General features: G+C 57.3%; 30 protein-coding genes and 2 long non-coding RNA genes across 90 annotated transcripts; 20 read left to right on the top strand and 12 right to left on the bottom strand.

The window, feature by feature from the left end:
• The first annotated feature begins 20,869 nt into the window (after positions 1-20,869).
• Positions 20,870-22,990, top strand: LOC134525040 (uncharacterized). The gene is made up of 4 exons (XR_010073670.1): positions 20,870-21,085; positions 21,428-21,581; positions 21,950-22,103; positions 22,837-22,990. It is a non-coding gene; the product is annotated as an uncharacterized LOC134525040 (long non-coding RNA).
• A 47,436-nt stretch (positions 22,991-70,426) lies between these two features.
• Positions 70,427-76,306, bottom strand: REXO2 (RNA exonuclease 2). Its single transcript, XM_063355281.1, has 7 exons — positions 76,144-76,306; positions 75,969-76,052; positions 75,563-75,640; positions 73,435-73,546; positions 72,610-72,718; positions 72,204-72,257; positions 70,427-70,849 (listed from the first exon to the last, which is right to left on the bottom strand). Exons 1-7 carry the CDS (start codon positions 76,273-76,275, stop codon positions 70,720-70,722), a joined length of 699 nt encoding a protein of 232 aa, XP_063211351.1. The 5' UTR covers positions 76,276-76,306; the 3' UTR covers positions 70,427-70,719.
• Positions 76,307-76,883: 577 nt separating this feature from the next.
• On the bottom strand, positions 76,884-79,534 carry RBM7 (RNA binding motif protein 7). Its single transcript, XM_063355280.1, has 5 exons — positions 79,377-79,534; positions 79,039-79,201; positions 78,356-78,458; positions 77,832-77,925; positions 76,884-77,383 (listed from the first exon to the last, which is right to left on the bottom strand). The coding sequence occupies exons 1-5, from the start codon at positions 79,470-79,472 to the stop codon at positions 76,979-76,981; spliced, it is 861 nt and encodes a 286-aa protein (XP_063211350.1). The 5' UTR covers positions 79,473-79,534; the 3' UTR covers positions 76,884-76,978.
• Positions 79,535-83,352: 3,818 nt separating this feature from the next.
• NNMT (nicotinamide N-methyltransferase) lies at positions 83,353-85,048 on the bottom strand. The gene is made up of 3 exons (XM_063355447.1): positions 84,694-85,048; positions 84,008-84,215; positions 83,353-83,904 (listed from the first exon to the last, which is right to left on the bottom strand). The coding sequence occupies exons 1-3, from the start codon at positions 84,851-84,853 to the stop codon at positions 83,469-83,471; spliced, it is 804 nt and encodes a 267-aa protein (XP_063211517.1). The 5' UTR covers positions 84,854-85,048; the 3' UTR covers positions 83,353-83,468.
• Positions 85,049-104,688: 19,640 nt separating this feature from the next.
• Positions 104,689-165,942, top strand: ZBTB16 (zinc finger and BTB domain containing 16). Of its 2 annotated transcripts, none has more exons than XM_063355561.1 (7): positions 104,689-104,839; positions 105,247-106,584; positions 134,462-134,559; positions 143,143-143,229; positions 160,423-160,593; positions 162,777-162,944; positions 163,377-165,942. In XM_063355561.1, the coding sequence occupies exons 2-7, from the start codon at positions 105,317-105,319 to the stop codon at positions 163,604-163,606; spliced, it is 2,022 nt and encodes a 673-aa protein (XP_063211631.1). In that variant the 5' UTR covers positions 104,689-104,839; positions 105,247-105,316; the 3' UTR covers positions 163,607-165,942. The 2 variants fall into 2 exon arrangements, with proteins under 2 accessions (XP_063211631.1, XP_063211632.1); XM_063355562.1 differs by having other exon boundaries at positions 104,722-104,839; positions 105,243-106,584.
• A 2,693-nt stretch (positions 165,943-168,635) lies between these two features.
• HTR3A (5-hydroxytryptamine receptor 3A) lies at positions 168,636-174,398 on the bottom strand. The gene is made up of 9 exons (XM_063355567.1): positions 174,178-174,398; positions 172,120-172,283; positions 171,918-171,962; positions 171,481-171,590; positions 170,765-170,934; positions 170,413-170,573; positions 169,955-170,165; positions 169,562-169,792; positions 168,636-169,389 (listed from the first exon to the last, which is right to left on the bottom strand). Exons 1-9 carry the CDS (start codon positions 174,242-174,244, stop codon positions 169,091-169,093), a joined length of 1,458 nt encoding a protein of 485 aa, XP_063211637.1. The 5' UTR covers positions 174,245-174,398; the 3' UTR covers positions 168,636-169,090.
• LOC134525089 (uncharacterized) lies at positions 170,683-180,455 on the top strand. The gene is made up of 5 exons (XR_010073690.1): positions 170,683-170,787; positions 172,534-172,650; positions 173,919-174,056; positions 175,116-178,612; positions 178,726-180,455. It is a non-coding gene; the product is annotated as an uncharacterized LOC134525089 (long non-coding RNA).
• A 704-nt stretch (positions 180,456-181,159) lies between these two features.
• USP28 (ubiquitin specific peptidase 28) lies at positions 181,160-208,317 on the top strand. Of its 10 annotated transcripts, XM_063355551.1 has the most exons (27): positions 182,911-182,974; positions 183,130-185,693; positions 185,781-185,858; positions 187,196-187,328; positions 188,549-188,660; positions 189,294-189,456; positions 190,261-190,347; positions 191,163-191,300; positions 191,737-191,810; positions 192,336-192,412; positions 192,783-192,931; positions 195,052-195,179; positions 195,348-195,443; positions 196,147-196,326; positions 197,015-197,217; positions 197,462-197,532; positions 197,843-198,071; positions 199,640-199,843; positions 200,382-200,521; positions 200,707-200,892; positions 201,739-201,834; positions 202,940-203,118; positions 203,213-203,291; positions 203,470-203,549; positions 204,617-204,740; positions 205,529-205,727; positions 207,202-208,316. In XM_063355551.1, the coding sequence occupies exons 3-27, from the start codon at positions 185,790-185,792 to the stop codon at positions 207,375-207,377; spliced, it is 3,372 nt and encodes a 1,123-aa protein (XP_063211621.1). In that variant the 5' UTR covers positions 182,911-182,974; positions 183,130-185,693; positions 185,781-185,789; the 3' UTR covers positions 207,378-208,316. The 10 variants fall into 10 exon arrangements, with proteins under 10 accessions (XP_063211619.1, XP_063211623.1, XP_063211626.1 ...); XM_063355549.1 differs by lacking the exons at positions 182,911-182,974; positions 183,130-185,693 and adding an exon at positions 181,160-181,223; XM_063355550.1 differs by having other exon boundaries at positions 182,520-185,693.
• Positions 208,318-210,382: 2,065 nt separating this feature from the next.
• Positions 210,383-215,632, top strand: LOC134525085 (G protein-activated inward rectifier potassium channel 3-like). Of its 4 annotated transcripts, none has more exons than XM_063355565.1 (5): positions 210,383-210,787; positions 212,749-213,007; positions 213,603-213,803; positions 213,901-215,017; positions 215,177-215,632. In XM_063355565.1, exons 3-5 carry the CDS (start codon positions 213,645-213,647, stop codon positions 215,464-215,466), a joined length of 1,566 nt encoding a protein of 521 aa, XP_063211635.1. In that variant the 5' UTR covers positions 210,383-210,787; positions 212,749-213,007; positions 213,603-213,644; the 3' UTR covers positions 215,467-215,632. The 4 variants fall into 4 exon arrangements, with proteins under 4 accessions (XP_063211635.1, XP_063211634.1, XP_063211636.1 ...); XM_063355564.1 differs by lacking the exon at positions 210,383-210,787 and adding an exon at positions 210,884-211,009; XM_063355566.1 differs by lacking the exon at positions 210,383-210,787 and adding an exon at positions 213,189-213,355 and having other exon boundaries at positions 212,892-213,007.
• CLDN25 (claudin 25) lies at positions 210,998-212,887 on the bottom strand. Its single transcript, XM_063355568.1, has one exon. The coding sequence runs from the start codon at positions 211,664-211,666 to the stop codon at positions 210,998-211,000; it is 669 nt and encodes a 222-aa protein (XP_063211638.1). The 5' UTR covers positions 211,667-212,887.
• Positions 215,633-218,349: 2,717 nt separating the features above from the next.
• On the top strand, positions 218,350-230,050 carry UBE4A (ubiquitination factor E4A). Of its 2 annotated transcripts, none has more exons than XM_063355259.1 (19): positions 218,350-218,565; positions 218,652-218,828; positions 219,519-219,631; positions 220,263-220,388; positions 220,518-220,677; positions 220,847-221,049; positions 221,268-221,459; positions 222,315-222,648; positions 222,906-223,032; positions 224,086-224,393; positions 224,904-225,036; positions 226,038-226,225; positions 226,637-226,737; positions 226,864-226,977; positions 227,792-227,966; positions 228,080-228,260; positions 228,679-228,826; positions 229,088-229,245; positions 229,387-230,050. In XM_063355259.1, the coding sequence occupies exons 1-19, from the start codon at positions 218,445-218,447 to the stop codon at positions 229,523-229,525; spliced, it is 3,198 nt and encodes a 1,065-aa protein (XP_063211329.1). In that variant the 5' UTR covers positions 218,350-218,444; the 3' UTR covers positions 229,526-230,050. The 2 variants fall into 2 exon arrangements, with proteins under 2 accessions (XP_063211329.1, XP_063211328.1); XM_063355258.1 differs by having other exon boundaries at positions 220,236-220,388.
• Positions 230,051-230,165: 115 nt separating this feature from the next.
• Positions 230,166-230,884, top strand: ATP5MG (ATP synthase membrane subunit g). The gene is made up of 3 exons (XM_063355260.1): positions 230,166-230,322; positions 230,479-230,639; positions 230,722-230,884. The coding sequence occupies exons 1-3, from the start codon at positions 230,268-230,270 to the stop codon at positions 230,818-230,820; spliced, it is 315 nt and encodes a 104-aa protein (XP_063211330.1). The 5' UTR covers positions 230,166-230,267; the 3' UTR covers positions 230,821-230,884.
• A 2,696-nt stretch (positions 230,885-233,580) lies between these two features.
• On the top strand, positions 233,581-280,156 carry KMT2A (lysine methyltransferase 2A). 3 transcript variants are annotated; one of them, XM_063355228.1, is made up of 36 exons: positions 233,581-233,940; positions 244,052-244,121; positions 245,195-247,863; positions 249,158-249,335; positions 249,733-249,967; positions 250,504-250,568; positions 251,100-251,471; positions 251,874-251,947; positions 252,569-252,697; positions 253,551-253,664; positions 254,833-254,979; positions 255,205-255,297; positions 256,100-256,220; positions 256,999-257,112; positions 257,442-257,626; positions 258,173-258,346; positions 259,118-259,228; positions 259,474-259,547; positions 260,049-260,242; positions 260,626-260,732; positions 260,869-261,006; positions 262,202-262,360; positions 262,643-262,760; positions 262,842-262,920; positions 263,177-263,337; positions 265,642-265,827; positions 266,453-270,764; positions 272,019-272,099; positions 272,628-272,692; positions 273,087-273,257; positions 273,847-273,921; positions 274,216-274,390; positions 274,786-274,893; positions 275,322-275,405; positions 275,798-275,927; positions 276,325-280,156. In XM_063355228.1, the coding sequence occupies exons 1-36, from the start codon at positions 233,596-233,598 to the stop codon at positions 276,598-276,600; spliced, it is 11,889 nt and encodes a 3,962-aa protein (XP_063211298.1). In that variant the 5' UTR covers positions 233,581-233,595; the 3' UTR covers positions 276,601-280,156. The 3 variants fall into 3 exon arrangements, with proteins under 3 accessions (XP_063211298.1, XP_063211297.1, XP_063211296.1); XM_063355227.1 differs by having other exon boundaries at positions 255,202-255,297; positions 260,052-260,242; XM_063355226.1 differs by having other exon boundaries at positions 255,202-255,297.
• A 250-nt stretch (positions 280,157-280,406) lies between these two features.
• On the top strand, positions 280,407-281,455 carry TTC36 (tetratricopeptide repeat domain 36). Its single transcript, XM_063355229.1, has 3 exons — positions 280,407-280,652; positions 280,733-280,921; positions 281,001-281,455. The coding sequence occupies exons 1-3, from the start codon at positions 280,538-280,540 to the stop codon at positions 281,267-281,269; spliced, it is 573 nt and encodes a 190-aa protein (XP_063211299.1). The 5' UTR covers positions 280,407-280,537; the 3' UTR covers positions 281,270-281,455.
• A 42-nt stretch (positions 281,456-281,497) lies between these two features.
• Positions 281,498-284,181, top strand: TMEM25 (transmembrane protein 25). Of its 14 annotated transcripts, none has more exons than XM_063355224.1 (6): positions 281,498-281,791; positions 282,049-282,790; positions 282,865-283,149; positions 283,251-283,358; positions 283,466-283,562; positions 283,830-284,181. In XM_063355224.1, exons 2-5 carry the CDS (start codon positions 282,631-282,633, stop codon positions 283,537-283,539), a joined length of 627 nt encoding a protein of 208 aa, XP_063211294.1. In that variant the 5' UTR covers positions 281,498-281,791; positions 282,049-282,630; the 3' UTR covers positions 283,540-283,562; positions 283,830-284,181. The 14 variants fall into 14 exon arrangements, 13 of the variants coding, with proteins under 13 accessions (XP_063211294.1, XP_063211295.1, XP_063211293.1 ...); XM_063355225.1 differs by having other exon boundaries at positions 283,827-284,181; XR_010073629.1 differs by having other exon boundaries at positions 283,251-283,562; positions 283,827-284,181.
• Positions 284,182-284,337: 156 nt separating this feature from the next.
• On the bottom strand, positions 284,338-289,870 carry IFT46 (intraflagellar transport 46). The gene is made up of 11 exons (XM_063355210.1): positions 289,769-289,870; positions 289,491-289,700; positions 289,274-289,413; positions 287,272-287,346; positions 287,067-287,160; positions 286,548-286,676; positions 285,994-286,115; positions 285,506-285,572; positions 285,171-285,231; positions 284,855-284,940; positions 284,338-284,523 (listed from the first exon to the last, which is right to left on the bottom strand). The coding sequence occupies exons 1-11, from the start codon at positions 289,820-289,822 to the stop codon at positions 284,428-284,430; spliced, it is 1,134 nt and encodes a 377-aa protein (XP_063211280.1). The 5' UTR covers positions 289,823-289,870; the 3' UTR covers positions 284,338-284,427.
• Positions 289,871-289,952: 82 nt separating this feature from the next.
• Positions 289,953-299,070, top strand: ARCN1 (archain 1). Its single transcript, XM_063355209.1, has 10 exons — positions 289,953-290,075; positions 291,574-291,837; positions 292,387-292,566; positions 292,804-293,009; positions 293,570-293,731; positions 294,438-294,603; positions 295,919-296,066; positions 296,412-296,520; positions 296,683-296,887; positions 297,476-299,070. The coding sequence occupies exons 1-10, from the start codon at positions 290,073-290,075 to the stop codon at positions 297,563-297,565; spliced, it is 1,533 nt and encodes a 510-aa protein (XP_063211279.1). The 5' UTR covers positions 289,953-290,072; the 3' UTR covers positions 297,566-299,070.
• A 204-nt stretch (positions 299,071-299,274) lies between these two features.
• PHLDB1 (pleckstrin homology like domain family B member 1) lies at positions 299,275-319,941 on the top strand. 16 transcript variants are annotated; one of them, XM_063355355.1, is made up of 26 exons: positions 299,275-299,339; positions 303,733-303,837; positions 304,214-304,337; positions 304,410-304,580; positions 306,322-306,447; positions 307,766-308,868; positions 309,585-309,827; positions 309,905-310,042; positions 310,159-310,296; positions 312,264-312,392; positions 313,531-313,686; positions 313,790-313,900; positions 314,043-314,132; positions 314,766-314,888; positions 315,650-315,787; positions 316,287-316,442; positions 316,812-316,979; positions 317,258-317,374; positions 317,487-317,580; positions 317,764-317,808; positions 318,204-318,495; positions 318,606-318,696; positions 318,801-318,947; positions 319,075-319,294; positions 319,385-319,470; positions 319,665-319,941. In XM_063355355.1, the coding sequence occupies exons 2-26, from the start codon at positions 303,778-303,780 to the stop codon at positions 319,803-319,805; spliced, it is 4,407 nt and encodes a 1,468-aa protein (XP_063211425.1). In that variant the 5' UTR covers positions 299,275-299,339; positions 303,733-303,777; the 3' UTR covers positions 319,806-319,941. The 16 variants fall into 16 exon arrangements, with proteins under 16 accessions (XP_063211425.1, XP_063211424.1, XP_063211422.1 ...); XM_063355354.1 differs by having other exon boundaries at positions 299,287-299,339; positions 303,736-303,837; XM_063355352.1 differs by lacking the exon at positions 299,275-299,339 and adding an exon at positions 302,468-302,524 and having other exon boundaries at positions 303,736-303,837.
• A 542-nt stretch (positions 319,942-320,483) lies between these two features.
• Positions 320,484-335,653, top strand: HYOU1 (hypoxia up-regulated 1). 2 transcript variants are annotated; one of them, XM_063355018.1, is made up of 24 exons: positions 320,484-320,631; positions 320,730-320,823; positions 322,461-322,539; positions 322,827-322,981; positions 323,074-323,150; positions 324,076-324,257; positions 324,857-324,972; positions 325,740-325,923; positions 326,345-326,479; positions 327,323-327,405; positions 327,504-327,636; positions 327,968-328,155; positions 328,422-328,560; positions 328,650-328,710; positions 329,468-329,550; positions 330,161-330,343; positions 330,507-330,706; positions 330,876-330,963; positions 331,557-331,679; positions 332,027-332,160; positions 332,664-332,748; positions 333,218-333,470; positions 334,327-334,410; positions 335,246-335,653. In XM_063355018.1, the coding sequence occupies exons 1-24, from the start codon at positions 320,568-320,570 to the stop codon at positions 335,395-335,397; spliced, it is 3,075 nt and encodes a 1,024-aa protein (XP_063211088.1). In that variant the 5' UTR covers positions 320,484-320,567; the 3' UTR covers positions 335,398-335,653. The 2 variants fall into 2 exon arrangements, with proteins under 2 accessions (XP_063211088.1, XP_063211086.1); XM_063355016.1 differs by having other exon boundaries at positions 334,893-335,653.
• A 137-nt stretch (positions 335,654-335,790) lies between these two features.
• SLC37A4 (solute carrier family 37 member 4) lies at positions 335,791-344,173 on the top strand. Of its 2 annotated transcripts, XM_063355019.1 has the most exons (9): positions 335,791-336,103; positions 336,215-336,447; positions 337,777-338,020; positions 339,303-339,461; positions 339,829-339,914; positions 340,813-340,926; positions 341,202-341,267; positions 342,285-342,423; positions 342,707-344,173. In XM_063355019.1, exons 1-9 carry the CDS (start codon positions 335,956-335,958, stop codon positions 342,871-342,873), a joined length of 1,356 nt encoding a protein of 451 aa, XP_063211089.1. In that variant the 5' UTR covers positions 335,791-335,955; the 3' UTR covers positions 342,874-344,173. The 2 variants fall into 2 exon arrangements, with proteins under 2 accessions (XP_063211089.1, XP_063211090.1); XM_063355020.1 differs by lacking the exon at positions 341,202-341,267.
• Positions 344,174-344,292: 119 nt separating this feature from the next.
• TRAPPC4 (trafficking protein particle complex subunit 4) lies at positions 344,293-346,169 on the bottom strand. Of its 2 annotated transcripts, none has more exons than XM_063355025.1 (5): positions 345,869-346,169; positions 345,595-345,769; positions 345,411-345,514; positions 345,201-345,327; positions 344,293-344,786 (listed from the first exon to the last, which is right to left on the bottom strand). In XM_063355025.1, exons 1-5 carry the CDS (start codon positions 346,167-346,169, stop codon positions 344,708-344,710), a joined length of 786 nt encoding a protein of 261 aa, XP_063211095.1. In that variant the 3' UTR covers positions 344,293-344,707. The 2 variants fall into 2 exon arrangements, with proteins under 2 accessions (XP_063211095.1, XP_063211097.1); XM_063355027.1 differs by having other exon boundaries at positions 345,604-345,769.
• Positions 346,065-348,050, top strand: RPS25 (ribosomal protein S25). The gene is made up of 5 exons (XM_063355028.1): positions 346,065-346,198; positions 346,333-346,428; positions 346,884-347,067; positions 347,463-347,561; positions 347,965-348,050. Exons 1-4 carry the CDS (start codon positions 346,196-346,198, stop codon positions 347,555-347,557), a joined length of 378 nt encoding a protein of 125 aa, XP_063211098.1. The 5' UTR covers positions 346,065-346,195; the 3' UTR covers positions 347,558-347,561; positions 347,965-348,050.
• A 121-nt stretch (positions 348,051-348,171) lies between these two features.
• CENATAC (centrosomal AT-AC splicing factor) lies at positions 348,172-352,077 on the bottom strand. Of its 2 annotated transcripts, none has more exons than XM_063355022.1 (9): positions 351,647-352,077; positions 351,372-351,537; positions 351,232-351,294; positions 351,073-351,137; positions 350,596-350,698; positions 350,236-350,266; positions 349,749-349,835; positions 349,509-349,641; positions 348,172-349,048 (listed from the first exon to the last, which is right to left on the bottom strand). In XM_063355022.1, exons 1-9 carry the CDS (start codon positions 351,943-351,945, stop codon positions 349,003-349,005), a joined length of 993 nt encoding a protein of 330 aa, XP_063211092.1. In that variant the 5' UTR covers positions 351,946-352,077; the 3' UTR covers positions 348,172-349,002. The 2 variants fall into 2 exon arrangements, with proteins under 2 accessions (XP_063211092.1, XP_063211091.1); XM_063355021.1 differs by lacking the exon at positions 351,073-351,137 and adding an exon at positions 350,898-351,043.
• Positions 352,078-352,254: 177 nt separating this feature from the next.
• FOXR1 (forkhead box R1) lies at positions 352,255-357,809 on the bottom strand. 2 transcript variants are annotated; one of them, XM_063355024.1, is made up of 5 exons: positions 356,663-357,809; positions 355,608-355,816; positions 355,047-355,315; positions 354,464-354,696; positions 352,255-354,108 (listed from the first exon to the last, which is right to left on the bottom strand). In XM_063355024.1, exons 1-5 carry the CDS (start codon positions 356,781-356,783, stop codon positions 354,080-354,082), a joined length of 861 nt encoding a protein of 286 aa, XP_063211094.1. In that variant the 5' UTR covers positions 356,784-357,809; the 3' UTR covers positions 352,255-354,079. The 2 variants fall into 2 exon arrangements, with proteins under 2 accessions (XP_063211094.1, XP_063211093.1); XM_063355023.1 differs by having other exon boundaries at positions 352,317-354,696.
• A 317-nt stretch (positions 357,810-358,126) lies between these two features.
• On the top strand, positions 358,127-426,537 carry BCL9L (BCL9 like). Of its 3 annotated transcripts, none has more exons than XM_063355015.1 (8): positions 358,127-360,699; positions 413,193-413,556; positions 414,824-414,946; positions 416,279-416,489; positions 417,005-417,089; positions 417,493-419,884; positions 420,430-420,594; positions 421,862-426,537. In XM_063355015.1, the coding sequence occupies exons 2-8, from the start codon at positions 413,256-413,258 to the stop codon at positions 423,019-423,021; spliced, it is 4,437 nt and encodes a 1,478-aa protein (XP_063211085.1). In that variant the 5' UTR covers positions 358,127-360,699; positions 413,193-413,255; the 3' UTR covers positions 423,022-426,537. The 3 variants fall into 3 exon arrangements, with proteins under 3 accessions (XP_063211085.1, XP_063211083.1, XP_063211084.1); XM_063355013.1 differs by having other exon boundaries at positions 358,135-360,699; positions 420,334-420,594; XM_063355014.1 differs by lacking the exon at positions 358,127-360,699 and adding an exon at positions 378,147-378,242 and having other exon boundaries at positions 420,334-420,594.
• Positions 426,538-428,923: 2,386 nt separating this feature from the next.
• On the bottom strand, positions 428,924-437,193 carry CXCR5 (C-X-C motif chemokine receptor 5). Its single transcript, XM_063355320.1, has 2 exons — positions 437,126-437,193; positions 428,924-431,624 (listed from the first exon to the last, which is right to left on the bottom strand). Exons 1-2 carry the CDS (start codon positions 437,162-437,164, stop codon positions 430,548-430,550), a joined length of 1,116 nt encoding a protein of 371 aa, XP_063211390.1. The 5' UTR covers positions 437,165-437,193; the 3' UTR covers positions 428,924-430,547.
• A 4,114-nt stretch (positions 437,194-441,307) lies between these two features.
• DDX6 (DEAD-box helicase 6) lies at positions 441,308-459,545 on the top strand. Its single transcript, XM_063355159.1, has 14 exons — positions 441,308-441,430; positions 443,482-443,945; positions 445,449-445,512; positions 445,977-446,081; positions 447,343-447,472; positions 447,953-448,099; positions 448,326-448,424; positions 449,167-449,285; positions 449,761-449,889; positions 450,231-450,347; positions 451,883-451,946; positions 452,872-452,973; positions 453,708-453,887; positions 455,235-459,545. The coding sequence occupies exons 2-13, from the start codon at positions 443,746-443,748 to the stop codon at positions 453,881-453,883; spliced, it is 1,452 nt and encodes a 483-aa protein (XP_063211229.1). The 5' UTR covers positions 441,308-441,430; positions 443,482-443,745; the 3' UTR covers positions 453,884-453,887; positions 455,235-459,545.
• Positions 459,546-461,333: 1,788 nt separating this feature from the next.
• VPS11 (VPS11 core subunit of CORVET and HOPS complexes) lies at positions 461,334-470,470 on the top strand. Its single transcript, XM_063355110.1, has 16 exons — positions 461,334-461,534; positions 461,633-461,777; positions 461,953-462,088; positions 463,147-463,310; positions 463,412-463,659; positions 464,077-464,278; positions 464,535-464,686; positions 465,682-465,868; positions 466,264-466,407; positions 466,897-467,085; positions 467,398-467,559; positions 468,030-468,169; positions 468,453-468,655; positions 469,178-469,349; positions 469,462-469,684; positions 470,291-470,470. Exons 1-16 carry the CDS (start codon positions 461,377-461,379, stop codon positions 470,453-470,455), a joined length of 2,790 nt encoding a protein of 929 aa, XP_063211180.1. The 5' UTR covers positions 461,334-461,376; the 3' UTR covers positions 470,456-470,470.
• A 178-nt stretch (positions 470,471-470,648) lies between these two features.
• On the top strand, positions 470,649-480,341 carry HMBS (hydroxymethylbilane synthase). Of its 3 annotated transcripts, none has more exons than XM_063355118.1 (13): positions 470,649-470,807; positions 472,250-472,322; positions 473,004-473,053; positions 473,150-473,205; positions 473,765-473,842; positions 474,149-474,226; positions 475,462-475,537; positions 476,256-476,369; positions 476,882-476,920; positions 477,974-478,093; positions 478,338-478,391; positions 478,968-479,054; positions 479,270-480,341. In XM_063355118.1, the coding sequence occupies exons 1-13, from the start codon at positions 470,649-470,651 to the stop codon at positions 479,441-479,443; spliced, it is 1,158 nt and encodes a 385-aa protein (XP_063211188.1). In that variant the 3' UTR covers positions 479,444-480,341. The 3 variants fall into 3 exon arrangements, with proteins under 3 accessions (XP_063211188.1, XP_063211190.1, XP_063211189.1); XM_063355120.1 differs by lacking the exon at positions 470,649-470,807 and adding an exon at positions 470,897-471,392; XM_063355119.1 differs by lacking the exon at positions 470,649-470,807 and adding an exon at positions 471,250-471,811.
• Positions 480,342-480,463: 122 nt separating this feature from the next.
• Positions 480,464-482,990, bottom strand: LOC134524871 (histone H2A). The gene has a single exon (XM_063355121.1). The coding sequence runs from the start codon at positions 480,990-480,992 to the stop codon at positions 480,561-480,563; it is 432 nt and encodes a 143-aa protein (XP_063211191.1). The 5' UTR covers positions 480,993-482,990; the 3' UTR covers positions 480,464-480,560.
• A 761-nt stretch (positions 482,991-483,751) lies between these two features.
• On the bottom strand, positions 483,752-487,745 carry DPAGT1 (dolichyl-phosphate N-acetylglucosaminephosphotransferase 1). Its single transcript, XM_063355117.1, has 9 exons — positions 487,451-487,745; positions 487,246-487,366; positions 486,954-487,167; positions 486,656-486,802; positions 486,435-486,519; positions 485,793-485,981; positions 485,061-485,148; positions 484,549-484,704; positions 483,752-483,890 (listed from the first exon to the last, which is right to left on the bottom strand). Exons 1-9 carry the CDS (start codon positions 487,603-487,605, stop codon positions 483,825-483,827), a joined length of 1,221 nt encoding a protein of 406 aa, XP_063211187.1. The 5' UTR covers positions 487,606-487,745; the 3' UTR covers positions 483,752-483,824.
• A 24-nt stretch (positions 487,746-487,769) lies between these two features.
• C2CD2L (C2CD2 like) lies at positions 487,770-509,383 on the top strand. Of its 6 annotated transcripts, none has more exons than XM_063355112.1 (15): positions 487,770-487,843; positions 488,449-488,582; positions 494,306-494,401; positions 494,882-495,001; positions 496,879-496,989; positions 497,863-497,976; positions 498,599-498,716; positions 498,882-499,005; positions 499,557-499,621; positions 500,193-500,320; positions 500,617-500,788; positions 501,561-501,662; positions 502,249-502,382; positions 502,901-503,183; positions 504,476-509,383. In XM_063355112.1, the coding sequence occupies exons 3-15, from the start codon at positions 494,399-494,401 to the stop codon at positions 504,694-504,696; spliced, it is 1,695 nt and encodes a 564-aa protein (XP_063211182.1). In that variant the 5' UTR covers positions 487,770-487,843; positions 488,449-488,582; positions 494,306-494,398; the 3' UTR covers positions 504,697-509,383. The 6 variants fall into 6 exon arrangements, with proteins under 6 accessions (XP_063211182.1, XP_063211184.1, XP_063211183.1 ...); XM_063355116.1 differs by lacking the exons at positions 487,770-487,843; positions 488,449-488,582 and adding an exon at positions 488,691-488,996 and having other exon boundaries at positions 504,476-504,685; positions 508,965-509,383; XM_063355114.1 differs by lacking the exons at positions 487,770-487,843; positions 488,449-488,582 and adding an exon at positions 488,281-488,386.
• Positions 509,384-537,235: the final 27,852 nt, after the last annotated feature.

Here is a 537,235-nt window from a genome sequence, read left to right as displayed (position 1 = left end):
TTGCTTTATTACCCTGTCATGTTTTGGTGAAAGGTGGGAATGCGGATCTCGGCGGTCGCCCCTCGGAGTGACAGGATGCTAATGAATTGAGAAATGGCTGCGGACGCTGCTGCCCGCGTCACATCTTCATTAGCATCCTTCTCCCGGAGGCCGCTGTGATTAACGTTGTCGCCACAAACAGGAAACGAATGAATAATAATTGCCCGTCCATCGGAAAGTCTTGCCGGGTCCTCTACAGCGACTGCGCCTTTTGCTCAGCAGCGGAGCAGGGACCCCGTGGAGAACTTCCAGCCGCAGGTTAGATCCTTCCAGGTTGCCTTTATTAGTGTTTATTAACCAGCTGTTGGCTCTCTGTCTACGGCTGGAGCGTCCGTTTTGGCTTGCGTTAGAGCCAGGGGGAGCTAATGGCTGCTGCGCTGGAAAAGACTCAGGACCTTGGAGCTCCTTCGTCCTCCCAGTGAGTGGTCCCCTAAATCATCTGCACCACCCCAGGTGTCTGCTTGGGCTGAGCTCCCCTAAATCCACCCGGCTGGGCTATAGCAAGGTTCTCCCAAAGGCGTAGATCTGTTAGAGACTCTCTCGTATTTACAGAGGGGGGAAATGCCCTGACACTGGGAACGTGGAACGGACAGGATTTACTGAAGCTCTACAGCCTCCCTCCAAACTGCTGTTTCAGCCTGTGTCCATCAAAAAAGCATCTCCGGTGCCTCATCGGGCTGTAACCTCCTGGAGCCAGGAGCTCCCGGTCGGTCGCACTCGGATGTCCATGTCTCCGATGCTGCTGTCTGAACTTGCCTAAAGTCAGGAAAGAGAGAGGGATGCTTTTGGGATGCGCATCCTCTTGTTTCAATGCCGGCATCCGAAATATGGGCGGGGTGTTTCTCCGGTGGCTGAGGAGCAGCTCAGAGCGCCGGCTGGGCGTGGATATTCAGGGTGCCGGTGGAGATAAGCCCTCCGAGAGAAGGCGGCTCCAGTGCCGTTCTCCGACAGCCTCGGCATCCCGCCGCCGGCTCCTCACGAGACTCCTGCTGTCACGGGGAGCTTTTCACGAGGCGGCTGAGTCAAAAGCTCCCACTTGTTCCGCAGGTGCCGCGCCGTACGTGTGGCGAGCCGTTCGAGAGGCGAGGGGAACGGAGTCGTTTGTAATGTGCCAGCACCTGCTTCTTTGAAGCGCACTGAGTGGGGAAAAATCCCCTTGTGCGAAGGAGGCTGAAGTTGCAGAAAACCGAGAAACTCGCAGAGGTCAAAAGAATAAATTACTATAATTTTTAGGCTTTTGTGGGTTGTTTATCTCTCCTGTTTTCAAGTCAATCTAATCAAATGCGGATTTGCCACAATCACAGCTCGTGCTAACCTTCACCTGGAGGGTATTAATATGCATGACGCTTGTTAAGTGTTTGTTTAATTTTTATTTATGGAAACTAGAATCTGTGAAGTGTAGCTGAGCTGGATGCAGGATCACGTGCGGAAGACGTGCTGGAACAGGGAGCCAAAGCAGCTCGTGGATTGCTGCGGGGGTCCTGCCCCATCCCGGGGGGCGCTGGGTCTCGGCACCCCTCGGTCCAGAGCACGGCGATAGCCCACGGGATGCGGGTCGTGCCCCGGTGTAGGCAAGCCTGGAAAAAACCTTAATCTGACAGCCCTGTGCAGAGAAAGAGACCTTAAATGGGGATAACCTGTTTGGGTGGCCTTAGTGGCATCCAGAATGAGCTTGGAGCCTCCCTGCTCCGTGCACCCGTGTCACCAGGACTGGACACCACCTGTCCACACGCTTAAAAGAAAAAAAAAAAAAAAAAAGAGTTAAAAAAGCAATTAGGAACCTGATGGCCCTCGTCGTGGAGGCGCAGATGAACGAAGCGGCTTGCTCCAAGCCATCTGGGGTGTTAAACCAGCCCCAATTCCCTGCGTCAGCATCATCCTTCGCCCCAGCCCCCGCGGGAGCCGGGTTTCGCTGTGCCGTGCAGAGCTGCGGAGTCGGCCGGCAGAGCCGGGCAGCTCGGGGCCGGGGCTGCTGCCAAGGGCTGGCTCCCGGCGGCGCATCCGCGGTTTGCCTCCATATGGCTCCCGGCACCGCGCGGGCTCGGTGGGACCCGGGCGCTTCCTCGGGGGGAAGCTGCTGCTTGTGTGAACCGCAGCCGAGTTGGAGGGGGAAAAAGGAACAAAAGGTTTGTTCTTGGCTGGCTGCTGTTCGCTACGGCGTCCCTGGGGAACAGCATCGTGTGGGGAGGATGGTGCTGCGTGCTGGCACGGGAGCAGCTTCCCTTCCCGTCGGCTGTGGGGGCAGATCCCCCAGCGAGCCAGGGCTTCAGGAGCTTTGTCTGGGGCCCGTGAGGCTCCGCTGTTTGATTTCCCAAAACCACACCAAAACCAGCAGCCTAAGGGCCAGATCCTTCCTATGCTGGAGGTGCAGCATCCCTTTCCCCCGTCTTTCTCCCAGCGAGGATGGGAGCCTAAGCCCTGAGGGTGTTTTTGTGAGTAAATATTTGGGGGGGATAATGGTATAACTATCCTCATTTTTAGGTAGGACACTGAAGCGTCAAGACAGGGAAAAATCACGGTCCCTTTCAGAGCCTGGCTGTTGCAGGCGTGGAAGCCCCCGGACCCGCAGCAGGTCCGGGTTCAGACGCTGGGATTTTGTTTAGCTGAGAGCTCACCTCTTGGGTTTGGACCGACCGCGCTGGGAGGCTCGGGGATGGATGAGTGGTTGCTCTCTGCATCTGTTTTGCCTCCAAAACAAGCAGAAGGCGGAGGAAGCTGGAATGCCCTCCTTTGCGGCCGGAGCCAAAGGAAATATTTTCCTAAATGCACGCAAAGGAAAGCGGTGGGGGTTCCCCCGGCTCCTCCTGGGGGCAGGGTGAGTCCCAGGGCTGGAGGCCGCAGCGGGGGGAGGAGCGGGACCACCAGACAAACGCTGACAAAACATCCCCGCCGTCGGGAGCGGAGTTTGCACTGCTCTCTCGGCGGGTGAAGAGCTGGCAAGGGGAGCGGGCTGTTAAACAGAAATGCTTGACCCCCCAGCCCTGGATTAGGGGCTAATGATCTGAACCCTGTGTGCCGTTCTCCTAAGGTACCGAGGATGTGCTCGCAGCTCACTTGAACGGCAGTAACACCGTGCTCCTGGGAGAGGGAGAGAGGAGCTTCTGTGATGGGGGATTTTCCTGCAAATGGCTCGGATTTTTAGAACTGGCATTTGGGAAAAGGGAGGTAAAGGACAGTGTTTATTTTCAGCATCTATTCTTACCAAAGCTGCTCCCAGGTCCTCAGGCTGGAGGATAAGTTTCTCCGAAGCCTGATTCCTCAGAGACCTCCCGTGCCGGGATGCCGCGAGCATCACATCTGTGCTGGTGGCACCGCGGCCCCCGTGGCCATGTCTCGGGAAGGGTCTGTTGAGATAACGCGGGTCTGATGAGTTGCCAAGAGGCCGCCGCTGTGTTTGCAGGTTCCCCAGCGGCTGCGGTGCTCGGGGCGGCAGGAAGGGGACGTGCAACGCTGGCTGTCACTTTCCTCTGACAGCAAGTGCCTCGGGCGGTGCGGGACAGGGAGGACGCTCGGTGGTGGCCGGGAGGAGGGATGCTGGCACTCAGCCGCCTCTTTGCAGCAGGATGGGGCGCAGCACGCCCCCTCCGATGACCACCAAACCCCAGGGATGCCTAGCCCCCCGTGGTGCCCCCCGAGGAGCTATCTCATGCAGCCTGAGCACAAAGGTGGCTGGCTGAGCACGGCAGGGGCCAAGGGGACAGAGAGAGGCTCCTCGGATGCCTGATTCCAGGGACGCGGAGGACGTTTCTGACGGCAGTTTAGCCGTGGTGTTGCTGGTCCTGTTCCCCGGAGCAGCGTTCGTGGGGTTCCGGGCGCTTAGAGCCCATCTGGGGGGATGCTGGAAGGTGTTTGAATACTCAATAAGCTGAAAGGAGTGTAAATAAGGCCAGGCTCATCCCTCGAGCTGAAAAACATGCAAGAAATCAGGTTATTGAAAATGATCCACTCTGTTCCACCTATTAGTGGTTCTTTTACGGATGAAAGGTTCCGCTGCCCCGTTATTTAAATCAAAGAGACATCTTCCTGCAGCCTGCCCCAATGCGCGCGTCGCAACCGGCTCTTGGCGTGTGAAGGGATTAATCTAAACTGTAACGGGCTCCCTCTCCTCCTTACCTTTGCAGCGGGTCTATAAATAATAACTTATCACTGACCTCTAATCTGTGGGCTTCACTGAAAGCTACGGAATTGAATGTTTTTCCGGCAACCCGGGTGCGTTTCAGCAGTCGATCCTAATCTTGGGATTGATTATAGAGTCAATATTTGCCCGGGTTTTATTTTGATCTCTCTGGAGCAGCCCGTGGGTGGTGGCAGGGGCTGGCGCATCCCGCTTTCGCCCGGATCCGGCCCCTCGGTCCTCGCACAATAGCAGCTGATGGAAACGCTGCTGATAGCAGCCAGCTCCCGAAACAAACCCACCGAGCTGTCTCCTGGAAACCCTTAACGCATTCATAATACGAGTATTTATGTATCCGGATTAAAAAAGAAAGAAAGAAAAAAAAGCCTTAACCTTGGGGAGGGGGGAGCTCAGGGAAGGGAGAAAGGTTGCAGTGATTAAAGAAAGCTCGGTTCATTTGAGCAATATTAAATACGACGGGCATAATGACGACTGTGAGATCTGATAGAATAGAGAGAAGGCTGAAAATAAAGGGCTTGTATTTTTCCCTGATGTAACATAATGGTCACATTTTTCTTTCACAATGGTTTTTCTGAGATAAAGAACAAATTATACTGATTTGATTGCTACTTAGAAATACTTAAAATTGAAAAAGACAGCAGGTGGGCATGGTTAGGAAGGATGGTTATTTTAGCATAACAGATGCATGCATAAAGCATTGCGGAGCCAATTTTTTAATCGTGAGACCCAAAAAAAAAATAAAGTAATTCCTTCGTAGTCTTTCTGGGCGAGCTGGGGAGGCGAGGAGGAGCACGGGGGGAAGGAGGAGGATGGCTTCGCTGCCAGCGGGGCGGCTGCCGGTGCTCGCCGGGGGACGGCATCCCACATTGTCCCTGGGATCGGCCCTTGCGCAGACCGAGGGGTGTCACGGTGGGACATAAATGCCTGTGGGGACTCAGCGTTAGGGACCTTTCACAGCCGGGATGTTGGCGCGCCAAGGGGACGGCTTTGCAGGGAGGTGAGGTACCACCGCCTGGGAGAGCTCGAAGGGGACGTGGCACAGCCCGGGGTGCCAGGCAGGGGGGGACACAGGCGCCTCAGCGGCAGCCCTGGCTGGATATTCTCTTGCCTAGAAGTACATGGTAATTTTTAATTATTCCCACAATTAAAAATAACTTGTTTACTCAGATTTACGCAGCGCTAATAAATAGGCCTTGGAAATTACTTAGCAAACCTTAGTTACTTAATAAAAACACCATATACAAAGCAAGTGCATTGCTGGGAAAATCAATTAATTCACATTTAATTACTGGAAATTACTGTCAGTGACTGGCCATCGCTCCGATTTGCTCGCAGAATGGACAGGCTTGTTTACAACTCAGACAAATCATTTCAGGGAGGGCTGAGGGCCGGCGAGGCTGGCGGCAGGGCTCCGCAGAGGTGTCGCCGTGGGGACGCAGGTGTCGGGATGGCTCCCGTCCCAAGGAAAACCGGTGGCTGCTGGCCCTCGGGAGCAGGCTCGGGGTGGGAGACCGGGGCAGGACAGACCTCTCGGAGGCTGGAAGCAGCGTCTGGGCGCTCCCAGCGCCCGCCAAAGCAAGGCGGGGGAGTTGCTGCTCCCGAACGATGGGAGGGCAAAGTGAGCGGAGCCGAGAAACAGCGGCCACGGCCGCAGCCAAAGCTGTGAGCAGCCGGTTGCGAATAATGAGAGACAGCTGAGTTTTTCCTTCCCCCGGGGGGGTTGCTTACAATCCAGACAGCACCAGGCAGGGGAAGAGCTGCCAAGCAGCCGGGCGCGGGCTGGGCGCAGCGCTGGGACCCTTGCTTAGGCTGCAGAAGCGTTTGGGGGATTTGCATGAATAATCTGGATGCAGGGGGAAGCTGGCGCGGCCTCGCCAGCGTTAGTTACCGCAGCGCTAGGAGGAGCCGCGTGGAGCTTGCGCTCGAGGCAGAGATGCCCGAGCACCTCCCAGCGCCGCAATGAAGGAGCCGTGCTCCCGGCCAGCCTCCTGGACCGGGTCCACCGTCCCCCCGCGCCCCGGCCGGGTGGCAGCGATGCCGTGGCACTCGGGGACGGTGGCCGCCGGGGCGGGTGGGACCGTGTCAGGCTCGCGTTGATCCGATTTATTTTTAGGACTCTCTAACTAAATCGGCATTTGCTGCGCTGACGTTTCTTTCAGTCTGTCAGAACAAATGCTCCGTTTCTTTATGTTTCTTATTTTAAGATCAAAAAAGGATTCGGAGCTGGATGTCCATTTTCAGCAGTTTCCAAACAAAACTCCCATCGCTCATTTTGAAAGTCTCGTGAACGGTGCGAGACAAAAAGCTAAGATAGAAGCAGAATGCTTAATTCCAAAATTTTGTTTCTATAAAACCTCAAGAAAGTTTCATTTAGCGATAAAGTATGCTTTATGCTTCTTTTCTAATGGTATTTTAAAAACATCTCAGATTCTCCTGGGATAGTAAATCAGACTCTTATCTCCTCGTTGTAATGAACCCCTTGCCCAAGCCTGCCTTCCATAACCGTTATTGCGAAGGAAAGACATAAACCTGCCTTGCCTTAGAGGAGAGACTTCGCAGGCCCAGCGCTGAGCCCCGCGGCGGCGTGTGTTCGGCACAGCCGGGATTTCGGCACGGGCGGCTGCTGCTGGGGCACAGCCCGTGGGACGGGACGCATCCCCCCGGCCGGGACGCCCCACCGCCAGCACCGCGGGGGCACAGTTCTCTTGGGGAGGTTTCCATAAAAACAACACCGGAGAGTGAATATCTTGCGTTACACTCTTCCACAGATTATATATGATTTTCCGTATAACTTTAAGGCGGAGGGGACTATTTGATTACCTAGCCTGGTCCCCCCATTAAATATTAAACGCGCGGTTCAACCAGACATGCGTGCTTGGAGCTTCCATCCGGCTAGGGACGGCGTTTGATAAACGCAGAGTTTTGTTTTAAAAGAACAAACCTTACACCCTGGAATTCCTGAGCTGCTGCTGCCAGGCTAATGAGCTGACAAGCCCTGCTAATTGTTTTTGCCGAGCGCAGGGAGGCCGAGGCGTTGCTGTGCGAGGCGCTGGGTGCTGGCCGGGGAGGGCACCGGAGCAGGGGACAAGCTGGGAAAAGCGGGGCTCTGGCCAGCCGGAGCAGCCGGCAGCATCCAGGCGGGAGGATGGGGAGAGGGGACCCCATCCCCATGGATCGCGGAGGAGGGCGGGCAGAGAGCCCAGGGGCTCAGCTCCGGCCGGGGCAACAAACTCCCCCGGCACGAGCAGAAGCAGCCAGGTTTCGCAGGCCTCTCTCTCTTCCTCCCTTTTCTCTTTTCCTTTTTCTTTTCCTAATCCTGCCTGTCCTGTTGCATCCGCTGAGGCCTCCTATGAAAGTATGGATTTGTCTGGCTTTTGTGGTTAATCCCGAATCTGTCAAGCCGTGTTAAATTTGATGGCGCCTGAAAGGTCTAGTGTTAAGCAAATAGGCGGTGACCAGAGCCTTTGATGGTGATCAGACGGGAGCCTAATCCTCAGGTAACGGCTCTTCCCGCAAGGCAGGAATGCCGCGGGGTGCGCGGGAGGAGGAGAGCTGGGAGCCATGCGATGCCGCTCGCCTCCATCCCGGCACCTCGCACGCCTTCCCGGGGAGGGATGTCTCGCAGCCAGCGCCGGTCACAAACGCTTTGCAAAGAGATGCTTAAAGCAACCGAAATCCGTCGGGGGCGAGGTGCTGCCCACCAGCCACGCACCCGGCAGCAAAAAGGCGTTAAAGGTTGCCCGGTGCCTCCCGCAGCCAGCCCCCTGCCTTGGCATCCCCAGCCTTCCCTGGGAACAGCTTCCCGCTGTCGCCACGGGGGAATTCGGGTACTCTTTTTGGGTCTCCTTTGGTTTTGTGGGGGGTTCTTTCTTTGGAATCCCCTCTTTCCCCTTTTTGCAGGATGCTGCGAACGAACGGCGGGCAGGTTACCGCCGGCTTAACGAGGTGCCTGAGTTTTTATTAGCTGCTGAGCTTCACCGTCTGGGTTCAAATAGCCTCGAGTAGCCAGAGAGGGAGCGGAGGCCTCGGCGTTGCTGTGGGCCAGCCTGGCTTTTGGCGGGAGGCGGCGGGCTGAGGCTGGCAGCAGCCTGGTACTCCTGCTCCGCGTCCTTCTTGTCGTCCCTGAGATTTACATCCGCCCCCGTTTCTTTGCTGGGAGCAGGTTCGTAAAGGGGTGTGTGCCGCGGCGCTTCTTTCCCTTGAGGTTCGGGCCATGGCCAAAGGGGAGCTCCGTTGTTCCAGCAGCTTCTTTCTCCCCTTCCGAAAGGGGAAAAGAAAATAATGAAACCCAGCAGAACATGATAGTGCCTGAGACAACTCTGCAGCGAGTGAAAACACCTGCCAGGGCAGCTCCTGCGCGGTGAGGGACAGAGGAGCAACCGGCAGATCATACCGGCGCGCTCTGAACGCCCAGCTCCACCGGGTTTATCATCCCCAGCGAGACGGGGGGGGCCCTGCCTGCGACAAGTGACCCCAGCAGTGGCTCCGCGTCCCGGGCGCAAGGAAGGCATCGGGACACGGGCAGGCGAGGCTCCGTTCTCATAGAAGCGATCCTTAATCCTTCTTTTGACTCTCCTTCCTTCCAGCTGTAGCCCGGAGGGCTGGGACGGTACTTTTAATTTAGTGAATATTACCGGTCAGGTAATTGAAATTCAATGTTAAATATTAAAGCCAAAAGCAATGAGCCTTGAAGGAAATTGCAGTGCTCACCTAAGCTCCTACCTTGTTCCTGCCACCTGAGCAAGGACTCCCTCGCCCCAGGAAAAGTCCACCCGCGGCTTGCTCTCCACTTCTGCTGTGCCAGGGCTCATGGACGCTGCTTGGGGTTGTTTTGTTTTGATTTGGTTTTTTTTAAATAATCTCTTTTTGCCCTTTTTCATGACGAAACTCACGCCTGGAAGTTTGTGCAGCGCGGGTACGGACAGGTGATGCTGGCGTCTGTCGGGGGATACGGCGACTGGTGGCAAAAGCAGGGAGGGGGCTGGGGGGCGCTGGGGCCTCGTCCTCCTCCCGGCCGCTGAGAGCGTTCGCAAATGGGAGCAGAAATGAAGATGTATCTTTCGCCAGCTGCAGATAAACCAGGCTTTTTTTGTAAATTAAAGTAATTCATTGCGCATCTCCAGACAAATATGTGCTTGTGCATTGTTATTAATACAGTCTCTGTTTTTAATTTGCCTTTTTTTTTTTTTTTTTCCCTGCAGCTAATTACCTGTCAGATAAAGAGTTATCTACTATTTCATGTGCATTGAATAGCTGTTTAGGTAGCAAGCGAAGGGGAGGGGAGACGGAGGCTGTTTTCAGACTGGTCTGGACGGAGTCGGGCACAGGGGTGAGGCGGGCAGGGAAGGGGAGAAGTTCCAGTTGAAGGCTGGAACTGGGACGCCTCGGGTGGCCCCACGCACGCACGCACCAGTATCTCAGCACAGCCCGTCATGGCCCTGAAGCCGCCCGCCATGGAGATGCTGTCGGTGCTCGGCGACACGGGCTGATCGCATCCGCGGCCCCCGTTTCCGTAGCGGCGGCTACAAGAAGCCCAACGGCCCCGATGATGGCAGCGTGCTTTGTGTGCTTGACAAGGAACGGTATTATCTTTAATGGCAGGGGATGTATCTCCCTGGCCATTGGTAATTCCTTGATTCAGGATAAAATCATTGATCTCCCAGATGTTTTAATGTAGGGAGCGTTGCAGGGAGAAGGGGAGGACCGCGGGACGGCAGATGCAGCAGAAGCGCGTCCGGGATCACCGGACCTATCTCTCGGGCGCATCTTTGTGATGGATGAGACTCGTATAGCACCCGCCTTTAATGCTCTCGCGGCCCCTCGTGTGGATAAAACCCTGCGGACGGAGCGGGCAGAGCTAATTTTAATGCTTTGTAAGCACCTCGGCAGGGTCTTGCCTAAACAGCAGGGAACGCAAACGGAGCTGGGAGCCGGCATCTCCGAAAAGCCGGGTTTGGGTGGGGGACTAGCCGTGGAGAGGGTGGGAAGAGGTGCCCTGCGCCCCCCTGGGGCTTGCCAAGGCCATGGAGGAGGGCTGGGTTTGGGTCGCTGAGCCACTGCCTGGCTGGAGAACCACCGGCCGCTCGTTGCCGACGTCTTCATAAGGGCGATACTATTTTTAATGAGTTTTCTGGTTTCTTGCAGTAAACCTGCTTGCTCAGCTGCGCCTTGGCGAGGATCCGAAAGCGGCCTTTGTGTTTGTTTTCTCTGTCGTATTTGGGTGCACGCGGGGCTGATAAGTGAATGAATAGCTGTTGCGAGATATAAGTGGGTGCGCGTTAGATGATTATAAGCACATTAGCGGAATGAATTATGTATACGGTTATAAGAAATTATCGATCTGTTGGGTTCTAATCATGCAATTACTCACCAAATGATCTATTTCTCACGCGTTAACCCTTTGCAACCTGCTACAAAGGGGATCTCACGTGGGAATCGTGACAAGTGGCAGTAAAAGGTTTTTATGGGCGTCGTGCTCGCTCTTTGGGTCTCGCGATAACCGTGGTGGGAACCTGCAAATCCCGTGGGCGCACGCATGCCAGCAGGTGGATAATTAGCGCCTATGAGGTAACAAATCCTCCTGACGCGTGAAATCGCCGGACCCGAACGCCGGCTGGCCCCGGCCAATGCACCGTGCCGTGCCGAGCTCGCTCGGAGCGTGCTGATGGAAACGGCTCCAGAGCCAGCCTCTGGGGACCCCGCCAGCTTTGTGTTGCTTTCAGCAGAATAATGCCATTCCTCATATTTTATTAACCATAATAACCACCAGTCTCCAGCCGTTAATATATCCCCATCCAGGTTTTTTTTTCCCCCCTGACTTTCCAATTATCGTACAGCGCTGACCGAGAACGCGTTTTAGCACGGTTTGGAGGCCGCCGGGCAGGGAATGGCGGGGAGGGGGTGCTCCCTGCACCGCGCTGCCCGCAGAGGGCTCCCAGCCCCGGCGCAGCCCTCGCACCCACCTCGGGTCACGCTAAAAGCTAGGGGAACTGCCGGGGAGATTTACTCCCCATAAAAAATGTGTGACTGTTATGCCGAGTTGTTGCGTTTTTCTGTCTTTTGCTTTAATGGGTGATAAAACTGATTGACTCGCCGGCTGTAGACGACTCCACAGAATATTAGTTGGGGTGGGATTGATTTTTTTATTCCCCCCCGCCCCCCGCTTTTTTTTTTTATGCAGCAGGTACCTGACAAGTTGAAGTTAGGAACTTTGAGTTAAATTATGAACCTTTTAGTTTTGCATTACGAGGAGTATCTGAAACCTGATTTGCTACATCAAACCACATTAGTTGTGTTATGTTATTTTCTAAAAACACATTTCGGAGAAATAACTCCAATCTGTGGTGCATTTTATAGAGCAAAATAATTGAATGGCGGCTGTTTGTAATTTTAGCAATCTCTTAACCTTAATCATATTTAATGGCTTTTCTCTTCAGGCTAACAGGAGGGAAAAAAAACATATTTCAGCTTCCATTATATAGCAGCACTACAGTAATGCACTCCCGGCTCTGGCAGGCACTGTAAATTCCTGCTTTCTGAATTGTTGGTTCAGGACAATCATTCAGCAGGGAATTACTTTCTCATCTACGAAATAAATGAGATGTTAAACTAGTTTTCTGCTTCCTGCGGTAGGAACGTGGCGGCGTGCGGACCCGCGGAAGGCGAAAGCAAGCCCCCGGCCCCCGGCCTGTCAATAGGGAGCGTGGAAAGGCACCCGGGACGCAGGATCAATGATGGATCCGGGCAACAGAAATAAATCAGGTGAGATCCAAGCAGGCAGAGAGAGAGACGCTCTCGCAGTCGCGGTGTCGGTGGGAGGGGATGCTGCCTGGCTCCCGGGCGACGCTTCCCTTCCACGCGGGGGTGGCAGTTTCGGACTGCCGAGAGGAAGGTTTCCGAGGTCGGGGCTATCGTCCCCCGGAGCCCCCGGGCTCTGCCCAGCAGCTTTGCCTAAGGGACATCAAAGTCGTGACCGAGGGAGCTGCTCTTTGCTGCTGGGCTCAGAAACCCACGTGTCTTCAACAGGCTTTTGAAAACTTCCTCTCCTCTCCCGGCTTTTTGGGGCGGTATCTGTTGGAGCAACCAAGGGTTTCATTTTGGGGTTGTTTGTATGTTTTTCACACGGCTGGCTGAGTCAGAAACACTTCCGTGGTGTTACTAATTAAAATTTCAATTGCCTTGGTAATTGAAATATGTTTCGTGGCTGAGCGTGTGGAACTTCTCAGTAGCACGGGACTGTTGCCCGGTTGCCCGCAGACGGTTGCGCTGCAAAATACCGCAAGGAGCAGACGGCGCACGTGTGAGGGGTGAAGTTCCCAGGGTCTCTGAACCGGCTCCCGTTCGCACGGTGACCCACGGAAATGGCCGTGGCGTTATCTATAGATGCACTCAACTCCGATTCGCTTAGGTCGTGCGTGTGTCCGGACTGTGGGGATCCCGTTAAAGCGGGAGTGAGGGAACGGGACTATTCGGAGCGCGAACCAGCCAAAGTCCCGTTTCTCCTTTGGCCGCCGTTGCCTGGACAGACGCCTGGTAAAATCTCTGGCTGCGTGAGGATGGAAAAGGAATTAACTTAATAGCTGGTATGTGTGGGCCAGATCCCCCCGCCCTCTGCTCGCACCATCGATCGCTCTTGTTCTGCGGGCGGTTCTGCTGAGAATTACGGTGCCGCCAGGAGGAATAAACAACCATTCTATCTCGGCACGAGTAAGGCGGTTAATTTTTCCCCGTCGGAGCTCTGTTCCTCCGGAACTCTCTCCCATTGTACTCATGAAAAATACGTTAGTGTAATTACGGATACCGGGCCAGGCAGCAAAGGCAAGGCACGATGGTGATTAACTCGGTGCGTGTGGGAGAGGTCACCTTCCCTCACCCTGGCACTGAAGAAAAACCCGCTTTTTTTCCTCTCCCGCCCACCCCCCAGGACACGCTGGAACTACAGGAGTGACAGGGCAATATCCATGACAATGTGCGGAGTTTTGTAGGAGACGGCAAACCTGCAAAGACGTAAAGAAATTCCCCTGAATTTCTGGCTTCTCTCAGTTGGAATATTAATGCCGTTTTAACAGAGTCCTTTATATTCTGTTTCTCCAGATGGATTATTTTTTTTAAAGGACGGCATTAAAAAGGAAGGCTCCCCCCGGGTTCTGGCTCCCATCGGAGCACGCTGCTATGGAGGCCTTTGGTATATCGTACGCAGAAATGGCTCCTGACATCAGTCCCCACCGCGGAGAAGGGGAGGCGCAGATCGGGCAGGAGCCGGTGCCCCGTTAGGCCCTGACAGGCCCCTGGGGACCGCGGCTGGGGCCGGGAGGAGCAGCAGTGCGGGAGGGATGGAGGTCGCCCCAGCCAGATGTGCGTCGGGGTGTTCTGCGCCCCGAAGCCTCAGTGCCCCGAGCACGGGAGGTTCAGCCTTAAACACACCCGAGCGACTTAGGTAAGGGCTAGTGAGAACTGGGCGGGGGGGAAACACCCCAGCCTTCAAATTTTGTTTTCCTCCAAAGGGGCTGAAATTTTGGAAGCTGGCTTCCGTCTGTGGAAATCTCCTCCTTTGAAGGGAACTCTCCCTTGCAAAGGCAAAATCCTTTTGCGGTGCACTGCATGCTGTGAATCGAGTCCTGGTTTGTTAGAGGGGGGTGCAGGGAGACAGACGTGCACTGCAAAATGACTTTTTTTTAATTTTTTTTTTTTTTTCCCCTTCTTGTGCAGCACAGGGTAGAAGGGAGCCTGAGCTGGGCCCAGCTGCCGGGGGCAAGTCAAGTGTGATGGTCCCCGGCAAAGGAACCTGCACCCCTTCGCGCTCGGCAGCATCTGAGGCTTTGCTGGAGGGAAACGATAATTGCCTTTTTATTCATTTCAATAGCATTATGAAACATTAAAATCGGGTTTGGTTGGTCACATGGGAGTGTCATCCATCAGTAACTCTGTGCGCGAGAGCGCGCCGCGGAGTTTCTCCCACTGCAGGCAGAAGGCATTATTAAAGCAACTAATCATTAAAAAAAATAGTTCAAAGAACCTAGTTGTCTGGTGAGCCTAATGGCTTTATTTTCCCATTTTCCAGCATAATGAGAGCAGTCTGGGCTGCTTGAATCTGCCTCTCCGAGAGCCTAATTGTTTTTAAATGTCTTTGCTAACCACTTCACATAGAGCCCATAAATCTGGGTTCGGGTAACCGAGAGCCAGGCTTCTGAGCTCTCTTTTAGGATGATACAGTTGTGCGTTAATTAAAAACACGCTTAGGAAGATGTAATCCTTCAGTCTTTAAACGCGCGGCCGTTGGCTGTGCCGGAGCGGGGGCCGGGTGCTGGGTTTCTGTCGGCGGATGGTCCCCGCAGCAGCGACCGCCTGCGGGGGCTCGGCACGGCAAACGCTCCCGAACACCAAGACGTTGCGTTCCTGGCCCTGACGTGTCTGCCCTTCCTTTGGAGAAGCCTTGGGAGATTCGGTGCTCGCGGCTTGTTTTCCCCCCCGAGTCGTTCCCTCACGGTTATGATGACAGAGAAGATGGTTTTATTTCACGGCGCCCGACGGCTCGACCACAAGGCTCCTCCGGCTCCTCGCTGTTCCCAGAAAGGCTCTTTCCTAGAAGGTAAGTTCTTCCAAGGTAAACGACGCAGAAAACCTGAAGAGGGGAGATGAAGGGTAGATATATTCAGAACAGTGGAACGACACAAAGTGAAACAACAGAGGTAAATGGCGAGGGGGAGGTTCAGCCCGTCGCCTGATCATCTCTGGAAAACGCCAAAGCGTTTCTGTATGCTCCACCACCGAGGACTTGGTCCACATCAATTTCAAGTGATTTAAATACTTGCAGTCTCTAATGAGAGCTGGCTGGAAAACAAGGATGCTTTTCATGAAAATGTCAGCGTTTCTATAGAAAATCAGGAGTATTTTGATGTGGAAGCACTGCTGTGGTTCTTCCTGGGAGCTGTTGAGCCCTCAGTCCTTATGCTGCGCTTCTCTGGACCAGGAGTGCCGTGGCGGAGCATCATGGCATTTGCAAAGCTGAGGTGCCTCAGCTGCATCCCCTGCGGTGCCTCAGCCCATTCCCCGGGGGTCAGTACAAAATGCCTTCTCCGGCTTTAATTTCCTTTCCCTCCGGCCGTCCCCGCAGTGTCACTCCAAGCGTTGCCGGCTCTTCCTCGCGGCCTCTGTGTCCAGGCGAACACTGTCATCGCGTGCCCATCACCTTGCCGGGTAGGTAGGTGCGCTCCTCCTCCCCGCCGGCAACCTCTTCTTGGTCCTCGCTGTGCCGTGCAAGGCTCCTTCCCAACACCGACATCCCCACCTTTTTGGTGCTGCCGCCTCTGGACACGGGCACGTTCTGTCTGTCCCGGTCCCTCAGCCCGGGCGATGGGCACGGCTGCCAGGCTGGCCGTGCCGACAGCAGCACCGTCCCCAGGGCAGCCTGGGACCGCGGGGACAGCAGGACAGGCAGAGCCAGGAGCTGAGAGGCTCTCTGAGGGACAAGGTGTAATTACCCCCGCTGGCTACAAGAAGGGGGGGTATTAGGGAAGGTTTTGGGCTGCTTTGGTGAGTAGAAACGGTACTGCCATAAAAGAGAGCAACCAATTGTTGGGACCGTTCCCGGAACACTCTGCGTCCCTCTCAAAACCACAGCTACATCCCTTAATTAAATGTAGCCTGCGCTTTCCCCCGCTAAATGAAATGATGTCTCAAATGTGCTGTGACCTTGACCCTTGGGCTGCGTTTCACCTCCAGCAGCACGGAAACATCACATTTCTTTCGATCTGCGTACCGGGCCTTCTCCTTCTCGGAAGGCGAAATATTAACTGTGTCTGCTTTGACGCAATTTGGATTCAATTGGCCCTCTACCTGAACTGCGAGAGGAAGCTAATGCGAAGGGATACGAGTCAGGCACGACTTCCAAACAGTTTTCTTTTGAGCAGCCCATTACACATTAACCTGCAAGATGGTGTGTTTTAAGAGAGCCTTGTTCGTCACCTCTGAAAAGTCAAATTAGCATAATTTCTGGAAAAGAACAATGGGGATAAAAGTGTTAGTCATTGTTGATTGAACAGGTAAGTTTCAGTGGCGTGATCTGCTGAATATTCATACTGTATTGTTTTTGACATTTAAGAACTCAATTATCAGTTGACTAATCAGTCTTTTACAGTACGTTATTTTTGTGATGGAAAATGAAGCACTGGTAAGCCTCAAGGGGAATACTGTTCAGATAGATTTTTTTTTTTTTTGTTTTTTTCTTTAAGGCAGGGTTTTTCTTTATTAAATGGATTAATTTAGCGCTTCTACTAGCAAGTGACTAAGAGCCCTCCAGCAGGCTGGGTAGCTTTTATCCAGGCTTTCCAGCACAGCTTGATGGAGCTGGGCAGCACCCTCCCAGTTGAAGCCCCGGGTAGGACTGGTGGGCAGATGCTCATGGGTGTCCGGAGATGCTCAGAGGGAAGGGGCCCGGCCCCACCGTCCTCTCGGGAGCTTCCCAGCCCTTCTCCTGGCTGCAGCACCCAGCGCGATGGGACTCCTGCGTGCTCTGCAGCCCCTCGGTGGTGCCGCAGGGCTCAGTCACAGCAAGGATGAGAAAGACTGGGGACGTGGTGGCTAATGAGCTTCCCGCAGCGTTCTGCTCGGGGAGGCATCCCAGGGCTCAGACGGGAGGGGTCGCTTGCTTTTCCTCGGCAGGGACAGCATCGCGTCGTCTTACAGCACGTGTCGCCCCGTGTCCGTGCTTCGCTTTGCTCGGCTTTGGAGGAGTCGACACGCCGCAGTCCGTGTTCCTCTGGGAGAGGCGACGAGGAGGGAGGCAGAGGAGAGGAAGGCAGGGCTCTGCGGTAGTTTGGAGCTCCAAAAAAGCGTCCAAAAGGTTGGGAACCTCACTTAGTAATGACTGTTTCCCAACACATTGCAAAGCAAGAAAGGGATGGGAGCTGCCTAAGTATTACTAAGGACCCACAAACCTTGTCCTTTTTCTCTTCTTTCTCTCTTTTTGGAATATATTTTGGAAATCTAGTAATAATCTTTGTGTAATTTACCTCTTCCATTGAACAGCTCAGGGACCAGCTTTCCACTTGACAGATTATTTTGACATATTTACTCATAGCTATGTCTGTCTCGGCAGCATCCATATAAAAACCTCAAACTTTAAATTAACGTGTAGGGGCTGAGATTTTTGCCTGCAGTTGAGCAGTCTCTTCAACACACCCTCCTCTCTCTGGCTTTTAGTTATATGTTGCTCTAAAACTGTAACAACGACAAAGCAGCGAGTGGCTTGGGGTTTTTTGTTGTTTTGGTTTTTTTTTTTAGAGCTGAAATGGAGGCATCTTTACAGAGCGTTTGTTGTCAGGGAGCGAGTCCTGGCCTGGTGAGGGCAGTGGGGTTTGGTCATCCCAAAGGACCGTTGTGACGATGCAGGTTCCGCCGCGCCGGCTTCGGGATGCACAGGGAGGGGGTGGGCGGACTCGGACGATTCCCCACAGGTTTATTTTAATCTATGAAAGAAAGCAAGCACATTATTTCACCTTCTTGGAATGTGACAGTTATTAATAACCCCATTAAGAGCAATACCGTTCAGCTCTATTCAAGCAGGCGATGCCCGAGTGATTGCCGCGGAGCGGGGAGGCTCCCCCGACTTACAAAGTTAACAAGATGTTGTGTTGCTAAACATTGGTTTTCTCTTTCCGTTTTTGTAACGAGCTCTGCTAGGGGTGTCGCGGGTCAGATCAATAAGAACGCAGGCCTCCTCCATCACCCCCGAGGAGAGGGGAAGAGGACAGCAGCTAAAGGATTTCTCTCCGTTCTTTAAAATAAGCTCTTTCTTTATGCTCTTATTTATTGTGCTGGTTTGTAAGTATTCTGTTGTGGGTTTTTTTGGGTTGTTTTAACCCTCCGACAAGCACCCTGGCTGGTGGAGAGGCTGGATGGGAGGGCGCTGAGGTCGCCGCTGCCACCAGCTTGGCTTCGGTGGGGGGCTCTGGGCACTGCGGCGGTCGCCTGCGCTTTGCCGGCTCGTGACGGCGCTTACGGCCGTGCTTTCGTAGGGTTGCCGAGGGCTTGCAGGCATGTCGTGATGTGTTGTTATCCCGGGGGGTTTGCTCGTGGGGTTGGACGCAGGGTTATCGTTACTGTTGGCCAACTCTGCAGGACGCAGCGGCGTCTTACGAGCGTGCTTGGCGGGCCTGGGCGTTCGTTGCTTTGCTTCTCTTCTTTCTCTTTCTTTTTTTTTAAAGAGCATTGTGTCTTGAGGTTTTTTGTTTGGGAGGAGAATACCGAGAACTGTAATTCTTTTTAAAGCCAGTATTATATCTACATCCACGTATATGTGCAACCGCTCCTTTATCTCGTATGAGAATAATGATGTCTAGTTTTACAGAACTTGAATAATTCATCAGCATAAACACGTTGTGCCCGGCATACCGCGTCCCTCTCTGTCAAACGGAAAGAAACCCAGAAAAATGGTAACGAATAATGAGATTTCTGGGGTCGCTGGACAATTTTGGAAGCTGTTTCCAAAGGCTCCAGGCTGCGGAGGGGCTGGGGCTGCCAGCGGCGGCTGCGGGGGCAGGACCAGCCCCTCCGTCGCCTGCCGTGGGGTGAGCTGCCCGTGCTGGGCCCGTTGCTTTTCTATCATTAGTGAATTAGACCCCCGCTGCCCGTAGAGGACGGACGACCAGCAGACGGGTGCCCCGGCCGGTCGCGCCCCGCACTGTACTGCGGGATTGGCGTTTGATTTCTCCGCTCTCGGGCGGCTTTTCAAGAACTGCTTGTTGTTTCCCTTGGAATAAGCGATGCCTTGCTTAGGCCCAGCTACCTCTTCTCTTTCCTGAGAAGAAAATCGGCACCTTTTCCCCCGCAAATACATTTATTGTGCGGTAAGGAATCAAAACACCATTTAATCCCGAAGATTAAAACCTCGTGTTGTCGGGGGATTCTTGCGTGGAGCACTTATTTTCTCTGCGCTTGTTTTCTTTTTCTTTTCTGATGCATACAGCTGTCTGTTTTTCCTGTCAGCAGCCAGAGCCCTTCATACTGATCCCAGGGCTATTACTCCGTCACGTCGCCACTCTGCAGAAAGAAGGTATTAAGCAAAATAGCATTCTCAGAAGCAGGAATTGCTATTGTTAGCAAAACAATACCTGCGAAATAATTTCCTCCTGACCGAAGCCTCGTTTCTCCCAGCAGGCGGACGGCGGGATGGGTTATTAACGGGTGGTCGTGCTCGTTGGTGCTTCTGGCCCCAAAGTGGCGCCTCGTCTCGGGGCTGATGGGGAAGGCGAGGGAGCTCCGTCCTGGGTCGCTCTTGTAGATCAGCAAGACGCCCTGACGTGGGACCTTTTTTCCCCACTATTGGCACTTTAGAAGCAACTCTGCTTGAAACAAGTCACAAAGTACCAGTTTGCATCCACGGGCGACCCTAAATGTTCCGGTGTATTGAAATTACGCAAGAAAAAAGGCAAGACGGTTGGTAGTATGGGAGGAAAATCTGTGGGTTTGCTGGGGATTATGTTTCTGACTGGGAAAGAGGAGGATGCCGTGCCTTGCAGTAAATAAGCCCAGGTTCCTGGGGTGGCAGAGCGCCAGGCCTGGAGATTCACTCCTCGTTTTGGTTTTTTTTTTTTTTCAACAGCAACAATTAGCTTCTTGAGCTAATGAGAGGTTTCATAAGCAACCATGAATAATAGTGCTTAGGGACTCTTGGCAAAAAAATGGTGTTTTGAATCGCGCAGCCACCGCGTTGTTACAACCAAAGCGGAGACTCCTTGCGCGGCGGTTTTCCCGCCTGACGGGTGTCCGCGGCGGTGGGGTGTCGGGCAGGGAGATGGAGCAGCGGCTGTCCGTCAGGTTTGTGTACCACGGTTTGGTTACCGGCATCTCCAAGGAGTCCCCGGAGGCAGCAACGATCGGGTTCTGCAGAGGCAGGCGGAGCTATCGGAATACGATGGCCGCATCAGGAGACGCGGAGAGACCCTTCGACTCCATCGATGGGAAAGGGGGGGGGATATCAATTCTACCTCTTTGAATTAATGAACTACAGCCTGAAACTTGCAGCCTGGTTAAAAACATTATGAATTTCGCCAGCTTGGCACTCCGAGAGGATTTGTTACCCACCGCGCGCTCTCAGCAGCCTGCCGGCCTTGCTGCAGCCCTCTTCTTCCCAGCCGCCCGTGGGCATCGATGGGAGCAGCCCGTCCTCCCCTCGGCCGGGTCTCTGCTGCAGCACGAAGGGAGAGGCTCAGGGAAGTCCCTGGAGCTTCACCGAGAGGTTTAAGCCCAGGAAGGCGTCTTCCTCTGAAAGCACACCTCGCCCCCACGTCCTGGAGCCCCTCAGGCGACCCCAGCACGGCGCAGTCTGCCATGGTGCCGCCAACCCGTCCCTGCGCCGCAACCAGCTCCTAAACACCCAGCTACACCTTAAAATCATTGGTTCGCCGTTTGCCGCGGGTCGTTGAGCCGCGTGACGCCCTGGCAGGCTCGGATTCAAGCCAGGCTTGCTGCTGGCCTTGAAAGGCAGCAAGCGGAGAGCGGTTCCTCGCGTGAGGGGCTGCGCGGGGGGACGGCCGCGGGGCCCAGCCCCTCGCCGAAGCGTGAGGCGTCGCCAGCCGCAACGTGGCCTTCACTCGGCGGCGTCTCCCCCAGTGCGAGGCAGCGGCAGCACTCTGGTTTTAATTGTATTCATAGAGCCGCTGTTACTCCATCTGGCTCACGCGGGACGAATACTAATGGCCCTCTGGATTGTTTTAAGTGCAGATCTGAACCAGATACTTGCTTTCATTTTGTCAGGAGCTGTCGCTCCGCACAGAGATTTGTGGAGTTTTCCTTCTAATGGATCCCACTCGGCTCCGGCGCCCAGCCCTGGGGGAGTGCGCGTGCGTTGGGGGAGAGCAAACCTGCCGATGCCAGGGAAAGGGAGACGGGGAAAACCTCCTGCCCAGACCGGTAATTATTAACTCTGAGGTGTAATGAGGTGGGAAGGAAGGCTCCTGGGGGAGGGGGCTGCGGTGCTTCGGTGGGATGAGGGCACCCTGCCCGCACCGCAGGCTCGTTGCTGTGCTCCAGCCCCGTGCAGTGATGCCACGGCTCCTCCTCTGCTCCCACCCGACCCGCATCCATGGCACGTGGTCCCCTGCATGACAGGGGCCTCCTCTGGGGCTACAGGGCTCGGGGGGACCTTTGGCCAGCGGCTCGTGGTACTCCTGTGACGCTGGTAGTCATTAGCAGCGATAAAGCGCTTTTCGTGTAGGCTTCCCTCTTACTCTCCTGTCTCTGTTTCCTGGGCAGGTTGATCTGTGCCCCCCCATCGCTCAGGTCGCCCAGCTGAGGATGCGCCAGGGAACATCTTGACCTCCCTGGCCGGTCCCTCCTGGGGCACAGCGGCTCCCCTGCGCCAGAGGATGCCCCTGGCTCTGCTCCGAGGCTTCGCACCGCAGCCGAGGTGGGAATTATTCCGTTAGCAAAGAGGATTAGTGTTTCATAACAAAAGGTAATTTATTCAATTGTATGCAAAAAAGGTAGCGGTTACAACACATACAAAGCTCGCTTTAGTTTTGGCTATTGTATTATAAGTTTAAATCCTGTGAAAACCCAGCTGTGCACCTTTGGGGAGAACTTGACCAGTCCCAGCCTGAATTGGATTGCCTTAATTAAACGCACTTGGCTTGGTCAGAAGAGGAACGTGGCAGGCTTTCGGCCGCCTCCGCAGCAGCCGGCGAAGTGCCGGTCTGCCCCGATCACCCTGATCTCCTTCCCCGCACCTAGAGGAGACCCTCGAGGCGAGCCACGGGGATCTTCTTCTCTTGGCAGCCCCGTTGACCAACAACTGGTGTGCACATCCCGGCACCCGACTCGATCCGCTCCAGCATCCATATGGATGCAAGGCTTGATCCCAAGGAGGAACCAGGACCCACAGGACGTCTGAGTCCAGACCTGTCTGCTGTAACCGCCATAGACTCAAGAAGTAAGTATGGGCAAGTTTAGGAATGTGTAGGAAAAGCTGAGGTTGTCTCGTGGACGAAATTACGGGGGAAAAGCAGACAGACCTTTGGGTGCCCAAGATCACCTTGTGCTTAAAAGCTTGCCCCTACTCCAACCACATCCACGGTCCTGGTGAGCAGTGTTACCACTCCTCGTGGCTCGCTGCCGTAGCTAACGTTGCTGTGCCGTTCGAAATAAACTTTTTCTCCACCCTGGCCTTATTGAGGTTATCGGATGCTATGAGATCAAGACAGGCCAGTCACTGTCAGCGTAACCCTCTCTCCTGGTGGTAGTATGGGAAGAAATACAGAGGCAACTTGATTTTCCGGACCTCACTAACTCATGAGTTGATTTTTGGAGAATCCTTCTGTTCTTTGATGTGGAACCAGCCACTCTTAGCCTGAAGATATAAAAAGGCAGTAGGAAGTGAGCTGGCCTGTCTCTTCTGAGTCTCTCTGCATCACAAAAAAGCGGGGGGTGGGGGGGGAAGGTTGTGGGATTTTTTTTCCCAATTGTCGTGTGTGCGAGCCAGTGCTCGAGTTCAGTGGCTCCTCGTGCACGAAGGTTTCTGTGGGTGCGGTACATCAAGAAGGATCCCTCGTTTTGGCATATCTGCCTGTTCCTTGTGCTGTCACCTCTCTGCTGCGTTGGCTTACAGTTTGCCTTTAGTAAGCAATAATAGTAATCATAGCAATCGAGAATGTCCTTGCCTACAGGACTCCTTCCTTCTCGCTGCTTTGCTGTGGCTCTGAAATTGCCTCCTGTTGCCTGTGCCGATCTCTCCAACACATCCCAGTCCAAGGTCAGCTGCACCGCTGGCTGCTTTATGGCCCTTAAACACTCCTCAGCTGGGTCTCGCGTCCGTAGCCGTCACCTTCTTAGGACAGACGTCCATCCTCCTTCTGTGCCCGGGATGGCTACGGCTTTGGATGTTCACCACCAGCTCTTCCTGCGGTTCGTTTTAGCTCAGTGCCTATAGCCCGTGTCTAACAGAAAGTGACGGTGGCTCGGAAGAAACATGTTTGACTGTGGTGTTTTGTTTTTTTTTTAATCTAGACCAAAATGGACGCAGAGAAAACCTGTCCTCTGTCCCTGCGCGGGGGCTCTGCAGGTCTGAATTCCTGCTGCAGGCTTTTCCACGTTGCGCTGACGGCATCACGTGCCTCTTCAGCATCTCGGGAGGTATTTATAGCATTTCAAGATCTTTTGTGTGGCCTGAACTCTTGAAATAAGCAAGCCGGTAAGTGCTTTTACCTTCTGAGGGAGACTGCAAAAGCCTCAGTATCTGCATTGATCCAGCCCTGGGGATTTGCATTAATTACTCCCTCCTCCGGTGACTTTCAGCTCCCGGTTCAATTGCTGGTGAAGATACCTGCAGCACACACAGTCTTGACATCGTGACGCCCGGCAGCGCCGTGCGCCCGTATCGTCGGTCCCCACGTGCAGATGGAAGGGCATCTGCCGCGGGAAAGGTTTGGAGCCCGGAGGGATAATGCTGCATCCAAGATGCTGGTGCTGAAGATGAACACGGCTGGGGCCAGCCTTACTCCACGGAGGTCGGGATGTTCCCCGGTGGAGAGGGACTTGGCCGCTGGTTCATCTCCAAGGCAGGTGGCACTAGCCAAACGTGGTGGCTTGTGAGCGGGCACAGCGGAGGACGGGTCGCTGGGTGCGTACCGGCCGCCTCCGGTGCTGTCCCAAGCCAGCTGCCTCTGTGTAATCCCAGAGCACCTCCTAATCTCTCCTCCGCGTTCTCTCTGCTGCTCTAGAGCAGCTCTCGGGGCCACCCTGTGCTGCACGGGCGTTATTCCGCAGGCGAAACTCAGCCCGCGAGGAAAGGAGCCGTTAGGGGTTTGCAAAAGCGCTCGGAACCAGACGGCAACTCCTCCAGAGCTGCCGTGACACCCGCGCTGGACGGTGAGCACAGAGCAGGGCGATAATCTAAACTAGAGCGAGAGACACGAGATATTACTCCTGCCAGAAAATAAGGTTTAAAAAAAATAAATCATTGCATCATATTGCTCGCTGCTGTTTTTGCCAAAGTCAAAAATAGAGGTGAAAGGAATTTTATTTTTTTTCCCCCTGTTCTGGTTTCACAGAAAAAATGTCTTCCCTTGGGCTAAAGACCCATCTGGCAAAGTTGCGTTTACAGGGAATTGCTCAGAAAGGATTTATGAGTGAAAGTGCCCTTGCTCAAGGAACGAGAGGGCTCCTTCCTTGCTGTCTCCCAGCCTGCGGCTCCCGGGGGAGCCCTGCTCCTGCCACCTCGCAAGCTCGGCCTTGTGCTGAAGGCCGCGCCACGGAAAAGCCATTAAAAATCCATATGAAAACGTAGGCTGGCATTAACCACGTTGCAAACCGAATCTTCGTTTTTTTGCAGAACCAGTCAAGAAACAAGACCAACATCGTGTGACCGGTCAGCGCAGTTAAACAGAGCGTCTGGGGCTAACGATGGCTCGGAAAGGGTCTGCAGAGCCGGCAGCGATGGCAAGGGGATAATTGCTGCAGGAAGCTGCGCTCTGCAGTTCTGAGCTGGAAACGATCGCTTTATTCGAGAACTTTTACCCTGGCCTGCAGACCGCAAACAAAAAAGCAAAACCTTGGGAAGCTCAGAATATTTGTGCACAGTTCTCTGATTTATTTATTTGTTTGTTTGTTTGTTATTTATTATGGGCTCTTTGGTCAGCTGCCTGATGTCCCTCTCTCCTCTTGTCCACTTGCAGAGCTTTCCTGGCCTCCCTCCTCTTCCATCTGGTGGCCGTGGGGCGGAGGCGTGATGGCTCCTCGGCTGGGCTCGCTGGTGGCCAGGCGTGCGACAGCAGCCGGCGGTGCTGCGTTCCATCCCCGCTCGCGTCAGGACCAGCCCGGCTGTGGGTCCCAGGCGGTGGCATGGCCGGGGATGCTGCTGGTCCAGGTGAGCTCGGAGGGGCTGCTCCAGCTCGCTGTCGGGGGGCTTTGTGCACAGGCCGCGTCCCTCAACCTGGTTGCGCCGGTCGTCCTGCTGTCCTGCCGCCAGCCCTCGCCTCCCTCCCTTTCTCCACCCTTGCGAACGGGGGCACCGGCTGCACTTCCAGCTGCCATCCGCTTCCAGCAGCCCATCCGTGCCGAGCCGGCTCTGCCGCACTGGCATCAGGATGCTGATGCCACCGCCCTCCCTGCTTTTATCACTGCTTTGCCGGCCGGGGCATCAAAGGGAATAGCAGAGAAATCGTGGCTGGAGACAATTAAGGGCAGCGTGCCTCTGGGATTTGTACCAGAGCCAGGACTGGGCCGTGCAGCCATTAATGGGCTAGAGAAGCAATAAGCTGTGAAGGAACACAATTTGCCGATGATACAGGGCTGTTTGGAATAGGCGAGTTTAAAGAAGGTGGAGAAATTTTAAGGACATCTACCGAAGCCTGGTGAGCGAGCACCTGGCGTGGAGATGACGTCCAGGTCGCCCAAACCGATGCGCAGGGATTGCAATTACCCGAGCTATTCGCGCGCATTCCTGTGCTCTGGCTTAACCCTATGGCCTCGGGCAGCACATATACATTTATGTCAGAGAAAACACCCGCGCCTCTCATCTGAAAAGCCGAGAGAGATAGCACTCTCTCAAGCCATGGCAGGGGGAAAAAACAACCCTGGCAATATGATGTTTTAATGCAGTGGCTTCTTCCCACCCAGAAACGCGTGTTGAGCTCTGACTGGGAGAAAGATGCAGGAGAAATGAAAAAAATGATAGTAATACTTTCCTGAATAAAATATAATTGCTCTGTGAGATTCCCTGCAACAAGTTATTACCGATTTCAAAGTACTTGGCAGAATTCATAGAAAAGCAGATGAGAAGATACCTCCTTGGCCTCACGGTTCAGTCTGCTGTGCTCGCCAGCGCCTTCGGCATAAAGGCTCTTCTGGGGTTTTTGCCTCCCGGTGCTGAGAGTCGCTGCTTCAGATGAATTGCATAAAGAATGCGAACCTTTGTTCGTCAGGCTAAAATGCTAACCTTGTGCTTACAGGGCTCCTGGTCCTAGGAATGCCCGTTTTGAGCTGCCACGTCTCAATTCTGCTGTAGTGAAACGGGAAGAGAAAGCTGGAGAGGAGACTGGCAAACCGGAGACCCGCAACAGGTAACAGTCTGTCTGCCCGCCTTGAGCTCCGCTTCCCTTGACGCTCCCAACCGGTGGCATTGGCCTTCCCGCCCCCCAGCCGCCGTGCCCCCAATTAAACCTCGCCAGCACCCTGTCTGCCGCGGGGATGAGCTACCAGCTGGCGAGACTCGCGGCACTGCTGCTCCCCCCAGTAACTACTAATTCCAGAGCAACATTCAGCATCGCAATTTATTCCAGTTGTAAAACACAGGGAAGGTAAATCACAGAGAGCACAATAATTTCTTTCCTTTCTTACAAATCAAGCCACACCTAACAACTTGTCCTCTGCCTTCCCAGACGGACTGGTTCATCGGGGGGCGGGCGGGAAGGGGAAGGGGTGAGCTTTGGTGCCTGCACACGCAGGGACGCGGTGGCAGCTAAAGGCAGGGCGAGACGCGTGGGGACTCGCTGAATTTCTAGCGAGCTTCCCCAGGCCGTTGGCCGCTCTGCTCCGGCTCCCGGCACAAACCCTGCGATGCGCTCTTTCCCTGCCTTGCAGCAGTCGCGTTTTGCAGTCCCTGCTCCCCTCGTACCCCGGGCTGCAGAGGGGGACCCGGAGCCGCGGGGAAGTTGGGTGCCTGGCTCTGGGGACAGACCGGGAGCAGAGCCCCGCGCGTGGCAGTCCTGCAGCTGAGCACGGCGCAGACACCGCTCCAAGCACAGAGCTGGGGCTGAGAGCGTGTGCATTGAAATTGCAGCTCCGAAACGATTCCCTTTCTGGTGCGGGCAAGTCTCCCTGCCCCTCTCCCTGTCTGTGCTGCCGAGATAATTGTTGGGACGTAGCTCATGGGACAGGACAGGATTAGTACGTTGTAAAGCACTCTCTGCTGGATTAGCTTTCCTTCCCCTCCAACTGGTGGCCGCGCTTGCCTGGCCTTCCGCAGAGGCGCTCCCGCCACCAGGGTGGCTTGGGAAGCCATACCCTCACTGCTGGCACGGTGCCGGCGGCTGCTCGCAGCCACCCGGGAGCCTGCATCTCTGCTGCTGGTATTCGCGTCTTCTCCCTCGGCTCACGCCCCTCTCTTTGATGGGATAAGAAGTCTTGCCGTTAGTCAGAGCCCTTTCCTGTGCCTCTCTGTGCTGCTTACGGCCGTTTAAAAAACATAGAATGCAAGTTGCTCTTTTCAAGTTTCCAGCTGATCTCTCGGAAAAGCTACTTGAATTCCCAAGATTGTGGTGGGATTCGGCAGTGAAAGTATCTGCATATCTTATTAAATGAGTGTGGATTTACTACAGAAACGATCTTAAGTGGGATTTTCCGTAGTCTGAGTCAGGAAGCAACTGGGAAAGCCATGGCGTGTACGTCCCTCATTCCTCAGCACAGCCCGGCGTGCGGTGGCCGAGGTCCAGCCCCTCTCCAAGGCAGTGTCAGGGCCAGGAAAACCCACTCGCTTTGTAGACGCAATGCCTGGTCATCGCCTCCTGGTTGGAAGCGTCCCTCGGCGGTCACAGCATCCTGCCGGGACCCGGTCCTGCGCCCAGTGCGGTGGGAAGAAGGCTGGGAAGGTCCGGCCGGCTCCTCCGGTGCCCGGGGGCTCAGCCCTGATCAAACCCGTGGGCTGCGGCCGGTAACAAACGGTAATTCTCCAAGCCCGGCACTGGTCTATTTTTTCCGCTTAACAACTGAACTGATTAGAGTGAAACTTTGACTTGATTAGCGATTATTGTCTCGGCATGGCGGTTGCTTGCAGCCCTTTCATTTTCTTGGTTTGTTTTTAAAAAAACATTGGCAGGCATTTCATCCCCTGATTTAATGCTTGGGCTCTCCACTCCATATTCATCTCTCTCAACCTTTCTTTCCCCTCCTCATGCTTAGAAGAATCAACTTATTGTTTTATTTTTGTTTACGTGTACAAAGCGGGGAGTTGTGGGGCGGCCGTTCCCCTCGGTTCCTGTCGCTGGAGGGAAAGCGGGTGGGCTCTGTCACGCCGGGGACGGGGACAAAGCTGCAGCAAGCCCTAATTACAAAATAACATGCAAGAGCAGCTCCATATGTCTTTCTCCTCGGTTCCAGCTCAGTGAAGGCCTTTACTCCTCGAGCTCTGAGGCTTATTCAGCGTTATTTCTGTTAATTATTGGCATTAGAGCCATTTCTGGAAATCCTGGATGAGCTCAGAGCTATTACTATTTTGCGATTTATTGCCTTCTTTCCTCCCCCCAGGGCTCCAGCCCAGGTCAGCTCTCCTGGCCGGTGCTCCGTAGGCAGAACGCGGGAGGTAGCTGCGACCCGCAGTGTCCCAGGCTGGGACGAGGCAGGAGCCGGCCCCAAGGGCGGGAACGAGCGGCCAGGTAAGGGCTGACCAAAATGCTAAACGCCACACCGCTGCGCAGGTCGGATGCGACGATGGTCATTGCAGCTGCCCGTCGCATCGGCGTGGGTGGACAGACATGCCGGGACAGGGGCCAGGACTTCACCAGCCCCCCAGAACCCCCTTTCCCAGGGAGCAGGGGTCTGCTGGACGCCCGCCCTGCGGCTGTCGCTGCTGCTCCTCTCCCTCTGCGGAATGAGCCCTGGCTCCCCGGCGGTGCCGGCTCTGGCACTAAATCACCTCCCACCTTGCAAGCACCGGGCGAAATATTTATAGCAGGGACCGGCTGGATCCCGGCTCCTGTTGGGAATGCAGCTCACGTGCCGCATATTTCAATAACAATGACTTATTAAATAATAACTGACATTTACCTAGCTGCTTCTCGTCCTCAGAGCCCCCAAGACTTGGCAAACTTTAATTAATAGTTGTTTTAATAGTTAAATAACCTTTACAACTGCATTTCATTTATTCCGGGCCCATCAGAAATAAAGTCATAATGATCTGAGTCAAGCGATAAAACACAACATCTGGTTTAATGTTTGCGGGTTATTTAACGAACTGAGGAACCTGGCAGAAGAACGGTATGTTTATTTCTTTTTCTTCTTGTAAGAACGTACGTTCCAGAGAGGAATACTGCTTGGGTGCTTGTGTCTTGCGTCCTACTTTTGGCTCGGTGGTTTCCAGCCGCGGGTCCGGCCTCGGGGACCCCGTGTGCTCATCCTGCGAGGGTTTTGGGTGCTGGGAGGCGCGTGTCCATGGCGTGTCCATGGGCACCGCGGTGGAAGCGCCATTGATTTATCTCTGGGTGCCTCTTTGCCATCTGTTTTTGTATTGCCCTGGGCACGAGACGAGCGGTTCCCGTACAGCGCACGCTTCACCGGCTGCGGCGTCCCTGCGTCTGCGGGATTTATGGCGAGGCCGAGAGTTGCCTTAGCGCATCCTTCATGTGGGTGGGGTCCGGGGCAAGCGGTGCCACCTCCAGATGTTTCTGCCCCTTTGGGAAGTGGCCGGCCACCGCTTGCACCCGCTGGAGCCCGAGACGGGGCTCCCCCATTCCCTCTGGCTCGGAGCAAGCCCCGTCCCTGGGTTCCCAGGTTGCTTCAGCCCGATCTCCCGACTCCGGATCCCCCGTCTCCCTCAGCAGCCTGTTCGGCAGCCTGGCTAATGGCTAATGTTGCTTAACGCGGCTCCTGCTCTGTGCTTCCCAGAGCACCGTCTGCACAACGACATGAGCTTCCTCGGGCACATTTTGGGTACTCGTGCTCCCCCCGCAACGCTACCTATTAATTGTGTGGAGAAAGTATTCCAGAACTTTACTTCTGCCCTTGAGCTGTATTCGTGTTTATTTCCATAACTCTTTGATACAATATTTGTCTTTGCCTGAGCTAGTTTGCCAAAAGGAAAGGGAGAAGGAGAAGCATACGAGGGATTTGGATTGCCTCACATCTGCCTTTCTTTAAGCAGCCCATATGGGAAAACATATTCTTCTGCACAGAATTTGTTAAAGGTTTTGTAAGACGCATTGCATACACATTTAACTCAGAACCTAGCAATATTTATATTTAAAATGGGTCCAAACAGATCCATTTGGAGAGCGTTTGGAAGACGTAGGGTGGCAGCGCACATTGCGAACGTAATAGTCTCATTAGCTAGCTCAGCTTGCGGGATCTGCTCGCGCCGGAGGTTTGATGGGAGGGGAGGATGCCATCCAGCCGGGTAAGGATAAAAATCATAACGTGTGCGATGTTACGAGCATATTTCATCCATGAAGCTCAGAAAAGGCGACGTTATCCGCGGTCCCCTCTAAGACAGAGTAGCTGCGTCAGTGGGAATCGACATCAGCGGATGCTTTATCTGTTTCCTTTGTGTTGGTGTAAATCAGGACAGGCAGCATGCAAACCCCTCGTTCCTGTCGGAGCGCGGTTACCAACACGGATAGTCCCAGCCACGTCCTTGCAATAGCTCAGGGAAGCCATGAGCGATGGGCTGGCCTGAACCCATCGACCCCGCGGGGTGGGAGGGGGAGCCGGCACTGCGTCTGCCTTGCCCAAAAGGGCCAGCGCGAGCCCAGAGCGGCTCCTCAGGAGCTGGCACGGATGTGCAGCCGGTGGCAAGGGGAGCGAGGGGTATGGGCATCTCGCCGCTCGGACGCAGGGAGAGCGGAGTCCTGCGCGTCTGTGCCGTGATTTCAGCGCGGCTGTTGCGCCGGTTCACTTTCTTGTACGGGACTGCGGCTGAAAGCCACGTTCTTCTCTCCCCCACCACCCGTGCGTCCGCCACCTCCGCAGCCCCAGCACCTGAGCAAGGCTGGATGGACGCTGCTCCTGCGGGTGGCAGGTAAAAGCAGAGGCTGACGAGCGCTAATCACATCCCGTTAGCCCGTTTCAGACTTCGCTGGGTTTTGTTTGGTCTGGTTTATCTGAATCTTTATTAGATAAGCTTGAATTGGCAACGGGGCCTATGATGCAAGACCCTCCGTGCTCTCCCTCGGAAAAGGCAGGCGGGCAGCTCCCCAGCCCCGCAGCCATCCTTCGGAGTGCGCACAGCCCTGCCTGCCTGCCGGCAGATAATTTTATTTAATCTTGGCAATCTCCTGCTATATACTTAAGTAAACAAAGATCAAGCTACTCGCAACCTTAATTAGGCTACACATAAATAATAGCTTACTGGATGAGCCAGGAGTATACATGGGAGAGTAACAATAGCAACAAAACATCCCCCTCTCCGTGTTTTCCTTGCAGCGTCACCCCGCAGACCGGCCCCTTCCCGCCCCGCACCTCTCCTTCCCTCGCTTGCACGGCGGGCGCAGGGGGTGACGTGAGCCTTGCGGAGCCGCGGGAGGGTGGGTTCCACGGAGACGGGGTGGTGGCCGGTGCCCACAGCCCTGCCGGCAGGAGATGCTCAGTGAAAGCACCGCGCTGTTCCCTCGGGATCTGCCCTGTGTCCTGCTCTGTCGGACTCGATGATCTCAGAGGTCTTTTCCAACCTAAGTGATTCTACGACCTGAAGTTCAGCCACGGCGATGCCTACGGCGAGTGTCGCGTAAGGCGGGGTGCTTTGCTGCTACCCCCCAAGGAGAGCCTTTGGGTCTCGTGCGAAGATGGTGTTTGCTTCCACCAGCCCCCGCGGGGCCCTGTTGTGCAGCGTCCTGGGCAGCCCGGCAGCTCTCGGGCAGACGCCATTTCTGCTGAGGGTCTCGGTTTGCCGAGGCAGCCGTGACTGGGAGATGTCGGCTCCTTTGGGCAGCGCCTTGGCCATGGGGGAGGACGACGGACGGGAGCGCAGGCTCCCCGCGGCACCGCCAGCGGGCAGAATTGATCGTGTCCCCCGGAGCGTTACTCACCGGCACCTTCTGCCGCGAAATGATGGAGCGCTTCAGCCCCGTCAAAAATAACTCCTTGGCTGCAGTAGTTCATCCTGGATCAGCAGTCCGTGTGGTCTCTATCTATCAACGCGTGTCCTATCCTAATGATGTGATAGCTGTGAAAAGTTGAGCTATTTACGCAAGGTCACTTTATTAGTAGGGAAATCGCTCTTATGATAAATGAGCGCTGTGCAGCCTGTCATGGGCGCGCTCCCGTCCCGCTCAGCCCCGCTGCCACTCAGCTCTGCAGCCTGAGCAAAAAAATATGCCTTCGCTCAGAAAACGCGGCAGAAAAATAGCCTGTTTCTCTGCTTCCCCTTTGCCTTGGCACAGCACGGGATGGATGGATGGAAGGAGGGAGGGAGGGAGGGAGGGAGGGGAACATCCCAGCTCTTTACCGCGCAGAGGTGACTGCCGCTCTGCGCGGCCTCTCTTCCCACTTGCGGTGACGTATGGTAACTGGGATACGTTACCAAAAGGCATAAAACATTACAAGAAGGTACTTTTTCAGCCAATGTGCTGACACAGCACCGTCTTTGTTCCGTAACCGGGAGTGATGTATGAATTATCTCAACCTAAAGCCTAAAATATACATTATAGGCCGTATCTTTCTATGTTTTATTTGGGCTGTAAAGCGATACCTTATTTCCCCCTCCTGGGCATCCTTTAATGAACCTAGATTTGAAAGTGAAATATTTATTATATTTTGGGAGCTTAACCGTGGAAGGAGAGGAGGAGGGATATGCAAATTTGCAAGAAAGCAGTAAAAAAAAATATCTCCTCTCTATTAAGAGAAAATGTGCAAGCGCGCATCTGTCGAGGCACCGAATGGCTGCCCCTAGAAGGCGTTTGAAGGGGACGTGGGTGTCTCCCTGGGAATGCGCCCCCTACTCCCTCCTCTCGTGCCCCGTTGGTAGGCGAGCCCCGGCCCAGGGTGACGTTTGGTGCGAGATGCAAAACCCCCCCAAAAGGGCCAGGCTTCCCCCAAGCCGGGGAGGCAGGAGCCGGCGGAGCTGCTGCCCCACACGCGTCCCACGGCCGCTCCAGCAGGGGGAAGCGGCATCTCCCCCAGCTTCACCGCATCCCGTGGCACCGCAGAGGAAGGCTGCGGGGCTGGGAGCTGGAGATGTGGCTCGCTGGGCTCGGGCTTCAGCCTGGGCAGCGCGCTGCTTTGGAAAAAGGCAGAAGAAAATGTTTTCCCTGCAAGCAAACCCATGATTTGTAAACAAATAGATAAACCTGGGTTTATCCGCGTTGTGGAACGTTATCAGAAGTTGTCAGCAGGCCCCCCCCAACCCAACTCTGAGTTTCCAAACCACAGTGGGGAAAAAGCTCTGCAGCTGCACTTGTATCAGGATGAGCCCCGGCTTCATTAGAATGAATGCCATTTGTTTAAAAATAGAAATATTCTGCCATCTTCCAGCAGCAAAGATGAAGCAAGCTATTACAGGATTATGATTCTGTGACTTCAGACCTATTGTAGTCTTAATATTTCACGGTGCATTGACAGAGAGTACATAATATGCTGAACAGCACTGTTGGCTTCAGCTGTTGCAAACAGTATGGTGCAGAAATAATTGAACTAAAAAGAAATTACAGCCATTCGCGGAGGTGGCAACTCTGCTTTGTAGATGTGAGGTGGCAGGCACTGACTCAAACGTGCACTTGAGAAAAAAAATAACCCACCCTCACTGTTTTTGCTGCTGGAAGGGTTTTTGGGAGAGCCTGCTTTTGCGGGCGCAGTCGTCTGGGGCAGGGGCAGGCGGGAGCGGGCTCTGCGCCGCTGATGTCCGTGGAGGGGGACCCGGTTTGTCGCCATTGCAAAAGGCAGCGCGGCTGGAAAACGAGGCCTCCTCTATCCGGGGAGTTGCGCTGGGTTCAGGCGAGCTGGCGTGAATCCCTGTTTGTGCTTTTAAGCCTCGGATGCATCGCGCAGTTGCCGCAGCTTAACAAGCGGCTGTTTGTCGGCGGTGCTGTAAGTAACAGTGGGCGTGCTCGTAACCCAGCGTGGGGACGGCACACAACGCAGTGGGTTACGCCTTTCATCTGTTCCTGTTTCAGGTCTTTTAGCTTAAACTAGTCTCTAATCTTTAAGCAACACCTAAACGGGGCTAGTTGCCAGCAAAATAGCTGTCTGTGCAGAGTCTTCTTGCATCTTCCCCGCGCGGTACGTCAAGCCGGGCCGGGTGAGCGTCTGCAGGCCATTCCTCGGCTGTCGCTCCCCGTTGGGAACTCCGTCCTGCCTGGCCGCTGGGAGACACCGCTGCGGGCAGGGGAGACACTGCGGCGAGGAGGGACCCCTCCGCCACCCCCAGGACGACAGAAGGGGGTAACGATAATCACAACTCACCAGGCACGTCTACAAAGTCCTGTGGCGCGAGGGAATAGAAATGTGGGTCTCACTGCTGCTAATGATGGGGCTTGGCATTCCTATCGCTTCCGCCCTTCTCCCTGCGCAAGCGAACGTGGTCCTCCATCTATCTGCGCAAACCACCTTGGGATGTAAACCTCAACTGCGGCGTCTGCCGGTATTCCCAACGTATCCGCCCCTTTCCTCACCCCTGGCCCTGCTCCGTCAGCGCCTCTGCTGCTTCACCTCTGCGATAGCTTTGCCCGCCGTCGCGTCCTTCGTCCCACGGTACGGCTCGTGGTGCCCTGGCGCCATCCCTCCTGCCCCCGGCATCCCCGGCTGTGTCCGTCGCCCGGAGCCCGCGCGTTGGGTCGGATGGAGCGCGGCTCCGCGCCCGTCCGCCGCCCGCTGCGGTCCTCTCTTTCTTTGATTGTCTGACGTTAAGCCAAAAATAAGAGAGGAAGGAGAAGTGTTGCAGCAGGATTGAAACGTTTCAGCACTGCGGGGTTGCGGCATGGCAATATTTCATTCCGAAATAGATTTTTCACTTGAAATTTGTTAAATGGTGGATGTCAGCCGGGAAACCGAATGTTTTGGTCACTGGCAGGCGCCTGTTGGAAGGGGAATTTTTTTCACAGCGAATTTGGAAGCATCTGATTTCCAGCTCGGAACGAAGGGGCATTTCGGCATGGGGGCGTTGCTCCTGACGCCTGTACACGCTAACGCTGTCTGTGCCGAAGGCAGGAGGCCTTTCTACCCCTCAGGCCTCGGGGGACGTGACATCACGCTGAATTTCTCTGGTCCCTAAACACCCTAACGAGGTGCCTGTCGTTGGTAAGGAAAGGCTAAGGCTAGTTAAGATAAATCAGTCTTTGCTGGATGAGGTGTTACTAATGTGTGTATATATGCACACGTAAGTAAAACCAGATAAATAACATATATGTAATATAGGTACTAATGTATATATAAAACGTTTTCCCTGTGAACTGAGCTCATTTGGTAAAGAAGGGGGCTACCCGCAGCCCAGATTTGAAGGGAGCAGTCTATGATCCAGAAAGAATGAGGTCTCCAGAGCTTCCCGCATGTCCCAGGGATGGATGGAATGCTGACACCAGTGGAGCAAGCCCCCAGCCCTTCCTCCCGGCCAGTGCCGCTCCGGCATGGCACGTCGTGGGCATCTGTGCTGTGGGAGCAGCTGAGGGTCCCGCTCCAAGGGCACGACCCCAGAGCATCCCGTGCCAGCACCAGCGATGAGCACCGCTCCGCGCTCCTTTGCTTATCCGAAGCAGAATCTGAACGGAAGCGTTTGTAAGTGTTTGCATTTAGATCAAATGAAAATTTTCTGGTTTTCTGAAAAATTTTCAGCTGGCTCTGAGCGTTTGCCTCCCCCCCCCCGCTGGAGTGGCGCAATTTCACAGCGAATCCGTCCCTGCGGCAGTCGCTTGGCACCGTCCCCGCTCCGGCTCCTGGCAGCCCGTGTCGTCCCTCCCTCCGCCTCCGCAAACGCCCCGCGTGAGACTGGTCCTCGGCGCCGAGCCCATTTCTTCCCATTTGGGGAGGGTCTCTTCCAGCAGAAGGTGAAACAATGGGAAACAAAACTTCTCACAACAAACCTTCTCACAACACTCTTTTGAGAAACAAATGCCCCGAAAGCGGGCACATTGCTCACAGGATCTGCCCGTAAAAGGTCCCGCAGGTGAGAAGGTGCCGGACCCGAAGGCGGCTGCGTGGGATGCAGTTCCCGGGCTCCAGCGGCAACTGATGGTGGAAGTCAAGGTGCCCGCGTCTCGCTCAGCCAGAGGACTTTCCCGGGCACTTTGCAATCTTAATAGATCTGCCGCGCGGCAATCTCGCAGTGATATTTTGCAATTAAAAATCGAAAATAAAATGCAGCTCCTGTAGAAAGCCGATGAAGCTATTACTGAAATGCAGCCACCTGTGGCAGGAAACACATTGGCTCCTTAATCTGTGTCCAAAACCTCCGCGTGGCAATTTTGAAGAAGCGGCAAAGAATTGGGTGTTCTCTTTGTGCAGATGACAAAACAAATCCGGAGGCTGGGGAGGTAATTCAACCGACTGGAATAGTACCACGTATTAGTTTTTTCTAAAAAACCACAGGATAGTGGGATCATCTGCTGTCGAGGGGACCCTGGCTTTCTATTTCTCACTTCTGCGGTGTGCGTTCCACCCCTTTTAATAGCTGGAGCATCGCTTCAGTACCGGCAGAGGAGCAGCGAGGGTTCCTAATGGTTACCTGAGGATGCTTCTCGCACGGCGTGACGTGGCCGGGTGCCCCAGTGCTGTCTGGCAGTGGAAAAGGCTCTCCGGCACCCGGGCGAGAGGGGGTGTCCCTCCCTCCCTCCGCCAGCCGCAGGAACACCGCTCCCAGAAAATGAGCCATGGCGAACAGAGAAGCTCGGCTCCCTGGCTCTGCCACTGGACGTGATCGGGGCTCTTGGGAGACGGGGAAATTGAAGGCGATGCTTTTCTTCTTTCTTTGCTGGGCACCGACGGAGGGAAAGCGCGCAAGGTCTGCAGGTGATGGAAGACTCCAGATCTTCTCATGGTCAATCACAGTCCTTAACCTTTCTCTTCTCTGCTGCGAGCGCCCTTGGGACTGTTTGCATTTTGATTTCAAGGCTTCCTCTCTGAATGCAAACAGGCAAAGGGGGAGATCGTTGTGCAGACGCGTACCTCCTCCTGAATTCCCCTCTCTCCTGCCATCACGCAGGCAGGTCAGCCAACGGTACCATCCCGGGGCCTGGTGCTGTGGAGGGGTTTGCTGTAAAAACCTCCCCGCTCCACTGCAGCAATAAGTGAGTTTGTGCCGCTTTACCCCAGATTGGGTTAAAATAAACACAAGGGTTTGGTTACCTATATGCAGTCTTCTAGATGCCTGGGCGTTGGTTTGGCGTTTTTCCCCTATGGAATCCATACTGACCTCCAGAGGGATAAACCGCCAGCAGCATCAGAGCTGGCTGGGAGGCAGCTGGGACGTGCAGCCCTCCGTGGCCCCGCTCTGCTGCTGGACCCACCGGTGCCATCGCAAACGTTGCAGGGCGTGATTAACGCTAACGAGGCAGAGGGAGCGTGCTGGGGTCCTGCCCCGGACCCGCGGCCCAAGGAGGTCACCCCGCTCTCTTTTCCCCCTTCTGCTCCGATGGTGCTCGCGGCGCCGTATTTATCTCAATGTCATTTTCCTCGAGATGTGAGCTGGAACAAATCCGGAGCAGCTGCTCCATCTCTAAGTGTCCTTTAGGGATCCCTTCAGCAGACACTTTGCAGGATATAATGATGACATTCTAACGAGCGCTAATGCGCATGTTGTCATCTCTCTGTATTTACACTTCCCACAGGAGGCATCGTTCGGAGAAGGAAAAGTGAGAGACGGAAACTTTTGTGCAGAAACTTCGTCGGCTGGGCCGGGCTCGGCCGGGGAATCCACCTAGTTAAGGAAAGGCGCCAGGCAGGGCCGTCCCCAGGCTGCGAGGGCAGCGGCTGGCAGCGCACGGAGAGCCGGCCGGGAGCGGACGGCCCGCCGAGCGAAGTCCCCGCAGCCAGACTACAGCAGGCTGTAAGGAAAAGGGGGGGACAGAGGATTATGTTGGTGTGTGGAGTGAAAGCAGAGCCCGCGTCGCTCCACGTCTCACAGGCTTCAGTCTAACGGTTTAACTGCAAACTCTGGGCATTATGGATTCCGGCACATGCTTGTCTTCTCTCCGCTGCACCCCCAAAGATGAGGCATGGAACATCTTCGCGGCCTCTGTGGCGGACGTTCATTAGCCACATCATTAACCTAACCCTATAACGGCCTCAACGAGCAACGCTTTCCCGTGTCTTTCACCGGAAAGAGGATCCTCGAATCACAGACACGATCCAGTCCTCTTGTCCAGGGACAAACAACTGCAGTGAGGTCTTTCCCCAGCAGGAACGTTATATGCATGCATAGGGCTGCCTGTGTCTAGATATAAATAAATAAAAGGGAACCTTCCAAACAAAATAAGCGAAACGAAGCTATGTATGTATGCTCAGTATTTCATAATATAAGCAGTTGAAACGGATAAGGTCGCCGCTTTGTCCTCTGCTTACTGATTTTATCAGGGGGAAGATTGTATCAAATAAATAATATATCAAAAGATTTCTCTCTCCATCCCTCCGCGCGCACGCACGCTCCGCCGTCCCTGCTCCATTACCCAAATCAGGAGTGAGGATCCAGCCGCTATGATAAGTAGTAATAAATGGCTCTGCTTGTCGGGGGAAATTTTGCTGGCAAATTTCCGAACCAGATTAAAAAGCAAATTAGATTTCTTCTGGAGAGTTATTTTCAAGGGTTTTGTCTGCTGATGTTCCCGTGCAAGATTGCAGCTTTGCCAACGGGGGGAGAGAACAAAAGGGGAGGATAAAGAATGCGGGTTGCAATTATCCGACTGAACGAGGTTCTCCGGTGGAAGGCACCTAATCAGGAAAGTCTCAAATTTGCTTAAAAGACAAGGTGTGATACAAAATTTATTTATAATCTGCCTCACCTGCTCCGATAGAACTGTTTCTAAAGGCAGGCAATTGCAGGAGACAAGCTGTAAAATGGAACAAATGGAATCAAACGGGGTATTAATAACAGCAGAATGAAATAGTAACAAAAGTGGGTCTTTGAGCAGAGCCCAACTTCTGTTGGATGGGGAACGCAGGTGGAGCGGGGGGAGACAGAGGAGCGGGACGAGGGGCCGGGGATGTGGCCGGGGCGTTAATCCCTGAGCATCGTGAGGAGGGCGGCAGGGCCCCGGGTACCCGCAGGTGAGTAACGAGGGGCAGCTAACGAGGTGAGTGATGATGTGGCCTTACTGGGGGCAGGTGAAGTTATTTATGGGCTGGCGGTGGGGAGTGACCTGTCTCCCCGTAGCTGGCTGTGACATGGTGCTCTCTCTGGGACCCTGGGTGAGTCTCTGGCTCTTTATTTCTCCGTTTATGCAGCAGAGATGTTATTTTCTTGGTTATTTGATGCGCGCTTCCAGTGCGTGTGTGCACAGGCCCTAGCACTGTCTGGTGTTGACCTTGCTTAGAAGCTCACGGCGTGACTGGAGTAGAAATAAGGTACTGAAGGCGCTGGGCGTAGGGCTGAGGTGGGTTTTGCCCGCGTCCAGGAGCTTTTGCTCCAGCTAGCTGTGAGGCGAGTCTTGCGGCTTTGTGAAAGTTGGTGGTGCGGGTGTTAGTCCATTTTTCTGCCTCTCTGCGCCCGTTGAAGGTGAGGTGACTGCTGAGAAACACACCGCGGCTGAAGCCGGGAACGTGGATTTACCCCCAAACGCTTATAAAGCCACTTGTCCTCTGTAGTCTGGCTCCTCATTGCACTTAGTTGTTCAAGGAAGCCGATCTGCTGGGTTTGGTGTAGTACATTGTGGTTTGGCCCAGCGGCTGGTTAGCAGTGCTTATAAATGCTGTCCGCAGGCGTTTGTTTGGAGACGTGTGTTTTGGTGTCCTGAAACTTTTTTTGCACACAAACAACCCTTCTGTGTTTGAGGAAGGTCCTGGGGAACACGCTCGCTGCTCGCTCCTGCAACCTGTGCTCCTAAATGGCTCGGGTGCATGGAAACCTGCAATAAATAAAGCCAGCAATCCCCCTCCTCGCCCTCCTCCTCCTCGCACCGTGCGGCTCTGGACACTGTGTGTGTGCGGTGGCCGTTCCCGACGCCCCTCGCGATGCACGGGGCGAAGCGGGTTGTGGTGGGTGTCGTGCAGCGTGATCTCAGCACGCCGGGGGGTCTCTAGTTCCCCTAAAGACTGACTTTCTGGTGCTCCGCTTTGCGATCTTACCATGCGAATGACCAAACTGTGTAAAGTTCATGAAAGATCTTTAAACGAAGGGGCACCGCAGGCAGCACCTGGCAAGTGTGGGTGGACGGGGCAGCGCTGGGGTGTGCGTGGGATCCCTCGGTGGCAATGTGGGGTGTGCGTGGCGTCCCCGGGCAGTGATGTGGGGTGTGCAGGGGTCTCTGCACGTACCGGGGATGCTGCACCGTTGCCGGCATCCGCTGCCATGCCGGCTGCCCTTACCCCGGCTCCTGCCGGCGGTACTGCCCTTCGTTTTGTATGTATTTGGGTAGCTGAGCTTTCAGGCGCCGAGCAGCTGCCCGCCTGACACGAGTGACGCGCTCGGCCCGTGTGGGCTGACTCCTGTAATTGGGGTCAATCACAGAAAAAACCCTGTCACAGCAGAAAGCGCTTCTCGGCTGGCGGGGCTGCCACAGACGGCGGCACTCCGGGGCCAGGGAAAGAGCCGCGCTGCCCTCCCTGCCCTCTCCCTGCCTCTCCTCGCCTTTCTCTGCACGTAGCTCCTCTTTGCTCCCCCTTTCCCCTGCAAAGGGGGGAAATGCTTGCCTGGTTGCCGGATCTCCTTCCCTTCTGGCTGGGCTCCTGGAGCCGTCCCCGGGGCCCTCGCTGCCTCCTCGCCGTGAGAGGAGCCATAACCACGTCTCTGGTTGCCGTTGCCCAGTCGTGCAGCCAGGCAGCAGCCGTGCTCCCTGCCTGCACCCAGGGAGTCCCTGGGCTCCCGCTGTGGGGGCAGAGGCTGTCCTTGCTCCCTGCATCCCGAGCATCCCTGAAGGGTCTTTTGGGTCTTTCAGCAGAACCCCCTCCTGCATCTGCCATGGCTTGGTGGAGAGGCCCGGGGGCTGTGTGGAGGGGGAAATTGGTTCTTATTGCAAAAAGATACACAAAAAAGCAGCTGATAGGTGTGTTTCGGCACACGGAGCCCTCGTCGGTGCCCAGCGCGTAGTGCCTGCTGCTGAGGCAGTGTGGCTAGTGGAGACGGGCTGTCCCCCTCGCCTTCCCCCCATCCTTCTGCCGCCGTGGCGCGGTGGGACCCGCACCCACGCACCTTCCAAGCAGTGAGGAAAAGGGGGCAGTGACCTGCCCAATGCACCAGCAGCCTCCTCGCCCCGGGCCCTCACCCTGGTGGCGCCGCGGCTGCCGGCCAGGCGGGAGCCCAGCAGCGGCCTGGAAGCCAGAGCACCCCCGGCTCTGCCGTCCCTCCTCCTGTGCCGCCTCCTGTCCCGTCTGTCGGGGCTGAGCAGAGCTTGGGGGCTCACCAGCCGCAGGAAGAGCTTGGGGGAGAGGCTCAGTTTTCTGTTGGCAGTGCTGCTGAAATAAATAAATAAACACATAGATCATTCCTGCTCCTCTTTGCTAACCCTGCCAGTCAGTGACAAAGGAGCAAGGGACCTTTCATGGAGATAAATACAGTGCAAGGGGGTAATTAAAGTGACTGATTGCCCCGTGGCAGGAGCTTTCCAAGGCTCCGCTTCCCGCGGCGTCCTTGTGTTCGAGCAGGGAGGGGAGCGAGAGGTGCCGGCGTGTTTCAGAGTAGCACGAGTCGGGGACGGCCAGCCCCGAGGGGACCTCGCCTCTGCGGTAACCTCCCATCAGAGGCGCTCAGAAGGCCCAGGAGGTCTGCGAGCAGCCGTCTAAACCCACAAATAACAACAGTCTCATTCCCCTGCCACGTTGCATCAGCAAGATCTTTCCCATCTCCTTTCTCCTCTGTCACAAAAGCGGTGTGAGGGAAAGGTTCACAGCTCCAAGTCGGCTTGCAGGTTTTTGCCCTGAGCTGTTTTCGTGCTCCCCAAAAGGCGGGAGTCGGGAGCCGTCACGGCCGTCGCAGGGCTGACAAACCTGGTCAGGAGGCGAGAGATGAAATAGCACAATTCCGGTTTTCGAGCAGAGAGGGTTTTGCAGATCCGCAAGGAGAAAAAACGACCCTGGTAAAGGCAGGAGGAGCAGGACGGCCGTTCAGGGGTGGCAGCACGTGCGGAGTGGGTCCGGGGCGAACCCAGCTGCCGCGGCTGCCAACAGCAGCTTCTCTGCGGGAAGGAGGGACCCTGGTCGTTGCCACCACGTCCCTGTGTGTTCCCCAACGCTTCCCGCTGCGTTGTGCTGTTCCTTTGTCTCTGCGCAGCCTCAGCGTGGACCTTCCATTGCTTATCGTAAGAGAACGTGTGTCTCGCCTTGTTTACAAACGATAAATGGTTTCTACGCCGCGTGTTAATCATTACCCTGCACCTTTAATCTAAAGCGTTATCCAAAGCTGCAACTGGGGGCTCGTTTAGATTTCTTGTTTGTAGCAATAATACCCTTTTAATATGCTAAATGAGAAAGCAAACGATCCTTCCTTACGCTTATGAGTTTTTAAAAACACCTCTTCTTTGGCGGCTGAAGGTCACTCTTTTGGCAGGTTACCGCTGAACTCGGGCCCCGCTGGCTGGCTGGGGTCAGCGCTGCTGCTGGCACCGCATATTAAACTCGCTGGCTGGCGGCGGGGACGGGAGAGCTCGGACCAGCGCGGGGATCCGCTCCCTGGGTGCCGTACGCGGGGTCCCTCTGGCTGCTCCCCAAGTCCCCAGGCGTCCCCAAGCCCCATCCAGATCCCGGGCTTCGATAAGGCTTTTGCTGTTGCTCGGCAGCAGACACGTCTCTTCTGATGCTATCGCGCATCCCTCTCTCTTTTCTTTTTTTGCTCTTCCTAGGAGCTTGTGTCCCGGTGATCTATGAGTTGTTTGGAGAAGCAGCAAACACTACTTATGCATTATATACATGTCTTGTCTCTTCCACTTGATAATGCCATTCTTTAATATGCTCAGCAGTAGCTTTTTGGCTGGCTCTTCCCCCCCGCTCCCCTAAAGCCTGCCTGGCACGCACCGAGGCCTTTTTATTCTTCAAATAATTTAGGGGATTTTATATCTAACTTTGTTTTCCGAGATCTTTGTGCACAGAGAAAAAAAAAAACTAAACAAATCTGCCTCGGTAGCCTGGAGCGTTCCTGTCCCTTTCCTTGCAAAGACGTAGTGGTTCTGAGGTTTGCTGGGAGATGAAAGAAGGTGACGAGAGATCAGCGCGTCTGAAAGGCAAGGCTGGGCTACGGGAGGCGATGCCGATGCCTCCGCCCAGGTGTGTGGGCAGCGTAGCTGCCTGTCCAGGGCTGCCTGCAGCGGGACCAGTGGCTGAGCATCTTCACTTGCCATCCTGCGTGCTCGTGTCCCAGCGTGGGTCACCGGGACGCGGATAGAGGGGGAACTGCCTTTCCTCTGCGCTTGGTGAGGAGGCTGCCCGTCATACGGGCTCTGTGTGTGTGTGTGCGCATATGGGTAGAGACGCTCCATCACGGACAGTCACCGGCACCCCACAGGGAGAAGGGGGAGCACCGCAGCCTCTGGTTTCCCATCGGGATGCCGAGAAGCAGCAGGATTGCTAAACGCCCAGGGATGACACGGGCTCTCTCGGAGATGGAGAGTCATTTAAAGAAAGGGAAAAAAAAAAAAAAAGGCTTTCTGAGTCCTCTCTTTCCAGCTGAGAGGAGAGGATCTGGCATCGCTAGTCTGATTCATGAAAATCACTCTGACCTCTCACGTTAATAGTCTGAGCTCTCCGAAGCCACGGGAATCGCGGCCTCATCCCTGAACTCAGTTATTTTACCTGTTCTCTCTCCAGATGCACTAAATAAAGCACTGGATGTACTGTGCTCAAGGCTCTCTGCCTTAGCTCGGCACACGGTGACAGCGTGTTCTTTTTGATTCCCGTGCAGAACTTTCTCCTGCCTCTTGCTTTCTGTTTGCTCGCCTCCTGCGCTTGGCGGAGAGGGGTGCGTCTGTGTGTTCCCGCATCGGTTCGGCTCGGTGAATGTCACGCGGGCTCTGCGGGACACGGGATCCAGGCTGGGCCGGCCGCCCCACCGCCAGGATTCCCCACTGCCGGCTCTGGCCCCGGCGCTGAGCCTGCAGAATAAATCCTGCCTCCCTCCCCACGCACCCTCCTCCTCTCGGCCCGATGATGAGCGGGAGAGGAGAGGAGTACATGATGGATAAGCTTTAAAAAGGAGTCCAGGGTCACAGCTTTGTCTATAAAAAGTAAATAATGTGGAGAGCAGAGACCCATCTCCCGGCTGGCACCCGCGGTGAGCGGGGGACGTGCTCTGCCTTGTGATGGAGATCTCCCTCGGGGCCCTGCACCCGCCGGGAAATCACAGACCCGCGGGGCGAGTGTCTCCAGTGCGCAGCCCGGGGCGGGGAGACAGCGTCGATGCGGGAACCGCTAACAGGGAACAACTTTGAGGCCGTAAAGATGTTCGCCGCTGGCGCAGCATTTCCTCCTTTTACGTTTCCAGTCGGCAAACAGCTCTCTGATGTCTTATTCCAAAGGGTTCCATATGGAAAACTTCCCCAACTCCGAGCAAACGCTGCTGTATACATAAATCATGGGGGGAAGCGCTGAAAGGTTGGGTGAAGAGAGGCTGAAGCGGGTACGCCCCGCGCTGGTGGGGCGCCGCCAGGCTGATGTGGCACAGCTGGCAGCGGCAGGGGAGGAATCGTCATTTCTTTGGTCGCTGGGTGCGATACCGGGCGTGCTGGGACGGCATGCCACCCTCCCGGCAGCCCCCGAGCTCCGCGGCATCCCGAGCGCCTGAGTCAGCAGCCGCAGCGTACAACTTGACCTTGCGGGGAAAGAGATGTCAAACAAATCTCTGTGCTCGTCACAGATGGTTTGACACACACACGTGCGCGCAGTTCCCCGCAAATCAATCTCTGGCGTTGGCCTGGCCGCTTGATCCCTTTCTGGGGAGGAAGGCGAGGCTGACGGTGCTACATCCACCTCCCTCCTCCTCCTCCCTGTCCTCAGAGTCCTGAGCTATAATGGGGTTACGGAGAAGCTTCACTGAGCAGCACCCCCGGCATGATGAGCCGGTCATACGAGCTCGGGCAATAATATTTAGCGCCGTAATTATGCCTTGAAATGTCCTTGGAGAGCCTGCAGGGGCTATAAGAAAAGGAGGAGAGCGGAGAAATCGGCTCCTTGCCGGGATAAGGCCTTGCATCCCCCAAAACGGCTTTGGAGGCGTGGGAGGGGGGACAGGGAAGCGAGGAAATCCCAGCGCATTAGAGTTTCCCTGCGTGTCCCCCGCCGCGGGCGGGCGCAGAGGGACTCGCTGGGGTCAGCGCGTTTAACCGTTCCTCCGTGTTCGGTGTCTCATTCGACAAACTCCATGGCAACGCGCCAGCCGCTCCGCTCACCTGACCTCCCCCCGGCGCCCCCGTTCACGTCTCTCCCACCAAGTTGCTCTAACCTGGCTCCAAAGCGCCGTGGAAGCACTCGGACTCCAAATGACGCGGCCGGGGGCGGAGGGGACCCGCCGGTGGCGGGGGGTATCTGGGGAGGAAAGCCGATTTCGGATGGCCTGTGTGTGCCTTTAAATCTCCGCGTTGTGCCGTAAATACACGTTGCCGTAGCCCTGTGCAGCGGAAATGTGGCAAAACGGAGCGCTCCGTGGGTTCAAGTGCTTTTCTTGAGCTGAACTTGGCCCTTCCCGTCCCAGCTCAGCCCAGAGCGTTCGCTGGGCGGCGGCGTTAAGTGCTGGGAAATGGGTTTGTAATGGGGAGTGATGAGCTGCTTTGACACCAGGCGGTCCCGCCAGCTTCAGCTGCAATATTCCCTTTATTGGGACGCGTCCAGGCTATTTTCGGCAAACGATGAAATTAGAACAGTGTCAAACAGACAAGGATAAAAGGGTTTTTTTTTCTCTTGGGAATAGAAGGAGGTTAATTAAAAAGAAACGGAAAGAAAGTCTTTGTCCATTCCTGGACTGATTCAAGCCTGGGAGTCTGCAGCTTTGCCTTTTGGGAGAGTTTATTCCGACAGCGAGGTGCCGGTCGGCAGCGACGCCTCCCAAGTGCCCCAGACACTCCTCCGCTCGTTTTCTGTGCGAGGCCCCCAGTGAAAACGCATCCAGATTATTTTTCCCACCATCATCCGAGCTGGGGAGCCGGGGCTGGCGGGCGAGGGAAGGGGACACGGCCCCGGCAGCATCCCTGTGCCGAGGGCCCTTCCCTAAGCCTTCGGCCTCGCACGTGGTTTGGCAGCATCGGCTGCCTCCTTCCTCTGCTGTTTGGGCCGGGGAGGGGTCATAAGAATTTTTTTTTTAATTTTTTTTTTTTTTTTTTTTTGGTGCAAAGACATAATTATACTTCCTTGATTAATCTTCAGGCTGAGTCGAGCGCTTGCCATAAATCTTTGAAACAAACATGTTTGTTTATATTTTAATTATCTTTCTCCTCTCCTTTCCTAAAGTTCAGGTTGATTTGAGCGTCTCCTACATATTTATCACCATCGCGGTTCCCTCCTCGCCTGTGCCGGGCGTCCCGGGGGCGAGCGCGCGGCGTGTCCCTGCGAGGGGGCGGCTGCACCATCGCTCCCCGGTGCCAAACCGCGTTTTTAGACTCCAAACCGATTCCTCTCTGCGAGCGCCCGGCCCCAGCCTGCCCGCAGCCCTGCAGCAGGAGGCCGTTCCGTGCGGAAAACCCGTCTCCAAGGGAGCGGGATGCGACGTTTCGGAGCACCCGCTCTCCCTGGGTATCCGCTCCGGCCGTCCTCTCGTTTCCAGCGAGCCGCCGTAATTTGTAAACATTAATAACCATGATTACTATTAAAAAGGAAAGAAAGCAAGTAGCCCTGTAACTAATTGCCTGAAGTGTTTTCAATGAGCCGCAGTTCAACTCCTTTATAAAATCTCCCGCTGCGCAGACCAGATTGTCGTTATGATGGGATCTTTCCTTAGACCTATTAATTTTGCCCGGAATAGCAGGCGAACAGATGCGGGGAGAAGGCTACTCTGATTAACGTAATTCCCTTCAAAGGCCGCTGCCTCCCTGAAGGCCGGCGCCGGCTCCTCCGTCCTCTCCCAGAGCTCATCGCGGCCGGGGAGCGCGGGCGCCATCACTGCCCTCGGCAGATGTCTCTTCTCGGAGACGAGGCCCCTCCGGGGTCCCAAATCTTACCCAAAACCCCCATGGGAATTAGCCCCAGCGCCACGTCCCCCTTTCTCTGCGGCCGGGCGGCAGCTGGGGCCAAGCAGCGACGTCCATTTTGCGGCCAGGGAGGCTAAATTTGAAAAAATTCCCTAAAGTTGTAATTTGTTCCCCATTGTTTTCAATTGTTTTTATTCTCCTTGTGGTTCCCCCGCAGCGCGCTCTCCCTCTTCTTCTTCCCCGGGGGAAGGCGCGTCCCTCGCCCCGGTGCCAGCACCGGAGGGACGAGGCTTTTCCTCTCCCGGGCAGCCAAAACGCCATTACGCGATGAAATACATTTCCAGCCCCGCGCAAGTGCCCACGTGCCGTTTAGATGAAGCTTTTTAACTGAACGTTGCGGTGGCATTTCACATGGGGGAAATTGCTCCAGTATTTACTGCTATTAAATTAATTTCTCAGTAGAGGATTTTAGACTCTTGTAATTCATGAGGATATTTTAGGTCCTGTTTACTGTCTGGTGCTTAAAAAAATTGTCTCAAGCATTTGTTTGCCGAATATAACGCTGTTATTACATTAGCTTTCTCTCGCAGGAGAGACAGGGGTTCATTAATGTTGATGTGGAGCTTATTGTATCGCCGAGCTCTCCGAGCAGCGGGTAATTTTTCATAACGCATGTGTGGCAATATCCCGGCACAAAAGGATGAGTGGAAAATGGTTGTAGCCTGGCACCCGTGCGCACCCTGAAAGACTGCGGCTCTGCGGAGCACTGAGGGGCGATGCTTTAAGCGCTCTGCCGTCGGTATATCCATATATCCGTATATCCCCGTATTGCGCCCCAGCTGCAAGGGGGCTCATCCCATCCCTCTGAGCAGAAACGCCTTCACAGCTGGGGAGAGGACTCCAAAAGATGGAGCTCGAATGGAGAAATATCTCTCTTTCTCAAAGAACAGGTAGCAAAACGCTGGAAGAGACAGCCTGAGGCGGGACGGGGAAAAAAATAAAAGGAAAGGAGTGCTTCATCTGAAATGTTATGAGTATCTTTTAGTTACTAATGCCTTCCCCTCCAAATGGCTGCGTTTCTGCAGCGGAAATTGGCAGCAATCAGGCTCACAAGTGTTGGGAAGAGATTTACTTGGGCAGATGAAAGAAAACCATTTTCTTCTAAATGCTGGTGCCCAGAGCAAGATAATCTGCCTTTCTCTGAGCAGGCACAGGGCCGGGGCTGTGCGCGCAGCTCCTTTGCTCAGAAAATACAGCTGCCTGGGTGGGGGAGCCGCCGCCGTCCCGCGCTCGGGGCCGAGGGAGGTGTTGTTTTCATCTGCCGATAATGAAAAGCTCCGATCCGCTCCCTTCATCCGGGCGGGCGTTCAGCGCCCGGGTTTGATCAACTGATGCTATTTAGGTACTTCTTCCCTTCGGTTTTGAAGTAGAAATGTGGGGGGGGGGGGGCGGGGAGGGGAGCACCGAAAGCCTGTGAAGATCCAACCAACCGGACCGCTCAAAGCCAAAAAAAATAATTATTATCCCCCCGAGAAAAGAGCTTTTCTCCCAGCCCCATCAAAGCTGCGCCGCATCCTTCAGATGAAAGCCCTGCTTTTTACTTCCCCTCCTTTTAACACCTCGTTTGTTTGTAAGCTCCGTTGGTCCTAAATGAACAAACGGTTTGTCTGCTGCACCCAAAATAACTAACTGGCCGGCCAACGAGCAGCCGGGCGGGCGTCGCGACGGGGCTCCTCTGTGTCCCCCTGTCTCCGGCTGCTGCTCTCGAGCAGGGGCTTGTCACGTCTTTCAAGGCAGTTCAGCCATCACAGGTGGCAAAAGTTCAGTGTATTCCAATTTTTAAAACAGAACTAATAAAACAAATGGTAGCAAGCAGCAGATGTCGCAAAATGTAATTACCAGCCGATCAGTTTCTGGCCGGTTTGGGGTTTTTTTCCCCCTCTCGCACACGTGAAATAGCAGCCTGGCGATGCTCAGGGTCTGGAGAAAGGGGCTGTGGGCAGAGGGGCACAACGCAGGCGCTGGGGGGGCCAGTCCTGGGGACACCGGGGGTCTCCGAGCAGAGGGAGCCCATCGGGGGTGACGCCGGGGCTGCCCCTCGCCTGCGCCCTGTATAAACAGCCCTGGCCAGTGCTCGCCCCGGCTTGGCTGGGAATGCTGGAGGCACCTGGAAAATGAGGCCGGGAAGCTTCATCCTCCCCCAAATCGATGCTTCCCTTCAGTCTCTCCCGCCGCCCTGAAGCGGGCTGTGTGACGGGGCGGAGGCGAGCCGAGCCTGCGGAGGGGCTCGGCACACGGCTGCCTGTTTGCCGTGAGGCTGGGCGGCGCGGTACGGGATTGCTGCTTCTTAAACGCAGGTACGCTCGGTGCTAACACTCGCCAGAGGCTCGCGGCTCCTCAAAACCCTCCGTTTCTGCCTTTCGACTCTTGTATTGGAACTGCGTTTAGAAGCACTGGAGGGAGCGGGACGAAATGCCGCGTCGGGGAAGTTGGGATGCGGGGACCGATTCGTCACGTTTGTGGGTCAGGGTATCGCGACGCACAGTCGCTGGTTTTATTTCCACTGCTTTGGCACTCCAGGCAAACGCTGGGGTTTATCTTGCGTCAGGAAGAGAGCAGGAGGCTTTCGAGTAGCGTTTCGATTCAGATTTTAAACTGGAGAGATGCAAGTTAGATCAGAGCGGAGCCTGATCTTGGGAACTCCCCCCCAGGTCCCTGTTTGATATTGGGAAATGTCGCGGTTTGTACGTCTGCGTCGTCGATGCCGCTCGGGAGCGATTGCATCGGTGTGAGCGTGACCCGGGGAGATGTGAAGGGAAAGCGCTCGTTCTCCAGAGCCCTCCCCCACCCCGCCAAGGGAGCCTGGGCGAGGGGGAGGGATGGCCCCAGAATAGAAACTGGGCCGTGAAATTCATCGTTCGGGGCTGGAACTAAATCGCTTTATATATAAACTTTTTGGGGCGAGCTCTCATCTGGTGATAATATATCTGTAGTCTCTATTTTTTTAACTTTCACGCTTTGGGGGGAAACGTGCCTTCTCGCGTGTGTACGGTACCTTGCTGGAGGGGCCGTTTAGTACCCAGGGCCTCCCGGCACCATGAAAATACCAAGGATAACGAATAGCGAACATCCAGAGCTCCATCTGATGCCTTTCCAACCCGCCCGCGCCTGTAAACACAGCAGCTGTACAGAAAGGTTTTCCCCCAGCAGAACTCATCACGCGTGCAGGGCTCGCAAGATCCACACCTGGAGGCAGAAGTTGCTTTTTTTTTTTTCTTTTGGAGTTTCTCTGTTACAGCTCGCTTGTCGCGTATCGGTGCGCTCGCTCCCGGCATCACCTGGGATGTGTGTAAATGCCCAGGGGCCGGTATGTACACACAGGAGCGTGCACGGAGTTACCCAAACATCGCCCGGCCTCCTGAGAAGTCGTCTGCAGCTCGGTCTCGCGTTTCCGCTTGGAGCGAAAGCTCTCACCGTGCCTTATTGAAGGAACAAAAGTTGCTTATGTCTGCTCTTTGCTTAGAGGGAATAACGATTTTTAAAAAGCAGCCAGACAAGAAGCTGCAGGGGCCTGGTAGCTAATTAGTCTTACAGTGGCAAACGATGACCGCCCGTCAGTGAAACGGGATCGCCCGCAAATAACCCATTCGGGCGGGCGGCAGGCTCTGCAGCGCCCAGCTTTGGCCTGGGGAGCAAGGGCTCTCCCCTCCCGCGGCGAGCCGGGGCGTTTGCAGCGGGGTTATTGCTATGGCAGCCCCTCTGCTCACGGATCTCCCCCGGCACACGGGGACCCCAGCCCCATCGAGCGGGACCAGCCCCAGCCCGGACCCCCCAGCCCTCTCCCGCCGGGCTCGTGGGGCGTCCCTGGGAGAAGGGCAGCGGGAAACTGCCGTCACAGGTCTGTCCCCCGAGGGGCTGCGGCCGCCTCAGCTGGGACTCTGCTCTGCAGACGACGCACCCCGGGGGAGACGATGAGCGTGCAGCGCTCCGCTCGGGTAGGAATTAATCTGTGTGGCAGCGCTTATCTCGGGGGGATGATCTGGAAGTGGCGTTTAACAGGGAGCGCCGCGCTCTGGGGATGGTTCTCCCGGGACAGTACAAATGTGCTGCGCGGGGCTTGTCTGGCTTGGAGGGGATCGGGTTACCCGGAGGGTGACGCAGATGGGCCGTATTCTGCTTAGCGAGGCTTTCTCTGTACAGGACGGCCACTCTTTGGGGGGATGCTATAAAGCATCCCCTTGGGCCGGTGCCGCATAAACCGTGCGTGTTTGGGGACCCGGGGTCTGTGTTTGCCGCCAGCATCTGCCCGTTCCCTCCCAGCCCAAGGAGGGCCCGAACTCGGATTGATGGGGCCAGGTCACAGCACTGGGGGCTCTAATCTGAGCCCCGAACGAACATCCCATGGGCACGACCGTGGCGCTGGGGGTGTCGCTCGCAGGTAAGGGATGGACCCATGGAAGCCGCCTCCCTGACGCTCAGCACCGGGCTGATGCTGCAGCCCTGCGAGGTTTGCTCTCCCCCATGGCGTCCCTCCTCTGTGAGGAGCATAGCAACGGCCCCCAGCTGCGGAGGAGCGAGGATCAAAGGGCTCCTCCGCCATCTCGGCTCCCCCAGTGACTGCCGGGCGATGGAGGCGGAGCAGGGAGAGGCTGGGCTCCTGTTTTCAGCCGTGACACCGATGTGTCGGGTCATCCTCGTTCGCCTTTTGGAGGCGAGATCCACTCCGCAGAAATAACACTAGAGCTAATTGCAGGTTTCACCCTGCGGTTTTGTTAGCAACAAAAGCATCTTCTTCCTGCAAACCAGAGCGGGAGTCTTCCTAACACCCCTCCTAGAGACCACAAGGAACCGGTGAAAAGTCATCTCTATTCCTGTAAAACAGGAGGTACGACATCAGTTACCGTCCCAGGAATACTGGGGAGAAACCCAGTTTGCTGTGTGGTGTCAGCGCAGCCTTCTCGCGGCATGGAGGAGGTGTTGGGGACGCCGGGTGAGAGCCGGCCGGCTGGGTCGCTTCCCCGCGGCGGCCTCACCCCCCAGTCTGAATCCCGTCCCTCCCTGGGGAATAACGGCTCATTTGTCATCCTGCCACCATTCCCTTTGGCCAGCGCGGTCCTTGCACAGGGGCTTCCTTACTGTCTTTCGGCGTTCAGAAGGTAACCGTGAAGCCCAGTTCTTTTCAGCTGTAAGTGTCCTGAACGTAAGGGACCCAAGATGCTCCGGCTTGAAGCCTCTCCTAAGGACTCCTCAAGGCTGGACCCGTTTGACCTCAGGGACACGCAGACGTCTCCACCTTTTCTGTCTCTCTTCTTACCATCTCTGCAGAAATACACCGTCAGGTTCATTTCTGGAGCAGGAAAAATGAGGAGTGTCGCAAAAATCGATGTTTAGTAGAGGTCAGAAGTGACCGGAGGGTTGAGGAGGAGGAGGATGCTCCCAGTTTCCAAAAGGTTATTTTAGCCCCCAAAAAATGCTCTTGCAAAATCCACCTGATCCTCGTGACACTCGTGGCGTTTCGGAACTTAATTGTGGGAGCACGTGAACCTCCATAATGAAAATGATGCCGGTCGTGACAATCAATTCCCGTTTTCCGTGCTGTGATGCCACAGCCTGAGGGCTTGGTGCCATCCCCGCTGCCCCAGGGGGATGATCCGGTGGGGCTGCGTGTGCTCCGTGCCGCGGGTGTCTTGGGGAGAGCCGGCAGGAGGAGGAACGACCTGGGCTCGGAGGGATCCCTCTTCCCTCAGCACGCCCGGAAGGATCGCTCCCTTCGGCATCAGGGTAGCAGAAAGTAAATGGCGGGCGCTCGCCAGGAGCCAGCCCGTGGCGTTTATTTCTGCTCCAGAGGAAGGTGGAGCCGCTCGCAGGCCCTCGACAGATGAGCGTGTTCTCAGTCCCCTCCTCCAAGTGGGAGCGAGAGCGGGACTCTGCCGAGCGACGACTCCCCTGCTCGCTGGAAAGTCTCTTTTTCAGCCTTTTAAAAAAAAAAAAGAAAAAAAAAAAAAGGCAATGGAAATAAATTCTCCTCCCGTAGTGCTGGGAACAGGTTGGAAAACAAGGATGATGGGAGCGTGTTGCCAGGTTGGAAAGCCCTTGGAGTTTTGAAGGGGGAGACTCGCTGCCAACAGGCTCGGCTCGGTGACAGCTGCCCCCTCCACGGTCAGGGTCAGGCGGGGGGCGGCAGGGCCGGGCGCAGGACCTCTCCCAGAGCCCTCCAACGAGCAGGAGAGGTTTCCCGAAGCCACCCTCTGCAAAGCCAGTCCTTTCAGTTATTTACTGGAAGCAGCTAGAAGTCTCAATAACTGGAGAAACTAGTTTGAGCGCCTTTTGTTAGTGCTTTCATGGGGATTGATGGGGGAGGCCGGAGAAGTGCGTCCCTGGGCGGTGAATAAAGCCTTGTTCGGGCTTGGCGCGACCGAGGCGCCGGCTCAGCCACTGTTACAGACTAATAATGGTCTCATTTGAATTTTATCTGCACGATATAAATTTAATAGTTTCACTGGAATGTGCTATTCACGTTGTCATAACATAGGGATGTTTGGGAAGGCTTCAGAGGTGGTTTAATTAGCAAAGTTAGTTGGGAGGGCATTTTGCATTATCTTCCTCCTTTTCTTTCTACTAACGCCCTGTAATTTATGTCAGCCGAGAAGCACGTACGCGTTGCCGCGCTCAATACACAGAGGGTTCAGAGCCAGCGGTGAGCTTAGCTTCGAAGGGGGCGGGGAAGGGAGGTCGCTGGCGGGCAGTTTATTACCTGTCGTTTTCTGCGCCGCCCTGCAAAAACAAATAAGCGAGCGGGAGTGGATCCATCCTCCGCAGCGCCGGCAGCCCAGGGATGCCGGCAGCGTGCGGATCGCCCCGTCCCGCGGTGCTGGGCTGGGTGTCGCCCCCGGGGATGTTCGAGGGGGCTCGCCGTGCCGAGCGATGCCGGATTTCCGAGGGAAGGTCTGGAGCGCTTGCCCGGCGGCGGCAGCGCCGTTCAGGGCTGTGTTTGTGTCCTCTGCGCAGCAAAAAGCGCTCGTGCGTTCGCATGGGAGTCGCGCGGCAGCTCTGCTTTCCCTCTGTCTTTCTGTCGCGCGTCCTAGGAACTCAATCCGCCGCCGCCTGTCTGGCTGAAAGCCCGGGGGAGCCGATGGGAAGATTTCCACAGACTTCAATCTGGCTTGGATCAGATCCAGGGCCGGGAGCGGGATGAAGACATCTGCTGGCTCCCCGGCTGGCCTGGGTGACGGCCATCACCAGTGGCACTCCCGGCCTGGCCCCTCGCCGCCTCTCCTGCTCGGAGCCACCCTGCGAGCGCCGCGTCCCTCCTAGGCAGCTAAAAGCCATGCAGCGGCCATGCCACAGACAGCCCCCACCTCTGCCTCGCTGGGGACGGACCTTCCTTGGGGCGGGGGTTGTCCGTATTTAAGTATTTCCAACAAAGCAGCCTGCTCCCCGCATAAATAGTAACCAGGGATGAAGTATTTCTGCTGCAGGGCCGGGCCAGCCAAATATTCGGATGAACTTCCCCACTCCTTTTCTTTCTTTCCCTACGTCTGCGAGTGAGAAACAGAACCGATTACAGTCCTATCAAAGTAGTCCTGCGGCTCAGGCTTCAAGCGGTCAGTTACGAGCAGCAGCAGAACGCTGGAACCGGCCCTCGGCTCCTGGGCCGTCCTGTCCTGTCCCGTCCCGCTGCGGGAAGCGGGCTGCCAGGACTCTGGCGGAGGACGAAGCTGGGAAACGGGGAGAGACGCGGGTAGGGAGGAGCAAGAAAGGCAGGGGAGGGGAGCCCGAGGTGGGCTGGTGGGCCAGTTTGAGTGAACGCGGGCTAGTGAAATTGGGCCCTGAACTCGTGCCAGATGCAGTGGGTTCCAGCGGATCCCTTCGGGGAATGACATTCCTGGGTTGAAAGAGGAGAGAATATTCCCACCAAACTCCCCAGGACTTCTCCCCCCGCAGCTCTGCTTCGGTGCCCGTCGCTCCCTGCGGGAGCCGGGTCAGGCGAAAGGCTCCATCGGAGCCGCTCCTCCAGCGCGCGCCCAGGCGCGTTCCCTACCCGCCCCTGATTGAAAAGTCTTTCGGAAGAACACAAAGCTGGAATCTCTGGTTTTTCAGTGCAATCTTGCTCCTGTTAGTAAAAGCGGAATTAGGAAAGGTTATATTCTTAAGGCAAATGGTTCCGAATCTTGCATTAACGAGAGTGAGTCACGTTTGGCGGAGGATGTACTCCGAGGAGCCCCAGCTGCCAGTCCCACCTGAAGCACGTCACACGCGGCGAACGCGCGACGGCGGCCCTGTGCCACTGCCACCCCTTCGCTGCGGGAAACGGCCGCCCTTGCAGCCTCGATCCCTGGCCAAAAAAAAATTAAATAAATAAAATATCCGGGTTCTGAAGGGCATATCTTAAAGATTGCAGAGAGACATTTCGTTATGTAGAAATAAAATATGAATTTTAATGCGCGGCATTAACATGAGCTCTTTTAGGAATAACTACAGGACTTCGTGATGAACGTATTAGAGCGCTGCTTCAGCACAGGTGCCTGCCAGTCTTCATAAATCAGCTCCAACAAGTTAATTCTTCATAAAGGAGGATGAATTTGAATCTCGGGGATGGATGACTGGGTACATCAAAAAAGAAGCGGCATAACTTAGAGCGCTCGGGTCCTGGCAGGTGGGAAGAGTTGGGCAGCCTTGGACAACGCAGAGGCGAATCGGAGTTTTAGGGGACATTCTTAAACCGCGCCAAAAAGCAGCTGATCGCAAGGGCAGCTCATGCCTGTCCCTTATACCGCGATAGTTTCCAGCGGTGCTCGGCGTCCCGTGAGGACGGCCAGCCCCGCAGGAGGCGGTGTGTTGCTTGTTGTCCCAGGGCTGGCATTGGTCTGGAGACGGGCCTGGGGCGATGCCGCTTTGCGTGCGCTCCTTTGCTAATTTTCCTCGCGGCGTGGGGATGCTCCTGGCGTGAAGCCGGTTTAAAAGGCAGCTGATATGTTTCCTCTTGACTAGAGCTCGCCGCCGAGCCAGGCTGCTTTTTATTTGTTGTTGATTTTATTGATGTTATTGACTTTTTCATGGGGCACTTTGGGGATGTTTGCATGATAGCACGTGCAGGCGCTACAAATTGCTCGATGTTACACAGTGTTTAACTCGCGCTCCGCATCGGCGAGAGAGACACGTTTTTATTAAGAATCTCTTGTAGACATTGCTTCTGTTTTTATCATAAAATATATAACGCAGTCATCACCACTGCCGTCCCACTGTGGCTACCGGCTAAGGCAAAATAATGATGTGTCACAGAAGCGCTTCCAAGACAGTAACGGAGGTATACAGCACACGGATTCATTGCGAAGAGCCTCCTGTGCTGTATAACGGTGTCCCAACGGTTGGGGAACGTATCGGAGAGTGGAGCATGAGGCAACCGAGGCGCCAAAGTGGGGCTGCTGTTGCCTGGCTCTTCCCAAGGCGAATTTCTGCAAGTGATGTAATGGCGCAACGGTAACTGCGAGGGGTGGAGAAGGTCAGGTTTTGGAGCTCCACACAGACCGGCAATCCAGGGATCGCGGTCCGTGCAGCCGCGGCGAGGCAGCCTGCGCATCCGCCGATGCCGGCCCAGCCGCTCCGGAGCGCTGCCACCTGGCCACCAGGAAGATGGTGGGGCCGGAGGAGGCTTCCCTTGGAGGAGAAAGGGAACGAGGTGCAGGTCACGCCGGTTGCAGCCCCTCCGTGCTGGCCCTGCCCTCCGCAGCTCTGCCGTTCCCTTCTCCCGCACAGCTGGGAGCGCAGCGATAAGTGTTTTGACCAGGGGCTTTGTGGCTCGAGCTCTGGAAATGTGATGTTAACACAGGGACGCGCGCAAACACCGTTAATATTTCAATACGTGGGTGAGGACGGGGAGAACAAGCTTTCTGCCCCCCCGCCCCGTAAATAAAACAGGATCGCTTGTTTTCTATTCCACGACTCACCGCCTGCCTGAGACAGTAATATTTTAAAGTTGATGGGATCTTAAAATTGTAAGAGGTCCCCGGTGGCCCGACTTTAGCTGGCATTATCAGCTCAGCCATTGTCTTACGAAGCAATCTCCTCTTGAACCATCCTGTGCTCCCTCATCCCTTAAAGACGCGCCGCCCGGAAAGGGCTCGGTTCTCTCCGGTAAGACTGAGCGGTGATGGTGAGGAATGAAGATGAATATCGTTGTGCTGTGACCTTGGCAGCAGCCAGCCTTGTCCTTGGGGCTCGGAGCACCTCCGAAGGTTTCTGTTTGCTTTGCTTTATTCACCAGGGACGGGTTGACAGTGCCATCCTTCAGGCTGAAAAATGCTTCAAAGAGCTGGAGGAGTGTGAGGGAGCGGGCGAAGCCCCGGAGCGTGTGTGGGGCGGGCTGGATGGTGCCGCGGAGGGGCGACCACCCTTCCAGCAGGCTTTACACCTCTTGGGGCGCTGTGTGTGCCGCTGCTCTGGCCGTCCGGTGGGTTGAAACCTAGTGATGGTCTCGGGAGGGCGAAGGAGAGGGTCCCGGGGCCGGGAGCTGCCACGGTGCTTCGCCAAGACAGACATTTCCAGGCAGAGCCACGGCCTCGGGAGAAAGGTCTTGGCGCGTCCCCCCTGCGATTGAGCGGGGTTTGCACGGTGGAATTGCAAGGGCAGTTTCAGAAAGCGGGGGGTAAACAGCTCTGGAAAAGTCCGGACTCACCGGAGTCTCCGTGTTGCGGAAGGACTGGGAAAAGGGACGAAGGGCGAGGAGGGCTGCGGGGTTTGGCGCCGGGAGCGCGTTCCTCCTCCGCGGCTCCCTGGCGGAGGGGGGCCGCTGGCAGCAGACGCCTCTTCAGCGCCACAGGGAAAGGCAAAATTCTACCTGCCGTTTAGAAATGGAAGTCGGACAAATTCAGGCAAGAAATATGGGACAAATTCTTAGCGGCACGGTCATAAAACATGAGGACGGTTTACCCAGGGATGGCAGCACGGCTTCGCGAAGTCTTTAAATCAACACCAGATTTCCACGAGATCTCCGGGCGGAGAGCATGCCAGCGAATTGTCTGAAGGCTGGCTTCCTTTTTGCTATGTTAACTCTGCTCTTAATTAGTTGTTTGGTTTTTTTTTAAATACTAAAAATCCTACCGGTTGATTGGCCTTTGCAGTGAATTTTCCCTTTGGTTTTCATCTGAGCCCCGTGAAACCAGGATCGTGTGGCTGCAGCCTTTATCACAGGCTTAAGTAATTCTTCCAAAATACTCCCTTGCAAAAAACGAGACCGATACTTATGTGTCTGTGGTATCTAGGAGACTGGCAGAAATTGTGCTCTGCGTGATTATCCAAAGCAGTTGTCATGTTATTCTCATCGCTAATGGTATATAATTATGTATTAAGGCTCTCTCCAGGTAGAGCATCTCGGGGCAATTAGAGCACCCAGCAGAGGACACGATGAGGACCCCAGGCCAAGTGACTCTGTCCCTCCGGAAAGGGAAATAATTGTCCCAAAACATATCGTCTGCATTTTTGCTGCCTGAAATTACAGCGGATCCATTAGGGAGAGCTGACTTTCTAGAAAGATCTCATCCGAGATGATCTGAAAGCTCTTCCGCTGGCTCCGGCTCTGCCATTGCCACGGCGAGGCGGGTGGAAGAGCCTGTGCAGACGCGGAGAGTTTCGCCTGCGTTTGCATCCCTGTGCTGGGAACCCCAGGCGGGGTCCGACCCCCCGCCGTGCCAACGGGTAACGGAGCCATGCACTGCGCTGGGGGAGGTCGGGGCGGCCGGGCAGGGCAGCATCCTTCCCCTGCCGAGGCCCAGGCGCGCCTCGGGCAGGTCTGGGAGGAATACATTTCCCCTCATCTTTTCTACCAATAACCTTTTATTCTGAAGGGGGGGACTTGATTAAGCCCTAGTTTATGTGCTGGTGTTACTGATGGTTCAAAACTTACGCGGACCTCTTAAAGCTGCCTGTGATATGGGACCGGGTGGGCTCTCGCGGGCGCGGGGTGCAGAGAGGGTTATACGTGAAGCGCATTTCTCGGGGGGCACGGCTGCGGGGCTGTAGGTTTGGCTTCTCGCAGGTTCCTTCAAATTCCCGTGGGAGGCTGCGGGTGCCCCGCCGGGAAGGGCGGAGGTCTCGTCTCAGTGGGAGCGTGCAGGTGGCTTTGGTGGCGGGGAGGGAGGTGCGGAGCGGTGCTGGGGTTCCCAGCCGGTACTGGGCAGTTCGGATGCGGTGCACTGTGCAGCACGAGGGGAGAGAGCAAACCCAGCGAGCAAGGCCAAACCTTCCCCGTGTCGGCTTCGAGGAGAGCTGCAGCTCTGCAAATAGAAGGAATGCGCTTTTATGGGGAAAACCTGCGGTCCCCGTGTTCCCAGGCCAGTTTCCCGCAGGGAGAGCGGGAAGGAGAAGAGGCAGCAGGTGCCAGTTCAGTGCCAGAATGGAGGATAGAGCTGAGAAGTCAGCGGAGGTATATTTATTTTAAAAAGCCTGGGAGATAAACGACCAGGTTCTGGGATGAACGGTCCCTCAAACAAATCGCACAAGCGTGGCCGTGTCTCTCGCCGAGCCTTCCCCAGCCTCCAGCGCCCGGGCGGCCCATCCCCTGCAGAGGCTCATGGACCCAAAATGTCCCCCAGAACTGCCCTGCTGCCTTGGGTCCGGGCCCAGGGAGGGGGAAAGGCAGGAGCGACCACGCCAAGCATCTGAGGCCCGTCACGCGGGGATGGGAGAGGTGGGACGCTTGCCTTCCCCGACATGTGCCGCGCGTCCCGGGCTCGTGGAGACACCTCCACAGCACCGGGACGCAGCCAGGGCTTCTCCCTCCTCCCCTCTGCAAGCGAGGAACAAAGCAATCTTCGTGCCTGCAGGAGATGCTCCTTTTCGGAACAAGGGGATTACACCTGGAAAGATAATATGTACCTTTAGTACTCTCTCTGACCGCAGGAGCCGTGCCTTCTGAAAATAACCGCCCCAGGGAAACCTGTGGCTCCGAGCAGCGTTTCTGTCCTGGTTTCATCGCCATGCTCCCTAAAAAGAGCTGCTTTCCTTCCCTCCGCCTCGCTCGCCGCTCTGCGGCTCCCTGTGCTCGGGAGACACCACAAGTCCAATGGCAGCAACAGCAGCGCTGCCGTCGGGGCGGCCGCAGCTCGGAGAAGGGGTTCGGGGACGTTTTGGGGTTGCGTTCGCAAGCAGCGCTTCGGGCAGCGGGACTCGTGCGGGGCGACGCGGGGGCGTTTGCGGCTGCGCCTTGCGGGTAAAATCCTACAGCTCCCTGGTAAAAAGGCAGCTCCTGTCCCAGAGGGGAGGAGAGAAAACAGAAGGACACAACAGGTTGGAGAACTCGGGGGACGAGAGCGGGTACGAAGCGGGGAGCCAGCAGCAGGCGAGGCAGGGCAGCCTTCGCCGCTCTTCTCCAGCCCGCGGGCGCTGCTCAGGGCCGGCTGCGGGGGCCAAAACCGACGTTTCCCCTCCAAAACCGGGGCCTGGCCCCCGCCCCGCCAGGCAGGTGTCTGGGAGAGCCCGTCTCCAGGGAGAGCTCGTGCAGCCGCAGCGGGGGGCACGGCGGGACCCAGAGCCCAGGGGGGGTTGTGTGCAAGGAGCACTCAGCCCCTGGTATCCGACGGCGCACGCAGCACACACCTACCCCTGCGCCTCGGAGAGCGCTTAATTGGGCCCACAGCAATCACAGCCGATTGTTTCCCCAACAAACAATGTCAGCGTGAAGACGCGCCGCCAGCCCTCCCCGAAGGGAGCTCCTGTCCGGCTGGCGCGGCGCGGAGCCCACCGGCAATCAAAGCCTTCATCGTTTTATTCTCCCCCCCGCACCCGAGTGGCGAGGAGCTGGCAGCCGTCTCCCTCCCGTCCTGGCGCCGGCAGCCTCGGCGTGTGACAGCATCGGGAACCAAAAGCGGTTTTCTCCCTCCCTGTCAGATGGAGTTTCATTCCGAGGGAAGGGAAGAATGTGAACAGGCACCGCGGAGCGCTGGCTGGCCGTTAAAAAATTTCTCTGACCCAAGCGAGGTTGGCTTCAACGGGGCTTATGAAGAGGCTCCGCTTTAATTATGGGGAGGAACGGGCCACAGAACCTAATTGATGTACGCACACAAATACAGAGAGGGATAGAGATATATATAGACACACGCGGGGCGCGAGAGCCCTGCGGAGGAACAGGCAGCGTCTGGTGATGCCGCGGCCCAGGCAGTTCACAGACGAGACTTCTGCACTGGAGTCACGTTGCCGCCGAAGGGAAACACAAGGCGGTTTTATTTTTAACTTGGCTATCCAGAGGGAAAGAGGAAGGAACATCTTGTGGTGGCAGAAGTAGACGAGGACCCTGGAGATCTCTGCTCCGTTCTTGGCTCGGCTACAAACTCCCCATGTGACCTTAAGCAGGTCACTTCATCTCTCTGCGCTTCATTTCCCTTCTGCAAAGTTTGGAGAGCGCGATCCTCCCTCCGGCCTCGTCTGCCTGGGTCGGGAGCACACATTTATGTTATTTTGTTCCGGTGCGGTGCACGGCGTTGGCAGAGTGCGGGAGAAGAGCGGGGCCAGGGGAAGCGGAGGTTTGCGGGGCGGCTTCGCGGGTCGCTCCTCCCCGCAGGCTGCGCGCGCTTATTTCAGGGTGCACAGAGGAAATATTTTCTCTTCAGCTCAGTGAAACATCACACGGGACTGAAGCAGGTGCAGAATGACTGTACTGCTCGCAGCCCCATTCGCGCTGACGGTCCCGTTTGGTGTTCCCTCCCCTTTATCCATGGGTTGCTCTGCAAACCTTGGCTTTAGAGGAAAAGAGGGAGCCTCGGCCGCGGCGAACGTGCCCGCGGGCGTGTGGCAGTGCCCGAAGTGTGCGGGGGGGCTTTACCCCGTGCTGAGCTGCGGCAGCCCCAGGGAGGGAGCGCAGCCCTGCTGGGGGACACCGGGGGGACGCCCCCGGGCAGCTTGGGGGCGGCCGGGATTCGTGTCCCCAGCCCGGGCGCTGCTCTCGGGTCTTTGGGGAGAACATCTGCGGCTGGTGAACTTCTTCCCCTGCTGACACGTTTGATGGAGGAGGAGGATGGAGGCGGTGGGGGGGGGTGTTGTTTGTTTTTCCGGCGGTATGGCTTTATCAACCGGCTTGCGTGATAGAAGGCAAGGCGAACGCCACGAAAGGAGCAGAACCGCTTTCACCGTGCCCTTTGGAGCGCGAGTCGGGGTCGGGGGCCGCCGCTGAGCAGCAGTGTTCGGTGTCGCGCTGTCGGGGGACGACGCAGAGAGGGGAAAAGGGGGGGATCCGGGGCTGGGGCCGGGTCCTGCCGCCACTCTCCGCCGGTCTCGGAGCTCCACCACCGGCGGGGCGCCCGCAACTGCAGCGGGGTGCGGGGGTCCCCGCTCCGCTCCGCGCCCCCGCTGCCTTCGTGCCCTTCCCCGCGCTGAATTGCTTTCCCCGCGGCGGGTGAGCACCGTCACCCGGTGCGGTCCTCCCGAGCACCCTTGTCCCCAGGGACACCCCCGCACCGCCAGAGCGGGGCCTGGGGAGTCAGCCCCGGCCTGGGGGTCCCCCCCAGACCGCCGGGAAAGGGGGGGTTCCGCCGTGCATGGCACAAATAATTTCACGCGAATTATTTGTTAGCTCTCAGGGTAGCCTTCCCTTGGCGCAGGGCGCTGCAGGCGTAATTGGGGGTGGCTTTGCTCGCCGGCTCAGTGTTTTCTTACTCAAAATACTGTCCCTGTGGGGCTCCGGCACTTGACTGGCAGTCGGTGCCCCACACGCAGCACCGAGCCCGCCGCTCCCGGCTCCCGCGGCACAAGGGATGAAACGCTGCCGCAGCACCCGGCAATTTACAGCCGGTTGGTTCTCATCCATCACCCGGGCGGTGGCCGGGAGACGCAGCTCGGCCCACCGTAAGCGATGGGTCTCTTACGCCCAGGGAGCCTCCATCCCCGTCGCTCTGGAAGCTCTTCCTCACCACGACCCGTCTTTTGCCCTTTTTTCCTCTGCCCACGCTATTCAGGTTTCTCGTCCCCCGCAAGGACAGCCGCCGGGATGGCTGGGGTGGCCCGTCCTCGCCAGGGCCCGGGCGGCTGAAGCCGCACGCAAGTTTCTGACAAGTTGTGTTTTATCGCGTACACACGGGATAATTTTGCACGTCCTTGTTTTGTCATTTAGAGCACTTAAAGTGTCACGGAGATTTCACTACCCTAAAAGCTTATCTGTCAGCATCCCTGAGTTATTCCAGTAAAAGGGTATCATCAACAGCAGCAGGAGGAAAAAAAAAGTTGGGGGGAAAAAAAAAAAGTAGAAGTCTGAAGGTTTTCTATTTCAGGCTGTCTGCAGCCGACCTTGAGCCCGTACAGCTGCGCGCTGTCGTGTCCCACGGCCGGTGGCAGCGTTGCCCGCCGCATCCCTGCCGTCTCCCGGCAGCCGTCCCGCTCTGCCTGGATGGACGCGGGGGCTGGCTCCGGGCTTTGCCGGTCTGTTCCGCCACTTCTTTGCCTGACTGTCGTGGTTTTGGCCGGATCGGGCAATCAGAACGACAGATGGCCCCCCCGCCTCAGAGAGGAGAGGAAGAGATAAGGAGATTTACGAGTTTAGAAAAAGAACTAAACTACTTTAATGAAAATAATAAATAAGAAAATAGGAAATAATAATAGAATAATAAACTTAAAGGAAAAAAAAAGTATACAATATATACAAAACCGTATCCAGCTCCCAGGATGACGGTCGCGTCACCAGCAGACACAGGGAAAGGCCCAGCCTGGAGTCAGCGACGGACAGGAGCTGAATTCCGGAACTAGAGTCAGGAGTGCTCGGATCAAGGGCGAGGGATCAAAGGCAGACGGACAGACAGGGTCCTCCTCAGACGTCGACCCTTGAAGAAAAAGCGAGCCAGAGCCCCCTTTGCCCCTTTGATCCCTCGGCTTTTACACTGAGCGTGGTGCAGATGGGCTGGAATACCCTGTCGGTCAGTTTGGGGTCCCCTGTCCCCTCGGCTCCTCCCCGCAGGCGGGACCCCTCTGCGCTTCTCCGCTTCCCACCCTCCAACGGGGCAAGCGGCGCAGTTAGCCGACCTTGGTTGTCACAGCAGCAAGTCTAAGCGAGAGCCTCTGCGCGCACCGTTCCGTGGTACAATCAGGTCTTATCACTCTGAGAGCAACCGGTGTCTGAACAACACGCTGTTCGTCTCAGGCTTTAGTCAGTTCGAAGAGGCCCAGCTAAAAAGTCAAATTTCAAATCAGAAAATGGGTTCTGTTTTACCTCGGAGCGGGACACCTGACGAAGGGCGGTCTCGTGCCCGTGCCGCGGGCTGCCCGTGCGCAGCCGCTCGCTCGGAGAGTTGCGGTGGAGCCGGCGGCTGCGTTGAGAAGCCGAGGGGAAGGGGCACAGTGATTTCTCTGGGAAAAGTGGGAATTCGAGCGGGCTGCCCTGAGGCCAAGTGAAGATGAGAAATTCAAAGGTCCAGTACTCTCTTTTTTTTTTTTTTTTTTTTTTTTTTTCTTTGGTGTAGCAAGAGCTGATATTTTTCCTGGTTTCCATGGTTTGCACCCAACAGTACAGCGTGGAAGGATGGATAGAGCGAGAGGTGCAGGGAAGGGCAGAGGAGAGATGGGGGGGGATGGATGGATGGATGGATGGATAACCAGTTGCTCTCTCTGCCGTTGCGGGAAGCTCGGCCGCCTCGTGCCTGGGAAGGAGCTTCCACGCGGAAGAGCCTCCAGCCTGACGGTGCTGGGAGCTGCAGGGGCTCTTGTTCTGCAACCCAGAAAACACACTTGCCTTCTGCAGTAGAGGCCGGAGCGAGCAGGTAGCTGTCGTTATACGGCTTTCTGGCCAAGGAGGTGGATTTACATACGCACTAAATGGCTTTCACCCGGCTACGGGACCGCCCTGCCCGTATTTCATTTACTTTGGAAACCCAGTGGCAGACTGGATCATAAAAAAAATGTTGTATAAACGTGCATAAAATATTTGTTCCAAGCGCAGAGGCAAAGAAAGGAGTTGATGAGACGGATTGGGAGCCCAGGGGCGCGTCGAGCGAGGGGGATGGGGGGGAAATGACACAAGCGCTATTTGCGACTTGTAGTCAAAATGAAAACGTTTGCTCCTCCCGTCCCATGAGGGCTCCCGCGGTTCCCCCTCGGTCCGAGGGCTTTGCCCACCCGCTGGGTATCGATCCGTGCCCTTCCCGCTGCTGCAGGAGCTTCGGGAGGCAGCGCGAGGCTCTTCTCCCGGCGCGGGCTTTGCGGCAGGAGCGGGGACGGTTGGCAGCAGCCCCTGGGCAGGGGGACGGCGTGGCGTCCCCTCCCCGTGGGGCGCATCCGTGGCCCGGGATGCGCCAGAGGGGCTTTTCCCTCCGTGGCTTTGCTGATCTGGAAACGGAAAGAGCCGGAGAGTAAGCAGGAGGCAGGGAAAGGCCGTGGCTGGCTGTCGGCCGGGGCTCCCCGCTGCGCCCGCGCCGCTGCCCCGCGGAGAAAGGCGCGGAGGAAAACGCTCCGTGCCGTCGTCCGGCGATGCCCGGGGTGGCTGCGGGCGGGAGGGCGAGGGTGCTGGGTGGGGAGAGGGCGGAGAGCCGGGGGCAGGTTGCGCAGTGGGGTGGCTGCAGCTCCAAGCTGTGCCAAAAACCTGCTGCAGGAGCTGGCGCCAGCCGGCAACCGCTCCGGTGGGGCGGGGAGGGGTGTTTTTGCCAGATATAAATAATTAGAGCTTGACAGAGTTGGGGGGGGGGTGAATGTTGACTTAGCGCTGGAAAAGGGAAGCACAAAATATTTCCAAACGAAGCGGGTTATTTGTCGGTAAAACCTCCTCCGCCGGGGCGGGCGCTCAGCTCGAGGGGCTGCTGGCGCCTTGTCCTTCATGGGAGGGTCCCGGGGGGTCTCTCCGCCTGGTCTGGGGGCATCGGGGCTGTTTCCCCCGTTCGCGCTGCGGGATGACGCTCCCGCTGCAGCTTTTGGCGCTGCCGAGGGTGGGTGCTCCCGGCCGGAGCAATTGCACGTTCGGGGCCAGAACGGCTTCAGAACCTGGGCGGAATAAGTGATGCGGTTTTTTAACTTGCCTCAGAATTGTATCAGTAATCCGTGGTTACATTATTAACGCGGTATTAAAAGGACTCGAGGCCTCTCAGCAAATTCCTATTTCAAATAAATAATTACTGGAGCCGAGATAATTTATTAAATTAAATTGAAAAACCCAGGCACACTCTGTATTTGCCTTCGAGTAATTTTTTTTATTTTTTTTTTTTTTAAACTACCACGTCCCAAAATACCCTCTTATTCACACGGCCAGGCCCAGGGGCTGGAATGCCGATGGGGCAGTGGACGCCCTCGGCAGGACCCAGCGCCCGCAGCCTGGTACCACCCTGGGCAGGAGAACGGCAGAGCCAGCGCGGGTTCTCCTCCCAACTCGTCTCGCACCCTCGCGTACGCGGCGATAATTGGACGCTAACGTCGGTGCCGGGCTGGGGACGCGATGCAGGACGTCACGGGGAGCTCCGCGCTGGCAGAGGCATTCCCAGGGCAGCGTCTGCGCGGTGCGCACCCGTCTCCTTCATTGGCCATTGCCCAGCGAGGCCATTCCAGTCACTCTGTAACTTTTCATAAAAGCGCTTTGATTCAAATAAATAATGAGGCTGCCAGCGCAAAAATGTTATTTTACCATTCAAAACCTCCGCGACTGTAAGTGACGGAGCTTTCAGGGTGTCGCGCCCAGCAGTGGGGACCCGTGTACGTCCCCGTGGAGAAGGGGACGGTGCGGTGCTGCGGGAGGGTCTGCATCCTTCCCCCCCCGGCAGCAGCGCCAAAGGGGCGCCTCCTTTGGGGGTTTTATCTGCGCTTTGCCAAGACGCGTGACGAATTTGTACTAAATCAGAACCTCAAAAGATGCCAGCGCGTAAAAACAGGAAAGCTATTGCATAATACAGGAAAATCGGATAGAAATCCTTCGTGCGGCACGCTTGCTTCAGAAGCAAGAATAAACAATATTTAAAAATGTATAAACACAGATGGCATATTTTCCTTTAAAAAATGTTTCGAGAAAAATAAAAGCCACTTAAAAAGGAATAAAATATGAAAAGGAGGAGAAGTAGGTCGGAAAGAAGAAGTCAAAGGAAGGGGGGAGAACTAACAAAAGTGAAATCAAAGACAAAGCCGGTTCTGCCGGCGCGTGGCCGTGGCGTGGGTCCGGGCAGCTGTGGGCGTCTGCCGGGCGATGGTGAGCCCACGTCCTCGGTCTAATCCGGCTCCATCCCAGGGAGCCGGCAGCGCCGTGGTGATGTGCCTTGGGCGGGCTGGCTATGGGGCTGGCTATGGGGCCGGCTATGCCCAGCAGCCCCAGGCAGCGTTTCGGGGCCAGGAGGGTTTCTGAGTTGAGTAAAGAAGTTGGTGGAGGAAAAAGCTGGGAAAAGAAAACTCCGGCAAATCGTCAAATGTCTGACGTTGGAGAATTGGGACGCGTCGCTGTTTGGTCCCCAGCTGTTGGCTCTACACCGAGGCTTTTCCCGTCGACGCTCTATTCGGCACGTGTTTTCCCCTCTGGCCAGCCCTGGCCTTCCCGGGGCAGGCGGGAGAAGGGGCGCCGGGCAGGATGCTCCCGCTGCCCCCGCGGTTCCGGGCACGGGGGCTGCCCCAGCAGCGCCAGTCTGGGGGGGCTGGGGCTGGAGGAGCCCCTCCGGCGGCTCGGGAGGGCGGCTGGGAGCAGGTCCATGCCTCGGCCCCGACGGAGAGAGCCTGGCCTGGGAGACCTGCAGAGGAGCAGGGGCCACGTTATCAATAAGGAGTCCGGAATTGGCACCGGTGGGGAATCCGCGGACTGTTTCACTACCACACGGAGAGCGTCTCGGTGGCAATCTGACAGCGTTGCCACGTGCGTGGTAGATAAGATATCGGTGTCCTTACAAGTAGGTCTGCAGCGGATGAAAGGGCGTTTTTATATCCAGACGGCTCAAGACAGGATCTTGTAAAAGGCCAATCCGTAAAACGCATGCGGCTCCCAGGGTGCGAGCAGAACAGCAAGAGGTTTTCATTCTGCGCGGGAAGGTAACTGCGACGGTCTCTCCCGGCGCGCTGTTTGGGCAGCAGCGTGTGGGCGCGGGCTGGCGCGTGACGGGGCAGCAGGGACACACCGCTCCCCTCTGAGAAACCCCCCCGGAGCAGCGTGGGGCTGCGTGCCGCGCTCACCCCACGCCGTCAGCTAAAGCTGACGCTGCGCACGAGGCCCGGGATCTTTTTTTCTGCCTGGAGCCACGAGCTGACTGCGGGATGTAGAGGACTCGCCTGCTCGTCGCTGATGATTCCTCAAGTAGAGCGTAGCCGGCAGCTGTGGCGGCGTCAGAGGCTGCGCTCGTGTCGGTAACAGCAGTAAGAGCCTGTTTGTGTCCCACCGGGGACGGGTCCTGTCCTGCACGGCACCTCCGGAGCCCCTCGCCAGGTGCGTAGTAACAGGTGAAAGACTCCCCGAAGGTGAATCCTTGCTGTCTGCACGCCCCCGAAGCCGGGGGGCGAGCTGTCTCCTGCATCGCCGACTCTGGCCGTTTCTGATGAGTTAATGTAGAACGGGTGACTTCTTTTCTAATGTGGCCAAGTGAAGACGCTGCGAGACGCGTTTATTTGGAAAGCAAATTGGTTCTGCGGGTGCGCTCGCGCTGCCCAGGGCCGGGAGCGGCGCTGCTCCTCCCCGTCAATCCCAGCGTCAACCCACGGCCACGGGCTCCAGCCTGAAACACCCAACGCGCAAAAAGGTTCAATGAGCAGGAAAATACTCCCATTAAATCGACGTGACTCCTCAGGCCCTTCAAGGAAAGCTCGTACAGCCTTTCGACAGCTTTTAGCCTATTAATTCGCGCTGCCGGGGGAGCAAGGGAAATATCAGACACCACGAATGGAACTGAAAAGGGGGAAAATTTTGGTATAGGGGGGTTTGCCCAATGTCCTTCGCCAATGAAGAATAAAAAAGCACGTCCAGCCACATCTCCGCCTTCCCTCTAACTGAGCTCGCAGAGATGCTGCCGGCGCTTTTGGCGAAGCCGGAGGAAAACCCCTGCCGAAAGGCCGCAGCCACTCTGCCTCGCAGGGATTTCCGCAGCCAACACCCAGCGCCTTCCCCCGGAGCGGGCGCCGCCGGGACCCGGCTCCTCAGGAGCTGTGCGGGTGCCCCGGTCCCTGCCCTCGTGTTCCTGGCTGGGCTCTGCAGGCAGCTGCTGCCTTTATGCCACCGAAGCAAACGCCTGTGTCCCTCCGGAGCTGACGCTGGCGGGGGATGGCTCCAGCCACCGCTGCGGGTCTGGGCCAGCACTTCAGACCCTTCCCCACGGCTGTTTTCATTAGCAAAGAGCTTAATGTCCGCAAGGCTCTGCAGTACCTTCTCCTTCCAGGCTGCTCTGCTGGAGTAATTACGCGTGCGGCAAACGCCGGGGCCGCGCAGACACAGAACGGTTCAATTACTGGCGTGGCTTTGCCCAAAAATCAATAACAAGTTTCATTTTTTCAGTCTTACCGCTTGTGCTGCTCGGTTCTGGGGATCGCTGCTGTCCCTGCTATCCGTGGGCTCACCGGCTCGTGACCTGCGTGCGGCTGTTGACGTCCTTTAGCTGGTTGCGTGATTCGCGTGCGGCTGTTAGCTAGCCGGACTTCTGTCCCGGCCTCCGCTGCTGAGCTGGACGTTTAAGGACGCTTGCGTTGTGACTCTGGTGTTACGCAAAGCGCTGCTGAACGCCGAGAGCCGCGTGCTGAGAAAAGCCCAGGCCCCTCTCCCGACATACTTTCCTTTCAAACTTTGCTCTTCCCGGCCCGCACGTCTGAGCAGCAGCAACGCGTTCTGCGTAAGCCGGACCCGCCGGGCGGCTCAGGGCCGAGAAGCAGCTTTGCGCGTCGCCTGTTCTCACGAGCGTGTTGTGGAAAGGGGAAGAGCTACGGGCGCTCTCACAGGGATTATTAGCTGCCGTTATCGATCCCTTCCGTGCTGTCACGAAGGACCCGCGGCACTCTGGGGTTTGTGCACGTTGGGGTGCCCTCCGCCCGCCCACAAGCCAGGCGGCTCGGGCCATTCCCTCACGCGCGGATGCTGCGCGACGGCGTGACGCGGGAAACCGGTGCTGACCCCCCGGGCCTGCAGACACCTGCGTGACGACGCGGGAAACCGGTGCTGACCCCCCGGGCCTGCAGACACCTGCGTGACGGGAACGACGTCAGCTGGAGAGAGATCGGAGACGGCCGTGCCTCGTCCCCAGCGCTCGGGAGGCCGCGCTTACTGAGTGCACCTGACTCCAGCCTGCTTCCCATCGCAGGCGTCGCATGGAAGGCCTTGTTAAATGCCCCCCAGCGCCCCAAGCCACTGCTACCCAACGAGAGTCGTTTCCCAGAGCGTTTCCTTTCGCAACGCTACGAGAGGCTGGTTCCCCCAGCAGCTTATGGCGAGCAGAAAAGAAAGGCTGCACGAAAACAGAACTTCCAACAGAACTGTTTTTATTGTGTAGTGAAAGGCTGCATCTAAAACCAGATGAAGAGGAGTATCAAACAGCGTGTTTTACCTAGGACATACACAGACGCTGCTGAGGCTCGAGCGTGTCGAGGCCTTGCTCGCACAGAAAAGAAGCAGTAACTGAGGCTTCCGTCTGCGTTTTAACTGCCGTTAAGAAAGAAGGTAACTGAAGGGTGCAGCTTCTCGGGAGACTGGCAAACAGAAAAGAACCAGGAGACGCATCTAGTACGTGCCACAGGCTGGCGCGGCACGATGAGAAATCAGCTGGCAGTTTTATCGCTTTCTCCGTTCTCTATTAGTTTCCTTTTCTTTTCATCCGTTTTCCTCTTGAAGATGCTATCTCTGTAGAACTGAAGTTCTTTGATGCTTTCCCTGATGTCATCGAGCGCCCTGAAAGAGAATTAAGGAGGGTTTCAGAACGCCTGCGCGCACCTTCGGCTACATCTGGGTTCTACCGCTTCCGAGCAATTCCAGGCTGTAAGAAATCAAACTCTGCCGCGCACGGATCGCACATCTGGCAGGAAGGAGAACCACCCTCGCTACTCTCGGCCGCGTGGAAAGCAGTAACAGTCCACCAGCGCTGACATGCCAGGGAGTAACGCACAGCTTATTAGTTTATGTCACCGTGGGACAGGGAAGCTCCTGAAAGCCAACAGGTTCCACGGCTTCGACGATTAAAAGCAACTCAATCTGAGACAAGAGCGCGCGGGGCTCCGGAGACGTGCTGCCAGCTCCTGCTTTGGCCACTTCGGCCTGCTCAGACGGCGAGGCCGCAGAGCAGTAATCGTGCCGCGCAGCACACCGACCCGCGCTCTCCATCCTGACCCCTGCGGCGCTCGTCCCTTCTCCTCGTGTCCCGGAGCCGCCTCTCCTGCCCAGCGCGGGCAGGGCAGGGCAGGACAGAGGCTTCGGGGACTCCTCTGGCCGGGGTGGGGACAGCCCTAGCTCCAAGCGCGCAGCAGCACCTACGGGGAGCCCAGCACACAAGGCGTCCTGCGCTTCTTTCTATGTTTCGTCTGCGCAGGTGAAGGAGTAAATGGATGCACACGCTGCGCATACAGTAAATACGGACCTAGCAAAGCCCACGGACCCCACAGGACCCACCATCTCCTCCTTTGGGAAGGACTAGAAAACGCAGCTTTCGAGAAGTAAGTTTCAATATTGCGCAGAGTCTTTTCTTCCAAAACCTCAAGGCAACTGCAACTTTTAGGGATGCCTCAGATGCTGGCAGGAGCGTAACTCACAATTAATCCCTTCCAGAGGAAGGAGAACAAACTCTGACACGTTGGGAACTCGGGAAATAGCCAGGAACAGAACCCTCATCTCCCCAGACATGGAAAAGTCTTCCAATTTCAGTGGCTCCGCGAACAACTCTGCCCAAAACAAGGACAGAAAAAGCCCACTGTGGAGCTACTGTTTTCACGTGATTTCTCACTCCGACGTCTAAGAAGTGACAGATGTATCGACGCTGCCAAACCAGCATCCGGGCTTGAACAGTAAACAGCGCGAATCGGGACAGATAAGCAAACTTCTGAGGCTCGGCAGTTTAACGGTCCCTTTCCCGACACTAACCAGGCTTCAGACGGGGAACACAAGCGTACGACAGGCAGTGGAAGCACGCCGCCGCCGCCCGCCGCAGAAGCAGCACACCAGGAACTGAAAGGAAGCTCCGTATTCTGCTCGTGAGGAGCGTGGCTCCGGCGTGACAACCGTGCTCTCTTACAGACAAAAGCAGAAGTCTCACCTGTGAGAAGCCGCCTTCTTTGGTGCAAACTCGTATTCCTCTGGATACCAGCGCCTGTAGGTGGAAAAAAGCACTACTTAAAAAAGGAAAGTGGGATACCAAAACTCATCCAGGGGCTGCTGCAGGTTTGTCACAACTGGCGAAAGAATTTCGGTTTCACTGGCAGCCAGAGAAGCCACAACCCTGCGAGTCCCCGTGCTGCAGCCTCCAGAGCAGCCGCTCGGGGAGCACGTCACGGCTGCTCCTGCGCGTCCCGAACAGAGCAGAGCAAAGCAGGAGGTGCTGCAGGCAGCCCTCTCCCAGCAGCCCTTCACCTCGCCTTGGAAGAGCTCGCGTCAGCGCCACTGAACAGCCTTCCCTCGGTTATCTGTCTTTCATACGACTGCTTAATTTGGGGAACGTTTACCTGCAAAGTTCTTTGACAGTGCTCACATCAATGATCCTGTAATGAAGATGCCTCATGAACTGAGGCATGTATTTGTCAAGGAATTTCTTATCTGCGTGAACAGAGTTACCTACAAAGACACAAAACGAGACGTTTCTTCAAAGACATTACAAAGCCACCACGAACGACATCTAGACGAGAAGCAGGCTAAGCGAGCCGGGGAAAGATCATAGGGTATGAAAAGCTATTCGCAAGCAGCTCGTTTATCCCCTTTTCTAGGAAATATGATTGTAAAGGTTTGTCAGATTTCCGTTGCGGGATCACACACGGTTTACATCCATAATCCCGCTATTACTTCTTCAGTTACAACTCCTGCAGTTTCCGTCACACAGATAAATATCAAAGTATTACGCAAGAATCGGGTTTTCCGCCACGTGAAGACGGGCATCGGTATTAACTTCTCCTCGCACCAGTCCCAAGACGGCCTGTGAAGGTCCTCACACAGCGAGGAAAAGACGCCGTGGGGTTTGCTGCTGCTCTTACGGTCGCAGGGTGCTGTCAGCAGTTAGGTCGCCCGCCCCAATTACAACCGTACAGGGAAGCAGTAATGCAAAAAAGAACTGCAGTTTCCTGCAGAAATGACGAGCAGTATTTGCCCTAGGGAAGCTGCAGAATGCACGACGCCGTTACTGAGCCTCTCCTTACTCAACAGGTTTGATTTGCGTGCCAGAGCTCAGCAGAGCACGCTACAGCATCCCCGCCACGTGCAGCAGCGGGCCTTTCGGCATCCAGCTGGGAGCTGCGGGAGGCATGACATCGTTGTTATTAAGAAAGAACGTACTTTACCTGCGAGAGGACAGAGACCCGGTGGTGTCTGTTGTCGTACAAAGGACAGAAACTCATACTCTGCTTGCTGCAACGAAATTTTACTCTCCTTCACAGCCTTAGTAAGGCCAGACTGCAAAAAAGAGCCATCCGTCATAAATCAGAAATACACTGCCAAAGACGACGCTTCCAGCAATGCTCCAGAGCGGAAGGACCACCCTCTGAGTACTGTCTGCTCCCCGGCGCGCCCAGAAGTGCCGACCGAGCTCTGTGGTTCGGTATTCTGGGACGTCCCCTTGCCTTTATTCCCCGCGGCTGCCTCCCCGAGCAGGCCTGACCGACGTGCAGGGCGCCGCTCGGGAAGTACAAATCCACCCAAGTGAAGGCGACCGAAGCGTACCCCTAACAGCACCGATGTTCCTCGGATTTGGTTTTTTGGGTTGTTTTTTTTTTTTCTTTCCCGGTTGCTGTGCTTTCCAGGGGTTCTTCTCAATTACCGAGGCATTGCGCAAGCCTCGTTCGTACACCTGTACCTACGTGATCCAGGAGAGCGTGACATGTCTCTCTGTTGAAGGAGCGGCACTCGCCTCTCCAGCACAGAGCAGGAGGTATAAATAAACAGAAATAATCAGGATCCCGGCTTAAGTGTTTATCAAGATTCCTATAAATCAGAAAAGTTCCTTCCTTCTTTTTTTTCAACAGTTAAATGTCAAATCTGCTCCGAGTGTTCTCAGTGATGTATTTCCATCTGGCTACGCTATATATTTCCACGACTGTGCTGCAAAAAACCTACTTGACAGATCCAAGTGGTGGTTAAAAAATTCATTATGTGGCTGCATTTTCATCTGTATTCTAATTGCTTCTCTTTTCTTAGTCAATTAAAAATAAGTAGCTCCTCAGGAGCAGCGATAACGAATGCTACCATCTTCAATTCACTCGTGAGCCGAAGCCGAGTTTGAGTCCTCAACTGGAGAAGGGGAAAAGCACCCATCACAGTAAATTAATATTCATTTTCCAAACTCTCGCTAATCCTTCCCGGGGAGCGTGAGATGCCGAAGCGGGGAGGAGGGGAGGGGTTATGGGTGTCTTAAAACTTCACCCTTAACTGAAAACTAACTTGAATTTCAATTCGTAATCGGGGATTGGAAAATCCATTCGCTTTCACGCTACTGGCAAGGAGGAAGCTTTCTTTGGTGGCTGAAAGAACTGAAAATAATCTCTTGCTGCAAAAGTTAAGCCTTCAGCAAAAAGAAATACACTAGGCTTACAGTGCTGAGGGGACAGGCAAAAATGACAATGCAACATTTACGGTAAATCGGTCTGTTTAGTTCTCCAAATACCTGAATTTGCAGTGATTAATTTGCATTTCGTCGGCTCTGGATTACTCTACACTGATCTCGCTCCTACTCCTAGCTGGGACTTCAAGCCACAACTCCCCCTTCTCCATCAGAACTATTCTTTGAATTATTTTATGCAAGGCAGAACAGGCTTCACCGGGAGGAGCTGCCAGAGGAGTCCCTCCAACCCGGCTGTAGAGGCAGGCCACGGCCGACAGCTCCGCGAGCAGACCGGGGGAGCCGGACCCGACTTCCTAACCTCAGACCCGACTTCCCAACCTCACTCCTTTCGGAGATGGGGACCAGCGGCACGTATCGGAGCGGCGGATGCCGTTCCCAGGCCCAGCGCCGCTGTCTCACCCTGCCTGCAGCTCTCCTGGGGGCTGCTGCTCCAGCCATCTCAGAGCACCGCTCACCAGCTGTCGGCCTGCACTGATGCTTCTGCCTCTCGAGGTAGAAAGCAGTTTCCAGCACTATTCAAAGTTACGAAAAGCCAGGCTACAAAGTGCAGGCCCCTTCGGGGCCATCCTGCCGCTGGGATACGGGGTGGAGACTACAGATACACGAGTGCAATCCGCAGCTGTGCCACGGATGACCTGCGAGACCCTGGGCAAAACGTTACGCATCAGCTCCTCCGTACAAAATAGGGATGATACTTACTTCTTTATCTCCTCTGCTTGCCTGCAAACTGCTCAGCGTGGGAGTTGTCCCTTTTTAGGTGACTGTACTGCAACTAATAATTCTGACTTACGCGTCACTCTCATCATTGCAAAGAGAGAGAAAGCGCAGCATGACTGCTCTAGAAGGGTTACCTTCCCGTGATGCTCCTTGCACCACTCGGACATGCTCTCCAGCAGCTCGTCGGGCTGGTTAATAATCAGGTTCGGGCCCTGCCGGGAAAAGACAAACACGAAGGCAATCAGAAAAAGTTCCGTGCGGTTGCTCCCACGGGCCTGGCCTTGAGACGCAGCGCGGCCGTGGCAGCGACCCAGCGCAGAGGCGGCTGTTCGCAGGGCGCGAAGCGGACAATCCGCCGGGCAAGGTAAGGTGCGCGTCCGCAGGGGGCCGGGGCCGGCGCAGCAGGAGCCAACGTGGCCAGAGCAGCGGCCGCCGGCGCAGGCAGGCCGGGGCCCCGGCAGGCATCGCCCCTGGGCGCAGAACCCCCCCGCCGGAGGGGCCGGGGGAGCCCGGGGACGGGGCCCGGCGGGGGCTCCTCACCTCGGCCAGGACGTTGAGGTCGGAGTCGGTGATGAGGCAGGCCATCTCCAGGATCTGGTCCTTCTCCACGTCCAGGCCCGTCATCTGCCACACAGGGAGCGGCGCCGTCAGCGCGGCCCCGGGCCGCCCCCCGCTCCCTCCCCTCCCCCCCCGGCCCCCGGCCCGCGCCCCGCACCTCCAGGTCCACCCAGACCATCCGCTGGCCCATGCCGCCGCCGGCCATGCCCGCCGCCCGCCGCCGGCCCCGCCACAGCCGCCCGCCGCAGCTCCGCAGGCGACCCAGGCCAGCGCGGCTGCCGCCCAGCATCGCCGCCAGGCCGCAAAGCGCGGCCGCCGCACTACAACTCCCGGCAGCCCCCGCGGCGCCGGCCCCAGGGCGGGCGCGGGCGGCGGGCGCAGGGGCTGATGGGAGTTGTAGTCCCGAGGGGATGCGTGGAAGGATGGGAGGGCCTCGGGAAGCGGCTCCGCGGCCCCTCCCCGCCCCCGGCGACACCGGGGAGACCCGGGGGTGCCCCGGCCCCGTTACGCGGAGCCGGTGGGTGGAATGAGAACGGTTCACCCGCGGGTTTTTTTTTCCAGGGAGACGTTTAATGCTCTTCCCGAGAGAAGGAACGTTCCAACGTCCTGTATCAAAAACGCCGTGCAAGACGTTTCGGGTGCCACAAAGCACCGTCCCGCCCGGGCGCCGCTTCGGGGGGACACGGAGACGGCCCCGGCACCCGCTACAAAAATACAAACGCGCGCTGCTCTACAATACAAACGGCAGCCGCCTCTCCGCAACTGCGACACGTTTTCTTTTCCCCCCGCGCAAAGCCCTAAAGTGCAGAGTCAACACGTCTAAAATGAAGACACTAGTTTTGGAGGATTACGCTAGTTTTACAAACAAACATTAAAAGGTAACCGCGAGGGGTTGAGGGTTTGGGGGGTTTTTTTTATACGTAGACTCCGTGAGAAACAGATCGAACTCTCTTTGCCATCAAGTTCTTTCAAGCCCAGTGCAGGGGGGTTAATTAATGCCGCGACGGGTGCCACTTGGCCTCTCTGTAGCCCTCCCTCCGGTAGTCGTAGTCATGGCTCCAACCGTCCCGGTGCCTGTCTACGTAGGCGGGTTCCTCTCTGCCCGCCCGGTAGTGGTGCTCGCCATCGTGGCCCCGCTCCTCGTAGCCGTATTCCTCCCTCTTGCCACGGCCGTAGTCGGGTCCCCGCTCCCCGAAGCGCTGCTCGCGGCCGAAGTGCCTGCCCTCGGGGTGGTAGGGGTGGGTGCTCAGCCGGCCCTTGCGCGGCGGCTCCGGTCGCCGCGGCATTTGTGGGGCCGGGTGGAAGGCGTGAGGAGCTGGTGGGTAGCCGGGCAGGGGGAAGGCGGGCTGCTCATACTTCCCCCCGAACGGGGGCGGCTGCCACGCGGCGCTTTTCATCTGCAAAGAGAAGAGGAAAAGGGTCGGGGGGTTCAGTGCAATCCCTTCCCGGCAAGGTGCTGGATCCCATCTGGGGCACAGAGAAATGCTAACTCCCGTGCTGGCCCCAAATCGCACGCTAATCACTCTAATCCTAATACACAGGAAAATGAAAGTTTTTGGTTTGGAAATGAGACTAAACACGAACTCACAGAATAGCTGTTACCCCTTGCTTCGTCTAGAGCTGAACTCTTAAAGCTCAGGGCCCTCCCTGACTGACCACCCGAGTACCAACAGCCGTAAATCTTCTGGAACTGGCATTTCAGCACTCCAGAAGTACATTTCCACAGCTTCTCACGATTGTTACAGGACACGGGGACTCAAAATTAGAGACAACTCTGTCGCGCGTTGTCTGTCAGCCCCGGGCGAGCACAGGGTCAGGCGCTCCCCCCAGAAGCGAGAAGCGTACCACCGCTTGTCTCTGAAGGTTATCAGCAGAGGGCAGAGACCGCTGTGCCGACGAGAATCCCGCTGCTCCCATACCATCAGGACTCCTGTCGTATCTGTAGAAAAAAAAACATTAGGAATTTTAGCCTTAAAAACAAGACCCTTGCAGTCCAAGGGGCACTGGAATCCTAATTGCGTTACGCCCATTAGAAACAAAATAAGCGTCCAAGCGTCAGGCTGAGCTCACCACTGTGGTCAGAAACTGCTGCGGAGGTGCCTGTGCAGTGCGTGTGGCAGCGCTCTCCCACCACCTTACCCCACCGGACCTTCTCCGTGCTCGTATGAAAACACAACGCCGTTCTTTCTGCACTAGAACGTCAGGCACCGAGCACGCAGGGCGCCAGGAATGCAAGTACTTACTCCATGGGGGAGAAAGCGCAAACTGCGCTTGGGAAGAGAGCCAGGGAAGCGGCGACCCCTGGGAGCGCCGTTTTCTGCTTTGCCCTGCGCGTGGGTACCCACAGCACGTGCTGACGGGACTCGTACCTGCTGCAGTTGGATGCGGGGTGCGGCGCGCCGGAGGGGCTAGTGCTGGCGGCTCCGTGCGGGGAACAGGACGGGTTGCCATCCTGAGAGGCATGACTGCTCCCTGAGGAGAAACAAACGTTTCACGAGACAGACACACGGGAGTTAGAGGAACGTGGGTATGGAGCGAACTTGCCAGGTGCTGGCAGTTGCCAGACGCTCAGTTAGCTCCCGAGTTCTGTCAGTGACCTGCCAAAGCACGCGATCCAGTCTCCAAAACAAGACTCTGCAACTGTATTAATACACGCAGGGACAGATGCAATCAGGGAGCGATATTCTGGCCAACGCGCCTTGTTTAACTGACACCAGGTGCAACTTCCACTGCTTGCGTGATAATTTACATCAGCTTTCAAGGGTATAGAACGAATAATAAATAAAAAACAAAACGGCAGAAGGCTCAGCTCCGTGATTACACTTGGCAATGACTGCCGGGAAGGTCCCCTGCCGAACCAGAGGGACGAAAGCAGAGGCCTGCTTGGCCCCACCGTTCCACGGGCTCATCGGCCGTCAGGCGAGTGACAGCGTGGTGAGAAGGATGTGCAATTTACCCCACTAAATATAAATCTGCCAGACTCGGGGGGGGGGGGGAACTGACGGCAGTTTTGCGTTCTCTCTGGTGGTTCAGTGTTTGTTTTTGCGGGCACCTGATCGGAACTGGATCTTGATGGGCCGCCCGTAGAGCTTGATCCCGTTCAGCAGGCTCAGCCCGTAGGGCACGGACTCCTCGTGCTTGAAGTTCACGAACGCGAACTGCTTGGGCCGCCCGTCTCTGTCCTTCGGGATTTTAACCTTAATCACCGGGCCTGCCTGCCGAGACGGAAACAAAACCCCTTAAACGCCAGCGGGGCGACGGCGGCGCGGCCCCTCGGAAGTTTGTCCGACGGCGGCCGCCGTACCCCGGCCCGGGCCCGCCCCGCCATGGCGGCCGCGGCCTGCCCCGGGATAAAGGGCGGGCGGGCAGGGGGCGGCTGCCGGGCGGTACCTGGTGGAACAGCTCGAAGATGAGCTCCTCGGTGACCTTGGGGTCCAGGTTCCCCACGAACAGGGTCCGGTCCGCCTCGGCCGCCGCCGCCCCCATGGCCGCCGCCGGGCAGCCCGCGCGCCCCGTTGCGCAGGCGCCGCCGGCGTGACGTCGCTGCGTCGGCGTGCGCGCCCCGCCCCTTCCGGTGGGCGGGACAGGGGAGGAGGCTGCGGCCGCGGCCATGGCGGCGGCGGGGGAGCTGCGGCCTCAGGGCCCGGGGCGGCGGGGCCAAGCGAGGAGGCGGGCAGCGGCGGGCTCGGAGGGACCGGGGCCTGCGAGGGGACGGGGGCCGGCCTCCCGCCACCCCGCGCCTTCCCGGGCCTCCCTATCGCCGGTGGGTTCAGGCCAGTGTCGCCGACAGGCTGCGTCCAGGTCGCGACACAGCCGGGTGCGTGAGGGGTTTTCTCAGTTCCCCTGTTATTTCCACGCTATTGCGAGCGTCCCTCAAATAAAGCGAGTGGCTCTGATCAAACGCTGCCCGGTAAAAGTGTCCTCCTGATTAAAAAAAACCCTGATTTAATTGTTTACTGGTAGGAAAGCCCGGAAAGAATCCTGGGGGGGTGTGGTGGGAAGCTGCGTCCGGGCTCTCTGCCGGCTCCTAACCCTTTTCCTCTCTTGGAGCTGCTGCCGGAGGAGCCCGGGGGCTGGAGCCCAGCCCGGTGGGAGTGCGGCCCCCAGCACACAGCGTAAAAGTGGGGTTTTGTCATAAAATAACGGAGGGGGAAGGAGCGGAGGTGAAGGCGGTGGCTGGTGCGTTTCCTGCCATTGTTTGGTTTTATTGCTCCGGGAGGGCTGCTGGGTGCTCCCCGTCACGCTCTAATGCAAAGGGGACCCTTTGGGGTTCTTTTTTGTGCCGAGCACTGGGCAGTGGTCCCCCAGTTATTTGCTTTTCCAACTATTTTGCAAAATCGCTCCCCTGCCCCTGTCCTCGGCGGGGGACGGTTCCTCCCGGCAACTGTAATCCCCTGGATATTTCAAAAGGCGCCGGATGTAAAACAAGGATATTTTCCATCTGGAAAACTTTTGAAAGGGGAAGTTGAGCCTTCATTTTTCATTAGATTCCAACGCGTTATGGCAGATCCTGTTTTCTTGTTAATTAGGCGCTGTTCATTTTCTTAACTTCATTACTTACTACCGCACCTAGAATTTATATTCATTTGGCTTAATCGTGTTCGCCTGGTTACATTCTAAACAGTTACTCACTCAGAAAGGAAATTATTACCTCGCTCTGCCAGGACTTCCACTTTGCCTTAATTTCCCTGGAGCCTCATTTACTTTCCTCTGCTTTTTTTCCTTTCTGGGTCCCCGTGGGCTCGGCTGGGAGCGTCTGCGGCGTTTGTACCATCCACCGCCGGCTCGCTCCCCGTGTGCCACACATGCTGAGCCGGGCACGGCCGCGTTCGGAGACCCGCAGAAGGCGCTGACGGGCTCCGGCGTTGCCTGTCGCAGCGTCGCACAGCCCCACCTGGAAAAAAGGTGCAACGAGAGGAGGGGGAACTATTTCGTGTTCCTCATAGGTATGCTCTGGCAGTTCTGTTGTGGGTTTTTCCCTTTTTCCGTTGCTTTGCCCTTTTTGCTCTTCAAAGAAGCAAACTGGAAAACTGAAAAGTTTTTTGCTATGGGGGGCAAAACGCATTCTTTACCTGCCTATTTCCACTCTTAATATGCAGGCACTCTGAAATACTGAAGAAACTTCAACCAATTCTGCTCCAGAGGCAAAACGAGCAACTCACTCTCCTCGGGTCGTTGCTTGTGCTCGTGCCTCACGCCTTTTCCTTGGCCCTGGGTTACTCTCTCGCCTTCTGGGCTACTCCCCTGCAGCCGTGGGTCCCCACGTCCCCCAGCTGGAGGCTGTGGCTCAGCTCCCCGTGCGGCACAGGCGCCTGGCGGCGCTCGGCCCTCTCACCCAGCGCATCCCTGTCCCCAGCGCCGGTCGCAGGTGTTAGCCGTGCTCTCCCTCTGGCCTGACCGCGCTCCCGCTCCTCCAGCTCCTCAGCTGCCTCCGTCGGCAGCGGGCACCGGCACCATGGTGATGTGGCTGATCCATTGAAAGCGGGTGCTTGAATATTCCCGGCAGCCAGAAAGCCGGTGCGCGTGATGACACCCGGTGATGGAGAGAGCAGTCCGACAGCGCCGTGGGAAATGACAGTCTTTTCTCTCCGTCCCATCGGCTGCGTCCTGCCGTTCCCACAGCCCGCACAGGCGAGGGGAGCGCCGAGTCTGTCTCCTCCCGGCACGAGTCCGACCTGCGCCCACCTTGCTGCCTTGGGTGCCGCCGCGATTCCTGTCGGCGAGCGGCAGGTGGAATGCCACCAGCCTCCGTGCTGGGAAAGGCTGTCAGTGACTCCTGGCAGGTTGCAACAGAAGGGTAATTGTAGCTACAAACTTCTCCGTGAAGGGAATCATTGTGCTTTTTAAACAGACCATAAAAATCCCCAGCGATGCCGATGTTCGAACAGTTAAACAGCGATTAAAGACGCCGGCGCTACAAGACCTGGGCATGTTATTTCGGGAGAACATGTCAGCAGCTGCTGAATCCCTGCCGTTACTGCGCCGCGCTGGCAGGCTGCGGGTTGTTACGGCAGCGGCGGTGGCATTATATTCAGTATTAACTAGCGAGCGGCGCGGGTCCTGCGCTGCCGCCGAGCGTCCGCTGGTTTTCAGCTCCGTTTCTTGGAGCGGGGCAACAAGGCTGTTCCCGGCGGTGCCGAAAACCGGTGCCGTTTACACAGGGTGTCCCAGGGGCTCCGGGGACAGTCGTGCCCAGCAGAGCTGGAGCTGGCGGTGTCACCGTCTTGCTGAGGTGGCAGCTCCAGCGTACACCTCTGGGGTCACGTACAATTGCATCTAGTAACCCAGCGAGCCTGCGCTGGTGCCAAGGTTACCCCACAGCCCTAAGGACTTCACTGGGGGGAGTTTAATCAGATTTTTGCCAAGAGACTAAAAGGGGACGGGACGGGGAGGAGGCCGAGCCCCTCTGGTCCCTGCCTGGGCTTGCTGCCTGCTGCGAAGCGTGTCCGGTACTCGGGGACCAAGATTCATTTCAGTTTTTTGAGTCCTTTTCTGGGCTGTGTTGCTGCCTTACTGTGTGGCAGAAGGAATAAGGCTCGTGACGGGACTCTATCTGTGTGTACCTGGTGAGAAAATTTCCCATTTCCCTTTTTCTTTTCGCTCTTGAACCAAAACTACCCCAAAAGAAAATCTGCGCGAGCGAGGGCAGGAGGAGCGCCAGCAACAAACCCCACACACTCACTGTAAAAAATTGCCGAGAACTGATGCGTGTTGGGTGGGTGAGTATTAATTATCAGTAAAAATGCCTAGGCTGGATGATCTCTGGAATGAGTCCCTGCTATGTCGCAGGTCCGGCTGCCTGTAATCGAGGGAGAACAACGGAGGACGGGCAGCATGCTGCGAGCCGGAGGCGGTTGCTCTGGGGAGAGCATCCTTTCCACCTGCCCACCCTTTTCCCCGGTGCCGCGGCGGTGCCGGCACCTGGCAGGTACAAAGTGCTGGGGCTGCAGCATTTTGTCAGACAATTTTTCCAGGGTTAGTGAAAAGGCCAGCAGGCGCTCCCGGTTCTGTGTCCGGGTGCAAGGCGTACTGCTCCCCCGACAGCATCCTTTCGTTCCCCCGACTTTTCGGACAGAGCACGCGGGATTTGACCAGGAACTAGAAACAGGTCTGGGTTTGGGCAGTCTCGCTGCCTTTGCAGCCAAAGGTTTTTCCCGTAGGAATGGGTTTTGGTCTCAAGGAAGGGCATCGTGGCTGAAAGAGGGCAGCTTCTCAGAAGCTCTGCTCTGACTTGGGAGGATGGCGGGGAAGGGACTTGGGTGCAATTCCTGTTTCGGGGCCGGGGCGAGCTCGGGGTCAGCTGGGCTGCTGGGGTTTGGAGTGCTGGTGCTGCCTGTGCCACACAAATCCCAGCCCGCAGACACTGTTAGAGCACACACGGGTTTATTTGCTTCCAGACAAAGGGGTAAGGGGCTGTGGGTTACACCGGCAGAGCTTTTTGCAGCCAGACACGCTGCTGTTTTCCTCCCCGATGTCCACGTGCTACCCGCTGATGGAGGCACGCTTGCGGGCCACCAGGCTCAACACGGCTTCGCAGTCGGCGCCAGCATTGCCGGGAGGGCACGGCTGGACGTCGCTGAACCTCACGTCAAAGCCGGCGCCCTCCACGGCTTCCTCCACCATGTTCTTGTCCAGGCGGAGGCACGAGAAGACCTGATTGTTGAAGGCGTAGTAGGTTTCCTGCAGGACGGTGACCATCACCAGGTGTCCCCCCGGCTTCACGAGGGCACCGACGTTTCTCAGGGCGCTGCGGAAGGTGGCCAGGTCCTTGCAGGCGGCCTCCAAGCAGAGGGTGGAGACGATGCAGTCGGCGAGGGGCAGGGACACGGGCTCCGTGGGGTTGGCTTTGGTCACGTCGCACTTCAGAACCTGCTTCACCTTCTTTCGCAGTTTCTCCTCTTTCTCAGCCCACTTCTCCCTAGCAAGTAAATAAACACATAGCAGAAGGGTTGTTACATGGTTATTCAGCACCTGCGCCTGCGACTTTGTGGATGCCGTGGGCGGTAGGAAGCCAGCCTCACCTGTCCCCTTCCAGCTCGCAAACGTATTCCACCACCGGCCTCCAGTCGAAGGCTCCCGCTTCCTTCTTCAGCCACTTCTCCAGTTCCCGGCGGTTCTGGTCCGTGTAGTCCAAGGCGATGATCTCCTGGAAGTGCTCGCAAGCGGACAGAAGCTGGTAGATGGTGGGGCCGCAGCCGACGTCTATCAGGGTATCGCCTCTCAGCCCATCTGGTGCGGGGTTGCGGGGGGAGACCATCCCGGCGAGGATGGAGATGGAGGGGACGGACGGATGGAGACAGATGGAGACAGAAAGGTCCCAGATCCCCACTGGGCTGTGATTCCCATGCCCCAGAAATGCCACCCCGAGTGCCACAGTCCCGCGGTGCAGCCCCGTCCCCCCGCTGCCCGGGGCTCTCGGGCAGCAGCCCAGCCCAGGGGCAGCTCCGGCAGCGGGAGCGGAGCCCCCAGCCCCCTGCTGACCCCCACCCCGCTCCCCAGCCCGGGTTGCGCAGTGTTTACAGGAACCGTGGAACGACTCCGGCTGGCAGCGCCCTGTATGCACAGGTATACGCGCATGCGGAGAGAGATACACCCGTGGAAGTGTCCGCGTGCCTGTGTAGGTCGCTGCGCGCTGGGGCACAGGCCGAGCAGCCCCAGGACAGCCCTGCAAAATGGCGCCGCCGGACGCCCCTGGGAGGGGACTCACCCAGGGAAAACATCTTCTGCAGGACCCTCAGGTTTTGCGTCAGGAAGGTGTTCGGCTGCCCCTGGCTGTCGGTCAACCTGTAAAATTCCCTCAAGTACTCCTGAGGGTTGAAACTCCGCTGGTAGACGTCTGTGCCCGTGAAGACGGCCGGAGCCTCCATGCTGCCGAGCGCGATCCCTGTTGCTCGCTCCTCCTGCCCTGCTCTGCTTTCGCTTTTACCTCCCTCTGCGTCCTCCCTCTGGCTGCCGGCCCAACACGCTCCGCTCCTCAGCAGGGCCGTCCCTTCCTCCCCGCTTTCGCACCCGGCTTTACTTTTTCCACAGTAACTCGGGACTGAAATCCCCCCAGCAGCCCCCGAGCCGTACGATCCCCCGCGCCAACGGCCGCAATTAATGGCAATCCCTGGGATTACGTTACACGTCCCCGGCTTTACAGTAATTGACGGCAATAAACCAGCCCAGCGCGAGCCGGTGTCGCCGGCAGTCGCAGCCCGACAGCTCTGTAAACAGAATTAGTGTGTCGACACCTTGGCTTCTTAATAGCAGGAGACTGAAGTCAGCGCGTTGGGTAATGTAACGTTGCAAGGAAGTTTTAAGGCCATTAGCTGCCCTGGCAGAGGACTGTCAAAGTCTCCCCCCCAGGAAGGAGGAATCGCTTCCCGTCCATGGAAAGCGCCTGCCGAAATTCCCGTTCTCTTCCATGGATTTTGTTGCTTTTATTTTTTTTCTGGTCTCCTTTGGAAAAGCTGCATTTTCGCACTGAAAAGCAGAAAATTCCCAGCCTCGGCGCCTGGGTTTTGGCTCCAGAGCCGGCTCCGGACCCCGCGCCCTGCCCGCCGGGGGTCCCTGCCTGCCCCGCGGCCCCCGGCAGCCCCTCGCCCACCATCCCGGCTGGCGCGGAGGGGACGCCATGGTGGCAGCCTCCTTCGCCGTCCCCGCCACGAAGAGGCAGCAGAGCCCTGTGCTTCTCGCGGCGACGGGTCCCCGCAGCATCTCGTCCTCTTCCCGCTCGCCCAGCGGGAGCCGGAATGATCAAACGGTTCCAGGCTCATTACTGACTCCGAATCTATATAATTGGCCTTTGCTTTTTTTAAAGATCTGTCATGAGGAGTGACGGGCGGACGAGCCGCCATATCATCCTCAAACTAATAAGCGCTATTTCAGGTCCCGAGGTGACTTTCTTAACAAACCCTGCTCGCCGTCCCGCACGCACGGCCGGACCTGCTGGTGCGAAACCAGCTGCCGGAGATCGGAAGCCAAAAAAGGGACGTCAGCTTGAAAGATGAACGCACTAAAGAGGTTTTCTGCTGAGAGCAAAGCCGACAACAAGCGCTCCCTGCGACTCCAGTGCTGACACCCCGGGCTGAAGCGGTTTCTAAAGGCACCGGCCCAACAAGAGCCCCCCCAGCCATGGCAAGCGGAGCCGGGGGCGGATTTGCCAGGGGCCGTCAGTCCCCGAGGCAGAGCACGGGCGCTCCCAGCCTTGCAGCTGGAAGCCCTGAGACAGATCCTCGTGATGCCCAGGGTTTTGTCCCTGCACTGCAGCAGGAACGGGAGGCGGGGGAGAGGGAATTTGCCCCCTGTGTGAAACTCCTGGAGCTCACAGAACCATTGGAGGTGCTGCAGGCTGTACCTGGATGCGGCCATCCAGTCTCACCTCGCTGCCCGGGCACGCCGGCGGGGGGGGCATGCTGTCACCAAAGGGGACGCGCCAGCAGCTGACGCCAAAGATGACCCTTCAGTGATGCTGCGGTCTGTGCCCCGAGGAGGGTGCTGGGGGTGGGGGTGGGCAGCGGTGCTGAGCATCGCCAAGGGGGCGGCGGGGCTCAGGGAGCCCAAACACACGTGTCCGGGCCCGGGTCTGCGTGTGGTGGTTTTTAAGGCAGCAGGTTGAGGTATGGAAGCAGCGTCACCCTGAGCCGGCTGCAGCTCGGGGGCTTCGGCTCGTTTCGGGTGCCGTTTGCCAGCGCAGCGCTTGCGTTTCCGTCCGTAGAGCCCATTTTTGCTCATCAAATGGCAGGATTTGGGGATAAAAGTGTGCACGGGCGGCACCCAGAGGGCCTGGGGGTATTTCTGAGTGGGAGCGGTGGAGCGTCTCGGGGAGAGCGAGTCCCCGCGCATCGCACCTCGTCACCCCCCTGCTGCTGGAGAGGGGACGCAGAGCCTGCGGCGGCGGCTCCCCGGGCCGGCAGCAGCCCCCAAACGGCTCTGCTGCTCCAGCTTTCCCTCCCTATTGAAATCTCGGCTCTAGACGGCTGATTTCCATTTTCCCCCGTACTTTTAGTTCAATCAAAGTGTGTGATTAGGGCTCTGCGGGCTCCATTGTCATCTCTACCTAAGTGCTTCTCTGATTGATATAAACAGCATTTCGATATTTACGCTGCGGAACGCATTGCTCCGCTTATTTGCCTGGATAATGCACAAAATCTGCCATTACAGGGAGGAAAAATAACCAAAAAAAAAAAAAAATTTTTTTTGAAAAAAATAAAAAAGCGGTCCCTGCGGGCAGGTGCCGGGAGGGGAGGGTCCCTCCCTGACGGGGTGATGGGACAGGGCTGTGCCCCCTCACCGAAGGAGGGACACCTGGGCCCGTGCCCTCAGCTGGGCGAGCCGCAGCTGGGGAGGTGATAAAAGGCAGGGGGCTGGGGGGGCTCAGCCCCTGCCGCTCTCCTGCTTTGGGCCCTGCCTGCTGCCGGCTGCGCGTGCCGGCTCCTGAGAGCCCGTTTGCCAGCAGCCGGCTGGTGCCACGGGTGCGGGGTCAGCCCCGGGACTGATGGGGGACCTGGGTGTGAGCCCCAGCAGCCCCCGCTCTGGTCCCGGGCTCTGGGTCCCCCGACCGGCCCTGGAACCCTCCCGCCGCCTCCTCGCCCGCCGCAGAGAGGTAAGCGCGGCAGCGGGCACCGCGGTGCCGGGGGGGGCGACGCGCTGCGGGGCTGGGGCCAAAAGCAGCCTTTTCTCTATTTGACGTGCTTTTTACCGGACTGAGCGGTAGATGCTCCCCTGCCTCCTGTGTGCCGGAGCACGCGTAAGGAAGGCACCCGAGAAGGAAACGCTTCTCGTCTCGGCTACTTTTGGGAGAAGGGGGGGACTGTTCTTTTGCGGATAACGCTGGGTATTTGAAATAAGCGAAGGCAATTGTGCTTTTGAAGGATAAAATGCACTTCTTTTCTGAAATGCAACAGCTCTTCGGGGGCTTTTTGCAAACTCGCTGGGTTTCTCTCGCCGGCCTCGTTAGGGCTCCCGGGGTGGGTCCGTGCTGAGGGACGGCTGGGACGGGAGGCAGGAGCACAGCCATTCCTGGGGGCGTCCGGCAGGTACCGGTGCTTTGCCGGGAGCTGGCTGGAAGCGCGGTGGCCGGTCGTTTCGGTTGTTGCGGAAAACATTTCATGTTTATTTCCTGGGTGTTACTTGGTCAAAAGTATTCCGCTTCGAGTTTGCTGTCGGACTGGGAGGAATACCCGCTGCTGCCTTTCCCTCTGCCCCCTCCTCCCGGCGGCAGGAGCGCCCGCAGGTGCTCGGCTGATTTTCTGGTGCATGGATGTTGATGTGATGGTGCTTAAATTATCTACGACTAATAACCGGGGGCGCTGCTGGGGTCCTGCCCCGGTCCCCCCCGGGGCTGGGCTCTCCCTGGCCATGGGGCGCGGGAGCAGCCGGGAACAAAAGGCGCCTCTTCCTCCGCGTGGTGCAGAGCATCCGAACAAAAGCTTCGCGTTCCCCCGCGCTCCTCTCTTTCTCTTTCCTCTCCCTCTCCTTTCTTTTCCCCTGTTCTCCGGTGAAGATTTGAACGGTTCTTTTCCTGGTTTCAATTTCTCTGTGCTGCAACAAGAAAGTAGCAATTAACTGCTATAAGGCTGTTTTACAGTCCTGTGGAAACCCTTTCCATCCACTTTGTTTTAAATGGGTGTATCTTTTATTCCTAGTTTTCGGCAGCGTAAAACTTTACAGCGTTTGCTGCAAACCTTCATACTTTGCTCCGCGGTTTATTGCTCCCTCTGCAGATATATCTTACTCATAAATAAGGCTTCCATCTCCCCGGCACTTGACTAGGAGCCGCAATGCCTCTGAGCGGTTTCATTAACGGGACTTTGCCTAGAAATCGTGGCGTGATTCACCTCCACCCTCAGTCTCTCCCTCACCCGACAGCACGGAGCTCGGCTTGGGGGTTATCCGTGCCCCGGCCAGCAAATCCCCGTGGCTCCGGGAGACGCAGGAGACGGCTCCGGGTACGGGTTTGGGTTTGGTGGCTGAGCCTCGGAGCAGAGACACGAACCCACGGGTCCCCGCGATGCCCCAGGATGGGTTGTCCGGCCGCCCATCCCGGTGCCGTGGGGCATGACGCCCTGCTGGGCAGAGCCTGGGAGAACCACCACCCCCTGCGTCCCTTCTGCCAGCCCAGAAGGGCGCGTTGCCAGCATCGGCGTCGGCCTCGGAGTGCGGAGCTGGGATGCGCCGTGATAAAAAGTCCCTTGTGGGGGTGGACACCTGCGGAGGGAGAAGCGCCTGCCCAAATGCGTGCCCTTGGGCCGCGTCCCTCGGGGGTGCGCATCAAGCCCGCAGTCGTGGAGCAGAGCTGCGTTGGACTGCGCGTGCTTGGCCGGCTGCTTTAGCTGGAGCAGTCTCTCTCTTTTCTAGGGATTGTTTACCCATTACTTTTAAAAAACCTCTGTGTTTTCCCTCTCTTAGCAATGAATCTGGCTGTTCTCAGCCCCGTGGTATGAGGGCCAGGGAAAGGTGGATTTGTTTCGTGTGGCTAGGGCTACCAAGCTGCTGAGGCGATGGAACAGCTCTCTGATGAAGAAAGGCTGAGGGATTTGGGTCTCTTCAGTTTGGAAAAAAGACGGCTGAGGGGGGACCTTATCAACACTTATAAACACTTAAAGGGGGGGTGTCAGGAGGATGGGGCCAGGCTCTGCTCAGTGGTGCCCGGGGACAGGTCAAGGGGTAACGGGCACAGACTTGACCATGGGAAGCTCCACCTAAACACGAGGAGGAACTTCTTTGAGGGTGGCAGAGCCCTGGCACAGGCTGCCCAGAGAGGTGGGGGAGTCTCCGTCTCTGGAGACATCCCCAACCCGCCTGGAGGCGTCCCTGTGCCACCCGCTCTGGGTGACACTGCTCTGGCCGGGGTTGGAGGAGGTGGTCTCCAGAGGGCCCTGCCAACCCCGGCCACTCTGGGATTCTGTGATAATGGTGTCCGATGGCCACCCTGGACTTGTATTGCCACGGGAGCAGCAAGGGGGCCTCTCCCTTGCCCCACCACCCATTCTGCGGAGCCCCATAGCAATGCGCTGGGCTCGGCATCCCTGCGTGCGGCTGACACTGGCCCCGGTGGCCAAAGCCCCAGCTGGCTGCTGAGCGGGCGGCACGCCAGCCAGGGCCACCGTTCCGCCGCAGAGAAGCCCAAAGCTGTGGGTGGAAGTGGGGGCGCGCAGGGTTTTTATCGCCTGCGTCTCCGGGAAGGGGAGGAGGTGCTGGGCGCCCGCCGTGGGCCCAAGGGGGGAAGCGGGGGAGCGGCCCCTGCTGCAGCCCCAGAGCAGCCGCTGTTTTTCCAGGACTGTCATGGCACAAAGGATTCGGAAAGGTGTGGGATATTAATTGCGGCTTTCAGACCCCTGCCTGCTACATGGTAATTTCATCGCATTACGGTGATAGCGGTTTTAAAAATCGCCCTCCTCCCGTCCCCTTTTAACAAAATACGTCTTGTTTCGCAAAAACGCATTTAGGGCCAATTTGTTTGGAGTCCAGAATGGCAGCAATTAAAGTGGCGCTGTGCATTTGGAATAAATGGAGGAACACTCGCATAAGCGTGACCGCCGCCGAGGGGATGGAGCGGGTGGGGAGACGTGTGCGGATCGGCGGCGTACGGCACCGCGCGTCACCCAAACCGGGGAGCCTCGCACCGCGCCTTCCAGCATCCCCGCTATTGCAGCGCCAAACGCCCCTTTTCCAGGGAAAAATAAGGCCGATGTAAAAGTGCCCTGGCTGCGCGTGTCCGTCCCTGCCAGCCGGGCACGATGCTCCTCTCGGCACCCCGGGTTCCCCGGCTGCGGGGGGGCCCGGGGCGGCCGCGCTGGCAGGCGCCGCGTTAACGCATGGTTTATGGGACCATTTGCCGGCGCCGGTACCTGCCGCCGAGGCTGCAAATGTCAGCGCCGGGCGCTGGAACAGGTGGGCTGTGTGGGTCTCCGGGGCCCCACTAATTCACGGGGAATAAATTAATGACGGGAACGGGGACAAAGTCCTATTCTGGGTGCAGGTGAGTGAGCAATTCCCTTCTGGCAGGCGGAGGGAGGCAGGAGGCCCGTCATCATGGGGCTGCCTTTGATTTTATTGTCTGAGCCAGCCTTAAAGGTATCCTGCATTCGGCGCTGACTTTGCTCTTGCTCGGGGTCTGGGAAGCGGTGGTGAGTCGCGCTTAAAATAACGAGCGCCTCTGCTAATTACACGAGGCTGCCTCTTTGCAACACGGGCGTCTCTCACGTCTTCCCCGTAAAGGAACCGAAGGTTTCCTTGGCTCCCAGAGAGACGGGAGATGCTCGGAGCTAACAGCATCGGCCCCCTCAGGAAATGGTGTAAAGCCATTTGCCCCCACACAGACCTGGTCCCCGGCCTTTGTCCCAGGCGTGGGGCCGGGGCTGACTCTGGTCTTCCTCATCCCCCTCCCATGGCCCGCATGTGCCCCATCTGCCCCTGGGAATGGGACCCAGTGCCGTGCGGGAGCTACGTTGGGTGAAAGAGGTGTTCTGGTAAGGGACGGGGCCACAAACCCTGGGAAAAGGGGAAAATGCAGGAGTGGCACTTAATTAAACAAGCCGTACAACAAACTGTTGCTCCCACAGACTCTGTGTCGTCGTGGTTTGGATTTTGTCCGTGCTGTCTGTATGGGGTTGCTGAGATAGCCTCTGGAAAAGCGATAGAGCATTTTTGACGCGTGGCGAGGATTTTCCCGTAGCAGCCCATGCCCCAGGGCTTGTATTTTCAACCTGTGCCTCGCCTGGGAGGGGGAAGGTTAATGAAGAGCTGCTGCCTTCCTCTTCCCTTCAGCAAACTTGCTCGGGAACTTGGCGGGGGGGTTCACTCCAGGCTGTGTCGGGTCTCCCCGGCTCCACAATCGCCCTCTTCTCTCCGGGGGAAGCGATGCCGGTCGATAAGCAGAGGTTGGGGTCCCCGTGCCGCAGCGAGGGCGCGATTCAGAGCGGGAAAAGGAGAGCGGCTGTTGCACTAATTGCGTGCCTGCCGATGATGATCGCCAGCATTGACATTGGCGCTCCAGCCAGCGACGTGCCGGGTCCCTGGCGCGGCTCCGGCGCCCATCCAGAGCGATGGCTCAATAACTGAGACATTAGCGTGCAATAAGCATTGCAACTGCTCCGATTTTTGCATTGCGCACATGAGGTTTTGTGGGTTATTTACAGCCGCAGCTGGCTCTTCGGAATAGTGGTGAGTGAAGTCGCTTGGATTAATACGTAATTATTAACTGGGAGATGTGAAGCTGTAACTGGCCTGGAGGGACCCGGGGCCGGTCGGATCTGTGCGGGGGGAGGCTGGGACCGCCGCGTCCTCTCCAGCTCTGCCTCGAGGAAGCACCCTGACCTCAGGGAAGTCGCTGCCAAAAATGGGGACAATCCCTCCGAGTGGTGCTGCCGAGAGGCGCAACCCCCTTAGCGTTTGCAAAGCGCTTTCTTGAAGACCCTTGGCCTAGGAGTGGGCGAGAAGCGTGGTCGAGGGATGCACCCGGCGCAGAAGAGCTTGGCACTTGGCGGGCAACTTTTGGCTCGAGGGGGAAAGATGCTGGGAAATGCACCGCAGGGGATGGACCGGCCGGGTCCCCGTGTGGGGGTTCCCCTCCGAAACAGGGGCGAAAGCCGGTCTGGGAGCTGCGGTTGGAGACAGGAGCGCAGTGCCCGGAGCGACGGGGGTAGGATGGTTACCGAGGCACATCGGGCTCCGCTGAGGAACCTTCTCACCCTGCAAAGGCGCAGGAGAGATGAGGCTTCCCGGCAGCAGGCTGCTGCTCCCCGGCCCGAGGAGCCCGCGCAGATGGCGGGGAGATAAATGCCGCCATCTCCGTACTGTAGTGGCTCGGCCGTAATTTCTGAAAGACATTTATTAGAGGCAGCCTTCCCTTTTTGAGGGACCGTGACTCCTCGGGCAGGAGGAATTGCGGCGGGGAAGGGGGAAAGCGCAGCCCGGCGTTACTGATGAGAGCGGTGCCCAAACCCCCATCCATTCCTCTCCTCCAATTTTCTCCTCTGACAATTTATAGGTTAGTTTGATGCTTGAATAGCTGTGTCTCTCTAGTAATATGTATTCTCCGTAAGTATTCCCCGCTGTGGCATATCCTAAGAGAACTCCATCAAATAATTATCTTCCCTTTTATTTATTCACAGTCTTTTCACTCGATCTGCATCACGATAAAATATTCCAATGGTTTCCTCTTAGCACCAAGCCCTTCCCCGGATTGTAAAGTGTATTTATGTACAGTATTAAATCCGCCCCGCGCAGCTCTTTATCTCGGCGCTTTCCCCATTCGATGCTGCCGTCAGGCGCTGGCCCCGGCCACCTCCTGCCTCGGCGCCCTGTGGCAGCGGGGCACGCAGCACGGCCGTGCCGCTGGCCCGCAGCCTGGGCCGGGAGAGGGCTGCAGGTGGCCGAGGACGAGGCAGGGGGACGGAGAAGGGCAGCCCCACTGGGGAACCTTCCTGTCTCCCTCCCTCCTGCTCCCAGCCGGGATGTCGCTGCCTGATGGAGCCCGGTCGCCCGCTGCCAGCAGAAGGACGTGACTGCAGGACGGCCGAGAGCAATCAGAGCCGGGAAGAAACCAATAACCTCGCTTTTCCTCCCTCCGGAGGGACTGCAAGAGCCGCGCTGCTCTTCTCCGAGGAGCTGCGGGGCCTCCCCGTGCGGCCGGGGCGGCGGGTGGCCTCTGGGGACAGCTGCGTCCCAACGGGGGCTTGCCACCCAGCGGGCAGCTTTTGATAAGTAAGGACAAGTGATTTAAGGGGGGCGATGTGCAGAGTCTGAGTGACGGTCTGCAGTGCTGCTGAGCGTCTCGGAGCCGTCCTTGGAGGAGGTGCAGGCAGTGTCACCCGTGGCGGGGGACATCCCTTCTGCCCAGGACAGTGGGTCCGTGTGTGCAGCTGGGAGAGCTGCGGGTCTTCCGCAATAGCGTTTCCAAAACAGGTGTATCCTCATCTTCCTGCGGACTGTGGTGTGCGGCACATCAGCCGAATGTTCGGTGTCCCGAGCCTCCGCTGGCCGCTTTAACAAGCCCCGTGTGTGACTGGGACCGGTGGCCATCCCTACCCGAGCTGTGTGGGCAGCGTCCTGGTGACTGCCGGTGCCCCTCTGCAGGCAGGACTTTGAGGGCTTTCCGGGCTGAAAGGGCTCACACTTTAACATTTAAAATCCGTAGTGACGCCGGGGGTTCCGTCAGGCCAGAAGAGCTGCTCCGCTCTCCAGATCAAAGCCAGTTGAACTTGGTTTCGAAGTTTGCTCCGGCCGCCGCCTCCGCGCTGGGAGCGCTTCCCGGAGCCCCTGCGCTGCGAGGCAGAGCTGCGTCCGCGCTTCCTGCCACGTCCGGCTGCCGCCGCGCCAGGACAGCGGCTAATAAGTTAGTCACGGAGGGGAAGTAGCGGTGACCGTTCATAATCGTGGCTTTTATTCCCCGCTTTGCCCGCAGTCGGCTCGGCTGGTCGGCGGAGAGGCTGGGAGAAGGGGTTGCTGCCGGAGGAGGGGGATGCCGGGGGGGCGCCGGCCGTGCTGAGGACGATGCCCGCGATGCTCCCGCTCGCTTGGCTCCGGCGCCTCTTCCACGTGGCGTCCCCGCCAATGGTGGGGAGGCGAGTTCCCCAGCAAGGGTTAACTGAGTGTATAAAATTGATTGCGATTTTAGTAATTCAGTATAATCACAGTCTACCAGCAGGTTGCTTTTCCAGCAGGAGGGTTTGGAATTATTTTCTGGAGTTTGCAATATAGAACTTAAATTAAGCCTCAGAAGTCAGAGGAGCTCTGCTGCATCTCTAATGTGGTGCTAAATTCTCAGCAGCACATTCTCTGTATTAAAGCCTTTGCTGGCAATTAGGTTCATTAACTATCACAATACCTTATTTATTACTCGGCATGCCATATGGTTTCCCAGCTAAAGAATGGCACCCGTTCTAGCACAGACCATTTGGCATCATAAAAATGTTAACAAATAATGTTATGGCTCTCAAGGGCAAAAGGGCTCGCTGGGTTGCAGGTCTGAACGGCAGGAGAGAATATGAAAACATTTTTCTTCTATGGCAAAATAAAGAATTCCTCGAGACAGAAGTATTCAAAGAATATCACGCTCGCATCACGCAAATGGGAGTTTTATACATGCCCATAATGGTTATGTCAATATTTGCAGCAGGCAGCGCTCTCACTCATCCCCTCGCCTTCCCCCCGCTCCTCCCTCTGCGCACGGACCTGCTCGGGAGCGCCCGCGGAGGGGGACCCACCTCGCGTGAGCGCGCCTCCTCCCCTGCCGCCTCGTCTTTACTCTGTGCGAGGGCAGCTCGGGGGGCGGGCGCCGTTACCGCGCGCCGCCCTTCACCGCTGGCCCAGCTGCCCCCCGCAGAGCCAGTGTGGGGCAGCGCGCGGCGGTGCTCTGCGTGCCCGTGGCGCTACGGAGGGACCTAGAAGGGGTGAAGTTGCGCCAGTGGAAAGATATTCCTGGTCGTGGAACGCCAAGTTAGGTGCTCCGACCCCGAAAAGAGAAAAATGGGAGCTGTGCGCTGGTTCGGTGGTCTCTGGGTGAGATGAGGACCTGCGCGCAGCCCTGGCTGCGAGCCTTGTGCTGAGCCCGCTTGCTCTTCGTTCCTATTTTCAGCGGGATTAGGATTAGGAGGGACAGGGACAGCGTTTCAGGTCACGGAGACTCGAATTGTCTCCTCTCGGGCACTGTGTGGCCAACACTGAAGGGAAACGTACTTTTCCATTGCTGCTCTGTGACCGGATCCCTCTGGAATAAACCCGTCCAAGAGGTGGTTCTGGCAAAGTGCCGTTTAAATCGGGGTGGAAAGGAAAGCACAGATGAGACCAGACTTTCTGGTTTAAACCTTCTCCAAATCTGCAGAAACTGGTCAAAAAGCCTGGGCGTGAGGCACAAGTAACGCTGCCGGGTTTCCTGGCCGCTGCTCGCTCTGTGCCCGAGCGAGGGGCCCTCCCTGCCGTCAGCTCTCCGATTTCCAGGATTCGCTGGTTTTGCCTCAAACCGGGACACAGACGCCCGGTGCCGAGAGCGCAGCAGGTGCGGGGGGAGGCAGAGCATCCCGCATCCCGGTCTCCCCGCGGCTCCAGCATCCCGGCCTGGCCCCGGATTGCCGAGAGGGACGGGATGCCCCAAGCCGCCGGTGCTGCAGGCGCAGGAAGCCCGACAGGCTGGAGACACGCGCCACGTCCCTTGCAACGCGGCCCTGCTCAGAAGGAGATGAAAACCAGGAAGAAAACACCACTCGGTGCCTGCGGGAGCTGAGGTACAGTGGCTGGAGCCCCCAGGTGTAGGGCAGGATGCTCCCAGGGAATTACCATGGCACCGGCCGCCCCAAAACCGCCTTGGATGTAGGGAACAACGGCTCTTCCCACGGGCGGCGGCAGAAAGGAGAGCACTCAGCCGGCGCTGGGGCTGTGCGATGTGCCGCTGCAGGCTCCGGGGCCGCCCGCGTCCTGCTGGGAACGGTCTCGCCGGGCGGGGATGCCGTGGGGAGCGGCATTACTGCAAAACTCACAGGCTTTAAAGCTGGCGAGGATTATTTCTCATCACCTCGGCTGAACTCTTGAGCAGCGCCGGTGGAGTATTTCACCTGCCGGTTGATGCAGCACCTCTTCGTGTCTGAAATAAAGCCGTTTGTGTCGGGAGCCCGGGAGCTTTGTGTTTTACCGCAGCTGACGGCACGCGGTACTGGAGGGGAAGCCGGGTCCTGGGGCTGGCAGTGCTCGACTGGAGGATGAGCGTGGCCAAAGATGGGGCCCCGGAGCTGGGCACGGTCAGCACCGAGATCCGCAGTGCTTCCACCTTGAGGAAAACGAACCAGGTGTTTCTCAGCTGAAAAACTGCTTCAGTAACTCCCTTTTCTCAGCGCTGTCGTTCGGCACCCACCGAGGAGCGGGCTGGGCATTCAACCTCCTTTTCCGTATCCCGTTTCCCAACCTGAACCCTTCCCGTGCCCATGCCATCTGATCTGCCCCGGGGCTAAGCTCTCTCCCCCCAGCTGGTGGCCGTAACCCCCCCCTTTCTGCCGGCCTCGCTGCCCCTTTTGGAGGCTGCAGGTTCCGCTGCCCCCCAGCCCCCGTGGTGCGGGTGCTGCGTGACGGGCACTGCCCATCACCTGCGTGTCCCTGGGCAGCGTTTCCTATGAGCGCGGTGCCCGCGGGGGAAAACGGCGCTGGGCTGGTTGGTTATAGGGGTGCGGGTCCCGCAGGGAAAGCGTTGCATCCCCACGGCAGGGAAAGGGGGAGAAAATGAGCTGCTGCTGCTCAGAAACCCCTCCCGGGCCCTGAACTCCTCTCTGCTTTCAGGCTTTTCCACCTTATTTTTCCGTATTCCGATTCGCACTCCTTCCAGATAATCACTCTTTTCATGAGTTGAGTTGAGGCGGGTTGGGTTTTTTTGTTGGTTTTTTTTTTTTCCTCTTCAGATACCTTGAAGGGATGTTTCCAAACTGTGCCCCTTAGAGCCTCCGGGGCCGGATTCCCCCCAAAACCGTTTCCCTTTGTGGCTGGGGGGGCCGGCTCCCTGCCCGTCCCGTCGGTCCCTCTGCACCGCTCCAAGGACCCGCGGCAACCTGCTGACGCCGTGGCTGCTTCCGTGGTGAGACGGCCGTACAAACGCTCCGACAACTTTTTTTGATTGGAGAACTTTTTTTTTTTTTTTTAATTGAATGAGAGAAATGAAATTCTGGTCTGTTTGGGGTGGAACTGGCGTTTCCCAGCCTGAGGACGGAGCGGTGGAGGGGAGTCACGCCAGCGAGGAACCACGGGCCGGGTTTCAAAAGGGACTTTGTACCTCGAGAGGGGCCGGGGGGGTTTGGGAAGTGGCTGCCCGCGCTGCGCTGCTGCCTGTCCCCCCGTTTGCATCCCCGGCCGCCCGCAGCACCACGTGTGAAGCCCCGGCCCTGGGCTGATCGCTCTTACCCCGGGACGGCTTTGCAGGAGTGTTTACTTTCATTCTTGGGAGGCCGATCGAGCCGTTCCCGCAGGGAATGTGGTGTGGCCGCAGGGGGACCGTGCCAAGCTCCCTCCGGCCGCGGCCAAGGGCACCGCAGCTCCCTCAAAGCCACCTTCCTCCCCGTCCCAGCGCCGCGGGAGTCGCGGTGACGGACACGCACGTCGTGGCTGCGCTGGAACGCGCCGATATTCCTCCCGACCTTCGCCAGGGATTCATAAATATCTCCCTGAAAAGGGCGGTTTGCAAGCGGGCTCGATGCACGAATGTTATCTGAGGTTTCAGTCACTTAGGAATCTGTGACCAGATAAGATACCGGGGGTTTATTGTATCTTCTGGCAATTATTAAGAAAATAAAATCAGTTAATACCTAACCTTGAACCTAGCCTGTCGTGTTTGGCCTCAGTCTTCATTCTCCCCCGTTCATTCTGGAGTCGTACAGTTTAGAGGGGCGTTAGGGATGATGGAAGACACGAAGAGGAATTTAATCTGACTAAAATACCTTCGTTATGCAGCTAGATCAGCTGAGAAGCACGTTAGGAACAAGATCTGTGTGATGTGTGATTCAGCCACTAGATTTATTTTCTCTTCCCGGTGCAAGAAAGGGAAGGAGGAGGAGCCCCTGTTGGCAGAAGCTTCCCCAGGTGTGGAGGTGTTTTGTGGGAATATTTAGGGCACGGATACGTGAAGAGGGGGGAAAGGTTTCCAGGAGTGGGGGCTTTTGTTTGCCCTGGCAAAATGGTAACGCCTTTTCTGTGCACGCACACACGTGCCCATCTACATCTCCAAAGGGATATACATCCCTCCCTTGGGAAAGGGGAAGAGACGCCTCACGCAAGTGGAAGCGGGACGTGGAGCTTTGCCCTCGCTGGAGAGGAAAGACGAAATTCGGGGTGAAGGTGTTTGCTCGGTGATTGGGATTCAGGGTCTGGCTGGTGCCAAATGGACGGCGGAGGGAGGCGAGCAGCGCCAGGGCACGACAGCTCCCTGCTTTCAAGGGGCCACGGGTCCCACTTGTGGCCCTGAGGGATTTTGGGGTTTTCGGCTCCAAAGTCATTCGGTGGCTCTTGAAAACGGTCCCGTTTTAAAGGCAGGGAGAGAGGTTTAAGCAGTATGTTAATGAGATGTTAATCTGGCGCTCAGAAAAGCATGCGACGGGTATTTAACTTGCCCGGATCCTTGGTAGTGTCTACGCTCGGGCACGATCCCTCCGGAGAAGGAGCGTCCCCGAAGAGGGGGCTCCGGGTGGAGGCACAGGGAAGCCGTCGCCTTCCCCGGCCGTAACGGATCCTGGGGAGAACCACGACCCGCCGGGGGCCGGGGAGACGGAGGGAAAGCAGGCCGAACCTCGGAGACAAACCTCGTCAGAGCGACCCCCCAGCAGCGCTTCGCTGCGGCCCCACCGTAGATTCTGCTCCATTTAAAAGTGTTTAAAAAAGCGGTGGGGTGGGTTTTTTTCCTGGATGAACTTTACCGAGCAGGCGCGCAGCCTCCTCGGCACCCTACAGTTGGGGCTGACATTTGCAGCCTCGGCACATCTCTCTTCTTGCCCCATGCAGGATGGCAAATATTTTAGGTTAAGAGAAGGGGGAAAGAGGAAAAATAATTACACAGTAAATTAAACAAAGGCAACCCCCCTCCCGCTTATTAGGACTTCAAAAGTCGCTGCCTCTGGCTCGAGCTCTCTCGAATACGTACAAAGGGTAACGCTAAAAATAGGTACTGTACAAATGATTAGGTCATAGCCTGCTAGAGGGAGACATTTTTATTTAATTACTAACCCGGCAGCGCGTTGCTGGGGGGGAATACATAAACACGGCGGTTCAAAGCCCGGCTGTAAAGTTTGTGCTCCTTCGCTGAGTCACTGTGGCTAAATTCCCTTTTGTGAGGGGGATTTAGGGGAGGAATGCGGGAAGGCTGGCCGGGGCTGCCACCCTCCTGAGTCACAGCTCCGCTGGCCTCGCCGGGGCGCGGGGCCCTAAGCTGCTAATTAGCCTCATTGTCTTAGGGGCTGTGCCGCGGCCATAAGGCGGGCGAAGGGGGAGGAACGGAGGGATGCACTCCTGGAAGCGCAGGAACAGCGTGTACCTCCTCGCAGGGGTGTTCGGTGCGTCGCAGCCCGTCCTGCGGTTGAGGGATGCTCAGCGTAAGGCCATCGCTCCCACCGTCCCCGGCTGAGCAAAGCTGTGACTCGGAGCGGGGCTTGGAGCAGAAATGCCCGCTTTAGTGTCCCCCGTTTGTTGCTCGGGTGCGGTATCCCTTAAAGGAGCCTAGCTTTAACAAAAAAGAACCACGCGGAGGAGAGGGAGGATTTTTCAGGCCGGGACACAGGCGTGCGGATGTGCAGGGTCTGCTCGGGTCACGAGGTGGGTGACGCAGCTCTGCTCGCAGCCGCTGCCCTGCCCTTCTCGCACGCCGGAGCGCCGGCCGCGCCGTGTCCCTCGTGGCGGGAGGGCAGCGGCGGGCGCGCGGGGCAGGGTGGACCAGCAGCGTGCCCGCCCCGTGATGCTCCACGCGCACCAAGTCAGCTCCGTCCGAATTATCGGAGTTTACGCCTCCACCTTCCCCATGGCAGCGGGAGAGCTGCGGTGCGGCTCCGCTGGCGTTGGGTACGGCCGCGGCCCTGCAGCGACGCGCCGCGGCATCGCTCGCCCAGCCGCGCTGCCTGCGTCCCACCGCCCCGGCCCCGCACCAGCTGCAGCCGCGCTCAGGTTCCCTTTGTGCGGCCGGCGGGGCACAATAAAGGGCCTGTTGTGGCTCCCCCGTGCCGCCACAATGCGCCCGGGTCCGGTATCTGCAGGGCTCGGATGGATCCCGGTGATAACCAATGGCTTTCACAGGGAGCTTAACGCGCCGTGGCTGCACGCTGAGCAGCCTCCCGGGGGCCCGCCGCCGCTCCCCGGCCTCCCCCGGCAAACAGCTTTGTGCATTTAGGGGGGTTTTATGGTTGGTTTGGTGGTTTGTTTTTTTTAAATAAAGTCTAACACATTTAATCATCTTTTCATAAGCTGTCAGCTTGCCGCACGCGAAAGCGGAGCACGGCGCTCTGCCCCGTCTGCGAGCAAAGCTTCCGCGCCCGACACCATCCCGGTCGTCTGCGCGGGCGTGCGAGAGCGTGGATGTGTCAAAGTCTGGAGGGGGATCAAAAACCAGGTTTGAAAAGTCATGGCTTTCTGGCTTACGTTAAAACAGAGCTTATTTTACGCAAAATCCTCGTTCTGCTGTTTCGTAACCCACCTCTACACCAGCGCGACTGGGAAACCCTCCCAATACACCAAAAGCGAAACCAAAGTATTCCTAGGAAAAGGCAGGAGCCACAGCGTGGGAAGGTTCCCGTCCCTCACCCTGTGTGTCGCTCGCCGCTGCAGCGGCCAGCTGGCCAAAGCTGGGGGCAGAGCTGGGCTGGGGGCAACCAAATCCACGTCCCCGCCAGCCGGAGAAGCGGGGGCCGTGCGGTCGCACCCCTCCCTGGGGCGGAAAGTGGGGGGCGCTGGGTCTGTCAACGCCGCCGGAGGAGCGCGGGCGATGGGAAAGGGCGTTCAGCCGGGGGAGAGGGAGCAGAGCAGCTGCCCCGTGCATGTTTCGGGGGCGACGGAGAGGAGCCAGCCGGGGGGGAGTCCTCCTCCCCTCTGCTTTCCGCAGGACGGATGACGCTGGGGGACCTCCTGGCTGAAGCTGCGCCTCATGATGGTGGTTTTTTGGGCTGAGCATCGCGAACAAGGACTTTCCTTTCTTACTGTAATTTTGGAGACTTCTCTGTTTTCTTCTCCCCATCCTCTCCCTGCGCCCAGCAGGGTCCCAGCCTGAAGCTGCCGTCGTCCCTTGGCCTTACAGGCCCTTAACTTGCCTTGTCCGCGCTTTGTGGACCAATTCTTTCCGTGGGCCTGCTGATGCTCACCGGGCTATTTGTGTTGGGAAAGCGAAAGTTCACGTCTCCCCATCCAAAATAAACAAAGGTCTGGGGGCTAGAAGCTGGATCGGAAGGGATCCCGAGGGTTCCCGGGAAGGATGCCCGTGCTCCGCCTGGTCCTCTCACCTTCCCGAGGAACCACGGACGTCTCACGAGTTTAACGCTGGAGGTTCATAATAATCGCACCAGGCAGCACATCATTGCCCCCGATTCTGGTTGAGAGATTTACAACTGAAACTCGTGGCGGAGGAAGAAATTGCCTCAATCACTTGGAGTAATGGCACATGGAGAGGCACTTGGGCGTGACTGCTATTTAACACGAGAGCCCAGCTTGGCTTCATTTAACGTGCCGGTTCCTTTCTAATAAACACGTTACACTACAAGGTGGGGATTAAGATCAGAAAAGTAAATAAATTGGAAACCGATGGGGAGAGATGGGAGGGAAATGGAAGGTGCTGGGGGGAGCGACGGGTGATTAACTCCTGTGCCGGGCCGTGGGGAAACGACCCCGAAGGCCACGGCGGTGGCTTCCCGAGCTCTGTTTCGGCATCTCCACGGGCCCCACGCGGGGGGCTGCTGGGACTGGGCAGCCCTGAACTGCCCCCACCCCACAGGGCTGCCCCTGCTCCGCCAGGGACCTCCCACCCGGAGCCACCAGGCTCTGATGGCTGAACCCGGGAGATGGTTTTTCTTCCCTCCTCCGGGGCACTACGGCAAGTGGCCAGTTTCGCTTCTCCTCTTTGGCTTGCGGATGGGTCCGGATGGGTCCTTTCTGCTCCGGACCAAGGCACCTGATGCGAGGTCACGGGCGCCTTGGCGGAGGCTCTGCAGGGAGGAGACGGTGTTTCTTTAGTATTTCCCCTGTGCGGTGCCGGGGGCGTTGCTGGGGGAAGGGAAGTGATGCTCGTGGTTTTTGGCTTTTTCCTGGGTTACGCGTGTTACGATCGCTCTGCCTCCTTGCCAGCAAGGGATCTCCCAGGTGTGGGGGGGCTGTAAGGGCCTGGGTAGAAACAGGGCTCAGGTCCCAGCAGAAAGACCCCCGTGGTGCCCTGGGGCGCTCTGGGGTTTCCGGAGCTTGCTTTGGTGACACCTGCTCGGTGTCAGGGGCGGGCGAGGGGAGAACCCCCAAGCGAAGGGGAATCCCTTCAGTTGTGGCTGCCAAAACATGGCTCGCGGGAAGATGCCCTGGCCAGAGTCGTCTAACCAGCCCTTCTGTCTCACGTCGCCTCGAAAAGCAGAACCACCTTCACGCCCAGACCCTCCGCTGCCCAGGGCAGGCTGCAGGGCCACCAGCAGCTCTGCCCGTAATCCCCCCTCGGCAGCGGCACGCTGCGAACCCAGGGGGGATTCGGGCAGCCGGGTCTCCCCGCTCGGGCTGGACAGGCCAAGCGGTGCCTTTCGGGAAAAGCGGCGGCGGGAAGTCGGGCTCTTAAACAACCGGGTGGCTTTTACTATATGTATTAGAGGAGCAACAAAAAGTGCAACGCACCAGTTGACGGGAAGGACTGGGGGGTTAATTTTCAGGATGCTGCCTGGGAATTTAGCCGTGGGATTTCCATTATTGCTAATGGGACTCACGCAGCTTAATTTCATGCGAGCTACACTAAAAACATACCCCTAACCGTCTGCAAAATTTCAGTCCTGAAATCAAGCCTTTTAAAAGTTAGGGGAGGGTAAACAAACACCTGAAACCACACTGTCTCGCTATTTCCCCCCCTTTCAGTCGTTCGGATTTAAAAGTCGGGGAGGGGGAGGAACTCGAGCAGTTTTAGGCAATTAAAAAAAACCATACTGCAGGCACGCTGGCTGCCCGCGCGCCGCCTCTTCACTCTCTGCCAATTACAATGGCAGAGTTATAACCCCCGAAAAAATAGGGGTAGCTGATGCCTTACCCTTAAGTATACTACCGCGAGCGCTGCGTTATCACACGCGTCTAATAACCCGAGCAGCGCCGCCTTTCATTGTGAGGCCTCTGTTATTAGGCTGTTCTCGTTAAATGACTGCTATCATCTGGTCCCAAAGTACATTAAATCCCATTATAATTATAAACACACTTCCCCATAACGTTCTCCTTAGATTACATTTGCGCTGCTTTACCCCAAGGGTATCTTTGTACTAATACCGTCCGTATTTGTTGTTTTAGCTGACGAGGCCGGGCCCCGCGCTGCTGCGGTGTGCCGCGGGTAGTGCCGGGGAGGGAGAGGGTTGTGGTGCCGCTACCGTGCCGTCCCCTGAAGACGACACGGGTCTTTACACGCGCCGAGCGCCAGCACTGCACGCGGTGAAAGATGCTCTGCCCGGGGAGCAGTGCCCTCGGCGAGGGGCGTCTCGCGGCCCACGCTCTACCCCTGCCTTTTTCTGTTGTTGTCGGCACCGCAGCGCTGCCGGCGTTTCTGTTTCGCTCCCTCTCCGTGGCTGCCGTCACCGGTCTTTGCCGGCAGACCTCCATCGCCCATCCTCGGGGACCCGCGGCAAGGGTCCGACGAGCGCGCGTGAGCAGCGCCCGTGTGGTGCAGGCGCTTGGCCAGGGCGAAACGAGCTTCATGGGGGTGTCGCGCGGCGCCCGGCCCAAACCCGAACCCGAAACTTGGGCTTTCCGGCCGGTTTCCACCTTCTCCCCCTCTTCCATCGGGGCGCCCTCGGCGGGGGCGGGGGGGGGCTGTCACCCGGGGGCGGACGCGTGTCCCTCGGGGCGGGCGGCCCCCGCGCCGCCGCCGGTCCCCGCGCCCCCGGCTCGCCGGCTCCTCCATGTTTGTTGTCGGCAGCGCTGTCCAGCCGCCGCCCCGCTCCGCTCGCCCCGCAAGGTGCCGCGGCGGGGCCGGGGGGGGCCGGGGGAGGGCGCCCGCACTCAAGATGGAGCGGGCGGCGGCGGCGGGGGGGCGCGGGGGGCGGGCGGGCGGGTGGGTGGGTGGGTGTGGGCGGCCTGACGTGGGCGCGGGGCGGCCCGTGGGCCGGCGCCGCCGTGATTTGCTGCGCGGCGCGGCGAGCGGCGGCGGCGGCGATGAGAGCGGGCAGTGCGAACTGCCGGAGCAGCCGCCGGCCGCCGTGAGTGCGGGCAGGGGGCGGGCGAAGGGCTGCGCCGGGCCCCCCCCCACCCCACCCCACCGCGATCCCCCCCCCCCCCCGCTCCGCGCCGCCCGCCGCTCGCCGTGCACCTGATGGGGTCGCGGCGGGCGGCGGAGCCCCGCGGGCGGGACGGGGCGCGCCGGAGCCGGAGGCGGGCGGGCGGCGGCGGCCGGGGATGCGCCCCTTTCCCGGGCTCCTCCGCCGAGCCCCGCGCAGAAAGTTTTCGGCGAGTCGCCGGCGGGCTGCGGGCTAACCTCCCTCTCTCCTCTCTCCTCCCCCGGCCCTCCTCTTTTCTTTTCTCCCCCCCCCCTTCTCTCTCTTCCCCCCCCTTCCCTCCCCTCCCGCTCCGCTCCTCTCCCCCCTCCGCCTTTTGTTTTCGCAGATAGTCGGCACACAAAGCTAGTCCCAGATTTGAGCGACGGCGAGGCACCCTGATGAGTGAGCCTCGGGAGCGCCATGGATTTGACTAAGATGGGCATGATCCAGCTGCAGAACCCCTGCCACCCCACCGGGCTGCTGCACAAGGCCAACCAGATGCGCCTGGCGGGGACGCTGTGCGACGTGGTCATCATGGTGGACAGCCAGGAGTTCCACGCGCACCGGACGGTGCTGGCTTGCACCAGCAAGATGTTCGAGATCCTCTTCCACCGCAACAGCCAGCATTACACCCTGGACTTCCTCTCGCCAAAGACCTTCCAGCAGATCCTGGAGTACGCCTACACCGCCACCCTGCAGGCCAAGGTCGAAGACTTGGACGACCTGCTCTACGCTGCCGAGATCCTGGAAATCGAGTACCTGGAGGAGCAGTGCCTGAAGATCCTGGAGACCATCCAGGCCTCCGAAGACAACGACGCCGAGGTCACCATGGCTGACGGAGGTGCCGCCACCGCCACCGAGGAAGAGGAGGAGAGGAAGTCAAGGTACATCAAGGGCCTCTTCATCTCCAAGCCCGCTGGCGAGGAGAGCGGGTATGCCAGCGTGGCCGGCCAGAGCTTGCCAGCAGCCACAGCAGAGCAGAGCCCCTCCGCCTCCTCTTCCTTCGGCCCCCTCTCCGCCATGAGCCCCACCAAGGCGGCGGTGGACAGCCTGATGACCATCGGGCAGTCGCTGCTGCAGGGCGCCCTGCCGCCCGCCGCCCCTGAGGACTCGCGCCCCGCCACCCGCCGCCCCCCCGGCCTCGCCGAGGTGAAAACCGAAGCGATGCAGGTGGACGACGCCTCCAGCCGTGACAGCCCGCGGGCGGCCGAGCCCGGCGCCTCCAGTGGGGAGAAACCCGAGGAGAAGGGCAAGGAAGGGCCCGGCACCCCGACCCGCGGCAGCGTCATCACCAGCGCCCGTGAACTGCACTACGGCCGCGAGGAGGGCGCCGAGCCCCTGCCCGAGCCCGGCCAGGGGCTGCCGCTGGGGCCGGAGCCGTCCGTCGCCGCCGGCCAGGATGGGAAACCCCTGGGCATCTACTCCCTGCTGCCGAACCACAAGACTGAGCCGGTGCTCGGCGTGCCGCCCGCTGTGGCGTCCGCCCTGCACGTGCAGCCGGCCCTGGCCGTCTCCATGGACTTCAGCGCCTACGGGGGGCTGCTGCCCCAGGGCTTCATCCAGCGGGAGCTGTTCAGCAAGCTGGGGGAGCTGGCGGCCGGCATGAAGACGGAGAGCAGAGCCCTGGGCGAGCAGTGCAGCGTGTGCGGGGCAGAGCTGCCGGACAATGAGACCCTCGAGCAGCACCGGTGAGTGCCGACGCCGCGTTCTGCGCCGGGCGGGGGGGATCTCGCTGGAGGATTTCGGTTTCGGGTCGGGTGTTGTGTGTGCCGGTGCAGAGTTCCCACCGCGGACCCCAAAACCGGGGTGCGGAGCGGTGTGCGCGGGGAGGGGACAGCTGTCGCAACTTTTCCAGGTCTGGCAGCCATGCCAGAAGGTTCCTTGCAGCGAGTGCCGGCTGGGGAGGGCAGCCCGGAGGGGGCTCGGGCCGTGCGTGTCTCCTGCTAGCACAAACCCTGCCGGCTTCCCTGGCTGGCATCCGCCAAACCACTCACGGTTGCTATGCCTGGAGTTTAGGGATCTGCGTGTAGAGGGATGCTGGGGGGTCGGGCAGCCCTCGCCCACCCTCTGCCGAGAGCCCGTCCCTCCTGCCCAGCACCCCCGCGGGGCGAGGAGGGGAGAGACGCGTGGGACCCCCGCGCCTGGTCGCCGTGATGGCATTTGGGGTCGCGGCAGGCAGCGCCTGGCCAGCCCGCTGGTTGTGTGCCGCTCCGCTCCCCCGTTTATGAAATATTTGTACTTTGCACAAAGTGACACGTAGGTCAGGCTGGGTGACGCCACGGTGAGCACGGAGCCGGGGGTCCGTCCCTGGGGGCATCATGGGTTCGGGTTCCAGTAGCTGCCGATGCAATTTCAGGGGTCCCTGGCTCAGGGTGGGGGGGATCTGTGTGCTCACACCGAGCCCCACGCCGCGGGGAGCTGCTGCGGGGTGGGAGGGTGGTGGTGGTGGTGGTTATCGGCACGGGAGTTCGGTTCTCCCCCGTTTACCATCTCCCAATACTGGAAGCGGGGACTTGGAGCTCATTCCCTGATTTGGCTGGGGAACGGGGCTGCGTTAATTGCCGTGCTGAAATCAGCATCGCCGGTCAAACCCCTCGGTGCTGGGCGTGCTTTGGTGAGCGCGGCACTGGCCCCCGGCGCGGGCGGCAGCGTCCTGCCTGGGGGAAGGCAGCACCGGCGCGGTGCCGGAGCTGCTCGCAGCCTCCCCGGGCTGCGCACCCTGTCAGATTTTTTTTATTGAATCAACAGGTTAATTAGTCCCGATGCACGTAACGCGCTCCGGGGACGGTGGCCGTGCGGGCGCACGCCTCTGGCGGGGGAGCCGGTGCTGCCGGCACGCCAGCAGTGCGGGATGCGGTGCTGGAGCAGCAGCTCCCGCACGTTCATCCCAGGAGCGCTTCCCGTGCCGGGTGGCAGCCGCCGCGACGGGCTTCTCATCCCCGCGCGGGTCTGTGCGCCAACAGCGTCGCCCCTGGGTCTGGCCGGCGAGGGCAGCCCTCGCCCCGCGCGGGGACCCCGGCTCTTTGTGGGCGCGCGGCCGCTCGCTGCTTTGTTCCCCCCGGCCGGCGGCAGCGCGGGGGTTGCGCGGGCTGGCGTGCCCAGAGCTGCCTCGGTGCGGCTCTTCCCCGGCCGCGCGGTGATGCAGACCCAACGTCACCGGGGGAGAGCTGCAGTGGAGGCTCAGAGAGAATTTTAACGTGCCGTTCTGCCACGGCCGTAGTCGTCTCCCTTTCCCCCTCCGAGCCCGCGAGCAGCGGCTGATGGGGCCGCTCCCGCCGGGGATCAGCCCCGTCAGGGCTGGCTGGAAGGTCGGATCCTTCCCTGCGCGATCAGGAGGCGGGGGAGCGTGGCCCAGCGCAGCAGCCCGTATTTCACATTGCCTTCCTGGGCTTGCCTTGTTTTGACAGCCGCGGCTGCAGGGTCGTAGCTTATTTCTTAATTATTCATGATGCTTATCAGAGGCTGGGTGCGCGCCGTGCCCCGGCGGGCGCTGGGCTCTGGCCGAGGCGCGGGGCTGAGCGCCGTCCCCTGCCAGCCCAGCCCCGGGGGCGATCGCTGAAGGCAGCGCCGAGCTCCCTTTGCCCCTTCCTGCTGCCGGGCAGGTGACGCGGCGCTGGCAAACTTTGCCAAATCCTGCGAGCCGTTTCTGAAGCGATCTGTAAGGCCGTCCATGTTGAAAGGCGTTGGGCAACAGTCGCATCCACTCGCCTCCCCCCCTCGCCCCGAAGTCTAAATCTAAGGCGGTTTGTGTGTAGACAAGGACTCATGTGGCTTTTTTATGGTGTTTGCTTTCTAATACGTGGTGAAAATTACCATTTGGGGAGGATTTGTGGGATCCTATTGTATTTATGGAGCTGTTAAACAGCATCTACGCTAGGCTGGGATCTGTAACTCCCTGCTGGAGCAGTTCTGGTGGTGGTGGCAGCTGCGACGTGCCGGCTGCGGGCTCCGGTGCCCGATGGAGAGGGGGTTTAAGGGGGACCCGTGCCCCACGCTGGGGTCCCGGCACCCCCTCCCCGCGTGGCTGGCGGCGGGGGCAGGATGCGCCGGGGGCACCGCCGTGCTGCTCGTCGGCCGGCGGCTTTCGCTGACCTCTTTCTGCCGCACGTTCGCTGCTGTGGTTTTGCTTTCCCACCCCGAAGCGAGCGCGGCGGTGCCCGGAGCGCAGCCCTTCCCCACTGCGGTGAGCGGGGGCCGGGGAGGGGCACCTCCGGCACGGGCGGCACCGCGGGATGCGCAGCTGCCCGGCACCACGGCTTCCGCGTGCCGAATCCCGGCGGGTGAGAGAGTGAGCCCGAGCCCGTCCCGAGCCGACGCCGCTCGCTCTGCGGGGAGCTGGGTGAGCCGAGGAGCACCGTGCCTGTTTACATGGCGCCAGCAGCGGGTGCATATGGCGGGGCTGTTTGTTTACACACACACATGCCTATAGAAGTATAAATATATGTGTTTGTAGTCTCGGAGCCTCCGGAGTGTTGTTCCTGCCTTCATTACTGTGGGAAACGTACGCAGGAAAAGGGGGAGCGGAGGGCCGGGCTGGCTTTTCACTGGGCTTCGGCTAGCGTGTCGGGGGGGCTGTTGGCCCAGGTGATGGAGGGTGCCCGAGGGAGGGTTGGCTGCCGCGGCCGCCCTCGTGGCAGCACCCTCTGTGCCCCGTTGCGAGGTGGGCAACTCCAGAGCGCTGAGCCTGTGACCGTTTGGTGGCCAAGCGGCTTCCGGCCTCGGCACCGACTCTGGTCAGGGTTTTTGGGTCCGTGAACCTGCCGGCTGCTGCGCAATCCGGGGTTTTTTTTTCTTCTTTACCGAGCTTATGATTTTGACTAATTGAGTGTATATTGAGTCGGCAGCTCTTTAATTTTTTTTTTATAAAAGATTTCCTTCTGGGTTCAGCAAAGTTCAAACTTAATCTAATGTTAGTATCGATCGTCGCTTCTAATTGCAGACAAAAAAGCCATAGTTCAGCGGCCCTTTTTGGGTTTGTTTGTACGGAGAAAAACCTCCCGAGCTGCGACGCGCCGAGCCCAGAGTAATTTTTCATCAGGAAGTTAAATACCGTAAAACTTTATAAAAGGCGTGGTTTCATTTTTTAAATGTTGATAGCAAGACTGGGAGGGGGTGCAATTTGATAAAGTTCATTAGCGGTGCAGCTGAGCGTCCAAAGCCCGGTGCTACCCGGGAATTCACCCACCGTCACGGTGCCGCTGCTGCCGGCGTTGGCCCCGTGCGGCTGTGCGAGGTGGGGAGGCTGGGCTGGAAAACGAACGTTTTGGCTCAGAACCCGAACGGGAGCGGTTTTGGCTGGAAGGTGCCTGTTCCCGCCGCCCTACGGGGGATGCACCTCGGGAAAAGCCTCCCATCGGTTTTCACTGCTGAGTTTTGCGCTTTGAGGTTTCACGGCTGAGCTGTCGCCTAAAGGAGGTGTGCTCCGGTGGAATAAGAAGGTGTGCCCTTCCGCCCTGGCCGCGGTGCCCCAGACCGCAGAGTTTTGCCCTCTTTTCCCCTTCCTGCAGCGCAGAGGAGCGGCAGATCTACCTGTCCGCATCCAGCGGCGCTGCAGCAGCGCAGGACCCGGCACCGCTGCTCTCACCGGCGCGGTGCGCAGGACCAGGCGTGGATGCTCCCGCCGGTCCCGGATGCTCCTGCTCAGGGAAACCGCGGCTTCCCATCGGCGTGCGGGTCCCGGCTACAGCCTCCGGCAAATCCCGGTGACCCGTTGGCCTGCCCGGAGCTGTAGCGTTGGCGGCGTAGCGAAGTCGAAGCAGCGGCGTAGGGAAGTCTTCCAGCTCTTGGCTCCTTCCTTGCCAGGCTCACCTCCATCCGTCTCCGCCTGGATCACCCGAGCGTTGTACGACTAATGCCATTAGGCACGTTGGCACTGCTCGTCACGTCACAGTGAGAAACAGATGCAGTACACCATTAAAGCAATAAACGTGATAAATCGGATCCCAAGTGCTTTGTGAGATGTTATTAGCGTTCATTTTGGTAGCCCGGTACAGTAGTTGTTTTTTATTTTATTTTATTTTAAGCGTTCGGCAATTTGTGTTCCGCTGCAGCCGAAACTTTGGAAAAAAGGAGGAAAAATAGAAAACGAGGCGGGGGGGAAGGGGACAAATAAAGAAGGCAGCAGCCCCCCAAACTCTGCCCGTGATTACTTCCAGAGTCCGAAGAGGACTTGGCAGCTCTTGTTTCTTGCTGATGGGGCTTATTAGCGGCACCTGGCATCATAAGGGGCTAATGGAAAGCAGGGGTCCGGGCCGGCCGCTGCCGCGCGGCGCGGGGCGAGGAAGCCCTTATTAGCTTTATGGGCAGGGGGACGTGCCCCGCGCAGGAAATGAATGTTGCCGCTGAGGTCCGCGGCGCTGACCCCGAGCGTGTAACCTGTGAGCGCCGGCCGAGACCCCGCGCAGGATGCTTGGGATTTCGGGGCTCTCTGGTTCTTGTCACGGGCAGAGGGGGAATACGGCCTGGTATGCTGCAGCCTTGAACTTTTGATTTATTCAGTGGGGGACTTAACCGTTTCCATACTCGGCTCCCAGCGCGGAGGGGGGAAAGCCCCCTCGCCTTCCCTGCTATTCCGTCAATTATTCTGCATCGTTTTAGTTGCGCGGGTGACGCGCTTTAAAGCTAAAACTGTGAGATTCCCATCAGAAAACGCCGATTTTTAATTTTATTTTTTTTTTTTAATTTTATTTCTTTTTCCCCTTGCCCAGTAATACCTTTTGTGTCTTCCCTACGGACGGCGAGGCTGGCGGCCGGGGGTGTTCCCCGGGGGCGAGGGGGATGCTGCGAGCGCCCTGCCCAGGGTGCCCCCGCTTTCCCCGGGACTGGGGCCGGTGGATCTGTGCCAGCCGATCCCCGTTGGCTGCAGGATGGGGACCCTGGTGTTTAAAAGCTGCCTGCTTGAGGACGCCTGGGGTGGCTTTTCCCCAAGCGGGCTCGCTCCAGGCTCGCTCGCAGCACTTGGCTAAGCTTCGCGGGGCCTTTTCAGCTCTGGTTATGGCTCGTGCAGTGGTGCCGGTTAAAAAGGTATTTATTGGCTGCGCAGAGGGACCCTTGGAGAGCCCGTGCTGTTTCAGGGGGACGCTCTCGGCTCTTTTTTTTCCCTTTTCCACGTGGAAATGGTGTAGAGCAGCCCAGCAAGCTCATGACGGAGCATCCCTGCCGCCTTCCCCGCTTCTGCGCGATGTTGGCTCTTTAGTTACACCGGTGCGTAAATCTGTTTTCCTTGGATAGAGTAAAACGATCTGCATTTTCCTTTTTGCTCGCAATTAGCAAGATTTTTCTTTTTCTCCCCCCCCCCCACCTTCCTTGACAGCTTCAAGAGAGGCTTTAAATGAGTAATTACTAAATATTTCCCGGCAGCCAAACACGGGGCCATGGCATCTCCTGTTGCAAAAGTGAAAAATATTTCTGTTTGCAGTTAATTTTAGTGGCAGGCAGATCATGTTAACTGGGTGTAATTGCTTCCAGATATGGCAGAGGGTTTTGTGTGTTGGGATGAAGGGTCTGGTAAGTGCTCACTTCCTGTGTAAATTAGCCTATTCCATTCATTCCCCCCCGCCCGGCAGTCCTGGCTTGTGTCACTCTGCCTGAGAGGGGTTCCCCCCCCGCCCCCGACCCGGTGTTAGGCACCCGGTGCTTTACGGGGGTGTTTGGTCCTTCGCCGGGCACCGCCGCCTGCCCTGCCGTGGCGGGACGCGCAGTGCCTGCATCCCGCTCTGCCGCCGGAGAGCGATGGGAGCCGCGGCCGCGAGGCGGGTAAATCCAGATAACGTGCCAACATTCACGTAACGCCTTTTGATGTACGGGCTTACCTGCCGGGGGTGTTCGGGAACGCTGTGTGCGTGTTCCTTCTGCATAATCCCTGTCTAAGCCGCCGCGTGCCCGAAATGCTTGGTATCGGTTTGGAAGGCCGGTTGGCACCCGTGGTGTTGGGGATCGCTTCTGCAGCTGCCGCGGGGAGCCGCGGGTGCCCCTGCGAGAGCAGCGCGTGCTGCTGGCGCACGTGCTGTCACAGGTACAGGTGGACTCCTCTTCCCAACGAGAGCGTCCGCCAGCTCCGGCGTTTTGTGGCTAAAGACGGGAGCATCGCCCTAAAATTTGGATTGTGGGAAGGGAGCCTTTGCGCCCCAGGCTCTTGCTCTGGCCAGGGGCCAGGGCCGCCGGTATCATTTTCGCTGTAGTGTTCTTAACTGATTTTAAGTAGATTATGGTTGGATACGTGCCCCGCTGCGCTGGTTCAGTGTTCCCTCGGCCTTGGTCGCCGCCTTGCCGTTGTATTGGCGCGCCGTGTCGCGAGCCGGTTGGCGGTGCGCGGTGGAGGAGATGCTCCTCCACGTCGGCACGGGCGCTGTCAGGCGCATCGAGCCTCGCTAGAGCCGCCCGCCATAAATCGGCGTTAAACAGCCTGCTTTGTTAGCGGTGTCAGCGCGGGAGATGGGCTCTTTATCTGCCGGTATCAGCCGGGCTGATAACCCCCTGCTCCGCTCGGCGCGGCTGCCTCGCTGCCTGCGGGGGATGCCGCTCGGGGGATGCCGCGGGGCTCGTCCTGCACCTTGCGGAGGGGGCCCCCGCACCCCCCTCTCAAAACAAAATACACCCCCATCTGTCACCCCGTGGCGGAGGGGGGATGCCTCTTTTCACCTTGGTGACCTAAAAAGAAGGCAGACACCGACCGAGCGGAAAAACAAAGAGAAACTAAAGAAAACCAACCCCACAACCCCGAACAGCAGACCGTTTCCATCGCCGGCGGGCTGGCGAGGTCGGAAAAAAGAGCACAAATACCCCCCGCGGGAGGGGGTTCCCCGGGGGAGCGCCGGGCTCTGGCTTCCCTGGGGCATCCCTGCGCGGCACCGGGAGGCGCGGGTCTGTTCTCCGGCAGAGGGGCGGCAGAAAGCCGCCTGCTCGCCCAAACGCCCGCCCGGCTCCCGGTGTGGCATATATATGTGTGTGTATGTATAGATATAAAACTCCCCGGCTGTTGCCTGTCCTTTAGCGTCGTCTGAGACTGGCGCTGGCGTGCCGCGCGTTACGCCCCTCGCCGCCCGTGCGCTGTTGGCGGCTCCGGCGCAGCTCTGCAAAGGGCTTTTCTGCTCCTGCCACCGAGTTTGGGGATGGTGCCGGGATCCCTGCGCCCTGCCCTTTGTCACCTTCCCTCCTTCTTTTCTCTGTGCATTATTTATAGTAAATCATATTAGAAAGGAGCGCTAAGGAGGAAGTGTGATTCATCCTCCTTGAAACCGGCGCTGACATAAATAAAGGCAAAGCGCTTACTATGTGTTTTTTATTACGGTGTTTAGGGACAGGTTGTACTAATTTTGGCGTGCACAGACTAAACCCGTGAAGGCTACGACTCTAAGAAATTCGATTTAACCACAGCACAGACTGCACGTTAAAAAATTCCAACCAAACCCCAGCCGGTCTTCTTGGAAGCGCGCAGGCAGGGCGACACGAGGCTTTCGGGACGGCTCATCGCTTTCCAGATTTTACTGCGTGCCTTCGGCTGCTCCGTGTTGGCCTCTCGGGGGTTTGCTGGGGGGCAGCTGCGAGCTCGGGCTTCCTCGGTGCTCGAGTGCCCGGAAGGAGATGCTCCAGTCGGTCTGGGGGAAGCAGCGAGGGGATGCTCGGTGCAGAGGGACCCGGCAAACGGCTCTGGCCGGGGGGTTTCGTGCTGGCGGTGGGAGCTGGCTGCCGGCAGCGCAGCGCAGAGTGCCGGTGACAGATCTCTTATCTGCGGCTGGGCACGGGCTGCGGTCACAGCCTGCTGCGCAACACGCACCAACTGCCTTGGCGTGGGAGAGATAAGGCGCGGGGCGTTGTGCAACGCCGGCACCCGCTCGCTGTCCCGCTCCCGCCATGCCGCGCGCAGCCGGGGGGCGCGGGGCACGGCACCACGTGCATCGCCGGCACCGCGGCAGCGCCCCTCCACGAGCCCGGTGCGCGGCAGCGGCGGCCTGGGGTGGTCGGAGCGCGGCAGGGCCCCTTTCTGCGAATCGGCGCAGTGTTCGGAACCGAAACCCTCCGTACCTCCCCGCTGGGCCCTCTGCTTTTTTTTTACCCGTAACGCGGTGATTTCCTCCCCTCTTTCTTCCTTCCCCCTCTTCGTAGAAAATATCCCGAGTGCCCGGAGCGGGCGGAAGGGCGCTTCTGCGAACGAGAGCGGTGGCCGGAGGCGTTTGTAGCGTGCAAAGCCCCTTTGGGCTGCGCTGCCCGCACCTTTTGGGGGGCACAGGGGGGTCCCGCAGCTGCCCTGTCTCCCTGGGGCGCTCAGAGCCCGGCTCCCGCTTGCCTCGGACGAGCGCCAGCGCTGAGCGATGAAATGGGCAGAAACCTCACTGCCCTCCAGCAGGAACGTGTTTGGGGGAAAAATTGAACTTGGATGAAAACCTTTCCCGTGGCAAAGCGGGAAGGAGTTGTTGTTTTTGCTTCCCGGGTCCTTGTCTCCTCTTGCTCTCGGGGGAAGAGATGGGGGAAACGCCGCTCTGGCTTTGCCGCGCCTTTTGGTTTGTTGTCACCCGGGCTGAAGGGCAGCCTTTGGTTCGGGGGGGTTTTTGGGGGGGTTTGAGCGTGGTTTCTGGGGCTGCAGGGAGGGTGGTGTGTAGGGCGGGGGCTGTGGGAAATGGGTGCCGCAGTGGGAATGGGACCCCCAGCATCTCCCGGCCGCAGGGTGCTGAGTCTGCCGGGGAGCTGGGGGGCTGCGGGGGTCTCGGGATGCAGAGGCCATCGCGTCTATTGATTTCTGGCTTATCTGGCCCTTGCGCTGGAGGCGGCTCTTCCCTCAGCGTCGAACCAAATGTGACGTAAAGCAGCCCACAAATGTATATCGTCCTTCTCTCGCGTTAATCAGGGCTGGCCGATGCATTATTTAGCGGGGTGGGAGCTGCCGCCGGCTGCCCCGGAGCGGGTGCTGAGACCAGTCAGCGGGTGGGTGGGGGGATCGGGGGACTCCGGCGGGTCATGGGCCACCATCGCTCTGCACGGGCCCGGGATGGCGGCCGGCGGTGCCGCTCCAGGCCGGGAGGAGAGCTCCCGTCGGACCTCGCCACTGGGAGAGGGACGCATCCGGCTGCGCCCTCCAGAAGGAGATGGCAAAAGAGGGGACCCTGGTGATGGGGGGCTGAGCCCCCCCAGCGGAGCAGAGCCGTGCGTCTCCCGAGGACGGCACTCCGGGATGCTTCCCTTCTCCTTGTTGCGGAGCGGAGCCGTGCGCGGTGTGTCGGCTCTGCGGGGCAAGCGCTGAGGGCTCGGCCACTGCCGGCGCAGGCAGCTGCGCCGCGGCCTCCTCCAGCTGGGCTGGAGCTGGAGAGCTGCTCCCTAATTAGCACCTTTGTTGCTAAGTGAAGGAAGCGGCCGTGCGCGGCCAGCTTCCCGCTAGCGCTACGTGTGTCGGGGAGGGGGCCACCAAACGCCGCCGCACACGCTGTGCCGGAGCCGGTTATCCCGGGGCGAGGCCGGCGAACGCCGTTGCTTTCCTCCCCGCCCCGCTTCGTTTGTTGGGTGTGTGGTGCTACCCACAAATACAGTTGGTGGGGGCTGATAAGGATCGCTGACCTAGAGCGAGCGATGGGGACTTGCTTCCTGCTGAAAGTAAGAGAAACCCACATCGCGTTGTGTTTGTACGGCCAGGTCGGACGTTTCTGGCTGCTGGTTGCCTGCATGGATGTGCCACGAGCGGGGCTTGCGTCCTCGGCACACTCGTGGGTGAGCGTTTTCGGTCCCCGGTGTCAAATGCACTCTGCGGGACCGAGTCTCTTCGGGCTTTGGCGCGGGGTGACGATTTTCCACCCGACCAAAAAGATGGCACATGTGCACGGAAGTGGGATTTCTGGAACAAAGTCGTGCCGTGCCAGGGTTTGCTTCGCCCTGAGCCGCCGTCGGGAGGGATGCTCCTCGTGGTGCCCCTCCTGTGCTCCCGCCTGCGCTGTGCCTCGTCTCCTTTTGCTGCCGGCGGTGTTTTGGGGCATTCCGCTTCTTCCTGGTTGGGTGTAACACGTGCAAATGCGTCTTTGTACGGGCTCTTTTGTGCTGCGACGGCTCATGCGGAAACCACGTTTTCCGCGTAAGTAAGCGGAGGGCGAGAGAAGAGACAGCGGCGACAACGCGAGAGCCTGAGCAGTGGCGAGCAGACAAAGAGCGGCCGGACACGGCGAGGTGTCCCCTAGCCTAGGCGGGTCCCAGGTCAGCTCCAGCGCCGAGCCTGGCCCTGGTCCCTTCTGTGATGCTCCTGGTCCCCACAGTGCCCTGCATCCCCCCCTGGTCCCCACGATGCCCTGCATCCCCCCATGATGTGCCTGGTCCCTGTGATGCCCCTCATCACCCCGTGATGTCCCTGGTCCCCGTGATGCCCCGCATCCCCCCGTGATGTCCCTGGTCCCCACGATGCCCTGCATTCCCCCGTGATGTCCCTGGTCCCCACGATGCCCTGCATCCCCCCGTGATGTCCCCCCCGCAATGCCCTGCATCCCCCCTGATGTCCCTGGTCCCCACGATGCCCTGCATCCCCCTGTGATGTGCCTGGTCCCCACAATGCCCTGCATCCCCCCTGATGTCCCTGGTCCCCACGATGCCCTGCATCCCCCTGTGATGTGCCTGGTCCCCACGATGCCCTGCATCCCCCCGTGATGTGCCTGGTCCCCACGATGCCCTGCATCCCCCCGTGATGTCCCCCCCGCAATGCCCCGCATCCCCCTGTGATGTGCCTGGTCCCCACGATGCCCTGCATCCCCCCGTGATGTCCCTGGTCCCCATGATGCCCCACATCCCCCGTGATGCCCCAGCCCTTGTGATGCCCCCCATCCCCCCTGTGATGCCTGGGTCCCCCCATGACGCTGTGGCCCCCCCGTCCCATGGTCCCTGTGTGTCCCACGGGGGGACTGCTCTGCGGGCCGGCGGGCGCTGGCTGGGGCCGGGGGACCGTGGCCGGGCTGGAAGGCCGCTGGGGTTGCTGCCTCGGGGCATTGCGCTGGGCTGCAGCAGCGATGGTGGGGGCCGCCGCGGGGTCTCGCGCGTGTTTCGTTGCCGTCCCTCCTCTCTGCCGGCTAACGCAGGGTACAGGGCTGGGTGTGTGTCGGGCATGGGGATCTTTCCTTCGTTACATACGTCGGCTTAATCCTTCCTTGGGTCTGCAGCCGCTCCGATTTTCCCCTGGTGGGGTTTGTGTCACTGTTATTAACTAATGAGCTGATTCTTTTGCCGTTTTTAAATGACTGTATTTTTCCTTCAATGTGAGAAAGGGAAAATGTCTTTTCCTAATAAACGTTATTGAAGGCATGAATTTGCCATTCTTTTGCACAAATGTGCGGATTACCACACTTTTTATTACCAGGACTTGAATTGCTGAATCATGGAAGCGGGGTAATAGGGAATGTTTGCATACACGATGCTGGGAGAAAAGGGCTATTTTGAAAGCTGCCGTAGCGGGCCGGGTTTTTCCCCGACTCAGGACGACGTTGCGCAGAGTGCGGGATGCGTCTTGGCTCAGCAAAGGGCTGATGGACCGTGTCCCCGGGTGGGTGCCGGCCGCCCCCCAAGCGCCATCGCTCTCGCCTGTCGCTGCTGAGGCAGCTCTTCTGCTCCGGTCCGCGGCGCTTGTATTTCCAATTACCTTTGGTCACCCCTCGTACGGCGTCTGCCCCGCGCCGCCAGGGTCAGGCACGACTTAGCTGCGAGTGTCGCCGCGTTAGAAGAAATAATCGTGCCGTCGTCGGAGGGACGGTGAGGATGGATGTTAGTGCCAGCGTCCCACCGGTTTGGAAACAGCATCTCTCCGCCCTCCCCCGGAGTGAACAAACACATCGCGGGCTGCGCCCATCCTGGTCGCGCAGCCCAGCCCGGGGCTCGGCTCCTGCCCGGGAGATGCCGCAGCCGCCGGTGCTGTGGGTCCCAGCCCCTCTCCGGGTCCGGGGGCTTTTCCCCCGGGGCCCTGCGGAGCCACAGCCCGCTCGGCACTCATTAAACACAGCCAGATCCCTTTGATTCCTCCTGCGGCATCTTCTGCCACATCCTGGCTCCGCAGCCCGGGGTCGGGGGTTTATTATTTTATAGGGGCCATAACGCTTGGAGCGTGTTGTGTGGCAGTGGCCGGCGCGGTCTCCCCACCATCCTCCTCCTCCTCCTCCTCGGGATGCTCTTCGGCACTGACTCAGCATTGCCAACGTTTCGGCACGCCTTTTGGAAAAGGCGCAATATTTGGGCTAAGGAGCGGTGGTTTTCGCACTGGGTGTATGTTGCTAAGCACGTTCCCCTGCGCGTATAAACTTGCGCCTTTCCGTTAGTAAATAACGTCAGGGAAGTGGGGGGGAAGAGCGGCGTGCCTGTCTGTGTAAGGGCTCGCCTCCGCCGTCACCGCCTCCGCCTGCTCCTGTCGACCGGCAGCCTCGGAAAGATCCGCAGGGAACCAAAGCCCCGGCAAATGCCGGGATTCCCGGCCCGGCTCCGAGCCCGTCGCCAAAAGCAGGGAGCGGGAATGGTGCAGAGAATCATTTTCACCCGACAAATTATTGTTCTTGCGAGAGCAGATTTGAAATCTATTTAACTTTTCAGTGTCCCGTACCCCTTTAAACGTTTCAAGTGTATTCTCGCTGATGGGTTACCTTTTCTTTCCCCGCGGGCTATAATTAGTGTCCTTTACACAGAATTGCCTTAGAATTGGATTTGAAGAAGATAAGAATCAAATTACCAGTATTTATCTTGTAAATTCCAAAAGATCTACGGAGAGGCAGCGCATAAAGAGGATTTTTAGAATTTTGTACCCTGAGAACGCAAACCTGCCGTAGGTGCCAGGGTTCCCTCGAGCACCGCGTCTGCCGATGCCCCGGCGCGCGGGAGGCGGCTGGAGGTGCCGGGAGGGGGAGGACGGCGAATTCCCCCGCCGAGGCTCAGCTGGTGACACGCGTGCAGAAGTCGGTGCGTTTCCAGCCCCTGATGGATGGAGAGTTGTGTTTTGGTGGAGACGCGGGGCAGGTGGTGGAGGTTGGGATGCTGCGGTGCCTCCGGGAGGGCAATCGCCTCCTGCTTTAGCTCTCGGGCGGTGGGGGCCGAGCATCCCCTCTGCCCGGGGGGGTTTGTGACGCGGTGGCAGCGTTATCCCAGCCTGGGCGTCTAAAAGAGGCTGATTTGGGTCTTCAGGGCTGGTCCCAGGTGGGCTGGAGGAGAAAAGTCTTCCCAATGCAGCTTTCCCAGGCTCCCTCCCGGCTCTGCCGGGCACGCTCGTGGGTGACAAGGCAAGTCGAGCACCAGAAATGGATGGAGGTAATTTCGGTGGGCTCTGTTTTGACAGAAATTAAGCATCTGAATTTAAATGAAGGAGATGGAGAGCCCGGGCAGCTGAGACTATATTTTCATAGCGTAAACAGTTGCAGAAGAAGATTAATAGCATCTGTGTAAACACTCGGTCGCGGCGGCGAGGGGTGGATTTTTTTTCTAATAGTTGGAAAATCCTAAGGCCGGCTGGAGGCGAGAGCCGCCGTGCCGCCCCTCCTGCTCGCCCGCAGCACGGCGCGTCCGAGCCCCCGCGCGCCTCCCGCCTCCCCGTCCACCCCCCGGTAAATATTTCAGCCGCCCTCAGCCCCGCTCTCCCTCCTCGCAGTAAATTACATATTAAAGTAGCCTGGTAACTGAGCACCGGTTGCCGCGCGATAAGCTCCGGGAAATCGATATGTTTGCCATGTGCCTGCTTGTTTATGACACCTGCCTGCAGAGCAGCTGAGCGATGCCCAGCGTCCCGGGCTGCGCTCCGAGCCCACCGCCGCACCCCCCCGGGCTGCGCTCCGAGCCCACCGCCGCTGCGCTCCGAGCCCGCTGCGGCACCCCCCATGCTGCGCCCCCCAACCGCGGCGCCGCACGCCGGACCCACCCGGCAGCATCCCCTCGCCGGGGGTACGATTTAATGCCAGCGATGATATTTGGTGACGCAGAGCGAGGGGAGGCTGGCAGGGTGAGGGGTGGGGTGGCGTCTCCATCCATCCCCGGGGCTCTCCCCAGCCCCCGCCGCGGGTTTCTGCTCCGCTCCCGTTTGTCACCTGCCCGGAGCAGGGACGGGAGCCGGGTGCGGGGCTTTAAATGCTCATTTTGTGCACTCGGGAAGGGAGGTGGCTGCATAAACAGGTGATGCTTTGCGGGATGAGGTCGGTGCCTTCAGAGCGCGGTGCCGAGGACCCGCCGGCTGCATCCCGGTGCGCAGGGGATGCCCCGAGCCCTCGGCAGCGGAGGCTCCCACCCTACGAGCCCGGTTCAGTTTCGGGACTGGGAGCAGCCACGACCCCCGTGACTCCAGAGCCCCGCGCCTTGAGGGGTTCCCCCGCGCCGAGGGCCAGCCCCTGCCCGCACGCCCTGCGCCCGCGGGTTTGGGGTGGGAGCACGTAGAGGGGTGGGTTTTTTTGAGAAAACCCAAAGTTAGCAAGCTGCAGTAATTGACCTTTTGGCCCAGATATGAAGTTGGGAAGCAAAAGACACGGCTTGCAAGATTTCTGTAAAACTGTTGACCTCTCACAAGATTAACTCGGAGATAATAGTAATTATCAACAGATTACGGTGAGTCCAATCGATGGTGAACTTTACCTCCTGCCTAAACCTGAAGGTCGGCGTTTTACTGCAGCAAAGATAACTCCTGCGGGTTTTCACGCCGGCGCGAGCCACTAACCGTGCCCATACGTAGGAAATCCGTGAACTGAGCGCGAGTGGTTTCCACGGGCTCCTTGGGAGGGGGAAGGGGAGCCACGGGCCGGTGCATCGCGGGGTCTTGCGATGTGGGATCCCCAAGGTGAACTCCGCTGTGGGGCGAGCTGGCTCCCCGGGCGCCCAACCCGCGTCGCAGGCGTCAGCACCGAGGGGCAGCGCCCGACGCCAAAAAGGCACTTTCTCCTCGCCGGGCTTTTAATTGCTTGCTTTCACTTTTTATGTATAAAAGATTGTCCATTTAATTAACTTGAGAATGCAATTTCCAAAACGCTAATGCTTTACACATGACGGCTCTTAAAATAAAAGTAGCGTTGCAGGATTGCGCTGCGCTGCCTCAACCTCCGGCGGGTTGTTTTGGAGAGGAACGATCCCCCCCGGCAGCCGCCTGGTTTTGAGTAGGAATCAAGAAGATTTGGGGCGTTTGATCCGGGGTGTTTACCTTGTTAGCATTTCGGGATCGCGGGAGCAAAGCCTGTGATTCCATCCGTGCCCTTGTCTTTCCCTGGATCTCACCTCTTAGTCTCCAGCCATCGGCACCGGGAGCCGGAGCATCTTCTCCGGGGTGGCCGGGGGGAGCGGGTCGGCGTCGCTCAGCCCCCCAGGGCCAGGGTCCGTCGCGGGCGCTGGGCGACCCCGCGCCACTCGGCGAGCAGGGCTGGAGGGACGGGGCCGCGCTTTGCTGCAGCTCGGGCGAGCAGGTTTGGTTTCTGCAGGCGTCCCTCAAACCCTTTTTGGTTTTTTATGGAGCTGCTTCGTAACGGATGCGCTTTGGGCACGGAGCGCATCCTCGCCGTGACCCCTCGCTCAAAAGCCCCCTGAGGGCCTTTCGGGGTTTGTCGGCTTTGCCCGGGCACCTCCAGGCTGTGCCAGAGGGATGGTGGGGACGCAGCGGAGGCTGGCCAGGTGGAAGGTGGCACGGCTGCTCCAGGCGGCCTCGCCGGCACCTGCCTGCCCTCGCTGGTGCGGGACCCCCGGGTCCCCTCCCCGGGACCCCCGTTAGCGCCGGCAAGCCCCGGCACCGACTCTCCTGGGCTGCTTCTGCTGCCGAAGGGGGGTTTTACCGCCGGCTGTGGGGAAACCACCCCTCCTTCCCCCCGCTCGGCATTAACGCGTGCCTTTCCCCCTGATCGCAGCCAGGAAACCTGGTGGGAACTCTGAGGCAAGTCGCTGGGTTTGTTGTTAAAAACCTGCACGCACACCACCCCCCACCACCCCCCCCCTTTTTTTTTTTTCCCCCTTTTTTTTCGCAGCTTAGAAACCTCTCTTTGTGGCAGAAGGCTGGGAGGGTTTGAATACCACATCCAGGCGTAGGAGGCTGACTGAGACCATACGGCTTTATCATTCATTAATTCCTGTGCTCATTCATCCCCCTATTTAAACTTCTCTGTAAAGACGGGAGCTACAGATGGTCTTTTGGTACCCGCTTTAGCCTGCAGACCTCGGCCCCGACAAAGGGGTACAGAGGGAGCAGCAGAGTGTACAAAATATTTCCAACCATTAGAAATCGAGGTCTCATTCACCGGCGGCTCCTGTTTTGAAAGCGAATTTATGCGAGAGCATCATAACCCGCCAAACGGGGCATTGCCAAGAGTCGGCCTTAATTGACGGGCAAGCGTTAGCCGCCGTTCTGCTGGCCGTAAGTGCGCGTTAGAAACCGGAGGAGCAGCAGCGTTTCTTTAGCTGCGTCTTTGCTTTTGTGTTGCGTGATGCAAAACTCAGCTTGCCCCGCCGACGGGCCAACTCCCTGACGAAGGGAAAGGAGATCGCTTTTTTTGCCTGCGTTATTTTGATGCCAGATCGCCGTTATCGTTCTTCTGTAAGAGCTCGTTAGCGTTAGGGCCCTCCCGGCATCACGAGGTGGGAAATGGTAACCCGGAGGATGCTTCGCGGGGGTGCTGGTGTTCGGGCGTCCCCTGGTACCTCGGGCTGGCCGGTGGTTTTCTCCTTGCACAGCGGCCGCCGCGTTCCCCATTTGGGATTTGTTGGGTTTACGTGTGGCTGCGGTGACGTGCTGGAGGTGGGGGGCTCGGTGTAACACTGGCGTGAGCCCGAATTGCCGCGGGGGAGCGGAGTCCCGGGGGAGCAGGGGACGCTGAGGGCCCGCGCCGTCCCCGTGCTCCCCCTTCTTTCCCCCCCTGAGGTTCCCGGGGGATGCCTGGGGATGCTGGCGGGCCGGGATGCGCCCCGTGGACCGGTGCCTGCCCCGGCTGCTGGGTGGCCCACGGGCAGCCCCGTGCGTGCCCAGAATATCCCCCCAGGGTGGGATACGTCCGGGAACCCCGGCTACCGTAAAGATCCTCCTCCCGCTCCCTGGCCAGCCCGCTGGAGGAAGAGGCAGTGACGCCCGGGGGGGAGACCCTGGGAAGCCTCCCCTCCTCCTGCCGTCGCGGCGGGTCTGGGGGGCTTGCGAGTGCGCCCCTTGGCAGAGGAGGAATTGCCGGTCCCACCGGCTATTCGGGGAGCTGCTGGGGGGCACGCGGGGTGTTTCCTACATAAGAAGCCCGGCTGCCCGCCGCCGAGGGGCTCCAAGCCCGGCCGGCTGCGCTCCGTCCTCTCCGCGGGAAAGTTGGGACCAAAAGTTTTCTCGTGGCAAAACCGAATTCTGCGATCTCGTTTTTACACATGCTGTGCTTAAATATTAGCACCAATTGAGCAAATTGCCTTTTAACTGCTTTTATTTGCTTTCATTAGCGGTATAATTTAAAAGCTCCCGAATTTGCATGGAACCTGTTGTGCACGTCGGGGAGGGGGGGTGGGGCTGCACATCAGTGAATTAATGGTGAGCAAGGCTCCTCGGAGGGGTCCCGGGGCTCCAGGACGCCTCAGCGCCGCCCGCGCTGCTGGGTTTGGGACGCCGCGTACTTTTGGCCGGGGCCGGGGGGAGCGGAGCGTGCCGGCAGGGCTGGCGTCCCGCTCCTAACTTGGCTCGCCCGGAAGGGATTTATTTATTTTTTCAGCGAAAACATGTTGTAGGCTGAGCAAAACTAATTACGGAGAGCTGAAGGCAGCGTTCTTCCTATTAAAGCGCCAGCGCTTAAGCTGATGCGGGAAGGAAAAAAAATAAAGGAGAAAGTTGCCGGTCCCATGCGCCGCATCCCCATCCTGGGGCACGACACTGCCCGCGGCCAGCGACACCTGCCCACGGTGGTCTTCCGTGAGGTGACGAGTTTCCAGCGTGATTTTGGCAGCGGCCGCTCGCCCCCCTCCCCACAGATGTTTAGGGGGAGGGTTGGGGAGCAAAGCCAATGCAGCCGCGGCGGAGGCGATGCGGCAGCCCCCCGTGCCATGCCCTGCCAGCAGCTCCGCCGGGGTGCGGGCTGCCCCAGCTCTTCGGACACCTCCCACTTCCATAGTCCTTCCCGAAAAGCAGGTTTTCCATAGGAGGGTTTTGCTGTCGGATGGACAGCAACGGCCTCGGTCCAAGGCCCCCGTCCCAGCCGTCCGCACGGATGCTGTCCCGCTCCGACCGGGCTCCGTTCTCCGGAGTAGTAAATCGTGCCTCTGAACCACGGGTCGTAAGCATTTTGTGTCCCCACCGGGGAGCTGGGTGGAAAACGGGGCGTTCTGCACGAACAGCCTGGCTGAAAGCGCTCGTTGTTCTCCGGGCGGCCGTCCCCGCGTTCCCAGTGATCCTGGTCTTTGCCATGGTCAGAGCATCCCGGGGGGCACTCGGCATTTCCAAGAGGAGGGAAGGGCTGGACGAAATGCTCCTGGTTTTGGAATATGCGTCTGGCTCGCGCGTTTGCAGGGGGAGCAGCTGGTACCTGGGGGCTTTGGGGTGCCGGTGGCTCCCGGTGCCCAGGCTCCGGCGGCGTGACCCCAGCCCACGCAAACCAAAAGCCAGCCAGACGCGTGGGTGCCGTCACACAGCGCGGCATCGCCGGCAGCAGCGCCCTGGCCCTCTGCCTGGTGCGGGACCCTCCGCGGGAGCCCTGCAGGGATGCTCCGCGGCTGGTGCCGGTTATCGATGCCCGTGCCGGAGGAGACCCTGGCCGTGGCAGGGTCCGGCAGACCCAGCTCGCCGTCCCCGGGCTGCGGCACCTCCGAGCGGCTGCTCCCACTGCCACCGCCTTGCCCTGGGCGCTCCGGGCTCTCACCGGGGCCCGGCACGGTCCAGATGCGTTAATTTACTGGCTTGACAAGGTGCGTAATGTTCATCTCCCAGCTTCTAATTGGAAATAATTAGTTCTTTGTCAGCCCTGTGAACTCCCGAGGAGGCGGCGCGAGCCCGGGCAGAGGGCAGGAGGAGACCGGTCTGGGGTCGGGAGAAGCCTTTCCTGGGAATCCTTGCGGAGCGCGGTGTTTTCAGCCTGTCCCAGGGCATCTCTCTGTGCCGGAGAAGGGCTGCGTAGCAGCCGGGTGTTAGGGTTTCATTAATCAAAGACACTTCCACTGCCCCTTTACAGCAACACAACTGCCGCGCCTGTCCCTGCCTGACAGCTCCCTCATTCATCTTCCCGGGGAAGGAGGGGGGACCCGCTGCCGCGCTCCCCGCTCCCGCCGCGCGTCTCGGGTGCCAGCGGCGTGTGCGTCGGGGAGGGTCAGCCCCAGGCCTGGCGGGGCTCTACGTGGGGGCAGGTGTTACCCCTGCGCCCGCGAAACGCCCCGGGGAGAATCGGTGCTTTGCAGGAGTGGGGGTTCGGCCGTCGCCAGCCTTCGTCCCGAGGCGGGGGGTGTCGCGCCTTCTGTGAGGGTGTACCGAGGGGGGGACCGCGGGCAGCCCTCGCGGGGCTCTGGCAGGTCGGTGCCCTCGCATCCTTCCCAGGCTTTTCCAGCACGGCTGGGGGGGATGCTTCGGGAGGCTCACCGGGAGCGGCGAGACGAGGTTTGCACGGCAGCAAAGGCGAGACCCCCCCCCCGCAGCCTGCGGCTCTTCCCACCCCCCGCCCGGGGGAGGCACCTCTGCCGATCCCCAAAATCCCAGCGTGGGACCTGCTCGTGCGGCCAGCGGCTGCGTCCTGGGGGGCTGCAGCCTGAAACCCCCCCGGGAGGGAACGGTGCGGCACACGGAGCCCGGCAGCGGCGGGTTGCAATTGGGCGTCCTTAATTCTAGCTGCAAAACCACAATATTTGGGAGTCGCTAATAATAAGAAAGGGTTTTCATCAAAGCACTTTATTCGTCTGTGTGCTGACATCTGGAGAGCGGAGATAGATATTTTCCTTAAGACTGTATTTCCAAGCCATGAGCTCTTCCCTGGCTGTTAATTAATCCTTTGTAGTTTAGCGACTGATGAAATCATGACTCTATGAAATTTTAATCCTTGCGCTGTATAGGCACAACCGACATTATCAGAGGACCCCAGGTGTGTGCTTGAAATTAGTTTGTTGAATCTCTTGCATATTTGATTACCTTATAAAACTCCTCGGGATCTGGGCCGCTCGCTGGAAGGACGGCGTTTGCCTGGGCTTTGTGCCCGATCCCGGGCGGTACCCGGCCGGGCTGGTGGCAGCCAGGGAGGGGGGCACCGCCGCCATCATCAGCGCCGTTGCGGTGAGGAGGGGAGCGGTGCTCTGCCGCGGATTTGTTTCCTCGGGCAGGAGGGACCCGAAGGAGCTGGCGGGGAGGAGAGACACCTGCACCCCCCTGGGGGGAGAAACAGGGCTGGGAGAAGAGGATGCTGCGCAAAACCTGCCGGGAAGATCAAACTGAGCGTAGCAGGGATGTAACGGCGCCGGGGGGGATGTGAGGACGTCCCCCCAGCCCCGCTGCCCGCTGGGGGCTCTCCCCACTCCCTGGAGGTGAGCCCAGCCCGGGGAGGGGGCTCAGCCCCGCGGGTACCACCCTGTGCTGACGCGCGTCCAGCCTCCTCCCTGCCGTCGGGGCGCCGGAGAGTGGGAAGTGAAACAGAAATCCCCCTCCCCTGAAACTCCCCCTTATTTCAGCTGTTCTTTGCTCCAGCCTCCCATTGGCGTCTCCGCTCTCCCCGCTTTTGGCTCCCTGGAGACTTTCGCCATCTCCTCGGGGCCCCGGGAGCCGCAGGCTCCCTCGTCCCCGGGGAGGATTGCCTGGACCGTCCCGGGATGGTCCCATCGCCCGATGCCGAACGCTCTCCCCGTGTCCTGACCACCCGCTACGGTCAGGAGGAACGGGGGGCCGCCGCGCGTGGACCGCGCTGGTGCTCCAACGGCACACGTGCTGCTAAGGAAACCAGATGATGAATGTATTTTTAAACTTGGAATCCATGAACCGCTTATTATTTCTGAATTAGGAATCAAAACATGTGAATAATCGTGCCGCTGCTGCGGCAGATGTACTCGGCGCTAAGGTCACTTTGCTTTTTTGTCGAAATTTGGTATTATTTTTAAGAATAAGTTCCGGCGGGGCTGTGCCTGGCGCCTCTGTCACCCGTGCCGCGTTTGCGGAGCGTCCCGGCGGCAGCGGGTGCGATGCCCAGCGTGGGGTCGATGCCGCCCGGGGACGCGCACGCTCCTCGCCCCGCTCCCCGTGCCGGTGTCACCAGCTGCCCGAAGAACTTTGGACAGCTGAATTAGCACCGGTTATTCTGAGCGGGACTGCGTGTGCTGCGACGCATTAACCCCTCGGCGCCCGCGGCAGCGTGACAGCTTGGAATTTTTTGGGTGGGTCGTGAGTGTTGGCAGCGGGGCAGCAGAGATGGGGGGGCTGTTCCCTGGGCCGGCGGCACCCGCTGCCACCCGGTACCTTCAGCACCGACGGCACCGTGCCGCGGCTGCATCCCACATCCCCTTCTGAAACCCCGCGTGGTCCGGCCGCGCCATCTGGGATGCGTCCGATGGCTTCCCGTCCATGCTCATCCCGTCCAGCGCCAGCCCCCCGAGTGCCCCTGGACCCAGGTGGGCAGGGACGAGGTGCGGGGGCTGAGATGCACCAAGGGAGCCCCGGGGGCATCATCCATCCCGGGAAATCCCGCGCAGTAACGATTATTGAGGACTAACGCAGGTGCCCGGGGGTGCTGCCCCTTGGCAGCGTTTAGCGGCAGTGCTGCGGGCAGGGGCCGCAGGGAGATTGCAGATGCGCTTTTGGCGTCGGCTGCTGGTGTTTTGTGCAAGGTGAGGGAAAACAGAGGGAGGGATCCTTTCCTCGGCTTCTTTGGAAAGGGGAAGCGTTGGCATCGTGCTGAAATGATGTCACGCCACAGCATCTGGTGAAAGCTCATGAATTAGCTCATGGTAAATATAAATATTGTCCGGGCAGGGAGTTTTAGTGCTCTCTATTGATAGCTATTCCTCCCCCTCCCCCCCCCGATTTTTTTTTTAAGTTCAGAAATAGTAAAATCTTTATTTCCAGCTCCTGTAAGATTTATTTCATTATTTTTTTTTTAGGAACGGCGGTGGTTTGAGGGCAGGTTTGGGTTGGGTTTTTCTTTTTTCCTTCTTAATTTATTAGACGGAAAGAAAGGTCTGGGCTCCCTTCCCCCTTCCCCGTGCCCTTAATAGCTCTCCCTGCTATTTCAGTCGGCAGAGCGGTGACTGTGCAGGAGCCCCGTGTCCCCAGCGCCGCGTCCCACGCCAGCTCCGCTGTCACCCGGCCTCGTAAATAACCGCCCGGGGAGGGGGAAGTCGCCCCCTCGGCCGCGCGGGTGTCAAACCCTTTCGGGAGGGTGTCCGAGGCGGCTTTTGCAGGCGGCTTGCTGCCCGCTGACCTTGGCTTTCCGCGAGATCCCCGCCGCCCGCGAGACGTGGCACCTCCGTCTCGATAAAGCAGATCAGGGGGTGGATTGATTTTTCGTATCGATTTACGCGGGCGAGGGAGGCGCGCGGGTGGGAACTGGGGGGACAGGGAGGGCTTGCGCTGGGTTATTCGGGGGGGGTGAAGCGGCGGGGGTGCCGGTTTGCCATCCCGCGTGGCGCGGGGATGCGCCGGCCGGCAGCCCCCCCTCCGCCGGGGCACCGCGGCCCTCGCCCGCTGGAAATAAAATCAGAAGGCGCCTATAAAACTCCGTTATTGCTGCGGCACAAAGTTGGAACCGCTTGAGGTTTCTGCTCCCTGGCTCTCGCGCGCGGCAATGAATATTTTATAGGAAAGGAAATACTTAGCGTCTGAGGCTTTTTATAGCCCTGCTGCTCCCGCGGGTGGGAACTGCCCCCTCGCCCGACGCAGCTCCGGCGTGGGACTGAGCCCCCGCAGCAGCATCCCGGGGAAATGCCATGGCACAGGGGGAGATGCGGCGGAACGGGGGCAAAATGCAACGGGAGGGGGGGAAACGCAGCAAAACGGGGGCGAAATGCCCCAGGATGCGGGTCAAATGCTGCGGGGTAGGGGGAAATGCAGTGAAATGGGGGCAAAGTGCCGCGGGGCGGTGGGAAATGCCATGGGACAGGGGAAGCGCCACCGGATGAGGGTCTCGAGCTGTCGCACGGGCATCAGGAGGTGCCGGGAAAGCCACTGCAGAACGCACGAGGACAGATTTCCGCCTGTGCCGTTCACTTTCCAGCCAGCGCACGGCTCCGAGTGTTGCGCCGATGTGTCTTTTTGTCTTACTTTTGCCTTACGAGGACCGCGAGGTATCGCTCGCGTCGCGCCAGCCCCGCGACTCCCCCGCCGTGTTGGAACCGGCTGCCGAAGCGCGAAGTCCCGGGGGGGGGGCTGCGGGCAGCGGCGTGGGGGCTCGGCAGCCCCTTGGGCTGGCGTCCCCGGGCAAAACCCCGCCGCGCCGGGCCCTTCCCGGGGCTGTTGCCGGTCCCCGGTAGCCCTGTGCCCTGCCAGGCTGCGCCCCGGCCCGCGGATGACAAAGTGCCCTTTGGTTAATTGCAGACCGGATCGCCTGGAGTTAAAAGTTCTGATTTATACGACTCTGGCTCTAACTGCTCAATAACACGGGCCCGTAATCTACTTTCATTTCAAACAGAAGGGTGATTTATGGGGCAGCATGCCGCTTTAGCTCAGAAATGAGGTGTTCAACATATGCTCTGTTGACATAAATTTGGAATTTATCGCTCCTGTCAAAACTGCCTGTTGGACAAAGGTGCGCATTAAGGCAATAAATGGCTCGGAATAGTTTTCTGTCAAATTTCCTAACCATTGTATTCACTCTGTTTGAGGGGAAAAATATACACTTAAAAGTAATCAAACGGCCAGAAGCCACGCGTCTCGTTCGGCGCGGAGGGGAGGGGGTCTCCTTCCCGCTTCCCAAGAGGGGCGGCGGGGAGGGGCCGGGACACCGCAGCCCCTGAAATAAAAACAGCAGAAGGCGGTTTTCTGCAGGTTTTTAGGTGGCCGGAGCCAGAGTTTGCTTGTGGTGGGCCAGCCGCGGTGGTCTGTGGTGCCGGGGCTGCGTCGGTACCCGCGTTCCCCGGGACGCTCCATCGAGCCCCTGCATCCCCAAGGATGCTCCATCAAACCCCCGTGTCCCCAAGGACGCTCCGCTGGGCCCCCGTGTCCCCAAGGATGCTCCGTCGAGCCCCCGCGTCCCCTGGGAGTGGGCAGCGGCGTTTGCCACCGATCCCGGCCCTTTCACACAAAGCACCCTGTGGGGAAAACTCATAATTTTTACACCGCGCGGTCTCGCTGGAATCGCCGGCCCTTTGAAGTGCTTTTTGCGGGGCATTTACAGGCCTTTTTAATTACCGGCAGCTTGCGAGGGGCCAGCCTCCCGCCCGGCTTTTGTTTGCCGGAGCCGGGCGGGGAAGGGGGGTCGCCCCTCGGTGGGTCCTACCCCCCCCCCCCCGGAGAGCCCCTCGCCAAACTCTGCGCCGGGACTCGCTCTGGGAGGTTGGTCCCAGCCCCAGGATGCCACCGGAGCATCCTCGCCGCGCCGGAGCATCCTCCGGCCATATTTCACTGCCGGGGGGGGAGCTTTGGCCAGTGCTCCTCGAGCAGGAATTACAGAGGAAAATCGTCTTTTGAGAAAAAAGCGGCGATTTCCCCGCTTGCCGCTGCTCTCCATCCCACGAGCGTCGTCTCGGCTCATTTGCTGGTGGGGACCTTGCAGGAGAACATGACGCGTGGAGCGTAATTTCAGCGTCAGACTGGAATAATAAAGCACGCTTTATGTTTTTGCACGCGGGTTGGGGCAGCGTCGCCGCGCAGTGATGGATTTTAACGTCCTCAACCTCTCCCCCCGCTTTCTAGAGGCGCAACTTTAGAAGCACGTATTGATCTTTCCCCTCAGATCTTAACAGCCCCAGCAGCCGTAATACCTTGCTTACATCTGCCAGGTTTTTGTGCAGTTTTGCAACATCTCCTTAATCCGGCGAGCAGAAATAGAACATTTCAATCATATTTTGCTACCGGGAAACCGAGCAGATAAAGCGCTTTAAGACCTTGTTGAAAGGGACCGTGCAAGATGGTGCGCGATAAGATCGTCCTATAAGCAGGCACCGAATGGAAAACTTTTGTTGCCGCTGAAATTTGTTGATAGAGATATTGCGAGTAAATTACTCGGCGCGTTAAAACAATGCGGAGGGGGCGCAAGGAGGGGAAACGGCAGCGCCCGGAGCCCGAGGGAGACGCGGGTTTCCAGCTCCCGTCTTTTCCCCTCTCCCTGCTGGGCTCCGTGCTGGTTTTGCCGGTGTTTTGGCGGGTTTGGGCGACGCAGAGAAAGGAAACTTGTCCTCTTGTTTCCCCTCTGCGTCTCGAGACTCACTTTAGAAAAAAAAAACAACCCCAAACCTCGCAAGTTTTACCCGAACTAATTATCCAATTACGCTTTAATTCACTGCAAAGGCGCCGCGGCCTCCGCGAGGCGGGCGCCGCAGCGCTGGCACGGGGACGCTGCGCTCCTCCTGACAAAGCGGTTTAAACCCGGCGTTAAGTGCAGAAGCGAGCTCAGCCCCGGCCGGGAAGTGTGACAGGCGTGTCCCTCATTAAAAATGCAAAACGAGAAGGCTGTCACTTATTTAGCTGACTTCTTGGCAGCAGAAGTCTGTCAGGAGGCTGGTGCTTTATTTATTTTTGCGAGGCGGATAAATCCTCTGGATTGTAAACCTTCTTGGCCTGAATTCGTGCGTGACTCCTAATCCTCCGCCATGACACAGTGAATTCAGGACAAGCCTGATTAATAATTACATTATACAGCAAAGTTGAGAGGTGAAACCAGCTCCCGCTCCCTCCTCTCCGCTCCCTTCCCGCTCCCTGGCCTTTGCTCGGTGCGGAACGTTGCAGGGTCTCCTCCCGCCCTCCGGCCCCTCTGGCGTTGCTGTGGGGCGGGATGTGCGTCGGAATGTGCGTCGGGATGCAGGGCAGGATGGGATGCGGGGTGGGAAGCGGATGGGATGCAGGGCGGGATGCGCACTGGACGCGAGTTGGGATGCGGGGCAGGATGCGGGTTGGGATGTGATTTCGGATGCAGGGCGGGATGCCGGGTGGGATGCGGGATGGGATGCGGGGCCGTCTGCTGCGCACACTCGTGAGGGAACCAGACCCCGTGCGCCCTGGCTGGGGTCTCTGGGCTCCCTGCGGATGGCAGGGATGCTCCTGCTGGGGCTCGGTGCAGCAGCAGCTTCACGCCAGTAAAACTCGGGAGGGAATAAAGCTCACGCCCAGGAAAATCTCCCCCCGCCCCGGGCTGAGCGCAGAAGGCGAGCGGTCCGAGCCCGGCCGGGGCCGAGCCCTCCCGCGGGAGCGGCAGAGGGAGGAGGGCTGGGCGTCCAGCCCCGGACAAGACCGTTTCTGTTTTGTCTTTGGCAACAAGGCAATAAAAATACGCTGGTCTTGTTGCAGAGTGATGATAAATGGTGGATGCGAGCAGAGGTCGGCACGCAGCGATTTGCTGTGTGACTCCTCAAACACATACAAATACTTCTCTGTTTACAGCATCCGATGTTGAAACTTTGCACGTGCCGCTGCCGCGAGCCCGCCCCGGCCGTGGGTACGAAGGGCTCGCAGGAGCCGCGGCGTGGCTGGCTACGGAGGCCTCGCAGGAGCTGGGAGCGCCTGTGGCCCGGGGGGGCGTTATCGGCGCTGCTCCCACCCGCAGAGCCGGGTCGCTTTGCAAAAGCATCCATGTACCGCCAGCACATGGCGAAATACAGCCGCGAGCAGCCGTGCCAGGCGTTTGGGGTGCTGCGTGACGTCCCCCCGGCGCTGTGGGGGGAGCCACCCTTGGATGCTCCTCTGCCGGGGGGGGAGCGGGGCTGGGAGGGGTTGCCCTGGGCCGGCAGTGACGGCTCGTGGGGCAAGGTGGGCTTGGGCAATATTCCTGCCCAGGTCTGTGCAAACGCCGCCCGCTAAAGGGGCTCCCACCTGCGGGGGGTTGTTGCTACCCAGAGCCGGAGGGAGCATCACCGTCCCCGCGGCAGAGAGATGGGGATAACGCGGGCCTGGCCGCGGTGGCCGAGCATCGCGATGGCAGAGGGGGGAGATGCCGTGCCCGGCGCCCGCGGCGGGGGGTGGGAGCGGGGCTGCGGGCGGGAGGCTGTGCAGCGCCGCGGCGGCGCTGAGCCCGGCCTCGCCGTGCCAGGAAACGCTGAGTGGCACGTTTCCTGTTTGCAGCTGCTGGTTACGATTTGCTTGTGATTTGTGGCACGCCGAATTGGGATGGAAACTGGGATTCGGTCAGAAATGCTTCCAAACAACCTCTCAATTTCATTTTAATTTTTTTTTTTTTTATTTTTTTTTTTGGAGTACAGTACCGTTTTCAAAAGCGCCCCGGGGCATAAGGAAGAAGTTTGCCAGAAGTTTGCCAAAACACACTTTGCATTAAGTCTAGAGTTCAGATCTGTTTGGCTTATTAAAAGAATCCGACTGTAGTCACGATAACGAACATTAAGCTGGAGAAGGTGATCTCGTCCGTGCTGGGGGGGGTCACGCAGGGCCTCCCGCCCGTGCCCTTCCCACAGGCCTTCTCCAGGCAGAACCAAGCGCGGGCGATGCGTCGGTTGGGTGAAGTAAGGGGAAGTTTCGGGCGTTATTTCGGATAACCTTTCCCCCGGGCGCAGCAGGACTAACCCCCCCTCTGTCTTCTCCCCTAGGAAGCTGCACAGCGGGATGAAGACGTACGGATGCGAGCTGTGCGGGAAGCGGTTCCTGGACAGTTTGCGGCTGCGAATGCACTTACTGGCTCACTCAGGTGGGTTGGGGGGACGCTGGGGGAGGGACGGGGGGAACGCTGGGGGTCAGGACGGGGGGATGCTCTCCGCGCCCACCCCGAGATGCTGCGGCCGCCCGGCTCGCGCATCTCCTCTGCCCTTCCCAGCACGGCACATCGCGAACTTCTTCTCCGGTTGCCCGGTAATTAGGTTTATTTCATTTTAATTTTTTTTTTCAGAGTTTGTTTTCAATTCCTTAATTGGGGAAATATTTTTCTGGGCTAAGAGCTCGGAATAACAAACTCTGCGTACCGCGGGGCTGCTTGCCGTCCAGCCCTGCTCGTGGCGTGAGCATCGCCTTCGCTTCGGCTCCCGCGCGTGGCCCGGCAGCGTGTTCCCCGCGTACGGGCGCCCGCCGCAGTTTCATTAGCACAACTGCTGCGGAATTAGGCGCTCTCTGCCTAATGAATCTAACTAGCAGGTTCACATGATGCAGGCCCTTTAATTAAATAGATAGGGAAGGGCTGGAGCGCGGCGCTGGTGGGAAGGCTTGTGCTCTGCAAGTCAATGTAGGCTGCTGTTCCCCTTGGGCGTGCAGCCCCACACGCAGCTGGGGGGTTTAATGGGGAAAAAAAAATGCAGGTGGCCCCCGGCCCCCTTTGCCGGGATGTAGGTGGGGGTCCTCGTCCCGCTCCGTTGAGGACAAATCACGAGGGGGTGGCAGGTGCCGCAGCCAGAGCTGTGCCTTCGCAGGGAAGCTGTGTTACATTTTATATTTTGATCTGTTCTGTTATCTGGTTTTCCCCCCTCTATTCATATTTCCTTTTCCCCCTCTGCCCCTCGTCCGCACTCCCCGGGGTGCCCGCAGGCAGTGGCCGGTTGCTGGGGCTGGTGCCCGGGATGCTGGTGTCCCCCCCGACGCTGGGGTGCAGGGTGCTGGTCCCCCCCTGGTGCTGGGGTGTGGGATGCTCATCCCCCCCATCCGTCGCCAGTCCCCAGGATGCCGGTGACCCCCTGACATTGGGGTGCAGGATGCTGGGATGTGGGGTGCTGGTCCCCCCCCAAGTGCTGGGGTGCAGGATGGTGGTCCCCCCCGTCCGGTGCTGTTCCGTGGGATGCTGGTCCCCTCTCCCAGTGTTGGGGCGGGGGATGTAGGTCCCTCCCAGGTGCTGGGACGCGGGATGCTGGTCCCCCCCAGCACTGGGGTGCAGGGTGCTGGTCGGTGGGACGCTGGTCTCCCCAGCACAGGGCTGACTGGGGTGCAGGTTGTTGGTCCCCCCCCGTCCGGTGCTGGTCCGCGGGATGCTGGTCCCCCCCCTCCGGCGCTGGCGCGCGCGGCTCATGTTTGTTATGGTCGCTTTGGCTCGTGGCCCGTCCCTGGCGGGCGGCCAGCTTTGTGGGTACAGTATGTACAGTGAACGCCGAGCCAAGCCTGTCATCGCGCGGGATTAATTATTTTTTTTTTTATTATTTTTTTTTTTTTTTTAAATCCGGCTGGAGGGGGGAGGCGGGGAGAGCTCTGCCCTGCTCTCGCAAACAGCCGCCGCGAATTCCAGCGCTGTTATTTATTAAAGCAGGAGACCTTTGCACCTCTCCCCTCGCCTCCCCCCTCCGCCGGCCGGGATGAGGCCAGGTTGTGCCGGGGCGGTGGCGTCGGGGCTGGTTCTCGGGGCGGCGGTGGCTCATCTCTGCGCCGATGGGAGAGTGTCGGGGTGGGATGGCTTGTGCCCCCCAGGAGCCCCCTCCTCTGGCAGCCCCCCATGCCGAAGGTGGCAAATGCTGGGTTTAGTGGTGGGTGGCATCTCCCTGGCCGAGCGTTTCTGGGAGATACTTGGTGCTAAAGGTGCATTTAAATTAATGAACAAGTCGGAGACCCGAGTGGGGGGGGTCGCGGTGCCCCTGCGTCGTGGCGGGTGCTCGGCGGTGTTATCGCTGCAGCCTCGCAGGTGCAAGGTAAATCCGCAGCCAAATGTTTACACTCCACTATAAAACGTAAATATAAAGCCCTTAATGCCATGCAAAGCCTTTCCCTACGTGCTGCCCAGCGCCGCCCGCGCCTGCCTGCCGGAGACGCGCGCTCCAACCTCTAAAGGCGCTATGAAGAGTTGCCCCCCGCCAGGAAAAGGAGCTGCCGTGGAAAGCGAGGTGGGAAGCCCGGCTCGTTGTGGTGCGGTGAGAAGCGCCATCGATTCGGCCGGGGGAGGCCGGTCCCAGCCTCGCCGCAGCCTCGTCCGAGCCGGTGCTTCTTCACGGCCTGGGGTGGCGGTTACCAAACCGCCCGCTTTCGCTTGGGTTTATCCCAGGAAGAGGGAGGGAAGCGGGTGTCTGCCTTTCCCCCGCTGGCTTTGCCTCTCCATCCCGCAGGAGCCGCTGCCGCGGTCCTCCTCCGCCCCGGGCCGCGCGTGGGGATGCCGGTGGATGCCCGTGGGGATGCCGATGGGCGGCAAATGGGGATGCTGGTGAGCAGTGTGCGGGCAACGCGCCCGCAGCCCCCTGCCCTGCTGCCAGCAGCTCCCTCCCCACCCAAATCCACTCGATTCGTCCTCTGTCATCAGGAGGGGGGGTGCAAAAGCCCCGCGGGGTGAGGGGCCGGGCTGTGCTGGGGGAGCAGGGACCCGACGCGCCGATGGGGACGGTACCTCGGGCAGGAGGGAAGGGCGCGTCCCCCCGCCCGTTTTCAGGGGAGGGGGCTCATCCCGCCGCCACCCGTCCCTCTCGCGAGTGTCGTCCCCCGCTCGGCGTTATCTCCATGGGGCGCCGGTGTCCTGGCGGTGGGGGTGAGGGCGGCTGCGTCCCCTGGCCCCCGGCGGCTCCCCGGGGCCCCCCCGCCCCGGCTGGCCGCCGTCCCGCGCTCGGTGCCGGGTGATGTCAGCGGCCCCGCCGGCAGGTCTGGATGTTCTGCCAGCGTTCCCGCGTTTATGATCATCCGCAGATGTGCATCCAAGAACACACTGTACCCACAGCAGAAATTAATGCAGGCTTGACTGCCGGCCAAGCCGCGCACACGGGGGAGAGGAAGAAAGAAAACAAAAACTGTTTAATGCTGTTTATAAATTATACACTGGCTGATGAAAAATACATTTCTCTCGCCCCCCCTCCCCATCCTCTCTGCCTCGAGAGCCCGAGCTGAGACCAGAAGAATATGGTTTGCTTTTTAGCTCCTGTTTTGGCTGCGTTCCTGGACCCGGCCGCTGGGTCCGAGCCAGCTGCTTTCTCCCCCCCCCCTTGCCCTTACCTGATGAAATAGATTTATTTTTCGCCCGCCGCCGCCTCTCCCCGCTCCCCTCTTTTGGCTTCCCCTTGTTACCGAAGGTGGGGTGCAGAGCAGGGGTGCCGGGACCCCCCGCGCCACCCCCCCGGTACCAAACCCGCCCGATGCTCATCCATCGCATTGACGCCCCTGGACGCGCGCAGCCATCGCCGCCCGCCCCCCCCGCCTTTCTGCCCCAACTTCCCAAACTTCCCCCGGGGTCACGGCGCCGGAGACCCCCCCGGGCTGGGGGGGGGAGAATGGGGTGAGAGCCCCCCCATCCCTCCCCCTGCTCTCGCCAGCCATTTACGCAGCTTTTGTGTTGGGTTGGGTTTTTTTAATACCGCTAATGTTTATCATTTGCCCAACAGGCTTGACAGATTTTGTTTCCTGTCGCGCGGCGGCGAAGCCCCCCCCCCCGTTGCCAAGGAGCCGCCTCCCCGCACCGTCACGGCCTGATTTGGTATTCCGCGCGCGCCCCGCCGCATTTCTGTATGCAAGACAAAGTGTTTTGATGGAGGACGATTGCGGGAGTGTCTGGAGGCTGTTTGGAGTTTTATGGGCTGTGCAGGACGCGCCGCGCTCGCTCCCCGCGCGGGGCCGAGGGGGCTTTGGGTGGGCGCTGGCGTCGTGCCCCCCTGCCGGGAGGCGGCCGCCGGGGAGAGCAGCGCCCGCGGGGCGGAGGAAAAGGGGGGAATTATGTAAGAACCTGCCTGGTTTTTGCTCCTGAGCTCAAAATCTGGTTTGGGGGGATTTTTTTCATCTATGACGATACCCCCCCGGCTCTGCCGGCATGGGGGCGGGTGTCACCGGCTGGGCGCTGATGTTGGCGGTGGCTCTGTCCCCCGAGCCCCCGCCCCATCATTCCAGGTGCTTTCCCAAGCCCGGGACGTGCTGCCCGGAGCATCCTTCCGGCCAGAGCCGCCCGTGGTCCAGGGATGCTCGTGGCGCTTGGGCGGGAGAGGGGCCGAACCCCCCCCCGGCGTCAGCCCACCGTCGCGCTGGGCTCGGGAGCCCCTCCGAACCCTCTAAAGCCCGCGCCTCGCTCTTTCCCTCCTCTTCGGTTACTGCCCTTGGATGGCACTCGGGGAAAAAAGGAGGCAAAGCCGTTCGCCGCCCTGAACCCCAGCCTGCTCGGCAGCCGCGTCCTTTTTCGGCCCTTCTTGCCTTTCTCCGGTCTCTTTTTCTAGCGCAGAGATTTTCACGACTGTCTCTTCCACTTGGGTGGAACAGGGGAGAAGGGAAATAATAATAATAATAATAATAAGAGCAATAATAAAAATCAAAAAGCAGCTTGATGTGGGCAAAAGAAGAAAACAAGAGAATGGGGTAGAGAACAGGCTAAATTTAAAATTGTAATTGGCTGACTTCCACAGGCTTGCGGGTGTTTTAATGACTCATAATAACTTCATTTAAAACCAGCTGAGCAGAAAATAGATTGGAGAGGAGCCTCAGGCCATTATGGATTTGTTTTTTTTTGACAAGCTCTGTTTTCGGCAGCCAGGAAGGCACTCGCGGAGGGCTCGGCTGCTTCGCTCTCCCGAGTTGGTGGTCTGCCCGACAGAGATTGTATAGAAGCCGGGGCCGGCTCTTTTTCTTTTTTTTTCCTTTTTTTTTTTTTCCCCCTGATTAAAAATAGATGCCTTGAGGTATTATTTTAGCATCACTGTGGTTTGGTGCTGCTTTTTTTCTTTGCACTTTTGATGTGGTAAATGGAACATAAATAAAATTGTTTTTGAAATTACTGAATTAATTAGGTAGTAAAGCGACGACAGTGCATAAATTTACTTGGCAATTTTTTTTTAATCCATATTTCCCACCCCCCCTCTCTCCACCTTCGTGCCAATTACAGCCTGTTAATAATATATAATCCCAAATTTTTATTAATCCCTTGTGCCGGGGGAGGGAGGGGAATAGATGTCGTGCCGTACCGGTGGGGAAGGGCCGGGGTGTTGCTGCCACCAGCCCGTCCTCCCCCGCCGTCCTCGGGAAATGGCCGATTTCCCATCCTCCTCCTCCGGATGGTCGCGGCCTCTCTTTTTCCTTTTCCCTTATTCTTCCCTGGGCTGGAGTTGGTGTTTTCGGAGCATCTCTCCTCCCAGCCCCGTCGGCCGGGGAGGGGGATGCGGGAGAAGGGGCTGGTGGGGAAGGGGACGTGGCGGCGGCGGCGGCTCCGGCGGGGAGAGGGGTGGGAAACGCAGCCGTCGAGGGGCTGCAGCCCCGCAATTAAGGGCAGGGCAGTGGCGCAGGAGCCGCGTTGGGGCCTTTTACTGCTTCCTACCATCCAGCGCGCTAAAACGGGATCCTCCGGCCCCATAAAGTCATTAAAGCGAATGGGCGCTGGGAGGTACCGCTGGGGTGAGAGCGGGTAGAACTGGACGAGCTCTGGCTTCAGACCCCCCCTGGCTGAGCCCGGCGGGAGGGGAGGGAGCCGGGAACCCCGACCGGGGCTCATGGGGGGCCCGCATCCTCGCCGGGGACGCTTGCAGGGGTGCCCGGGGGGGTGCTCGTGGGGATGCTCTCAGGGATGCTCCCCGTGACCCTTTGGCGCATCCCGTCCCCAGGAGCTGCTTTGAACCCCGGCAGCGCTGGCCGGCGCCGGGCTGCCCCCTTGCCTTTCTTTTGGGGGGAAATGGGGTGAGCTGAGGCCTGCCCCTCCGTGTCGCCCCGCTTCGGGCGCACCACGGTCCCCGGGCAGCGCTGACCTTGCCGGGGGGGGACGCCGGGGCGGCGATGACTCTGCAGATCGCGCTGGACGGAAAAAGCAGCGGCTCCTCGTCCGCCTCTGGCTGCAGGGACCTTTATTAGGAAGGAGCTATAAATTTGCTCGCGCTGATATAAATGTACGGCGGGGAGGTTGGTGCCAACTGCGAGGCTCGCGCCGAAAGCGCGGCTGATACTTGGCAGCACGCGGAGTCCCGTCCCGTCGGGAAGATCATCCGGAGATATCTATATACTGTAGGCGATACGAGGCGCTGGCTAAAAATACCCTCCCCCCAACTCGTGTGTACGTTTGGAGAGGGTAATCGTTTCTCTGGGTGGCGTTGAGCGCGCGGGGAGAGAGCGAGAGGGAGCGAAGCGAGCCCTGACACAGGCGCTGGATGCGCTGCTTTCAGATATGTCCTGCTCCCTGTAATAACAAACACCCAGCCGTGGTGCTGGGGTTTTTTTTTTTTTTTCTGATCCCTGTTATAATAAGCTCAGATGTTGGATGACATTTTTCCCGGTGACTCACGTAGTAAAATTAACCTTGAACTATTTACATATTCAATCGCCGCCCTCCCTCCTCCTCCTCCTCCTCCTCCTCTCCCCGCGAGCGTGTGTACATTACAGGAATTCTGGCTCCGTATCAGTTTTTGTTTTGCTGATGAGAAAAAAAAAAAAAAAAGAGAGAGAGAGAGAAAAAAATTCCCCCGCCTGGAGTACACATCTACTTGAGGGAAAGAACACGCAGTCCTGGCCTTTGGAAATTGGCAGGCGGCGTGCTGTTCCCGCGCTGATAAGAGGTACTGTAAATAAAACTGTACGGCAGCGCCTGCTGTAAAATGCCCCGCGTCTGTACTCATTGTTCTGACAGCTCCGGCTTTTTTTGGGTCCGCTGTTTTGGTACACGCTGTGCTTCCTTATGTAAGCCAGCGCGCCCGGCTCCTCCCGGCGTTCGCCCTGTTTATTTTCGCCTGGCCAAGGAATTTTTTCTGTCCCCCCGCTCCCGGCCAGATGCCGGCCGCCTTTGCCCTTCCTGGCCGCGGCCCCGCAGGGCTGCTCTGCACGCTCGGGGGGCACCACCAGCACCCACCTGCCCACGCGAAATGGGGGCGAAAAAGGCAAACCCCGCCTTTGGCACAAGCCCGGCGTGTGCCAGCCCCCCAGCCCAGCCTGATCTCGGGGGGAGGACCTGTTGCTGCCGTGTCCTCGCGGATATCCAGACTTGGGGGCGGTGGGGCTCGGGAGAGCATCGAGTGGCGATGGAGAGCCATTGCCTTGGCAACTGCCGGCTGCGCATCGCCTGTGCTGGGCGGAGGGTGGCCGTGCCCTGTCGCTCCCCATCCCCTTGTTGCTCCCTGTCCCTCGCCGCTCCCCATCCCGACGCCGCTCCCCATCCCGACGCCGCTCCGGCAGCTTCCGCCATCCCAGGTGGTCTCGGAGCCCTTTACCCTACGCTCCTCTCCCTGCCGCGGGTACCACCAGCAGCATCTGCACGGTGCTCCGCAGCCCCCAGAGCATCCCTTTCGGCACGTGTGGGCTGAGCCGCCCCCCCCGCCCTCCTCGCGTCCCCCCCCAGAGCCCTTTCATTTTTTGGCGTATTTATCCCTTTGCGAGCGGCCATGTGGCCCGTGCACACTCGGGTTGTTTTGAATGCAAACTTGACATCACGGCGAGGGCGGCGGAGAACAACATATGCACAGTAAACAGGCAGACTGTCGTATTGATTAACAGATGAGACCTCTATTATCGATCAACGCTTGGCGAGAAAATTTATCACTTTTAATTTCGCCGCTGCCAAATATTTCTGCCTGCGAGCCAGCCGTTACCGAGACAATTTAAAGGCGAAGGAATTCTCTTTTTAATGCATCCCGTGTTACCCCTCCCTCTCTCCCCGTCGCTGTTTCTGTGCGCCTTTCTCCAAATCCCGTCTTGGGGGGGGGGGGGGCAGGAATGGGGCAGGAGATGCTGCTGGGACCCCTGGAAATGGGTGGCAAAGGCTGCTCCGTCACGCTCAGCTCCGCACAACAGCTGAATCAAACCTCGAAATCTAAGAAATGGGTCCGCAGCTTTGTCCCGGCAGCGACGCTTCGGACGTGGTGTGTATCGTTAATCTGCTTTTATCTGGAAGTTACTTATCTGCTGCCGGGCATCCTGTTTTTTTCCTCGCCCGAACCAGCAGCACATGTTGATAGTGATTTTCTAAGAATTCCCCCCAATACCGCATCTCTCTCTCTGATAGTCGAAGACGCCTGCGAGCTTCGCACTCAATCGCGGCGTCTCAGCCGTGTCTCTGGCCAGACGCATCCCTCGGGTACCGCCCCCGGGTACCATCCCCGGGTCCCGGCAGCAGCGCCTGCCACGGGAATGGGCAGGAAACCAATTACAATTAGATCGGTTACAATGCTAATGAAACGTATTGATGTTTAATGATTTAAAAAAAAAAAAAAAAACAAAACCACCACCCAAATATTTAATTTCTTGCTGGCCAGCAGCTCTTCGTTGTGCTGTTATGTGGAATGGGGACCACGGGGTTGAGCAAGGCGCTGCTTTCCATGGCTGAGCGGGGGATGTAGAACACAAAACCCCGCCGTGTCCCAGGTCCTGCGGGTGGAACGATGCCGGCAGCCACGTCCCCGGAATAACCCTCCTCTCCCCTCTCTCTCCCCAGCGGGCGCCAAGGCCCTGGTCTGCGATCAGTGCGGCGCCCAGTTCTCGAAGGAAGACGCCCTGGAGACGCACAGGCAGACGCACACCGGTACGTGGCCCCCCTTTCCCTTCCCCTTCCCTCCTCGGCGAGGCGCGGTGGGGATAGATATCTGGGCTGCCTTTGGGACCTTTCGCCCCACCGAGAGATTAACCCTTTGCGGTTCCTGCTTCCGACCTGCCTGGGTCCGTTTCTTGGCTTTAATTTGGCTCAGGTAAGTCGGCTGTGTTTTCTGCTGGGCTCCGAACTGGAAATGGCTTTGTTCTTGTGTTGGTAATGCCCGTGTGGCGGTTGCCAGGGCATTTGCTGCTGACTTCTCTGCTCTGGTTTTGCTGGGCTCGTAGCGGGGATGGTGGCGGAAGGAGGAGCACGACCCAAGCGCCGCTCACCCGTGTTTTCTCAAGCCATGTGCACCAAAATTTGACCAACACACTGGCACTTGGCTGCCGTTTCAGGTTTAAGAGAAGCTTCCCAAGGGTTAAATACCCTTGTCAGGAGTGTTTGGATGCTCGGGAGCCCAGGAGCGATGAGCTACGAATCGTTTGCAGACCCCAGCCTATGCTGGTAGTTGCGTTCCCATCTTTCAAGGCGTTTATAGGGATAATTGCGTTGCGTCTGGAGCTCTGGGCAGGTTTTGCTGCGCTGCGAGTCCCTGCGGACGGTCGGACGGCGCAGTGGGTGTGCGCGTCGGAAGGGATGCTCAGGGACCTGGGACCCAGGGAGGGGGCTTTGGGGAGGGAAGGACCCAGCTGTGCCCAGAAGACCTCATTCCCTGGTGCTCAGACGCGTTTAAAACCCCAACCGGAGAAGCGGCCATGGGTGAGCCATGGCACTCGGGCAATTAACTTGGCATCTTGGCACCGGTGCTCGGCAGGAGCGAAGGGTCCCCAGCTCCTCTGCCACTGAAACAGGGGCGCAAGGCAGCGCTTTGCACCGCACCGTGGCGTTGGTTATTGCTGGGCGTTGACACGTGCACCCGGGGAGCGATGGCGCAGCGAACGCGCGGTGATTTCTTCCCTCTGCCAGCGATGCGCCGGCCCTTCCCGAGCAGCTCTCGGCACTTGGCCCCCGCCGCGCTTCGCCTCTTGCGCCTCCAGCCCGCGGGCAGCACAAGGAGCCCTTTATGCACCTCCCCAAAGCCACCTTGCCCGGGGAGGGTTTGCTCCGGGGCTCAGGGGAATTCGCAGCTGGACCGTCCCGGGTGGAGCCTTTCAAACCCCCAAAACCCCGGCTGGGGCAGGGAAACGCGCCCGCTCCTCCCCGCGCTATATTGGGAGCAGTGTGACTGAGCACAGGCTCCTCTTTCAGTGCCGAAAACCCTGCGAAATGCCACAAATGGCCGCGTTTGCTCTGGGAGGCGGCAGGGCTGGCAGGGAGAGCCCGGCCGGCTTCACGCCGGGGTTGGAGGACGGATGCGAGTGCTGCGTCACGGGGCAGGAATAGCTGCGGCCGTCACCCGAGCTGGGAGCCACGCGCTGGCCAAGCTCATAAATTGTAAAGTAATTGCCCTCCTTATCCCGAGTCCTGCGGCGGGAGGCCGGGATTTACCAATCCACAGTCCTTTTAAAGCGGGTGGTGCGGCAGGTTGAGGAGGAGGAGGAGACAAGGAAGGACGACGCTTGTGCTGGGGCAGCCGAGGGACAGACCCTGCTCAGAGATGAGCGACCCGAGCCCGGGCAGGGAGGTGAAGGTGGCCGAGCAAACCGTGTCTGGCTCCCAAATTCCATGTGTTTCCCAGATGTCTTGAGCGTCCCGGGGCGGTCGGTGGGAGCCCGGCTCCCCCCGGTACCCGGGGCTCCATCACCCCAGTGTGACATCGGGAGCGGGCGCCTGACGATGCCTGTCCCCAAAACCATCCCGCAGATGCGGAGCTGAGCACCGACACGGTTTCTCTGCCGACCTTGACGCCTCTGCGGGGATTAAAGGCCCTTCGGTTGCCGCAGCGCGGGGGCTGGATGGGGCCAAAGCTCAAAGGGCGGCCGGGCAGCGGCGCGGGGACGCGGTGACCCGGGCGCAGCGGGTTTGTCATCGCCAGCCGTAAACACCGAAATGAATCGCTTCCTCTCCTCGGGTGGCACGCAGAGAGCCCGGCCCTGGCACGGACAGCATCCCTCCCCTGCCTCGCTATAATTAACCCCCTTCCCAAATAACGGCATCTCCCAGAAAGGACTTTTTTGGGGGCGTCCTCCCTTCACCCTTAGCAGCAGGTTGGTTGGGGAAAGACCTTCCAGCTTTCCATGTAAAAAATAGCCCTTTTTTGGTAAATGTGCGGGTGGGTTCATTCAAGGGTGGCAACAAAAACTGCGCGGGGTGTGTCTGGCACAGGCTGACCAAATGCGCCCGCTTTGCTCAAAACCGCGGTGTTTAGGGGCGGATGCGGGACCCGTCTGCGAGACGTCGCTGCCTCTGCGGGTGGCCTGCAGCTGGAGAGCTTTTCTGCAGGGGGTGGCCGAGACGAAGGACTTGTGGTGTTCCTTCCCAGCACGTGGGGCTGTTTCTCAGGTGCACGGTCAGCATCCGGGACGCCCCTTTATCTCACTTTTTTTTCCCCCGTTCCCCTCGCTGCTCCCCCAAACGATGCCGCAAAGCACGAAGCCAGCCCTGGCATACGTGTGCTGCGCCGAGCAGCGCCCGGCTCTAACGGCAGAACACCTACGCCCTGCTTTCAGACGCGAGGTAAAAAAAATACTAATAAATGAAGGAAAAAATAGTTTCTGCTTGTAAACACGGAGCTGGCTGCACGCTGCCAACGGCCCCATGGGCTCGGGGCTGCGACGCCCTCTCCGGGCGTCCGCTGTCCTTGGCCCCCGTCCCGCGGCAATAGGAAAAGCAGCAACTGTTTTGGCTCATCTTCCAGCAGCATGAGCTCAGAGAGCCTGGAAAATTCCTTACCCTTCTCCTAAAATGTAGAGGAAAAAGCGAAATGCGCTGAGGAGGCAGCCCGAGTGCCCCCCAGCCAGCGCCGCCGGGGCTCGGGACGCTCGCGCCGCCGGGGTTCGTGCTAACGGGGCTCGGGCTCGCCGCCCGCTTTTATAAATATCAGAGGTGACTCGTCTCGGGTGTCCTCCCGTGTGCCAGGGCAATTAACGCGCGCGAGCGTGTGCGCCCTGGGCAGCCGGCGGCGGTCCGCGGGCCAGCACGCATTTACTCCTGACCCAGTTTCACCTGGGCATGCTCGGCGCCTAATATAGACTGTATGTTCTTCGGCACGTAGTTGGCTCTTTGATTTGTGGGGTCGGCATGCCCCCGGCCGCTCCACGGAGGATGCGCCGGAGCCTTTGCCCACATCCCCTGCCTGCATCCCTCCCCTGCATCCCTGCCCGCATCCCTCACCCGCATCCCCTGCCCACATCCCTCCCCTCCGTCCCCTGCCTGCATCCCTCACCCGCATCCCTCCCCTCCATCCCCTGCCTGCATCTCTCACCCGCATCCCTCCTCTCCGTCCCCTGCCTGCGTCCCTCACCCGCATCCCTCCCCTCCGTCCCCTGCCTGCGTCCCTCACCCGCATCCCTCCTCTCTGTCCCCTGCCTGCATCCCTCACCCGCATCCCTCCTCTCTGTCCCCTGCCTGCATCCCTCACCCGCATCCCTCCTCTCCGTCCCCTGCCTGCATCCCTCACCCACATCCCTCCTCTCCGTCCCCTGCCTGCATCCCTCACCCGCATCCCTCCCCTCCGTCCCCTGCCTGCATCCCTCACCCGCATCCCTCCTCTCCGTCCCCTGCCTGCATCCCTCACCCGCATCCCTCCTCTCCGTCCCCTGCCTGCATCCCTCACCCGCATCCCTCCTCTCCGTCCCCTGCCTGCGTCCCTCACCCGCATCCCTCCTCTCCGTCCCCTGCCCGCATCCCTCACCCGCATCCCTCCTCTCCGTCCCCTGCCCGCATCCCTCACCCGCATCCCTCCTCTCCATCCCCTGCCTGCATCCCTCACCCACATCCCCTGCCCGCATCCCTCCTCTCCGTCCCCTGCCTGCATCCCTCACCCGCATCCCCTGCCCGCATCCCTCCCCTCCGTCCCCTGCCTGCATCCCTGCCCACATCCCTCGCCTTCCCCGGCTGGTGATGCCAACACCAGGACGCAAGTAGGAGAAAAGAATTAATAAAACCAACGTGTTACTGAAAATTGAAAAGCTATAAATCTTCCCCCCTGCCTTTTTTTTTCCTTTTTTTTTTTTTTTTTTTTGCTGGGATGTTGGTAGCGTTTTGATTTAATAGTTGGCCAAACACAAGGGTCTATTTTATTCAGAGTTTACAGGCCTCAGGGCTGTTATTCCTCCAAATTTAATAGCATTGAAATTGCAGGGTTGGCGATAATTTGCCTATCACTTTCTGCTCTCCCATTGATGTTTATTGTCAGCGGGATGGAATCTCAATCCGATTCACTTAGATAACATGTCTGTTAAACATTTAGATAATTGTGCCATCATTAACTTGTCACATTATTTTAGAGATTCAAAACAGTCGTGCGGTATAAGCGGAGGTACAAAGGGAGAAAAATCCGGCGCAGGAGAGCAGGGACCCGGGAGGAGGCGGTGGGATGCCCCCGCGGCCGCTCGGGAAGCTCGGCCTTCCTCTGCCTCAGCGGGGCTTTATCCGCTCTTTTTGCCCCCCAAAAAAGTATTCTGCTCCTGTTCTAAAGGCACACTGAGGTACAGAGTGATTTTTTTTTCCACTTTTTTTAACTATTGTTATTTTTTAAATGCCAGAGCGCCTGGCTTGGCAAGTAGCATCCCAGCAGCCCTGCTCTTGGCTGGGGCGGGCTGCGGGGGGTCGGGGGAGCCTGGGGGGATGCAGGGGGCACCGCGCCGGAGCTGCGCTGGCACACGGGCACGCCTTGTCTCTCTCTCTTCTTGGCAAATTTATGTTTAGTCCAATTAATTACGTGTTTGTCTCCTCTCCCTTCTTTTGCTTCGCTTTCTCTGCCTCAAAATCGTACCCACCTGAAAAACACCAGCGGCGCTACAGGCGTCACGCCGCCGATTGCCGTGTTGGGAATGCAGGTTTGTGAGCGAGCAGCACGGAACGTGCAACTTTGGTGACATGGGCCATAAATTCTGTGGAGACATAAATTCCGGTTGCCGTGGGCTCGGCGTGGCGCCGTGGCCGGGCCGGCTCTGCGCCGGGATGCTCCGGGCTTGCCTCGGCACTGGCACTTGCCGCCAGCAGCCGTCCCTGTATCTGCCGTGTCCCTGCTCCGGTGGCTCGGCCTCGCGGGATGCGATTCCTGCCCCTCTGGCTGCATCCCTCCCCCGGCTCGGCCGGAGCGGTGCCCATCTGCGAGTGCCAGGCACTTCCTTACCGAAGCCGGCCCCGCGTCTCCCCCCGGCTGCCCCGACTTTCTATTACCGTTTCACGGGGCTCCTGAGAGTTTTCAGAGAGCGGCTCGATGAGGCTTCTGGGGGAAATACCGGCGAATAGCATTTTTCTCCGTAGCTAGAGATAATGCACTGCAGTATTAAGTACGCGTAGAGGTAATTATCCCTCCCGTGCTCGCCTCGGCTCCCCGGGCCCGGCTGGGGGAGGACGCGCGGGCGATGCGGCCCGGACAACACTTGGCGGGTTTTCCGTCGGAGGCGAGCGCGGGGTTCAGATGCTGGGCTGCGGGAGCGCTCCGCAGCGCGCCGCCGGCCCCCGACGCACCGGTGGGAGGCTGCGAGCGTGGCCGCGGAGCTGAGATGGGCTTTGGTTCGGGCACGAGGATGACGGTTCCTATGGAGGAGGCGGGAGTGATGCCAGCTCCGCGATGCGCCAGAATGGAGAAAACCGGTGCTGGGTTCAAACCGAGCTTAGGAAACAGAAGCGGTTTGCATGTGGAGGGTGCAAAGACTGTTCCTGGCACCTTCCAGCGCCGGCAGTGCCCAGCGGGAATCCTCAGCCAACCTGGGAAAACTGGATTTGGGGCGGGGGAGCTGCTGCCAGAGGCACCTCCGGGGTTTGTGGCTTCAGCAGCAGCTGGAAATGCAAAATGCCGACAGTAAAGACGCTTTTGTGACCGCTGTGACATTTTTGGGTAGAGGCGTCCGACTGGAGCCCGACGTGCCATGCGCAGGCGCGGCAGCTTTTGCGCAGCATCGCCTGCAAATGGATGTGTAAAAACCATGGAAAAAATACTCCGCGCTTGATTTTGGCTGCTCGAGAGGGAGCGGGACTCGCTCTCGCCAGCCTCGGGCCGGGGCAGAACCAAAGGGAAGCGATGAGCCGAGGACGGGCGGAACCGAGCAATCCCAGTGCATCCAGAACGCGAAGCCGTGAGTGTTTTAAATACTCTCGCGGCCAGGTTTATTTGCAAAAAGGACTGAAAACGGTGCAAGTGGAGGGAAGGAGGAGCCTGTGTTCAGCTGGAGCCCGCGGCCGCTCCGGTGCTTCCCAGCTCGTGGCCCGGGTGCTCTTCCAACACCAGTTGGTGTCTTTAATGGAGAGTGGCTCTTGCAAACGCTTATTTTGATAAAAACGAGGGCTGGGATAGCTGCGCTTCCCATCGGAAGCCTCCATCACTTGGCAGCGTCATTCCTGGTGCAAGGGCCTGTCCCGTATCCGCTGGCTTTGCCGCCGGCCACCTCCGAGCGCACCGGGAGCGCACCGGGAGCTCGCGGCGCGGGGTGGTCAGCATCGCCGCCTCGGCCCCGGCCCGTCCGGGCGGGCGCTGGGGGTGCGGGACAGAGCCCCTTTGTCTGACAGTAATGTCCTGTGACAGCGCCTGAAACCCGAGTCCCGCCGCGCATTCCCGAGGCCGGGAATCTCCCCACCTCCCGCCCCGCCGCTTCTCCCACCCTGGCAGCGGGCGGTGGGGAAAATTCCCGGTGCTGCGAGGCCGGGCTTCGGGCGATGGGCGGATTTGCCGAAAACGAGCCAGGAGCTGGGAACGCCGCGTGTCCGCGTCCCAGCCAGCGGCCAATGGCCGGCCTTTAATTTTCCTGTGCAAATACTATTTAAAGCGCGATGAGAAAAGCCCTCTCGCTAAGCTACGGAGAAATCTTTCTTGTCCTTTAATTCTAGATGAAGGGGATTAGTGTGAACATATTTAACCTCTGACCCGTGGACAAAAGCATTATCAAATTTAGTTGCCGAGTGGCTCCCCATTTAACCGAACCACTGCCGTATCTCAGCAATTTATTTTTTTTCTTCCCTCCCTTGAAGGCTTTAAGGTCCATTGTTGAGCGCGGGGGGACCTGGCCGCCCTCCTCTGCCCGCCTTCGGGGGTTTGTCAGAGGGACAGGGAAACCGGTGGTGTACGGTCACGGCCAGAACCCGCGGGGGCTTCCAAAACCCAGCGATTCCCCCAAAAAGGCAGAGTTTGCCGCAGGTCGGGCTGCTTTCTCCCTGTTTTCTGGGTGCCGGCCGTGCCATGGCTCGTGGAGGATGCTCGGCCATCGCTGCGGAGCGCAGGGAGGTGCCTCTCCCGGTCCTTCGGCTCCGGAGCGGGAGGGAAGAGGCTGCGGGGCGCTGTGAAGGAGGGACGGGGGCGGGCGAGGGGGCGGCCGGGGTCTCCTGGTCCGGCGCAGGAATGCTGAGAGGGGCCTCCCGTCCGCAGCCGGTGTCCGTTTACAGTGCATCTCTCATAAACCCGGCGGCGGGGGCGAGGGCAGGGGGACCGGCCCTCCTGGTATGTGATTGATTATCTGGTATTTATGCCATTGAGGACTTTTCAGCGGCTCGGGGTCAGGGGGTCATCTCGTGTGTCTTGCTGCAAATCCGCTTCCTTTTGTACAGTGCGGGCTGGGTGAGCAGACACACAAAAACAGCTTTTTCTTTTCCTTGGGAAAAAGGGGAGGGGGGCGGGCTGGTGTCAATGAATTTTTTTTTTCAGCCTTTCCTGAATAGTGTCCTTTTTAATTCCAAAGAACTTTTAATTAAAAGTAGCAGGAAAGTTCATCTCGACAAGGTTTAACTTACCTTAGCAGCTACTTTTGTCCCCCCGGGATTCGCGTCTCCCCGCTTTACAAAAAAAAAAAACCCACAAGAAACCGGGGGGGAGGCCGCTCTCGGTACCGTTTCGCCTCTCCCCGGGTTTACCGAGAGGGCCTTTTCATCTTTTCTCTTTTTTTTTTTTTTTTTTTTTTTAATGGTGGGGGTGCAGGAATAATAAGTGGACGCTGCGATTCCCGGCTTTGTGCCTCGCGGCCGCCGGTCGCCCCACTGGCCGTGCTCGGCCGGGGGTGGCCGCCTGCGCCGCCAAAAGGGTCCTTTCATCGGCGTTTCCTCGGCGTCTCCGTGGGGTGGGGGATGCCAGAGTGGTGCCACCCTGGGCGGGAGACCCAGGAGCGGGTGGGCGATGGGCGGGCGATGGTGATGCCGACGGTGGTGGTGATGCTGGTGACCCGTGGGGTGGGATGTCACAGCCAAGAGGCAAGCGCAGGGGCACCACGGAGGGCAGGACACAGCACCGCTGGCTAAGGGACATCGTCTGCTGTCCCCAGAAACCCTCCTGGCAGGGAAAAACACGCGCCCGCCCTGAGGTGCTTGTTGGAAAACACCCACGGGGGAGGCTGTTTGGCCAAAAAGAGACGGGGGCAGCCCTCGGTGGGCCAGAAACGCCGGCCAGGGCTTCGGCTCCTCGCCGGAGCTGGTTGTTTAACAACAGAGCAGTTCCTAACGCGGGAGTTTAACCGTCACCGGCAAAGCAACGGGGAAAATGCGTTCGGTTTTTGACAGAAAGTTAAATTATTTTTTCAGCTGGTTTCACTCCAAATTCTGATTGGGAAGAGGAAATCTGGGAAGCCGCCGCAGTGGCGATGAGTAAGCGAGTAGATGGCAGCTCCCCTTCCGATCGCAGTTTGCCTCCGGCTGCCCCCGGGAGAAACAGTCCATCCCCAGGATGGATCCGGGATTCTCCAGGATGGAGAGCACTGGGACAGGCTCAGGGGGAATGTCACTGAGGGGAGATGCTGCGCGTAGATGCCAACCAGATTAGTGCATTTTGGTAGAGAGATGTTTGTTTTCCTGGAAAAGAGGGTGGCTTTTCCATCTCTGCCTTCGGGGGTTGAAGGAGCGGAACACCGGATTTTGCCGAGGATGATCGGGAGCGATGGGTTTTGATGCACGAGGCTCGTCCCTCCACACTGGGTTTGGTGGTGCCGGCGTCCCCGAGCACCATCCCCTCTGCCGGCGCAACGCCGGCTCTGGGGCACGCTCGGTGGCTGCAGAGGGAAATCACGTCCCCCCGCTCATACACGCTTCTCCCCTTCCCGAGAAAAGTTTTTTCTGTCTCTGCGCTTGCCGTTTTTCACATTTGTGTTAAGGCCGAGTTGCTGTCGCTGGCTCTTTGGAGGATGTAAACCGAGACCGTTCACAAGGGTGCGATGTCGCCCAGCTCCCCCGGCTCGGCTGCGGGGCCGGACGAGGCTCGAAGGCGGCGTTTGTCCCCCAGCCGAGGCACAGAGTGGCCTTTGGTGACGTCCCCCGTCTCCCGTCAGCTTTGTTGGGTGGCAACGGGGCACAAATGCCGCCATCCTGCACCCTCCCATCTGCCGGGCATCGAGTTCTGGTGTTACAGGGTGTCCCAGCACCGTGAACCTGGTGGCACCAAAATGCCCAACGGTGCTGAAAAGGGAAGGTTTGTCCCTGATGACGGGCTCCATTTTTGGCCGCCTGAACGTTTGTAATATGTGTTGATCTCTTTTGGTAGATATTCAGTAGAATGAAAAGGCTGTAGGGGATGTCTTTGTGAGGAAGCTGCTCCAGCTCCAACCGGAAGGCTTGGGGGTTGGCAAACGTCCTCAAACAGCCGTTTGACCTAAACCAATAGAAATTAGGCTCGAAAGCGCAGCGCACCGTAGGTGCGAGGCCTCCGCAGCGCATTCCCAGGCTCGCGTGGCGCTGGGAGCTTGGGAAGCTCTCGCCTCCCCCAGCTTGGGGGTGGAAATGCAGTAAGACGGGGTTTGCCCCTGAAAAGTTTGTCTGATTTTCATTTCCGAGCGTGAGGTTTGGGCGCCGCTGGGTTTCCTCGGGGGGAGGACCCGCCGGTGCTCTGCCGCCGCGGGTCTGGGTGATGCTGAGCATCCTTCCAGCACCCGGGGACCGCCTTCAGGGGGGGCAGGATGCAGCCGGGGGGCCAAGGCGTCTCTTCCCGGGGCGAAGGGCTGGCGCAGGAGATGCACGGGGGGCGCTCGTCCCCTGCGCGGGGGACAGGAGCACGCCTGGCCCCGTGCTGTCCCCGGGGGAGCATCCCTGGCAGGAGCCGCCCGCACCCCTTGGCTCGCGGGCAGGTCCCTGTGCGCAGGCTCAGCATCCCCCCCCAGGGATGGGGCACGTCGTGGTCCTCCTCGTCAGCCGATGCCCCCCCCAAAGCCCCATCCCTCGATTGACCCCCCGTCTTGCCCGGCGGCCGCCTGGCAGCGCCTCAGCCAGCAGTGCGGGTCCAGCTGCCGCCGTGATTGACGCAAAGCCAGTCTATAAATAAAGTCTTTCTCTCCTCTCATAAAGACTTTGCGGTTTAGTTTGCTTTCAAGGTCAAGATCAGACCTTTCTAAATAAACACATATCAAAGGATCATTAGCGGAGCAGCACTGTTAAATTGAGATATTAACTTCTGTCAGCCGCGCGTTTCCTTTTTGTTCTGTAACTCGCGACTGCGGCGGGTTTTTATTATTTTGGCCCTAGGCGGTAGCATCTGGCTTCTGTAGAGACTGTAAAAATTAAAAAGCAACACAAATCATTGCGAGAGAAAAGCAGTAAATTCAATGATAAGAATTTAAAATTAAAATGTTTCGGCGCTTTTATATTCCGCGAAACATGAAACGAATGAGTTGTGTGCCTGTTGCCATAAAGCCGCCGCCGCTAATAGTCGCTGGGCTCTTTCCCTCCCCGCTCGCGCTCCCTCGTAATCGTTCTCGCCTGAGCGACGGCAGAAAAGCGCAGTGAAGGGAGGCGATGATGATGATGGTGGTGGTGACGGTGATGGAGAGGCAGGGCGGCGGGGAAGGTGCCACCGGGGGGAGCGAAGGGCCCCCCGAAAGGCAGGCGAGAAGGGGATGCTCTCGCCCCGCCGCGCTCAAAGGGAGAGGGAGAGGTCGAGCGGGGAGGGTGTGACTAATGCGCCGGGTCACCGGGATGCGGGACCGTATTGTCCCCCACGTCCAGATGGCCCCCGGAATAAATCACCCCCCATGCCGGAGCCGGGGCTCGGGGCTCGGCGCCGGGATGCAGAGCATCCTCCTCCCCGCGCATCCTTGCCGGGTGGGAGCCGCCCCGCGCCTCGCTGCGGGAGCACAAAGTGAAGCCCGTAGGTTTGGGGTGGGGGGGGGTGTGACGCCCTGTGCCTGCAGGGTCGGTGTCGTACAGCTGCTCTGAAAGGCGGGGGTTCTCCGCGGCGCTGGGGGGACGTGCCCTGCCCGCTTGTTGCTGCCCGGGCGGCCGCATCCAGCCCCGGAGGGAAAACCCGCAGCAGAAGAGTCGGCGGCGCCGGCCGCTTTTTAAGAATTAATTTCCCGTAGTCGGTTAAAGTTGGGAAGAAAGCTGCGCTATCTCCGAGTAAATAATAACAATCAAACAAATGCCCCCCTGGGAGAAGTTGCCTTCCATAAAGACGTTAATTAGCGCGCAAGCCGAGCCGGGGAGTCCGGAGGCAGCCCTTGAAACCGGGATGATTTGGTGACTCCGGCACGAAATGTGTGTGTTTATTGCTGGGCGGTTGTTTTCCCCCTCTCTCTACCTAACCGCGACGGCCGCGGGGGCTGTTGGCTCCCACCGAGCCACCCAACAGCACCTTTGTTCCGCGGCTGCACCAGAGCCGCTGCCGCCGCTGCCGTCCTGGCGTGACACCCTTAAAAACCCCGTCCTCGGGGTTGCGTCCACGTGTGCGCGTCCGGGCGTCGTGTATCCTGACAGTGGTGCACAGGGACGGGCTCCTCCGCACCGCCCCTGGCTCTGCTGCGCCGCTGCCTCCCAAAACCCCGCTCGTGGTTTCGTAATAATCCCCAAAACAGGCGCTGAAACTGGGTTAATCTTCTTACCCCGGGCAGCCCGCATTCGCCGTCCTCCCGGGGCAAAACGCAGCCTCGGTGCCACCAACCGGCATCGCCAGGGCCGGGCCAGTGCCCGCTGCTTCTGCCCGTCCTTCGTCACCCATCCTCCTCCTCCTCAGCTTGGCTCCAGCGGGATGTGTGCGGCATCCCTGTCTGAGCCCGGTACCTTAAGTACATCCCTAAGTCCCACCGGCTCTAAGGGCTCGCGGTGCTGCCCTCGCAGGCGTTGTCGGAGCGGGGCGGCCATCGCCCGCCCGGCCCTGGCCCCGCAGCCACCGGCATTCTCCGGGGGGAGGCGGCTGCTGGGGAGCCCTTGACACGCTGGCAAAAACACGCCAAACGTCCCTGAAATCTCCTCTCGGGAGAGACAAGGGCCCTCGGGCTCTGGCTCTGCGCGGCCGGAATGTTTTGGAGCCGCCTGCCTCGCTCCCAGGGATCGCAGCAGTTTTAGCGCGTCTCTTTGGCACGTGCGTGGCGTCAGAGATGGCGTTAAACGTGCAGGTTGAAGGAGGGTGAGTCTTGTTGGAGACCCCAGATTTGCAGGACGGGAGTCGAGGGTTTGGGGGTTTTTACGGCGGGTGTGGGAGGCAGCGGCGGGCTCCGCCGGCATCCTTCGATGCCGGAGCCTCCCCGATGCGCGCCTCCGCAGCCGCCGGTGACGGGTTCCTCGTGCTATTGATCGTGGCTGCAGCGCATGGACGGGTCTGCCGCGTTTCTCGCGCCTGGTGGCAGGGCTGCGAGGGCAGGCAGGGGGAAGACGGCAGCGCGATGGGGAGGGGGCGGTTTGGTTTGCACATCCCGGCCTCGGCTCCGCGTGCCGGCACCGCGTTGGGGCTCGGCAGAGGATGCTTCACCGGCACGGTGGCTCCGGTCCCCTCCGGTCCCCCCTCCCCGGCTGCCGCAGCGTCCCCGCTCGCCCGCGCCAGGGGTCCGGGGCCGGCACGGATCCGCTGGGGCCGCGCAGGCGCCTGCACACGCACCGGGGGGGGAAACTTGAAGTCAAATGTCTGAAAGTCAGATCCCTTTTTAGTATGAATTTGCTGTATCTCATTCTGAGCACTAATTCCAATTTAATTGCAAGTGGCCTGAAGCCTCTTCAATAGGAGTAACAAATGGTTTGATTTTGTAAACTTCATCAGACTGCATTTTAAATGCGACACACTAGCCCGGCTCGAATGCCAATGAAGCACTGAAGTAGCTCTCTGTTTACTAATTATCCGTTTTTACTTCAAGCCACGCTGGCTGGCTTGTCTGATTAAATCGGATTTGTGGGATAGAGAACAGCTAGCAGAGTTTTCTCTATAGTAAACGAGATTGAAACTATGGGCCGCCTGGCTGCACACTGTAAATTATATTTCCTTTTAAAGGGGACGTGTCGCCTTTCTCCCGCCGGCGTGCCTCCCGCATCCAAAACTCGGCGGCGCGGGAGCGCGCCCGGCTCCTCTCCGACGGGACCCCCCCGTCGCCGCGCGGGTTTGGGTTTTAATTCCTCCCCGGCGGGGGCCGGGGCCGTGCTGGAGGCCGCCGTGCAGCATCCCTCGCCACGGGCCGGACCGGGGCGGAGGAGCCCCTGGGTGTCGCGCATCGCGTCACACCGAGTCCTGCCTTGCTTGTCCCTGCATCCCTGGCGCTGCGTGTCTTCGGGAGCGAGCCGCCAGAGAACCGGGGCGTGCGGCTCTAGGGTGGCAGCCGTAGGGTTTTTCTCCCTCCGGCGACCATCCGTCCCGAAAACCCAGATTTGGGAGCACCTGCTGTTTAAAACTGCCTCACCCCCGTAGCATCCGAAACCCAACCTGCTCTGGCTCCTGCCTCCGGACCCCGCGGCAGCGCCGACTCATGGCACGCCGGGTCCGGCAGAGATCCCCAAAACCGGGGGAGACGGGGGAAGGTGGCTGCCGAGCGCGGCGTAACGGGGCTGCGCTTAAACCTCCCCGGCTGCTAAGACTTTAATTCCGCGAGCTTGACCTATGCCGCCCCCTCCCTCGGTATCTATCTTTGTGCCTGGGGGCTTTTTATATTTTAATTTGCTTTTGAACATCCTGCAAAATTAATGGCGCGCTCGGGGCCATTGTGCGGCGTACAGTAGAGGGAAGGGCCGGCGGCGCCCGCCGCGTTTCCCGGGGAATGAATTGCTCGCCCGCCTTCACCCCTTTTAATTGTTGACAGTAAAAAGCGTTTAAATGCCGCTTAATTTGTAATCATCTTCCCGCAAAAAGGGGAGAAACCATTAAAACGTCAGGGAAATGAATAAATCCGTCTCTCGCTGGTTTGGGGCGGCGGCGTTTCTTTATCGGGGGTGATTTTTCTTCCCGTGGCTGAGGGCTGGCTTGGGGCTGCTCCGGGTGGGAGCCCAGGGATGGGCTGGGACCACGGCCAAGCCCCGGTGTCGCCCGGCTGCGACCCTGGGCACCCTCTCATCAGCTTTCCCATTTTTTTCCCCACATCCCATCCCCTCCCCAAAGATGGGATGTCGCTGCACGTGCAGCTTAAAGAAACAATGAGTAAGTTCAAGTTAATTGAACGCCAGCAGCGGGACGGTGCCCAGCAGACCCTGCTTGGTGCCGTGGTTCTCGGCGGTGATGGGCCTCCGTCCGCCACATCCCGCTGCTGGGCGGGATGCAGGGATGGAGGGATGCAAGGATGCAGGGATGGAGGGATGCAGGGGTACGGGGATGCAGGGATGGAGGGATGCAGGGATGGAAGGATGCAGGGATACAGGGATGGAAGGATGCAGGGATGGAGGGATGGAAGGATGCAGAGATGGGAGGGATGCAGGGATGGAAGGATGCAGGGATGGAGGGATGGAAGGATGCAGGGATGGGAGGGATGCAGGGATGGAAGGATGCAGGGATGGAGGGATGGAAGGATGCAGGGATGGAGGGATGCAGGGATGGAGGGATGCAGGGATGGAAGGATGCAGGGATGGAAGGATGCAGAGATGGGAGGGATGCAGGGATGGAAGGATGCAGGGATGGAAGGATGCAGAGATGGGAGGGATGCAGGGATGGAAGGATGCAGGGATGGAGGGATGGAAGGATGCAGGGATGGAAGGATGCAGGGATGGAAGGATGCAGAGATGGGAGGGATGCAGGGATGGAGGGATGCAGGGCCATCTCCTGCATTCTCCGCCCCTGAAGCAGGCTGGCATCAGCCTTCGCGCCCCACGGATGCTCTTGGAGGGTGGCTACTGCCAGGTGCCTCCACGAGCCATGCCAGGGCATGTCGTCCTCCCCATTCGGGGTGTTTGTTTATTTACTAATGCATTATCTAAAAAAAAAATATAGATAAAATTTAAAAATGCCTTTGGCGGGTCCTGGCAAGCAGCAGCCCGGGGGGATGCCCATCTCCCGGGGGACCGGCACAGTCCCCATGGACGGGCCGGTGCGTCCCCATGTCCGTGCACGAGGCGTCTCATCCCCTTTGCTGCCGGCCTGGCTTTTTTTTTTTCTTTTTTTTTTTTTTTCAAGCGGGGGCCAATTAGTTTCACAAATGAGGGCCCTACGGTGCCAGGGAGGATTTGTTACGGCCCCGCGCGCCGGCCCGGCGGCATTGTCCTGCCCTCCGCCCCCGCGGGAGCCCATTGTCCCCAGCCCCAGCGGGGGCTGCTGGCGGCAGATTTATCGGGGCCGGCGTCCCGCCGGCCGGGGCCTCCGCTCCGCAGCTGGCCACGGCGCTGGGGGCTCAGCCCCGGGGACCTTTGACCCGTCCTGCTGTCACCGCCGGGGCCGCCGAGGGCTGCGGGGCCGCATACCTCTCGGGATTTGCTTCGCACGGCCCGTTCAGGGCTGCCTGCCTTTTTTTTTTATTATTTTTTTTTGAATTTTTTTTTTTTTTTGTCTTGGAGCGTTTTGTCCGCAGCTGCGTGGGGGGCGCACGAGCCCACACCCCCCCGGGATAAATCCCTGCGGAGGGAGAGAGGCAGGTCCCATGCGAGGCCGCCTCTCTTGCTGCTTTTATCCCCGTTTCGCTGGGGGGGTTTGGCAGGTTTTGGAGGGCTTCTGGGCAGCCCGCAGCGTGCCTCGCCGGGGCGGGGGCTGAGCATCCCTCCTGGCGCCTCCTGCATCCCTCCATGCAGAGCTGGCACGGCATGCCATGATGGCACGGTGCCGGGATGGGCAATGGTGGGATGGGGGCGATGGTGGGACGCCGGGATGGGCGATGGTGGATGCTGGGATGGGCAATGGTGGGACGCCGGGATGGGGATGACGGTGGATGCCGCGTTGGGCGATGGCGCACACCGAGATGCTCTCGGGGGTGCCCGTCACCGGGCTGGTCCCCAGGCGGGAGGTGTGGGGCTGACCAGGAGGATGCTGCCGGCACCTTTCTGTGGGAGCATCCTTCGCTGGCACCTTCCTGCGTGCCTGGCGTCACCGCAATGCCGACACCGCCGTGGTGGGTGGCCCCGGCAGGCTCCAGCGGTGACTCCTCCTCGCCGCCGGGCTCCCCTGGGCTGGTTTTGGCAGCCCAACGAGCAGCATCCCCCAGCCCCGCTGCTCCTAAAGGCAGCGCGGATCCGTTGGTTACCTTGAACATCTTGCTGCTGCTAATGAATTGCTAATACAATTTTCTAGATAATTTTATTTCCATAGTCCTCACATTTTAATGTCTCCAAAAAGCTAGCATTTATTTGCTTAATCTCCCTGCGTAATACAATTTGCACTGACTCATAGGTTCTGAACAATCAGCTATGCATAAACGAAAACAAATTGTTTAATAACACAAGGGTCTGGTATTTTTATTGACGGTGTGTGAGTATCTGGGGTTGGGGTTTTTTTTCCCTGCTTTTACTGTCGCGTTGGTGCAGCCGGTTTTATACCCGCGGTTGGTAGGATGGAGCTGGCGTTTGTGTTAGGGCTCGGGATTGCAGGCAGAGTCACCCTCGCGCCCCCCCGGGGGGGCTCTGCGGGGTGTTTCTTGGGGTCCCCTTGCCCTGGGCGTCGAGAGGCCCGAGCTCGGCAGCTCCCGCAGGTGCGTGGGGGTGCGGTGATGGCCCGACACCTGCCCTGCCTTTGGGCCGGGGCCTCCAGCTGCCTCCAATGCCATAAAAGCCCCCTTTCCCCCCCCCGGCATTCCCTCCGCGGGGTGGTGGTGGTAGGGTCAGGGGGGCCAGGGTCCCACTGCCGGACCCCAACGATACCTGGGGCGCGCAGCTCTTGGGGTCCCCCCCCCGCAGGAGCATCCTCCCCGGCGCTGGAGCACCCCCCTTGCTGGGGCATCCCGCCGCCCCCCCGCACGCCGGCTGGGCTGGGGGTACCTAACTGACCTCTCTCCCCCCGCCCAGGTACAGACATGGCCGTTTTCTGCCTGCTCTGCGGGAAGCGGTTCCAGACGCAGAGCGCGCTGCAGCAGCACATGGAGGTGCACGCCGGGGTGCGCAGCTACATCTGCAGCGAGTGCAACCGCACCTTCCCCAGCCACACCGCGCTCAAGAGGCACCTCCGCTCCCACACAGGTACGCCGCCGCCGGTCCTCGGGTCAAAACAAAAAAAAAAACAAAAAAAAAGGGAAAAGGAAGGCGAAACTGCCTTCAAAGTGTCAAGGCGGCCGCGATTGAGGTTGTTTGGATTTGCAAAACGAAACGGAAAAAAAAAAAAAAAGCTGCGTGTAATAAGTTGATCCGGTATAAGGTGACATGTGACCTTCTTAGGGGATGTGCGATCATACCCGCTTCATCGGCTTACGGGCGGTAGATGCACATAATCAGCCCGTGCTCGGCCCTAATGGGATTAGGGCGACCTGCGCTACGTGGAGCTGGCGCTTCGGCGGCGCAGCCCAGCGGGGCCGGGAGCGGAGCGCGGGGCTCGGGACGGCTGACGCCGTGTCCTCGGGACGCCTTACGCCGTGTCCTCAGGACGCCCGCACCGTGTCCTTGGCTCCTCCGCCCGCGGCCCCGGGGTGGCGTGGGGAGAGGTCCCGGCCGTCCCCAGTGGATGCTCCCGACCACCGTGAGCACCGTTGCTTGGGTCCAGCCGCAAAACCCCCCGGTGCAGGAAAAAGCAGATCCCTGGGGGACGAGCGGGGCGGTGGGGCTGAGCCCACGCGGTGCTTTGCAGCCCCTCCGGGCATCGCCGCCCGTGCTGTGGCTCGCTGCAGGGGCTGGGGGCTCCTTGCCCTCCGGTGCCCACAGAGCCGGGGGCTCCTGCGCCCTCCTCGGCTGCACTTTTCCTGCTGGGGGGAGGACAGCGCGTGCCAAGGCTGCACACCCCTTCTCCCCCCTTCCCCCGCGGGATACAGCCCCAAAGGGACCAGCAGCGGCTGCGGGGGGACGCGACCGGGAGGGTCCCTGGGTCCGGGCTGTGGCCAACGGCCACCAGACCCACACGTGTCCCTGGGCGCGGGGTCCCCGCTTGGGAAACGGGTGTTGCACGCTGACGATAAGCACATTAATGCCGAGCGCTGGAGCTATTTATAGCCGGTAATCCAGTGACCTGGGCTGCGGGTCGGGCCCCGCGCGTCCCACCCCAACCCCTGCTGCTGCACCAGCTCCCGCGGGGGACAACACCGGGACCGCGGGTGCTTTAGGGGGGGTTTAACCCCGCTGGGGGGCTTCCTCCCGCATGGATGCGAGATGCGCACGCTCCTCCCGAGGCCGGAGTGCTCCCATTTACACGGCTTCTCCCAAAAACCCAGCATGCGGAAAGGCTGCCTGCCCACGGCTGCAAAAGCGCCGTCTTTGACTATAGGATGGAAAAGCAGGGTGATAATTTGGAAGTGGGCACGGGGAGGTGAAACGTGGCCGCCAGCAGGCACCGCCTGCCTCGCCTTGGGACGGGGTCCGGAACACGTCCCGAGCATCCTCCTCCTCCTCCTCCTCCTGCTCCGGCCCCCGGGCAGGGGCTGCGGGAGGGGGCAAGGGGCCGCAGGTCTCGGCTGCAGCACGCGGGGAGAGAGTAAAATATCATTTTAAAGAGGAAGCGAAAGCGCAGGCATGTGAGTATATAACGAGAAGGACAATTTATGCCCAGGCACGAGTGCAGTTTGACACGGGGATAATGAAAAAACGTAGGTCATTGTGGATGACTTAAGCCTTCACAGCTGAAGAAAATGTATGAAATGCGGGGAACATTACACGCTTGGCAGCTCCGCACATCTGCAGCAGGACAAGTGAAATACAGTTGGCCATTCTTTACCATAAACTGTGCTTGTAGGATATGCGGCACAGAGAAATTGTAATTACAGTGACAAGACAAATCAGTAATATTTAAATATTCATGAACAAAGTCTCGGACGATCAATCTATCTTTATTGTCCTTGCCTTCGCGGCTGTAATAAATAAGTAGCTGGAGCCCTCACCTTTCCTTCAAATCATTCCGCCTTTGGTGCCGAACCGGAGTTCATTTATCAGCCGCCCGGTCTGGAGCGCGGGAGATGCCCGGGGCCGGGGCTGCGCCGGCAACGCCGGGCCGGAACCTGGCAATCGGCGATGGGGGACGGGAGGGCGGTGGTCGGCGGTGGTCTCTGTACCCCGGCTGCGGACCCGAGCATCCCCTCCGCACCGGGATGCGGGCCTTGCTGGGGCGCCCGGGATGCTTCATCCCCTGGGATGGCGGCGGGTGCCGGGGGCGAATGCGGGCTGGGGAGGTGGTTTTGGCACGGCGCGGCGGCGGCTCTGACACCGCGCACGTGTCCTTGCAGGCGACCACCCCTACGAGTGCGAGTTCTGCGGCAGCTGCTTCCGCGACGAGAGCACGCTGAAGGGCCACAAGCGCATCCACACCGGCGAGAAGCCCTACGAGTGCAACGGCTGCGGCAAGAAGTTCAGCCTCAAGCACCAGCTGGAGACCCACTACCGGGTCCACACAGGTGGGTGCTGCGGGGGGGTTACCGCGAGGCCGGTGCTGGCGTGGTGTCCCCAGCAGAGGTGCCGGCAAGGTCTCGCTGGCAGAGATGCCGGTGCGGTCCGTGGGTGGAGATGCCGGCGCGGCCCCCCCAGCGGAGATGCCGGCGCAGTCCATGGGTGAAGATGCTGGTGCGGTTCCCCCGGCGGAGATGCCATCCCGGTCCCCCCAGCGGAGATGCCGGCAGCGCGGCCCAGGGCAGCGGCCGGGAATAAGGAATCATTGGATGCGCCAGCGCATAACTGTTGTAAATAGGGGATCAATAGTCGGATCGGTTTTGCTGTTCATTACTCGGTTATCGGCTGTGCCCGCCGCGGCAGCGTCGATGCCGGGCAGTTAATTATCTCCTGGCGGCCCCAAGCCCCCCCTGACGCCCCCATCTCCCCGTCTCCCGCAGGCGAGAAGCCCTTCGAGTGCAAGCTGTGCCACCAGCGCTCCCGGGACTACTCGGCCATGATCAAACACCTTCGGACCCACAACGGCGCTTCCCCCTACCAGTGCACCATTTGCCTGGAGTACTGCCCCAGCCTCTCCGCCATGCAGAAGCACATGAAGGGCCACAAGCCGGAGGAGATCCCCACCGACTGGCGGATAGAGAAGACCTATCTCTACCTCTGCTACGTCTGAGGGCGGCGGCGCAGGGGCGGCGGGGCCGCGGGGCGGAGGACTGGGCAAAAAAAATACCACCAAACCCGCAGCGTCCACGGCCTTGTTTGTTTTCGGGTCTCGCTCCTCGCCGGACGCAGGCTGCGGCTCGCGCCGGGGCCGGGGGACGCGCCAGCCCCTTCCCCAGCCCCATCCGCTCCCCCCTTGCAGCCCCCGGGGGTCGGCTCCCGGCCCCTCCATCACCCCCGGGGCCAGGAAGACGGCGCGGGAAGGACGCGCTTCCCCGAAGGCGCGCGTGCAGCCGGTGCTTTGGGAAGGCTTTAATTTCTGGTTCGCTCTGCCCCCACAGAGCCCCCACCGCGGATGCCCCGAGCTCGGCCCCCGTTTCGGGAGGGCCCCCGCGCTGCGGGACGAGAGCATCCCCGGGGGGACCCGGCCGCAGGAGGGTGTTTGGGGCAGGGACCCGGGTGCCAGCCGGGGTCTGGGGGGCGCGAGGGGCGCCGGGGGGCTGCCGCCCTCCCCCTGACCAAAGACCTCTCTATGCATTGCCCCTTCCTCCCTTCCCCGCCGTCCCGGGGGGATGTGGCCGCTCTGGTGACGCGCGGTGGATGCCGGTGGCGGTGTGGGTGCCGCCGGTGCGCGGCATCGCTCCGAGGGGGGGATCCCCTTTGTTGTGCTGGTTTGGGGCGCCTGGAAGGTGCCGAGCGTGGTTTTTTGCCCAGCCCTCAGCTGCAGGAGCCCGCGCGTGAGGGGCGCCGGGTGGCCGGCGGCTTCGCTCGCCGCTTTTTTTTGGTATATTTTGCTTTTCGTTCAGTGTTTTGGGTTGGTTTTTTTTTTTTTTTTTGGACTTTCTTTTGGAATATTTCCGCGTTTAGCACATTTTACTTGAAATTACCTCGTTTTTTTGTGACCTCATGAGCTTTTATTGATTTTGGGGGGGACGGGGGGCGGCGTGGCCGGGAAGGCGCGTGCCCGGCGCTGGCGGTGGAGGGGCGGCGCAGCGTTGGCGTCCCTGCCGGCCTCCCGTTGTGCATTATCCTTACCAAAACTGGTATTTTTGCCCGGCCCCATGGGGCCAGGGGCGCCGGTTCTTGAAGCTACCTCTTGTGTTCGTTTTTGTTGTGTTTCTCCTTTGCGGTTGCGGCAGCGAGCTCGGCGGTCTCCATCCAGCGTGACGCTCGCCGCTGTTTTTTTTGGTCGTTTTGCTGCATTTGGGTGAAAAAGCGGGGAAAAGAGTCCGCGGGGGGAGCGGGAGGGTGTCGGGATGCGGTTTGGAGGGCGCCGATGGCCCCTCTTGCTGGGGGGTGCCTGTCCTGCCTCTCCCGGCGCCGTGCAGGGATGCGGGTGCAGCATCCTGCGTCCCTCGCGCCCCGGTCCGGCTTTGCGCACGCGCGTGCCCCAGCCCGCGGGGCCTTGGCCAGGCCGCTGTTGTACAATCTGGGATGTGACTGTGGAGAACGGCTTGTTTAATTGTTGTGCCTAAGAAAAAAAAAAAAAAAAAAAAAGAAAAAAAAAAGAGAGAGAGAGAAAAAAACAATATTAAAGAGACCCAGTTCTTTCACACGGAAAGTTGCTGCAATTTCTGGCGCGTGCACCGGCGCTGCCGGCCGCGGGTGCCGCGGTGCCGCATGTGGCTTTTTTTGCTTTAACCTCCCCTCCCGCCCCGTCCCGTCCCCTCCTTCCCTCCCTCAGTGCCGCAGCCTCCCGGCTGGACGGCGTCGGGATGGGTGCCGGAGCGACGCCGCGGTGCCCCGGGCGCGCGTCCCCGCACGGGTCTGCCGTGGCGCGGCCCCCGCCGCCCCTCCATATATATATAAGTATATATATGTGTATCATAGCAGTGAGGACCAAGCGCCCCGCGGGGGCCCCCCTCTCCCCTGGCTTGTGTCGGTGTCGTGCGCGCCCGCCTGCCCGTCCCGTCGCTCTGTGTTGCCGCTCGTGGTTGGGGTCCGTCGCTGCCCTCCTTCCGTCTACCTCAGCACCCGCCGAGCCCCGGCGCGGGGGGTGCCCCACTCCCCCTTCGGTTTTTCTCAGAGTATCTATCGGCTCCTATTTTTTGTACGACTTTCTCCCTCTCCCCTCGTCGTTCGCTCCCGTGCGGTTCTGCTTGCGAGTCCTCTCTGTCCTCTAGCCACAGATGCCGTTAGCTAAAAGTTTCCTGAAAAATAAAGAAAAAAAAAAAAACAAAAAAAAAACAAAAACACAAAAAAAAAAGAAAACCCAGTTGTGGTGTCTCCTAGTTGCAGCTCTCCGCATCTGCCTTCGTCCTGTGTAGATTCAGATTCTTTGTAAGACTTCAGTGTTTCTGACAGAGGAAAAAAAAAAAAAAAAAGACAAAAAAAAGAAGAAGAAGAATATACTGCTGCAGGTTTTTTTCTCTCCATGTGTCACTAAGTGAAGTTTGTGCCTTCTATAGCAAAGAGAATATTTTTTACATCCTACTAACGGTAGATTTTTTTGTAGTGAACATTTTTTGTATTTTTATTTATAAGTCTCATAAGGAAAATAGCAATGTTCAGTTGTATACCTTGAATCTGCAGTTAGAAAACAACAAAAAAAAAAAAACAACCAATAAAGTTAATTCCGTTGTCTCGGCCTGCCGTCTCCTGTTCCTGTGCCCGTGCCTGCGGGGAGGAGGAGGAGGAGGAGGAGGAAGGATGCATCCCGCCGGCTTGGGGCGAGCCATGGCGGGACCCGCGGTGGTGAGTCTGGGGGTGCCTCCTCGGCTCTGAGGGGGGGGTCCCTTCCCTAAACCGACCCCCACGGGTGGGGGGTGCCCCCGGGGTGTGGGTGTCCCCAGGGAGGGGGACCAAACCCGCATCCCTTGTCGCGGGAGGTGAGCCTCCCCGTCCTGGGCGCGCTGCCTGCGCCGCTGCCTGCGCAGCTGCTGCCTGCGCCGCTCACCAGGGAGCGGAGCAAGTTTGCCTCAATGAAAGTGAACTCGTTCATTTAAACCTGACTGCAGAGTAGTCTGGCCCCCCGCTGCGTTAATTATCCTGTAGTTCTCGACTGATTGCTGTACACTAAGCTTAAGCCCTCCTTTATTTATTTACTGACTACATTAACAGCAGCGCCTGCACTCCTTTTGTGCTGCGGCAAACTCTACGGCGGGGCCTGGCGGGTGCTGCCGGCGTCGCCCAGCCGTGCCCGCGCCCGACGGCTGCTGCCCACCGCCCGACGGGCGCCACGGTGCAGGTAAACCTTCGTTACGGCGCGGCGGGGGTCACCGGAGGCAGAGCATCCCCTGTTTTTCTGCAGGGATGGATGCCGCGTGCCGGGCTGCCGCGTGCGCTGGCGTCGAGGCCGCGCTCATCCCGAGGGTTCCCAGCAGGGACGGGGGGCTGCGAGCCGCCCCGAGGTGCCGGTGCCGGTCCCTGCCAGCCAGAGCTCCCCCCCAGCACGGCTCCTCCGGGCGAGCTTTGGGCAAATAGGGCAGAGCGTTGGTCCCGGCCCGGGCGGGCGGAGGTGGTCCTGCTGTGAGCAACCTGCTGCAGCATCCCGGGAGAAGGGGGGCGAAGCCCCTCGCCGGCGTTTGGCCCGGTCCGACGGCGTTATTATCGTAACGGGGAAATTGTCGTAGGACCGGGCCTTTGTCTGCACACTCACGCAGCAGCTGGGAGCGATTATGCTGCAACAATGTTCTGTTCCATCAACATTATGTCCTCATTAAACCTTTATTAGTAGATTAGATTCAGATTTATTGATTTTTTTTTTTTTTTTTTTTTAAAGAGGAAAATCCAGGCTCCTCTCGGAGAGATGCCTGGAACTTTTTTCCCCCGCGTGCGGCGCTTCCCAAAGCAGCGAGAGGGCAAAGGGAGAACCTGGAGCCTTCCTCCGGCATGGGCAGCCTCCTCTTCCAGGTGGGAAGGACCGCGGAGCTGCACGAGGGGGGTAGGTCGGGCGCAGGACGGCTTCCCGGCGAGGACGGAGGACCAAGCGCCCACGCGGCCACCGCCGTGGTCCGTGGGATGTGGCGGCGCAGGTGAGCGTCTCGCGGTGGGTCCCCAAGGGGCGTCCAGGGTGCCAGCGGGCAGGAGAGGGGTGGCGAGGCTGGCTCGGGGGTCCTGCCGCCCCGTCACCCCGTCAAACGCGCGGGCTGGGCAGCACCGTGCGCCCGGGTCAGTGGGCCCATTGGATTTGTCTGTTGGAGCGTTTGATGTTACACGAAGGCGGCTCATTCCAGAGGGTGTTAATTGCCCGCTGCAGTGATCAGGTCTGTAGCACCATCGATCTCGGCAGGATCAATGGGCTGATTTAGTGTCTCGCGAACTCTTTAACTGGACACCTCATCAATAGGCAGCCACTTACAGACCATCAGCGCATTAGCGCGGGCCGGCGCCGGCAGGAGCCCGCTCCACCCGTCCTCAGCCCCCCGTCACTCAGCGGGGAGTTTTCCTACGGGTGACGGCTCCGGGACAGGGAGCGGGGCCCTTGGGCCAGGGCCAGGGGCTTGGGGCAGATGTAGGAGAGCCGGACGCCACCCACGCACCTCTCCCCCACCACCTGCAGCCCGACCGTACGCAGGGGCCCTCCTGCACCAGGGGTGGGCCCTCCTGTCAGCTCCAGCGCTTTCGAGGACGGTGCCCACACTGATTGCTCAGGTACGTCACTGGCGTGAAGGGTCTTGAGCAAGCGCAGCAGGGCCGGGGATCACACCGAAAACACCATCGGTGTTTCTAGTCACGACCCCCTGACACCCCCGGCTCTGAAATGAGGGTGGGCACCATGTTGAGCGGCTCTGCTCCTTGCGGTTTGGGCTCGACTCCCCGCTCTGGGATGCAGCCAGTGGTTCTTTCCACTCTTGTTCAGTGATGGCCTCACGCCTCTGCCCCGACGGGGGTGGAGAGAGGCCGTGGGGGGACGGACCGGAGCCGTGGCAGCAATGGGTGACCCTGCGGGTCTCGGCCAGCACCGTGCGCCCACAGAGCCAGTCCTGTTTGAACCCCAGTTCCTTTGCTGTTGGCTGGCACTGGTCCTCTCCCAGCTCCTGTACCGCTGGGCAGGAGCGTGGGGGGTAAACAGGGCCGGGTGGGGGGAATAAAGGGGGCGCGGGTGGGGGAAACAGAGACACGCGCGGAGCCCGATGAGCAAATGGCTTGCGGGGGAGCGACGGAGAAGGGGCCACGGGCGTGTGGTCCCGGGGGCTTCGTGCTGGGCCGCTGGGGCTCCCCCGGGGCAGCCGGGGCGAGGGGCGGGGGCGGCGGGGACCCCCCGGGGGCGGCGGGACCCCCGGGCGGCGCGGCGCTGTCCGCGGTGCTGAAGCGGCGGCCGGGCGCGGCGGGGCGGGGCGGGGGGAGCGCGGCGCCGTCGGTTCTCGGGGGTCCCTCCTCAGCCCTCCCCGCTCGGGGGCCGCTGCCCCGGCGCCGGGGGGACGGTGGTGGGTGCCCCGGCCTGGGTCGCAGAGCCGTGGAGGACCCACCGGTGGGTCGCGGAGCCGTGGAGCGGCCTCTGAGCACGGCAGCGCCCGAGGTCCCCACCTCGCCCGCGCCCAACGGCGGGCGCCGCTCAGGCGTCCCGCCATACCGACCAGAGGGTGCCCAGCGTGACGGTGTAGGCCAGGACGGCCACCAGGTACGCCCGGAAGAGCAGGACGTCCAACACGTAGCCCACTTGTAGCCACTCGCGGGCAACGTCGCGAAACTCCTCGCGTTTCTCCAGGAACTGGCGGATGGCGGTGATCTCCCGCAGGACGCCGTGCAGCAGCAGGGAGCCCTCCGCCTGGCCGGCAGAGGCCAGTGTGGGCCCCGCGCCCCCCACCGTCTCACACTCCCGGGGGTCCTCGCAGCCGTACTGGTTCAGCCTGGCTGCACAATTGAGAGAGGCGAGTGTGAAAAACCTCTTTAGATGGGGAGCTGGGACTTCTGCGGGTGACCCGGGCACCCAGATCGCCACACAAACAGGGGCGACACGGACACAGATGGCTACGTAGGGCCCAGACCCCTTTGGTTCCCTAGGACCTCTGTGTGCAGCCCTTACCTGTGCTGTCGTTCTCCGCCTGCCTGGAGATGTCTGAGCTCTGCGTCCTGCTTTGGCTGAATTTGTTCCTGTCCCGGATGCAGAGCAGGACGGTGGCTCGTTCCAGCAGCAGGCGCTTCACCCACTCAGGGACATGGGGCTGCAGGTCTTGCTTGTGCACCAGGCGCACGATCAGGATGGTCTCCGTCAGGCTGATGACGAGCAGCGCCATGCACACCACAAAGTAGATGCCTGCGGAGATGCCAGCGAGGTGAGCGGCCTGCTCACGGTCCTGAGCGAGTCCTCCCAGCCCACCTCTCTAGGGGACCTGTGGTCCCTGTACAGAGCAGCAGCCCCTGCTGCTCCAGGCCAGCACCACTGCGGCGGTTGGCTTGGCAGGTAGCGCTGCCGTACCTATCAAGGGGGTGCCAACCGCAGTAGCTGGGAGCGTGTCAGATACGATGATGAGGAAAACCGAGTAGCCCAGCAGAAGGGTGATCTTGAAAGAGACCCTCTCGCCACTGTTGGGCGGTAGGTAGAAGCCCACGATGTCCATAAGCATCAGGAAGATGCTGGGGAGAAGCAGGCTGACGGTGTAGAAGAGGGGGCGTCTCCGGATGACTACCTGTGGGACGGAGAGACAAGAAAGGCTCAGCGAGGGTCTGAGCTAGTGCGGCGCTCTGCCAAGGCAGGTGAGGGTGGTGGGATGCACTACGGTGAGCCAGAGGAGAACAGCTCAGCACCAGGACCCTCCCGCCTGCAGACAGGAGCATCGCAGCAGGGGGCAGCTCGGCGATGGAGCGACAGGAGCCAGGGCAGGACTTTTCCCTAGCGCCCCATTCCCAGGAAGCTCGGTGGCCAAAGAACCTTACGTAGAACTTCATCTCGGCGTAGCTGTCGCTGCTCTTGACGCTGAACTCCTGGAAGCGGCTGAGGACGTAGAGCAGCTCCCACTCGCCCTGGTTCATGAAGACGCTCCGGTCGAACTTGACCAGCTCCGGCTGCCGCCACAGCGAGAGGTTGATGTCGCGGACTGCGGGGGCGGAGGAGAGGTGAGGACCGGGGCGCCCGGCCCGAAGCCGCCGGGCCCCGGGTGCCTGCCCTCCCCGCACGCATCCCCGATCCGCTGGGGCCATCTAGAGGGACGAGTCGCCTTCTGCACCGAGCTCCAGCCCGGCGGAGGCCCTGCCCGCTCCCCCCGGCCGCGAGGGCCCCGGCACTCACTGTGGTGCAGCCAGCTGGTGAAGGTGAGCGAGCAGTTCTGGACGTCGAAGGGGAAGTTGTAGATGTCCAGGCTGCAGGCCGTCATCACCTGGATGGGCTTGAGGTTCTGCACCTCCCCGTGGTGGCTAACGTAGACGTAGGGGACGTGGGGGGACTTTCCGACGTCCACGCTGGGGGACAGGAGGGACAAGACGTGGGCTGGGAGCGCCTTTGGTGGGGGCTCCTCCCGCCGAGTGGCATTTGGGAGGGGAACTGCCCAGGGGCCAGGGGCTCACCCCCCGAGCTGCTTCGTGCGGGCACGGCTGCCTGGCACCACCTCTGCACTGCCTGGGCTGCTGCCCTCTCCTGGCCCCAGGAGCCTTTGTGTCCTTGCCCCGGGGCTCTCTGGAGCCGGCGGGAACACCTTCCATCGCCACGGAGCGGGAAGGACGCCGGCTGGCTTCGCGGGAAGGGCCGGCAGCTCTGCAGCTGCCCTGGCATTGTGCTGCCTTCACAAAGCCTTTCTCCAGCTATCTGGATCCCACCCCCGGCACGGCGCGGGTAATTACCGATGGTTGCGGTTAGCCAGCATTGGAAATGGCCCAACTGCCGAGCCGTTCCCCATCTGCAGCTCGCCCGATGTGGGGAGGCTGCCAGCTCTGTGCCGGGAATACAAAGCGCGGGGCGGCGCGTGCCCGCGGTGGGCAAGGGGGGCCCGAGGGTTTCGTCGCACTCACAACTCATTGATGAGGATGTCGGGCACCCAGATGCTCTCCACGGGGAGGGAGATCTGCGTCAGGTTGTCGAACCGCTCCGGGTCCCACCGGAGGAACTCGTCCGTCCAGTGCTGGGGGACAAGGAAGAGGGGGCTCGGAGGGCAAGGTCCGGTCCACCCCGCCAGCACCCAAACCCCGCGCGAGCACCCTGCTGTGGGAACCCATGCTCAGTGCCATCCGTGGGAGCGAGGACAGGCTCGTCCTGCAGCTCTCGCACCACCCAGCGCCGTGGAGCACGGAGCAGGAAAGCTGTGCCTTGACTTTCATGCCCTACAGAGGTCTCGTCATCCCCTGGGACGGGCTCGACTTTGCTGCGCTCCCGCGGGGCTGCACGCAGGAAAACCTGCGTTTGTGCGGGTGCTCGGCCCCGGCGAGGCTGCACGGTGTCCTCTGCTCACCTGCCTGTACCAGACGTAGGTGGTCAGCACCTGGTTCTTCTCATCCTGCGGGAAGAAGAGGACACCATGTCGGCACGGGGGGTGTTGGCGCTCTGGGAGACAGGCAGAGCGTGCCAGGAGGCGGCTGCCATTGGGCACCGTCCTTGCTGCGGACATGCAGAAGCTGCCCCCGCCCCGGGCAGGGCAGGAGCAGAGGACTCACCACGCTGAGGATGGCGTAGACCATGAGGTCGATGGCCACGTTGGTGGTCGTTCGCCAGTCCCGTACGGGCCGGGTGCCCTTCTGGTAGTGGGCCAGCAGGGAGTGGGACAGGCGGCGCAGGGCGGGCTCGGCAGGCTCTGGTGTCCGGCCCCCCCGCCGGGTACCTGCCAGCGGAGGGAGGGAGGGAGGGATGGATGGATGGAGGGATGGGTGGATGGATGGGGGGCTGCTCACACCAGGGCGGTGTCTGCAGTCGCCCAGGGGGTGCCATGAACCGTGGGATGCTGCCGGCTGCCATCTCTCGCTTACTGGTTTCCCATCAAAGTGACCTAGGAGCATCCTGATGGGAAAGGAGCCTCCCAGCCAGAGCATCAAGCATCACCTCAAGTTTCCTTCCCGTCTTCTGCTGTGCAGGTGGATGGGGCCGTGACCTTCCCCCGGCCTCGAGGACAGGGCTGCCGTCCCCCGCCTCTCCCGGACGGATGCCAGGGCAGCGGCAGCGGGGGACCACAAGGGACTGGCCGCCCCCAGGTAAGTTCCTCCCACTCGCTCCTCCGACGGGAGCCATTTCTTTGCTGTGCAGGCGGAGGTGGGGAAGGCTAGCGATGAGCCAGGGTGCCAAGTTCATTTCTTAGGTATCCTGGCGTTTGGTTCCTGTGGAAACAATCCCTCGGCCGGTGCCGGCAGCATTAACTGCCGAGCGCGTTTCTCTTGGCACCCGAGGCCTCGCTGCAGGGCAGCCAGCGACGCTGCAGCCGAGCCGCGATCCCGGCTTTGCTCTGCAGCACACCCAGCCCCGGAGTCCAATTCCCGGCTAATGAAAGGGACTAATTGGAATAGATCTGCGGGACCTTGGGAAAAGCTGCCAGGAAGGGAACTTTAATCTGTCCTTTAAGCTTAAAAAAAAAAGAAAAAGCCCAGCAGCCTCAGCCCCTCCAAGTCTGCGCGCGGTCGGTAATGCCGGGGAGCCGGCCGGGCGCACGACCCTCGCCCAGGCAGCGGCGCGGGGGGGCGAGAGGCAGCAATTAGGGCCAGGGGAGGAGGAAAACAGGCGCTGCCGGCGTCGCGCTGTGGCCGAGCGGCCTTCCCTGCGGCCGCTGGTGGCAGCTGGCTGGCACCCTCTCCTCCCCCTCCTCTTCCTCGCACCCTCTCCTCCTCCTCCCTGCCCCGCTCCATCTGGAGGCGCTGGGGCTTTGCCAAGGGAGGGCTGGGCTGGGTTTGCCCCGGCCGCTCCGTGCACTTGCCGCGGACACCAAACCCGTGCCGGCAGCTCGCCGGGCACAAAGGGGTACGCCTGGCACACGGGAGTGCGTCTGCACGGACCCTCCCGCCCCCTGACCTCCGGCATCGTGAGGGCAAGAGCGGCGTCGCTCCCGCTGCCCCTCTGCCGCCTCTGCCGGGCTCGCTGCGGGAGGCGCTGGAGTTAGGGACGATGCCCCGAGGGAGGGGGCTGTCTGTCCCACCACAGCCCCCGGTTACAAACCTGCTGAGAAAGCTTTCGGCTGTGCCAGGGCAAAACAGCACAACCATTTTTCTACTCTTTCCCAGGAAAGTTAAACAGGAGAAAATAATAACCAGAGCTGGTGAAGCTTTGGCAGCCGCTTTTGCGCCGTGCGGAGCTGGGATTACAAACCGTGGGCACAGCATCGCTTCCGCGTGCTGCCGTCCCCAAAACCCAGCTCTGCGTTAGGAGGGAGCAAGCGATACATTAGAGAAATCCCTTCATCGGGCGGGGGGCTCAGGCAGCGGCTTCCAGACGGGGGCATGCAGGAGATGACCCCGTTTCTCTCTGTCCTTAGGGCTGGGACAGAGCTTCCAGAGTTCCCTGAAGACCCGCACCCACGAGCCCGCGACGCCGCGCCGGCTCCAAACGCCGCGTTACCGTGCAGGGGGTGTTCAGCCGGCGCCACAGGCGCCCACCCTCGCGCTTCTCCCAGGTACGTTGGTTGTCGATAGCATTAAGCAGCCCTTGCGTGCCGCGCGTGCTCGCGTTTGGGGGAGGTCTAGCACCGTGCCCTCCCGCAGCCCCCAGCCCTGCCCGCGGGTCCCCGGCCTCACCTGGGCTCTGCAGCGCGGAGGCGAGAGGCAGCAGGGCCAGCAGAGCCCCCACAGCGGCGGCCCTCATGGCTCTGCCAGCTCCCGGCCGTGGCTCCCTCGTCGCCAGCCGGCTCCGCCGAGGAGTGAGCCCTCAGCAGCACTCCTGGCTCGCTTTCCCCCCGCCGCCGCGGTTTTGAGAACGCCCAATTAATCTCGCCATCAGCCTCTCCCGCCGCATCAAGTTTCAGGCTGGGAGGCTGCGAGAGGAGCCCACCCAGCCACCCCCCGCCCCACCGGCTCCCCCGGGGCCACCCCAGACCGGGACTGGGCACCTGACACGGAAAAGCGGCATTTGGGGGTGCGAGCATCGTGCCTGGGGGGGGCACGGCGGGGGGAGAGGATGCCGCGGGCACCAGGAGCCCCTCAGCGGGGGAAGCCCTCTGCGATGGGGTGGTCCGTCCCGGGAGGGGACGGAGACACGGCACCGGCACAGGATGATTTTCCATCAGCAGGGGAACGGGGGGCTCTGGAGGTACCGGGCTTCCCTTCGCACCCTGGGGGGGGGGGGTCTGTCCCGATGGAGACGGACAGGTTGCCAACCCCTCGCACCCCGTCCCGGGGCAGCGATTTCGCCCCAACCTGCGCCGCAACCAGGGTCCGTTTTCGTCGCGGCACGTGGCATTGACACACAAGTCTCAGCACGTGAAGGCACTTCTCACCGCTTTTGTTTCCCCCAAAATTCACCGCCTCTGGGCGAACGCGACCAAAGGTTGCTCTTGTACCAGCGAGAGCAGAAGCGCGGCCAGCGCCTGCCCGGGCCCGGCGTCTTCCCCTCCCTGTCACAGCATCGCATCCTCGGGGCAGCGTCCCCCTGCCCGGCGGGGGACCCTCCCCCCGCCCCCCCTCCCCCATAATCTCATATATTCATGTACGTCTGTCTGCGTTTCTCTGTGTCGTAGGTGCCCGTGTCCCCACGGAGCTGCTGGGGAAGCGACGGGCAGAGACCGGAGCCTGCGGCAGCGGCGGCACGGAGCAAATCGCATCAGATGGCAGCGCGGAGTCACTTAAACGAGATAAGAATTAGTGCGCGGCCCTGATGAACTCCCCCTCGGCCGCCAGCAGCGGTGTCAGGGAGAGAGCGAGAGCGGCGCCGGGGCTAATTTGATTTCTCGGCTCCGTCAGCGGCTGGCAAGTCACCTCCCGGGGCGCGCAGGCAGCTCCCAGCTCCTTCCCCTTATTGAATCTGGGTAATGAGAATCACGGGCAGCGCCACAGCGGCGCGGGGGACCCTGCCCCGCTCCGGCCCCTCTCCGTGGGGCGAGCACCGCTCCGGCACAGCCTCTGCTGCAGCATCATTACCTCTGGATCGTCTCCCTTGGGTTTTATGTCTTCATCTTAAAGAGATTTTAATGTAGTTCCTATCGGCCCTCCTGTTATCGGATATCTAATTAATCTATTACAGCCTGGTGTTACACGCGCACGGGGGGCTCTTGCGGGACGTTTTGTGGGGCGGCTGATATCAATCGGCAGCGCCCGGATCAGATTTACTTTCCGAAATGGCGTAATGGGATTTTATTAGCCCTGTAATCTGCTGCGCGGTAATTGCTTTTCTGGGAATCGAAGCGTTTGGCGCCGGGGGCTTCCCGGGGCCCAGCCGCGTGTCCTGCCCAGGCTCTGCCGCAGCAGCAGCAGCTCCGCGCGGGGATGGAGGGATGGAGACCTTCCCCGAGGCCAGAAGCAGCTGCGGGGCTGCCGGGGGAGACACATGTCCCCTGGCACGTGGGATGTCGCAGGCAGCTGAGCCCCCGTCCCTGTTTGCCTGTGTCCCATTAGCTCCTGGAGACAATTTTCTAGCTTTTCTAGGGCTTTTCCCTCGGGCAGCCGCCCTGGGAGCAGGTACTTTGGCTGGGCGCGCGTAGTGAACTTCAGCTGGTGCATAGCCAGGAGCGATGGTGGTCTCGGAGGCTGGGGAGGGCACAGGAGCACGGGCACAAGGTCCCTGCGGTGGGACGGGATGAGGGATGCTCAGCATGCCCCCCCGTCCGCGACGGAACGAGCGATGCTCAGCGTCCCCCTCTGTGAGGGGACCGGCGATGCTCAGCATCCCCCATCTCCCCAGCCTGCCCGTACCGGGAGGGTGACCGAGCCGTGCGGGTGTTCTTTCCGCGGCAGCGTTGGCCTCGGCAGCCCCAGTCCCTGTGCCCTGGGATGTGCCGGGGGCTGTGGGGGCTTTGGCAGGCGCCCACCCGGCTCAGTGCAGGATGGCGACCAGGGACGGAGGCCTCAGCTGCAGCGGCTGCCCGGGGGGAGCCGGCAGGGGAGGGCAGCAGCTCCTCCGGGCTGCCAGGACTCGCCTTTCCGAGCGCGTTTGGAGCGTCAAAAGCAATAAAGCATCGCGCAGGAGCCCTGGCAGCGCGGCTGCCTGCCGGCCCCGGCCCCATCACGCGCCCACGGCCGCCCATTACGGAGCCCGGCGCTGCCCCGAATTGCATGTCTGCTGTGATTTAACGCTGCGAGACATGCAATAAACGCCGGGCGTGGGCAGGGCTGCCAGCAGCCCCTCACGCCGGCGGGGCGCGGGACCCTCAGTGGGGGTAGGAGAGCGAGCCCTCTCCCACGGGCGGTGGTCCTTGGGGATGCTCAGGGGCCCCGGGGGTACGCGGGGTCTCTCCCCCGGCACAACCTTGTGCGGCTCCACATCGAAGCAGGGACCAGAGCAGGTGCTGGGTGCTGCGCCCACGGCTCATGTAATCGCTGCCGAGGGTTGGTGGGGCGCTGGTGGCTTCGCAGGTGCCGAGCCCACCCGCACCGCACCAGCAAAGGAGCCTTTAAACCCCCCGGCGAAGGGAAGGGAGCGCTTCCCTCGCCGTCCTCTCCTCCATTAGACACCCTTCAGGTGTTAGCAATATTCTGCCGCCGTTCCGTTCTCCATTAAAGCCAGGTAATAACAACTACGGGACGGTATTTGCAGCCCATTGCTGCTAATGAAGGAGCTCCAGCTCGTCCCGAGCGGGTACGGCAGCCACGCATCGCAGGCACCATCTCACCCTGGGTTAGGCAGAACTGCCTTGCTGAGAGCGGACCCGACCGGTGTTCAGTCTTGTGAGACCGTCTTTTCCTTTTTCTCTTTATTTTTTAAAGGAGGCCCGTGCCGGAGCAGGAGAGGGGGGCTGGGCTCCGGCCTCGTGCCGTCTTCTGGGCAGAGACCCCATCCCGGGGGCAGGTTTGCAGAGGGACCGTGCCCGCACCGGCTGCCTTTCTGTAAAAACCTCATGTCTGCCTTCCTCCCCTTTCACCCCAGCTCTTCTGCGGCGGCTCTAGCTTTTAAGCAGTATTTCCAATCAGAAACCACAGCTCTTCCAGCCTGGGTTTTAATAAAACCACGCTGGCCATCACAGTAGGATATTTTTCCCTTCATTTTCCAAAGAAAATGAGAAAGATTTCAAGCAAATTGGAAAGGTTAATTTGGGCCGAAAAGGCTCTTAGCTTTTGATGTAAAGCACCTGAAAAAGTCTCGCAGAAAAGCCTCCTCCCTCTTGTTTCCGTTGGAGTTGAACGCGCAGCCGGGCTCTGCCCAGGGGCCAGGGGTCCCAGCCCTGCCGGCGCCTATCCGAAGTCCAAGCCCTGGTCAAGAAGCTCCGGCAAACGAAGCCATCCTGCTTCCAGGAGCGACACGGGCAGGGGAGCTGCTCTGTGGGTGGTGGGGCAAGAGGGCTGAGCCGGGGGTGGTCCTGGTCCAGGGATGCTGTTGGTCCAGGGGATGCTCCCAGTCCAGGGATGCTGTTGGTCCAGGGGATGCTCCCAGTGCAGGGATGCTCTCAGTGCAGGGATGGCTCCCAGTGCAGGGGTGCTTTTGGTCCAGGGGATGCTCCCAGTCCAGGGATGCTCTCGGTGCAGGGATGCTCTCGGTGCAGGGGACGCTGTTGGTGCAGGGATGCTCCCGGTCCAGGGAGGGAAGGCAGAGCCAGACGCAGAGCCAGGCAGCAGCAGCGCTGGAGAGGTCAGACAGTGTCGCACAAGGTGTGGGGACGGCCCTGGAGGGGACGGTGGCCGGAGCCAGGCTGGGAGCGCACGGTGCTCGGCTGTGCGCAGGGTGCTGCCGGTGCCCAGGGAGCTGTGCAGGGTGTCGAGGGGAAGGTGAACATCTCCAGGCTGCCCCTGGCCATCGCGTCCCGACCACCCCATGGCGAGAGTCGCACAGGGCAGCAGGGGTCTGTGGGTGCCTGTTTCTGGGTGCGGAGCTCGAGATAGAGCCGGGCATGAGAACCGGAGGGCAGGGGTTTTGCTAAAGGGGAGGTGAAAACTTCCCGCTGCTTGTGTTTAAGAACAGGAACGGGACCCTCGCGAGGAAACCACAAAGGTGCTGTGCCTGGCATCGTGGGTGACCTGACACGGAGCCGGGATGAGACCGAGGGGCAGCGAAATCCTCATCCCGCCGCTGAGGCTGGAACTCCAGGTGAGAAATTCCTCCTTCCCAGGACCATTTGCCATCTCGAGTGCGAGTGTTTGGTACCCACTGACATTCCCCTGGCGCTAATACGCCGCTCTGCTTTATTTCATTTTTTAAAGCACCCGCAATGCAAATCGCTTCCTTTTGCTAAGACAAGGCTGTGAGGAACATCTCGGGACACGGAAGAAGCGGGGTGAGGGCAGATCTTCAGCTCCTTCTTCCTCTGAGGGCGCAGGACCCCCCCTGCAGTAAATTATCTTTGGTGTAGCGGCGCTCTGACTGCGCCTGACGCTGCCAACGAACCGCCAGTATCTGTCCTGCACCCTAATTAGTCACTGCGGCTTTAATCAGGCTGCTAAACGTCATACGCACTCTCGGCAAACCAGGAGGTAAAAATACAAGGCTGAGTTTATCTTCGTAACCAGGACGTTCAGAATTTTTATGGTAAATTAATACATTTTTTAAGGTGGGGAAATCCCTGGGGAGCCTTTCCCGGGCAGGGAGCTCCGGCCAGGGGGCAGAGATGGGGTCCCAGCACACTGGGACCATGGGGCAGACCGCGGTGACCAGCATCGCTCCCCTCCCTCTGGCTGTTTGGTGGCCTCTGGGCTCCCAAAATGGGAGTTTCTTACCTTGCGTTTAGACTTTGCCGGGTGTCTTGGTTTTTTTCTTTGCATATCAGGGAAATTGGATAACAACGCCGCCGGCTCGCTCGGAGTTATTTTATCAACGCTCCTCCTCCTCCTCCTCCTGCTTGCCCTCTCGCCTCCTGAATTCCCGAGCTGGAGCACCTGTGGGAACCTGGGAGCCCAGAGGATCCCGGGGAGGGCAGCGGTGGAATTCCCACCCCTCTTCCCAAAACAAAAGGCAAGGGATGCTGCGTGGCTGCCCAGGGAGAAACCCAGGGAAAGGGCGCTTTGACTCGGGAATTAGCAAATGGGGGGGTTGCGGTGGCATCGCCCGACCCTTTCAGCCCCCGCTCCCGCAGCGCCTGGGGACGCTGAGGCCAGCGTGGGTGCCTTGGGTGCCCGGCGGGGAGAGAGCGGCCGGGCAGCGGCGAGTGACACCTTTCTGGGGGTGCAGAGTGACGTTTTACCTGCCATCCCCCAGGGAGCTTGGGCTCGGCCACGTTGTCACGTCCCCCCGCGGCGTCCCGCTCCCCGACGGCGTCGCAGCCCTGCGGATCCCCCTGCAGCCCCCCCACAGCCCCATCTCCGCTTCGGGCCTGGGGTCGTTTTATTGAGAGAAAGGTGACGTCTGGGCTGTGTCTGCACGAGGATGCGAAGGGAACGGCGCTTGGTGCCCCTTGGCTCGGCACACCTGGAAAATGCCCATTTTCTGCCAATTTACCCCAGGCCCCAGAAGGCGGGGGCTTGGGCCAGGCGACGAGCAGGCGACTGGCCCCCTCTGTTGTTATGAACCGTTTCTTCACAGTTTTCGCCCAGGGCACGAGCACCCAGGCCCCAGGGCTCCCGGGTTTGGTGGCTGGTGCGGCTGCCAGGGGCAGGAGTCGTTAAAATAGCTATTTATTAGCACTTCTGCACAGAAAAGGGGGCTGGGGAGCGCCTCCGCAAAGCCGGCACCCCCAGCGTTGAAACAGCCATCCATTTATACGTTACCAATTAGCATAATTAACCATATTCATTGTTTTGCAAGTTTTCGCCGGTGCTCATAATTCCTTTTCTGGAAGCCGGCTGGCGTCTTCAATTAGGAGGTGTCCTCAATTAGAAGGTGTCCTCCTCGTCAATGAAAGGTAGGGTGCCGCTTAACTTTAGGGCGCGGGCTGGGTGGGTGAAGGTCCCCCGGCGCAGGGGGGTGTCCCCGCTTCGAGAGGGGGGTCGTGTTGTAGGCGGTCATTAGGGACACGTTTCGCCCTAAGGACGCGTTTCAGGGTCCCGCCGCGTTTCCCGGGCACTCGCCCACCGAGGGCTCGTGGCCGGTTGTTCCTCTGCCCCCGTCTCTCGCCAAGAACCGTTTACCCAAAGTACTTACGGTGGTAATCGCAGAGGTTTTGATGCCGGTGTGGAGCGGCTTGGACCGAAAATAGGTTGTAAAATGTGATTTTTTTTTTTAATTTTTTTTTTTTTTAAATAGCTCCGGTGGGATTTTTATTTTTTTTTCATTTTTTAATCTGTAAAGAGGGGTGCCGGGGGTCCGGGGCTGGTCCCTCCGCCGTTGGGTTGGGAACCGGGGAGATGGAGGGTGTTCGGGGTGGGGGGCACACGGGACCCGGGGGGGGGCACAGGACCGAGGGAGTGACCGAGGAGGGGGGAGACGGGATCGGGACCGGGCCGGGGGGGTTCCCGAGGGGGCGACGAACATGGGAGCGGGGCAGGAGGTGGCGGACACGGGCCGCGGCGGGGGGGACCGAGGGATGGAGGGACGCGGGACCGGGGGATACCGGGGGGCATCGGAGGCGGGGGGAGACACGGGACTAGACCGGGGAACGGCGACCGGGACCAGGGCGGGGACACGGGACCCGGGGGAAGGAAGGTCGGGGGGGCCGGACGCGGGGCCGGGCCGGGGCCGTTGGCGCATGCGCGGGGGGCGGCGCGGCCCCGCTGCCGGCGGCGGGATGACGGCCGAGCTGCAGGCCCCGGGCGGCGGCGGCGGCGCGGTGAGACCCGGGGCGGGGGGACGGTGAGGGTGGGGGGCTGCTGCCGGTAAGGCCCACCCGCCTCGGGACCTCCCCCCTCCGGCGCTGGGCCGCAGGCCCGGGGCGAGGCGACCGCCTCGCCCCGGGCCTGCGGCCCAGCGCCGGAGGGGGGGGGGTCCCGGGGCCGTCAGCCGGTTTTGGGCCGTTTCACTAAAAACTATCGTGCGGCCTTTTCTCGGGGAGAGGGGTCCTCAGCGGGACAGGCTGAGGGAGCTGGGGGTGTCCGGCCTGGAGGAGGGAAGGCTCCGGGGAGACCTTCCAGCCCCTTCCAGTCCCTCAAGGGGCTCCAGGAAAGCTGGGGAGGGACTCTGGAGCAGGGAGGGGAGCCATGGGGCGAAGGGGAAGGGTTTTAACCTGAAAGAGGGGAGATTTAGGTGAGATCTGAGGAAGAAATTCTTGGCTGTGGGGGCGGTGAGCCCCTGGCCCAGGTTGCCCAGAGCAGCTGTGGCTGCCCCATCCCTGGAGGGGTTCAAGGCCAGGTTGGACGGGGCTTGGAGCAACCTGGTGTAGTTGGAGATGTCCCTTGGATGGTCTTTAAGGTCCCTTCCAACCCAAACCATTCTGTGATCCTCTGTGGGAAAGGGCTCGTCCATGATCATAGAATCATATAGAATCTTCATGGTTGGAAAGGACCTTTGAGATCATGGAGTCCAACCAGACAACCTACAATCTCTGCCACTAGAGCAGGCCCTGAAGCGCCACATCCAGACGTTTCTTAAATACCTCTAGGGATGGTGACTCTACCACGTCCCTGGGCAGGCTGTTCCAGTGCCTGACCACTCTCTCAGTAAAGTAATTCTTCCTAATACTTAATCTAAACCTCCCCTGCCGCAGCTTCAGACCATTTCCTCTGGTTCTGTCATTATTCCCCTGGGAGAAGAGGCCAACCCCCACCTCTCTGCACCCTCCTTTCAGGTAGCTGTAGAGGGCAATGAGGTCTCCCCTCAGCCTCCTCTTCTTCAAGCTAAACATGCCCAGCTCCCTCAGCCTCTCCTCACATGCCCTGGTCTCCAGACCCCTCACCAGCCTGGTCGCTCTCCTCTGGACACGCTCCAGCACCTCAATGTCCCTCTTGTACAGCGGGGCCCAGAGCTGAACACAGCACTCGAGGTGAGGCCTCACCAGTGCCCAGTACAGAGGCACCATCACTTCCCTGCTCCTGCTGGCCACGCTGTTCCTGATACAAGCCAGAATGCTGCTGGCCTTCTTGGCCCCCTGGGCACACTGCTGGCTCATGTGAAGCTGGCCGTCCACCGGCACCCCCAGGTCCTTTTCTGCCGGGCAGCTTTCCAGCCACTCTGCCCCAAGCCTGTAGCGTTGCTTGGGGTGGTTGTGACCGAAATGCAGGACCCGGCACTTGGCCTTGTTAAACTTCACACAGTTGGCCTTGGCCCATGGATCCAGCCTGTCCAGGTCCCTCTGCAGAGCCTTCCTACCCTCGAGCAGATCAACACTCCCACCTAGTTTGGTGTTGTCTGTGAACTTACTGAGGGTGCACTCAGTCCCCTCATCCAGATCATCGATAACTCAGTATGGTCTCTCACGAGGGCTTCCTCCCCTCGGAATTCATGTTCTCCTTTCCCTAGCCCAGCATCCATTAACAAGAAACATTGCTCTTAAACTTCAGGGCTCTGCGTAAGTTGTCTCTCAAGCACACGGACCCAAGCGCTGAAGGGACGCCTGGCTGGCGGCTCCTCCGCGGTGCTCGCGAGGTCGGTGTCCCTGCACGGGTGGCTGCAGCCTGGCGTATCCCCGGCTTACACAGGCGGCCGCGCTTCTCTGTAGCATCTCTGCGCTCTCAGGAGGCGAGAGAGACACTTCTGAGAGGCCGGCCTTAAGGGTATCGACCTTTTCGTTGTGCTTTTAGAGGCTGCATTTGTGTGGCAGCCGTTTCCCGCACGCGCAGGGACGGTGTCAGGACCATGCCTGATGCGCAGGAGCGTGTGTTGATGGAGGAAGAGTCCGCTGGCCGCCACTTCTTCCCCCGGTGGATATGGGTTTGTAAAAGCCTCGGTCAGGAATGCGGGTATTGTTCCTGCCGCCGCCTGTGGGTTTTTAGCCCTCTTCATGTCCATTTTCCCGCTGCGATGAAAAGCGCAGCTGAGGTGCAGAGACTGAAGGCTGTGGCTCTGCCTCCCGCTTATGCGCCACCACCTTCCTCCTCCTCCTCCTCCTCCTCACGCTGTTATTTCTGGAACCCCCTTGAACTCCTGCACCGCACTTGCACCCTTCCTCGCTTGCAGTTTCTCATCAAAACAAACTACTTCTGAGCGCGGTGAGTCACAGTAGAGCGAGGAAAATGGCAAAACCTTTCAGTTTCTTCACTGGCTGCCCAACTGTGTAATTTTTATCTCCAGCGCCCTCTTTCCGCTAAGCCTCTTGGTTTTGTACGTGTCTCCTGTTGCTGTAATTTAATACTAATAGCATTTGGGTTTGGGTTGTTATTTTTCCGGCAGGTAGGACTTTGCTTTGGTTTGTTTTTTCAAGTGAGCTATGTATTAATAGCGGCGGCACGCTGGTGTTAATTGCCAGCTCTGGAGCTTGTTTTAGAGCCCCGCGGCGCGTAACCTCAAAAAGCAATCAACCAGGCTAGTTATAGCAACAAACCCACGCGCGCTCCCCAAAAACTTCACCATTTTCTTGCAGGGAGTGTGGTTCCCAGTGGTTTTTGTGGGCTGCCCGCCGGCCGCAAGCCTCTCGAAACTTGTTGTATGGGATAAGCTCTCTGCTGCTAATTCAAACCTTTCTTCTCAAAGGCAGAATACAATTGTGCTGGAAATCATTTGAATATTCAGGGCTAACGTAGAGCGGTGGATCGGTAATTAGCTTTTATGGTTACGGCAGCCTTTGTGAGGCCTCCTTTTGGCGAAGCAGAAAAACCCCTGAAAATCGTGCCCTGTCATGCCTCAGATCTCGTTATTGTAAGGCGGTTTATTAGCATGGGTTTTCTTTTTTTTTCTCCAACGGAAAAATATACCCTGCGGCGTTAGGTGGAGTTAGCCGACGAGCATGCCGCTCGCGCAGGCAGCAAAATTAGCAACATGATATAAGTGGTTTGCCTTTGTGAAAGTATGTCTGTCCTGAGCCTCCTGCCCTCGGCTCCCGATGCTGCGGTTCCTGCCCGTGCCGTCGGCCGGGCCGGGGACTTTCCACGCCTCTCGGCTTCTCTTGGGGCTGAAGGAGCTGCAGGACGGGTTGGGGGGGATGCGCAGACATGCGATTTTTCTTGTAAAAGTGGAGCAAAAGTAGTACTGTAGGTGGGACTATGACAAATAACTTGTTGGGGGGATCCCCATTGAAAAATAATCTAGGATTTGTTTGTTTTTAACCACCGATACGGATGTGTGCCGTCTTTGCGGTGTCCGTGCGTGGAGCAGCAGCCGCCAGCGGTACGGCTGCACGGCTCAGAAGCGCGGTTGAGTTCCTACTCCCTGGGTGGAACTTGTGCTCCGATGGCACAAAGGCATCTTAAATTTTTTCCCAGTGGGGAGAGTAAGTAGAAACTTGAATTTATTCCTCTGCAGCCTTGCCGGTTAAGATCAGTTAAAGGTGTGATCCTAAGAAGCTGGCACTCGTTGGACTGTGCTGACTGCAGGATCCTTCGTAGCCTTTGTAAATCGGGCATAGACGGTGCAGTCCCGGCTGGTTTTGCTGTTGTAACGTCCTTCCCGTACTCGGTGCGATGCCGGCGCTACGGAGCCGTATCTGACACCCTCAGACCTCAGCCGAACCGGGCTGTTGGCGACAGGAGCTGAACTGCGGCCGCGAAAGGCGGGGGGTGGGACCCCCGGGGCCAGCTGCGGCAGGGGCGCTTGCAGAGAGCCGCCTCTCCTGACAGCCGGTCGTCCGGAGTTGTGCGCAGCCACCGCTCCTGTGGCAAGCCAAGGCTGAAAAGATTTGATAAGTCTGGTAAAGAAAATTTCCGTAATCTTTTTTTTAAGCGGCTGAACCAGTCAAAGAATAGGTTGTTGACTATGGCTTAGAGCCAATGTCTCGCCAAAGCTCGAGTTGCCGGTGTGGTGGGGGCAGGAGAAGCGATGGCAGCCTCCTGGGCCCTTATTCTGACACCTCATTGTCAGTGAGAAGTGACATGCACAAATGGCATGTGCAGCCGGACTTAAAATAGCCCCTGGCCGCTGCCCTGAGAACACGCGGCCTCCTTATATGTCCCGCTGCACATGCCGCCCTCCGGGGGACGGGGTGCCCCTTCCCTCCGCAGGTGCGGAGCATCCAACGGCCGGGATAGCCTTTCCCCTCGGGCCTGCTGCCGTCCTCCCCGGGATACAACCGACTGAACGTTGCTCTGTACGTTTTGGGGAAAAAAACCGCGAGTGCGATGCTCAAGCTGATATTGGTATTGCCATCAGGGAAGCGTGATTGGATTTTCCTGTTCATCTGTCCATAAAAAGGAGAGCAAGAAGCAAGGTTCTGGTGAGCCCTTGGCACAGCTTGCGGAAACTGCTTCATGTCCATCCTGGTCACCTTTTCACATGAGCTTTCTCTATTTCTTGCGTGTAGGATTGCCAGATGCTTTTAAACCAGCTGAAAGAGATCACGGGAATTCAAGACTCGGCTTTCCTCCATGCGGCTCTAAAGGTTTGTGCCTGTTGTCGTTGTTCTGTGGAAAGGAGACCTCTGAATTCCTCCCAAAAGCCAGGCGGGTTCAGGCTCTCTCAAAACATGACGCGTGGGTCGGATGTTCGCTGGCACGCCTGTGGGCTGGTAACGAGCTGGTCCTCGCTAAAACAGCGCGTGCGTGGCCTGTGGAAGCGATGCAGTGCGTGCGGCGTGGGGTAGCGTGGTTCCTGTAGGAGCTGAAGGGTAGACCCTCCGCTGGTTTTCCGCCCTTGCTTGTGTTTTCATTCAGGTGTACCCCTCAGGCAGGCAGGTAGCTGAGGCCAGCATTTATGGTGTCAGCAGGGAACGGGTGGTTTGGGGGTTCATATATTTTCATCCACATCTGAAACAAAACCCCATGCTAAGGTGAGAACAGTTCATTTTTCTAACAGTAGACCTTAAAGTCTGTGCTGCTGCGGCAGCGTGTGCTGAGCTAAAGCCCTGTAAACATTCCCTGGAAGCTTTGCTCCCACGGGGCTGTTATCCCTGCGTTATGGTAAACACAAATGGAGTGGGTCAGAGGAGGTTTTTCTCCCTGTACGCCGCTCGGGGAGTTCTGGACAGCTGCGATAACATCAGGAGCTGTGGGGCTGGTGCTTGTCTTGTCTGTCACCAGAACAGTCGTCTCTGCTCCAAAGTGAAGGGACGCAGGAATCTCAGGCACTTGGAGGAGCGACATTTACCTGGAAAGATTCCTGCTCACAGCGCGTGTTTCGGTATTTGTAAATTGCAGTGCTACACTGGCTGCGACCGCATCAGTCTGGAATCATCGGTCGCCGTCCGTCCCCTTGAGAGGTAGCAGCAGGACGTGGGCTGTGCTGGAAATACACAAAGAGGCTTGTTTAAGGAGATTCCTAAATGTTTCATCAAGAAGTAACGTCCAGAAAACATTAGATTACATTTAAAGGAGTTTAGCCCCTAGCGATGGTCTGAAGAAAGCCCTAGCTAAGTAAAAGACAAACGTCTTGAAATCCCCAGAGTTTGGTTCCTGTGAGCCTCTCCCGGTGGCAGAGTACCCTGTCGTGCTTCAGGCCTCCCGCGACTACTCGAATCTCTTGTGAGGGAAATGGAATTAGTTAATGGAGTCTAGATTGTCCTAGTAATAAAGCCAAAGTGCTTTCCGACAGAGAAATTCTAGCCTTTGTTATTTTCATTTTTTACCGCTGCCTCTCACCAGCAGATCGCGCTCTCCCGTGGCCGGGGGAAGCAGAGTTGGTGGCAGGGCGCCTGTCGCTGCCCCGGAGGCACTACACGTCATGCAAATGTCGGTGAAGTAACCCCGGCACCACGGATTTCTCCCCTTGTCGTTCCGCCAGGCTGCTAATGGGGACCTGATGGAAGCAGTCACCTTCCTGACGGAGGAGCACGCTCAGGAGCCGGCTCGGGATGCGGCCGCTGCGGAGCCGTCCGCTTGGGAAGGGAGTGCAGTGGGCAAACAGCTCCCACGCAGTGAGTCCTGCGCCTCTGCTCACCCGTATGGTTTCACGCGTTTCGGTCTGAGCCGAAGGGGAGATGTCGGAAGTGTCGGTCCTCCCTGCTTCCGCCAGGGAATCCCTCCGGCTCCTGTCCCAGCACTGGTCTGATTGGCCAGTACTCGCCACAGTTCAGGGAATGAACCCTTCCTGGGGAAGGAGGGCTGCGTCCGAAGGGAAAGTGGCCTCGTAGTGTTTTAGTAGTGTTTGTAGACAACACGTCAGCTACAAAGCTGTCGTCGGTTTAAACGGTCGGTCTCGGCCGGGACAGAGACCCCGAAAGCTCCTAAAGCAGGGCAGCCAGAACAGAGAACCGAATCCCTCTCAAGGCACGCGTTTCTTTCCACAGCATCCGCTGGCAGAGCAGGCACGTGCAGCGTTCACTGTCACAGTCTCGTGAAAACTTTGTGTTATTTGAGCTAGCAGTTTGACTACACGAAAAATGTTTTTATTCATGTTACAGGTTTTGGCCGTCATTTTGGTGCGTTTAGATGTAAAAAGTGTACTCGTGGTCTGAGGTAGCTGAGGGTAGTTCCTTTAAACCTTTTTGCTAATGACACATCTGTTAACTGGAGCTTTCCCAAGTGATGTTGTCACCGGACAGGTTGACGGTGCCAAAAATCTGTGCTGGGAGCTTTGAAGCAACACCCGGAACAGTGCGGCTGCCCTTTGTTCCCCTGCGCAAGGCTCCCACCTCTTCCAGAACCACTCGCTTTTCTTTCTTCTTCTTTCCTACGGAGCTAGTACGTGAAGTGGCCCGTAGCCGAGGGAAGGAAGGCGAGTCTGTGTGATTGTGCCGATTTTAGTGAAATCCTTTATTTCTCGAAACAGTGTCAGCTGTCAACGCTGATGTCAAGGCATAGCAAATATAAGCAGCAGCTGATGTTCCCCTTTCCTTATTTGAAGAGGTTTGAAGTGTTTCCTCGGGCTCTGAGTTTGGCTGTGGGGAGATCTGGCCGGTACACAGCTGCGTGGTCTGTCCTGTTCTCCTCACCCGGCCCACTCAATGGCTTTTGAGGTTCCCTGGCACGATCCAAGCTGAGAGGATTTGTATTTAGAACTTGAGCTACAAAATCAGGCTCTTACCGATCCAAAAATTGTGTTTGTGAAGTGTAACATTTTCTTAAAGTTCCTTTTAAAGAGAGCGTTTGTCTGCTCCTGGTGGAAGACTGATCAGAATGCTGCCTCCGCTTCTAGATCTTGCTGCTGCACTTACCCCCAGCGACAGAGACGACCTCCACACAGGAGACGCCTTCAGACCCCGGGAATCACCGAAAGCTCAGGCTGCGGAAAGGGATGCTGCAGAAAGGTCAGTGGCTCCGCAAATTGGTCTCCTGGTATTGTAGGTGGATTCTTAAGCTGATAACTGCAAAGCAGACGCAGACCACCTCCCCGATGTACGCCTGCTGCTTTTAGAAGGTGCTTGGCTCATCGCTGCCTTCTGGGTCGTTGACTTTAGCACTGCAGCATGATGGTTGACATAGCAAAAGCAGGTTTTGTTGTGGCTTATTCGATCCCACTGCTGTTGCTGACATGCCGCACGGAAGGATGCTGTACTGGCGTTACGGCGCCTGGGGAAGGAGCAGCGTGAAATCTCGGTGCCCGTTCACCTCGCACCGGTCTCCCCTTCACCGGGGGTTGGGTTTGCCTCCAGTAATGGCTAAAGGTGCCACTTCTGCATGCGGCTAGTTCAGGAAGGAAAACATCCATATCTTATTACCTCCTTCCACCATTCCAAATTGTCTTGCAGTCATGTTTTCCACCCACCTCGTTTGAGAGCTGAAACCCTTCAGGAGTCAGATAAGGCGTCTGTTGCCTGTTGCGCTGGGTATGGCCCGGCTCTGGCGTCCCACTTGCGAGGGGAGGGGAGTACGATCCCCGTAGCGCTGGAGAATCTTTGTGAGATGGTGTTTTACAGCACGGTGTGCGTCTTTTGTGACAGACCGCAGGAAGCGCATTCCGCTGAAAACAAAAACCGCTCCAAAAGGAAACGCTGTGAAGTCTGGGGAGAGAACCCCAAGCAGAGTGACTGGAGGAGAGTGGGCGACTGGCCTGTTGGAATGAAAAATATCGGGAATACGTGTTGGTTTAGCGCTGTCATACAGGTAAGCTGATGGAAAGGTTCTTCTGGGGTTGCTGCGCTCTTGGAGTCAAAATGTTTATCAGTTAGAGTTAAATACGCAGCGCCTCTGTGAAGTGGTCACCGTATGCAGATGAGCGAACATGACCGTGCTCAAACGAGACTTCTGGTTTTATTTGATGTGATTGTGATTTATTCTGGGCGTGCACAGAAAGAGCCAAAGAGCGGTTAAATAGACTGTGCGTAAAAATAGCTGCAGATACATATAATCTGTGCGTACGCATGCGGGGGGGATTTGGTGCAGCGATGTCCAAATGCTTACTGAATGACCGAAGCTTGACTGGCAAAGTGAACTGATAATTTAATTTTACTGCAGTTATTGTTGGCTCCATAATACCCGGTGTATCATGTTCCAGTTAATGGAATAGACTGGCATAGATGCTTGGATGAGTAAGCAACTAGGCAGCGTGTATTATTAGCGATAACCTGAACAAGAAGAGACAACAGTAAGTGGAGCTGAGCAGATTTGTCTCTCGTAACCATTTCACATCAGCAGACGGACGTTCATCACATGTCTCCAGCTGTGGGAGGAAGTGAGAAACCTTCCAATGGGCTCCTTTCTCCCTGTGACTTGTTCCTGGATGCCTTTTCTAAGCTCACCGAGGCACAGTGGAATGCTCTTGCCTAAAATGGATGTGTGTAGCCTGGAAATGGCTATTGGCAGTTAATAACAAAGCTGTGGAGTAGAAGAGTAACAACGGGGCATCAAATGGCAGCGAGTCTTATCCTTGCGGACACCGACTGATCTTTCCCTCTCCTTTCCTTTCAGTCGCTGTTTCAGTTGCCGGAATTTCGGAGGCTGGTCCTTGGGTACTCCCTGCCACAAAACGTGCTTGAAAGCTGTCGTAGTCGCACTGTGAGTTCCCACCGAGTGACACTGTCTAGTTTCCCTCTTTCGTGGCATACTCTTCCTCTAAGCTGATGTAATTTGGGGCCATCTGAGACTCCCGTGCCTGTGTTAACGGCTTTTCAATTGTCAGGCTCCAGGAAAGACAAATTTGGGAAATACTTTTCAAAGACAGAATCACTGTAGGAAAAAATCAGATGCTTCTCGTAAAGCTTTCCTCTAGAGCTTCTGACTGTGGGGGGGGGGGGAACTTGTCCCGTAAAACTTCTCTGGTAGCTCCAGAGTGTCTGTTTGTTCGCGTGCACCGTGGCAGAGCTGGGCTTGGAGCCAGCCTGAAGGTCGCTGTAGCCCCAGTACCTTCTGAGCACGGTCAGCAGAAGAGGCTTAGGAAATAGAGAAACAGGCACAGGTAGAGTAATCCATCACTTGTATCGTTCCAGCTTGTGGCCACCTCCATTTCAGAGACTTTGCTTTACTTGCTTTCGAGGGTGCTCTTGGTACTCTAAGAAACCTCAAGTGCAGGCAGAATAAATTTAAAAATTCACCGGCTTTTGCCTTCTGTTTTAGCAACTATTCCTTGCGGCACTCTTTTCTCTAAAGGTTTGGTTTCAGTTAAAGTTTTTCTCCCGTGCATCCGTGGGGAGACCGGCTTGCTTCCCAGAAATGCCGCTGCCTGTCTGTCTGCTTTTGTCCTGTCTAACGTCCCCTCTCCCCCTGGTTGTTTCTTCAGGGATGTGCACGGGGCGTCCTGCAGCACTTTGTTTTAAGACGCCGCTTCTTTGAGTTGCAGGAAGGGTTTGGCTTTTCTTCTTTTTGCAATGCAGGGAAAAAGAAACATTGCGTTCATGCAAGAACTTCAGTGTCTGTTTGCGTTAATGCTGGGCACACGTCGTAAGTTTGTAGACCCGTCTGCGGCGCTGGAGCTCCTGAGGGATGCGTTTAGATCCGCGGAGGAACAGCAGGTAAAACCCCGTGAAAAAGCCCTTTGCTTCCTTCAGAACAGCACTCGCAGCCACAGCAATCCTATTGCGCTTCATCCTGCTGTTGCTTTCAGAGGCATCTTCCCATCTTTGTCAACTGCCAAGCAGCTGTCCCTGGGTCGTTTAGGCAGAATGTACGCGCTCGCTAATTAACCAGCAGCGCAACAGTGCTCTACCCGGTGCCATCTGGGTGGTTGGGTAGCGATCACAGTAATTTCCTCTGATCTAGTTTTCAGATGAGCAGAGTGTTCATTATCGGTCTAAATCAGCACAGCGCTCGGGATTCTCGCTTCTTTGGGCTGGGTGGGTACGGCAGCACCCGTCGGGTCGGGTTCCAGCAGCTTCGGGAAACCGCAGACCGTGAAAACGCAGGCTGGGTGGCGCGAGGCTTGACGCTCGCCTTCTGTCTCTCTTCTAGCAAGATGTGAGTGAATTTACACACAAACTACTGGACTGGCTGGAGGATGCGTTCCAGCTCGCTGTGAACGTCAAGTGAGTTTTCTGGGGTCAAGAGAGTTTGACCTCCCACTGAGGAGAAACGGGTTTTAAATGTGAGGCCTTAATAAATGAGAGGCCTTTACGTGAAAATGTTGAGTAAATGAGAGACCCTTTTTTTCACTGAGGACAGTGCTCCTTAAGCTCAGTATATGCTCGTGAAGTGTTATGTCCACGTTTCCTGCACGTAAGCGCAGGACTTTATCCAGCGCCGATGCGGCCTGCAGAGTAAATAAGCTTTTTAGGGGAACTCAGCAGAGCTGGCGTACAGGAAAGATACAGAACCTGCATTTCAAAAGGCAGTGCCTTCATATTTATTTTCTTTTCCTTCCTTCCTATAAGTCTCATGATGTGCTTTTGAGTGCGAAAGCAGCTGAGAAGCTTCCTCTGTATTTTGTGCTTGGGTAGAAAACTTTCCTTTTGGCTGTAGGACGATTCCCAGGCAAAGGCTCAGATTCTGACCTGGGGCTTTTCTGCAGGCTACGGCTGCAAGTGAGCGTGTGCTTTTTCTTTCTGAAACAGAAGCCCCGGGGACAAATCTGAAAACCCGATGGTACAGCTTTTCTACGGGACTTTCCTGACGGAGGGTGTCCATGAGGGTGAGTGAAGGCTTTGGCAGGTTCACTTTTTGAGTGTGTTGATTTATAGCAGTGATGACACGGGACTTTGTTGCGCGTTCCTGATGAAATTGCCTAGTTTTTTAAACTCGCAAATAGTCTTCTTGATAGAATTGTCTGTAACGTTTAGAAAGTCTGTCTTCTGAAAGCATTAACTACTCGCAAGCGCTCCCGTGTTGGAAGCACTTGTTTATATCAGGAGCTTACCCTGGCAGACGGGTGTGCGGCGATACGCCGTTCGTTCTTGCCAGCCGCGCCTCTAAACGGGTGCTGACAACAGACTCTTGAGTTGAGCGGAGTTGTTTGTTCTCTTAAGTTAGTTCATGGGTCTTGTGTCGTTTCCATCATCCAGGCAATACTTTTTCCAAGATCGAAACCTTTGGTCAGTATCCCCTTCAGGTAAACGGTTACCGAAACTTGAATGAGTGCTTGGAAGGAGCCATGGTGGAGGGAGAGATGGATGAGGCGGCAGCATCGCAGTCGGTGAAGTACGGCCAGGAGGTTAGTTTTACCATTTTTTGTTGAGCTTTTAGCTGCCTGTTGCCGAAAAATGCAACCCATAGAGCACCGGGGTGTCTCAGTATATTCTGATGACTTTAAATGGCAGTTGTAAGCGTTCCCTAAGAATTGAATACAACATATTTTGTGTGTACCTGGAATCTCGCGTAAATGTATGATAGTGTCGCGTGGCGAGACACTAAGTCTTTGCTCATTTGTAAAGATGCATTGTCCTGTGTAACCAGTTCGAGGAGTTTGTTTTAAATTAAAAAGGTAAACATCTGCTTCTGATGCAAGTGTGATAAAGTCTCTCTCTTTCTGTTGAAGCCTACCTGTACCTGAGTAGGGGAGAACCACTGCCTCCATATTTTCGGAGGGTAAAAGTACAGTGCTTAACTCTATGGTATGCCATTTGGAATTTGTCTCTTTCTCCCTCTTACAGTGTGTGTTTTTCTTTCTTCTCATTTTCACTCTTCTGACTGTGCTGATTTTTTTTTCTTTTTTCTTTTTTTTTTAAATCTCGCGAATCACAAACCAATCATAAAATCTTAGTTGCAGCAAAGTAGAAAGCGAAGGTGTACCATGGCATTCAGCATCCTACACGTGTTCAGAGAAGTTAGCTTAGAGAAAGGCTGGGAGATGACACTGAGGAATTCGCAAAGGTGTCTGACGGAGAGGGGGCAGGGAGAGGTACTTCGGTTCTGTGAGAACGTCTGAAAAATGCCGTGCTGTGGTTTAAACGGGCACAGGAGTAAGCCCTGGCCGCCTCTGGACTCAGACGTGTGTTTCTGGCTCTCCCGGTTCCCCCTGAAGCTGTTCGGGTGCGTTTCCAGCCGCCGTAGGTGAAACTGGTGTAGGCTGGTGCCAGAGACAAGGGTCGCAGGGAGCTAGTCGGGCACGTTCTTTTCAATCCAAGCCCTCCAGTTCCTCCAAATCCTTCTCTGACAAGTAAGGGGAATTGGACTGATGGTGGAGAAGTTTCAATCGTTCCTTGTCTGTACGGAGAGAAGGAAAAGGCTCTGCCTGTATGTTTAAGAAATCTGACCGGAAAAACCCTGCATCTTAATTTCGCTTCCCAGGATGTCGTGGCTAGAGGACTGCATGATAGGGGACAGAGAGAATAAGGTGCGTTTTGTCTTTTGAGAACCTAGGGGGGTGTACTGAAGCGCAAAGCATCAGTGGGATTAACGAGAACTTGCATTTCTCCTAGATAACAGGTGTGTAAATCCCTCCTGCTCTGTGTTCCTTTTCGCTCGTTCTGAAGATGGGGCTGCTTCTCAAACAGCTCTGCTACCTGGCCATTTCCTTCCAAAGATTATTTTTTTTTAACAAATAATTTTAAAAAATTTCACCTGTATTGGCAACGTTTTAGGTCCGTTGCAGTTTGGAGTGGGGTGGGGTTTATCGTGGCAGGACACCCGAGATGGCTCCTGCAAAGGAAAACGAGCTTGGCAGGGTCCCGCGGGGCCCGCGGGGAGCGTCGGCTGGGCATGCCCTGCTGAGGGGGGTGCAGGAGACCCCGGCGGCGGGTGCTGGACGTGTTTGTGAGCCCAGGGAGAGAGAGGGGGACTGTCGATTCAGCCGAGGACTTTTCGTTCGGCTCTTTGAAACAGTGTAGGGAACGGACAGAAGGTGGGTTTCTTCTCCGAGCCTCCTAAATTGAAAGGTTTGTAGATAGACTGGGAGGGGCTGAGGAATCAGGCACCGCGCAAGGGCTTCTGTTTTGTTCTTCATCATTGCATGTGGTCTGCTTCGGAAGGGCGCTCTCTCGCAGGCGCTTAGCTGGCTTCCAGGCTTTGTGTGCTGTCTGCTGAGTTCGTAAAACTCACGGCCGGACCCCTTAGTAATCCACCAAGCTGGAGGCACCAGGCAATGAAAAGTCACTTTCTGAAAGCCGTGCTGGGGCTTTTTCAGGGTAAAAATGTAAAACAGAAGCGGAAATTTTAATCTGCTAAAATTTGGCTTTCTGACTAGTCACTCTGTAAAGAAAATATATGCTAAATCGGTATTTAAAGACAGACGTTTAGGATCAGTCTAAAATCATTTCGGATCGGTCTAAAATGTGCCGTTTAGCAGCCGTCTTAAAACAAGTCCCTTTGGGGGCATTTCTGCTTTTGTTGCAGCGCTGGTTCACAAAGCTCCCGCCGGTGCTGACCTTTGAACTCTCCCGATTTGAGTTCAATCAGTCACTAGGGCAGCCGGAGAAAATCCACACCAGGCTGGAATTCCCCCAGACCATGTACATGGACAGGTGAGTTGTTCTGCTCTACGGTACGCCTAAAGCTACTGCGTTATTGTAATTAAGGAGATGAAAAAGGTCGTGTGGCTGAGCAAGGAGGGATTTTAAAAATCCTTCTGAAAGATTGCGGGCGCGACCAGTAAACAAATCTCACGTGGCGGGCCCTGTATTTCTGTTTAGGTACCTCTACTGCAGTAAAGAGCTTGTTCAGAGGAAGAGAGAAGAAATGAAGAGACTGAAGGAGAAAATGGTGGTTCTGCAGCAGAAACTGGAAAGGTACGTGGCCAGCTAGCTTTACTCTTGTGCCCCGCGGGAGCGTGCAAACGCTTCCTTTCAAAGGAGCTTTCCGATGGAAGAGGAACTTGTAGAGGAAGGAGAGACAGAGCCGGGTTTGTGTGGAGCGAGGAAGCGTGCTTTCAAAACCAAATTGCGTGGGGTTGATGCTTTCTGAATATTACTGATGCCATTACGAGAATAATCTCCTTAAATAGTACGATGGTCACTGTCAGCTCTGCCGGCCAGTTTGGGTGAGGAAGCCCGCTAATACAGTGGAAAAAGCTCTGCTATTTTTTATATTAGTTGTCCCCTCCAGCCTAGCGTTTGGCATTGTTTATTGGGGAAGGACGGAGACCGACAGCAAAGATCTGGCGTGTGGACAGGCAGAAGATGTTGTTTTCCATTGTTTTCCCCTGCCTGGGATGGAGTTAAGCGTCTCCGGAGCAGCCGGGTGGTTGTTGCGACCGAAGCGGTGCTGAGAGCGCAGCGGTGTTCCACTGCTGCCGAGCCCTGCCCACAGCCTCACGGCTTTCGGGGCCTGCTGGGAGGGCGTCCCTTCGCGTCGCCTGGGTGTTCCCTTCCTTCCCTCACTGCTTAACCTGTCTCCATCCCCACCTGGGGGTTTTCTTCCCGGTTGCTCTTCTCTTGTCCCTCAGGTCGAACCAAACGGTTCATTCCTGCCCCACCCCGCCTGTTTCCGTAGGTACCTGCAGTACGGCTCAGGCCCAGCCCGCTTCCCCCTGCCCGACATGCTGCAGTACGTTCTCGAATTCATCGCCACAAAGCCAGCCGCAGCCCTTCCCTCTGCGCCGGGCTCTCTGACAGCGCTCCCGCGGCCCCGCGCCGAGCCTTGTCTTCTGCACGCGCTTTCCCAGCCGAACGGGTTAGTAAACAGAAATGCAAATAATTCGTAGGAGAACGCTTTGCCTTTCGGCGAAGCGCTCCTGGTCTACGTCCTGGAAGTGGGTTATCTATCTGGGCGCTTGTCAGCACGGTGCTGTGCTGTACGAGTGCCTGTGCAAGTGGTCGCCGCGTCCCTCGTCCTTTGCTTCTGTTCGTGCAAACGGAACACTGCATCTGCTCTGTGCTTTTTCCTTTTCCAAAAGCATCACCATATTCCGTGTCCCAGCAGCAGTTCTGAGTTAAATTACGTGCTCTTTTGGGTTAGGCTACTCATTTTTTGGCTTCATCAACCGGTAGCTTACTGCAACTTTGGATTATTACGAACCTGGCCAGCATGGTTGGTTTACGCTCGAGACTAAGCTGAGTAATACGTGAGCTGCTTAGTAGTAAGGGAAGGAATTTTTTGAATTGCTCGTTGTGGATCTGTGCTCACAGGGTTCTGTAAGAATTCAGCTCTTATTTGCCCGATATTTTAATTTGGTCTGTTAAGGTAGAAGCACATTTCAGTGAACTTGTTCTCTTTAGATTTTGTACCATCCTGGGAGGGAAATCCCGCTCTGGCTCTGCAGCAAGTGTTGTTTGGTTTATTTCGTATTCTTTTCCAAAAAGAGAAAAAACAAGAGAAAGATTGAAAAACCTGTCCGCTCCTCTTGGATTCTGCTTTGCAGCATGCTGGAAGGGAAGGATACTGGGACTGAAGACACAGCTTTCTTTTCGGCAAATCCCTCGCCACAGCAAAGATCGAGTGTGCTGCTCCAGCCTCCTGAAACGTCTGAACGTCCAGCTCCTCACGTGGTTTCCGAGGAAGAGCTGCGCCTTGTCCGGACGTGTCTGCAGCGGTGGAGAAACGAGATCGAACAAGACGTGCAAGGTGAGCCCCAAATGTCTTTGTTGTGGTTTTCCTCTTGAATGCCAGCCTGATTTCCCTGATGTGTCCCGGACACATCCCGGTCTACGACCAGTCTGGTGTGGGCTTCAGCCCTGTGTTAAGTGTATTTGGTAGTTGCTGCACGGCTGTCGCTTCGCTTCGCTGTTTGAAGTGAAAGGGGCCGGCATCGCCTGATGAGTCGTCGTTATTTCTTACGTATTTCTCTCACGCGTGATGTTCTCCGCAGATCTGAAGGAGTCTATTGCCAGAATCAAGCAGTCCATTGAACAAATGTACTGCGACCCTCTCCTCCAGCAGGTAAGAAATGCAGCTTCGTTGGGTAAATATTAAACTACGTTGGTGATATTGTTCTGTCTTAGTAGCTGTTTTAAGTTGTCCACTTTACTGTGTTAAAAAAAAGCCTGGTGTTACGATGAAGCAGAGAAAGGATTCTTTATGAAAATCGTGATGCTTTTTCCCTTAAAACTCAGTTCTCACTTTGTGGGAAATTCTCCATGTGAATCAAGAGACTTGTGCCAGGCTACAGCTATGAGCGTATTTGTACAGAGGTCAGGGAAATTAATTTACTCAAAGCGCGTCTGAAACCTGTGTCGGTGTGTACTTGCAGGTTCCCTATCGCTTGCACGCAGTCTTGGTACACGAAGGGCAAGCAAACGCCGGTCACTACTGGGCCTACATATACGACCAGCCTCGGAAAAGCTGGCTCAAATACAATGACATCTCGGTGACAGAGTCGTCCTGGGAAGAGTTGGAGAGAGATTCGTTCGGAGGCTTGAAGAACGCCAGCGCCTACTGCCTGATGTACATAAGTGATAAGGTGTCCCGCTTCCTTGCAGGTACTGGAGCCAAAACTGCCGGTTAATTAGCCATTTGTGTATTATCCAGCCTGCGTGACCGTTACGTTCCTCAGCTTCTCTTTGGCGCAGCTGTCTCTTGACGGTGCAAAAAACTTCCCCCCAGGTAGAAGTGAAATAATCAGTTCGTTTCTAAACCCCCAGTAGGGTTGAAAACTGAAGGAAGAACTGTACTGGTGAGAATAGGTACAGAACCGTGTGTATTATTCATGGGTATAAACATTCAGGCTCCACATTTGCCACTTCCAACACGCATCTATTGCTGGTGGGTGTCACTTTGGCTCTGCGTATGGTTTACATGACGCTGGTTCTTCTATGAGGGCATGTGGAGCACCTCCTGCTTTATTTCTCCCATTTTTGTCAGGCTTTCCGACTCGGCGGCTCGCTTTTTAGTGGTACCGTTACACTGAACCTAAACGGAGCTCTTGCTTTATGCAGCCTTTCCTAGCGCATGAGCTATTGGTAACGGTGGCTTAGACTTGCAAGTACGTTTGCAGTGCCAAAGTATAAATAGTTATGTGGAGAAATTATCGTGCACGTGGCACTATACATGGCAAACAGCTGTAGAAGAACCTAATAATTTCACGCGTGGTTCATTTTGATGTCATAAATAGCAAGAAACAATGGAGAACTGTCATTCTGTTCAGTGCTAAATATGGCTGATGAGGATCTGGAGGTTGTTCTTTGTCTGTCTTTCTATGACAGTTCCGTTTCTGAAATGAACCCGTGATTTTTTTTTTCCCCCCATTTAATGCAGTTTTTGTTGGTTTTTAAAGACGCTTTGCTTTTACAACGGGTGCATAGGAAATATCTGGTGTAGACAATTGCCGTTTGCTTTTCATACGTTTTGGTCCGACTTGTCTAAAGCTGATACTCCTTGGGGTTAGTGCTGTTTCACAGCTGAATGCCGAAGCAGCTCTAAAAAGTGCTGAGAAATACCGGCGTGACACTCACGCCGTGGAATCCCTGCAGCTCCCTACCTGTATGTGCTGCGTACTGTTGTAGACAGGATGGCTCTGGCTGAAATGTGAATTTTCCAGCTATTGGCAGCGTAAATCCTGTTCTCTGTACAATGGCAGCCCTGGAATAAGGATGCGTCCCTCACCTGCTGCATCAGCCGGTGCTTATTCTGCCATTTCTCTGTGATAGATGCCGTCCGGTGGTAGAACAAAACTGGTGTTTGTTTCGGATAACCCTGTAGATTTGGTTTTGGTTTTGCGCTTTTGCTTATGAATCATCTTAAATTACAAAGCCAGGAGAAAGTTGTGTTTTTTCCCCATTTATCCCTCAGGCAATTTGCTTGGGGCTTTCCATGGAATCACGGGACGGTTTGGAAGGGACTTTAAAGCCACCCAGTGGCACCCCCTGCCCTGGGCAGGGACACCTCCCGCCAGCCCGGGGTGCTCCAAGCCCCGTCCAACCTGGCCTTGAACCCCTGCAGGGATGGGGCAGCCCGGTCCGGTCCGTAATGCTGCCTGTTTGTGTAGTCTCTGGCAGTGGTGTGCTGCTCCGATGTGTTCCGTTACACGCCGGCCCTGCGTCTCTTCCAGACAAGGAGGAGGGCTCGGAGCTGGGCCAGTTCCAGAAGGAGGTGGAAGCCTTGCCCCCGGAGCTGAGACACTACATCCAGGAGGACAACTGGCGCCTGGAGCAGGAGGCCGAGGAGTGGGAGGAGGAGCAGTCTTGCAAGATTCCTCAGATGGAGCCTTCACCCGCTTCCGAGTTGCAGGACCTCTCATCTGAATCGGGACCAGGTAGTACCGTGTCTGCACTCGCAAACTGCGTTGAAACCAGTGACGATCAGCTGGTCAGAAGCACCGCTGTGCTGGAACCTTGGTACACTGCTGGGTATCCGGGAGAAACTGCGGATGGGTGCGGCAGCGAAGGCAGCTGGTGGAGGCTCTGTCCTGGCAGTAGGAAAGCCTGTTCTGTTATTTTTGCACGCGCGTCCTTCCAGGCTTGTCAACCGAAATGCTGGTTTCCACTCGTTTAATCATAATGGGCTAATCTCATTTCACTTACAGACTTTTTTTCTTTTTTCATAAACGCTGGGTAGAAAACGTTCAAGTGCTGCTCTCTGGAGCGGGAAAGCGTTCCTTGGCAATCCCGGATGGTGTGTGCCATCCCCGCTGAAAAGGGGCCACGCGCAAGCTCACGGTGAAATGCCCTCACCTCCGGGGTGGATGCAGCAGCGGCTGAATCCTGCAGAGACAGGCTACAGAACAGCTTAGAACGAGAGAGGAGAAGGAATCTTGCGCTCTGCTCACTGACAGCACACCTCTGTCCCGACAGATCAGAATTCCGTCTGCGAGCAGAGCATGCGCTCTCTGTCCTCGGAGCACGCCATGATCGCCAAGGAGCAGACAGCCAAGGCCATCGCGAACACCGCCGACGCCTACGAGAAGAACGGCGTCGAGGCAGCTCTCTGCGAGGTAGGAGCCGAGCCCGGGAAGCGAACCCCTTCGTGGCTTTGCATTATTCCTCTTGACAGACCTTTGCTTTTTCCATTCCTGTGCAGTTCTGTCGCTCTGCCACGTTTAGCTCGGTCCCCTTCTGCTTTCCTGTGTTTTGCTTTGGTTTTTCTTACTCTGTTTCTTCTTCTTCTTCTTGGCCGCAGCCCAAGGAGGCAGAGCCAGCGAAGGCCCAGCCGGGAGCCGCAGCCCTTACGGTTCAGGCAGAGCAGCCCCGGGACGCTCGGGGGACAGAGCCGGCTGCCCCGGCTCGCTCACAGGTCTCGGAGGTGGAAATCCCCAGTGTGGGGAAGATCCCCGTTAGGTCCGATGCAGACGGATATAACGAGGAGGTACAGATCCCGGTGCAGGGGTTAATTACTGCCAGTCACTAAACTAGAGCTTTGCAGTTAGCTGGCTTTGAGCTTTCCGCAGATTGGGTGCGGTAGTCTGGCAGGGAGACAACGCTGTTTGCAAAGTGCATTTTCCCACCGTGGAAATGAAGAAGCCCAGACCCGGTAATCGTTCAGTAATTTCCTTTCCAAATGCCGTCAGAAAAGCAGCCCTGTAAAAGCTCTTGATCGTTAGATCTGCACGTTGGTCCTTAAGTCTTCTTTCTGGCACGACTGTATCCAAATTGATCCTGGTGGTATTAATGTATTGACAAGGCTCTGTGCTGTCTCCAGGTGGAGTTGGGTCCCCTCTCTGGCAGACGTTAACCGCTGATAGCGTAACTTACGGCACCCAAGCTGTGGTTTCTGAATGGGGCTGTTTAACCGCACTCACACCTCCTCGGGCAGCGTTGCGGAAGTTCAGGCTTTTTCACAAGCGCAGTGGGATTTCACACACGTACCGAGACCGTTCCTCCTCGAGCGTGCGTAATACGTGCTCTTACCTATCTTGAACGGGGCGCAGAGGGGATGTGGCCAGCGTGCTTTGCGTTCTCACGTGCTGCATTTACAAATTCAGTGTTTGGAGCGATCGGACCTTTAGGCGCTTAGAAACCCCTGCATGTAAAGTGCACGCGACAGACGGAGTGAATCACGGCTCTGGCTTATTCCACCTTGCGTTCATACCGTTTCCTTTACACCTGATCTTTCGAAAAGGTATTCCCTTCTTCACCATGCCTTCTCTTCTTTCCCTGTCTGTTACCCTTTTCCTTGTTCGTGTCTGTGTGTGTTTTCCTGCTCTCGTGGTAGGTGATGCTGAGCCCGGCCATGCAAGGCGTCATCCTGGCGATTGCAAAAGCCCGCCAGACCTTTGATCGCAACGGGTCTGAAGCAGGGCTTGTTAAGGTATCTGATTTGTTTGCTAAATCCAATAGTATGGACAGCTGTTTTCACAGAATGGAGAATCCATGCTGTATCGACAGGTCAGGAATGTGAAGGGAACGATTTGGGCAGTTTTTCTTCGAATTAATGGCCTTTCTGTGGCTGCTCTCCTATTGCGACAACAAATCCTTCAGTTCTAAATAATTTTTAGAGCTTGTAAGAAAGAGCTCCCTCCTCCCAGCAGAAACAGCAACCTTTTTCTCCTTTTTTACTTTTCACTGTTTTTTCTGCCTGTTCTGTTAGTATTGGCAGTTCTCTCAGTCTGGGGAATAAGACGTAGGCTTTCATGGAATCACAGAATCATTCAGGTTGGAAAAGACCCTTGGGATCATCCAGCCCGACCATCAACCCCACTCTGCAAAGTTCTCCCCTACACCATATCCCCCAACACCACGTCTAAAGGCATCCTTTGCGTGCCTTCCGGAATGTGTTCTCTGGGGCCTCAGGGCGAGCCTCAGAAAATAAACCAGCGCTCCTGAAACGTTTGGTTTGGTCCCGAACACTCACCCTCCCTGTGACCTCTCTGGTAAAGTGTGTCCTCAAGACGTGTGCCTGGAAGAGGGGGACCGGAAAGAACGAGCGCTGCTGAATGTTGGAGCTGGCGGTAGATTTTACAGGCAGGTAGATTGACTGAAAAAGGTAGATTTAACTGAAAATGCCACACGGGGGAAATCCCCCGTGCTGTGCATCTACAGGACTGTAGATTGTGAGACACTCTTGCACCTTACTGCGGATACAAGCGTGTCGCAGTCCATTTTTACAGCCTCGGCACCTGCCCGAGGATCACCAGAGCTGTGGAAGGCAGCGACACGCCCCGCTCTCTGCCAGCCGTTGAGGCACGAGCCTTGTGAGAAGCGCCCGCTTCGTGGCTGTGCTTTGCCGTGCTGCGGGTGCCTTTTGGTTACGGTTCCAGGTGCTCGTGGGCGTCCCTTCACCGTGGAGCGTAACCACGCAGCGGGGGCGGGCATGGCCCGGGGGAATCCCGCCGTCACAGGACAGCTTTAGGCTTCGTCTCAGCCGCTGTGGCGTTCCCAGGGGCAGGAGCGTCAGCCCGTGTGTCCCGTTGCAGGCGTTCCACGAGGAGTACTCCCGGCTCTACCTGCTCGCCAAGGAGACCCCGACTCCTCAGAACGACGCCCGGCTGCAGCATGTCCTCATTTACCTCCTGCAGAACAACGCTCCCCAGCAGGTGGTGGAACGGACCCTTCTCGAGCAGTTTGCGGACAAGAACCTCAGCTACGATGAAAGGTTTGTGCTGCCTGGTCCGAGATGGGGCTTTTCTCATCTGGAGACAGCCAGGGCCATTGCTCTGATCTTCTCCGTCTCTGCTCACTGGGGGCAGGTCAATTAGCATTATGAAGGTGGCGCGAGCAAAGCTGAGAGAAATCGGTCCTGACGATGTGGACATGGAGGAGTACAAGGTAAGGGACCAGCGTGCGGCGCGGGGGACCGACATGATTCATGTGTCGCTTACGAGAGATGCGTAAACCCTTCAAAGGGTAAAACCCGACACGCTTTGGGGTCACGAAGGAATGTGAAACACACGTGCGCGTGTCACGGGTGAGGCTGACGCTCCGCTCTCTCGCTGCTCCCCAACAGCGCTGGCACGAAGACTACAGCCTTTTCCGCAAGGTGTCGGTTTATCTGCTGACGGGGCTGGAGCTCTACCAGAACAGAAAGTGAGTGGCTTCTCATTCCGTGTTTGGACAAGATAAGCTGTAGCTGAAAAGTAAAGGCTCCTTTGACAGAACTTCTTCTTCCTGACCTGTGATGGCCAGTTTGCATTCGGGCCTGTATCTGAGGCCAGTGGGCTTTCTTTTTCACTTGCCAGTAGCCCCTTCTGGAACCCACAGTCAGCCTTGGTTACCAGTTTAAATGTTATACCGAGGTACCGGCTGTAGCTCTCCGGTGGTTCCTTAGACTTTCCCCTAATTTTTCCCTCTGTGAAGTCGAGCTTTGTGTTCTCGTTCCCAGAGACGGGTTTGCAGGAACGCTTGCCATCGCTGTTTTCCTTTCCTCTGGACTCCTGTATTAAAATTAAACTCTCTTGGATCGGCCATCGTACCTCGCATAAGCACACGCTGTGGAGTGCTCTAGACTCTTCAGAGTTTTAAAAGGGCCTTTTTTTCTCCCCACAGTTGTAGAACCTGTGTTTTACATAAATAGGGAAGTGTGGGGAAGGACGGTGCCATTTTATGAAGGGTTTGTAATTTGAAAAGCGGTTTTTTCCAATCTGGAAAATAACCTGGCTTCCAGAAATAATTCGTGGACGGAACCCGGCTTGAGCTCTGAGGTGGTTGGTGGTGATGAGCCACCTAATGCAGGTGGGCAAATTGACAAGCGGCTGGGCCAGAGCTCTCGGGGCTTCCCTGAGTTGGCCTAATCCCTGTCAGCTGCTCTGTTTTCTCACCGGGGGGTTTATAAGCTAGAAACGTGTCAAGGAGCTGACGCCGTTCCCTTCTGCGCGCCTCCTCTCTGAGTGCAGAGCTCCCGGCGCAGTGCAGAAGGGCCCGGCGCTGGCACTCGCGCTGTACACAAACGTGGCTCTACAGGGCCCCTCCCGGGATGCTCATTTGGGGCTCTGGGCAAAAAGGGGCATGAAGTACCTGACGTGGGGTGTCTGTTCCTTTCTGCTTTGGCAAGGGAGGAGTTTTTGCTGTCGGGCCTGCCGCTGGTTGCCGTTCGGGCCGAGCGGCAGACGTCCCCCGCAGTCGGAAATGGGCTGAGAGCTGCCCCTCTTCCCCAGGTACCAGGAGGCGCTCACCTACCTGGTCTACGCCTACCAGAGCAACACCAAGCTGCTGCTGAAGGGAGCCAGCCGGGGGGTGAGCGAGTCGCTGATCGCCTTGTACCGAAGGAAGTGTCTCCTGGTTGGTACCGCGGAGCTCCAGCTCGCCCTGAGAGCGGAGGGGAGGGAGCAGCCGGGGTGACGCCGCCTCCGCGCTGTAATTCCCGTACCGGCGGCTCGGTGTGCGGCACCCGGGGAATGGGCCGTACCGTGCCCCTTCGAGGAGCACCCTTCCTTAACCTGCTGCATTTCCGGGGAAGGTTCGGGTGCCGCTGAACACGCTCTTGGGTTTTAACTCGGCACTTGTGTTCTTTTCTGTCCGTTTGCTTCCTTCCCCCTCCCGATGTTTATTTCTAGTATTAATGGCTTCCTCTCTCTGAGCGACAGAGGACGTCCTTTTCCACAGGGGGCAAAACAACTGCATAAAAATGAGATTTGTGCTTAGCTCCCGCGCCGTGGTTGCCAAGGCCACTCTAACTGTCTCTCTTGTGCCTCTCACCCGAGTACCAGCAGCGCGGTGGAAATCTAGGCAATAATCATTCGATGAAAGAATGCGCAGTACGGCTCGCGGGGGGCCTGGGTAAAGGCAGATCTGGATCTCGGCATCTTAAAACCAGAATTACAGATAAGCTATGTGTACTCTGGCCATATCTATATAGTAAATTACACGTATTTATCCGCTTGTTTTCTGCGGTGTGGTTCAAGATGGCTCTCCCACCAGAACCTGTGCCTGGTTCTGTTAGTCCTCGCGTCTCCGCGTGGCCGTGGGTGAGGGCCCCGAGCCGTGTCCCTTTCCCGATGGCACTGCCTGGGTTACCTGGCCTCCGCGCTGCTCTCACGCCTCTGTCCCTGCCTCTCCCTCCTCCCCAGAAGCTGAACGAGGTGGCGGCGGCGCTCTTCGTAAGCTGCGAAGAAGCTCGTGTGGCAGAGGGCATCGGCATCCTGAACGAGCTGATCATCCCCTGCATGCACCTCATGAACAACTTCGAGATCTCCAAAGAGGACCTGGACGCCATCGAGGTCATGAGGAACCGCTGGTGCTCCTACCTGGGACGAGAAGACATGGACGGTAGGGAACGGCCGCACCTTTGTCGTGTGGTCGCGGGCAGGGCGGCGTCCGCATCGCGGCTAAGAAAGGAATTAAAGGACCCCTTAGATGACTTCCTTAAGTTCCTGGCGTTTGCACGGTAGCACTTGGGTATTTCTGAGAGCGAGAGGAGAAATGTATTTGAATTTGAATCCGTTGACTTACGTTCTAGAAGAATTCAATCATCTTCTGCACTAAAGCTGTCGAGGAAGGATTCCTCTTCCCTGAAATGTGCAACGCTGATTTCCAAAGGACGGCTCAGTGTTACCTGGAGGTGTTTGGTTTGGGTTTGTCTCCTGAGCGGAGGGTTGCCCACAGACGGCAGGTGAGTGCCGGCGGGCTCCGCTGCCGGCTCCGCTGCCAGGTCCGCTCTTCAGGAGCGGGAACAGGTTTATCCCTAGCCAGAACAGTGTCCGGAGTTGCAGGAGGCCGGATGGGGGAGCGGATTCGGGGGCTCTTTGCGTTTCGAAGAGAGGTTTGTCGTTTTGTGGCTCAGCGTCGGTTCAGGGTGGCTGATCTGGTTCTGTAGTTCCTTCTGCAGCCTGGAGTCGGGCTCCCACGACTCCTCCGGGTCGTTTTTATTAAGAGAAATCAGTTTTGACCCCCTCGGTCCGTGTGTGACGGGCTGGGGAGTCGTTACAGGGGTTTTGTCATTAGCTGAGGGTAAACTTGCCGTAGGAAAATAAGGCAAAACCACAGCGGTTTATTCTCAAAATACTGTTGTAAAGAATAACAGTTGGAGAAATTTGTGCTAGTAGGCAAGTTGCCCGTTCTCGGGCTTGCCACGACGGCATTTGCTGACACGGCAGGTTGTAAAGGAGCAGGAGGCGGCTGCGTGTCCCTCCCGGACCCTGGGAGCTGGCTCGGTGTCACCCCTTTGCGCCCGCTTTTCCACGTCCGAGGGCGCCTGCCTGGAACGCGCGGTCGGGCGGCGTTAGTGTGGCCGGCTCCCGGGGATGGTCCTTTGCCAGGGCCGGCCGGTGCCTGCCGAGGTCTCAGGTCTTCAGGCGGTAACAGCAGGTGACAAAGGCGCGCTCTGTCTCGTTCGAAAGCAAAGTCAATATTTGAGCGTCACCTTGAGACACGTAGCTCCTTCTGACCCGCCAGCCGGCACAGCGGCTTGCACTCGAGGTGGCGATGCCCGGTGGGACGTGGCAGCGTCCCCGGGGCGGGCGGGTGGCAGCGGAGCCGCTCTGGGTGCGTGGGCAGGGCTCGGGACCGAGCAGGACCCGGCCGGCGGCGGCTGTGGCGCGTCCTCTGTGTCAGCAGGCGCTGCTCGTCCCCGCCTGCAGGAGACGGATGGTTTTCCTGGACTGGTCCGTCCCAACGGACACCGTTGGATGACGATTGTGTAAAAGGCGTCACGGCTCCTTTGCCCACGGCCCTGGAGCCTGCTGCCATCTGCTCTCGTGCCGCTGCGGTGCCACTGACCCTGTCCCCCTCTCCCCCTTGACAGCCAAACTGCAGGTGAAGCTGGGCGAGTTGCTGCCCCGGCTCCTCGACTGCTCCGCTGAGGTCGTTGTCCTGAAAGAGCCCCCGAAGATCCGGCCCAACTCCCCCTACGACCTCTGCAGCCGCTTTGCAGCCGTCATGGAGTCCATCCACGGCGCCTCGGCCGTCACGGTGAAATAGCGTGGGGACGCCCGGCCGCGCCGTGGTGCACGCTGCAGCCCGCCAGCGGCCGTCCTCCCGGCGGGCAGCGTTGGACAGGGAGAGGGGGGATTCGGATTCAGAGCTGTGTTCCTTGTAAATATGAACGAATGAAAAGCGGTATTGCACTTTTGAGAGAAGAGGCGGAGCGCTGAGGGGAAGGGCCTGACCCGCTGCTCTGGCACGAGGCGCCAGGACCCGGCACCACCGTCCGCCACGGGGTCCCCCGGCCACCTCGGCGCGTTGGGGTGTTTCGGCAGCTTTCTAGAGACAGATCCCCAGGCCCGCACCGGCAGCAGAGCGAGAGCCGGCTCCTCTGGCAGAGGCGCTGAGACCCTCCTGCAGGATTAGCTGCCGGAGGGGGTGCGCCCGGTCCTGCCCCGCTGCGGCCGGAGGGCTCGCTGGTGCCGCTGGGAGCAGCGGGGAGCGGGGCTCACGCTCGGAAGGGCGCGGGCAGTCGCGCGTGCAGCGGCGTGTTTGGTCAAGGCAGGCGGGCATTTGCCTTCTGTATTTTAACGGTCAAAAGACAACACGCAGGAGTCTTCCTCTGAGGAAGGCAGAAGCCGGTCCTGGCGGCGAGGAGAGGGGACAGGGTGGCAGAATTGCCCGGCGCAGGGACGTCGCCCCGAAGGACGTTCCCCGCTGGGGTTCGGCGCAAACTTCCTCCTCTCCTCTGGGTTTTCGGTGCCGGATCGGCGTCGCTGGCACCTGCGCGGGCCGGAATCGGCTCCTTTTTGGTTGGTGGTGGTTTGGTTTGGTTTTCTTTTTTACCTGGCTTTCTGTAAAACCCGCGCCCCGCTGGATCTCCTTGAGCGGGCAGCCTGTACTTGCGCTTGAGCTGCGGCAGTTGTTTTAAACCAAACGTTGGGAGGACGTGGAGGGGGGATCCTGTGTGTTAGGACTATGCAGACTTTTCTAAAAGTGCAATAAAAGCATTTGTTCTATGTTAGAATGAAAAAGCTCCCTCTGTGTTTTTATTTCCCTCCCGGTGCTAAGCCTTAAGGTTCCTCCTGGCTTCACTACGAAGAAAAGGCAGGAGAAAAGAAAAATAACGGTGTTGGCGATACTTCTGCAGCGTGGTGACGCTGCGGGCCGGGCAGAGCGGTGCGCGGGGTCCCGAGCTCAGCCGGGCTCTGCCGGGCAGACGGCGGAGCCGCAGGGAGCTGCCGGGAGCGGAATTCTGGGTGTTTTAGCAGAGAAACGGGTGGCTCCGCGCGCAGGGAGGCTCAGAGCGGGCAGAGGAACGCGTCGGGGAGAGACTGGGCCTGGGGACACGTCCCTGTTCGCGATCGATGCTGGGGGGTCTCTTTGCAGTCATGTTTTTCGCAGCGGGGAGCCTGTTCCGGAGCCTTTTTCCAGGGCGAAGCCGCTCCGTGTTCACGGGTGGGGTTTCGGGAGTCACCGTTCCCAAGCCAGCGGCAGTGGAGGAGCGTTCACATCCGATTAGTAAAGCAGAGGGAAAACCACTCTCTTCCTGTAGCCAAAATCTCTCTTTTTTTTTTTTTAATTAATGGGGGAATTGAAACATTTAATTACGTATTGAGCTGCTGAGGTGACCCCGTGTTGTAACGGCAGCCTTTTACCTGCCGCTGCTGGCATCGCTCTGCCGAGGCACAGACGGTGTCGGCGGCGCAGCAGGGAGGCGCACAGGGGCGAGGGTTGTTCCCAGCGCGAGGCAGACGTCTCCAGGACCCGTTCCGAGTACGGAATTTGTTGTAATTAGCGCAGCCTTGGAATGGAAGTTGCCAGCACCGTCCCACCGTTCCGTGGGCGCGCGGTTCCCCGTTATTGAGGAGGGAATAGATCCCGTGGGAGATTCTTCCATTCTCCCAGTGATTTTATGACAGCGCGGAAGCGCCGTTACCCGTGGAGGCTCTGGCAGCCCGTGCCCACGCCCAGCCCCCTCCTCCAGGTAAGGGGCTGCTGCGGGGCCGGGGCTGCTGCTTTTTCTGCGTTTTCCCCCGTTCTCGTGACGGAGGGCGGCGGGACGCAGCCCCCGACGTACTGCAGTGACTGAGAACGTTCCGCACCTGAGCGGGGGCCGCGGACACGGTGCCAGCGCTCGCCCCTCCCAGCCTGCGCAGGACTCGGCATTTCTTGGGCGGCTTTTGCAACGCTCTTGTGTCATTCCGACTCACCGGCAAGTAGGATGTGGTTTGGGGAGGGAATCCTGGATTAGGAGAATCCGGTTACTCCGACCATCACGAGACGGTGGCTTTGCCCCGTTCTTTGTGTTGCTGCCAGAAAGTGAAATAGCCAAAGCCTGCTCTAAAAAATAAATAGCAAAGGCTGCTCCCGAGCGCGGGTCGGTGCCTGGGAAGGCGGAGGTTGGGCCGGGGCCGGGAGGGAGGAATGGCCCGAAGCTGGAAACCTTCGCTGGGCACCTCGTCCTCCCCTCTCCCGAGGGCGTGGGTGACGGCTCACGGCCAAAACCAACTGTTTTTGCTTTCGGGGCTGGGGGGAGCCTCGAGGAGGGCGGCTGCCGCCTGTGGGGGCTTTGGAGCGCGCGGCCAAGGACGCCGCCATCCCGGCCCCTCGGAGGGACCCAGCACCCGCCTCTGCCCCAAGCCCCGGCAGCGTCAGAAACCCCCAGGGAGCAGCTCCCGTCCCCCTCCCTGCCCCTGCAGCCGAGCAAAGGGCAGGTTTCCAAAGGCGACTTTGGGAGGAGGGCGGACTTTGCTTCCCCCAGGAATGCCGGAGGCGGCCGGGGGCTTCCTCGGGATCGGTCACGCGCCCACGGCTCGGAGCCCGCAGGGATTAAACCCGCCGTGAACTCGGTTGTTCCCGGGGTGCAGCGGCGGGGCCGGCTCCCGTCGGGACTCGGGGAGTTAATCCAGCTGGCATTCCCTGCTGCGGGCAGCCCTCCTTTTACAGCCGCATCAGGAAAACGTGGGAGAACCAGTTCAGGGACCCGCAAAACACCGCTCCTGCCTCTTGGGCACGGGTGAACCGTGCAGTTGAGGAACTTTCTACCCAAAGGTCTGTGGCACTCAGGGCTCGGTCGTCTGTGCCGTGAGACGAGGAGGGTCAGGGCAGGGGACGCCGCCTCCCTTGCAGCAGGAGCGGTTCCGGGCACTGCCGCGGCTCTCCTTCTCCCTCTCCCCCTCCTTTCCCCCCCCCAGATCTTTTCTGTACAGACCAAAGTGCTGTTGGAGCTCCCACCCTTCATCCCCGCTCACGCCATCGACGCCCCCTGCGAGACGCAGGTCTACGCTCAGAGCAAAGGAGTGCGCTACCGGCGGCCGTGATAATTTATTGCGGGAACATCAGAGCGACACGGACACGCGAGGAGCGAGCTGTGAACCGCCGCGGACACGTCGGCGGGGGATTCGCAGGGGATGCGATGCTCGCGCAGCGTCGTCAGTGAGCGACCGCCACAAATGTCACCCGGGGTACGAAGTGCTGCTCGGCCGCTGCCTCGCCGCCTTCCCGCGCGCGCTGCGGGGAAAGCTGCTGCTCCTGGGAAGAGAAAAAGCGAAGCAGACACACGGAGGAAGGAGAAAAATCTGCAGGGCCACCGTGGGAATTAGCGAATCATCCTGTCACACCCGCGGGCGCCGTCCCTGCGGTGGGCAGCGCACGCGGCAGGGCCCCCCGAGTCCTTAGATGACCAGGTCTGCGTTTTTGGGGTGCAGGTGGTGGCCCCCGGCCAGGTCCCGGGGGCTGGGGGGCTGGCGGCAGGCGGGGGCCGGCGGCGGCACGGCGGGGCGGGCGCTGCAGGCGAGGAGCAGCCCGCCGGCGGCGAGGAAGGCTCCGGCAAACCAGCCCAGGAAGGTGGCCTCCCCGAATTCCCAGCGGGGGACGATGTCGGGGACGGTGTCGTCCCAGAAGTCGAGGACGGTGTTGTAGGCGACCCAGGAGACCGGCGCCAGCGTGGCCACGGCCGCCGCACCCAGCACCGCTCCCCCAGCGAGCAGCAGCCGCCGCTTGAGGCCGGGCCGGTCCCGGCAGGGCGTCCATCCCTCCATCCCCGCGGCGGCCAGCCCGCAGCCCAGCAGCCCCAGCCCGTTGGAGAGGCACATCAGCAGGCGGGAGACGCGCAGCTCGGGGGGCAGCGCCAGGAAGGAGCCGTGGGGCCGGCACTCCACCACCCCCTCCTCCTGGGCGATGCAGACCTGCCACAGCCCCATGCTCCACACCTCCAGCTCGTTCAGGTCCAGGTTGAGGCTCTTCCAGAGGGGCACGAAGGTGGTGACGCAGGAGGAGACCCACCCGAGCAGGGCCAGCACCATCCCCCCGGCCTGCGCCGGCGCCCGCCAGCCCCCGGCCATGCTAACGCCGCCCGCCGGGCCCTGCTCGGCCACCTGCAGCGCCGGCCGCGGTCATTAACGCCTGCGGAGCAGCGTCCACCCCGCCGCCGGCCGCGTCTGCGCCCGCGGGAGCCGATCAAGCCTCTTCCTCCGAGGCCGGGGTGTGGCCACCAGCATTTTCCAGCCGTTGTTGGTTTTTCCATGCTGAAAGCAAAGCGCGGCTGCCGGGCAGGAGCCGCCGGGTGCATCCCCGCCGCCGCCTGGCCACCACGGCAGGGTTAAACCCAAGCATTTAAATCCTCCCAGGCTCGGCCACCCCCAAGCGAGAGCCTTGGCAGGGAAAGAGCCTCTTGGCGGCGGCGGGGAGGGGACCCCGGTGGGATGCGGGGAGCCGACATCCAGCTCTTCCCGGGAGGGTTTGAGGCATCGACCCTCGTTCGGTCGTTAAACAAATAGGCGAGGGGCAGTTGGGGATGCCGTGGGGAGGGCGTCCCTTTGCCCCCTGCGGAGAGATGGGCACCCGCCACCCCGTCCCGCGCCTGGCGCCTCAGTTCTCGGCGCCTGACGTGCCCGGGCTCTTGCCTGGGAGCAAACGTCCTCCTCGTCCTGCTGGGAAAACAAGGATGGGGAAGAAGGAGGGGCCGCGCTGACGGGAAAATCCCAACTTTGTGTGGGCGCCTGGCTCCCGCCTGCCCCCACCTGCGTCCCCTCCGCGGGGTCCAGCTTGAGATTCATCTGCCCGGGGAGATTAGCGACTAATCTCTCCTTCATCTGCCGTCTTCCTTATCAACGGGGGGACCGGGGGCCAGGCGGGCAAATTACTGAGGCCTCCCGGCTCCGGGGGTCTGGCCCCGCTCGGCGCCAGGGGGACCGTGGCAGGGGGTCCCGCAGCAGTGGGGAGGGGGCACGGACCGCGCTCAGACCCGAGCGGGACCAAGGGAAAGGGGGATACGGCCCCGTCCCCAGCAGCAGACGGGGAGTGTCATCCCCCAGGCGAGCGCGGGGAAATCCACTGGGAAACCCCTCCTGCTCCTTCCCCCGGCAGGGCGCCCGCTCCTCTCGATTAAATCATCTGGAGGTAATTGTGCTTGTCATTGAGACAGATTAACGGGTGACCTTCTGCCGCTGGAGCAGGATTGGCGGCCACCGCCGAGTTCCCCGTCCTTCCTCCCTTCCTTCATCCATCCTTCATCCTTCCTTCCTTCATCCTTCCATCCTCTCTCCCTCCCTGCTCCACACGGGCCGCAGCGGAGGGTCCCATCCAGCCCTCGGGAAGATGCCTGGCGGCGGCTGGGGCCGAGCGGGAGCCGGGAGCGGAGGACGACATCTGCCAGCCCCGCGGCCGCTCCGCCGGGACACAAGGTGGGTCCCCCCTCGCCAGGGCTGGGGATGGGGGGGTGCTCCAGGGGCCGACGTCCCCCAGGGCTGCACCGAGGACCGAGGGTCCCACCTCTTCACGGCGGGAGGGGATGCTCGGGGGCGCAGAGAGCCCACCTCCCCGTCCCCAGCCCCGTCCTTGTCCCCACGGGTCACTGCTCTCCAGGTGGCATTTCCAGGAACGTGACCTGGGGCGACCCAGCTGTTCCCAGCCCGTCCCAGGGAGCCCCGTTACGGGATCTGCATCTCCCGTGTCCGTCCTCCCACGCCCAGGGGCCGCCCGTCCCTGCTCGCAGCTCGTTACGGAGCTGGCAATTAGTGCCAGGTCCCGAGGTGAGCGCAGAGCCCGGCGGTGGGCGATGGCCAGAGCTTGCCCACTGCCGGGGCTGCTCGTGGCCGCGCTCCCCGGCCTCTGCAATGCAATTATGGCCCCTAATGGGCTTAGCCATCTGCTGCCACCCCGGCACGGCCCCGCGCCGGCTCCCGTGCTGCGGGCGAGGGCCGGACCCCCCCGAGGGCACGGGGAGAGGGGCCGGAGCCCCCCGCCTCCCCAATAACCCCGCTTTGTGCCCGGCCGCAGGACCCCGCGCCCGTCCCGGGGCTGAGCGCCCGCGGCCCCGCCATGGTGCTGCCCTGTGCCGGCGCCCGGCCGCTGCCCGAGGAGCCCCGCGGCCGCAGCAACTCGGTGCCCCCTGCGCAGACCCCCACCGCCAAGCACATGCTGGCCTACCTGCCCCGGCCGCCCACCGACACCAGCCGCTACGGCACCTTCCCCCAGAAGGTACGGCTGCTCCCGGGCTCCCTCCCAGGGGATGCTGCCGGCCGCCGCCGGCGCCCGGAGGCCATTCCTCACTCCCCGGCTCCTTTCCGCCCCGCAGCCCGAGCCCCCGGCCGCCCCCGGGGGGGCTGCGGCGGAGGACGGCCGGCAGCGAGCGGCCAAGAGAAGCCCCCCAATGCCAAACCACGGAGGCGTCCCCGGTGAGCCGTCCCTGCCGGCCGTCCTGCGCCGTCCCGGCGACATGTCCCGCTGCCCGCTGGCCGCCCGCTGGCACCCGCTGCAGGCGCCCGGCGCCCCTGGTGCCATCCCTGGCATCACCATCCCCAGCGCAGGGCGCGGCAGGACCCCCTCCATGGAGGGGCTGCCGGGCCGGCGCTGCAAGCGGCTGGAGGAGGACGGCCCCGTGGCCCAGGCGGGCAGGCGGCAGCGGCAGCGGTACGTCACCAAGGTGGGCAAGTGCCAGGTGAACCTGGGCAACATCCAGGAGAAGAAGCGGTTCCTCTCGGACATCTTCACCACCATCGTGGACCTCAAGTACCGCTGGTTCCTCTTCGTCTTCATGATGTGCTACATCGTCACCTGGGTGGTCTTCGGCACCGTCTACTTCTTGGATGCCTGGGCGCGGGGCGACACGGAGCACCGGGGGGACCCCGAGTGGCGGGCCTGCATCCAGAACGTGGACGGCTTCGTCTCCGCCTTGCTCTTCTCTGTGGAGAGCCAGCGCACCATCGGCTACGGCGCCCGCATGGTGACGGCCGACTGTGCCGAGGGCGTCATCCTGCTGATGGCCCAGTCCATCGTGGGCTCCATGATCGACGCCCTGATGGTGGGCTGCATGTTCGTCAAGATCTCCCGGCCCAAGAAGCGCGCCCAGACCCTCATCTTCAGCAAGAACTGCGTCATCTCCCGCCGGGACGAGCAGCTCTGCCTGATGTTCCGGGTGGGCGACCTGCGGGATAGCCACATGGTGGACGCCAAGATCCGGGCCAAGCTGATCAAGTCGCGGCAGACGGCGGAGGGGGAGTTCATCCCGCTGGAGCAGTCGGAGCTGAACCTGGGCTACGACACGGGGGAGGACCGGCTCTTCCTGGTGGAGCCCCAGATCATCTGCCACATCATCGACCGCCGCAGCCCCTTCTGGGACCTGTCGGCCGAGTCCCTGCGCCGGGAGCAGTTCGAGATCATCATCATCCTCGAGGGCATCGTGGAGGCCACAGGTGAGGGGGGGACGGGCGGCCGCCCGGGGGTGCTGGTGAAGCCGGGCTGGGGGGCTGGCATCCTGGGAAGAGCTGGTGACCGGTGCCCTGGGGCTGAAGCCCCCCGTTAGCAGTGGGGGGGTCGTCACCGTGCCCCAGCTCAGCCTGGTCTCTGCGCAGGAATGACATGCCAAGCCCGCACCTCCTACACGGAGGACGAGATCCTCTGGGGGTACCGCTTCGAGCCCTGCATGTCCCTGGAGAAAGGAGCCTTCCGGGTGGACTACAGCCGCTTCGAGATGACCTTCGAGGTGCAGACACCGGCAGCCAGCGCCAAGGAGCTGCAGGAGCGGCAGGAGCTGGAGCTCCCCACGCTCGGGCTCTGCTGGGACCAGCCCCTGCTGCCCCGCGCTGCGCCGGGCGTCGGGCACCGCCGGGAGGAGCCGCCGGAGCAGGGGGACACGGGCTGAGCGCGGTCCCGCACCGACAGTGCCATAGCCCACCCTCCCCCACGGGGCTGAGCCCCCCCGGCCGCGGGGCGTCACTGCCGCAGCGACGTTCTTCCGTCAGGAGGAACGCCAGGTCCAAACAAGGGAAGTCTCTTAATTAAAAAAAAACAAACACAAAAATCAATCAGCAGTGGGTGGTTTTTTGTACAACCCTTGAAAGTGATGCCCCCCCCACACCCCGCGCAGCGCTGCCCCCCAGCCCTTGGGCCACCAACGTCAGAGGGACACCGAGCTGTCGGAGCGGGGCCAGAGGAGGCCCCGGAGATGCCGGGAGGGCTGGAGCCCCTCTGCTGTGGGACAGGCTGGGAGAGCTGGGGGGGTTCAGCCTGGAGGAGAGAAGGCTCCGGGGAGACCTTCCAGCCCCTGCCAGTCCCTCAAGGGGCTGCAGGAAAGCTGGGGAGGGACTCTGGAGCAGGAGGGGAGCCATGGGGCAAGGGGGAAGGGTTTTAAACTGAAAGAGGGGAAACTGAGATGAGATCCGAGGAAGAAATTCTTGGCTGTGGGGGTGGCGAGCCCCTGGCCCAGGTTGCCCAGAGCAGCTGTGGCTGCCCCATCCCTGGAGGGGTTCAAGGCCAGGTTGGACGGGGCTTGGAGCAGCCTGGGCTGGTGGGAGGTGTCCCTGCCCGGGGCAGGGGGTGGCACGGGGTGGGCTTTCAGGTCCCTTCCGACCCTTTCTGCGACTGCAGGACCGGGACCCCACCGCCCCACAGACGCCCCTCCGAGCAGAGCCTTTCCCGCCACAGCGCCGCCGCCTTTTATAGCGCCTGGCCCCGCCCCGCCGCGCCCCATTGGCTCTGCCGCCGCTGGCCCCGCCCCGCCGCGCTGACTGACAGCTGCCGCCCCGCAGCGGCGCTCCCCCCCGTCCCCAGGCCGGGCCGCTGCGGCCGTTGTGAGGCGCGTGGCGGGAGGGGTCGGTTCCCAGCGACCCCCCGCCGTGAGAGGGAGCGGCGGGGCTGAGGCCGGTGCCACGGCGCGGTGAGGAGCGGGCAGCCGGGGGCGGCTCGTCACCGCGGAGCAAGCAGCAGTTAATCGCCGCACGGTGCCGCTATGGGTCGGGCCTGTGCTGCTGCGCCCGTGAGGGGCTCCGGCACCGCCTGGGACGGAGCCGTGGCTGCTTCAGGGAGCGCCCTCGTCATCCTCAAGAAGTTGGGAAGCTCACGGCCACAGAACCGTGGATGCGTTGGGTGCGAAGGGACCGCGAAGGGCCAGCTGGGCCCGGCCCTGCAGCAGCAGGGACGTCTGTGACTCCATCAGGTCGCTCAGAGCCTCATCCAGCCGGGCCTGGAACGTCCCCAGGGATGGGGCCTCCACCCCCTCTCTGGGCAGCCTGGGCCAGGGGCTCACCGCCCTCAGCGGAAAGAACTTCTTCCTAATGTCTCATCTAACCCGCCCTGCTCGAGTTTAAACCATTGGCCCTCGTCCTGTCACTACGTGCCCTTGCAAACAGCCCCTCCCCAGCTTTCCCGGAGCCCCTTGAGGGACCGGCAGGGGCTGGAAGGTCTCCCCAGAGCCTTCTCTTCTCCAGGCTGAACCCCCCCAGCTCTCCCAGCCTGTCCTCACAGCAGAGGGGCTCCAGCCCTCCCGGCATCTCCGGGGCCTCCCCCGGCCCCGCTCCGACAGCTCCGTGTCCCTCCTGTGCTGAGCTCAGGCCGGTCCCCTCTGGCTGCCCGGCGATGACTCAGTGCCCGAAAAGGACGCTGTGAGGAAGGGTCTCCTCACCCGAGGGACCACCGAGACGCTCCCGCAGAAGTGTTCCGCCAACACCGCAAAATTTAATACACGTGCAAAAAGGCCATTGGGGCATCTGTGGAGCCTGTGAGCCGGGAGTCACGGCTGAGCCGGGCGGAATTGTGAGTTTTTGTGTATAAGCAATGGGTGACCCCCCCCACCTCCGGTGAGCCGCGCTGGAGCTGGGGGTCCCCCAGTGCCCCACGGCGAATAAAGCAGCGTCTCCTCCCTCAGCTACTTCAGGTTCTGAGAGAGTTCACACCCAGCCCCACACATTGCACAGGGACAACCCCCCCCACCCAACTGTCCCCCAGTCCCACACATTGCCTGGAACCGCCATCAAACTGTCCCCCCCCAGCCCCACACATTGCACAGGGACACCCCCCCAAAACTGCCCCCTCAGCCTCACACATTTCTCAGGCTCCCACCCTGCTAAGAGTGTCCTATTTCCATCCCCCCCTTCCCCCCCGCCAGCCCCACACACTGCCCAGAACACCCCCACAAACCCTCCCCCCAAAACTGCCCCCAGCCCCACACATTGGTCCAGGGCCCCCTCCCCAAACTGCCCCCTCCCTCCTGCTCACATTGGCCTAAGAAAACCCCCACACACCCCCAACCCCCAGCCCCACATATTAGCCCAGGAACCGTCCCCTCCCCCCCAGCCAGCCCCACACATTGGCCCAGGACACACACCCCATCGCCCCCCAGCCTTACACATCGGTTTAAGCCCCCCAACTGCAAACCCCCATCTCTGTCGTGACAGTGCCGTTTATAAGCAGGAACGACCCAAAAAAAAAAAAAGGCACACACGAAAAGATAAACTTTTTTTTTTTTTTTTAAATTTTACGTGTGATTTGTTTCAATTACGCAACTGCAAACAGGTGTTTATGAATGCAAATTAGTCCTGCATAAATTTGCACATTAGCTGTCTGATTAACATACATTTGAATAAATTAGCATGTTAATCACCTGACTAGCGTACGATTACTATTCAATGAGCGGGCGCCCGGCGCTGCCCCGGGGTCCCGGGGGGTCCCGGTGTCCCCGCCGCCAGGGGGCGCGGCCGCCCGCCCGCCCCTCGCTGAAGAGCGGCCGCCTTCCGGCGCGCGGCGGTGACGCACATCCGGCGCGCCGCCGGGCCGTGGGGCGGAGGCGAGCGCGGCGGCCCCGCTGCCGGTCCCCCCCCCCGCATGGCGCGGCGCTGAGGGGCCATGACCGACCAGGAGAACAACAACAGCATCTCCGGCAACCCCTTCGCCGCCCTCTTCGGCTCCCTCGCCGACGCCAAGCACTTCGCCGCCGGGCAGCAGCACCGCCGCCGCCCGCCCGCGGGTGAGGAGGGGCGGCGGCGGCGGCGGCGGGGCCCCGTCCCGATCCCTCCGCGGCGGCCCCGAGCTGAGCCCCTCTGGCCCTTGCAGGCGAGGAGCCGGCGGCCGCGCAGGATGACTCGGACAACAGCGTCTCGGAGAGCCTGGACGAGTGCGAGTACTCGGCGGCGGAGATCAGCCGCGCCTTCCGCTCGCAGCGGGAGCTCTGCCAGCAGCTCAACACCAACCACATGATCCAGCGCATCTTCCTCATCACCCTCGACAACAGTGAGCGGGGCGGGGGCAGCGGGGCGCTCACAGCCCCCCCGCAAGGGCTGTCCCGGCTGCTCGGGGCCGCGGGGTGGATCGGCGGGCCGGGGGGGGCGGGAGGCCGGCACCGCTCCCGTAGCGCCTTGGGGAACCGGGGGCTGGGGGGGGATTGCGCTGCCTCGCGGCCGGCGCTGGGTTCCTAAAGGTTCCCTGGTCCGGAGGAGGTTTCCTGGCACTGATGGCGGGCTCCGGCACACCAGCGCCGCTGCCAGCACCCTGAAAGGCTTTGAGAACAGGCCCTTAGGGCTGCAGCTGGGGGCTCGTAGAGCTGCGTGTAACAGCTCTCCGTGCCAGGGTGGCCAGACGTGGCGGAAGAGCGACAACCTTCACGCGCAGGGAGGGGCCGAAGGAAGGTTCCTGTTAGCAACTGCTGTGTAAACTGAGTTATGATTGTTAAGAGTGGCTATTTTCTGTGCAAGCTGCCTTTCCTTGTAAATTATAACGGACCATGGAAATTGCCCAGGAGCCCCCCAGACTGCCCCACAGCCCTACACTCTGCCCCAGGACCCCTCTAAAGGGACCCCGGGCCCCTCTAAGCAGGATGGCAGCGCTGGGAGGGGGGACACATCGCAGGCAGGGCCCTGCCCACCAGTTTTGCTGCTCGCCGGCACCTTCCCCGTCGGTTTGGGCAAACTGAGTTGTTCCCAGGTGACCCCAGCATGAAGAGCGGGAACGGGATCCCGGCGCGCTGCGTCTACCTGGAGGAAATGGCCGCCGACCTGGAGGAGCAGGACTGGCTGGACATGGACAACGTGGAGCAGGTATGGCCGGCGTCCAGCTGGCTGTGGGGATGGGACCGGGGTTTATTCCCTCGCAGAGCGTCCTGGACGCTGCCTGTTTGCCAAAGCCCAGCGTGGAGCTGCCAGCTGCGGCCTCACTGGAAACAACCCCGGGGGTTTTGGGGTGGCAGGCTGGAAAAGGGCGAGAAGGTGCTGCTCATTGTCCCTGCTCCCGGGGGCTGCGGGACTTTGGGCTGGGGACGGAGAGGGGGACAAATCCACCCTGCGTGGGGCGTCGGGGGGCAGGCACTGCCGGCAGGGGGGCAGCCGTCTCTCGTGCCACCAAGCAAAGCTGTGTGAGGGGTGTTCCTGCGCAGGCTCAGCTGCGTTTGCAGACGTGTCGGTGGTTCCTGGTGGGTTTCCCACTGACAATAAGCCCTGTGGGGGCTGCTGTGGCTCTCGGAGGGGAACGGAGAAGTTGTTCAGCCTCAGGGTCCTGGCTGCGGAGCTTTGTTATTCAGTGAGGGACAGAGAGAGCTCTGCCCAGCAGAAATAGTTCAGGCAGGGATGACACAGGGCTGCTTTTTCCGGGGGGACTGTCCCACTGCCAGGGCCATCTCACTTCCCGCCTGTCTCCGGTGCCCAGGCCCTGTTCACCCGCTTGCTGCTGCAGGAGCCGGGCAACCACCTGATCTACATGACCCCTGCCAGCACGCAGAACCTCTCTGCCGACCGGGACGCAGGGGAGAGGCAGATCCTGCGCTACCTCTACGCCTGCTTCCAGAGGGCGAGAGAAGAGGTGAGCAGGGCCTCTGGAGGGAGGCAGGGGCTTTGTCACCCAGCTTTCTGCACCGAGGTGACCAAGCCGGGGGTTTAAAGGCCAGAAGCAGATGCCAGGGCCCAGAGCTGTCTCCTTCTCCCTGCGCAGATCACCAAGGTCCCGGAGAACCTGCTGCCCTTTGCCGTGCGCTGCCGGAACCTGACGGTGTCCAACACTCGCACCGTCCTCCTCACTCCGGAGATTTATGTCGACCAGAACGTGTATGAGCAGCTGGTGGACCTGATGCTGGAGGCGCTGAGAGGGGCGCGTAAGTGCAGCCGGGCTGCGCTGCCGGTGTGGTGCCGTGTTACAGCTTGCGGGGAGAAAGCTTTGGCTCGCTGCTGAACGGGGGGGGCCACGTTTAGGTCGCGCTGTGTGTACGCGCACTGAGGTTCGGCTCTGAGTCCTGTCGGTAACAGCCTCGCTCCCCTCGCTAGACTTTGAAGATGTGACAGAGTTTCTGGAGGAGGTCATAGAGGCCTTGACGGCAGAGGAGGAGGTGCGGACGTTCGGGGAGGTGATGGTTCCCGTGTTCGACATCCTGCTGGGCAGAACAAAGGACCTGGACCTCTGCCAGATGCTGCTGTACTCGTACCTCGACGTGCTCCTCTACTTCACCAGGCAGAAGGACACAGCAAAGGTGGGTGCCTGCGCCTGGCCCAGAGCTGCTCCCGGGCTCTGCCCGCAGGAGGGACGTTCGCAGGGCCTGGTCTGCCGAGCTCGGCGTGACAACAGCCCCTGTGCACGCTCTTCCCCCTCCCTTCCTTCCTGAGAGCCCGGCCCAAACCCCTCGGCTTGTGAGGTTTTTTACTGGGACTTCCCAGAGCTGCTGACTTCACATCCTGCTGTGTCCCTTAGGTTTTTGCAGGCTACATCCAGCCCAAGGATCCCAGCAACGGGCAGATGTACCAGAAGACTTTGCTGGGCGCCATTTTAAGCATCTCCTGCTTGTTGAAGACCCCTGGCGTGGTGGAGAACCACGGCTATTTCCTGAATCCATCCCGATCCAGCCCGCAGGAGATCAAAGTGCAGGAATCCAACATCCACCAGGTGGGCTGCAGCGTGAGGGTCCTGCTTCCCCGCCTGGTTGAGTGGCCTCTCCTTGCCTGGGGGCTAAAGCTGTGATATGGGGCCCTGAGTTCCACCACCAGCTCTCTAACAATCCGGCTTGTGACTAAGCGAGTCTCAGAACCGCTCGGGATTCTCCGGCTGTAACAGGCGAAGGGTTTCTCCCACTTCCCTGGGCTGTTGGAGCCCAAGTCTTCTGTCGAGCGGGTGGTGCTCTATCGCAGCAGTTGTCGGAGCTTTGGGAAGGGGCAGGGTGCTGCTCGTGGGACAGACACAGGCACCGTAACTTGAGGTGCAACACGGAGGAAATCCACCTTAGGTGGTGTAACCACCAGGAAATCATTTTCAGTACCTGTCCTGTAATTAAAAGGCTAATGGACTCCCCAGCAGAGAAAGCAACAGAGAGGTCTCTCTCGCTGTGAAAATAGTTTCCTGAGCTGAGCCGTTTCAGTAAGCAAGGAGTGAGGCGTCGGGAAGCAGGATGTGAACACAGGAGCAAACTGGGCTGTGGAAGTGGTCTCGGAGAGGGGCTTTCAGGGTCAATGTTGCTGCTGAAAATGTGTAACGAGTTTTGGGTTTACTCCCCATGGAAACAGCTTGCTCTCGACTATGTTTTGAGTACGTCCCTGAGTGTTCTTTGCTGCCGGCCTCGGGATTTGAGCCGCTCGTAACGTGTGTGTCTGAGGGGTGATCGATAGAGGCGTCCGGGCGTGATTTGCTCTGAAAGCCCTGGCTGCGGTCTGGGGCCGGGAGAGCTCTGTGAGCATTACCCTCAGGAGAGGCAGAAGAGCGATCCCACCAGTGCCTCCGCCAACCGCCTCCTGTTCCCCGTCACAGTTCATGGCCCAGTTCCACGAGAAGATCTACCAGATGCTGAAGAACCTGTTGCAGTTGTCTCCTGAGACGAAGCACAGGATTCTCTCCTGGCTGGGAAACTGCCTCCACGCCAATGCCGGCCGCACCAAAATTTGGGCGAACCAGATGCCGGAGATCTTCTTCCAGATGTACGCCTCGGACGCCTTCTTCCTCAACCTGGGAGCTGCCCTGCTGAGGCTGTGCCAGCCCTTCTGCAAACCCAAATCCCCCAGGCTGCTGACCTTCAACCCCACGTACTGTGCCCTGAAGGAGCTCAACGAGGAGGAGAGGAGGAGTAAGAATGTGCACATGAAAGGTAACGCCCAGACCTCGGGGGAGCGAGGGAGGGAGAAAGGGCATCTCCCGGGTTCCTGAGCTCTGCCGGCAGTGCCCTCTCAACGTGTGCCCTTAAGGGAGAGTCAAGGAGTGCCTGGAGAGGAGCAAGGCAGGGCCGAATACAAATGAAACGCTACGTAGCGTCCCCAGCAGTCATTTCGTGACTTCAGTGGGGGCCTCCACAAGCCCCCCCCCTCACGGGTGGGACTGGCTTGACACAGATGCTCTTCCTTCCAGGTTTGGAAAAGGAAACATGCTTGATACCCGCTATGAGCGAGCAAGAGCCGGAGTTTGCAAACAGCTACAATCTGGTGACGGAAAACCTGGTCCTCACGCAGTACACGCTTCACTTGGGATTCCACAGGTAAGCGCTCGGTGGCTGTGCCGCTCTCTCCTCTCCGAGGGCTCTCAGTGCGCTGCCGAACACGCGGGCTTTGAGAGGGGCTCTGTATGTCCGGGCTGAGATCGTGTGCGATGTCAGTAACGCGGGTACCAGAGAGCTCCCGGCGCTGTGTTCCACCCGTGCTCGGCCACAGAAATTGTTAGCAAATGCTCAGAATACAGAGTAGGGCGCTCGCGCTGCCGACTACCTTTCGCTGTGTGTGTCGACTGACGTTTGAGCCTCAGGCTGACTGTTCGGGAAAGAAACTTGGTCCGCTGCTGCTCACAGTCAACGCCAACACAGGCCCCACGTTATTTATAGAAACGTAACAGCCGAGTGCCAGACGTCCGTGGGGCGCGCGGTTCCCCATCTCCTCGGGGGAACCAACTGCCGGCATCTCCACTAGAAATCGCCTTGTTGGCAGAGCTCCTGCCCGCCGTGAGCTCTGCGAACCACCCCGCCACAGGGGCCGTGTGCGCATCACAAACGCGAGGTGGCTTTTCTGGAGGCCAGGATGCACTATTTTTCTCAGCTTCCCTCTGCAAGTCGTTGCCTGGATACTGTGAGGTCACCACCGATCCATGCACCGTCCCCTTCTGCTTTAGTCTCTAAATATAGAAATAGGTGGAAAAGTTATGCAGGTGGCTCGTTGCTGGGAAACTGGAAGTGCCACCTGGCAGGCGTCTCTGGGGCTTGCCGGATCCCTGACCTCGGTAGCCCAAGGAGGTTTGCAGCTGCGCCAGCTCATTGTCCGTGCCCCTGCCGAGGGCTTTGCCGCAGTCGCTGGTTTACCGGCGAGGCTGCGCAGAGGCTGCAGCTCCTCTGTACGGTCTGGCGTCCTCCTGCTGTCTGCGAGTCCTGGCTCACATCCCTCTAAAGGCTTCCCGTCGCGGGCACCCCAGGCAGAGTATCCGCAGGGAATGGTTGGGACTCCGCACAGAACAGTGTCTCACTAGAGGACAGAAGCACGTGCTTCGGTGTTGCTCAGGCACTCGGTGCTGAACGTATAAACGTCTCGCCTTCCTTTCCGGGCAGGTTGCACGACCAGATGGTAAAGATAAACCAAAGCCTTCACCGCCTGCAAGTGGCATGGCGAGAAGCCCAGCAGAGCTCCAGCCCTGCCGCCGACGGCCTCAGGGAGCAGTTCGAGCGCCTGATGACCATCTATCTCTCCACCAAGACGGCCATGACGGAGCCACAGATGCTGCAGAACTGCCTGAACCTGCAGGTGTCCATGGCGGTGCTGCTGGTGCAGCTGGCCGTGGGCAACCAGGGCACGGAGCCGCTGGAGCTGACCTTCCCGCTGCCCAAGGTGGAGAACAGCGCGTTGGCCTATGTGCCAGGTGAGGCAGCTGGTCCCACTGGCCGTTGGTCGGTCTGTCTGTGTCCCTCCCGCAATCCACTGCCCGAGCCTCGAGCTACTCACTAAAGCTTGGGGCTCTTCAAGGGCGGGTATTGATGCTGCTGAGCCTCTAAAGATCCCGCTCGCAGCCAGCTCGCAAAGTTTCGCCAAATCCCGTGTTGATTTACTGTTGTCCCTGTGCCCCAAACCCTCCTCACGGTTTCCCTCGGCTGGAGGTTCTCTGCCCTTGAGCTTTTTGTGTGAGAGTGCGTAAGATCAGCAGGCGGCTGCTGAGTGTCACCCCGTGAGTGACTTCCGCGGGAGGTGAAGTGAGCCCTGTGCATTAGAAATCTCATCGGGCCGGGCATCCCCCCTGACCGCAGTGTTCTGACAGCGAGTCGCTTTCTGAGACCTCAGTCGGAATGGGGGGATGCGGGAGAGCACGCGGGAGGGCAGAAAAGGGCAAAATGAGCTGCCCAAGGAGTAACTCCTGTGCAATCTCTCCTTGCAGAATTTTTTGCCGATAACCTGGGCGACTTCTTCATTTTCCTGCGGCGTTTTGCTGACGACATCTTGGAGACGTCTGCCGATTCTCTGGAGCACGTCCTGCACTTTGTCACAGTTTTCATGGGTGACGTGGAGAGGTACGTGCAGCCCCCGGGGCGAGCCCTGGGCTCCCCTGCCGAGCACCCAGCACGGAACAAGGACGGGGAATTGCCGGCGGTGGCTGAGGTGCAGTTCAGACAGCGGTGGGCAGGTCGATCTCTTTGGAAAAGCTGAATTCTGCCCGTGGAAGGCAGAGTGGACAAGGCCCCGCCTGAAGGACAGGGGCTTCGTGCAAGGTACAAAGTGGATTTGGCGTCTAAACGCTCGTTTGGCGGTACCACGCGGAGCCTCGTCAGCGAGAGCCACTTTGGTGCGTGTTAGAGGTGGTGATTGGGATCGATCTGTCTGGGGTGTCTCTGTGAACTCTGCTGCGGTAACTGGGCACTGAAGAAAGCCGAGTAGTGTATTGATCTCCCTGATAAGACATCTCCGCATACGCCATGTTTCTGCCGTTGGCTTGTTTACACTCGCGAGTGTAAACAGAGCGAGCTGAGGAGGGTGGCAGAGCAGACAGGTTTCTCGTGGCGGGCAGCTCTCGCCAGCCCCGGCAGACGGGGGCTGTGGTTCTCTCCTGGCACTGCCCAGCAGCGTGACCGCGGGCGGGTGGTTTGGCTGCGGAGGAGAGTTACCCCTGGCCTCGGCACCTGTCCTGCCTGGGCAGAGGGAAAGGGCTTTGGACTGGCAGGATAAAGGGAAGCGAGTCGCAGCTGGACGAGGCAGGTTTGCTCGGCGCTACAGCTGACAAGGGAGCGCAGGCCGCGAGCAGAGCGCGCTGCCGGGGAGGGGGGAAGCAGCAGCTCGGCCGTTCCCACACCCTCTGGCCGCCCTGCCTGAGACTTGGCTGCGGGCACCGAGTGCCTTTGCCCCGTGGCCCCAGTACCAAGAGTGAGCCGCTGGACGCCAGTGGTGGTTTTACAGATGGTCTGCAACACACGGACACCCCTGCACAGATGGGCGCAGCTCCTGGAGCGCTTCCTGAGCAGCCCAGTCTCCGCGCCCTGGTGCCATCCTGGGTTCACTTCCTTGTTTTCCCCGGCAGGATGAAGAATCCCCACCTGCGCGCCAAGCTGGCGGAGGTGTTGGAAGCTGTGATGCCTCACTTAGACCAGGCCCAGAACCCGCTCGTCTCGAGCGTGTTCCATCGCAAGCGGGTGTTCTGCTCGTACCAGCATGCTGCCCACCTTGCCGAGGCGCTGATCAAAGTCTTTGTGGATATCGAGTTCACCGGTAAGCGCGAAGGGGAAAGGTGGTCTTCCATCCATAACATCTGCACGGGGACGTCTCCAGGGCGTGAAGTTTGTTGGTGGAAACAAGAGTTATCTCTTTGCGCTTTGTTCAGCTGCTGGGCTGCATTAGGCAGGCGGCATTCCAGCAAAGCATCGGGCTTGCCAGACTTATGGCTCGTGCAGAACCGTGTCTCTGGAAGAGAGAACCCCCAGAGCTCAGGCTTTACACCTCAGCCGTGCTTATTGTGGCCCTGTCCCACTGTGGGACCTCCTGAGCTGCTCTGGGATGGGTGACAGACCTCACCGACTCGCATGGGAGCAGGGGTTTTATTTCAAACACACTGCAAGAAGGAATGAACAGCCCCTGTGCCCGCCGTCCCCCTGAGACGCTCTTGCTTTGCCTTGTCTCTAGGTGACCCGCACCAGTTTGAGCAGAAGTTTAACTACCGCCGCCCCATGTATCCCATCCTGAGGTACATGTGGGGCACGGATTCCTACCGGCAGAGCATCAAGGTAAGGCAAGAGGCGCGTGTATAAAGCGTCAGGGGCGTGTACGTGCAGCTCTTCATGGGGCGTGCGGATCCGTGTGCTGCTGGCGGGACTGTGCCACAGCGTGGACTGCTCCCTCCCTCCTGGCAGGCTCTGGCTGACTACGCCTCGGAGAACCTGGAGGCGATGAATCCTCCTCTCTTCCTGCGCTTTCTGAACTTGCTGATGAACGACGCCATTTTCCTGCTGGATGAAGCCATACAGGTAGGGCTGAGGGTGGCGCAGTTCTCGCTCCCCTGAGGACGGCCGGCGCGGTGCTCACCTCCCGTCCCTGGAGCAGGGTCAGCTCTGCGTCTGCCGGTGAATCCGTGCAGCAGATACCCGCAGGGAGCGATTCCAGGACACTGTGGCCGGTGCCCCGGGAGAAGGCAGAAGGGTGGTGGGCTCTGGGGCGCGCGGGGCACCCTCTTCCCTCCCTTCCGTCAGAGCAAAGAGGAGCAAAAGGGCTGTTTCCAGATCCAGCATGAAGCTGGGGGAACGCAAGGAAACCTGCCTGTGGCTAATCCGGACACAGTCAGGCTTTAAACAACCTCTGAGGCTTTGGTTATTGAGTCCCCTTGGCCTTTCTGCAGGTGTTTCATCCTAACAAAGGCCTTTTGGCTCCAGACAGTCCTGTGGGCTCACAAGGCGAGTGCCAGGTGACCTCATGTCCCTGGTGCGTGGTGACTGTCCCTCCGCGCCTTTCAGAGCTGCCCGTTGCTGCCCAAAATGGCTTTTTCTGGGAGCCTTTGCCTGCCATGGAACTGATTGTCTGGAGGCTGGCAGACAAGACGGGCAACGTGGATATTGTCCATCTGGTTTTGAACATTTATGGATGTTTCTATGGTTTGCTGTCCAAACAAGTGTTCTGTGTTTTGTGAAACATCTTCTAAGCGGCGTTTTCAAGCGCTCCCTTGTACCTTTCGTGTCCCGAATTGGCCTCTGTGGGCCCGGAGCAGTGCAGAGCAGGTCTGGTGTAGCCGTCGCTGCCTGTCTCCCTGCCTGCTCTCCCAGACGCTTCCCTGCCGTCTCTTTGCAGTACCTCAGCAAGATCAAAGTCCAGCAGATCGAGAAGGACCGGGGCGAATGGGACAGCCTGTCGCCAGAGGCTCGCCGCGAGAAGGAGTCAAGCCTGCAGATGTTTGGGCAGCTGGCGCGCTTCCACAACATCATGTCCAACGAGACCATCGGCACGCTGGCCTTCCTCACCTCGGGTAGGGAGCGCGGCCCCCCTGGACAGCGGTGGGCGGTGTGGGCTCGGCTCCAGGGCGGTGGGAGCAGGAGGGGGTTGCTGTGGAGCTCAGGGAGCTGCTGGTGTCGGTTGCAGAAATTAAGTCCCTGTTCGTCCATCCTTTCCTCGCCGAGCGCATCATCTCCATGCTCAACTATTTCCTGCAACACCTGGTTGGCCCTAAAATGGGAGCTCTGAAAGTCAAGGATTTCAGCGAGTTTGACTTCAAGCCGCAGCAGCTGGTGTCCGACATCTGCACCATCTACCTGAACCTCGGGTAGGCAGCAGGGCGGAGCCGGCGTGTGGGGTGGTGGGCGCTGCCTGGGGTCCACCCTGGGGACATGCGGGCCAGCAGAGCCCCGTGGCCACCTGCCTCGGGGGCGGGAGCCTCCCCTCTGGGAGCAGCGCTAGCAGTTGCTCGGCGTGCTTACGGCAGGCTTTTTGGAAGCGTGCTGGGCTCTCCTGTGACAACTGCAGGTTACCGGGGGAAGCTCAGCTGTGACAGCTGAGCAGCGTCAGTTACCCCCACACCATGGGAGACTCGGGAGAGCAGACAGAAGAGGTTTAATCGCAGTCAAGCTTTTCTCCAGCTTTGAGTTCTTTCCTGCAGTAACGCAGCTCTTGTGGGGCCTGTGTTTCGCAGCCCCATAAATGTGAATTCTTAAGCCTTTGCTCTCTTCCAACCTGTGGTGCAGGGACGAAGAAAACTTCTGTGCCACGGTGCCCAAGGACGGCCGCTCCTACTCGCCCACGCTCTTTGCCCAGACCGTCCGGGTTCTGAAGAAAATCAACAAGCCTGGCAACATGATAGTGTCTTTCAGTAGCCTGGCTGAGAGGATCAAGGTGAGAAGCGGAGTGGATTTAAGCTCCCAAAAAAAGGGAGATCTGGTTCCTGGCGTCCTTTTCCATCTGGGTACCACAGCATCTTTGCTGAGGAGCCGGATTTCTGGGAGTGGGGGCTCCTGTGGGGCAGCGGGGAGGGCTCCGTCCCAGCACAGACCTGTAGATGTTTCAGCTCCCAGTTGAGAGCAAACACGGTTTGAAAGAACCGGGAGCGGCAGTCTCTGTGAGCGGCAGTCTCTACAAGCGGTGCGTGTCCCCCAGTCTCTTGCAGACCGGCAGCAGCAGGAGGAGGAGACGTACGCGGACGCCTGCGATGAATTCCTGGATCCCATCATGAGCACTCTGATGTCGGACCCCGTGATCCTGCCCTCCTCCCGCGTCACCGTCGACCGCTCGACTATCGCCCGCCACCTCCTCAGGTACACGGTGCCGGCCTCGTCCTTCCATGCTCCTGGGCATGTGTTTCACTTATCCAGTGCCTCTCCCTGGTCCCCCTTCCTCCGGTTTCATTTCTTGCACTGGGACCCTCCCAATAATCCCCTCGCCCCTTTGTCTTTCAGCGACCAGACAGATCCTTTCAATCGGAGCCCCCTCACGATGGACCAGATCAGACCAAACACGGAGCTCAAAGAGAAGATCCAGCGGTGGCTGGCGGAGAGGAAAAAGCAGAAGGAGGAGCTGGAGGACAGGCTGAACTGAGACCCCAGCTCCCGGCCCCACACCCACGGGCGCCAGGGAGAGAAACGCCTCGCAGGACAGTGGCTGGGGCTGCAGCGTGTCTGTGCAACTCCCCACCTCAGTTCAGACGCCATCTCCCATTGCCACCACCTCCGGGGTCTCCCCTGGACCCTCCCTTCCACCCCTTCTCCTGTCTTCTCCTTTTAAGACTTGCTCTTTCATACTAAGACTTTCCACCGCTCTACAGCTTTGAGCCTCTGCCTCGGGGACACACCGCAGCCCGGCGCCCCGGCCCTCTGTTGCTCTTTCTTTGTGAGGCCGTGCTCTTTTCCAGCGACACCAAAACCCCGCTCTGTTCCGTTGCTGTGTTTAACCTCTGTAACCCCACGTCCAAGGCGAAGGCGCTGCCTCCGCAGCGGGGTGCGACAGGGGCCGCGGGCGCTGATGCCAGCTTGTACGTGCCGGTTGTGTAGCAGGGTTTGATTTCCCAAGCGATGGTTGGGAACGGAGGGGGCCTTGGGAATTAAACGCAGAGATGGTCTTACAGCTGGCGTGGGGGTCTGGTGGAACGGGAAGAGCCCCTCGCGTTGGGCTGGCGGCGGCGTGGCTCGAACTCGCGTCCCCGCGGCGCGCTCCGCGCGGGGTCCTCGCTGCGGGGCTGCCCGCGGCAGACGCCTGATGCGGGCGGGGCGCGGGCGGGGCGCGGACAGCCGAGGCGGCGGGGTCCTGCGGACGGCGGGGTGACATTGCGGGTGCCGGCAGCATGGCGCAGGGGCTGGCGCAGCGCCTGGCCGCCCGCGGGCCGCAGCTCCTCAGCGGTGAGCGCCGGGCACCGGGGCTGCACAGGCAGGGAGGGAGGGATGGACGGACGGACGGGGAGCGGAGCGGAGCGGGGCGGGGGGGGGGACGGGGACGGGGACGGGGCTGGGGCTTCGGCTTCTGCTGGTGGGGAACCGCCCGTTCCTCTCCCGCAGCCGCCCTGGCCTACTCGAAGCCGCGCCTGGCCACGTTCTGGTACTACGCCAAGGTGGAGCTGGCCCCGCCGACCCCCGCCGAGATCCCGCGGGCCGTGGACAGCATGAAGGCCATGGTCCGGGCCTTCCAGAGCGGCCGCCTGGCCCAGCTCACCGTCAAGGTAACGGCGGGAGGTGCGGGCACCGGGACGGGCCCCGGGACGGGCCCCGAGCGCCGAACCGGTGGCCTTTTTCCCCTTGCAGGAGGCGCTGAGGAACGGGCTGGTGGCTACTGAGGTGCTGATGTGGTTTTACATTGGGGAGATCATCGGCAAGGGCGGCCTCATCGGGTACAACGTCTGAAGACTTCCCCATCCCCACGGACCCCCCCTGTAACGGCGATGTGACAATAAAGCCGGGAACCGGTGTCGGGCTCTCCGTGGTCTTTTGTGGCGCTGGGGGCGGGGGGCGGCCCCCAAGGGGTCCCCAGGGACGGCGCTCGGTCCGTGGAGAACCACGCTGGGGAAGGCCCGAGGGCCCGGGTTCCAACCGGGGAGCACAGATGCTTCCGTTGGTTCCCAAACGCGTTTCGTATCGGCCAGCGGGAGCCAGGGAAAAGCCGATACCGGGCTTACGCTGCCCGAAGGCACCGGCTGAGCGTCTTGCAGAAGGGTGGCAGCACCGTCCACCCAGTTCTGCTGGCCTGGGGCACAGCTGGTGCGGCGGCACCTTGGAGGTAAGCGAAGCTGGGCCGTAGGTGTCATCCCAGCTCTCTGCCCTCCGGGATCCACAGCCGTGCGCGTTCCCCACCAGCTCCTGCAGAGCTGGGTGCAAAAACCCGCTGAGATCAGCCAGGAGGTGACGGGGCTTCAGAAAACTTGTTTTCTGCTGTCCTGCCGGGGTAGGACCTAACTGCAGTTATTGTCTCAGAAGATGGGTCCCAGTCCTATTGCTTCTTGTTGGAATGTTGTATCAGCTGCTCCTTTGCTCCTCCTTGCGTTCGGCTCCCTGCTGAACCCACAGCCCCCAGCTTGGCTGCCCCGTGTGCTCTGGAGCGCTCCCTCTTCTCCCCACGGCAGAGCTGACCTTCTCAACGCCTCAGCCCGCCCAGAAGCCCCTTGGACTCCCGACAGGTAGCACAGGTGAGCTCACACGCTTCGCAGTTGGGGACCGGGGGGTCACCGGTGGCATCGATGGAAAGCTCTTCTTTTTTGGTTAAAAAGGTTTCCTGGTGCTGCAGCTGTGGGTAGATGGGGAAGTCGAGGGTAAAAACTTCCCCAGGGAGCCTGTGACAGGAGTAGCAGTGGGACCTGGGCCTCCAGGACTCCCTGTCCTGTGTTCACTTCCCATCGCTGACTTTGCTGCCCCAGGACTTTGCTGTTCCTCGCTCCCCTCTGGGGAGGTGACGCTCTCTTGCAACGGGCCGAAGCCCAGCAAGGGTGAAGGGTGGCCCCACAGACTGCTCCCCCAGGAGCTCATGGCTCCCGGCTGCACCGAGCCGTGGCCCAGCAGATTGATGCTGGTGTGGGGAACCTACCGGGCTGCACAGTGGGGGTCTGCAGCACATCTTCCTTGGTAAGAGACAGACAGAGGGGTCACACGTGGGGCTTAAGGCGTGATCTTGGGTTGCAGGAGCTTTCTGGGCCCAGGAGCCCTTCCCGAAGCACGAGTGCACTTGCTCCTGCTGCAAGCGCTCCCTGCCCCATGTCCCTCGGTCCCAGCCCCTGTGCTCTCTCAGGGTGGGCACTCAGCCCTGGGCCCTGCGCTGCAGCTCCCGGGCCAGTGCTGGCCCCTGGGGGCTGCTGGGCTCCGTCACAAGGAGGATGGGATTGAACTGGACTGGCAGAGCATGGGAGGACTTGGACGGGCTCCAGCTCCTTCCGCGTTACCGACAGAGACAGGAATGATCTCGTTCTCATTTTCCTCCCTGGGAGCCCTCAGGAGGAGCTGCCCCTGCCCTGCACCCACAGCAGCGCCCCGGCAGCAGAGCGAGGTGGGGAGAAATAAGCAGGATAAGCAGAAGCAGCATCTGTAAACCTTGAGGGCTCATCAAGAAGCTTTTCTGTCCTCTTGAGCATCGCAGACACCGTTGCGCTGCTTCTGTGAGGGGCAACCGCCCTTTCTCTCCTCCCCAGGCGCTCCCTCCCTCCGGGTGCTGAGCTTTGAAGGAACCAGGTACTCTATGCTCCCCAAGCAGAGGGTTTATAGCGGCTGCTCATGTGCTGGCAGCGCGGCTTCTCTCAGGGCCGGCGGTGGGCACTTGTTGGCTGTTAACCCCATTCTCGCTGTGCTGCACAAGATGGAGGCGAACCTGCGCTGCGGGGCCGGGGACCGGAGGGAGCTGCCGGGCGAGTGCCACCGCCCTTGCCTTCCTCGCGGAGCGGGCACCGGGCGGGACGCCGACCCGGCCCAGGAGGCAAGCGGGGCGCGGGGCGGGGACGGGCCGACGCCATCGGCCCTCGGTACCTGGGCGCCGCCTCCACTTCGCATCTCCCCGGGCGGCTGGTTTCCTCCCGGGAGCCGGGCCACCCCGGGCAGGCCCCGAGCTGCGCACCGGCCCCGAGGACGGGCGGCCGCGGCTGACCGGAGCGGGGGGGTCCCCGGGCCCCCTGTCAGGGTTGAGGGGCCCTGTCAGGCCGGCCCCGCCTCACCGCCCTCCCGCCGGCCCCGCGCCCTGCATGCGGCCCGGCGCTATGCAGGGGGTTGAGGGGCGGCCTATGCCGTATGCGCGGTCCTGGGCGTCGGCGGCTGGCGCTCGGGCTCGGCATCGCCGCCGCGGTTATGCAGACTGTTGGCGCGCCGCTTATGCAGCAGCCAGGTTCCGGGGCCTGCCCGCCAGGGGCCCCGCGCCTGCATGATCCTCCGCCTTATGAGGGAGGGCGGCGGCGAGAGTTGCGCTATCCAGGGCGGCGGGCTTCGCTGGGGCTCGGGCCCGGGGCTCTGCATATCGCCCAGCGTTATGCCGGGCCAGCACTTGCCGCTCATGGCTTACCCAGCCGCCCGGGCGGCGGGATGGCGGGGCCCCGCAACCTGCATGGTGCCCGCCGTTATGCAGGACCTCTGCCGGCCGGCGAGGCGCTATGCAGGGCGCGGGGCGCAGCCCGGCCCCGCTCTCTGGCTCGTCGCCTCACAGTAAAGATGGCGCACAGCGGTCGGTGGCGCTTCCCTGCCCGGCCCGGCAGCGGCGGCTGGGGCCGCCGGGGGCTGGGGGGGTCCCGGCTGCGGGTGCCGGCCGTGCGGAGCCTGCGGGCCGCCGAGCCGGCGGCGGCGGCTGCAGCGGGCGAAGGGGAGCGCGGCGGCCCGTGCTCCGGCGGGGCGGCGGGAAGCGGGGGAGGCGGGGCAGCGCCGGGCTCCGGCGGCTCCGGCGGCCCCGCGGCCGGGGTGGGACCCGGCTTCGACGCGGCGCTCCAGGTCTCGGCCGCCATCGGCATCAACCTGCGGCGGTTCCGCGCGGCCTGCGGCGCCGAGGCGGGCAGCGGCGAGGTGAGGAGGGGCGGCGGGGCCGGGGAGTGGGGGGGGGAGGTGGCACGGCGAGGGCGGGCGCGGCCCGCGGGTCCCGCTCCGCAGCATCCCCGCTCCGCCCCGGCGGCGCGGCGCGGCGCGGCCCGGCACACCCCCGCCCGGACACACCTCCGGGGCCCGCCGGGCCCGCGCTGCCGCTCCCGCGCCCCTCACAAAGGGCGCGCCCCGCCGCCGGGCCGCGGGAGGGGAGGGGGGTGCCGGGCCGGGCCCCTCCCCGCCGCCCGGGAGCCCGTTATCCCCCGCCCCACTGGTGCGCAGCGCTGCCCGCCGGCGGGGGTGGGATGGGCCGGGGGGCGGCGGCTCCTCCCGCCCGCCGCCGGGGATGCTCGGCGCGGTACCGGCCCCGGGAGGGAGTGGGGGGCCGGGTCCGTGCCCCGGACACCCAGCCAGCCCCGGGGCGAGCACCCAGAGCCCGCTTTTTTTTTTTTTTCTTTTTTTTTTTTTTTCCCCTCCGAGTTGCTCTTCTTCCTGCCTTCGTTTTATTTTATTTTTAAGCCTTTCGAAGGCAGCCAGAGCGGGAGTCTGACAACAGCCCACCTATTGACAGAGCAGGGAAGACATGATGGGGGTGTGTTACTTACTACGAGCTGCCGCCTTCCTCTCCCCCGGTTCTTGCCTTGCAGCGCTTGCGAGCTGCATCCTTGTGCCCACAAGAAAATTCCCCTGGTCCTTTGTGGCAGAAATGCTTAATTTATTTTGAAAGGCTGGTTCTGCCTCTCCTTCTACAGCAGGTTGTCAGCTGTGGAGCGGGTGAGCATATCTTTGTCTATATTTTGCCCAGTTAAAGACCAATTGCTTTGCTTTTCCATCGCTGGCGATACCAGAGTTTACTAAAACGCACAGAAAGATAGTGTTTTCTGGTGTCTTTCGGGCTGGGTGCTGGTGTTTTCTGTTGGGTGCCGTGAAGTGGAGCTCGTCGCTCGCGGCTGAGCTGGAGTAATTCCTGGGCTGCAGCGTTCCAGCTCCAGCAGCTGCGGTGCAGGGAGGAAGGGGGTCACGTTTGCGCTGGTCATGGAAGTGCTTTTAAGGGGTTTAACTCGGCTGCCCGCCAGCATCCCGTTTATCTAATACCGGTGTCTTCAAGTCTTCAAGGCTGTGGCTTAGGATACTTGTACATTTTTCTGTTTGCAACAGAGTAGGTTCAATGGAATTCACCGGGTCCACTTGAAAGATGTTAATACCTCACAAACGCTAGTTTGGTGTCAGAAATGACTGAAATCTGGCTAACCAACCTGACCGCAGAGTTAACAACTCGGGAGGTTTTTAGTGGGGGGAGGCGAGTTGCTTTGTTTCTCTTTTTTTTTTTTTTCTTTTTTTTTTTTTTTCCCCCTAAGATGAGATTGAGTTGTTCGGGGTCTTTTTTTAATTCCAGTTGTCTTAAAGTATATCTTGGCACCTCAAAAAAACTCCGAAATGTCTTTGAGAGATCTTTGTGCCTTTATGGTATCTTTGCACTACAATAAAATAGCTTGAGTACGTTCTTGGTGCTGGCAGATGATGAAGACAGGCTCTTGGATCTCAAAGATTGTACTTCTTATGTCAGTTTTCTATCTAGTTACTAAAGACTTCTGTCCAATAGCAGTACATGCAGTGGGAAGCAGTGATAAACGTTCGTTATGGCTTGGTGTCTGTAGGTTGAGGTTGATCTGAGCACTCGTGGGCAGGGAAGGGGCAGAGTCTGGGTGCTTTTCCCACTCTAAATTTGCAGCCTGTGCCTGCATTCTGGGGTGCGCTCGGGGAGCGGATACGCTCGGCGTTCACATGCGGTTGGCTTGCTGAGTTGGTTTCTTCCCTTTGGTGGTGCTCGAGAAACAAAGCACTTTTGCACTGCAGGACCTGGTTCTCCTGCCCGTTGACCTGTTGTGCAGACGTTATAGTCCCGGTGCAGGCCCCACCATCGCTGCCGGGCAGCAGCAGCTCTTCTCCTGCGGCACGAGTTCTCTGCGGGCGGGAGCGGGGATGTGAGAAGAGCTCTGGCACATTTAGGAAATCGGCGTGCGGGTTCCACCCCATGTCTCTTCAGAGGAGAGGGTCATGTGGCAGCGCTGAAACGGGGACATCCTGGTGCCCCTGTTGTTCCCTGCTTTGGGTGGAGATGTTGTTCTTCTCGAAGGGGGCTTCCAGAAGACCCCTGCTCACTGGGCTTGCTGTGTCCTTGGAGTAACTGCCTGGTGCTCGCTCTGTTCTCTTCCACGAGGCTGAGGGTGAAGCCTGAACACAGTCTCCAGCCGGGTTGGCTTTCTGTAGCGGGCATAAACTTTGAGTTGACGCTGTGAGTTCAGGATCCTGTGGCGGTCAGAGGAAGAAGCTCTGCTCTCTTTTTATGTACCGTTTCTGCTCTGCTTGCTTGTTTTTGTGACCTCTTGGTGGCATGCTGCATTCTGGTGTTCACTTGTGCGAGTACCTGTTGAAATTGTGCATTACCATCAAAATTTGATCTAACCAAAAAGTAGAAGTCTAGAGCAAGCGTTATGCTTGGTCTTTCCTTTGTCTCCTTGGCCGTTTTGTGGTACGTAGCAGACTTTATTTCTCATCTAAAAGGTACCTGCATTCTGGAGTGTCACTGCGTGCTCCCCGGGTTTTGGTGACTTTGTACAAATCCTTGACTTCTGCTGCATCTTGGTGTTTCACTGAGTTATCTCGAAACTGGCTCGCTTTAAGTGAGATATGTTATGATACTTGGTTTTGTCCCCGCAAGAGCTGGGGGGGGACTTTTTGCACAGTAAAGCTAGAACTGTTTAAAACGGTGGTATTTGTACTGTGTGTTATCCTTTCTGCTTGAGGGGAATGGCACTTTAGCAATAAGGGAAACTTGGTTGTGCTTTCTTGATTCGTTATGTCGGTATTTGGTATAAAAGAAGCTTGGCGCGTAGCTGTTAAATATCCGCTATGCCTGTCGGTTCAGAGCTCCCTCCTGTCCCTGAAGTTTAGTTGAAGCTTTGGGATGTAAACGTTGAGAGCGTGTTGGATGCACGTTGACGGTTTACTCCATAAATCTGCATCAGCCTGAAAGTTGCAGAAACTTGCGGTTTGAAATGGAACGTCGTGATGATGATGGTGTCTCTTAGCGCTGCTGTAATTATACATGGATCATAATTTTTTATGAGGTAACTGTTAGCATCTTCGCTGCGCATCGATGGCTGGCGTGTTTTGAAATGGTGCTGGATCCATGTGCTGGGAGGAAGGAGTGGCTTCTGTACTGCCACCACGGTCACGCTTCATCTGGAAGTACAGAGAATGTCTCTTCTCCACGGGCATTAAAATTTTACTTGTTTCAGAATTTCCGCTGCTAGTGTCATGTTGGACGGTCTCTGTAAAGCTTCCTGAGTGTTCAACCTGCGAGGCAGAGCCGTAGAGTCTGTACTGGTAGCTCAGTTCCCGCGTGGGGAAAGAACTGCTCCGAGGTGTTGATGTCAAACAAGGGACGTGCGGTGAAGGCAATGCAGATGGTGGCCCCAGAGATGGAGGGCTCCTTCATGCTGCTTCTGCTTTCCCAAGATTCAGGTGCTCCTTTGTCAGACGTGTGAAAATAAAAGGACATGTTTCAACCATGCGAGTTTCCTGTGTCTGTGATTTGGTCAGCGTCACACAGTACTGGAAACCCTCCGAGGGGTGGCTTTGTGAAGCTTTTTGGCAGAAAGGAGTGAGAAGCTGTTGTCGGTCGATGGAAGGTGGTGCCCCTCGCTCCGCTGATGGCAGTGATGGGTAGGTCAGGCAGTTTCAGAAGCAGCAGCAGCACACGCTGACCAGTTTGCTCTGGGGGCTTTTCCGTGTTACCCTCTCTTCAGCTGGAGAGGTCGTGGGACAGACTCTTGCAGCGGCGTGCTTCACTGCCTGCTTCTGTACTGTCATCAAAGCGCTGAACTACAGATTTTACTGTACAGTGCTTGGAGGAAATGAGGGAAGAGACTGGGTAACTCTTTGAGTCAGTAGCTCGCTTCTCCGCCTCGTCTGACTGCCTTCCAAGGGCGTCCCCACCGAGGCTGCCTCCTCCCAGCCTGTTGAATGTGTGCGGGACAGTGCCGATGGCTTCCACAAGCTTCCACAGCGCTTATCTCCTCGGACACGTGTGCGGCGACACGCTGGTTGCAGCTCTTCCAGCTGCGGTGCCAACACTCGCTGCCCGTACCGCTGTTAAGCACTGAGAATTACGTGGGAAAAGGCTGTCTTATGTGAAGTAAAGCTGTGACAAGGAGGCGTTTTGTTCAGGTTTCAGCTCGATTTGGTTTCAGCGAACAGAAGAACAGAAATGCGGGTAACTTGTCATCAGAGGGAGCTTTCCGGCAGAGGACTTCGTTTCGTTGGTCCAGGTTGCCAACCAGCAAATGTTTGTCACTCCAGCAGCGTCGTCTCCTCTTCTATCTGGCATTTATTGGAAGGCGTCCTCGTCCCCTCTGGTCTCTTGCGAAGTCCAGGCTGGATTGCAGCGAGGTGTTGGTGAAGGGCAGACAAGGGAGCCGCTGGAGAAGAGATGCTGCATCTCAGGTCTCTCTCCAGCGTTGGTGGCCACTGGGCACGGCTTTGGCAAGGAACGCGTGTTCTTGTGAACTACGCAAACGTGATGCTTCTCTGGCAATTGAATCCTTTCGGCTAGTGGCCACACAGCAGAAGCCTCTGGGGTTTTGATGATCTGGCGTTTTACTGAGGGTATTGCAGGTCATTACGGTGAGTCTCCTCAGTGCAGTCTCATGCACTGACGGTGAATCCTTGGACCTTGAGGTGAAGGGATGCCACAAAATTCCCTCAGAGGGGTGACCTGTTTGCCCCCCAAGCCAAGCTACAAGGCATAGTTCGACTTTAATTTCCGTGCTTTGCCAGGCAGTGTACGTTTCCACAGGAGCGAAAGATGAGTTTGCCACCACTAAAGACTTGTTTAACGCATCAATACAGCAGCTTTAGATCACGGCCGTGTGGGTGTAGATGGGTCTGAAGTCTTGCAGCCCGCTCTTTGGTGGGTTGGGCAGCTGTGTTAGTTACATCTACTTTTATTTACCAACAAACTCTAGAAGTCTTTCCTCTCTTCAGTTGTCCCAGTCCAGCTGAAGCCTTGCTTTCTAAACGTCCATTATGGAAGTGTGAGAGAGAGAGATTTGGCTTGCCAGAAGCAGTGTGTTGCCAGTGGTCTCTTAGATGTGGTGCAGGAGCTTTGGTCTGGCTTTTCCCTCGCCGGGCACAAGCTGACTCTTTCTAGGTACTGGTTTGGCTGCCCCTTACTCAGAGGTGGTGTCGAAAGCTTGTTGCGACGAGAATGGGACTGTTCCAGGTGCTCTGAAAAGCCTCCCTCTTCCTTCAGAGGGGAAATTGTAAATCAGTTTCTCATCCAGGATGGAACCGGGACTCTGTGGAAAGCAGAGACCGACTGTGTGTTGTTGGTGGGCCGCTGCTGTAAGTTAGTCTGTTCCGCTGCTCGTGGTTTGGCCAAACAGTGAGAGACTGGCTGTGTCATTACCTCCTAACCTTGGATATTCTCATTCTCCTTCTAGCAGGACTGATCTGCGCGCCCGATAATACTGTCACAATGGGCGTTTTCCACACTGGAGCCCCGTACGGAGCAGCTTGCTCTTTCTAATTCTAAAATGAGGTGTCGTCCAAGGGCCTCTGGAAGCCGCAGCCCTAATCGGGGTTGTATTGTGGTGGTTGGTGGCCGAGGGTCCGGCTGCAGTGCAGTGGCAGCGCTGTATCTCCCAGTGTTCTGGCCTGGGGGCTGTCGAGTGGCAGGGACCTAACCCAGAGCTGTTCCGTGCTCTCGGGACACGCTGTGTGCATCGGTGCTGTTTCCAGGCGAAGCCCCAGCATAGCCTGTGCGTCACTCCCATTCCGAGGTTTCGTCTAATTAAAGGATGAAAGGACAAGTGGACCCTCAGCTGAGCCGGTACATAGCAGTAACCCCAAGTGCCCTGCCACTTATTAGCAACGTCGCATCGCAGGCAGTCGCTTAGGGAGCATCTCCCTCAGCTCGCGGATGACTCTGCTCCCGACACGAGCGCAGAGGGCTCCCGGCCGTCATCTCGGGGTTACTGATTGCCAGCCTCCAAGGATGTTTACTCTGCTGAAAGGAGAGGAGTTTGTTAGATGTTGTGCCGTAGTTACTAAGCAGGCTTCTGAATGAGCTTCTAAAAATAGCTTATCTCTTTCCAAGAGATGAGGTGCTGTATAATTGGGGCCAAGACCAAGACGATGAACAGGAAGAAAAGTAAAGCGTTGTTCAGTGACTCTATTGTAAAATTAAATAAACCTTTGCAGGAGCAGATTGGAACAGCTTTGATGACCGTCCCGTGCCACTTCATGGGCCCGCAGTGGTGCGGGTTATGCTGTTGTTCCCTAGACAGAGATCGGGATGTCAGTCGGTACCTTCAGGATAGTTTCTCATTCAAAGGTGGATTTTGCTCTGAGATCTTTAGTTGGAAATACTTTGAAAAGTAATTTTGCTCAAGAAAGTTGTAATAAGAGATTTGCTCGCAACTTTTCTGTCCTTGCAGTAGCTGGGCTACTTCAGGAAAAGGCTTTCTCCATCGGCTCACAACTTTGGGGTTGAAACCAGCTGAGGTGAGGTCGCGTTCGGGTGGGGGATGTACGGGGAAGCTGCTGCCCGTGGAGAGGTGGCCCCTTGCCTGCTTGGTTGGGCTTTGTGCCTTGCACCGAGGCAAGCCTTCCCTCATCCTTTTGTTTATAATCCCCAGTGACCTTTTCTGTGTTGCATTATTCTTTCACAGGTAAATGAGGTCACGTTCAAAATCATTATGGTTTTTAATCACTCTCCATCTGTCGTGCTTTATAGTCACTTCTGAAAGACTGGAGGGAAGCTGTTCCTGCCTAATTTGCCACAAAAGTGCATTTTGAGGTATGATGGCTGACTGGATGGCTCAGCCTGGCAAATATGGGCTGGGACTTGGTGGCCTTTTCAATCTTCTCTGCCAAGTTGCCAGGCTGCCTTCCCAGGTCGGAGAGCGGCTGCTTTAGGGTCACCGATGCACTCATGAATGTCACCCAGCAAACATGAGTGACGTGTTGGTTGTGCTGCTTGTAGTTGTAAATGAAGCCAAGGGAATCATTTTGTGGAGAGCCTTTTTCCTGTAGCTGCTTCTGGTGAGTGCTTGGTAGGAAAGGAGGGAAAAAAGATCATTCCCAGGATATGGGGCCAAAGCCAGAATGAAGGTATCCCATTGGAAAAGTAAGATAATGGAGCAAGTTAGAAATAATGCAGGTTCCAGGGGAAGTAAAAGACACATACAGCTTTCTTTTCATGAAGAGCCCAAAAAGGCAGAGGGGTGGCTGGAGCCACACGGTGGGTTCTCCTGTGCCCTCAGGCTGGTGTTTGGTTCTGGGCAGAAAACGCGCTTCTGTCGCGTGGTGCCGGTACCTTGGAACACCAAAGTGTCGGCTCGTAGCTTTAACTGCGTGCCTGCTCTCTGTCAGCCCCTTCCCAGCTCTGGTGTTAGACAGGGGGTTATTTTGATTTGCAGTGTGCGAGACTGTGTTTAACATTAGCTGCATCTCTCTCTTTGTGACCGGAGATTGGCAGCTGTTGGCCAACAGCGAGCATTTCACACACGTGTAAGTTGAGCGCCAGTAACTGCTTTTAGTGTAGACTCCCTGAACTTGCCTCTCTGTCCAGGGATGGGCTCTAATTCCGTCTTGTAAATAAGCCTTTCCGTCAGTTACTCTTCCTAAAATTAATTTGTTTGTTTATTTGGTGTTTTAAGTGGCCTGTTGGAAAGGTGACCGGTCCTCGGAGCCGGGCACAGTGGCACCGTGGTGGGGAGGGGGGCTCTGCCTTTGCCGGGTGCTCTGGGGGCACAGCCGGCAGGCACCCCTTGCTCAGCACCCTTCCTGTGCAGCTAACGAACCAAGCACTGGGGAGCTGTTTAATGAGAGCTGGGAGACGTGGAAATGAATTGTTTTATGGAAAGCAGTCGCTGCTGTCTCTGTTCACCAAGCAGTCTGTAGGATTCTCCCACAAGGGGCTGTACGTGTGCTGTAAGAGCCTTCTGCTTGCGGCAGGTTCTGTTTCCTTGGGGGAGATGTGCTCATGCCCAGCAGTCAGCGTTGTTTGGCCCATCTCCGTACCCAGCGTACGCTGTATGCACGTGGTTGTGTGTTTGAAATGCTGCAGTCTCAGGGTTTGGTAGGCTGGGGAGGAGGAGATCGCATGGGGTGAGCGGCTGTTCCCTTTGCATTTCCAAACCCATACGTAGCTTGTTCTTTTTCTGCTGGCGTTCTCAGCGTTCAGACCGTTTCAGCCCAAGTTTGTCCCCGGCGGTGGGGTGCCTTGCTGCCGTGTCCCTGGCAGGCCATGCGGCGCAGCGGTGTTTACATCCCGCACAGCCCACGTGCTGGGGAGCGGCCGCCTCTCGCGCCAGGTTCGTTGCTTTACGATTGGAGTTGAGAAGTGGGAGTTTTTCCCTTCCAGGAAGAGGTCTTGGGGGGTTCTGTGTGGTGCAAGGTTCCTCGGGTAGAAACAATGTGTTTTGCCCTAATTTTTTTTTTCTTTTACCTTGCTTTATCGTTGCTTTTTCTGGTTCTCTCGGCATCGCTGCTGCGGCTGCAGAGAGCAGGTAGGCGGCAGGGGCGTGAGGAAGGGCCGGACCATCCCGCTCCGGCACGGCGCAGGGGTATTTGCTTGCAGCGATTGTGAGCTGCAGCCTAAGTGTGTGTGCATCGTATTTCACTTACTAGAGCGTTATTTGTGTTGAAAACTTGAACGGCCCTCTGCTCAGAGCATTTACTCTACTTGAATCGTTTAATACCGAGGCTCATCAAACAGAAACCAAGCAGAACATTTTGAGAAATAGTTTGTCTTAAGCTTCGTTGCTTTTTATCGACTTTCCTGTACGGGTCTCAGTGCGTGTTGTTTAATTTGTTTAACTGGTTTCAGTAGCCAAGACTTTCTTCCTGGTCTGTCCTGTAAGTCAGTGAATTAGAAATTTCACGTGGAAAGCACAAGGCGGAAAAAAGGCGCTGTTTTGATAAAGTCTTTTATCAGGCCCAAGCTGCATCAGGAAATGGTGTTAGTCCTTTGCACAGCTCACCTTCTCCCGGTTAGTGTGGCACCTTTTTGCTTTCAGGACACCTGAAACCTGCCTTAACGTGAACAGAGTGCCTTTAACATCCTGCCTCTGTCGGGGAAAAAGCTTTACAATAGAAATCGGGTTCTCATCTCTCCTAAAGACAAAGTCTGAAGTGAATTGAAAAAAAACCAACCAACCCAATACAACAGAAGCCACCTTTACTGTAATCCAGAGTCAATTTTTAAGAAAATAGTCCATGAGGTTCCATAGCGTTACCTACGTGGCTACTACTTCCATCGCTCTGCAATGGGACAAGGAGTGCAGGTTGTGGTCCCTTGGAAGAAATGCTGCTTTGGTGGTGGCTTTGCTGGGAGCTGTAGGAGAGGGACACCCTTTGGTGCCACCGAGAGAAAGCTGGTTCTGCCACCGTGCTGGTTTGCAGTGTTTCTGGGTATTTAGTGCTACGACAGGCTGCGGCTCTTGGGCTCCATTTCCCTTCCAGAGGCCATACGCATGGCTGGGGGGTCTTGGGGGAGCAGTGGGAAGCCCCCCCTTGGGGGGAGCTGTCAGAAAGGGCCTGGGGCGAGCCCTGAGGTCATGGTCAAGCTCCAGGATGCTCAGGCAGAATTACAAACCTCAGGTGCTTCTGCTCATCCACAGAGGCTTTTACATGAGCTGGAGGAAGTTAGTCTTGAAACGGAAAAACGCTTCTCTTGCTGGAGTATGGCTTCAGGGTAGTTTGAACACGAGCTTATAAAGCTAGGCCTTTGTGGTTTGATATGAGCGGCAGGTTTTATGCATTAAGGGTTTGTTTCCATACCCACTTGTCCTTTGTTTCCCCATAACTCTTTTTGATCATTCCGTAGCTGTAAACTGTAGCTGCTTCATATGTATATACACAAGTTGTCTTTCCTTTTTAGCAATTGTTGGCTAGAAGAACAAATGCCAGTATGTTATTTGGGGAGGGAAAATCCTCTAGAATCCTTTCACGCTTTGATCATAGCAAAGTTCGTTTTGATGTTAATATCCATGTCTTCAAATTTCCATCGGCTTTCTCATTGCAGGATGAACAGTTTTTAGGTTTTGGTTCAGATGAAGAAGTCAAAGTACGAAGTCCCACCAGGTCCCCCACAGGTACGTTCGAGTCGCAGGGATGGATGTCGACTCTGTATTCTCCTTTGTGATGGCTTTGCTCTGCCCCTTCTGTTCGTTCCATCAAATCCCATCTACCGTAATGGCCAGCCCAGTCTTTGCATTCAACTCAGTTTTGGGCTCTTTACACGTAATCTGTTACGGAACAGGGAAACTTGTAAAAAAACAGAGTAAAAGAGTTATATTGATGAAATCAGTATTTGAAACCTCGTGTTAGCGTTTTGGAGAGGCAGTTATTTTAATAGTAAGGATCTAAAACTGGCTTGAATATTTCACCATCTTTCAATAGACTCATTATTGCCTGTAACTGGAACCTTCCCGTTTTTGGAAACCAAACAAATATAGAACACCAAGGAGCTAAGCTGTTGCGTTTTCAGCTTTCGAGATGTAGGATCAAATCCTGATGGGGCTGCCAGTGAATGAGCTCAGCTGTGACTGAGGTTCTCATCAATAAATGCTCTCACCGCAGCCCTCTGCTCGTCACCACCATGACGCCCTCAGCTGGGCCTTGCCCACAAACTGCTGTGGAGCCCTTGCTAAGGGGGGTTCCAGGGCAGGACGTGGTGCCTCCGGGAGACCCAGAGCTGGAGCAGCTGGATTTGCTGGGTTTACTGGCCTGTCCCTTAGCAGCGCAGATGGATGGTACTGCAGAAGGAACTTGGGTTTTCCTTTCAACTAGCTGTCATCTGCTTTAAAAAAAAATAAAAAATCTTTTACTGTGTTTGAAAGGTGGCACATGCCCTTAAGAATTATTTTTCCCTCTCAACATCAGGTTGATAGTGGCTTTGTGCCATTGCATATATAGCTGTTGTGAAAAGGCAAGCTTGTGTTCTTAAAAGAAATGATCTACTTCGTATTTTATGTGGGAGAAGAGGTTTGTTGGGAAGGTGCTCTTTACGTGTATTGATAGAGCTGTATTTTTATCTTTTGATTAACTGAAATGTCTTGGTAACTTGTACAGGCGGTGTGACTGATGCTGAGTAAATATTTGGGTGACCTGGGTAACGCTGATCTGACACTCGGAGAAATTTAATGTGTTCTCTGCTCCCTCTCAGTTAAATCCAGTCCACGGAAACCTCGTGGGAGGCCCCGGAGCAGTTCTGACCGAAGTTCAGCTGTACTCTCAGACTCTTCATCAGTGTGTTCCCCCTCAAGCAAGTCTGAAACCACGTCCATGGAGAAGGTAAAGAAGAAGGAGTTGAAGAGCGGGGAAAAGAGACGAGGAAGACCTCCGACGCTTACGAGCGTGAAGTTCAAATTGTCACAAGTAAAGGACACGTCGGACGTTCAGAAGGGCAGTAAAGAAGAAAAAGAGAGTCTGAAGAAAATCAAAAGGTCACCATCCACTACATTTCAGCAAGCAACTAAAATCAAGAAATTAAGAACTAGTAAGCTCTCCCCCCTGAAATCTAAATTTAAGCCTGGGGCAAAACTTCAGATCGGGAGGAAGAGCGTTCAGATTGTGCGCAGGAGAGGCAGGCCGCCGTCCTCTGAGCGTGTAAAGACTTCCTCAGCCTTAGTCATGAACTCGCAGCTGGAGAAGCCCCAAAGGATCCGCAAAGAAAAGGATGGCACGCCACCTCCTACGAAGGAAGAGAAAACCGCTGTCAGACAGAGTCCGCGCAGGATTAAGCCTGTCAGGATTATACCTTCCACCAAAAGGACGGATGCTGCCATTGCCAAGCAACTCTTGCAGAGGGCTAAAAAGGGGGCGCAAAAAAAGATCGAGAAAGAAGCGGCCAAACTGCAGGGCAGGAAGGGGAGAACCCAGCTCAAAAATATCCGACAGTTCATCATGCCGGTCGTGAGTGCTATCTCTTCACGGATTATCAAAACACCCAAACGGTTCATTGAGGACGAAGACTACGATCCTCCTATCAAAATATCCAGACTAGAATCCACACCAAACAGCAGGTTCAGCGCTACGTCTTGTGGCTCCAGTGAAAAGTCCAGCGCTGCTTCCCAGCATTCGTCCCAGATGTCTTCGGACTCTTCGCGGTCCAGCAGCCCCAGCGTGGATACCTCTACAGACTCCCAGGCTTCTGAGGAGATGCAGGCGCTCTCTGAAGAGCGGAGCAATACTCCAGAAGTTCATGCACCGCTGCCTGTTTCTCAGTCCCCTGAAAACGACAACAGCGACAGGAGAAACAGAAGATTTTCGATAACGGAACGAAGTTTTGGACAGAGGACTGCTAAGAAGCTGTCAGCCTTACCGAGCGTGCCGCAGCAGCAGTCCTCCTCCTCTCCTCCTCCCCCCTTGCTCACTCCCCCGCCGCCACTGCAGCCCGCCTCCAGCATCTCGGACCATACCCCCTGGCTAATGCCTCCCACCATCCCGCTAGCCTCACCCTTTCTCCCCGCTTCTGCTGCGCCCATGCAAGAGAAACGCAAGTCAATTCTGCGAGAGCCCACGTTCAGGTGGACCTCCCTGAAGCATTCCAGGTCAGAACCGCAGTACTTCTCATCAGCAAAGTATGCCAAAGAGGGGCTCATTCGCAAACCAATATTCGATAACTTCAGACCCCCGCCGCTGACACCGGAGGACGTTGGCTTTGCATCCGGCTTCTCAACGCCAGGAGCTACGGCTCCAGCGCGTCTGTTTTCTCTTCACTCCGGAACCAGGTTTGACATGCACAAGAGGAGTCCCCTGCTGAGGGCACCCAGGTTCACGCCCAGCGAGGCCCACTCCAGGATCTTTGAGTCTGTCACGCTGCCCTCAGCCGTCGGTCGAACCACTACGGGGACCTCCGCAGCGGGTGTCTCCTCTCGGAAGCGGAAGAGGAGGGTGTTCAGCCCAATCCGATCGGAACCCAGATCTCCTTCGCACTCCATGAGGACGAGAAGCGGGAGACTCAGTACCTCTGACCTGACAACTCTCACCCCACAGTCTTCTGTCTCTTCCTCATTAACTAGCATTTCTGTTAGTTCTCTTGCCACTAGTGCCTTAAATTCAACTTTTACTTTTCCTTCCCATTCCCTGACACAGTCTGGGGAATCGGCAGAAAGAAGCCAGAGGCCGAGGAAGCAGACCAGCACTCCGGCAGAGCCTTTCTCCTCCGGTAGCCCCACTCCTCTCTTCCCCTGGTTCACGTCGAGCCCCCAGACAGAGAGAGGCAGAAACAAGGACAGGGCGGCAGAGGAACTCTCCAAAGATAAAGATGCTGACAAAAGCCTGGAGAAGGACAAGAGCAGAGAGAAAGACAGAGAGAGAGAAAAGGAGAACAAACGGGAGTCACGGAAAGAGAAAAGGAGAAAAGGGTCGGAAATTCAGAGTAGCTCTGCTTTGTTTCCTGTAGGTAAAATGCCCAAAGAAAAAGTTGTCAGCGAAGACGTTGCAGCATCATCGTCTGCCAAAAAACCTGCCGGGCGGAAGAAGTCTATGGCACTAGATCCCGCGGCAGAGGTTTCCGCTGCTGCTCTGGCAGATACGGCAGCCATCAAAACCAAAACGTCCAAGAAAGGCAGAGGGGGGTTAGACAAGTCGGATCTGGACCTCAGCCCCGCTGCGCCGTCTCTGGAGAAGGAAAAAGCCTTGCGTCTTTCTGCTCCCTCCTCAAGCACTGTTAAACATTCCGCCTCCTCCATCAGCTCCATGCTGGCTCAAGCGGACAAACTGCCGATGACTGACAAGAGGGTGGCCAGCCTTCTGAAGAAGGCAAAAGCCCAGCTGTACAAGATTGAGAAAAGCAAGTCCCTCAAACAAACAGACCAGCCAAAAGCACAGGTATTCCTTTTTCCAAGGTGGTTTCGTTGTGTTTTTTCGCTAGAGCGCGTCTCATTTTGAACTTGCAGTGAAAGTCACAAGTAGCATTCGTATCCTAAGCGTGAAGAATTAAGGTGCTGAGCTAAGCAGCTGCTAGTGCAACAGATGGCAACCGACCCGAACAGGAGAAGAAGCCCTGGGCAGAAGCTGGGGGGAGAGGGGGCTGCTGTGCCGTCAGCCCAGGGGGGGAGCTGCCTGCATTTGTAGAGCTCAGCACGGCGTAGCTGCTGTGGGCTCCTCTGAATAACTGTGAGCAGAGCGAGCAGCTAGAGCAGTAGCACTCGCCCTGAAAAGCACCATTCTGGCAAACTGCAGGAGTCTTTCTCGGCCTCAGTGTTTCCCGTAGGCCCTTCTCGAGCAGAAAGCTGCCTTCTGAAGATAGAGTTGGTCTGGTCTCTGTCTGTTTTTAACTTCACACGGTGATGATCTGTCGCTTACGGGCGGGAGTAAAATCCATTGGGATTTTGCCTCTGATCAGGGCCGCTGCTTCCTGCCGCTTTCCTCTCTTCTCTCTCCCTTTTCCCTGTTTCTGCAGTCCTCTTTAGCTGCCAGAAAGGTAGGTGAAGTACGCTTTGTGTAAACCTTTACTTTCCTTAATGGCACTAGTGTTGAAAATCACTAGTGCGTGTTCTGAATAGGAGACTCTCAAAGCTGTTGTCTCTGAGATGAAGCGCATGCTTCTGTGTGCCTGGCCTGGTGTGGAAGCAGCCCAGGCCCTCACAATTACCTCTTTGGGGGAGTTCTTTTAGGAGGAGATATTTCGGAATCCTGTGGTGGAAACGTGGAAAATGGTACTAAAATGCTACGTTTCTTATAGCACCTCGATAAACACGAGCCCCTCATCTTAAAGGCCGGCGGCTCCGAAGCTGTCAAACAGCTTCATTTCCTTCTGTCTTCTGCTGGATGAGTTAGCACCAAGTGTTGGTCTAATTCCAGTCGACTCTGGTTTTTGTGATACCGGTGCCTTGATAAGACGCCTTCTTGAGCCCAGTTTGCTGCTTTCCAGTAGCAGGTAGAAATGTACCTTGTAATTCCAAATGAGTAAAGCCTCTTGTTCTTTTGAGTTTATCCTCTCTTGGATAACCGAGGCTTAGAAGGCTGAGAGTCTTTATTTTTATCCCGATTCTTACAAAGCGTGAGCTGAGATGAAGTTTAACTCTTTTTAGGTAGCTTAGAAGTTTCCATTGCATGTTTCTCAGCCTCATCTTCGTACCTTCCTTAGGAATACTGTCTGTTCTTGTGTTCTGAAATCCAGGGGCAAGAGAGCGATTCATCGGAAACATCGGTGCGAGGACCACGGATCAAACACGTTTGCAGGAGAGCAGCTGTTGCGCTGGGCCGCAAGCGAGCGGTGTTTCCTGATGACATGCCCACTCTGAGTGCCTTACCGTGGGAGGAGCGGGAGAAGATACTGTCTTCCATGGGGAATGACGGTGAGTTAAGAGTTTTCGTTTTCATCTGTGGGTTCGTACAGCGTTTGTTGACTGCTTACAACGAGGACTTCAAGTGATTAGCAAGGGAAAGTGTGTTAAACAGGCTCTCCGTTACAGTGCCGCTCGAACAGGGTTAATCCTTTTAACCATCGGTAATCATTATAATGTGTGTTCTGCACTAAACTTCTGCTCTGCTCGGGGCGGGGTGTGCACATGCGTATGCGCGCGTACGTATGTGTGTACATACGCGTATACACGTGCACTCGCGCGCCCCTTGTGTGGCTCTGCAGGTGAACTTACGCTTCATGGAATATATTCCTTTAGCGAAGTAGGTGCCGCTGAAACATTCTTTGAGATCAGTGAATTCACATTCGAAATAATTTTTTTTTTTTGATAGATAAGTCGTCTGTAGCTGGCTCGGAAGAGGCCGAACCTCTGGCTCCACCTATCAAGCCAATTAAGCCGGTGACCAGAAACAAGGCCCAGCAGGAGCCTCCGGTGAAGAAGGGCCGACGCTCCAGGCGCTGTGGGCAGTGCTCGGGCTGCCAGGTTCCGGAGGACTGCGGGGTCTGCACCAACTGCCTGGACAAACCCAAGTTCGGCGGGCGCAACATCAAGAAGCAGTGCTGCAAGTAAGTGTTGGGCTAATCCCTGCGCGGGGTGGGATAGGCACGCCCACACGGCGGGACGGGGAACAGCGGATTTACCCCACAGCACAGGCTCCGAGTGAATTTGCCCTGGGCTGAGGCTGGATCTCAGCAGGGGATTGTAATCAGTTTAAGAGTCAAGACCCTGATTTGAGGTGTGCTCGTTACAAGCTCTTGGAAGTGTTCTGAAACTTCTCCAATCTAAGAAACGGGCATTTTCTTAGAAATGCCCACTAAGATGGGGCATTTACCAGTGAGGCTGTGTTGTTACCTGAGCAGTACTGTCAACCTCAAGATTATGTTCAGAGTATGGAAAAGCAAAGGGAAAATACAGAGGAAAATCAGAAGTTTCTTTTACGTATCTCTGAAGAAGGGAGGCGGGGAAGAAAAGATTGCTTGGAAGAAGGTAGCAGGTGTATCAATAACGGGTTTTTTTCAACTTTTCCTGTTGAATACTTACAGACTGCCCTCTTACCGGCTGCATTTTCCTTCTGATTTCACAACGTGCTCTTTCTTTTTAGAATGAGGAAATGTCAGAATCTACAGTGGATGCCTTCAAAAGCATATCTCCAGAAGCAAGCTAAAGGTAAGCTAAGAGGCTTGGCCCGAGTCTAGCACAAGAGAGAAATTTTCATCGCTTAAATCTTGCTCTTTGTGCTGTCGTTGTGGCTCCACCCGGCTTATAAAAGGTTTAGGCTGCAGCCGGGTGTTAGGGGGGAGCCTGCCCCTCAGGTGGAACCTCTCTCGCAGGGTTGCTGCTCCCGAGGGACACGGGGGCTGAGGAGTGACAGCGCTCGGGCGGCTGCCTCCGCCTCCCCGAGCTTCACCGTACAGAGGCACGGTGACGCTGTGGATCTGCCTTGCTGCAGAAGGGTCTGGCTCGTGGCTCTCTCAGAGCAGGGGCCCAAGTATCAGAACACAAGTTGCAGCATAAGCCAAGGGCGTTCATTTTACCGACAAAATTCTTTATTTTTTTGAGTACCGTTTTTTCTTTTGTACAACAGAATGACAAAATTCTGACATCAAAGTGTCTGCTTCCTGATTTTAAAAAAGCAGCAAATCATTGGAAGTCACACCATTTTGTCCATGTTGCTTTATCGATGCTTCTTCTTCCCAGCTGCCAAAAAGAAAGAGAAGAAGTCGAAGACAAACGAAAAGAAAGAAAGTCATTCTGGAAAGAACCAGCTGGACTCGGGACAGAAACAAGCCCCTCAGCCTGTCGTGTCGAGAGAAGACAGCGCCGTGAAGAAGAGCAGCGAGCCTGCCCGCAAGCCCGTGGAGGAAAAGCAGGAGGACGGGAACCCCTCCGTCCCAGCGCCGGAGCCCAAACAGCTCCCGGCGCCTGGCAGCAGAAAGACGGGGAAGCAGGCGACACAGCCCGTCCCGCTACCGCCGCCCCAGCCACCCAGCTCAGCGCCTCTGAAAAAAGAAGCACCCAAACTTCCCGCTTCTGAGCCTAAGAAAAAGCAGACTCCCCAGCCAGAAATAGGTAAACAGGACTGTTTATCCTCAATAGGTTTGAGTCGTGCTAAGTAACAATATTAATACTGCTAAAAGCTGTTGGATTCTAAAACTGAGAAATGCTTGCTGATCTGGTGAAATTACAGCAGATTATTTTGGAAATTCTGCTTAGACTTGGCCTCCTTTTTATTGAACTACGGTGTATATTGGGGTGGGGAGAAAGATGGACGGCTTTACTGGGCCTTTGGTTGTGTAGCTTTGGCACGCCGCAAGGAGACTGTTCAAGCTGGTGCGGCGCAGTCACACAAGAGGGTGGAAAAATTATAGTCTAAAATTCATCTCACCTTACCCAGCTGATTTTTTTCCCTTCTCTTCTCTGCAGGTGGCTCTTAGTTACTTGAAATACTCATAATTTTTCCCCCCTTCCTAGGCACAGAACAAAGCAAACAGAAAAAAATTGCTCCCCGTCCAACTTTCCCTGTGAAACAGAAACCAAAAGAAAAGGTGAATACTGCTTTTTGTACACAGTCAGTAGGTTTCAGGAACCTGGGACTTCTGTCTGTCTAGAAAGTAGAGCTGTATTACTTAACCCTTGTGCGGATTTATTGGTTCTGTACTTAAAGATGTTAGCTTTTCCCTTGTGGCAGTACGGGGGTACCAAAGTACCTGGCACGTGCCTGAGATTCGGTTCGGATGTTCCCTCAGGCGTGTCCATGGTGGGGGGAGATGGAATTGCTAGCTTGCCCATAAATAGGGAACTATCTTCCTCTCAGAAACTACTCTGGTATGAAAAAAAAATAAAAAAATTATCTTATTTAAATGTGAGAGCGAAGTATGTAGGGACCAATTACACCCGGAGTTGCCCACTGCAGCAAAATAAAAGCTGGCGCTCTGCTGAGAGCTGACAACACGATGTTAGAGGAAAACGCAGCAAATTGAATTAGAAATGTAATTGTGTGTGGAATGCTTTTAAGAAATGGTTAGCGGAAGGGTTGCTCGCTTGCAGCTTTTACACACCGGTTAATGGTGTGACGGTTTGGGGGTTTTGTCTGAGAGTTAATAGAACTGCTGGTTAAGTTTTAATGCTCGGGGTTGGGATTAACGCAGGCTCCTTTGCTTGACCAGGAAAAGCCCCCTCCTATAAGCAAGCCCGAGAGCAGCACGCTGAATCTGCTCAGCCCTCTGACTAACGGGAGCGGTTCCAAGCAAAAGCCACCCACGGATGGAGTCCACAGAATCCGGGTGGATTTCAAGGTAGAGGACAAACTGTTTTAAGTATTTGAATGTTGCCTGGCTGTAGAGACCGGAGCCAGAGTCCCTGCGGAGCGCGGGCAGTGGCTTCTCGGTTTGGGTGTCTGGTACCGTGCAGAGAACCGCAAACAGGAGCCTTCCTAAAGTCACTCGCTTGATTTTTAGAAGCTTGTTATGCCTTTTTTCTCTTATAATTAGAGTACGGGACGAAGAGACACTTAAAGCTTTAAAACCTTAACTGTCAATGTGTGAGGATGAGCAAGAATTTGAGGTTTATGAAGAATTATTCCATTAAGATGGAACTATAAAACCTTACCACAACTTGAGCCAACAAGATTTGGGGAAAATGTTAGTAACTTGTAATTCACAACATTTTGGGTATATCTGGGGTTTTCAACTGATAAATCATGTACTTTTTTGAACAACAGTGTTGAAATAATAAAAATTAATATTTTCCTAAGAATTTTTCAGTCCATCTATAAGTGTCGATACTGGAGACTATAGTGAGATCTCATAAGTGTTTTATACGAATACGGAGTTTTAATAAAGTCTAATTCTTCTGCAGTTTCACTTTCAGTAATAATTGTGCACTCGTGGAAGAACTCTGTCTGGTTCCTTAGGCGCGCTTTCCGTAGCAGGGAGGCGAGCGTATTGTTGAGCTCTGGGCGAGAGCCGCGCTGAGCTGTGACTGTTGCCATACGCGCTCTAAAGCAGAGCCAGGTAGAAGCTGAAGGGATCGCGTTTGAGAGCGCTTAATTGCAGGCACAGGACGTGTAAAGCCGCGGTCAATACGAGCACTGTGTACTGATGTTTACTGCCTTATTCTGCATGGTGACGTCTGCTTTTGTGCTTTCAGGAGGACTGTGAAGTGGAGAATGTTTGGGAGATGGGTGGGTTAGGCATCGTCACCTCGGTACCTATTACTCCCAGGGTGGTCTGTTTTCTCTGTGCCAGCAGTGGACATGTGGAGGTAAAGCATTGTGTTCTGCTGTCGATGACTTAGTTGCAGCACCCTCTTGTTACAAAAAGAAATAAATCAATTAAAAGTATCATGGCCTTAATCCAGAAGGAACTCAAATAATACCTGTAAATCTGTCCTTGCTAAAATTAGTCCCGAGATACTAAAATGCAAGGTATTTAAAATCAGTTTGGAAACTTCTGCGGTGCTTACTGCGGAGCTGAACTGCGTTAGACATAAAGAACAGGCTATTTGGCAGCACCCGCATCTCCCCTTAATTTGGAATCCCACCTCTGACTAAAGCAGGGGCTTTGCTTTCCTTTAACTGGAAATTGAAAAAGGCTGCCCGATGATGCTAACGGGCTTTCCCAGGTGTGTCTGTATCTGCCAAGAGCTGCAAACCATCACTGAAACATCACTGGAAGGATGCTGGTGCTGGATATAAAGAGCGGGATTCGGGCTTAGGATGTGCTAAATGCGTTTCCAGGTCCAGATGGGTGCCTTCTCGGCATCGTACGTTAGCTCTCTAGAAAAGGCTTGGTGGTGATGGGTGAACAATACCTGGGGAAAAGGGGGTGAAGTTCTGCACGCGTCATGGGTTCCCTTGAGGACCATGGAGGTGCAGTGGGGCCTGGAGCCATCCCCTTCGCAGTCAGGTTGCTCGAGGGGACGGACTGTTCTTCTGTCCCCTCTGAGCCGGCGGTGCTCTTGCCTCCAGGACAATTCCTTTTCTAGCATGACCAGCCTCGTAGGGAACACGTAGGAATTAGAAGAGCTTTCACATGGGCCACCTAAGCTGAAGGGAGGGAGAGATGTCTCTCTCCGCTCTGCGTGTCCCCTCCTTCTGCACTACGTCCTTCTCCTGGTGCGGTCGGCTTGTGCCACAGCGAGGGAGGGAGGGAGGGGGATCCTGAGGAGCCCTATGGGCCTTTGCCAGTGCTCAGAACACGTAGATAACAGGTACCAGACTCCCCTCTGCTGCCAGATGCCCAGTCTGGGTAGACCAGCACGTACTGGGTTAGCTGAAGTAGGTGCACAGTGTCCCTCCTAAAACATACCACTAGAGATCCTCGTTCTGTCAGTTGTAAAGCAGAATTCACAGTAGTCCGGAGCGCGAGGGGCTGGCTGGGGACTTCAGAGCAGCTTCTGACTTGCTAAAACCCCCCTCTCCCCCCTGCAGTTTGTGTATTGTCAGGTCTGCTGCGAGCCCTTCCACAAGTTCTGCTTGGAGGAGAGCGAGCGGCCGCTGGAGGACCAGCTGGAGAACTGGTGCTGCCGTCGCTGCAAGTTCTGCCACGTCTGTGGGAGACAGCACCAGGCCACCAAGGTACCCCCAAACCCCCGGGAGACCCCTCTTGCTCTGCAGCCCAGCCAGACAGCGCGCACCGGGGACGCGCGGGGGCTCCGCTGTGGTGGGGAGAAGCCTCTTGGATTGCTTTGGGGCAGCTTCTTCCTCCTCTTGCCCCGAGCCAACACAAACTGGAAACGTCCGGGATTTTGCGTCCCTTCGCGGGACTCTGTTCCAACGCTTTTCCCCTTATTCTCGTAGCAGTTGCTGGAGTGTAACAAGTGCCGAAACAGCTATCACCCCGAGTGCCTGGGCCCAAACTACCCCACAAAACCCACCAAGAAAAAGAAAGTTTGGGTGAGGGACTTTGACTTCTTTTTTGGGTAATTCACTTGTGGACTGAGCGTAACACTGTGGGCAGAGCTCTGCGGTTCCCTCCTGTGCTGCAGTCACTGAGCTTTTTTGGGCAGGGTGCCTGCTGCGCTGGAAGGTGCGTTTGGAAATGGATAACGAGGTGGGCTGTTGGTAAGGTTCTGAACAAACAGGTTTTTTAAAGAGATTGCACCTTATTTAGTTGTAGTAATTCTTCTGATCGCAGTCCCAGATCGTGTAAGCAGCTCTTTAGAATGGGAGCGTTTACCTTGCTAACAAACTCACCAGTTGATATCGGCGTAGAGAGACAATTTGGATTAATCGCTATTTTGCGTCTTTCACGTTTTTGTTCTAAACAAGTGCGAAAGCTTTGCCTGTAGTGTATTCGGTACTGATAGTTTTTAGGTGCTTTCTGCTACAGTCTCCTCAGAGTTGGAAAATTTAAAATAAGACTTCATATCTTAGGTCAGGAGAAAGGCCACAACTACACATGCTGGTTTAGGTGAAGGGAAGGGTGATAATTTCTTGAGTGCAAATTCAAAGGACAGAAAAACTACACTGGGATTTATTTTAATTTTTTTCTTGTCGCGTTATCACCCTCTTACCATAAAGGGAGGGAGCTCATTTCTTTTTAGTGAAAGTCTGGGTATTTGAAACTCTTTATGCTGTCATACAAGCTCTCTGTGCTCATTAAATAATACAGACTAGGAAACGTATCGTTGGGGCTAAAGCACGGAAACCACTGGATAAAAGCGAGTAACTCTTGCCCGCCATGTTCCTTTTCCAGATCTGTACCAAATGTGTCCGCTGCAAGAGCTGTGGATCGACAACACCAGGCAAAGGGTGGGATGCGCAGTGGTCTCACGACTTCTCGCTGTGTCACGATTGTGCCAAACTCTTTGCTAAAGGTACATCAAGTTGTGGCTTTACAGCAGGAGCCTCCTGGGGTGCTGGGGTTGGGTTAGGCAGCGGCGGCGTGGAGTGACAGAGGGCGGTGGGGCAGGGGGCTGGGCACGGCACGGATGGGAACGAGAGCAGGTGTCGGGGGCCAGCAGGAGAGCACAAGCGATGGTTTCTGCAGGAAAGCCAAGCTCTGAGGTTGTGCAGAGGCTAACAAAGGTCACCACCGGTTTAGTGTCACTTTGAGGCTTCCAGAATTTAAGCGCTGTGCCATGTAAAGCAATTGTTACGCACCTGTTGGCCCAGGGTTTCCATTAGCAGTTGAGAAAAAGACGTTTTAAAAGACTTCTGACTTAAAAGCAACAAAATTCCTATTGTGAAGTGGTGGTTCCTTCTTGCATTAGTTACCGTATGTGACACCTTTGAATCTAGGAAGGGCACTCTGGGGAGAAATCACAGGGTAGAAAATCCTGAGCGTTCCACCTAATTTCTGGCTTGTGTGTTGTCTTTGTCCTTTCATTTTACTCCGTGAAGCTAATTGCGGATAGTATTTTGTTAGTCTCACCACCCCCAGAACACGGGCACGCAGTAACGGCGTTCCAGAGTGTAGAGGTTATTTTTGCGGCCGTCGTTTGCAGTGTTGTATAAGTAGATGTAACGGCGTTGGCAGCGTACCGGTGGGACTTTTCAGAGAGCTGCTTCCTTAGCACACCAGCAAGTGACCCCCTGGCCTTTAAGGTGTGTGTGTCAGCTGAACTTCTGACAAAAATCATGTCTTGTCTGCAGGAAATTTTTGTCCTCTTTGTGACAAGTGCTATGATGATGACGACTATGAGAGCAAGATGATGCAGTGCGGGAAATGCGACCGCTGGGTCCACTCCAAATGTGAAAACCTTTCTGGTAAGGCGAATCCTTATCTCCTCAGTACCTAAGAATGCGGGGCAGGGAGGAGACTAACCTAGTTTTGGACCTTTCTACACACCCTCACCTGTTGTAACCTACCTGAAAAATGCCTGTAAACGGCTACAGGTAACCAGTGCTAATATCAGTGACGTCTGAAAGCTCAGGACTTGCTGCAAATGCAGTATCGCTCAGTGAGTCGCACAAGATGCTTTTGTTACACGAAACGTGTTTCAGTTAGACAGTAAGTGCAGAGTAGGGGTTTTTCCCTGTATCCATCCTTCGGTAAAGTAGTTCAGATTGTTATTAATTATTTTTTTTGTCTCCAGATGAAATGTATGAGATACTCTCGAACTTGCCCGAGAGTGTGGCGTACACCTGCATTAACTGTACGGAGCAGCACCCTGCAGAGTGGCGCCTGGCCCTGGAGAAGGAGCTGCAGGTTTCCTTAAGGCAGGTTTTAACAGCCCTGCTGAACTCTAGAACTACCAGCCACTTGCTGCGCTACAGACAGGTAAGCTGGAGCCTCCGTCCTGCTAACACATTGTGGCGTGAAGTACCGCCTGGCGCTCGATTGAGCTCTGGTGTTGCTGCACATCGCGCTGCAACAGTGTCTGTGTCCTGCTTAGCACAACACGGGCTGGGAGTTTTGCTTTATTTCTTTGGTTCATTCCCATGGAAACCAAGTGGGTATCTGTGATACGACTTGGGAGGCTAAAAGAAAAAAACGGGGTAAAGCTAGAAGAAATGGGAGGTTTTGGCTCCGTGGGGGTGAAGGTGCCTTCTTGACAGAAGAACAGAATCTTGGTCTTGAAATACATATTCAGAAATATGACTTCTGCAAATGAGTGTGATCCTTGGAGGTGATCGCTCTGCTCTGCCGTCTGCCTAACAGATCAGCAGCAGAAAGCTGGTTCAGATCTTTCTATTTGTGTCCCTCCACTTTGGACAGGAATTCAGAACTTGAGTCTCCTTCCTTTCATGTTAGTGAGAGTCTCTGTGCCCATAAATGTCATGATCAGTAGCCAAAGCCACTCTGTCTGCTTGCTGATGTTGACAGGCAGCAAAGCCGCCTGATTTAAATCCCGAGACGGAAGAGAGTATCCCGTCCAGAAGCTCCCCTGAAGGTCCTGACCCACCTGTCCTGACAGAAGTCAGTAAACAGGAGGAGCAGCAGCCTCTGGATCTGGAAGGAGTGAAAAGAAAAATGGATCAAGGAGGTTACACTTCTGTGGTACGTCAAAGTTTTAGTGTTCCGCTCTAATAATAGACCCTGGGAATTGCTTTATGGCCTGTGGTATTTATAACTGAGCGTGCTTAAGCCTTTTCTTTATGAACAAGGAAACAGGTTAACGTGCTGCTAAAAATACTTCTGGCTGGCACTCGTGTTAACGTTGGCCCAAAGACACACAGTTTACACAGTTGTATGGCTCTCCTGCACCAGCGGTGACACTTGGTTAAACCGCTCCTGCTCGTAGTCAGATGTGTCCGTTCCTGGCGACAGGAAAGGTCTTCCTTCGCGTGCACGTTCTAACGAAAGCCTGGTATCACCGAGGGCAGTCAGTTCTCTGGGACCTGGGGATTCGCGGGCGGAGGGCTGGCATCTTCAGGGTATTTATACAAAATGCTTCTGTGGACCAAAGCAGTTTTATTTGTAGGGAGCATCCTTTTTTTTCCCTACAGCACCACTAACCTCGAGGAAGAATGTGTGTTGCAAAGGTGCTGTTGCCAGATTTTGGCCGCGTCCTTGTGAGGCAGCTGACTTAGCTGGTCTGACAGCAGCCAGCTCCTGGTAGAAGGAAGAAGTGAGCAGTTACGGGTGCAGCAGTTCTGCCAGACAGCTGGCAAACGCACAGGGCGGCTTGTTTCTTCTTGTGCTTTGAAGTCGATGCTCTGGTTCGTTCTTCTCGTCACCTGGATGCTCGCTTGATGCCTTACATCAGCGGAGGGTGTAGCTGTACAAGAGACTGTCCTGTTAATGTGGAATGTTGTGGCTTTCTTCCAGTTGGATTTTAGTGATGATATTGTGAAGATAATTCAAGCCGCCATTAACTCTGACGGAGGGCAGCCAGAAGTTAAGAAAGCCAATAGCATGGTCAAGTCCTTCTTTATTCGGGTGAGCTGCACTACCGTTGTTTTGAAATCTGCTTGGTGTCACCACTGCTTGTTGCTGTTGGAATCCAAAGGGTCCATCCCGTGTACCATTGCTTGGGTATTTCCAGGAATAAAATAATACGTTGTCGGAGTTGTTGATGTTAATGAAACCTTATAGTTGTGCATTTACAGTAGATCTTGGCCGAATGTCTTTGAGGTTTTGGGTATGTTGTATAACGTTTCTAACAGAGTGTTGTTTTCCTTCAGCAAATGGAGCGTGTTTTTCCGTGGTTCAGTGTAAAAAAGTCCAGATTTTGGGAGCCAAATAAAGTAACAAGCAAGTAAGTAATTGTTCTGTGTCCGACTGCGACACCCTGCTGTTTGCCAGCTGTCCAAGCAAAAAGTATCAGGAGAAGCCTGTTTGTGGGGGGTGGGTTTGCTGGTGTTCTCGTCTTTCTTTTGGAAGAGGTTAAACAGTGATCCCATTCCCAGGTTTTGTATGCGCTTCCTTGTTCTAAAGCAGAGAAACCCAAAACATCATTCAGAACTGGGCATATTGTGTGTTGGCTGTCAGTCCTGTCCTTCCTTCCCCCTCCTCCTCCTTGCCCCCATTCGGTGTGGCCCTCCTTCTGCAGCCATTACCCTCAGAGCAGACAGACAGGCGGCCGCATCACAAACCATGCAGTGAAAGAGAGCGGTCGTAGCCGTTGCTGAGAGCGTGTGTGGACTGTAATTAACTCGATGAGCTGTTATTGCATGTTGAATGTCAGTGGTGCTGGTAGGCAGAGCACGGGTCCTGTGGCGTGGCCAGGTCTGATGGCGCACTCCTTGTTGCATTTCAGCAGTGGTATGTTGCCGAATGCGGTGCTGCCCCCTTCGCTTGACCATAATTATGCTCAGTGGCAGGAGCGTGAAGAGAACAGCCGCACTGAACAGCCCCCTCTGATGAAGAAAATCATTCCAGCTCCAAAACCCAAAGGGCCCGGAGAGCCGGATTCACCCACGCCTCTGCATCCTCCGACACCGCCTATCTCAAGTAAGAAAATAGATCGCGGTACTGTTGGCCCCAGGCCCAGAGTGCTTCCCTCTGTAGCAGAGAGAGGTCTGTGTGCCTCTGAAGGGCTTTGGAGACCGCTGTGAGCTGGAATCGTTCAGAGGCTGTTCCATATGAGACGCTCCTGAGCTGAGCGCGGGCCCAGGAGCACACTGGCACCTGCCGCTCTTCCTCCAGAGCGCGGGCTGTGTGCGGCTGATGTGTGCGGCTGATGTGTGCTTGTCCTGGCTGTACAAGCTGCCTGTTGAAAACTCCGGGCTGCTGTTTGGCCCTTCTGCCCTGCTTGCTTACTGATGGTCTTTTCAGCTGAGTTTTTCCCTCCCTGTGCTTGGAGAACAAACAGCGTTCTCTCTTTTTACCATAAGGCTCTGACAGAAGCAGAGAGGACAGTCCTGAACTGAACCCACCTCCGGACGTGGAAGACAACAGGCAGTGCGCATTGTGCCTGAAGTACGGCGACGACAGCGCTAACGTGAGTCCCTGGCAATAGGAGCTGAGCTGAGCAGTACTGCAGCGCTACAGCCTCGGCGCCGGGGAGAGGCTGGATGCTTTTGGGACTGTTGTGTCTCGTGGAACCTTTGAAAAGAATGTGTCCTTCCGCTCTTTAGGATGCTGGACGTCTCCTCTATATTGGCCAGAACGAGTGGACGCATGTGAACTGTGCGTTATGGTCAGCAGAGGTGTTTGAAGATGATGATGGTTCTCTGAAGAACGTGCACATGGCTGTGATCAGGGGAAAGCAGCTGGTGGGTATCAGTAAGGAACGCTCTGCTAAACCGCACGCTGATTCACACAGAACCAAGACAGGAACCCGGCTAAAGGATTCCTTGCGTGTAGCTTTTCTGCTCTGTCCCCTCCTTGCTTTTGGGGGGTTTTTTACGCTACATACAATAGACCTGACTGCAGATACTTGAAAATGTCCTTGATCCCTGCTCAGTTCGGACATACTGTGGAGACCAAAGGGAATGTAACGGGAGAATTGGAGTCGTGTTTTTCTCAGAAGGTCTTGGCTTGCCAGCACTATACCTTAGGCAGTTGATGCCACATCTGTAGTCACAACCTGGTTTTAAAAACCGTATGGAATATGTAAAGCGCGGCCAAATGTTGTGTTACAGCCCAGCGCCTCTCTAGTACAAGGACTTCCCAGATCTTCTGTTGCAGTCTGAGCCAATGAGAGCAGAGGAACTCAAAGGAGAGAGCGCGAGCCTGTACCTGATATTTTGACCTAGGTTAAATTTTATATAGGTATAACACAAATAAAAATTGCAAGCAGTATGGTCCAGTTCAAGGTGTTGATCAAGGAGCGGTTTGAGTGCAGATGGAGGATCTTGGGATCTGGCTTGTACGTAGCTACTCTGGAAAACACTGCAAAAAGAGCGATGGTGGACTTTTCTCTGGGCTCCTGAGCAGCCTCAGAAAATGAAATAATCTTCTGTTGTGAAGTAGTTGTGTACTTTCCAGAAGAATGAAATGAGACTGGAAGCATCACTAGAAATTAGGCTGTCCAAATTTTGGTTTAATACTGTGCCATTTGGTCCTAAATATGTATTAAAACAGCAGCAGCAGTGGAATAGGACTGCTCTTAGCCAGCAGTGAGCTGCCCACGTGGGGCGTGCTCTGTGCAGCAGAAATAGTTGACATACACCTTTTGAAGCTTGCGAATACGTGGCTTGGGTATGGAGTAGGAGCAAGAAAGTCTGAGGCCTGGAGGAACCGGGCTGCAAATGCAAGAGTTGTTCCGTGTGAGGGATCCTTCTCTCACCTCCTCCTCCGTGTCTCGCTTGTGTGTGTGAGTCGGGGTGGGGAAACGTTACAGCAGTGACGTGGGAGGGCAGGCATTACTCTCAACTCCTGTCTGCGCCCAAAAACCCAGCTGACAACACTAATGGTAGCCTGGATTTAGAAGGGATTAATTTTTAACTATTTTTTTTTCTTTCATAGAGATGCGAGTTCTGCCAGAAGTCGGGCGCCACAGTAGGCTGCTGCCTTACCTCCTGTACCAGTAACTACCACTTCATGTGCTCGCGAGCCAAGAACTGCGTCTTTCTGGACGATAAGAAAGTTTACTGCCAGAGGCATCGCGACTTGATCAAGGGAGAGGTGAGATTCCTCTTTCGCACCCTGCCTCGCCTGAAGGTGGGGTTACCCTGTGACTACGAGCAGTGTGTAGGAGTTACTGTTGAGTGCGTCCCTTACTAACGAGGGCCAGACCACGGTGCTGTTAAACAGAAGTCAGTGGTACAGCTGGCACGGGGAAGTTTGGCAAGTGGCACTACGTGGCGGTTCAAAAACCAAACTGAGGATGGAGTTAGACAGACTGCAGAGCGTGCGCGTGGTGGTTCCTTTAAAATTAATGGGTAGTTTTGTGGGTTCTTGTTCCAGGTGGTGCCTGAGAACGGGTTTGAAGTTCTTAGGAGAGTTTTTGTGGACTTTGAAGGGATCAGTTTGAGAAGAAAATTCCTTAGTGGCTTGGAACCGGAGAACATCCACATGATGATTGGTAAGATCTGGTCTCTGGAGGCTTGGTCCACCTTTGGTGCTGGAATCTGCCTCACAGACCTTTTCTGGTCCTCCTGCTCAGGTTCGATGACGATAGACTGCTTAGGAATCCTGAATGACCTCTCAGACTGTGAAGACAAGTTGTTTCCCATCGGCTATCAGTGAGTATAAGCAGTTTCATGATTTAGATGTCTTTTAGTATGTTCGATGCCAAACCAGGGCTGAAGTAACAGATGTAAAAAGGGACTGTGGTGTTCACACGCCGTTCAGGAATCTTGCGATTAAGCTGGGTGTGCAGCAGGTTGTGCCAGGAAGCCTTTGTCCCGTGAAATGTTGGGAAACTGAAAATTTCAGAGAGGAATGCTGAGGTTTACTGGACTGTCGAACACACTGTGTGACGTTTGAACTCTCCTCCAGGTGCTCCAGGGTGTACTGGAGCACAACTGATGCCAGGAAGCGCTGCGTGTACACCTGCAAGATCATGGAGTGCCGACCGCCGGTCATCGAACCGGACATCAACAGCACTGTGGAGCATGATGACAACAGAACCATTGCCCACAGCCCCGTGCCCCTGACAGGTAATCTGGCAAGGACTTTCTAAAGGCATATTCTCTACCCGGTTTTGCCGTAGTGCTTCCTCACCAGAAAGCCAGGTGGCAGCTAGGACCTGCGCCTCTCAAACCGATTTGGACCGGAATCCTCTTCAGGCTTCCCAATTATGGTACAGCATCTTAAGGCTTAAGAGCTCAGCTCCTGAGTGTACCGGTAACTTTGGAAACTTGAGGCAAACAAAACCTACTGTAGTCATGCTTTTTAGTCTACAGATCTGAGACTATTCTAGTGATCTGAAACTTCCAATTGTACTTCAGGTGCCAGTGTTGGTATGTAGTACGGGGGTTGTTAATTACCGCCTTGAACAGCAGTACCGCGCTGCTTCTGTATTTCCAAGTTGCTTTCTCTGTAGCCACAGATGACTTTAGGAAAAAATAATAATTTCCACCCTATCCTTTTCAGCTCCCAGAAGGTGAGGCTGAGGATGATTTTTTTAAACGTTTAGAATAATTGTCATTGTCAACATAAAATCTGAAGCTTTATTAAAATGTAATGGAATTTTGTGGGTAAGCTGAGGGTGACTGTATTGCTGCAAGTATTTGAAAATGTTCTTAGGAGAAGAAACCAGCCGTTATCTGATGGCAAAGAAGCAGTAATCTCTGTGTTTGTTTAACAAACATCCCGATTCCCCAAGTGAAACCCGATAGCCGTAGATACTTTATAGAATCATAGAGTCTTCATGGTTGGAAAGGACCTTTGAGATCATGGAGTCCAACCAAACAACCTACAGTCTCTGCCACTAGAGCAGGCCCTGAAGCGCCACATCCAGACGTTTCTTAAATACCTCTAGGGATGGTGACTCTACCACCTCCCTGGGCAGGCTGTTCCAGTGCCTGACCACTCTTTCAGTAAAGTCATTCTTCCTAATACCTAATCTAAACCTCCCCTGCCGCAACTTCAGACCATTTCCTCTGGTCCTGTCGTTATTCACCTGGGAGAAGAGGCCAACCCCCACCTCTCTGCACCCTCCTTTCAGGTAGCTGTAGAGGGCAATGAGGTCTCCCCTCAGCCCCCTCTTCTCCAAGCTAAACATGCCCAGCTCCCTCAGCCTCTCCTCACATGCCCTGGTCTCCAGACCCCTCCCCAGCCTGGTCGCTCTCCTCTGGACACGCTCCAGCACCTCAATGTCCCTCTTGTACAGCGGGGCCCAGAGCTGAACACAGCGCTCGAGGTGAGGCCTCACCAGCGCCGAGTACAGAGGCACCATCACTTCCCTGCTCCTGCTGGCCACGCTGTTCCTGATACAAGCCAGGATGCTGTTGGCCTTCTTGGCCCCCTGGGCACGCTGCTGGCTCATGTTAAGCTGGCTGTCCACCGGCACCCCCAGGTGCTTTTCTGCTGGGCAGCTTTCCAGCCACTCTGCCCCAAGCCTGTAGCGTTGCTTGGGGTGGTTGTGACCGAAATGCAGGACCCGGCACTTGGCCTTGTTAAACTTCACACAGTTGGCCTTGGCCCATGGATCCAGCCTGTCCAGGTCCCTCTGCAGAGCCTTCCTACCCTCGAGCAGATCAACACTCCCACCTAGTTTGGTGTTGTCTGCGAACTTACTGAGGGTGCACTCAGTCCCCTCATCCAGATCATTGATAAAGATATTAAACAAAACTGGCCCCAAGACCGAGCCCTGAGGGACACCACTGGTGAGCAGCCGTCAAGAGGATTCCACCCTATTAGTCCCAACTCTCTGGGCACGGCCATCCAGCCAGTTTTTAACCCAGCGAAGAGTACACTTGTCTATGCCATGGATCGCCAGCTTCTCCAGGAGAATGCTGTGGGGGACGGTGTCAAAGGCCTTACCAAAGTCCAGATAGACAACGTCCACAGCCTTCCCCGCATCCAGCAGGCGGGTGACATGGTCATAGAAAGAGATCAGGTTGGTTAAGCAGGACCTCCCTTTGCTAAACCCGTGCTGGCTGGCCCTGATCCCTTGGCTGCCCTGCACTTGCCGTGAGAGCTCACTCAAGATGATCCTCTCCATGATCTTTCCTGGTACCGAGTTCAGGCTGACAGGCCTGTAGTTCCCTGGATCCTCCTGCCGACCCTTCTTGTAGATGGGCATCACATTAGCCACCCTCCAGTCATCTGGTACCTGCCCTGTTGACCAGGATTGTTGATAAATGATGGATAACTGATAAATTGGTGAGCTCTCCCGCCAGCTCCCTGAGTACTCTTGGGTGAATCCCATCCGGCCCCGTAGACTTATGTGCGTAATCAGAGCATAGCTTTTAGGATTCAGTGATGCCTTATACTGTTGTTTCTCTTTTATACAACAGAAACTTTACCTAAGGACAGCCGAAATACACCTGAGATTGTAAACCTGCCGTCGCCAGATCGTCCCTTGCACTCTCAGACCTCCGGCTCCTGCTACTACCCAGTGCTCTCCAAGGGGCCCAGGATCAGGACGCCCAGTTACCCGTCCACACAGAGGTCCCCCGGCTCCAGGCCGTTACCCTCTGCAGGTATTTCGGTTGTGGGGATGGGTTTTTTGTTTGTTTTGGAAATATTTTGGGGGTTGGTTTGTGTCTTTTTTGGCTTCATTTGGAACGTGGTGTTTAGTGTTGTGTTTCTAGAGAAAACAGTGAAATGGCAATAGGTTTGAGGGAAGGAAAGTTCTGAAAATATACAGTAGAGATGGCTGTCAAGAAATGTACCACTGGAACAAAAATTAAGAAAGCGATGTTTGGGCGATACAATGGCAGTGATGCAGAAGAGCAATAAGATGAGTTAGGGACTGAATCATCTCGGTCGGTATTTTTCCAGAGCGAGTCGGAAATCTGGGATTGTAATTCAGCTGCTATTTCTGTATGAATGAGTCATGTTTTGTTTCAAACTGATGTTGAAAAGTCACCTCTGAAGTTGAGATATGGAACCGCGAGATACAAACTTGTCAGCTCCACGTGCTGAATACCGACTGACGGTATCAGATTTTTAATACCTGTCTCAAGTATTGTCATTACCTTAATGTTATTTGGCCGAAAGGCTTTTGTGGTTGTTAATTTTTGTGGCTTATACGAAGGAATTGGGGGTGCATTAGTTGTGAAGGCTTCAGATCACTTGATGGTCTTTCTTGCCTTGTTTTCTCAGGAAGTCCTACCCCAGTGACCCACGAAATAGTGACAGTGGGAGATCCTTTGCTGTCCTCCGGACTGAAGAGCATTGGTTCTAGGAGACATAGCACCTCCTCTTTGTCACAGCAGCACTCAAAGCTCCGGATGATTTCCCCCACGCGAGCTGGGAACACTTACTCCAGGCACAGCGGATCTTCGGTTTCCAGCATGGGCTCCTCCTCAGAACACGAACCCAGCATCAAAAGCACTGACCGCTTTGTGGGATTGGCGAGCGCAGGGACTCCGAGCGCCCCAGTTCCAAGCTGCTCTGCCAGTTCAGGCTCCCAGAAAACGGCGGCTACAAGTGGCAGTAAAACTTACCAGCTGGACGCATCTCAGTCTGCGGAAGGAAAACATTCTAGCAGCTCAGACTTGATAGCCAAAGGTGCGCCTTCTAAGGGAGAGAAGATGAAAACACCCACCTCAAAGGAGCCGGATTATTCAGCTCATAGTTTTGCTTCTGGAGGAAACTCCAAAATGTCCACTCAACCAACTGGTTCATCGGGCGCAGAAATGAATGTTAAAATGGGAACCTTCCAAGAATGTTCAGGCTCATTTTCGTCCAAAGAAGCGATATCCTTCCCGCCTTTGCATCAGAGAGGCCCAAGGAAAGACAGAGATCAGCATGCAGAACCCGCACAGCCAGAGAAAACGACTGTGGCTGAGGAGACGGATGCAAAGCCCCTGAAGTCTGCTGGAGTAAACAGCAGATCTCCTGCAGCCAGCGAGCAGGTGGTGTCTGCCCCCAGGGACAGGCGTCAAAAGGGGAAAAAGTTAATGAAAGATAGCTTTAAGGAGAAGCATCCCCTGAAATCTGTTACAGATTCAAGTCAGGCAGCAGGCAGTGATGAGGGAAACCTGAAACCAGAATTTGGTAATCAGGGTTTGGCGACTGAACAGATCAGCCAGAGGTTATGTAATAATGCTCCTGCTGAAAAAGCTGGCGAGAAGTCTCCGCCGTCACAGGGGCCCTCGAAAGGTTCTGCAGCGCAGATGGAAGCGGCCTCTAAGGAATCGCAGGCACCAAGGAAGCGCACCGTTAAAGTCACTCTGACTCCTCTCAAGATGGAAAATGAAAACCAGTCTAAGAGCGCACAGCAGGAAAGTGATGCTGACCCTCAGTCTGCAGGAGCAGAACTGGCCGCTTTGGCGGAGCCCTCCTCAACTTCGGAGAGCCCAGAAGAGAACCCCGGCGTTCAGGAAAGCCCAAACGAGGCACCGGCACAGGAGTCTCAAACTAATGCATTTGAAAATCTGCCTGTTCAAGATAACAACTTGATGCTCCAGGATGGAGCTAAAGCTCAAGAAGAGGGCTCCTACAAGCGCAGGTATCCACGGAGAAGCGCTCGGGCCAGGTCCAACATGTTCTTTGGGTTGACTCCTCTGTATGGCGTGCGGTCTTACGGAGAGGAAGACATCCCCTTCTACAGTAACTCCACTGGGAAGAAGCGAGGAAAGCGGTCTGCGGAAGGACAAGTGGACGGTGCGGATGACTTGAGCACGTCGGATGAGGACGACTTATACTATTATAATTTCACTAGAACGGTGGTTTCCTCGAACGCGGAGGAGAGGCTCGCATCCCATAACTTGTTCAGGGAGGAGGAGCAGTGCGATCTTCCAAAAATCTCCCAGCTGGATGGTGTGGATGATGGAACGGAAAGCGATACCAGTGTCACGGCAACAACACGAAAAGTCAGTCAAGTAACAAAAAGGAGTGGTAAAGAAAACGGAACAGAGAACTTGAAGCTCGACAGAAGTGAAGAAGCTGGAGAGAAAGTCCAAGTCACCAAGAGCTCCACTGTCCACAAAACTGACCCGAAGATTGATAACTGCCATCCCGTGAGCAGGGTTAAAGCGCAAGGGCAGGACTCACTGGAAGCTCAGCTGAGCTCACTGGAAACGGGCCGCAGGGCTCACGCGAGCACGCCCTCTGACAAGAACTTGCTGGACACTTTTAACACAGAACTTCTGAAATCCGACTCGGACAATAACAACAGCGATGACTGCGGGAACATCCTCCCGTCCGACATCATGGACTTTGTACTGAAGAACACGCCGTCCATGCAGGCGTTGGGAGAAAGTCCCGAGTCCTCCTCATCTGAACTCCTAACGCTGGGAGAAGGTTTAGGTCTCGACAGCAACCGTGGCAAGGATATGGGTTTGTTTGAGGTGTTCTCCCAGCAGCTGCCAACCGCCGAGCCAGTAGACAGCAGCGTCTCTTCCTCCATATCGGCGGAGGAGCAGTTTGAATTGCCACTGGAGCTTCCTTCCGATCTCTCTGTTCTGACCACCCGCAGCCCGACGGTGCCCAGCCAGAATCACAACAGGCTCCCCGTCATCTCGGAGTCCTCCCTCTCCTCCTCAGGAGAGAGGTCGATGCTTGCCTTGCCTTCCACCGAGTCTGGGGAAAAGAGAGTGACGGTCACAGAAAAGTCTGCCTCGGGGGAAGGTGATACAGCTCTCCTGAGTCCGGGAGTAGACCCGAGCCCCGAAGGCCACATGACTCCCGATCACTTCATCCAGGGTCACATAGATGCAGAGCATATAGCCAGCCCGCCCTGCGGCCCCGTCGAGCAGGGGCACGGCAGCAACCAGGATTTAACGAGAAACAGCGGGACTCCGGGTATCCAGGTGCCGGTGTCGCCCACCGTTCCCCTCCAGAGCCAGAAGTACGTGCCAAACTCCACGGACAGTCCCGGCCCCTCGCAGATCTCCAACGCTGCGGTGCAGACAACGCCGCCCCACCTCAAGCCAGCCGCAGAAAAGCTGCTGGTAGTCAATCAAAACATGCAGCCGCTCTACGTCCTCCAAACGCTTCCCAACGGCGTTACCCAAAAGATACAGTTAACGCCCTCCGTTAGTTCTGCGCAGAGCGTGATGGAGACCAACGCCTCGGTGCTGGGGCCCATGGGCAGCGGGCTCACGCTGACCACGGGGTTAAATCCGAGCTTGCCCTCGTCTCAGTCGTTGTTCCCTCCCACGAGCAAGGGGCTGCTGCCCATGTCCCATCACCAGCACATCCATCCCTTCTCCACAGCCGGCCAGACTGGCTTCCCACCAAACATCAGCAGCCCTTCGCCAGGTCTTCTCATCGGTGTGCAGCCGCCCCCGGATCCCCAGCTCTTGGTGTCTGAAGCCAGTCAGAGGACAGACCTTGGTTCCACCTCTTCTACCCCAGCTGCTGCCCTGGGCAAGAAACGGCCCATCTCTCGTCTGCAGTCGCGGAAGAACAAGAAGCTGGCTCCCTCTGGAACCCCTTCTGCTATTGCTCCTCCCGATATGGTCTCCAACATGACCTTAATTAATTTTGCTCCTTCCCAGATTTCCAACCACCCGTTGGATTTGGGAACCATTGCGAATTCAACCTCCCATAGAACCGTCCCCAATATTATCAAAAGGTCCAAGTCCGGGGTCATGTATTTTGAGCAAACATCTTTGCTCCCGCAAGGTGGGACCGCTACCGCAGTGGGCACGTCTCCCAGTGTTATCGGGCCAGATGCCGGTCACCTCCCAGCAGGGCCCGTGTCAGGGCTGGCATCGAGCTCCTCGGTGCTGAACGTCGTCTCCATGCAGGCCACAGCAGCCCCTACTACCGGTGGGTCGGTTCCCAGTCACGTTTTGGGACAAAGTTCGGTAACGTTAACTAGCCCTGGATTATTAGGGGACCTCGGCTCAATAAGCAACCTCCTGATCAAAGCCAGTCAGCAGAGCCTTGGGCTTCAGGAGCAGCACATGACTTTACCGCCAAGTTCTGGGATGTTCTCGCAACTGGGAGCATCCCAGACTCCGTCTACGGCAGCAATGACGGCCGCGTCCAGCATTTGTGTTCTGCCTTCAGCTCAGACGATGGGCATGACGGTTGCTCCCTCGTCTGCTGACCCAGAGGGCTCTTACCAGCTCCAGCACATGACACAACTCTTGGCCAGCAAAACCGGGGTTGCTTCCTCCCAGCTGGACCTTGGCACGGCTTCGGCAACCACGCAGTTGTCGAGCTTTCCACAGCTGGTTGACGTTCCCAATAATACCGGGCTGGAACAAACCAAGGCTTCCTCCTCGGTGATGCACGCCAGCTCGGCATCTCCCGGGGGCTCCCCGTCATCGGGTCAGCAGTCAGCCACTAGCTCCGTGCTGGGCCCCGCGAAAATGAAGCCGAAAATCAAACGCATCCAGCCATCGCTAGACAAGGGGAACGGGAAGAAGCACAAAACTTCTCATGCGTGGACCGGTTCCTCTGAAGCACAGGTTCCTGAGAGAGGGGCCACCGCTGCACCCCAGGCCTCAGCTGCAGGGTAAGAGGAGTGTTTGATTTTGCTCGTCCCTGAGGTTTTGTAACAATATAATGCTAGTTTTACAGCAAATTTTCCTCTTGAATGATAAGTTCTAAGGTAAAAACCCCAGCTGCCGCCAGGAAGCAAATCTCTCTAAAAGAGTTCCTAGAACTTTGACCTCTCTTAAGGGAAGGATGGAAAACCGAGGCTTTGAGGACTTTATTCATCACTGACAGCTCTGGCAAACTAGAGAGTGGTTTAGAGGTAGCAGTAGAGCAAATGGCACTCAAAAGGGCGATGGGTTCTCTTCCTTTATGTTGTTCAGGCGAGTAAGCGCTCTAGAAGTTTTAATTGTAGTACCAGCAGTGTCCCGGGCACCAAAGTGACACGGTTACGGTGTTGCCTTGGTCATTCTGATTACAGAGCTTAAACTAACAGTTTCTGTGAGCTCGGCATCTCTCCAGTCTGCAGTTGGTTCTTCCTGCCCCTCTCCCCACTCTTTATCCCCCCAGGCAAGAGGGAGTGGGGAGGAACTGGCAGAACAGGGAGACTCGCTCTCTGCTTCCGCAGTAGAGGATTGCTCCCCAGGCCTTAGTGACGCTTGAGCGGACTCTTTGCAGCGTGCATCTGTAGAGAGAGTAAGAGCTGCTGCTCTGTGTTCTGCGTGCAAAACTGGATGGTTTTCTCCAAGTAGTCCATAGCTGTGTCTCAGTCTCACCCTGCCAGCAATTACCCGTTCTGGCTGCCGGAGAGAGCTCTGCAAAGCGATTGCGGATGCCGACAGACAGTAACGTCCAGCTCGTGGTAACTGAGAAATACCGCACATCACTTGTGTAATGCCGTCATCGTCTTAATGTCTCCTAGTAGGTCTGGTTCTTAAACTCTCCAGCCCAAACTCTTTAGACAGTTTAACCTTTTAAAAAAGCTTTTTTGCGTTGCTGACGCTTGCCAAGTTGTTTCAGTCTGTAAGTGTTTTCTGTAGCTGCTGCCACATTCCGCCATGCACCTCCTGACTCCTGAGCTCGCGGCTGCTCAGGCGCCCGGGCTCATGCTCCTCCTTCCTCGTGACGTGCAAGTCTTGATTCTGGCGCGGTGCTGGCAGTGTGATCCCGCTCCCTGTATCTCAGGAGCGCTTGTTACTACTTCTGTGGTTCTGCTGAACTGCGGAATCGCTGGTGGCAGCTCCTGGTGGATCTGTCACCGCTTTCCAGCCTCCTTTGTGCCATACGTGGCTTGGGCAGGGATTTTGAATGTCCCTAAATCTCTTTGTTCCAGGCCTCCTGCTGTGAAGGCAGACACGCAGGATGCGGCGAGCGTAGATCAGCCATCGCAGAAACAATGCGGCCAGGCTGCAGGGTAAGTATCGAGCAGGCCTTGCCCTCAGGTTCTGCTCGCTTGAGCTCAAGGAAGGTTATACCGAGAATGCGAGAAGCCTTACTTGGCTGGTTCAGCTGTCGTGGGAGCCTTCAGTCTGGAATGAGCGGTTACGTTTAGCCACAATATGGGGCCATTTTTCAAATGAAGTTGCACGTAGCTGTGGGGAGCTCGCTGCGTGCCGAGAGCAAACCGCTCATCGAGCTTTGGCTGATCATACGTCAGCACACGCTGTGTGACTGGGGGGCTGGTACAAAGGACCCGTCACGGACTGCGTTAAATCAGGCTGCTCCCCGCAGACTGATGGACGCCTCAAAAATAAACGCCACCTAGTAGAATCTGTTGGCGTGTTTGTTCCCAGTTGAACTGCTGTTGGAACATTCGATGTGGAAAAAGGGTCTTGTACCCCCGCCTAGTTCTCAGAGTTTGTAGGGGAGTGCTGGGGGCTGGTGAGGAAGTGAGGTGGGTCGGTAACCATCTTTCTTCACGTTCCCTTCCTTCCCTCCCAAGGCAAACGGCAGTCCTCCCGGAGTCTCAGTCAACGCAGAACTCAACAAACGAGCAGGAAAATGCAGGTACGTCACTTCTTCAAAAGCCCCGAGTCTTGGGATTCTTCTGGACGGGGAAATGAGTACCTTGGAGTTTGGATTTTTGTGTGTCTCGTTCTCTCAGGAAAGATCCCAGCGCTAATAGTCCTGTTATTCTTGCTCTGAAGGGAGGAAAGGTTTGTTTGCTAAGAATAGATACTGGACAAATAGTGATGTCTCTATTTTTAGCTTGTGGAAATTTCAGCACTTGAGATTTCACACTCTTACTGCAACACTGTCTAGATTTTTTTCTTGGACAGATCTACTGGTCAAACGGCAAGTTAGTAATAGGTAGTAATTCATTGCCACTTGTGGAGCGACCAGTGGAAAAAACATCATTCTGCCCAGTTTCCATCTTCATGCTGGCCTCCGTCTTTCCCAGGCTCAAAAGCTGTCGAGGAAGAGGAGAGTACTTTCAGCTCCCCACTTATGTTTTGGCTTCAGCAAGAACAAAAGAGGAAAGAGTGTCTCGGTGAGAAGAAACCAAAAAAAGGTTTGGTTTTTGAGATCTCTAGTGATGACGGTTTTCAAATCTGCGCAGAAAGCATTGAAGGTGAGAACTGTGCGTTTCGCTTTTACTGGTTTTAGCTTTCCTTGCTAGAAGTAAAATCGTGACTTCTGAGGATCTGTTACTTGCTTTTTAATAGACTTAAATTGATTTACAGCCCTAGAACAATCCTAGTTCCTAGCAATGTCTGGATTGCATTGAAAAAGTTTGGTGTTGGTTGTTTTGGTTTTTTTAGTCATTGTCCCCTTTTGTTCTACCAGTTGACCAATGGTCTTGAACCATACTTAGGAAATAGTCAGTGTGGCTCAGACAGCGGGGATCTAGGCTTCTCCTCTAGACCATTTGCTGAACACACTTCCCTTTATGCCAACGGGAATTTTGGAGGGGCCAGAAGATCCGAGGATCTTAATTCACGGCCCATGAAAGGGATGCAGACTTCATATTAGTTCATTTAAACGTGAGCACGTGCTGGAAAACAGCATACTGCACACGCACTTAGAAGTCTGCCGATGGCGTGTTGTTTCACGGAAACCTGATGAGATGTGGGAAAAGAGGAGCTGTAGCAGGGCCCTGTTGCGGCAGTCAGCGCTCGGACCCTGGTTCACTCTGTTGCCTTCTGTTTGTGCCACTGCAGATGCCTGGAAGTCGCTGACCGACAAGGTCCAAGAAGCCCGTTCCAATGCCCGCCTGAAGCAGCTGTCCTTTGCAGGTAACGCCCGCTGCCAGACTCCCTCCTGCTGCGCCTCTGAGCGCGTGAGGGCCAACGCGTCTCTCTGTGAGCGACTTGGGGTTCAGAGTCTTGGGAGCGTCCGTGCAGCCGCTGCCTGCTTTACGGAGGGTAGTTGCTGCCTGATGAAATGATTGGAAATTCTGACGTAGAACGAAGTTGCTTCTGTGACGATGGCAGGCTGGCACACGAGTTGTCTTTGGCAAGCTGCCGTATCCTCCTGCTCCAAGGCTGCATTGGCAGTTGGGTTTTTTGGTGTGCTGTGTCTCGTTCCAGGTGTGAATGGTTTGAGGATGCTGGGGATCATCCACGATACCGTTGTGTTCCTGATTGAGCAACTGTACGGAGCAAAGCACTGCCACAACTACAAGTTCAGATTTCATAAGCCGGAGGAGGCCAATGAACCCCCTCTGAACCCGCACGGCTCTGCGAGGGCCGAAGTCCACCTGAGGCAAGTGTGAGCTTTGCCGCGTTTAAGGTTAACGGCCCGTTTGCTCCGTTAACTCGCTCCGCGGCAGGGCATAAGCAACAAATCTCTGCAGCTCTCCGTTAGAAAGAAATATTCGCAGCTTTCGCCTGTAAATCAATTACAGTGCATCTTCTGAGACTGTGCCTTTCTCTGGGCCGCTTTGTTGTGACCTTTGTGGGGTTTAACAAAGCTGTACTGGCGGGCGCGTTCATCCACGGCTCTCAGAAGGGGTCGTCTGTCACCCGGAGGCAGGGAGGGCTTTAAGAGAGGACAGGCGGGAGAAGGTGCAACGCAGTAAACGTCTCGAGCTGTTGTGGCAACCACGTGTTTGTTTGCAGTCAGTAGAACAAACTTCCTCTTGTCTCTTTAAATTGCAGGAAATCGGCATTTGATATGTTTAATTTCTTGGCTTCTAAACACCGGCAGCCGCCAGAATACAACCCAAATGACGAGGAAGAGGAGGAAGTACAGCTGAAATCAGCCCGGTACGCAGCAGAGTGTAACGGTTCAAAGGGGAAAGTAAAGCTGCGGTGTTAGAACGAGCTGCTCAGGCCTAGCTGGGCCTGGCTGTGCCTAGTGGCGTTTCAAACGTGAAAGCCACCCCGCAGCGGCGCTTGTAGGGGAGGCTCCCACAGCAGCGAGAGACCCGACAGCCGAGGGTGACCACCAGGCCAGTCTTCCTTTGGGTGTTGCTTTTCCTTCCTAATGTAAAAGGATCCGATGAGAACCGGGGCAGAGGAGGGGGGAGGTTATCTTTTATAGATCTAAAACCACTGCATTAATTTTGATGGTGTTCTCTGTGGGCTGTAGCGTGTCACAGCGTCTAAATTATTGTCTTGGCAAGTCTCCCAGGTAATACCCGGCCCAGACTCTTCGATAAAGGGCATCACTTAGCAGCGTCTCTTTGTTCTAGGAGGGCGACTAGTATGGATCTGCCGATGCCCATGCGCTTCCGACACTTGAAGAAGACCTCCAAGGAGGCAGTTGGTGTCTACAGGTAGGGTTTTGTTCCGGCACCTCTGCCTCTGGGACAGAGGGAGGTGAAAACTGGAAGACTTCTATGAAGTCAGACTGCAAAACTGAGGGGAAGAAGCAGGTTTGGGGTTTTTCCCTCCTCCTCCTCCCCACCCAAGATGTGTATTCAGAAGCAACCCTCCGCACAGAGTGCTGGGGCCTCGCTGGCGGGCCTTGGCGATAGCTGAGGCACGCGCTCAGGAGCGGGCAGGAGAAATCCGGTGTCGCTCTTGTTAGCGTTGCATTAGAGGAGAGGAGTGATGCCACAGTGACCCTGGTAACGAAGTAGCCTGTCTTCTGCAGCGTTGGCAACCTTGTGCTTCTCAGTTGTGCTTGTACCCTTTCAAACACTCGCCCATCTTGGTGCTTTTTCAGGTCTCCCATCCACGGCCGGGGTCTGTTCTGCAAAAGGAACATCGATGCAGGTGAGATGGTGATCGAATATTCAGGCAATGTCATTCGCTCCATCCTCACTGACAAACGAGAGAAATACTACGACAGTAAGGTGAGTTATGGGCTTTCGTAGAAGTTCTTAAAGAGTTTGGGAGACTGTAAGGTGGCTGTGAAGGTAGGACAGGCTTAGGCCACGTGCAAACTGCGTTGGGAACATCACGAATAGGGATTACAGACCTCCCGGGGTATTTCCGTCCTTGCTGGAGCACTAGAGGTGCCGCTTCTTTTCTGAGGCAGCCCTTCCGAGGGCTGGGAAGGGTCTCGGCCCAGTCTTAGCATGGCAGATCCAAAGGCACGGGATGAAAATGAGCTTCTGAAGGCGAGCGAAGGGCAGCTGCAGGTGCTCCGGAAGGCCTGGCCCCCGGTAGCCGCGATGAGCGAGGCTGTCTGCTAGGGTGGCTCTGCCTCCTCTGCCCTCAGCTAACCCTCTCCCTGTCCTCCGTGCGTAGGGGATCGGCTGCTACATGTTCCGCATTGACGACTCGGAAGTGGTGGATGCCACCATGCACGGGAACGCGGCCCGCTTCATCAATCACTCCTGCGAGCCCAACTGCTACTCCCGGGTCATCAACATCGATGGCCAGAAACACATCGTCATCTTCGCCATGCGCAAAATCTACCGGGGGGAAGAGCTCACCTACGACTACAAGTTCCCCATTGAAGACGCCAGCAACAAACTGCCCTGTAACTGCGGCGCCAAGAAATGCAGGAAGTTTTTAAACTAGAACTGACGTCAGCTGCAGGTGAGCCCTGAGGGGCCCGGGGCGAACCAAAGCTTGGAGCGAATCCCTCCCGGCCGCTCGGACGGGCCAGGGGGGCCGGAGGCAGGGATGGAGACGGGCTGGGCTCAGGGACCGGACTGGCGGCTGCGTTTCTCTGTCAGAGTCCACATCTTCATGTCTCGCATGCGCACACGCACCCTTGGGAGAGACACGGGCCACTGGAGAAGATCCTCGGCGTGATTATGTTTTTGCTGTTCTCATTTCCCCCCGTCCCGGTATTCGTTTCTTGTCGTGGGGCTGGCGAGCGGGAGAGGGGAGGGGAGGCCGGCCCAGGCCCCAGCCTGGGGGGCGGTGGCGCATCCTGTCCCTCCGTCCCTCTCTGTCCCTCGGCTCCGTGCCGAGTGGGGGGTCCTCTCCCTCCCGCTCGGCGGAGGGCTGTGTCGGGAGCCGGCAGCGCAGCGTGTGAGCGAGGGCCCCCCCGAGGGGAGGGACTGCAGCCCCGGGACCGTGCACCTCTGGTCCCTTGTGCTTTGCGTCCGCAGGACGCTGTCTGTGAGCCGTCGGCGAGCGGCCGGCGCGGGCTGGGTGCGTTCCCTGGGTCAGGCTCAGCCGGTTTCACCTCGGAACGGGGCAGAGCGGGACAGAGCAGCCCGCAGCGGGGCTGGGGAGGGTTTGGCCAGCGTTGTGCTCCCAAACCCTGCGCGGGGACGTTCCCGGCGTTCCGTGGCAGACAGGGCTTGTGCCAGCCGTCAGGGCGCTGTGATCGCTGGGAGCAGAGGCGGGAAGCAGCCCCTTCCCCGCTCCTGCCTCCGACGGCTTCCTCCTCTGCCCAGCGAGCTGAGGGCGCTGCCAGCGGGGAGCTGGTCGGAGGCACTCGGAGGGACGGAGGTCTGTGGGGAGCCCCGGGGCTGGCTGCGCGCCGCTGTAGAGCGGGAGCCGGGAGGGGACACGAGGGAGCCACGGGCGTGGGGTCTCTGCGGGGGCCAGGCCAGCAGCGAGCCAGCCCCGTGGCCGGCAGCGCGCAGGGCGTCCCTCGGCGCTGGGCACGGTGGCGGCTGCGGTAGCCGGGGGAGCCAGCCCGTTTGAGGCCACCCCCGAGGCGCCCGCGTCCCAGCTACGGCAGCGGCATCCCCCCGCGCCCCCAAACCACAGCGAAAGAAGTGAAGAGCCCCAAGCCTGAGGAATGACGACATTGGATTTTACTCTGTTCTGTTTACAGTTTAGTATTTAAGGTTTTATAAATGTAAATATATTTTGTATATTTTTCTATGAGAAGCACTTCATAGGGGAAAGCACTTATGACGAGGCTTTTTAAACAGTGGTATTATCCTAATTTAAGAGAATCTCTTTTTAATGATTTTTTTATTTTCATAGGACGGTTATAGGAAATACCTGGCTGGTCACAGTCTGATCCTTTCTCCAGAGAGGGGGGTACACTTTATTTTTATTTTTTAACTCTTGTTCTGCCTTTTTGACTTCAGTAACTGTTTCCCGGAGGTTTGGCTGGACCTTAGTCTTGATGTCCCCGTCAAGCTGGGGCGGGAGGGGGAATTGCCTGGCTCAGGAGGGGGGTGACTGTCTGACCGACCGTCCGTGTCCCCCCCGGCCGGAGGCGGGTTCTGCCTTGCCCCGCGCGGCACCTGCCGGTACCTAGAGAGGAAAAACGAGATAAAGCCTGAGAGAGCGGACTCTCGGGGCGCGTGCCTCGTCCCGTGGGCAAGTTTTCCATGGGGAGGGGAAGGCAGGAAGCACCCTCGCAATTCCGACTGTCCCTGCCGTGGGTCAGCGGGTCGGGGGGCTGCTCTGAGACGGCATTGCGGGCGGCGGGGAAGGGAGGGGAGCGCCTGGCACTCGCGGCGGGGCGCCCCGAGGCCTCTCCCTCCGAGCCGAGGGTGAAACTCGGCGCACGGAGGGTCGGGAGCTGCCGGTTTCCTTTTGTTATTGCACTGTGCGGTGGTTCTTTGGCGATAACTGTTGGAAGAAGAGTCCAGTTGACGCTGCGTTTGTTACTGAGATGATTTGATGCACTGACAGTTGGGAACGCACATACCTTGGGAGGCCGAGGGGCCTGTGCCCGGGGGTCTCAGCCCCGCTCCCGGCACAGCCGCCCTGGCCCCTTCCCTGCCCCGTTCGTGACAGCAGCCCCGGGGAACAGCCCTCGCTCGGCCGAGCCCCGAATGCGCCCGAGTGGCTCCACGCCGCCGCGTGTGCCCTCGCTGGGAGGAGCGGGACAGAGGGTTGGGGGGACGGGGGGCTGCGGGAGCCCCCCGAGCGCCTGGCGCCGTGTCCCCTTGCTGCTATCGCCGTCGCGGCTGCCTCGGCGGGAGCTGCTGTGGCCAGTGGAACCGTCTGTACCCCCGGGACGCTGCGCTGCGCCCCGCGGCTGCCCGGGCCCGCGGGGACGGTGGTGGGGCAGGGACAAGCCGTGGTGGCGAGGGGTGGCCGACGTCCTCTGCCACACGGCCCCGTCCCGCCCGGGCCGGCGGCGAGCGCAGTGCAGCGTCCCCCGTATGAATGTATATTTTATAAGGACTGACGCAGATCACGGCATCTGAAAATACTAAAAAAAAAAAAAAAAATACGGAACTTTAGGGCGTTTATTTTTCTTTGTACAAACCGACGTGTTTTTTGTTTTAAAGGAAAAGCGGGTCATTGCAAAGGGCTGGGTATCTTTTCTTTCTGGTTTTCTTTCGTTTCGAAGCAATACCAGGTTCTTCAGCGAGACGGTCTTTGTGCAGAATCATGCCATTCGAACCCACACGACTGCTCCACTCTCCACACTCGCAAGGTTTTTTTATAACTATAAATACGATATATATAGGAACTAATATAGTAATGCACCGTGTAATGAAGCCTAGTTCAGTATCGGTCCATGGCTTTTAATTCTCTTAACACTATAGCTAAGGATTGTGTTGCAGTTGCTAACGAGGCCCGGAGAGCCCCGTCCCCACGGCGCGGCCCTTCCCGGCCCTTCTTGTTTCCAGTCAGTTCTTGTACAACCGGGTCCCTTCCTCCCCTCCCTCTCGTTTCGGTGATGAATGTCGGGTACCACCTGCATCTAGGGGAAAAACGTGCTCTGTGCTTTCCTGGTCTCTTTTTAACGAGGTACAGTAGCTTTGTCTATCAACCGAGATCTATTACTTGTGGTGTTTCTTTTATTGAGCTTAACGGTCTCTTTAGTAAATACAGGTAGGTGAATAATTGTTTCAAAAAAAAAAAAAAAAGAAAAAAAAAAGCTCTGCAAAGGCAAGGTTATGTTCTAGAGATACATTTCTTGACAACTTATCATGTATAACAAATCTCTTCTTTTTTTTTCTTGTGTTCTTCCAAGCTTCTGGTTGTTTGTTTGGTTGTTTTTGTTTTTTTTTTAAAAAAGAAAAAAAAAGAGGAAACGTGTCTAAAGTACATCAGTGTTAACTCCCTGGCGCAGGGAAGAAGGAAATACTTTAATAGTTTAAAAAAATGCTGAAAGCTCTGCAAAAGACTGAATGTAAAAATAAAAAAGTGTACATAGTTGTAAAAAAAAAAAAAAAAAAAAAAAAAACCACAAAAAAAAACAAAGGAGTTTTTAAACATGTTTATTTTCTATGCACTTTTTTTTATTTAAGTGATAGTTTAATTAATAAACATGTCAAGTTTATTGCTGCAGAGGGTTGCTCTGGATTTCTTCTTCAGGGCTGAGAAGCTGCTTTCCGGGCTCACCACGTCTCCTCCCGGGGGGACGGGAGCCCCCAGCCAGCGCCGCGGTGGGCCTTTGGTGGGCCTTTGGTGGGCCTTTGGTGGAGCGGGGCCGTGCTGGCGCCCAGGGGTCACCTTGGGAAGCCGCGGGCGGCGGGGCCGGGCGCGGGGCTGCGATAGGACGGGCCACGTGCGGCGGGGCCCGTGGTGTGAACATTAACCGGCCGCAGCCCGGCCGCGGGGGCTCGGCGCGCGGGGCACCATGGCCACGGCCAACGACAGGGCCGTCCTGCAGACCATCTTCAACCCCAGCACCCCCTTCGGGGATATCCCCGGCCTGGACGAGGAGGAGGAGGAGGAGGACGCCCAGGAGGAAGGTGAGGCGACGCCCATGCCCCCGGGGTGTCCCGGTGCCGGTGGCTTCCCCGGCCAAGGTCCCCCTGTTGCACCGCCACAGGGGACGGCTTCGCGCCGGAGCTGCTGGAGCAGGTGCGGGACCTGGAGCTGCAGGGCGTCTCCGCTGCCGAGTCGGGGGACGTGAGCGCGGCGCTGGAGCGGTTCGGGGAGGCCATCCGCCTGCTGCCCGAGCGCGCCTCCGCCTACAACAACCGCGCCCAGGCCCTGCGCCTGCGGGGGGACGTGGCAGGTGAGCGGGGACGTGCGGCCGGAGGCGGGAGACCCCCCGGGACCCCCCGCCCGCCCCGACGCCTCTCTCCCCTGGCCAGGCGCCCTGCGGGACCTGGACACAGCCATTCGCCTGAGCCGGGGCTGCGGCCGCGCCGCCTGCCAGAGCTTCGTGCAGCGCGGGCTCATCCACCGGCTGCAGGCGCGGGACGAGGAGGCCCGGCGGGACTTCGAGCGAGCGGCGCGGCTGGGCAGCGGCTTCGCCCGGCGGCAGCTGGTGCTGCTCAACCCCTACTCGGCCCTCTGCAACCAGATGCTCTGCGAGATGCTGGGGCGGCTGCGCAACCCCGGCGGCGCCAGCGGCGAGTGAGAGGGGCAGGGGCCGGGCAGAGCCGAGCTGCCAGGCCCAGGCGGGCACATCCCGGCCACCGCAGCGGGGCCCCGTTCCTCCTCGTGGCTGACAGCCAGGGACGGGAAGTACCAAAGCGCTCTGGCTTTGGCTCCGCTCCACCCCCAATAAACCTCCCTGTGTCCCTGGCACTTGGGCTCAGCGTGCGGCATGGTGTGCGGCGTGCGTGGTGTGGCGTGGCGCGGCGTGGCGTGGTGGCTGGGCAGGGCTGAGCCCCCCGGGTGGAGAGGGGAGTGGGGGGGGCACGGGGAGGCTCATCCCAGCTGCCGCTGGGTGGTCTCTGGCCGCTCTCCTCTCGCTCGTCGGGGCGGCGGGGCTGACCCCACTGCGGCCACAGCGGCTGCGTGCACCCGCGCCAGCCCCGCTCGGGAAGGCAGCTGCGGGGCCCGGCGGGAGGGATGGTGGCGGCTGTGCCGGGACCGCCCCTGCGCCGCATGCGGGGCCGCACTGCGGGCCGGGCTGGCGGCAGCGGCCATGCTCCAGGTAAGGCACGGCCTGGCCGCATCCTCCGGCCCCGCTGCGTGTGGGGGCCCAGCACGGGGATAGCCCCGCGTCCCTGCTCCGGCCGCCTCTCCCCCAGTGCGGCCATGGGGCGTCTCGGGGGCCGGCCGGGGGCTGCCCTCACCCGGCTGCTGCTGTAGCTCGGCCTCCCGGTGCTCTGCCCGTGAGGCGGTGGTGGGGTCTGGCTGCGGCAGCAGAACCCCCCCTGCAGCTCTGATGCGCGGCGGGGTCTCCAGCAGGGCTGGGGGAGCCGGGCCCCACCGTTGACGGGCGGCCGCTGGCAGCGTGTGCGCTGCGGGAGGAGGAGAGCTGAGCCTTCACCTGCCAGGCCCCCCAGCCGGCCCCCAGCACCGCGCTGACGTGGTACCTCGACGGCCAGAAGCAGAGGGCGACCTGCCAGCACCCCCGCCCCCACCGACCACCAGCTCTGCTGCTCCCCGACTGACCCAGCCTCCGGGGCGACCTACGACGTCTCCGTCACCCTCGACGCGCAGCGTAAGGTCTGTGGCGCCAGCCGGAGTGTGGGGAGGGCGCGGGGGGCTGCTGCCCGTGGCCTGTGTCCACGTAGCGGGGCAGCATCGCACCAGTCCTGAGCGAACACGGCTCCTGGCCCCTGGGGAGGCAAATCCTGCTCCCGGTGGGGCTGCCCCCATCCCTCCTGCCCTCTCGCTGCCCGTGTTCGTTGCCCAGATAAGCCACAGATCCTGCGGGCAGATGCCCGCTACCAGCAGGTCAAGGGCGCTGGGCTCCTACCGCCGCTCTCTGTGCTGGTGCGAGCCAACCCGCCCGCCAGCATCTCCTGGCTGGCCCAGGACAGGCACATGATGGCCAACGCCTCCGAGATCCTCCTCCTGGCTGCCACGCGCCACCAGGGGCTGGCCAACCACTCGCTCCGCATCCACCTCGGGAGGGCGGCCGGCAACTTCTCCATCAACGTTGCCAACAGCGTGGGCGTCACCACGGCCTCCCTCCTGCCCCCAGGTAGGTGCTGGGGTGGTGGGCGCGGAGCAGCGGCCCTGCGGAGGGGTGCTGAGGGGCCCGCGCTGCCCGTGCAGGTCTGCTGGACGCCCGCGTGGAGCTGCCCCTCCTGGGCGTCGCCGTCGGAGCCGCCCTGGCCCTGGTCACCCTGCTGGGCCTGGGCTCCTGCGTCGCCTGCCTGGCGTGCCGCCGCGCCAAGCCGGCGCCGGGCGAGGTGAGAGCGGGACCGAGCAGCCCACTCAGCCGGTGCTCACGTTGCAGCGGCTCCGAGCACCTGCAGCCCCAGGGTGCGCGTCTGCCCCGCCAGACCCGCTCCCTGCCCCCCGACCTGCGTCTCGACGACCTTGCGCAGGAGGCCGGAGGTAAGACCCCGAGGTGCCGGTGCAGAGGGACATGCGGGGCCACAGGTCCTGCCGCGGCAAGGGCCAGATGTCCCAGCTCACACCCCTTTCCTTCCCCACAGCTTCCACCAAGGATGTGGGAGCCAGTGGCAGGGGAGAGGAGAGCAGCCTGTCCGGGCTGGAGACCTCCCTGCCACGGCTGGAGACCTCCCTGGTCCTCAGCAAGCTGGGTGAGGGGGCGCAGGCGGGCGAGCAGCTCCAACAGCCTCGCTGCGGGGACGCCAGCCTCTGCGGCCACCCCGAAAGGCGATGGCAATGAGCTGCCCTTGTCCTACAGGTTTTGTCCAGCTCCCCACGTCCGGGCGCATCTACAAAGTGCCGAGCGTGAGCAGCGATGAGATCTGGCTGTGAGGCGGCGCGGTGCCCGGCACCAGGTATGTACCAGAAGCGCAGCCCAAGGTGCCGGGGGGTCCGTGCCGGGTGCCCAGCAGCCCCCGGCTGTACGCTAAGGTACACGCTGCAGGCCGCGGTAGCTGTGCTGTTGGCCAAGGCACGTGTTTTTGTAGCCCATGCACTTTACAAACAGACTATTATATATTATAATCGGAACGCATTAAAGCTGTTTATAGCCAGGCTCTGCCAAGCTGTTAGTGCCACGATTCCTCCTGGGGTAAGGCCAAGCACCAGCCTTGTTTTAGCAGGTTCGTGGCCGGCGCCATCCTCGCCACCCCCGCCAGAGCCATGGCAGATGGGCGGGCAGCGTGGCAGGGGCTGGAGACTCGTCCCAACAGCAATAAACTAAAGAAGTCAAGCGTCTGTGTGGTGCCGCGCTGGTTATTTCTCCTTGTCAGCAGCTAAGGGTCTCGAGAACAGAAAAAGGGGCTCGAGACTACAGGGCAGAGGGGTCTGGATATCCCCAGAGCAGACCTGGGAATGCACCGGGCACATCCACGTGTCGTGTCTGAGCGCAGAATTTATTCCCACTTTATTCCAGCACTTGCAGTGTGCGCTCAAGGAGCCTCTGCCCCGCAGCGCCTGCCGCACAGGGAGCCTGTCAGTGGGAAGAGCTGGTTTAATGGTGAACTGTTGGGGGACAGGCCAGAAAAGGAGCGATTAGGCAGCTTCGGCAATAAACGTGGTGGGTGAAGTCCTGCTCTATGAATGCAGAACAGCTCAGCGGTACCTATAAAACCAGAGAGGCTTCTGGAACGGTGGGCGTCGCTTCATGGTTCGCTTGGGTCAAATCTCGATGCCCAGCAGCAGACGTTGATCCAGGAGACGGGGGTTTAACGTGAAGCTTCAAGTAAAGCTTAACACTTCCGCGTCTGCCGCTTGCGAAGGAGGGTTGGACAGCGGGCTCCGGCCTTTCTTCCCGTCAGCCAGCGGCTTGAAATGCTGCAGGGGAAAGATGTAAGTGCAAAGATTTGACTCTCGTCAATTAGAGTACCCGTGTGCAACTGAAAATGCCAGCCGTTCTGCTCCGCACGAGCCGTGCGCTCAGCAGCCGCCCCGACTTCGGTGGGAAAAGAATTCTGGGCTTATGCTGGACTGTTGAAAGACGCGGCATCCCGGCCTTGTGGCACCTCGGAGGCTCCTTGTGTAACGCGGAGGTACTTTGTAAACGAGACGCTTAGGAAGCGCTCTTTGGCCCCCTTTCTCGTGGCCTACCCGCCCTTCCCAAACACCCACAGCAAAGCAAATGTACGGAGAGCGGGGAGTCACGTACCTGCGAGTTCTTGAACTCCGAGTAGAGGGAGAAGAGGACGTGCAGGGGCTGGACCCGACTCTTGTACACGGGGATGTCCAGAATGGCTACGAGCGAGAGCAGAAATGTGTGAGGGCCTCTGGGCAGCACCGCCCTGCACGGGGTGCTGGAGGGAAGGGCTGAGCGTCCCAGCGCCCACCGTTACTTGGGCCTTCGCTCAGCGGGACAAGAGTCCGCTTCCCGCTGAAGGCAGCGGAGAAGGACGTGGACTACCCGGGGCTGAGCCGGTGCCTAGAGGTCTCTTGCTGGTGTCTCCGGCACAGCCTCCCCTGCTTACCGCAAATGATGTCGACGTATTCGGCCAGGTCGCAGCTCATCTCTGCAGTCGGGAGGCCCACCTGGAACAGAGGGGCCGTCAGCTCCCATGCAGCAGGAGCCCGAGCGCAGGCACTGAGCTCCGGCCGAGCCCGGAGGCCACCCGGGCAGCAGCCGGGATGCGGGCGTTAGGCTGCTCCCCCGCCCGCCGGCAAGGGAGAAACGGCACGTAGGGACACACCTGACCGGGCCGCGCTGCCGGCAAAGAGCTCACCGTGGAGCAGGAGCCCAGCTTCCGCGGGAGATGGTTTGTAACATCACGCACTGAGCTAACTACTTACTGCTCGGACAGCGTACCTTCCCCAAGAGCTCCTCAAACTCCGGTGACCATTCCTGCATCAGGCTCTCAATGTCAGGCATTGGCCTGCGAGGGGGAAGAAACCAACATAAACTTTAGGGCCACGCACAACTGAAATGGCTTCCTACCGCCGGACCGCCGTAAACGGGACGGCCTCTGTTCTAACCGGCTCAGAGAGCGCCGCACCTCTGCGGAGGGTCAACCCGGGCATTTTTATTCATCAAAACAAGCCTCAGCTCGCCAAGCCGCAAGTTCTGCGCACGGTTAAACTGACTCAAGCTACACAGGGAAAGAGAAGGGCAGAGAGGGAAACCGAGCATCCTGCACACGCGCGTGGTGCGACTGCCCTGAAAATCAGCACGTCTTCTCCCTCTCGAGGTGTTTTGATAGTTTCACTCAGCGCTCCTCGACTTTGCTGCCAGCCTCCCGCTGACCCGCGCTCAGGCTGGACGAGCGTGTGCGAAGCAGAACTGGCGTCACAGCTCACCTGGTGTAATGGACTGTGGCCGGAGGTTTGCAGTGGTGCAGTTCGCTGATACTTTCAATCCAGCTCTCGATGGCTTTGGGGTTCTTCTCCGCATTCTCCAAACTCTTCACTTTTATCTGCTGCTGTGAACAGAAATATAAACCTGGAAGCGCTTCGTGGTGTTTGGGGGCATTTTGGCAAACCCCGTGTTTGCTCCTGATTAACCATGCCTTTTCTCTCTCCGAGTCGCACTGCACCAACTCATTTCTGCAGACAGAAGAGCAAACGGCAAACAAACGCCCAGGGAAACCAGGTACTGACAACCGAAAGCAAACAGAGCTTCACCTGAAGGAAACGGATCCAAAGCCTGTAGCAAGACTTGCCTGAAGCAAGGCTTAGATCCGTTGCAGTTTAAAGCTATAGGTTAAAGAAAAAGGTTAGTCTTTTCTGCTTTTAAAGCCAAGTTATCGGTTGTGCTGCCACGCTGTAGTCCCATAGACAAAAGTAAGAGTCAGATGCCATGTTTCTGCTAGAGCCAGCACACAGCAAGCGCCTCCTCCCTCTCCGCGACTCACCGTGACGTTATGCTGCTTGGAGTTCTCCGTCAGCCAAAGGGAGAGCACGGTGGGATCTGACTGCTTGGTGGAGGGCTCGTCCAGGACCAGCAGGCCAAGGTTATCAGGCTTGCCATCGGGCCGGGGAACCTGCAGATAGACACAGACCCTCGTTCCTCCGGGAATCCAGCGTGGGGGCAGGTGGGGCTATTTTGTACAGAGCGTCACTGCGGTTTAAAAGTCAGACCCTAAAAGGCAGGGGCAGTTGTGCCTTCCGGAATATGAGTCGTTAGCGCAGCGCTGCCTGAGAAGCACAAGGTGTTGGACGCGGGGAAAGGCAGCTCTTGCCCCGAATCACGTATGTGCTGTTTGAGAGGCGACCGAACCCGGGGTGCTTTCCCAGGTCTCTGGAACGTTCTCTCCGACAGCGCAGGGCGAGGGTGCGCGCCACCGCCGGGGACGGGTGGCCTCTGTGCCCCTCTTGCACCGATGCCGTGGCTCGTGCGACAGCAGGTACAGAGAAACCTGAAGCAACTGTACCTTTAGGAACGCGTCAATGTCCCCAACAGCAGGAATAAAGTCTGGAATAAAAGGCTGCAGTTTGTGTTCAATCTCTATCGTTTTGGGAGTGTACCTGGAAAAAACCAACACCACAGCGTGGGTGATTACGACCCATCCTGCTAAACTTGCCACAATAGTTGGCACAAAGGAGAGCAAGAGAGGGCCAAAAACCCCTTCAACTCACCTCTTGATGTATTCAAAGAGTTCTTTGATTTCAGAAGATACTGGCAGGTAGTCGTAATCTGCCAGATTGAAGTCACTAAAGAAAGGAAGAGAAATGCAGACAAAGATTAATGCGTGGTAGGTTCAAGCAGGAACTGGCACCCAACTGCGCAAGACGATCACGAAGGAAGCTGAGCCACCAGGTATTCAGTCCTCTCCTAAAAAGACTACTTGCACGTGAAAAACACTGTTGGGCCGTGTTTTGCCTTGGGCCTCCCAGCCAAAAAAAGCAGTTGAGTGCTGGACGGTTGCTCATGATTAGAGAGACCCGTGTAGGGGACGTCAAAAGGTGGACAAGTGATCTGCACAAAGGCAGGTGTTAGGACCACAACTAGGGCATTAGTAATGGTTTGGGAGTTGAAAACAGTGGAAAAGGAGGAGGATTATCAGGAGACGAGTGATGTGTGCGAGAGATGTTCCTTCTTCTTGGGCACCGACTGACAGCCGAGACTAATATCAAAACTAAATATCAAACCTAATATCCTTCTATGATAAGGTGACCCACTTAGTGGATGAGGGAAAAGCTGTGGATGTTATCTACTTGGATTTTTGCAAAGCTTTTGACACTGTTTCCCACAGCATTCTCCTGGAGAAACTGGCTGCTCATGGCCTGGACAGGTGTACTCTGCGCTGGGTAAAAAACTGGCTGGATGGCCGTGCCCAGAGAGTGGTGGTAAATGGAGTTAAATCCAGTTGGTGTCCAGTCACAAGTGGTGTCCCCCAGGGTTCGGTGCTGGGGCCGGTTCTCTTTAATATCTTTATCAATGATCTGGATGAAGGGATTGAATGCACCCTCAGTAAGTTTGCAGATGACACTAAACTGGGCGGGCGTGTTGATCTGCTTGAGGGTAGGTTGGCTCTGCAGAGGGATCTGGACAGGCTGGACCGATGGGCTGAGACCAATGGTATGAGGTTCAACAAGGCCAAGTGCCGGGTCCTGCACTTGGGTCACAACAACCCCATGCAGCGCTACAGGATTGGGGCAGAATGGCTTGAAAGCAGCTCGGCAGAAAAGGACTTGGGAGTGTTGGTTGACAGCCGGCTGAATATGAGCCAGCAGTGTGCCCAGGTGGCCAAGAAGGCCAACAGCATCCTAGCCTGTATCAGGAACAGTGTGGTGAGCCGGACTAGGGAAGTGATCATCCCCCTGTACTCGGCACTGGTGAGGCCCCACCTCGAGTACTGCGTTCAGTTTTGGGCCCCTCGCTACAGGAGGGACATTGAGGTGTTGGAGCGTGTCCAGAGAAGGGCTACAAAGCTGGTGAGGGGCCTGGAGGACAAACCTTATGAGGAACGACTGAGGGAGCTGGGGTTGTTTAGCCTGGAGAAGAGGAGGCTGAGGGGAGACCTTATCACCCTCTACAACTACCTGAAAGGAGGTTGTAGAGAGATGGGGGCTGACCTCTTCTCCCTGGTGACAAGTGATAGGACGAGGGGAAACGGGTTCAAGTTACGTCAGGGGAGGTTTAGATTACATATTGGGAGACATTTTTTCACTGAAAGGGTTATTAAACATTGGAATAGGCTGCCCAGGGAGGTGGTGGATTCACCATCCCTGGAGGTGTTTAAAAAAAGGGTAGATGGGGCACTGAGGGACATGGTTTAGAAGTGGCTCTTGTCAGGGTAGGCTAAAGGTTGGACTCGATGATCTTAAAGGTCCCTTCCAACCTCAACAATTCTATGATTCTATGACTGGGGGCTGGCCAACACCTTCTCCTTGCTCCGCAGGGTCGCTCCCAGCTCTGCCTCTCCTCGGGACAGCAAAGGGGGGCGGGGGTTGTCCGAGGAGTGGGGTGGCGGCGGTTCCTCACACGGAGGGACCTTTCTCCCGGGCCAGCCGGCTACGATGTCGAGGGAGCTGCCTGTCCCGATGCCAACAGCGAGCACACCAGCGGAGCCGAACGGGCACGTACGGCACCCGCCCGGCACCGGACCCGGCTCCTCCGGCCGGTACTGCCGCCTACCCCTCCAGCGCAGCCCCGTGCTCCTCCGAGTCGTCCTCCGAGTCCGTTTCCGAGGAATCCTCCTCCTCCGAATCGTCGTCGTCATCGTCGTCCTCATCCTCGCTGAGGGCGGCGGGGGGGGCCGGGCGGGACGCCTCCTCCTAGGTGAGAGGGACCGGGCCTCACCGGGCCGCCTCACCGGGACGGGCCTCCCGCCCGCCGCCGGCCCCGCGCCTACCTTGCCGCCGCCGCCCTCCTCGTCGCTGCTGCGATCGGCGGCGCCGCCGCCCGCCCCGGGCAGCCCCGGCCGCCGGGAGCCCCGGGGGCGGCCCGCGCCCCCCGCCCGCGGCGAACGGGCCCCGGCCGGCTTCCCCGCCGCGCCGCCCGCCTCCTCGGCCTCCGGCAGCTCCAGGCTCTCGTCGTAGGGCTGGTTCTCGACGAGGCGGGTCTAGGCAGAGGGGGGAAGTGAGGCGGCGGCCCGGCCTGGCCCGGCCCGGCGCCCCGGGCCGCGCTCACCTCCAGCGCCCGCCGCTCCGCCATGCCGCCCCGCCGCGGCCCCGCCGTCGCCATGGCGACGCGCCCGCCTCGCTCTCCTGCCGCCGGCCAGAGCGGCCCGGCCCGCGCGGCGCCCCCTGGCGGGGGGGATGTGTGGGGGGGTGTGGCCGCCGCGCGGCGGGCCCGCCCCGTCCTGCGCGTGACGCCACTTCCGGATGGGGACGTGGCTCGGCGCCGCCATCTTGTGGGGCTGACCGAGGGGACGCGGAGCGGCTGGGGAGCCAGCGCCGAGCCCAGCGCCCAGCCCAGCGCCGCCGCCGCCGCCATGGTAAGGGCCCGCCCGCCGCCCGTCCGCCTGCTGCGGGGCACGGCGGGTCGCGGGGAAGCGCCGGGGGGGGAGCCCGGGCCCTTCCCGTTCCGGCTTGTGGGCCCGCCGCTGGGCCAGGCCCGGGCGCAGGCCGGTGCGGGAGCCCCGCGGCCTGTCGGGGCGGAGCGGGCGCTGGTGCGGGTTCTTCGGCCGCCCGGGGGGTCGGGGCGGGGGCCGTCAGCCGTCGGGGGGCGCGCCGTCCCGGCCCGCCTCCGGGGCCCGCAAGCGGTGGGGGGCGGCGGAGCAGCGCTCTCAGAGCTGCCGGGACCTTCCAGCAGCGGGGCTGGCGGCCGCGGCCGGGGGCGCACGGCGTCCCGCTGGTTTTAAAGGCCGTTCGGGCTGCCCCCTCGATGGGCGGCTGCCCCCGTGTCGGTGCAGGGGGTAACGTGTGAGCTGTTTCTCCCTCTGAGCTCGTCCTGCGCCTCGTTGCCCATCCGCAGCGTTGTTTGGCGGCGGCCTCGGTCAGCAAAGACCGGGCACTGCTCCGTTAAAGGGTAGAGGTGGGTGCTCACCGTGCAGCAGGGCCCCTCGGTGCCTTCTGCTTCTCTTGCACCGTGGCCTGAGTACTTTTGGGGAGTGGTTATGGGGGAGGGGGGGTATTTCTGGCCTGTAAGTGCTTCAGGGTATGGTTGTCCCGCAGTTGTGAAGCTGCAGGGCCCCAGAAGGAGCCTGGCACCCTTACTGAGGTGCACACACAGAGCACTGTTGGCCTGGGGCTTGAAATTGAGAGTTTCCAGACTGTCGGGCAGGTGGTAATAACAACGGTTAGGATTTTAAAAGATCTTAAGTGCAGAAACTGCCTCATCCTGACAAAGTTAATTAAGAAGCTGATCTGCGAGAGAGAAGAGGCAGGAGGAAGTCTCAGTAGTCTGAGAGAGTGAGAAAATGTAAGCTGGCGATTGCCTTACTGCCTTTTTATTGTTGGTGCGATAACATCTCTGAAGTGCCCAGGAGAGTCATCCATGTTTAATATAGCTGCCAATACTTTATTAACCTGGCTTTAGTGTAAATGTGGCGTTGGGAAGGAATGTCAAATTATATAATGTTTCTGTGTTTAGTTGTAAGCTGGGGCCAGACTGACAGAAAACTCAATAATTTGGAGCCTCCCCTGAAGTATTTGGGGAGGGAATTGTTACACCTCTGTGTGTGTAGGAATGGGCTGATTTGCCGCGTCTGCTCACCTGGGGCCCTGAGAGCTCACTCAGGACAAGACAGGAACGGAAAGCGGGCTGGAGAGAAAAGCAGAGGTGAATCTGCTCTTAGAGGAGTTCGGTTCCCGGTGCTGGTCACAGAATAAGACTTAAAATCGAGTTTAAGGAAAGTCAGCTGATTGGGTGATAAACGTGAAGGTGAAATACAGTCGGAAGCGATCCTTTCTTTGAGCTAGTTGTGCCGCGCCAGCCTGGCTGAGGCTGCGTGGTGTGGGAGGCCCGGCTGACAGCGCTCGCCTTCTCCGCAGGTGCTGTTGGCAGCAGCCGTCTGCACAAAGGCGGGGAAGGCCATCGTCTCCCGGCAGTTCGTGGAGATGACTCGGACCCGCATCGAGGGGCTGCTGGCGGCTTTCCCGAAGTTGATGAACACGGGGAAGCAGCACACTTTTGTGGAAACAGAGAGCGTGCGGTACGTCTATCAGCCCATGGAGAAGCTCTACATGGTGCTGATCACCACCAAGAACAGCAACATCCTGGAAGACCTAGAAACACTCCGACTCTTCTCTAGAGTGGTAAGGATCTGTCGCTTAATGCAGAGTTTGTGCACGTGTCGCCTGAAACGGTGCGGTTGTAGGGGAACCTGGTGGTGAAGTGCTCTGCCTCCACCTGGCAACTTGGTTTTCCGGAGCCTCTTCCTGACCTGGAAGTAAGCCTTGAAGTTTCGGTGGTATTTTTGAAGCACACATAAAAAGATCCTCGGTTGCAATTCAGCTAGTGAGACCAAAGGGCTGGTGTTGTAAATTTAGCATTAAATATTCTCTGTATTCTTGAGATAACACCCATATTCCTTATAAAAATAACGTGACGTCACAGCTTGTGGTTGTTAGAGGTACAGCACTACTTTACACGCATTTCTAAGCAGCGAGTTTGTGCAGCTGTCTTGGTGCAAGGAAAGGATCTTCAGGAAATTCACTGGCCTCAGTGTGTGTTGAGGTTCCTCCGAGTTAGCATTACAACAGAGCTAAGAGGTTGTATGAGTATTGTAGTGTAGAAAAACTAATAATGGCAAAACTTCGTCTTATACAAATACTCCTTTAAAATGTTTTCCCCTCCCTAACTAGATCCCTGAATATTGTCGAGCGCTGGAGGAGAATGAGATCTCCGAACACTGCTTCGACCTGATTTTTGCCTTTGATGAAATTGTTGCCCTGGGCTACCGTGAGAACGTAAACCTGGCACAAATTCGGACCTTCACGGAGATGGACTCGCATGAAGAAAAGGTGTTCCGAGCTGTCCGAGAGGTGCGTGGGAATAACTTGTACGGCAGCGTGCCCTGTCGGGAAACGCTGCTTTTTTTTATACAAAGGCGTTACTCCACTTTGACTGGGGTCATAAAATTATTTGGCTGTTCTGTAAACCAAACGCCCGTCTCTTGTTCCCTTTTTCTTCGCAAAGGGCTTGCGACCAAGTGCACTTAGTTCCTGTGCAGAATAAGATCGAGATTACAAAGCTCTATCAGCCTCTTGTTTTTTCTTCAGACTCAGGAGCGTGAAGCAAAAGCCGAGATGCGCCGTAAAGCCAAGGAATTGCAGCAGGCCAGGAGGGACGCAGAGAGACAGGGCAAAAAGGCACCCGGTTTCGGTGGCTTTGGTAGCTCGGCTGTGTCTGGGGGCACAACGGCGGCAATGATCACGGAGACCATCATTGAAACGGAGAAGCCCAAAGTGGCACCAGCGCCTGCCAGGTAGGTGCATGGTAGGGAACCGGTGTTCCTTGGAGCCAGCCGTGCCTGAAACCATCTGCCCGAATAAAGGCTCTCTAACACGGGTTCTTTGTCTGTGTCGCGCTCCCGTTAGGTTACCGTACAGGCGGGGACTGTCATGTCCTTGTAAAGCCTCCCCTCAGCTTTGCCGATTGGCGTGTGTTGACCTCCGAGCTTTTAACGTGGCTGCTTGTAGGGCTGTGTACGTTGCATACTCTTGAGACCCCCTCCCGCCCCTTTCATTGTTGACGAGCGTTTGTGCTGCGTACCACAGTAGCATCCCGTGGTCTCTTTGAAATTTTTGCTGGGCAACGGGCTTCTTGTTTAGTGTGAGAAAAAGAGGTCCTAGCTACTGGGAATACTGGGAACAGAAGCCAGATCTGCATTATATCTTGGCACCCCACGCTTCATATGATCCGTTTTGTGCGCGTTCTCCCCCAGAGGCGAACGCTGTATTGTTGGGATAGTCGGGTTACAACGTTTGAAGATAACTGAGTCTGCTGCCGCGAGCTGACGTGGAGATTCTTATGTCTTTTGTTTAGGCCTTCGGGTCCCAGTAAAGCCTTGAAACTTGGCGCTAAGGGGAAGGAGGTGGACAACTTCGTGGACAAGCTGAAATCGGAAGGAGAAAATATCATGACTGCCGTAGGCAAGCGCTCTACGGAAGCAGCCAAAGTTCTTGCTCCTCCCGTTAACATGGAGAGGTAGGTATTGCCCTCACTTCGAAAGCGGTCTCCTCGAAGCTTTCTCTGCGGTGCGCGTGTTGCTCCATGAGCCAGCTTCCTTTTTAGTGCTTTTTTCTGCCATTCGAGTCCCATGTGCTCCCTCGACCTGTTAATTTTAAAAGATGTTGGGCAAAATTTCAGAAAGCCTGGCAGCAAAAAATCAGATAGCTAGTCTGGGTAGGAATCGCCTTAGCGATTCCTACTCAAACCTCAGTGGATGTACATCCCATCTTGGCCGAGGTTGGGAATTTTCCTGTGCCTTTTTCCCTGCCACTTCTCGTGTTCCCCAGACACACAGAGTTCCTGCCATATTGTGGTTTAGGGTGAAAGCGTTCATGGTTCATTTTACATTTAGTGATTCAGAACCTTGTAGTGCTGTGAGCCACGCTGCTGTACGGCTGAGGCGTTTTGAGTGAACGGGGTGTGAGGATGCTGTATCGTTGCTGTTAATCCGGGCTTCCGTCTCCTATCCGTAGAGCCACGTGCCCCTGAGTTACCCCGTCGGAGCAGCAGTAGCGCCCATATCCACTGTGCCATTCGTGCTATTTCATGTGGGGCCGTCACACTCTTGGGAGCACCTGCTTGTTACACGTGACCTGTCCTTGCTGAGCACTCGTCTCTCGTCTTGCTGGTTAGATGCCAAGCGCAGGACTTGAGACACTTGCTTTTTTTTCTGTCTGTCTAGCGTGCACATGAAAATAGAGGAGAAAATTTCCTTGACTTGTGGCCGTGACGGAGGGTTGCAGAACATGGAGCTGCATGGCATGATCATGCTGCACATTTCCGATGAAAAGTTTGCACGGATTCGCCTGCATGTAGAAAACGAAGACAAGCGGGGAGTGCAGCTACAGGTAAAGCCTGTTTGGTGTCCCGCGGCGTTGAACGTTCTTCCAGTGCTCTCCAGGGCAAGCTATTGGAAACGTTTGAGCGTGTTACTGTCTGGTGTTCTTGTCCAAGCCTTCCCTGCCAATGCGTTGTAACTGGGAGTAGTCACCGCAGATGTCCCGCAGCATAAATGCATGCTCAAAAGATTGAAGTTCACTTGAGAAATCCTGTCTTGTGAAACTTATCTCCCTGCCCTCGGAGCCTTATCTGTGCCATAACGCACGTTGGTGCGCCGTCTGACCTCACTTGGACTTTGCAGCAGCCTGGTGTGTTGCGCGGGGCTTGTTGGTACGGCGCTAGCTTTAGTTCTTGAGCGGGAGCGTTAGAATGAAGTTACTGTGCCAGCGAGGAATTGATTTATTATCTAGAAAACTGTTTCTTCTCGGGGTCGCTCGTGTCCTGTTACTGCTGCCTCCGCGACAGCTCCTGGAGCCGGAGCCCTTGTTTGCAGCCAGCAATAGCAGCTCAGAAGATGCTTAGAGATACGTCCTCCCGTTTCTCCCTCTAGTTGTGTGACCTTTCTGAGCCCTGGAGATGGTGCTGCTCCGACACGCTCTTCTGCTCCCTCTCCTCCTCCTCGCCAGGGGCTTTTCTACACCTCGCTGGCTGCAGGCCTGCTTGTGCAGGAGTAGGTTCCTTACCAGCACCTCTCATGAGCGAGTCCCTGACGAGGCTCCCACACGTGCCACTTCAGGTGGAAGACGAGATCAAACTCAGTGCTGACTCCTGGCTTCCTAGTGAGACTTGAACGTTAACTTGCGAAAATCCTCTGCTGCTAAAAAGCTGCCTACACTCGCTGTTGTAAAGAGAGAACGTTTAAATGGAGTTTGGCTGCTGGCACATATATGCGTTAGGGGTTCTGAGGGAAGTCGTATTTCTGTGGTTTTGGGGTGTTCTTCCCAGCAGCATTACGTTGTTTTTTCTTCAAGAGAAATGTCCATTGTGAGTCTTCGGGATGGTCTTTGAGCTTTTAAGAGTTATTGAAGGTGGTCTCTGGGCTATCAGCCCAGCCTAGGGAGAGTCTCTGGCGCAGTAGTGACAAGTAAAAATTGTTGTGGTGTGGATTGTTCTTGGTGGATTTGGCATTTTCTGGAAGGAATCCAGGGTTGATAAACGGATGTGCTATAGTCAGGCTTCTGAGCAAGGAGCAAATCCGATGTGTCTTTTGTCCAGGAAAATACTCCAGGGTGCGTAGGGCTGTCATGTTATAACCCGTGTTACCTACGTACGGTTGTGTCCTTGGGCTTAGAGTTACAGCCTGGGCCCGTGTTCCCCTTTCAGACCCACCCGAACGTGGACAAGAAGCTCTTCACTGCAGAGTCGCAGATCGGTTTGAAGAACCCAGAGAAGTCATTCCCTATTAACAGCGACGTGGGCGTGCTGAAGTGGCGGTTGCAGACCACAGAAGAGTCCTTCATTCCATTGACAAGTGAGTGCCAGAGTGTGATGGGGGGCTGGGGCGGGAGAGGCTGGTGTTCAGCCACGGGCTGCCGGCTGGTAGCCCACCTCCCCGCAGCTGGGCTGGCTCCAAAGTGCAGCACCTTGTGAGGTGTTCGAGATACCGTGTGTCTTCCATTGGAGAGTACCTGTTGTTCTCCGGGGTGTGTGTTTTCCGTAATGCTCCTGAAGAAAACAAAAAGCTTTTTTTTTTTTTTCTTAAAGTCAGAATTTCTTGGGGCTGACTTTGCTGCACTTTTCAAAGTGCATGACGTTTTGAGAGCCTGTTGCCCATAGAAAGCCCGCATCGCTCAGCTTGCTGTTTCTGTGCCCTCAGTTAACTGCTGGCCGTCAGAAAGCGGGAACAGTTGTGATGTTAACATTGAATACGAGTTGCAAGAGGAGAGCCTAGAGCTGAACGACGTGATCATCACCATCCCCTTGCCGTAAGTAACGCTCCGCGTCTGGGCAGCACTAACGAGCGCCGTCCTGGATCTCCTGGGTTCCTTCCCGCTCTGGTTTGCAGTCTGGCTGCACCGATGGGCCTGATAAGTGTTTTCTTAGCTCGATGCAGACAAGCTGTTACAGCTTTTCGTGTCCTGCTCCAGGTCTGGCGTCGGCGCCCCCGTGATTGGGGAGATCGATGGTGAGTATCGCCACGACAGCCGGAGAAATCTCCTGGAGTGGTGCCTGCCAGTGATAGATGCCAAAAACAAGAGCGGCAGCCTGGAGTTCAGCATAGCAGGGCAGCCCAACGACTTCTTCCCGGTGCAAGTCTCCTTCGTCTCCAAAAAGAACTATTGCAACATCCAGGTAGGGTGCCTGCTGGTGCTCGGCGGGCAGGACGTCGCTCCTGCCTCTTTCAAGCTGCCTCGGTGATCCGCTGCCTCAAAGGGCCGTGCTGCGGCGTGGGGGCCCTGCCCTCCCCCTCAGCGAAGCCTTCGGCCTCGGCTCTGTCCCCTCTGTGTTAGCTGGGTTCAGGAGTGCGGCAGCACCGGCAACTTGGGCTTCCCGGAGCTCCCCTGCAGCTTCGGTTGTGCCTTTGTACCTCTGAGTGGTCATTGGTTCCCCTCAGGCTCGTGTTAGAGAGTCCGTCGCTCTCCCGAGCCAAAATGCTTCTCGGCGCGTGTCTGTCTGTCCGTCCGTCCATCCCCATTGAGCTGGAGTGAGCAGCTGCTGCTGAACTCGCAGGCTGCTTTGGGGGGAGAGGTGGTTACTGCAGAAAAGCTCTCCCCTCTTTTCAGGTTCCCTGGGAAAAGACCTTTCTTTCAGGGCTGACTTGTGGCTCGGAAGTGGGGGGTTGATCCTGCCCCTGCGACCGCCCCGGTGTCGGAAAGCACGGCGTGGCTGCGGTGGGAGCGGTGTTCGGTGCTGAGCTGACTCTGCCTCTTGTCCCCGCAGGTTACCAAAGTGACCCAGGTAGACGGGAACAGCCCTGTAAGGTTTTCTACTGAAACCACCTTCCTGGTGGACAAGTACGAAATCCTGTAACGCCAGCCGTGGGGAATCGCAAAGGAAGAAATTTTTAAATTAAAAAAAAAAAAAAGAGGCCGAAGTTTATTCTGAATGTTGGGAACGCCGCAGCCCCCTCTCTGCTGAGACGCGTGGCTCTGTCTGCCATCTGCAGCGTTCCTGGGCCACAGACATTTTTGGCAGAGAAGTGACGTGCTCACGGGGGGAAAGGCTACAAATTTCTTTGGCAGATTTTTACCGGCCGGCAGAAAAGCAAGATCTCCGCAGAGAACCTGGCTTTGACACGTCCCCTTCTCCCCTGCAGACCACCGGAGCTCAGCCCCGGAGCCCACCAGACATCGTTCTCTTCCTTTCTCAAGCGTCACACGCTGTTCCGTTGTTGGTGCTGCCATTTTAATTTCTCCTCGGCCTTCAACTCTCGTTTCCGTCGGTGAAAGCATTACGATACCGTGCTGGGGGTCGCCTTGCTTCTCTGGACCCCTCCGTCTGGTGGAAGCGGAGCGAGATGGCCTCGGTTTCGAAGGTTGGGGGGTTGTGGCAGGGGCGTGGGGTGGGGAAGGGGGACTCGGGGCTTCACTCCTGTCGCCCTGCACGGTTACTGCTCTCTCCGGCCCTGCTGCACGGGGCGGCCCGAGGCCTGGGGGGGCTCTGAGGTAGCACAGGCTGTGGCTCCGGATGCTCTTGCTCCTGCTGCAGGGGGGAGAGCGGCCGGAAGGGGCTTCCTTGCGCACGGGTGGGCTTTGGAGGCAGTTCAATGAGGTTAGAACCAGCTGTGTGTCCTTCCTAGGCCCTTTTGGGAGGTGGAGGGCTCTGCCTGCCCCAGCGCAAGCAGCCGCGGGCACCGGGTAACGGCCTGGGTGTCAGTACCTGTCCCAGACTGGTCTCGTCCCTGCGCTTGCGGATGGGGAGAATGAAACGCTGGTTTCCGGGAAGCGTTCAGGGCTAATCCCAGCACAGGCAGCACCCCGGTGTGGTGCGGGCTGTCCCAGAGCCGCTGCTCCTCCTGCGGCCCCCTCCGGCAGAGCTGTGCTCCCCCAGAGCTCCTCACCCACGTCGCGGCCACCCCTGAGGGCTGTAGGGGACGCGCCTGATGCCGCCGAGGGTCCTGAGCGCCCAGGTGCAAATCAAACGCCCTCACACCGTACTGTGCTCCCGAGAGAGCCCTGCTGGGGGAGCGGGCTGTCTCTGTTCCCCGGGGTCCTCTGCCAAAGAAGTTGGTGGTCTCTCCTCCCCAGGGGGGCGGGGGGGCAAACCCTGGCCCTAGCGAAGTAGGTGACGAATCCCGTTAACTCGCTCGCGTTCGAGAGTTGCTTGTCTGTATGATTTTAAAATGGAGGCGAGGTTAGTTCAAGCATCCAAGGAGCTTTTGTTTCTTTATTGAATCTGTCGGAGGGTAATATTTAAACCGAGCCGAGATTCCCCCCCCCTTTTTGTAACCCTGTTCGATACTGGCCTAGGGCATAGAGCACATTCCAGTGTACACAGAATACGAGTCTTTAATCAAATAAAGTATTGTCAAAGGAGCCGGCTGTGGGTCTTGGGGTCCTTCAGGAGCCGGGGCGGCCCCGTCCCTCCGTCCCTCCGTCCCTCCGTCCCTCCGTCCCTCCGTCCCTCCGTCCCTCCGTCCCTCCGTCCCTCCGTCCCTCCGTCCCTCCGTCCCTCCGTCCCTCCGTCCCTCCGTCCCTCCGCCCCCGGGGCGGGACGGGGCCGGCAGCGGGGCGGGGACTCGGCGGCGCGGAGCGGCGGAGCCGGGACGGGGCTGCGGCAGCGGCGGAGCCGGGACGGAGCGAAGGTGAGCGGCGGCGGCGAAGGGGCCGGGACAGCTCGTCTCGCCGGGCGGGGGCAGCCCCGGGCACCCGCTGCCCGGCGCGGGGGGTCCCGTCCCGCGGGGACCCCCAGGTGGGCGGCTCTGGGGCTCGGCGGGGGCCGGGGGCGGCGGTGGGGGGTCCCTGCCGGGGGGTCCCGAGGAGGGGCGGCGGCGGGAGAGCAGGAAAGCCCCTCTGCCGCCCCCGGCCCCGCACGGCTCCCCGGGGGTGCGTGGGCGGGCCCGGAGCCGCGGCCGGCCCCGGTGGCGAGCGGGAGGCCGGGGCGGCGTCTCGCCCCCGGGTCCCCCGGCGGCTCGCGGGGAGGCGGCGCCGGGCCGAGGCCGCCCCGACGCCCCCGGGGTCCTGGGAACGGCGCTGGCCCGGCCGGACCCCGCTCCCGCCGGGGCCGTGTTTATTCCGGCCGCCTGACGGGCTGAGCGCGGCCCCTCGCCCGCTGCCAGAAATCCCCAGGAATTTGGCAGCCCCGGGAGGTCTCCAGCTGCTGCGCCGAGGGGCCGCCCGCTCTCCTGCCCTGCGAGCCCCCGGCCCTCCCCGGGCACCGGGACGGGGCTGCAGCGGGACAGACTCCTCAGCCCAGCGTGGCGGGCGGCTCCGAGACCGGGCAGCGCTGCCCGGGGGATTTTTCGGCAAATTCTGGTACGTGCGGGTTTGCCGTGCGTGGGTCTGCGGTGGGCAGGGTGACGGAGCTGGTGGACGAGGGTGGACTCGTTCGCGCGACGGGGCGGTGGTCACCGACGGGCAGACACCAGAAGGGAGAGCGATGCCCGTTTCGGAGGGGTGAGGTTCAGCCCTGGCCCTCTCCCAGCCAGCGCTGGGCTGGGTGGCGGGTTTGTGCTGGGGACGGATCTGAGACCCACCAAACCCATCCAGGGGAGGTTTAGGATGGATATTAGGAAAAACGTTTACACTGAAAGGGTTATCGAGCACCGGAACAGGCTGCCCAGGGAAGGGGTTGAGGCACCATCCCTGGAGGTTTTCAGAAGATGGGTAGACAGTGCTTAGAGGTGGTGTCACTGAGGGTTTTGATCAGAGTTGGGTTGATGGTTGGACCTGATGATCTGAAAGGTCCCTTCCAACCTGGGCGACTACGATTCCATCCTGGGCCGTTGTCCCCCAGCCGTCGTTAGCAGGAGCCACAGGTGCTCCCGGCCGAGTGCCTGCCCTGCAGGTGGGAAGCCATCGTTAGCTACGAGAGGGCTTAGAGGAGTAAGTTTCCATCGCTGCGACCTCACGAGGGCTTGTGGAGCTCAGTGGCAGTGGTTTCCCTGTCTGTGCTGCAGTGGCCAGAGGCTCGTGCCGATGCTGGGCTCGGTGCTGGAGCTTTGGGACCGCGCGTGGTGTCACCGGCCCTTGGAGCTGGCTCCCCCTGGGGAGCGTTGGGTGCCGGAAAGCAGGGATGCGTGCTCTCCCAGACACAAGCATGTGCTGGGCATCCCCCGGTGTGATGCCGGCAGGGCCTCGGCCGGAGCGCAGCTGTGCCGCGGCGGTGCGGGAGCGCTTCCCGGGAGCTCTGAGATCAGCGGGTGCGGCCGGGATTCCTCGGCTCCCGCCGGAGCTGTCTGGCGGCTGATTTACGGCGATGTTATTGCCAGCAGCGTCACGTCGTCCCAGCAACGGGGATGCAGCCCCCGCCGCCACCCCCCGCCCGGGTAGGACAGAGCCGGCCGGGTCTGCCCTGCTCGCCGTGGGGCAGCCCTGGACCTGGGGGCAGCGGCCGGGAGCGGGCTCTTTGCTCCCCCTGGCTTTGTGCCGGAGACGGGCTGCCCCTTCCCCGCTGCCGGCGGAAGGGCCCGTTGTTTACCGGGGCGGAGGGTGTGGGAAGGGGTGAGCGCGCCCTAAGCGCGTTAGCAGATGGGGAGCGAGCAGGCGGCCAAGTTGGACGGAGGCTGTGATGCTGCACGGTGCTGCTCTGGCTCCCTCCCATGACTCACTTGCCCACGGGCGGGGAGGAAAGGCCATGCCGTGGGGTGCCATGTGCCCTCCCGGGGCATGGCTGGCACCGCCGAGGGGGCACGGCGGGGACGGTGCCCAGCTGTGTGTGCTCCGCCGCACCGGCGCGGCCCCTCGGCAGCGTGGGCTGGCCGGCCGTGCCCTGGTTGCGTCCTGGCCGTGCCCTGGCCGGTGGCACGCCGTGCGGCTGCAGGGTCTGCCTACCGGCTGCTGGCACCCGGCCGTGCCGATGGGGCGCGAGGCAGGTCGTGCCGTGCCCCGGTTGGGTCTCGGTGGGCAGCAGTGGGTTGGGCAGCAGCAGACCCCCCGGGACGCTCGGGCAGTGGGGTGCAGGGGCTCCCCGGGAGTGTGATGGCGGCAGGGCAGCGTGTCCCGGTGCAGCCCGGCCGGCGTCGGCGGGGCTGGGCGTATTCCCAGGTGAGGCCTCTGCCTGCGCCGGGAGAAGAAAGGGGCTTTTGTCCTGCGGGAGGCCGGGGCCGAGCGGGCAGCCCAGCGCAGGGGGCACGGGGGCCGGGGGCTGTTTGGCGGTAACCGAGCCCGACCCCTTGGCATTTGCTGCCTTCGCCGCTTCCCACGGCGGGAACAAGCGGCGCGTTCTGCAGGCAGCGGCGGGAGAAGAAAGGCCGCCTTGTCCGCCCCAGCGGTGGGGCGCCGACCAGGGCGGCCACGCTCCCGCCCCACATTCCTCCAGCAGGGCCGGCTGGGCACCGCGGGGACGGGCGGTGAGGAGCCAGGTGAGGGGCTCTGCCAGGGTGGGGGGCGATGCCGGGGGGCCGGCAGCGTGGGCGTCGGGGAGCAGCCAGACGCTGGGGTCCCCCCCCAGCCCATGGGGGCTTGCAGGGTGGAGGGGGTTTGGGCAGCAGGAGGGGGACAGATCCTCCAGTCGGCAGGGCTGGGGGTCCCCGTCTCCCGGGCAGCAGGACTGGGGGTCCCCCGCGATGCTCCCCCGGCACAGCCGTACCGGGAAGGGGTTAACCCAGCGCAGGGTCCCACCCTGGCCCCGCTCCCTTCCTATCCAGCAGCCCGGCCCCTCCTGGCTTTTCCTCCTTCCTGGAGATGTGAGGGGGGCCTGGGTGCGGGCGAGGCGCAGGGTCTCAGCCAGGCTCCAGGGTCTGCGGGTGCTGCCGCCCTGCGCCCGGGGGACATGGGCACGCTGCCGCGGAGGGTCCCGCTCGGCGCCTGGGCCAGCACCGGGTGGCAGGTAAGGGAAAGCGGGGGGGTCCCACCTCGGCAGGAGCTGCTCCCGGGGGGCTGCCTCTCTGCGTCCCCCTGCTCCAGCCCAGCGGCCCCCATCCCACGCGGGGCAGCCGCCGTCCCGATAGACCCATCACCGCGGGGCAGCTGTGGGCCCCACGGAGCCCTCGCCGTGGGGCGGGCGTCCCATGGAGCCGCCCGGGCTCCGTCCCAGCCCTGCGTCCCACGCCTGGTGTTTTCCAGTATTTCATTTTTTCCGCAGTGTGTAATAGCCGCCCGCTCGCCCCCGCAGCCGCTGGCCAAGCTGGGGGGGAGGGGGGCCCTCACCCCCCAGGACGCCGGGGCTGGCGGGACCGTGGGGCGATGCGGCAGGGAGCGGGGCCGGGGGCTCCTCCTGCTGCCCCGGGAGCGGGGTCCGTAGCGGTGGTGGGGGAGCGCTCCCCGGTTCGCTGCCCCTGCCTGCCCGGGAAGGGTTAAGCCGCGTTTGGCCAGGCCCGGGCGGAAGGGAAGGGAGGGACGTGGGGAGCAGCGGACGGTAAATTTAGTAACCCCAGAGCATCCCGGGCTGTGACGGTGGCGTGAGCACCGGGTGACGGAAATCGTTCCTCCCCCAGCCGCCTCCTGCCCCTGGAGAAGGGCAGCGAGCGGCAGCGCCGGCGGGCGGCAGCTCTGCCAGCCCGGTGCGTGCCGGACACGGGGCTCAGGCACCCCGAGGTGCTGCTGCCGCCTGGGCGGGAGCGAAGGTGTGTGCCCAGCTGCCAGGGCCGGGCACTCACGGCACACGTGGGTGTGCCGGGGTGTGCCGCGGGCCAGGCACGAGCCAGCAGGTGATGCTGGGGACAGCTGGGTGCTGTGCTCGTCTGTCCTTGGCCACCAGTGGCCATCGGGGTCTGGCTGCCAGTCGCTCTCGGCGTTTGGGGCGTGTGTTTCCTACACCAGCTCCCCAGAGCCGAGGCGGCACGCTGGCTCCTGGCGCCGCATCCCGGCCTGACGCTTGGCGCGGGTTTCCCCGGGTGTGTGCCTTGCCGTGGGGATGCTCACCGGCTTTGGGCCGATGCTGCAGGGCCGGAGCTGAGGAGGGGAATCCCTTTGCTGGCAAACCCGGCCCGGGGCGGGGCAGGGCTCGCGAGGCTCGTGCTGCCGGCAGGGATGTGCCGGAGGAATACGGCAGAGCCCAGCGCGGTTGCCTGTGCCGACCTCCTCCATCTCTCCCAGCAGCAGCCCGTGCCCGAGAGCACCCGGCGTCTCCGAGCGGGCGCCATGGAGGCAGCCGGCAGGGCCCCTGCCAGCCCGACCCGCAGAGTCCAGACCATCATCCAGGTGAGCGCGCGGGGCTGCGGGAGCATGGGGATCTGGCCGGGAGCCTTCTCCGCCGCCGCCAGCCCTGCCACGGGCGGCCGGTGCTGCCCTCTGGCCTCTGCTCGCCCCAATCCTATTAGGGGATCGGTGGCAAAGCCAATCAAGATAAGTGCCTGGCAGCTCAGATCCTCTTAGACGCAGCCCAAGCCCCAGGGATCTTGTCCCCGGGGCGGGCAGGATGGAGCCCCAGCTCCTGCATCCCACCGCTGGACTGTCCTGCCGCGCACGGCTGTGCCCGGGCACTGCTCCCTGCCTGCGGCACTGCTGTTCTGGAGCAGCCCGGGGCCCGGTCGGGGCTGCAGCCGCGGGACCCAAAAGCATCCCTCCCCTCCTGCAGAACAGCCCCCTGGACCTGATCGACACGGGCAAGGGGCTGAAGGTGCAGACGGAGAAGCCGCACTTGGTGAGCCTGGGCAGCGGCCGGCTCAGCACCGCCATCACGCTCCTGCCCCTGGAGGAAGGTGAGTGCTGGCTGCTGGGGGGTCCCCGTGTCACGCCGGACCCGGGATGCTGAGCCACCTTCTCTACCGCAGGGAGGACCACCATCGGCACGGCCGCGAGGGACATCGTCCTCCAGGGCCCCGGGCTGGCGCCCCAGCACTGCTACATCGAGAACGTGCAGGGGACCCTCACCCTGCACCCCTGCGGCAACGCTTGCGCCATCGATGGGGTGCCGCTGCGGCGGCCCACGCGCCTCACCCAAGGTAGGGACGGTCCGGGATCCTCCAGGGTCGTGCCATCGGGTATTGGGGTGTTTGTGCGTCCGTCCTGCAATTGCGTCTCCTTCTGGGATGCTCCTGTCGTCTTGCCGCGGGGTGGGGACGTGCTGGATGCGGGCAGCCTTTGGGCACCGACTCTGCCGTGCGCCCGGGGCTGTGAGACGGGGGGCAGAGACCGACACCGGCCACCTGGTGCCGGGCAGGGTTTGGTCCCCGCCGTTGCGCCCATTTCCCAGATAGCGGCGGGGACGCCGAGGCCGGGTTGGGGAGAGGGGACGGAGGCGGAACACGACGCTGCTCTGCCGGGGCGTCGCTGCCGGGCACCCGCCGTGGCGGGGCTCGGGCCCTGCGCGCCCCCCGCCAGGGCCGCCCCGGGGGTCTCTCCCCAGGGCCTCCCCCGTCCCCGCGGGGCCGGTGCGGCGGGTCGGACCCCGGGCGGGGGCGGCGGGGCAGGGCGAGGCCCGTCCCCCCCGTCCCCGCCCGCCGCCCCTCCCCGGGGGCGGTGCGCGGCGCTGCCGGGCGCGGCGGCGGCGGGGCGGTGAGTGCGGGGCGGCGCGGGGGGGACACGCGTGTCCGTGGCGGGAGGGGGGGGGGGCGCTCCCCGTCCCTCCGCGGCTTCCAAAGCCCCTTTGTGTCCCCCCCCCGCGCGGCCGCGCTGCGCCCCCCCCCCGCGCCCCCCCGGCCTCTCCCGGGAGCGGGGACCCCCCCGCGTGGGCGCCGCCGCCGCGTCCCCTCGGGGGGACAATGGGAGCCACGTGGCCGCCGCGGAGGGGGCGCGACGGCGGCGGAACCGACCCCGGGGCGTCCGGGGCGCGGGGCGGGAGCCGCGGGGGGGTGCGGGCGGGGGCAGCCGAGCCCCCCCCTCCCCGGCCCGGGCGCAGGGCGGGGGCGGGCTCTGCCCGGCGGCGGCGGGACGAGCCGCGGGGCTGCGAGACCGGGGCGCTGCCCGGCTCCGGGGTCGGTGATGCCCCGGGCCGGAGGAGCCGCCGGAGGAGCCGTCGCCGGGCCGGGCGCTGGCGTCGCCGCCGGGATGGTCACCGAGCCGGGGCGCTGCGGCCGCTCCTGCCGGGGGGAGCACGGCTCCGTCCCCCCCCCGGGCGAGGCGGCCGGGCTCCCGCGGCGGCGATGGCGGTTCAGCCGCCCGGCCCCTCGCTCCCCCCGCCGCGGGCCTGGGCTGCCGGCTGCCTCGACAAACACGGCCCCTCCGGCCAGGGATTTTCGGCCGCGGCTGCCGGTGCGGGGCGAGCCGCTCCCCGGGGCCCTGGCAGGCGCTGCGAGGCGGGGTGTGCCTGTGGCACCGAGCCTCCGGCCGCCCGACGCTCCCCGGTGCCGGCACGCCGCTCCCCGACACCGCGGGCGGCACCGGAGCGGGCACCGTGCAGCCCCGCTCCCCTGCCCCGGCCGCCTTCCCCCGGGATCGCTGCCGCTGTGGGCCAAGAAAGGGCACTTTGCAGCCGGGGACAGGAGCTGTCTTGTCCGCAGCTGGCGGCCGCGCAGGCCCTGGAGCGCAGCCAGCTCCCGGTGGCAGCGGCCCCCGGCGCGGACCCCAGCTGTGCCCGCGCTTGCCACGCGCTGCCCGCGCCAGCGGGGGGTGACCTGGATTTCAGCCTCCCCCTAAGCCTCTGCTGACGGCAGGAGCCCGCTCCCCTCCCGGGGACGCCCCGCAGGGACGGGCAGCACCCGGCCCCCCGCCTCGCCGGCTGAGCCCTCTGCCCTCTCTCCCCAGGCTGCACCATCTGCCTGGGCCAGGCCACCTTCCTCCGCTTCAACCACCCCGCCGAGGCCAAGTGGATGAAGAGCATGATCCCGGCAGGGGGACGGAGCCCGGCGCCTCTCTACGGGCTGCCAGCAAGTAGGTGACCCCTCCTGGTCCCAGGCGGGGTGGTGGGGATGCTGGGGTGATCCTTGTCCCGCGCCGGCGTGATGTTCTCCTAGCCCGGGCTGCTGCGGTCAGGAGTGGGGCTGGCGCTCGGCCGCAGATGTGCCAGCCGTTGACTCGGCGTGGCAGCTGCACTGGGGTTTGTTAATGATTAACACCTCCTGGGAAGAGGGTAACGGCGAGGGCGGCGAGGCATGGCTCCCGCCTCTGCCCAGCCTGGCCACGGCAGAGCTGTCGCCCGTCGGTCCACGCCGGGGATGTGCGGGGCCCCCCCGGCTGCCTTGGAGCGGGTGTTTACGTGCTGGGGTGGCCGTGCGGAGGCTGCGAAGGCCGTTTCCGCGGCTGCAGCCCTCCATCTCGCCAGCTGCTTATCTTGCTGTGTCTGCCTGCCGATGGGATGAGCGCCTGCGCCGCGATCCGGCGCCGCTCCCGAGGATGTCCAAACCCCCAGCAGCGGTCCCTGCGCTGGCAGCCCTTCTCCCTGCCCCGACCGGCACGCCCTGGCACGGCGAGAGGAGCTTGGCAGCCGCCTGGTGCCACGTGTGTGCCGGGAAGGCAGCTGGGGGACGGGAGGAGGGACGCGGGGAGGTGCCGTGGCCGTGGAGCATCCCGCGCTTGCCGAGCATCCCATGGCCGCTGCCCTGCCACACCGGGCGGCATGGCGCAGGCAGGGCTGCAGCACGTCCCTCTGGGCGCTGCCGGCCGCCGCGGGGGAGCCGCCGGGTGCCAGCGGGTGACGCAGCCCGGGTGGCACGCCGTCCTGGCCGGGCTCCGCGCCTGCCGCTATTAGCTCGTCCCCTGAGTGACAGGCACATCGGTGCCGTGCCGGGAGGACAGGGCGGCCCGGGCTGGGGGCACAGCGAGGCCACGGGCGACATGGCGGTGGGTCCGTACGCGCCGTGGGTCTGTGCTTTTGGCTGTCGCATCTCTGCCCTCTTGCTGGGGTGCCGGGACAAGGGATGGGTGGCGCGGGCAGCTGCTCCCCGAGGGAGCGGCCGGGAGCTGCTGGCGGCAGCGCGGGGATGACGGGAGCAGGCCGCTGGGCTGCGTTATCGGGTTTCTGTCTCCCTGGTGATGGGGCCGGCGGGATGCCGGCCTCCTCCCTGGCGCGGGAAACAGTGGCCGTGGGGCGCGGGCAGCTCGGCGTGGGGGGAGAGGGGCCGGGACGCAGCGTCGGCTCTGCCAGGCAGCGCCGTGGGGCGATACCGGGTGGCTCCGTGGGACCCCAGCCTGGGCAGAGGCTGCGGGGGGCTCCCGCCGCGCTGACGCCTGCTCCTCTGTGTCCCTGCAGAGCCCGAGGCCCTGGTGAACGGCGGCCGGCAGCCGGCCGAGCGGGGGTCTCCCAGCCACAGCTCCCTCGTCAGCTCCATCGAGAAGGACCTGCAGGACATCATGGACTCGCTGGTGCTGGAGGAGCCGGTGTCCCCTGCCGGCAAGAAGACGCCCACCCGCGGCCGGTCCCCCCTCACCCCCGTGGTGAATGGGGGTGGGCGCTGCCTCCTGTCCCCCCCGCCCAGCCCCGGGGCCGCCTCGGGGGGCTCCAGCTACGAGAACGCCTCCCCCACCTTCTCCCCGCTCTCCTCCCCGGCCAGCAGCGGTGGCTACACCAGCCCCTCGCCCAGCAGCCAGGAGCAGGGGCCTGCTGTGCCCCCCCTCGTCCCGCTCCGCTCCTCCAGCTACAACCACGCCGTGCAGCCGCCCCCCCAGCGCCCACCCCCCCCACCTGGTGGGGGTCCCGGCGAGCCTTGGCCGCCCGAGAGGCCCGGGGACCACCGGGCAGGCAGCCCCCGGCTGACCCCCAGGGCCATGCCGCGGCCGCGGGGGACCCTGCAGGAGCGGCCCCCCAGCCCCTTCCGCGACCCCCCGGCCCCCAGTCGGCAGCCCGCTGGCAGGGTGGTCCCGGACCCCCGGCTGCAGCCCCCCGAGAGCCCGCGAGCGGCCCGCAGGAACGTGGAGAGCATGCGGGAGCTGCCCCCCTTGAGCCCCTCCATGTCACGACGGGCTGCCAGCCCCCGGGCGGCCCCCGATGCCCCCTCCCCGCAGCCCCGGCTGGGCAGGGAGGTGCCCGGCAGCCCCCGCGCCAGGCGCAAGGGTCCGGAGGAGCCGAGGGGTGCCGGGAGCCCCTCACCCCCGCTGCTGGTGGACACCCCCCCACGCCGCCCCAGCTTCGGCGCCTGCCTGAGCCCGGCGTACGGGCTGAGCTCCCCGGCCGTGCCCTCGCCCCGGCAGAGCCCCCGCACCCCCAGGAAGCCCCTGGGGGACCCACGGCCGCCAGTGGGGCCGCGGGAGCGCAAGAACAGCATCACCGAGATCAGCGACAACGAGGACGAGCTGCTGGAGTACCACCGGCGGCAGCGGCAGGAGCGGGTGCGGGAGCAGGAGATGGAGCGCCTGGTGAGCCCCGGGGTCCTGGGGGTTCGAGGGTGGGATCCCCCCCTTTGCAAATGCCTTTCGGCTTTTGCTGCTTTAAACCGCCGCCCTCGCCTCTCAGGGATTTGCCGCAGCTGCCAGCCTGCTGGCTTATCCGGGGGGATTACGGCCAGGAACGGCCCTCGGTGCACGGCAGCTCTGCGGGAGCACAAAGCCCCGGCTCGCAGAGCCCGGGGACACCCACGGGGTCGGCACGGCTGGAACCGCCGCGCCCCCGGCTTCGCAAAACCCTCCACGTCTCGTCCAGCCCCGCCGGGGCCACCTCGGCTGGCGACGGTGCCGTGGCGTTGTGGGCACCGCGTCTATATTTAGGTGGACGGAGTTTTTATAGAGGCGGCAGCTGCCGGGGTGGGGTTTGCCCCGTGCGTCTGCCGGTGCCGGGGCCGTTTGCTCAGCCCTGACTCAACGCCCGGCGCGGGCGGCCTGAGTCACTGCCTGGAAATAGCGGCGGCGCTGGGCAGCCGCCTGTAATTAGTCCGCCTCCAGCTCATGGCGTGCCTGGCTCTAGCGAGGGGTTGGGGCGGGCTGTGCCGGGCTTTGCAATGTCCCCAGCCCGTGGTGGCATGTGGCAGGGTAAGGAACGAGCCCGCATCCTGGCGCCCACCGTTGGCACGGGGTCCCGCGGGCTCTGCCGGTGGCACGTGCTGGGCGGGCGCCACGCTGACCGTTCTTCCCCGCAGGAGCGGCAGCGCCTGGAGACCATCCTGCACCTGTGTGCCGAGTACAGCAAGACGGACGGCAGCGAGGCGGGCGACGTGCAGCGGCTCCTGGCCGGCGAGGTGGATGCTGGCCGGCGGGTGCCCCGCGGTGCCGTGGCTCTGGGCCGTGCCGCCAAGGAGCTGCGGCAGAGGGAGAGCCTGGAGAAGTCGGACGAGGAGAACCTGAAGGAGGAGTGCAGCAGCACCGAGAGCACCCACCACGAGGTGAGGGGACGGCCGCGCTGTGTTGCGCCGTGTCAAGCCGTGCTGTGCCGTGCCATGCCAACCTGCCCTCTCCACAGCACGAGGAGCTGGCGGGTCCCCGGGCCAAGGAGGCGCAGCGGCTGGAGGAGGAGCGTGCCGGCGCGCTCGGCCGCCTGGACCAGCTGAAGGGCCGCCTCAAGGAGCTGGAGCAGCAGCTGCAGGAGACGTCGCGAGAGGTGAGGGGACGGGGCGTCCTGCCGGGTCCCCCACGGCTCGCTGCCATCGCCCCGTCCCATGGGCGAGAGCCGGGTCCGGCCGGGGCAGCCGTGGTGACGCAGCCGTGCCGGCGCAGGCGGAGATGGAGCGGGCGCTGCTGCAGGGTGAGCGGGAGGCGGAGGCGGCGCGGCTGCGGCAGGAGCAGGAGGCGGTGCAGCAGCTGCAGGAGAAGCTCGCCGGCCTGGATGCCAGCATCCGGAAGGAGCGGGACAAGGTGAGCCCCGGGGCAGGGCTCCCCACTGGTGCCGTGCCCACCCCAGTGCTCGCAGACGGTGCCGCGGTGCCCCGCGCTGTGGTGTTCCCCTGCGGAGAACTGCGCTGCGCGGAGGTGTCAAGGAGCATCCCCTCTGGGTTGGCGCCGTGGGGGGGTCTCTCTGTCCGTCCCTCTGCCTGGCACTGGTCCCGCAGCCCTGCCGCAGGAGGGCAGGGTTGGCGCTGGGGCTGCGTTTCGGCCGCCGTCTGTCCGTCCATCGCACCGGAGGGGTCTTGCAGGAGGCTCTGCGGCACGGGGCTTTCCCGGACGGCCGCTGCCTGCAGCGGGCAGCGCCGACCCCGGGGTGGGGGATCCCGTGCCGGGGGGCTGCATCTTGCGGCATCCCCGGGCTCTGCTGCCCATTTGGGTGTTTTCACGTGTGACGGCGGCCGCCGCCGTAGCGTTCAGCTTGCTGGAGGTGGCCAGGAAATCGGTGCGGGTGTTTCGTTTGCCTCGGTGGCTAAGGAGGGGGTCCCGGCCCCCTTCCTTGGAGTCGTGTTTGGTGCAATTGCTGCTGTGATCTGCCAGCCGTGCCGAGGGCACCTGTGCCGCTGCATGCTTGGCACGCTGGTGCTGGCTGCTGGTTGCTGGCCATCCCGCAGCCTTGTGGCCAGCGTGGCACGGCCCTGGGCGAGCTGCTCCGCGGTGGGAGAGTTGCTGGGTCCCGGCTGCCCGCTGCTGGTGGCCCCGCGCAGCTGACGCCCGGGTCCCGCTGCGGCTCTGTGCTGCCGTGATGCAGTGCCAGCGTCCCTGGGGTCTGGCTGGCCCCGTGGCTGGAGGTGCCCAGGCCGTTCGGTTGCCCATGGCTGGGCAGAGCTGCCATCTGCGCCTGCCAGCCATGCCCCCGTGGCGTTTTGGGGGTTTTGTTCTGGTTTTGGTCCTCTCTAGCCAGGGGCAATGTCGTGCAGAGCCAGGAGAGGAGCACAGGGAAATCCCCCTCCCCGCCTCTCTTCTGGCCTAACCGCCCGCTTTCCTAACCAGCCTGCACTAATTGCACTAACGATGCCCGCTCTGCAGTCTGCCATCGCTCCGACATCCCAGGGCACCCTGCAGCCCCTGTCCCGGAGTGCCCATCCGTGCCAGCCCCGTCTCCCCCCCAGCGTGTCCCCCCACCTCCCTTTCCGTGGATCCCTGTGTCTCGGCGCTGCCGCAGCACGGAGCGGGGTTTCCCAACGCCCGGCCCCCGCACGGCGCTGCCAGCGCTGCGAGAGGGGACCCCCCACGCCAGCCCCGCGTTGCTGGGCTCCATCGTGCTGCCCCATGGCGCTGGCGGGGAGGGCTGGGGACGCCTCCCGCTCCTGCTGGGGCCAGGACCGAGTGTCTGCTCTGCTGCTAACGCGGCGCAGCCCGAGCATCTCCGGCAGCAGCGCTGTGCCTCAGTCTCCCCTTTTCACTGCCATCCCGCGGGCAATTCTCTCCTTCCGTGGATGGGGGTGGCCCGTGGTCCCCCAGCCCGCGTGCGGGACCTGCCGTGCTTCATTGGCAGCATCCTGGATGGTGAGCATCAATTAACAAAGCTCGTTAGCAGTGGTTCAGAAGGTGCGTGTGGTGCAGCCGTTCGCAGGATGGGGATGACTTTATCCGTGCTGTCAGTATCAATCTTTTCCTGCCCGTAAGTGGGTTTTCAGCGTGGAAACGCGCAGCTGAGGCCGAGGGCTGGCCGTAACCCCTCTAACACCGCCCGGCCCGGCTCCCCGTGGCCGTTGCTCTCTTGAACCCCCGTAAAAGCCAGTGATGCTCCTCCCTGCCAGCCCCCTCTTTTTCCAGCCGAGCCCCTCTCTAACTCTGCAGCTTCTGCATGGCGTGGATTTGAGAAGTGTGTTTTCTCTCTTTTTTTTTTTTCTCCTCTTTCTTTTTCCCTTTTCTTTTTTTTCCCTTTCTTTTTTTTTTTTTTTTTTTTTGTTTTGTCTCATTCTCCCCCGATTCAGGAAAGGGCAAAGGTTGATGCTGAGAGGAAGGAGCTAGAGCAACTCCGGGCGCTTTACCATGAGTCGAAGAGCCACCTTGATAAGTGCCCCGAGTCGCTGCGGGAGCAGTTGCGGGAGCAGATGCGAAGGGTCAGTGTCTCCCCCCACCCCCCCCGGACCATGGCCCACCTCCCTCCGCTCCAGCTTAGGCCAGCTCTTCCCCGCCAGCCGGGGCCGCACTGGGAGCGTCGCACCCGGGCTGGAGGTGGCTGGCGCCGGGCACCGCCGTCCTGGTAAGCTTGCCGCTCGCCCGGACGGGGCACGCACCCTGCCCCGCAGAGGAGGGCAGGCTGGGGAGCCCGGGGGACCGCCGGCTCCTCCTGGGGCTGGTCCCAGCTATTTCCCGCTAGTGTTTGTTTACACCGCGCCGTCGGTTTACATTACCGCCGGTCTGCAGCATTTTTTCCCCAGCATCTGGTATTTTCCGGTAGTGGCCGACCTTCCCCGGCCCGTGGCCGGCGCCTGCCCTGCCTCGCTGTGCGGATCACCCCGCCGAGCCGCAGCCTGCTCGGGTCGGGGACCCCCGCGCTGGGTGCGGGTCCCGGCGTGCGGCGGGCAGGGACGGCGACGGGGCGGTCCCGGTGCGCGGGAGCCCTCGGTAGCCGCCACGCTGGTGGTGCCACGCCGTGCCCCGGAGTGACGGCCGCCCTGTGCCCGGAGCAGGGTGTAACGTGTCCCCACGGGGAGCACGGCGCGGTTCTGCCGGGGCAGCCCCGTCAGACCCTGAGCTGAGTCCGGCCGCGGGCTGCTGGTGCTTGAAGGCTGGGAGGACGCGCAGGCGTTTATCCGGCGCGGTGCTCGTCCGCGGGGGCTCTGCCGCCCGCCAGCTCGGTGACGCGGGGCCGCGTGGCGGTGGTTATGCCAGCGCGTGGCGTTTTGCCACCCAGATGTGGTTTGATGGGCGCAACTCGTCTCTGAGGGCCGGTGAAGCCCCTGGCCGCGGCAAACTCCTTGTCTCACGGGGGTGCCGGCTCTGACTGGCCGGTGCCTGGTGCTTCCATCGCCTTCTCCAGCCGGGCAGAGTTGGCAGTGCCGTTGCTGGTGCCAAGCAGAGGGAAAGCTGCCGTCACAGGGCACCGGGGACAGGCTTTGCCATGGTTCCCGTTCCCAGCCAGCACCTGCAGGACGTGGGGGCACGGCAAGAGGCTTCGCTGCAGGAGACCCCCCTGCAGGACGCGGAGGCGCCCGGCCAGAGGGAGTGACCCCCTGTGCCCTTCTGTGTCCGAAGGAGGCGGAGGCGCTGGAGACGGAGGCCAAGCTGTTCGAGGACCTGGAGTTCCAGCAGCTGGAGCGGGAGAGCCGCCTCGAGGAGGAGCGGGAGGCGCGGGGCCAGCAGCTCCTGCAGAGCCGGGCCGAGTGCCACCGCAGCATCGCCCGCAGGAAGGTAGGGCTGGAGGGGGGCAGCGGGTCCGGCGCGGCCGGGCAGCACCCCTGGCTGAGCCCCGCGGCTCGCGGGCGGGCGCTCACCCCTGCTGCCCCCTCCCCAGGAGCGGGTGGCCGCGCTGGACGCCCAGGCTGCCCAGGTCCGGCTGCAGAGCGCGCAGGAGGCCGAGCGCCTGGGCAGGGAGAGGAACGGCGTCCTGCAGCTCCTGCAGAAGGTAACGCGGCGGTCGGGGGGTCAACGTGCGCTCCCCGACCCTGGGGACAGGGTCACACCGGCTCTTGCTGAGGTGCTGAGACTGGGGGGGACTCACAGGGCGCCATAACCATCCTCTGCCTCTGCTCTCACCCCGCGCTCAGGAGAAGGAGAAGCTCATGTCTCTGGAGCGGCGCTACCAGCTGGTCACAGGCGGCCGGAGCTTCCCCAAAATGTCCTCGGCTCTCAGAGAGGTCAGTGGGCAGAGGGGAGGGTGGTCCCTAGGGCTGCTCTGCCGCCACCCCGAGCCGCTGTCGCCAGCGGGGACGAGCCTGGTGCACGACAGGCTCTGCCCTGCAGCGGCTCCCGCGCTCCGAGCGCCTTCTGAGAGCTCAGAGCCCCTCCGTGGGCTGCAGAGACCGTCGCCAGGGAGGGAGGGAAGGGCAACGGGGCCGGGCTGGGGAGCAGCAGCACCATCCCTGCTGGGCTGCTGTGGGAGCCCTGGAGCAGTCCAGGCTGTCGCCGGCGGCTCGGCGAGGGCTGCGAGCGCCCACGAGGGAAGGGCTCGGCACGGCTGCGGAGCACCAGGACAGGCACTGCCTGCGGTCCCCTCCTTGCCCGAGCGCAAGCGTGGGGCTGTCTTGGTGCCGGCACGGGGGAGTCCTTCCAATTCACGTCCAAAGGCTTTTAGGTGGGAGGGGGTGGCCCCGTTGCCCTGCTCGCGGCTCTGAGCGGGGAGCCAGAGCCACGATGTCCTCGGGGCCCGCGGCGGTGCCCGACCCGCTGCTGGGGAGAGGGGCAGGATGGCAGACTGCCCTCGCTCCTCCTGCTGCCGCCGCTGGGCTGCTGGTGCCCGCCTTGCCTACATGGTCTTTGCCCTCCGACAGGAGACCCTCCATATCTCAGAGCCTTATGAGCTGTTGGAGGGAACTAAGCCCCCGAGCCCCCTGCCAGCAGCAGCCGCCTCCTTAGCTTCTCCTGCCGCCCGCTCCTACCCCAAGGCACAAGAGGTAACGGGACTAACGGCACGTGCTTGCTCGCTTGCCCCCCCTTGGCCGAGCCGCTGCCAGACCCCTTACGCGGACTAACCTGGCCTTCGGGCAGCAGGGCATCCCCACGGCACGCGCCGACATGGCATGGCCGCGGCATTTCTCAGTTAGATCTCCGGCGCCTGCACCCACTAACGCTCAGCGCCCGATTTCAGGTGCTCTCCTGAGCCCGCCGGGCATCCCGGCTCCCGCTGCCGCCCTGTGCCTCGCCGTGTGGCACAGGTGTTCCTGCGCTTCCCCTCGCCTGCTGGCTGCGCACCTCCTGACGGCATCCGTTAGGGTCCTGCTAGCCTGGCTTCCCCAAAAAAGAGCCAATCCCCGGCTTTAGCCTGTTTGGTTCAGAAAGGAAGTGGATTTTAAGCGGGCTCGGAGCAGCTTGAGCTGTCACACTGGGGAGGGCTTGTGGCCGGGGACCCTGGGGGACCCCGAGATCTGGGTGATGGGAACGGCTGACGGCGCCTGGGCCCTCGGCAGGGCAGCCGCAGCCCTCCGTCCCCGGTGAAGCTGCGCCGAAGGCAGGCGTGGGGCGGGATGCCGGGACGCCCAGCCCAGCTCGGGCACCCGGCTCCCGGCACGGTGGCGTGTGCCGCGGCAGCGCGGGCAGCGAGGCAGGGAAGGGCTGGGCAGGCGCGCGGGGAGACTTGCTCCCGCTCCGCGGGCAGCGCCGTGGTGCCAGCGCATGGGTCTAACTCTCCTCCTTCTCCTCCGCCGTGGATTTCTAGGAGTACATGAGGCTGTCTGACGTTTTCAGGTTCTGCAGCAATGCGCACGGCCCCAGCCCGGACACTAAAGCTTCTGCCGCTGCCCCTGCTGCCGCTCAGCGCTCTTTCTTGCTTGCTGTACCTCCCGCAGCCGACGAGGTACCCGCTCCAGAGCATGCTCGGGTTTGCTCCCGTGGGTTGCTGCCGCATCCCGGGCGGCGAGGATGCAGCAGCGGCCTCCCCGCCTGCCTGGTGCTCGGAGCCCACCTCTCTCTTGGGCTGGGGGAGTCGTCCGGCTGCAGCTGAGCAGGGAGCAGAGGCTGGAGCCGCCTGGTCTCCGGAGCGCTTCTCGCCTGCTCCGGACGGGCTTTGCCCTCTGGGGTGGCAGCAGTGGGGCTGGGGAGGCGAGCAGGTGCCCAGGGGGGCGGGAGGGTGGCCCTTTGCCTGTTGGACCCAGTCCTGGCCACCAGTCCCAGGCAGGGACGATGCAGAGCAGGCAGGGACCAAGCCGGTGCCCATCACCGGGGCGGCGGGCACCACCAGCTGCCCTTCCTCCTGGGGACCGGGCACCCTCTTCTGGGGGCTGCTCGTTGCCCTCTGCCTGCTTGCCCTTGCTTGGAGCCTCTTCTCCCGGTTTAATCTGCCTCTCTCTGCCCAGTACGTGACCGTTGAGCAGCTCTCGGGCATCCTGGGCGGCCCCCGCGCCCCTGCTGCTTCCCTGCTGAGCTGCACCCCGCTGGCTCCTTCATCCTCAGGCTGCGCTGCTCCTCCTCCTCCTCTTCCATCTCTCTCTTCTCCCTCCGTCTCTGCAGAGGTTTGTGCCCCGTTTCCTTCCCTCTGCCCCCGCGCTCTCCCGGGCAGGGATGGGGATGCCAGAGAGGGGCTGAGCTGTGGATGATGCTCTCGCCCGCCTGCACACCCCTGGCTGCTCTGCCGCTGCTTCACGGCCTGCCCGGACCCCCACGATGTGGGGCAGGGGGTCTCTGTGCCCTCACGGTGCTTCCATTGGCTCTCGCCGGCCCCGCGAGCAGCGACGGGGTCCCAGGGCTGCCGGGGTCCCTGGGGGGTTCTAGGGGAGCGGCGCGGGCGCAGGCAGCGATGCTCCAAGCTCTCTATCTGTGTGCGTCTGTCCCTCTCGCCGCGTTTCACCCTCCCTCCATTCTCACGCGACGTCTCTCTCCAGATGGAGCAGCAGCTGCCGGGGGGCCCCGTGTGGCCCCCGGCTCTTGATTTAGAGAAGTGGTACCAGGAGGTCATGGCTGGCTTTGAGACCTCCTCCTCCTCTCTCTCTCCTCCTTCTTCCCCTCCTCCGCTTCCAGCTAAAGCTCACTCCTCTCACAAGCCTCTCCAGGTAATCCCGGCTCCGTGCCGCTGGGGCTCAGGCTGCGGGGCAGCACGGGGACATTCCTGCCGGGCACCCGGCTGACGCAGGGGCAGAGACCTGCAGCGGACAGCACGCCTGGGGCAGGCAGCCGCTGCCTCCTCTCCCTGCACCCCTGCCAAGATGGCACCGACAGCGGGGCAGGGTCCGGGAGGGGATGCTCGGCCCCGCCGACGGTGGAGCCATCCGTCCAGGGGGGCTTTCGCAGCTCCCCCGGGCCCCTCTCACCCCCCCGTCTCTGTGCCCAGGTCTATCGTGCCAAAACGGAGGGTGACGCTGGTGCCCTCACCCCTCGGATGAAGAGTGGGACACCCTCCTCCTCGCAGCACAACCTCTCCGTGCTGGGGCGCAGCCCCTCGCCCAAGGTACTGCCGGGGGGAGCTGGGCGTCGCGTGTCCCCGGGCACCTTGGCCACGGCTCCTGTGTGCCCGGTGCCAGCCCCCGTCCCCGCAGCTGACCGCCTGCCGTCCTGCCCAGGGCCCCCCCAGCCCGGCGGGCAGCCTCCCCCGCAACCTGGCGGCCACGCTGCAGGACATCGAGACCAAGCGCCAGCTGGCCCTGCAGCAGAAGGGTAAGCGCCGGCTCCGCGGCCGGGCTCTGCAGGTGGTGGGACTCTGGGGAGACGTGGGCGATGGAGAAGGGCGCCCGGCCGAGGGCGGCGGCGGTGCTCCGGCGGGACACGGTGCCTCTCTCACGGTCTCTCGCTTCCACCCTCTCTCCCTCCCGACCCCTCCGCCTGACGGCGTGTCTCCAGCCCAGCCGCTCCCAGCAGAGCCCTCGCAGCCGGGCAATCTACCAGGTAGAGACGTGGGGCGGCTTGGAGGGCCTAGAGCAGCCCCAGAGGCGGCAGCATGGCTGTTTGCTGGCACCTTCTGCCACGCGTAGGAGGGGCACGACCAGCCCAGGACCCCGGGTGCCTCTCGGCGTCCGCTTAGGGACAGCCCTGTGCATCCCTAACCCGCTAACGCTTTGCCCAGCCCGCTCCTGCCCGCCTGGCGCGCGTCCCCCTCGCCTGCCTGGGGGGATGCTGCTTGCCGCGCTCACCGGGGAGTTGTGATGGCAGCTCCCACCACCCCGCCCCAGCTCCAGCAGTGCCTGCGGCGTCTTCCGCCTGCGCTGTCCCCTCACCCACCGCCCTGCGGCTCTGACCATGGCGCGCTCAGCCATCGCCGTCATCTTCTTCCCGTGGCGCAGGTCAGCAGGTGATCGAGGAGCAGAAGCGGCGGCTGGCGGAGCTGAAGCAGAAGGCGGCCGCCGAGGCTCAGTCCCAGTGGGAAGCCCTGCACGGGCAGCCCCCCTTCCCTACTGCCTTCCCCGGGCTCGTGCATCACTCCATCCTGCACCACCACCGTCCCCCCGGCCTCGGGCCCCGCGCCGAGGAGCTGGACCACGCGTACGACACCCTCAGCCTGGAGAGCTCGGACAGCATGGAGACCAGCATCTCCACCGGCAACAACTCTGCCTGCTCGCCCGACAACATCTCCAGGTAAGCCCATGGCCACCTCCCCTGGCCGGAGGGCCAGCCCGCTCTGCCGGCCATGCTGCTGGCCCGAGGCCCTTCCGGCTGGGATGGCAGCTCCCGCGGCTGTCTTGCAGTGCCAGTGGGGTGGAGGCAGGGAAGATCGAGGAGATGGAGAAGATGCTGAAGGAGGCGCACGCGGAGAAGTCGCGGCTGATGGAGTCCCGGGTGAGCGGGGAGCGGGTCGCCCGGGCAGCAGGTCCCCGCCATGGCTCAGGTCCCCCGTAGCCCCCTTGCCCCCACGCCGGGGCTGATGCCTCTGCGTGCCGCAGGAGCGGGAGATGGAGCTGCGGCGGCAGGCGCTGGAGGACGAGCGCCGGCGCCGGGAGCAGCTGGAACGGCGGCTGCAGGATGAGACCGCGCGGCGGCAGAAGATGGTGGAGAAGGAGGTCAAGCTGCGGGAGAAGCACTTCTCACAGGTGCGGGGTCCCCCGTGTCGGCCTGGACGGCGAGACCCAGCTCCCCGCCGGCGTCCCGGGGTGCTGGTGCGGAGACGCGGCTCTCTCCGCCGCTGCCGGGCTTTGCAGGGCTGCGTTGCTTTTCCAGGCTCGTCCCCTGACGCGGTACCTCCCCATCCGCAAGGAGGACTTCGACCTGCGGCTGCACATCGAGTCCTCGGGCCACAGCGTGGACACCTGCTACCACGTCATCCTGACGGAGAAGATGTGCAAGGGCTACCTGGTCAAGATGGGCGGCAAGATCAAGTCTTGGAAGAAGCGCTGGTTCGTCTTTGACCGCATGAAGCGCACGCTCTCCTACTACGTGGGTGAGTCCCCGCGCTGCCCCGCGCCATTGCCCCCTCCCCGCCCCCTCGCCCGCAGCCCCGCGGTCGTCACCGGTTCCTTCCCTCGGGCAGATAAACACGAGACGAAGCTGAAGGGCGTCATCTACTTCCAAGCCATCGAAGAAGTTTACTACGACCACCTCCGCAGCGCGGCCAAGGTGGGAGCCGGGACCCCTCAGCATCACCCTCTTCCCCATCACCCTCCGCCGTGCGGGCGGGTGGCGGCCGGGCCGGGGGTGGTCCATGGTCCCCCACACCTGGGTGCTGCGGGCAGGACGCCGGCGGGGGGTGGAGGGGTTCACGCCGTCGCGCTGACACCCCCCCCCCCCCCTCCTCCTCTCCCCTTCCCCAGAGCCCCAACCCCGCGCTCACCTTCTGCGTCAAGACCCACGACCGCCTCTACTACATGGTGGCCCCCTCGGCCGAGGCCATGCGCATCTGGATGGACGTCATCGTCACCGGGGCCGAGGGCTACACCCAGTTCATGAACTGAGGGGGGGCGGGGGGCGCAGCGCACCCCGGGGCCGCCGGCGGGAGGGACCCCGGAGCCGCCGGAGCCCCGCCCCGGGACGCGGTGGCTTTTTTTTTTTTTACTATGTCGACTTTTTGAAAACAAAAAACTTTATTGGAAACGCACCGCAGTGTCGATGCGCCGCGGGGGGGGGGGGGGGCGGACCGGGCTCGCGCACGTGGCCGCGAGGGGGCGGGGCCTGGGGAAGGGGCGGGGCCGGGAAAGGGGCGTGGCCTGAAGAAAGGGCTGGTCTGCCCCGGGGAAGGGGCGGGGCTTGGAGAAGGGGCGGGGCTCGGAGGAGGGGCGGGGCCTGAGCCAGGGGCGGGGCGGTGCTGGGACAGGGGCGGGGCTTGGAGAATGGGCGGGGCCTGAGGAAGGGGCGGGGCTTGGAGAATGGGCGGGGCCCGGCGGCACGCGGCTCTTCGCCGCCGCCACCGCCAGGTGTCGCGGGGTCGCACGTGTCTCTATTGCCGTGCGCTTGCGCGCGCGTACCACTGACGCCAGCACGCACGCGCGGCCGCACGCCCCTCCCTCCGCACCGTTGCCCCGCCCTCGCCGCCCCATAGCCAATAGGCACGAAGCTCCCGTCGTGCCCGCTTCCGGCTTCCCCCGACGTGGCCCAATGGGGGCGCGCGGCGCGGCGGAGCCGGCGGGACGCGCCAATGAGCGCGCGCCGCGTGCGGGGCCGGCGGCTGCGCGAGACGCCGGGGCCGGGTCCGGGTTCGGGTCCGGAGGACAGCGAGGATGGCGCGGGCGGCCTGCTGGGCCCTGGGCTGGCTGCTCCTCTGCTGCCGCCTGCCCGCCGCAGGTACGGCCGCGGGGGGGCTCCCGGGGGCGGCGTGGGGCGCGGGGCGCGGGGGCAGGCCGGGGCGGCGCGGGGTCTCACCGGCGGTGTCTGTGCGGCAGAGGCGGTGGCGGTGATGTCGGTGGACGTGGGCAGCGAGTCGATGAAGATCGCCATCGTGAAGCCCGGGGTGCCCATGGAGATCGTCCTCAACAAGTGAGCCGGGGGGGGGCCGGTGTCCGCCGCGGCGGGGCTGGGGCAGCCCAGCGGGGTAACGGGGGCTCCGAGTCGCCTCCCCCCACGGGCCGGCAGCAGCCCAGGGGCGGTTGGGGCGGTTTGTAACCTTCCCTCGGGGGCCTGGGCTGCACCGGGGGCCTCCTCAGCAAGAAACCGGCCACGCGTGTCACTGAGGACGTCACGGAACGGTTTGGGTGGGAAGGGACCCCTCCTGCCCCGGGCAGGGACACCTCCTACCAGCCCAGGCTGCTCCAAGCCCCGGCCAACCTGGCCTTGAACCCCTCCAGGGATGGGGCAGCCACAGCTGCTCTGGGCAACCTGGGCCAGGGGCTCACCATCCCCACGGCCAAGAACTTCTGCTTCATATCTAACCTAAATCTCCCCTCTTCCAGTGTAAAACCCTTCCCCCTCGCCCCATGGCTCCCCTCCCTGCTCCAGAGTCCCTCCCCAGCTTTCCTGGAGCCCCTTGAGGGCCTGGAAGGGGCTGGAAGGTCTCCCCGGAGCCTTCTCTCCTCCAGGCTGAACCCCCCCAGCTCTCCCAGCCTGTCCCACAGCAGAGGGGCTCCAGCCCTCCCAGCATCTCCGGGGCCTCCTCTGGCCCCGCTCCGACAGCTCGGTGTCCCTCTGCCGTTGGTGGCCCCGGGCCAGAGGCAGCGCTGCAGGGGGGTCTCACGGAGCGGAGCAGAGGGCAGATGTGTCGTGGTTCAGGTGTGAAAGGGCATAATGTCACCTTCTTTCCTGTCCAGTTAAGGAGCCTGATTTTCAGTTCTCCGTAAGGGAGCCCGGAGCGGGGTTTGTCTGGCTGCAGCTCGTCTGTGAAGCAGATAAAGCTCTCCTTTCATTTGGCTGCTGTCGCTGCAGCCCGTCCCCGAGACACTGAATGGAAAACCCGCGGCTGGGAGAGGATGTACGGTCGGGAGCATCCTCGTCTTCTCAGAGTCTAGACTGAGAGATAATAAATGGGTTTTTCACCCCGCTCCCTGAAACTTGGCAGTCGCTGGTAGAAGGGGGGAACTGTCTCGCTTTGCTCGCTGCTGGAGGGAAGCAAAAATAAAGCAAGTCTTGTCTAAGTCTGAAGCAGCACGTTCCAGAAAGCTGCTCACGAGCCTTTCTTCCTTCTGGCAAGTCGTTTTGTTGTAGCCTTACATTAGAGAACCGATAACGCGTCCCGAGGCGTTTGGAAGTGGCTAGCGCGTGCTGAGCTTAGTGGACAACTTTAAGCCATTTCGTAGTTACTGTAGTGAAATGCTCACCTCGGTGCGCTAAAGCGTGTGTGGGGGCAGAAATGGGCCACCTCTTGTCGAGTTCTCTTGTGTTATGGGAAAAACAAGAACCTGCCCACCACGGCTTTGAGTGCGAATTTGAGAGGTGTCTGTTTGTCTTCCGGCAAAGCATTTACCCGTGTCGTGAGGAACCCCAGGAGGTACGAAAGCGGTGAAGGGAGATGCTGCTATTGCCGCCTGTCGGATGAAGGGAGGCTGGCCTTCCTCTCCGCAGGTCGTGCCCCAGCACCTTCCCTTCGTCCTTCTGAAACGCAGACACCACCCTTCCTCGCTAGGCACTCTGTACTGAACATTCACCTGTTTCGACTGGTTTATTCCTCTCTTTCTGCGCAGGGAGTCACGAAGGAAAACACCTGTGGCCGTCTCTTTGAAGGAAAACGAGCGTCTCTTCGGTGACAGCGCGCTAGGAATGGTAAGAGTTCTTGTTACTCGTCGTGCCAGCTGCAGTTCCTGTAGGCAGAATGTAGCCCACCGCTCGGTCCTTCGTGATAAATGTCTGAGCTAGGAAGTGTTATTTCTTGTCCCGTACGTCTCGTCTCCTTGCTGTGCTGCTGGCTTTCCGTACTGGCTGTTTGCCTGCTGGTCTTGTGCTCCTGAGTCCCGTAACACGAGCGTTCACCACGTAGCTTGGGAGAGGTTTGTTTGACGACAGCAAAGCCGAAGAAGTGCAGCCGGGCAATGTGCATTTCCTTTCTGCAGTCCATAAGGACCCCCAAGGTGGCATTCAGATACTTCCAGGATCTGCTGGGGAAGCGTATCGATAACCCCCACGTGGCACTGTACCGGTCCCGCTTCCCAGAGCACGAACTGGTGAAGGACGAGAAAAGGCAGACCGTTATCTTCAAGCTGTCCCAGTAAGTGTCTGCTTCTGGGTCCCTTGGGGGTGGGACTTTGGCTACCAACTTGTGTTGTTTCTGTAATTTTCTTTCCTGTCTGTTTCTCGTAGAACGATACAGTATTCCCCAGAGGAGATGCTGGGGATGGTCCTGAACTACTCGCGTGGTCTGGCTGAGGAGTTTGCAGGTTGGAAGGATTTAACTGTTTCTTGCAGCGTCTGTGTGTGTTTGTACATTACGGGATTTCAGCAGAGACCGAAGGCGTTTGAAAGCCCACAGATGTTTAGAAACAGGCCATTGGGTCTCTTCAGCTGTAGGCTGTAAGCGAGGCGTAGCAGCTGTCAGGTTGTCACTTGTTTCTGATACGGTGCAAGTTTGGGGTCTTAATCCTGTTCTTGGGGGCAGGCACGCCAGATCCCACCCAGCCTTGCAGCGAGGAAGCCGTAGTGGCCGTCTCCGGAGAAAGAGTAAAGCGTTTCCTCACTCGTGTCTGCGACTAGAGAGAGGCGTGTTTGTTGGTGACGGGGGGGGGAAGGTGGCGGTGGCTCTGCTGTGGGAACCAGTTTGGTTGGGGCTGAACTACAATTAAAGAGCAAAAACTGCCCTCTGTCGTGAAACTGGCGAACAGATAAGAGACTGCCACGCGTTTCCCGTGCTGCCTTGCTGGTGAAATACCAGAGTAATGAAAACTGGGTGAATCCCGTCGACGTGTTCGAGTCACTAGGAGGCTGTGTGGTGTTCGGTTGGTGATACTAGAGCCAGTCAAAGGCTTTTTGCTTGGGAGAGCGAGCAAATCTGGTGATCAAGTCAGTCTCCGTGACGGTAACATTTGTTGAAATCTAAGGCGTCCCAGAGCATTTGAAAGTGCCCTGACGTGTGAAGGAGAGGGCAGTAGATACGTGGCTTTGCGAGAATCGGCAAAGTCCGCTTAGTCTCAGCAGGACACAGATAGATTCACGCCTAGCGATCCTGGCTGCTGATGCCGCTTCAGGGTTGCGTTCCGTACGGGTCTCTGCCTTGGGTTCTCTGGCACCGCCACCCTCACCCCGCTATAACGAGTCTTTGCACGTGGCGACAGTGATGGGAAAACGTGTTCCCTGCAACTCTTTCAGAGCAGCCCATCAAGGACGCGGTGATCACCGTTCCTGCCTACTTCAACCAGGCGGAGAGGAGGGCGGTTCTGCATGCCGCCCGCATGGCCGACCTGAAGGTGCTGCAGCTCATCAACGACAACACTGCTGTGGCGCTGAACTACGGGGTTTTTAGGAGGAAAGACATCAACGCCACCGCGCAGGTAGGCGGGGGTGGGAGATGCAGACAGTCCCGTGCAAGTGCCTGCGTGTGGGGGAGAAAGGGCCGCAGATAAAATCAAAGGGACTTCACGGTGAGGAAGCCGATGCTGCCGGTAACCGGTCTCTTCCCTTATCGTGTGTTCATCAGTAAGAGGAAGAGGTGAAACCCTCTGTGAATACGTGGTGAAGCCTGAAAGCTTCTGGAGCGAGGGCGGGAGGCCGGGAGTTCCCATTTTGTAAAGTTGTGCTTGTTCCTTGCCCACCAGCCGGGAGGGGAGTAACGTTAGGGATTGGCTAAGGTATTGGAAGACCGACTCTGAAATACTTGATTTTCCTGAGGTTGAAGAAGCTTTTGAAGAGCAGATCTTTGTTTTCTGATCTGTCAAATGGATGAAAAAGTTTTCTTGTCCGCTTGTGTCAAGCGTGACCCTGAACACCTCCGGTGCTTGGTCAAAGTACGAGTCCTGCCATTGCGGTGTAAAGCCGGGTGAGGGAGCGGACAGTCTTGGCCTGTGTGAGGCCGGGACAGCAGCGGGTTCTTTCCTTATTCGTGGGGGATATCCAGGTGTTTCTGCTTCACCGTCCCAGCTTCTCTTTTCAGAATATCATGTTTTACGACATGGGAGCAGGAAGCACCGTTTGTACTATTGTTACGTATCAGACAGTGAAAACTAAGGACTCGGGAACCCAACCTCAATTGCAGATCCAGGGCATTGGGTAAGAATTCCACACGAGTTGCGCAAAACCCGCAGGTCTCAGGAAAGAAACCATTTGTTTCACAGTCTCTTCTAAAGGTGGGATTTTGCGGTGAGGCTTCAGCACAGTAATTTGGGTGGCAGAGTGGGAGACGCTTGGAGCGAGAAAGCTCCGCTTGGTAACAGCTCTGGTGTCGCTGTCTTGTGCAGAAGGTAACTGAGAACTTCCAGGAGCCCGGGAGGCAATCAGTGTACTTAATTCGCTTCAACTTGCTTGGTTTTTAGCCTCAAGCCATTTTAGCCTAATTCCGCTTCCTATAATCTTAGAGAAGCAGAGCGTGTCAGCTTGAAAAAGCAGAATATCCTCCCAGAGAGGAATGAAAATGCAGTGCGTTGGCCGAGTGAGGAGGGGGGTGCTGTGAGTCGCCAGCCCAGCAATTTTAACTGCAAAACATTTGCGCTGCTGTTTCCAAGAAAACACCTGGGACCCGAGACAGCCATCCTGTGGCTTCTCAGCCCTTCGGCACGCTTGGCAATGAGGCCTTTACCGCAAATGTAGTGAAAGTTCCTGCTCGAAGGCTATCGTGGTGGTGAATCTTTCTTTTCTTTGTTTCGTTATAATGTGTTATTTCTGGCACAACCGTTGTTCTTTCACAGTCAGTCGCAGCTGATAGTACTGCAGCTACTTGTGACCGCTTGCCGCTCTGCATATTTGTGAAGCAATAGATGAAGTTTGTTTGTATTTCAGCTCGGTTTAAGTTGTTAATCTCCATTCGTTCTTTTGCTCAGGTTTGACCGTACTCTGGGAGGTTTAGAGATGGAGCTTCGTCTCCGGGACTACTTGGCAAAACTCTTTAATGATCAGCACCCTTCGAAAGACGTCCGAAAGAATCCCCGGGCCATGGCCAAACTCCTGAAGGAGGCCAACCGCCTGAAAACTGTCCTGAGCGCGAATGCGGACCACATGGCACAGGTCCGACCCTCTGTTGCGGGGTTTCCAGCTGTTTTTGGACCGAGGGTGGGTGGGTTAAGGGCAGGCGAGCAGGAACACCGTCCCTCTGCAGCGTCGGTGCTGGTGTTCCAGGGGTGGTGGTGGCACTGGTGGTCCCTCTCGGCTTGTGCCCACTTAGTACCGCTGGTGATTAGATGAGGGGATTGGATGAGAGTTAGTCGCGAGAAGTTTGGAAAATATTTAGTAAGTAACTGTCACTGGGAGAAGCTCTCCGTTATATCCACATTCCATCCTCTTGTCACCTGAGCAGTGGCGGGGTTCGATGAACGCGGTCAGGTCCCGGGTGGAACTTTTTGCACACTGGGCAAGTCGCGCAAAGATTTTGCTCGGAGAACGCTCCACAAATAATTTCCTTCTGCCTGTTTGCTTTGTTTCCGGATAGATTGAGGGGCTACTAGATGACATCGACTTCAAGGCCAAGGTCTCAAGGCAAGAATTTGAGGATTTGTGCTCCGACTTGTTCCGGCGAGTCCCAGGACCGGTGCAGCAGGCTCTGAGCAGCGCAGAGATGAGCCTGGTAGGTTTAGGAATGCATTAACAAGCCTGAAGTTTCTATGTACGCAGCTGCTGTCGTGCCATGATCAAAGCGTCAGGGGTTGTGTTACCAGCGCTGCTGGCAGGTACAGATGGCAGCTGTCGCGATAGAGTGCTGCTGCTGCGGTGTCAAGCCAGCAGTCTGTTGTGGTGCCCTGCACCAGAAACAAGGCACTTGGAGGAGGTGTTTCTTTACGTTAAAAAACGATCTTTCCTGGTTTTTTTGTCTCGGATGCTGTTCTGTTCTCTCTTCTGAAGTTTTATCTCAAAGTGCCCAGAAACAGAATTATTCCTGTTCAGGCTTCTCCGCTGAGCGCTCCTGTTGGGGGCTGCAGTTGGACCAAAGGAGGCGCAGTCCTTTGGAGAGACTCGCTGCATTGTTAACTGCTCGCTTTCCAGGGTGCCAGGACACTCTTGGAGCATCTTTTGGCTCTGGTGTTCGGCGCGAGACGCTGAGTCGCCTCTCAGAGACCGGGTTTCGCTCCGTTCTAGTCCCGCTCGCTGTCCGAGTCACCGGCTGCTCTGGCATTGAACTGTAGTCTGCCTGATTTTGAACCAAGTCCCACGTTTCGGGTGGCTCGAAGCCGCGGTCCGTATTGCCCCTGTTTGGCAGACCTGACTCCGGGTGCCTCACGTTGGCACGGTGTGTGTCAGCCTGTGTGGGCTCTGCCGGGCGCTGCCACGCGCCGGGACGGCAGGAGGTAGCCTGGGGAGTCTCAGAGCCCCACCTCGGTGCCTGGTGAGCGGGGAAGGAGCGTAAGGAAGCCCTGTACTTAGCTTTCCTAAATTGCTTTCTCAAAACAAGGTGACTGTTTCCAATCCCTAGGATGGAATTGACCAGGTGATTCTAGTTGGCGGTGCCACACGGGTCCCCAAAGTGCAGGAGGTTTTGCTGAAAGCTGTGGGCAAGTGAGTATGTGAGGCCCCCTTCAGTCTGTCTCCTGTTGACAAGCCGCCGTTCGTGGCAGCGGCCGCAAAGCTGACGTCTGTTGCTTTTTGCTTCATAGAGAGGAACTGGGCAAGAACATCAATGCCGATGAGGCTGCTGCCATGGGTGCAGTCTACCAGGCCGCTGCTCTGAGCAAAGCCTTTAAGGTGAAGCCTTTCATCGTTCGGGATGCCGCTGTGTTTCCTATCCAGGTAACCCTTGGCTTGCTGTCTCTCGTGCAAAGTGTGGGGAAACGGGGCTGTGCTGGGAGAAACGTTCCAGGTGACCTGTTGGGTTCCTTTGAGCTAGGAAGTTACGGAGACGTTTCTGCCAACCTAATAAAGGAAGCAGAATAAAGTCGGCCTGACTGTAGAAGTGCTGTATCCAAGAAGCCAGGCTCTTAGAAACATCAGTTGAGAAAGACGTGCCTGTCCCCCGACTTTTGCACGAGGTGGAGCAGCCAAACGCCGCGGAAATCTCTGACGCGAGGTGCCATCGGGGCAGTTTGCAGTTGCCGAGTCGTGTTTTCTGTCTGTGATGCAGGTGGAGTTTACTCGTGAAGTTGAGGAGGATGATAAATCCAAGAGTTTAAAGCACAACAAGAGGATTTTGTTCCAGCGCATGGCGCCCTATCCACAGCGCAAAGTTATCACTTTCAACCGCTACACGGACGACTTTGAGTTCTATGTCAACTACGGAGACCTGTCCTTCCTGAACCAGGATGACATGCGGTGAGTCGAGGCGTGTGAGCAGGCGGCTCCATGGCAGTGCACTATGCCCAGCTGTTAGACTTGGCTGGTGGGCCGGTCCGTGAACCCGCCTGGCCACCAGCAGGTACTTGCAGACCTGTTCTCAGTCCTATGCGCTTTAGCAAACGGAACCGTGCTGGTTCGGCGCTTTGCGCGGTTGTCTGTGGCCGCAAATGTGAGAAGCGGTTAGCTCTTCTGCAGCGTTGTAATCTTAAGTTTTCTCTCCGCTCTTGTCCCTGTGCCGTCAGGATCTTCGGTTCTCTCAATCTCACCACCGTGAGGCTAAAGGGAGTTGGGGACAGTTTCAAGAAGCACTCGGATTATGAATCCAAAGGCATCAAAGCTCACTTCAACATGGATGAGAGCGGAGTACTAAGCCTTGACCGGGTAAGCACCACCCTCTCGGGGTGTGTTTTCCAGTTCTGCGCCCCTCTCTGGTCCCTGCGTAAAACTGATTCTGTGCTCCCCTCTCCCAGGTGGAATCTGTGTTTGAGACCCTGGTGGAAGATAAGCTGGAGGAGGAGTCAACGCTGACAAGTAGGTGCTGAACTCTGATGTTCGTAGAGGCTGTTGAGTTTTCCCTGCAGTAGCTGGGGTAACCGACGCGTCTCCTTGCTTTGAGCAGAGTAGCACCGTGGGTTTGGGACGTGGAGATTAGAGGGTTGGGCATAGCCTCTGATTGTGTTTACAGCGCCAAAATACCTAAAAGCCCTTTGCAAGTGGCGTCTGGGCGCTGCCAGGAGCTCTGAAATGCCATCCGCTCCTAAGGTGACCGTGGCATGCATTGCAACTAGAAAAACAGGAGTTGTTTCCTCTTTGTTCGGCCACAGCTGCTAATTTCGGGAGGTCTGCCCTGAAGGGAAGTCCTGCATCCGCAGCACCCTCCCTTCTCGCCGTCTGGGTTGTGACGCTCTGATCCGTGCTTTGCGTCGCTCAGGTTTCAGAGCACAGGCTTCGCTCTAGGAAGGAGCTGTAAATCCGCGTGTTGGGAGGCAAAAGGGAGGTGCGGGGAAGGCTGAAGCAGCCACAGGTTGTAGCCTGAAGCTTTTTAGTCAAAGCTACAAGTTTCAGGTGTCATTCCAGCAGAGGTGGAGGCCCCACGTGTCTGTGCACGCAAAAACACAAAGCAAGGTCAGGGACGGCTGAGTTTCTGGTGTGTATGTAGCTAACGTACACCGCCAAGGGAGCTCCTTGGTGGCCGCTGTGGTTGTGGGGGGAAGAACTGAGAGCCAAAGACGACTTTCTTCCTCCTTTGGCAACACAATATTCTGGGTTCTTTGTCTCCCATGGACAGAACTTGGAAACACCATCTCAAGCCTGTTTGGGGGTGGTGGCCCCACGCCAGAGACTGGAGAGAACCTGACGGACTCGGTTCAGGTGAGCCCCGGGGTGTTTGCTGGCCAGGGGGAGCCCCTGAGTCTTGCTCTGGCCGCTGAAGAGGCAGCGGTTCGTGTGCGCGGAGCTAAAGGTGCCTGGCAGCACGTCAGGATTTCGGATATTTTCAGGAAGCGCTATATTCCTCTTGAGTTTCATGTGGCGTGCGTTTGAAGAAACGCGTGCTCTTCTGCCGGCAAGCCCAGCAGTGGTGGGCTAATGTTCCGGGACTTGGGTTTTGTTCCCGAATTGTCCCGGTGCTCTGTGGGTGGGCTTTCGCCTGGGTTGTCTGTGCAGGTGTCTGGCAGGCTCCTCGCGTTCTCCCGCGCCGTGCAGGCACAGCTGCCATTGATGCTGGCAGTAGTGATTAGGTTTCCTTCTAGTGAGACGAAAGCTCCTTGTCACAGAGTCACCTCCTGCACTGAAATGACTCTTAGTTAATGTTCGAACTCGGCACAGTCCCTCGCTAGCGGCTGCGGTCACTGAGAGTGCGGTTTTTCACGCACGTCTTTTTTTCTTTCCAGAGAATTATCTGTTCTGTGAAACATTTGCATGGAATTTCTACATTAAAAACGCTGTTTTGGTTTCCCTTTTACTTGCCTGTGATGAGCAGGAGGAAGAAGAGAGCCTAGCAGAACCAGGTAAAGAAGAGCAGGGGGAGAAACAGGACCAGAAAAGCAGCGCAGAAGATGAAGAGCGGGGAGAAGAGAAACAGCAGTCTGCAGGCCAGGCAGAAACTGCCCCTCCAAAAGCAGAGTCACAGAAAACGGAAGAAGGCGAGAAGTCAGAGTCTCAGGTGAGCATCGGAGAGAAGGAATGGGACTGTGATTTCCGTGTCTGAGAAGTGGAATTTCCTCAGTGGAATTCTTCTTTCCCTGTTAGTGCCCTGCCTTGGAAAAAAAAGTTGCACAAAGTGCGAATCTGTTCCCTTGCCTGAGAATGTACTTTATCTGTTCCAGGATCCCAAAGGAAACCGAGAAACTGCGAAAGAGGAAGAATCGTCCAAAAGCTCCAGTGACAGCACGGCTACCAAAACGGAGGAGGAGAAGAAGATCAAAGCACCCAAGAAGCAGAAGCTTGTCCACGAGATCACCATGGAGCTGGATGTAAACGACGTCCCTGACCTGCTGGAGGATGAACTGAAGAGCTCGATGAAAAAGTACGTTTGAAATGGCTCTGGTGGGTTAAAGCTGTAGATGAAGGAAGCGAATCGCTTTGGAGCGGTGATAGCTCACGGAGCGCTGCTATCCTCAGAAGCTGACGTATGTGATGTTGTGCACATCTAAAGGCACTTGCTACCTTTGATTTCTGTTCTCTTGGCTTGTTAGACTCCAAGACTTGACAGTCAGAGATCTAGAGAAACAGGAGAGAGAAAAATCGGCCAACAGCTTGGAGTCATTCATCTTTGAGACGCAGGTAAGAGAGGGATATAAAGAGCTGAGAATTCCTGGAGAGCAGGAAGTGTCTTACGCGGCTGATCTGAATGCAGGGGAGTTGTTTGAGCTGGGGAAGCTGATTTGAAGAGCCGAGCTTTTGTCTTCCCGTCTCTCTTTCTGCTGCTGTTTGGCTTCCCAGGCCCACGTGGGCTTGGGAGGTTTCCTCGTTAGGAAGCGAACGCTTTCCTTCAGCGTGTCGAACAGGTTAAAGTCTGGGTTTCCAGTATCCCTTACGCGCGCTTACCCGTGTGTTTTGGAACAGCTGCACTCGGGCTGTAAAGAAGCTACAGCTTCTCAAGAACTGTTGTGCGGAAGGGGCAACCAGTGTGAAGTGCGTGTGAAATTACGGTTGTTGCAGCTTTACCATCGCACAGCTGGTGTACAGCCATTGCGCTCCTGGTAACGCCAGGAGCAGGAGCCCAGGCTTGGGAGGGCGGAACGAGAATCTCCTGGCCGGCGCGGGCAGCGCCCCAGGAGCTCCCAGTCCAGCCCGGTTGCAAGCGGGTGACCCGGTGGTTTTCTGCTTCCGGGCTCTGCGGTGTTTGACGGGAGCACTTGCTTTTTTCTTTTCAGGACAAGCTTTACCAAGAGGAGTATCAGTTTGTCTCAACAGAGGAGCAGAGAGACGAAATTTCCAAAAAGCTCAGCGAGGCTTCCAATTGGATGGAGGAGGAGGGCTATGCAGCCTCAACGAAGGTATTGCTGCGTGGGGCCAGGATACCACTCTGCTGTCACTGGCGTGGCGGTGACCACACAGGCTGACGGCACTGATCCGTCTGGATCCTTCATAATCTGGTTCTTGGAAGTTTCTTGCTTCCTCAGTGCGTTACACACAGAACAAAATAGTAAGTTCTTTCCAGCCGTGGATGCGCCTTCAACAGCTTCAGCCTCTTCATCCCACGTAAAGCTTAGTCATGTGGCTCTTTTTACTCTATTAAAATAGTACATTTGATAGAATGACAAAAACTGCAGTTTAAACTTCTGAGGTTTACAGTGTTAGTGGGCAAACAAACTGTCTCCTTTCCCCTCTCCCCCATTTGCAGGAGCTGAAAGACAAGCTTGCAGAGCTGAAAAAGCTTTGTAGGAACCTCTTCTTCCGTGTCGAGGAAAGGAGAAAGTGGCCGGAACGCCTGGCTGCCCTGGAGAGTCTGCTCAACCACTCGACCATCTTTCTCAAGTAAGAGCAGGCTCTTGGGAAGGGGAGTCGGGCAGCTGATAGTGCCAGAGATGCCAACAGAACGTGACCAGATCGAATGCGGTCTGAAAGTCACCGGCGCGTCTTGAGAGAGGACCAAAACCCTGCTCAGTTCTGCAGTGCCCGTTAACACAAGCGTGCAAGCTCTGATTAACCTGGGGGGCAGGAACCGTCCGACGCTGTATGCAACGTTTGCAAGCAGATTTTTCCCTCTTGGTCCAATGGCCGCCTATTTTTCTCTCTTCCCTGTTTTTTCTGATCTCGTACTAGCTGCATCTGCTGTCTCTGTGTTGCATCCTTAGCACCCAGAGATTGCTGTAGGGCTCTGTTTCCTGCAGATGCAAGAGGCGGAACTGTAAAACGTAGTAATTGCTCGGTGTGTGCAGTGGGCAGTTAGTATTGTGACTACGGGAGTTGTAAACACTGAGTTGCCAAGGTACAATCTGTGTGGTTTACCCGAAACAAACTTTCTCCGTATCTTTAAGGGGAGCCCGAATGATTCCGGAGTCTGACCAGATATTCACGGAAGTGGAACTGAGCACACTGGAAAAAGCCATCAATGAAACAACGGTAATAAAGGATCAAATGATTTGGGGCGGCGGGGGGGCGCGTTTGGGTTATGTTTCCTGTCCAAAGTCATAGGTCGCGTACTTTCACTCAAGGTTGTGGAACAGAGCGTGCAGGTCTTGTTTCCACGCCACCTGCAAACCTCTGCTGTGTTTCGGTGTTTTCTCATGCCCAGCTTGACCCCAGGCTGCTTTGAGGGGATCACGGTTCTTGTGTTGGAGGGGGGCAGCTGTCTCCCGGAGCGGTGCTGTGGCCCAGGAATCTGGCTGCAGCTTTTAAAACCAGATTCTGGGTTCTGAGGGCTTCACTTTGTCCTATGTCTGGGTATCTAAGAAGCTGGTGGAAACGTAGCAGGGAGCAGCATTTGCCTAAGTGAGAAGGCCCAGGAGCGGTGACTTTGAGATACTTGATGTACAGTGGTTCCTGGAACCAAAAAGCATCCGAAAAGCGCCTCTTCCCTCCCATCCCACAGATTTGGAAAAACGAGACGGTGGCTGAGCAGAACAAGCTCTCTCCTACTGAGAAACCCATCCTGCTGTCCAAAGACATAGAGCTCAAGCTGGCAGCCCTGGACAGGGAAGTGCAGTATCTTCTGAATAAGGCCAAGTTTGCAAAACCCAAGCCCAAAAAGGAGAAGAACACCACGAAATCGGATTCGGGCAAGAATGCTACAGCAGCCTCTGAGAGTGAGAACACTATCCCTCCCACGGAGGGGAAACAAGAAGGTAAGGAGCGGGCGGGAGTTATATATATGGTACATAAATACCATGTATTTACCTCCTGGTGTATAGTTACCACGTGTAACACACTCGTACCTCCCTGCTTTGAGTGAGAGGGAGCTAAATAAGTGAAGACAGTAGTTAACTGTGGGATCAAGGGATCCTCCTCTTAGTTTTCAAAGACAGCCGGGAAAATCTAGATGTGGCAGTGTCCTTTTCCCCCCAGCATTCGTTTGGGTTTTTCCGGTATTTATAAACCTCCTGGGGTGGTCAGTCGGTATCGGCCTGGTGGGCGGCTGCCTCATGAGACAGATAAACCATCAGTTCCCTTGTGGGTGTCCAGACCAAGCATTCAAGGTCGTGTCCTCTATCAAGGAGCAGAATGAGCTGTCGATGAGAAAGGTTGGTGACTTGGATGGACCCCAGGGGGGAAAAAAAAAACATCTCTTGGGACACCAAGGCTTGCAGTTTTCTGAACTTTTTTAAGATCCTCAGGTTCTGAGTGCCCTGGTCCTTTCAAATCTAGTGTGCTGCTTGTCAGCAGAGCTCCCTGCCGGTCCCTCTGGCCTGGGGAAGAGCTGCTGCTGGTAGTCACAGCTCCAAAGGTGACTTGCCTGTGCAAGCAGTGAACCTCCAGGGCTTCCAGGGACATCAGTCCCGGCAGCCAGAGGCAGTGAGAAATAAGGAGCAATTCTGTGGCGCTTCTCTAAGCGTTATAGAGAGCCATGGTGAGAGCGAATTACTACAGCCCTGCTGGGGCGCCGTGGCTGGCTTGTTCATAAACCTGACCCCTAGTCACCTGCCCCATCTCCTGCGTGTTCTCCCGTAACTTTTGTGCTGTTTCTTTCTGCTCTAAATGTAGACAAACCTGAGGATGTCGGTCCAGCCGAGGAACCTCCTACAGCTGAGAAGGTGGCAATAGATGGTGAGCCTGGATCAGACTCCGGTGAGTAAATGTTCGACTAACGGTCAGGAACGCGGTAGCTGCAAGCGCAGGCTGTCCGTGAGCTTCTTTCCGTCCCTTTAGCTTGGGAGGCACTAGGACGGTAGAAGCCCCGACTGCCAAGCAATTGTTAATTCTGCAGAGGAACGCACAGATTTTGGTTCCCCGCTGTTCCTCCGTTTTCACTGTTCAGTGTCAAACGATAATGTGCCACTGTCCCCTGCCTCGGTCGCTGTGGCCCATGGCCATTCCCGTAGCTGTAAGCCTGTCTTCGTTAAGGAGCTGATGAGCCGGGGCGCGCGTATTCCGACAGCCTGAGTGTGAGGGCAGCAACGTCCTCAGCCAGTCCCCAAAGCGTCCCCCGACCTCTCTACCACAGACAGGGAGCTGGGCGGGATAATGGAGGAACGTCGGGGGCTTTCAGCCCTGCTTTTTGTGCCGTAAAAACTGTTACAGTCTGTAACGGAGTTTGCTTCATTGCACAGGGTCCAAAAAAGAGAAGAAGACAGAAACTGGAGGAGAAAACAGGAAAAACGATGAGTTATAACAGCCCTGAAATCCCACTAGTGTCAACATCTATTTATTTCATGGTTACGTTCTTGTTTTTATAATGGACCTGCCTAGTCGTGATGTACGTGGAACACCACAAACAGCCTGGCAACAAAATGGGATAGAGATGTAAATTTTATTTTTTCTTTCTGGGAATTTTGCCGCTACTAACTTAGTGAATTGTTTTTTGTTTTGTTTCTTTTTTCTTTTTTTTTTTTTTTTTTTTTTCCTTGTGTGTTGGGCGGTGGGGTCGTGCCCACCGAGAACGGTCTCCGTTTCCCTACCCAAGTCACGGCCCTGACTTTTTCCGTCAAGAACCAGCTTGAGCTTTCGGAGGTGCCTGGGAGCGTGGGCCCCATCCCGCGCCTGCCGGCGAGGTGCCGTCTCTGCGGCCGAGGGGCGACGGGGACGGGAGGGGAGCCCGGAGAGTTCAGAGCCTGAGCTCCCTTCCCAAAACGGTGGCGTTTAGTGGCACCGTGGGGGAGAAGCGGGGCCGCGGCCGAGCCCGGCACCGAGGGGACCGAACGCTGGGCCCCGTGGGGACATCCCACGGTGTGAGGCCCCGGAGCGGAGCGGGGGCCTGGGGCCGGACGACGTTAATTACAGCTAAACCGGGCGAATTAATTACAGCTAAACCGGGCGAAACGCGTCGCGATTCTCCTCCTCGCGCCTCCCGCGCGGCAGCGGCCGCCTGTCCCCGTGCCTCTGCCGCGGCTCCGCGTTCGTTCTCTTCAACCGAAAATAAACGTTACGCCTCGGACGGTGTTCGGTTCTTCCGCGGGGCGGGGCCCGGCGCCCAATGGGAGCGGGGGGGCGGGGCGGGACTTCCGGCCGGGGCGGGGCGGGGCGGGCCGGGGCAGCGGCAGGAGCCGGGGCGCCCGCTGCTCCCGTCCCGTCCCGTCCCGTCCCGCGCCCTCCCCGGTGTCGCCGCCCGCCGGGACCGGGCCTCGGCCGCCCCGCCCGACCTGACCTGCACCGTCGCCGGAGGAGCGCGGCGGGATGGCGGCCGGCGGGTACGGCCGGTACCGGGCCGTGATCTTCGGGGCCATGTTCGTCGGGTACACGCTCTACTACTTCAACCGCAAAACCTTCTCCTTCGTCATGCCCGCCGTCATGGCCGAGGTGCCGCTGGGGAAGGACGACCTGGGTGAGTGCCGGGACACGCGCACACCCCGCCCCGGCTCCCCTCCCCGGTGCGGCCGTTACCGGGCGGGCCGGCGGCCGGGCTGAGGCGCCCCGGGGGCTCTTCCCGCCGCAGGTCTCATCACCAGCAGCCAGTCGGCGGCCTACGCCATCAGCAAGTTCGTCAGCGGCGTCCTCTCCGACCGGCTGAGCGCCCGCTGGCTCTTCTCCTGCGGGCTGCTGATGGTGGGCCTGGTCAACGTGGGCTTCTCCTGCAGCTCCACCGTCGCCGCCTTCGCCGGGCTCTGGTTCCTCAACGGCTTGGCCCAGGGGCTGGGCTGGCCGCCCTGCGGGAGGATACTGCGGAAAGTAAGTGTTTGCCGGGGAAGGCGAGGGGGAACCGTCTCACGGCTGCTCTCCTGAGCTGTCCCGGCCGCGGGCCTGCGCAGACCGCGCGCGCCAAAGTCAGAGGAATTTGCAGCCTATTCCTGCCTCCTTCGAGGTCGAAACCACCAGCTCCGCTTTCTTCTGCCCGCGGAGCAAGTTTCCCTGCAGGAGGTTCTGCTCGTTTTAGCAAAGACTGAAAAAGTTTGTTAGCCCTTGCCTTGCCGTGCCTCGACTGTAGCTGGGTTTGATAAGTAACATCCCCTGGTACAGGAAACCTTCTGCCCTGGGAGAGATGTCCTTTGTCGGAATCCAGTATTTTAAGCGTGCAGGCAGAGGTCTGCTCGCCTCGCTGCCATGGCGGCGGTTTGCTGCCGGGCAAGGGGCAACGTGCAGAATGCCATCTGCACGCTCGGGAAACTCGGGAATTGCAGATTGCAGGCTCTTCAGGTAGAAAACTGGGTAACGTTTGGAGGAGCGGCATGAGGCGAGCCTCTGAGCTGCACGTGTTTGGGGTTTGCGGCAATCTGAGTGGAACAGATTGATTTCCGCCCTAGGGCAGAAGGAAAGGAGGTCAGCTGCCTGATGACCTCTCTCGAAAGACGTAGAACCCAGGAACGCAGGTGCTTGCGGGACGAGGGGAGAGGAAGAACTGCGTTGCCCTTCAGCGAGGCGTCTGGCCTCGTCTAGCTGGCGAGAAAAGGGCTGTCCGGGATGGTAGTGTGCACAGAAAGGCGGTTCCCGAATAACGGAAAAAATACGCGTGGCGTTTTCTGAAGGCGTTAGTGAATGTGGCACTCGGAGGTTTTCCTGCCGGCTGCCCCCACCCCCGTGGTTCTGGCTCCGAGCGCACAGCGCAATGCGGAGCCCGTCGTGCCTGACACTTTACTTAACGCGACAGCGAGTCCTAAAGTTACCCCGTGACTCCCTGCCTGTCCCTTCACGTTCCCGAGCCAGCAGACCTTTCCAGGAGGACGCTGTTCCTAGCAAGTGAGTACGCAGAACCGTGCGCTCTTAAATTTGCCTCTCCTGGCCTACAGCTCAGTTTCATCATCTGTACATGGAAATAACCCTGAGCTGGCTCGCGGTGTGAGCACCTGTCCGGCTCCTGCGGCTGACACTTGCCTGACGTTTGGGGTTCCCCGCACGATCGAGGTAGCGGGGAGTGGGTGCTCCCTCTGTCTGCCTTTCTAGATCTGGGTCAGAATTGCCCCGAACCTGCAGCGTGGGCCTCGATTGAGGAATTTCGGGTGCAGCGTCACTCTTGTCACTCCCTCTCTCACACCTCATGCCCTTTTTCTTGTTGTTGCACAGTGGTTTGAGCCTTCCCAGTTTGGGACCTGGTGGGCAGTCCTCTCCACAAGCATGAACTTGGCTGGGGGCTTAGGCCCCATCGTCGCTGCCCTGGTGTCTATGAACTACGATTGGCGCATGACTTTGTCCTTCTCTGGCTTCATCTGCGTTGTTGTCTCTTTTATTTGCCTCGTCCTGATTAAAAACGAGCCGTCGGATGTTGGGCTACCCAATATTGAACAAGGAGCCAAGAAAGGGAAGAAAGGTGAGCAGGAGGCTTCACTCTAAGCGGGCGGCGCGGGAGAAGGTGTGGTGCCGTCTCTCTGTGTTGTGGCACAAACGTGTCGCTCCTGGCGTACCGAGACCTCCATCCTTCCCACTTCCCGAAACCGCGGGATATCTATAAGGGCTTGTTGTCGGCAGCTTTATTCTGGTAACTGTCAAGCTGCTGCCTCGAAGCTATAAATCCTATAAGCCAAGCCCCAGCGTAACCTTGCGGGAAGGGGCCAGTCTACGGCCTTCTGAGGCTGTCACGGCACAGTGCGGCAGCAGGGGAAGAGCCCGGCCCCCGCTGGTTCTGTTCCGTGGCCTGCCAGTGACTGCGTGTGCTGGGTTTTTCATTTCCCCATCTGCGTAATGTCTTCTTACCAGTGCCCTCGTTTTCTCGGGGCTTTGTTTGCTTAGGCTGTGAGCTGAGTCTCCTCGGGAGCACTGGAGAGGGAGGACAAACACAACAGCAGGGAATGCTTCCTCGAGCCTGACCTTCCTCTCCTCCGTGTTAGCAGGGGACAGGCGGTTCTCCCCTCACCCTGCCGTGGGTTCTCGTGACCCCTGGCTTGTGGTGGACTCTGCTCCGTGTTTTCTGTCCCAGCCTAGGACATCTGGTTAGTAAATGTTTGCTCAGACCACTGAGCGTGGTGCTCCGCTGCAAGCGGAACAGGTAGAGGGGAATTGCAACAGAGGTTTGCGGTAGGGTTTTAAAGGCCGGTGGAAACTCAGCCTGCCGCGCTGCCCTGCGATGGATGCGCTGCTAGGCTTGACCTCTTTGTGTACAAAACCCAATATCGCTTCCCCGGAGCGGTCTCTGGGGGGAGTGGGTTTGTAGGCGTTCTTGGGTGACTGATGCAAGAATGAAGGTAGCACCTGAAAGTCAGCATCTTTGATTGGGTCTGTGTAGTGGCTTTCAGGGGCAGAGCTTAAAAGCCTTCGTGCGAAATCTGGAGAAGCAGATCCTTCTTCCAACAGCCTTCGCAAAGGGTTTATTCGCAACCACAATACAGAAAATTACTGGGAGTAGTGTTTTGATTGTTCTCCTGAAATCTGTAATGAACGTGGAATAAACTGACAGAATGGATTCTGAAATGGCCGCGAACCCAGAACACGGGGGAGGTAGAGCCGTTCACCGCCAGTGGCTGTGAATATCTGCCCCGTAAGGGTGTCCTTACGCGTGAGTCCTGCTTGCAGCTGTGGCTGTCGTGCCGCTGGGGCAGGGCGGTTCAGAAGCTGTGCTCGAGCAGCAGTAACGTTCCTCCTGATCTTCCTGACAGGTTCCTCCAGCGACAATAGCACTTTGACAGAGCTCCTGCTCTCGCCGTACCTCTGGGTGCTCTCAACAGGCTACCTGGTCGTTTTTGGAGTGAAAACCTGCTGTACTGACTGGGGACAGCTCTTCCTGATCCAGGAGAGGGGACAATCCGTGCTTGTGGGTAAGACGCAAAGCGGCGCATTTAAGCTTTGCGGCTGCACTTGGAGAGGGGTGGAGAGAGCTCCATGGGTCCAGGAAAAGGACACGGGCACCTCCATCTGAGGGGCTCGTTTCCTTACCTCCTGCCTGTCCGTTTAGATACACGTAGTTATTGAAATGACTCGCTGCTGCGGTTACCGCGTGCGCCGAGTGCGCCGGGGCTGGCAGACGGGCGTTCCTGGAGGAGGGTGAGCTGCAGGCTCGCCTCCAGCGGAGCTGCTCTGAGCTCACGGTGAGCCCACAGCAGCTGGGCTTGGCCCAAAGCCTGCAGCAGCGTCGCTGTTGTGACCCAACCTGATGGCCTCGTCTTTGCTTCACCTGCGTTCTAGGTAGTTCCTACATGAGCGCCCTGGAGATCGGGGGTCTGGTGGGAAGCATTGCCGCTGGGTACCTTTCTGACAGAGCGGTAGCGAGAGTAAGTAGTTGACACAGTGTCAATTTGAGCCACTTCTGAATTTTTACATTTATTTTTGCCTTCCTTCATGAGTGCTTAAAGGTGATTCTCCCCCGCTGCCCCCAGTCCCTGCCCCGGCAGTGGAGCAGGGTGCTCCCCTCGTGGATGTTGCTCTGGAGCCTCAGGATACCCTGAATGCAGAGGAGCTGCCGCCTCGCGGTGGAAAACAGCCACTCTCAGTAGCACGATTCTTTCTCCTGCCTTCCAAGCTCTTCTTTTGGATGTGCTTCTTTGCCTAAACTACCCTGCTTTGAAAGGAGACTTTTGCAAATCAGACCGTTCTCGATTAACCCATCTTCTTCTCTTCACGCGACCTCAGCAGCTGACCCAAGGTGCTCAGTTGGGGTGGCGTTGCCACCGCGCGCTACGATGGAGAAACAGGCCCATACCCTGTTCTGCCACGCGGACGAGCACAACTGCCGAACAGCCTGGGAGGTGCTGGGAAACGCGTGCCGATGTTAGGGATTGCGATACGCCTCTCAGGTCTAACATGTTTGATCTGCTGAATTTGTCGGCTTTACTGCGCTCTCCAAATTTCCGTGTTGAAAGAGACCTGGTTGTTGACACTTGTCTTCTGGCTGAAAATAAAACCCAGTGGTGGGCTCTGAAGCCGAATTCAGGGTAGAAATAGGGCGCAGTTGATAACAGAAGCATCATTCATCGCTACGAGCTTCTTGTTTAGCACAGACTGACCGTGGGCAGCCCTTAAACCGAACCGAGAAGCCTTGCTAAAAGGCGCGCTTTTGAGGCACCGTCCGTGTTTCTGACTGGGCTGTGTGGACGGCGTTAGTTACTCCAGGTATAAAATGGGAGGAGTCCGTCCAGTTCCTGACCCTCGGTTTCCCTTCCCGCGTTACAGGTGGGTCTCTCGAGCCACGGGAATCCTCGGCACGCGCTGCTGCTCTCCATGATGGCCGGGATGTGCGTGTCCATGTTCCTCTTCCGCGTCACGGTCACGGGCGATTCCCCCAAGGTAATCCACGCGCGAGCAGCCGACCGGGAGTTGTAGGGACAGCTCTTCAGGCGTGAGGAGTTTGGTAGGGACTAGGGCTGTTTTCCTTGCCTTTCCCCAGGACCGCAGGTTTGCGGTCTCTTTGTTTGCGCTGCAGAGAAGCGGAGTCTGGGGTGGGCGGCCTCTGCCGCCTCCGCTGGCTCGGGTAGCTGTAGTGTAGACGTGACTTGCATCTGCCCAAACGATTGCTGAATAAGTGCAGCCTCTTTTCTCCCTTTCCTTTTTTTCTTCTTCAGGAAAATCACTTCTGGACTGTAGCCTTGCAACCTCTGGCTGATCTTACAGGCCTAAAAGAACATGAGGTTTCTGCCTTGCGTTTTTTTTCTCCCTCTGCCTGTTTCTGCTTTCGCTGATCTGCCTTTTTCCTATCCTGGGAGGTTGGTTAGCACTCCAGAACTTAGAACCAGGGCACTGAGAAGATTACTGTAAGTTTTGTAAAAGAAACCTTTTCCTATAATCCTTTGATTACACTGACTGACTTGAAAAGTCTGAATGTAACATTTTAAGTTCTTATATCAAAGGTTCTGGAGGACGTTTGTTTGTCAAGTAAAATGTGAGTGAGCTCAGGAGGAATGATGCTGTTCCTGCTTAACTTTGGCAAGTGGTTTCCTAACTCTTTGTGTCTGTTGCCTATCTGGAAAACGAGATGTCGCTTACTTCCTTCTGAGCATCTTGAAATGGCGTTTGTAGTTCAGAAAGCACGCTGCGAGACGGTCACGTTACCTATCCTTTGTTGTCCTTTCACAAGCGACTGATAAATTCTGAGCCTGGTAGATCGCTTAGAGCGTAAGCTGACGCTGAAGTTCAGACTGTTGGGGCATTTTGGATTTGTTTCTGTGTTTCTTTAGTCACATAGAGGTTATCGGGGGGTGGCTACTCACAAATAACCGTGCTCTGGTGGGCCACTTGCATCTAAAATGAGAAACGCTTTTAGTCTGTGTCTCCGGGATCGTTTTAAAAAGTGACTCGACTCCCAGCGCTCTCCTGTGATTTCACGGGGTCGTCGCCCATCTCTCTTGGACGTTCTGGTTCTTTCTTGCAAAGCAGCACGTCCCGCGCGTGCAGGGCGTAGGGGCCAGAACTGCGGGAGGGAGGAGAGCTCGCGCTGGGCGGCCGGACGGTGTGGTGGAGGTGGGCTGCGTGTGTCGGGGTCTGTCGCAGGCCTGCGCTCTGCCGCCTGCAGGGCAGGGAGCCGCTCTCAGCCGGGAAATGTCACGACCCCCTCGTGCCACACATGGAGCCCGAGGTTTGTCAGCAGCTGTGGACTGAGGGTGGTGAGACGCCCAGATCCCGTTTCTGACCCTAACTTGTTTTGACAGCTGTGGATCCTGACGCTGGGAGCCGTGTTTGGGTTCTCCTCGTACGGGCCGATCGCCCTGTTCGGGGTTATAGCCAACGAAAGTGCCCCCGCCAACCTGTGCGGCACCTCCCACGCCATAGTGGCCCTCATGGCCAATGGTGAGTAGTGCCCTTTTTCCCCAGGAATACCAACAAAACCCGGGTGCGCTCTGGGTGAAGCGCGGTCTGGCCCCTGGGTGCCAAGTTACTGATGGCGGGAACTCCCCCGGGAGCGGAGGGAGTAGAGCTGGAAGCCTCAGGGATGCTTTGTGCTGCACCTGGCAGGGTTTTGCCTCGTGCTTTAAGTTCAAACCAAGAATTTTTATACGTGCAAAAGCAAGTATTGGCAGGTAAAACTGAGACGCTGGAGCGCTGCTGTTTTTCTCTTTGTTTTTCCTTATAGTCGGGGGTTTTCTGGCCGGGCTGCCCTTCAGCACCATTGCCAAGTACTACAGCTGGGCCACGGCCTTCTGGGTAGCCGAAATCACCTGCACCGCCAGCACCGTGGCTTTCTTCTTACTGCGCAACATCCGCACCAAGATGGGCCGGATTCCCAAGAAGGCTGACTGAGGATAAGCTGCTTTGGTGAAAAGGGTGCTCCCAGGCCGACGTGAATGATGCTCGTGTTTTGTTTAACTGGCCTAGGAGTGAGTTTACCTATTGCTGCAACCTAGATAGAAATGTCTCAATGTCTCATCCACTCTCACGTGCCTCAGGGCACAAGGTTCCTGCTACCGATCACTTTTTTTTTTTCCCTCAAAATGTGATAATTCAGCTACTTTACAGCTGCGATGATTTTACTGTACCTCCTTCTCACAGCACTGTCGGTGAAGCGAGCCGGCTCCGCAGCCCAGGCTTCTCCACTAAAAGTTCTCTGAAAGGACTGGCTCCGGGTGCCGTCACGTGTAGTTTTGTCCTTACTGTCCATCTTGGTCGTTAACTGTCGCTTCAGCCTCCTCGTCCCGGGGTGCTGCCGCGAGCCGTGGCCAGGCCCGTTCGCCCCGTCCCAGTGCACTGAGCCGTGAGCTCCCAGCGCGCTCGCGGCCCCGCAACAGTGACAGAGCAGCGAGCGATGATGATGATGACGGCCCTTTGGCCTCACGGCTGATCTGAGAGCGGCAGGGCCGAAGGTGGGGAGGGAGCGGGTGTTTCGCTCTGGACCAGCGGGACGCCGCTGCGGCGCCATGGCAGCGCTCTCCGCGGCACTTAGGAATAGGCACGTTTCCAAGAAATTCTTGGTGCTTCAGGGGCGAGCGTTTAGAGAAGCTCCTTCTGTTGAGCTGCTCCTGCCCACTGCGATCTCTGTGTGCGGAGTTAATGATTTGCGGGGGAGGCAGCTGCTGCCAAGGCAGCTTGTAGCCAATCAGCCGGGAAAGCTGACCCAGCAGCAGGTATTGCGACAGCCGCTGCCGCCAGCCCGCGGCTGCTGCAGCTGCGCTTCGTGAAAACCCGCGTTTCTGGCATTGGCTTGTGGTTTTTTTTCAGTACGGTCCGAGATGTTTTCGGTCAAGAGCTGCGTCTCCCAGGGCTGCGGGGAGGGAGTTGGGCTACCTCTGAGCGGAGCCACCCGCCGCTGACAGCCAGCAGCCTTGGGCAGTCAGGCCCAGCACTCTCTGCAATAAGTACGCTCAGGTTTTTAACTGGAATTTTGTTGAATATTCTTGTTTTTCCCCAAAAGGATTTACTACTTTAGCGTTCTGGAATAGGCAAGTTCAACTCGTGAAGAACCCGCACGCGGGTGCTTTGCTGAACAGCTCGGTTGCAAGAGTAGGTAGCCAGCCTTAATTAAAACAATGGAAGTGAATTACATTTTGTACTTAATTATGTGATCTTCTACTATCTGTGAAATAAAAATGGAGCAGTGTCACAAGGGCTGTGGTTGTCTTACGGAGAACGGTGCGAGCAGAAGCCCCCGGACCCGCTATTTATCCTCTTGAGGTGCTACCGGCGCTAATCTGCCCTGCGGACAGAAAACAAGCAGCATCCGCCTCTTCGGGGAACATTTATTCCTTCTACACAGAAACCCCCTGCAGAACCATAAGTTAGAGCTATACAGGAAAAATACATATGTACAATTATGAGAGGAAAGAAAACAGTCGACTGCGGTAAGGCCACAGACCCGCACCTTGTCTGTCTTCACCCAAGGGCAGCGGAGCCGCAACAGCACAATGAGCCTCTGTGGCCCGATGTAAACAGTAGCAACGAGTCTGTTTAAGGTAAATTTCACAACAAAGGGGACCAGACGGGATCCTGGGAGATAACGAAGCATAGTCGGGAGATAACGAAGCATAGTCTGGGGAAACGCAGTCTCTGCTGTGGAGGAGAGAGCTCCGGGAGAGGCCAGCTGGGGAGGAGAGGCCGTGCTCTTCAGGGAAAGGAGTCAGTGCAACAGGCGAGGCTCTCCCTATGATCCGGGTCCGAAGGGTCCCGCTTTCTCCGCCACCTCCAGAGCAAGTTTCAAGTTCTGGTCAAACAACTCGCATCTGAAACAGTCAGAAAAGCAGAAAAGGGATGGCTTTACCTACAGGACAGGCTAACGAAGACGGGATCTCCACATCCTTTGGCTCTGCATCCTTCAAGGAGAGATTCCGTAAGTCACATGGCAGCAACCAGACTGCTGTCAACCTTTGGCTTGGCCGTTAAGTGTGAGTAAAGCTGCTCGTGTGGGCTGCAGGGTTATGCTAGGACAGCAGGGATTGCACCAAGGAAGAGCACCTCCTGCTTCCCCAGGAGAGCGGCGCTGGAGAAAGCACAGGTCAGTGTCCCCTCCCTGCTGCGGTTGCTTCCCGCAGCCTCGGGGTCTGCTCTGCTACTTCACTGGAGGGCTGTGGGCATTTGCTACTGGGCAGGCAGAAAGTGAGGAGGGGTTGCGTTATTAAAACTGGGCTTTTCCTTACCTGATTGGCATCTCCAGGGAGTAGAAGGGATTCTTCAGAGCGAAGTCGGAGTAAATCTCATAGATCTTGCGGAGAAGGGAGTCTATCCCTGCCTGCCTCGGGTCAGCAAGAACCACGAATTTGATCCCTGGAGCCGCAACAACAGGAGCGTGAGGAAGGCCGAGCCCTGACAAAGCAGAGCGGCGCCGGGTGCCCGGGGCCGGAGGGTACCTGTCAGCGTCTGGAAGCAGTGCAGCTTGAAGGTGTCGGTCTCCAGCATCTCGATCCCGGAGCTCCCCACCTCGGGGGACAGCTGCGACCCGATGGCGAAGAGCCTGCGGGGAAAGGGCCCTCAGCGCCCCCAGCCACCCCTGCCTAGGCCACCCCCGTCCCCTCGCCTCCCGCCCCGCCTCACGAGTGGAACATGGAGGCCAGCATCAGCTTCTCGTTGGAGGACAGGCGGTGGCGGCCGAAGCGGATGGACACCGGGTAGTTGGCAGGGTTGCCCAGGAACTCCAGCACGTCCTTCCCGTCCGCCGTGAAGCGCCCGTTCACCTCGGCGCCGTTGATGGCCAGCACGGCGTGGCCCACTGCGGGGACAGCGAGAAGTCAGTCAGTCACTGTGTGTGTGTGTCTGTCAGTCGGCCCGGCCCGGCCCGGCCCGGCCCGGCCCTCCCCGCTCGCCGCACCGCGGATGCCGTCGCGCTGCCCGAAGGCGACGACGACGCGCTCGTCGTGCGGGCGCAGGACGAGGTCGAGGGGGAAGCTGAAGGTCTTCTCGGTGTCGGCGCGGGGCGCGTAGTGGTCCAGCTGGTAGATGAGGCCGCCCGCCTTGTTCACCACGTAGACGCTGAAGATCGCCATGGCGCCGCCGGCCCGGCCCGCCCCGCCCTGCCCCGGAAGTGGCGTCACGCCGTGCCCCGGAAGCCGCCCCCAGGCCACGGGGTTTCCTCGAGCCTCGCGCCAGGCGCTTCCTTTCTCGGCCGACATCTTGGGGGAGCAGCCGCCGCCGCAGCATGGTGAGCGCCGGGGCGGGCCGCGGGGCCGGGAGGGCGACCCCGAGGGCGGGGGAACCCCGAGGAGGGCCCGGGGGGGTGTACCCGCTCCCCGCCGCTGACCCTCCCGTCCTTCTCCCCTCCTTCCTCCCCCGCAGCCGCCCAAAGACGACAAGAAGAAGAAGGACGCGGGCAAGTCCACCAAAAAGGACAAGGACCCGGTCAACAAGTCCGGCGGTAAAGCCAAGAAGAAGGTAGGAGCGTGCCCGGCTGGCGGCAGGCCCCGATGCCGCTGTGGAAACCCGGGCGAGGGGGGGCACGGTGGGGCCGGGCACCCAGAGGGGGTTTGGGGGGGCCGCGGGGGTCGCCGGGCCTTCCCCGTGTGCCAGGCCTGGGGAGCGGGCGGGTGGGTGCTCTTGGCGCTGCCGTGGTGTGCGTGTGGGGGGTCCCGTCGTGTTAGAGGGGCTTGCTCTCCATCGGGCAGCGTGTGAGGGTGTTAAATCCGACTAACAAGAGGCTTTTCCCCTTTTATTTGGGGATGCCGTAGGTATTACGTACAGCACGTGCATTTACAAAGATCACCTTGTGCGTCTCTAGCCCTTGAGTGTGTGATGCGATACAGAGATATTGAATGGTGCACATCTTTTGCTCCATCTTTTGTTACTGCTTAGAAGATGGCTTAGTGGGCTTTTTTCCTCTTTTCGAGTAGAAGTGGTCCAAGGGGAAAGTGAGAGACAAGTTAAACAACCTTGTTCTGTTCGACAAAGCCACCTATGACAAACTGTGCAAAGAAGTGCCCAACTACAAGCTCATCACACCTGCAGTTGTCTCCGAGAGACTGAAGATTCGAGGCTCCCTGGCGAGGGCCGCCCTCCAGGAGCTGCTCAGCAAAGGTAAGCGCTTGAAATTGTGGGAAAAACAGAAAGTTGCTTGGATTGGGTATTTTTTTCTCGTTGCTCACCATGATTTCCTGCTGCATCTGAAGTGCCCGAGTGGGTGTGGTTTTGACGAGGCACTGCCTTAGCCTGGGTTTCAGAAGTGCTCCAGTGTAAGGAGCAGAGGCTCTGCTGCATTCAGTGGCACTGCTATACTAATGAAATGCTGCCCGAAGGACGGGTTGTGAAATAACCACTGCCAGACCTGAACAAAAGCCTTGTATAAGTGCATGTGGTGTTGGGTACCCTGGTGTTTCCTATCCTGCCTTGTCTAGTCTGCCACTTTAGAAGGCAGCGCAACATCCCCAGTGTCCTCCAGTACGCGCACACTCAAATAACTTCCTTTTTTGTAGGCTTGATCAAATTGGTGTCCAAGCACCGAGCCCAGGTGATCTACACCAGAAACACAAAAGGTGGAGATGCACCGGCCGCAGGGGAGGACGCGTAGGGAGGTGAGACGGTGGGGTCCGGGAAAGGGCCAGGTTGTGCTTTGTCAGGGGCCAGCAAAGGGCTACACGCTGTGTAAGGGGCACTGCCTCCGTGCTCTGGATGGGTGCCCTTTCTCCAGACGTTCAGAAGACATCGCTCGTGCTCAGGGCAACTTCCTGGGTGACGGAAACGTTGGCTCTCCAGAATTTAAGAGCAATTTGTGATTTTGTCCGTGTTGCCCATTGGATGAGGAAAGCCGTGTGTGCTCTCCCCTCTCTCTGGGCTGCAGGGTCCCTGGGCACGTGTCCCCTGCTGTCGGAGGGTACCGTGTCCAAGCATTCTTGTTGGAGCAAAGCTTTCAGAGCGTTCGCTTTGTGCTGCCTTGCTTTGACCCGTTTGTCTGATTTGGGACTTCTTGCTTTGCAGGTTCTCCAGTGACCTCATCAGCAACGTGTCGTATGTAGATGCACACAATAAAATTATTGAAATAATTTTTCTTGCCTTTTCAAGAACGTGTACGTTTCATTATTGACGCGTTATGGACAGTGGCTTCTGGTGCAGGTCACGGCTGTCTTCCTCTACCAGCCAGTTTTTGCATTTATACCGTCTTACGAGTATACTGTATTGCAGAAAGAGGAGGAACTTTTGCATCACCTACAGCAGCCAGTGATGTTAAACTATACTCGGTTATAATAGGAGGAAAATTGAAGGCTGGAAGGTGCTCGTGGGATATTTTCATTATTTATTTAAGCAAGCCGTGCCCACAGATCCCTGTGTGTGCAAGGCAACAGCGTCTGTCAGGTCAGTGTGTAGTGGGCAAGTGCAGATAAGCAGCTCCTAAAAAAAGCTATAAGTATTTTATTTAAATTAAAGGTAAGAACCGGCCACAGCAACGGTCTTTGAGGCCTCCTTTCTTTTACTGAGGACGAATGAGTTGTCCTTTAGGTGAGGCAGAATGAACAAAAGTAGTATAAATTGGAATGAAAGCATCAGCTGCCTCTCCTCGGTTGCCCCCAGAGTGGTCCCTGCATCCAAAAGGAGTTTCGGTTGGTCTACTGTACTAACACAGGTAACTTTACAAGGAAAAAAGAAAAAGGTTTATTTCTCAAAAGTTTATTTCTTCAATGGACGTCATGTTACATGTCAGCGTAGGACATGTCAGCACGTGCCGTATAAGGCTGGCTTCTTGCTGGCTTGTGGAGCTTAAGGCTTTGGAAATCAGTGCCCTAACGCGCACCGGGTTGGGTGCAGGGGGGTGGATCTGCCACCAGAACCCCGCAGTAGCTTTCCCTGACGGTGCTGCCGTCACCCTGCCTTCCAGGGCATCGAACGCGTCGAGGTGTGTGTATTAAATAACAGCGTGAAACTTGGCGGCGGCGGCAGCAGCACTGACGCAGCTGCAGCTACCTATAGTCCACCTTTCACAACAGCCAGAGCTTGGTCTCCTTGGTCCTCCTCTTCTGATCACCTTTTTCTCTTCTTTTCCCCCGATTCAGTTCTAAACTGATGCCTGAGAGAGAGCATAGGAGTCAGAATGCAGCAGCCTTTAGAGAGAGGTAATGAACACTGCCTCATCTGACGAGTAAGACGGTGCCACGCGTAGTGTTTCAGAACAGAAGCTCACGCAGTGGTTTTTCCCCGCTGGTGAGCGGCACCACTCTCAGGCAGCTGACACGGATTCCCCGCGTGCTACGAGGCACCCGCGGGCCAAGCGTGCGTATGTGCCGGGGCAGGGGTTGGAAAGGGGAGCCCGGCTCAGCGAGGCGGACGCTGTGGTGTGCGCAGCCCCTCGCGAGTCACACACGCTGCTCCGGGACAAGAGCGACGCTCTGGCTGGGCCGGGCACTGCCTGGCACAGCTCCTTCAGGCAGCAAGATGTCTGCTCATGCTGCCGCCCCAAAGCCCGCGCCATGGGGAGCTCGACGGGGAGGACCCTCTGCCGTCACCAGTCCCTGCTGCCGGAGGCTTACCTGGACTGCCACCTCCTGCCGTGATTCCAGACCCGCCCGAAGGAAGGCAGCCAGCTCTCGCCCGTCTGAGAGGTATGGTCAAAGTTGGCGCCAACGCGCTCTGCTGGCAGCTTTTTCAGCTTCTGCTTCTCCTCTAGAAAAATATTTTGTTCAGCGAAAGTTTTTCAGTCAGATTACTTCTGGTTCTTTAGCGTGGTAAAGTGAACGTAAGGTTAACCCGAATGTGTACAGCCCGCTCACTTTGTTTGAGAAACTCCTCATACGAAGGTCCAATTTGTTGTTTACTTCCATCCTCCTCTTCCTCCATTAGCCACGGAGGTTTTGCTCCTAGAAGTCACGGGGAAATGTATTTAGCCGCTGAAGGTATCTGAAGCTCGACAGGGAAAAGCATCCCCTCTTCCCCCGTCCCTGCAGCTCGCCCTGCCGAAGCGGCGACGGAAAAGTAAACTCTGGGCTTTGTAGGAAGAAACTGGGTTGCCTTGGTTAAAGCCGTGGCGGATCACACCACAAACCACACACGCTGCACACAGCAGCACCCACAGAGTTTTCGTAATACAGATGTGCTTTTTTTTCTCCTCTATTATGTCAAATATTATCAAAAGAGTGGGCACCTCCTGGTTATCCTGTAACTGCTTCAGAACTGCCTTACGTTACCCCCCTTCCGTTTACAAGCCAGGAGTTTTCGGTCGGGGAGCAAACAAGTGAGCCATGAAGCCGGCGTGATTACCTGTGTGCACGTTTCCTTTCCCTTCCGTTTCCTGTTAAGAGACATAAAACACTTGGGAGAAACCGATGCTTTTAAGAGGATCTTTACACAGAACGGTGCGTGTGCTGGTACAGAAAGAAGAGGGAGGCTCTTCTCTACTTTCTTTTTGGAGCATTTGTATTTTCAGGCTGTGTAAAGAATGCTTCATGAAACAAGAAGTTAACACCGGACGACTGAAACTCTCAGCCAGGTGGTCGCCTGACTCTGCAAAGCTGCCTTTTTCGGCGCTGGAGGCAGCAAGCCCTTGTTTTGCGCTGGAAGACGTGCTGCCTGTTACCCGCAGTCACGTTTAAGTCCCGCGCGTTAGCGAGTCACCCCTACCTGGTGGCCAATGAAGGTCAAAGCCTGGCCTGATTCCATCCAGTTGAAGTCAGGTCCCGTCTGTGTCCCGCTGGGGCCGGGCTGCTCCGCATCGCGGGGGTTCCTGGAACAGAGAGGGGACAGCGCAGCCCCAGAGGTGAGTAACGGCTGGAGCCGGGCGGGCAGCGATTGTCCGGAGGTTGCTGGAGTTTGTGTGTGGAGCTTTGCAGTAAGAAGGAAAGGGAGAAACATTCTTGGGCTACGACTGTGTAAACGCTCGCGTGTTATTGCTGCGCTGGCTCTTTCTGGCTGTCAGGGCTCACCTCCGACCGCGCAGCAGTGATCGCTCTGGGGCGGGGGTGCTTACTGGAGTCCGGATAAAAGTTTGTGAAGGATCTGAGCGAGTGCCAGACCCCGGTGATGGCGGCGTTGGCTGCGGCAGCAGCACAGGGAGTGGCTGCGGCTCGGTCTGGGAACGGGAGGGAAAACGGTTCTCACCTTCCCGGTGGTGCCGGGGGGCTGCCGACGGGAGGTCCCGCGCCGGGCTCCGGCTCCGCTTGCAGCTGATCCAGGGAAAAGCAGCGGTACCTCTGGTCCCCAGCAGAGCCCCCCCTCCTCCCGGTGCCGGTCCCGGCGGGCAGGGCCGGGCTCACCCACCTGCAGCGCGTCCCGCACCGTCTCCCGCTGCCTGCGCTCGGCCTCCCGGATGCCGGCCGCCATCTGCGGGGAGAGCGGGGCGGTGGGGCCGGGCCGGGCCGCGGCGGGGCGGGCCCGGGGCGGGGCGGGGCGGGGGGTACCTGCTGGATGCGCTCCTCCTCCCGCCGCCGGTGCTCGGCCAGCGCCCGCTCCAGCCCCCGGGCGAACCGCTCGTACTCCTCGGCCGGCACCAGCACCCGCTCCCGCAGCGCCGCCTCCGCCCGCTGCTCCCGCCAGAACCGCGCCGCCTCCCGCCGGTGCTCGGGCCTGCGGGGCACGCGTCAGCGCACGCCGCTCGCCCGGCGGCCCCCGCTGGCCCCGCCCGCCGCCACCCCCCCGCCCCCGCCCCGGCGGCCCCCGGCCGCCCGCCACGCACCCGGCCAGGTGCCGGAGGAGGCCGGCCTGCGGCAGGGCCATCCCGCCGCTCCGCCCGTCCCGCCGCACGCCGCGGCCGCACACCAGGCACCAGACGCGCCGGCCGTGCTCCGCCGGGTCGTAGGGCCGCAGGGCCGCCTCCCCCCCCGCCGCCGCCGCCGCCGCCGCCCGCGCCGCCGCCACCGCCTCCTGCAGCTGCGCCAGCGCCTCCTGCAGCCGCCGCCGGTGCCCGGCGCTGTAGAGGTGCCGGCGGCCCGCGAAGGAGGAGCGGCGGCAGAGCTCGCAGTAGTGCACCGCCATGGCGGCCCCGCGGGCCCCGGGCGCAGGCGCGGCGGCAGCGCCGGCCCCTCCCGGGCAGGGCCCCGGGGAGGGCGGGAGCGCGGGGGCCGGTGCGGGTGGCCGGGGACCCGCGCCCGTGTGGCGGCGGGCGGGGGCTTCTCGGTGCCGGGCGGGGACGAGCCTGTGGCGTGCGTCACCCCGGGCCCGGCTGCGGCGTTTCTCTCGGTTCCGGACCCTTTTCAGTTGCTGCGGGCCTGGGCCGCGGCGTCCCCCGCACAAAGCCGGGCTGGGCGGAGCGCGGGCTGGGGGCGGCCCTGCCGACAAGGGCTTGCGGGTGCGGGGGTGAGAAGCTCGGCGCACCCCCGCAGCGTGCGCTGGCAGCCCCGAACCCCCCGCAGCCTGGGCAGGGGGGCGAGGGGGGAGACCCCCCTCTTTGAAACGGAAAGACTGAGATGAGATCCGAGGAGGAAATTCTTGGCCGTGGGGGCGGTGAGCCCCTGGCCCAGGCTGCCCAGAGCAGCTGTGGCTGCCCCATCCCTGGAGGGGTTCAAGGCCAGGTTGGACGGGGCTTGGAGCAGCCTGGGCGGGTGGGAGGTGTCCCTGCCCGGGGCAGGGGGTGGCACGGGGTGGGCTTTAAGGTCCCTTCCGACCCAAACCATTCAGTGATGGTTACGAACGCTCTCTGGAGACGCGTCGTACATCCCCAGAACGTGCTGACACCCCACCACCTGCCTTTTCACCAGTCTGTCTGGTAGCCTTGGTCTGACACCTTCGTTTTCCTGCCCATCCACAGCTCTGCCAAAACCCGTTTTTGTGTTTGGGGTTTTTTTTGCATTCAGTCGGAGCAGAGGGTGCTCGTGGCCCAGCCTGACGCCACTGAAGGAGAGCACCTGAACTGCAGCGCCCAGGTTATCTCCCTGCCGCCATCCAGCGCAGCCAGGCCTCCAAAGACCGTTGGCCGTGGATCAGGTCGCACTCAGGCAGACAGAAGGACAGACAGCCTGTGCCGCCCTGCGTGGGGCTGACAGCCATCCTCTCCCTCCCTCCGGCTCGTGCCGTGGCTCGCGTGGTGTTAGTGCCCGGCCGACCAGACCCGCCCTGTCCCAGTACCTGCGCTTAGACCTGAGCCTGGGCATCGGTTCACTTTTAACATGTCTGTTTTTATGCTCTGGCGTGAAAGGAGCTGATCCGCGGGGTGCCCCAGCCAGCCCTGCCGAGCGTGTCGGGCCGGGTCGTCCCGCGGCACCTTCGCCCTGTGGGTCAGGTCTGGGTACAGCCCCGCAGTGGGCTCCAGAGCTCGTGTCATGGCTCTGTGCTGTTTGTCCCTGTGACGGGCGCCCCGGCTCCTGCTGCTCATCATGGACGTAACCGGACCCACCACGCTGCTACTCCAGCAACTGCCGCAGCAGCCAGGACGAAGGTGTGACAAATCTGCTCTTCTCGAACACTAGACACCTGGTACCTGCCTGCATTCTGGCCTGGGGACCTGATTTTCCTGCCTCTTGCTGGAGAAGCGGGTAAGCGAACAGCACAGCAGCAAGCCCCGACTGGCTGGTTTTTCCCTTCGTTGCCTCCCTGAGATCACGCTCTCCCTCCTCGCACTCTGCAGCACTCGCTGATTTCTGCCGAGGGAGCGTTGCAGAGGTTCCGCGCGCTCTGCAAAGCAGCCGGCCCAGCAGCTCTGTGGATCCCGCGCCTGCTGGTGTTACAGCAGCCTGGGATAACCTCTGCGTGGCGGGGGCTCCTCTCACTCTGCCGGCTCACGCCGCCTCTGCTCAGCCCCTGGCCTCGGGCTGGGACCCTCGGTTAGGGAACAGCCCGACCTTCTCCTGCAGCTTAGTCCTCCCCACCGCAAGAACGTTGCGCAGGGCAACAGCTTGGGTGGAGGACTTGGTGTTGAAGTCGTAGCGGGTGCCGCATGCCAAAACGGCTCCGCAACTTCAGATGTGTGCAGCTGCAGAGAAAACTTGCCTTTCTGAAGGAAATGAGACTGGTCATCTTTCTCCTCCCCACCTTCTGAGCTTGAGCCCTTATGTCACGATGCCCATAATTTCCACGTGCAGTTCGTGGGAAGCCACCTGCGGCAGCACCCAAGAAAACAAGCCTGGTTTGAAAAGACATGGCACGTGTTTCAGGAGCAGGGAGCCAGAAGGAATCATAGGCCCAACAGAGATCCCACGAGATCTGCAAAAGATATGGAGAGAGAAGTCGCAACAGTTAATTGGGCTGTAACGACAGCTCGGGCACTGATGCTACGGCCTCGGTTCCTACCCCCGTTAAGCTGAGAGGTATCGCATTGCTGAGCAACGCGGGAGTGAGGTGAGGGCTCTGATTTAACGCAGTCTGGTGTTTCTCCCGCTGAGTTGGTTTCATTACAGAAGGTGGCCCAGCCCTGCTTGTGGGGGTATCACTACAGGGGTCCCTGAGCGTCTGGTGGTGTTTCCCAGACCCCAGTGTTCGGGTGCTCACCCGTAACCCTCCCACCACAGCCTGACGACTCCCTCTGCTTTTTGCGGGGCGCCCGCCCGCTGACACCTACCCGGGTCGCTCCTGCTGTGGCGCGGCAGGTTGAGAGCCTCTTCGGGCAGAGCCTGGGCTTCCTCCTGGAACGTCCTGCGTCCTTCTGGGGTCAGTTTCCACAGGCAGGACTTGCGGTTTCCCTCTCCAAACGCAAAGCCAGTGCTTTTCTCAAAGCAGCTGCTGAAGCACAGGTCGTGCCGGATCGTGCTTTTCCAGCCCTCGGGGGCCGTTTTGAAAAATGGGAAGTGCTGCCTGTGGAGAGAAAAGATCGTCCCGAGCTGAAGCAATCGGAGGCTGTGATAGGTAACAGAATACAGCCTGTCCGAGCGAGGGAAGGAGGCGAAGGTCCTCCCTGACCCCTGTGGTGTAAGGATGGTAAGACAAAACTAAACTGCCGGCTCTGGAGGCTCCTGGGTTTGGCTGTTGACAAAGAGGGGAAGCAGTTTTCTCGGCGGCGTCTGGAGCCGAAGGCAGAGCTAAGACCAGAACGCAAGCCCCGGCTGCCACCTCCCTGCTCCCCGGAAGGAGGTCAGGGACCCCTGTACCCCTCGTTGTCCCTCCTCCCCTCACTCTGCGCGCGGAGCCGGGGGGAGAGTGGGTACCGTGTGAAGTGGTAGATCTGCTGTACGGTCAGGCTGCCACTTGCGCTGTTGCCCAGGGCGAGGGTGATGAGGATGCAGTAATTCAGGGGGGGACGGGGCCAGCCTCCCTTGATTTTGGGGGTCGTCCGCCTGGAGCGCTTGAGCTTCACGCTCTGAGCTCTGAGGACCACAGATTTCCAAGGCATTGGCATCGCCTGTTGTTCGGGAGTTTCCGGCATCTCCTGAGGAACTGGGATGTCCACGCGTGAGGCCTCTTCCTCCTCAGTAAGCTGGGGAGAGGAAGGAGAAAAAGGAGGTGGATGTGTCAGGAAAAGCTGCTTTGTTCTGGGGGAGGGTGGGTCTGGCAGAGAGCATACAGAAAGTTTGCAGACTTTAAATTTCAGCCTCCTGCCCTGCGCTTTGTACTCAGCCTGTTCGTCAGTCGGGCTCCATGCACTGACCGACCCCTGCTGAAACGGGAGGCAACCGCTCGCGGAGCCGCTGAGCCAGCTCGTTTGTTCCTGCGGGATCGTTAAGCGCGTACGGTGCTTCGGACTGCCCAAGCAGTTCCCTTTTTTGTACCTTTCCAGCCCGGCTGGAGGCTGGCAGCGCGTCCTCCTCGGAGCAGTCCGGCTTGGCGTTGTCCCAGGATGTGTTCGGAGAGGAGGTTTCCGTGGCACCCGTGACCACCGGGCTGTGGGATCCGGCCGGGGCTGTGCCGGAGCTCCCGGGGATGGGGCAGACCAGGCTGGGCTTCACCCACATCCACAGGTGGGGCTGACCGCCAGCTCCTAAGGAGAAGGAGAAACACCACTCCCCTGCTCTTACCCGAGGACCCTTTCTGGACCCTGCTGTCCAGAGGCAGCCTGGGGAAGCTCGAACGCGACGCAAACCCCAAGGCAAAGGTCCGCACTTGCCTTCTCATCCCTCTAAACAGTGTCTTTTTCCTGTTTCGCATACAGCGTGCGTGTCTGCCTGTGCTGGCACCGCTGTGGCCCGCCCGAACAACGGTGCTCAGCCCTGAAATTGTACTTTCTCTTTCCCCTGGAAAGCCAGAGGAGCGTGACTGACTCCCTCCAGTGCTCCTTTCCCACCTTTGTCTACCCAAAAGGTTGCATTCGGAGGGAAGCGTGTCTGCAGGCACAGCTACGTCATTGTGTCCTTGTCCTTGAGAGACGGGCTTCAACTTCTTCTAAGTAAGCTTAGAAAAATTCCAGTCCAGAGGTTCTGGCTGGGCAGGGAAAAGCCCCTCTCCCGGCCGTTCCTGAAGCACCGCCGGCCTCTGAGGTGGTACCAGGTCCCGACCTTACCCCCGGCATCTGGCACCCGTGCGCCGGGGCTCAGCTGGGCACGGCGCGGGGTCTGGCCGGGAGCTGGCGGAGGGGGGAGCCCGGGGACGCCATGGGGAGCCTTTTTGTGTTGGCGTCGTTTGCTGTAAGCTGCAGACTGGCTTCATACCTAATTGCAGACACTTCTAATTTGATCTGATCGCGTTTAAAAACAAAGAAAATGAGCTTTCTGTTACCTTCTAGACTGGAACTTACTATTTACCAGGCTCTACAATTTTCACCTGCATTTTAGAGATGGGAATCTTTTTAAAAGGAAGCCAGACCAATCCGTCCCCTTCAGGCCCTTACCTTTCAGAGACCTTTCAGCAGTGACGGTGAGTTTGAGCTCCTCTGCCATGTCCCAGTCCTCCAGGCCGTTTTTTAAATGCAGGCTTTCCCAAAACGGCTTGTTTTGAAAACTCAAGTGCATTTTCTTCGTGTGGCGAAGCAATCTCCAGGTGCTGAGCGCAGCGGGATCTGTGGGGGCGGCACAAAGAATCCCAGGGGCTTGAAGGGCTCTGTGTGCTGAGAGACGCGATTTCGTATTTTTTTTTTAAAAGAGGGTATCGCACAGGTGGGTAAAAGGCTGGTCTCTGTTTCATACTTCTAAATACCTGTTAAAGCCCCTTCCAGTGAGTAAACGGTCCATACTGGTGGGGTCGGCGAGCTGACTGAGAATAAGATAGGTGGCAGCACACAGGCTCTGTTTTCTGCCCGTTTACTTTGCGAGAGCCTTACTAAATGAGCCGTTCCCGCGTTCCTTAGACTAACCACTTATTTTTTTCCCGCTTCTGATAAAATCACAGCGTTACCTACGCTCTGCGGTGGACTTGCCCAACCTGCGAGCCCAAACGCCTCCGGAAGTAGGACGGATCTCTGAGGGATGCAGAGAGCGCTCGGGATGCGTTTGCAGGTACCGGGGAGCTCCCTGGACGCGGAGGGTTTTAAGACTGGAAACTGCTTTAGCTCAGCCCAGGCAAAACAGCGAGGGGGTGCCAGGCTGCGGGGAACGGAGCGGGGTTGGGCAGACACCGGGCGTGCTTTGGCAGCGTGTGTCTCAAACTGTTTGTGCAGCTTGGAGCTGCAACCTGACTTCTGCGCCTCCCGGAACTGGTTTTTTTTCTTCGACTGTATCGTAGAATCATAGGGCTGGAAGGGCCCTCTGGAGATCATCTCCTCCACCCCCTGCCAGGGCAGGGTCACCCAGAGCGGGTGGCACAGGGACGCCTCCAGGCGGGTTGGGGATGTCTCCAGAGACGGAGACTCCCCCACCTCTCTGGGCAGCCTGTGCCGGGGCTCTGCCACCCTCAAAGAAGTTCCTCCTCGTGTTTAGGTGGAGCTTCCCATGGTCAAGTCTGTGCCCGTTACCCCTTGTCCTGTCCCCGGGCACCACTGAGCAGAGCCTGGCCCCATCCTCCTGACACCCCCCCTTTAAGTGTTTATAAGTGTTGATAAGGTCCCCCCTCAGCCGTCTTTTTTCCAGACTGAAGAGACCCAAATCCCTCAGCCTTTCTTCATCAGAGAGCTGTTCCATCGCCTCAGCAGCTTGGTAGCCCTTTGCTGTCCCCTCTCCAGCAGTTCCTTGTCCCTCTTGACCTGGGCAGCCCAGAACTGGACCCAGCACTCCAGGTGCGGCCTCCCCAGGGCAGAGCAGAGGGGGAGGATGACCTCCCTCCACCTGCTGGCCACGCTCTTCTTGATGCTCCCCAGGATGCCATTGGCCGCCTTGGCCACGCGGGCACATTGCTGGCTCATCCTGTCGTCCACCAACAGGTTTTGTTTCTTCGACTGTATCTTTCATACATGGCCCCGGCCTAATCTGCGCCAGGTATTTCGAATGAAGCCACGTGGTTTGTGCTATTGCGGGGGCTGCAGTACACCCTCCCCCTGTGCGCCCACCCCTCTTCTGCTCGGGGGGCAGGGGAGGGGGGTGGCACGGCTGGAAACGGAGTGGCCTCAAATCAAAATCCAAGCCCTGGCTTAGCACCAGCGGACAATCAGGTTCCAGACTCTCTACGTCTGTTGACCACGTTGTAGGAGGACACAGGTTGTGCTCGTAGCGGAGGGGTACGTCGGGGACCTGGTGGCAGTCTGTCACAGGGAGATGGACAGAAAGAGGCCGGTTTTGGCAATTGCTGGCAAAGAGTGCGCCACGACGTTAGCGTCGTGATGTCGGGAGAGTCTCAGCTGAAAAGTGAATTCCCTGCCCCCTTGCACCAAAGGTCTGGCTTCCAGCGATGTAGGTTTTCTTCTGCGTGATGAAAGGAAATGCTTCTCCCCGCCGCAGGCGTGCTCTGCAGTGCTGCGGGCCAAATGTTCCTCCACTGCTTGCTGCTGCTGTTCTCACCCTTGCGTATCCGCGTCTTTTGAGACGGGCTGTTGAAAAATAAGCCAGACACCGAACGCAGCTTCTCTTGAAAAGGTAACTTTGAAAGGGCAGAGAAGGAGCCGGCATGCTCAGTTTTGCCTCTTGAATACAAGCAGGACGGTAGTTTGTACCGTATGCGCTTGCTGGGCATTTCACAACTGTCAAGCCAGTATGGCTTGGCTTTCGCTACACGCAAAAGACTACAGTCGCCTTTCCCACCCCTGTGTGACAAAGTTCAGTCGTTAGCGGAGCCGATGTGCTCCCCGTCGGGTTCCTCAGGTGTGCGCAGGACCTGCTCGTTGGCTGCTTTCCTCAAAAACGTCGGCGCACGCCCCAGCCAAAATCCCTTCCCCTTCCTGAAACTGGAGCCCGGTGTTTGACTAGAGATGTGCTGCAAACAATCCAGCTACTACAGTTTAATAATTTACCACGTATCACTCGACCTGTCGCACCACAAAGCAGCTTTCCCCTTCCTATCTGGAGCGAAACTCTCGCGCGGTGGGGTGTGCATCAGCTGAGGCAGAGTAATTCATTAAGCCGGTGATTATCTGCAGGCACCCTCAACTGACGCCTCACCTACCCACATAACCTTTGGTACTCCAACGATAAACTCGCACAAGAGGGCGAGCCTGGATGCACTTTTGTTAATGATCTTAGAACTGCGTAAGTATTTTTGGGGGGGGGAAAGAGGTCCTGCGGCAGCTAGACCCTGCATGCGGATGAAGCATCTTGCCCTGCTCGCTCTTCAGCCAGGCTTCGGAAGAGCAAGCAGGGCAACGTGCGAGGCACCGATGGAGGGGGGGAGGGAAAGGCAGCAGGATATTTGGGGATGGAGTTGTCCCTGGGAAGGATGTGGGTCTCTGTGCCGCTTTCCAGGAGCATCCCGGCAGAGGATGACTGGAGCCAGAGGCTCGGCCACAAGAGGCCGTGTGAGCCGGCGTTTTGCAGGCAGCGATTGAATTCACCTGTAGCTGGTTCAGAGCCGGTGCCCCCGACTCAGGTGGGGGGTTTCCACCAGCAAAAGCTGCTCCAGAGCAATGAGGGAGATGAGAAACAGCTGCCGACCTGCCCCGGCCGCCTGCAGCTCACTAGAGAGTCCCTTCTGCCGTCTTCCTCCAGGTCCCTCTGACCTCAGAGAAGGCTGTACCTGTCTGTGGAGCTGGTGAGTAACAGGAGGCGAGGGGAGGGATAGGTTATAACTCAATATAATATAATACGATATAGTGCTCCCCCCAGAGAAGCCCTGAACAGCTGCACTTAGGCCCTCCCCAAAAAAAGATGTGAGAAGAGCTTGTCAATGTTTGCTGCCTGTGCTGCGGGGGTGGAAGGCGTTCCCCCGTGGGATAGTGTTTACTTCTTCCTGGTGGGGATTTGAGGCGCTGCTCTCGTACGAACGGGGAAAGCCGGGAAACGAGCCCCGTGGTCTGCCCAGTGCGTGCAGGGAAGCTAGCGAAGCCGGGAGCAGAAGCGTTGGTTTCCAGCTTAAAGCCTAAGAATGTTTTAAATATATAGAGTTGCAACCGCAGACCTTCCCCTGAAGTCCGGGAAAAGACTAAAAGGCCTCAGTTTTGCCTTTGGCTGTTGAGTTGCCGAATCCTAGCCCCATCGGTTTGTATCCTGTGTGTTCTGGGTGAAGCATCGTAACCCCTGAGCTCTGCCTTGCTGCCCCTGCTTTCCCAGGGGAGAGGGATCTCCGGCGGACTGATAGAGCCAGGTTGCCTGAGGCTGCCGATTCCTTGCGCCCTATGGTTTAACCAGCAGCTCACGCTTGTCTCCTAAAGCCATCTCGTTTCCTGGTCCCCCTCTAGCTTTGGAAGGTGAAACAGGAGTTGGAAGGGAACGTGCTGACACGTGCTGAAGGCCAAAGTAGCCAGCATCGCTATCTGCATCATGAACGGAGCTGAAAATGTAGCGAGGCGACAAGCTGGAGGTGTCTTGGCTCGGGACGGCTGGATTCTTCAAAGCCAGCTCTTCTCAGGTGAGCGTTACCGGCGCGGAAGCCAATTGATGGTGTGGTTTTACTGCAAACTGCTCTCACCTACTCCCACGCACATCGTAACCACCACAATCCCAGGGAAGCTTTGTAAGGATGCGGTTTGGGTCGGGGGGCAAGCGCAGTTCTCTTTCCTTGCTGATTCCCGACTCTTGGTGGTTTAGGTTAAGACTTGTTTGCAAATCAAGACAGAAAAGACATTTCAGATTTGAGACGTAACTGCGAGCGTGCTCAGTTGCTTCTCAGGGTGTGTGACTTTTGGGTGTGCGTGGATGTCTTCGGTCAGGCTTTCACCTTCGTGTGTCTGCTGAACGTGCTGTGCGAGGTCTCCTCGGCAAGCCAGAGAACCTGGAGTTGCTCCTGGTTCTGGAAGATGTTGGATTTGAGCTCGCTCTCCCCTGAAAGAGGGGGCAGCTCTATGACTTGGCTTCTGGCTCCGGCTTGTTGCTCGCGTCTGGCTTGAACGGCTCTTGTGTTCCACAGCCCCCGGAAGCTCTGACTTTGTTCGGAATGACATCCGCTTGTCCGTGGTGATAGGAGGGTATTGCCTCTTGTCTTGGCTTCCCTCAGGTGTTGGTGGTTGTAGAGAAACAAGCTCGGCGGGCTTGGGGGACTGGGCTTGTGAACACCGGTCATGCCAGTCAACTGTGTTCTTTCTCTGTTTCTGCGGTAGAACAGAGATTAATTTCCAGTGAATTAACTGGTACTTTTCCCCATCTTCCTCGTACGCGGTGTACGGTAGGCGCCTGCCGTGTGCTCGCGCGGTGCCGCTCCTGCTGGGTTGGCATTGCTCCGACTCCCCGTGCTGCAGCGATGGCTGACGCTGTGACTACAATAGAGAAAGAGCTCCCAGGCTTGGCACGGGCCAGCGTTAAGACCAGACCCTTCCGTTAAAGGCGAGGCGGTGGGGAAAGCAGGGGCGGGCGGGGGAAGACGAGGCAGGGAGGGGGCTGGGGGGGGTCAGTCGCTCCATCGGCACCGGACGGGGGGCTGCATCAGGGCGCCCGGTGAATCCCGCATGTGCCTGGCTCTACCTCTGTTGGTACCATAGGCAGACGCTGCTGCTGCCATCGTAGCTGCTCGTGGCCTCCTCGGGACATGAGGACTTGATGTGTACTTGATGAGTATCGCAGCCTTTTTTATTAGCCGTATTCTATTCGCTCTGAACAGATATGCCATTTTTCTGGTGGGGGAAAGGCGGCCTCTTACCCCCCACATCCTCAAATTCTGTGAAGTTGCAGTAAAAGAGCTGAACTCGGGTCTCTGCCCCTCCTCCCTGATTTTTAAAACCACTTCAAAGGTGAGCTGGCGGACGATTGAAGCGACCGGTTCTGCCGGGCTCGCCGCCGCTCACCTTTCGTGCCGCTCCCCCGCGGAACAAAGCGCGGCGCTTCCCTTTGATTTCCCCCTTTGAAAGCCATAGGGGACAGAGTCTGAAACGCTCCGCAAGTTTTTTGGCGACTCTGCTCCGGTACCTTCCTGAAGCACCGGGTGGATGAGGACAGGGCTCCAGGGAGGAGACCTCGCTCGCGGCTAAATTAGCCCTTGGCGCGGGGTGGCCGATGGGATGCTTCATCCCTCCCGGATGCCGCAGCCGGCATCCCCTGGGTTTGCAGGGAGGGCGAAGCAACGCTCGCAGTGAAGGGATGAAGGAGCCGCAGAGCATCTCGGCGTCGGTGACTTTGACCCACACGAAACGGGGGTCCCCGCGCCCGATCTGGCTGCTCCTCACTGGCACTACGTGCCACCTCCTGGCTCAGCCGCTGCCCGAGGGAGGCGTCTGCCCCGCTCTCCACTCTGCACGCTTTCTGCCAAGAAGAGATGGCACGCGGCGGAGCGGAGCACGTGCTGCCAGCCCCCTCCCGGGTGGGAAGGGGAAAAGGAAAGCAGCGAGCGCGCGTGCTGCAGCCAGTGCCCAAGGCACGCGGGCTGCTGCTGTCTCTGCAGGGAACGCTTCTTGTCAGGAGAGCGGGGCTGGCTGGGCGGGAGGGTGGGAGAGCAGGGCTTGGCTTCGTGGTGTGAGTTTCCATACCCTCTTCTGTGCCATCGGGGCTCGAGGCGTTTGCAAAGCTGTAACGCGTGAGGCTGTCGCCGTCAGGCAGCGATGGCGATGCAGCCCGTCCCGGCGTCGTGTGAGGGGGGAGAAGACCGCTTCGTACTGAGTCAACAGCCCCACCTGCGTGTCCCAGGGCTCTCTCATCGAAATACAAACGGCGCTTGTCTCTGCTAAGCTCTGGAGATGACAAGATTGCAGCAGGGCGGCTGCACGGCCAGCACGTGCCGTGTTTAGTGAGGAGAGACGCAGGTCGTGGCTGCGAAGCTCGGAAACAGCGGGATGCTGACTTGGTGCAGGCAGCGGCGGTAATAAAGCAGTAGGAACTGGTCGTGTTGAAGGAAGTACCAGATGACAGACTTGGGCTAAGGTTAATAAATCTGATCTCTGTTATTCTAGCGAGACTCTCCATGTTTTATAGCCAGTGTTGCTTTTGTGTGTGCTGCGGAGCTGCAGAATCGAGAGGAAACCTCTTGCCTGCTGGGTCAGGGCCAGGCTGGATGCCTGTACGTGGCATCCTACAGGACAGCGCCGAAACATCCCAACACGTTAGTGTGTGTGTGCGTGCGCGCGTCCACCCCTCAGCCCCCCTGGGCGCGAGACCCGATGCTGGAATCACACCGAGCTGCTTACAGCAGGATGAGCCGCGTGTCGGGGCACGAGCCTCCGCGTAAGACCAGCCTCCTCATCCTGCCAGCGGAGGGTCGCCACGGTCGGGAGGACCACATCGCTGAAAGTTTAGTCTAAAAAAAACCCCTTTTTGTTTTACTGCTGCTCGAAACAGGGATGTTGTGTCTTTAAGGCACCCCCTTCCCACTCCCCTAATACCTCAAGGCCTCGAGTGGTTCTGGAGGAGAGGATCAGTGCAGGAGTTTAAGGCATCTTTCCCTGCCCTGCTGCACTGCTCACTTGCTGCTCCGAAGGCTGTGCTTTGCCGTTTCCATGGAAACCATTAGTTGCTAAGCAACTGGAGCATCATCTGCGCTGAGCCCTCGCATCTAATTATCCCATCACAGTGGCTGAGAGGGGCTGGGGGGGGATTAACTCCTCTACCATGGCAGATCCATTGACAACACTCTAGTCGCATTTAAAGGGACATCGTCTCCCTTCTGCAGCACTAATCGACACCCTCTTGCTCGGGCAATTACTTGGTTTTCCGGTGCCGTTGGGCTGTGGGGAGGGACGCGGGGTTCTGCGAGCAGCAGAGACCCCGGCTGTGCTCGTGGCGTGTTCGCCGCCCGTGCGCGGAGCTCTGCCGTGAGCTCCTCTTTCTGCCCGAGCCGTGCGTGACGCGCTTTGCTGTGCGTTTGGCTCACGCCGTCCTTGCCTTGCAGACTCTGTCTGGGCCGTACTTCCAGTCCTTCCTATATCGCCTGTGCGCCGCGAGCGCCTTGGTGCTGCCCTTCTGTTATTGTCTGTGTCCCAAGAGCCTGATGTCATGTCTGCTCTGTGAAGTATTGCTAATCCTTCACAACTCGGCAGTGGAAGAGGCGGGCAGCTCGCTGCCTTCGGTCTGCCTGCAAGCTAAAGCAAACATCGCATAGCTCCATACCCAGTTCGGTATTTCCTTGCTGTTTGCTGCCAGGAGGGCTAGAGGCTAAGTCTTCGAGGAGCACTGAAAGTCTAAAGTGGAAAGTAACACCTAAGGAAAATCTCGTTTCCCGGACCTCTGTGAGTGGACAAAGCCACCAGCTGAATGGCGAGTTCTGAACATTCAGCTAAAATAGTTGGCCTGAGAGCTGACTCCGAGGTTGCAAATCCAAGGCTGATGTTGCGCAGGACCCGGTCTCCCCGCCGTGATAGATTGCACCTGGGTGACGTTCCCGGACTCGTGAGGAGAGCGGTAGCAGTTTGAGTTACCTTCAGACAAACGCCTGAGCTTCACGAAAGCCCGACTGCACCCAGGTCCCTGCTTGAGTAAATTCTGTCAGCTTCTTGCCTGCTCCCGTCTGGCTGGATAGGGGAGAATTTCTCAGTTTCCCCTTTCTCCTAGGAAATGGATGCTTTGTGATTTACTGAGGCTTTTCTAGTGGCTGGATCAGGGGCGATAGGGAGGTTTGTTAGAAACTTTTCCCATTTTTTTGACTGCGTGGGTCTGTGAACCAGCTGAGCGTTACCGCAGAGCTCCCTAGCAGTGTTTGCTGTGTCTCGTCTAAATGGTGAGGACAGAGCTGCTTCAGCAGGAGGGTGGCCCATCCTTACCTTTGAAAAGGAAGGGTGTCCCTAATACCTCCCCGATTTGTCTTTGTTTCTGTGTCCATCCTTGAATTGTAATGTCTTTCGCTGCAGCCAAAGCCTGCAGGCACCATCCCGCCCTGGCAATATGTCGTGCCAACCTGTTAGCAGCGCCTCCGCCCCTCTCCTTGGAGCGGGACCAGGGCACGCGGCTCTCCGCAGACTGAGTGACCGGGGGCTCGGCGGGATGGGGCAGCTTGGGAAGATGGAGCAGGTGCCCCCCGCCGTGCTCTCGGGGTAGAGGGATGATGATGATTGTTATTAGAGCTCTTGTAATGAGCTCGGGGAGGGGCAGGTGGAGGAGAGAGACATATTTTGTCATGAAAACGGGAAATGTAATTAAAGTCCACATGTTAATTAAGAGCTGGAGGGGAGAAGTGGATGGATTTGTGCCTGAAGTCTCATTGGCGTTGGCAGTTGGGCGCTTTGCATAATGCTAATAGACGAGGAAGGAAGGTTTTGGAGGAGAAGCATGGAAGACGGAAGCGTTGCGCAGAGGTTCCTGTGGCTTGGAGAGGAGCATACAGCGTAAAGGAAAAGCTTTGTTTTCCCCAGCCGAGGTTGGGAAGCCGAAAAGAGGAACGGTGTCCACAGCCTTTCTTCGCTTTTGGTCCTTTGGCCGTGTTGAGGCTGACGGGAAGGTGGTCCAGGCCCGCTAACCCGAACGTGGTCCACCTGCCTGGGCGCCTCCCTGTCCCCTGCATGGGCATTTCCAGTCCCCCAAGCGTGTCAGACCGGCACGTTCCTTCTTTCAAAAGAAGTGGATGCGCGAGAGTTCCTGAGCTCTGCCCCGTTGACAGTGGGCATCCCAGCCGACCCTGAGTCCCGTGCAGCTCCCGAGACGGAAAGTGAGACCATCTCTTAGCTCCACGCAGATCACGGCAGCTGAAACCTGCTCATCTGCCCCTCTGGAAATGTGCGAGAATGTTAATCAGGCGTGGGTCCCTGGTGGTTTCAGATGCTCTAATAAGGAATTTTATGCTTGCCTTTTACTCGCGGGTCAGGAGTCAACGAGGTTACAGCTCTGCTGCCGTGACAGGCTGGTGAATGTCAGGGCAGGTTTAACGGGAGGATCTCGTAGGTTTGGATCTCGGACTCCTTTGACGCATACGACAGATCTGCGGAAACGCATTGGGAAACGATACCCGGGCTGTTCGTAGCGGGGTATTACTCTATTTAACATGCGGACCCTCCGCTCCTTCATCTGTGCCTGTACCCCATTGCCGTGGGCCTGGGGAAGGGAAAGGGAGCTGACGCACCACACGGGGACGGGGTGGAAATGAGTAAAGGGGAGTCCGACGTATCTGCTTCCAGGAGGGTATTGCAAAATCTGAGGGTATTGCAAAATCAGGCCGTGTCTGTGAGAAAAGAGGGTGGTGGTCCCTGCGCGCGTGATGCTGTTTGCGGGAGTAGAGGATGACTCTGCTTCCTCACAAAAGTGAGAAGAAGGTAGTCTGCGCGCAGAAATCAAGGGAGCTGTTCAAAACGCAGTTTGCCATGTGTTGTGGGCTCGCAGGGATGGGGAGAAGCAAACGTGCAAGCCTCTGACTCACGCGCGAGGTCCCAGAGTCAGGAAGGAGTAATCTAAAAGCTGCTTGAGCCATGTGCGGAATGTTAATGAGGAGGCAGCGCTCACAAAATGCTGCAGCCTGGCTCCTGCCGCCCAGCGTCGCTCCCGGGGCGGCTGCTCCCCCGAAAAGAGCAAAAGGGCTCGTGCCAGCAGAGCCTGAGGACCTGAGCTGCTGCGGCTCGGGAGCTTGCCGAGCAGAGGGGTTGGCGTCCCTCCACGCGCTGGGTGAAACGCTCCCTTCGCACCTGCGGGTTTCTGGGTGGAGAACGATCCCCTCTGTTTGAGCAGAGTGTGGCACCGGGCAGAACCGGGGCAAAACTCACGGAAGAGCATCGCAGCTCTCGTCCACAGGGCACGATGCATTTGGCTTGTAAATTGTCCACGTCTGTCCCGGTGGATGGACACCGTGCTGGGGCAGTGCAGGTAACTGCAGGCACGCAGCGGTTGGGTGGGACACAGAAGACATTTCGGTGAGGGAGGGAATTTAGGAAGACAGAAAGTCACTGCCTAAGCTGGAATTTGGCCAGGCCGCCGAACGGAGCAACCCGGCTTGCAGAAAACGTCGAGGGGTTTCTACCGGCTTGTTTGAAATACGGTGCTCGAGGTATCGCAGTTCCTGCCGCGGCTGCCTGCGTGGGGGCTTCCCGGCTCTCGGACGGCCAGCAGCGTTTGCGGTTTGCTCCCCGACCTGGGAGTGGAACTGGGGAATGTCCCACTCCATCCGCCTGGTTATTCTGCATCCTTGCTCTTCTGCTTCACTCGTGCCCTCTTCTCTTTTGCTTTTCTTTTCGCTTCCTTTTGGCATCTCGGGGCTTAGAGCGTTTCCAAGAAGAACTGAAGTTAGAAGAGCAGCAGCTGAGGAAGCTTGCCAAATGCTCTACATCGGTTGACAGCTCTTCTCAAAACCAGATGGTTACTAATTAAAGGGAGTCAAGTGAGGAGGCTACGTTGGCCTGCCTTTTTTTTTTTTTTTCTCTCTCCTTTTTTTCCTTCTTCCTCTGAAGAAAAGATTTCACGACCTTGGAGGAAGACCGTCTTCCCCTGTTTGCAGGGATGTCCTCTTCCAGAGCTCGTAGTCTGTGGTGATCCCGGTGGTATCTGCTGGGTGCAGGATCTTTGTGAAGAAGCAGGGTCACCATTTGCCCTAAGCCCAAGGTAGCTGCCGTGGGAGGTAGGACAGAAAGCGGTTGTAAAAAGAAAGCACAAAGCAGGAGAGGAATTGGAAGTACTGGCAAGAGCCCTTCTCCCAGATCTTCTGTGGGACCTTTCCTTGGAGCCTCACGTTGGCAGCAGAAACAAGCCCGACGTTGTCGTGCCGCCCTTTTGCCGAGTCCTGGCGTCCCTGGGGAACTTGTCCGTGTTCCTCAGCCTGCTGTGCCTTTCACGCAGAGGAGCACTCTAAACACAGTGGCTCTTGGGCACGTGGGCTGCTCCACGCGGCTGTTCTTCATGGTGCCGGGAGCTGGGTGGCTGGGAAGATGAAGGGCAAGCACAGCATGTTTCTCTCTTTATTTTCAAGAACATTTGGTTTCTAGAGCCAATCTTAACAGATGCACTGTCAACGCTTAACGGTTCAACCTCATGTGGAAGAACTGTGTATGAGGGAAAATGTATTGGCAGTAACAAACACCTCCCACTCAAATTCATGTCCAAGAAAAGCGTAGCAGCTTTGTCTGAATTCCCTTCCAGAGCTGTGGTCCTCCACAGGCTCCCCTTGCTGAGATCTTGCTCCTTCCTCCTGTTGGCATCACCGCTGCATGGCTGGACTTTGGGGGACTTGAGCCGGCGCGCCTGGTCGTTCCTTCCACACACACTTGCCGACAGGAACGCACTTTGGTACTATAGGCCTGACAATTTCGCTGTTGGATCATGCCTGAGAGTTTCGGAGATGATCCGAGCCCTGCTCTGGGCAGTCCTGCGTCATGCTGTTCGCTCCGTTTTCTTTCCGTGCTGTGGGGACACAAGTGCTCCTTTTGTGCCAGACTTTGAGAGCCCCTTGGGCAGGACCCGCTCCACGTATTGCAGAGCGAAAACAGGGATCTCAGACCTCGCTCCCCTTTTGAATGGAGGAAGCTGCATTGAGGGCCTGAATCAAAGGCCGCCTCCACACTTTGTGCCAGATGCGGTACAGCCCCCCCGGAGATGGCTTGCCTGCTTCCAGTTGGACATCGTGCCTTTCTTGAAACCTGGGCTCTGGTTAGGGACAACCAGCGGGTTACGTGGGGCCGGTTCAGCGTTCTGACGGGGTGTTACCGTCCTGGGGATGTCCTGGGGGGACAGGTGGGGATGTCCCTCTACCCATCCCCGGATCAGGCCGAGGTGCAGCTTTCTCTGCCGGGTTTGTGCGGGAGCCGCGGCACCGCCTGCGGCTCCTCGTGCTGCCGGCGCTGCAGAGCAGAGGCGGGCAGAGGAGGTCCCTTCGCCCTCGGGGGCTCCTCTTCTCGGTGGGTCCCTGCAGGTTGGAGAGTGCTGACCTGGGCTCTGTCCTTTTGTGTCCCTGGCAGCGCCGCGCGAACCCACATCTGCAGGGTGCTGCTGAAGCATCCTCTCCCCGTCCCGAAATAGGCGCGCCCGTCTCCAAAAGGGCTCCAGCGCAGCAGATCCGCGTGTCCCTCCCGTGCCCCCCCCCAACCCTGGCACTCCGCGGCGCAGCGAGGGCGGCTGCGGGCTCGCTGTGAGGTCAAGCCGGATCCAGGCAGCCGATCTCTGTCTTTGAGGAGATAAAACAGAGCAGAAAAGAAGTAGCAAACCCCCAGGAGATGCTTTTGGGCCTTAACCCCTTCCAGGCTGGGAAGCACCACTGGAGAGGGCGTGCGGCGAGCAGGCTCGGTGGTGCCGGGAGAGACGGGTCTAGGGAGCAGCTGGGGGGCTGGAGTCCTTGCTCAGGCTGGAACAGGGGGCTCTGCCGCTGTTGGGCGTGCTGGCTTAAATCCGTCTGATGCCGGTTGCTGTGCTTCTCCTGCCTCTGTTGAAGGCCGCCTTGATTTCACTGCATTCGCTCTGCAAAGCCGGAGTCCTTGCTGGAATGTCACGGAGGAGCGCTCTGCTTCCCCTGTGGGTGGAGGAGCATAAATCTTGGGTCTCGTGAGTTACTTCTCTGTGGATTTTATATGTTTTTTTTTAATGTTCAGGGCATTTTTGAGCCTCCTCCTCATTTATGGTTAAGATGTCAGACAGTGAAAGTAATATACCGCATCAATCATAGGGAGACTGCTCTGCTCCGGGGAAAGTTTCTGGGCTGGGAGCGGTGGGACTCCCTCCGTGAGCCCTGTCGTGCCGCGGGGACCTCGCCTCGCCGGGTGACTCCGGAGCAGAGCGAGGGGCCGTACGGGGAGCTCCGGGCGGGTGAGGTGAGGAGGGGGTTCGGCCCTGGGGCACACGGCGCAGCCTGGCTGGGCTGGCGGATGCAACTGCTTCGTTCGTCCCTCCCTGTTCATCCCCTTGATAATCCGATTTACGTTCCCTTTTCTTCCCCTGGATCCTGCTGTTACCATGGGAACTATGTTCACAGTTGCATTTCATTGGCTTCTGGAAAAACTCCTTTTTGCCTTTCCCCCCTGTTTCTCGCCCCTTTTCCAGCTTGGACTCGGAGCTGTGGCTGTCAGAGGATGGGGAAGCTTGCAGGGCTTCGGCTAACAGGGATGAAGGCAGGAGGAGTTGGGGGAATACAGCAAGACCGTTAGGGACTGGCTGAAGTAATTCTGCTTCTGTGGTCTTTAGCGTGGCCTTTCCTGCGTCCCGCAGCTCTGAAAGGGGGTCCTGGACACCCTCAGGTCCCCAAGGGTCTCTCCCGCTTCGAGTCTGCCGTTGTCTCGGGTGGCCTGGGAAGGTACACACTGTGCTCTTCGTTATAGCTGAGGGATTTTCCTGCCCGTTTCTGCAAAGACCAGGCTGGCGTCGCGAGTGCTGTATGGTTGAGAGACAGTAAGGGAGGAGAGGCTGCTCCAGGCTCTTGCGCTGTCACCTTCTTGCTGCTTTTTGCTTTGTCCGGGAAAATTGGGCTTCAGCCTGGTAGATTGAGGGCGTGTGCGGAAAATCACAATTGCAATGCTGCATCTTAACGAATTGCCACTTGTTGGCTTCTTTGTTCCTTAAGTAACTGCGCCTTGGTGTTTGCAAGCCTATTTGCTTGAATGGGGAGAGCAGCTGCATTCGAAGGAGGAAGGGGCAGTGGCCGGGGGGAGACGTTCCCCAAGCCCCCTCTGTCACTCTGGCCCACGTGCGGTGGGGCTGGCAGCTGGGCTGCTTCGCCCTCACCGCTCTTCCTCACCCCGTCAGGTCACACTGCTGGAGACCCAGCAGGGCTTTGGCAGCCTCCCTCCACCCCTGCCCCTCTACACCTGGCTCCTGCCTCTGGTTTTGTCCTGGCCGAGCACCTTGGCATCCATCCGACCTCGATACCTGTGGCCGGGCCAACCCCTGCATTTGGTGTCCCGGCACACGCAACTCTCCTGCAGCCCCTCGCGTTCCTGACACCTGCCAGAGGACTCTGTTGCTCGGTTCTCGGTGTCCACACCGCATAAGTGGCGGTTGTAAAGTGCGTTACGGTGCCTGTTACGCAGATATTCAAGAAGGGCTGTTGGCGTGGTTTAATGGTTCAGGTGCCGGCTGTAAGCCGCTGGCGCGGGGATGGAGGGTGCGTTCCTACGAGGATGTATCACGCGCTGCGGAAATCCATTTCCTCACTTCTGCGCCTGGATGTTAAAGCTCCGTTCGGCATTTTCCACCGGAGCCACAGTTTCTCCCTTTCCCTCTTAATTGAAACATCCCCTTGTGCTACGTGCACACGCCGCCATTCTCCCGGGCGCAGCCCTGCGTCTCCTTCGCATCACCGTAGGGAGAAAACAGGGTGACTGCGATACGGCGACGTGTTTCCCGGCGTTTCGCCCCGGTGCGTGGCAGCGCGGGGAGCCGGGGGCCAAGCCGGGCTGCGGGGGGAGCGGGGGCCCGGGGAAGGCCCCCTCTGCCGCTCCTCTCTGCGGGGACGCCCCGCTCCGCCCGCCGGGGACCCGCCGCTCCCGGCAGCCCGCACGGTGCGCCGCCAGGGGGCGCCGCCGCGCCCCGCCCCGCCCCGCCCCGGCCGGGGGGGCTGGAGCGGGGGGACCCCGCGTCCCGCGGAGCCTCCGGCGGGCGGGGAGGGGGCGTCGGAGCCGCGGGAAGCGGCGCCGCAGGAGGGTGGGGTGGGAGGGGACCCTCAAAGGCCACCGGGTCCGGCCCCCCCGCCGTGGGCGCGGGCGCCTCAGAGCCCCGTCCAGCCTGAGTGCTTCCAGCGAGGGGGCGTCTCCCACCTCCGCGGGCAACCTGGGCCAGGGGCTCGCCGCCCTCGCAGTGAAGAATTTCTTCCTCGGATCTCACCTCAGTCTCCCCTCTGTCAGTGGAAAACCCTTCCCCCTCGTCCCATGGCTCCCCTCCTGCTCCAGAGTCCCTCCCCAGCTTTCCTGGAGCCCCTTGAGGGGCTGGAAGGGGCTGGAAGGTCTCCCCGGAGCCTTCTCTTCTCCAGGCTGAACCCCCCCAGCTCTCCCAGCCTGTCCCACAGCAGAGGGGCTCCAGCCTCTGATCATTTGCACGCGTGTTTTGGGAGATCGGGTCATAGATGAGCAAGGGCTGGATGAAAACCGAGGGAGCAGAGGCGGGAGAGCAGCCTGAGCACGCAAGTAGAGCCTGTGGCTTTCCTCAGACGGTCACCCTCCCCGCAGCACGCAGGACAGATGGTTGGATTAGATGATGTGAAAGGTCCCTTCCAACCTGGGCAATTCCATGATTCTGTGACAGAAGGGTCTGACCCAGCAGCTGAGTGTCAGTGCAGGGGCATCAGCCCCGTGTGCCGGGCTGACCCCCCGCTCCTCTGCAGAGCGGGTCAGCCCCCGAGACGCCGGGGGAGAGGCCTTTCCCCCAGCTAGGGCTCTGCCTGGCTGAGGCGTTCGCACACCGAGGTGCAATGTGAGTGTCTCAGGGATGGAGACGGCCTGTGCGGGGATGGGGGCAGCAAGTGCTGGTCCAGGCTACTGGCAACACGAGTCCTTGTCGTGCTGGCAGATGGCGCAAGGCAGCAGCTCGCTAACTTTTCCTGTTATGACCCCATTTACAGAGCGGTGACTTCAAGTGACCCCAAATACTAATAGAGACATTGAATAAAATTGAATTTGTGTCAGGCGCGTGACCTCCCTGAGAACTGTCCTGATCTCTGCGCTGACACAGGTCTGCAGTGACCGGGCCTCCAGGAGCCCTCTGGAGACGAAGGTACCGAGTAAATAAATCAAAGGGAGGGATTGCTCCGCTCCTCGTTCCACCCGACTGTAAGACTGTAGTAGCAGGGACAGCCAAAGCTGTTCCGTCGCCTTCTTGACTCTCGTTATCCCTGGCGCGATGGGGGGCCGGAGCGGCGTCAGCAGCGGTGCGCGGGGCTGGCACCCCTGTGCCGCGCTCCCTGCCTGCTGCCGGTGGTTCCGCGTGCCCGTGGAAAGCGCCTCCGCCCCGGCACCGTCTCCGCCACCCGCCACCGGCGCGTAGGCGTGAAGGTTTGCCCGCCTGCGAGGCGCGCTCGCCCGCGTGCGGGGCACATGCCGAGGGGCCGCGATGGCCGGCAGGGACCAGAGGGGCGCGGACCGGGGGGCCCGCTTGCCCGGAGCCGGGATCGCCTGCAGCCGGCCGGGACGGCTCGGGGAGGGGGGAGCGGGGGGAGCGGGACCCCGCCGCCCCCGGCCCGGCCCGCCCCGCCCGCCCGCGCTCCCGGCGAGGGCTCTGCTGGCTTTGTGTCGCCGCGGCGCTGCCGCTCCAGCGCCAGCGCTGCCTGCTCAGTTTTTCCAAACCCGCACTCGGGAGAAGGCGCCGTATCAGGATAAGAGTCCTCCCCCCCCGCACCCCTCCCCAGTCCCCTCCCCGGCCGGCCCCGGCCCCGGGTGGCGGTGGGAGGCGCCGGATCCGCATTTATCGCGCCGGTGGCCTCGCGAAACGCCTTAACCCCTTGCGCCCCGCAGGCGCCGGGCTCTGCCCCGCTGGCAGCGGCCGGGGGGGGCTCCGGCTCTGCTGGCCCTGCCCGGTGGCGGGGGCTGAAGCCCCCTCCGGTACACCCCCGCCTTTTCGGGGTCTGCTGCTCAGCAGGGGCCGCCCTGGGTGGCAGCGACGCGCCCAGGACAGCAAAGCAAACGCCTTTTGCAGGGCTCCGGGCAGCGAGCTGCCCAAATTCGGCTGGAGCGTGTGGCAGAGGCTGCCCGAGGCCGGGCTGCTGTGGCAGGAGTGAAGCTCATCTCCTGCGCCAGCGTCCCAGCGGCGTCAGGGCTTCGTGGGCCCTGGGGTGGCTGCAGCGGGCACCAGAGGCGGTGGGAGGGTGAGGACGGCGTTCAGAGCCAGAAGGGAAGAAGGCTCGAAGAGCCATGTCGTGCCTGCGCCCGTGCAGGCGTTACGAGCGCGTCTGACGCTGTGGGAATAGCGCGTAGGATCGCGAGCCTCGGCGTCTTTGTGATCCTGGAAACGAGTCAGGAGTTTGTCTTTGCTAGATGATGGTGTGGCAGCCGTGCTGTGGCTGCAACGGCACGTTTCCATTTGGGAAGAGGACAGCTCAGCTTGATTAAATTCTCCGGTACTCCGGCGCAGGCCGTGTTTTGCCCTTAGGACTGCAGCATAGGAAAATCCCAGTGTACGGAGCGGGGCTGGGGCCTGGCTCTGGTGTGAGGACGCTGAGCAGGAGACCGCGGCTGACCGGCTGCCTCGCGCCACGTGTTGTCTTCGCGCTCCCCAGTTTCTTCTGGCTGCGGCAGGTGACTGGCCTTGGCCTGCCGGAGATGAGATGGTTAATAAGTTAGCGTGAAGGAATCGGGCTGGGATCCCATTTGAAAGGTGCGGAGAAGCCAAGCTGGGCGCTCCTGGTTCTGCCCAGGTCCATCTGGCCCGCGGGACAGGCTGCCCGGGCGGTGGCAGAGGTGGCGCAGGCTCCTCGCAGCTGCCTGCTGCTGGCGCCTGCCCTGCTCAAACTCCGACGAGCGCGCGATGAGGGAGCCCATTCTTCCCCGGCTGGCGGCGGGGCTGGGCACAGATCTGGGGCCTCTCCTGGCTTGGCTTTTTTCCCCTTTCCCTGAGCGACGGCTTTGTGGTACCATCAAAACAGAGGTGGGATTGAGACCTTGTGGCGCAGCCCGAGGGAGGTGGAGGCGCGGCAGGGGCTTGCGAGGCTGTGGGGTAGGATCCGTGCCAGCGTCTGAGGGGAGAAGAGGGCGCTGCGGCCAGGAGTCTGTGTCGGCATGGGCAGGACCGAGGGTAGCACGGGGAGAGCTGAAAAGACGTTTTTAGGCCAGAGTCTACCTCTGCAGCAGTAATGGAGCCTCTTCCATTTCCGCACTGGACCTTTGCCTCTCTGGGGTGAGTCTGTGTGGCAGGTCTGTGGATTTAACGCCGCCAGCTCCCTGCTCTGCACCCTGTGGATCAGCAAAGCGAAGGGCTGCTCCCAAAACAGGCGCTTCACAGCGCCGGGCTCGCTTCCTTCATCCCAGTTCATCTGCGCGCTTCCATCTCTGGGGCCTCTGCTGGGGGTTGGTCTGGGACTGGAGTGAGCCACTGGGGAACCGCTTTGCGAAGAGGCAGCTCCAGCTAACTGTGAGTCACATCATTAATTCCAGTATAGTTAATTGGACCTAATTAATCATATTCATAAGTGTAACGAGGGCCTTGCCCACAGGGGTCTCGCGAAGGTCTGAGCTTGAGGCTGGCGTTCTGCAGCGGCGATGGGAGCGAACAAGTCCCAGAGCCTCGCAGGTGGCTTGGGACCCGGCTTCCGTGTACTCCAGACATCCTCATCGGCAAAAGCGCAAAGGGATGAGGCCAATCCTTCCGACCCTGTATCCCAGTATCCTCCGCATCCCACAGAAGTAGAACATGCCAGGCGCTTCTGGATGGCTGCTCCCAGTTCTGGGCTGGAGTCGTGGTCACAGATGGCTCCCCCTCGGTCCTTGACTAGTTTGGAAGGGGGACTTTAGATTTCCTGGGCGTATGTTTTGTGGCCCAAAGGCAAGGAAAGCCCCGCGCAAGGGAGGGTCGGGTAACAGCCAGTCTGGGCACCCCGGCCAGGGGCTTGCCGATGCATCGATGTACGAGGCAGCTCCTGGGATGAGCTGCTGCTGTCGTCGTGGTGGTGTTGGCAGAGGGAGGCTTTGAGGAGCTCCGAGGACTCTGCTTCCCCGTCTCCACCCCTCCCTGTCTCTCCTAGCGTGGGCGTAATGATAGAGGAGGGAAGGGGAGACTGGGAGTCGGAGTCAAGTGTAGGGAGGGCAGCTAGCCCGGCAGATGTTAATTAAAGACAGAGGCTCAGCGCTGAGCCGGCAGCGGCTGGTCCTCCCGCTGACCTTTCCCAGTCTCACTCTGCCACTTTCATGTGCGCAGGCTGGGAGAGATGCGAGGGGCTGTGATGTAGAAAGCCCAGGAGGCCGCGGGGAAGGAGCTGGGGGGAGAGGCAGCTGGAGGGCCTGGAGGAGGAGAGGTGGCTCCGCACGTCCCCTCAGCACCCGATGTGGCTGGAGGGAAGGAGCTGCCAGCCTGCCCCTGGCACCCAGCTGTTGTGCCAGACAGCGGTAGCTGGGCACCGGTTTTAACTCACTGCGCCGGTGCGTGCCGTCTGCAGGGACATGAGCCCAGTGCTGCTACTGGGAAGGATGAAAGCGCGAAACTATGTCACTGCTTGCTGATGAGGCGCTCGGGAGCTCACCGGGGAGGCGGGGAGCTGCATGGCCTCGCTGCGCCCCGGTCCCTGGGAGGGGTCCATCGGGGTATGGTTGTGGGGCTGGTGTGAGCAAACGATGCTCGATGCTGCCCTCTGCAAAGGCGTCCCCAGTGACTGCCCACCCGCGCAGCCTGCGGGCCCCCGAGGGAAAACCCAGGGCATCCGTCCCTCCCGTCCGCTCCAGCCTTGGCTGCTTTCCCTGGGCACTTCTGCAGACAGGCAAAGCCACCCTGTGCTAGGGGCAAAGATGTGCCTTCAAAGAAGAACGTCCATCCTTTCTGTCCGGGTTTGGGAGCAGCCAGCGTGTTTCTGCCCTCCCTCCCTGCTGCCTCTGGCACCTCTGCTCCCTGGGGGCGGGAGGGCTTCCTTGCCCCGAGCCAGGGGAGGGCGGGTGACCGTGGTCCCCGGAGTCCGGCCCTGGTGATGGCTGTGGGAGCGCAAGGTGTGCTTCCATTTGCAGTCAGGGCTGTCGCTTCCCATCAGTGGAGATGGATCGCTTGTCCCTGCATCCCCTTTAGCTCTGCAATGCTCAGAGATGCTGCCGAGTGGTCCCTGCCTCCAGCCCTCTCCTCCCAGCCCACCCCTGAGCAGTTAGTGCACTGCAGACAGGAAGGTGACACATCCTGGTTAGGATGCTGCTGGCATCATCCAGAAGCGGGTGGACCGGCTTAATAGCCTGATGTGCGTGTGCACTTGTGCGGCTCCCTTCTGCCTGCCAGGGGGAGGGAGCGGGCACGGAGCGCGGGCAGCCAGCGAGCCAGCTGCGTCCTCTCCCAGCTGCATCCAGCAGCAGCCCCCGAGGTGGGTGGGGGGCTCCTGCCGCCCAGCTGGAGCTAATGGTGTATTTGGGGTGGAGGCCGTTTCCACCTGAGCCTGCGCCCGGCTGTCCCCAGCCCACTCGCTCCCTGCCCCGCTCTGGGGTCTCCCCTGCCTCTCCCGTCGCCCCCGCCCCGGCGTAGCGCTGAGCAGAGGCCGTTGCTCAGGGGAAGAAGGCGGTTAACGCGTGGAAAACTTGTTAGTAAAGACAGCATCGCGCTGCCCGTCCCGGGCGTGGGGACCGGCCGCTCCGCGTCCGGCGTGTCGGCTCATGGAGGCGCGGCAGAGAGGGGCTCAGGTGTGGGGTCTTCCCCCCGGCGCGGCCAGGCCCAAGAGCGGGATAGGCAGGGGGGCGGCAGGGGCCGAACCGGAGGCTCCGGAGCTTCACCTCGGGTGATGGAGCCGGGCGGGGAGATGCCGGGCGGGAGAAGCCCCGGTGCCGTCGCGGGACGCGGTTCTGCCGCGACGGGCGACGCGGGGACCCGCGGGCGGCTGCGCGACGCTGGCGTCCCCGGCCGGCCGCCGGCGGGGAGGCGGCCTCGGCCCTTCGGGGGGCCGGCGGCGGCCCGGGGCGAGCGGCGGCGGCCGGTGCTGGTCCCCGTCAGGCCGCTGGGCGGCCGGCGCGGCGGCGGCGGTGAATCAGCGCGCGGGGCTTTTATTTTGACAGGGCAGCGCCTGGCTCGGCGCTCGGAGGAAAGTGAATGATCCCGTTTCTCCAAATGATTATTCAGGCTCCGGCGGAGAAAGGAGCACTCGGCACGCAGCGCCTCGCCCCCCGCCACGGCGTCCCCGCCCGCGCCCGCCCCGCCGCGCCCGCCGGCACCGCAGCCCGCCGCAGCGCGGGGAAGCCGCCCGCGGCCCGGGGCCGGGCGGGCAGCCGGGGCCCGCCGCCGGACGCCCACCCCCGCCGGCGGGCGCGGGCTGGAGCCGCCGCCGCTGCCGGCGGAAGGAGCGGCGCGGCGGGGCGGGGGGCTCCGCCGGCAGCGCCGCCGCCGGCCCCGGCTCCGCGCCCCGCGGCGGGCGGCCGAGCCATGAGCGCGGCCCGCGCCGCCGGCCCCGCGCCGCCGGCCGGCCCTCAGCAGCCCGCGGAGCCGCGCCGCGCCGCCCCGGCGGGCTCGCCCGGCCTGCCCTGAGCCGCCGCCGAGGTGAGTGCCCCGCCGGCCGCCGCCCCATTGTTCCGCCGCGGGGGGCCCGGGGCTCCGCGCCGCCCCCGCCCCGGGGCTCTCCGCCGGGCGCGTCCCGCCGCGCTGCGGCTCCCGGCGGGCGGCGGGGGGACGGCCCCGGCCCGGCGCTCCCCGGGCGGGTCCGCGCCGTCCCGCCGCCGGCGGGGGCCGCCATGGGCTGTCAGCGCTGCCGCTGCTCCCGCGCCCGTCCCGCACGTCGCCCCCGGCCGCCTTCGCTCGTGCGCTTCGGGGACCGCTCTTCCCCGGCCCTTGTCACCCCTCGCCGCCACCTCGGTGACGCTCCGAGGACCAGCGAGCCTGGAGCGGGGCTCTGCTCTGCGTCCAAGGAACTTGGTCGCGTTCGCCCGGTTTCACCCGGGCCGCTCTGGATTTGGCCAGACGCTGCTGGTGCCGTTAAAGCCCCGGGGAGGATTGGAGCTGGGATTCCTGTAGCCGGGTTCGCCGCCTTTCACGTGGGGGTTTACGCGAAGGTTCCTGTTGGAGCCTGTCCTGAGTGTTGGGGGAGACCTCTCCCCTCTCTGCGCCGTGTCCGACTCCGGGGGCTCCTGGAGGTGAACCAGGCGTGCGGTTGGCTTGGAGGAAAAAGGGGGGAAACACCACACGTACATGCTTCCCCTGCGCACGGAAAGGAGCCCGTGTAACATAACCTTCCCCGCGTTGTATCAGGGACGTGTCTTTAGCAGGTGGTGAACTTGTCCTAGCCCTGCTCTGCTAGCAACCACTTGCTGGAGTAGAAATGTGAGAAGGATGCATATCTGAACACATAAGTAATGCTGCATGACAGGGCAGGCTGCTGTGTTGTTGTGTGCGGCGTCTGCGCGCCTTGGGGGCAGCGCGGTTTGACAGGGTGTCGGGCTGCGGCGTCGCACGGCTGTGTCCGGGCTGCGCCAGGCAAAGGGCTGCCGACAGCGTGGCATGGCACGGAGGACCACCGTGCGCCTCCGCCTGCCGTGCATCCCCGCATCCCCACCGAGCAGGGCTGCAGGAGGCTCTGCCGCGCACTTCCGACCTGCGGGATCCATGCTGCAAACGTGGCTACCACTCGTTATCCAGCCCAAAGGCCGTTTCATGCCAGGCACGCAGCAATGACATGTGGCTCCCGCCAGCCGTCAGTCGCCGGGTCTGTGCGAAGGGATGTGTGTGCGCCTTGTTTTGCTACTTCGGCGGCAGGAGGGATAAGAGAAGTGAGTCACGGAGGAAGTGATTTCCCCAAGGTCGCACGGCGAGTCTGTGGCAGTGCTGAAGCAAGACCTCCTTCGCTCTGGTGCCTGCGATAAGGCTGGCTGCCGCCGCACAGGGGTACATACCGCACACCCAGGGCCGGTACTAGTGCAGAAATCACCAGGTCGACGTCATTGCCCGATTCGCCCTTTCTCCTTGGTAGAAAGATGAGCGAATTGGTGTGCTGTCTTTACAGCAGTTGTCTACTCCATCAGGGACTTTTTCCGGAGCATTCACACCCTAAATGCTCGGAAACCTTTCTGGCTGTTTTTTAACGTGGGTTTTGCCATTTTAGCTGGGCAGACGGTGTGGTTGGTGCCTCCCCACCACCCTGACCTGTACCTCCGTTACCTAGAAAATCCATTTGGTGGTGTTTGGTATTTTCTGTAGCCTAATGTTGTAGGCGTTACTACATCTCCCTACCCCTGAAAGTCCCTTTCCTCTTTCCAGACCCCCCCGCTGGAAAATATAAAACACAGCAGCTGAAGGAAAGCTTGCTCGAAAACTCGAAGCCATAGTTCAGCCAAAGAAAGTGAAATAGTTATGTTTTGTACTTGAAAGCCCTCTGCCTTTTGCCCCTCGCCGTGTTGCTGCCGGAAGGTGGCTCTCTGCCCGCCGTGTGACGGAGGGGACAGACGGCTGGGTGAAGCGGCTGGGCCATCGCAGGCTGGAAGTGCTGAGCTCGGCTGCATCAGGGCAGCTGCCGGGGATGCGCTGGGCTTGCACTTCGGCTCCAGCCAGACTTGAGCCCGTGGAGCTGTGGACCTTGCTTGTGCCAGCTTGGAGTCCCTAGGGTCCAAGCTCAGCTCAGCCTTTGACTTTCCCATCGCATCGTCGACCCTGCTGGCAACACGTCCTCCATATTTGCTGGTTTTGGGGAAAAAACTTTGCTATTTCTTCTCTTCCTTGCTGAAGCGGTGTGAGCCCTCTCCCTCCCAGCCGCGCTTGCTGTGTGGAGGGGTGAGGAAGGCAGCGATAACCAGAGAGGAGGCTCTTGGTTCCCACCGCGGGGAGCACCAGCAGTGTCCCCACCGGTGGCTGTTTCGTCCTGCGTTATACTTCGTAGCTTACCCTGCTCATCTGCCGCTGGCTGCAGAGTCCCAAGTAAAAGACGAGTCCTGGGATGGTTTTCCACGCCCCATCTCTTCTCGGCACGATGTCCGGTTCGGTGTTGACATCGGGACAGCCTTTGCTTCTCGGGGCTGTCTCAGGTGATCGCGTCGGGCTCGGCTGCTGCTAAGAGTGAAACTGTTAAGCCATTGGAGCGCTCGAGGATGCATCTGTGTCCCCCGCGGTCCACATGTGCTCTTGCTGGCACTGGTTGTGTGTTCCAGCAGCTACGATGGGTTTTCAGCTGCTCGGGTCTAACTGTTTCCCGGGGATGGCACAGGCTGGCTTCCAGCCCTTAATTCCTCAGGGCTCCATCCAGTTTTAAGTACCCTGACGGATGGATCTCCCAAGCAGCCTCTTCTGGGGGAGTAAGTCCCCTGTGGAAAAGCACAAGTTTGCTGTTCCTGCGCAAAGGTGCGTTGAGGGTCTGCTGCGCCTGTGAGCCTGCTCCCGCGCTTCTGCTGCTGCGTCCTCCCAGGGATGGTGGCTGTAGCCTGGGCCAGGCAGGAGCCCGGAGCTTGCCCTGCAAATGTCACTTTCCTTCTGCTGTTGCTCTTTTGGCAAAGACCCAGCATCGCGCCGGTGCCCTGGATGAGGGGGAGCACGGGAGAGTTGTGCTAAGTTTGTGACTACTTTGGGCATTTTTAGCAGGAAACGTGGTACGCAGTTGCACGGATATGCGATATAATGAAGGACAGAGGTATCCTAGTGATACGATGTACAGATGCGGCAATATTTTGTCAGTGTTATTTAAGCTGCATCAGCGAAGTGCTAGGAGGATTGCCAGCATGACTCTTCTGGCAAATCAAAATCTAGTGCAGGTCAGGACTCGGTGTCACTCGGCTCTCCCTCCCTCCCGGGAAGATGTCGACCGGGAAATGTGTTTTCTGGCGATCTCGCGTGTGGTTCCCTGTCTCCAGGGGGTGCGGGAGCTTAGGATACTGACTCTATGTAGTTGATCTCTATGAGGTTAAAACTGCCCTACGAGGATTCCTGTAGCGCTGAAGCTGTGGAAAAGCACACCCGTCTGGGAGCCAGGGCCCGAGGAAGCATTGCAGCTGCTTTACTTCTCAGCTGTGCGTTTCCAGCAGCTCTGGGCGGCGCAGGGGGTGAGGATGGCCCAGACGAGATTCCTTGGTTCTTCCCGACTTCTGTCTCGACGTTGCGTGCTACCTTCTGGCAGGTCGGATTTTGCTCCCCCGCTTTGGTTTCCCTTCTGCGGGCACCACCCCCGGCAGCCCCGAGTGGAAGGCACCCAGGAACTGTTACCGGAGGTTGGCGGGGATGGTTTCTGTTGCTGTATTTTGCCCTCCCTCGGCCTCTCCCCGGGAGGCAGCACCAGCCAGACCACGTGGCGTGGAGGAGAGGCACCCTTCCTCCTTCCGTGGTGCCTGTTCCAGGTCATCTGCTTGGCACCAGGCCCTTGCTGGGAATGAGGAGCTGGTTTTGTTTCCTCCCTACCCGATTTTCTTTGAAACTCAAAAGGTGGAGAGGGTGATGGATTTTGCTCTAATTGGGACCGGTTCGCAGCGGCGTTTGCCGTTGCCACAGGGCTGTACTCGGCAGGAGCCAGCGTAGAGGAAGCAGTTAGTGTCACTGGCACCTGCTTTTGATTTAAGGGAGAGCCACGCTACGGAGGGGCGGCTTGCCAGGAGCCCTGCGTGCTCCCCGCGTCCTTGGCCAGCGGAGCTGGGCTTGTCACTGCCCGGGCCAGTCTGGTCCCTGGTGTGGCAGGCGGGGGAGCACGGGACACCTCGGCATTGCGATCCAAAGCCCGCACCAAACCTTGCAAATGTGCTGCTGTGCCTCCTGACCAGCTCTGAGTCCGGCTTGCTTGGACCCGGACCTCTCTTCCCAGCTTGCGCTCCTGCTGCCCCTCTCCCGGGGCGTGGGATGGGCTGTTGGAGACACGCAGCTCCTCAACGGGCAGGGTTGCCTTGATGCCGGCTGTGACCCTCCGCTGGAGAAGGCGGCGTGAGGATGGTGGGCTGCAGCACCCCAAAGAGCCACGTGGGAGCCTGTTCTGCTCTTGCTGGCGTGAGCAAGAGACTTGCTCAGCTCTTTCTGGAGAGATGGGCTGGTTCTCCAGCAGCTCCTGCTGTCTGGGCACAAGTGGCTCCCCTGTATCCCGGTGTCCATGCTGGATCACCAGATGGGAGCATCAGGCAGTGGTTTACGGCCCCTCTGCGCTGCCGGGGATGGGGGGGCAGGGCCCTCGCCTGGCATCTTGTCCTGCTGCGTCTTCCCAGGCAGCCGTGGGCAGAGGAAGGTGCTATCTGTGCCTGGGCGTCTTTGGGAGACTGCGCTTCCCTGACGTGGGCAGACGGTGTCCTGGCTTTGGCTGGAGCTGCTAGAGAAAACGGCGCTCTGTCGCGGGGTTTTGCTTCCACCAAGAGCAGGAGCTGGGCTTGGGGCTTGGTTTTTCTCGGCTGCAACTCAAGATGCCTTGAATCCCAGCTGGGGGACGATGGGGAGCCTCCTCTGGTGCTGGGGTAATAGCCTCAAGATGGCTTGAAGACTGGGCTGCGCGCTGTGCCCGGAGGTGGGGCGTCACCCTGTTTGGTGAGGAGCTCTGCTGGAGCCAAGGCCTGGGCCAGAAGCCAGGTTTGTGATCCGTGCCAGAGAGGGCGAGACTCGCAAAGCGAAGCAGAGCTCCTCCTGTGTGGGAGATGGCCTGAAATACCGAGCAAAGCCACAGAGTGCTCCTTGTTCCTGCCTTTGCCTACTGGTCTTCCCTCTCCCCAAAGTACGTGGGAGGCCGCAGGACGGATCTGCGCTCAGAGCCGCAGGAGGGCTGCGCTCTGCGGGCGCCTCTGCTCCAGCCTCCCTCTTCGGGCTGCTCGTTCGGTTGGGTTTTGGGTTTTTTTTGCCCCTTCTAACCCTGCTTCTCTCGTTACTTTATCGTCCCTCGTCCGTCCTCGCTGCTACTGGTTTGAGGGCCACCTCCTTGCAGGTGGGCTGTCCAGAGCAGCGCTCTGCGTGCAGTTGCGCTGCTGCTTCTGTCGCAGCTCGGCTGAGCAGCTTTCCTTCTCCTTGCTCGGCTGCTTGCTGCAGTGGCCGAGGCGAGGAATGGGCCGGGATATGGTTTGCGTCGACGCTGCGTGGCACGGCCTGTTCGCAGGCTCCGCGCTTCGCGGGGTGTGAGCAGAGGAAGGGCCGGGCTCTGCTGGGGTCGGTCTGCGCGGGCAGCGCAGATACTGCGCCCTGGGCGTCCTGCAGCCTCTGCCGGGAGCGATGCTCTGTGCTGTGACGGGCCAGAGGAGGTTTCAGGCATTGTGCAGAAGCAAGGGCTTGCGTTTTTTCACCTCCGAAATAGAGACCGGGAGGAAAAGTGAAAGGAAATGACTTAACCAAAGACAGGAAGGGAATATGGGGCAGAGCTAGGGACAGAAGCCAGGATTCCTGATTCCTGCTCATCGCTCCGCTCTTACTCAGCTGCCTCCTGGGGTCTCAGCCTGCTGTTCCAGTCCAGGCGTACGGGGGCTTTTCCAGCCCTCTGAGAAGCTGGAGGTCAGGACCTTCCGTCCTGAAGTGTCCCCAGTGCTCAGCGCGTCTGTGAGCTCCCCGGTCCCCAAGTGTCTCATCTCCAGGATTTGCCCAGCTGAGAAAACTGTAAGTTAGAAAGCTATGACTGGTGTGGTTATAGCAAACGGTGTCCGTGGCTAGTGAGTCGAGCATCTGGTTCTCCAAGGAGCACCGTGGTCCTCGTCTGACATGTGCTCTGCAGAGAAATGCCATTGTCATTGTCCCGGAGTGCTGTACCCTTTTTTGGAGGGCCGTACCCAGGTTTTCTTAAGGGCTTAAGTGAAGGGAAGCCGTTTCTTTCAGCTTGCAATGTTTCCCCTCCTGAAGTTGGCTTCATGGTCTGTCTTCCTTGACTTGCCCCCCGGGGCTTGGTAACTGCATGATCGGGTGCGCACCGGTTGCCTGGTTCTGCAGATTCTGCGGGGCGTTGCAGTCTTCCTATTAGAAAACGTATTCTTAATATCCTCTTTGGAAGAAAGGTGTTGCTGGAGAGCTGTGTACCGGTGAACAGTTGTGCTCCCCTTCAGATGGGAAGGGGTTTCGGCAGCGGGTGGAATGGCTGTTGCTCGGTTCTGTTCTTATGCCGCGCTGGGCTCCTGGCTTCTCGGGAAAGGCACGGTGCGAGGCTGCAGCTGGTGGAGGATGCCGGCTCGTAAGAGGGCGGTCGCAAGGGTCCTGAGTAGCCGCGCTGTAGGTATCCTGCAGCCCTGGCGCGGAGGAGCTGGATGGGGAGCTCGAGGGGCAGTAACTGAGAGCAAGGGCTGCGTCTCCGGGCGACTCTTCCCGGCGGCGAGCTGGCCAAGGCTGTGGAAACCCCCGCAGCACTGGAGCTTTCACCACTTCCTCGGCAGGATTCGTTCCAGCACGGGTCTGCAGTGGAGGACGGGGCCAGACTGGGCCTGAGCGGAGCGAGTCCGGCCGCAGGCGAGCCTCGAGCGCGGCAGTTCGGCTGGGCTGAAAGCTGCCTGTGTCCTGCCTCCGCGCAGCCTTGTTTGAACTTTTCTCTGGCAAGGAGCAAAAGGCACCGGGGAGACCTAGGGCTGGTCCAAGCAAGTTTCCTCTGCTCTCCCCGCCCCCAGATGCAACGGGGAGGACGGCAGCAGCTCCAGACTGCTGTCCCGGAGCGGAGCAGTCTGGGGGGGCCTCGGTCACGACAGCCTTTGAGCGAACGTGGGGTTTTTTTGCCTCTGGTGTTCCCTGCCTCTTGGGCTGCGGTGCAGGGAGGGGGAAGTGAAACTGTGGTTCAGAACAAGCCCTCTGGATGGCAAGAAAATTGCTGAGTAGCCGGTTTCCAGGTTGCTGAGGTCCTAGCCAGGGCCCGGCGCGGCTGCCAGAAGCAACAGGCTTGGAATTTCCTCTGCCCGGTGCCAGCTCCTCTCGGGCTGGCCGCAGCACCGAACGCTGGGGCCGGGGCTCCTCTCGAGCCCCGCGGATGGGGCGCTCCCGGAGCAGAGGTTACATCGGAGCCGGAGCTGCCCCCCTCGCTCTCGCAGCCTGGTTTCTATTTTCTTTTCCAGGGTCCAAGCTGTTTTGAATTATGCAGCCTGCGCCTCCCGCGGGGCTCCTTGAGCAGCCGCCTAATGAGCTGAGCTCCTGACAAACTTTGCTCTGGCTCTGGCTACGCTTGGAAAATTTTACAGCCTTTTCAGAAAAAGGAAATGCCAGGAAAGGCCTGTCTCTTCTTATTTTTATGAGGGGGTCCCAGTTGAGAGGGGGCGAGATGGGTTTGTAAAAGAAGACAGGAAGGATTTTGTACACGGCAGTATATGCGCTTTCTAGTGATGGGGGCGAGCGGGCTCGGTGCCTCCTGCTGGCGCTGGGCACGGTGCGGGGCAGGGCCGGCAGAGCTCTCGGAGGGTGCACGGTGGGCGCAGGGAGGCAGCGACCCCTCTTCTACGGGGAGGTGGTCGTCTGTGTCTTCCCACCCAGCTGCCAGCGTAGCTACTGGCTGTTTAATCTTTGCTAATTACGCTTTTTCTGAATGGCGGTGGTTTTATTTCTGCTGCGGTCGCAGGCGGAGGCTCCCGCATGCGGGTACGCTGCGTGTCGGTCCGAAAGGCTCGTGGGAGGGACTGCCACCGGACGGTGGGCTGGTGGTCCCCCCGTCGTGGGCATGGCAGGGTGCCGGTGGGCACGGGGGTGTAGGAGCACAGGTGCCGCCAGCACAACGTTTGAGCCGAAAGGGACAGTTCTTGTGTAATTTGCCCCTTTGGCTGAGCAACAGTGGGAGAACCCGGGGTGCAAGGTAAGCTGTGACTTGCCTGCCTTCCCTCGGTAGGATGGTGCTGAGAAGGCAGCTGGGAGCCCTCCGTTTTGGGTCCGCGCCCCCTCGGGGAGGTGCTGAGGGTCTGCCCTTGTGCTTTTCTGGTTTCCCTCAGCAGAGACCACCCAGGGCATCACTCATCTCCCGACCGACCGTGTCCCACATCCCGTTCCGATGGTAAAAAGGCGTCTGCGGGGAGCGGGACGGGGGTGTTGGTTGGAGCCGGTAAAGCGGAGGGGCCTGGGGAGCTGCGTGGCTTCTCCAGTGGGAGGGACGGAGGTTTCTGTGCGATCCGTAGGCATCAGCTGCTGCCAGTCGTGGCGGATGAGCGTCAGACGTGGGCAGCGGTGGCCCTGGGTGGAAGGAGCCTCGCGCCGGTCCTGCTTCGAGGGCTTTGCCTGCTCCGCCTGTCAGGAGCGCGGCTCTGGAGAGCTATTTGATTTGGCAGCCGGTGCAGGCCTGGCAGCCCTCGGCGTGGGATGCGGGCACCGGAACCGTGCCCTCCTCTCCCTTTTTGTCGTCACTCCTCCCATCGCCAGCTTTCTGCTGTGCTGGGCAGGAGAAAGCACCTTCCCGGGGCTGCGTCCCCTCCTCCACCTGGAAAAGGAGTGAAATGTCCCTTTCTCGGGGCTCATGGGCAGAAGCCGAGATCGCGTTTGACAGCGGAGGCCGAGCGCCTTCGCTCTGCTGCTGTCGAGTCCGAGCGCGTCTCTGCTGCCGGTGTCGTGCAGAGATGAGCTGCTCTGCCCCACCTCCTTCTCAGCAAAAGTATTCAAAAATTAGTTAAATACCTTTTTGCTATTGTTATTTATTTCTGTGATGCCACCTGTGTATATCTGTTTTAGAATGGCTGGAGTGGGTGGTTTTTGTACTCTAATTAGTTTCCTAATTGTCGGGGGGGAATCCTGTTTCACGTGAACCTGACGCTGCGAGAGGAGAGCCCGAAGCCGTGTTTGTCGTCGTTGCCGCGAGCACAGGGCAAACCCAAGGACGGACGGGTAAGCGCAGCAGCACGGCTGCAGTTCCCTCAGTAGCACCTTTCCTCCCGAAACGTTTCACAGGTCGCTGCTCGGTAACGGTCTGCCCAGGCTGCCCGCCTCCGCTGCAGAATTCAGGGTGAGTTTTGCTCCCCGCTCTCTTTTGAAAAAAAAATAAAATAGTCACAGTATTCAGGGTTTGAATCTGCTTTGGAGCCTGTTTCAAAAAAACCCAAACAAGCGAACAAAAACCCCTCCCAAACCTGGTTTTGCTCGTTGAAAGTCGGTTTCACCAGCTGAAGTTGTGAACGTTTCGTACGAGAGGAGTGACTTTGCCTTGGGCAGCGCTTCAGCAAAGGTGTTGTCCTGCTGCTTGCAAACATTTTGCTATCAATGTAGTTCTAGCCCCGATTTTGCGTGTGTGTGTGTTACTTCAGCGAGAAGAGCGATTTACCCGCCTGAGTGTTTGTGCGATCGGGACCTGACGTGTAAGCGACTGCTCCCCACCCCACACAGCGCTTTTGGAATATGCCGCGAGTCTCAGCTGCTGGTGGAAAAGGTTTATCGGTTAGTTTGTTGTGCTTTTTAGTCGAAAGTAATTTCACAAAGTTCTGGTCTGATTAAAATGTATTACTTGCATTGGTGGGTTTTAGGCTTTTTTTTTTTTTTTTTTTAAGGGCTCCGGTTATTTTCCTGATGCTGGTGTGGGCCCCTGTGCAACAGATGTAAGGGTATTGCAGTACCAGGCTGCCTTTCTCAAGTACCTTGCCCAGAACTCGCGGCAGTAGCCCGCAGGCCCTTGGAGGTCCATGGTGGGTAGGTTTAACACCGGCGAAGCAAACCAGCACCCGGTTCTCAGGCTGACGCTGGCAACGCCATGCTCCGAGCGCTCTCGGTGGAAAGGGACAATGTCGGCATCCGTCAGGGCTGCCGATCCCTGTCCGGGTGATGCCGAGCTTTGTGTTCATCTCGCTGCGACCAGATGGAGAGGTTAATTGCGCTGCCCAACCTCAGATTGAAAACAAGACTGCAAACAAGGGTAGCTGTAGCCGAGGGTTGGTTAGTTGGAAGGGGAGAGAGGAGAGGTGAGCGTGTCCAAGAGTAATGGCGTGTTCTGGGGTTGCTCTTCCTCCATGTCCTGGTCCTGACCGTGTTGGACGGCTGCTGTTTCCGTCTTTGATCTGTGGCTGTTCCCGGCTGCGGTGGTGCAGTGGCTGGGGCTGTGGTTGCTGTTTGCAGTATACTTGGAAAAGCTGTCGGGAGCGTGCAAAGAATCGATCTCTCTTGGAAATTGATAGAAGAATCCCAATAGCAAACACGCCGGGAGGCCAGGCTCTTGCTTCTCTTGCTACCTCCTTGCCTCCCTGCTGGGCGCAGGCGTTGGCGTGCGCGGAGCAGCTCCGTTGTCCCACGTAGCGGACTTGGGCTCAGCTTGAGGTGAGAGCCCGGCAGTGCCCCTGCCAGGAGTGACATGCTGATGGTCAGGGAGGGGACGAGGCAGAGCTGGGGCCTGGCTCGAGAAGAGCCGGTGCCACGCAGGCTCCCTTCTGCACCAAGGCGTGCATCCACGAGGGTAGATGGGGCACTTAGGGACGTGGTTTAGAAGTGGCTTTTGTCAGGGTAGGTTAAAGGTTGGACTTGATGATCTTAAAGGTCCCTTCCAACCTCAGCAATTCTGTGATTCTATGAGTCCTCCCCGCTCTGGAGAGCTGTGGCTAACGGCCGGCCCTGAGCTTGGGAAGGGGCAGAGGCGTGGGGGAGATGGGATCGTAGCGTGAAACAGCGGGGAATCCGTGCATCGCCCTTGGCCAGTAGGCTGGTCTAATGCCTCATCTGATTTGCATATCAATTAATTGTTATTTTAAGAGGACTCAAGTGGACCCAAGTGCCAGACCGCGTCTCAGTATGCTCTCGGAGGAGCCCAGGAACTGCTTGATTTGATCCGAACAAGCCTGAAGGTGGGGTCGCTTAATGAGCCAAAGACCCCTCTGGCTGAAGTCAGCTCCTTCCGTCCCAAACGGGCAAGTGCCGATTTTTCTGGGGATTTGAAGGTGCATTTGAACAGCCCGGGCAGAGAGGGTTGTGTAGACCCTGGTGATGGTCAGGATGCTGTCTCATGGGAGGGTGGTGCTTGCCTAGGACCTGCTGCCGCCCTCGGGTGTCCCAGTGCCACGGGACCGGTTCTCTAAGGTGCTGCTCCCGCCACCGTACGTCTGTCTCATCGGACCGACGCTGCCGGGCTCCCCGCATCCCCGGTGCAGGACACAACCCGTGGGGTGGTTGCGGGGTAGCTGCTGGGTGCAGAGCCGCCCTGGTCGGCGTCGCTGCGGTGGGGTGGGGAGGAAGCCAACCTCCCCTGCCCAGAGGCAGGAAACGAGAGCCACGTGGGCCGCCTCTGAGCCCCGCCGGCACCTCGCACTGAGAGCAGCGCGGCTGGGCTTGGGCTTGCTGGCTGCCCGCCACGGCGCCGGCGGCCCTGTTCTGTGTCCTCTGTTTGCAGAGGGAGGGGGGGAACGGGGGCTGGTGCTCCAGCGCCCAAAGGGGGAGGCTGCAGCCAGGGCTCCTGGGCTCTTTCCCTCTTTCTGCTGGGAATCCGCTGTGTGTCCATCCTCAGGCACTTGCCCGGGCTCTGGCTGTCAGTGCCCGGCTGTCGCGTGTGCCAGGGATAATGGCCGTGTGTGGGCTGTAGCCCGTGGCCTTTGCCCGGGCCCCGGTGGCCAGACTCGGCCCCAGCACGACGGCTGCCCCAGGGTTTGCAGCCACCGCTGCTTCCCGGCGAAGGAGGGGAGGGTCTTGGAGCCTTCATGGCAGGGCTTTTTCTTCCCGCGTTTGAGGTCTTCCGATGGCCACCCCGAGGTCTGTCTCTGACCCCCAGCTGGGGTCCTGGGGCTGCCGCTTCCCATCGCTGTCGCAGCGGTTATCGGAGGGAAAGGCAGCGTAAGCTTTCTCGGCAGACTGTCGTGTTTGTCCTGTTCAATTACAATGCAGCAGCAGTGGCACCAGCCGCCGCCTTCCTCCCCTCGCTGGGCTGGAGCGCTGCAGGCTCTCGGCAAATGCTGTCTGCGGACATCTGCTGCCTCCTCCCCCACCGCCTCCTGGCAAGCGGCAGCAGCTTCCCAGCGAACAGCCTGCTCTTTGCATCACCCCCCGCACGCCCGACCAAAGCTCCCTTCTGCTCCTACAGGCTCCTTCGCAGGACCTTGAAATGGTGGTTTCCCCGGTTGCTGGCTCGGCTCCAAGCAGCCTTCCGTCTCACAAGACCGTAGCTGGAAAAAAAAAAAATCAGGGTGCCTGATGGAGGGGAAAGGCTTATTAAAGGTGATGCTTACCCGGTTCTGGCTCGTGATTCAAACAGGCAGCCCTCTCCTTGGCAGGCCTCCAGCCAGCGCCTGGGGCCTGAGGCAGGCGTGGAGGCTGGGGCAGAGAGCTCGGAGACGTTTGACTGGAGCAGATGCGGCAAGGTCAGCCGTGAGCCGCGGCCATGGTGCCAGGGCTGGATGCTTCGCGCCGCTGTCTGGCGCGGGTCTGTCCCGCGCAGCTGGGCGGGGGGCCAAAGTTCGCTATTCCAGGTATTCATCCGTCCCCTTCGGGGAGAAGGGAGGTTTGCGTCTTTCCGCTGTGGCCGAGCGGTGGGATGGCGTGCGCCTGGGGCGTGGGGGGCAGCGGGGCTGCGGATTTCTGCCTCCTGAGAGCCACCCCCAGGCTCAGCAGTCCTGCCGCTTTGGCCGCCCTGCACAGTGGCATTTCTCGTGACTTCAGCCTCTCGGTGCTGCGGCCCCGGGTTCCCGGCTGTGGGTACGCGCTTGGCACCAGAAAGCGTGGTGGTAGCCCGAGGGGAGGTCTTTGCCCCAAGCCGGTTCCCCAACAGGACGGTCACTGAGATGCCCTGGCTGCACCATGTGCTTCTAGCCCGGGGGCTTCGCCGGAGGTGAGAGCGGAGGAGCTGGGAGGGATGGAGCGGAAGGATTTAATGAAGAGGGCATGGGGGGCTGTAGCAAGCTCCTTTTCTCCTGAAACTGGTGAGGCAGTAGCTGGGAGCATGAAGGCAACGCTGGGCTGTGATCTTGGGGAAAGCCCAGAAGGAGGGCTGAGGTATGTGGATTAGTCGGAAGAGATGGTAGGGGATGAAAGAGGATTCGGCAGCTCTGACTGTAAAGGCAGGTTCGGAAGAAGGAGCTGGAGGGATTGCAGGTGGGACATGAAAACAGGAGCTTGGAAGGATGGAATAAACGAAGCCGGTGGGGAAATTTGCCGTTTTGTACCTGGATCAGAAAGATGCGAGCACGATTCAAAGGGATTTAGACAAGAAGGCACAAGTCTGCGTTTGGAGGGAGAGGGATCATCTTCTGCGCTGTGACCGTCTTTGCGGTGCAGGGGGGCAGAGGCACAGCCAGACCCCCCCTGCCAGCACGGGGGAAGCGTGGTGTTACGGAGGGGCATTGCTCAGCATGTGCTTAGTTGACAGTAGGGTCTGTCCCCCGCTTCCGTCAGTCAGGCTGCGTTACATGCCCGCACCAGGCGTCGGTAGCGGGAGAGCCGGGCAACTGCCACTGGAGGAGCCGGTGAAGTTCTCCGAGCGGCTGTGAAGGATGTGGGATAGAGATGGGAGCCGCGGGGCCAGGCTGGGGCAGGGCGCCTGGCTGACAGCAAACGGCAAGGGCCAGGCAGGGTGTCACCAGGGAAGGTGCCCGGTGCGCCCATCGTAACGCTTGCGGGCACTGGTCTGTGGCCGCCGGGACTGGCGCTGCTGCACAGAGGGGCAGGGCCAAGAGGGGATGGGACCCCAGTCGAGCGCTCGGGTCTCCTGTTTGCCTGGGCAGTAACCGCAGGCCCCTCCTCCTTGCCGGCACGGCGCTGAGCACGAAGGAGATGATGAAGCGAGGGAAAGATGGGGCATGCGTCTGAGAGGAAGATGAGAGATGCCGCTGAGAAACAGAACTGAGCTCCCTTCCTCTTTGTGTGCTGGCGGATACTCGGTGGGGTGGGGGCAGCGGGGCTGGGCTGCAGGCCAGAAACGCTCGCACACATCCCCGGGAGAGGAAGCTGAAATGCTGCAGGAAGCCATGCTCTCGCCTGCACAGGTGATCCAGAGCCGCCGCGTCGCAGGGGTGAGACAGCAAAGCCATGCCTGCCCCAGCCCGCCAGACCCTGTCCCGGAGCCCGGCAGGCGGGGGCTAAGGAGATAAGGGAGCCCTGGCAGGCAGCCTTTAAAGCCCCCCTGGGGAAACGGGAGCATCACCAGCAGCCCAAGGCAAGACTGGTAGGTCCTGGTGTTTACCCAATGCTGGGGAGAAGCAGAAGGTGCCAGGTGGAGGCCGGTCGCTGCCTCCCCCAGATCAGCGGGGCATGGCGGCGCCCTGGGAAGGAAACACCCACGAGTGGAGGCAGAGGGAGCGCCAGGGCCTGGGAAGACACTCTTCCCTTGAGCGGAGAAGGGGTGCCAGGAGCCTGGCAGGACCCTGCCCATGGGAGCATTCTCTCCCGTGGGTGCCCCGGTCAGCGCCCCCGGTTGTGACTTGCAGCCCAGAAACCCCCCGCGGGCCGGGCTGCACCCCCAGCAGCGTGGGCAGCAGGGCGAGGGAGGGATTCTGCCCCTCTGCTCCGCTCGGGGAGACCCCCCTGCAGTGCTGCCTCCAGCGCTGGGGCCTCAGCACAGGAGGGACACGGAGCTGTTGGAGCGGGGCCAGAGGAGGCCCCGGAGATGCCGGGAGGGCTGGAGCCCCTCTGCTGTGGGACAGGCTGAGAGAGCTGGGGGGGTTCAGCCTGGAGGAGAGAAGGCGCCGGGGAGACCTTCCAGCCCCTGCCAGTCCCTAAAGGGGCTCCAGGAAAGCTGGGGAGGGACTCTGGAGCAGGAGGGGAGCCATGGGGCGAGGGGGAAGGGTTTTACACTGACAGAGGGGAGATTGAGATGAGATCCAAGGCAGAAATTCTTGGCCGTGGGCGCGGTGAGCCCCTGGCCCAGGTTGCCCAGAGCAGCTGTGGCTGCCCCATCCCTGGAGGGGTTCAAGGCCAGGTTGGCCGGGGCTTGGAGCAGCCTGGGCTGGTGGGAGGTGTCCCTGCCCGGGGCAGGAAGGTTGAACTAGATGATCTTTAAGGTCCCTTCCAACTCTAACCATTCTGTGGTTGATTCTGTGATTGACTCTATGACTTGGTGGGCAGTGGCGTGGCAGAGGCAGGTGTTTGGGCTGCGGGAACTGGTGCTGGGCTCCGGGAGGCCGACCCCGGCGGGTCCGCAGTATCCGCCCTGCTCTGCCCGCGCTGGAGGGAGGGCGGCAGGAGAGGCGGAGGGGAGGGATGGCCCCGCGAAGGGTTAACGGCGCGCTCCGTCCCGCTCGCAGCCGCAGGAGCGGTGTTTCGCAGCTTGCTCCAGTTGGCGTCTTTCCCAGAATGCTTTGGAAAAGCGCTGCCCTCTGACCCCCAGTACAAACTGAGCCCAGCACGTGGGAGGCAGAAATTACTCCCAGACCTTCAGGCTCCAGGGTTTACAAGCTGCCTGCAATAAAGCAGCCATTTTTTCCGACAGTTACTAAATCTCCCCTTTTAGCTCCGCTGCAAACTTCTACCCGTCGCTCCCCTCCCCTGCCCCCAGCCCCGCGTCTTGCTCCTTCTGCTCAAATCAGAAACATCTCCGGCGGCGAGGCTGGGCTCTTCCCCCCAGGCTGGCGGCTGGGGACAGCTCGAGGGTCCCGTCCGGCTGGGCGGCTGTCCTCGCGTTGGTGTCCTGCCTGTGCCGGTGCTGGCCGCGGCAGGGTCCCCGGCTGCCCCTCCGCAGCAATCCCCGGGGGCGCCGGCCCCCGTTCCCCTGCCCGCGGGGTGGGTGCAGGCCTGCACCGCTCTCCGGAGCCCCGGTGAGGCCGGCGCGGCGCTGCTGGCAGCCAGGCTTCGCTGTTGCTGCTGTAGTGTCCACGCTGAGCGCCGGGAGCCGAAGGGCAAAGGTTTTCTTGATGGCTTTGCTGGTGGCTGGGACAGCTTTGGGCAAGGCCTTGGGTTTTCTGTGCCTCCCTTCCGCTGTCTTGGCGCGGGAGCAAGAGCCACAGGGTTTGCACTTACCTGTCGTCATCTCCTTAGGTAACTTATTCTGTCTGCGCTCCCCGCAGTGAGCGAGGGATTAATCTCCAGGGAGGCTGGCCAGTTTCTATGGGAGATCACTGCGTGGGAGGCTCACGAGGCTTCACCAGCTCGTGTTTGTAATGCCTGCTGCAGCTGCAAAGTGCCAAGTACGGCTTGTTCACGTACGATTTCATGACTATCCAGTTGTGTGGAAGCGCCGCGCCGGCGTGGGGCGGCGAGCTCGGCGTGTCTGGTGCCGTGCTGAGCGTGCCAGCGCGTTGCGTTGCCGCGAAGGGCGTGGGGAGCGCGTGTTCGTGTTTGTACAGCGCTTTGGGAACAGAAAGCGCTCGTTACAAGCGGCTACCGTGCCATGGGCACTGTGGGATCCAGATAAATAAAACGGGAGCTGGTATTTCAAAACAACCTCTTCCCCGCTCCTCCCACCTCCTGCGCGCATTCCTCCGGCGGGGAGCAGGCGAAGGTAGGGAGCTGCCCCAGCCCGTGTCCTGAGAGCGGCCGCAGCGGCAGGCAGCCTACCGCACAGCTCCCTTCCCGGCAGATGCGGGACACCTCGGAGGCAGCCAGCCGCCCTGGCCTTGGCTGTGCCGCCTGACGGGCAGACGGCACCTGCCTGGGGACCCCGTCTCCAGCCCTGGAGGTGGCTGTAGGGAACCAGCTCTGGGGGAGCCCTGGAGCCTCAGGCTTTCTTTCCCAGCACTTCTTTTCAGACACGGCATTTCGACGGGAGCGGTGCTGTGGCGGGAGCCTGGTGCCGGCAGTGCGGCGGCGGTGGCGGACCTGAGCGGCTCCTTGCTCTGCGCCGAGCCCCTGGGCACCATGTGGCAGGGAAGCCATTTTCCGAAACACGTCTTGGGCCGGTCTAGGATCTGCTCGACATGCAACAAAAAAGCACATTCATCCGAAATCCCTTCTCTCCCCTCTCCGAGAGCTTGGTTTTGTTTTTAAATCTATATGGCAGGCGACCAAACTGGCTGAGTCAGTCAGCTGGCTGGCCACCAGCAGTAAAAATGCGGTTTTGTCCCCTCCCTCGTTCTCCCCCCTTCCCCCCGGATTTTTTTTCTCCTTCACTTAGCGACAGTTTCGTGTATTGACAACAAACCTCTTTCTGCCTCCTCCTCTCTTGGGGCTGGGACAAGTGGAAGCTGGTTTTTGTTTTCAGGATCGGTGTAGGGGGAGAAGGTGTAGGATGGCAGCCCGCTTTTGCCGCCTTGCTCCTGCCTGCGGTGATGCTGCCCGGGAGGAGGGGGAGCTGCCCGCTGCGCCCAGGCCTTCGACGGCAGCGTCCGCTCTCTGACGGGCACTTAGATGGAGGGATATGGAGCGGTGAAACGTCTTGCCCAAGGCCAGGCCTGGGAGGACGGGAGCTGAGGAGCGGGTTTCCCTCGGCCGCTGGTACCCGGGATCCGTGCTGGCCGTGGGCTGGCTTTGAGGGCAGGAGGAGGTGAGAGGTGAAGCGTTGCTCCCGAGTGTTTATAAATGCTGCCATGGTGCAGGTGTGGCTGGTTGAAATGCATCCTGGGGTCAGCTCTTTCACTGGGAAGATGGGAGCTAACAACCCCAGAGGTTGCCCAGAGCGGCTGTGGCTGCCCCATCCCTGGAGGGGTTCAAGGCCAGGTTGGACGGGGCTTGGAGCAGCCTGGGCTGGTGGGAGGTGTCCCTGCCCGGGGCAGGGGGGTTGGAACTAGATGAGCTTTAAGGTCCCTTCCCACCCAAACCATTCTGTGATTCTATTCTACAACCCTCCTGTGTGTACGGCCCGAGACCTTGTCGAGGGGCAGCCAGACACCGTGTCGTCGAGGGGGGAGCAGGCGTGTTCAGCCTCGGCTTTTCGGGGAAGCCCCCAGTCACTGTCCCACCTCCTGCTCCTGCTGCGTGTATCCCTGCACGCAGATGTGTCTGGGCTTGAGCAGGAGCAGGGTGCCTGCACAGGGGGTGGGTTTCTGCCCTGTGGCTTGGCCATCAACCGTTTTACTCCCTTTGCATCCAGCTTCCGCAGGCGGCCTCGTGACCCGTTCCCAGGGTGGAGGGGAGATGGCGCTGGGGCTGGTGTGATCCCAGCGCTGCCAGCTCGGCTCCGTGCTTGTGGCGAGCCTGTGTCCCAGCCTGAACTGCGTGACAGGTCGTGGGACCTGGCTGTGTGTCCTAGCCCCCGGGGGTCACCAGGCGCCCGAGCGTGTGGCACCTCGTGGGAGTAAAAATTACTGAGCCAACAAAGGAGGCTCCTCGGGCGAGAGCAGTTTTCAGATGCAAATTGTCCGGTTGGTTTCGGTGACAGATTTTCTTAATTTGTATGTTGATTTTTTGCTATTTTGGATGCATGAATCGCAGCAAACGCTCCAGCCTGACTCTGGCTTCTGTGTACTTGAGCAAGAGGGCCGCGTGAGAGCAAGCGGGCGGCTGGCTGCTGTGAGCCGTGCGGGTATCTGAGGATACCCGTGCTGGTCTGAACTAGTTTGCTGCTTCTTCCGTCATATATCACCGCTCAATTGCGAGACACACTTCCAAGGCAGCAAAGGCAGGGAAGGGGAGAAAATGATTTACTGCTTTTTATTTTAGCAGGAAGGAATGTGATGGGCTAAGAAATATAAAAGGCAAAATAAATCCTCCAGAGCGTTTTGCTCTGTTGAAACGAAGGGAACTTAAAGGTGCACAAGGAGGCTCGAGTCTGCGAGGCTTTGCCACATGTCACGTGGGGAATGCAGATGTGAGGGGAGCGATAGCTATCTCAGTCCCTAGAAGATGTCTCCCTGCGCTCTTAGCTGTGCCCCCACCTCTTCTCCGACGGTCGGTGGCCCTGCCTATACCGTACCGCTGGAGGCAGCTACGCTGCAGCGTGCACGCGTCTGCGGCTCGTGCAGGAACTGTGATAGCAGGACAGAAGCCACGAGGAAAAGTGAGAAGTGCTGCTGGGATCTGGCGTTTGTTGGCAGAGGTTTCTGGGGCTGGAAATGAGCGGAGGGCAATGAACGCTGCACGTTTGCTGGGCAGTAAGGGAAGGAGCTTTGAGGTCAGGAGGTAGCTGCTGGGGACGCGTCTCCTGTGGTCATTCACGTGCGCGGTGCTTTTGGAGGTTGTCTGTGTTAGTGGGTACCGGCTTGATCCTGGCACTCACCTGCTTTTGCTTTTGCTTTTGCCGGAGAGAAAGAAGCAAGAGTTGTCAGTTCCGTGTTGTCCTGGTCAGCGCGATTTTCCGGTTCTCGGGCCCTTGCCTGGTTGGATCCTGTGGGGATCCTGAAATCCCAGTGCTCTTTCTGAGAGAAAGGGGGGGGAAATAATCCAGACATGGATCTGCTGTTTAAATCCACCTCGTGATCTGAACCCTCTGACAAACTGCCTGGCCTTCGGCCCCCCGTTTGCACCCTAATTGCGCTGTACTCCTCGCAACGCCGGTGCTGCCTCACAGCTGTTTGTGGTGCTCCTCCGCCCAACGAGATGTTTTTTAATGTTGGGGGAGCGGAGGAGGGAAGCATCCCCGAGGGGCTACTTAACTTCCACACCTGCTTCCATTCCGCTCCCCAGGCAGGTGACCGGAGTTTGGCACAGTCTGTTTCTAACCTCATCACTGGGAAAGGCGCTTGTAACAAGGTCTGACCCATGGGCAAACTTTTAAACAAACACAAACTCCCGCATCAAATCAATACCTGGATCAATGAGGTTTTTTTCCCTCGGTCAGAAATAGAGTGTAGCTCTGTTGACTCGGTCTGCTGAGGCTGTTTCCCAGCACATCTCCCCGCCAAAGCCTGAAGAGAAGAGCTGGAATTTCAAGCTCCTGCCATTTACATTGTCACCCGAGTTGTCAGGTGTACCTGCGTTTTAGGCTTCTCAGAAAGCCTTGCTTATAGTTGTTGGAGCTAGCTGGCTATCACGAGTGCATCCGCGGGCTGGAAGAGGCTGGGCAGCTTGGCAAACCCTGAGCAAAACTGTGGTGGTATGTACTTTCTGCCCTTCCTACCTGCCAGGTTCCCTTTGGAATGCACTCCAGGAAAAGCCGAACGACTCGCCAGTGGTGCAGCGCTCTGGTGTGGCAGCCTCGGTCCCTTCCGCCAGCCCACGTGTGCAGGTACAGGCTCGAGAGAGCCTCCGCCGTGTTTCTCACCCGTGGGCTCTGTGTGCGCGCGTTGGTCGAGGAGGTTTAGCTCCGCACGTGCCGCGTTGTGGCAGCATTCCCCGCCACCTTGCCGTGGGGCTTCGCGACGGGCAGAAGCAGAGCGCCCTCAGATAGCGCCGTCCCGTCCTGCGGCCGGGCACTTCGGGGCTTCGTCTGTAGTTTTACTCGGTCTGGAAGGGAAAGTCACTCTTGTGGAACTAGTTAGAGATGAGAATCTAGTTGTCATGTGATCCTCGGGCTGTCATCACGACGTGGAGGACGGACTCGGGTTGTCCCCTCCCTGTGGCTCTGCGTGTACGTCGCCCTGTGATGGGTGTCAGCAGGGCCAGCAGCCGGGGATGAGCTGCTTTGGGATGGTCCCCACTGAATGATGGGCGTTTGAACAGGAGCTGTGCTCGGCGCAGAGCAGGTGGGCAGCACTGTGCCCTGAGGGTGCTCGGGAGGAGGCTCTGCTCCAGGACAATGTGTCCGGCTTTGGGAGCGGACAGCGTTTCCCATTTTGCCTTGTGAGCCTGAAGATGATCGTTATCTCCTGGATTTGCCGGTGTGGAGTGAGACTAATGGCCTTGGCAGTCGGAAGGGTAGACCTACCGATGTCTTTGGTATTTGGAAAGAGCTATGAGAGACTTGGAGCCCACTCTGCTCCAGGAGAAAGCTGTCATGTCTGCAGCAGGAGCCTTGCCCCGGCTCTCTCCGCGGAGCGCTTGAGGAAATCCTGCAAGCCCCAGCTGGATGCGAGCAGGGTGGCGTGTCTCCGGCCTCACGCAGATCAGGCTTTACTTGCTTTCGCAGCGAGGTTCTGGTGCCCGGAGGTGGAGTTGCTGAATTTGCTGAGCCAAGCGTTGAAGGAGAGAACCGGCGTCCTCCCTGCCCTGCTGTGCCGCAGGGCGGGCTGGCCGGCTGGATTGCCCCCCGGGCCGGGGGACAGCGGGACCTCGCAGGACAGCCTGGTTGGCGCTGAGGCCAAGCGACGGGAGAGGTGCCCGGCCGTGTCCCAGGGAAGAGGGCACGGCAGGGCTGCCGTCGCGGCCGCTGGCGAGAGGCTTCCACGTTCTCTCACGCCCACGCGCCGGCACAGACGCGCACACGCGGACAGATGCAGGTTCGTACCAGCGTGAACACGCTCGTGCGGATTCGCATGGATCTGCGGTTAAGCAGGCACACCCACGCCGGCACGGATGCAAATAGAGCCGTGCTGGTGCGGGCCTGCTCGCCATGGCAGAGGCAGACGTGTTCGTATTCGCACAGCTCCGGGCTTGTGCCGGCACAGGCACGGGCAGACATGCTCCTGCGCTCGCAGGCGACAGAGCCGAGCCACAGCGCCGGTCTATTTTTGGGAGCACTCCTAAGAATTGTGAGCGTGTTTCAGATGTTAGAGTCTTAGATGGGGGAAAGCTAGAACAGATGGCTGGAGGGTTCAGAGCAGCAGCCCTGCTGAGAACAGATATTTATAGGCAGATTTAACCCTTGTGTGGTCTCTGGAGCCGTGTTTAAAGGAACAGCCTCCGAAGTGAACGTGGTGGAGCCGGGCGGTGACCCGCCAGGGTGTGCTGTCCTAGCTGGTTTCCGTGAGCCGATTATCAGCGTAGTCTGGAAATCCCATCTATGCTCTACCTCTTTCTCGAGTGCAGGGTTGCGGCTTTCCCTGCACCGTAGAGCCGGGTTTCTATAAGCCTCGGTGAAACTGGGCCGGTCGTGCTTATTACTTGCTGTCCGAGCTGGGGCAGCGGGTACTGAGGCCGCCCTGTGCTTGCGTGACCAGCAAAATGAGGACAAAGATTGTTTTGTCCCTCTTGCCCTGATTTTTTTTTCTCTTTTTTTTTTTCTTTTCTGTTTTTGCCAGAGGTTACCCAGATTTTTCCTTTTCCATGTTGGAAGGAGAGATTGTGTTTTCTCTCAGGCCTGCTGTCTTACAGAGATACACAGACGAAACCCTACCCCGTCAGATCCGTCAGTTTTTACCTGCGCTCGTCTTGGGCCCTTTTGCTCAAGCATTTGGGGAAGAACAAAATCTATCTGCAGGGCTGCGCTGGTTTGTTGAACGGAGCTGTCTGCAACGCGGGGAGCACAGCGCGTTTACGTCGACAGGTCTATTCGTAGCCCTTTCGTTGAGAGCAGCCAGCCTCCTGTTCGGGACCCGAAGCCGTGTTGTATTTAACTTGTATTTAACTTGTGTAGCATGTCTTGAAGTGGGCTTGGCGGAGCCGAGTAACAGCAGCAGGAGAGAGCGATCTGGGGGCAAGGAAGAAAGCGATGCCCTCAGGTGGGAAACGTGAAGAAATGACAGAATAGTTATCTGGGAGTTGCAGGGGAGAAGGCTCCGGCTCTGAAAGCACGACCTGGGGTGCAGCCCTAGGGAGCTGCCCGAGCCCGCTCAGGCTGCTTGTCAGCCTGGCTCCAGGAAAACGGGGGAGCGGTGGCGCTCCCGAGCTGGTGTGGGGCGCCGGGAGACTGGGTGGAAAAGAGACGGAGATGGGGACTGCTGGCAGAGCTGGTGCCGCCGGGTCAGAGAATTGCGACGGCCTGTGTTTGCGCTTCTGAAAATGGGAAGCTCGAGTCTAGTTGTGAGATGGGGGAGGAAGCTGCCGCGTCGCGTGGAACGGGACGCATCTCCCACACGGATGGGCAGTCGGTCCCGTAGGGTTCGAGCTGCAGCGGTTGTGCGCAGCGGCGTGCACCTGAGCTGCACCTTCCCCTTGTCGGAACTCAGACTAATCCGGACGTTTGGAGCGGCACTCTGCAGCATCGCCTGCAGGCTTGTGCCCAGCATGGGGGGTCCCGGGGAGGCAGTGCCGAGCCATACGGGGCTGTTTTACGCTTTTCCTTGCACCGCCACGCTCCTGCGGACCAGCTGGAGCTGCGTCTGATGTTGGAGGCAGCGTGCGGCGGCTGTAACTCGGGCTGTTCGTCCAGAGTTGGGTTCCTGGCCAAGGGTTTCACGCCGATGCTGAGTGTACACTTCGGTGAGCTGAGTTCGTTGTTGTGTACCCTGGTCCCCTGCCCAGGGGGGCACGAGGCTCTGCTGGAAAGGCTGGGAGCGTGACAGAGGGCCTTGGCGTAGGACTTCCCAGCGGTGCTGCCGCTGTGTTGGGCATCAGCTCTGTGTCTTGGGGCTGTGGATTCGGAGCATCCCGCGTTCTCTTTGCACTGACGTGCTGGGGCCGGGAGATGCAAATCTGTAGGAGAGTGGGAATACGCTGGAGCTGCTTGCTCCCTTGCTTACGCATGCCAGTTTCAGACTGTGGGGGCTTGGAAAGCCTCACTGTCATAGCCCCGCACGCGGCGCGTTCTCACCGCGCTCCTCTGTGTCAAGGCGAGGAGTTCCCGGGTTTCCCAGGAGTTCTTGGTCCCAGGTCAGCACTTGCACCCGCCGTTGAAATGGGACTTTGGGGTGAGAAAACCCTGGTTCCTCGTGCTCCAGCTCCCCTGTAGTGCATGCCGAGCGTGCAGCTGATCCTGCTTGGAGACCCAGGTGCGGTGCTGGCAGCGCTCGGCAGCCGGCTCGCAGTCTGGTCTGCTGCACGCTGGTGTCGGCTGGCAGCTTTGCGCCTGTGGCTGTCTGGCTGCATTTTGTACCCAGACAAATTGGTAGGAGCGAGGTTGCTCGGCGGGGCCACCGGGCATGCTGGCATGGCATTCCTGCGGCTGAGCTGGCCCTGTTTGCTTCCAGGGTGCGTGGCAGCCACCGCTCTCCTCCTACCTGAGCGAAGGAGGAGGAGAGTTCGTGGCAGTAACGACCCACCCAGTGGGTAACTGCCAGTCCCAGGGATCTGCCCACACTTGCCTGGCCTCCCACAATGGCCCCATTGTTCCTGAGAGGGCAAGGAGGAGGCTGCCTGCAGCTCCCTGGGCATCGTTAACCCTCTGCCTGCCAGCTGCTGCGTGGAGCAGGAGGTCCCGAGGGCAGGTGGAGGAGCTCCTGCCACCCTTGGGAATGCAGCGGGGAGCTGCAGGGCAGCGGCTGCCTCCAAACCTGCCGGTTGTTGCTGTTTTGCTGTCACACGCCTGTGGGGACGATGTACATGGAGAGGCAGGGCCCCGCTGAGCCTTGGTTTCCTCCGACGAGGCGTGGGGAGGCTCCGTGCCTTCGTCCAGGCTGCTGGCTGCCCTGACCGTCTTTGGGAGCAGCCCTCGGCCGGCCCCGGAGCGGCTGCCGGCCGCCGTGTTGCTCTGGCCCCGGCGCGCGTGCCAGAGCAGGACGCGTCGATAGGAACGGGACGTTTGGGGTGCCGAGGTGCTAATTCCAGTGGCTGAGGTATCGGTGTGGAAGCTGTTTAAAGCGATTCCAGCCTGATCAAAGTGCCTTCTTCCTTCCTGTCCTGTAACGTGATCGCGGCCCAACGAGCTGCTGGTGGCCTGCTGTGGCTTCTGGTTCCTGTTGTTGTAAAGGCGCAGCCTTGGAGGGTGCGGGCATGCCTGCCGGTGTGCCGACGCTGCCGGGGGGCAGGCACGGAGCCAGAGCGTGGTGTCCGTGTGCCGCAGAGGACGGCGAGCACCCTGTCACCAGCCAGAGGAGCTGGGCACCCGCAGCCCTCTCTGCTGGCCGGCTCCGTGCTGCCCGTCTTTCGGTAGCAGTGATGCTTCCCCAGGGATGATAGGGCTGCCTCAGCACCTCTGCTCTGCCACAGGTTTCCTCTCCAGAATCCGTGGGATGGGGGAGAGGAAGAGGCATTTGGCTGGCGTGCCAAGACTGCATACGGGAAACTTTCTGTCTGTTGGTCTCCGGAGATGTCGATCCCGGCATGTCGTGTGCGAGCTCAGAGACTTGTGAATCGGCTCGGTGATCCAGACAGCCGAGAACTTTGAAACCCAGTAGATACCATGCAAGCGTCACCAATTAGTTCAACTGGAAGCCCCGCAGCTACTTTGCTTATATCATAACCTAAACAGTCACCCTGCTTCCTAAAGTTATGTTATCTCCGCTTCTCCCACTGGGTAGCCTTTGTGCTCTTTTTGCATTTGCAGAATTTTTGCAAGTCTTTGCCTTTACACCTCAGTCTTTGTTGATGCAATAACTTTTCTTTTTGATATACTCTGGTTTTTAAATAACAGCACAACTAGAGTTGAGTGTGGAGGGCCAAGGGCTGACCTGGGAGCACTCGATGGCCCCGGTTACTGTACCAAATACAAACAAAACTGCTGCAGAGCTTGATGTGCCCGAGTCCAGGCACCTGGGCTCTGGGCAGACCCACTGCAAGCCCCAAAGCCTCCTGCGAGCCTCAGGCCCGGGGGCTGGGGGGGTGCCAGAAGCCGGTGCCCACTCTGCGTGGTGTAAGTCACTGAACCATCTCGGTTGGTGAAGAAGGGGGGCTCTCTGCAGGCAGCCCCCGGGACAGGCTGCTGTTGGGTCCCTCCTCCCTGTCTGTGGGTGTATGGCTGCGGTTCAACAGGGGTCTCGCTGTCCCCCCCGGGGGGCTGCAGTTGGCGAGACGGGGCGATTTCTGCCTCTTTCTGCCTATTTCTCGTGGGGCGGTCGGAAGCCTGGGTCAGGGTTAGATCGTCGTGTGTCTGGAGGAGCTCGGTGAGCTGCGGGGGGGGTTGTATTAAGGGCACAGTAGCCCCTGGGGCGTGGGGCTGGGTCTGTGGGGAAGGCCGTGCCTCTTCGCGCCCCCCGCATGGGAGAAGCTGGGGAATTTCAGCTTGAGGTGCGGAGGAGGCTTCTGGGAGGTGAAGCGTGGTGAGGAGGTGGAGCAGCTGCCCTTTCGGGGTGCGCAGTGGGGAAACCCCGCTGCGGAGCGGCGCAAGCCCAGGCTCTGACGGTGCAGCCGAGTGGGGGGAGCGCGGGCTCCCCTCTCCTCTGGGACCCTTCCTCCCTCTTCAGCCCAGCGCTGGGGTCCCGGTGCCGCCCGCGGCAGCCGCCCCCGCTCAGCGCTGGGATCTCCGCTGCCCGCGCCGGTACGGTCAGCGCTGGGAAGGTGAAGGGTTTCCCAGGGTGGAATTTCCTGCGAGGCAGATGCGTGGCCGCTTCGCCTCTGACCTTAAACCCCGATGTGCCTTAGTCACGATGGCATGCAAATAGGAGAGGCGACGGGGTGGGGGCTGGAGGGAGCTGCTGGGAAAAGGAAGTGACCTCAGCCGGGGTTTAAATATAGAGCCCCGGCTGCGCTGCGTGCTGGGCCTGGTGTTTGTAACCCTGCAGGAGCGCTTGGCGATGCTCCGCGTCTCCTCTGGCAGAGGGCAGCGCCGGGGCAAGGTGCTGGAACTACCAGCCTTGCTTTTCCCCCCCTTGCCGGCGTTTCTCTGTCTGCTCCCCCTCCCCAGGTGAGCTGGGGTCCCGACGTGTGCTCAGGAGCGCAGCCGCGGTGCTGCGGTCCGGGCGGTTTGCTGCCCACAGCTGCCCCTGCCTTTGCTTTTTGTGCAAGTGTGTCCTTTGCACGTCGCATTTAGTGCCAGGACGGGGCACGGGAGGGGAGCCCAGCTCTTCCCCAGCTGTTTCAAGAGCAGGACGAGAGCTCTGGGACACCGAGTGATCTGAAAAATGCCTATAGTTGGGTCAAAGCAGGGCTGTCAGACCAAGCCGTCCCGTATGTGGCTTCAAATGTCTCATCTCCTCTGCCGAGAGCATCCTCAAAGGCAAACCCGCTTGTTGCACTGCCGGCCGTACCGTGCAGTGCAGCTGGGGTACACGGCGGCGCTGAGGGATGTCCTGCAAAGATTGTGCCCTTCCTCAGGCCAGAAAGTGCCCTCAGCTTGCGTGGTTGGGCTCAACGGAAGCGCTGTTGTTCTGGGGGAGGTTTTCTGCGAGGTGGCATCGGATGTCTAGCCCTCACTCGCACCGTGCAACAGGCGTCTCGGTGCCGCCTGTATCGGAGGGAGTGGGGTAAGCGCCTGCTGCAGGGGTATGGTGCATGGCTCTGCCCTCCAGCACACCCCTCTGCACCCTGTGGAGTCCCCGGTGCCAGGGCTGGGGCGCGGAGAAAGGCCTTGGTCTGGGCGCAAAGACCCTGTGCCAGCCGGGGGGTGCAGTGAGTTTGCCCGTGCTCAGCCCTGGCGGGGCTGCGGGTGCCCTGGGTGACGGTGACACCTAGTGGCTTCGTCTCACAGTCTCCACCTCTCCCCACCCAGAGATGGGGCACCGGGTGTGACACCCCGGGAAATCTCCCGGTCCTTCCTGACAGCCGGCACGAAGCTGGACCAGCTGCAGGCAGCGGATCCCATGGCGCTCGGGAACCTTTATGTGTCTGGCTTGGAGACAGCGTGCAGAGAAGGGACCAGGCGCGACGTCCTCGTTGACAACAGCTAGTCCGTCGCGGAGCCCTGCAGAGAGACTTTCTGCTAGGAAGAACAGAAACTGCTGTGTTAGAGCTCCTCACGAAGCTCCAGCATTGCTGGGTTCCAGTCCCGCACGCTGCTGGCATCTCACAGGCTGCTTTAGCGATCGTGGAAGGGTCCTAAAGCAGTTACAGAACTCCAGGGGCAGCTGAAAGACCCTCCTTGTCGGCTGAGCTGCATCAGGGATTTACCCGGCACGCGTGACTCTAGGCAAGACTTGGCTCCCTTGTGGCATTTGTGGGAACGTTGGGATTTCAAGGTCTCACCTATGAGCCCCGCTGCTCAGAGGAGCTGATGTAGCAGAGGGCGGGTCGCCAGGTAGGCTTTTAAGCATTACTCACCCATTCCCAGTAAGTTTAGTGCACAAACACAGTGGGAATTGCCTGAGGAGGTCTTTTAATCCCATGCAGCAACTGCATAGGGAGATCCGGGCTGTGGCTGTGCGTTGCAGCCGGCGGTGTTGTCTGCCGTGACGGTTTTCAGAGGGAAACCAGCCCTTTCGTGTCTAGATGGGCTTGTCATTGTGCACCCTGGCACAGCTGCGCTGATGCGGTTGGGGACGGTCTCCTGCCCTGAGCTGGGACAGCCGGCAGTGGGTGTTTGAGGGGGTCGGACGCAAGGTGCCCGCTGCGGAAGTGTTTTGTGTATCCCAGTGTTGCTACCGGCCCGAGCCACGCCGCTGGCATCTGCGAGCCGAGATCCTCAGGGCCTTTACCTAAGGCTGCATCGGGTGTCCAGCTGTCACAGCAGCCCCCGACTCTGGCCAGATTTCACACACTGTGGGAAGAGATCCTGCCCTGGAGGAAATCGAAGCTCCCTGAGCAGCAGCAGTACCTTTGGAAGAGACTTCTGGCTTTGCTCCCTGCCCTGTTAGATGCTATTCCACCACCGCAGCCCGCCGAGCTGCAGCGTGCGGCCGCCTCTGCTCCCTGCAGGTCTCTTGCTGACCCGTCCCCAGCAGGTCGCACGAGCTGGTGTACAAAATAATTCCTCGTTATTGTCCCCGTAGACCTGTGTGCGACTGTCGAGTAATGTCTGGCACATGCAGGGTTTCTGTAGGGAACGTGCCAGTTGGACGGGGAAGCTGGAAGGATCTGCAGATCCAGTGATAGACCCGGAGGTTCCCTGAGTGCAGGACAGGGAGCCAGGCTCTGCCGGGGGGTGCAGTAGGCAGCGGAAGAGTGGGAGAAACTGTTGAGCTGGAGGCAAGGAGAAAAGCTCTTCTAACCCCGATGGACTGAAGCTGCGGCAGGAGAAAGGTAATAGGACGTGGGGCAGAAAGCAAATGGCATTCCTGCTTCGCCTTGCTCTCTCCGAGCCTCGGCTTCCACTCCTGTTGCCTGGGGATGTCTGTTCCTAGGTGGAAGGGAACGTGAATCTGAGGTTTTGTCCTACTAAAGACCTTTGAGACTCGTGGCCAAGCAGCCCCGCTGAAACGCATCGTTCCTGAGGCAGCTCCAAATGGCAGGAGATCAGCAGGGCCTGCCAAAACGACTCTGAGAACTGGTAGGACTCAGCAGAGCTTTATTTCTCTGTGCAGGTCTTCTGGATCCCACCCAGACGGCTTGCGAGGGTACCACCTTTTCTGCCGTTTGAAAGGGCTTGAGAAGGATACAAGACATTAACAGAAGAGTAAATGGGCTTCTCTGGGCTATCCGTCGTGACGGTGTAAGAGCAAAATAATTTCATGGTGCATTCAAAACGGACGACTCTCATCCTGAGGAGTGTTGCCCTGTGGAACTGCCGGCTTCCCGATGTCTCCCGATCCGGTCGTCCGAAGCAAGGCTCAAATGAGAACGCCTTTCGCAGCAGCAGCCTGGGTTAAGGCTGCTCTTGCTGGCGATAGGCACGCTCAGGCGAGTGCTCCCGTACAGGGCTTGGGGAGACGCTCCTGCCATCGTTGGTCGCTAAATGGCGTGCTGGCTCGGAGCGGTGCTTGTCGGGCTCCTCGGGTGGGTTCCAGGGCTCGTCTGAGCCCATTGCTGACTCTTGGCTGGAGCTGGCTGGGTGACAGCAATGCTGTTTTGCTACTGTTTTTGAGGGTTTTGTTTCTCACTGGAACAGACTCAAAACCCCTTGAATGGTCTTGCGAAAGGGATTGTTTTGGAACAACCATTTTTGCATGGAAAAGGTCAAGTTTCTGATTCTGGTCTTTTTCTTAAATCAGAAATGATCCAAGAGTCTCGGACTTCAGAAGTCTTGCTTCTGGAAAGTTTGTTGTAGTCTTTGCCTCAGCGAAACGCTCTGACTTTAGTGAAATAGTATGGTATTTCTTTGGAGGTGTTCCAGCCCCTTCTGCTGTTAGCCCTGGGAGGACTGGTAGTCTAGGAGTGGCGTTCGGCAGCGTGCCCGCGATCTCATCCAGACTGGGGGTGAGAGGTATCTCAGGAGGGGGTGGCGGGTCTTTTGGGTCTCTCCTTTTGCTGTTCTCTGCCTAATGCCTTTCTTCAAGAAGCCCTCGGGCTTGCGTAGGACCTCTCGTTTCCAAAGCCAAGATGTTCCGCTTGAGTTCGTGGAGGTGCCCACGGGATGTTTTGGGTCTGGCGCGTCCCAGGGTTGCTGCCTGTAGTGAGCGGGTGGTGGGTTGTCAGCATGGGCGATGTGCTTAGAGGGCGTTTGCAATGGCAGCCTGGTCTTGTTACTGCCCAGACTGGCTGGCAGAGAGGGGCTGGGTGACTTTCCGCTCGTTGCGTCACTCTGTCACGACCCATCTCGTCTGGGAGGTTGGCTGTTCGTGATCTGCGGGGCATGTCAGCACAGCTCCGGTGGCCTGGGTTCTGGCTTTCGCTGCGCGTGCGCAAGTCAGGAGTGGTCTGGGTTTCGCAAGAGCTCTCCTGTGGCGAAGCTGCTTCCTTTTGGAATCGTGGCGACTCTGGTTTCCCGGCTTCCTCTCTGGCCCTTTCTCCCAATAGGGGTAGCAGGGCAGCGATGCCCGCTGGCACCTGGGGCTGGGAGCTGCGGGGCTGGGAGCTGCGGGGCTGGCGGCCGGGGGCCACCCTGCCCCATCGGGAGGCGGGCGCGGGCTCCGCATTCTTGCGGCAGCGTTGGGAATCTGTGTTATCGTCCTTGTGAGCGAGCGGGAGCATGATTCACCAGAAAGTCCTCCAGGAACGCAGTGGGGTTTCAGGTTTCGTGAACGATCAGCCTGCAATTCCGGGACTGGGAATATGTCAGCCCAGTCTCTGCTCGCCCGGAGCTTCCTCCTCCCCCTCTGCTGCTGTTCAGGCTGGACTGGAGGAGACTTACTGAAAGCAGGTTTTGTTGTTCTGTTTTGAGGTTTCTTGTCTCCTAAGGTCCCAGTCTTTGATTTAAAGCTGTGGCTTTTCAGATGTACCAGGTGCAAATACTCTCCCTCTGCGTTTAGATGTAGCGCTTCGTCCAACAGAGATATTTCTTGTGCCTTGTAAACCTCCCGCCCCGCGTGAGGTAGGCTGGGTTGTCCCCCCCGTTTAATGGCGGGGGAATCGAGGCACCCAGAAACAGTACGTCTCCGCTCAGGGTCACTCGTGAAATCGGTGGCAGCCGGGGGTAGAAGCCAGGAGTCTCGGCTCCTCGCTTTAACCACTGGGAATTAAGTTAGCTATTGTCTTGAAAACTACTGGGCTGGAGTGGGTGTGTTGCTGAATTGCAGAGGGAGCCAGATTTCTATGCAATCTCCTTTTTGTCATGTTCTTTTCAAGATGTTTTGGATCATTTGCCTCCCCGTGTCAGTGTATCTACTTTCTAATTAATTCTCTTCTGTGGCCCAGATGTGTGGCATGCCTGCCGGAATCCAGTTGGAATCTAGGGGTGTGTGCAAGGAGCAATTGAGATGCCTATCGGTGCCCTGCAACCAGAGAGGTGGGAGGCCGGGGTGGATCCCCGCTATCCATCTGCATGAGGATCCAACTGTTGCTGCTCCCGAAAGCAGAGCAGAGTCTGCAGGCAGCTGCTTCTGGCCTTGTTCCCATGAGGATTTGCGAGGAGAGGGCGGTCGGACTCAGGCTGGCTGGAAGAGGAGGGCTTCCCAAGGCTGAGCCAGGGCCTCCGGTCAGCCCCGGGTGGCTTCCCATCCTGTGACGGGCTGAGGCAAGGCATTGGATGTCCTCCCTGGAGCACCAGCCTACTCCCAAAAAGAAGGCAGAAGGTAGATGCCCCAGAAACGTCACGCTCTGGAGGGACTTCGCAGCCAGTGAGGCTCATCCACGCGGCAGGCAGTGTCTGAGGGTTTCGCTGTGGCGGCTGCCAGGTCCTTTGGGATCGACACGTGTGTTCCCTGCAATCCGACCTGAGAACCGGAGGGGCAAGGGGGTGCATCGTGAGCGTTATTCTCTGCCCTCCGCAGGCACGGTCTCAGCAGGGCCCCGATTTTCTTCGTCCCTCCCCAGGGTACCCGCATGCCCCTGCCATGCTGTTCTAGGGTTGTGCTGCAATGCCGCTGAGCGTTCACGTTTCTGGCGAGGCGCTTCGGCATGCGATATTGTGCCCGTGCAGACGTGCCGCGGGCAGACCTGCGTCTCCCGTCACCGACAGGGCCGGCGGTGGCAGCACCTCCGTGGCTGGGCTGGCCGCACCCTGGTGCCGGTCGGTTTGTGGCCCTGGGGACTGCGGTGCAATGTGTTGCAAAGATTGCGGCGCAGCAGGCGGGGGCTCTGGGCCACCAGCAGCGGGAGCTGCTGCAGGGCTTGCTTTCTGGAATGCTGTCTGGCAGCAGCCTCTTCCAGCGGGGCTGAAGGCTCCCTGCGGCTGGCCAGCCAGCGGCTGCAGGCAGCGTGCGTGCTTAACGCTGCAGCTTGTGCCATATGGACCTTCTCCTCCTCCCTGCTTGCCCTCTCCATGTCTCCTTCCCAGCTCCGCTCCCCTCCCCCTGCAAGCGGTTTGACAGAGCAATTGGGCAGGCACTGGGACGGCAGCGCTGACATAAATCTCTCCTGGTGTGGAATGAGGGGTATAAATATCCAGAGAGTGATGTGATCTTTCCAGCTGCTATTAATAGGTCCCTGGAGAACAAGAGCGAGCGAGCGAGACTGGCTGACACTTAAAGGGCTAGCAACTCCCTTATGTGCTGTGAAAATTAATCAGCGCTGTGGCTCACCATCTTCCTCCAGGCTAGAGCAGAGCCCTCGCCGAGGTGCACGGGGAGGAGGCGGAGGAGGAGGGAGAACTAACGACTCGCTAGTTAGGAAGCAGTGATAGGCCAAGCTGTGCGGAAGGATCCCGCTAACTAGCTGGGAATGCCTGGGTGGGCTGTGGATGGCACTGCGGGTGTGGGCTGCTGGGGTCAGTGCCGCGGCATAGCCGGCCGCCGGCTCGGATACTGGCCTGGCGGGGAGGCAGGTGCCGAGCAGTCCCTTGTGCGGGCGGGGGGCTCGCCGGCGGTGGATGGCAAGCTGCAGCCTGCGCCTTGTGGCGATCGCTGGCTTTTGGGGATTTATGGGTTGTCTGAGTGTGCTTTGCTCCTCGCCCGTGTGCTGTTCCGCGTAGGGTGTTCTGCCCGAGCAGAGCGAGCTGTTGGCTTTTGCCGATGGTATGTCTTCAGGCCTGCCTTTGGCAAGCCGGCAGCAGCGTGCGCAGGGCTGCTGAGCTCTTGCGGCGCTGTTCAGAGATGCGGGGTTTGGTCTGGAGCCGGTGCTTCCTGTCCCTGGGTGGCAGGAGAAATCTGTGCACAGCATCTGGCCCGCTCAGTCCAGATGGGAGGAGCAGACCACGGGCCCAGTGACGCCCCCGTGCTGGGAAATTTCTCTGCCGCTGCACAGGAAGGGTTCCTGAGTGCATCGTGGGGGTGTCATGCAAAGCACGCAGCAGACGTAAGCAAACAGAGAGTAGTACCTCAGCTTCCACGAACACAGGATTTACCGTCCTTCCCCCTTGCCCCCCGAGAAGTAGAGAAGGCTGTGATGGGCGGGGGGGTCTCTGCAGCTTTGGGGTCGCTGGCTGTGTAGCGAGGAGGCTGCAGCAGAGGAACGTGGAGCCCTGATGCAGGAAGAGTTACGTGCTCCAGATGAAGAAAGCCAGGAGTAGTTCTCGTGGAGATGCGCATCTTTCTGCGATGCGCCTGCCTCTGAGGGCTGAGCAGTGAGCGGGGCTCCGGCCAGGAGGAGTCGGTGTGTAAGAGTCGTGTCCAAAGGCCAGGGATGTCGTCTGCCTGCTCTGGTAGCCCCTGAGGTGAGGCTGGCTGACGTCCCCCACTGCCCGTGCCATGTTGAGGGCTACTTGCTGCAAGTAGGGAGGTACTCCTGGGCCAGGAGGGATGCACCCTGTAGTTACCAGGGTCGTCTGTCAAACTGAGGATTGGGAGCAGCCTTCCAGAACACACAATGTGCTCAGGTACTGTGGAGCCGCATCCCGGTCATACCTAATGCTCGTGCGGAGCTCCAAGGGGAAGAATCCCAGCGCGAGCCTAAGAGATTCTGCCAAGGCGAATAGATCCTGCAAGGAGGGCTGCTGCAGCGTTGCTCCAGCTGCACGCGCGTCCTCCAGCCCAGAAGCCTGCGCGCTCTGCCCTGGCCGCCGCTTCCCTGAAAGGCCCTGCCTCAGCCTGCGGGGCTGCTCAGAAGCTGGGCTGGGTCTGCAGCAGAGCGCCTCACCCTGCTGTCCCGGCAGAGCCGTGGCGCGTTGCATCATCCTGCCGGGCTGGGAGCTGCCGCTGAAGTGGACGCTCCCTCTTACCCAGGGCCTCGGAGCAGGAGCCGGGACGGTCCCTCAGGCCCCTGGGAGAGACAGGGATACGATACTGCTTAACTGATGAGTGCCTGCGCTTCCCGGCTCTGCCCTTGCCTTGTAACCCACGGCTGCCTCCTTCTCCTCAGCTGCCTCAACCTTCTGAGTCCTCCCCTGCTCCATCTCAGCTTTTTCTTTATAGGTTTGCGCCAAGACCGTTGTCTGTCTGCTCAGTTGTCTCCTGTGTGTTTTGCAGAGCAGAGGAAGCTTACTTAGCCACGGAAGGGGGCCCTGAAACCAGTAGGGCACCAGATTTTTCTGTTCAGGGTCACAAAGTTGTGTGAGCTCCTGGAACGTCTGCAAAATAGCTCTAAGTGTCCTTCCTGCCCACCAAAGGGCCAGGTTGGCGTGGAGCACCCCGTTTTCATTGTGGCCTCAGAAATGAGGGCCCTGGTGTCCCCGCCTGTGCCTTGGAGCTCTGGCAAGCCGGCCGCGCCTGGGTGGGAGTTCGCCGCTTGTCCGCACACGGCTCACTGCGGAGCAGGGTCCTTGGCTCGACGGGGCCAGGGCTAATTCCCCGCAGCAGCAGCGCTGGGTTGTGCCTCGCCGCAGGCTGTGTCTGGCCCTGTGACCAAGTAGCATTCCCCCGTGCCCCGGGCAGTGGCCCCGGCATCCGTGCGCACACGAGGGGCACCGCGCTCACTCGCTGCCTTCTTCTCTTGCAGGTTTCTGACCGAAGGGCCTGGGAGCTCCCTCCACTGGCGCTGTGGGAAGCTTTAGCCAAACCAATGCACCCTGACAACAAACTGCCCAGCCATGGCAAGGCAGGCAGCAGCGGTGCCCCGGCCCAGCACCACAACGTGAGCCAAGCACCCACCTGCAACCTGGGCTCTAAGGGTGTGGGGGCGGGCAGCCATGGCGGCAAGGCCACTCAGATCTCCCCTGGCAACTCTGGACTGAAAAACAGCCAGAACACTGTCCCAAACTTCAGCTCCTTGAAGGGCAAGGTCAAACGGGAACGAAGCATCTCGGTGGACTCCGGAGAACAGCGAGAAGCCAGCACCCCTTCACAGGACGCAGAATCAAAAGGTAATGCTCTCCTAAACTTTGCCTCGGCACGTCCTCCTCGCAGTTGCTCCAAGCGTCCTGGCAGGACCCGGGGTGGGAGCAGCTGTGAGCATCTTGGGTTTCTGTGCTGCGGCTTCTGTCCGGGCTTGTCCTGGCTGCCTGTGCGTCTTTGCATCACTGCTCGTCACAGCCGTGGTTTTGGGACCGGAGTGGCCGAGCGTTGTCTTTACGTTTCGTTCCCTACACTGTTTGTTACACCGAGAATCTGGGACTCTGGTTTTCGTGGGCTACTGAGGCCAGCTAAGCAAGAGCGTGGGTCACGGAAACTGCACCGAGCGCCTCTGCTTTGCAGCGCGCAGACTTTCGACTTGGGACCGAGTTGAGTTGTTTTCTGTCTCCTCGCTGTTGGCAAAGAGCTGCCTTTGTGGTGTTCTTGCAGCTGCCTGACGACTCGGTCGTGGTTAGCGAGGAGGTGCTGCGAGGGTCGCTGTCTGAACAGTTCTGCGGTTTCGTCAGCAATGGATGACTCTTGTGTTACAGCACGTGGCTTCTGGAAAAGGGCTGAGTCAGTGCTTCCAAACCCTCTGGCTTCCCTGTCCTCGCCAGCCTTCCCTGTAGCCTCTTGCGTTCCACCCAGCTCTGTGCTCGACGGCTGCGTGGGGCGCTTGAGCATCTCGCGGGGTGTTTGGAGGAGAAATCCCAGCGGTGCCCTTGCTTCCAGCCAAGCCACCTGAAGTTGCGGTCCCCAAACGCGGAGCCGCTGTTCTGGCTCGCGCCCCTAAGCGTTTGGTTTCACAGCATTTTCTGAGAAATGGAGGGAGCATCCCAGTTTACAGGGGCTGCCTGAGTGACGTCTTGGCAGGGTCTGTCTCTTGTTCCTACAAAGAATGTGAACGTCCGCTCCCGTGCTACTTTCAGGTTTTAATTGCCGAATCACAGACCCCGTAAATTTCAGGTTACTATCCGAAGCTCTGCAGTTTGGAACAGCAGTTGGGCATGTCCTGTGTTTGCAGGCTCCTTTCAGGCAGTAAGAATACGTCGCGTTCTGCATCGCTAGCTCTCACAGGGGAGTCTCACCAGGTCTGGCTGCAAAGACAAGGAGCCCAGGCTGAGCAGATGCTTCAGGACCTTTTCCAGGGCTGGGCAGATGTTGGCGCAAGGCTTCTCGCCCAGCGCATCCTGGCTGGGGTGGCAGTGCCGGTGTGCGGCACGCAGCTGGGCAGGGCCCTGGCCTTCCCAGCCCCTGCCAGGTCTCCGCAGCTCTTCTGATGGCTCTGTCCCTTCGCAGGTGAGGTGGCTCCCCGTAGCAAGCGGCGGTGTGTGCTGGAAAGGAAGCAGCCATACAGTGGGGACGAATGGTGCTCTGGGCCGGACAGCGAGGAAGACGACAAGCCCATCAGCAGTGCGCACAGTGAGTGTTACCTCCTTACCAGCTCAGAGGCTTGACCAAAGCCAGGTCCCTCCTGCAGCTCAGCAGGGCAGACGGCGCGGGCGCCTCTAGCTTTGCCTGTGTGTGCTGAGCTAGCCGGGTGCGTGGTGTGGTGCTGGGCCATCGCAGCTGGCGGTCGTCGTGCTGTGAGAGTGCTTGTGGCCATGCCGTGAGGTGTGGGACCTGTTTTGTGAAGATGCTGCCCAGATGCTGTACATTGCTCTGGCCACGTCAGCAGCAGAATGGCCATCCTGAAAGTGTGCCTGGCTTAAATCTGGTTAAGCGTGCCTGCCGTGGTCATAGCGGCAGCCAGACGCGCATTGCCCTTGTCGCAGCAGCTACGCCTGTGCCAGGCCATCCACCCGGCTCTCTGCAGCTGTGCTTTAGAGGCAACTGAGGCTAAAGGGGCTCTTGGCGTCTTGACAGTGGTTCTGGCAGGGCTGAGCTGGCCGCAGTGTGCACCCTTTGGGGCAACAAACTGCAGGTCTCTCCTGTTCCCCAAAAGCGTCCAAACTCTTTGATTTTTTTTTTTTTTTATTTTTTTTTTTGCATATAGAATTCAGTTTACTTTCAAATTGCAACAGGGAGAATACCTGAGAGGACAGAGCAAGGTCCTGTGGGGCCCAAGGGCCACAGCCGATGGAGAGCATGGAAGTGTATGAAACCAAGTAGGGGGTGGTCTTTGTGCCCGCCAGTGCCCCACAGCCATCCCCTCCAGGACGTGCCCTTGTGTTTCTCTGCGCAGTTCACAGCCCTTGTGGGAAGGCAGAGTGCCGCCTCCCCGTCACAGCCTGCTCCAAGACCTGCCTAATTAGAGCAGGTCAGCGCGGGGCCGTCCAGGCAGCGTGTGTGTCCCCACGCCGGGTGTCCGGTGCTGTTTCTTCTCTTTAACTGCCGCCGTGCCGGGGCTGGGATGCCGCCACGGGCGTTCAGGGGTCCGTTGGGATGAGAGCCGGCGAGCCCGCCGCGGTGGGCGTGAGGAGCTAGGCGAAGGGAAGGCGCTGCGTGCCGCTGGTGGTTGCCGTGCTTATTGATATTCATTAGAAACCTTATTCGGTAACGGCTGACGATGGATAGCCACGACTCCGGTGGGCAGCATCCCCTCTTCCCCCGCTGCCGGGGGCAGGGAGACGGGAGCGTCGGGCCCCTGCCCGGGCACCGGGAGGCGGCGGCGGGAACGGGCGGGCGACTGCTGCCACCTCCCGGTGGCCCGGCCGGCGGCTCCGCCGCTGCCCCGCGGGGCTCTGCCCCGGCTGCCTCCCCCCTGCCCGCCCCTGGGCCCGCTGCGCTGCCCTCAGCCGCCTCTCCCCGCAGATTGTAATGTAGCAGATCCTGCGATGTCCACGGCCTCGCAGCTTGGCCCAGGGTCCAACCCGCTGCCGAACCTGAACGAGACCAGTTCTTCCAGCGTGCCCCATGGTGCTGCCCCCGGCTTACGGTCAGACGCTGCAGGAGGAGGAGGCGGCGGAACAGGAAAGCAGCCCTCGCAGTTCGTTTACGTCTTTACAACGCACCTTGCTAACACGTAAGCGGTAAACCCCGTCCGTCCGTCTGTCCTCCGCTGGCACAGGGCTGGTGCCACGCCTGCCTGTGGGTGCTGCCTTGAGCACAAGAGCTGGGCAGACCCGCGTCGCTTTGGGCACACAGAGTGGGTCACCCCTGATGTTCAGGAAGTTTGCTGGCAGCTACCGCTGGTGGGCAAACTTTGTCTGGAACGCACGCTTCCTCCCAGCGATGCCCGGCACTGCGTTCCGCGACACGTGCCGTTGAGTACACCTAACCGTCCCGCGGAAAGATGCCCCCGAAGCAGTGTGGACTGCTGCTCTGATTCGGAAGTATCCAAGGGGCTGGGTGTCACAGGGAGTGCTGCGTAACACTTGGTGTCCTCCCTTCTATATCCTTATACATCCTCCCTTCTCGGTGACCTGCAGAGATTTCCCTCTTCCTGCAGGACCGAAGAGCAGAGGTGGCCCCTGGGCCCTGGGACGGGTGGGATGGGGCACAATGCCTGTTCTCCAGCGGTTTGTGCTCTCTCCCCAGAGCTGCAGAAGCTGTCCTGCAGGGCCGAGCTGACTCCATTCTGGCCTACCATCAGCAGAACGTCCCGCGGGCAAAGCTAGACCAGGTACACCAACTATGAACCAAATGCTGCCGTTGGCACCTGCTGCTGACTGACCGTTCCCTGCCAACGCGGCTGCTCTCCCCTGGCCCTCCGCTCAGCTGTGGAGGAAGGGGCTGTCAGAACGCCCTTTCGGTGGGGTGGGAACCCGCTTTGCTGTGGAACCTCTTTGGAGAGTCCTGGCTGCTGTCAGCTGTGAAAAGCTTGGGATGTGGCCCCGCAGCCATGTGAGCGGAATTCCTATTTGTGCCTTTCCAGGGCATGCATAGGGCCTGCTTCCTCCCCACAAGGAATGAGGGTGAACCGCCATGGCGCACGTTTTTGGGACAGAGAGAGCTGCTGAGAGGTGCAGGGAAGGATACCTGCCCGGGGTTTTTCCTGCTCACGTTTGTTCCTTTTTCTCTGCCAGGCGCCAGCTCCTAAAGTGCTGGGGGTTGCTGAGCCGCTCCCAATTAACCCTCCTGCTGCCAACACTCCACAGTCCCAGCCACCAGCACCTCAGGCGAGTCAGCCGCAGCCGCAGCCTCCCCCGCCGCAGCCTCCGCCGCAGCCTCCGACCATCAGTCAAGCACCTTTGCCGGCGCCCAGCAGCCTGCCCCAGGAAGGGACAAGCGAAGATGTCCGGAGAGATCTGACTCCCAACTCTTTGGGGAACAACAGCGGCAGCACCCAGCCTGGGAGTAACCACCCAAATACGCCCACCGCGTCTGCCAACACCATGCAGCCTGGGCCGGTGGACTCCTCCGCCACGTCCAGCTCTGGCCTCCTCGGGGAGGGCCCGGGTCCAGGGATGCCGGGGAACGGGCAGGCAGGCCTGGGCCCCAGGAACCCCATGAACTCGGAAGGGCTCTCGAAGGAGCAGCTGGAGCACCGGGAGCGCTCTCTGCAGACCCTGCGGGACATTGAGCGGCTGCTGCTGCGCAGCGGGGAGGCCGAGCCCTTCATGAAGTCCAGCCAAAACGCGGGTGAGGGCGGGACTGCCCCCCAGCCGCAGGCTGCCCCTGCCCAGCCCCCCGCGCCGCCCCCCAGCATGAAGAAGTATGAAGAGCCTCTGCAGTCCATGATCTCCCAGACCCAGAGCCTCGGCGGGCCCAGTCTGGAGCACGAGGTGCCCCACCACCCAGGCGCTGACATGGGGCAGCAGATGAACATGATGATGCAGCGGCTGAACCAGGACAGCCTGACGCCGGAGCAAGTGGCCTGGAGGAAGCTGCAGGAAGAGTACTACGAGGAAAAGCGACGGAAAGAGGAGCAGATCAGCATCCACGGCCGGCCCATGCAGGAGATCATGATCCCGCAGTCGATGGGGAGCATGATGATGCGTGGGCCCCCGCCACCCTACCACAGCAAGCCTGGAGAGCAGTGGCCGCCGGGGATGGGCAGCCAGCTGCGGGGACCCATAGACGTGCAGGACCCCATGCAGCTGCGGGGGGGGCCGCCCTTCCCAGGGCCACGCTTCCCTGGGAATCAAATGCAGCGAGTCTCTGGCTTCGGAGGGATGCAGAACATGCCCTTGGATGCTCTTGGGCCCATGAATGCCATGCAGAGGCCAGTCAGGCCCGGCATGGGGTGGAGCGACGATATGCCTCCTATGGGAGGCCCCGGGAACTTTCCGCAAGGCACCTTGCCCTACCCGTCGGGGCAAGGGGACCCCGAAAGGTTCATGAACCCCCGTGCCAGGGAGGAGATCCTGCGGCATCAGCTGATGGAGAAACGCCCAGTGGCAATGCAGAGGCCCATGGGGATGTCCGGCAACTCCATGAGCCAGGGCATGGAAATGGAGAGGATGATACAGGCTCACAGGCAGATGGATCCATCCATGTTTGCCGGGCAGATAACGGGGGACAGCCTGAGCAGCGCCCCGATGGGAATGGATTTTGCGGGCACGCGGGGGATGCTGAGCCCCCCTATGAGTCAGTCGGGCCTTCGGGACATGGACGCACCCATGGGCCCCGGCAACCTCAACATGAACATGAATGTCAACATGAACATGAACATGAACCTCAACGTCCAGATGACCCCGCAGCAGCAAATGATGATGTCGCAGAAGATGAGGGGCCCCGATATGATGGCCCACCAGGGCATGAGCCCTGAGGAGCTGGCCAGGGCGAGGGCTCAGAATGGCAATGGCAGTGCAATGCTGGGGGGACCCCAGAAAATGATGATCCCCTCTCAGTTCCCCAACCAAGGACAGCAAGGCTTCTCAAGCGGGCAAGGGCCCTACCCCAACATGCCCCAGGAGATGGGCAGCGGCTCGGACATGTTCAGCCCTGAGCAGGGCACCATGCCCGTTGGGAGCATCAGTGGCACCACCAGGCTCAGCCACATCCCTCTGCCTCCGGCCTCCAATCCCACTCCCGCGCAAGGGGGCAACCTGGCCAACATGCACCCAGCACCTTCCCGGGGTCTGGGCCGCCGGCCCTCCGACCTCACCATCAACATCAGCCAGATGAACTCCCCCAGCATGGGTCACCTCAAGTCTCCCACCCTCAGCCAGGTGCACTCGCCGCTGGTCACCTCCCCCTCTGCCAACCTCAAGTCCCCGCAGACGCCCTCGCAGATGGTCAGTATGCCACCTTCGAACCAGTCTGGACCCCTCAAGTCCCCCCAGGTGATGAGCTCCTCGCTTAACGTCCGGTCTCCAACGGGCTCACCCAGCCGCCTGAAGTCCCCTTCTATGGCTGTTCCTTCCCCCGGCTGGGTGCCCTCTCCCAAAGCCACCATGCCCAGCCCAGGAGTCAACCAGAGCAAGCAGACCCTCAGCATGAACTCGTCTACTTCCATGGGAGGACTGGATCAGGGTATGCCGGCTACCTTGTGCGCGCGTGTGCTCGGTTTTGGCGCGTGTGTGGACAGTGTTCCTCTCCAGCCCACGTGCTCTCGCAGGAGCAGGGAGACACTTGTGCCTCTGCGTGCCCTTACGTCTCACGGAGCACGTCTGTTTTCCCAGGAGTCCAAACGGGGCCTTTTCAGATAGACGGGAGGGTGAAAAGAGCGGCTCTTACTTCAGCCCTGGCTCATGCTCTGCGACGCAGCAGCAGATGTGTCTGTGCTGGGCAGTCAGGGGCAGTTTGGAGCGGTGTCTCCGCATGAGCCCCCCCAGAGTCCGGAGGGTGCTGGGCTGTGCCGGCTCTGGGTTTTGCAGCTTCCTCTGGTCGCTGTCGTCGGAAGGAGGGGATGGGGTTGCTGTCTGACGGGAGCACGCCACGGTGTGCAGCCAGTACTCATCTGGTCTTTGTCTCGCTTGCAGGTTCTCTCCCTTCTGGGCCTCGGAGCAGCTCTTCCGCACCAGCCAGTAACACCTCTAGCACCATGAATCCCAACATGCCTTTTACTTCCTCTCCAGATCCATCCCCCTCCCAGAACCCCCTCTCGCTGATGATGTCCCAGATGTCCAAGTACGCCATGCCCAGCTCCACACCGCTTTACCACAATGCCATCAAAACCATCGCCACCTCTGACGACGAGCTGCTGCCGGACAGGCCTATGCTCCCGCCTGGAAGCATGTCAGGTACCTACTCCTGGGGCTGGGCTTGCGAGGGGTCAGACCATCTCGTGGTTGCCGGCAGACCTGCGGGACCAGGCGGAGGCGGCACTGGAAACTGTGTTCTCCCACCGACCGCCACGTAAAGTAGCTTAAATTTGCCCTCGTTCGTAACAGCCTGCTCACTTCTCCGCGCTTTGCCCAGGCTGACCAGCAGCCTTTGGCTCGGGTGTGCTGTCTGGAAGGACGTGAGCCAGTCTGGCGTTTGAGGCGCCCTTCTTCCTCCAGCTCTGGAAGCTTTCAGAACTGCCTTTACCCCGTGCAGATGCGTCGGCCCTGGATTTTTGTGGCTCCCAGCGTCACCTCGGGCCCTGGACCTGCAGGCAGAGGTCTGCTGCTTGGAGCCCTTGCGTTTGGGAGTCTGATGTTTTGAGTGGAGCCCAGGTGCCTGCACAGGCAGGGCTGTGCCGTAGCACAGTTCTGATTTCAGTAGGCAACAGCCAGATACGCTCTGCTGGCTGGTGGCAGCGGCGAGGACAGCTAGGCAAATGAGTGTTTTTCGTCACTTGGTGACTTAGCCCGAAGGGGAATTCCAGCACGCTGTACCACTTGATTTAGGGGGTTAAAGCTGTCTGATAAATATTTTTGGCAGTTTTCAAAATGAAAAATCAACTTTTTGACTCTTCCACTGCTGAGTAGTCACTTAGGTTGACCGCAGGCATGCAAATGCATTGGCTCCCTCCTGACCCAGACCCCTCCGGAGGCGCTGGTTGCTCTGCTGTACCGCTGAGCGCAGTCCTCCCTCCCGGAGACCACTCGTGTCGGGCTGACAACTCTTCTGCTTTTTTTTTCCCCTCCTCGCCACCCAGGGCGGTGCGGTCACGAGAGCTCGCCGTGTGGCTAACCCTGCAGGCAGGCAGTGGTGAAGGGTCGCTCCCCGGTGCCCCCCAGGCAGCTGAGAGCCCTGCCGAGCTCGGGGTGTAGGCTGTGCCAATGCGCAGAGCCAGCCGGGACTCTCAAATCGGTGGGCTGTAAGGAGCTACAGATCCAGCGTGGGACTGGATGAAGGTGGCATTAGCGCTCTGCTGCTCGCCGGCTTGCAGAGATGGAGCCTGGGGTACTTTTTCTTGACATCGGTGCTTTGCAAGCCCATCTTGCGGCTGCTTACGGAGCATCACACTCTGCACCCGGGGCTTCCTGAGCAGGAGCGCTCGGCAGGCTCCCAGGCTGTGGATTTTGCAGCCCCGAGAGGTCTGTGGGCAGAATTTAACTCCTCTCTTTTTCCTCTCCTTAGGCGTGACGGGGAATCAGCCGAATCAGCTGCATTTGAACTCTGTGGGGCCTGGATCCTCCCAGAGCCCCATGGGAATGAACCTGCCTGGTCAGCAACCCCTCTCCCACGAACCGCCCCCCACCTCCATGATGTCCTCCCCGAACCCTCTGGGCTCCAACATTCCTATGCACCCGAGTGCGCCGGGGGCGGGCGTCCCCCCCCAGAACCCCATGATGCTGCCCCCGGGGCCCCAGGACTCGTTGAACCAGCAGTGCGGCCCCGTGCCCAACAGTTCGCAGATGATTCCTTCCAACCAGCTCGTGTTCCCCCGCATGCAGCAGCCCCACAACGCCATGCCGTCTCCCGCCGGAGGCATGCCCATGGCCCCTGGCGGGGCGGGCGGCCCCGGCATGCAGCAACATTACCCGCCGGGGATGCCCCTGCCACCCGAGGACCTTCCCTCCCAGCAGCCCGGCCAGATGCCCCCTCAGCAGCACATGATGGGCAAGAACATCCCTCCTCGGATCGGTGAGCCCTACCCACCCGTGCTTCCCGGAGTGGCGTCGGTGCTGAACGACCCCGAGCTCAGCGAGGTCATCCGCCCCACGCCCACGGGTATCCCCGAGTTTGACCTGTCCAGGATCATCCCGTCAGAGAAGCCAAGTAGCACCTTGCAGTATTTCCCCAAGAGCGACAGCCAAGCGCCCAAATCGCAGCCTTCCAACCTCCACCTCATGAACCTGCAGAACATGATGGCTGACCAGCCCCCGGTGCGGCCAGGTATGAATGCCCCCAGCCTCCCCGGGCAGCAGGGCGTGCAGAGGGGACTTGGCATGCCCATGTGCCATCCCGGACAGGTGCCCATGCTGGGCAGGACAGGCATACCGCCCCAGCAAGGCATGATGGGCAACAGCATGCACCAGGGCATGATGTCTCCGCAGCAGAGCCTGATGGCCCAGCAGAATTTCATGCTGATGCAGGCCAAGCAGAGGAGCATGTCCGTGTCGGGGGAGATGTACGCTCAGACGGGACACATGATGTCACCTCAGGGCTCCCTCATGGGGCCCCCGCCTCAGCAGAACCTCATGGTCACGCACCAGATGAGGCAGCGGAGTGTCTCCCTGGACAGCCAGATGAGTTACATCCCCGGGCCTGGGAACATGGCGAACCTGCCGTTCTGACCCCGGCCGGCGCTCAGGGGTGGGGAGGGGACCCGGCTGCCCGGACAAGTGTTTTTAAGCCTTTCTTTGGGGGAGGGTTGGGGGCCAACGCCGGTGGAGGACACCACGTGGGATGCTTTTCGTATCGGATTCGCCTCTACACAGAAAACCAGATGTGCAGTAAACTTGATGTGAATTGGGTTTCTTTTTCCTTTCTTTTTTGGGGAAGGGGAGGGTGGAGGGGCTGGGAGTGGGGCTGTTACTTTGAACCCTCCGTGGTGACCAGGGACGTCCAGACCCTGCGGCAGTTTGTAAAGTTTTCATTTACAGTTTTCCTCTGTCAAGTGTTTTTCTTTCCCTTTTTCGTTTCTTTTTCCCCTCTCTCTTTTTTCCTTTTTCTTCTTTTTTTTTGTTTTTTTTTTTTGTTTGTTTTGTTTTTCTTTTTAAGCAACCAAAATGTGCAAGAGGGTTTTTGGAACTAGCTGTAAATAGGTCGCTGGGAAAGGCAAAACTTGTGCTGGTTTTTAATTGTTCTGTATTTCTGTGTTTTAATAGAAGCCTCAAAACATGTTTTAAAAGAAAAAAACAGAAATGAAAAACATGCTAAAGGCAACAGTGTACAAGGATTGAAAACTCTCCCTGGGGGGGCAGGAGGGTCCCCCAGGGTGCACAGGGCATTGAGAGATCCCATTGTAGAGTGACTCTGTGTCAAACCTGTGTTGTTCACGCATCTGAACGGTTTGCATGTGCGGGGTGTATAGTTTCACGCAGACCTTAGGCCCCTGTGGAGGCTGTGCCCAGTACACGAACACGACCGAGGACCGTCGGGGAGGTCAGAGCTGTGGCCCCGGTGAAGCGCTGCTGAAGCACGTGCTCATCCGGCAGGGCAGAGGCCGTGGCGTCCCGGGATACGAGCCGTCGTGGCTGGGACGGGGATGGTGCCGGCCCTTCAGCTGGGGAAGCGGCGAGGATCTGGGCTTCACAGGCGATAACATGCTGGACCCGAAGGTCTCAACCGGCCGTGTCACCTCTAGTCCCTTCTCTTCCCTCTGCGCTGTGTCCCCGGTGGTGCGGTGTGCAGGGACAGACGGGCTCCGAGATGCGCGAGGCGCTGCATTCCTGTGCTTCCAGGAGAGACTAGCTGGGAACCCTGCTCCTCTGCAGCCTTCCTCCCCCAGTCCTTTGCCCATCCATCGCCCTTGGCGACTGCGCCGCGCCCCCTCTACCTCTGCCACTCGACGCTCTCCCAGGTCTTCCTCACGCTTGTCGATCCTCCTTCTCCGGAGTTTCACAGGCGCTCTTCGCTCCATCTCGCCCTGAGCTACCGGCAGCAGCCCTGCCCTTCGGCACGATCGAGGTCCAGCCGTTGAACACGACCTGTCCCTGCGTGTGATGCTCCATCTCAGTATAAGAGTTGTCTCGCAGCGCGGCCGTCCTGTGGCTTGGGACGGAAGAGGCCAAGGTTGCGTTGCAGCCGCTGGTTCCTGGGCTGGCGGAAGCACTCAGTTCGAACAACTCCGGCTTCTCTGGATGTGCTCCACGCTCCCCATCCTCCGCTCCGCAAGGTCTTCCTGCACGCCGCACTGATGGTCTTTCCTGTGTTTGTTCACGGAGGGGACTGCGGGGTGGTGTGCGTGCGCGTCTGCGCACACTGCGGTAGCTCTGGACCTCCTCGGGGACCACATTCCAGCGTGGTGTACCCTATGGGTATCCAGCGGTGAGCTCAGGGCGCGCGATTGCCCGAGGAACACCAGTTGGAGGATTATCTCTGCAGAGCCAGACTTCGCGTACTACCTCTCTTGCAACAGAGCTCGCCTTTCCCGACCCGCTTCTGCGGGGAGAGGGCTTTCGGAAAGGGAGATGGAAAACGAGTGAGCGAATGGCAATGCTTTTTATTGGGTTGGAAGCTGTTCGGGAAGGCTGGCGGCTGCTGGAACATCAGCCCGTGGCTGTCTTGATCCCATCGGTGAGAAGGTGGAGCCACAAAGTCCAGTTAGGAATACCTTGAAGCCTTGGGGCGTTCTGTAGCAAGCAGTACTGCGTGGGAAGCGCGGGTTGGATTTGAGGAAGGATTTCGCTCTGGTTTCCTGCTGTGCGTGGTTTTGTTGTGTACGATGTGAGCGAGCAGCGTTTTTGCAGATGGCAAAACGGGAACAGTCCCGGGAAGTGCTCGTCCCTGCCTTGGCAGCCGGAGCAGAGGAGTAGTCTTGAGGCCAGGCTAACCAAGCGTGCTTTGGAGCTGACGCGTTAGCCGGTTGGATTCTCCGTCCTTTCAGAGCGTGCGTTTCATGTGGGAGGATGTCGCTCGAACAGATGTAGCTCTTTCTAAGCTTGACTTGCCTGAAAGGCTGTGGCTTCTCTTGACTGCACTTTGGGGTGTTGGCTGCTGGTGGTTTCTCGTAAACATCCAAATACCGACGCCAGCCCCAAACCTTGCTCGCCACCCACCAGCCTAGTCTCAGTTAATTTGAAGCCATAATATTTTCTATATGGGAGTGTTTTTGTTTCTCTGTAGACAGCTGTTGTTTTAGCCCGGTTGAGATCTCCACGTGTCCGTACCTTCCCCGTTGTCCCTTTTGCCCAGCCCGACTGTGAGAAGTTGCCTGGGGCTTGCGGTCCCCGCTCTGTCGGCAGCGCGTTGTCCCCGTGTCAGCCGGAGCCGCCGGCTGCCTGCGGCGCAGCGCTCTGCAGTGCTAGGCACAGGGCAGCGCGACGCTGTTTCTGCCTGGCGGCAGGAGGGAAGACCTGTCCTTCGGTGACAAATGAGTAAGAAGCGAAGCCTTTTGACTGGGCAGCCCTGGATGCAAAAGGGAAATCCTGACGCTAGGTCAGAGCTGGGGACTTCGGAGCAGCGGTCTGCGCTCTTCCGCAAAATCCCGCCGCCCTGGAGCCAGCCCTACCCCCACTGCTGCGATGGCCGAGCAACGGGGAGAAGCAGCGCTGCCGAACACCCCTCTGCCCCGGGCGCCGCTCCCAGCCGCGTCTGCGAACAGCAATATGGCAGGAGCTTCTCCGGGAGCGCGGTAGCAGCCGGGCCTCGTTAGACCTGGACAGGGTTTGCCACCAGCCGGGTGCCCACTGCCGTGAGCTGTGTCTCGTCTCGTGTGTTGTAGTTTATTGCTCGGCTTCTCAGCTTGAGTTCCGTGTACTGACTCCACCTAATCACAGTAAAAGGTTTGCCCATGTTTTAGCCATGACTTCGCCATGTTTTTCCAGCTCCAAAAAAAAAAAGCGAATGCTGGGAAACCACATCTTTCAGTACGTCAGATAATCACACACCCGGAATTAGCTTTCACGTTGAGGTAATGGTGACTGACCTGTTCTCTGTCATCCCATGGAGAAACTTCCCCAGTCATTTTGTACCATTATATAAATATATATATAAATATAAATATATAAATACAATATGTGAAGACATCTTATTGGTTTTTATTTGAAACAATTTTTAGGCTTGTTTTTGGGTATCTGTGCTGCCTGTAATGTATTGACCTGTTTTATAGGTGCCTTTTTATTAAAAAGACAAACTTCAAAACCTGACCCTGTGCCTGTCTTCAGTGGGCTGTGCGATTTTCTGTGGGGCTGCGACCAGGTGTGCTCAGCCCAGCCGGGAGCTCGGCCACCGTCACCTGCGGCACGTTGGGGCTGATCAGAGGGGCTCGGCCGCCCCCGCTATAAATACCTGACGGCTGCCCTTTGTGAGATGGCTGCGACCTTCCTGGGGGAGCCGGGCCGCCTGTGCTCGGCGCAGACCTGCGTGCGCCCCCGTATCTGCTGCTTACAGGCAGCGGAAGCGGGGCCGGGACCTCGAACTACCGACGTGGGACAGGACGGTCCTCCCAGGTAGGTGGAGGGGCTGGCGGGGGGCAGGCAGGGCCACCCCGGGCACCTCGAGTCCTCGGGCAGGACTGCAGAGCGCAGAGGGGACCTGGAGCAGGTGCCTGGAGCCCCCTGGCTCCCCCCTGTTCTGGCATCTTGTGGCCTGGCAAAGCTCGTCTGTGTAGCTGCTGCGTGCTCGCGGGGGGCCAGAGCAGATGTAGAGCACGCTGCGATGGCAGCGGGGTGAGGGGCTGGTTTTGGGGGCTCGGAGAGAAAAGGGACGTGGGGTGGTGCGTGTGCCGCGCTGCTCAGCACCCAGGCTCATGGGCCTTGGTGGCCATGGTGCCCTATGTCCAGGGCTGTCCGTGCTCAAAATAAGGAAGATACGGCAGGCAGCAGTGCGGATACTGAAGCGCTTGAGCATCTGTTTGGTTCTGGGAGACTGGGGTGAGGAAGTAGGTTGTCGCCTTGATAAGGAAAATGAAACTGTGTGCGAGTCGCGGGGGGTGCTGGAGCTGCCGGGAGGGGTGCGAGGGTGTGGGGGGAGCCCCTTCGCGGCAGCACTCCCAGGCACGTGTTCGTTCATGCGTTCCCTGGCTCGCGCTCCTCAGTGCACGCTCCGCTGCCTGCCACGGCCCCGTGATCACCGTGCGCGTAGCAGGATGCTCTGCTGAAACACCCCAGTTCTGTCCCCGGGGAGGTTTGGTCACCCTGCAGGACAGGCAGGGCAGCGTGCTGTTGTGGGGGCCTTGGTGTCCCCCGTCTTTGGGGTTGCCTTCGGCAGGGCCCAGGGCTTTCTCTGGGTTGTCTGCTCCAGCCTTGTGCGCAGACCGCAGCGCGGGGTCGCACGAGCGCGCGCTGTGGGTGCTGGTGACGTGCACTTGCCCGCGTGCCACTCGGTGGTGGTGGGCCTGGGGCCGAGCAGAGCTCCACAGGGGAGGCTGAAGGTCTTTCTGAGGGTTGCAGTGTCCGGGGGTGGCCCTGGTGGCGTCAGCACTCAGCAGGGAAGCCCCCTCTGCGCCAAGGCATGTGACGGCCATGCAGACCTTGGGGAGACGGGGAGGATTTCACTGAGTGGAAAGCCCAGCTTCCTCTGCGGTGAAGGAGAGTTCCTCTTGCTTTCTTCTCATCGCCATTCAGCTGGCTGGCTACAGTCAGCCGCGGGAGGAGCAACGTCTGCTCTCTGGGGAAGGGTCTGCCGGCTCTGAGCCAAGCCTTCCCCAGGCTGGCTGGGCCAAACGCGGGCGCAAGGGCGGCTTTCCCCAGGGTTATCAGCTGCTGTGGAACCGGGAGTCGCTGCAGCCGCTGGGAGAGGCTCCGCAAAGCGGGGAGCTAACGTAGGTCTGGGCTGACTCCAAGCGCAGCGCAGCCTCCTGCGGCACTGGGGAAGGGGAATCTCCGCGAGGCGCTCGTACGAGCCCTGCGGTTTCCATGGGTGCAGCAACACTGGACAGAAAGGTGCCATCAACCCCCTTAGAGCTCTCTGATGCTTTTCACTTGCAAAAGTGACGCGACTGCAGACAACTGCTTACAAGCGCTATACAGGAGAAGACGGTATTTTATTTAACTGTTTATTACAGCTCACGTCAAAACTTTCTAAAAGTTTACCAAGATACCAGTACTAAAAACTATGGTAACAATAGATACCAGTACTAAAAATTACACTAATCTGTTCACACGTATTTTTTGCCCAGATTTTCTTTTTACCTTGTGAACACTGTAAGAATTTTACACTCTGACTGTTCATTTCTTCAGTTACGTTTTTGTGTAGGAACACAGTTCCCATCAGAAGCGGGGCTGGGGAGGTGTTTACGGCGCGTCTGCAATGGGTTCGCTCGCCGGTACGAGCGTGGAGATGGCGAGGGCAGGTTTCAGAGAGCTGCTCTTCCTCTGCCGCGTGTACGTGCTCGGACAACCACAGTCGCCATTACCTGCAGGCTTCGGCTTTGAAGACACAGGAAATGGTGGGCTGCTCTCTGCATAAAAGCCTTATGCTTGGGGAGTTTTCTCCTCGAGTCACGGTCTGAGAGCGAGCTATTGAGATCTCTGCCTGAGCCGGGCTGATGTAACGTGACCCCTTCTGTAATGACTGGTCTTTTTAGCGGGGCCCTTGGGCACGGTGAAGTTCAGCTGCGACCGAGCCCTTTGTTAGCGGGCTGGACTTCAGGAGCGAGCGTAGCACAAAATTCCTGCTGCAGCAGGAGAACTGGTGTTGTTCTGACTTTGCTTACCGAGCGAGGTTAATGGCAGAGTGGATTTTAAAGCGTGCTCGTGATTCTGGTCGTGCCGGCGTGATGCTACGCGTGTCTCTCGTACTGTTGAGGCCGCTGCACCGACAGCTAGCAAGAGAAGCGTAATGGAGCAGCGCTGCGTGCGCGCGGCCGCGTTGAGCTGCGACAAGACGGGCCAGGAAGCAGCGGGATGCCCCAGTCCATCAGGGCTGCCTCGTGTCCCAGCTCCCAGCTTGCGGTGCAATAATTAATGACGGCAAAGGCTGCTGCGCTTATTTTGGACCAAATCGTTATCAAGCAGCCCCGATCTGAGCAGTTGCTGGATGCTCGTGGTTCAGGGCAAGATCAGCGCCCAGGTTTGTTCTGCGCAAACCTGGATGCACTAAACCCCTGAAAGTCCCGTAGGTGCAGGCGGAGCAAAAATATCAGCACAGCGCAAAGCAAAACGTTACATCCTCTTTCAGCCTGCTAAAAACAAACAGAAATTAAGCAAGCGAGCATTTTTCCTTACTCCGGGGCAATGGGTCTCCTTGCTCTCAGAACCCACAAAGTGCTGTACAAGTAGCTGCAAAAAAAAAAAAAAAGTTACACCTTCTGCCTCACAAAGACGTGTGGTTCATAGCTCTTGTGCTTAGTCACGAGATAGAAGCCATCTCTCCAGACGGCTTTATTCCTTAAAGGAAAGCTTTGGGATAGTCAGGCGTTCGCTTCAGCAGCCACTCACTGGAGCTCGTCGCAGCAGTGAAACAGATGGAGTGAGCGGGAGAGGATGCGGCTGATGTCAGGAAAGGAATCTGCAACAGTCAGACCTTGGAGTCTGCGGCAGGACTGCCTGGCCTGAGCCAAGGTGGGAAGATCAACGTGCCCCGGCCAGCCAAGGGGACGTCATGCAGCAGGAGGAGCAACATTGCAGCCAGGGACCATCCAGCGCCGCGTGCCCGTGCTATCGGCGTGAGCTCTGCACCCGCCGCTGGCCCTACCTGCACCTCTCCTTCCAGCTGCCGTGGTCACCGAGTCCTGCTGCTTCCTTCAGGCACGTCTCTGCCAACCGAAGCCGGTGAAATGGAGACCTGCTTAGCTTTGCCCTCGCTTGCTGACGCGACTCCCTGTTTACTCAGCTGCACTTTTTCCCTCGCCCCCAGCACCCCAGTCTCGTGCCTGGCTCCGTGCGCAGGACGCCTGCAGTCAGTTTTTCGAGGGGGAGGTGGAAACGTCCTGTTCAACGCGCTCAGGTTCATCCGTCCCTGCCAGAGCGACCATCGGACAGCCAGCGCTCACCAACAGCTGCCAGACAGATTTCTACAGGTATGAGGACCAGAAGGAGCCAGGGAAGGGATCTGGTGGGCTTTGGGTGTTTGGTGGCTACTGGACCTCAGTTTCCTGAGGAGCGGAGAGAAGCGGTGGGGGACGCTTGTGAAACGTGGGAGCGAGGCCACAGCACGTGTGCCACCGGGAAGGCAAACCCCAGGCCGGTTCTGCGCCGCAGGCAGCCTTTCCCAGCTAGAAAGTGGAGATAGAGGTGGTGTTGTCAGACTCGATGCCGCTGCCCTTCCTCGCCACCTCCAGGATCTCCTGCAGGGTCTCCTGGCTTATGCAGCCGAGCTCCTGCAGGATCCGGAAGAAGTCGTTACGGAACTTGACCCCGATGAAGGCGTAGAGGATGGGGTTGAGGCAGCAGTGCGTGAAGCCGATGGCCTCTGTCACCATGATGGCCGTGTCCAGCTGGTCTTCCAGGAGGCAGTTCTTGGTGAAGGCTTCTAGCTTGGTAAGCGTGTTCAGGAAGATGACGATGTGGTACGGGCTCCAGCAGAGCAGGAAGACGCCCGTGACCAGGATGGCCACGCGGACAGCTTTTTGCCTCTGCAGGCGCTGGGACTGACACAGAGCCCGCACGATGGCCATGTAGCAGTAACACATGACCAGCAGGGGCACGAAGAAGCCCACGGTGTGGTAGAGGAAGCGGGTCGCTAGCCAGACATTGTTGCCATCAATCCCAACCTCTGGAAAATAGCAAATGCTGCGGTTGCTGTCGTCTGTCCAGACTTCCATGAAGATGAGATCGGGTAAGGTCAAAAGCAGCGAGCAGAGCCAGACAGCCATGCAGGTGAGGTGGATGGAGCGAGCTCTGCGTTTGCGGTAGGTGTGGATTGCGTAGACGATGGCCAGGTAGCGGTCCACTGCGATGCACCCCAGCAGCATGCTACTGCAGTAGAAATTGATCTTGTGGACAGCACTGAGGATCTTGCAGAGGAACTTCCCAAACACCCACCCGGCCAAGCTCTCCACCACGCTGAAGGGGAAGGTGAGCAACAGCGCCAGGTTGGCCAGGGTGAGGTGGAAGAGGAAGTTTTCCGTGGTAGTGCGAGAGCGCTTGAACCTCTCTAAAATGACCAGGACCAGGGCATTGCCCACAGTCCCCAAGACAAACATCAGCAGGTAGATGAGGGGCATGAAGACCTTTCTGAAGGGGTCTCTCTGGTTGCCGACCACGGATGAGGATGGGTTGAAGCAAAAGTAGCCCTCCAAAGACGGGGTGCTGTTCTCGGCTTCATAGTAACCACTCAGCTCCACCTGGCTCTGGGGAAGAGAGAGAGTCTGGTCACCAGAGAGGAGTTTTTGAACATGAGAACCCAGTCCCTCAGCTGCACCTGGCAGGCCTGGAGCAGAGCATCCCCATGTCCCGCAGCCCACCTGCCTCAGGAGGAGGTGACGACCTGGGCGGCCCCTCCGGCGCCGGCCGAGGAGGTGCAGCAGCACATGGAGGGGGTTGCCCCGATCTCCAGTGGCGAGGGCTGCTCGGTCTCTAATCTTTAACTATCGTAGTCGGGGATGTTCTGGTGTCCGGACCGATGACAAGTTTCATCTTCTGGTTCTTGCCGAGTTACCTGTTTGTTGCTTTTTCTTTCTCACACAGCACGGAACCCTCCTCCAGCAGCTTTCCCGATCTTTCCACCTGCTTCTGACACTGGCTGTCCCTGTCCTGCCTGCTGTCGGGTACAAAGGCGGTGGGATTCACCGCAGAGCACATCGGCACCTCGAGCTACAGGCATGGATCCCGTCCCCTTCTGCCTCTCCTCCCCGGAGGCCTCAGAGCTGCCCGGGGCAGAGCAAGGCGAGGTGGGGGTGGCAGCAGCCATGCTTGGGGTCTCTTTCCACGCGGTCAGACAAGCGGGGGGCGGGCGTTCAAACGCGACTGGAGGGATGCCTCTGAGGCACCGCGGTGCCGTAGCTACAGGAATGGATGCCAGAGAGAGAAATCTGCTCTGTTGGTAAACCTCGTGGTTCTGAATTAATTGCAGTCAGAGCAGGAAAGGGAATCCGAAAACACCGCTCGGACCCCGGGCCGATACCCGGCAAGGAAAGTGTGACAGAGCTGCCGCAGATGTGCTTCGCGCTCGGCCTGCTCCCTGCCCCGGTGAGCAGCCTGCGTTCGGGCTGAGGCTGCACACAGGCCTGAGTCCTGGGGAGCTGCCGTCGGGCTCGGGAGGAGCTCCCCGGCCGGCGGCCACGCTCCGGCCGGCCTCGGGCACCTCGCAGGAGCTGGGCGTTCCCGAAGGCACGGGGCTCAGATGCAGATGGGCAGAAAAGAGAGCGGCACGGGAGGCTTGCGGCAAGCTGAGAAATTGGTGACGGCTGGGAAGAGCTCAGCAGCAGTCGCCCTGAGCTCCCCCACCCACACCCTCTCTGGAGACCAGCGCTGAGACTTCAGTGTCAACCACAGCGGAAGTCTCTGCTCGGTGCTTTCATACCTTTCACTGCCAGCTGTAGCCGTTTGCACCTGCCGCTCCTTCCCTCGTCAGCCAAAGTTCCCATCTAAAAATACTAGCCCTGATTTAAACGCTTTTAGGGCTGATTTTTGGGGTTTTTGCTCCTTCCATGTGCAAAACGACCGTGACCAGCCTCGAGCTCTGTGTTGTGCCTGGCCAGAGAAGGGCGATTTGTGTTTCTCCTCCCTCAGGCGCTGGGTGCCTCTACACGCGACTGCCTGGGGTGAAGAGGTGGCAGTGCAGCGGCAGCGCTCGTCTCGAACTGCTGACACCATCTGCGCGCCTGCAAGGGGAGCCCGGGCGTGTTGATGGGGAAGAAGTCCACGGAGCATTGCCGAACGCGCGGAGCCGCCAGCTGGCTCAGGCGGTCCCTGAGCCGTGGGCAGTAGAAGGATGAGAGAGCGCTTGGGGGAAGGCGCGGAATAAGCTTGCCCGGCTCGTGCCCTCTGCCTTTGGCTACTGCCAGAAAGAGCGTTGAGCCAGACAGACTTTGGTGAGACCCAAGTTACTCTTGGTCCCGTTCCCCACCGGCTCCGCACCCAGCGGTGCTGCTGCTCTGCCGTGATGCCACGGTGCTCCCGAATGGGCGAGAGCCAGTCCTCTCAGGGGCTGAGAGTCCTCCTCCCGGCCCAAAACCTCGAACACCTGTGACTGTCTTCCCCGAACATAACAGCGGGGCTGCAAGCCTTTGGAGAGAAACATTCCTATTCCCAGAGAATAATTATTTTTCCAGTTTAGGGTATGATTCTGGAGACAGGAGATTGCTGCCAAAGATAAAAGTCTTTAGAAATCCCTCCCAGTTTGTTTTTGCACTGGCTTGAAAATATTTCCTGCCTTCTCCGTACCCACACCAAGCGTCAGGAGTTACCAATACGCACAGAAACCTGTGATGTGTTGGCCGTGGCCAGATCCTTGAATCTCCCAAAAAAACCCAAACCCAATCCAAAACTCTTTGCAATTTGTTACAGCAACCAAAGCAGGCGGCTCGGGATGCATGGGTGGCCATGCTGAAAACCCCGAAGAGAACACGTGTCGGAACAGGTAACTTCGCTGGGGAGAGTCGGAGGGTTCCAGCTTTAACGGGATAAAGGCAACGATGGGAAATGGCCGGGTTTGATGGCTGGAGTGTCGGAATGCCGTCTGGAGCCACACCGGCGCCACCGATGACGGCGGACGGGCAGCCTGCATGGTGTTCAACACCTTCGGCTGCTGGACGGTTTTCAGCATCACCTTGCATTCGGAGCCGGAGGTGCAGAGGCTGAGCGCCACTATCAGACACCATCTGGCTGCTGATAAGATGGCAGGTAGGGCTCTTACTGTAAGCCACTCGCCGCGGGCAGGGGAAGCGTGCGCTGAGCTGTGTCTGAGGCGTCCTCTCATGTGCATCTCCGAGCAGAGCAGCGAGTGTGGGTGGGAGCGGACAGAGATGAGTTGGAGGCAATAAAAGAGGATGAACCGTCAGAGTCCGGGCTGAGACAGGAAGGGCAGGGACCAGAGCTGCAGGAGAGGCACTGAACGCGACAAGCCGAGGCTTTGGGACTCTGCTGCGATTCCCGTTTCTAGGCCTGGAAGCGGGTGGCTGCCTGATCTGGGGTGGGAGAAGCCAACGGTGTGCACGCAGGGGGACGTTTGCACAGGTCTCCTGCAAGACAACTGCAGCCAGATCTGGGGTGGGCGATAAAGCAGTGCCTTCTTTTTGTAACTGAGCGGCCCAGCACATGCCTGGGAAGCCTGTTCCCGTGAGCTCTTTGTTCAGGGATCCCTTTTCCCCTCTAACCCACATCTCAGAGTTATTCCGGTCTCCCCGTGTCAGCTGCTTTTCTCAGTTCCCCACGACTGCCAGCGATCAAAACATCTGGCTGCAGAAGAGAAGCAGCTTGTGCACTATTAGGGATTTTCCACGTGAGTCATTCCCTTCTAGCCCATGCCAGGGCTGGGAGAAGCACATCTCATTCCTGGGGCCTTCGAACTGAAGTTGCCTACATCAGTGCGAGCCGCTGGCAGGGCTTCTGCTCGTCCCCTCTCTGGCTGAACTGGGGAAACCCACGCATAAGAGCGAAGCCTGTGGAAATGCCACATTTCTGTAGAGCAGGTGCATTTATAGCTCTCGAGTCACGTCGGCCCCATTACAATAAAAACTGGCCTGCGGCACCTCAGGGGACCCGGTGGAGACCTCGGTGGTCTTTCTGCAACTGTGTTTTTGTTTCTCTAGTCTGCAGCTGAGGAAGGTTAAGCAGGCAGAGCGTTCTTGCTCTGGAGAAACGGAGTTACTGTTTTGGGTACGTTACTTTTGCACAGGGTTACAGAGACGAGTGGTCCCGTACGGTATCAAAGTTTAGGGGAGGCTCTTGCTGCCCTTACTGGGTGATATGGAGATAAATGCCTTTTCAGTGCAAATATTCTCATCATTTCTCCCTCCGCGCCTGCTCGATGGGTCGAGCGACCCTCTCTGGTGAGTGCACAGGGCAAGGTTTGTGTTGCCGCGTTGACAGGACACGATTGAGGCCTTTTTTGCAAACCTCTGTGGGTACGGTGCTGCTACGAGCACCAAGCGTGAGTACAGCAACATACGGCACTGCCACAGCAAACGTGGTTAATGCTCGTGTGAGATCTGTGGCCTCTTCCAAGGAGGGAGCCAAACCTGGGAAGCTCTTGGGAGGCAGAGGTGGGAAACACGCGTCTCGAACTCCCAACCATGGAAAGTCTGAGCAAAGGTATAAAACTGTTCTTGCTGTGGCACCCGACTGTCGGTGCTCGGTCCCAGGGTTAGCCGAGTTCCCCCCCCTCACACGGGGTCTCCTTTACAGCTTAAAATAATTCACAGCGGAGGTAAACATCGCTAAGCTAAGGTTCTGGAAAGTATTATACACAAAGCACAAATCCCACTGCTGCTTAATCCCCCTGCGTTACAAACGGTGCGGTTTTGCCACAGGCAGCTGCTTGCTTACAGGGCACGGCAGGCGGCGGGCAGGTGGATGGCGCGCTTCAGCCTCGCCGGTTTTCTGGTGGGGGGACAGATTTCCAAGGCAGAGTTCAGCTGGAGGAACAAGCCAGCACGGAGATGAAAAAGGTCTGAGTTTGGTTTTAACCTCTCGGCAAGCGTTAGCGCTGCCACCGAACTTCAGCAGAGGTCAGGGAGAGAAGTGCCTTCTGCAAAAAAGTTCTAAAGGAACGACCACTGTTTGCAAGGGATTTTTAGACTGGATGAATCAGAAAAATAAGGCGGGTAGGGCTTGCCCCCCCCATCTCCTCTCTTCCCTGGTGTATAGGACAAAGGAGGGGGAGAAAAAATAGCAAAAATTAAATCCAGCATTTCTCTCTTTAGAGAAACTAAACAAAACCTGAGGTCTGCTGCAGAGAGACACTGTATTAAAAAATAAATTCTGAACTGCAACACTTGAAAAGCAGGCTAATGATAGCGCTGCTGTGGACTTCCCCTTGGATAGCACAACATAGGCTAAAAGGTGCAGCTGCTGTCTTTGACTTGCAAAGGCAGGGGGGAGAACTACAGGGCAGAATACAGACTGTCATCGCTCCCTATTAGAAGAAGTACTTGCAATTTATCTTCCCTTTTTAAAAATTCCCCTCTTGTAAATACACTGTTTCAGCAGAGTCTACGGCAGCCCGTTCGCGGAGCAGGCAAGCAGGGGTAGGAGCGTGTAGGGTCGTACCCAGCGTTTTCACACGTGGAGAGAGAGCTTTGGGTTTGCTTGTGTATTCCTGTTGCGTGAAGGTACTAGATGAGGTTTCCAGGGCTTTGCACGCTGCGTGCACAGTCATTTATGCCACCGAAGGCTGGTGCAAAAGACGCGTGGCTCAGAACGAGTGTTTTACACCCACATTGTGTCAATGGCTGTGCAGAGAGCGGGGCAGCAGGGATTGAGGCTGGGACATGCTGGCAGCGCGGGACAGGGCTGCAGCCGCCCGGCCCTCGGCAGCAACCTGGCTCTCGGTCCCCGTGCGAGGATGGCGCTCGGGCTCGGCGCTTGCTGGGATGTCTGCGCGCGAGGTGCCAGTAGGGAGGCGAAGGAATTCCCCAAGGGAGTACCTGGCACCCTTGGACCACAATGTCTGCAGCCCCATTACGCCAGCTCTCTGCAAGCGCAGCGCAGTCACTTGCAGTCCCCTCATCGGTCGAGTCCGGCCCCGAGGGATGCGAGGACTGCTTGTGCCGCCGTAAGAAATCACTCAAGCTCTTCCTCTGCCAACGGGAGGGTGAGAAGGCGGACAGATAGAACCCAGGTCTTTCAGCCCACCCCAGCTCCGCCTGCTCTCCCCGTTATCCTCTCGAACAAGCAAAGCCCAACTCACCAAGTCATAGGTCTCTGATGAGTAGCTGACAGGTCCCATGGTTTCAGGGGCAGGATCAGTCTCTCCTCCAGCAGTTTCAGCAAAAGTTCTTCTTTTTTGGGGTGGAGTTAGTCATTTAAGTGAGTAGGGAGGGACCCAGCGTGTAACAATAGAGTATTTGCAAGGCAAATGAGCTCCAGGCATAGAGTGACCTAATTGATGTGAAGATTAGCATCTAGCACTATCATCTTTTTCTTTAGTGATGTAAGCTGATTTTTAACGTATGGTTTGAAGAATCCACGTTCCTTTGGCCTGTACCAGAGAAGATCCAGAACATCCATGGGTCTTCCCTGGAAACCTCCAGGGCTCTTACCCATGGCCATCCTTGTCCCAGGTGACCTGAAAGGCTTTGGAAAGCTCTGCGCCAAGGGACACCCTTACCAGAAATCTCCCCAGATCTGGGCACCTCTCTGGAGCCGTGCAAGACTTTGAGGACACCTGAGATGAAATGCGTGCGTCTTGTCTGTATGACCAGTGCCCTCCGTCTCGGGGTCCTCCTGGCTGCTTTACCTCAGTGACCTACGGACGCCTTCTGCTCCTTCTCCTGCTGCTTCGCCCCTCTCCTTGGCTCAGGGGGACACGCAGCAGCTTGCCCAGGAGAGCATGGCCTCGGCGGCCACTCTGCAGGTCTAGTGAAGGGCACTAGCTAGCAGAGGCTGGTCTGCTGTACCACACACAGTGAAGCCCCTCGATTAGACACCTTCCTGCAGTGCTCATCTTGCCCATAATAAAGATAGGAAATCAAGATTTCCTCTGCTCAGGGAAACGGGCATTTTGTCCCAGTAACGTTGCAGCCGTAGATTCACGGTGTGAAAGTCCCAGTCTGCGTCAGGAGGACAGGATGGCATCGCAGCTGGCATTTTGGCCAAAAGCTGTTCCCCTGTGAGGAGCCAAGGCAGTGCGATGAACGCAGTGCCCGTCCTCCTCTTGTCTGGGCACAGCCGCACTGAAGCCTGCGCACCAGCAAGGACTCTGGTGGGACTCGGACTGGCAAAGGAGGAGGCAGCGTTATTCTGGTGAGCACCCTTTGATTTCTTCCGCTGCTTATACTTCTTAGCAGGAGCCTGGTGATCCTGACTTGACGGGGACCTGCATCCCCAAGGATGTTTGTGGGCACCCACACGTGTCCGCCCGACACACTGGCCTCTGGACACCCCTTCTCCCAAAAGTGAGAGGGCAGAGAGCAGCAAAGCCACAGGGAGGGCACGGGGCGCTTGCGCTGTGCCTCGCATCCCCCGCCTGTCCGGCATGGCTTGGTTGGCCCGAGGCCCTGCCCCGGCTGTGGGGTGAGAAGGGTGGTACCGCTGTGCCCGGGAGACAAAGAGGTTAGGAAGGATGTTTTCACTCAGCTAGAACTGGAGGGTGGAGCACTCAGCATCAGGGACTTCCTTTAAGGGCTGGCGATGAGGGTGCTGCTCCCCACGGCAGGGCGCGTTTGGGACCGGCTCTGTGACCTTCAACAAATGCTGCCCCCTCCCAGCCCCAGCGACCCCGTGAGCGAAGCAGAAGTACCGTGCGAAGTAAGGTACTGCGAAGTCTGTAGGTGACAGTGATGGCGCAGAACCTCTCGGGTCAGAGGGACAGTCTGTGGGACGAGGCCGTGGGGAACTGCAGGCTGGAAACACCCCCCAGGCTGTGAGCTTGGCCCTCAGGTGTGGTGAGGGGATGGCAGGGGTTCAGGGAGCCCACTCCAAAGCAATAAATGCAAATTATTTCACTTGCAAACACATACTACACTGAGGAAAAGACTGCTACTGCACTGATATGACCTACGGGGATCTGTGTGTTGCTGTAATGTGAAATGTGGGAAAGATGATAGTGAGGGAGAAGAGCATGGGAGAAAAATAAATGGGGAGAAGAGAAATTTACATGAAAAATAATGTCACTTCGCAGGCAGATAAGGAACTGGCTATGGAAGAAAATCATCACAGAAGTCAACAATAAGTACTTAAGGAGTGTTCTGGTGTCTGTACGTGGGAATTCCCGGCTGAACTCTGATTTTTCCACCACAGGTACGCACTCTCACTGGGGAACTGTTCTTGTGTTGTCAGGATCATAAAATTTTGTTAACTTGGTTAAGGTATTCTGACAATAGGAAATTATTCAGCTTTACGTAAGGATGATAAAACGCACTACTTGCGTATGAAGTTGCTCTGTTCCATGTAACTGTGATGTGACCAACAAGCACGTCTAGTGACCGGTTTGACGTTACACTGACTTTCTGAGCTCTGCTTGAGAAAAGCCAGATTGCTTCTGGCTCCTGAATCTTCTCACCTCTAAAGTTTTCTGTTTGTCTTATTTACTGTTACCATAACTAAAGCTTTGCGAAGCATGTGCTGCCTACAGATGTTACTCATATTTACTAATCTGTTAATTTTTGTTGTCATTTGTTCTTTTAAGGTTAGAGCATGCTATTTCCTGTATATCTCGTTGCGAAGTGCGATGCTTAGCCCCGCGAAGAGCCAAGATGAAACACGGGACCCCGCACAGCAGGGCCAGGGTGGCAGCAGGCACCGGAGAACGAAGGCCATGCCCAGCGTGTGCCTCTGACTGTGGGAATGGGGGAGCTGAGGCTTCTCCAGCCATAACCGCTGCGCCCTTCGGCCAACAAGCAGCACAACAAGCTGGCACAGCAAGAAACAGGTGAGATGCGGCTTTTCTACTCCCCTGGCATTCGAAGGCACAACACCTGTCTTTTCGGGTTCTTTTTTCTCTTGCCATGCTTGGAACAGAAGGGTGGGAGAGAGGCTTGCAGGGGAGCTTGGCACCAGGGGTGACCTCTCTGCCCCAGGGAACGACAGTTGAGGACACAGCAGCAGCCCCACAGGTCGGCTGGAAGCGAATGAGAGACAGACAAGGCTGTGCTGATCTTATTTCCCATGAGAACTGGGCAGGAATATATGAGATTATTACACCGGAAGGGTTGTCGGGCCCAACGGGGATGATTGTGCTGTGTGTTTTGCTGTTGAGGGTAGGGATAAACAATGATCTAAAGGTGGCCGTAGATGTGAGGAACTAGGCAAAAATGGCAATGTGAGGGGAAGCAAATGGGTTTCCCTGTCTTTTTGTGTTTCTTCGGAAAAACGTTTGAACAAAAACTTGTCTGCAAAACGGTTTTGGAATTATCAGCATTTTTAGGCTTGTGCTTAAGATTACATTCACATTGTGCCTCAGTTTGTCAAAACGCTTGTCTGCAAAACAGCTCTCTAAAAAGGAAATAACTATTTCCAACCTGTTGTGCTTAGTGGTTATGGCTCTTGCATGCTGTGGGCCAGTCTTTTATTCTTACATTTGTGTCAGCTGTGGTTTAATGACTACAAAACGAAGTTGTACTAACTTTCCAGGCTTTTTCCTCAGGAAACAGGAGTGTTTTTGTCGGCTTTGTTATGAGGTCTGAGACTTGTGCTGCTTCCAAGCGACAGAAGTCATCCGTGCCGGTGGCTTCTGTTTTTGTCACAACGTATCCCACTCTGCTTTAGAGATATGTAAATAGGCAAAAACGCTTCTGTAGCTGCAGGAGCAGTGCTGCCCCACTGCTAATAGGGGATCTGGCTGCCGCTACTCAGAAGTATTCATTCTTTGGGTTGGTGATGCGGCTGACACGCCTGAGGGATGGGATGCCATCCAGGTGGTCTTGGACAGGCTGGAGAAGGTGGGCCTGTGTGAACCTCATGAGGTCCAACAGGGCCAAGTGCAGGGCCCTGCGCTTGGGTCGGGGCAACCCCAAGCACAAGTACAGGCGGCATCCAGCCCTGGGGCCTCGGCACAGGAGAGACATGGGACTGTTAGAGCCGGGCCAGAGGAGGCCACGGAGACGCTGCGAGGGCTGGAGCCGCTCCGCTGCGAGGACAGGCTGAGAGAGCCGGGGGTGTTCAGCCTGGAGAAGGCTCCGGGGAGACCTTATCGCGGCCCACCCTGTGCCGTGCCAGGGTGTCTCCTCCTGCCGCCACTGACGGCGAAAACGCCCCGTGCCCGCTCTGGCCGGGGGGAGGTTCCTCCCTCCTCCGCCGCCCTCAGGCCTCCCGGCGCGGCCTGAGCGGGGACCGCCGACATGGCGGCACCGTCCCTCCGCGCGGCGGGCGCGGTCACGTGGCCGAGGGAGCGGCGTGCGTGCGGGGCGTGGCCGGCCTGCCCTGCCGGGAGGGGGAGGGCGCACGGGAGGAAGGAGGAAGCCGCCATCTTGGAGTGTCGAGTCGCCATAACAAGGCACCAAGGGGGAGCGAGAGGATTTTATACCTGGGCGAGGGGGGAGCGCGGCTGGTGGCGGTGAGGACGGGCCAGGGCGCCGGGGCGGGCGCGGGTCCGCGGGAGCGGGGCGGCGGCGGGGAGGGGGGGCCGCCGCCGCCCGGCCGAGCCTCACGGCCTGCGGCGAGGCCTGGCGGCACCGAGGGCCCCGAGCGGGGCGGGGGCGGCCGGGCCGACCCGGGAGCGACGGGGCGGCGGGGCCGCGGCGCGGGGCGGGGCGGCGGCGGCGCTCGCTGCCGGCCGGAGCGGCGGGGGCGGCGGGCGGGGGCCGCTCCATTGTTGGCGGGCGGGAGGTGCCGGTGTGGCGCAGCTGCCTTTGGCGGGCGGCGGGGCCCGCAGTGCGGCCCGGGCTCACAATGGGCACGGCGGCTGGGCCAGCTGCGCCGCCGCTTTGTGTCGGGGCCGGCCCGGGCAGGGGAAGGGAAAGGCCCCCCGGCGGCTGCCCCGTCCGCCGGCCCGCCCGGGGAGGGGAGTCTTGGGGCGGGGGGGGGCCGCTTTTTTCCGTCGGTTTGCGAAATGGTGGCGCGTCGCGTCTCTTTCTCTTGTGGGGCTCGACGAGGCCGGGCGTTCTCCTTTAACCTCCGTCCTCTTAAAGGGTAGTGAGGAGCGCGGGAGGTGAAGGGACTGAGAGGTTCCATCTCCTGCGATATTGGAGAACTCCTCGGCGTCGCGATCCCGGCCCTGGTTACTTTTGTGATTCGTCCGCTTTTTGCAAAGTTAATGGGTAGGAGAAACCTCTCTTCAAAGATGCCTTGAAACGCTGCTTCCAGTCAGGGAGGTAACTAGCAGAAAAATCGTAGTTCTGCAAACTTTAAAGTTTTGCTGTGAAGCTAGAATTGACACGCTTGGAAACAGCTGGGAAGTCTGGGAAGAGTCTGAATTCCTTTTCCATGCTCTTGAATGTGCCTTTTATTCGCTAGGGAAACGCACATTTTTTTGGTGGCTGCTGAAGTTAGGAAGCTGTAGTCTGCTGGTTTTTCCTTTGCATTTTCCCAAGATACAGATGTGTTGTGACAAGAAATTGTACAGGCAAGCCTACTTCCTGTTGCTTCCGAAAGGTTTCTGACTAGGAATGTTTTGTCTCCCTAATATCGTTGTAAGTTTTTCAGCTATGGCCACGCTTACTTTACATACGTAAGGTGCAGACTTTGTGGTATCTCTTTGCAGTTTTGCCAACCTTTCTGTTAAATGCGGTGTCAATATTAAGTCATGTGTACCAAATGTTATCTTTTGAGCACGATATGAGTTGTTACCGACAGCTGGAAGGTAACGTCATGCGGAGCAGGAAGCTAGATATCTAGTGTAAATGTGTATTACTCACTGCTTCAGTTTAGACTTGCTCATTTAGAGTTAACAAAACAGGAAGCTACTGTCAGTTCGGCTTGATGATATTGTTAGTTTTGCTATTCTGAATGGTGTTAAATCAATACCTAATTTAAAAGTTTGAGTAAGCTTGTTGAACCAACTTTTTGGGTTGGTGGAGGATAAGCTGTTTTCTGGGTGGGTTTTTTGTTGTGTGTTTTTTTTTTTTTTTTTTTTTAAATAATAATAGTAAAAAAGTAATTTCTGTTTCCCTTTTGAAGTGAAAAGGGTGACCGGAGTAACTTAAGGGTTTCGTCAGTTCTGACCGGAATGTCCACTTGATACTGTGGTCTTGCTTCCTGTCACAAACTTGTGCTTAACGTTGTTGCTTAGCATTTAGGGCTGCTTTGCTGTGTCCCAGCAGTGGGGGAATTTCAAGAACCGGCAAAGCAATTGATATAATTCACGTTTACTTTACAGGAAGGAGGGACAGGTAGTATTTTTCAAGCAGTTACTCACTGGAAGGCTGCTAAAAGTACAGCTGTTCAGAAAATTATCTTTGGTGACTGAAGGTGGTGGGTGCAGCTTTATAGAAGGGGGGAAAAAAGCTTTATGTGTGTCTTGATAGTTATCACCGAGAAAACAAAAGCAAGTACTGCTATTGCAGGCTGCCTGGGAAGAAGTGATTCTTAAAACACAAAGGTAAACTGACGTGATTTATGTAGGAAAAAAACCCACGTGCTAATCGTTGTCATCTGCTTCTCTTTCAGATTGAAGCGAGTGAATTCTGATATAACTCAACTTTGGTAGAGGGCTTTTTTTAAAAAAAAGTTGATCCACAGTGCATCAGAGCAAGTTACTACTTTACTTTTGAGTGACTTACAGGTGCTTGCCTGCATTGCAATAACGGACTCATATATTGAGCAAGACTTATTTATCTCTTCGTTTTGGAGAGTCTAATAAACTGTTATTACAGTTTCTGTACTGACTTTCAAAGTTTTGAAGTCTAAAAAGACATCTTTAAAAATAAAAACATGAGCACGGCCAGAACAGAGAACCCTGTTATAATGGGTCTATCCAGTCAGAATGGGCAGTTGCGAGGCCCTGTAAAACCCAGCGGGGGCCCAGGAGGTGGAGGCACACAAACTCAGCAACAGATGAACCAGCTGAAAAATGCCAACACAATCAATAACGGCACTCAACAGCAAGCACAGAGTATGACCACCGCTATTAAGTAAGTGTTTGTACCAGCTGCCACAAAAGTAATGTGTAAAAGTCACGTGTGGGAAAGTGTTCTCGGGTTCCTGTGTTTGGAAAGTCATCTTCTGTTGTTTTATGACACTGGCAGTTAGAAGTGTCCTGTGATGGGCGTTATGAAAAGAAAGCTCTGTTTCCACGTGTGAGCTCCTCTCTGACAGTGATCTTTGTAATGTGTTTGTTGTGAAAATCGAATTTGACGCTTTGCTTTTCAGAGCATGTAGCTGCTTGTCAGGGGTAGCCCACTGAGCAGCAGCAGCATCCTGTTTTCTTCGCTCCTTGCGAGTGGTATGAGAGGGAAGTTGGGGAGTGGGAAGGAATTGAACCGAAGTTTAAGCCAGAGGAGGAAACACCCCCTAGTCTCAGTCCAGTTGTGTATGCTTTCCAGTTGTTTGTTGCAGTTCTTTCTCATGGTGAGAAATTCTTTAAAATTTTTTATCTTTTGTCATTGATCTAAAATAGTAACGCTTGCTCTCCTTTGTGTAATGCGCTGACTTTAATTCATCAAAGCCTGAGCCAAGATAATATTGTACCACTGTGATAGCCTCCTACCATCAAACTGGTTTTGGCAGTGTGCTAATAACATATGAGTGTGCTGGTTGGAAATTCTGAAGGACGTAAAAGGCTTGGATGGTATGGTAATGTGTTCCTTTTTTTTTCCCCTGTTGTTCCTCCTCCCCATGAACAACATTCACTTTTATTTCGTTATTCAGTTATTTGCAAAGGAAATGTTAGCTGTCGTCAGAGAGCGCGTAATGGAATACTCCTTAAAGTTTGCCTAACTCATTTCCTCTTTTTTTTTTTTTTTTTCTTTTCTTTTCAAAATGGGTTACTGTAATGAAACTGGTGAGTTAAACTCTACGAAATTCACTCTTGACTTCCTGGGAGTGGGGAAGAGAAGGACTTACTCGACTGTACAATGGCTTTCGAGAGAGTATGGGTGTCTACATCTCACTGAGAGCAAATGACAACATCTGATCAACAAGTGGAGCATGTTCTCCATTTAATTTTCTCCCCAAAAGTGTTTTTTATCTTCTCACATTACTCACGGCTTAAGAATGGATGTTCCCTGGGCAAGAGATTTTAATTTTTTTTTCCTTTTAAGTGATGAAATATTCTCAAGTGGATTTATTATAGCCAGTTTCTGCCATGTGACTGAGTCAGTGCTCAGTTTTGAATCTGCGTTCTACTGGATTGATTCAGTGCCCTAAAAACGGGACTTGAATCATGACTGGATAAAGATTTCACAAATTCTCTGTGAGCTTGGCAGACTGCTGGTTTTCTGTGTTTACAGTTTCCTGCCTGTTGCATCCTGCTTAGCTCAGAGAAGACTTGAGCTCATATGTGTAGGCGCTTTTAGCTTTCAGGAGGTGAAAATATTACATGTTCATTGTTGTATTGAAGAAAATAAAATGCAACATAAAACTATTAAACCAGATTATTATTTTTTTAAAAAATAATTATTTTATTTTTCCTGTAGACCTGGTGATGACTGGAAGAAGACTTTAAAACTCCCTCCAAAGGATTTGAGAATCAAAACTTCGGTAAGGGTGGTTGAATTGTGGGAATAAATACTAAACAAAAGATGTGGGAGAAGCCGCAGTGACAAAATATTTGTCCTAAGCAAAGATTCAAAAGCAGTTCAGCTCTTGCTGTTGTAAATGAAGAAGTAATTTGTTCTGCAATTGCTTATGAGAGATGCTTCTCTCGGAAAGCTCAAAAATGGAGTTTACTTTGTGTTTCTTACCTTATTAGCGTTAGGGCATGGGACTGATTATTATCAGTGTCTCTTGCAAAGGCTGATGGAAAGATGTCAGTGTATGTTTGCAGTACTGTATTTGGTTATGGGAAAGCTAATGCTTCCTTCTCCACTGTATGGTATAGCACAGATTAGTGGAACTGCTGCGCAGCAGCATGCACTTTGTGGTCTTCTTGCACAGGCAATCTCTTCATTGAGTCAAACCAATCTACAGCTAATCTTATGGATGTGCTTTTTTTGATTATTCAGGACGTGACCTCCACAAAAGGAAACGAGTTTGAAGATTACTGTTTGAAACGGGAGTTGCTGATGGGAATTTTTGAAATGGGCTGGGAAAAACCATCTCCTATTCAGGTTATTTACAGACTACTTAAAAGCAGCATTTAATTTTCATAAATTTATTTAAATTCTTATTCATGCTTAAATGTTAGATACTCATGTCATGATTTGGGAAAACTGATGTTTTGGACGGTAGAACGTTGTGGCCCTTGGGGAAGGCGAGAGTTTCTAACGCCTGACTAAGTCACCAAGTCATGCAGTGGGTGACTTAGAGATGGGACTGGCTTATGCTTTAGAGACGTTAACTTGGATTTTCCTTTTCACCCTGGAAGCATAACTATGTTAATCCTCTGTTCAGTAACATCCTTCACATAAGTAGTGCCAGTGAGAACAGGGCTGTTCTGTAAATTTTGTGGAAAACTGAGTTACGGTAGACTGCATACCTGTAGTTGTTACAAAGATAACTGTGGCTTTATCACACAGTCTGGGTGCTTTTATCATGAGCATCTGAAAGGAGCGTAATGGAGATCATGGGAGACACACTAATATGTTAGCAAGTTTACTTTTCTGTCCCTCCATCTGTTACTTTTAAGGCTTGTTCTATTAAAAACTGTTGATTTGTAAACTTCAGAGGGTCAGGGAGGTTGAACTCTCATTTAAATGCTCTTTGGAGGATTATCACCGACACACTCATGCACTTTATCTTAAGGCAGGAGAAAGCTATGGCTTTTAGGTAAATTGTGTGCTTTAAATCAGATTCTAACCACGCCACCTTTCCAAAAGGCTGAGGGGTCTTTAGATGTTACTGTAAAAGACAGTAAAATGAAAAATACTTGGGGCCTGTGTTTGAATGGCTGAAGTTTCAAAAGGAAGGCCTGCCTGATTTTATGAGAAGTATATCACAGGAGCGTGCAGGTTTGAATTACATGGGCTGGGGTAGTTTTGATGTTAAGATACAGCTGCGTTTCTTTTTCCATAGGAGGAGTTTGCTAGTGGCTGTCATTGTCTCTTCACTTTTTTTCCTAATTTTTCACTTTTTTCCTAATGTGTCAGTTTTATGGGTTTACCGTTCCTGTGGTACCTGATCCCTGGTTCTCTTATGACCAGGCAAGATAAGGACTTTGAAGTGGAATATGGGGAGCAGAGCTATTGGGTTTAACCAATGGGTTTAACTCCTTTCTGTTGTGAGTCTGCGATGCTTGCAGTTGCGGGATATTCTGTTCAGGAAACAATCAGATTGCACGTGGTACTCTTAGCAAGGAGAGTTGAATTTGACCAGCCTCTCCCGCGAGTGTGGCTTATGATTGCTCATGCGCTGTCTGTCGTTGCATTTCAGGAGGAGAGCATCCCCATTGCTTTGTCTGGTAGGGATATCTTGGCTAGAGCGAAAAATGGAACAGGCAAGAGTGGAGCCTACCTCATTCCTTTACTTGAACGGCTAGACTTAAAGAAGGACAATATACAAGGTCAGTTGAGATGGGTCCTGCTTAGCTGCAGCCGGGTAATGGTATCGGTCCCTACGTGGCAGGCTTGAATGTAAAACTGGTCAACGACATTGAGCAGTGTAGGTTATCTGCTTATACTGTCAAAGGGAGGTAATGGGGATTGGTGGAGGGGAGGTGGAATTTTAAAAGTCCCACAGTTGCTTTCAAAAGTGGGAAATGCCAGGCATCTTCTGGACTTTAGCGTCTTGCCCTGGAAAATGGATTTGGAGTAATAAGCAAGCGTGCTGACAGGGGCACTCGCTCAGAGGGAATATCAAGGGACAAAGAATCTTTCCATGGAGTTTGCCTTGTAAGCAGTTTCTAGGTCTTGGTCAGGGTGTCCGGGGTGGAACTCCAAAACCATAGAAGTATAGCTTCCATAAAGTCTCTGGCTCCTCTGAGGATTAGTATTTAAGATACAGTGTGTTACTAGTAACTCACACTGGTGTGTTTAACTTTCAGCAATGGTGATCGTTCCCACCCGTGAACTAGCCCTGCAGGTCAGTCAAATCTGTATCCAAGTCAGCAAACACATGGGAGGTGCCAAAGTGATGGCAACAACAGGAGGAACCAATTTGCGAGATGACATAATGAGGCTTGATGATACAGGTTGGAGCACTTTTGCTACACCACAGTTGCTGTTTGTTCATGTCTTCTGCGGTGTAATTTCTGCTTGTTATTGTTTGCCTGTTACAGAACAGACTGCAGTATGTCTTGTTCGCTGTTTGTATGCTGTCATTATTCTCTTAAATTGTTTGTATGATACGTGGCCATGAAAGCTGGAAACATTGTTTTAGTCACCTTAACCATTTTTTTTGCTCTTCTAACCTTACAGTGCATGTGGTGATAGCTACCCCTGGGAGAATTCTCGATCTCATCAAGAAAGGAGTAGCAAAAGTTGAGCATGTCCAGATGATAGTATTGGATGAGGCAAGTTGCTCGTGTTAAACATTTCGGGATTTTAACACCAAGTCGAAGCAGTGATGTGTCTCAGCGAGTCTCCTTGTTATGCGCAGCAACAAATCAAACTGTGCCTAGAGACGCTATAAGGTTATATAGCTCATCCATTTCTCAGTATTTTTGAGGAGGTATTCTGGCAGAAGAATTTTTGTGCACGTGAATCTTTTAAGAAACCAGCCTAGGAAGATTTGCCTTTCCTGTCATCTTTGCTACTCCCGAAGAATAGATTGTCTATTCTGAAATGAAGGAGTGCATTTTGTTGGGTTTCAGTTTATAACGAGTGAGCTGTGCTTACCACATAATTGTATATAAAACTGATATATGAACGTCCAGTGGTGTACAGGCTTCTGAGTGGGAGGTTGAGAAAATAGTTGTGCGAGAGCTCTTGGAGGACTCTGATAGGAACCCTGGTGACTGTTTTCAATTTAAATTCCATTTACTTTTCCTGAATTTGATTCTGTTTAAATCAAAGTGCTGAAAAGCAGGAGAGGATAAACTTCCTTTTACTGATGAATCCTGTCTCCAGCAGCCAAATCACACATCTTTTGGAGTGTGTTGTGTGCTCCAAAGGGGAGGGTCTGATCATGAGGGCAGGGAGAATGCTCGTGGTGTTTTCGTTTGGGGCTTGGTCATCCCCCATCGTGGTACTACCAGAAGGCTGAAATTTTGTCCCATTAATTTAACTTACTCTTTATCACTTCTGTTGTTACAGGCAGATAAGTTGCTGTCTCAAGATTTTGTTCAAATAATGGAAGACATTATTCTCACGCTACCTAAAAACAGACAGATTTTGCTCTACTCAGCCACTTTTCCTTTGAGCGTACAGAAGTTCATGGTGAGTGCAGATATATTCATATTTGTATGAATGTAGGATGGTGGTGACATTGCACGTGAAGTGTGTGAACGGGTGGCGTATAGCTGTCGGTGCTCAGTTTTTTAATGCAGCCAAACTTCACTGCTTTAATCTAAACCAGGCTAAATCTTTGACCCGCAATAGCGTTAATGAGAAAGCTAGGTATGCACAGTTCTCACCTGTAAGATACTGTTTTCTCCTTTGTACATCAGTTACGTGCCATCCGCGCTGATTTGCTGCTAGAGGGTGCTCCTCTTTGGCCTGTTTGGTTGCCCTGGATTTATAAGTAATCCTTTGTGAAATTTTACCCACCCTGTCTCTTGTGTATAGCATGAAGAGTGAGTGGCTAGGTAGCGCATCCTTGCCATGGAGGAAGTTAAATGTGCCAGAGGGTGGGAAGTACTTACGTTGTTTTGCATGTAGATATGCCCGCTTTATCCTTATCTCTATTTTTCAGAATTCCCATTTGCAGAAACCCTACGAGATTAATCTGATGGAGGAGCTGACCTTGAAGGGAGTTACCCAGTACTATGCCTACGTAACCGAGCGTCAGAAAGTACACTGCCTCAATACACTGTTTTCCAGGGTAAGCAGTAGGGCTGGTTCAGGACCGTACAGAAGCTGTTTTCCTTTTGGAACCGATAGTAAGACTGAGAGTGGCGGAGAAGGCTTAATGACACTTTTTTCTTGTCAGAAATGTGCTAGTCTTATGATACAAGATAAGCTAAAAATACGTACTTCTTGTCCTGCACCTTTGTGTTATAGAACTTTGTTAATTTTTACCCCCCTTGTACAAAAATATACATTGTGTAAATTACCAGCAGCATACCTGCTTTGCTTTCTTTCTGTACGGCTTTTAGACTTATGTGTTGGATCATGTGTTAGTCAAAAGGCTGCATTTACTGAGCACACTACTTATATGTTCAGCTCCAGATTAACCAGTCGATCATTTTCTGCAACTCCTCTCAACGGGTTGAATTGCTAGCCAAAAAGATCTCCCAGCTGGGCTATTCCTGCTTCTATATCCATGCTAAGATGAGGCAGGTGAGTATGAAGTGAACAGCCGTTTATTCCACACCACCCCAAGCTTTCTTGCATAGCTGAATTAAGTCTCGTGCTTTCTTTAAATGTGCGTGTTCTTTGAAAACTGAAGCATGTATTGCTTTGCTACTGATTTGTTTTTAGACGCTCCTTTTCCCCCCTCCTTAAACCACTCTCTAGGCTGTTCGGTGTAGCTGGTCAGTCGGTATGGAAGAGTATTTCAGGTCAGGTTAATTAGCCCAGTGTAAGCACAGGCCTCGACCAGAAGGCACAGTTCTTACTGCTGCGTCCTTGGTTTTGCCAGCATGGGGAGCCGTGGTAGACTACATGGTGTAACTGACACAGATAAAAGCGAGCCTGACTTAAATGACAAAAACCCCAGTAGTCAGCTGATTGAGTGCCCTGTGTGGCTTTGCAAACAGTAAATCTTGCACTGTGACTGCAGGGGAATCTGAGAAGCTGGGGAGGGGGCTTTGATCAAACCTTGTGGCGAAAGCGGCGACTGAGCGCCTCCGTGCCAGTGCAGCTTTGCTGGTGCAGAGGTTTCTGTTAATCGTACGTTAGCTCACATGTTCTCGAGCTTCGTACTTGTGATTTCCGTGTTTTCAGGAAGTGTACTAAAAGATGTCAGAAGGTTGAAGTGAGGCTTGTAAAACAGTAGTACTTTCAAATATTTTTTTCATTTTATGTGTAAGCCAGAATAAATTCAAATGAAAGCATTAGAGGAAACCTGTCTTGCCGTTCATGGACCTGACAGGTAACGCCAATGTTTGCTGGGCCATATGCAGACCGGACCAGTAATTAATTAAGCAGAAATAGAAGTGATGTCAGTATTGAGAACAGGTATGCAAATGGGCTCCTTGAGGTCTGATTTTTGTATGCTTTTGATTGGTCAGTAGATGATCTTTGTGGCCAAATGCAGGTATGTTTGTGCGGAAAGCTTCAGCTTGTTCATTCCTGCTGTTAATTTCACTCCTTAGCAGCGACATTACTTAATCTTTGTGTGGCCCGAAGTGACTTGTTTGTGAGACAGACGCAGACATTGACTCATCCCACCCTTAATTCTGAATCGGTAGTGAACAATACTCCGTACTGGAAAAGGAAGTTACTGTTGGCTTCAGTTTTTAAGGAAATTAATAAAACATGCATTGAATTTTGGCAGGGGGCTGGGGGAAGATGATAGTCAAAATATCAGTTAAACTTCCTTGATGCGTGTTTCATGTAATTATAAGTTAAGATAATTCAGTTCTGCGAGAGCTTTGATGCAACTGTAGGAGGCTTTAAAACACTGTCAGTTAAGTGTCTTTGTCTAAAAGTGATACCAGGGGCCCCTCTGGTAAATTCTTCAGAGTATAGGGGTAAGAAGTGCTAAAAAGTATGTACTAGTAGCTTTGTTTGACTCAGCTGTTCTCTAATGACGAGCAATTCGGTGATTGAAGTTCAGTGGTTGTAACTTGAATATACCTGAAAGTCACAGCTGTTTGTTGGTTTTGGTTGGTTGTTTTGTTTTGCTTTGATTACATTTTTTTTTTTTTCAGGAGCACCGCAATCGTGTGTTCCACGATTTCCGAAATGGCTTATGCCGCAATCTTGTTTGCACTGGTAAGAGTTCCTAAACATTCTCCTGTTTCGAAAAGATGTGTTAGAAAGTGGCTTAGCCATTAGCGCAGGTGTTACAGATCACTGGATTTGTAATAAAGCTGGACAGAATGTTTTGTTATGAAGTCTTTGTCAGGCCTGCGTGTGGCTGCAGCACTCCTTCAGGCATGTGGGTTTTGTCTTTTGTGACAAACCGTGAAGGAGCAAATTGCTAACAAATCCTTTTACTGGGGTAGTGTTTTCTGCGCTAGTTATGTTTTCTGTATATTTTCACATGTGAGTGCTCTCTGAACTGTTGGCCGTAAGGTTTACAAAATCTAGGTAGAACTGCGGCTGGGATCACCCAAGTGAGTTTTGCTGATTCTTAAAATGTTTGTAGCTCACGTTTTCTAAATATTTTTATAGTTTTGATTGGCCTGCATGTGAGGGAGTTCTACATTGTACGACCTGGTTGGGCAGTACCGCAGCAGTGTCTGCTGATCACTGTGTGTGTCTGGGTCATCTTAACAAAAATCACTAGAGGCAGAAGAAAAACACTCAAGCTAGTGGGATGTAGTTCAGCTCTCAAGTCTGTTGTGGCATTGGCAACGCAGAGTCATGCGCGAGGAGATGCTTCTATAAGACCACCTGCTCAGAAATAGTCTAATGTGGAAAAAACTAGCTTTGTGCTAATGACTTGTTTGGAATAGACGTGCAGATCTGGTGTTTTGGTCGTTCCTCTTGTGTTATTCATGTTTATAATGGATAAAGAGCAAGAAGACGACGTAACAGAATTGTATGTAAACTGTCTTTGATATAAAGGAAGCTTATATCTGGAAACTAGTGCAAGCCAATGTTAATTAATCATTGTTAATCTTTCTACCCTGAATACCATCAGCATTTGATCTCACTGAAATTAACTGTCTTCGTGACCCGAATTGTCTTTCAGATCTGTTTACCCGAGGTATTGATATCCAAGCTGTGAATGTGGTGATAAACTTTGATTTCCCAAAGCTGGCAGAGACTTATCTCCATCGTATTGGCAGATCAGGTGAGAGGAGAAACATCTTTTAGGTACAACTTTGCTGATGACTGTGATGTTTGTTAGGCTTGAGTTGGCTTCTGGTTTTTATTACTGTATCCGAGAATTATTTCAGGTAGCTTTGATTTTTCTGACAGATTTATTCTTGTGTATTGGCTCAGATGGGTATCCTCACAAATATATGAATAAAGGGCTGTTCTCTTGAAACTGGCCTGAACAGCCTAATGAAAAAGCACATTTTGCTTTGCTCTCAGGAAACTCCTGTTTGCAGTTTGGGAAAATTCTGTGCTGAAAACAGCTTCTATAGTGTCTTAAATATAGTTTTCTTCTGCGCGTATTCCAAGGTATGTTTGTAATGTCTGGACATCAGCAAAATAGACTCTTAAGGAAGGCGGTAAACAAAGGAACTCGGTGTACTTGAACTTTGTAATTCAGGTGTGTTCAAGAACTCTGTTATGGAAGAAGGGCTGGACGTGATAATGCAGTAGTGGAAGACTTTTCGTTGGTAATTAATAAGAAGGTTTGGTCGGAGCATTTTGAACCTCCTGGGTTTTCTTACTCCTATAGCAGTACAAAGCCGCTTACGAAAAACTGATGTGAAAGCTGTAGTGACCTGTGGCGGGGTCTGGATTTGCTTTTGTCGTCAGAGAGCAATGTTGTTAACAGCACGGTCTGCAGACTTTTTCAGTCAGCCTTCTGTTACTCAGCTAAGTCTTTTTATAATTTACTTTATTTTTGTCAAGGTCGATTTGGTCATCTTGGCCTGGCCATCAACTTGATCACCTATGATGATCGATTCAACCTGAAAAGTATTGAGGAGCAGCTGGGAACTGAAATTAAACCCATACCAAGCAACATTGACAAGAGCCTGTATGTGGCAGAATACCACAGCGAACCTGTAGAAGATGAGAAACAGTAAACATGTGCGTATGTAAAAGCCTTCCTGAATAGAGAAGTTGTGTTGGATGAAAGAAGAGCCGATGTGTGAATGTTACTGCAGGGGAAAAGGGAAACCGATGTGCTGAAGGAGGCTCTAGATGTGGAAATAAGGGTTTGAAATGGACTGTCAGTGCAGGGAATTCTGTGGATGTGCTGAAGCTGCGAGGATGAGTAGTTTTAGTTGTTTGAATTGAAATGCTCACCATATGCTAAGGATACCAAAAATGGGGAAAAAGGGGGAATGGTGTTTGGAGAGGTGAGCGTGGCTACTAGTAGCCTAAACAATTGTTTCTTTATTGCTTAGTTAAAATGAGAAATTGGCGAGGAGCAGAGAGGAAAGGGGTGCTCAAAAATGTGAGGGGAGAAAACGGATAGCTTTGAGAACAGAGCACCAACAGAAGAGCCTAAGCGCCTCACCAGTTAGAAGGAACAGGTTCAAGCTAAAGGTGCTGCACCTTTTGCATCCTCTCGTTCATAGAACTCTTGCAAATCAACAAAGTAGGAAACAAAGATGTAATTCATCTTTGCTGCCGCTTGAGGTCGTCTCCATAGCTTTAAGAGAAAATGGGGTCTCACTGTCCGAGACTGTTAAGTGTCCCTTTTCTGATCGTTGTCTGAGGAAAAACTGCTGTGTCGAGTCCTTCAAGAAGAAAACTCTCCCTGAATTGCAGTCAGGCAAAATAGCGACAGGATTATGTCTGATCTGGTTTTAGTGAAGGTCCTCTATCATGCAGGATCAGACACCGTACGGTTTGGGTTGGAAATCATTCTTTTGTGTGCTCTTCTTGGAGATCATGAATTAGAAAGAGAATCACAGTGAAGCTGCTGAAATTCTCGGGTGACAAAGGAAACCCCTGCATGGCCGTAGAAGCAGATTGCTGGATACCGTTAAAGTGAACCTGTGACCCTTCTTTGAAATCATTCAAGGGTAGCCCTAGGCAGTCGCACCGAGCTGACTTGCAGCCTCTGCGTTGCGGGCTGAGCTTTCTCCATGTTTCATAAATAAATAAAAAAAACCACCCCGGTGATGAACTTGGAAGAGGCTCTTGGGTGGTTTCCGTAAGGGGGGAATGCTGTGACCTTGCCTAAGGAATTTTTGCAACTTTCTAAAGAACAAGAAACCAGTAGGTAGTCGTGCTCCATAGGTATGGTAGTGCGTTAGCAGAACCTGTCTCTGCGAAGCTGTGCTTGAGGTTGGGCTGTTCCAAATGCCCTTTGCTTTTCCAGAGCTGTTACATAGTCAGTGCGATTCATTGCTTACGTTCTGGTTTTGCATAGAATTGATTTAACTGTGGGTGTTGTGGTTGTTTTTTTTGGTTTGCTTTTTTTAGGCTTTGATTACACATGCCAGAAGGTGAAGCCCTTTGATCCAGATCTGTGACACATCGTTTCTTTGGGGATACCCTTCTCTTTGTGGGTTTTTCTTCGTCTTTTCATTTCGGAACTATGAAGACTAAAGAGCTCGGCCTTTTTTTCTTTTTAAATTTGGCAGCAAGGAAGAAAGAAGATAAAAGGAGGAATGTGTTTTTGTTTTTCCACTTGTTTGCACTGTGTGCTGATTGAACATTAGTTGCACTAACTGCTGGTTTTAAATTTTTTTTTTTCTTCGGGTGGGAGGGGCAGCAAGGGAAGAAGAGAAACCCTGAAAAGAGAAGAATCTGATGAACACGAGCTTGTCTGCGATTTCAAATTCTTCAACCATCGACTGAGTGCATTTCAACTTCTCCCTGGTTACTCATCTGTTTTTAAGCTAAAGAGCTTGTTACTTATTCGTGCAAAGTGCCTTATGCTATGAGACCATTCAGAATATCACCTTTCCGACACAGCCCAAGGAATCAATAGCCGTTTTTTGGTTTCAGGTCAAAGTTCCCCTTTCTTCCCCCTCTCCTCCTCCCCAAGTACTCAAGCCCAGGGCTGGGAGGTGAAACGTATTGGTAATACTACTTTTTTCTTCAACTTTTTTTTTTTTTTTAATTGGAGGAGTTGATATGCATCTGCAGTTCACCCACACTGTAAATACCTGTATTTAAAACAAAACCAACTTAAAATCTGGGCTGATTAGGTGCAGCATCATAGCTCCAGAAGGAAAGAGTAGCCTGTTGTCCTTTGCAGGAGCCATAAGAAAAGCCCTTCGCTCTAGCAGAACACTAAAGACTGGTTTCCATAAGTCTCCATTAGTAGTTACAGCACTTGATATGTAGACTTGTTTCAGAGCCATGGCCCTCTTTCCTCTGGTGCGGTGTGTCCCATAGAAAATCAGATGTGTATATTGTACAAACTTTGTAAATATGATTTTTTTTTTCTGTTTGGGTTCATATATAACTTTTTCTTTTGTGATGAAGGTTGCTGGGGTTAAAGGGATTAGACTGATTATGGGAGCAGCTAAAGATGAGAGGGGCTCAGTTTTCTGCAACACTAAACAATGAGAAGTGCTCTGACCTCCCTGAAGAGCAGGCCTCTACAAGCGTCCCTTATCAGGGTGGGTTTGCTCTGGTGCTAGCAATGCTGTCCTGTACCGCTCGTGTGGAAGAGATCACTCGTGGGGCTGGGAGGCCTCAAAATCTGTAGCTCAACCTGTTGGGAGATGCTTTTTGATTTCCCCCTTAGAAACTTCAGGAACTTGACAAGCTCTGAAGGGGGCCATGACCTGTGTTCCGCCATGGCGCGAGGGAAATCCAGTGGGGGTCAGAGTTGCTGAGCAGCATCTGCATAAGCTGTGGATTTGGGTAGACAACCAATTTACATGCATAAACTTGACAGTTCTGGAGCTCTGTGGGATTGATTTACTTCCTGCAGCGTTGTGCATTTTCTGCCCAGAGCGGCCTCTCTACAGACTTGTGAGCAGGTAAGGGCAAACCCCTGTTAACGTCAGAAGCTGCAGAAAGCTGCTTGCCATCTCCTCTGTTTTGGCATGAACTGCTGTCTGTCATTTTGCATTGTATATTGCTGAGAAGTGCTTTCTGGTCAAGTAGTGTTGCTTTAAATTGTGCCCCTCCCAACATGCTTGATGTTTGGCCTGATCTACAGGCAAAAGGAGTGAGACAAATCAAAAACCGTACTCTTTTTAAATTCCCTTTTAGCCTGTTCACCAACACTGTCAGGAGGCACCTGGATGAATGCAGTCCTTTTTTGCTCGGTCATTTATTGTGTATACAGATGCTGCACTCACACCACGCTTGCTTACCTTTGAGGCAGGAATTACTTGTCTTAATTTCTCCCCGTTTTGACCCTTTTTTTTAAAATTTGAGTACAGTTGTTTGGAACTATGAGGTGGACTTAGCCATCCATTTCCTTGAGGATCATAAATAGAGGCCAGGTGCCTCCTGACAACTTTACAAGATGGAAAGGTTTTTGTGTTTGGAATTATTTTTTCCTTTTGTCAGCAGTGACTCCATAATTGTAGCAAATGCTGCACTAGAGTACAAACTCGAGAGCTTGGTCACAGACACTCTGTGAGCCACACAGCTTACATCTGACTGGCAGGTACTAAGTGTAAACAATTTTGGGGTGCTTTTTGGGGGTGGGGGGTGGGAGTTTGTGGGTGGTAACTTTGACCAAAAGTAAAATCTTGCTCTTGTACTGCAGCCAGCTTATGATTTTCCAGAGAGACAGAAGAGGGATCACTTTAGTGCAACAAAGACATGAAAAATGTAAATAAAAGTTTTGTATCTTCCCAGGGCGCGCACATGTAACAAGAACAGGATGGCGATGTCAGGTCAGGCGTGCGTGCCCTGCTTGGATTTGTGGTAGGTTAGCCTGGTGCCATGCGTTGATGGTCCCTCTTGAAGCACAGAACTTTTGAAAGTATTACTTTAAACTTGGCCTCTAATCGAGGATTGGCACTTACCTAAACTATCAGGGGCACCATTTTTAGGTGGCTTCTTGTCAAGAGGGAAGCAGCCTAGTTTTGGTGCTAGTAGGCTATCTCTAACAGATGTGATCTTGCAAATGGAAAGATGCTCCAAATGACTAGGATAATCCTAGTTTTTTTTTTCTTTTTTTGGGTGTTTTTTCTTTTTTTTTTTTTGTTTTGGGGTTTTTTTGTTGTTGGTTTTTTTTTTTTTTTCCCTACCCAGGAGTAAGGAGCATGTATAAATCTTGGCTTCCTGAGATTCCTTGCGAGCTCCTGTTTTTGCTGGTCACGTACCAGCCTTTACATTTATGTATTAACTTGGAGCCTTCAGTGATGAGCCCTAGGTCAGACACTTCCTCTGACAAAGATGACATGAATGAGAATCCGGTGTATTCTGTACCTTTCCCCTCGCAAGTCTAAAAGCATCACTCCATGAATCTGATGAAATGGAGCTTCGCAGCTGGGTGAAGAAGTGGCTGTGAAGAGGGTGGCACGAATCCTCAGCCAGCTTACTTGAGAGAAACCGTAGGCTGGTGTCCGGGTGTGCGCCATCAGGAGTGCGCTGCAGTTGCTGGAGGGCTTTTCCCAAAGGGAGGGGGGTGGGTTGGTCTCAAATACACGTTTCAGTTTCCAGAATGAGATGGGAGCATCTTTCCTTTGCCCTCTGTGACTTTTTTGTGGTTAAGAACAGGGAAGCTCAACACGAGCTCATGTTTTGTACGCGTTGGTATCAAATCATCTCATTCTGATCTTTTGTTCTTTATTTTTTACTTGGGATGGGGGAGGGTGTCTGCTCCAAGGATTTAAAAATGCTTCACGCACTTGGTTGTTGGTTTTTTTGGATTTTTTTGTTTTTCAAATGACTGATAGGACGTAAACCTGAGCAGGCAGCTGTCCTGCCTCGGTTTATGTTATAGAGGTTACAGAGATGCCACGCCACATCTCCCGAGCTGCCATTGCGGTGGTTCTTGTCCTGGTGCTGGACTTTGTCGTGCCGCTGGGGCAGAGCAGCTGTTGCTTTCTGAGGATGGAGTGAATTTTGTTCCCAGGAGCTCCAGCGGTACAGCCACCGTGGTCGAGGCTGGGCAGCAGCAGTCCGCACAGGGAGCTTTCGATGGCTGTGAACTTCTGGTCCGTCTTCTGTGAATCACAGTTTCTCTTTGTGATAAACCGAGTCTCGGGACCAAAGAGCATGCGTCCGATACTCAGAGGGAGGTTTGGCAGGTTACCCGATAGGTTTTGCTCCGTTCACAGTTGTGTTGCTAAAACGTCCCTATGTGGAAGCATTGTTAAATTCTGCTGTAGACAAGTCAGGGAAGGGTAAGGAGGGGTGGGGGGAGGGATGGGTTTATTAAGATACAGCCTTGCTGTATTTTAACCAATAATTATGGGGAAGGGGTGTCAGGAGAAGAAAATAGTCACTGTTCCCTTTATTGAAAGAAACTGGAACTTTTATTTCAAGAAAAGAAATTATTTGCAGTTCAGGTGGAATATCATAATCCACTGGTCCCTAGTCAAGAGGTTGGTATTCTTACTGTTAACCAGCGAACAATACGGACTAGTCCTTGAAATCATTCAGGGGAGGGAGGGGAAAATTGGCTTTCTGTTAAATCGGTAATTGGCAAACTCTCCAGTGGAGCTCAGATTTTGTTGAGAGTGTATTTTTCTGGCTGTATGTGTGTCGTAGCACTGACTTGTGAAGAGCTTCATGAGTTCCACGTGCAAAAAAGATGAATGGTAAAATCCTGATTTTGTTGATTAAACTCAATAAAAGCTCCCTGGAACTCCACTTTGGTCTCATTTTTTCTTTTATCCGCACTGAGCGAAAAGAGTGCTGAGCTCTTTATCGAGTGCCCTGGCCCATGTCAGACACTCACAACGAGCTTTGGAGAGAAGCCTCAAGAAGAGGAGTCAATTTTGGTAAATGGGAAGGCTCTCTGCCCTTGGGAGCGAGACAGCCACAAGAGGCGGTCTCTTTACGTAGCAGCGTGTGCTCTTCGTGGGTCCGATGCTTTGCAGTCTCATCTCAACTGGGTGAGTAGACTTTTACCTGGCAGCCGGTTGCAGCGCTGAGCTGGCCCCGTCTTTGACAACGAGAGTTTCTGCAAGGGGCCGGAGCAGCACGGCAGAAGCCTGCTGGGGCTGCGTCTTTACGCTGTTCATCTTTCTTTTCCGCAGGTAAAGAGAGGACGTGGGACGTGACGGGCTCTTCCCACCAGAGCCACTTGTGCTCTCAGCTGAAATATCTGTGAAGGGTGCACTGCTTTTTCTCACTTGCGCCTAGGGGAAGGCTGCCTAGAAAGGGGGGGAAAGCCGCTGCCACGCTTCGGTGCATACAGGACTCTGTTGCCAACCCGCCGTCTGTTCACTTTTTGCAACCAGAGTAGCTGAGTGCCACCAGCAGTTACAGCAAAGAGCAAGGTAAAAACCGTTTGGGTATCCTCGCGGAAGAGGCCTTATACCTGGCGCACACAGCCAAAGTGTAGTGTGAAAATTTTATAGCAAATGTCAAAAGTGAGACTGCAGCTTTTGTTCAGAGAGCTCTTTAAGTCGTGGGGTGGAGGAAAAGGGTTGTCCTGTTCAAGGCACTTTGTGAACCTTGGGCTGGTAGTGCTGTGAAAGCTCTGGAAAAAAGTTTGTAAGCCGTGACCACGGCTGTGTGACAGGGAACGGTGTGAGACCTTCCCGAGGCTGGAACTTGCTGCCTGCTCCCGGAAAACCTCACAGGTAATTGTCTGGTGTAAACACAGGAGTAATTGTCTATGCGGAGTGTCTGATTTAGCAGATCCTGGAGTTCTTACATCTGTTGGATTCTTCAGCTGGAGCTGGCCTGATACGGAGCAGCTGCACTCGAGCACAGTTGTATAAAACTCGGGGCATTTTCTCTTCTGTGCTGGTGGGTGAAGAAAAGGGAATGAAGACGAGAAAGAAACTCATTACAAAGGACAGTGACTTTTGCAGGCTTGTAAAAATCCGTGTGAGGTTTTGCTTTCAGGTGTCTGCGCCGTCACCTGCTCTGCGTATAAATTCCACAGGGGAAACGTAGGTGAGCCCAGCGTGAAATGATAAACTAACAGGGCTGTTCTCTGGCGGCTGCTAAGCTGAGGTTTTCTTTAATCCACCCGCCCCACAGCAGCGAGCGGGCTGCGGGGGGTGCTGCAGGACGGGTGAGGGGAGGGATGTCGGTGGGGTGCGAGGCCGCGGCCGGGTGATGGAGGCCGGAGCGCGGCGGCGAGGGGACGGCCTGGGGTCACGGTTCGCGTCTCCCCGGGGAGCCCTTCGGCCTGCGGCGGCCGCGCTTTGCCGGGGGCAGTAGCGGGTGAGTTCCGATGATGCTCTGCCCGCGTGCGCAGCTTGGCTTCGCCTGTCGAACTGCCTTTATTTTGATCCACGGGTTTCCGGAACAAAAAATCCCCCGGTAGGAAAGGCAGGCGGGGGGGGAGGCGCGGGCCCGGCGCCGCCGAGGAGCCCAGGCCGCGCGCTGGGCCCGCCCTGCATCGCTCCCTCGAGCCGCCCCCGCCCCGCTGCTGGGGAGGGGCGGGGCGGGGCGGCGCGTGCTCTGCCTCGTGACCGGCTGGGGCGGTCACGTGAGCGGCGCGGGGGCTCGGCCCGTCCCCAAGATGGCCGCCTACCTGCAGTGGCGCCGCTTCGTCTTCTTCGACAGAGAGACGGTGAAGGAGCCGCCGGGGCCGGATGGGGCTGGCGGGAAGCCCTTCGCCCTGCCCCCGGGCATCGCCGTCTGCGACTCGGGCCGGGGCAGCCTCGTCTTCGGGGATATCCTGCGGGAGGCGGCGGGGGCGGGCGCCGGGGCCGGCCGGGGGCTCGGCGGGGCCGGGTTTCCCCCTTAACTGTGTGCCTTAACCGTGCTCTACATATGGAAGGGCAGATCTGGTTTCTGCCTCGCTCCCTCCAGCTCAGCAGTTTCCAAGCTTACAAGCTGCGGGTAACGCACCTGTACCAGCTGAAGCAGCACAGTATCCTGGTTTCTGTTGGGGAGGATGAGGAGGGCATTAACCCCTTGGTAAGTCAAAGAGAGGACAGCGCCTTCGAATTACGGGCCATCTGTAAAACTACAGCGGTTACCTTGGCCGGCCTTTCTTCCCTTGAGTAGCTTGCTCGTTCTGTTATGTATTGTGCCGGCTCTTGCCCTCCTGATACCTCGCGTTTTGCTTACGCTGGGCCGTCATCGTTTGTAGGTTAAAGTCTGGAACCTGGAGAAACGAGATGGCGGCAATCCCCTTTGCACGCGAATTTTTCCAGCGATACCAGGTAATAAGCCTACAGTTGTATCCTGCCTCACCGTCCACGAGAACCTTAATTTCATGGCTATCGGTAAGTAAAACCGAACTGTAATAGCTTAAGGAAAACCTTACAGTCCTTACGTAAGGAAAATGAATAAATAGCACAGAAATCAGCGCCCTGACAGTTTTTCTTTTTGCGCAGTTTTTACGTTGTTCTCACAGAGACATAGCGTATCCTGCGCTGTCAGAGAGCTTGAGAAGATAAATACGTAAATTTAGCCTGAGTCTGTATATATTAGAGTAATAACTTTGATACTTAAAAGGGAAGACGTATTTCTAGGTGATGTCATCTTTCCACGACAGTCAGTACAGTTATGCATTTATTGAACTTAGTACTAAATTTAGCTTTTGTTGTAGGGCAGGAAAAAACATGGGGTTTGTGATATCTAATGTTTCAGAGAGATTTTTTTCAAGCACTGCATAGAAACCTTTTTTTTTTTTTTTTTTTTTTTAAAGAAAAAAAGCCACTTTCCCTTTTTGGGTGTAACCATTCTTTTGTAGTATTTCGTGCTCAACTTCTGACAGACCAAGAGCAGAAATGTTGTGCGGTTACAAGTGCTTTCAGTGAGTTGGTCCCAGCAGTGAAATCAAAAAGCTTTCTGTACGTGTGCTGTGGCCTTCCACCCTGGAGCAATTTCCCAGACTGGGGCTGCTGGCAAGCTGTGAAAAACCACGCGTTTTACTCGCTCTTAGGAAATCTCTAGTCTTTTTACAGTGTGTAGCGTGTTTCAGATAAGGAAGTGAATCAAAACGATAGTTGCAGTTGGTGGATGAGAAAGCTATTTGTAAAATAAAACACAGACAGACTCAAACAAAAATAACCCGCGAGTGAAGTTTGTGTGTGGAAAGCGAGTTGAACCTTGCGGAACGGTGACGTGCTGCGTGCCGGTGGGTGCCAGCTCTGAACCCTAATGGGCGTAACAGGGTTTTGGCACATGCTTCCTTCACGCGAGAACCGGCGGTAATCCCATTACTTAATACGTTGCTGGCGAGCAAAGTGTTGTCGCTGACTGGAGCTGCCCTAACTTACCCTGGATGGCGTTTCAGGTGTGCCATGTAAGTAACAGTGCAGTCTGTCCCCTTTGCCAGGATTTGCGGATGGGAGCGTTGTCCTTACAAAAGGAGACATCACTCGGGACCGGCACAGTAAGACCCAGATCCTACATGAAGGCAGTTACCCGGTTACCGGCCTTGCTTTCCGACAGTCTGGCAAGACAACACATCTCTTTGTGGTGACCACAGAGAACATCCAGGTGGGAAGTCAATTGGGAAAAATGAGGCTCTGACCTGCAAATTGCCTTGCCTTCAGAGTCTAGTGCGGAGCGATCCCCAAAACCTTGCGTTTCCTCTGTAGTCTTATATGCTTTCAGTGAAAGACTATCCTCACCTGGAGCTGGACACTCACGGCTGTGGATTGCGCTGTTCGTCTCTCAGCGACCCCTCCCAGGATCTCCAGTTCATCGTGGCAGGGAACGAATGCGTGTACCTTTATCAGCCAGACGAACGTGGCCCCTGCTTTGCCTTCGAGGGACAAAAGCTGATTGTCCACTGGTATCGGGGGTACCTCATCATTGTCTCCAAGGACCAAAAGACATCTCCAAAGTAGGGCTCCGTGGAACAGATGAGTTCTTTTTGCTCTTGCAGCTTCCTGCTTTCCCTCTTTTTCCTCCTTCCCTGTGAAGGTTAGCTCTTGGGGGCTGAATGTAACTTTGTCAGAGGTTGTTAAGATCCATCCAGACCCATATGTGGATTAACTTCTATTGCGAGAGTAGCACGGTTAGGCATGCTGAATGAGTGGGTTTTGGTTTGGGGTTTTTTTTCCAGTCCTGTGAGTTTCTCGGTCTAAGGCATAGATGGAATTTGTTTATAAATACATGGTGTTTTGCCTCTGAGTCCGCCTAGTTTAAGCGCCCAAATGAACCCCCTTTGTCTTGCTCTCTGGATGTCCCTAGTTTGTGTAGGTGTCACGAATTCAAGTGACGCTCTCCCTGTTTTCCAAAACTGTCTTCTGCTCTCCAGGTCAGAGTTTGCTGGGAACGAGGCACAGAATTCGGACAGACAAGTCCTGAATATCTATGACTTGTGCAACAAATTCATCGCATACAGCTCGATCTTCGATGACATAGTGGATGTCTTGGCAGAGTGGGGTTCTCTGTATGTACTGACCAGAGATGGGAAGATTCACGTTCTGCAGGAGAAGGATACACAAACCAAACTCGAGGCATGTCAGTCCGTTTTGTTATTAGTCCCTGCCCTATATCTGCAAGACTGTACTGGCGCTGCGGCTGAAAAGTCGAACCGTTCAGGTATTTCAGCTGCATAACAAGTGACCCAGTAGCTTTAGAGCATAACCAGGGTTGTAAGGCATTTGGTGTACTTAAAAGCCCGAGCACATGTATGTGTACAGCACCAAAAAGAAGAGGCGTGTTTTGTGGGGTGGTGTTTCCCTCATACTGATCTTACCGTGTGTTTAACAGATGCTGTTCAGAAAGAACTTGTTTGAAATGGCCATTAACCTGGCCAAGAGCCACCACTTGGACAGTGATGGCTTGTCAGAGATTTTCCGGCAGTATGGCGATCATCTGTATAACAAGGGGAACCACGATGGAGCCATCCAGCAGTATATCCGGTAAGCAGGGGTCCTGTGGAGCTGTGATGGGGTCGGGCAGGTAGGAGCTATGGAAGCCTCGACCTCTGTTTCAGCCTAGGAATTAAAGCAAACCAAAACAAACAAAAAAAAGCAACACACGAGGTGAAAATTCTACCAGCAGAGAGAAACGTGTCAGTGAGATTAAAAGCCTCAGAAAAAGTTGCTTGAAAACTGCTCCATACATCTTAGGATAAAGTTCTTCTCTTTAATTACATTAAAATGTGAATAATGAAGGCACACGGGAATGGAGTGGGGTCTGATGACGTCATTAGAAAAAAGGGATTGCTCTAGGTCAGATGGATGATGTGATTTGACCATGTATGGCAGTCTTCTTGGAAAATGCTCAAACAGCTTAATGTCAAGTTTAAAACGTCTCTTTTTTTTTTTTTTTTTTTTTTTTTTAGAGCTTGGAGCAGGCTGTTTTGGGGCTTGCTGAAAACTTCAGTCTCTTTAAAATGCCACAAAGTGGTTAGGTTTGTGGGGAACTGAAACTTTTGAGTCCCAATGTTTAGCAAGAGTCAGCGTGTATTTTATTGTCATCTTGCATTAAGCATCAGGATAACTGTGGCTGAACTGCTCCGCGTGGGCATGAATGTTTAAAGCTGACTTTGGGTGATGCGACTGAAATGAGGGAAAACACAGCTTCTGTTCCCTGGCTTTTGGGCTTTCCAGTTAGCTGTGGGCAGAGCATAGTCCATCTTCTCACTGCCTCCTTTAAAGGAGGGTTAACTCCTTGTGTGCTGTCACTGTCGTCCCGATCGTGGCCTTTGTAGAGGGTTCTTTGTTTCGCCGTACGTGTGGATGGGTGAAGTTTCATCACAACCAGTTGTTACTTCTGATGCATAGCTGAGTTTGTCCCAAGTGGGTTAGTGCCTGCTGAAGTTAAGGCATCTCTGTGCTCCGTTGTTAATCTCCCCATTTATTTTGATTTCCTGGGTATACGGTCTCTTGTAACGTAACTCTTCCCCTCCCAGAACTATAGGGAAGCTGGAACCGTCTTACGTTATTCGGAAATTCCTGGATGCTCAGCGTATCCACAACCTCACCGCTTATCTGCAGACGCTGCACCTGCAGTCCCTGGCCAATGCGGACCACACTACGCTTCTGCTGAACTGCTATACCAAACTCAAAGACAGCTCCAAACTGGAGGAGTTCATTAAGGTACTGGGGGAAGGTGAAATCATGCAAAGGTGTTATGTCATAAAAATTAAAAACGGGTCGCGGTGACGTTGCACACTGGCTCCTGTGGGGCTGTTGAGAGAGAGAGAAGAATGGATTTGTCCCTCAGTAGCCCTGTCGTTGCTCCTTTATTTCCAAGCTCTGGTTACGTTCTCGGTTTGGCTGGCTTGCCATTTGAGTCTGGACTGTGCTGGCTTTTGCTGGCAAGCACGTGAGAGACAGTTAGACTACTTCCTTTCTGCACCTGTGGCCTTTCCCTTGCAGAAGAGGTACTGAGTCGTCCCTGCTCTGGCTTTCCTCCTCTTACAGAAATGATTTCCGCTTGTGGACTGTGGGAATATTGCTGAGGGACCATCCTTCTGCTTTTGTTCTTGTAGACGAGTGAGAGCGAGGTCCACTTTGATGTGGAAACGGCGATCAAGGTGCTTCGTCAAGCGGGTTACTACTCCCACGCTGTGTACCTGGCGGAGAAGCACGCACATCATGAATGGTACCTCAAAATCCAGCTAGAGGACATCAAGGTGAGGAGACGTTACTGCTCCCGTGTTCTTACTGGGGAGAATACCACTTCTCTAGCCTCCTCTTTAGTCGGCATACCGTTTTGCTGACCTCTTCCCTGTGCCTAGCACGCTGACAGGACTGCTGAGGCAGCAGTAACAACACCTGCTGCCGCTTGTGCGCTGGCTTTCCTCTTTCAGCTTCTGCAGTAGAGTAGGGGTGGTAGTCGGAGGGTCGTCTTTGTTCTGTTGCACACGTGGCTTTTTACAGTGCCTTTCAAGAGGAGGGAGGGTCGTTAGAGATGAATCTAAATTGCGTTCTCTTTCCCCTGGACCACAGCCAGTCTTCCTCCCTGAGGAGGAAAGCAAGCGGGAATAGTGAAGTGAGTGAGAACTCAGAGCTAACAGTGTTTGTGGCATACTCGCAGCATATCTTCAGTGCTTTCCGTCCTGACCTTGAAGTGGAGAGCGGAGGCCGACATCACGTGATGATTTTGCTGGTTGCCTCCACAGAACTACCAAGAGGCTTTGCGCTACATTGGAAAACTGCCTTTTGATCAAGCAGAGAGTAACATGAAGCGGTATGGTAAAATCCTGATGCACCATGTCCCTAACGAGACCACAGAATTGCTGAAGATTCTTTGCACTGATTACCGGCCGTCGGGAGACAATGAAGGCCCTGGGATGCTGGAAGGTAAAAAGGTACGGTTTGCGCTGACTGAGAGTCGTTGCTCTCGAGCAGTGACTTTGCGCCAAGCTCCTGCGCACCTTGTGGCGCAGGCCTGATGTTCTAGGTGTAATGAGAAGCCCCGTCCTGGTGTACTGGTGGTCCCAGAGACGAGAGACTGCTTAAAGCTATTGCTCAGAACTGATTCCTGCTGTAATTGGCATCCCACGCTGTGCTGTATCCGTCACATCACAGACTCTGGGAATGAGTGTGCCACGTGGCCGGGAAGAAGCAGTGGTCTGGTTGAGACTGATCTGGGTGCTTCACTTTTTCTGTCTGTGTTACAGGCTAATTCAGAGGAGTTCATTCCAGTCTTTGCAAACAACTCCCGGGAACTGAAGGCTTTTCTGGAGCACATGACTGAGGTGCAGGCTGACTCTCCGCAGGGTGTCTATGACACTTTACTGGAACTTCGGCTCCAGAACTGGGCACATGAACAAGATGAGCAGGTTTGAGTTCCTCCAGTTTTGTGTTTTGAGAGGGAGATTTTGTGTCTTTGAATCCCATTTGCATTCCTGCCAACCCATAGCCTTTCTAGATGGGCACTGATAACATGAGGCAGTACATATGCTGTGCTGGGCAACCGGCACGTAAATGGGAAAGCAACCTGCTGTCTGGGAGAATACGCCTTTCAGTGAGGCTGAGCTTGTTTTGTATGAATCTCATTTGAGAACAGATTCCAGACAATACAACCCCTGTCGGCAGATGCCTCTTCCACAAAAGCAGCTCTATTTGCTTGCCTAGATCTCTGAGGATGCTGACTGTTTGGGCAAAAGAAATCACATCCTGTTTGCTTAAAAGGGATAGAGGGCAAACAGCAAAACTGTCCCTGTGCAAGAGCTGCAAGTTGTTGTCAGCTCTTAGTGCGAAATGCTCTCTGTGTGTGTTGCCGTACCTGACCTCTCCCCCTTCCCTGTAGGTCAAGGAGAAGCTGCACAATGAAGCCCTCACCCTCCTGAAGAGCGGAAGGTTCAAAACAGTCTTTGATAAGGCCTTGGTCTTATGTCAGATGCACAATTTCAAGGATGGTGTCCTCTACCTCTACGAGCAGGGCAAACTGTGAGTGTTGCTCTTGTCTGTAGAGTCCTGTCCCTCCCCTCCCACTGCAGGGATTTCTGAGCCGTAACTGTTGCTGTCTTACAGTGGTAACGACCTCTTCAGTAACTCAGGATATCTTGTTGTCAGAGCAGGGCAGTTATGTAGAGAGCTGAATCACAGACCCGTCTTGGCTTCCGTGTGAATGTCTGGGGATTGCGTGGCTGGGTGAAAACCTGAGGTCCCTGTAACAAGTCAAAAGGAGAGATGGATTGTTGCAGCTGATGCGTCTCTCTTTCTCCTGTAGTTTCCAACAGATTATGCACTACCACATGCAGAATGAGCAGTACAAGAAGGTGATTGAGGTGTGTGAGTTGTATGGAGACCAAGAGGCTTGTCTCTGGGAACAGGCTCTTGGCTACTTTGCGCGGAAGGAGGAGGACTGCAAAGAGTATATTGCTGCGGTGCTGAAACACATCGAGAACAAGAATCTTATGCCTCCACTGCTTGGTAATAATAACACGTGGCATCCCAGAAAAAAAAACCCAAACCCAAACTAGCTGATAGTACTCTCTGTAGATCAGAAATTTGAGAGAAGTATCAACAGAGTTTGAGCCCACCATTTGAAATACTCTGTTCCCTGCTCTGCAGAGAAAAGTGATGTCAGTCACAGCTCCCAAATTAGGGAAAAAGATCCGTGATAGAGATGTCTGTACATGATTTCTGTTCCATCAGTGTGGGGAGGTGAAGGGCTTGCTGAAATTCCTGCTATGCCTTGGTGGAGAAGTTGAAATGGAATCCAATCCACGAGATCCTTGCTTTGCCTCTTCTGCTCCAAGCTATAGCTATCCAAACATGCCCCCGGTCACCCGTTTCTGGAAGAGGTCAATCTGAAATTGAGCTCTCACGATTCAGTAAGAATGCTGATTGTCTTTGCCTGTAAGTGGCCTTTTACAGGAGAGCGATCGGTTAGGACTACTGCAGCTGCAGTGCTTTTGCTTGTGTTGAAACTAACATCTCTGTTGCTCTCAGTTGTGCAGACGCTGGCTCATAACTCCACAGCCACACTGTCTGTGATTAAGGATTATCTTGTCAACAAGCTGCAGAAGCAGAGCCGCCAGATAGAGCAGGATGAGCAGAGAATTCAAAAATACCGAGAAGAAACTACAAGGATCCGCCGGGAGATCGAAGAGCTGAAAGCAAGGTGCGGGACTGTGTGTTTTGTCTTATATATAGGATAGAACTGTTGTTTTCTTTTACTAAGGAAAAATACACTTTTGTGTCTCTCACCATTCTGCTTCCTCTCACTCTCTCAGTCCCAAGATCTTTCAGAAGACCAAGTGTAGCATTTGCACCAGTGCCCTGGAGCTGCCTTCAGTCCACTTTCTGTGCGGTCACTCCTTTCACCAGCACTGCTTTGAAAGTTACTCTGAGAGCGATTCAGAATGTCCTACTTGCATGCCAGAAAATCGCAAAGTGATGGACATGATCCGAGCCCAGGAGCAGAAGAGAGATCTGCACGACCAGTTTCAGCATCAGGTAGGGTAACGTTGCCTGTCTTATCACGTTTAAATAAATAGGGTTTAGATCTGTTTACAGATCCCCAGAGGCTGGTAGAGAAGTGTAAGGCTGAAAGGGTTTTGTAAACACGGTTACGTTGTCTGTGGTAGCGAGGCATTAGGCCCTACTAGGGTGACTGCATTATATATGGGGCATAGAGGGTCCTTTGCTCTCCTGAAACTCACCTGACCCCAAAACCGAACACCCGCAACTCTCTCAGTCTGTCCTCACAGCAGAGGTGCTCCAGCCTGCTGATCATCTCTGTGGCCTCCTCTGGACCCGCTGTAACAGGCCCGTGTCCAGAATGGGGCATTAACTACGTGTCAATGCATGCGGGAACTAGAGTAGCTTTCCTGCTTAAGGTAGTTGTTCGTTACCTTTTCAGCGCACGCCTCAAATGTAGGATTGAAACAAGAGGCGGAACAGCAGGCAAACCTTAGCGGAGGAGGCCGCCGGTGCAGGCCTTGGCTGAACCAGCAGAACAGCCAGGGGCCGGCTGGGCCTCCGTGGGAAGGCTGCCAGCGCAGGGGGTGAAGGGAAGGGGGACGGTGGCCTTTGCTGACGCTGCTGCCTTGTGTCCGGCAGCTCAAGTGTTCCAACGATGGCTTCTCCGTTGTTGCCGACTACTTCGGTCGAGGTGTCTTCAATAAGCTCACCCTCATCACGGACCTGCCCTCGGGAAAGGCGGCCGCCACCATCGAGGCGGGCCTGCAGCGGGAGCTGCTCATCCACACCAAGCGCAGCACCTGACCGCGGCGCCCGCTCGCGTTGTACGGGCTCCCCTCGCTCTGTCCCTCAGCCCCGCAATAAACGCACCGGCTGCCAGCACCGAGTGCCGCGGCGGCGGCCGGGCCGCCTCCCTCAGCGCCGCCGCCGTGACGGGGCGGGGGCGGGCGGGGTCACGTGGGCCGCCGGACGTGACGGCGGGTGTCGGGGCGGGGCCATGGAGCGCTGCGGGACAGGCGCGGTCATGGCGGCGCCGGGAGCGGCGGCCGGGAACGGGGCTCAGGCGGGGGGCGCGGCGCTGACCCGGCCGTCGCCGCAGGGCGGCGAGAACGGCGTGGGCAGCAGGGCCGTCCGCGTGGGCACCCGCCGGAGCCAGGTAGGCGGGACACGGCGCGAAGCCGGTTTGCGAGCAGCGCGGGCGGCGGTCGGTTCCAGGTAGCGCGGCTGCCGCTGAGGTAACGGGGGGGGGAGGCTCGGTAACGGGGATCTCGCTGTGGGCTTTTCGCCTGCGAGGCTTGCGCGGCTCCTGCAGGGAGGCGGGGAAGAGCAAACGGCCGACGGCCCCCCAGGAAACCCTCCCGGGGACCAACGGCTTCGGCTGCCGCAGGGGCCGCGTCCAGAGATAGAGCGGGTGTCGCCGGCCCGGGGCGGCCTCGCCCAGGGAGATAAACCCCCCCGGGGCCTTCGCGCCGCGATAACCGTCTTCGCTCGGGTCGCGCCTCCTAGGCGGGATTCGGTGCGTTGGGGAGGGCGAGGGAGGCGGCCAGGCGTGCCCGCTGCCGCTTTCCCTGACCCGCGGCTCTGCGGCGCTTTGCGCCGGGAAGCAGCTGCGTGTGGGGCACGACGGTGCTGCGGGCAAAGGTGTGCCCCGGGCTGCACAGCTCATCGGTGGGAGAGCAGCAACTCGCCTGCGGCTGCTCGAGTCTGCCGCTGCCTGTGTGCGGAACGAGACTCTGCTGGTGTAATTCTGTTTATGTTTTACTCGCTTCTGTTGGCCTTACGCAAGGGAGCGTTCTTCCTGCGTTTTACTGCTCTAAGATCTGCTGCTTGCTATGCCTGCAGACCGCAGCTGTTACTTTTGTGTGTTTGTCTGCAAAACCTCTACGGAGCTCTGGTCTTACGGAGGATAAGTAACTCATATTTGCCGGTAACTATAGATTTCCCAGTGGCCTGGTGAAATCCTATTGGCTTCTCCCAAAACCTGCAGCGTTGGTAAAATTCGTACTCTTGGAAAAAGCAGAGGGTGCCCAGCGTGTGATGTGTCTTGTTCTTTCATCACTGAGCCGTGGGAGGTTTGGCTTATCTTTCTGCCCCGATGATGCGGGCATCTTCCAGCAGTCACAAGCCGCAGAGGTGAAACCAAGCCCCTCGCGTTAATAGGTAAATACTGTCTGTGAATTAAAGCGCCCAGGTGGTATCGAGAAGTGGAATTTCTGTCTGGGGGACAGCTAGTGACCTTGACAACATAGCTGGGAGCAGAGTGCCTGAATCCTGACAGTCTTCTGCTCTAGTTGCTCTTTCTAACTCAATAAATTCTTTGCTTTGCCTTGCTAGTGCTTTGATCGCGGCAGTGCTGGGCACGGGGAGATGTTATTCTGCCACTTTGGTGGAATGCTGTGGTCGTGATATGAGTTCACATGGTTCAAGGAGTTTGTACATATGAGCGATTGTACTTGGGGCTACTTATTTCTAATGCTTTTGATTTAAACAGTGTAGCGGTCACGCATGCCTGACCATTGAAGAATGGCAAAGTGCTTTCTAGCTACTGTGTGGTTGATGTACTCTTTGTGTAGGGCTTTGCTTTCTGCTTCGTTGCAGCTGGCCCGGATTCAGACCGACAGCGTAGTTGAGATGCTCCGTGAGCTGTACCCCGACCTCCACTTTGAGATTGGTAAGTTTTCTTGGATGCTGCCATGGGGTGGACGGCAGCGGGAGCCAGCCACTTATCTTTGTGTGCAAGAGGTGTGTGTAGAGTGCTGTCACGAGGAGGAGGAGATTCGACCCCGCTTATCTAAGAGTGCCATCTGAATTCGGTTAGGCTGTGTGGCTGAGCATCTGCTGCTGGTTTCTTCTAGGCGAGAAAGGTGGATTTTATAAGCTCCTGACGGTTGAAGATCTGCGTGTGTCATGCTGACGGTGTTAGTTTGCTCTAACCTAGTGTCGCTATGGCCGCAGCCCGCTATGCGTTAGAACATTTTCCTGTCCAGGGCATGAGGTGTTCAACAGCGCAGGAATAACAGGAGCTCGGCCTTGCACTGAAGAGAACGGCTGAGTACCTGTTTAGTGGCGCTCCAGAGAAAGACCGTGGCGATTCCCATTGGGTCAGCTCTTCCCAAAACCTGCCCTCTTCCCCCTCGCTCTGTTTTTGAGGACAGTGAAGGAAATCCAAATTTCACTTGTCTTGAGCGCAGTGTATTTCTAGATTTGAGCTGCTCTTACATTTATCTTGAGTCTGCGTTCACGTGGTACTGTGTGGCGCTGCGCTGCTCGTTACACGTTACATAGATATTTCCCATCTAGTCCTACGCTGTGACCAAGCCTCACGTTTTACCTGTGCTCTCTCTCTGAGCAGTTGCCATGTCAACAACTGGAGACAAGATCTTGGATACGGCACTTTCCAAGGTAAAGGTTCTCTTCTTCCTCTGCGCAGGAAGTAATTGTGTTTGATGTATTTGCAAATTTTTCTTCTGTGATTTGTGTTCCTCCGTTTATGTGTAGATTGGGGAGAAGAGCCTCTTCACCAAAGAGCTGGAAAACGCACTTGAAAGAAATGAGTAAGAGCTCATTGTTTTTTCTTCCTGCTCTGGCATTTGTGTTGCTCTTTGGACACCTTTGGCTTGCTGCGTATGTGATCTAGTTTCTTACTGCTCTGGTACCTCTCTGGCTAAGAAATCCTTTGATAAGTCAGTGTTGTTGACTTTTTTATTTTATTCTCCTCTTTACCCTGGGCTTAGGCCGTCTATTTTTAAGTGGAGTTGTGTTGCTTGTTCTGCCCTGGTGAGGTTTTTCTCCTGTTTACATGTGCGTCAGAGAGGATGTAATCTAAGCTAACTCCTGCTTGCAAGTACGTTCTTTTAAAATAAAACTTTGCTTGGTGGTGTCAGCATGCTGCATAACATATTTAGTGTTAACATTTATTAACGTATTTGTGTGCTAACTATGCAGGAGAAATGGGCATATGTGTGTGCTAACTATGCAGGAGAAATTCCTCCCTCTTCTCCAAAGTAATTTCCAGGGAGGATTCACACTTTTCTGTAGATGACCTGCAGGCCTACGGTAGGTACCGTGTGAGCTCCACCATCTATTCTGTGATTACTCTCCTTTAATTTTTAGAGTTGACCTTGTGGTTCACTCCTTGAAGGACCTGCCAACGTCTCTTCCCCCGGGCTTTACCATCGGCGCAGTCTGCAAGTAAGTATGGGCGCGAGGCTCGATCCTCCGAGGGACTTGCATTTTACCGTGTTGGTAGTGGTAGGAAAGCGCAGTCAGCTCAGGTCCTTGTAGGCGTTCAAAGTTTGACCGCCCTCTGGACAATCTCTGAAACGGGACACGCTAGAGCAGTCCTAGTGTTCTGTAGCCAGGGGGTTTGCTGGAACTTCTTGCTTTTACAATGGTCATGGGGTATTTTGGAGCCAGAGGCGGTTCCTCTGGGCGTTAAGCTTAACGGCCTTCCATGAAACGATGTCTCAGTCGTTCTGTGCTTGCGTTATTTTGCAGAAGGGAAAATCCACTTGATGCTGTTGTCTTTCATCCCAAAAACTGTGGGAAAACACTGAGCCTCCTTCCTGAAAAGAGGTGAGTGGGGAGAGGAGGGGGAGGAAAGGTACAAAAACGGAAGGGAGGAGTTGGTTCATGCTTCCCAGTGGCGAGTCAGTGATCGCCTTACTTTGTCCCGTAGTGGTTTTACACTGCCTTCCCTGAGCTTTCCGTAGACGGGACACTAAACCCACTTGATGAAAAGAGCAATGCTGCCTCGCGGGAGTGCTGTACGCCGAGTGCGGTTGGATGTCTCGAGCCACCCTTGAGTTGCAGTGGTTTTCTCAAGTTGGACCTTTTCTTACCAGCCCCCAGAGTGAATTCCTGCTCCTTTGTATTGTGCATACTGCAGGGGAATTCGTGCAGTGCAGCTGGGGTGCCTGGTGCGGTATTTTAGCTTGCATGGGCCTGAACTGCGCTCTTGTTCTCACCCAGCCAGTTCCGATTTCTTTTTTTTTTTTTTCCCCGCGTCATTTTCTTATGGTTCTGCTGGGAGCATGAAGGGTTTCTCCATTTTGAATTGCCTGACTAGTGTTCCCTGGCTTTTCGTAGAGGTTATTGGAGACTTTTGTCTGAGACAGCTGAGTGAAATTACTCAGATGAAGGTAACCATTAGAAAGATATTTTTTTTTCCTGTGTTAAAGTAAAAGAAACAAGCTAGCTGTGACACATAGACTCGCGCTTCTGTGCATCTGGATAGCAGGAAAATCTCGTCTGGTTTAGGTGCCAGGGCACTAAGAAAAGCGAATAGTGTACATCTCTAGAAAGGAAATGCTTACTGCCCAGACTGGCAGTTTTTTGTGGTTTCCAGTTATGCGCCCTACTGTTTCCAAAGGTTCTCCTCCCGCCGCGTTTCTGTCATTGATGAAGTCCTTCCATTTTAGTTACTACAGTTGTCTGGCCATGTCTGGTTCAGTTTGGGGCAGTCGAGTCTTTTTTTTTTTTTTCCTGTGACAAGTGGTGTGGTCGTTAAATGAGGTTTCGTCAGTCCGTGGCGGTGGCTGGGGGCTTCTCTCCAGAAGCACCTCCTGTAAATCGGTTCTTCGGGAGTGACTTGCCTGCATCCAGCTTCAGCCAGGCTTTATGCTGAACCTCAGACAGCGGGTTTGTTTCTTGTAAGGAGATATAAATCGTTGGCAGGTTCTTGGATCTTCATTTCAATAAAAATAATAAAAAAAAATGCGTCGTTTGTTTCCTTGAAAGCTCTGACGTATCTCTGACTGGAGGTGAGTGTAGGAGTATTCTAGATTTCATTGCTTTTATTTTCCCCACAGTGTGATTGGAACCAGTTCACTTCGGAGAGCCGCCCAGCTCAAAAAGAAGTTCCCTCACTTAGAATTCAGGGATATTGTATCCTTTTCTGGCAAAATGTGGGAGCTGGGTAAAGCTACAAATGGGAGAATATAATTTAATGTGAAATCTAGAATCAAGGCTGATTGATAGCCCCGGACCTAGAAAAACAAACTGCCTCCTAAAAGGCTGCCCTCCATGAGCCCATTCGGAGAGGGGGCTCAGCGTGCCAAAACCCATTCTGTTCCCTGGTCTCTCATGAGGCTGCGGAGAAGGGGCCGGCCTTAATCTGTCTTATTATTCGTTATTATTATTATTATTCATCTGCAACTCGGGTGGCAGATGAATTTGTACATTAAGGAATGTTCGAAAAACTACTCGATGGGTGCCCACCGTGTGTTTGTCACAGCGGCGTGGCCAAGTGCCAGTTGGTTCCCGATACCAGGAACGCGATTTGGGCCACTAGTTCCACTGTGGGCCGCCGACCTAGTGGTAAAAGACATGGTTACTTCAGACCTCCTTCCCTGCTATGCAAAAGAAGTTGGTGTTGTGCGTTAATAGCGTGCTTGAGTGACACATACAACTTGTGAGAGTCAATGCTTGAATGCTCTGCAAAATTCTGTTTAAAGAAACAGTTGTCTGTGTCGAACGCTTCCGTCAGAGTGGCACTCTGATTCTCGTTTGGAGGCCGTTGGATTCGGTACTTTCTGTAAACGCACTCAAGCGTGGTTATAGGACTGTGCCTGCTCTTTCTATGCTTGCTTAATCGCTTCTACAGAGAGGGAATTTAAACACCCGCTTAAAGAAGCTAGATGAGAAGGAAGACTTCAGCGCCATCATCCTGGCTGCCGCTGGGCTGAGGAGAATGGGCTGGGAAAATCGCATCGGCCAGGTGAGGAGCAGCCAGCGTCGTTCTCTGCCGAACCGTCAGCTGGGTGCCTTTCAGACCTTGCGGTCGTCCCGTCAAAGATGAGCATGCGGTCTGCTGAACCCATCGCCGCCTTAGCTCGTGATTCGATGCACTTCAGGGAGGATTTTTTTTTTGTTGGTGGTGGTTGGTTTTGTTTTCTTGGCACAGAAATTTATACTGTTCAGCTTTCCGTGGTGCAATAACAGTTTGTAATCTGATCGTCTCCCAGCATTTCACAATGCACGAGTCCAGCAGCACAGCGGTGTGTGTGACTAAGATTTTTCTGTTGGTAAGATTTTTCTAATTCGCAAAGTGTTAGAGTCCAGGTGAAAGAAAATGGGGGTGGAAGCCCTGAGGCATGGGAAGGGGGAGGTGATATTTCTTTGGTCAGGCGCAAAAGCAGCTGATGTTAGAGGTGAGCCTAGAATTTGTCTCTCGCCTCCTGTACTCTGAACAGCGCAACCTGAGCTGACTCTGACGTTACTCTCTTCCAGCTCCTAAGCCCTGAAGATTGTCTGTACGCTGTTGGACAGGTACGTTAGGACTTCTGTGTTGTAACCCGTGCTGCGTGTTGAAGCTGGCAGCAGTATGATGTGTCAGAGTGATTAATTGTGCCGAATACTTCTCGGGTGTCGGTTGCCAAAGAACCACTGCATCGATCTTTTTGTTGGCCGTCACGCTGTTTTAGGCACAGCGTGTGGGAAGAATGGTAGTCGGCTTTGTTACCCGGTGTGGTGGGGGCAGATTTCTATCAGTAATGGAAAAGCGGTAAACGGTGAAGCTAACGCGTCACAGCTGCACTGGGACGACCCAGCAGATATGGGGCAGGCTCTGGCAGGGTCAGTGTTGCGCTGTACCGGCATAATGGTGCAGAATCACTGCGGTATCTTCGCCCTGTGACGCTCGGTGTCCTGACTCCCGTAGGGTGGAGCTGAAACACCTGCCTTGGAGCGCGTTCTCAGAGCTCTTGTTTCCAGGCAGGCAGGCCTGTGCTGGCCGTGCGGCCGAGCTCGCACAGGGCTGCACAGCGGGGGCCAAACTTGCGAAACCCGAGCTGGCGATGCATTAGTGGTCACAGGTGATAAATCTGCAAATTCAGTCTGAAATTGTGATTTTCATCATGCGTTTGCCAGGGTGCAGTTCCTTCCCCCCACCCCCGTCTCGTTTCCGTTTTGGAAAATAATTGTTTTGTCACTGTTAGTCATTCAGCACTTGCTCTTTATCTTGAGGTAAGGTTGGGAAGTTTGGATTTATCCAGCCTTCTTGTCCTAAAGGGACGTTGGGGTGGGTGTTTCTACGTATGCAGTCATAACCGAGAGAGGCTCTGGAACGGTTTGAGGTGACAGCATGATCTTGAACACTTGGCTGAAGTCAGGTCAAGTCTTCCCTTTACAGCAGCTGCTGTAGGATGGCTCTGCAACCAGTGAATTGTCTTGTAATTCATTTCTATAAACGTCTAAACATCACTCCCTTAGTGAAACGCATCCAAGCCTGAGTTCTGTTTCATGATCAACGCTGAGTGCACACAGAGATGGATGAAGCTGAGGAATTATGATTGTGTTCTGTGTTTCTTTTTCTTCTTATAGGGTGCCTTAGCAGTGGAAGTTCGTGCCAAAGACCAAGAGACACTGAATATGGTATCTGCCCTGCATGATGCAGACACCGTGTTACGCTGCATTGCCGAGAGAGCCTTTATGAAACGTTTGGTAGGTGTGGTGTCCTCGCTCTTCTGCCTGCAGCCGTAAATACTGCTCTGCTGGTTGACCCGATGCCATAGCATGGGAAACCTGTTACACTTTCCTAAAACCGCGAAGTAGAAATTGGTTCTGAATCGAGACGGGCCTGAGGAGCGCTGGGCAGGGCTGTGTGCAGCCTAAACTTTTCAGAGGCTTTGAAAAGCCTTGAATGTGTCTGGTAGGAGCCTCCAGTGTCAGCTGCTTTCTGTTTTAGGAGGGTGGATGTAGCGTCCCTGTCGCTGTCAACACCGTGCTGAAAGATGGCCAGGTGAGGAGTACTTGATATTTATCTGGTGTTATTTCTGAAAACCTATTCCAGTGCATGTACGTTCCCTGATCCTTCCCTGAAGGCAACTCCGGCAGATACCTTTATCGGCTCCTGACTGAAGCCTTCGTGGTTTGTGTCCAAAGCAGGAGTTTGAGAACGGGTCTGGCTACTGAAGCTCAGGCTTCTAGAAAAATCCCCGTACAATACGTACCAGATTTCCACCCCACTCCCTTCTTTAAAGGTAGTGTTGCCCTGAGATCTGAAAGCCTCACTTCTGACCCCAGAAAATCAGTGTTTTTACACAACGGAGTGTGGTTAAGGAGATGGAAGCTAGAAAAAATTTGATCTTTCTCCTTGGGAAGTCGCCTGTTCCCTAACAGGGATTGCTTTTCTGATAGTTGTATTCCACTGCTATCCTTGCTGATCCCTCTGCACTACAAAGGCCTCCCCTCCAGACTTAGCTTTGAATGTCACGTGGCTGGTTGGGGTTTTGGTTTTGTTTTTTGTTTTAAAAGGGCGTAGTTGGCTTTCTGATTGATAATGCGGTATTAATCCGTTCTGTATGTCTTTTCCAAGTTGTATTTGACAGGAGCAGTCTACAGTTTGGATGGATCTGACAGCCTAAAGGAGACTATGCAGACCAGCGTTCATTATCCCCAACAGGTACGTGGGTGGCTTCAAAATCCAAACCTGAAGCTGAATGACAATACCAGACCTCTTGAAATCTATTACTTTTGGTCTGGTTCCTTGGAAACGGTAACAGCGCACTGTTCTTGAGGCTCCTCGGACCCCAGATTTTATCCTGTTCCACGTGTGGCTCAAACCGTTCATTGCCTGCTCCTTCCTGCTGCCTTACATTCAGGTGTTTACGTTTGCAGAGTGAAGATGGACCAAATGACGATGTGCAGCGTGTTGGCATCACAGCCAAGAACGTCCCTGGTCAGGCCCAGGAAGCTGCAGAGAACCTTGGTGTTGAACTAGCCAGTTTACTTCTGAGCAAGGGAGCGAAGCATATCCTTAGTGTGGCGAGGCAGCTCAACGATGCCCGCTAAACCTCTGGTGTGGTTGGCACAGTTGCTATGACGCTAGTCTTTGCAGCTACACTATCATCCCCTTTTGGAGGAAGGGATTTGTTTAAATGTGAAGCGGTCTTATTGGATGTTTGGGCACAAAAACTTGAAATACTAAGCTAACTAACTCAAGTAGTTTATGCTGTTCAGGGTTTTCACCCCCTTATGCATTTCTCTAAATTGCAGAGTATCTCTATGAAGTTTTTCAACAATTCTTGTAGCTAGGAAGTTGAAACAGAAAAAATAAAATTAGTCTAAGCGTTCTCCTATTCATTTAGGAGCAAGGCACTCGTTACAGATGGATCATCAGAGCGGCATCGTTGACTGTACTGAAGTGCTGTACTGTGCTGACAGTACCAAAGTACTTTCAGTAGTCACCATTATTATTTGGGCCTGTTCACTCATCTGAAGGCTGCTATTAGATTCCCCATAGTAAAGTAGCACAGATGCTGTGTCCATCGTAGGTTATGGTAAGGAATTAGGTTTGCAGTTTTTCACTGCAAATTTGTCGATCGGCCAGTAACAAACGGGGAAGTAAGTGGACAGCCAGTCCGGTTTCCCTTGTACGCTCACCTGCGTGGATGATCCGAGACAGTCATTCATCTGTGCCAACCAGTCAAGGGGGAGCGGAAGAGAAGCCCAAATTCAGGCTCTCGTGCCTTTCTCTGCAACTCTTTACCCTTTCCTTTTGCTGGAAGCTGGGTACCGTTTTTGGTAGGGGGTTGCTCTTCTCTTGGTGGGGCTCATGCCTTACAGTGCCTTGTAGAAACACTGAAATGGCACCTTACTGGGGTCCCGTTTTAGAAATGAAGCATTGTTTTATTTTCTATGCAATGTCCATTGAATGTAACAGGCGATAAATACAGTGAAATTACACGCACACCGGTGCAAGTGTGTTTACGGAGCAGCTCGCCTGTTCAGTTTTTCTGACCGGACTCGAGCGGGCCGGTTCCTCGCTGCCCCTGCGCCCGGCCGCCAGCCCGCTGCGGGTGTCCGTTCACCCCCCGCCCCGTCCCCCCCGCGGATCGCAGCTCTCCCGATGAGCAATGGGGGTGGCCCTGAAAAGGGCCTTTGTGTGGTGCCGGGGCGACCGGCCGGCCTAGTACTCCTGCGACTGCTGCCCGCTGCCCTTCTTGCCGGCCTTGCTGGGGCCCGTGCCGCCGCCGCTGGTCTTCTTGGGCAGCAGCACGGCCTGGATGTTGGGCAGGACGCCGCCCTGCGCGATGGTGACGCCGCCCAGCAGCTTGTTGAGCTCCTCGTCGTTGCGGACGGCGAGCTGGAGGTGACGGGGGATGATGCGCGTCTTCTTGTTGTCGCGGGCCGCGTTGCCCGCCAGCTCTAGGATCTCGGCCGTCAGGTACTCCAGCACGGCGGCCAGGTAAACGGGGGCGCCGGCCCCCACCCGCTCCGCGTAGTGCCCGCGCCGCAGCAGCCGGTGAACGCGCCCGACGGGGAACTGCAGCCCGGCCCGGGACGAGCGAGACTTGGCCTTCGCTCGGGCCTTACCGCCGCTCTTGCCACGGCCAGACATGGCGCCTCGGTCCGCTGTGGGCGCTGTCCTCCCTCCGGAGCGCCGCGGTGAAGTGAGGCGGGAGGCCTCGCCCCCAGCCCTTTTATAACCTTCCGCAAAGTAGGGCTCGGCTCATTGGACAGCGCTGCCGCGCCTCGCCATTGGCACCTCTGCCGGAAGAAACTTCTCGCGGATTGGTCGTCCGTGCGATGCCACCGCGCTTGCCCCGAGTCCATTGGCCGCGGAGACCGGCCAATGAGAAGGTAAGGCGCCAAATTCATACCGGCTGAGGCCGTTAGTGCGCGCCGCCGGCGGGGGGGGCGCTGAGGGGACCGGCGCGGTGGCAGCGGGCCTGCCCGTGCCTCGGGGCCGCTGTGCTGTCAGTGGAGGGGCCGGGCACGCCGCGGGTGTCGGCCTCCGCCGGCTGAGAGCGCCGGCTGTGGCGCACGGGGGGCCCCGTGCTTCCCGCCCACCCGTGGGCGGCCCAAGCGCCAGCGCGAGTCCCGACAGGCGGCGGTGAGGCCTCCAGAGCGGTTCTGTGTCAGGAGCTTTGGCTGGGCCGCCTCAGGGTAACCGACCCGAAGGGCTGGGGGAGCGATGGTGGATGGGCACGCCGATGACTGGGGCACGCCGACGACGGAACCAGCCCGATGCTGCCCCGGCGGGGCCGCTTCCAGGGGTTTTTGAGGAACTGGATCGCCCCTGGGCCCCGGCCTGGCTCCCACCGTGGTGAGGTGGGGGGGTCCCGGGATGCCCGCAGAGCAAGGGGACCCCCATCTGTAGGGCTTACAGTGGCACACGGGGGGAGAGCAGCGACCGTGAGATACTTTTTAGGGGATTGTGGGAACGTGTGAGATGTATTTTTGTGTTGTTCAAGGGAAGCACCAAAAGCAGGGAAAAAGTCAAAGCAGACTGGGAGGAAAAAACATGGGAACATAGAAGGAGAAGTGGGGTGAAGAAGGTGGTCATGCATGAACATGTTGCTGGGTGGTAGCCTTTATCTTTGCAGTCTGTCCTGTCTCACTAAACTCCATTTCTAGCTTTTTTTTTTGAGGGTGAGGGGACTGTCAACCCTCTGCATACATGTATGTCCGGAGGACTAAATGGCAGCAACCGACATCAGGGAACAGGTGCCAGTGTATTTGTGGTACCAGCAAACGGGAATACTGGAGCATGTGCAGAGGGGCGGCCAGGCTATGGTGGAATGCCGGTGCGTGTGGTCACTAAAGTGAGCAGAATAACAGGTTTTGGAGCCAGGTGTCTAGTGCCAGATACGGGAGAGATCAGGGTCAGCAGGTTGCTGACTGGAGGTAGGCCTAAGCCAGCTTACTGGAGAAAAACGGGGTGGGCATCAGAGTTGGCTACTGGAATGCCACACATCTGGATCAGTTAGCAGAGATTAATTTCTCTCTGCTTTCTAGGTGAAAAGATTTGAGTAACAGCAAGTAGAGTAGCATTGTGGACCTCGGGTGTTCGTATGCCCCGGTGCCAGGAAATGCAGCAGTTAGTTACTGGACAGACTGAGCGTTTAAGGCCAGCTACAGAAGGGGTTCGAAATGTGCATGCGTACACAGATGTGTTTATATGAATATACTAGTAGCCTTCCAAACTGATTGGCTAGAGAGGAGGAAGAGGATTTGGACGCTCATCCCATTCACGTTTGAGTGCTGAGTGTCTTCTGTGTTGATCAGTGTTGCTGGACATGTGTGTTTTTGCCTACCAGGAACACGTTCCCAGCCTTGCTACTGGCTGGACTTGAGGGTGTGGAAGTGCAGCGGCCTTGTGTCCATTAAAGTACGGGACTCCGCAACTTCTGCTGTCACCCATCTCAGTATCCCTGTCCGTGCTGTTACATTGTTTTGCTTTTCGCTCCTGGTATTCTCAAGCGGACTCTTTAGCCTGGTATTCCGATGGCTGTTATGTGGGTTTTTTTCTGTCAGGTAGGCAGCAATTCTGTGGTGCACTATGGTGCCAGATACTGCTATATAACGACTTGTATTTGAGGAAAAGGTAATTGTAGCTTGCAGGGTTTTAGTTCCACAATAATAAAAGGCTTTTACTGATGTCCTCCATTAGACAAGGACACAGCGATCCTTACTCTGCTAGCCTGTTCCAGACGTGTCCTGTTCCAAAAAGGAAGGCAGGAAGACAGATGATAAAGATGTTCAGAAATAAAAGCCCTTCGGCAGGAACACTCCTGGGAGCTGCGAAAGAGGAGGGAGTCTAGTGCAGAAATGATCAGCCTCCTAGCAGCGTGGAAGGCCAGAGATGTACCGTGTAACCTGGTTTCACTGCCTGTCAATATTCTCGAGGCAAAGCACTGAAGGGGAAAGGGTACCACGAGTTATTTTATTCTCAGAGCGCTCTGAGTTTTGAGTATGGTTTATAACATGTTACTCTGTGTCCACGGACCAAAGATAGGACTGGAGAAATCAGGAGAGGATTCTGGTTTACTTGCTCTCCTGTATAGACTCTCACTGAAACTGAAGTTTCCGTTTTCTCTCTCGGGGAACGGTAATGTGCTTGTTAGATGTACAGAGATTTCTCCTTTCCCACCTTCCCTAAGTGCTGTGAGTAAACATTTGGGTCACTTACTTCCCAGTATTCCCAGGAACCGTAATGTCCAAGTAGCAGAGACTCTCTTTTGTCAGCAGAATTGGACAAAAGCCTTCCACATACAAAAAAAAAAAAAATTACAGTTCAAGGCCGGCCCACGCAGAGTAGTTGCTTGCATTTTGGCAGGTGTCCTGAGGTTCTCAGAGGGCCAGAGTAAGATCAGTTGAATCATTTGGTCAGCAATTGGAGAAAATCAACTGGCAGGTATAACTCTATCCCCTGCTCCCAGCAGCCCCGTCAGACGTCATAAAACAAACGCACCAGTTGGTACCGGATTGAAAACGCAATCGTACTGCCCAGGACCTAGATAAAAATCAGACAGAATGGAAACAGTGTTAAATAGTTTACAGGCTGGCAGATCCCTCCTTTCCAGGTGGATTTGCTATGCTTTCCAGCATGCGTCGTTTCATTAAATAACAACACTTAGGCTAAAGGTTTCAGGTACAGAAAGATGAAAGGCAGAAGTCTGGCCAGAGTCCTTCGTTCTTTGTCTGAGAACTGTAGTTATCTGCAGGGGGTTTCTGCGTGTGCCTGCACACAGTCACACTGTGAGAACAAGGGGAGAAGGTGAACGGTTGGGAACAACGCTCTCCTTCTTAAAGAGCCTGTATTATACCGTAAACCCTATGGTCTGTAATGCAAAATACCTCGCGTCAAAGCTGCAATTCAGCATCCTTACAAGAAGGCGCTGCCAAGACTTCTCTGCTGTGACCGGGCTCAACATCAAGGGTATGTACTCCCTGTCCTCCCCCGGCCCCAACGTAGTCTGATAAGCCCTGTTCAGCCTCCAGGAGGGAGGGATGTTTCCTCCTTGAGCTATGTAAACCTCTGATTCTCCTCAGCTCGACTGCATCTTGTGTGAAGAACGTGATACTTTACTTCCCCCTTTCCCCTTGAGCCTGATTTGGATCTGTTTCTATTGCAGAGTACGCCTTTCTACCGGAGGAATTATTTGTCTAACCTGAATGAGTAGCAACAGGAGTGTGAGATTTCGCTCGTGGGTGGGTCCGATCAGCTTTATAACAAAGTTAATAAGCGTCATATTATTGCACTCTGTGTATTCGCCATCTTCATCCGTTCCACTCCTCACATCTACTATGTGCAGGATCTTGACTGCCTGGGGAAAGAAATATTGCACGCTATTTCACCAGGTACGTTTGGTGCTCACCGGCTGGTTTTGCTCAAGATCCCTGTTGCTGGACCATCCCTGAAGCCTGGCTCATGCTCTTACAGGACAGGCTCATGATGGTCCTGGGCCACTGCTACACGTGGTTATTCTGAAAGATTGACCGTTAACACAATCAAGTGATCGCAAGGAACGGTGACAGACTAAGCAGAATAGTTTCTTCTGTATTTGAGCCAGGAAATAATTAGCGAGCCCAAAAGTTTTACATTCCCTCCCCTTCTCTTCCTCTTGCATTTGATCACCACCTCAAAATGCACCTGGATTTTGAACGTTTTCCAGATTATTACCTTCAGAATGTATGTTCCCAGGGCAGAGAGGCTCTTAGTTTTGAATTTGGAGTAGCTCATCTCCAACTTCCCTGTACTAGGATTGAGCCTAAAAGAAACATTAGAATTTTAGTCCGGATAGAGCAAGGAGACAGAGGGGTCCTATGTAAGCAGACTTAGAGCCATAGCTGAGTAGTTGAGAGAGAACTCCGGTGGTGCAAAAAGCAGGAATAATCCAATATGCTTAACAGCAGCTGCCGATACCTAGTCCCTCAGACTGGGCTCAGTCGGGAGGAGATTCCTCCCCACCACAGCCCCAGTATACCCATAAAGCTTCGTAGTTGTAAAAATAAAATAGAAGACTAATATGTGGAGCAAAAATTGCTGATATGGCATAGTGCCACAGAACGCTCGCTGCTCTGAAATCTTAGCAGATCCCACTGCAACAGCATTAAAAGCAGCCTGTATCAGTTTCTCTCAGTCTTGGAGCTGAGAAAAACCATACTATAACACTACTAAAAATCACTCTCTTGTATCTGGGAGGGTGGGGTGGTCAGAAAAGTTAACTTCTTACAGAAACCTCTCCTGCATGACTTGAGCACAGCTGGCAGAGCGAGCCAGATAACTTTTAACCATGAAGCTTACTTGGATGGCTTTTAAAAAGGGCTCCTACCACCACCTTTCTCGAGAAGCTGGTGCTGGAGATAAAAGGCACAACCTGTGGTCCCGTTATAGGTCACTCGGGTACATTACCTCGGCAGCCGGTGACGGGGACAAGGAATGACATGGAAGAGTTGAGGCAAGGAGTAGAGGAAGTTGAGCACTTGCGGGATGAAGAAAAGCAGCATTGTTTTGCTGAAGTGCCCCAAGATCCCCACCACGGCGAAAGTCATGCCAGCAAAGTAGCAGAAGGTGTCCCCAACGAACGCTCGCGACGGGTACCTGCAATCCACAGGGCAGAAAGGCAAATGATGGCTGTTGCTGCAAAAACCACTTTCTAACCACTGAACGTATTCCCACACGGCAGGTCGGGCGCCAAGAGTGAACTGCAGCAGATCCATGCAGTAAGAACAACAATTGCGGGTATTTATGCTAAGAACTGCGGGACTGGGACCCACAACCTGACTTGCAGCGAATAAGGTATGAAAAAACAGCTAGCGAGACCTGCGAGGGAGCATATTCTGTGCATTTTGGTGAGCCGGCATGACTAGAATCGTTCTAATAAAAAGAAAAGCTACCAGTGCATCGGTGCTTTGTCAGTTCTTGGCTTTCTTGGTTCTACGTTCCAGCGTCCCACCTGCGCATCAGTAAGTGTGGGGAGGTTTTTTGTTTGAAAAGGGAGAAAGTAAAGGGAAAGGATGTTTCCGAAGAAACAATGAATGTCCATCCTCTTACCAGTTGTGGTAAAACAGCCCCAGCGTGGTAAAAAAAAACGGAATCATGAAGTAGAGAGAAAAAATGTGATCATCTCGATAATCCCCTATAGGAAAAAGGAAAAAAAAATATGTTTGTGATAAGGCAGGGCTGGTTGATTTTTAGTAATACCAGCTATTGAAATCTAGATTCCATCTCCCTTTGATTTTTGCACTCGAAAATGCGTATGTTATCTTCCTTACCGTTTAACTCCACAATGTTGAACACGATAATGGAAGCAGCTATCACCAGCGACTGCCCTGCTTCGATTCCGTTAATTCCGGCGAGAATGTTGATGGCGTTCGTGCAGAACACCGCGAGCATGCCCATGTACACGTAGTAGAGGATACCTGCGGATCAGAGCGAGCGAGCGCTTTAGTATTCGCAGGTGAAGCAGGCCCCGCTCCAACTCGCCCCAGCGCTCGCTTCCTGCTTTGCCCGAGGATCCATTGCCCAGCGATCTCGGTGAGTTTTGGCGGCTTCTGGTGGTTCGGAACTTACCCAGGTCCAAGTGCATGCCCAGCAATACCCGGAAGGGCTTCGGCACCACGATGGTCGTGTTCCCAAAGCTGGTGAAGTAAACCATCAGCAGCGGGAGGGAAGCCATGGTGGGCAGAAGGAGCTTGTGGCGCCAGCGCAGGTTCAGCACGTCGTCTGCAAAGCCCAGGAAAATCATGCAGCAGATGGCAAGGAGTGAACCGATGAGCTCCACGAACTGCGGGACAGAGAATGGGACCCCGGTTACCGGTGCCCGCGCCCTGCCGGTGCCCGCCGTGCTGCCGGCCGGCCTCACCTCGTCGTGGGGAAAGGCCGCGCACTGCTCTTCCACGAAGCACCTCAGGAAGGGCACGGGGATGAAGCAGAAGAGGATGATGAGGAACACGGCCCCGCTGATCACGCCCTGCGCCTCGGGGCTGGAAGGGAGGTAAGGCGGGGAGTCAGCCCGGCCGGCCGCGGGCCCGGGGCCGCCGCCGGCCCGGCGGGGCAGCGCTACTCACACGGGCCGCCGCGAGGCCTTGTTGAGGTCTTCGCCGAAGAGCCGGGCGGCGAGGAAGCGGTCCTTGAAGGCCGGGATCAGTGTCAGCGTGGCCGCGAAGCCCAGCAGCGACCCGCCGAGGTTGATGAGGAGGGGGAGGGCGGGCCAGGCCGCCATGTCCGCAGCGGGCGCTGCCCCTGCCAAGGGCGCGGAGCGGGGCCGGGCGCCTCCCGCCCCCTGTTTCCAGCCGGACGCCGGAGAGGAGGTACCGGATGCGCGGGAGCCGCCATCTTTGGCCCTGGCGGAGGCCGCCGGCCGGGGCCGGGTGCGGGCAGCAGCGCCGGCGGGCGGTCTGGTAACAGCACGGCTTAAAATGCTTTAGCCCAGAGAGCCGCTCTGGAACGGTCCTGGAACGGTACTTTAACCCCCGAGCTACTGGGTAAAAGGAGCAGGGGAAGGACCTCCCTCCACACTGCGGGTTTTCTGAAAAAAATTTAACTTGAGGAAAACCAGGTGAAACTATTCCATGAATTCTGCGGAGTTTCTGTATGGTTTTAGGGTGACTGAAACTGAACTGTTTTGGCCGAAAAAAAGACCTCCTTACCACCGTAAAACTGCCGCTAAGATGTTCTTCCCGTGCCTTTGATTATTTTACAGTGTTAATGCATTTAGGAATACAAGGTTAAACTGCGTGTTTGGACGCGGTCCCTTCACTCTTCTCTGGAGGGAAGCAGCTGTTGCCCTCGTGAGAACGACGTCCGCAGCGTGGCTGGGATGTTTGCTGCTGTTTCAAAGGCTTTCAGGAGAGCAGCGGACAACGCTTCTCCTTACCCTCTTCTCCAAAGGGACCAGAACGTTAACCATCCCAGAAGATAACGAAATAGAGGGGAAAAAACATTTATAAGCAGGGCACAATACGTGGAAGTACCTCTCTTTGATTTTGCCCACTGAAACGAAGGTGCGGTACCAGTGGTGACAGACCTTATTACTTATAACGTGACAACGCTTTTCCTTTTCTAGCCATAAACGGAGCGGAACGAGACCCGAGGCAGCGTCTTACTCGAGCTCTGCAGCCGCTGGGGGGGTCGTAAGGGCTGTCGGAGCCCCAGGAGGTTATTTTTGCGCAGCCGGGGCCCGCGGACGCCCCGTCGCCGGTGAGCCGAGGGGAGCCGGGGGGGGGGCGGGGGTCCGCCGGGCCGCGGGGGGTCGCCCCAGCGCCGGCAGGAGGCGGGGGCCGGGGCGGCGGTCGTGCGCAGGCGCCTCCCGGTGGGAGGTGGCAGCGGCCGGGCCGCGGCCCGCCCGCCGGCCCGCCCTGAGCCGCCATGGGGCCGGATCCGGGCTGGGCCGCGCTGGTGCTGCTCTTCGCCGCCTCGCTGCTCACCGTCGCGGCCTGGCTGCTGCAGTACTGGCGGTCGGCGGGCCCGCGGGCGGGGCGGCGGCGCGGGGCGGCGGCGGAGGAGGCCGGGGCCCGGGCGCTGCTCGCCGCGCTGCTCGCCCTCCGGTCCCTGCGGGAGCAGTGGCAGCGGGCCTGGGTGCGAGCCCTCAACGGCCAGGCGCGCCGGCACGGGGTACGGCGGGGCCCGGGCGGGCGGCGGCGGGGGAGCGGCGGCGGCTGCTTTGTCGGCCGGCTGCGGGGAAGCCTGCCTGGCCGGGGGCTCGGCCTCGGCCGCTTCTGGTGTCTGTCCCCGCCAGTCTCCCGGCGCTGCCGTGGTAGTTCTGAAGCTCACGAAGGGGAAGAGGCCTCGCTGCTCCCGTGTGGGAAGAGCCGCAGAGCAGCCTGCGCCGCCCGCGGGGCTGGGGCTTCTGCCCGCAGGAGCCGAGGTCCAAAGTCTGCCGCAGCCTTCTCCTCCTCTGTCGCGTGAACGGAAGGGGGGAGTCTTTTTGTTAAGTTGCGTGGGAGAATCAAGAGCTGAAAAAGGTTAGCACGAAGCTAACGCGCTTGAAGAAAAGGAAATTAAAGTCTTGAAGAATGCGATGCGAGCCTCCGCTTGAGTTTTCCAACCAGATTGGAAAGCTCTCTCCGGTTTTGACACAGTGAGTTAAGTTCTGGGCTAGAGGCAGGACAGAACAGGAGGTCTCTTGGTGCAGCACAACCATGTGGGAAAGATCAGGCCATTGGGAGGTGGGGAGGAATGAGAAATTATTACTCCACCTGCCCCCAGCCGTTGTTAGGTGTAGCAGCGAAACAGGCTTTGTAAAGTCTAACCCCATAGGTAACGTTATGACTTTAGCTCCTTCGGGAGTGTTTGTGCAGTGGTGTTTCCAGCGTACATTCTGTAGCTCTTTGTTCCTCTGTATTTTCATTTGCCTCACTGTAATCCCCTGATAATAACTCGCTTGGGTGAGATGAAGAAATTGGATCTTTGAGGCAGGCAGCTTTGGAAGAAATGCTTGGTTTTGTTATGTGTCACCAGCACGGTACCTGTCTGTTTTTTCGGGAAAGTCCTTTAAATGCAGCCACTTGAAGAAAGGCTGCAGAACCTGAATGAGCGCTCTATGAAGTGTGACTGAAGGAGGGCTTCATCAGCAAGTCCGGAGCAGTTCAGTTTTTGCCTTTACGTTTCCTGCCTAATGTAGATAGTGTGCTGTCTGGCATCTTGAGAGCAGATGGGTTAGTAAGGCTCGTTAAGCAGTTGCACTTGAAAGTAACTGCCCAAGACACAACAAATCTTAACTGCGTAGGTTAAGTGCGGTGTTCTTGAAGTTCAGCAGTCCTTAATTGTAGAGAGCAGAACCCTTTTTGAAAGGATTTAATCAAATGAGCTCCTTCAAAGCGCAGAGCAAGGGCTGTGATTATTTTTAGATGACGGTTGCCTCCTGGCATTAGGAAGTACAAAATAACCAGAATGGGATATTTGTGCATAATAACCCACTTCTCTGTTCCTTTTTCCAGCCTCGGACTGGGAATGTTTTTATTTCACTGGTGTCGAGTATCATAGGACCCGGAATGTTTAAAAATATTGTCCACTGCTCCTTTTGAAAGGATGTATGAAGTCACCTAAGACTGGGTAACGTGGATTTTTAGCAGAGACTGTTAAGGTTTTGTGAAGAAAATCATCGCCGGTACTGCCTGGTTCTGGTACCCCGTGTGTTGGCCAGGTGGGAACAAAGAGTTTCTTGGGAAACTTTGTCGTCTCACTCCTGCGAGGTGACATGGTTGTGCATTACGACTTGGGAGAGCAGCGTGTCTCGTGGCAAGTTTTGTTCTCGTAAGAAACACGTAGAATCAGCCTCTGCAAGTATTGTGCAGGCATGAATGCGGATGGTCAGCCTGTGTATGACTGCAGACCCCTGTTACTCGGCTGATGTTTTTACCTGCTGAATTATATTTTCTGCCTGTTACAGATGGATTAGGGAATTGACTTGTTCCAAACGTTACTCGTCTTACGTATGCTGCGTCTTCCTATTTCAAGATGTGTCAGAGACCCTGCTCCTGAAACAGGGTGTTGCTTATTGACATGGTTTTGGACAGATTTGGTTCATTGGACTGGTCTCACTGATGCTCCTTGGCTGGTTTTTATTGTTTTCCTTTTGAAGAAAGAATTTTTTTTTTTATTTTTCCACTGTGTTCAGTCCTTTGCTTTCCCATCTAAGGTTCTCTGTGCGTGGCGTGACTTCGCACCTCCTCCTTTGCCTTGTTAGATTGACTTGGAAAGGTTGGCGGAGTTCTTCCTTTGTTGCTACTTGTGATAAGTGAAATTGTCCTTTTTAACAGAAGTGTAGTAGCACCTGGTCTCTCTTTCCCGCTGGCTAGCGTTAGAAAATGGGAACGGATCTTTGTTTCCCTGTTCAGGTTCTGATGGTGTCAAAGGATGGAGTACTCAAAGTTCGTTGCTTTTAGGATGAGCTTATGCTCTGACGGGTTTTCAAGAGGCCGAGTGCTCTGTTCCCAAGAGGTTTGTGGAAAAACGCATCTTTCCACAAAGGTGCAGTTATCTGCCAGACGCAGGGATAAAGATCAAGTTAACTGTCAAACTGTCAGCTGGGCCTGCTTTTTGAATTCGGTCATTCCTTCTCTGTTGATTCTTTGTTTTTTTAATTTCCTTTGATGTTGTCAATTGCCTGCGCTTATTTGTTGGCGACTGAGAGAGGTCTCGTAAAAGAAGTTCAGTGCAATTAGGAGAAGTCAGCCTCAGGTGGACTGCAGTCTTCTCCGTGTAGTCCGTGCACGCTTTCTGAAGGCTACGAAACAGACTTGTTTTGGGCTGGGGGTATGTTAGGGTTTTTTTTTGTTTGTTTTGTTCTTTTAATGAAGTTGTGTAAAGCATAGTCCTGCAATCTGCCGAGATCTTGAAGCTTTTCTCCTTTCTTGTGGTGCAATGTGGTTTTCGGGTAAACCTCTGTTTAGAATCAGTGGCAATTCTGTTGCTGAAAACGCACTAGCCTCGGTGGTAAAAGGCATTCCCGAGCTCCCTCACGCACCCCCAGTCCCTGTCTCCTACGAAATTATTCTTGCGTCCGCTTGAGGGAAGGGACATAAGGCTGACGGCGCTCACCGCGATTGACAGCGGCTCCTTCCCCCTCCCCGTCTGACTCCAGCCCTGCTCCCCTTTTGAGTCCCAAGGGGAGCCGGGGATAGGTTTATGCTTAGAAGCGAGCGATCTCACTTTCTCCTGGGTAGACTTATTCTTAGCTCCTTTTGCTGTCATATTTTTTTAATTTTAGCTGTATCAACTGCCAAAAAGCCGTATGGAAAGGCAGCTCTGCAAAGCTAGGCTTGATTATTGGGGAGGAGCAGATGGTCGTGAGTACGTCAGGCTCTCGATGTGGACACAGAATGGTGGAGGGTCTCGGCCCTTAGATTTATAAGCCCGCTTTCACGGGTTTGCTGGTGTGGCTGGGGAAGAACCGTAGATTCCTGTCTTGATTGCCTGTTCAAGAGCTATCTTTACCATCCTCTGAGTGGGCTGTCTCATTTTCCCTTGTGCGTAGCCGCAAGAAAGGGAAAGGAAAATGCCTAAACTGTGGTGGAAGTCTCATGGTTCACCATAAAAGGATAATAGAGGGAGGCTGGCGTTCCAGAGTCCTAGTCCTGGAGGAACGCTGCACAGATGCTTCCTCCTTGATAGTCTGTTTCCTTCTGTGGTTGTGTTGTTTCTGCATGGCTTCTTTCAGCTTGGTGAATTTTAAAAGAATATGTCCTAATCTCAGGTCTAGGTTTGCCCGTGTTTCCTCGTGTTTCTGAATCATGGTGAACGTGAGAACATGAAGTATCTGGTAGGAGCTTTATAGGAGCGCATTTGTGGTCCGAGCGCAACAGCATCTGAATTCGGGTGGATCCTGCGAGGAGCATGATCCAAGGGAGACGGCAGTGGGCAGATGAGGGTCGGTCTGCCTCCCAGCAGTGTCTCATTCTCATCCCTGGTAGTCGAGATGGTGGCTTCGGTCACCAGGCGTCGCTTTTTTCTTTAAATGCTTAAATGATCTTTAAACGTTAGCAGCTGGTATTTCATATTTCCTACTCAGATTTCAAGTTATTTGCCTTAAAATTGGTCAAAGGCTTAAAAGGAACTGACTTGCCTCTCAAGCATGTGGTACCCTCCTTGTTGTATTTTTCCTCTGTGTTTTCTCCCTGCACTGGGGTTAGATTCATGCTACCTTGTGCATGCTGCTCACTCTGACTAGGCTGAGGAACTTTGAAGTTGGCCAGTGTGTCCCGGTTGAGTGAGACTGACGTGTTGGGAACAACAGGGCAGCGGTTTGCCACTGATGGTTATGTACTCGAGTCATTGGGCAAAGGTTCTGGTCACGGAGAGAAAGGCGTAATCTGATAATCTGGACTGACCCAGGTGGGCGAACACGGCTCTGGCGGAGGAGGCTTGCTAGGAGAAACAGCAGGCATTACTGGTGTGAAGCAGCGGGGAGTGGTCTGACTGGTTTCTCCGTTAAGTCTTTCAGTTTTGAAATTTGGTCACCGGGAGAGCTGCCTCATGCCTGCATTGAGAGGAGGGCACGCGTCCGGACTAATGTTTTGTGGGCAAGCGTCTATTCGGGTTGTAGTATGTATTCTGGCCAGATTAGCATCCGAGAGCCCCCTCCACCCTCCTGTCGCCTGGGTCTCTCTGTTGCATGGAGGTGGCGGCGCGCAGTCTCATTCACTAGAGCAAGGGTGCAGCTTCCCACACCTTCACGTTCTCGCTCAGTCACCCTGGCCCTAAAACACGAGCAGCTTGGCAAACGGTCGTGTCCTTGTGCTCAGATTGCCTGCTTGCTCTCTCTTTTTGCCCCTTGTGCGCAGAGGGGAATCTTTGAGGGACAGGTTTCGTGCAGGCGTGCTCGCAGCCTTGTGTTTCCAGAGAAGGGTTCTCCGTAAGGAACCGGCCCTGTTATACGGGGAAATAAACAAAGAAGAGGGATGCTTCCACAGTGGAGACTGTAATCTAGTAAACCAGGAGCGGGTGGAAAAAGGGAACAAGTCAAGCACAGGAGCCAGTGTACCATATGCTGAGGGTTGATTTTGTTGTCGTTGATTGGTTTTTTTGGTTTACTTAGGGCAGGATTAGCACAGAGAGGGGAGAGAGAAGAGAAACAGTAAAGCTTCTGCAATGAAGAAGGGTTAAGGCACTTCACTTACAGTTGATTGCTATCCAGAACAATTTTCCGTTCTCGTTTGGGCTTGCCTGCCTGAAATTAATGTCGTGTTTGTGAGTCTAAGCCTTGTCTGCAGACCTCGTTCCCTTTCTCTGTACGGACAAGCCAAGGTGGGTAGAACTGCAGCGTGCGATGGTTCTGCGTGACAGTTGGATTTATGGAAACGGACCAGAGTATCTCTGGGGCCCTGCGTCAGAATCATTCGTCCTCTTTGAAACTATCTGGGATACCTTGACCACTGGGAACTAACAGAGTTCTCTTTTTTTATTTTTTTTTTTTTTTGTAGAGTTCAGTGCAGATCACATTTGAAGAGGGTCCTCAGTTACCACCAACTGCAAATATAAGTTGTGTGACGTGCAAGGGACAGTCAGACCACAGCATGGTAAAGTTTTCCTGTTCTGAATTGTACGGTGCGGTGGTTCTCTGTTGACTTGACGGCGTGTTCTTTGGAGGTTGCTGATGGGGATGGTGGAGCCGGGGAAGTTTTGGGCGCGGTCTGTTGAGTTCAGAGGCCTGTCAATGGGCTTGTGAGATTGCAGCTCTGGGGCTGCGTGTTGGTGAGCTCTGGGAGAGCCCCGGGGGGAGGTGTGTTGGTGGAGCTGGGGCGTATGGGTGCTGAGCCCCAGCATCGGGGTCCTTCAGTGGGGAGGAGAAGGAAGCTCCTGTCACCGATACGTCTTTACTGCCTCACGTACAGAGTCTGAAATGGCAGGTTTGCAGCGCGGAACTAGGTCTGGGAGTAAGCCCGGTATTTCTTTCCTGCCATGATGGGTCAACCTTGCCTGTCGCTGTTAGAGGTTTTGCTATCGCATGGCTGCCTTTCACCAAGGACACGAACTCATCTCCCCCCTTTTCTCTCCAGGTGCTATACTGCCGTCTGTCTGCTGAAGGTGTGAAATTCCCTGTCTCTGTTACTCAGCAGTCCCCAGTTGCTGTTTCTGTGGACACCTATCATGTCACTTTGGCTGTGCTGCAGGCTCAGGTAACAGTCGTAAAAAGTTAGCCATTGAACTTGTTCTTTGACCCGGCCCCGCACCGATCGAGGGAGGAGGATGCCATTTAGTGCAAACGAAGGCCTCGTTGTGCTGGAAGAAGCAGAGTGCTGTCACTAATGTTTGGCAGGGTGGCAAATGTTCCCGATCTGTGTGCTAAGTCCTGTTTTAGGAGTCTTGTTCTGCAGGTTTCAGCTATGTCACTTAGCTGCCACAAAATCCAGAGAGGTTTGAGGCATGGCAGCGTTCTGTACTGTGTTTTTAAGCGTGTGTTTAAAAAGCAAAACGTCCACAGAGTTCAACTTCCCTCGCGGTGTGATGGGTAGGGAAAGATGAGTCCTGTCTGTATGTGTAATTATGGTGGTGTTATGGTTGTTGGTGTGAAATCCATTGTGCAGAGTGGTTTGATGGTCAGTGCTCCCCTTAATACATTCACAACAGTGTGATAAAGATTTTCTTTTTTTTTTTTTTTTTGTGTTGAATATTGGAGATGTTTCTTCCAGAAGAGAAGCTCTGTGAAATCGCCATGGGTGGTAACTCTATAGTCAATTTCTGGCTGGATTTTCTTCTCTGGGGTACGATTTTGTTCCCATGGTGAAGAAGGGCGTGACGCTGGAGACAGTATCTTGCTTGGGGACTGTGCGCTCGTTTGACTATAGGGAGACATAGTGAAATTAAAATTCTGCGGTGACAGCAGCCAGTCTCATGCTACTGCAGGTATTGCAGTTGGAAGGTTGTCCCAGAACCCTTTTGCTGTCAGAAGCTTTATTAAAATTTTCAACCTACATTTATCAGATCCATCCTGGTTTGGTTTTGTGCCTCCATTCTGTGGTCGGTTAAATGGCTCCCCTCGGCATTGAGCACTCCTGCTGCTGATCTAGTTGTGGGCAGCAGCTGCGGCCACTTCTCATTTTTGTGTAGTCTCTGGGAGCCAGGTGGCCTTTGTCACCTCTCATCGAATCGCTCCTCTATTCAGTGGCGCTTTCTAGGTCTCCTTGTCTGCCCCGATGAAGTTTTGGGTTGATTGTTCTTGTAGAGAATTGCATGTGGTATTCTAATTGATGTCTTGCTGCTGCTCTGTGAAACTCTGGTGAGGTTACCACGTGCCCGTTGGTCGGAATGCTTCAAGTATGGTATTCCCAAATGTTCCTTGTCTCTTCTATGGACCTGTTACTTACCTGGCTACCGTGTCCCGGATCTGTTGCTTTTGACTGATAACCCTCTGTGTTCACAGTAAATAAATGTTAGTCTGTCAGTTACTTTAAAACTATGTTAAATTTCATTCCCCTGTTTTTACTAGACATATCGGGCCAGGAGTTCTTCCCGTGTGGTCGTGTTCCTGTCTGTTGCATTAAGGATGACTTTCGGGCGTATGGGTGTGCAACTTTTCAACTGAACTACAGGATGGTGTACAGTCTGGTTTGTCGTTGCAGACTATGGGTGACCTGGAGGAGTTTTCAATCTGAGGATGATCTCCTAGAGGCGCTTTTCTGACTTATAAATGGCCGTGCTTGGGTTTGGCAATGGTTCATTGCTGTAGCTCAGTAAATATCGCGTGTCAGTGCTCAGGTTGCTCTTTTGGATTGTCCTGACGGCTTTTTCTTCAGCATAAGAAATAACCTGTCGTTTTTCCCTCTAATGGCGCCTGGGCATCCAAGGGCAGCGAGGAAGCCAGATCTCGCTATGGAGTGATGAGGCTTCTGCAGCTGCTACTTCCCATAGGCTCAGGACCACTCATGTTCTTACGTTCTGTCTCTTATTGTTGCACTGGTGCGAGGACTTTTCAGTTGCTGAGTTTGAAGTGGGGCAAAAAGCACCTAATGGAAAGAGAAACTGTTCTTGACTATGAGTTTTTGTTCTGGGCCAGGTGGAGATCAACTTGGAGGAGATACAGAATGAAGGTCTCCTGGTGTCGTGGACGTTCAAGGACAGACCAGACTTGAATCTTTCAGTTGTTCCGAGACTTCAGCTTCGCGAGGTGAGCAGCAAACAGTGGGAGGCTGGACTCGCATGGAGGAAGGGCAGGAGGGGCAAAAACAGGGGCTGAGCCAGGAGGAAGGCTGCTGCAGAGGGGAGAGATCGGCAACTCGCTGTCATGGCCGTTCAGGGCGAGGGAGGGGATTCTTTTGCCCTGGAATCGATACTCGCTCAGCTCTCTCAAAACAGCGCATCCTCAAGAGGGCCGAAGCCGTACTGATGTCTGTTGTCCGAGTTTGGTGTAACAGCTGAATGGGAGTGTGTGTAGCAAAAAAGGCTGTCTGTCTATGTAGGTCCTCCTGCTGTTGTCAGATGTAGGGCTGCAAAATGAGCTGGGTTGGTTTGTTTGGGGTGTTTTGGTGGATTGTGGGGTTTTTGTTTGTTTGTTTTGGGCTTTTTTGAGAGGTTAGTGTGCAGAACCTGGGGGTATTAGAGGTTTAACAAGGTGAATCTTCTGTGATCCAAATCGATTGGTTGTTTTGTTTGTTTTATTGACACTTGTGTTGCTTTATCCTGAGTAGCTGTAGGAGTTTGGCTATTCTCCCAAAAGTATGGTAGTACCATCTCGCAAAGCGGTGAGGGCGTGGGAAACCAAAAGGTGTATTGTCAAAATTTGCAACTGGTAGTCTACAGATGTCAAGGCTTAGTTTATCTCGTTTAGAGAGCTCACATTTGCCTGCAGCTGTTAAACAGAAGCTTTAAGCACTGGGAAGAGCAAGTACAGGATACGGGAAGAGTACGTGGGAGGTTATTACCAGGAGAAAGACCGCTTAGCGTCTTAAAAGCTTGAGAGGCAGTTGGAGCTGTATAAGGAGAAAATATGTCTGCCCCGTTATGACCTTCCTGCGTTTCCTCTTTGATTTGCGGAGAGAAGAATGAAGGGAGAGCGGATCTGTCCACCATAAAAGATCTGATCGAGGATACCATTGTCAGCACGCAGCCAGCCATGATGGTGAACCTGAAGGCCTGCACCGCTGGAGCCGGTGCGGTAAGGCGATCTCCTCATGTCATTCTTGTGCCTCAAACACTGCCACAGGGGACTTCTGAGGGCCCGTGCTCAGGCAGGAATCCAAGTGTTGAGACTCGCTTCTGGGTGACAGCCACATCCTGACCCGCGCTGTCACAGGAGTTGGGGTGCTGTGGCATGGGGAGGAGGGATAAGTAGAAACTACTCTGAAGGGCAGCTCTCTTTGTACCTTGTTTCCTGAACACTGAGCACCAGTTGTGTTGAGGTGGAGCCAGACTGCCTGAGAGGCATCCCTACTTCGGCAGTCTCTCTGTTGCTCTGAAAACAAGGCTCTGTCCAGGGCAGCCTTTACAGGCGTGGAATGGTCCGTGGTTTGTCGTCTTCAGTTGCCCATCTGGTAGCCAGCAAGCATGTTCTCGTCTGTCTCTTTTCCTGTCTGCCTTAAATTTCCCATCTGAAGTAACATGTGGGCCCACCAGAATAGCCTGAGGAACCTGCAGCATCTCTTGATGGCTCTGTGGGTATTGCCCTCTGTTGGCGTGAGGAGCTACTTAGTAGATGTGAGGACAAACATCATGCGTCTTGCTGCTGTCTGCTGGCGAGTGAACGATAAGGCATCGGTCTCGCTCTCATCATTTCTCAGGTACCCAGCAATAAGTTGACTCGAGAGTCCCCGTCCGGAGTAGCAGCAGCCCCTCTGGGTTCTAAGCTGTTGCTCCGGAATCTTCGAGTGCTGAACTTGGGCTGCCAGGGGAAGGGAGGTAAGCGTGAAAACGTTGCTCATCTGCAGGGGAAAGTGCGCAGGTGGTGAGATTGGAGCGAGTGGCTGTTTTGGGTGGGTTTGAATGGAAAAGAGGGGTGTGCATCCAATGAGACGCTGCCTCGTGTTGACGAGCACGCGCGTGCGCTCTGTCCCTCCGTTGCAGGACCGGGGGAGATACGCTGCGTGGCAGAGCTAGACAGCCCCCCGCAGCAGAAGCGGACGAGGCCAGTGACAGCTGGCAGTGCCGGTGCTGCAGCGGAGGTGGAGTGGAATGAGGAGCTCTTTCTGTAAGTGTCTGCGCTCCTCCTGGCTGGCACAGCAGAGGCAGACCAGCGTGGTCTCTGGGTGTCGTTACTGCGCTGTGGTAACTGATGCAGACGGCGCAGAGGTGAAGCCTGCTCTGCAGGGTGTATTTATGCTGCCCACATGCCAGGCTGCCCATCCCGGTGACCGGCCCCAGCTTGCATACATATTTCCTGCTGCCTTGGACACTTTGTGTGTTAACTGGGTGGGCAGAAGTGCTGATCGTGGGCAGCGTGTGGGACCGGCAGGTGCAGAAGGCCTGGAGCGCAAATCTCAGCCTTGCAGACAGATCACACTCTCATCTTCCTGTGGCAGCCTACACAGCCCTTCAGGGGACATGAACCGGAGTTCTCTTCTGTGTAACTTGCTGCTCCTTGTCATGTCGTCCACAATAGCACAGGTGTTACTGGAGCTTTGGAAAAGGTGACGAGGCGTGTGAGGTTTGAGGGAGGCAAGATACGGAATGGAGTTGCTCGCTCTGTGGCCGTTTTGCAAAGATTGCGTGATACCAGCCCGTCTTTTTGTGTTTCAACAGGGAGTTGGGACCTAGAAGTAAAGAGCTGAAGCTACAGGTGCTGAGGAACAACGACGGAGGGGGAAGTGAGTACAGGCAGCTGTAAGATGGATCGTAAGATGGGGAGACAAAAATGACTAAGGGACTTCCTCTGCTTTGGGCCTGTGGTAGTTCTGTGTTGGTACTGTGTGTGATGAACGCTGCAAAGGATTTTTCATATCCAACCTTACGTGAGCCTCTGACTGCGTGAAGTAACTCTGGAGTCTCTTCTTAGTGAAATGCTCTTACTCTGACCTTTTTGGTACCTGGGAAGTTCCCGTGGCCCACTCGTCTCCGCTCTGAAGCGGGGAGAGGGATGCGGGGATTTGCCCCTGGGTGTTGGTAGAACGTCACAGAAGGCTCTTAAGTCTGTTCATTTGTAGTCAGTCAGGGACTAACCGCAGCACCTATTTCTGATGGAGGCCACACAACGGCCACCTCTTTATGGTGAAGAGGAGCGGAGGAGCGCTGCCCGCTCCCTCCCCCCCTCAAACCCAGAGTCGTGGGGATCTGCTTCCCTGGCCCATGGGGTTGCTTCCCAAAAGCAGCCTGGGTTGGCTGGGAGACATCTGAGGTGCCGAGGTCACGCGGTGAGTTTTGTTTTCCTGTTTCTTGCAGATGTGCTGCTGGCACATGCCACACTTTTACTTGATTCTGTGGGCAAACAACCATCCGGGAGACAGGTCTGCTCACTGGCCCCAGCGGCTGGGCGGTCGCTGGCAGCTGAAGCTACTATTATATTAGAGGTGAGCTCAGGACTCCACATGCTTGGCACAAACGCGTGCTCTGGAAGCGTTCGCAATGCAAGCCTCTAGCTGGAGACATGTGTGATTAGGCCTGGGCTCATGGCAGGGAACGGGCAGACCCTTAGGCGGAGGAGAGGTGTTGCCTGGCCCTCGGTTTCTGAGCCTCCCTCCATTCAGCCGACATTGTAGCGGGGATGGTTCCTTGGTGCCCAGAGCAGTAGCTTTCGTCACCCAAATGCCTGCCTTTCCATCTGGGAGGAGGAGAACCTCTCTGAGCTGTGCGTTACTCTTTGTAGCTGCTGTTCCAGGAGTCTTCTGCATCTTTGAATGCTCAGCACGCCACGTCTCTGCGAACCAGCATCACCCCCACTAAGAAGGTGGAGATGGACCGGACCATCATGCCCGATGGCACCATCGTGACTACTGTCACCACGATTCAGTCCCGGCCCAAGGCAGACTGCAAACTGGGTGAGGCTGCCTTGTGGCAGGTGTCTTGTACGAGTGGCTGCTGTTGGGGCGCAGACTCAGCCATGGTCTTCCCTGTGCCGCTCACGCGGGCAGTAGCAAAACTGTTCAGCCATCGTACGCTGTGGTTGTTGCAGACTCGCACCTTGTGTGGTGCTTTTGGCTTCTGGGTCAGAACGTGGCCATCGCTGCCATTCCCTTAGCGTCTCGCGTCTGGCTGGAGACTCACGTGTAGCCTTGGGGGAGGGAATTGATGCAGCCCTGTGTTTGGGGGAAGGTGAGAGAGGGACGAGCCTCTCTGACAGACTTTGGTGGCGGGAAGTCCTGACTCAAACGTGTATGCTGCTGCATGCATACCTGCCTGATGTCGGGCTAAGCGTTTTGCCACTTTTCCTCTACTTTCTTCACTGCTAAAGAAGTTAAGCTGTATGTACTGGATGCAGAGCTGAAAGCGTGTTGACCTTGCTTACTAATGGTTGTTGCTCCTTGCAGTCTGATGTCCTGATGAATGTGGTGGTGGATATTCCATGAGGTGGGGCTGGGAAACAGCATGAACGGGGTCTGACGATGGGGCTGCTTCATGTGTCGTCTTCCAATAGGCATCTTACCGCTTCAGTGCGGCAAAGCCTCATGGAGAGAGCCTCTGCAGGCTCTTCGTGCGCACTTGAGTCTTTTGGGGGTGTGCGTAGGGGACCACGATACAGTAGTGAAGTTGCCTAAGCTTCAGCTGCGCTTACTGGTGTCTCCGTCTCTCTGCCTCCCTGTCACTGTGAAGATTCACCATCGAGGTCGCCTTCCAAGGTGGAAGTGACTGAAAAGAAGACAACAGTGCTTTTGGAGAGCGGCTGCCCTCGCGGACCCTTGCCCAGCGGTAGCCGTAAGTGCTTGGAAATCCCAGGCTCTTACTGGAGTGACTGTGTTTTCAGCCTTTCTTGGAGAGTGGCAGTCTGAATGTGGGTGGCCGAACTCGTCTGCGTTTACTGCAGAAGAGAATGTCCATGTGCCCCAGTGAAGGCAGGGCCGTAGGGGTGGTGGCGGGTGGGGCCGGGTAAAAGAAAACCCACTTTGGCTATCCAGTCCATGACTCTGGGTGTCCCCTTTCTCGACATGAACATTCTAGGCTACCTGGGCCCAAAGACCTTTGCTCACCCTCTACTCGGGGCTCTGTTTGACTTTGGAACGGAGCGCTGCGGCCGTTTTGATGGTGTGTGGCCAAGATTGCCCAAATTCTTGGGAGTCTTTGGAAGTCTTAATTGAGCGGGAAGGGTATTTTAATGATATGCCTAGTGGGAAAGCTATATGGAGCTTCCTTCCTTTGGTTTATTCGGGCAAGTCTGTAATAAATTCTGTTCTCTGCCTTTGCGCACGTGCCATTGCCTATTGCAAGCATTGCGGTCAGCAAGTGACCTCTTGCCTGTGCTGAAGATTGCTACCTCAAGCGTTGACATCTTTCTTGTGCTCAGGGGATAGCCATATGCCCAATGGCTTGGATCCGGTGGCCGAGACGGCGATCAGACAGCTGACTGAGACGAATAACAAGCCCGCCAAGAAGACCCCAACAAAACGTAGCACACTGATCATCTCAGGAGTTTCCAAGGTATCTGGTAGTTAGGGGGCTCCGTTTCCAATCTGGGAGGTTGTTTCTAGGGGCGCGTGCGTGAAATGACCCTGTCCTTTAGGGACCAGTCTGGGAAGGTTCCAGCACAGACGACTTGCTCGGCAGAATCCCTTCACTGCTTCCTTGCAGCTCGTCGCTGCTTCCCAGGAAGTGTCAAAGGTACCTTGCCAGTCTTCAGGGCAGCTGCCGGTGGGAGTTCACGAAGGGCAGCCGCAGAAGGGGAGGCTGCTGCCCTAGCTCTTTGGGAACCTCCTGGAGAATCTAAGGAGTTCTCCTTGGACTCGCCTATGGGAGTGAGGGATGTGCTGCGGAATGCTTTGGAATTGGCCGCATTCCTGTATATTTCAGCAAAAGAGTGACGACTGTGCATCGGTGCGGTCTGGCACGGGTGATCGGAACAGGAGCATCCATATGTAGGTGTGGATGGAAGAAAGGAGATGAATGCCATCCTTTAGACCCTCTCTTCCTGTCTGTCTGACCTTCTAACCCCGCTGCAGGTACCTATCGCTCAAGATGAAATGGCACTTTCTCTGGGTTATGCTGCGTCCCTGGAGGCCACAGCGTATGGGGACTCTGCAGCAGAGCGTGCAGCTGACCAGATGCACGATTCTACTGAATCATCACAGCTGCTGGAAGCGTCGCCATCAGGACAAAGGGCCAGTCAGGAGCTGGATGAGACAACGCGATCGGACATCTCTGAGAGACCATCGGTGGAAGACGTTGAGTCTGAAACTGGCTCCACAGGAGCCCTTGAGACCAGGAGCTTGAAAGATCACAAAGGTAAGGATGAACCATTAGAAGTGAGCTAACGTTAGCCTGTTGTATCGAGGACAACGTGATATCTGAGTTTCCCACCCGAACGCAGGGGCTGCGGGCAGCTTTCAGCATGGCAAAGAGCAGTTTCTGCTGGAGTGTGGAAGAGCCTGCCTCCCTTCTACTTTCCAAACTCCTCTCTTTGCAGGTGTCTGATTCCTGTGGCCTTTTCGGTCTCTGTGCTCTCTTAGATGGGAGCCCTGTGCAGTTTCCATGTTCCCAAGAACCTGTTCTCACTCCCTGGCCTCTGGGTCTGCAGATCAGGCGCGTGTCCATAAATAACGATTTTTCCTCTGAATTTAGCTGCCTCTGGCATGGGAATGGAGGCCACCTGACAATGTGGATTGTACAGACCTCGATGCCCTCTCTCTTTCTCAGTTAGCATCAATGTAGTAGCGCCTCTGACCTGCGGTACCGTAGGATGTCCACACGAACTCTTTGCTTTTAAACAACGGAGTCGGCCTGCCCTGACCGAGCTGCTGTTCTGGGCTTTCCAGGCTAGTGTTGATGAGGCAGATAGCGCACCTTGTATTTACCTGCTTGTAGCCGTGACGGTTTCAGTTAGCTACAAACTTACATAACTAAGTGCAAGCCAAAATCTCAATTGCTCAGAATACGAGAGCGGGACAAGTTTTGGGGGGTTGTACCCTGGTACAACCAGGTACGGTTTGACCTGTGGTGGTCCCTTGTTTGCTTGTCAGCAGGTAGAAAGGTGTGCGGCCTGGATTCTTGAGAGACTTGGCGGGCAGGGAAGAGAAGGAAGAAAACACAAAGCAAGCCCCCTGTTGTCTCCTGAAACCGCGGGCCGTTGTTCTAGGAGCTTGATGACTGGCTAACCTGGGCGTCCTTGAGATGGTCTAGTGCGAGAGGCCTTTTCCCTGTTGTGTGCTCCTCCCGGCGTCTCCACATGCAGACGTTCTCACTGGTTTTCCATTCATATGAGTCTTAGCTTTCTACTACAATTCTGCACACTTCCACCGAAGGGAGGACGTTGTTGCGTAAAAGGAGGTTTAGGCAGGGGGGGCATGTGACGGTGTGCTTCGTGAAGCAGCTTGTTGGTATTGCGGTCTGTCCTGAGCATAGGCTTTGCCTTGCAGTCGGGAGCCGGGGTTCGCTGACCTGCCATGCGCTTCCACTGTGCGGGGCAGAAGAGGTCTTTGCTGCTCATCCGAGAGCAGCCGGGTGTGTTATTGCCCCCGAGACTCACCAGGGCAGGATACTAATTATGGTTTCCACCTCCTTCCTTTCTGTCTCTGCAGTTAGCTTTCTTCGGAGTGGCACCAAGCTCATCTTCCGGAGAAGAAGCAAGCAGAAGGAAGCGGGCCTGAGCCAGTCACACGATGACTTGTCCAACGTCACCGCCAACTCCACCACCAGGAAGAAAGCTGGCAGCTTCTCCCGCCGCCTCATCAAGCGCTTCTCCTTCAAGTCTAAATCCAAACCCAAAGCTAGCGACAGCACAACGGCAGGTGAGAATTGAAGGAGGGAGAAGCCTGTTGGAAAGACTGCACAGAGATCCTTTTCTAGTCTCGTCTTCCCACTCCGTGGTATCTGTGACCGCAGTCCAGTTCCTTCCAACCTTGGCTGAGGGAAGACACCCCAGTGCTTTACGCCATTTGGGGAGCGGAGGTGGCGAACCCAGGCTTAGGCTGCTTGTCTGCCTTGGCTTAGCCTTCTCCGACTGTCCTACCCCACCGCACTCTCCCAGAAAATCCAGGTGGCATGCTAATCCCTGCGGGGGTCCCAGGAGCTGCGGAAGCAACTCTGCCTGCGTAGCTGTCTGGCATCACCGGGTGCATTCTGGAAAAGCAGGGCGGGGGGCCTCTCAAGTGGCAACCCTCGGAGCTAAAGATCGAGAAACGACTGGGTTGGCTACATTGCCGAGAAATGTGGGGTGTAGCCTCGCTCAGCTCGTTAGCGAGAGTGGGTGATGCGGTCACTGGCCGCCTAAATGCCCTCATTGCTTCTGCTTGGTGCAGAGGCTGTAACCTGACCGAGGTGCGGTGTGGTGTGGGGCGAAGCGTTCCTGGGCTTTGAGCTGTCAGGAGAACAAGCTGTGGTTCTCCACCTGGCTCTGCCACTGGAACAGTCTCCGTTTCGGACAGTGCTGGGGGATGCCTGCTTTCTGTGTATACTCGTGAAGGAAGGAGTCTCTAAGAAGAAGGAAATTTTAACCACTGGACGAGTTTTGGTAGAAGCCCGGGCCCTTGCAAGAGCGTCTGGTTGGTGCTGTCATGGCCGCAGCCCTCCTCCTGCATCCGCGTTCTTGAGCGGCGAAGGGGCCGTGCTGCACGCCTGCACCAGCTCTTGTACGAGCAGAACCCTTTCCCTCGGGGGCGGTTGGGGGTGCTGCTGGCAGGGTGCCAGGCGGTATTCCAGGCCTACGGAGCGCCTGGCCTCTCACAGTAAGGACAGCAGGGAATGGGGTGATGCTAGTGAAAGGGCAGTCTGACGTGGAGCCTGAAGCCACGTGGTGGAGAGAGGCAAGAATTTATACGCTTTCACTGATGGAAAGGGTTTCCTGGAGCAGAAGGAACCTTTCTTGATTGCATCTGGTGCTCCCTTTCTTCTAGCAAACCTGACCCACCATGTTCAAACAGTAGGCATTTCTGCAGCTGGTACTTGCGTCGGGGGAGATGTGCAGGGGGAAATCGACTCCTTGCGCAGGAGACTGGCCTTCTAGATGAAGGGTTTCCTGATCTCGTGACACGTGCACACTGCAGATATCCCCAGGGCCCCCGTTTGGATAGTGTAACGACGCTCTCTGGAGAAACACTCGTGCCCTGTCAATGCGCCTGGTTTGAACGGAAGCTCCTGCTCTCCTGTGGGTGGTAGAGTTGAGGAGACAGGGCAAAGGGGAGGAAAAACCCCACTGAAGAGCAATCGCCTGGGCCTGGCTGGATTCACCAGCTCTGCTCTCCCGTTACAGTACCTCCCGAGGTGGGGACTGTTGCCCCACCTTACGCAGGACGTGACCAACTGAAAAAGCAGCTGTTCTCTTAACGGTGCGCATAAAACAATGTGTCGTGTTCTTCAGAAGGAGAAATCCTGGCTTACTGATAACGGCCATCGCGTGCCGTTTCCAAAGACCAGAATGTGTTTGGTATGCCGCTGTGAAAGGATTCACAGGTGGGAATTTCAGGGCATCTGTTCAAAGTGTCTGGTGGTAGGAAAGGCCAGAGTCCCCTGGGGCTTGGATTGAAAGTGCCGGTGCTTGCCAGCAGGAGGGATTCTTCCCTGTTTTTCCTGCTGATTCCCCACGAGGTTGGGCATGTGTGAGCAATCGGACTGGTCCAGCTGGCTGACCAGGAACCTCTTCTTCATCTGTTTGGTTTGGTCCGGGCGTCTTTCTGTCATCCCTGAGCTCTTCCACGTCTCTTTGTTTCTTTCCCAGCCCACGCGGTACTGTGGCTGTGTTTGCAGCTCCATGCACCGTTTCTCACTGAAAATAATTTTCCTCAATGCGAGCGACTGGTTCCATGCTGCATCGCTGGTGGAAGCTGGCAATCTGGAGCTCGCCTCTGGCGATGCGGCTGCCAGTCCTTCCTTTGCTGGGTCCGTGCGGCGTCACACGCGGTGCTGGCCTTCGCAGGCACGCGCTTGTTCCCAGAGCCTCAGGGTTTGGTTCCCGTTTGTCATTCTCTCTGGCACCGTCCCTGCTACGACTCTGCCTCTGTCGCTAACAGTACTTGACGCTCCGTTTTTGCTTTTTCTTTATTCTTTTTCAAGACCGTGTCAAAGTTGCTTTGAATGAGGAGTGCTGGCTGAGCCCAGACAGCACCCCTTCTCTAGTGGGATTGCTGTGAAACCTTGCATTAGAAGCGTGCGTTTGAAGGGAAAGGAACTTTCAGAAGAGCCAGCAGCTCTTTAGTTGTGGGTTTACCACAGGACCTTCCATGAGTCTCGTTCAATAGTCCTGTATTCTTTAAGCCGCAAAAGCAGCTCGAGCTGTCTCGGTGCGGAGCAGCTGGAGGTGAATGCCCGAGGCTCCCACCCGCGCTTCTGAAGCGTGAATCTGGAGCTCGTGTACACGAGGAGGGCTGCGAGGGCTAGCACGCAATGTCCTCGTCGCTGTAGACAGGAGGTGGAAAAGGTGAGTGAGGTTTGTGTCCGACAAACACGTATCTAGACTTCCACCTGAATATTTTGGCCTGGCTCGAAGGAAGGAGGCAATAGGAAAGCTAGGAGTAAAACCAAAACTTGAGTTCCTCACCGGCCTTGGAGTCCAAGGATTCCTTTCTAGCCATGTTAAATGGGCAATTCCTGCCATGTGTCTGTATGGAAAGAAAAGAAATGTCTTTTGTATTTAATCCCTGCCTGTGCTTCTGGCTTTAGGACAGAAGAAATGCTATTTGAAACTTGCTTTTCCCTGTTTAACTTCTGGATACCCATGCCTTCACCTCGGTGCCCTTGCGGGGTCTGTGGCATTTCATTATGCCCGGCACCACGGAGCAACCCCAGCGCGCGGTGCGGGCCACCAGATAACGTTTTAAGCTTGAATGGTCCGCAGTTGCCAGGTTGTTGTCTCAGGGTAGGCTCAATATTTGCACCTTGTGAAATCAGTTCTTTACCGAGTATGTGGGGGAAGAGGAGCGGCAGAGCAGCGGGCTTGAACGCACGGAGGCTTCTGACGGAGTTCAACCCTGGTTATGAGGGCCTGCGTTCCAAATGCTGCGTTTCGCTGCCGGCTATACAAGTAGAAATGGTGACTGGTAAATGAAGCCAAAGTATGTATTTTTGGGGGTTGTGGGGTTTTGGTGGGTTTTTTTTTTGTTTGTTTGTTTTCTATTTTGGCTGAACAGAGTTACTAGAACTTACCTATTCTGTGTATTTTTACTTCTCTGAAGAAAATAGATTTCTCTAGCTGTAAGTATGCCTGTAAGTATATTTCTGTCTGGATACATCCTCTCCCCATGTTTTGGTAAGGCTTTTTAAGAGCCTGCCCATCGAAGCATCGGCCCATGAGGGTTATCCTCTCGAGGCGAGAGAAAACAGGTGTGGGAAGAAATGGGGGGAACTGCGAAACCTCGGTGTTTTGGGGGTGCCGTGGGCTCCAGCATGATGGGTGTCTGACCGAGGCCTGATACTTGGAGAGGGCACTAGAAGGGCACCTGTTTGAGGGCAGAGGGATCGCACGCGTGTTTGCATGCGCTTGGAATGAGAGTACACTCTGCGAACACCGGGCACACGGCAAAGAGACTGAGGATGGCAGGGTGGGGCGGGAGAACAGCCTTACCCGCTTCTGTGGTGTCCACAAAATATTTCTTACATGGGCCTCCGCAGGGGCAGACTTGAGCAAGCAAGTCCAGGTTCTGCCCCTGCAAGCACCCTCCTGCTGCGATGTCGAGTTGGGTTTTCAGTTGAGGATGGGTTTTTAGGCAGACCGGCTGAAGAGAGGGAGAGCGAGGAGAGCCGATGTGGCTAGAGAGCTACTCAGAAGACCATTCAGTGGAGGGGAGCGTAATGAAAACTTGAAACCCGGTATAAGAGGGCCACAGGCATGTGCTGTTCCTAGCCTAGAACTGGGCGCATGGCAAAGCATATGCTTACACTGGTTTTGTTCGGCTTTTTTTGTCTTCAGCGATGACGCTTCCTTCCTGTGATGACTTCTCTTGGTTCGTTGTTTGCGAAACCTACAGAGAAGTCATTTCTGGGTAGCTGTCAAGATGCTTGAACGTTGGGTGTCTGGCATTTGCGTGTTTTGGGATCTTTTGCCTTGTTCTCCCTTCCTTCCCTCCCTCCCCCTAGGTCACGGTGAATGTCACGATAGAGTAACAATCCCAGTGGTGGTCAAACTTCTGGAAAAGGTCTTTGTGTACTTGCAGTATCACAGCTCCTTCTACAGGCATGACGGCTCCACGCCACCTTTCCTTGCTCGTACAGGTACTGGACCAAATACCCATGCTGAATTTGAATTAGCGCCTCTCCTTGTGCGTGCTCTTTTGTACTTTGATGCCTTTTCTCTGGGTGGATTATTTTAACCCCAGATTGTTTAGAGGGGGAAAAAAAAAAAAAGGAACTGCGTAGCTATTTAAGAGATGAGAATAATATGACTTATTTCGGACTAAATGAATGAAGTTCTTGCACCTTTGTAAATGTTGAAGAAGAATTCCATTGCTGTGTAATGGCTGAACCTGTTAACTTATTAAACTATATGGAAATCAAAACCTGATGCTGAGTCTTGACTTCATACCCGCGTGAGCGGCGCGAGTTGGGCTTTGGCTTTCTGGACGTTGAGGGAGGGGTTTGATGTAGAGCCTTCTTTTGTAAGACTGTTGTTTCTGAGCAGCCTTTTTTGCCAAACGCAGCTACACGGGTTTACAGGCCCTACGACCGGGGCAAGGGCTGTAGCCTTCGCCTTTCTGGGAGGCAAGGGATGCCCGGGACGTCAGCCCTGGGAGGCGTGAGCGGCGCCGAAGCCTTCAGCTCGCCCCAGCCGTGCGGCAGGACCCTGGGAGGATGGGTTACAGTTCCGAGGGGCGCGGGGAGGGTCCTGCCCTCTCCCTCAGCCCTCGTCCTGGCCTTGTCGGGGCAGGGCCTACAGTCCCGGCTGCAGACAAGGTAGGCCAGAGAGGGGGTGGCCGCGCGTTTCTGCTCCGGGCAGGGCTCGTCCCGCGGGGAAGGAGGTGGCGGCGGGCCGAGACGCTGGCCTTGCGGCGGGGGGCGGGGAGAGACCGTCGCCCACCCCGTTCCTGCGGCGGGAGCCGCCGTCTGACCGCCGCGCTCGGCGGGGCGGGCCGGGGGCGGCCATTGCAGCGCGGCTACCGCGCATGCGCGACGGCCGGCGCGCGGCTCTCCGGGCGGGCACGAGGTACCGCGGCGCGGCCCTGGCGCGTGCGCAGCTCCGCCCTCTCGGCGCGTGCGCAGTGGCGCGAGCAGCCTGGCGGCGCGCGGGGGGAGCCTCCTCACGGCGGCGGCAGGCGAGGGCCAGCGAGGCCCCTCGGGGGCCGCAGGCCCGGGGGTGCCCCCCGCCCGCCTGGGGGTAGTGGGACGGCGGGAGCTGTTGGGAGCGGGCCTTGCCCGTACCCCGTTCGGTTGTGAGAGACGCGTTGCCGCCCCGGCAGCACGGACACGGACCGCGGGAAGCCCCGGAGAAGGGCGGGGGCCTGGTGGTGAACAGAGAAACCCTGTCTCTGAGCGAGAAACCGCTCCCAGTAATAGTCCTCCGTAGGCTACGTCGCTGACGGAACACAGGGTCCGTACGTGCAGCCGAAGGTACGGGGCGTCCGCGTAGGATGTGTGTCTGTGAGAGGGAGACACCGCGTCTGTGAACTCTCGCACTTAAAGAGCTTTACTCTTTGGGAGGACTGAGAATCGGGTAACCGGGGCTACGGAAGAGGAAGGGGGAGAGGGGGCGAGAGGGAGAGAGAACCGTCCAAATTGCACATTTCTCCAGGCGTCACCGAGAGCAGGAGCTGTGGTCTGGTTCCCTGTTCCCAGTTTCTCATTCCTCCCTCTGCCTCTCGTAGCCCGTCTGGATTTTTTTTCCTCAGTCTCTCTCTCGGTCTGTCTCCCTCTTTTAATTCCACGTACTGTCCCATAGCTCCACACTACTTGTTTGTCTTTTCCCATCTCTCTCTGTTCGGTTCCCCATCCCTGTACTTTAATTCCGCCTCTTCTTTGTAGCGTGCTGCTATTTTTTTTCCATTCTGTATTGTGTTCTGTTGGGTCCCTTATCTCTATTTATCAATTCCTCCTTCCCTGCCCTGTGGCCCATTGCTTTTCCCCATTTTATTTCTGCCTCTCACTGTCTGTCTGGCTCCCTGTCCCTGATTTTTTAATTCCTTCCTCTCTGCCCTGTTGCCCATGTGATCTTTTGCTTTTCTCCATCTCTCTCTGGCCGGCTCTCTGTCTCTGTTCACTAATTTCTCACTCTCCACCATGTATCCTGTCACTTTTGTCTTGTCACTGTGGAAGGAGAGGTTTCAGCCGGGGATACTCTACGCTAACAATGGTCGCTGCTGCTTCTTTCCCTCTCCCAGAGGCCAAACTGAGGATGCAGTTGTCTGTTCCTCCCCTGAGGATGCCGTTGGCTGCGCCCGCCTCAAGCCTGTGTGGGTTGTCTCTGCCTGGGCTCTCCTCACATCGTGGGGCAAAAAGGGACAGGCAGAGCACGGACTGACTGGCCGTGGGCAGGAGCTGCCACGGCTGAAGCTGGAGAGGCCAGAGAAAGGTACAAAGGAAGGTATGGAAGGCCGTTGGCTGGCAGCTGCCTCCCGCTTCAGGCAAGAGAGACCCTGCCGCCCTGGGTGAGGAGGGGTCCCTCTTCATAGTCCGCGGCAGCCAGACAGCAACGTGCACCGCAGGGTCTGCCCGTAACCAGGAGTGCGGCACCGCTGCGGAGCACAGGGGCGAGCCAGGCCGTGTGTCTTAGGAAGCCTCAACTCCTAAGAGCTCTGAGACACCTCCACCTCTTCTCTTCGGTGGAGCGTAGCCAAGCGGCCGAAGAGGAAGGGAGGAGAGAAGGAGAAAGAAGCGTCTGACCTGTCACATTCTCCCGGCGGTGACGAGAATGAGAGCTGCGGTAAGTTCCAGGCTCCTGGGGCCCTGTCTTCCCTCTCGTGCGTCTTGGGCCCTCCCTGCCCCTCTCCTTCCCACACTGCTGTGATTTTTTTTCGGGCACACGCGCGGGAAGGTAGGCACTATAGAGCTTAATGGTTTAATGGTATCAATTCACAGCTGTGCGAGTTAAATTAATGCCAGAGGAAAGTCAAATACTTTAATTGTCAAATACTTTAATTGTCAAATACTTTAATTGTCAAATACTTTAATTGTCAAATACTTTAATTGTCAAATACTTTAATTGTCAAATACTTTAAATGCCCCACCGGCATTTGGGGGGAAAAAAACACAGCTTTGCCTCCTGGCACCTTTGGTGTGGGAGCAGTTGCTGAATATTTGATGTTTTTGACTCGGCCCTGGGAGAGTGCAATAAGGTGGTTTTGAGGATGAAGTTGCCAGAAAAGCGACTTAAGAGCCCCAGGGTACCTGTGAAAGTGGCTCTAGTGCAACGAAACCTGGCACTGAGTCAAAAAAACCAGGGTTGTCTAAAAATGCCAAGGTCTAGTGGCCTGTATCAAGAGCTGTGCCAGAGATGGTGCCAGATGCTTTTTCCTCTGCTTGTCTGTGGTTTTCGCAAACCTCCGCGAAAGAAGGAAGCCTTAGATTCCTACCCAGCTTTGTGCTGAAGGTTTTTTTTCTCTCTCGGCAGAATGTCAACTGTCAGCGTTTCTCCGTGGTCGCCCTTTTGTTGTGCGGTGACAGTGCAGGACAGGCGGGAAGGATGCGGAGCGCTCAGCGAGTACGAGGTATGTCTGCGGTGGGCGTCTGCTTTTTTCCTGAGGTCCTTGTATAGTGTGGACTTGGAAGTTAACGTGAAGGCTTTGTCAGCTCTCCTTCTACAGTTTTTTGTATGAAATAGTTTAAGAAAACAGTAAAAATACCGTAAGGTCTGTTCGGAGCATGTTACACCGCCAAAAGCATTCGCCAGTCTGCCAGTCTGTTTTGGTGGCCTGACGGATGGCAGCGCCGGGGATTTGATTTCCCCCCCGACCCTCAAAAGGAAAACCATTTGGGGGGGATCTCTGATCTTGCTGATTTTTCTGTGTTAAAGGAAACTTTAAAAAAAAAAAAAAAAAAAGAAAAAGCTAAAATTGTACAATTTACAAACTGCATGTTTAAACTGCCACTGCCAAATGGCTGTAGCATTTTATGCAATCAGCAATTTATGAGGCGTATTTAAGCCGTTGGGTGTTTGTTCTAAAGGTTTAAAAAGAGAGGCGACTGAATGCTGCTGGGCTTTTCCTGATACTGTGACAGAGCGCTCCGAGGTACTTTGTTTCTGTCTGACTTTCAGCGGCGCGTTTCCCCGGCAGCCCAGTGGCATCTCTCTTGGGCAGTGCCGCTGGCCAGGTGCCCCTCCTCCTTGTGTGACACCCAGAAAACCCCACGGTCAACTTATTGCCGTGTATTTTGGTGATGAGTAGTTTCATGGTATCAGTTCACAGCTGTGCAAGTTTAAATTAGTGCCAAAGGAAAGTCAAAGACTTGTAGAGTATGAGTGTTTTTACTGGATGTACAAAAACATAGCGTCACCTTTTCACCATGAAGGGAATGACCGAGCTTTGTTCTTTATTGTTCCTTTTGCTCTTCAGGGTTTGACCCATCCCTCTCGGCTGCATCGACCCAGCGAGCGAGGTGAGCGGCAGCGGCGACGGCAGCAGCAGCAGCGCGAGGGCTGTAGCTGCAGCGTTGGGTCCGTTGGCGTCGATTCTGGTTACGGCCCAGCCCGGTGCTGCCGTCCTGCACGCGGGGTGATGGATCTCCCTGCGGCCGCGCTGGGAGGAAGGGGCCCGGCGTTTCCCAACGCCAGAGAGAAGGGGTGTGCATGAATAAGAAGGGATGTGTGTGTCTGTGGGGGTGATGACATCATTTGGGGCGCCCTGGCGTCACCGAGGGGGCGATGATGTGGCAGAGGAGCAGGTGAGCGGGGGGTTGTGGGTCATGCAGGGTTCCCCGCCCCCCCCAAATAGGCGGGTCACGACCCCAGAATGTCTGAAAATTCCTGGGCGTGGATTAAAACACGTTAAAACCTCTAAATATGGGCGCGAGGCATTGAAATAGAGTAAAGTCTCTCGTTTTGATATATTTTGATAAATAACATGAATGCGTGTATATAGGAGTGAAAAATAAAACCCTGTATCTCTAAGCATTCAGTGGTTCTGTGTTCTATAAAGGGGTTTAGAATAGAACAAGGTTTAAAAAAGATTGATAGATAAGAAGGTATTAAAGTGTCAAAATATGCGTCTAAATCCCCGTTCTATATAAGAAGTGTTAACACAGTAGTCTAAATATGTCGGAGTCTGAACAGATATTCTATCTAAGTGTAACTCGATAATATATATTCCCTAAATTGATCTGTCCGCATGTGAATAGATGCGTGAATGTAAATGTCTGTGCTCTATGAGGTTTTTCAAATGCAAAGAAAGCCTATTTATAGGAAGGATTTAAAAACTCTCTCTCCCCTTTATCTGTCCTGGAGACGTAAAAGCGCTTTCCAAAACTGCCCCTTCCCCCTTTTCCCCTCCCAGTTTGTGGCCGATTGCCCTGAACGGGGACTTTCCCCCACGGGACCGCGCACACTGAGCGGGAGCTGCCGCCAGGGCCCAAAAATACCCCAAAGCCCCTGATTCTGGGTCTGCGCCGGGGGGGGGCAAACCAACAACGTGGGAGAAAAAAGCCGCCAATGGGGGGCTCCCAAAACCCAGATCCACCTGGATTTGTGCAGCTGGAAAGGAAAAAAAACCCCAACCCCAAAACATTTTCCTGCAGAAAAGCAACAATCACCGATTTTTTTTTTTTCATGTTGTAGATAAGGCGCCAGCCTCCCTCCCGGGTCCCCGGCGGACTCGCTGGTGTCACCCCCTGGCCCTCCCGGCCCTGGTGCCCCGCGCGGAGCCATGCAGCGTCCCTGGGGCTCGTTCCGGGGCAAAAACCCCTGTTCCGCAGGTTTTTTGGTGCAGAGGCACTGGCTGTCGCTGCCTGGGCTGCGAGTGCGGACAGGGCAGAGGGATGGGAGCCCCGCAGCCCGGGAAGTGGTTCTGGTGCCCGGCTGGAGTAAAGCGGGCTGAGAGCGGTCACGGCTCATCACCCTAATGAGCGCCGAGAGGGGGATAATTAAGGGCGTGCTGCCGCCCGGCGGCCGGAGGCCGGTCCTGCAGGTGGGAGCCGCGCATGCGCCCTGGCCCCGCCGCCCGCCCCTCCTCGGCCCCGCCTCCCGCCCCTCCTCGGCCCCGCCTCCCGCCCCCTCTCGGCCCCGCCTCCCGCCCCTCCTCGGCCCCGCCTCCCGCCCCTCCTCGGCCCCGCCTCCCGCCCCTCCTCGGCCCCGCCTCCCGCCCCTCCTCGGCCCCGCCTCCCGCCCCTCCTCGGCCCCGCCTCCCGCCCCCTCCTCGGCCCCGCCTCCCGCCCCCTCCTCGGCCCCGCCTCCCGCCCTCCTCGGCCCCGCCTCCCGCCCCTCCTCGGCCCCGCCTCCCGCCCTCCTCGGCCCCGCCTCCCGCCCCCTCTCGGCCCCGCCTCCCACCCTCCTCGGCCCCGCCTCCCGCCCCCTCCTCGGCCCCGCCTCCCGCCCTCCTCGGCCCCGCCTCCCGCCCCTCCTCGGCCCCGCCTCCCACCCTCCTCGGCCCCGCCTCCCGCCCCCTCCTCGGCCCCGCCTCCCGCCCTCCTCGGCCCCGCCTCCCGCCCCCTCTCGGCCCCGCCTCCCGCCCCCTCTCGGCCCCGCCTCCCGCCCCCTCTCGGCCCCGCCTCCCGCCCGCCCCCGGCCCCGCCCCGCCGCTCTGTCGCTTGTGCTGCCCTCCTGTGGCCAAAGCGCGGTACTGCAGCGCCGGCCCCCATCCCCGGCGGCGGCGCCGGGCCGGGACCACCGGGGAGGCGAGCGAGCCCCTTCGGCCGGGGCCGGGGTGTCTCTTGCCCGCTGGCCGCCCGGGGCTGGCGGGGCGGGAAGCTCCAAACCGACCGCAACGGCAGGCTGCCGGGGCGCCGGCGGCGACTCGGCTCCGGGCAGCCCCGCGGAGTTAGCCGAGAGCGGACGGAAGGCAAGCGGGGAAGAAGGCGGACAGCCCCGGGCGCAGACGCCGGGCGCCTCCCCAGCTCGCCACAGCTCCCCCGGACTCTTTCCCGATCACGCCCCCGGCGGTGCCGCCCGCCACCGCCGTGTGCCCCCCGCAGGCGCTGGCCCACACGCAGCCGCAGCGGCCGCTGCCCCCCGAGCTGCGGGAGCCCCGTCCGCCCTCCAAGCCTCGGACCCCCAGGGAGCGCTGCGGGGGGGGCGGGCAGTGCGCCAGGCTTCTTTTGTGCTTTCGCATACAAATCTCGACAGTTTTTAAGAAGAAAAAGCCGTGTTTTGTTGACTTCCTTCTCCCCCGCCGCAGGGCCCCGTCGCCATGGCAACGGCGGCGGCCCCCGCCGGAGCGTCGTCACCATGGCAACCGCACTGGGGCGCATGCGCGGGAGAATGGGCCAATCACAGCGCGGGAGCCGCTCTCCCATTGGTCGGGTCGGTCCCCGCGCTTCGATTGGTCGGATCGCCTCGCCGAGGCGGGGTCCGGCGGCGATTGACGGCGGCGAAAGGCCACTGGAGCTGAGCTGCCTGGGAGCGGAGCGGGCGATGGCCAATGGGCGCGCGGCGTGGGCGGGCCGTCGGCGGCGGGTCGCGCCGCTCCGGAAGCGGAGGGGTCCGGGGGAAAATGGCGTCCCGGTGGCAGCGGGCGCGGGGCGGCCCGGGGGGAAAGCGGGGCCCGTCGGCCGGGCCGCGTCCTCGGAACGGCCGCGAGCACGCGGTGAAGTATCTGGAGCGCGTGAAGGTGAGCGGGGGGCGGCGGGGAACGTGGTGGGGTCCCGAGGCGGGCACGGGGGGCCTGAGGGGTCCCTGAGGGCGCCGGCGGGGTCTCAGTGGGGCATTGTAGTGTCGGAGGGGGCTGGCTGGGCCCGTCTTGCCGCGAGGTCCCTTCGGCCTGGAGGGCTTGTGGTGCGCTGCTGACGATGCCGGAGAAATTAAACCCGGAACGGCGGTAATTGAGCGGCGGGCGGGCCGAGCTGGTGCCGCCCCGCAGAAACGCGTGGCCGGGCCCTCCGCAGTTGCCCAGCGCTCCCCAGAAGTGCCCGCGGAGGGTCCTAGGGGTGCGGGGCCGTGGGGTGGCTGCCGAGGGGGCGAGGAAGCAGAGAGGGGGAGCCGGTTTGGGGTCCGATACGGAGAGCGGGTCTTCTGCTCCCGGGACTGGCAGGCAGGCTCCTGTGGCTGGTTTAGGGGCTGAGAAGCAGAGGGAGTTGTATGGCGTTGGGCTCAGGAAGAGGGTCCAGGCTAAAATCCACAGCGGGCGCCTCTTGCTGCATGGTGGGTCCGTCCCGGTCCCGCTGCCGAGGGCAGAGGTGGGATAGGGGTGCCCCGGCTCGTCCCCGTTTGCTGGGTGTGAGAAACAGGCTCATTTCTCGCCTCCTCTTTTCCCAGGGTCACCTTCTGCGTCTCGGGAAGAGACTCCTGCACGGCTGATTCCGCTTGCGGCTCAGGTAATGGCATGTGTGGGGCTGGGGGAGCGGGAAGAATAGTTTAAGAAAACAGTAAAGATAATGTAAGGTCTGTTCTCGGGCACGTTACACAGCCAAAAGCATTCTCCAATCTGCCGGTGCTTTTGGTAGCCTGATGTATTGCAGCCCTGGGGATTTGATTTCCCCCCCCGACCCTCAAAAGGCAAACCTTTTGGGGAGATCTCTGATCTCGCTGATCTGTCTATGTTAAATAAAACTTTAATAAAAAAGCTAAAATCATATAATTTACAAACTGACTGGCAATGTATAAACTGCCACTGCCAAATAGCTGTGGCCTATATTTTACGAGGTGTACTGAAGCAGTTAAGTATTTGTGGTACATGTTTGAAAAGAGAGGGCACTGAATCTAATGGGTTTTTGTCCCCTGATATTTTGACGTCACGCTCTGAAGATCTGTATTTCTTTCTGGCTTTTGGTGGTGCGTTTCCCCGGGTGCCCAGGGACTTACCTGCGAGCCAGAAGGAAGGGCAATGTTATTGCCCGCGCAGAAAAAATTATTTTTGAGGATGAAGTCCCCAGGAAAGTGTGGAGCCCCAAAGTCTTTGGGGCATTGAAAGCGCTGCCAAGGACAGCAAGGACAAGCCACAGCTTTGTCTCCTGGCCCCTTTGTTGTGGGAGCCATCGCTGTCGGTTTGATGTTTTTGTCCCAGCCCTGGGCGAGTGAAATAAGGTGTTTTTTGAGGATGAAGTCACCAGGAAAGCGCGGAGCCCCTGGGTACCTGGGAAAGTGGCTCTGGGGAAACCAAAGCTGCCAGCGAGTCAAAAATTGCCAAGGTGTAGTGGCCCGTAGCAAGAGCTGTGCCAGAGATGGTGCCAAATAGTTATTCTTCCACTCGGCTGCGGTCTTCGCAAACCTCCGCGAAAGAAGGAAGCCTTAGATTCCTACCCAGCTTCGTGCTAAAGGTTTATTTTCTCTCTCGGCAGAATGTCAACTGTCAGCGTTTCTCCGTGGTCACCCTTTTGTTGTGCGGTGACAGTGCAGGACAGGTGGGAAGGATGCGGAGCGCTCAGCGAGTACGAGGTACGTCTGCGGTGGGCGTCTGCTTTTTTCCTGAGGTCCTTGTATAGTGCGGACTTGGAAGTTAACGTGAAGGCTTTGTCAGCTCTCCTTCTACAGTTTTTTGTATGAAACCTTTTTAAAAAACGGTAAAAATAATGTAAGGTCTGTTCTGGAGCATGTTATGCCCATGCAAGGCTTACTGCCCTGTGTTTACGTGCTCCTCCTGGAAGCACAGTCTTCTCTTTCTGTGCGCTCGCTGTTCAGTGATGCCGTGAAAATAATTGTGTACTAAAAGAGGGAGGAAACTGTAAGGTTTCCGATGTGCAGGGGAAGTAGGCTCTGTGTTCCTGATGAAAGCTTTATGCTTTTCAGTCAGTAAGCGTTTAGGATATCTTACAGCAGGACTTGAGACACCTTACTGAGATACTGGTGTCTGTCCTAAAGGCAGTCGAGGCCAAAGAAGAGACGTGGACGAACCGGGACAAAGCGGCGTCGCTTCGGCGTGTTTTCCAGGCATTCCAACGAAGCATCAGCAGCCTCGTAACTCGTGACGGCGACTCCTGCTGTGGTTTTGGTGAGTGGTTGGTTCCATCGTGTCCTTTGTCCGTAACCTACAGTGTGTCATTTTGATGTCGGTTGCAAAGAGATTGTCCGAAATGGAAAGATTTCCCTCTCAAGCGGTGTCCTTTTGTGAAGTTCCCGTCAGAGCGGGTCCTCGGAGATGAAGCGCTGGGCAGTCGAAGTCACGAGCAGCGAGACTTTACGCTCTCTTGCTGCTTCTTTGCCCGCCTTTGGGTTCTCAGTTGTGAGAGTCGAGATGATTTCACAGAACCGTGTTCCTCCGCGTGTTCAGCACGGCCAAAAGCATTCTCCAATCTGCCGGTGCTTTTTGGTAGCCTGAGGGATTGCAGCCCCGGGGATTTGATTTCCCCCCAGCCCTCAAAATGAAAACCGTTTTGGGGGGGATCTTTTATCTTGCTGATTTTTTTAATATCAGGATTGAAACTTGAAACAAGGGTTAACGTTGTGTACTTTACCGACTGACTCGCCTTGTTGCACGTGCAACTGCCAAATACCTGTTGCACAGAATGCGTGAGGCGTACTGAAGCAGTTGTGTATTTGTTGTACGTGTTTAAAAAGAGCGTCGACTGAAGGGAAGCGGGTTTTTATTCCCCCGTTGTTTTGCCGGGGAGCTCTGCAGTTCTGTATTTCGGTCTGGCTTTCAGTGGTGTGTTTCGCCGGCAGCCCGGGGAGTTCCCCGAGAGCGGACGGAAGGGAGGAGGGGAAGAAGACGGACGGGGGTTTGTTTTGGGCTGCGGCACCCAAATCTCTGCAGTTTTGAAGAAGCAAAAGGCGCGTTTTGGCGAACGGCCGCCGTGAGGCCGGGCCGCAGGGCCCCGTCGCCACGGCAACGGCCCCGCGCCGCCGCGGGTGCGTGTTCCCCATGGCAACGGCTCGCGGGCGCGCGGGCCGTTGGGAGGGTGGGCCAATGCCAGCGCGGGCGCCGCGCTGCGATTGGTCGGAGCGCGTCGGCGGGGCGGGGCGTCCCGTGGGGAAGGCGGGTCCCGTCTGGCGGGCCGGGTGCGCGGGGCCGGCGCGAGCGCGTCGTGGAGCGCGTGAAGGTGGGCGGGGGGCGGCGGGGGGCCTGGGGGTGCCCCGAGCGGGGCCTGGTGAGCTGAGGGGTCCCTCAGTTTGAGAGGCGGGGTGGCGTGGAGTGGGCCCGGACCTGGGGGGCGCTGTGAGGGGGAGACGGGAAGGGTCTGAGGGGTGATGGGAGGGGGTTCAGCGGGGCTGGAGGTGGGGTGGGTCCTCCGGCGTTTGGGGGAAAAACTGTTTGTTTGGAGGATGAAGTTCCCAGGTACCTGCGGAGCCCCAGGGCTTTTGGCACGGTGAAAGCGCTGCCAAGGGAGAGCGAGGACAAGCCACAGCTTTGCCTCCTGGCCCCTTTGGTGTGGGAGCCATGGCTGGCCGTTTGATGTTTTTGTCCCAGCCCTGGGCCAGTGAAATAAGGTGGTTTTGAGGATGATGTCATCAGGAAAGCGACTTAAGAGCCCCAGGGTACCTGGGAAAGCGGCCCTGGGGAAACTAAACCTGGCAGTGTGTCAAAAATGCGGGGTTGTCTAAAAATGCCAAGGTCTAGTGGCCCGCATCAAGAGCTGTGCCAGAGATGGTGCCAGATGCTTTTTCCTCCGCTCGGCTGTGGTCTTTGCAAACCTCCGCGAAAGAAGGAAGCCTTAGATTCCTACCCAGCTTCGTGCTAAAGGTTTTTTCCTCCTCTCTCGGCAGAATGTCAACTGTCAGCGTTTCTCCGTGGTCGCCCTTTTGTTGTGCGGTGACAGTGCAGGACAGGCGGGAAGGATGCGGAGCGCTCAGCGAGTACGAGGTACGTCTGCGGTGGGCGTCTGCTTTTTTCCTGAGGTCCTCGTAGTGTGGACTTGGAAATTAACATAAATAAGGTCTGTTTTGGAGCATGTTACGCCCATGCAAGGCTTACTTCCTTGCGTTTACTCTCTCTTCCTGAAAGCCCAATCTTTTCTTTCTGTGCGCTTACTGTTAAACGATACCGTGGAAGTAACTCTGTACTAAAAGAGGGAAGAGACTGTTTGAAAGAGTTCAGCTGTTCAGGAGAAGCAGGCTTGTGTTCCTCATCAAAGCTTTATGCTTTTGAGTCAAGAAGTGTTTAGGATATCTTACAATAGGAGTCGAGAAACCTTACTGAGATACTGGCATGTGTCCTAAAGCAATCGAGGTCAAATTGCTTTTCCACAAAGCATCGGCAGCCTCCTAACTAGTTAGGGTGAGTCCTGCTGTGGTTTTGGTGAGTTGTCGCTTGCATCGTGTCCTTTGTCTGTGACTTACAGTGTGTCGTTTTGATGTTGGTCGGAAAGAGCTTTTCCGAAATGGAACCGTTTCTCACTCAAAGCACTTGCCTTTTATGAATTTCCCATTCGAGTGGGTCCTCAGAGATGAAGCACTGGGCAGTCGAAGTCATGAGCGGTGAGACTTTGGGTGCTCTTTGCACCTCTTTGCCGGCCTTGGGGTCTCGGTTGTAACAGTCAGGATATCATAGAACTGTGTTCCTCTGCGTGTTCAGCACGGCCATAAGGGCATTGTGGAAGAGGTTGGCGTCTCCTCTCGAGATGCTTATTGCTGGTGCTATTGTTTCTTCTTTTTTTGCAGATGAAGAGGAACTTGGTAACTGCAGGAACATATCAGCTAGCTGTTTTTTGTGGTTTTCGTCAAGGATGGATTTGGACCCCTGGCTCTCTGAAAGCTGAGTCTAGGCACCTGCAATTGAGAGGAACCAAGGCTGACAGCTGTAGAAAGGGGTTTTAAGTTACTGCAGGTGAGAAGGCTGTCCTGAAGCAGTCCCCTTTGGGCAGGCAAAGGAAGCAGTTTAGTCATCAGCATTATGCTAGCATGTGCCGGGCAGGACAGTTCCAGCCGTTGTCTGTTTTTGTGTAGTTTGTCTGTGTCTGTCTTCTGTGTTATAGACCTTTCTTGTGTCTCAATGTCCTCTTTACGCTCAAGGAGCATGGCATGGCACCTCAGGCAGCATCCCTAGAGTCTCAAATACCAGTACTCATTGTCTTAGCACCAACGGGGTGCTGCTTTTCTTGCATTACAAAATTCAAGTGTGGATTGATCTTGCGTCTCGAAAGTTTCTTGACAGCCCTTTTTCATGGATTGGAACTTCTTCGCTGTGTCCTTAAGTTGTTAGGTCTTGAAGCCAGGCTTCCTGCGCATACGTCTTCTCAGTTTTAGAGTCACTTCTTGTCCCAGGCCATGGAGTTCTGCTTACTTTCTGGGGTTTCCCTAGAGCCTCCTCATGTCACCATCATGGACCTGTAGGTCTTCTTGCCCAGTGGTGGCTTCCGTCCAGGTGTCATCCTTCTTGCTGAGAGTTTTCTCTCATCTGTGAGGTGTGTTGTTTGTAGTGTTCTGTGTAGCGTTGGTCTGTGCTTGTGTGTGTTTGGCTTGGAGCTGCTCTGCCCGGTCACGTAGAGTCAGGGGTAGGTGGAACATCAGTAGGAGTCTGTGGTTAGTTTGTTGGTCTGCCTAGACTGTTGAGGCAAATGTGGCACAGTCATCTAAGTTCAAGTAGCCATCAGCAGGTTGGACAGCCATTGGACAGCAGTGTGGACAGCCATTTCCATTAATATTTTATGGGGCAGAACAGAAGTATGTGGGAGGGGCTCTTCAGTGGTGGTGGAGGAGGCTGCATCTCAAAGATGTTAAGGCCACTTTGTGCGGGGCGTAACGTTTGTGGGCTTTTGTGGCAGGCTCTAGTTGAACTGTAGATGGTATTTCTAAATAGAGACAAGACCTTTGGTGTTATGAAGCTATCCTTCTGCATTCCTGGGATGACTTTCATGTCTTTTCAGATACAGAGGGAGAAGATGTGCAAGGTGATGTATGACGACTGAGCAGAGCACCATAAGAAGGTGGATTGGTGTGTGGTATTGAGGGGAAAGATGTGAGTGGTGGCTCTATGACTAATTATGGTATTTTATTTTTTCAATTTGAAGCTTCAAAGTAATGAGCGATGGGGAATATGGGTACCAAGGCTGACTCACTCAAGGTGAGCGGTGATTGGTGGGCTGAAGTAGCAGTTATATTTCAGGTGTTGTATTGCTGGTGGAGTTGTAAACAACCCATGTTGTTTGGGTTTTACAGGTGGTGTGTAAGTCTACAGGTGGCAACCTGAATTAATGGAGGATGGGCAGGCAAGTTGTGATGGTCAAGGGGCAGGATCTGGGGATTGGTGCGTACAGGCTGTGGATTTGGGCATTATCTCAGCATGTGCCGTTTCGCTTGGGTTTTCGCAGGTGCCACACACAGGCTCAGATGGGTGACACTGTGCGCTGATGAGCAGTTTGAGCTGGTGAGGTGGTTGTTGGCCGCATTGGTGTCTAACAGCAAAGCGTTACGTGGCAGCTCAGCGAAGCGTTTATCTTTGTTTTTACGGGTGCTATGCAGGCTGCCTTTGGAACCGGATGAGTGTTTGAGGTGAGACGGGTAGTAGAGAGGAGGAGCACGGGGCTGGTGATTTCTTGTATATGCAATGATAATTTTGTCTGTCTTGGTCTCTTAGGCACCACAAACAGTGACTGACTCAGCATCTGACTCTGCAATCCATGCAGAGCAGGCAAGCAGACCATCGTGGTGTATCTGAGGTGGGGGATGTTGCGGGGAAGGTTTATGTTGACTGATGTGATGCTGACTAATGGTACTGCTGTGTGTGTGGGGGGGAGTTTTTGCAGATGATGAAGACAAACCTGGTGACTGGAGGATTAATCCAGTTGGCTGATTGTGGGGTTTTTTTCTTGTCAAGGATGGGTTCGGACCCAGTCCTCTAAAAGCTAAGTTGTGGGGCCATTGCTGGAGATGGTTCAGGGGAGGCAGGGGAGAAGGTTGGCAATTGCAGGGAGGGGTCTTAAAGTTGGCGTAGGGTGAAGGGCTGTTCAGAAGCAGTCATCTCTGGGCAGGTAGATGGAGCAGGTTACTCCTCACCATGAAGCTAGCACGTGCTGGGCAGGGTGGTTCCAGCCTGTGTCTGTCTTTGTGTAGTTTTGTGATCTGTTTTCTGTGTCTTAGACTTTTTTTTTAGGTCCGGATGTCCTCGTTACCCTTGGAATAAGGGAGCACAGGATGTACTTTGGGCATCACTCCTAGGGTCTCGAATGTCTGTATTCATCAGATAGTGCCCGATGGGGGGTGCTTTTCTTGCATAACGATCTCCGAGCACGGATCGGACTTGCGTGTTGGAAGTTTCTGGTCAGTCCTCTTCTGCAGCATCATTCCCGGCTATGTGAGCAGCTCTGGTCTCTAGCCATTGCTTGGACGAACCAGGATTTCTTCCCTGGATCATCAAGTTCCCAGGTCTTGAAGCCAGCCTTCTTGTGCACACATCATCTCAGTTTTGACAGTAATATCTTGTAATGGGCCCTTACATTTGACTCTTTTATGGCATTGCCGTAGAGTCTCCTGACATCAGCGCTGCGGCCCTGTAGGTCGTCTTTCCCGAGGACTTCTCTGGTCTGGAAGTCATTCTTCTTACGGAGAGTTTTTTCTCATCTTTGACTTGCATTGTCTGTAGTGCTGTGCGGTGTCGGGCTGCGTGTGTGTGGGTGTCGTGGAGCCACCCTGCCTGGGGGCGTAGAGTCAGGGGTAGGTGGAACTACAATAACAGCCTGTGGTTAATATGTTAATCTGCCTAGACTGCTGAGGCAAAAGCTGTTCAGTCATCTCAGATCAAGTAGCCTTCGACAGGGATAGTCCTCTCCATAGTGTTTAACGGAGATGACCGAGCATTCTGGGAGGGGCTGTTCAGCAGTAGCAAAGCAGATTGAAGGTGTTAAGGCTTGTATGTACGGAGCTATACTTGGAGTCTAGACGGTATTCCTAAATGGAAACAAGACTTCTGGGTTTGTTCAGCTACCGATCAGCATCCGGGTGACTTGTTCACAAACTTCTTTTTTTTTTCAGATGCAGAGGGACAAGATGCGCACTAAAGAGCGACGGAGGAGGCAAGAGGGGCACCGTAAGAAGGTGGTGTCAGAGGGGTGATGCGATTGGTGGCTATGTGACTATATTATGGTTTGAGGGTGGTTTGTTGGGGTTTTTTTTTATTATTTTATTTTCGAAGGTGTGAAATGATGAGCGAAGCATGATAATTGGTACTGGAGGTGACTCGGGCAAGTTGAGCAATGACTAGCAGTCTGAAATAGCAATTCTTACTCAGGTGTTGTATTGTGGGTGGAGTTTTAAGTGTCCTCTGGGTCTGTTTTACAGGTGGTTCATAAGCGTCAAAGTGGCAGCATAAAGTCCTGGAGGGCAGGTGGGCGAGAGGCCAGGGTAAAGGAGTGGGAGACGGGAATGGCTTTGGGCAGGTGAGATTTTGGGCAGTATCTCAGCATCTGCCTTTTGGTTGTCTTTTTTTTTTTTTTAATTTTTTTTTTTTTATTTTTTCAGGTGCAGGACACAGGCTCAGAGGGGCTAAGCTGCATGCCGATGAGCAGGCTGAGAAGGTGAGGTGATTGTGGGCCGGCCATATTGGTGTCTAATAGTAGAGCATTATATGGCAACTTGTTAAGTATTTACCTTCTGGTTTTTCAGGTGTTCTGTGAGCCATCTTTGGAAGTGGATGAGCATTAGAAGCGAGCCAGAGCAATAGCGAGGAGGAGCATGGGGCTACTGACTTCTCATGTGTGCAACAGTAATTTTGTTTCTTGGTATCTCAAGCGATGATGGCCACAGCATCTGGCTCTGGAATGAGCAGGTGAGCGGGATACCATTGTGCTTTTGAGGAAGGCGAAATTGTGGAAGAGGTAGGCACTGACCTCTCTGATAATTCTTGCCGGCGCTATTTGGTTTTCTTTAATTGCAGATGATGAAGAGGAACGTGGTGACTACAGGAATGTCCCAGATAGTTTATGTGCTGTTTTTTTTTTTTTTTTTTTTTTTTGTCGACATGGGATTTAAGACCTCTAGCCCTCAGAAAGCTAAGTTGAGTAGCCAGGGCTGGGGAGGGGCTGGGAGGGGAGAAGTTTGGGATTTGCAGGGTGGGGGCTTAAAGTTAGAAAAGGGCAGAGGGCTGTCCTGGAGCAGTCCCCTTTGGGCAGGTAGCGGGAGCGGGTTAGTCTTCAGCACACTGCTAGCGTGAGCCGGGTAGGGCGGTTCCAGCCTGTGTCTGTTGTGTTGTCTGTGTGGTCTGTCTTTTGTGTCTTAGACCTTCCTTGGGTCTCCATGTCCTCTTTACACTTGAGGAGCACGGTCTGTACTTCAGGCACCATCCCTAGAGTCTTGAATGCCTGTACTCATTGGCATTGCCCCAGTCGGGTGCTGCTTTTCTTGCATCGTAAGCTTAAACAGTGGATCAGTCTTGCATCTCGGAAGTTTCCGGATGGTCCTCATCTGCAGCGTTGTTCCTGGCTGCGGGAGCAGCTCTGTTCTCTAGCCATCCATTTTCAGTGACTGTGACTTGTTCCCTGCATCCTTAAGTTCTTAGGTCTTGAAGCCGGGCTTCCTGCACATACATCTTTGCAGTTTTGGAGTCGCTTCTTGTCCCAGGCCATTACGTTGTACTTATTTCCTGGGGTTTCCCTAGAGCCTTCTCGTGTCACCATCGTGGTCTCGCAGGTCTTCTTGCCCGACAGTCGCTTATGTCGGTGTCATCCTTCTTGCTGAGAGTTTTCTCTCATCTGTGAGGTGCATTGTTTGTCGTGTTCTGTGTAGCGTTGGTCTGTGCTTGTGTGTGTTTGGCTTGGAGCTGCTCTGCCCGGTCACGTAGAGTCAGGGGTAGGTGGAACATCAGCAGGAGTCTAGGGTTAGTTTGTTGGTCTGCCTAGACTGTTGAGGCAAAGGTGGTACAGTCAACTCCCATCGAGTAGCCATGAGCAGGTTCTGTGGGCAGCTTTTTAATTAATGGGGTTTTTTTGGGATGAGCAGAGCTATGTGGGAGGGGGTGTTCAGCAGTAGTCAAGCAGACTGCATCTCAGCGATGTTAAGGCTGCTTTGTATGGGGTGTAATGTTTGTATGTTTTGGTTTGGTTTTTTGTTTTTTTTTTTTTTTTTTTAATGTCAGGCTGTAATTGTACTCCAGATGGTATTTCTAAGGCAAAACAAGACCTTTTTGGGGGGGTGTGTGTGTCGCACAGGGTTCCCTCCAAAAGAGGCAGTTCACAGCCCAAAAATGCCTGAAAATTCATGCGGGGAATGCGTGTTTAAAAAAATAATAAAACCTGTATATATGGGCATGAGGCATTGAAATAAAGAATTATTTCTCATTTTTATACATATTGAAAAATATGAGTGTATGTATATAAAAAGGAGTTCAAAATAAAAACCTGTATCTACTATATTATCTAAACAATGTTATCATATTAAAAGATCTGTCACATAGACAATTTTTGCCTTCGTGGTTCTCTCTCTGTCCGGCTCCCTGTTGCGTCCTCCTGTCTGGTCTGTAGCCCATTGCTATTTTCTTTCCCCTGTGGCTCCCTTTCCCTGTTTTTCCCCCCGCCTTCTCTGCCCTGTAGCCGATCGCTGTTGTATTGGGTTTAAGCGACAAGGTTTTGTTGGCGGAGTTGCGGGGGCAGGGGCTGCAGGCGTGGCTTGTGTGAGAAGACACCAGAAGCTCCCCCCACGTTGGGCACAGCCAGCTCAGAGAGCGACCTGCTGCAGGTCAAGGCCGAGACCATCAGCGACGCTGGCCGGGAGCGGAGCAGAGAGTCCCTGCAACCCGTGGAGGCCTCCCGTTGGAGCAGAAAAAGAGTGTGAGGAGGAAGGAGCAGCAGAGACAATGCGAGGTGAACTGACCACAACCCCAACTCCCTGTCACCCTGCGTTGTCCGGGGGTAGGATGCAGGGAAGTCGTGAGTGAAGATGATCCCAGAAAAAAAGAGGGGTGGTGGGAAGGTGTTTTTTAAATTTGTTCTTATTTCTTGTTATTTGATTGACAATAAATTAAATGAATTTCCCCAAGTCGAGTGTGTTGTTCTTGTGGCTATGAGCGATCTCTTGGTCCTCGTCTCAACCTACAAGCTTTTTCATTTTAACTTCTCCCCTTGTCTCGTTGAGGAAGGGCAGCGATAGAGGGGGTGGGTGGGCACCCAGGGGCCAGCCAAGGTCAATCCACCACAGCTTACTTCTGTTATGCTCCGGGTCCTTGTTTTTTCTTGCTTGACTATGTTTCTTTTACCCAATCTCTTTTGAAACTTTATTTCTCCCTTTCCATCCCTTTCTTTTAAATTCTTGCTTAGGTTTCTTGAACCCAGTTAGTTTTAAAATTTTCTTGCTGCTTTTCCCTCTCTCTGTCTCCCCAAATTAATTTTAATTTCTTTCCCCTGTTCTTGTACCCTGTCACTTTTCATAATTGTCTCCCTTCCACCTCTCTCTCCTGGTCCCCGTCTCTCTATCTCTTGTTTTTCGCACAGTCTTGCCTTTCTTCTCATGGCTGTCCTGCTTCTACCCCCTCTCTTGATTGCAGCATCCCGTTTCCTGGGTTCCTGTCTGACACCTCTTCTCCATGTCCCTGTGTTCTTCCTCCTGCTTTTTTCTTCCCTTTTCTCCTTCTGTCCTGCTGTATTTGGGCACTGAGACTCGTAGCCAGCTCACAGGTGAGTTCTCTTATGCAGGTTAAGGAAGAAACTGCCGGCAGGGTGCAGAGCTCATTGCTGGGGACAGGCTCAGGGGAGGGGGTGATGTGCTGTGGGGCTTTGGCAATGGCCCCTCTTCCCAGTGGGCTCCAGCTGGGGCTGAGGCAGCCCAGGTGAGACCCATGAGGGGAGGATGGGCTGGGCCAGGCTCAGGTTCGGCCAGTGAGGCTGAGGCTGGAGCTGGCCAAAGAGTGACACAAAGGGGGTTCCACAGGCATGTGCCTCCAGCAAGGCACAGACGGTCCCCACGGCAAGGAAGGATCCCTCCCAGCCATCCCCGACAGAGCACACCCCCAGCACAGAGCGCCAGGAGCTCTCTGCCTCCGTCGCCTGCACGTGTGAGCCACCGTGCCTCCGGGATGCCTCACGGGAGAAGAGCATCGAGGCACCCACCACCCGCTCCTAGGCAGGCAAGGGTCAGGCTGCCAGCACCACCGAGGAGCAAGGGGCAGAGAGAGAAGACTCAGGGCCATGAAGGTCTCCCACCTGCACCAGGAGCTGTGGTGAGTCTCATGTGTGTCTGGGCCCTTCCCTGCCACGTTTCTTGTGATCTCTGCCCGTGTCCTTGCCTGTCCTAGGCTCTGGCTCCCCAAAAGTTTTTGCTCTTCTGCCAATGCCACCCTGTACTCCGTCCCCTTCTCCGTTTCCTTTCTATGCCTCTGCCTTCCCAGCTCCCCATCTGCTATTATTTCATTCTTCCCACACTGCCTTCTTCGCTCTTGCTTGTGAAAATTGCATTTGTAGGTCTCCCTCTACCCAGCAACCCATCTCTACTTCCAGTGACCCCCTCTTCTCCACCCCCATCCCTCTTCCATTGTTCTCTGCCTGTGGCTGTTGGTCCAACTCCATCTCCTGCTATTTAACTTTCTAACTACCTGTATGGCCAATACCCCGTTTGCTTTCCAAATTTTCTTTCTGTGTCTCCACTTACCCAGCCCCCCGTCTGTGTTTTTTAATTCTTCTTGCCTGTCCTCTACTTTGTTACTTTTCCAATTTTGTTTCATTGTCTTTATTTATTCAGGTTGCTGACCCTATTTTTTTCCTCCCTTTTTTCTTAATCTGTTTGCTTTTTAAATTTTCTTACTATGTCAACTTTTATCCAGTTTGCCATCCTCGCCTTTTAATTTTTCCTGTCTTTCTCGTACCACCTCACTTTAAAAATTCTGTCTACTTTTATGAAGCTGCCAATACCGATTTTTCTTTGTTCTGCATTGGTCTTGTACTTTGTTGCCTGTAAACATTTTTATTTAGTTTGCTGTCCCTATGTTTTAATCTTTTTTTCCTTTCTTTCCATAACCACTCTTGCTTTTAAAAGGTTCTTTCTGTCCACTTTTATCTCATTCACTGGGTATATTTTTAATTTTTTTCTTATTTCATTAATGCAGAGCCTTTTTAGAATTTTCTTTCTACATCTCCATTGCACTTTGCATTCCGTATTTCCTAGTTATTTCCTTTTGTTTCCCCAATCCCCATCACTTCTTAAATTCCTTACTTTTATCCTGTTTGTTGTCTTTATTGCTTATCTTTTCTTTTAATTATTTCTTGTCTTTTCTTACTGCCATCGCATTTAAAAATTTCTTTCTACATCTGTTTTTGTTCACCATCCCTATTTTGTAATATTTCTCTTTATTTACCCTACCAGCTAGCACTTTTTAACTGTTCTTGCTATGCCTACTTTTGTTCCCGTTGCTGTCATTTTAAAATTATTTATTGTCTTTCCTTAGTGCTGTTGCTTTTTAATTTTTCCTTCTATGTCTCTGATTTAGTTTGCCATTGTTATTTTGTAATTTGTTTCCTTGCTTCTTTAATCATGGATGCTCTTAAGATTTTCTGTCTACATTTATCTCCTTTGCCGTCTTTAGTTTTAGTTATTTCTTGTCTTTCCTTAGCACCTTCTGTTTTTTGATTTTCTTTCTACGCATTCTGAGTTCACTGTTTCTGTTTTTTAATTTTTTTCCTTATTTTCTTAATCCCTGTTACTTATAAAATTTTATGTTTGAGCTCTTTCCCTCAGAAACTCGTCCTCGGGTTTGTTTGTGCCTCAGAGCCCTCCCATCATCCTCCGCGCCATCTAGGATGCTTCCATTTGGTCCCCGGCCTCCTGAGGACATCTACTCCATTGCAATCCCCCCCGGACTTCCTCCTCATGTCCCTGTACCTTCTTCGGTCTCTCTGGCCCATTCAGGACCCCTCTCATGGTGTCACAACCACTATAGATGCCTTCAGGGTTGCCCTCAGTACATCTTCGTCTTTGTCGTGGACCTCGCACACCCCTCTCCTTGCCTCAGAAGGCTTCCCGACTCCATATCTGTGAGCCGGTGTCCGACACTGAAGTTTTGCTTAGCGTAAGTACCTAGACCGGCGAAGTCTTAGGGTGCAAGATGTAACCCAGCAACATAGCAAACTTTGGCTGAACTCCTTCTTAGTCCTAGAAGGATGGACAGTAGTTTTGTTTTACTTTGATACATTGTAACTTAACTAACACAGTGAAATTGTGTAAGTAACATTAAGGAAGATTATATGCTTAACATTATGAACTACAGTGACCGTTATGACCAAAGAAAAGGGAACTCTAATTCTTGGAAATGAAGAAAGGGACCATTCTATCCCGAGTCAGCAGAAGAAGGATAAAATACAGGTGCAGATGGGACAAAGAGGTCACAAAACCAGGTCAGAAGGTAAAAGCATTTGCAGTCATTGAAGAGGACACGTAACGGCTGAACAATTTTATCAGAGATGAGACACACGCTTGTCATGTGAACAGGGCCACAAATAGCTTATGTCATAGATTGTGAGGCTTTACAAAGCACAGGAAAAGTACTGAGGGGGTCCCTCTTCCGAGGTACCCAGCTCAATCCGTATTAAACCGACTCTGTGACAGAACCCGGGTCCGAATTGTCCTTTACAGTCGGAGGCCAAGACTGGATCCAGCCGCACCCGGACTCCTCTCCGAGAAGGAGTTTAGAAAGCAAGGGGGTCCAGCCTGAACCTCGCTGCTCATCAGGAGGGTCTTCCCGGGCTCTTCTTCAACACCCAGCCCCATTCTTCTGTCCTCTCCTCCTTCTAGCCGTGCCTCTATTAGTTCCCTGGCCTCCAAGGCAACATTTACTCAGTTCAGATTCCCCCTGGATTTAATCATCACACTCCCTATCATTTTTCTGTCTCTCTGGCTCCATCGGGACTTTTCTTCTCCTGGTCACGATGCCCCCCGGAAGTTTCCTGGCACCCCACATCCATCTCATAGCATTTTAGGTGGGTCCATCTTTGAGTTGTAGAGCTCTCGTTTGTTCCTCTATGCTACCTAGGGTTCCTGTGTTCAGTCCCTGGCCACGCGGGAACATCCATACTCCCCTCAGATGATCATCCAAGTTCCTCCTTGTCCTTCCCAGCCTTCTTTTGTCTACCCGCCCCCCTCAACGCCTCTCCACCCTCACAAAGCTTCCCAAGACCTTCCTCAAACTCCACAGCCTCTCCTAGCATTTTACCTCCCTATGTCTTTTGTTCCATCAGAGCCTCTTGCCTTTCTTTGCTACATGGTGCCCCGTCATGTTTCTCTCTGCCATCGAGGGCATCTCCATTCGGTTCCTCTCTCACTCATTCATCTGTAGCTTGCCCAGACCCCCTCCCAAGACTCCTAAGCCCTCGTTGCATCTCTGAGCCTTCTTTTCCTACCCTGCCCTCTCATAATGCCCCTGCTTTCTAAAGCTGCGTCCTCCGAGTCCTTTCTCATACCCCACAGCATTGTCAGCACTTCAGCTCCCTTTTGATTTTGGTTTTTTTTTTTGCACTCTTCAGAGCTCCCTTAACTTCCTCTTTGCTATTTAGGATGCCTTCATTCTGTCCCCGGTCCCCTAACATCATCTGTACTTTGTCAAAATCCCCTTCAGAGTTCTGCCTTATTATCTCTGAGGCTTACTGGTACTCTCCTGCTCACATTGCCGAGCTCTCGAGACATCCCCTATGCCCCAGAGCCCTGTTTTAGTCCCGGAGGGAACTCTGAACCCCTCTTTTCTCCTCAGAACCTTTCCAGAGCCCACAACCATTAACCCCATCATCTTTTTGGTGCACTGGCAGCCTATCCCCTGAGGGCAACCATATTTTGCTCGATTCCCTTTTGAGCTCATAATATCCCAAGACATCTTTGGTTTCTCCGGCCCCTTTGGGACCTCTTTAATCTCTCTGACAAGGCCTCTCATTCTGCCAGAACCTTTTCTAAAATCATCTCTGTGCTCTAGAGCAGTCTGTTTGGTTTCTGCATTATATTATGTTTCTATTTTGTATCTGGTACCCTAACGATGTCTATCGTTGGCTCAGATCTTTTCTTAGCCTTTATCTACTTTTATCAATATATCTGCCATGATTATTTCTGTTGCCTTTTACAACTTATTTTTGTTCTAGCTACTTATATGTTAATTCATGTACTTCATGTAGTTTCAGGTACATTACTTATATTTCCATGCTTTTTTGTTGCTTTCTGTCTTTTGGGACTCAAGTAGCACTGTTGAGTAAGTCAGTCAAAAAGAGATCATCAATATGACTCTAAACTGCTGCTAACTTAGAGTAAATAACTTATCTTGCAGAGGAAGATATTGTTGAGAAAGTTTTCTCACGGAATCTGATTCTGTTTTGTCATTCAGTCCCATCCAGAATACAGTTCTGGCAGAAGCTCAGTAATACATGTGGTCTTACTAGAAACAAAGAATAAGCCCATAGTAGTATGTTCGGACTTTTTTCTTTTAAAGGATACTCAAGTACATAAATTCTGGTATTTTTTTCAATTTATGTTCCCCTAAAAAATAATCTAATTGCCTACCTGGTCATGTTGTTGATGCAATAGGTAGAGTTGTAGTAAAACAGTAGGTATCTCTTTTTCTAGTAAAGGTCACTCTCCTTCATTGCACAGCATAAACTTAAGGCAAACAACAAAACATAGTGCTCCTCCGGCCACTTTTATGCTTCTGGGGGTTGGCCCCGCCCTTTACCCAGAGGATTGTGGGAAGGGCAGTGGGCGGGGCCCGTGGTATATGAGCCACAGCCTGGGCTCAGGAGCTCATTGTGCTGCTGGGCTTTTACAGGGTGAGAGCTCTGTGGTTTGTTAAGTAAAGTGCAGCTTTGGAGCTTTTTTGGCTGTTTGGGCAGCTCTCTTTTAATATTAAGAGTAATACAGGTAAGAAATGAGAGGTAAGGCTTTTCAGCTAATGTAAGGCTTAATGCTATATATAGTAAAAAATGGACTTGTATGTTACTTTTCTTCTGTGTTTTTTTTTTTCAGAACAGTGGTTTTGCAATGAGTGTTTAGCGTGGCTAGGTGGTTTAATGGTATGTCTCTTTTTTTTGTTATTCCAGGTGCTGTGTGTCTTACTGTAATTCCTCACCTTATTGAAGATAGAATTCTGGGTTTTTTTAGTTTTGTACAACACTCTTCTAGCAGTTGTTTTTATTAGCCTTAATTGGGCCACTTATGAGGTTATTGAGTAGGAGTTAGGATGAATGTCTTGTATGTGTATATCCATTAGACTTTAGCATTTTGGGGATGCAGCAGGGATACAAGGCATGTTGCCTTTCAGGGTATGGGACAGCTCATTGTCTTCCCCGGTGGTATGCAGAGTATCACGGTGAGCCTAGAGCTATTGCAGCTTGCAGCAGGCCCCTGGTATGTCATATCGGCGCTTCACTGATTTCATGGGTTTGTAGTGGAGCCTGGAGTCTGTAGTAATACACAAGATAGGAGGTGACTGCTGAACGCAGGTCAGGGCTTGGAAGAGCAGCTCCCAAGGAGTTGACTGATGCAGGGGCTCAAGCCAGCCAATGGAGGGCAAGAGCTGTTGTGAAGAAGTGGGGTTCTTTCTTTGATGGCTCAGGAGAAGAGAAGGGGTTTCTAAAGTTTTGGCACTGGGGGATGGCTGCGGAAGGGGGGTGAGTTCACAATTCTGTTTTAAACAGGTTTTGTAGTTGAGTTTGGGAGTTGATGGGGTCGCGTCTGGTCTGTTCTAGCCTCTCGCATTTGAGGTGAGCCCGATAGTAGCAAGGATGAGCACAAAACTGGTGATTTCACATAAGCGCATTGGTAATGTTGTGTTTCTTGGTATCTTAGGTGCCATAAATAATTGTTACTGCAGCTTTGGTCTCCAGAGTTGGTGTGGAGCAGGCGAGTGGAACGCCATGGTGTTTGGGAGGATGCGGGTGTTGTGGAAGAGGTTTGCATCTCCTCTCAAGATGCATATTGCTGGTGCTGTGGTTGTTTTGGGGATTCATGGGTTTTTTCCTTTTGCAGAGGAAGAGGAGGAACTTAGTGACTGCAGGAAGATGTCGGATGGCTGTTTTTTGTGGATCGCGTCAAGGATAGATTCCAACACCTGGCTATCCAAAAGATAAGTTGAGAGACCAGTGCCCGAGAGGGGCCAAGGGGATGAGGTTGACAGTTGCAAAAAGGGGTCTTTGAAGTAAGCGTACTGGCGAGGGCTGTCCCGGGGCACAGTCCCCTTTGGGCAGGTAAAGGATGTGGCTTACCGTTCAGCATGATGCTAGCGTATCCCAGGCAGGGCAGTTCCAGCCTGTGTCTGTTGTCGTGTCGTTTGTGTGGTCTGTGTTCTGCATCTTAGCCCTTTCTTGGGTCTCGAGGTCATCTTTAAGCTCCAGGAGCACAGCGTAGTGCCTCAGGTGCCATCCCTACAGTCTTGAATGCCTGCACCTGTGGGCGTAGCATCAATCATCTGCTCTTCTTGTGTTACATGCTTAAAGTGTAGATCGGCCTTGCAGGGAAGAAGTCCCAGTTGTGTAAGCGGGTTTTCCATTTGGAAACTTCTGAGATGCATCGTTATGTTCTTAGGTCTTGAAGCCAGGCTTCCTGTGCATGCATCTTGTCAGTCTTGACAGTCACTTCTTATCGCAGATGACGACATTCTATGCTTTGTTTCAGGGGCTTCCATAGAGCCTCTTCACATCACCACCGTGGTCTCCAGGTCTTCTTGCCCGACAGTGACTTCGATCCGGGTGTCATCCTTCTTGCTGAGAGTTTTCTCTCATCCTTGAGGCACTTTGTTTTTAGCGTTCTGTGCAGTCTTGGTCTGTGACTGTGTGTGTCTGTGTCTGGCTCGGAACCCCCCTGCCCAGGTGTGCAGAGCTCAGGGCAGGCAGAACAGTGACAAGAGTCTGTAGTCAATATGTGTATCTGTTGAGACTGGGGCAAAGTTTGCGTAGTCATCTGGAATTGATTAGCTCTCAGTAGGTTGGGTGCACGGGTGTTTCATTAGTGGGTGTTGGCCTAAGCAGAGCCAAGTCAGAGAGGCTGTTCACAGTTAGCGAAGGAGATAATATCTCAAAGATGTTCAGGCTGCTTTGTGTGGGGTGTAATGTTTGTGGGCTTATCTTTTTTTTTTTTTTTGTTTGTTTGATGGCAGGCTGTAGTGGGCCCTGGTTGAACAGTGTTTCTAAGTAGAAACAAGACCTTGGGAATTAAGCTACTGCTCTGCATCAGCGTAATGTTTGATATTTTTTTTTCTATTTTTAGATGCAGAGAGACGAGACGTGCAGCATGACGCAGGGGAGCCGAGAGGAGCACTGTACGGCGGTGGCTCGGCATGTGGCATTAGAGGGAAGATGTGACTGGTGCCTCTATGAATACAATTGGGGACTTTTTTTTTTTTTTCATGTGAAAGTGAGGTTACATAGCCGTGTGTGAATGTGCTGGACTGAGGTACAACAGAACCAGTTTTCCTTTCAGTAATTCTACTTTTCAGGTAAGTCTTTTCTAACTAACTGAACTCTCTGAAGATAATGACATATTTTTCAGGTAGTATCAGCTTCTAGAGCGCCAAGACTGTATATTTACACTTAATGCCAAGGGAAGCTATGCGGAGAGGCTCTTGCTTATACTTATTGCTGTAACAATCTGTGTCAGGTAACTGTGTGCGCCATGTTGGAGGGTCGGAAGCGGAAGAGCGTAGAGGGGTCGCACCCACGGTGAAGAGCGGACGGGACCGGTGACCCGAATCTGACTGACGGGGTATTCCATCCCATCCTCATCACACTCAGTATAAAAGCTTGAGGGATCGAAGGGGTCGGTACCTTTCCTTCAACATCCAGCGTCTGAGGACTCCTCTGTCCGTTTGTCATCCTTTCATCCCGATTCATGCGTTTGTGTAACCAGATCCGGACTCCAGTTCCCATCCGTTGCTGACTCCAGTCTTGGACTTTCCCCATGCCTGCCAGTGAAGCGATGGTCATCCTGGGAGCTTGATACCGTGTTGTGTATATATTGTATATATTTCCTTGTTTTCTTGTTACTGTTGTCTTTCGTTGGTATTATTTTTCTGTTAATATTTCATTACAGTACACATTCTTTTTCAATTGATAAATCCCTCTCATTCTTTTCTCCCTTGGGAGAGAAGTTAAAAGGGAGCATGTGTCACTTGTTTTACTGCCCAGCCTAAACTGCGACAGCGATGACAGGTAGGGCACCTGAGCGGACTCGGGCGAGGCGACCGGCGGCCCAATGCATCAGTTCTTTCTCAGCTGCTGCATTACAGGCAGCGTACAAGCCTCTGCTTGTGCTCTGACTGTCGGTCCAATCCAGAACACACTTCTGGCAGAAGTTGGGTTATATGCGTCGTCTTGCTAGAAATGCTGTATGACTCGTTGTGGGGTTTCTTTTACAAGGAAACTAAAGCACATTGAGTCTTCATAAAAATATTGTTATTGTGCTTCATGATCTCCTTGCCTATTTAGGTCAGGATCGCATCTTTCTCTTTATGTCTATG

This window comes from Chroicocephalus ridibundus, chromosome 18 (genome assembly GCF_963924245.1).
Source record: "Chroicocephalus ridibundus chromosome 18, bChrRid1.1, whole genome shotgun sequence".
Taxonomy (NCBI): Eukaryota; Metazoa; Chordata; class Aves; order Charadriiformes; family Laridae; genus Chroicocephalus; species Chroicocephalus ridibundus.
Note: the sequence above shows the minus strand (reverse complement) of the source record. Positions and strands in the feature narration are given on the sequence as shown.

Bases quoted from the DNA above. Each gene is read 5' to 3' on its own strand.
- RPS25 (XM_063355028.1), top strand. The intron at 346,429-346,883 runs GTAGGAGCGTGC...CTTTTCGAGTAG, and splicing joins GCGGTAAAGCCAAGAAGAAG to AAGTGGTCCAAGGGGAAAGT. The intron at 347,068-347,462 runs GTAAGCGCTTGA...CCTTTTTTGTAG, and splicing joins CCAGGAGCTGCTCAGCAAAG to GCTTGATCAAATTGGTGTCC.
- CXCR5 (XM_063355320.1), bottom strand. From the start codon at position 437,164: ATGGGACCTGTCAGCTACTCATCAGAGACCTATGACTTG. The intron at 431,625-437,125 runs GTGAGTTGGGCT...TCTCTTCCCCAG, and splicing joins CATCAGAGACCTATGACTTG to AGCCAGGTGGAGCTGAGTGG.
- FOXR1 (XM_063355023.1), bottom strand. From the start codon at position 356,783: ATGCACTTGAGTTTTCAAAACAAGCCGTTTTGGGAAAGCCTGCATTTA. The intron at 355,316-355,607 runs GTACAAAAAAGG...TCCTCTCCCCAG, and splicing joins CCTCCAGCCGGGCTGGAAAG to CTTACTGAGGAGGAAGAGGC. The intron at 354,697-355,046 runs GTACCCACTCTC...TTCTCTCCACAG, and splicing joins CAGATCTACCACTTCACACG to GCAGCACTTCCCATTTTTCA.
- DPAGT1 (XM_063355117.1), bottom strand. From the start codon at position 487,605: ATGGCGGCCTGGCCCGCCCTCCCCCTCCTCATCAACCTCGGCGGGTCG. The intron at 487,367-487,450 runs GTGAGTAGCGCT...CCTCCCTTCCAG, and splicing joins AAGGCCTCGCGGCGGCCCGT to CCCCGAGGCGCAGGGCGTGA. The intron at 487,168-487,245 runs GTGAGGCCGGCC...TCTGTCCCGCAG, and splicing joins CGGCCTTTCCCCACGACGAG to TTCGTGGAGCTCATCGGTTC.
- CLDN25 (XM_063355568.1), bottom strand. From the start codon at position 211,666: ATGGCCGGGGGCTGGCGGGCGCCGGCGCAGGCCGGGGGGATGGTGCTG.
- DDX6 (XM_063355159.1), top strand. From the start codon at position 443,746: ATGAGCACGGCCAGAACAGAGAACCCTGTTATAATGGGTCTATCCAGT. The intron at 449,890-450,230 runs GTAAGCAGTAGG...TTATATGTTCAG, and splicing joins TCAATACACTGTTTTCCAGG to CTCCAGATTAACCAGTCGAT. The intron at 451,947-452,871 runs GTAAGAGTTCCT...ATTGTCTTTCAG, and splicing joins CCGCAATCTTGTTTGCACTG to ATCTGTTTACCCGAGGTATT.
- IFT46 (XM_063355210.1), bottom strand. From the start codon at position 289,822: ATGGCGACGGCGGGGCCGCGGCGGGGCGGCATGGCGGAGCGGCGGGCG. The intron at 289,414-289,490 runs GTAGGCGCGGGG...CCTCTCACCTAG, and splicing joins AGGAGGGCGGCGGCGGCAAG to GAGGAGGCGTCCCGCCCGGC. The intron at 286,677-287,066 runs GTACAGTTGCTT...GTCTATCTGCAG, and splicing joins ACATTGACGCGTTCCTAAAG to GTTCCCCGGCCCGATGGCAA.
- NNMT (XM_063355447.1), bottom strand. From the start codon at position 84,853: ATGGAGGCTCCGGCCGTCTTCACGGGCACAGACGTCTACCAGCGGAGT. The intron at 84,216-84,693 runs GTGAGTCCCCTC...ACCCCGCACCAG, and splicing joins GCAGAAGATGTTTTCCCTGG to ATGGGCTGAGAGGCGATACC. The intron at 83,905-84,007 runs GTGAGGCTGGCT...TTTACTTGCTAG, and splicing joins TGCGAGCTGGAAGGGGACAG to GGAGAAGTGGGCTGAGAAAG.
- HMBS (XM_063355118.1), top strand. From the start codon at position 470,649: ATGGAGCGCTGCGGGACAGGCGCGGTCATGGCGGCGCCGGGAGCGGCG. The intron at 472,323-473,003 runs GTAAGTTTTCTT...CTCTCTGAGCAG, and splicing joins CGACCTCCACTTTGAGATTG to TTGCCATGTCAACAACTGGA. The intron at 473,206-473,764 runs GTAAGAGCTCAT...TTTAATTTTTAG, and splicing joins AACGCACTTGAAAGAAATGA to AGTTGACCTTGTGGTTCACT.
- TMEM25 (XM_063355217.1), top strand. From the start codon at position 282,631: ATGATGGCCAACGCCTCCGAGATCCTCCTCCTGGCTGCCACGCGCCAC. The intron at 282,791-282,864 runs GTAGGTGCTGGG...CTGCCCGTGCAG, and splicing joins GGCCTCCCTCCTGCCCCCAG to GTCTGCTGGACGCCCGCGTG.
- RBM7 (XM_063355280.1), bottom strand. From the start codon at position 79,472: ATGGGGGCGGCGGCGGCCGAGGCGGACCGGACCCTGTTCGTGGGGAAC. The intron at 78,459-79,038 runs GTGCCCGCAAAA...GTTTCTCCTCAG, and splicing joins CAAGATCCAGTTCCGATCAG to GGAGCAGTCATGCCTCTCAG. The intron at 77,384-77,831 runs GTACGCTTCTCG...TTCTCTTTGCAG, and splicing joins ACCTTCAGAGACAAGCGGTG to ATGAAAAGCGCCGCGTGGCA.
- HTR3A (XM_063355567.1), bottom strand. From the start codon at position 174,244: ATGAGGGCCGCCGCTGTGGGGGCTCTGCTGGCCCTGCTGCCTCTCGCC. The intron at 170,166-170,412 runs GTAAGGTTCTTT...TCCGTCCCACAG, and splicing joins ACGCCGAGATGAAGTTCTAC to GTAGTCATCCGGAGACGCCC. The intron at 169,793-169,954 runs GTACGGCAGCGC...GCATCTCCGCAG, and splicing joins GGTTGGCACCCCCTTGATAG to GCATCTACTTTGTGGTGTGC.
- LOC134525085 (XM_063355563.1), top strand. From the start codon at position 213,035: ATGGGGGGGTGCTCCAGGGGCCGACGTCCCCCAGGGCTGCACCGAGGA. The intron at 213,804-213,900 runs GTACGGCTGCTC...TCCGCCCCGCAG, and splicing joins ACGGCACCTTCCCCCAGAAG to CCCGAGCCCCCGGCCGCCCC. The intron at 215,018-215,176 runs GTGAGGGGGGGA...GTCTCTGCGCAG, and splicing joins GGGCATCGTGGAGGCCACAG to GAATGACATGCCAAGCCCGC.
- PHLDB1 (XM_063355352.1), top strand. From the start codon at position 302,468: ATGGGCACGCTGCCGCGGAGGGTCCCGCTCGGCGCCTGGGCCAGCACC. The intron at 314,889-315,649 runs GTAACGGGACTA...GTGGATTTCTAG, and splicing joins CCTACCCCAAGGCACAAGAG to GAGTACATGAGGCTGTCTGA. The intron at 319,471-319,664 runs GTGGGAGCCGGG...CCCCTTCCCCAG, and splicing joins ACCTCCGCAGCGCGGCCAAG to AGCCCCAACCCCGCGCTCAC.
- CENATAC (XM_063355021.1), bottom strand. From the start codon at position 351,945: ATGGCGGTGCACTACTGCGAGCTCTGCCGCCGCTCCTCCTTCGCGGGC. The intron at 351,044-351,231 runs GTGGGTGAGCCC...TCCCGTTCCCAG, and splicing joins CGGTGCGGGACGCGCTGCAG to ACCGAGCCGCAGCCACTCCC. The intron at 350,267-350,595 runs GTAGGGGTGACT...GTCTCTTAACAG, and splicing joins TGACCTTCATTGGCCACCAG to GAAACGGAAGGGAAAGGAAA.
- BCL9L (XM_063355013.1), top strand. From the start codon at position 413,256: ATGCACCCTGACAACAAACTGCCCAGCCATGGCAAGGCAGGCAGCAGC. The intron at 416,490-417,004 runs GTAAGCGGTAAA...CTCTCTCCCCAG, and splicing joins ACAACGCACCTTGCTAACAC to AGCTGCAGAAGCTGTCCTGC. The intron at 420,595-421,861 runs GTACCTACTCCT...TCCTCTCCTTAG, and splicing joins CCCGCCTGGAAGCATGTCAG to GCGTGACGGGGAATCAGCCG.
- SLC37A4 (XM_063355019.1), top strand. From the start codon at position 335,956: ATGGCGGCCGGCGGGTACGGCCGGTACCGGGCCGTGATCTTCGGGGCC. The intron at 336,104-336,214 runs GTGAGTGCCGGG...TTCCCGCCGCAG, and splicing joins GCTGGGGAAGGACGACCTGG to GTCTCATCACCAGCAGCCAG. The intron at 338,021-339,302 runs GTGAGCAGGAGG...TCTTCCTGACAG, and splicing joins AGCCAAGAAAGGGAAGAAAG to GTTCCTCCAGCGACAATAGC.
- ARCN1 (XM_063355209.1), top strand. The intron at 293,010-293,569 runs GTAGGTGCATGG...TCTTTTGTTTAG, and splicing joins GTGGCACCAGCGCCTGCCAG to GCCTTCGGGTCCCAGTAAAG. The intron at 293,732-294,437 runs GTAGGTATTGCC...CTGTCTGTCTAG, and splicing joins CCTCCCGTTAACATGGAGAG to CGTGCACATGAAAATAGAGG.
- USP28 (XM_063355549.1), top strand. From the start codon at position 181,182: ATGACGGCCGAGCTGCAGGCCCCGGGCGGCGGCGGCGGCGCG. The intron at 185,859-187,195 runs GTTTGTGCCTGT...TCGTTCCGCCAG, and splicing joins TCCTCCATGCGGCTCTAAAG to GCTGCTAATGGGGACCTGAT. The intron at 203,292-203,469 runs GTAAGGGACCAG...GCTCCCCAACAG, and splicing joins TGGACATGGAGGAGTACAAG to CGCTGGCACGAAGACTACAG.
- UBE4A (XM_063355258.1), top strand. From the start codon at position 218,445: ATGACCGACCAGGAGAACAACAACAGCATCTCCGGCAACCCCTTCGCC. The intron at 221,050-221,267 runs GTGGGTGCCTGC...TGTGTCCCTTAG, and splicing joins GGCAGAAGGACACAGCAAAG to GTTTTTGCAGGCTACATCCA. The intron at 226,226-226,636 runs GTAAGCGCGAAG...CCTTGTCTCTAG, and splicing joins TGTGGATATCGAGTTCACCG to GTGACCCGCACCAGTTTGAG.
- ATP5MG (XM_063355260.1), top strand. From the start codon at position 230,268: ATGGCGCAGGGGCTGGCGCAGCGCCTGGCCGCCCGCGGGCCGCAGCTC. The intron at 230,323-230,478 runs GTGAGCGCCGGG...CCTCTCCCGCAG, and splicing joins CGGGCCGCAGCTCCTCAGCG to CCGCCCTGGCCTACTCGAAG. The intron at 230,640-230,721 runs GTAACGGCGGGA...TTCCCCTTGCAG, and splicing joins TGGCCCAGCTCACCGTCAAG to GAGGCGCTGAGGAACGGGCT.
- C2CD2L (XM_063355116.1), top strand. From the start codon at position 488,751: ATGGGGCCGGATCCGGGCTGGGCCGCGCTGGTGCTGCTCTTCGCCGCC. The intron at 496,990-497,862 runs GTGAGCAGCAAA...TGCGGAGAGAAG, and splicing joins CGAGACTTCAGCTTCGCGAG to AATGAAGGGAGAGCGGATCT. The intron at 501,663-502,248 runs GTAAGTGCTTGG...TCTTGTGCTCAG, and splicing joins ACCCTTGCCCAGCGGTAGCC to GGGATAGCCATATGCCCAAT.
- REXO2 (XM_063355281.1), bottom strand. From the start codon at position 76,275: ATGCTGGGCGGCAGCCGCGCTGGCCTGGGTCGCCTGCGGAGCTGCGGC. The intron at 76,053-76,143 runs GTGCGGGGCGCG...CCTGTGTGGCAG, and splicing joins TGGTCTGGGTGGACCTGGAG to ATGACGGGCCTGGACGTGGA. The intron at 73,547-75,562 runs GTAACCCTTCTA...TCTTTTTTGCAG, and splicing joins GCAAGGAGCATCACGGGAAG to TCTGGCCTTACTAAGGCTGT.
- TTC36 (XM_063355229.1), top strand. From the start codon at position 280,538: ATGGCCACGGCCAACGACAGGGCCGTCCTGCAGACCATCTTCAACCCC. The intron at 280,653-280,732 runs GTGAGGCGACGC...GCACCGCCACAG, and splicing joins GGAGGACGCCCAGGAGGAAG to GGGACGGCTTCGCGCCGGAG. The intron at 280,922-281,000 runs GTGAGCGGGGAC...TCCCCTGGCCAG, and splicing joins CCTGCGGGGGGACGTGGCAG to GCGCCCTGCGGGACCTGGAC.
- VPS11 (XM_063355110.1), top strand. From the start codon at position 461,377: ATGGCCGCCTACCTGCAGTGGCGCCGCTTCGTCTTCTTCGACAGAGAG. The intron at 467,560-468,029 runs GTTTGAGTTCCT...CCTTCCCTGTAG, and splicing joins CACATGAACAAGATGAGCAG to GTCAAGGAGAAGCTGCACAA. The intron at 468,656-469,177 runs GTAATAATAACA...TGTTGCTCTCAG, and splicing joins TCTTATGCCTCCACTGCTTG to TTGTGCAGACGCTGGCTCAT.
- HYOU1 (XM_063355018.1), top strand. From the start codon at position 320,568: ATGGCGCGGGCGGCCTGCTGGGCCCTGGGCTGGCTGCTCCTCTGCTGC. The intron at 327,406-327,503 runs GTGAGTATGTGA...TTTGCTTCATAG, and splicing joins TTGCTGAAAGCTGTGGGCAA to AGAGGAACTGGGCAAGAACA. The intron at 330,964-331,556 runs GTAAGAGAGGGA...TTTTCTTTTCAG, and splicing joins CATTCATCTTTGAGACGCAG to GACAAGCTTTACCAAGAGGA.
- LOC134524871 (XM_063355121.1), bottom strand. From the start codon at position 480,992: ATGTCTGGCCGTGGCAAGAGCGGCGGTAAGGCCCGAGCGAAGGCCAAG.
- ZBTB16 (XM_063355561.1), top strand. From the start codon at position 105,317: ATGGATTTGACTAAGATGGGCATGATCCAGCTGCAGAACCCCTGCCAC. The intron at 134,560-143,142 runs GTGGGTTGGGGG...CTCTCTCCCCAG, and splicing joins GCACTTACTGGCTCACTCAG to CGGGCGCCAAGGCCCTGGTC. The intron at 160,594-162,776 runs GTACGCCGCCGC...GTGTCCTTGCAG, and splicing joins GCACCTCCGCTCCCACACAG to GCGACCACCCCTACGAGTGC.
- TRAPPC4 (XM_063355025.1), bottom strand. From the start codon at position 346,169: ATGTCGGCCGAGAAAGGAAGCGCCTGGCGCGAGGCTCGAGGAAACCCC. The intron at 345,515-345,594 runs GTGAGGCGGGGC...CTTTCCCCGCAG, and splicing joins CTGGCCTCCATGTTCCACTC to GCTCTTCGCCATCGGGTCGC. The intron at 344,787-345,200 runs GTAAGGAAAAGC...TGACTGTTTCAG, and splicing joins TCCCTGGAGATGCCAATCAG to ATGCGAGTTGTTTGACCAGA.
- KMT2A (XM_063355226.1), top strand. From the start codon at position 233,596: ATGGCGCACAGCGGTCGGTGGCGCTTCCCTGCCCGGCCCGGCAGCGGC. The intron at 249,336-249,732 runs GTGAGTTAAGAG...TTTTTTTGATAG, and splicing joins GTCTTCCATGGGGAATGACG to ATAAGTCGTCTGTAGCTGGC. The intron at 250,569-251,099 runs GTAAGCTAAGAG...TCTTCTTCCCAG, and splicing joins TCTCCAGAAGCAAGCTAAAG to CTGCCAAAAAGAAAGAGAAG.